The sequence below is a fragment of the Aedes aegypti genome, chromosome 2 (assembly GCF_002204515.2).
Source record: "Aedes aegypti strain LVP_AGWG chromosome 2, AaegL5.0 Primary Assembly, whole genome shotgun sequence".
NCBI classification, from domain to species: Eukaryota; Metazoa; Arthropoda; class Insecta; order Diptera; family Culicidae; genus Aedes; species Aedes aegypti.
In genome coordinates this window covers 17599373-18165270 of record NC_035108.1, presented here as the reverse complement: position 1 = coordinate 18165270, position 565898 = coordinate 17599373, and the positions used below count along the sequence as shown (strand labels likewise).

At 37.7% G+C, this 565898-nt stretch overlaps 8 protein-coding genes and 1 long non-coding RNA gene across 12 annotated transcripts in view; 3 read left to right on the top strand and 6 right to left on the bottom strand.

The window, feature by feature from the left end:
* Positions 1–13682: 13682 nt before the first annotated feature.
* LOC5571757 (protein CLP1 homolog) lies at positions 13683–15239 on the bottom strand. Its single transcript, XM_001659840.2, has 2 exons — positions 15017–15239; positions 13683–14907 (listed from the first exon to the last, which is right to left on the bottom strand). Exons 1-2 carry the CDS (start codon positions 15116–15118, stop codon positions 13735–13737), a joined length of 1275 nt encoding a protein of 424 aa, XP_001659890.2. The 5' UTR covers positions 15119–15239; the 3' UTR covers positions 13683–13734.
* Positions 15240–35379: 20140 nt separating this feature from the next.
* LOC110675362 lies at positions 35380–38376 on the bottom strand. The gene is made up of 3 exons (XM_021840065.1): positions 38097–38376; positions 36611–36759; positions 35380–36371 (listed from the first exon to the last, which is right to left on the bottom strand). Exons 1-3 carry the CDS (start codon positions 38343–38345, stop codon positions 36263–36265), a joined length of 507 nt encoding a protein of 168 aa, XP_021695757.1. The 5' UTR covers positions 38346–38376; the 3' UTR covers positions 35380–36262.
* A 3817-nt stretch (positions 38377–42193) lies between these two features.
* Positions 42194–44263, top strand: LOC5571761 (peptidyl-prolyl cis-trans isomerase CWC27 homolog). Its single transcript, XM_001659842.2, has 3 exons — positions 42194–42381; positions 42443–43289; positions 43515–44263. Exons 1-3 carry the CDS (start codon positions 42340–42342, stop codon positions 44114–44116), a joined length of 1491 nt encoding a protein of 496 aa, XP_001659892.2. The 5' UTR covers positions 42194–42339; the 3' UTR covers positions 44117–44263.
* A 13196-nt stretch (positions 44264–57459) lies between these two features.
* LOC5571760 (N-acetylneuraminate lyase B) lies at positions 57460–59228 on the bottom strand. The gene is made up of 5 exons (XM_001659844.2): positions 58976–59228; positions 58717–58916; positions 58273–58664; positions 57897–58205; positions 57460–57840 (listed from the first exon to the last, which is right to left on the bottom strand). The coding sequence occupies exons 2-5, from the start codon at positions 58776–58778 to the stop codon at positions 57755–57757; spliced, it is 849 nt and encodes a 282-aa protein (XP_001659894.2). The 5' UTR covers positions 58779–58916; positions 58976–59228; the 3' UTR covers positions 57460–57754.
* Positions 59229–66083: 6855 nt separating this feature from the next.
* Positions 66084–83695, top strand: LOC5571763 (GTP-binding nuclear protein Ran). 2 transcript variants are annotated; one of them, XM_001659845.2, is made up of 3 exons: positions 66084–66202; positions 81074–81615; positions 82338–83695. In XM_001659845.2, the coding sequence occupies exons 2-3, from the start codon at positions 81187–81189 to the stop codon at positions 82551–82553; spliced, it is 645 nt and encodes a 214-aa protein (XP_001659895.1). In that variant the 5' UTR covers positions 66084–66202; positions 81074–81186; the 3' UTR covers positions 82554–83695. The 2 variants fall into 2 exon arrangements, with proteins under 2 accessions (XP_001659895.1, XP_021695756.1); XM_021840064.1 differs by having other exon boundaries at positions 66110–66202; positions 81078–81615.
* A 16307-nt stretch (positions 83696–100002) lies between these two features.
* On the bottom strand, positions 100003–501533 carry LOC5571764 (phosphatidylinositol 4-kinase beta). Of its 2 annotated transcripts, XM_021840061.1 has the most exons (12): positions 500010–501533; positions 245802–247197; positions 121249–121360; positions 120914–121175; positions 120739–120852; positions 106117–108477; positions 105934–106052; positions 105726–105863; positions 102567–102847; positions 102414–102502; positions 102188–102352; positions 100003–102124 (listed from the first exon to the last, which is right to left on the bottom strand). In XM_021840061.1, the coding sequence occupies exons 2-12, from the start codon at positions 246641–246643 to the stop codon at positions 101937–101939; spliced, it is 4671 nt and encodes a 1556-aa protein (XP_021695753.1). In that variant the 5' UTR covers positions 246644–247197; positions 500010–501533; the 3' UTR covers positions 100003–101936. The 2 variants fall into 2 exon arrangements, with proteins under 2 accessions (XP_021695753.1, XP_021695754.1); XM_021840062.1 differs by lacking the exons at positions 245802–247197; positions 500010–501533 and adding an exon at positions 202074–202752.
* Positions 102854–104246, top strand: LOC110675361. Its single transcript, XR_002499402.1, has 3 exons — positions 102854–103881; positions 103948–104014; positions 104082–104246. It is a non-coding gene; the product is annotated as an uncharacterized LOC110675361 (long non-coding RNA).
* Positions 443396–447931, bottom strand: LOC110676472 (tripartite motif-containing protein 44-like; the record flags this gene model as incomplete). The annotated part of the gene is made up of 3 exons (XM_021844488.1): positions 447884–447931; positions 443749–443949; positions 443396–443449 (listed from the first exon to the last, which is right to left on the bottom strand). Coding segments are annotated over exons 1-3 (303 nt in total), but the record flags the coding sequence as incomplete, so codon positions are not given.
* Positions 501534–534590: 33057 nt separating the features above from the next.
* The window catches only part of LOC5571765 (HEAT repeat-containing protein 6), a 41595-nt gene continuing 10287 nt past the window's right edge, over positions 534591–565898 (bottom strand). Inside the window, exons 1-5 of one of the 2 annotated variants that reach the window (XM_021840060.1) lie at positions 549069–549347; positions 548370–548992; positions 539285–540403; positions 535845–536008; positions 534591–535772 (exon numbers count right to left, since the gene is read on the bottom strand). In XM_021840060.1, coding sequence (XP_021695752.1) covers positions 534729–535772; positions 535845–536008; positions 539285–540403; positions 548370–548763 — 2721 coding nt within the window. In that variant the 5' untranslated portion in view covers positions 548764–548992; positions 549069–549347 and the 3' untranslated portion in view covers positions 534591–534728. Of the gene's footprint in view, positions 535773–535844; positions 536009–539284; positions 540404–548369; positions 548993–549068; positions 549348–565898 lie in introns of those variants that run through there. The other variant, XM_021840059.1, reaches the window with a different exon arrangement.

Sequence of the window (565898 nt, the reverse complement as noted above, 5' to 3'; positions counted from 1 at the left end):
TAGCCACGTTCCAATGGAATTTTAAAGCGAAAATCAATATATAATCTTTCAAAGATTGATAATGTCTATGTTCAACTGCAAAATGATGACATGGAAAAATAAATCTCCCTGCTTTTAAATATGCAAATCGTGTATGAACAATAGGCTGAGAAGCAGACCCTGTTCCAGTAGAGATGTAATGTTAGAAATAGAGAATAATGGTTATAATTTCATTAACATGACCCTCAGTCGTCACGCATGATATTAATGAACAAAAAGTCGCCTAAATTTATGCTCCGCCCATACTCCATCGAGCATGTCGATGTAATGCTGTTGTAATGTTCTGATCTTATATTACATCCTTATATGCTGTTGTAATGTTCCTTGTGTTGTGAAGCATTTCAAAAGTTCCAGAAGCTTCTATGAATGAGAGAGAAGAATCCTGGACAAACATTTCAAAAGGGCACATCGACATTGCTAAACATTGACTTTTTAAGACGCTGTCGAACCCCATTCAACTCGATCACGCTCACCAATACCACTATCAGGAAGAGTTAACACCGATCTTTCTGATATTGGTGTTAGTTTGTGTGGGCGGGCTAAAAAGGGCTCAACAGCAACGTTTCTGAAAAATGGCTCAAGACCTCTTGGGCCCATTTTCAAATGTTTGTCCAGAATCTTACAGAATATTCTGCTAAATAGCTGTTCCAGTGATCTATAATTTATTGTCATCTTTCGAAATCACAGTTTTAATGAAGGGACCATCGAACCATGGAACAGGAATGCTTTGTAAAGCCATTTCAGGGAACCAGCATTGTAAACATTGTTTGTTCTCGAAATGATGAAAAATTCGAAACTATTTTACAAATCAGAAAGAACAATGTTCCAGATAGCTCTAGAATATTCTGTCAAATAGCTGTTGTAGTGCTCCACAATTTGCAATTGTAATGATCTAACAATAAAATTGACTGTCGTAGTGCTCTTAAATTACTGTTGTAGTGCTCAGTGAAACATTTCAATTAATAATTTCAAAGCGTTACTGACAGACAGACAACTCTGGGATTTTATATATATGATGTTGCATTAAGGGGACACGGGAGACCGTGTTATTTTCCCTATCTTTCGTCTCACTCTAACAATAATCATCAAAACTTTGTGGAAGCAAATCTCAAGTTTTAGTGAACCGATGAAGCTGAAAATTTATCGGGTTGTGCACTACATATATAGAATCATAGTGATACATTTTCGCATCGATATATAGAGTGGTTCTTGAGATTTGCTTCTTGAAATGGATAGGGTGATTATGATGACGTCCCGTGCGGCCTTAATTTTCCAAATACGTTCAACAATTGGGTCCTAAAATTTTTAATGAAATCTTGTTTTTATTTAATAACACGAAAAAGCATGTTTCTGTAACTACTTTAGCAATTTTTCCCGCTCAAATAATGGTTTTATCATGTTTGAAATTTAATTTAAAAATTTGGTCCATAAATGAACCTTGACACTTTTGATCATGTTTGACGTTCGCTTAGTCGACAAAAACACCACAGGGGTTTTAGTTCGACCACTGGGGTTGTTCCTATCTGACATTTCGTAAGGGACACGGAAAACAAAATACACCCAAAATTTGAGTTTAAGCCAAAGGATGTGACAAAATCTAAAAAAATGGTTTTTTGGGCTTAAACCAACGGAAAACATTAGAAAATTGAGTAAACATGTGTTTTTGGCCTAAACTTAAGCGTTCGGCACTAAAATTGGGACAGGGCTTTAGGACCCTATTGTGATATAAAGGTGTATTGTTCCAGACCTTCATTGATAAATCTGGAACATTGGGAAATCAATTGTGTATTCAATACCAACTCATAAGTGTGTATTACTCTGATGATGACTTTGATTCAAATAATGCAAGTTTTGGAGTTTATAATATTTCGCAGTGCAAGCAATTTTCAACATGATATTGCGCATTTCTGTCACCATTGGACTACAGCAGAAGTTTTTACAAGTGCGGAAATGCTAATAGGGTTTATACATATATTTCATAACGCTGAATATGGCAATTTTTGACACCCACCCACCCCCTTCAGCGTTATGAGCCCATAAAAATGAATGAGCCCATAAAAGTGAATGAGCCCATAAAAGTGCACGATTGCATCAAATCGAGTCGGTGTCTTCAGCAGGGTTATTCCTCGAAGTCCAAACAACAACCCCGCTGAAGACACAGAAATGATTCGATGCAATCGCGCACTTTTATTCCCATTTTCGCACTTATGAAGCCGCACTTCGCAGTTCAGTATTGAAATAAATACACAATATTACTTAATTTAATTGTTTGACCAAACTGATCAATTAGATCATGATTTAGACCTAAAATGTTTGTAAAATACACATCCAATACGAAAAATGTTTGATTGGGAATAAGATCTAACGCGTTTTGCGGGACATATATAGTCGCTTTAATCTATAAGGATTTGAATAGTCTGTGTAAATCTCTTAAAATTTATATTACAGGGAGTGCTAATTTGTAAAACATTGATCAAGACTTTTAGTGAAATGTCAACAGATTTATTTAGAGTAGAATTCATTATTTTCAAACATATTGTTTAAAAACGAAATTAATTTTCCACCAATAGATAAATAGTACGAGGGAAATTAATCCTTTTGGAACATGTTTTCTGGATATGTTCAGTATGAGAACTCCAATTCAATTTTGGATCATATCAAATACCAAGAATCTTATATTCGTATACTTGTTCGATATCAGGTCCATTAAGAAATAAACAATTTGTAATACAAGTTTAGATTTACACAGAAATATAATATATTGAAGGTGATTATAAAACGAAGCCAAACTTAGAATTTTCAAGTGCACAAGACTGGATAATCTGACACAGTTCGCGTTGAAAACCAACCAATTGCTTGCTTGTTGATGGTGATGGGATAAATTTTCAACGCTGAGCGCTGTTCGGTTCTCAAGTCTTGTGCTCTTGAAAATGTGAAGTGTGTCACATGGCTGCTTGGGCCCGTCAGGAGTTAATCATCAATATTAACCTCCTTTTCCCGAGCAGCCTAGATAGCCGCGTAGTGTCGGTAGCGGTTGTTTCAACTGGCTAAGAATCAACACTACGGACTGCCTGTTCCGGTGGTAAAAGTCCACCTCACAGGTGACCCCTAATTTATGGTGTGATGCGTACCGTGCCTAAGAATGAATGGTTAGGGGGGTCTAAATAAAACCTAACCGCAAACGGAGCCTGTGGGGTACCAGGGCGCCCTCCACAGTATTGAGTCCTTCCTGTGCTACCCGGAGCAATGCCGCAGGTGACCTTGTGTTTCTCCGAGATAATCGGCTGCCCTTCTTCAGTCTCTATCCTGAGGCTTAATAAGGGTGGGATTATGAATATGTTGACATTTAATTTAAATTATCACCTATATGGATTCGCATTATGCGTTTTACACAGTGTATTCTGTGCTCATTCGCCTTTGGCGACTTTAAATAGATACCGATCTGGTTTTTTCGTTGCTGGTCTTTTTCGTGCTGAGATTGCAAAAAGCTTAATCCTGCCTAGTTTGGGTAGTGGCTACGGTTAGGTTAGCTCAGATCAATCTTCAGCATAAAAGAACAGCAACGATCAATCTTTGCAGACTCATGCAAAATGGTGCAGCCCAAGTGGCGCTAGTTCAAGAACCCTACTTTCGTAGAGGGAACTTCTATCTAGGTAACCTTGTGGACCCAGTTTTTGCTACTTTTAGCAAGCTTGAAATGGCAAACTCGCGCTCCATGCCTCGCGCATGCGTGCTCGTTAATAAAGCAATCGTTGCTACACTCATTTCTGAGTTAACTACCAGAGATGTATGTGCTGTCACAATCGATGTTTCTGTTGGTGACCTCAACAGGAAATACGTCTATTGTTCGGTATATTTACCACATGATGAACCATCCCCAACGGATGACTTCAAACGAGTTGTCGTACACTGCGTAACAAAAGGCCTTCCGCTGATTGTGGGCAGTGATGCCAATGCTCATCACATCATCTGGGGCAGCTCGGATATCAATTTGAGAGGCTCCAGTCTGATGGAATACTTAAGTAGTACAGACCTTGGATTACTTAACATAGGCAATCGCCCAACCTTCATGGTTTCTAATAGAGAAGAAGTGTTAGACATAACGCTCTGCTCGAATAGAATCAGTCACGAGTTGACGAACTGGCATGTATCAGATGAGGAATCATTATCTGATCATCGCTACATCTTCTTTGAACATTCAAATGTAACTGCGCAGACTTTGCGTTTTAGGAATCCCCGGTCAACAAACTGGGAACTCTACATTGAATTGGTTGCGACCAAATTTCATGGATATTCTCCGTCCATTGAAAATCCAAGTGATCTGGATGATGCCGTTGATACTACAACATCCTACATTATGGAAGCTTTTGAAGAAGCATGTCCTCTGCGGTCTGTAAAGACTACAAGAGGGACCCCATGGTGGAATTCTGATCTGACTAGACTCAGGAAACAATGTAGAAGGAGTTGGAACAGACGCCGTTCAGCTGGATCAGAGTCGTTCAAGTCAGCTCGCAAGGCTTACAAGAAGGCTCTTCGTTCTGCTGAACGATCCGGCTGGAAAAACCTTTGTACAAATGTTTCCAGTTTGAGTGAAGTCAGTCGGTTGAACAAAATTCTTGCAAAATCTAAGGATTTCCAAGTGAACGAAATTCGCTTACCTGATGGTGACTTTACTTCTTCCGATGAAGAAGTTTTAGAATGTTTATTCAATACACACTTCCCCGGATGTGTGGACATAGCATCTACGGATGAACCAAATGTCTTTTCATGTAGTTACGAGTCTCTGGCCTCGGCTCGCAGTATCGTAACTACTGAATCGATTCAATGGGCACTTAATAGTTTTGCTCCTTTCAAATCTCCAGGAGCGGATGGGATTTATCCTGTTCTGCTCCAAAAGGGATTTGAGTCTATCAAACATGTTTTGAAAAAGCTACTTGTAAGCAGTTTTGCTACCGGGTACATTCCCAAATCCTGGCGTGATATTACTGTAAAGTTTATCCCAAAAGGAGGACGTGCGTCGTATGAGGAAGCGAAGAGTTTTAGACCAATCAGTCTGACCTCTTTTCTTCTGAAATGTCTGGAACGCATTATCGATCATCACATCCGTGATGTCTATTTGGCAAACATGCCTCTTCATGTCAATCAACATGCTTACCAATCTGGAAAGTCCACTGTGACTCTTTTACAAAAAGTTGTATACGATATCGAGAAAGCATTCGCTAAGAAGCAATCGTGCTTGGGTGTTTTCTTGGATATTGAGGGTGCCTTTGATAACGTGTCTTTCGATGCCATATTGGAAGCAGCACGAAACCATGGGCTAGCTACAATGATTACCAATTGGATTCATCAAATGCTCAGAAACCGACATCTCTTCTCGACATTGCGTCAAGCAGCGATTCGAAAATTGAGTGTTTGCGGATGCCCCCAAGGGGGAATCTTGTCGCCACTTTTGTGGAATCTCGTAGCAGACACGCTATTGAGGCAACTCAATAATAGCGGTTTTCCAACATATGGATTTGCCGACGACTATCTAGCTCTGATAGTTGGTATGTGCATAAGCACCCTATTCGACCTGATGCAAAGTGCTCTTCAGGTAGTCGAGAGTTGGTGTCGCCAATATGGCCTTTCGGTAAACCCGAATAAAACATCTATTGTTCTTTTTACGGAAAGACGAAACCGCGATGGAATTCGACCTTTACGTCTTTTTGGCACTGAGATTAATGTGACTGATCAAGTAAAGTATGTCGGAGTCATTCTAGATTCCAAACTTTTATGGACAGCTCACATTGATTTCAGAGTCAAAAAAGCTTGTATGGCCTTCGGTCAATGCCGGCGAACCTTTGGTAAAACTTGGGGCCTCAAACCCAAATATATCAAATGGATTTACACAACAGTTGTTCGACCAATATTAGCATATGGATGTCTTGTGTGGTGGCAAAAGGGCGAAGTGAGAACAATCCAATCAAAATTGGGCCATCTCCAAAGGATGTGCTTGATGGCGATGTCTGGTGCGTTCTCTACAACTCCCACAGCAGCGCTCGAGGCCCTTTTCGACGTTGCGCCACTACACATATATCTTAAACAAGAATCACTTTCTTGCTCTTGCCGTTTATGGGTACTGGATCTACTGGAGAAAAATCCAGTGAATCGTAGATCTACACACACTTCGTTGTTTCCACTTTTGGTGAATTGGGACAAAATTGTCCTTGCTCCAAGTGATCTCACAATTGCTTGTAACTTTCCTTACAGGACATTTACCACACAATTCCCTTCACGGGAAGAGTGGACGTCTGGCTATTTGGAAAGAAGTATATCAAACAATATAGTATGTTACACTGATGGCTCCCTTCTTGAAGGTAGAGCTGGTGCAGGAGTATATTCTCGTGAGCTAAGGCTGAATCAGTTTTACTCACTTGGTAGAAACAAACTGCACCGTTTTTCAGGCGGAAATATTTGCTCTTATGTGTGGAGTGCAATCAGCACTTCAACAGCGCGTAATGGGTAAAGTCATATACTTCTGTTCAGATAGTCAGGCTGCTATAAAAGCTCTCGCTTCGGCCAACTCAAGGTCGAAGCTTGTTATCGCATGTCGAACTCAAATTGAGGAACTGAATTCAGTCAACTCTGTAAACCTTGTATGGGTACCTGGCCATTCTTCCATCGCTGGAAATGAATTGGCTGATGAGCTAGCTCGCGATGGAGCATCGCATGACTTCATTGGCCCTGAGCCGGCTATTCCAATTTCGAAGTGCTGGGTGAAGCTTCAGATAAACTCTTGGGCGGCAACTCAGCACAAGCAATATTGGAATAGTTTGGAGTCGTGTCGTCAAACAAAATTGTATATTACTGAGCCATCTCCAAAGGTGGCGAAGTATTTAACAAATCTGTCAAAGCAGAATTGCAGTCTCTTGGTTAGAGCGTTGACAGGCCACTGCCGACTCAACTATCACATGGCAAATATTCAGCGTGCTGACTCATTTGTGTGTGATAGTTGTGACTCCTGTTCTTTGTCTAATAAAACACACTAGACTTTGGGTTAGTACTTCTTTATTACGTAGCGAACTGTACTCACTCCCGCTCTAAACACTTCTGGTCCCACACGGGACAGTCAGGTAGAAAGTAATGAATGAATGAATGGATGAATTCTTAAGGGATGTACATACATAGGGGTGTGCTAATAATGCAACATCCTCCCTGTTTCAATGAAATTAATCAAAGTCCACAACATAATCCTTCAACTTTTCTGGAATGCGAATAGTGCGCTTGGGACGACCTCCAGTTATTGGTGCTTCTGTAGTTGCTGGTGACTGACACAACGATGGCGCTCTTATCGGTGAGGAAGAAACTGGTACCACTGCCTGAGAGAGCGACGGCTGCTGATTGGGAACTCGCTGGGAATGAGAACCCAATGTTGTCAAACAAGAAGCGTTGTTTTCATCCTCCGGTGTCGGCACAGTACTGATGGGAGTGGATACAATTTCCTCCGAACTTTCCTTGCGAGGTTTCAAATGGACCAAATCTCGACGATAATTACCACCACGTACGTTCACTGTGTAGGACCTTTCGCTTAGACGGTTTGTGACGATACCGGGAGTCCATTGCTTGGAGACTTCAGGATCCACTTGCACATATACCGGAGACCCGGTCTGCAATTCGGGTAAGTTTCTTGCCTTCCGATCGTAATTCAGTTTCGCCTTTCGCCTGTTCTCTTCGATTGCTGCTGGAACACGTTCCACCACCTTCGGCATCAGATTAATTCCAGATGTAGGAATTCCACAGCGGGTGGCGCGAGAAAACAACCGCGCGACGGGACTAGATCCTATTTTATTAGGAATGTTCCTCCAGTGCAAAAGCGCGTACCAGAAATCTGTTCCGGTTTCTTCAGCCTTTTTGAGTAAGCGTTTTGCTATCTTTACAGCTGCCTCAGATTTACCATTGGCCTGTTGATGATGAGGAGCTGACGTGATGTGCTCGATGTCCCATTCCATAGTGAACATTTTCATTTTTTGATTAATGAAATTTGTTCCATTATCGGTTAACATGGTCTGGGGTATTCCATGACGTGCGAAGTTTTTTCTACATACATCAATCACCGATTCTGGCGTTAGATCTTTCAAGATATCTACCTCGAAGAAATCTGAATAGTGGTCGACTGTAACCAGGAACCGTTGATTTCGACCTCGAAACTCACTGAAGAAAACATCCATCGAGACAAATTGGAAAGGATGTACTGGTATTTGGTGGCTCAACATCGGTGGATTTGGCTGTGACGAAGCAAATTTCGCGCACGTAGGACAACTTTGGACCGCATCTTTTATTTGATTACTCATTCCTGGCCAAAACAGGTTTGCTCTGGCCAACTTCAACGTTGCTTCGGTTCCGTTATGACTAACGTGACACTTATCGATCAGCCGCCTTCGCAAAGCATGAGGAACCAGAATGCGATCTTTTCTGAACACGATGCCATCTTGAAAGGAAAGTTCATCTCGAAAACCGAAGTATATCCGTACTCCATCAGGAACACGATCTGATGAACCAGGCCAACCTCGTTGAATTAGAGTGATAATGTTCTGCATTGTGACATCACTCCTCGTTTCTTTCACGATCTCGTTCAGACAGCTGCTCGATATGTTGAGAAACTTGGATAGTTTCAGATCTTCGACTTGTCCAAAAACTTTGTAGATCTGCAGCTTGCTATATTCGTCATTAACTGCCTTGTCATCGAAAGGAGCACGTGAAAGGGTATCCGCTACAACATTGTCTTTCCCGGTTACAAATTCAATCACCAGGTTATAACGTTGCAGATTCAGGAGCATATGCTGGAGTCTCTTTGGCGCAGATAATAGAGGCTTTTGGAAGATGTTGATGAGAGGTTTGTGATCCGTCTTTACTATTGTTTTAGGATTTCCCACTACGAGCTGATCGAAACGAATACATCCAAACAGAATCGCCAACAATTCCTTCTCAATCTGCGCATAGTTTCGTTCCGTTGCGGATAACGTTCTTGATGCATAACCAATTACTCCTTCATTCTGGTAAACTGCGACTCCTAATCCGAAGCAACTTGCATCACATTCCATAGTCAATGATTCCCTGGGATTGTAGTATTTCAGAGTTTCCACATCGGCAACCATAGCTTTCACTCGATTGAACTCCGCTTCCTCGATGTTCGTCCATAGCCATGGAACCGATTCCGAAATTAACTTTCGCAGGTTTGTAAAGTTGCAGCTTAGATTTGGGAGGAAACGGCTCAAATAGTTAACCATTCCAATGAAACGGTGCACTTCCTTTCGGTTGAGTGGTGTGGGAAAGTTTTGAATCGTAGCAACCTTTGATTTGTCCGGCTGAAGACCTTCACTTGACAGCACGTGTCCAAAAAATTTCACGGAGGTTTGGCAAAGCTTGAGTTTTGTCCTGTTCAGTTTTACGTTTTGAGATTCCAGCCGAACAAGTAAATTTGTCAAGCACTTGTTGTGGTTGATGAGTGCTTCCTCCATTGTTTCGCCGACTCCAAACACCAAAATATCATCGGCCAAACACTCCACACCTTCGAGACCCTGAATAACCTCTTGCAACTTCATCTGAAAAATTTCAGGAGCCGAAGATATTCCGAACGGTAACCTTGTCCAACGGTATCTGCCAAAGGGCGTCCAAAATGTCGTGAGCTTGCTGCTAGCTTCATCGAGCTCTACGTGCCAAAATCCTTTCTTCACGTCGACGGTGGAAAACACTTTAGCTCTGCCCAACTCCGGTAGTATTTCGTCGAGGGTGGCAAATTGTAGGTTTGGTCTCTTCAACGCTTTGTTTAGTGGAATGGGATCAAGACAGATTCTGATGCTAGTAGATTCTGGATCACCTCGTTGTACTAGTACCAAGTTGCTGACCCACTCAGTGTGCATCACTTCGCGGATAATTATACCCTCCTTCTCTAACAGTTCCAATTCTGTTTTCAGCTTGCTTCTCATGGATATCGGAACTCGTCGTGGAGATTGGATTGATGGTGATATGGAACTATCGACTTCCAACGAAACTTTCCCATCGAATTTTCCATAGCCCACAAAAATCTGCTTGTGATCCTCGATGATTTTTTCGGCAGACATCCTGTGCACACGCAGTACACTATCCGATTCGTTAGCTTCAGATCTCCCAAACTTAACTGCCTTGCAGAACTTGATGAATCCCAACACACGTGAAGCCTTTGCCGAAAGGAGCGGGCAATGACTAACGTCCACAACCTGGAGAACCAAACGGTATCGCCGCTTCCTACGCCTGCACGGAATCTTCACTTCTCCCAGCACTTTGATCGGGTTTCCTCCAAAGCTTTGCAAACGGTATGTAGACGGCAGTAACTGTGGATTCTCTTTGCCGGTCAGTTTGACTAACCAATCGTAACCGATTAGGCTTGTATTAGCTCCTGTGTCCAACTCACAGCTAACTGCCTCCCATTTTTTGGAAAACTTAAGCTCCAACTCAGCCAATACGCTGCCTCCTTTGGCCGAGTTATCGATTATTTTGCCGATCTCGTATTCGTCCTCGCTTTCCTCCGAAGGTTCTTCATTGGAAGACGATGTAGATTCCTCAGGATCACTGTTCTCGTCCTTAATTTCCTTCACCTTGCTTGACTTCTTGCGCTTGTCCTTGTTTAGTTTACACACTCTTTCAAAATGATTTCTTCTTTTACATTTATGGCACTTTTTTCCGAACGCAGGACATGAACCACGTGAAAAGTCGTGATAATCACCACAGAACTTACACTTTTGCACTTGAGATTTGTAATTTTGACGATATTTAGCTTTTGCTATCTTGTTCACTTCCCCTTCCGGATTCGGTATCGACAACTCATGGAAACGTTTCGCAGTAATTTCCTCTGCTCTGCACATGTCCACCGCCTTCGACAATGTTATATCAGTAACGGTTAACATTTTGGATCGCAGACTTGGCCACTTGTTCGACGTGACCACTTTATAGGCGATCAACTCTTCTTGCAAATCTCCGAGCTTAGCCATCTTTGCTAGGGTCTTCAATCGAGAAACAAATTCATCGATAGACTCTCGAGTCTGCTGCATCGACGAAAAAAAATCAAGTCGGTCCACAATAATGTTCCTCTTAGCTACCACCTTTTCCCTTATGGCAGCCAATGCAGTATCTGGATCAACACTTTGTTCAGCTGTCAACTCAAAGTTGAAGTATTTCTTTCTCGCCGGCTCCCCTATGACGGAGAGCAAAAAACTCACTTTCTGACCATTTTCCTCCTGTGGCCACCGATCCATTCCAATAGCCTTAGCGTAATCTTTCCAACTCTTCTCAAAGAAATCCATATTTTCGTCCATATCGCCTTCCAAAACAAGGGGCGATGGCTGCGGAACTTGCACGTTTGACGAACTGGGCTTCGGCGCTATTGCCTCTTGATTATGCGACCGCATCTGCACTCCTTCCATTATCTTAGAAAACATGTACATTTGCTGTTCCATCAGCGCTTTAAACTGGGCTGCATCCATTTTAATGAGGATAAATACTTCACAGTAAATTTCAACGAAAATTTCGATGCCACTACGCGACACTCGCGAGAAAATTCCAAAATGGCCGCCGACGCTTCGCGACTCGTAAACTAGTTTCTTCAATTTTCGTGTTTCACAAATGATTTACTAATCGCGATTTCGATGACGCGAAAATACACTTTAAAACCATTCGTTCACTTCTGACACCATGTTCTTTGTCTAATAAAACACACTAGACTTTGGGTTAGTACTTCTTTATTACGTAGCGAACTGTACTCACTCCCGCTCTAAACACTTCTGGTCCCACACGGGACAGTCAGGTAGAAAGTAATGAATGAATGAATGGATGAATTCTTAAGGGATGTACATACATAGGGGTGTGCTAATAATGCAACAACTCCGATTATGGAACTTCGTATCACCTGATATGTAACTGTCCAGTTTTTGCGCAAATGCGATTCCAATTACTTGGTAAACACTTATTAAGTGAAACTGAATACAGAAGCCTGAATCTTCAGGACATTCTGTTATTCTTAACCCGCTGTGGTAATGAGCTATAGGCTCTCTTTACGCTCATGCGTTTTGCAGGGCCCTTTTTAGGGCGCTGTTCGAACCCATTGTGGTATGGAGCTACATGCTCTCATTTCGCTTATGCGATCTTCCCTCTTCAAGGGACCCCACTCCTATTTCCTCCCATCTTTCCCTTCCCTTTCCTCTCCCATCGGGTAGATGATGAAATAGGCTCAAATATGGCGATGGCACAAATCTCCCAACTGGTGGGGAACGTGCCTTTGGAGCCGGCCTTCTGATACCTGATACCTGATTGCTTGTTGATGGTGATGGGATAAATTTTCAACGCTGAGCGCTGTTCGGTTCTCAAGTCTTGTGCTCTTGAAAATGTGAAGTGTGTCACCTTAAGATTGAAGTGAACATGTTTTTTTCACATCTTTGAACTTTATTGGGTAGTTTAGTTATGAAAAAATGCAGTTTTATGTATACTATATATATAGCTATAGCTTAATCGAAAGAGCACATTTTTCTAACACCGTTTTATTACTTGTTTTTAATTATGAATCATGGTTTACGGCTAACCAGCCGAGTGGAAGTTTAACAACTACCGAAAAGCTAAACATTACATATACTCTGCAATTGGATTAAATGGACAAATTGATGTGAAGTTTTGCGAAAAAGTTACACGTCTTCTCAGTGAGAATCGAACTCACGACTCCCTGATCTCTAGTTAGGGCGCGTTACCGCTACGCCATGAGAGGACTCATGGACGCAGAAGTTAACCTGAATTCGATTTCAGCTCAATAATCACGTGGTTCTTATTCGCAAAGTGCACTTCTTTCGGAAGAATTAGATGCCCATCCAAACACAACGCTTTCTATTTATATCCAATGTCTAGCCCGAGAGCGCATTATTTCTTAGGTATTGAAATAGCACACTACACTAGCCAGCAACTGCGCTGGCTGAGGTTTCTATTGTGTGGGCTTCCAATGGGTCGCAAACGTTTCATTGCTCTTTAATAAATAAATGATTGAAAAAGATTTAAATCCGTCGACTCAATGACATTTCAATTTACATAATGAAAGCTAGTCCCAAAATAAAATTTTCCGAGGGGTGATTCAAAAGGGTATTCCATATTAATTTCGAACGTGTTTTAATTATAGTTGTAATTCTAGCTATTTTTATGTTGTGACAAGTTTTCCATATTAATATACTTGTGAATTCTGATTGCTGATAATAGCAATTTTATTAAATTTATACCAAAACACTTAAACTTGTTTGACCTTGGAATATATATATATATATATATATATATATATATATATATATATATATATATATATATATATATATATATATATTTTCTCTAGGTTTTAGAAAACCCATTTTTTATTCAGTTGATAAGCCTATCTTAAACTATAAGTATACCGATTTTTGTTCATCAAACCTACCGATAAAACAAAATCACGCTTGTTAACATGATTCTTCGTCATGGATTCTCGGAACTGTTGATTTATTTTTTTATCAGATCTTTAAGAAAAGTAAAGATTCCCCGACTAACGAACCATAAAATCAAACTTGACGCTTTCATATGTAGAAAGTGATAAAGATTTTCAGACAAAAGATACAGTACTGTTTGATTGTTTATGTATATATTTATTCAATTCTTATCTACACTTACCCAACCTCAATGACTATCCATGAACTGTAAATCAGACACCAGCAGGATCGTCTGCGGCAACGGCCTCGGCTGGGGTGACAGAATCGTCAGTACTTCCTTCTCCATGTTGACGTCCGTTACGCAAATAAACCCGGCCACGTTGCTTTGGATGACGTTCTCCTCGATGCTTTCGGCAAAACTGACGGCCAAAATGTGATGCAACAGCTGCATGCTCGGCTGGACGGCTACTAGCTTGGTGAAATTGTCCTCCTTCTTCATTCCGAGGGGAAGGCACGAATCGGGCAGCACTGGGGAACCCACTTTGAAGATTTTCACATCGCTGAACTTCACATCGAACGAATGCGGATAGAGGGGCATCTTGGAGCCGTAGAAATACTCCCGGATGCGATTGTCGCGAGCTTCCGCTCTTTGGGATCTTGTGCGTTTTACAACGCCTCCGCTTTTCGGCAAATAGACCACCTGAACGGTTTTTGAGGCAACGTCTCGCAGCAGCTCGTTATACAATCTCTCCTGATCCAGTACAAAGATGGCATTGACCTCGAATTCTTTGGCAGCGTGTAGGATGTGATGGTATCCGCCTTGTTTCACCCATCCGCAAGTATTGATGATCATTCCCGAGTGCTTCGCCCTCTTGTTGGCTTGCAATCGTTCCAATGTCGTTTCGGCCAGCTTTGTAATCAGGGCATCGTAGAAGACATCATTTTCCGACGGGTTCGTATGGCCAAAATGATACACCAAAGGCGCCTGCTGGGAAAAGCCCTCCGCAACTGGAGCCGGTCGCTCCACCAAAAGAGCCCCAATCGTCCCCGGAATGGCAATTCCTCCCTGCCCTACATCCAAATCCACGTAAATGGGCCTTCTCCCAAGCCGAACAGCATAATTCAAGAAAATCCTACAAAGCGTCGATTTCCCCACATCCATTGGTCCCACAACCATTGCCACCGGTCCGCGGACGTCGTCCTCTTCGGCCTTCGTGCGCAGATGTTCCAGTGCCGAATTGCAGTTCAAATACTGCACCATTGGAGTTTCCCTTGCCACATACGCCACATCCGGCTTTCCGCGAAGTTCAATTGTGCATCCATGGTAAGTGAAAATGGCCACCTTGGCTCCGACTCCGAACTCGTACGGCTTCTTCATGACCAGCTCAGTGCCGTACAGCTCGGCGTGGCCGTTGAGAAGCTACAAATTGGCAACAAAAATTATTACCTAAAAATTAAGTCGGACATTCCCAATGTGATGGAGATGTGAGAGAAATCCATCACATTGGGACATTCCCACTGGTTCTTACCGTTACTGTAACCTTGTCGTTCCCGTTCTCCATTTCGAAGCGAAGCTCCGAATCCGTTTCCAGCTTGTACTCTGTCCGGGGTCCCGGCTGATCGTCACTCATCGTTGAAGGAATATTTGACTTTGTTTAGAAAACGAAAATCATGAAAAATTGTGATTCATGTAAAAAACTACTTCGAATAAACGCGATGATTGTGCGCCGATTTGACGTTTCGCTGCATTTGTAAACAATGGAGGGGATTCGACGATTAGGTCAACCGAGAAGTTATGCCCACCCATAGTGGTTATAACACCCAATGGTATGGGTGCCCGAGTTTAGATGTAGTTGTGAACCTTATAGAGGAAAACAATATGCACTCAGTCTCGAAAAACACCCATCAGAAACCGGGTGTAAATTTTTCAAATTGGGTAATATTTCCATATGTATTTTGATGAGTCTGGAAAGCGTGTCCAAGTTTCATTGAGGAAAACAAAAACAAACTGTGTATGACGAGCGTATGCTAGTCTACGTGTGTTCAAATGTCACTAAGCTTAATACGCAGATTTACTTGTGAACACTGTGAAAAATATTTTGATCGAAAGAGCACATTTTTCTGAGTGTTACAAGATTTTATTGCGCTTCAATATCTTAATTTTGATATACACACTTAGATTAAATCACCGAGTTCGGTAATCATTTACCGAAATCTCAACAGCTGAACGATCGGTAATCGTTTCGGTAAACGAACAGATTACAGATTGTTCGGTAATTCGCATTTTCGAGCTCAGTTGTCAAAACAACTGAGCTGTCGGTAATCGTTTACCAAAGAACTGTAAACACGGCGCACGGGTGATTTTCATCGGAGCCCATTTTTTCCGATTGTAATAAAGTAGACAAGGTTTCAAATCGCTCTTCTTCATTTTATTAGTAAATAGTATGTTTGAACACAATGACATAATCAGAAATATAGCGGAATCGGAGCTCAGGATCAATGTCTGAAATGTCGATGGAATCGATGCCTCATTTTCGGTCGGAAGTATCGAACATTTTGCGCACGGGAAATGTTCGAGCAGCGGACGCTGCTGCCAGACTGCAAAAATAAATAGAACGGTGGTTAATGTACGGATCGTAGGTATGTGCACTACCGTAAACTCACCTGCATCAAGAAAATCTTCAGAATACTGGAACAATTTTGATTAGAGATATTCCACAGACTGTTTCCCTACAACGCTCGAAAGAAAACATTGAAAATGAAGAGACGCTGTCATTCGTTCAAATTACTGAATTCGGTAAGCTAGCAGACCGTTTACCGAAACTTCAGTTGAATATTTTACCGTTATCGGTAATTCAAACGATTTACAGACTATTCGGTATTTTTTTCACAGATCGTCGACAATTTACCGTAGTTCAGTAATTTTGATCATGGTAAACTGCCAAAAACTGTTAAATTATCGAATCATCGGTATTTTTGTGATTTACAGATTTGTTTCGGTGATTTTATTTACCGAACGCGCATACTCTGTTTGAGTGTGTAGTAAATGATTAAAAAAATTCATTCCGTCGACTCAATGACATTTAAATTTACATAATGACAGCTCATCCCGAAGTAAAATTTGCCGAGGGGTGATTCAAACGCGATTTCCATACTAAATTCAAACGTGTTTTAAAAATAGTTCCAGGGCGCGGAAAATTATGAAACCCGCCGCCACCGTATTTCATACAACGGAGGTTATTAGAACTAACTTGGAGGTGATGATTTGGAGGTTATTTGGCAATTTAGAGGTTAAAATCACCTCCAAACCAGGTCCGTCGCACTCGGGCTCAGATTGGGTACCACTTCTAGTACTGCATTCGGTCCCTCGGTAGTGCAAAAGGTACCCAAGTTTGACACATCGCAGTACACTTTTCACGGCATTCTAGATTACCTTATGAGCCATACAATTTTAGGCATTTGCAAGGGACATGAAGGTCTTTAATTTGTCTTTGTCCAAACACTACACGCAAAAAAATTGTGCGGTAAAAACTACCATTTTAGGGGGTTAACTTAAGCGCTCGCACCGACAGTTTTCAGCAGACCAGAAATGCGCTTGATTTTACCATGTCTGTAGTTGGAATCAGATTGTTGTAAATTATTTCTGTCGAATGTACCAGTAATGCGGTGTGGTATACCGTAAACATAGTAAATTGGTCTGAATTTCCATGGTAGTTTTAAGAATGGGTGTAGTCAGCTAAAATAGTTATTTTTACCACAGAATTTTCTCCCGTGTAGCGATTTAGCGGTGGGATGTTGACGTTTGATCATGACTGAACTAATTTACAATGGACCGATGCACGAGTTCACTATCTGACGATTGAGCGGTGCCGTGTTATTTACGTGGCCATGGCAACGAGTGAATTCGGCACCGCTCAAACGTCAAATTAGTGAACTCGTGCATTGGTCCATGACGTCACGCTGCTTCTTCCATCGGGAAGATCACCTTTTACTGCGGGCCGTGTTTACAAAAAATGAACGAGTTCGTTGTGCATTCATCCACTTCATGTTCATCCGGTGAACATTCGTCGCCCGGATGTTGGTCCGGATGTCATTTTATATAAACATTGCCCGCATTTAGAGCAGAAAAGAAAAAGAAAGTCGAGGATAAAAGAAGACCGTGGATAACCCGCATAGATACGAACCATATTTGTACTGTTTCCTGTACAGCCATTTCTAACCATATCTGAATAATTTCATACAACATGCCATGTAACAATAAATGAACCATACGGCGAACGGTTTTGACAGATTGGACAATAGTAAATGAGAAAATAAAAATGTGGGGAATAGGCGGTCAAGTTATGTAACCATTTGAAAACGACGATTTTTTCAAACAAAATTTTTCATGAACAGTTTGCCGAAAGGTAGATATACCATCCATTCCTCGCTAAATTTATCGTATGGTAAACAGTTATGAAACATTAAAACCATAAAATTCCAAGAAAATGAATACTGTTTGGTTAATTGTTGGTTTATTGTACTTTATGTGCTTTTTACTGTATTCAGTATTATTCTTTTCAATTTATACCATTAAAAAATAAATAACCCATTTCAAGCATCTTAAGCAGTGTTACAAATCGTATGGCAAATTTAACTATTTTCATAACTCGCCATACGATTTGTAAATCTGCTGAAGATATTTTTAGAAGAAATAAAGGAAAAAATGTTGGAAATAATAAAATAAGTAATTATTTGTACTAAACATTATTTTGATACGTTCAGCTCCGGTCATTTATTTGCAAAAGAACACTTTCAAATGAACAAAATCTGCATTGATAACATATTGCATTATTCCACATTAAGAAAAATTTAGACTATCAATGTTTTATTCTCCACTAACAGAATCGGGTGTCGAGGGAGTCGGGCGTGGATTAAAGTGCAACCGGTTTCGATAGCAAGAATGTATTGCAGCGCTTCAAACTATAAAAAAAGAACTGGGGTAAGTAACATATTACAGGTAAGTTGGAATTCACTTACAATTCGGTGACTTTATCCCTATCACGCCCTCTTGGCTGAATCTAACCTGTTCGAAGGTCTATGATCTAAATTGTTATGTTTTAGTTGTTTCTTATACGTAATTCTATTTCACATTTCTTACTTTTTCTTTTCAGGATTTCGGACGGACCACAAACTTCGCTAATGGAACCTACAAACTGTTAACAGGGATCATGTCATGCTACGCATTGTGTTTCTCAGAATGACTAACCTGAATTCCTTGGTTGGTTTCCTTGGGCAATAATGCCGAACGAATTCACTGTAGGGACTTACTAAAAATCTTACCAGATTTATCGCACAAACTGTTTAATAATTCTTTAATAAATTCACTGTACTGTACTTCACTTTGCACCTAACTGTAGCTAATTTACTGTCGACCGTGCACGTTCAGAGCTAACTTAGAAAAGAACGACCGGAAGCAGCAACTGACATACCGTCCTTTCCGTAGTGACATCTGTCACTCGGGATGAAGCGGCGCTTTGACAGCTGTCGCCGGCTCTTCAGTATTATTGATTGGCAGTGTTGCCAGCTTGCCGACTCCTGCGCCGACAGCCTCCCCCCGGTGTGGTCCGGAGTCCTCCGGAGTCTCACTGTGAACCTTGAGGTCAAGCTGCGCCAACCGCGACACACCGGTCGCACTACGCTCTTCTGCCCAATCTTCACGACAGCCTGTCGATGCTGGCCATCTGTATTTGGAATTGTGCGAACGATTCGTCCTCGCTCCCATCCGCTCCGCTTCGTCGGCTCCGCTACCATTACCAGGTCTCCCACTTCCAGGTTCCGGGTTTGATCGAACCACTTCGACTGCCGACGAATCACCGGCAGGTATTCCACCAACCATCGTCTCCAAAATACGTTCAACTGACGCTGGATCAGTTCCCAGGATCTTCCCAGTATTTCCCGGCGGACTAGTTCACTGGACTGGTTACGGACTGTAGCAGAGCCTCCTTCGACACAATATTTTGCGCCACTTGAGCTCAGCATCAAGAAATGATTGGGTGTGAGCGCCTCCGCTTCCTCAGAATCCAAGGGTAAATACGTCAGAGGCCTTGAATTTACTATGCTCTCCGCCTCCACGACCAGTGTCTGCAGCCCCAATTGACCATTTCTACTATTAAACCGAATAAATTTTGGTGTTCCGCTCAAAAACTACAAATATTTTCCAAATACAAACCAGAAAAATATTTTCACTTTGTTCACTCTTGTTATGATTGATTGAAACACACACGCTAGAAAACTATCACATCAGCTTTTCTTATTTTATTATATTCATACCTAAATTATTTATTTTAATTATCTGTTTTCACGCAATTTGTCCAAAAAGTGTTAAAACACAATGAAAAAATATTTCCAGATCAAGTTATTCAATAAAACTAAAATTTTAGTATGTCACTTTGCAAAAATCACATAGCTGTTATGGGACTTTTTCAAGAGTAGGTGTTACGACACGCTCACGAATACTATAGCGGGTAACTGTTTCCCAAACTGTAATGTTAAGGTAAAATAAAGTAAAAGACACATGTGTGTAAGTGTGTTGCGCAAATAGCAGTACGAACAATTTCACAGATGGTTGTTTTATAATGCTACTATTTCACACAAGTCTTCATTCCCATATAATGCAACAATTTCTTAACAGTATCATATACTGTCACTATTTTCCATACATTACAAAAACAGTTTTTAATAGTCTAGAGCTGTGGAATTCATATAGTCCAACAAAAAATGTACCGTTTGTGATATATTGACTCTAACAGATAAAAGAATCTTATTGTTTGAAAAATACGACAAATTCTCGCGTTCAGTATCATAAGGGCGTAACTGCAATGATCGATTTCTCTTCATCGATTTTCTCTTTGACTTATTTCTCGGCCGGGTGATTGTTTTCTATTGCTATTTTTGGTTCAGTAGAAAGTACTCATCGTCCTTCGTCTTGCTACATCGTAAAATGTTACGAAAATCTTTTGATTTTCTCGTATTATTGCAAAGAGAAAATCGATGAAGAGAAATCGATCACTGCAGATACGCCTGTATGATACTCAACGCGAGAATTATTGTATTTTTCTATGCGGGAAGTCCATACACGGTGGTTTGCGATTACCCTTTAATGGGTGAAAATTCACCCATTTCCTCTAGAAGTGCCTCTCCACATTTAAAGAGTAAACACGGTTTACTCTTTAAAGGGTAAATGAGGTTTCTGTCAATGGATGGGTATTTTTTTACCCATTGTATAGGAACCGAATGTACTGCAAAATGGGTAAAAAAATACCCTTTTTTGGCAAACTATTTTGCTGGGGGTTTCAATATAATGTGAAAGGGAGGTAATGCAAACATGGGATTTTTTTCATGTAAAATAAAAATAGAGATATTAAACAACAATTTGTACGCATTTTATTTGATTCGTCATACATTGTTCGACCGAGCCTGCCAAATAAACGAGATAAGTAAAATAAATCATACATTGTAATGTTAATACAATACACCAGGTCTGTGAGTCTTTCGGATATATTTCAATCTGACTCGCTGTCGCTGATATCAGCCAACAATGATTCGGAAAATTTTGACACAAGGAGATTTACTCCCTGTGTACTGCCGCTGCTTTTAACTTTATACGAAACAATCTCGAAAAAATCTAAAATTTTTCGAATAGTTGCAGGAACCGCCACTCCGAAAACGCAAAAACTTTTGAAAAATACATCCAACGCCTGAAGTGATGATTTTCCACAGTCGAAAACTTCTCATGCATGGAAAATGTAATAGTTTTCACCATTACTTATAATGTGGGGTTGCACTGGCTGCACAAGGCTTACTCCAACATAATTCGCTAGTTGTTCCGCGAGGGAAGTATCGTGTTTCTGAAAATAGAAGAAACATAAATTACGACTTATGCATAATCAACTTGGTCCTGGGGGGGGTGGGTGAGGTGAGGTGGGGGGTAGTTCTCTATTAAATACGGTGGAAACCCATATATAATGGCTTATGAAACATCCTTTAGCATAAGGAGTGTATTGAAAAGTAGTCGCATATAAACCTTGTTTTATTTAAATTAAGACTGTATATTATTCACTATTTCTTAGGTTGCTTCAATACTTGATAACATGATGAAGATTTGCGTGAAAAAAGATTTCAAAAAGATAAACTATGATCTGAGATATACCGTTTTAAATTTTTGCGACTGCTTTTCGATACACTCTATATATGACAGTTAGCATAAGTATATCCCAAGGAACAATTGGTAGCTTTTAAGATACTTACATGTTTAATACAAGCTGCATAGCAGCAACCATTGCTGAACAAATTTTTAGTTGAATCATTAATTGAATAAAATTAATTTCCGCTTATAAAAAAGCTGTTATTCCACTTGCAGTTTGTGTTTTGAATAAGAGCTGAATAAACCTCCGAAAATGCAAATATAGTAGCTTTTGTTCTACAACACATAAGAAGTTTAACAATTAACTGATTAAAAGCTTCTATAGCAGGCCTGCCCAACGTACGGCCCGCGGGCCGCATCCGGCCCGCGACTTCATTTTGTGCGGCCCGCGGAGGGTTCGAAGATTCTTCTTATATTTGGCCCGTTGACTATTCTAACAATCCGCATTTAGAACATACAAAGACAAATAGTATTAGTTTTCAATTTAGTTTTAAGCTAATATTTTAGCGGGGCAACTATTTAAATGTTTTTTTTTTCGAATTTACCTTAATACTTGATATTATGAAATATGCAAATTCTTGTTCTCAAATTCTGGGCGTTATGAGAAGAAAAAAAAAACAATTTATAAATATAAGTTAATTACTATTGGAATTTCAACTACCATCAGTGCACTAGTATCCGCTCATGTTCCGCTATACGGTTCAAATCGACAAATAGAATCATACTGTGGACATTTTTTTGTGTATTCACTCAAATTACCTTACTTTTTGAAATCGTGAGCGGGCTACTGGAGCATGAGCGGCTACTGGTACGTTGACGGTACAATGTTTCTACCATAACTTCCTTCAACATCGAATAAATGAAGTCAGAACCAAAACTCATTTTCAAAAAACTGGGTAATTTTTCAAACATAATTTCACTGAATAATAGGCTAATACTCTCACAAAATCCTTAAAACAATTTGTTTTCCGAACACATGGGTGTGATTCATGCAGAATCCTTGTCAGGATTATAAAACACATGACAGGTTTTAACAAAGTTTTGAATTTTCGAGAATGTTGAACACGACTTTTGCGGATAACGTGGGCAGGATTCTTACAGAAGCTTCAACAAAATTCCATAAACTTCTTGTCAGGATTTCGAACGAATTCAATTCAAATATTTCTAGACAGGATTTCACAATGATTGAAATGATTTCACAATGGTGAGATTCTGAAGGAATCCTAAGTACAATTATTATGAAATCCAGGACATTTCGACCAAGGTTTTCGTTAAAGCTTGTTCAGGATTTTAACACATTCCGTATAACTTTCACAATACTAGTTCGGGTTCTGACATAATGCGGAGCGTGATTTCTACAAACTCCTGGACATTATTTTAACAGTGTCCAAAATTTCTGCGGTAGACTCATCAATGTATTCTGGACTAGACTATTCAATAATTTTTAGAAGGACTCTCACAATATTCAGCAGGATGCTTAGGCAGCAATTATCTGTTTTTCGATTTCTCCAAATGAAATTTGCTTCATGCACTATTTTTGTCAGATCTCAAGAAATTCTTTCACTGGCTTTTGTCAGACTTCATGCGAATATTTCTGCATTTAAAAATGTGGCCCGCAACACAAAATTGATTTTAAGATTTGGCCCGCGGTTCAAAAAGGTTGGGCAGGCCTGTTCTATAGGTTGTAGCCATCATTTTAGTAGCATATTGAACATTTGATTAACAACAAATCGTACAAAAGTTTCAGTGTCTAATACTTAAAATGTTGACCAGCATGATTAGTAAAACTTATAAACAATGTGAATAACAGTATATGAGTATGCTCTTATTCAAGCAAAACATATTATGTCTTTTTATGTTATTTTCAAATGTTTCAAATGTTTTTCAAATCAAATCTAAGACGTGTATGCGATGGTGTATGTAATGGACGTAATGGCGACGTAATAGATCAACGAGGGTAAAGTTTGTGATTCGAATTGGATTAAAAATATCAAAATTTAAATTTTCCAAATGTAGTGATCATCATCTGCGACGTTATTGATATCTGAGATAGTTACTAATCATAACATTTTTGATGATAATCGAAGTTTAAATAATAATTTAACAATAGTTACATGAAAGTGGTTACCCAACTTTCAGTCAAGTGTTACAAATAAACATACATAGTTAATTATTGTTGAATAATGGTGACAGCTGAAAAAATGCCCTACAAAGAGCTGAGAAGATGGTATTTAGATCCAAATTTAAATTTCAATGTTCAACATTTTTCATTGGAATGAATAATAGTAGAATCAACACTTATTAAACTTCTCCAAAGAATCTCAGCCGACTTGTCAAAATTGTTTTACTAATGAGTTGAACAAGTAATTTTTCCTTCTATTAAAGAGCCAATATTCCACCAAACAAATATAATTGTGTAAACAGATGAACAGGAGACGAACTAACGTTTTGGTTGCTTCGCACTTCAGCTGTTTCCATGTTTAACATGAACATGATTAAAAGCTGAATAGGTATTTTATAAAATCCTAATACAACATTGATATATCATCCGAGCAGGTCATCCAAAGAAGTCCAAAATAACGATTACTAAACAGTGCGCATCGTACCTTCGTGCTGTGCGTACACGAATTCTCTCTGCTCTTGGAAGTTTTCTTAAAAACTACCTAAAGCAATAAAACAGTACTTTTCAGTGCTACAAAAACAGTACTTTTCAGTGCTAAAATTAAAAACGGTACTTTTCAGTGCTACTAAAACAGTACTTTTCAGTACTATTTTTTCTACTATTGATCCCTTTACGATCCTTGTTTGGACCCGTGCCTTCGATTTTTCGTTGGACCCGTTGGCGAAAGCTAACGGTGGTAATCCTTCTTGGACACCATCTTGGGAAAAAACCTTTCGAAGGTCACGTCTTCTTTCGTTTATTAATTAAACATGGTATCAACAACAAACAAAAGGAAGGGTGAATCTCTGAATTCACTACTTCCTTCCAAAAAAGTGGGTTTTAAAACTGTCACTACACGTGGCAAGAATGGAAGAAAGGACGCTTCCCCGGAATGCGAACTTTCTTCCAAGGGTGAAACGAATAATTGTATCGAAATGAGCAATCAGTTCGATGCTCTAGACAAATTTTCCGAACACCAAATCGAAGCAGCCTCTAGCCCAGGCTCTTTGATTCAAGTGAGGAAGCAAAGAGTGCCGCCTATCGTGGTCAGTTGTTCCGAATTTGGGGGATTTAGGCAGGAGATCTTGAACTCCATTAGGGGAATCAAGGTTTCCTTCCAAATCGCAAAGAAAGGAGACTGTCGCGTTTTGCCGGAAACTCTTAAAGATCGTGAGCTTCTTCTCAAACATCTTGAAGAGAAGAAGCACAAATTTTTTACTTATGACGACAAAACTGAACGTTTGTTCAAAGTTGTCTTGAAAGGTCTCTCAAGTGACTATAAATCACCTGAAGAGATCAAAAATGGAATAAATGATTTACTTGGATTTTCCCCAGTCCAAGTAATCATTATGAAAAAGAGAACCCAATCTGGCATTGTTCGGAAAGGGCTTTCTCAAGAATTTTATTTAGTTCACTTTAACAAAAAAGAACTAAATAATATTAAAGCTTTAGAAAAAGCAATACTTTTGTTTGATGTCCGTGTGACATGGGAACATTTCCAGAAACCTGGAGGAAATTACCAGAACCCCACTCAGTGCCGTCGGTGCCAAAAGTGGGGTCATGGTACAAAAAATTGTCGCATGGATGCTAAATGCATGATTTGCGGAGGTTCTTCTCACGCCAAGGACGTCTGTCCAGTGAAGGAAGATACCACCAAATTCATATGTTGTAATTGCGGGGCTAACCATAAGTCCAATTTTTGGAATTGTCCTTCACGCAAAAAGGTCATTGAGGCTCGTGCCAGGCAGATGAAAGATAATATCCGTTACGATAACGGTCGTTTCCGGAATTTGCCTGGTAGAGTATCGAACAATGCTCATTTTTCAGTTAACGATCGCTTGATTAGGAATCATACCCACCAGGAAGATCATAATCATGCTCATTCACAAACTAATTTCAATCCGTCGGGTAGCCGTTCGAATCTTTCTATTTCGAATGTATCTACCCACGGTAAATCCTTTGCCGATATCGTAGCAGGAAATTCGAACTCCTCCCCTGTTCGATCCATGGGTACCCATTCTACTTGTTTCAAATCATATGGAAAAAACCCTACCGCCACAGGTAACTCCGCTTCTTCGTCTACCGGAAATTCCAATGGGAAATCACATGACATGTCTGCCTCTGATTTTAATTTTCTAACTGAACAATTGAATCTAATGATTGATGCAATGTTCAAAGCCACCACTATGACTGAAGCAGTCCAAGTAGGTGTAAAATTTACAAATCAAATTGTTATTGGATTACGTTTTTCTAATGGATCCAAATAATAATTTAAATATTTTAAATTGGAATGCTCGTTCTCTGAATGGTAAAGAGGACGAGCTGTTTAATTTTCTTACGGTTAATAACGTGCATATAGCAGTTATTACCGAAACGTATTTAAAACCTGGATCTAAACTCAAAAGAGATCCTAACTTTTTTGTTTATCGTAATGATCGACTTGATGGGGCATGTGGGGGAGTTGCAATCATCATTCATAGGCGTATAAAACATCAACTGTTTTCATCATTTGAAACTAAAGTTTTTGAAACTTTAGGTGTTTCTGTTGAAACACAGTTTGGTAAATATACTTTCATAGCTGCCTATTTGCCTTTTCAATGCTCTGGGCAGCAAGTTAATTTGCTTCAAACTGACTTGCGTAAATTGACTCGCAATAAGTCAAAATTTTTTGTCATTGGTGACTTTAATGCCAAACATCGGTCATGGAATAATTCTCAAAGTAATTCCAACGGCAGAATTTTATTTGATGAGTGTTCTTCAGGATATTTCTCAATTCAATACCCTGATAGCCCCACATGTTTTTCCTCTTCTAGAAATCCATCTACGATTGATTTGGTCTTAACCGACTCTAGTCATCTTTGTAGCCAACTGATTACTCATGCTGATTTTGATTCTGATCATGTCCCTGTTACATTTCAAATATCCCAAGAAGCGATTCTCAATCCTATCAGCTCCACTTTCAATTATTTACGAGCCGACTGGAATATATATAAAACGTATGTTGACTCCAATCTTGATGTTAACATTTCTTTAGAAAATAAACTTGATATTGACAATGCTCTTGAAACTTTAACAAATTCCATTGTTGAAGCCCGGAGCATTGCAATTCCAAAATGTGAAGTAAAATTTGAATCCGTGATTATAGACGATGATCTTAAACTCTTGATCCGTCTTAAAAACGTGAGGAGAAGGCAATTTCAACGCACTCGCGATCCTGCTATGAAAATTATATGGCAGGATTTGCAGAAAGAAATCAAGAAACGTTTTGCTCAATTGAGAAACAAAAATTTTGAAAATAAAATTTCTCAATTGGACCCTGGCTCTAAGCCCTTTTGGAAATTATCGAAAATCTTGAAAAAACCTCAGAAGCCAATACCGGCATTGAAAGAGGAAAACAAATTATTACTAACTAATTGCGAAAAAGCTCAAAAACTTGCTATGCAGTTTGAAAGTGCGCACAATTTTAATTTAGGACTTACTAGTCCAATTGAAAATGAAGTTACTCAGGAGTTCGAAAATATTCTCAATCAAGAGAACGTTTTCGAAAATGCCTGGGAGACTGATTTGGAAGAAGTGAGAACTATTATTAAAAAATTCAAAAACATGAAAGCTCCTGGCGATGATGGAATTTTCTACATCCTCATCAAGAAACTTCCAGAAAGTAGCTTATCATTTTTAGTTGATATATTTAACAAATGTTTTCAATTAGCATATTTTCCTGACAAATGGAAAAATGCTAAGGTTGTTCCAATTTTAAAACCAGACAAAAATCCTGCAGAAGCTTCTAGCTATCGTCCAATCAGTTTGCTTTCCTCCATCAGTAAACTTTTTGAAAAGGTTATTTTGAACAGAATGATGGCCCACATCAACGAAAATTCAATTTTTGCCAATGAACAGTTCGGATTCCGCCATGGACATTCGACCACCCATCAACTTTTACGTGTAACAAATTTGATCCGTTCCAACAAATCTGAAGGCTATTCTACTGGTCTTGCTCTTCTAGACATAGAAAAAGCATTCGACAGTGTTTGGCATGAAGGTTTGATTGTAAAATTAAAAAACTTTAATTTTCCAACATACATTGTTAGAATAATTCAAAGTTATTTGTCAAATCGTACACTTCAGGTTAATTATCAGAACTCCAGATCTGAAAGACTTCCTGTAAGAGCTGGTGTTCCTCAAGGCAGCATTTTGGGACCAATATTATACAATATTTTCACATCTGACTTACCTGAGCTACCTCAGGGATGTCAAAAATCTTTGTTTGCGGATGACACAGGCCTCTCCGCCAAAGGACGAAGTCTGCGTGTCATCTGTAGTCGATTGCAAAAAAGTTTGGATATTTTTTCTTCATACTTGCAAAAATGAAAGATTTCTCCTAATGCTTCCAAAACTCAACTAATAATATTCCCACATAAACCAAAAGCTCTTTATTTGAAACCTTCAAGTAGACATGTTGTCACGATGAGAGGGGTTCCAATAAATTGGTCAGATGAAGTTAAGTATCTAGGGCTCATGCTAGATAGGAATTTAACTTTCAAAAATCACATTGAGGGCATTCAAGCCAAATGTAATAAATATGTAAAATGTCTCTATCCCCTTATTAATAGAAAATCAAAACTTTGTCTTAAGAACAAGCTTTTGATATTCAAACAAATTTTCAGGCCAGCCATGTTGTATGCTGTACCAATATGGACTAGCTGTTGTAATACCAGGAAGAAAGCTCTGCAGAGAATTCAAAATAAAATTTTGAAAATGATTCTGAGGCTTCCTCCCTGGTATAGTACCAATGAGTTACATAGAATATCCAATGTTGAAACATTGGAACAAATATCAAATACAATCATTAATAATTTCAGGCAAAAATCGTTACAATCTTCTATTGCCACGATTAATGCGTTATATGTTTAGGTTAAGTTAGGTTAAGTATATTAAAAACGTTTTTTTTTTCTCTTATAAGCAGGTGAAATCAACTCACCTGTAAAAAAACTGAACTGCTACGGCAAATGAAATGTAATATGTTGTTAACAAAATGTTAGTTAAATCTTAAATTTGTTTTACCAAATTAGGATGATAGTGTTGTCAAATAACACAGAACACCTAGATATAAGAAATGAATGTAATGTTTGAAATGATACTAAAAAAAAAAAAAAAAAAAAAAAAAAAAAAAAAAAAAAAAAAAAAAAAAAAAAAAAAAAAAAAAAAAAAAAACGATTACTAAACACATTGTTCTGCAACAAAGAAGCCTTACAAAAGAGGTCACACCATAGCCAAATTTTTGAAAAATGGACAAAATATCTAAAAATTGCGTTGTATTCCTAATGTATTGCAATGTTCAACTTACTAATATTATTATTATTTATCTTTATTTGAGTGGCTTTTCGCCTTTGGTGAATTCGCCACTAACTTACTAATATATAAAAACATGTTGGATACAATAATAACTGATGCTTTCTCAATACAATATTTAATTATGTTTAGACAATATTTTGAATCAGTCTTCTGACATAGGATTATTGATTGAAATATATTTTATATTTGTATAATGTTTAATAGATGGAAAAAGTACGACAAATAATTAAAATATTAACCTAGTAGAAATATTATACTTTTAATAAATGAATTTTAGTATAGTTAGATGAACAATTCAATTGAAGTTTTAACAAGTTAAAACTTATTATGAAATTCGATTAATCATTTCAGACTGTTTTTAACTTTGTGAATAAACTTCATTTTTGACCAGCATTGCAATAAATTTTCTCACTGTGCGCTATAAATAGCCGACTGAGTTCAGCTCGCATCAGTACTGAACAGCAGCAGAAGTAATGCGCTTATTCAGTTGTTGATCAGCATAGCACGTGTTGATTAATTATTGTTGAATAGAAGCTCAAGCATGATCAATAATCAGCTACAAGAGGTTTATATTGGGCACTGGAAGGCTGATATATGAATTCAAGGATGACGCAGATGGCAAGGTATACCGCTGACGATGGGAAGGTCTCGAGTTTGAATCCAGTATTCAGGTAATTATTAAAAGTGTGGTTATTAATTCATGGTAAAGGTATACACTGCATTTGATGTATATAGTGTTAGCTATTTTTAGTCATTTATTTGTTTTCAATCAATTTTGTGGCAGTTGAATAAAAGCTGAGATGAATGCTTATAAAGCGATTTTGAAGTTGTAGAATAAAGTCAATATACAACGACACGCTTTATAACTTCTCCAAATTTGTGTGAACAACGCCTGAACAAAGGCTTCACTTGTGTAAATCTATTAGAAAGTTGGTGCTATCGGGCAGGCTACCAATACTTATACGTTTCTCATTTTGGGGGGCTTCAACGCTTCGGTGAAATAAATTGAGTTAGTTTAGTTACAGCAAGCAAACGAGCTAGTTCGCTTTTGTGCTGCGATCCGAAATACCCCCAGTTATCGTAGGGTCTGTGATTCCGGTAAGTCGTCGGGAAGTAAGTCTCGAGGTTCTGTGGTCATCGTCGAAGGTTGGCCAAGTTCTGCGTCGGACGTAGTTTACAAGCTGTAGACAGGATTCACAGCCGCGCGTGGTACGATTCGGGTTTCGATCGCGGACAAAGGTTCTAGGACAGTATTGTTCTGGGCACAATAGTGTCAGACAAAAGAACCACGTGAAAATTTCGATACACATGGTTGTCGCGGGTATCTAAAAGTGACCGGTAATTTTGAGTGCACCATATCGTATGTCCACTTCTGAGGAATACGTGAGTGAAGGTGACCACGGAGACGGTAATAAGAACATATCGAGCTCCAGTGAACGGAACGATAAGTTCGTAACTTTGCGAAAAAAGCATAGAATGAGTCGACAAGCTGAACAAGATGCGTTGGCACTGAGGGCAGAGTTGGACGAAAAAGTGGCTGAAATTGAGCGCTTACAGCAACGGCTCACTATTGCCACTAGGGCCACAGCAAGCCCTCAAGATCGCATAGCAGTACGGCGTCCAGATTTCCGCGAGTTGAGAGAGCTGGTCAGTAGGTTCAATCCAAAAGAAGCTACATGTCTTTCAGCGCAAGAATGGATTCAGGAAATCGAGTCTACGGCCGCGCACTATGACTGGGATGACGCGACCAAGTTGCATTGTGCTCGTCTGAATCTAGAAGGATCGTCTAAGTTGTGGTGGGCTGGTGTACAGAACGAAGTCAACACATGGGCGCTATTTTCACAAAAGTTGGTTCGAGCGTATCCATCAGCACGAGATCCTATCTACTACCACAACCAGATGACTAAACGTCGAAAAATGAGAGATGAAACCGTAGAAGAATACGTTTACTCTCAAGTTGCCCTCGGAAAACGTGCTGGGTTATCTGAAGCTGTGATAGTGAAATACACGATCGCTGGATTGGGAGAATTCGTGTCGAAGTGCCGAGTGCAGCTGGGTGGGAAAATTGAAACAATTGATGAGTTGATTTCTCAGTTGAAGTGGATGGAGGGCATGGTAGATACAACCCCGGAGTTAACCACTACACGAGTAACCGAAAAGAAAAGAGAAAAAGTAGTTAACTGTTATCGGTGTAATACGCCCGGACATAAGGCAGTAGCTTGTCCGAACAGTCCGAACATAGCTGGGAGGTGCTGTTTTAATTGTGGTGTTAGTGGGCATATGGCGAAAAACTGTCCGACCCCTAAGCCAAGGCAGGGACCCTCGAATATGCAAGTGGTAGATGAAGAAAATAATTTTGTGAAAGTGGTCGAGGTAGGTGGAATCAAACTGAATGCTCTGGTCGATTCGGGATGTAAGGTATCCACCATCCAATGTCGCTTCGCGGATAAAGTCGGTGATAGCGAGGTGGCCAGTACAACGTTGGTCGGCTTCGGAGGCAAAAAAGTGAATGTTGACAGGGTGGTGAGATCGTGTGTAAAGCTTGATGATGTGGAAATATCAGTGAAGCTCAACGTGGTTCCCAACTGGGTTCAGAGCACTGCGATTATTTTGGGACGTGATATGCTCAACCAGGAGGGCGTAGTGATGGTGCATCGCAACGGAAGAGTAGAATTTCGTCGGGATAGTGATGCTGGGCAAGCTAGAATGGTAGAGGTACAGTCTCGAAAGTATGAGTCGATGTACACCATTGACAGTAGTGTGCAGTGTTCAGAAATTATGGCTGATGATTTGAACGTTGAAGGACCAAGTGAAGAAATTCTGAAGGTAGTAAACCAGTACCGATCCTGCTTCGCGAAAAATATGAACGAGTTGGGGGTCGCGAAGGGTACCGAAATGAAGATTGTGCTGAGTGACCAGGAGCCAGTGTATGTGAAGCCGCATCGGATGGAATATGCGAGAGAAGCTGCGCTGAGTGGTATAGTGGAAGAGCTGATAGATGCTGGTATTGTAGAAGAGTCGAATTCTCCGTATAATAGCCGGGTTGTAATGGTGCCGAAAAAGGATGGTTCGTTCCGAATGGCGGTGGATTATCGCCTATTAAACAAGAAGACTGTGAAGGATCGCTATCCCATGCCGGACATCGAATGGTGTTTAAATAAACTGAGCGGAGCAGAAGTGTTCATTACGGTGGATCTCTATTCAGGATACTATCAAATACCCGTTGCAGAAGACAGTCAAGAGTGTACTGCGTTTTCAACTCGTGACGGGCACTATCATTTCCTTCGGATGCCATTCGGGTTGGCAAATGGATGCTCAGTGTTCCAGAGAGCTATGAATCAACTGACCGGAAAACTCCGGAAAGAAGGAATCGTGGCATATATCGATGATCTGGTTATTGGTGGGAAAAGCGTGGAAGAAGTGTTGGCTAAATTTGAAAAACTTTTGGAAGTACTTCAGGAAAGTGGGTTCACTATAAATCTCAAGAAGTCACATTTCTTCAAAACATCCGTGGAGTTTTTGGGTTTCGAGGTGTCGAAGAATGGAATACGGCCAGGTGCGATGAAGACTCGTGCTGTTGAAGAATTCCCAACGCCGGAGAGTGTGCTACAAGTACAGCAGTTTCTGGGATTAGCGGGATTCTTCCGTAGATTTATCCCACGATTCAGTATTGTAGCGGCACCTCTATTCACGCTACTGAAGAAGGATACGAAATTTGAGTGGAAGAGTGAGCAAATGATCGCGTTTGAAAAGCTGAAGAAATCCCTAAGTGAGCGGCCTCTGTTAGTGTTGTTCGACCCGAAATGTGATATAGAGCTCCACACGGATGCGTCAAAGGATGGCTTAGCCGGAATTTTGTTAATGCGCACAGAAGAGGATTGGCGCCCAATCAGCTATTACAGCAAAAGAACATCGGAAGCGGAACGAAAGTACCATAGCTACGAGTTGGAGGTGTTAGCGGTCGTGGCAAGTGTGGAAAGATTCCGACATTACCTAATCGGGACATTTTTTGTGGTGCGAACCGATTGTAGTGCAGTGAGAGACACCTACTCAAAACGTGAGATGAATGCTCGAATTGGCCGGTGGTTTCTGAAGCTGACCGAGTACGATTTTCGACTAGAACATAGGCCTGGCAGTTCTATGCGACACGTTGATGCTCTGAGCAGAAACGCAATCGAAGATGGGAAAAGTGTAGATCAAGTTCTGTGTGATATGTTATCTATTGAGGTGAGCAACGTAGATTTCCTTGTGGCGCTACAACGACAAGATGCTCGCTTGTGTGACATCATCGATGTATTGGGAAGAGATCCGTTGAGTGATGAGGAGAGGCAAATTCAGCAAAATTATCGATTGGAGCAGCACAGATTAATGAGAGTAGTGGATGGAGTAAAGTGTTTCGTAGTGCCCACAAGAGTACGTTGGCGACTGGTTCACACATATCATGATGAAATGGGTCACTTCGCCGAGGAGAAAGTGTTGAATCGATTACGTGAGAAGTTCTGGTTTCCGAAGATGCGCAAGTACATTCGCTCTTATATAGAAGCGTGTCCACAATGTGCGTTCCACAAAAGTAAAGGTGGGAGACCAGAAGGGTATTTACACTGTGTGCCGAAAGAACCTGTCCCATTTAGTACAGTACACATGGATCACATGGGGCCGTTCGTCAGATCCGCGCGAGGAAATTCGTAGGTAGTGCTTTTAATCTGCGGATTTTCTAAATTTGTGGTTATCCGAGCTGTGCGTTCGACTAAGACTGGACCAGTTTTGAATTTTTTGGGGGATGTGACAGCAATGTTTGGTACACCAAGTCGCATTGTAACGGATAGAGGCACAGCATTTACTGCCAAGATTTTTGAAGAGTACTGTCGGGTGAACGCAATTACCCACATCAAGACAGCTGTTGGGTCACCGAGAGCAAACGGTCAAGTGGAGAGAGCCAACCGGACCGTGCTAAATTCGATTCGATGTATGGTGGGAGAGCACAACATGCGATGGGATGAGCAAGTGCCGAAGATTCAGTGGTCGGTTAACAATATGCCAAACTCGACTACTAATTTATCGCCTAGTGCATTGGTGTTGTCCTACAAGCCACGAGATATTCATCAGAACACCATTGTTTTGGCGCTACACGACGAGGTGAACAATGTATTGGAGAGTCCACATGAGCGGAAACAGCAGGCAATGCAAGTCATCGAGAGAAGGCAGCGTCTACAGAAGCAGTATTTCGACACGCGACGTAAGCCTCCAAACACCTATAAGGTCGGTGATATGGTGTTAGTGGAGCGAGACCTTACTGCGATGGGCCATAGTCGTAAACTCGAAGCCAGATACAAAGGCCCGTATGTGGTGAAAACTGTGTTGGACAACGATCGTTACGAGCTAGAAGATCTCCCAGGAGTGCGTAGATCGAACCGACTCAGAACAACAGTTTATGCAGCAGATCGTATGAAGCAATGGTGCCAATTAGTAGATGTAGGCGATGAAGATGATGAAGTTGACGGAGAATTAACAGATAGTGAAGACGTTTAATACCAATTGAACTTATTGTATGAAAGTTTTTGAAAAAAATATATTAAGAATTGAATTACACCTAATTTGAAATCAGGTGAATCTGGGTGTCCGATTGTAAATCTATTAGAAAGTTGGTGCTATCGGGCAGGCTACCAATACTTATACGTTTCTCATTTTGGGGGGCTTCAACGCTTCGGTGAAATAAATTGAGTTAGTTTAGTTACAGCAAGCAAACGAGCTAGTTCGCTTTTGTGCTGCGATCCGAAATACCCCCAGTTATCGTAGGGTCTGTGATTCCGGTAAGTCGTCGGGAAGTAAGTCTCGAGGTTCTGTGGTCATCGTCGAAGGTTGGCCAAGTTCTGCGTCGGACGTAGTTTACACTTGGAAATAATTAAAATGTTGTTCAACATGATGCTGAATTAAACTGCAATAATGTAGTTTGTTAAACTAGCGTTGTTAAATCATCAATCCTTATTAAGCTAAGTGAAACCTGAATAAACATAATTACAATATATGATTACAGTCACTAAATGATAAGCAGCTTAATAATTTCGCCAGATTTGCTTGAACAGTGTGTGCGTAGCAGCTGCAAAGTAATATAATAAAGCAAATATTCAGTATGTAGTTGTGGAAAATTGCTTAATAAATGATTATAAAATAGGCAAATGTTTCTTGGGATGTATATCATACCGGTATCCATCTAACCAAAGGTGCCACCATTTGCTCCTCTACTGGTAATGATTCGATAGCAACGGTTTTGTTGGTTCCTCTCGTTCCCAGAACAATAAAAATCCGCAGACATCCACGAAGATGATCTATGGAGAAAAAAGAAAGTATTACCTTACAATATACAATATAATATGGAAACTCAATAGCAATTACCATCGAGAACGCCATTGAAATTCTCGTCTTCCAGCATTAATCCCCTGGATAAAACTTCTTTCATATGCGAAGATTTATTGCAATCAGGATTCATCCGTTCGTATGCCTTTTGAATCTGTCGAATCCCAATTTATGTTAAAACACAAAAAAATCATGTATATTCAAAAATTGTAGCTTACCATTACTCCGTTAAATGCTTTGAAATGGGGAAAAATCGAAAGGATGTCATGCACCTTTTTTTTCTCTCGTTTCAGCATCATTAGGAGGTCATGCGTTTCAGCCATAACTTTCGAAATAGCGTGAAAGTTTAGCGGTACTGGGTCGACACATCCGATATCTTGAGCTTTTTGAATAATTTCGGGTGACACATTAGTGACTGTACTTCCTTTTCGTTGATGAATGAATTTCTTTTTTTCCGGAAGGATATTTTTGCAGGCATTCCTGATATGCGAATGAATTAGTCCTGTGTGTTCCACTCCAGGTTTCTTTCCTCCGTTCTTCCAGAAAAACATAGACTAAAATACATAAGAGATTAGATTTTAACAAACAATTAATCGATTAATTCGATAGCGCACATCGAAGTTAGTTTTATTATTTATCTGAATAAATATTATGCTTTTAATTTAGATATCAAGTTATGTACGTTATTAAGTCAAAGGTAATATAATTAACATTCATTAACAATCAACGTACGTAATCTGGTGCATTTTCTGTCACTTTGGTCTTCCGCAGTATGGGGAATGTCTCGATGATTCTCAAAGCCAGCTCTTTTTTATCTTCAAATGTAGGATACCTTAAAGAAAATACATTAAAGTTAAATATAGTTCATTTTAGGACTAAGATGTAGATTAGTGTTGCATAATTGACCAGCTCTAATTCCGTGATTTATAATTCCAAAATGACTAAGTGAAACAAAGATTTTATTTATTTTATTATTTATTTATGTATCGAACAATCGAGAATACCACTTCCATTTTATTACTTCGAGCATGATGATTGAGTAGTTAAGAATGAGCTCTAATCTATACTTACTTTTGAATGTTGATTAGATTGTCAACAGTATCTTTGCATATGATTCGAACCATCATAAGAAGCTCTTTGTGTGAAGGCACTATATTCGCATCCAGCTTGGAGTACAATACACGTCGAAATTTATTATTCTTCTCGAGCATTTCTCGCATCTGTAAAAACAAAATTGTATTAAATAGTATAAAATTTAAGTTCGATGCACACTTAAGACTCGCTCTACTGCGAGTTTGAAGAAAAAGTAGAATTGTAGAAACAGCCATATAAGAAAGATGCTAATATTGGAACTTAAGAAATAACCCTTTCTTTCCCACAGCTTTGTTTGACAACTTAACTGTCAAAATTTCGTTTATAGAAAAAGGGTTTGAAGAAAAGTTTTCGCAAATTATCTAAATTATTTAAAATTACATAGAAAGTAATGGCTTTGCCAGAATACATTTGACAAAATTTTAAAATTCCTAAAAATAATAGTTTTTTGTTTCAAAACTGAAATTTGAAATTTTATTTCTATTCAAATTTCATATACTTTTTATTTTAATAAATAATAGTCTGGTCATCGACAATGATGAATAAATCGTTAGAGGTCACCCATTTACTTCTATAAAAAATGTAAACAAAGACCTCGAGAGTTAATTTTGATTTGAAGAATATTGCTGAAGACCAAGCAATCCAATACTCGTACAAAAATATTAAAATTAAAATCGATGATATAAGTGACGACAATTAACACGTAGGGTAGAAGCAGCAGTTTTGGCCATAGCACCATAGACTATACGCTGTTTACACTGCAAATTAAAATGAAACATTTTGTGTTTAGGAACCTGAAAAGTAGACTACAGCGAGAATTTATATTTTTTCAAACAATCGTGTCTCATGCTGGTGAAGAAAGATTTAAAAATTACGGCAATCGCTCTTCAATATATGTACCCCCCCCCCTTTTTCACTCAGTCACCTTTCTTCAAAACCACTAGACCATTAGATCCCTCCTCGCTCCATCAAACATTATCCCATGAAAATGTCGGTAATATTTTTATAGCTCAAATATGACGTCCATCGATTTTCGGGACTTATGACTTCCCTCCCCCTCTTTTTTTCTTCAAATACCTAATACATTTACTTTCATACTTTTGTATACACCCCCTTTTCCAAATGATGGATGTCTTTTTTGAGCGTCTCTTGGTTATAGTGCTTGCACTCTACCTGTCGGTATAATCGTCATATGGTGTAATAAGACCGACCCCTTTCACGTAAATAAAACGAACAAAACAGAATCACGCAAACTGGTGCAAACTATCTCGAAGTGATACGTCGCATCCAATGATAATATACAAAAAAATAATAATATTTATTGTTAAAAACATTGCTAACATTGCCTGTTCTAACTCAAAGTAAGTGCGTGCCTGCCTGTACCTAATTAATTCGAACAGAGTCTACCATTGGCAGACACCTTTGAAAGGTGAGTTTCCAATCATTAAATTATTTTTTTACGTACCTGATTATTTGTCATCACAGGTGTACGAGTAGAAGGTCCCACATCAGATGAATTTGCTCTGCTTGTCGATGACAATGCTTTGGGTGTGACTGGTCCTGCAATGTTACTCGAAGGTATTGCTTCGTTTCCTGATGATCCTGTATTAGTTGATGGTGACTTGGTGCCAGACGAAGGAGAATCGTTTTCAGGAGTTTGCAAGAGTTTCTCTATCGTTGAGTTGACTATAAGACGAGGCCCCAACTCATGCATACCGATTTTAGTCAAATAGTCATCAGTGATGTATTTCAATGACTCGTCGGTGAATTTGTGAGCTGAAAAATAGTATGAATTGCAAAGAATTATTATCTATTTTAATATACGAAAAGTGCAAAAGGTTGTTTGCAATGTATACAGTTCAAAGAACAGGTTTGTATGTGGAACAGGTATCGAACAGGAGAAGATTTTCAAAAGTACAGCAAGGTCTCTTATAAGATGCCTCCACCCACATTCCCCACCAACGAGCAAAAGCGATGGGCGCGCCTCGAGTGAGCCGTTAGCCAACTAGTGAATATAAGAATTGTGCTCTATTTCGCAGTAATATTAAAATTTTACGTCTGTTTGTCTGTGATATGAACCTCTTATCAAATTTTACATATCTCGATTGAACGACGGTTGATGAATAGCAGTGGGCACAAATTTGGTGGTAATGGCTCATAGGAGATCTGACTGTATTCAAAGAAGAAAACTTAGACCTGGAAAACGGGGCGGTGATTCGGTCTGCGGTGTTCAAGGAATGTGGATAAGGGGGCCGTCCATCAATTATGTAAGCTATTATGGGGGTAAAGTGGGAGGTTTGTAAAATAATTTTATTTATTTTTAAAAATATGTATACATAATTACAAAAGGTATAATGAACTACAAAATTGCATTCCTGATCGATTACAATAGAATTCTTGTATTCAACAGCTATCGTTATACTTTAAACTAATGTAGTAAGCATCATTAACACCGGTTGGTTGCCACAAACTGTATGATTTTCTACTAAAAATATTCTTAACAGATACTCTTACAGTTCTATTTGTCGGTATTACCTTATGACTATTCAGATATCTATTGAATTCAATTGACTGCAAGGTTTGAATTATAAAACAACAATCTTCTTCTGTAAGATTGACCCTAATAATGGCTTTTATAATACCATATTCATCATTGTTACATGAATTATATTTAGCTATCAGTCCTGGGCGAAAGCTTGTACCATTAATGAGCAGATGATTGATACTTATAATAGTTTCAGGGAAGTCAAACAAAAGCATTTTATAATCAAGACTACTTTTTTGTGATGATGTAGCAGATTTGATAATCAATTTGAGAGTGTTGTAATTATGATCAATTATAGCGTTGACTTGCTTCAAGTTTAACCTTTTCATTAAACTGAAAGTTATGTTCTGGAAGTTATTACATGTTTTAGACTCCGATTTAGAAATTTTGAACTTTGCTTCAAACTGTAAGCAATTCATTTTACTTATCGGGCCACTTTGGCGTATCACTTCGGGATAATGAGAGATATGATGTATTTTGTTAATGGGATGTTTGTGAGGAAAACTATGCTTGAAGTTATCATGGAAGTTTTTGATCGTGGATTCTAAATTTTTAATATTATCATTACTCAGCACTGTCGAAAATGAATAATAAGTGATCGTTAGTAAATCAGCAATGATTTCCCGAAAATGTCCATGGCTGTCCAGAACATCTGCTATTATAAATGGCAATGCTCTCAGCAATAGCCATGTTTGTGACGCAGATTGACTTATTGAGTTTCCACTTGATTTTAGTCCTTTTGCAGTAAAGTTTCCTATTGGGCGATCCTTGGATTCTACCTCCCCGTAGTTAAATGACGTAATCCTGTTGTTTAGCTCAAATTCTGTAAACTTCTTTTGGTTAAGCAAAGAATTTAATATTTCTTCAATAACCATTCCGGCAATGCCTTCCAAAATATCATGCATGGGATCAAAACTGACATAATCTGCAAAATGAAAATATTTCAAATCGTTTAGCACTGTCTCTCTTTGTAAGCCACATTTTGAACTAGTTGTTCTTCCATCATGTAGTGCTTTCAAATCTGCTTCTATGCTATCTCGAGTTCTTGCTTGATATTCTGCTCCAAATTTACCGTTGTGGAAAGCTTCTCTACTTATATAACAAGCTCGACAAAAAATTTTGGACTGTGGTGGCATCAACTCCAAAATCTCATGAATGGCCAAAGTGTCTCCTAACACATGAACTACTGTGGCATGTAACGTGTAATTTTCATGTTCGTTCAAACGTAGCGTGACTCCTTCATCTGATTCTAATGCACTCAAATCTTCCATGAGAGGTTGTAATATTTTTTTGAAGCCATATTTTTTTAAAATATTCGATTTTACGACAAGGACGGTATACACCCGATCTAGTGAAGAATTGATTCGGTCGTCGAAGTTCTGCACTTTAAAACTAATGGTTGTAACTTTCTGCTTACCTTTTCGCGAGCCTAACGGGTTGCAATGTTCAACGTCGTCAATATGCATAGACAGACGTACCGCATATGGATTCCTTTGTATAAAATCATTTGTACGATAAAGCATTCCATCCTTGAAGCTGCATATGTTACCTACTGCGCACTCCTTTTCCTCAAGAATCATTTTTCTAGCTGAACTGTCCTGCAATACTAAACCTAGAATATCTTTGATGGAGATGTAGTGCATCACATCTTTCTGTTTGCTAATCTGTTTCGTCGCCCTAAATCTGTTTCTACCTCTATCGCCTTTAACATGGATTCGCGTCACTTTTTGTATTTTACGCCGACCAAGCACATATTCTCTTGATTCTGGAATGCTGTGTTTAGTAATTCCACAAAGATACGCAAGATTATCAGCTGGCGTTTGGACTTCGACAAACGGATTGGTGATTTCCAAATTATTTATCATTTTTACTAAATTTTCATTATTCACGGAAATATTTGAATCGTCAATGAAATTCTTGACAACGCTCATGGCATACTGTTGATATCCTTTGAGCATATCCGTGCATTGCTGAACGAAAAATTGAATTTTTGTTTCCGGTAAACCAACATCACATCGTAGTTTGGTTACCGACTGAGATGCTTGGCTGAACAGAACATCCTTAGATAACGAGGGCATATGAAAAAACGGGTTCGTTATGCTTTCATTGCCATCTTCCAAAGTTGATTCAACATCCATGGGCTCAGATTGAGGTTCTGGAAACACATCCAATTGAGGTTCCAAATTTACACCATCTTCTGGCTTACATCCAAGAATGTGCCGCTTAAAATTCCAAAACGTTGATTGCCAAACACCACAAGTTTTACATATGAATGGCACAACATTTTTACGGCTGGTGTTGAGGTTATGGATATGCTTGATGTGTTGTTTCAATTCGTTTAAATCTGTTTCTTCGATGAAGCTACAGCCATCAACTGGGCAAGGGAAACCTTATACAACATTGATTTATAAGGCGATCAGTTTTTTGTTGAACAGATAACATTAAAAATATTTACCCATCAGCTTTTGATACGATGCTGCGTCCAGCTTCTTTTTAAGTTCCTCCATTTTTTTTCGGCCGGAGATCTGAAAAAACAAGAAATTAGGCATAATTAAAATACAATTGTATAATTTCTATATAAACATGGTATTCGTGAACAACATTTTACTTACTTGCGGGTACTTGGCGTCCTGTAAGATATTATTAAAATCAATTTTATCACCAGCAAATTGATCTTCCGCACGCTTCACACACCTCGATAAGTGGCTCTTCCACGTCACGCAGAAAGGATTTTTCGACTCCAACTATTTTTTCACCCATTAATGAGTTAAATTTTACCCGTTTTTACACGGTATGCGAGTTACAATGAGTATTTTTTTACCCATGTCATGACTGTGAAATTCCCCCATTTTATGACAGATCTGATAGCTATTCGATAATGGGTATTTTTTTACCCATTAAAGGGTATTCGCAAACCACCGTGTAGGCTTTTATTCAAGCACTCGCTTGATATTAATTTTGTGTTGGGTGGTTATCTTTTTCAGTTTACCTAACTGTTTGGTACCGTTTCAATTTGTTTTGACACCAAGTTAGTCGACAAAACAAAAACAGTGGCTGATGCTGTTGTTCGATTTCACATTCAAATTTTTTCCCAAAATTTTACAACATAAACGCAAGAAAAGCAGTATTGGTATTCAGTGTTACTAATAGCATTTAGTGCAAAATGAGTAACATTTACATTCAGGAACCGCCGACATCCGGAAAGGTAAACTTCAATCCCCTTTCGTTGCCACTCCGTTCAAGCCTGTTTTCCGTACCATTTGTAGGTCCTACTCAAAACCACAGTCGGTGACATCGATATCGAACTGTGGTCCCGCGAGTGTCCGCTGGCATGTCGGAACTTTATCCAGCTGTGCATGGAAGGGTACTACAATGGGACGCTGTTTCACCGAGTTGTGCGCGGATTCATTGTCCAAGGTGGCGATCCCAACGGAGACGGAACCGGCGGAGAATCGATTTACGGTCACCCGTTCCGCGATGAGTTCCACTCGAGATTGCGGTTTATGCGGCGAGGATTGGTAGCAATGGCCAATTCCGGAAAGAACGACAATGGGTCGCAGTTTTTCTTCACCATGGGCGCCACACCGGAACTGCAGAATATGCACACGTTGTTTGGGAAAGTGGCTGGCGACACGATTTATAATATGCTGAAGTTGGAGGAGGGCGAGATTTACGAGAATGAGCGACCGCATTTCCCACACAAAATCTTGAAGGCGGAGATTTTGAGCAACCCCTTTCCGGATATTGTGCCAAGAGTGCTGAAGGCCAAAAAGTCTGGTGAAGAGAAACAAAAGAAAAAGAAGGAAAAGGGCGTCAAGAACTTCGGGTTGCTGTCGTTTGGTGACGAGGCAGAAGAGGAGGAACAGGAGACGACGGAGTTTGTGCAACGGAACTTTGCCGGAAAGGGAAAGAGTTCGCATGACGTGTTGGATGATCCGCGATTGAGCAAGCAAGCGGTGAAAGTAGTGGAGGGGAGCGAGGAGAAAAACAAAACTCGGAAAGACTCGAGCTCCGATTCGGAAGATGAAGAATCAAAATCAAAGACATCTGGTCGTGATAAGCAACTTGTTCTACAGGAAGCCACAAGCGTCCGGGAAAAGTTGAAGAAAAGAAGTAAGTAATGCAAAAAACGGAACATGTGGCCACCATAGTAGAGGCACGTACTAGTGGTAATTTTTCTGAAAGATTTATGCTTTTGAAGTCACTTTTAAGTAACTATTTGGATCATTTTATTCACTATTGTTTTGCTAGTTGACGGCTACCAGTCGTGGTATTTGGCTTTGAGGCATAGACTAATTTGTTTTGTTTTTTTTTTTTTTTATTTCCAATCCACTATAGACAAAGAAGAACCCAAACCCCAGTCCTCATCCGATTCAGATTCAGATTTCGGCTTGGAGAGTGAACGGAAAAAGGTAAAACAAGAGCAAGCGGCGAAAATACGAGAGGAAATCAGTAAGCTTAAAAAAGACTATCAATCGGACAAGAAGAAAGAACGACATCAGGAAGAGGTGGTCGTGAAAAAGAAGGAAGCTAAAAATGAAGTTATGAAGGAATTCTTGTCTGTTCAAGAACAATACTCCGAGAAAAAGAAACAGGTGCCCAAAAAGGGCAGTTCGAGGGAAAATTTCACTCTCCAATTACTGGAAAAGTTCAAAAGCAAATTGCACAACATCAAAGACGCGGCTGACGACGAGGAGGCCAGTGGAAGCAAGGAGGAAACCAACGAGGAGGAAGACATCAAGGGAGATAACTGGCTATCGCATCGGTTACAGTTCGAGAAGAACGATCCCATTTTGGCAAAGGATGCCGCAACGAAGGACGACGATTGGTACGACGTTTACGATCCGAGAAATCCGTTGAACAAACGGAAACGTGGCGAAAAATCGAGCGGAAGGATAAACCTAAGAAGTAAGCCTGGTAAGTATTTGTTTTATGTTTAGTTTATTCATTTTAATCTATGTGTGACAAAAATATCTATGCTAAATAATTGAAAACCACGAGCAGTAATATATTAGCATGGAACGCAAAAGAAATTCCTCGAGCAGTTGATGAATAAGTTAAAATATTGCAGCATATAAAATGTATATGCCGTCAAAAAAAATCTTACTAATATATACGATTACATATTCTTTTCGACTAGCGAGATACAAACTACAGCGAAAATGTGGGCGCAATTTGGAATGTTTGAAACCGATTTTTCTCTTAATCTACCCAATCGCAAAAAGAATCGTTCAAACGGCCAACTTTTGCAGCGTGGACAGAAGCGAATTCACGTCGCTGTCGATTTCGCTTTTGATGTTCAGATTCTCCACCTGGTCCACGATGGCGTCGAAATCGATACTCCGGCCCTTGATGCGACTGAGCTGCTCCTCGAACTCCTCCAGCATTTCTTCCAGCCGGCGTTGGTACAGATGTCCCGCTTCGCTCGGATCCACATACAGCAGACTTCCGCCTCGCACTTGCTGCTTGAAAACCTCGAAAATCATCTCGCATACCTTTACCACATTGTTGCGATGCGTGTGGATGTCGCTCTTGGTCAATTTCTGCATCTTGGATATGATTCTGTCCGACAGTCTCAGCTTCCCGATGGAAATTTCCAGGGCAATCAATCCATTTGAATCCTTCAGCGTTACATTGGTGCCATACTTGAGCAGCAAATCAATGATCGCGATATTCTCCGTACAGGAAGCCAAATGCAATGGGGTGTTCTCGTTCAAGTCTCGTATGTTAGGATTGGCCCCGTTCTCCAGTAGCACTCGAACAGTGTCCGTAAAACCTCGACTACAGGCAATGTGTAAGGCCGAGCGATTGAAGGTCGGTTCTCGCGTATTCGGACTGAATCCCTTGTCGATCATATTCTGCAGCAGTTCCGTATTATTAACCATCGCAGCGTTCAAGAACTGAGAAACCAACGCCGCCCTTGGACGGTTTGCGCTATACGGAGAGCTTCGGCTTGTTTTGGACCGCTCCAATCGCACTTTCCAACCATGACGGCTGCGTTCCAGATTTTCGGCCACTCGAACCGCTTCTCGCCATTGGTCTTCCGGAGGACCCGGGGGTGAAGGAGTTGCTTCCCGCACTGTTTCCGCCTCGTCCTGGGTACTGGATTTGGGAGTGGACGGCTCCGATTCCTGCATTTTGCAGGCAAACTAACTGAAACAAAGATTTCCCGTAAAGCGAAGGAAATCGATTGTTTCCAGCTGGTTGGCAAAACAAAACAAAGCGAAGATTGTTTTGACGAGAACTGTCAAAGTTCGGGCCGTCACGAGTTTGAAGGGGTGTCGTGAAATAATCGATTCAACAAAAATCGATTATTTCGGCAACGTACGGAGCAAATTCGCGATCCGGTCAACAGGGATCGTTCAAATATTACGTAACGCAACAGGGGGAGGGAGGGGGTCTAGCATAGTGTTACCACAGACAAACAGACGCCACACTCTCATCATTGTCCATCGACCACCTTTTTAACGATCGATTCAAAAATATGGTAGGTGGCCAATCCGCCACCCGCAGTGCTCGCATCGTTTTCGTTCGTGTTTGACGTTTACACGCTACCGCCATCTGTTGGCCTGTCGGCCAAACACACCGATTTCAGCATTGGGCGTACACAGAGGCGCGGCCACGTTCGAAACCATGGGTAGGACAAAGTTTCGCAAATATTTTGTGCACAGTGAATCAAAGAACAATTTTAACCCTGGACTAGAAATTAAAAGTTACTATATTTAGGGGCTCTCCAGGAATTTCATCAGAAATTTATTCAAGTGTTTGCCCGAATGTTCAGATATTGCATCGGAAATTTCTAAAGGAGTTCATTTAGTGATTACTTCCAAAGAAAATTCCTTCAAGACTTTTTAACAATACCTCAAATTCAACCTGATTTTTTCCAAGGAAAACCATAGAAATGGAATTTCTTCAAAGATTGTTTCTGAAACCATCTGAATTCCGTCAAAAATTCTTTGAGAAATTTTTCCCTGGGACATTTTCTAAGGCTCCCGGCCAAAACACCCTCTAAAATTCAATCAATAATTTCTCCAGAAAATCCTAGGCATTTTCTTTAAAATTGTCTATCAGGATTTATAAAAAAAAAAAACAAAGACAAAATAAAACGATTTTAACGAGGGATTTCTCTAAAGATACCTTCAGCAATTGATCCAAAGTTTCCTTCTAAGATTTTTACAGAGATTCCTCAAGTTGTTCGTTGAGATTTTCTCAAATATGTCTCAAGTAAAAAGAAAATCCGAAATTCTTCCAGGAATGGCTCCAGGGAAATGCCAAGATTTTTTTCTTAAAAATAAATCCGTAAGGTATTTCCAAAGAAAATTCTAGAGTACCCGTTGATAAAACTAGGGTAAATTTTTTAGTCACTCCTTTGAGGAAGTTTTTAAAAGAATCCTTGATAATTTGCAAAGATAACTAAAATAATGAATCGAATTTCTGGATTGTATCCCACATAATTTCTGAAGAAATTTCTCGAAAAACATTGGAAAAAATCTCTATAAAAATTTGTTTCGGAATGATCGGAGGATTTACTGGAAAAAAAAAATCTGTAGTATAAACTGGTGGTGATAAATTTTTGAAGATTACATGAGAATTTTTTGAGATACTTTTTAAGTAATGTTATGTAAAACTGCAGGAGTCATACTTGGATGAAATGCTGAAAAAATCCCTTGACACAATAGATTTGTCCGAAGAATCCCTCAAGGAATTTTGAATTTCTGGGAGGATGGATTTTTGATGGAATCCACATAAACATTTGAAGAAATTCTTGCAGGGATTCTTGTAAAAAAAAACTCTTAAGCTATTTTATCTGAACACTCTGAAATAAACCTTTGTGAATTTCCTCGGAAGAAATTTTGTAGAAGTTTTTTTAAAACATCTCCATGAGTAACAACTGGAGAATTTGATTTAAGGAGTTGTGAATAATATCTGGAGGAAATTCTAAGATAGTTTGGAAAACAAATTTTAAATGAGGAAATTACTGAAAGTAGTAGCTTTTGATTTTTCAAAGATTTTTGGAGCGAATTTTGTAGAAATACTTCTAAGCATCCTTTAACATATCGCTGGAAGAGTTAATGGGAGAATTGGTAGAGAAATCTTTGCAAGAATTTCTTAAAAGAACCCTGTAGGAGAAAGTATTTCAAATAAAATCACTATGATAATTCCTGAAGCTTTTCCTCGGGGAATCTGAGACAAATTTCTTGAAGAGGCTCTTGAACCCATTATATTCTCTTAAGGTTCATTTGGAGCTTGTACAATTATGCATCAGGACCCAATACAAGCAAAATAAGGAATAAAAATGCTTTTTTGACTAAAAAAAATAAAAATATAAACTTTTTAGAAACTTGCATTGAAATAGAGACCAAGTATCTGTAACTAAACCTACTACAAATCCTGTCGTTTGTATCTTTCATTGGATCAAGTTTTGTTATCATTCATATTGAAAAATATTTATATCTTTTATATGTTTATCCTTTTTATGCCAATCTTATTAAACAAATTTGACAAAAATAGGCCAAAAAGCTTGCCTTTACAACCAGTGAGGTTATTCTAATTTCCTCATATATTTTTAGATAACAAATGGTTGGACAGCAAACATTCTGTGAATTTGTGTACCGCCGTGCGGGGTGACATTGGGCCTAGGGGGTGACTTTGACCGCCTCTTTCGATGCTTCTCATGGCTATTAGGTACGCCAAAAAACTAATCTATGACCATCTATTGACTATTTGTAACGCATTCTTGAAGCTTGACACATTGTTTTCATTATTCTGGCATTAGCTTGCTGTAAACATATTGGCCCAAAGTCACCCTTATGGACCAATGTCACCCCGCACGACGGTAGTTATTATTTCTTTGCACTGAAGTTTTTTTTTTGTTGAATCGTGGGTAGGACAATCCTTTGACTGTCCTACCCAGGTGTTTTGTGCGTAGTACATGTCCTACCTGTCCTACCCACTTCCCGCGCCACTGGGCGTACATGTCCTCGTGACTATGATTTTGACCGAGATTTGTTCTAAGTGTTACGTCTGTTTGTCTGTGGTGTTACCGTCCATACAAAAAAATAAAATTTTCCATACAAAAGCTGTTACGTGGGGGAGGGAGGGGGTCTATAATTGGTAAATTTTGCGTTACGTAATATTTGAATGAACCCCATGGAACTTATCCACGGTCTTCTTTTATCCTCAACTTTCTTTTTCTTTTCTGCTCTAAATAGAGCTTAGTGACATTTGAACACACGTAGACTAGCATACGCTCGTCATACACAGTTTGTTTTTGTTTTCCTCAAAGAAACTTGCACATGCTTTCCAGACTCATCAAAATGCATATGGAAGTATTACACAATTTGAGAAATTTACACCCGGTTTCTGGGTGTTTCTCGAGACTGAGTGCATATTGTTTTCCTCTAAGGTTCACAAATACATCTACACTAGGGCACCCATACCACCGGGCGTGATAACCACTATGCGGGCAATGGACCAGTGCACGAGTTCACTAATTTGACGTTCGAGCGGTGCTGAATTCACTTGTTTCCATGGTCACGTAAATAACACGGCACCGCTCAAACGTCAACGAGTGAACGCTTGCATTGGTCCATGTTTACATTAAATGACATCCGGACCAACATCCGGACAACGAATGTTCACCGGATGAACATGAAGTGGATGAATGCACAACGAATTGTTCAAACACGGCCCGCAGTAAAAGGTTTTCTTCCCAGTGGAAGAAGCAGCGTGACGTCATTGTAAATTAGTTCATTGGGCGGTATGGGGCTCTGCACTGTTTTAATTATGTATGGGATTTTGACGTTTACTGGCCTTGTTGTTTACTAATTTCATGGTAGAGTGAAAGAGAGAAGATGATTTTTGTGCAGAGCCCCATGAATAAATGTAGTATTAGCGCATTTGCTCAAAAGGATACGCGGCGTTCCCAGAGGGAAAGGAACAACCGCGGCTCCCTTTAGGGCTTGTTCACAAATATCATAACGCTGAAGGGGGTGGGTGGGTGTCCTGAGATTGTGACAACTTAAATATATACATTTTTTAGAAGATCAATACAAAAAGCGTTAAGAGGGGATGGGTGGGTGCTAAAAATGGTCATTTTTGGATTTATGAAATTTGTGAATAAACCCTTATACTTCATTCTTAAGGGAGATAACATTGCGGAGTTTCATCAAACGCGGTTGTTCTTTTCCTGGACCATTCGCCGCGTGGAATTTTGGGCAAATGCGAGATTTTGGAAACTTTACAACAGCCCGCGGACTAGTCAGTAGAGTTATTCACGATAGGGTTCATTCACAAAACGCCGAAAATGGCCATTTTTGATATTTCTACACCCTTGTAACGATTTTTGTATGAATATTCAACGAATTTTGTATGAGTTGTAACATTTTGAGAACACCCATCCACCCCCTTCAGCTTTATGAAATTTGTGAACCAGCCCATAGTAAATGCTACATGTTGAACAAGAGTGGAACATGTTTGTGTCATTTTATTATGAATCCGGTAGAAATAAGGACAAACATTTTTTTTTCTCAATCTCCAAGCTACTGGTAGTTAGCTTCAGATGTTGCTAGTCATGCTTTGAGATTGTTGAATTGAACGGAAAAATTTAAATTTGAGTAAAAATCATGGGAAAATAATATAAGTTTTGATATTGTGAAATCCAGTCTGCGGAACGGAATGGCCACATCTTGAAGGCCACCGTCAGCACTCACCTGCCTGCAGCTGCTACAAATGTACTATTTGTGGGATTTTACCAACCAAACTTACATGAAATGCTTCAAAGTACTTTTGACTAATTTTATTTTACATTAAGGATAATAATTTTAAATACAGTCGCCTCTCCACATCTCGATATCGTAGGGACCATCGAGATAGGGAGATATCAAGACATAGAAAAAAAATTAAACGAAAACTAGATTTAAAATCACTCCGTTACTAGGAAAACTCAAAACAAACAGATGTCATTTTGTCTTCGCAAATTGTTTTGAATCTCTAAAATTTAGTCTAGTAACCTTTGATAACATTGCGGAACACGTTTTTGTCTCAAGCACCAAAATACCGCTATTCACTCAATTAAGGGTTGCTGAATCCATTGCCGTTTTCAAAATTATCATAGCACGTCTAGTTTTTGAGATATTAGCTGTTGAAAATGCAAAAATTGACTATTTTGGCCAATTTGCATGCAAGTTCCCCAGCTTGTAAGGCAATTTATTAGCTTAGTTTGACACAGAATTCAAACTTTATGTGTATAACAATACTTATCGGCAAAGTTTATAATATTTTCGATGCGGAAAAGTTATTTTTCAATGGTTTAAAAAAGTATTGTATTTTCCCATATAAGAGAAACGACGAATTTTGTATGGAGAAAGCAAGCATGTCGAAAAAATCGGTGTAATCCAAATTTAATCGCGCAATTTCAATCAAATTTAATCCAAAATGAAAGTTTAAGTGCAAAATAGCATCCTTAGTGGATTAGATCACAAAAAAGCTTGATAAATTATACTTTAAATTTAATGTAAACACCAATAAAACCAGTGTTTTATACAACTTTGGTGACCTGTAGCTAAAAATTGTGACGTGCTGGAACATTTCTTAAAAAGGGCATCAAATTCAGCAACCCCAAATCTACTCGAGACACATAATTTGATCCTTGAGACACGTAAAAATGTCGTTTTTGTTCCGCTGTGTAATCAGCATATCGACATAAGGAGAGAAAATTGGGAACGAAAATCGTATCGAGATAGGGAGATATCGAGATATGGAGAGTGAAAATGTATGCAGAGTGAAGGGACCGGAAAAGTCATCGACATAGGGAGAAATATCGAGATGTAGAACATCGAGATGTAGAGAGTCGACTGTAATATGATATTTTTTTCCTCTCACACGTCTTGATCGCTTTTCAGCAGCAGCTTACTTACATTTGTTATTCGGTTGCTAGCGCCATAACAACAATTCTATTTTTTCTTTGTCAAAATATAATATACTGCTTCACGTCGAAAAATGGGTTAAGGTGACACATCTCGGAATCCAAACATGGCAGGTACAATGGCCGGCTTGTGCCCCTACTCACGATTTCAAAGGCACTTATCTGTTGAAATAATGAACGTATAAGGTCAATCTTCTTATTTTAAGCTTTCTGCTAGTGCACTGTAGTTTGATGCCTATTTCGCGATATTTGTGCCTTCAAAGTTTTGGTACATTATTGAATTATGATTCCAAGCTGTTTCACCTTAACCAACGTGCGAAGTTCGATTTTGACCAACTTCGCCACGTCGCGACTCGCTTCGCTATAGTGCGCATCTATGCCCTTCGCCGTGTGCATTATGCGTATTATAGAGAATCGAGTTGCGACGCGGCTAAGTTGGTCAAAAATCAAACTTCGCATGTTGGTTAACCCGTTTTTCAACGAATAGCAGTATATTACTTTGACATCATTTGTGACACGTTTTTCGATGAATGTTCATGAAGCTAACAAAGGCCGATCGATAAATCATGATCGAACGAAATTTAGTATTATTTCGTTAAAGATTTATATTGTATATACTCGATAAAGGACGGTACTCATAAATATTTATAGATTGATGAATATACGCAACGAATTTAACTGCAAAAAACAAACGACATATATTATTGAATAACAATATTTAAAGTGGTGGTCCGGGTGCATATACAAAAATGGATCATGTGGATCATCCTCTTAATCTCAAAATTTCCGTAGGCCTTGTTCAAAATAAAAATTCGTTGTCATTATTATGGTGATGAATAATTAAATCAATTGTTCGATTTTGACAACATGAAAATTTTCGTCATGTTGCCAAAAACGAACAGGCACTGTTATACTCTCAGGCACTATTCAAAACCAGTAAAGTGTTTCAACTTATTTTTATTCCCATTAAAAAGGGTAAAAAGACTCAAGGCGATTGCTGCTATGTGTAAGTATTGGAAGCGATGCGAAATAATAGACAAGATTAACACGTTATAAAACAAATTCAGAGCAAAATATAGAAACATATTGTTTAAATTTTCATGGATGGGATTTTGTTGGACGGTTTGCCTTAGTTTTAGTATTTTAACAGAGGTCTACAAGCAAACTGCCACGAATACCAACGCACGATCAATCTTACACAAGTCGATTTTCTCAGAATAAAAACGTATCGATGTTTGTATGACGTTATTTGAGTTTTCGGTCAACTTCAGTCCAACAAGAGAGTGAATGGTCGGCAGCAATTTTGTTTATATTTGCTTTCTCCCAGCAAACAAAAGCAATGTTGTCACAGTTCACACAGCAAACAAAGAAAATTTTGTCAACATTGCACTACTAAGCAGGCAATTGGATTGGTCTATAAGGGTTTTAAGGATCATGAATCTATCATTCAATCTTTAAAAAATTCGAACCAGTTTCATAGTTTGAATTTAATGAGTCCTTTATAAGAACTCTTTCATAGAATTCCAAATTGCAAGAGCATGTCCTGCAGGACAATGATAGATTTTTATGAACATGTTTTGAATGCCAATTTGTGTATTGTTGTACAACACACAAACAATTCGAAGAGCTGTATTTTAATTGGTGGTGAGATGTATAGAATTTGTATTTTGCATGGATTGTCCCTCAACTTACCAGATATTAGTGCCAACAGTAGCAAAAAAATGTTAACTCCTATAAAAGTAAAGATATTTGTCATGGTTGCATTTGCCCTTTGAAAAATCATAGCTCAAGTGTCAAGTGTCTTCTACAAAACTATTTATTATTATTTTTTACACTTTTTTACCTAACATTTCAAGGAATCAACAACACATCGTATTATATTTTCAAAATGTACACACTTAATTGTTAAATTTGGTTTCGGTAAAACAAATTAACGAACTCGGCCGGTAAATCGTATTTTAACTGAAATCTCGTTGAAATTTGACACTTGATCCGAATTGACAGATGTGAAGTGCCGAAAATCGATTATTTATATTAATTACCGAAATTCGGTATTTCAAATTGCCACAGTATTCGGCAAACGAATTAGTTTACCGGGATTCGGAAAAGTGGATCTGTCAAATCTTTCAAACACGTGCGATCGAAAGGAAAAGTGCAAAAGTGTCTTTGGAAGCTGGGCTCTTCATGTAAGTTATTGGAAGCGAATTTTTATTTCTGTTGTCCGTTTTTCACTAAAATTCAATTGATTAAGCAAACATTTTCGATTATACTTTTCATTTCAGACACAACTATATTCGGAGCGGTCAAGAACAACTAAAATGTATAAAAAACACGAGGGAAAATGTTTCAGTGGTGTTTGTTAGATTTTTGATGTGAGGTGCGTCGATTCAACATCAATTAAATATTGTTTTATTTTGCAAAAAACTCAAATAAATTTTCTTAATTTTAAATGTTAAAATCTTGTTTTCTTCTGCTATTTTTATCTGATTCAGTGAAATAAAAAAAAAAACATTACTGAATTTCGGTTAAAATATACCGGAATTTTCGGCAAAGCGTTGCCGATCTGCTCAGCAAATTTTGACAGCTGGGTAAGTGTTCCGTTTTGCAGTCTGTTCGGCATTTTGAACTTTTACCGATATTTTTGCCGAGATCTCAGCTGTTGGGTTCTCGGCAAAAAGTTTTGCCGGCCTCGGCGAAATAAATTAAGTGTGTATGTATGAGAAAATGTCGATATTTGTATTGTTACGTTACTTAACGACCCATACATTATATTGGAAAAACCTCATATACCATACAGTGAACTGTTCAAAACAACATATTGTACTGTTATTTAATTGTCATTTTACAATATACTGTGTTGTATTTCCAATCTTCTGAATGGTACTGTTGCAATACGTTATATTGCTTTTGTATTGTATTTTTTATCCAGGGCTTCTGGCTTATAAAATTTAAAAAACGATGACGGTCACTTTCCTGTTCATACAGTTTAAAACTGGCTCATGCTAGTTAGAACCTTATCCAGAATGTAAACTGTAGAAGTTATAAGGGTTTTTTTTGTATTCAATAGTATATTTTTATTTCTGAGGCCCTCACAAGACTGTGGCCCCGAGGCCATACATCCAGTGTTGATCAGACTCATTTCCCCGAAATTCGAATTGTGAAGCCATGTACTGTTATAACTGTGCGTTGTATTCCTGAGATGGAGGGGGAGGTGGTTGGGCTTGAGTGTTGCACATGGGATCCGACAGTTTCGATCTCGGTGGGCCGCAATTCAAGTTTCGGTGAAATGATTCGCACTCACTCACTCGCTCATTTCATTTCACCGAAACTTGAATTGTGGCTCTCTGGGATCAAAATTGATCGATTTTGTGTGCAGTACTCAAGCTTGACCATCTGCTTTTCTATCTTAGGCGGATAGAGCATGGCTGTAGTAGTTCGTGGCTTCGTAGTTCGGAAAATCTTATTTTCGGGGAAATGAGTCTGAACAACACTGCATACATCTGTAAATCCGACCCTGATAGATGTAATAAACTATAGAGGAAGAATGTCGCTGGCGTCGCTGCCAAAAAAAACATCTTTTGCTGGCGAAGATAGGCAGGGCTATAAATGTCAACACGAAAATGCAGTTTGACAGTTTGATCCGAGTGAGATCAGAGAAAATATTAGCGACATCCGTCTTCTACAGTTTTATATATCTATTGAAAGCATATAGCAAGTCAATTTCAGAATGCTTCTAAACATTATTGTGTATTTGTTCCACTACTGGACTGCGAAGTACGGCCTTATAAGTGCGAAAATGTGAAAAAAAAATGCGGGATTACATTGAATAATGTTGGTGTCTTCAGAGCACTTATTCTCTGATTTGCGATGAATAAGTCCCCCGAAAACACCTACCTGATTAGATGCCATTGTGCACATTCATTAGCGTTTCCACACTTGTAAAAACAAATTGAAAATATTTAAGCCTCCAAGCATGCAATCAGTTATTTTATTGCGACGCTTGTTCGATTGCGGAACATTAAACAAAACTTCGATATATTATCACACTCTCTGTTCCTGACGTATTCGGAACGTGTTATAAAAAAAATATACAACAAATCAATAATGAGAAATTGTTCTTTTATTATTGTATATTTCTTTCACTACTGGACTGCAAAGTGCGTATTCATAAGTGCGAAAACGCAAATAAAAGTGCGGGATTGCATCGAATCATGTTGGTGTCTTCAGAGCACTTATTCGTTGGACTGTGAGGAACAACCCCGCTGAAGACACCGACTTGATTTGCTGTAATCGCGCATTTGTATTAGAATTTCCGCACTTGTAAAAACTTCTGCGATAGTCCAGTGGTGAAAGAAATGCGCAATACACGTTTCGAATAATTGCACACACACTTTAAACCAATCTTTTACTTTATTGTTTTGCCATCATATAAATAACACAATTTTTGCTTATACACTATTACATCTCTCTCGTCCCTCGCCATGGGCCTGGTCAGCATTAAAACAGAAGTTTTCTTCCGAACGGGCAAAAAAAGTCCGTTTCATTATTTTGTCAAATATGATAAGCAGACGTTCTTATTGTTCTTAATTTGTTGATCAATCGTAAAAAAACACCCGCTGCGAAATTTGACGATTCTCACCTCGTTTGATTCGTTTACTGGCGACGATTTTGTCGGTCTGTTTGAAAGTTGGCGGCTCGTTTTGTTGTCCATGAAACAGACAATATAGCCCAAGTAAAAATGGTACATTGATAAAACTCCTCATATCGTTGGTATTTGTTCTACACATTAGATTTTTGCAGTTCTAACTATGTGCGAGATACATAACTAGAGTTCATTCAACAATATATCTGAGTTATGTGTCTGCATTCTTCTTTTTCTTGGCATTAACATCTTCACTGTGACAGAGCCTGCTTCTCAGCTTAGTGTTCTTATGAGCAATTCCACAGTTACAAACTGAGGGCTTTCTTTGCCAAAGTTGCCATTTTCGCATTATCGTGTAGCAGGTATGATGAACTCTATGCCCAGTAGTGTGGGACAAAATTTAAATTCTCGCTCCAGTCCACTTTTTGGATTGCATTTAGGTTCCATAACAACTGTGCAAAATTTCAGCTCGATCGGAGAAACTATATTTTAGCGCCAGCCGTTCAAAGTTTGTATGGAATTTACTATGGGAAAGCTTACTTTTTCAAAGAAAAATCGCCAGAGGTCGCCCATTGACCTCTATAAAAATTCTGAACTCAGAACTCGATAGGTATTTCCACGATGAAGAATTTTGCCGAAGACCGCGAAACAATCCGACACTTGTGGAAAAAGTTTTCCCATAGTAAATCCCTGGGAGGGAGGCACCGATACTACACACGAAATATATGACAACGTTATTTTGAACTGCATGATAACTCCAGCTTGCCAACAACAATCAAGGCAGGCTTCGAGAAAATCGGTAGTTTCCTTTTGTTGTGCACCTTCGATCTTTCCTGACAAACATAAAAAAGGGCCACAGTTTTCTATGCACTAAATATTCATTTTCATTGGACAAAGTAGAACGATGCGTTTTTCAATGCTTTATGTTCAATCAGATTAAATGGTGCTCACGTGACTTTACTTGCGTTGTGTGCATGAATTGATTTTCATTCGATTTTTATCACTTTTGAAGAAATACGAAAATGTGTTTTAATCAGTTACGCGCTTTTTTCATGTTAGTCCAATGTTTGAGATCTGGGCTCACAGTGACAGTTCGTGACAACGGAATGTCGGCTCACTATGACGTACAGAAATTTTGTATTGGTTTCTCCCTCCCAGGTAAATCCCATACAAACTTTGAACGGCTGGCGCTAAAATATAGTTTCTCCGATCGAGCTGAAATTTTGCACAGTTGTTATGGGACCTAAATGCAATCCAAAAAGTGGACTGGAGCGAGAATCTAAATTTTTCATATAACCGTGTCCCAGGCTAATGCCCAGGGAAGTCAAGATCCTGGACCGATCGGGAATAGAACCCAGACACCTTTAGAATGGCTTCGCTTTTTAGCCGCGGACCCTTAACCACTCGGCTAAGGAAGGCCCCAGTCAGCACCCGATAGTGAAAGTGAAATAGCACCCGCTTATCATTGCGTTTGAGCCTTAGGCATCGATAAAAATACAATAATTGATTGTATTGAAGTAAAAAAATGGCATGCCATTTTTGTTTTAAATTTCAATGTGCTGCAATCAGTGGACTTGCAATCAACAGGCATTATAATAAACAAAACTTCAATGAATCAATGTTTAAGGTTAATCAATCTCTTCCATGGAGGAATAATCCAAACATGCTTCTTCATTTCAGCGAAACTGAACGCAGAAATAATAAACCTGTTTTTCTGCAAATAAATACTTATAATTGAATTGTGTGTACGTAAACTACTTTATGAAACTTAATTCTTTTATGACGTTGTATTGAAAAAGCAGGCCTTAAAATTAAATGGAAGATTCTTTAAATTTTTTTGTAGTATAATTTAAAAATCTGAAATTTTCTAGAAATATTTATCGTTATCTATCTACTTTTTTTTAAGTAAATCTGATGTTTCGAAATTCAAGATGGAAGAATGTTTCTCAATTGTTCCTTGCCGCATCCACTTCGAAAGTATGGCAATAATGCGTAAAATTCAAATAGCTTTCAGAAAGTAAGAGGTGCTCGTGTTCCTCCTAAATTTAAATGACAGCCTTCATGGAATGCTTTCTTCATTGCTGTTACCCAGTCGCCTACAAAATACCAAAAATAATGTTTCATCTGTACAAGCATTTGAAATTGTACTTACCATGTTTCATAATATCAGCTATTCTAGTGTTCAATCTCTTTTGCTTTTCACGAGCAGCATCCAACTGTCCGTTGTTTACATCGTTGATTATTTCAAACGAAATTTCCGGGCAAATGTTGAGCGTCGTCATTATGAAAGAATCAAATCCTGCTGCAACTGCACTGCATAGTATTGAATCGGCACCAAGAAAAATGCTTCTTCCTGATTTAAGGCAAGCAGATCCTTGCTCTAGATCTCCACTGGTGTATTTGATACCACGAAAATTTGGAATGGACTGCTCTGCTAAATCAAGAAACGTTGGCATGTGTACTGGAATCAATTTTTGTATCGGGTAAAAAAAATGATTACAAATATGTACTGTTAAGTATGAATTTACCAGTAACATCAGTAAACATCGGAATGTGGTAGTAGAAAAATGGGATGGATGGACAATGAACAGCTACATTTTTTAAATATTCGGTTAGTTTTTCAGGAGACTTCGGTTTAAAATATAATTCTGGAAGGCACAAAACGCCATCCACTTCAAGTTTTTCTGCGTGCTTTGCCATCTCAATCACATCTGGGTAGGGAGCTCCTCCAATCTGTACCATCAATACAATACCGTTCACATCACAAGCTTTCTTCCAAGCCTCTGTTACTTGCTTTCGCTCCCCTACGTTCATCAGCATTCCTTCACCAGAGGTACCATTAACGAGAACCGCTTCAACTTTCTTCTGTTTCAGATATTTTGCATAGGAATCGATGATCTCATAGTTGACGGTTTTTTCACTGAAAAGATAAACTTTAAAGAACTTGTACCCGAAACAGATGTTTGAAATACTTGTCGCTATGATATGCCGTAAATACCGGGGCCATCACACCCTTAAAGGAAAATTGCTTCATGGTTATTTTGTGACTGATTTGTTTTGTAGCAAAGCAACGAATGAACTTCAGAAGCGATAGATTATACCCTGTCACATCTTATCTGCTGAGATGAGGGCTCGTAAATAACAGCTCTATTATTCGTTGAATGCTTTCTACCTGCGAAAGATAAGAATTGCTGCTAGGATGGGTGTGTAAAATTTTAAAGGCTCGTATACATAGCACACATTTTCGTCGACTTTGAGATTGTACACTATCGCGTTTAGTATTAAACAGGGTAATATTTAACTAAAAAACTCCAACTATATTTTTTTTTGTAATTCATTAAGAACGATATTCATATCACCATTTAAATGCCCCTTGAAATTAAACGCTGCTACAATATTGACTTATCCGCATGGATATGATCACTCTCGGACGAATCGAAAGACGGATAGTAACAGAATTACAAAATTTCAGACATATATGATTATTTTCTATCTGCCTCTCTTTTCTTTTGCAGGTAATTTTTATGCTTGTTTATGCTAGCTATTTATCAATTTGCCTAAGTTGAAGCATTGCTATGCTTGAACCAGTCGAAATGACAGTAAAAAAAGTCACAGCAGCATAAAAGAGAAGCAGATAAAAAATAGACTTTAGTAATTTGATGAGTTGTACACTGCGGGCTGTTGTAAAGTCCAAAAAAAAAAATTAAAAATTGAAGCTTGCACCGGTGTTGAAAATGATGTTCCAATTTTATTTTATACCAGTTTTTTGATCTAGAACAAGATTTGAGCTTTGCTTTTCCAAATCTGATTTGACACACGTTTGTTTACCAGTTCGGATTTTTCTCCCTGAGCTTGGTAGTCTAGTAAGTTAGAGTGCAAAAGTTTTCAAGGTGTATCTAACAGGATTTCCACCAGGAATCCCGCCTTGGATTCTACACTCAGGCAAATGGATTATCGAAATGCATAGGAACCACTTATGAAAATTCGCTCTCTGGGGGTTTCTTTCGGGAATTCATCCTGGGATTTGCTGCAGGAATTGAGCTCTCGCCGAGCGGTGTCACGAACACGTGCACAAATTTGCTGGTTGAAAATACTTCCGTTTGATTTTGCTGGGAACAGCTGATCTTTGTTTATATTTTCAACCAGAAATCTTAAAGTAGTGTTGGTGACATGTAACGTGTATGTACACGAGCGCAGAAACCACTATTGCTCCGAGGATATTTCCTCCAGTGGATTTCGTCTAAAAATTCCTCCTTTGTTTTGCTTCTAGAATATCTCCGGGGTTTTGCTCCAGGAATTCCTTCGGGGATTTTGCCCAGGAACTTCTCTGGAGATTTTTATCCTCCGAGGATTTAATTATGAAATTCCTCCAGGCATTTTCTCCAGAAATTCCCTCGGGAATATTTTCACACAATTTATCCGTGAATTTCCTCCAGGATTTTTTTCTGGGGCATTGACTAGCTATTTCTCCCTCGATTTCTCCGAGGATTTTCTGGGAATTACTCCGGGGAAAATTTTCTCTAGGAGTTCCTTCGGGGATTATCTTCAGAAATTCTTCCGGAGAGTTATTTCCAAGAATTCCTCCGGGTATTTTCTCCAAAAAAAATTCGGAGAGTTTTTCTTCCAAGAATTTTTCCGGGGATTTGCCCCAAGAACTGCTCTTAGTATTTTATCCGGGAATTTTTGGGGGATTTCTGAGAATTCCTCCGGAAATTTCGTCCAGGAATTCTTCTGGACATTTCGTCCAGAAATTAATTTTCTTCATAAATTCGGGGATTTTTTCAGAGAATTTATCCGGATAATTTCTCCAGAAATTTCTCACCAAATTTCCTCAAGGGTTTCCTCGGGGAGATCAAAGATTCCTTCTGGTATTTTCTCCTGGAATTTCCAAGTGATTTCTAGCAGCAATTTCTGTGTAGATTTCTTCCAGGAATTTCGTCTAGAAATTCTTCTGGGGATGTTTTTCAGTGAATTCATTCGGAGATTTTCTCCAGGGTTTTCTCTGGGGGTTTGCACAAGGAGTTTCTCCGGTGATTTTCTCCAGAAATTTCTCGGGAATTTCTCCGGGAATCGTCTCCAGGAATTCCTTAGGAGACTTCCTCAAGGAATTGGAAGAAGTACTTTTTTCCACGAATTCCTTCGAGAATTTCAATGATTCTCCCGGAGATATTCCCCAAGAACTTCCCCGGAGATTTTCTCCAGAAATTATCCCGGGGCTTTCCTCCAGGAATTCCTCCAAAAATTGCTCCGTAGATTACTTTCAAAAATTCTTCCGGGGATTTGCTCCCTTTGAGAATTTTCCCCAAGAATTCTTTCGGGGATTTTTTTTAGATAGTTCATCCAGAGATTTCCTCAGAAAATTTCTCTGGGGAATTGCAACAGAAATTTCTCCGGAGATTTACTTCATCAGGAATTTCTCAGAGAATTTACTTTTGGTAATTCTCCGGGGATTTCAAGGATTCCTCGGGATTTCGTCCGGAAACTATTCGGGGGCTGTAATCCAGAAATTGCTCCAGGGATTTCCTCCAAAAATTACTCCAGGAATTTACTCCAGAAATTGCTCCGGGGATTTCCTCCAGAAATTCTTCCGTGGATTCCGTCAAGGAATCCCTCCAAAAACTCTTCTGGCGATTAGTTCCAGAGGTTTTTTTACAAATATTTCTCCGGGGATGCCCTCCAAGAACTCCTCCGGGGATTTCCAATAGCAATTCCTCCGGGGATTTCCTCATAGAATCCTTTCTAAATTCTTCCGGAGTTCTTACAGCAATTCCTCTAGATTTGATCCAGCGATTCCTCGGTAGTTCATTTAGAGTTCCACCGAGAATCCTTTCGGATTTTCTCCATAGTTTCTCCGGAGTTGCTCAAGCAATTATCTTGGAGTTCCTACAGGAACGCTTACGGAGCTCCTCTAATTATCGCTCCGGAGTTCCCTGACCGAATCATCCGCAGTTCATCTAGGATTTTTTTTTAAATTCCGGAGTTTCTCTAAAAAATATTCCGCAGTTTCAACAAAAAATCCTTCGAAGTTCTTCCAGGAATTCGTTTGGAGTTCCTCCGGGATGTCCTTAGGAGCTCCACCTTCAGATTTTCTTCCAGCAATTCCTCGGGGTTCCTCCAGGAGTTTCTTTGAGAATTCCTTCAGATTTCCTCCGGGAAATACTCCAGAGTTGGTCTGGAAGTTTCCCCATGAATTACTCCACAAACATCCTCTGGTGGTCCACCAGAAATTTGTAATCAGTTCTTTCTGAAAAGTCTCTGAAGCTCCACGGGGAATTCCTTCGGCGATCCGCCGGGAATTCCTTCAGAGCTCCGTCGCGGATTCTTTAGGAATTCCTTTGCCGTTCATCCAGGTACATCTTCGAAGTGTTGGGAGAAAGGTAGTGTCCGACGCCTTGTAGTCGAGCGAATTAAATATGAGTGTGGGCAGCACACTAACAAAATTGGTGCGCAGACTGTTTGTTGTTTTTGTGTATTCAGGTTGAAGAAAAAGCGTCTCGTGTAATCAGTAATCAATGCGATAAATATATTATCCTAGTTTTATCAGAGTTAATGGTGTCTTCTTTCCAATCATGCGAAAATCCCATAGTAGGTTCTGGTTGACTGTCGGGTGTAGTTTCGAGTTTCAAAAGGTTATGGCCCCAGAGTAAGGAAGAAGATCCTGTGAAGATTTATGAATTGAGTGCGTTTAGAACTTGAGTAGATAAAGGTAGCATAGTGTGCTCTAGGAAAGTTAAAGTAGCATGAAAGACTAAGTGAATTTTGTGTATTTGAAAGTGTTAAAATGGCCGAAGCAAAGGTAGTTGTTGATCGCCTGAATGACAGTAATTGGGCCAGCTGAAAGTTCAGAATAGAATTATTACTCGTGAAAACCAGATTGTGGGACACAGTAAATATTCCCAAACCGGAACATGCTGGTGCTCCTTGGCTTGCAAAGGATGCGTCTGCTCGAGCTGTGATTGGGCTTGCTCTTGATGATAGCCAGTTAGCACATGTTCTTGGAGCGACCACGGCAAATGAAATGTGGATCCAGTTGCAAGGGTATGGGTTTATTCACAAATTTCATAACGCCAAAAATGGCCATTTTCAACAACCATCCACCCACCCCCCCATAACGCATTTCGTAAGAATATTTTCCGAATTTTGTATGACCTATAACATCTTGAAGACACCCACCTTCACCTTCACCTTCCCCCTTCAGCGTTAAGCGAATTATGCACTTCAACAGAAAAGTAATCGCCTATCTCGATGCGTGGGAAATTTCTTGCAAGAAATGCTCAAGAAAAGCATTTTTCTTTGCTCGTAGTACGCAGTTGAAAAGAAGTGTCAATTCAAATGGTGCTCACTGTAGGAAATTTCTTGACCATTTCTTGGGCAGAATTTTTTACTTTTCTTAAGTGGAACAGCATACTTAGCTTTATGAAATATGCATATGTGCATGGGCCCTATGCATATGTGAATGGGCCGGTATGTGTGAGAAGCTGGCCCAGTACTCCGGATCGTGGCAATTTTGTTATCGAGTTCGCCCGAATTCTATAATCCACTGATCACGACTCTGGAGGGTCGAGCGGAAAATGAATTGAAGCTCGACTATGTAAAATGTAAGCTACTAGATGAATGGCGACGGCGATGCGAGATGAGTGAGAACTTCGGCGATTGGAATGACAAAGCGTTGAGTATTGGAATCCAGCGAGGAGCAGACGAAATGCTGAGGAAAGGTGGAGAATTTAAATGAAGAACGTGGAAATGAACGTGGTACAAGAGATGGTTCACGCAATGTGTGTTTCACATTGGTGGATGATTTGGACGAATCGGGTGGATGATAGTGGCAGTACGGCACATATGAAAGGAGAGATTGGGCGACTGGAGAATATAGTACCATGTGCGAGAAACGTTTCCCTTGCTGACGGAAAGGAGATGTTGGTAAGAGCTACCGGAACCAGTGAGTTTTTGAAGTATGGAGCGAAGGGCGAAACTATCCATGTAAAGCTGTGTCGAATCCGTCGTTCATTTTTCGGGATATTCGCAGTCGAACCTTTTTCCAGCACTGAGAGTGGAACAGACACAAAATGTGTTTTCTACGTTCTTGGGCTGACGACTAATGTGATTTCGGTAAGCCGTATGGTTGATGCAGGATATGATGTTTGTTTCGGATCAACATCATGTACGATTTTGAAAGAAACTGAAGAAGTTATGGTTGCCAAACGTCGAAGTGGAGGATTTTGGATTCAGGAGATTTAGGCTATGGACACAGACAAACAGACGTAACACTTAGATTAGGGTGGTGGATTGGCCACCTACCATATATTTGAATCGACCGTTAAAAAGGTGGTCGATGGACATCGATGAGAGTGTGACGTCTGCTTGTCTGTGCTATGGAGTTAAAGGAAGGTGGAGTGTTGGGAGAAAGGTAGTGTCCGACCCCTTGTAGTCGAGCGAATTAAATAGAAGTGTGCTACCCCTTGGCTGACAAAATTGTCGCGCAGACTGTTTGTTGTTGTTGTGTATTCAGGTTGAAGAAAAAGCGTCTCGTGTAATCAGTAATCAATGCGTTAGATATATTATCCTAGTTTTATCAGAGTTAATGGTGTCTTCTTTCCAATCAGGCGAAAATCCCGTAGTAGGTTCTGTTTGACTGTCGGGTGTTGTTTCGAGTTTTAACACGGAGTTGTTCCTTGCAATAAACTTGAGAACTCTGCAGTTTCTTTCCACTATTTGTTTGCTTTTCTTGAGCAAATTCGAAATAATTCAAAAAAATAAATCCTACAACCGGTGCATGCGCGTTTGTCTACTAATCTATTTAATTTTGACAAGTCTATTTTTGGCACAAATTTGGACCAAAAAATGGACAACCGGTGAAGTTGCCCTTAGGGCCCATTCACATATTTCATAACGCTGAAGGGGGTGGGTGGGTGTCTTCAAGATGTTACAGGTCATACAAAATTCGGAAAATATTCTTATAAAATGCGTTATGAGGGGGTGGGTGGATGTTGAAAATGGCCATTTTTGGCGTTATGAAATATGTGAATAAACCCTTAGTGATAAACCCGGCGGCTGTAGTAACACGAATTTGCCCAATAGGGTCCTAAAGCCCTGTCTCAATTTTAGTACCAAACGCTCAAGTTTAGGGCAGAAACACATGTTTACTCAATTTTTAATTGATTTTCATTGGTTTAAGTACAAAAAACATTTTTTTATGATTTTGTCACACCTTTTGGTTTAAACTCAAATGTTGGGTATATTTTGTTTTCCGTGTCCCTTCCGAAATGTCAGATAGGAACAACCCCAGTGTTCAAACTATATGCCCTGTGGCATTTTTGTCGAAAAAGTGAATGTCAAACAAGACCACAAGTGTCAAGGTTCATATTCGAAACCATTTTTAAAATTGAAGTTTAAAAATGTTATAGCCGTTATTTGAGCTGGAAAACTTGCTAAAGTAGTTGCAATAACATGCTCTTTCGTATTATTAAATAAAAACAAGAATTCATTAAACATTTTAGGACCCAATTTGGCGGCTGGACAACACGAATTTGCCCGAATTCTACGCAGCGAATGGTTCAGGGAAGGAACAACCGCGTTTGATGAAACACCGCAATGTGATCCCCAATAATAATGAAGTAAAAAGGGATCAAAACCACGGTTGTTCCTTTTCTCTTGGGAACGCCGCGTGTTCTTTTGAGTAAATGCGCTAACATTTCTCGATTTTTGGTTATATGACCTAGAGTGCCTGTAAACAAGAGTGACGTCATGTTCCAGTTTTGACAGGTCTCCTGCTCGATTGGAACGCGGATTTGTATGGAAATGACAGTTCGCCGCTGTTCCAATTTTGACATTGACGCCACTCTTATCTAGATCCACTCTGATATGACCATATTTGGAGCATCAACCTTAGCGCGCACTTCAAAACCCCCTCGGCGGCCGTGTCAAGATCATGTCATCAAATGACGTCTGTCAGCCGGCTTTTCCAGGGCAGCCAACCGCATCAGCAGCTTCCGATTTTTCGCTGCTGTCGACTCTCCCGCCATCGAAAAAAGCCGCACTCGTCCGTACGCGCACACACACGCACGTGCATTTCCAGTGATGGTATCAATTTATCAAAAGGACGTAAATTCACTTTGAAAAAAATGTGAAGGGAAATAGAGGAGAGCACTAACAAAATTCAAAATCAGTATCAGAAAGATGAAAAATCAGATTTCTGCAAATTATGGTCGAATTTGAGTGTAATGAGTGCGATCCTCATCGTAAAGCGATGTATCAAGCCTATGTTTTCCAAAACAGTTGCGTCCTTTTCAAATATCGGCAGCCGCTCCCGTACACGGCTCTCTCTCAAATATTGGGTATGTGTGCGTGCACGCGTGAGAGCTTAGCCAAGCAGCTTGTCGCTCTCTCTCGTGTCGCGGTTTTCCGCCTTTCAGTCCGCATTCAACCGTCTGCTCGTGTGTGCAAAAGAAATTTTACGCTGTAAGTTTGCGCCCTCTCGGGTAGAGTGAAAATTGTGGCTTTTTCCTGCGAAAAGTAACGGCGATTTGGAGTGGATTTTCCTGTTGGTTGGTCGAATTGGGTGTGATGATGTTGAATTCGGTGAAATTTCTGCGATGCGGATGTTGGTTGTGGCGTGAAAAGGAATTTTCGTGAATGTGTGTTGCGGTGTGGTGGATTTTTTTTCGATCCTCCTGCTCATGGACGATGTGAATCAGCCTCGATTTTGCTATAAGTGAGAAGGAGAGAGAACTAGAGAGGGCAACAAAGTGGGGTTACCTAAAATTTTGAACAACCGGTGAAAACGGAGTGGCGCTAACGGATTTAAAAGCGCGCCTTTCCGAAAGCTTGCAGTTTATTCTGCGGACGGAAATTAAGTGCCGGGGGACAAAGATTTGAGGGACTTTGTTGTGTACCGGAATGACGCTTCGGGATCGGATAAAGAGGTTCGCTTTGCGCTTGTATTGATTTTCCGATACCTGTCATCAGACAGGTCAAGGTTCAAAGATTCTATTGCAGGAATGTTCCTGCGGGAAAGGTCATCGCAGTGCAGGGCGAAAAGTAGAAGCATCAGTTTCAAAACGGATGCAGCAGCTGCGAAGCGAAGTTTTACACGAGAAGAGGGATGAAAAACTACCACGGGGTGACGTCAAAAAACTGGTGTTGGAAGAGCGCGAGCGAACGGTTTGAAGGAAATTTCTCGACTCCCCGCAATGGCAGGGCTGGTAGCGAGTTACTTTTTAGAGACTTGGTCACTTATTTTGAAAATAATTGATCACTAAAAAGTCTCTCAAAAGGCTTTTCCGGTAATAAGTCGCTATTTTTGAGAAATATCACCTTAATAGGCATCCTAATGATTTTACCTATTTGAGTGATACAGACAATTCCCCCGTACTCGATATTTCGTATCTCGATGTCGAATTAGAGAATCAAAGTAAAAGTTGGTTATCATGGCTACCTCGATGGTCCCTTGGATCGCATTTGCACTCGTTTTGTGTTCTATAACCCGATGGTTCCTTCAATAGCGAGTTATGGAGAGTTGACTGTTTCCTAAACTTATCAAACATACATCCTTGACGACTTCATTAGTGATTGTTACCAATATGTCTCTGGAATCAACTTCCTCTGAGGACCAGACAGCTACCAACGATAGGCGCATTCAAATCTGCGCTTTCAGTGCACATTATCAATTAAACTAGCCCTATGTTACATGACACTCAAGTCTTTTAACTTTTGATACCTAGGTAATTGTTGTTTCCTTGACCTGAAAAATGGTATAACCGACAGGCTTACGTTAAGTTTAAATGAAACAGGGTGTCTACTACCTGGAAAAACCTGGAATTATCAGGGAATTTTATTCAACCTGGAAAATACCTGGAATTCTCAGGGAATTTCGACCACAATCAGGGAAATTATGATGAGGCAGTAATTCATGATAGAATATTGTCACGCCAAAGTATTTTTGCGTCTTAACTAAAGCTATCAGCTATCATAACAGAGCTATCATTAATTGCCAGAAAACTCTCTTCATTCGAAAAAAAAATCGGCTGCGCTATATGAGCTATTCAGTGAGGATCCATTCGAGTATGAAATTTCATCAGCTTATCAAAACATGATCTAAAACTATTCGGTAAAGGATTAACATATCTAGGGCTGGTAGCAGGTTTCTTTTTAGATACCATTTCTATGCAAGTCTCTAAAAAGTCTCAATTTTTGATAAAAAGTGTCTGAAGTCTCTAAAGTCTCTTTTTTTTTCCATAACTTGCTTGCAGATAACTGAGATGCAATTTCTTCTCGTATTTCTCGAGAACAGCTTCAAGAAATTTCCTTGTGGTTTCTTCAGAGATTTTATCAGGAATTCTTCAAGAAATTCCTTTAGCATATTTTTCATAGGATGCTTACACGAGTTCCTCCATAATTTGCTTCAGGAAATCCTTGAACATTTCAACGTTACTACCTCTAGTAATTTTCTCAGGGAGTACTTTGAACAAAGACTTTCCTGGGACTTCCTCCAGATATTTTTCACTAACTATTCAACCGAGTTCTACAGTCGTTTATTTAAGAGATGTCTAAAGTTTCCCACAGAATTTCTCCCAAGAAAACCCGACAAGAATTTCAACGCCATTTCATCTACGGTTATTCTTTAGATTTTGTTTTCTAGGAATTTCTCCAGCATTTCATCCAACAATTACTGGAGTTCATCCAAACATTTTTCATTTTACATAAGTAACTGTAACAAAAGATACCCGTAAATTTGCTTCAGGAATGCTTCTCGAATTTTCTCAACAATTTTATAGCTTTCTGGGAAATTTCATTCGAATTTCTTTGGATAAAATTCCTCGAAGAATGCTTGAGAAAACAGTTTTGAAATCTGAAATAATATGTGAAGGAATTTCTGATGAAAGCCTTGAGATATTTTTTTGTGATATTTAATGTAAAAATCCTGGTTCTATTTTGAGATATCCAAAACAATTTTTTTGGAGGAATTCCTTAGGAAAATTTTTGGAGAGTGAAAATGTCAAATATAGATATCAATCCATCCCTCTCATAATGTCGTCGCAATACATCAATGAATGTCTGTCCTTTACTGGTATATACCAGATGTGCTTGTATATCGTCGTAATGCCACAAAAATATTTAAAAAAATAGTTTTAAAAATATTTTTAGAGAAATGTCTGGTCTGATCAAACTATTTTGTCCTGGTTCCTGTTAGGTTTCGTTTTCTGATTACTGTTTTGTCTCTTTTCGGTCTCTTTTTGATTACTTTTTAATCTCGTTTTTTTTTTTGGGAAGAGATTTCTTAATTTCATATTTTCAACAAACTTATTTACCATGCACAATTTTGTAAATTATTGTAAAATATTTAATTCCAGAAAAAACAATTTTCAAAAAGTAAACTGGAATTTAAACAACTTTAAATTCAAAATTTCGAACAATCATGATTAATTTAGATTTTTTTCGAATGAAATGCAAAAAATTGTAATTTATTTATATTGCTACAGTTCTCGCATAGCTTATGATCTCGCCCTAAAAGCCATTGGTAACCATGTGTGTAGCTCGTTGTTTCTAAGCATTTGAATGGAGTTTCACGTTATTTAACGACGATATGGTGAAAAAAGGATCATTCCATACTTGCCAGTAGTGTTGGTTTGGATGCCTAATAATTCTTTTGCTCAGAAACAACGAGCTACAAACGTGGTTACCAATGCGGCTTCTAGGGCGTTATCCCAGATTATGCGAGAGTTGAATGTTATATGGTCGAACGTGATTACCCAGGGGCTTGATAATCATTGTTTGTATTATAAAAAAAATCCGAAATCCAAAAGTTATACGAATTATTTTTGTTAATTCAAATATGCAGCAGATGATTAACACGATTCATTTAATTTGGGATATTTGAAAGAATTTGCCTTTTTTGCTGTGTGGTAACTTGCTAATACATCGGTAAATTTAGTATTTATTGTAAAATATTGCCACATATCCAAATAAAGTTTAATTTTGCGCCCTCGAAGCTGTCTTAGTTATCCAAACGACCGATGGAAATAAATGATACATAATTTGTACTAAAACACTTTCAAGAAGACACATACTGATGTACTTGAAAGTTCTGTTCAGTTCACAGAGCTCTTACAAACGCAATAAAAGGCATCATCATTGGCCAATACAATTCATTTGAATAAAACTTAGCTTTGGTTATTATCATCTTCACAGGGTGGCCACCGAACCGGGAAAAACGGGAAAAGCGGGAAAAAGATGGGAATTTGGATCCACCGGGAAAAAGACGGGAAAAACCGGGAATTTGAGGCGATCACCGGGAAAATCGCTTTGAACGAACATCTTCAAGCAGTAATCTACAAACCAACCTCCAAAATAAGATATAGAAAGTAGTTATGTTTTATGATTTTTCCATGAGGCATCTGCAATTTTGAACCAGTTGCTTTCAAACATTCATAATTCAATTTCTTCTATGCTACACCATATTTCTTAAAAATGTTTCACTCTTTTCTCTCTTAGCAATGCTTCGAAACCTTTTTTTTTAATTTTCGTCCTCGCACTGTCAGGGCGATTTTTTGAATTTTTCTCTATATATTTGTGTACTCACATTTTGAATCGAAGTTGAATTACTTATTGCAGATGCCCTGGCCACGATCACAGGGTTTGACGGTGCCAAAGTAGAAGGTGCACCATAATAATACCCGTCTGTGAAACATATCACCTTCCCAATACTTTGACACACCTCTAACGGTTCATGATTTATCATGAAACGGCTGCATTCAGGCGGAGGATCTGTTCATACGTTTCGGCATATTATCAGGTCCTCTTCGAACGGAGGGACCGCCAGGGCTCATTAGTTACTTATAAACCAGTGCTGGTTGTTGATGTTTCAATTCGTTTACACGAGCTGTAGCATCCTTTGTACAGTATGGCCCATAAAAAAAATGCGAAAATAGTCATATCATGTTTTATGATAGTTTTTACATAGAAAACGTGAATGAAACAAAAATATTATTCATTACTTGTATTGTTTAATCTATTTAGACTCAGTTTTTCGCTTTGGATATTATTTTTATCTGTTACTTTCACCTTACCAGAGAGGAATTTGAAGCATACCTTCAAATTTTATCATGCGGACGTCGAGTTCAATATCTGTGCGATGAAAGCTCCAAAAACATCAACAATGGCGTGGGATTCTTCACAGGTCTTGTCTGCAGCATACGCCCATATCAGTGAGTGATGATATGAAATGGGGAATGAGGACCTTTTAATAAAACTATTTCGTTCTTCACTTTAACCACTCTAGTAGCATTTCAGGCCTTATCATAGTTTGATAGTAGTCTAAAGTACTAGATTGCAAAACTACGGTAGGGGCTGATTGCTGCTAGGGTACACAGTGACCATTTGAGCAACATTGCTTAGGAACGTCTGTGTGATGAACGCAATACAGGCTTATAAAAGCAAATGCTGGGAAGGAGCTTAGGGCAGATTAAGAGTGCCAGTACTACCCCTATCGCTACCGACAAAAAAAAAAAAAGTTGAATTACTTATTGCAGATTGGTTTAGCATTCTTCTGTAATTGCTCAATATCTTATCTCAATACTCAATATCTTAGCTCAATACAACTTATCTGGAAAACAATCCTATTTATAAAAACGCTTTTAATATGTCACTAGTGATCTAATCGACAAAGTTTTGAATAAGGGCTCATTTACGATTTTAATAACGATCAAACTCTTACAGCTCGTATAAAATGTGTAGAATATTCATACAAAAAGCATTACGAGAGAGTGTGTGGATGTCAAAAATGACCATTTTCGGTGTTATTAAAATTGTGAGCGAGCCCTAGATAAGTGCTTCTACATGTGTGGCCTTGTTTTATCCATACCTTAAACTTATTTGCTTTAGAGAACTCTTTATTTTTATGAAGAAAATTTAGAGGATTAAGAATTGAAATAATTTCAATTACCGTAAAGAACCACTTGGGCATCTTGATGATTTACTTAGACACCTGTGGCTTTTATCGGCCAAATATCTGAAATTCAGCATTAAGATGCACTCAAGATGATGATAAGCCAAAGCCAAGCCTAGAAATTTCAAGAGCACGAGTCTTGAGAACCAAACAGAGCTCTGAGCTGAAATTGTGATCGTTTTATTATTACCAGAATGCAAACAATCCATCAAATCTTCACCGCGAACGGTTGTCAGATTCTATAGATCTTAAAACTTAAACTTGTCAATTCAAAGTTTGGATTAAAGGACATATTGTTGGTAAATATGATTCAAATTGAATCCTTGTCGTTTTTAGAGTAGGATCTGTTTTATTAGCACAATTAACCATCTCTTTCCTAGATAGATAGCTCCAGAGCTCCATTGATTTTCGATGTACGCGAGACAAATCGATTCAGATGAATACTATAGCCATAGTTTTCGGAATAAGATTCCATATAGATTACGACAATCTAATAGTCAACTTATTGTTCCAATAGTGAAACTATTGATAAACAATCTAATTACTATGAAAAAAAAACAACTGAAAATTTTTAAACCAATTAAAAAAAATGTTGCAGTGCTTTTCATAGAAACGATTTTTGATACAGAAAAACTCAATTAAAGTTGTTCGAAAGAATAGATGAAAAACCGGGAAAATTATGTAAAATATACCGGGAAAACCGGGAAAAAAGCGGGAATTTCAGAATCGAAATTCGGTGGCCACCCTGTCTTCATATTGTAATATTGGATATTGGAATAGTATCAGCTTGCTTTACATAATGGTTAGAAGTGTATAAATACCTATCAAATCGAAAACACTTTAAAATTTGTCATTATATTGTTTTAGACATATAAAATTAGAGTATTTCTTGAACCTGGAATTATTTTTATAAAACCTGGAAATACCTGGAAATATCAGGGAATTTTATTTCGGTGAACGAGTAGACACCCTGTGAAATAAATACTAATACTAAATACTAATAAGTTTATATGACGTTGACAATAAAATTGCAATATCCCGAACTTTCAACTTGTTAAGACATTTTTTTCAAGAAAACTATTCAAGTTTTTTCACAGGATCATCAATTATACTATGATTCAAGCTCTCTACATTAAAAGGTTGTGAAAACATCAATATTTACTTCCTTTGAAATCGCCACTTTAATGTGAGTAATGTTCGAAGTTTGAGACAAAACGTTATATTTAAATTTTGACCATAGATTCACAAAAGAGCAAAGTTGAATAGCCAATCCATTCTTTTGTAAAAATTTCTTATAAGTTATGCGTTAGACATGATTGAATTCTGATCCATGGAGAAATTCCTGATCTGGTGAATTATCGGAGAGATGTTTTAATAAAAACGATAGCTCTTCAAAAACATTTGATCGTTGTCCTTTGAAGCTTATTAAAAAATGTCATGAATGTATACTAAACAAAATAATGCTCGAGAAAGCCTGAAGAATCTGGACATTTATTCATTCACCTAATAGCTCGCCAAAATTCAATAAGTACCTCACAGGAAATTCATTGTAAAGATACAGAAATCCATACATACAAAATCTCATGAAAGATTTTGTAAAGATCGTGTCGTAGATCAAGGAGTAAACCGTCACTATAGTGATCCAAGCAAGGGACCAAAAACAAAAACCAGTGTCTCTTGAAATTCAGCAAAACTCTTTCCAGCTTCTGAGAATTTGAATGAAACTCAACCGAGGGTCTTTTATACAATCCACTAAACATAAACATCGTATTAGCAATCCACTAATAACCTTTTCAGTCATTTTCCAGATAACTTTCAAGTATCTAGTTAATTGTCGCTCACACTCACGTTGAAATTCCTTCAAAGATCTTATCAAGAAATTGGCTCCTGAAATGTAGGACAAAGCATCTCACAAACAGAGCGGTACAAACTTTAAGATTCGCTTCTGAAATTTTCAGAACCTGTTTTCAAGTTATTGGACACCATTCTCTCCGAAATTACTTTTTGGAAGTTTTGTAAAACAGCAGATTTATCGTAAACTTATACTATTATTAGTGAAAAGCAGTTTTAACCAAATTTGATCTCATTTTATTAAATATATTAACTTTTTATTTTGATCACAGCTTGATAACAACTCAATCAATTACGAATCTTTTTACATGCTCTTAGAATTAATTTGTTTGTTGCCAAACAGTGTGAGTAATGCAAATTTATTATTATCTATTAAAAACATGAAATTTTAACGGATTTTTTGACAATTGAACGTTAAAATCAAGAATGAAACTACACTAAATGATTCACATGCTCGATCCACATTCTTTTCAGCATGAATCTTTACTGTCGATTGGCATGGTGAAATAACGTGTAAAATCTGTTATTCTGTTAAATATTGACCGATCTAATGTCGCAAAGTATTTTACACATTATTTCAACGTGTATCACAATTGCGATATCTATCATTAGTAGAACTAATTTACCTACCATGACCAGGACTCACTTTTTAGTAATACATGTGACATGTTTTAAGACATATTTTTTTATTTTTTGGAAAACCATGCACCCGGAACTGGTGCCTGGAATCAGGTAAAATCTATTTCGCTAATAGTTTTATCAGATAAGATACATGTAAACTTCAAAACCTTACAAAATAAAAGTTGTCAATCAACGTGTTTCACATATGAATGAGCCATTTTACGAAGTTGTTACTCCGTTATTGCAAGAACAGCTCTACTTACACAGGGAACCAACAGATGCTACTCAGGATCAGTAGCATCTTCAATGTGTAAGTACTGGTGCTCTCATTATTATAACAAGCAAACTTAAGAATGTTCTGTCAAATTGCTGTTGTAGGTTTAGCACTATTGTTCTAATATTAAAATTGACTTGGAGTGTTCTTATTTTGCTTTTGTAGTGTTTAATGAAACATTTCAAAACGTTACTGACAGACAGACAACTCTGGGATTTAATATATATATATGAAATGTTGGCGAAAACCAGGCTATCCAAGAAATCTTAATCCTGCTTTTTGAAAGAATCGCATGTTGATGATTGAATGATGGATTATTGAGCATTAAACTGGGACTAATTAAACTTACAGAAATGCTGCCACAAATGTAGCCTGAGTTTCTATATGTTTCTGAATTTCGGATTCTGCCTGGATTTTTTTTTTAAGAAATGCGCTACAATGTTGTTTTTCACCGAAAATTTTCTTCGCATTTTATTCCACATAGTTGTTTGAAAAAATTATTTGTTTTGTACCTCTACTTCAAAATTTTCAATAAGCTTTGGGCAGTAAATTCTTCATAAACAGGGATTTCTCTAAAAAATCTAACAAAGTTCATGTATTTGAAAAACTACGAGATTTATTCCGACTGAAAACAGAAATATAACAACAGTCACCTTGTATCAAGTTAATAATCGTCTCGTAAAAAATGCGAAGTGCTCCAATGCGCCATCTTTTTGACCATTTATGACGATCAAGTTTTATCCCGGACAGATAACTGTGAAGAAACATTTCAAATTATTGCAATTCGCTACATTCTAAATTCACCCAATATTTTAAGTTCTCATTTCGAGGCTCGTTTTAATAAAAAAAATTCTATAGATTTCAGTCCTGTCCTAAGGTGCACTTGGTGCACTGCACAGTCAAAGATTTTCAAAAAAATAAATATAAAATATATCATAACTCTCAATACATGTACCATTCATAATGTGCTGTTGCTTGAAAATGTTCCTTGCCTAATTGGTGCATCGCCCTCAGTGAACAAACCCAGTCTCCACCGTTTGATTCTCCCTTCCATGAGCTCGATCAACCAGTAAGCGAAAACAATAAAGCAAACAAGACAAACTGCCATGCGTATCTCCATCGTATTGCAGAGAATATCCACTCCTCCCGTGTTCTCTCTCTTGTGCACGAGAATAGCGTGTATCAACACAGCTGAAATGTGCATTTGTATTGGCATTTCTAGACCAACAGTAGCGTTGTATAGGTAAAATCTGATGCACTCCACTTTGTGCAGCCAGGAGGGAAATTGCCCATGGCGCGGTTTACGGGAATCGAGAAAGCAGGGCGTCACGACGTCTGCTGTCGAAAGAGGAAGCGACAATGCCGTACATATTTTGCATGGTGTTTCTGAAAAAGGGTTCAAGACCTCTTGGTCCCTTTTCAAATGTTTGTCCAGATTAGCAAAATGTATTATGTTTTTCTCATTATGTGGTTATGAAATGATTTACAAACCATGTATAAATATAGCTTTTCTTGCTCGACGGACCGACAGCTGATAAATTGCGTTGGGTTTCAGCGTTCAACAGTCAATCATCATTTCACTTAACCTTCGGGCTGTCGCGCTGTTGTACTTTGTACAACAGTTGTGATTTATATGTGTGGTGAGTTTCTCGGAGAGTTCCGTCTGCTCTTTTTGACAGCTCGAAAAAATTCCATCGTCCGTTCAACATCGCCTACTTGGTTGATTCCAATCTACCACATCTCCCTTTGTTGAAAATCAAAATGGCTCCAACAGTGATCAATTCCATTTTTTCCCAAATTCACCTTATATGTTGTTCTACAATATCAGTTTTGCTAATATTATTTAGTTTCTCAGAGCCTGTAAGAATACTCAAATCTATTAACTATAGCTGTTTAGAATAACAATAATAATAAAAATGATGGCTGTTTAGAATAATTCCCGAAAGAGAACCACGAAGTTCCAACTGTATTTACTTTTCAAATCTCGATTTCTTCCGGTACTTCGATTTTTGAAGTTCTGTGAATCTTTAACATGTGTAGCTGGCTGTTAGTTATGGGGCCCAGATAGCCGTAGCGGTAAACGCGCAGCTATTCAGCATGACCATGCTGAGGGTCGTGGGTTCGAATCCCACTGGTCGAGGATCTTTTCGCAAAGGAAATTTTCTCGATTCCCAGGGCATACAAGTATCTTCGTACCTGCCACACGATATACACATGCAAAAATGGTCAATCGGCAAAGAAAGCTCTCAGTTAATAACTGTGGAAGTGGTCATAAGAACACTAATCTGAGAAGCAGGCTATGTCCCAGTTGGGACGTAACGCCAGAAAGAAGAAGAAGCTGGCTGTTAGTTATACAATGTTGTCCCATTACATATCATTTCATCCTTTGTTGTTATTTGAAAATTTTATCCTTGAAGATCCTAAAAGATCGTGGAAATCAATAATTTAATGAACAGTTAATGTGCCTTATCTGGACCAATGCGTGATTAGCGATTTGCTTTCAGGTCTTAGTCTCTTGGTCTTACTTAAAGACCATGTTTCCTTTTGCCTTCTTCGAGTCAACACATTGCCAGCGTGTTGCTCGTTAAGGTCTTTGACTCTTACTTGCCTTCTCCGGACCAACGCATTTTCACGTTGTCCGTTAAGGTCTTTGACTCATTTATGCCTTCTTCGAGCCAACGGTGACACGTTGCTCGTCAGGACTTTCGATAATTTGTGCCTTCTCCGGACCAACGCAACTCCGCGTTGTCCATTAAGGTCTTTGACTCATTTTTGCCTTCTTCGAGTCAGCGCGTTGGCGGTGCGTTGCTCGTCAGGACTTTGATAATACGTTGTCCATTAGTTACTTTTACTTGCTTTGGGATTCTCTTTGGAGAACTCAAAATGGAATGTACTCTCTGCTTTTGTCGTTCTTCTTCACTTCATGTGACCCAGCAAAACGTTTTTTAAACATGGAATTTGAATATTACACACGTATCCAAACTGCTTACATCATATGATGCAACTTCAGCTATACTAAATTTCAGAAATGGCATTCCCTATTTCCCAGAAAAGCTCAAAGATTTTCTTCAGCGACTCGTCTCGGTAATTTGACATCAGGTTACATTGATAGACCCAATCCTGGTACAACTTGGAAGTCTAGAACAGGTGAAGGAAGAGAGTTAACTAGACCGTCTAGAAGGACAATGTATATACTCCAAGTATACTTATCTGCATATATAAAAACGACCAGTGATATGTCACCTTCGCACGTAGGTGTAATTCCAAATGTGCACAGTCATCCAACGGCAACACCAAATGTATGCGACAATCCCGGAGTGACTATTGCTCACGGAGTTTGCATCCGCGAATCGATCGTTTTCGAAAACTCTGCCATCACACATTTCGTTTTATATAGTATTGAGGGCATTCCTAATGATCTGGACCCGAACAAACTCTTCGCCATGATGGAGAATCCACTAACAACAACGGGCGTTTGAATCCGTCGATCATGATCCCGAGCTATTCAGTGAGCGTCCCCTCGGAAACGGTGCTGCTCATTGTGGTTGCACTACCTTTCACCTTTTCAATTTTTGGATGCTGTTGTTGATGCCTTTGTAGCCAAATTAAATCTATTTTGACTCGCATCCCATTTTCGTCGCCAATATGTGGTGAGTTTCTCGGAGAGTTCCGTCTGCTCTTCTTGACAGCTCGAAAAAATTCCATCGTCCGTTCAACATCGCCTACTTGGTTGATTCCAATCTACCACAATATGATATGATTTTGTAACAGAGATATCTATCGACACCAAACCAAAATGTATTCCTCCAGAATATTCTTAAGAACTATACTCAACAGTTTTTGTTTACAGTATAACCCTTTATAATGCGTTAAAATCAACAAATATACGTAGAAGTCGCATAATAATGAACGCACTATAAACGATTCGAGTAGACCACAATTTGAAATCGGTATATCACAAAATCCAGATAATTTCGAAAAAATGGGGTCTTCAGTAAATTTGTTCTGGAGGTAAAACGCTATCTGATGGTACCTCATTTAACTCGAAATTTGACCACTAGGTGGCACTAGTGGACATGGAATTTTTACTTTTGTTCTGCAGATATTTCAGGCTCTAGACCATTAAGAAGGATGGCATCTTAGGCAAAGTTGTTCAGTAAGTTAAGGACTATCATTGTTCGTGCTAATTGACTCAAAATGTTGCCACCAGGTGGTGCTAGGGAACATGAATCTTTTGTTTTGCGGATATTCAGGATCCTGACCTTTTAAAACGATGGCATTTTCGACAAATTTTATGCATAGCTCAAGGGCCGTAAAGCTTCAGGGCATTATTTAAGCTAATCTCGAACTTCAAGGATTAAACAAAGAAAGCATTTTAGCTACTGAACAACTTTGCCGAAGATGTCATCTTTCTAAGTAGTCAGGCTCCTGGGATATTTGCAAAACCAAGGGTGTTGTACAAAGTACAACGCGCGACTACTCGCGTTACAAAAATTCGCGCGACGACCGAAAGGTTAAAAGCCATGAGGTTAATATCAAAAATGGTGTACAAGGTTATGTTCCAGGGCTGGACATCGTCCAAAAACTAACATATCGTGATACAATTAACAAGCTGTACATAACAAGAATTATCATTTATAACAATATCGTTAGAGATAATAAAAATTCGCATTTTTGCGAAAGCTTCAAAATCCACGAAATTTGGCCTTCATCGCAAAACGAGTCGAGGTTTTATCAAAAATCTTCTAATCGTTTAGTTCCAACTTGTAACAAACATAATAACTTCGAGATACTTGAAGATTTCGTCCAGTATTGGCAATTATATTTGAAGGTGGATCATCTCTTTTACTGAAATACATTTTAAAACTGAATTGCAAAATTCGTATTCATAGTTAAATTCGACGGTTTGTGCAAATCAGTGCACAGGTAATCAAATTCCTCACGGGACGCCTCTGATGGATTTCTCTGCAAATTTATAATACCCGACTGCCTTAGATGTCTCTTCAGTGGTTTGACGATTAAATAAATTTTCAATTGATGATTTGACTTTTCTATTTTATGATTTTCATGAGCTGTCCGGAATATGAGGCAAAATTAAGATAGCGTCCGGAATAAGAATCATGAAAAGCCCAAAAATGTCTATTTATTTAAAATTTTCCATGTTTCGGAATCACAATCTTCATCCAACATTCGAAAATTACATGTATCAAAGGCTCGATTTCGTGGAGGAATCATACAGAATGCTTTATTTTATATGCTTTCTGATGCGTTATACTCCACTGAAACCTTAAGTATCCGTAAACGGTACATTGGTTGATATCCACATATCGTGCACCCCCGCTAATTTGAACGGTCATGTCAGAACCGTGTTTCTAGTTACCTCTTTCACTGTTTTGTTTTGATTATGCGTTCCGTTTCGCAACGTTCCATTTCACTTTACTCCGTTCCAAGAGCTGAATCTTTAATCCGAACGATATGTAAAAAGTATTCAGAATAAATGTGGTCGAACGGTATGCCTGAAATTGTGTACCTAACTAATCGATAACAATTCAGAATTGGTTATGGAAACATACTTTTTTCACGGGGAATGTAGATTTTGGCAATACACTAAGGGTGTTTTTTTTTACGTTGGCCAACTTATCGCGTTATTCGAAAAAAAAAACTGCGTTCTTTAAATAAACGACGTAAAATGTCATGTTTTTCAACGTTTCATAGCCGTACGAATCATAATGTAGAACATTGTTTCGTATGGATTTTTTTCTGGAGCAGGTTTTTTACATCGTATTTTTGACATGTACAGTATTGAACCAAACATTTGCAACTTTTTCGATTTTCCATATATAGCTATATCTTAACTGTTTAAGGACCGATTTGAATGAAATTTTGGCAGAACATCAGACATAACTTGAATTTTAACATATATTTTTGAGTGATTTTTCCAATCACAAGGTCAAAAGCAGTAACGGTTTGATTAAAGTGAATTTTTTGACGATGTTTTAAAAATGACATAACATTTTGAAGGAATAGCTTCATGGTATCTTCAGCAAAGTTGTAGCTGTTAACGAGATGAACAAGTTTGCTGAAGACAATTTGTGTGTAGAGCTATTAGATTTTGAGATAAATTGTTTTGAATTTTTCGTCGAAAATTACACTTTAGATAAACCGTTATAACTTATAAACTCGTGATTGGAAAAATTATACAAAAATATATGTTAAAATTCAAGTTATATCTGATGTTCTGTGAAAATTTCATTCAAATCGGTCCATAAACAACTGAGACCTAGCTTACCAAAGTTGGTCGGAAAATCGAAAAAGTTGCAAATGTTTTGTCCAATACTGTACATTCATAAATTTTATAACGCCGTAAATAGCCAATTTCGACTACCACCAACCCAATCGTAACGCAATTTTTTATGAATATTTTGCGAATTTTCGCTACCAGCCCTGTGGCTTGGTTGGTGTGTTCTCGTTGTATCGTGTGTGTTCAAATGTCGTTTTGAATGATAACGTCAGGTCAGACTAGATTTCGCTCGTTTTGTAGAATTTTTGTGTTGTCGTTATTTTCCGGGGGAAAATGTTGCCTAAATGGGATTCTTTGTTATAAGACTTCCAATAGATCCACATTCCTTTATCGTTCTAGATAGAGAGCACCAGGAGAACCGACTCACTTGAGAGGCGACAGGCTGCAGAAGTTAACTCCTAGCATCTCAATTCGAAGCAGCAACCCCCCACAAACCACCACACACAGACACAATGGCCGAGGGTGATATGCCAACGTTCAAGTGCGTCCTGGTCGGCGATGGCGGTACCGGAAAGACGACCTTCGTCAAGCGCCACATGACCGGTGAGTTCGAGAAGAAATACGTGGCCACGCTCGGAGTCGAGGTCCACCCTCTGGTGTTCCACACGAACCGTGGCGCGATCCGGTTCAACGTCTGGGACACGGCCGGGCAGGAAAAGTTCGGCGGACTGCGAGACGGTTACTACATTCAGGGTCAGTGTGCCATCATCATGTTCGATGTGACGTCCCGTGTCACCTACAAGAACGTCCCCAACTGGCACAGAGATTTGGTGCGGGTGTGCGAAAATATTCCGATCGTGCTCTGCGGCAACAAAGTCGATATCAAGGACCGAAAGGTGAAAGCTAAGGCCATCGTTTTCCACCGGAAGAAGAACCTCCAGGTAAGTTAGCTTAGCATTTCATAATGATTTGAATAGACCGATGCGTACCCTTGACTTGGTTATGACCTTCAATTCATAATCGAGGGGCTAATGTGCGCTAGATTATATCAGAAATGATAATGACGATCTTGCAGTTTCCTAGATTTTACCCCTATTTGTCGGGTTCAATTGTGGCAAAGTGAGGTCGCACAGTTCTATCAAAACACAGCAGAGTTTTGAAGAAAAAAAACGAGAATGATAAAATTTCTGTAATCGGCAAAAGTTTACTGGAATATGGAGCTAACTGTTCACTAGACCGGCAACACATATGGGAAATCAGGAAATTCAAACCTTCAAATTGATGTTTATAGCGTTGATACTAAATGCCTGATTTTAACGGGATTTTACGCTTGGCATAAGGCTGGGTTACTCTGCTATTTCAGTACATAAGCTGTCTAGTATATGGTGTTTGCACTAACTTTCAGTAAAATGAGCTTTTGAAATTAATTATGCGTACCCTTGACTTGGTTATGACCTTCAATTCATAATCGAGGGGCTAATGTACGCTAAATTATATCGTACCGATATTGACGATCTTGCAGTTTCCTTGACTTTATCCCCAATCAGGATTCAGTTGTGGCAGAGTGAGATTGCACATTCGCTTACGTTCCTCAAACTACCATCTAGCAATACACCAACCCAAACAATCAATACTAATCACACTTTTTTCCCTCATTTCACAGTACTACGACATCTCGGCCAAGTCCAACTACAACTTCGAGAAGCCGTTCCTGTGGCTGGCCCGCAAGTTGGTCGGTGACCCGAATCTGGAGTTCGTAGCCATGCCCGCCCTCCTTCCGCCAGAGGTCAAGATGGACAAGGACTGGCAGCAACAGATCGAGAAGGATTTGCAGGAAGCGCAAGCCACCGCACTGCCGGACGAAGACGAGGACCTGTAAACCCCCAGACCTCTCCCCCCCCCCCCCCCCAGAAAACAAAAAAAAAACACTCAGCGGTGTGTTTGTGTGCGAATGTTCGCTGCGTCGTGCCCCCTCCCCTCCCCCATTTACAAACGGTTAAACTAGTAGCACTCTTTAACGTTTAAGAAAATTAAAACAGCCGATTAAGTAAGGTAATAAAGATGCGTGGAGTAATATTAATAATTATTTGCGATGATGATGATGAGCAGTTGAGCTGAACAATTTGTGGGAATTCTAATCTTACTACATTAGGAACTGGAGCGATTGATCGTGTGCGTCTTGATATTTCGTGACTTAATGAAATATCAAGACGCACACGATCAATCGCTCCAGTTCCTAATGTAGTAAGATTAGAATTCCCACAAATTGTTCAGCTCAACTGCTCATCATCATCATCGCAAATAATTATTAATATTACTCCACGCATCTTTATTACCTTACTTAATCGGCTGTTTTAATTTTCTTAAACGTTAAAGAGTGCTACTAGTTTAACTAGTTTAAGTTTAAGAAAGGCAGTGTTTCGGAACGCAAAAAGGGTGCGGCTGGCAGCTCCTAGCGAGGGCCATTTCCCCGTCACTGTGAGTTTAGGCTTAAGTAAGTTCACATTCACACCAATCCTAATTCAATTGGGTTACTCATTTTTTTTCTGAGCAGGCCATTATTAGGGTGAAGTAGAAGCTAGATTTTTGTACTAAATTGCAAGTAAGATTGTTATTGCAACATACAAAATAATGAAGCACATGGCAATGTGAAAACAAAACTAATTAATTTAATCAAATATATTCTCATCGATAAATTGTAAAATCATTGAGTGCTCGTTTTTCATTTCGACGGGAAGAAATTGCGATTCCGAGTTTCCTATTTCGTAAAACAAAGCTGTATATTTTCGTTTGAAGTTCAAATCCTTTTTCTTTAGCTGTTAACGTATTTGTTGTTTGGTCCTTTGCCGTGAGCGAAACCAAGGAACGGACCTGATGCAAGCAGAAAAGATATCGAGCGCAGTGAGCTAACTATTAAGCTACCAGCAAGTCCCCTCTCTGATCAAAGCGAAACGATAGTAATCGAGTGTACACACGGTATGAATGAGTTTGAATAAAAATCAATTTCTTTTAAACACATGACGACAGGTAGCCAAATTGCATAGTGAAAGAAAATGTCCCTGTTTTGTGATCAAACTGTTTATTGCCGCATTCGACACCAAAACTACTTTTACTGCCTTACCTTCAGGATCGGACGCATCTCATACGAAATTAAAAAAAGACACTACACGTTAATGCTTCCAGTGGGCTGTTTGCCCTTTGAAGGAAGCACCACACTAGACAACGGACTAGCATGCAACGCCCAGTGGCACAGTCGGAAAACATTCCTCTCGAAAAGTTTTCGGCCTGAGGCGGGAATCGAACCCACACTCCTTAGCACGATGCGGCTAAATGCCTCGGTGACACTAACCGCACGGCTATGAAGCCCACAAAATTAATAATTTATGTGCGTACAAGAGATTACAAGAGCCGATTCTGAAAATCCAAAATAATGGAACCACGTGGTTTATAGATAGCAGTTCCTTTTAAGCTTAGAAGATTTTGGACATCCTCAGCAAACAAATTGAGAGTGCGATTTGAAGAGCCCGAGCAAGAATGAGTTTTTTCGTTGCGTAGCGGATTGTTACGTAAAGTGAAGCTAAAAGAGGATTGTGGCTACTCAGTCAAGGATGAAGGATCAATTGGTGAGCTTGTTTCATGCTTTTATTTCAAATCTGTAAAATTTTTGTGACTCCTATAAATGGTTGTCACTATGAGTGTCGGCATTGTTCGTGACAGCGAAGTGGTTACAACCCTTATCCAAACGTCCTTAAATTCAACCCTGTACAGCGCACGACCAACATCCCTTTTATTTCCCTTTCCTCATTCCTTCCTTCCATCGCGAAACCAACATCTGAATGAGCCACAAGCGTACAGTCATCGAAGGCATAATGCGTGTGTACAACGTCAACAGAACGCAACTTGTGATTGGAGGACCAATCGCGTTAGTTTTTGTTTTGTATCTATTTTTTTTTCTTTGGGGGTCGTCCATAAATGACGTAGCATTTTAGGGGGAGGGGGGGCTTCACGATTTTGTGTCGAGGGGAGGGAGGGGTCCTAGCTATTGGACGTAGCATTTTGAATCAAAAGAGCTGACAAAAATGACACAAATTATTTTTTTATCAAACTTTTTTTTTGTTTGACTAATAAACTTGGCTTATAAAATGAATTCTTCAATACATCCAAATAAAAAAATGAAAAAAATAGATATTCTTGATAAATACAATCAAAAAGATTCTTCAAAGCTTTAAACAATTACACTGCGAAACACGTTTTTGTCTCCAGCATCAAAATACCTCTATTTACTTAATTAAGGGTTGCTGAATCCATTGCCGTTTACAGAAATATCATAGCACGTTTAGTTTTTGTGATATTGGTTGTTGAAAATTCAAAAAATGACTATTTCAGCCAACTTGCATGCAAGTTTGCCAACTTGAAATTTGCCACAGAATTCAAACTTTATGTTTATAACAATACTTATAATCAAAGTTTATAATATTTTTGATGCGGAAAAGTTATTTTTTGATGGTTTAGAAAAGTATTATATTTTGCCATACAAGAGAAACTAATAATTTTGTATGGAGACTGCAAGAGAGACTGTTGAAAAATATCGGTTCAATCTAAATTAAATCGTGAAATTTTAACCAAAATATATCTAAAATGAAAGTTTAAGTCCTCTTTTGCATGCTTGGTGGATAAGATCTCAAAAAAGTTTGATAGAATATACTTCAAATTTTAGGTAAACATCAATAAAACCAATGTTTTATACAACTTTGGCGACCTGTAGCTAAAAATTGTGACGTGCTGGGAAATTTCTGAGAACGGCATCAGATTCAGCAACCCCAAATCTACTAGAGACACATAATTTGATCCTTGAGACACGCAAAAATGTCATTTTTGTTGCGCTGTGTTATGTGAATATTATACTGTATTCGTGTCTGAATTAATAAATTTTAAATAAACAAATTTAATTAATTATAAGTCAATGTTTTAACAACTTGGAGTACATTGTTTTCCCATTTGTTCTGGGGCTTCATTTCTTAAAAAAAATATATATAATTTTCCATCGAAATCATTTTCCCAACAACAATCATTTAATATAACGCAATAACTGTTCAATATATTTTAAAGTAGCGGACTTTGGGGCAAGTGTGTCACCCCTGCTTTTTATAAAAACTACAATATATATTTTCTCTTTGAGCTTAACAATATGTTCCTTTATAGTTAACTACATAATGATCAAAAAATGATGAAAATTGCTCTATTTTTCACGTATTTACATCAGCTTTTGCAAAGACAATCGAATTTGAGTGGATTTTTATAAGATTTCGTTGTTTCTAAATAGCATAGTAAAAGGTAAATTATTAACAGATTTTTCTAACGTACTGTACATCGTGAAACTATTCAAATGTGTAAGTTATTGTGGCATTTGAAGGAAAAAAGTATTTAGTTTTACATCCGAAATCCAGTTTGGATGAAATGTATACTTATTGGGGCAAGTGTGCCACCTATTTGGTAAACAAAAATTGTTGAAGTGAAATTTATAAAAATGTGAACATCATCAACAAAATCATTGAGCTTGAGCTTGAGTTTGATTGGCCGCCCGTGGATGCTACTCCAGTATAGCCAGATCAGCTGCACTTACACAAGGAACCAATCGAATGACTGTTTGGGACTAACAGACACCCTCAGTGTATAAGTGCTGGTGATCTTCTATTTTAAGCTATAATGGCGCCTGCCACGTCAGAATGCAGACCAATGTGGGGAAGGGGGAGGAAATGATGTTGCACTTATACTAGCCCACTGTAGACCGTGGAGTCCGACTGCATCTACGCCAGAGCGTTAATGATTAATCATAAATTTAATCATGATTAATGATTAATGATTATGATTAATCAAAAATGTTAATCATTAATCACAAAAAATCAAGAGTTAATCATTAATCACTAATCATAATCATTGCAATATTATGTTTTAATCATTAATCATTAATCATAATCATAAAGATCGCTAATTTTATTCAGTAATCATAATCTTAATCATAAGTCAAACATTTAATCAATCATCAATCAATCATTGAACAAAATTTAACAAATTTTACAACATTGCCTTCTAATATATAAATAAATTTTGCATTTTGTATATCTTGTGACACGAACAATGAGAGTTTATGCCCAAGGAACGTCCAAATCCAACCAAGTACAGTATGGCTAAGCTTTGTATCTGAAGACGTTACCATAATACTAAAAAAGACCCTTTAATATTTCCTCCATGTAAGACGGTGCATTTCTTAGTTGTATATGATCCGAATCCGAAGACGCGGTTGGAAGCTTGTGACTGGTACCATTCTACATGAATGATTGCTATTTACGTAGCGCAAAAAATTGAGTTTTAACCCTGGGGAAAGCCCTCCCCTTTTCGTTATGCTTTTTGTATGAACATTTTCAAAATTTTGTTTGAGTCGCACCGTATGAGCCTACTCCTCCCCCCTTCGAGCATTACGTGATTTGTGGACAGTGCCTTAGGAAGATGCCATTTAATTATTACTTTTATTAATAATCATTGATTAATGGTTGAGCTAATGATTAAATGCCCAAAAGTATGCTGTAAACGCCTTGAAGTATGCAACAAACAAGTTATGCATTACATAATGATGAATTTTTCCCTTGTTTAGCATTAAATCTGATATAAAATCTTATGAACTTTATTACAGCAAACTTTTAATCGCAAACCGTTTTTACTGAAAAACGTTTTTTTTTAAACATTGTTTGAAATAATATTTTTCCAGTTTTTCATAAAGATCTCGTTAGAAAATTCCTAGCAAATGTTCGAACTGATTTCGCCAAATATTTCTCCAAGAATTGGGTTGTTTAGTGATGAAATATTTGCAGTGTTTTGTAGCCTGTTCGAAAGAGCTTGAGCTTGAGCTTGAGGAGCTTGATTGGCCGCCCGTGGATGCACTCCAGTATCGCCAGATCAGCTGCACTTACACAAGGAACCAACCGAATGACTGCTTGGGACTAACAGGCATCCTCAGTGTATAAGTGCTGGTGATCTTCTATTTTTAGGCAACAATGGCACCTGCCACGTCAGAATGCAGACCAATGAGGGGAAGGGGGAGGAATTGATGATGCATTGAACTGACTCCCACGTAGACCGTATATTCCACTGCATCCACGTCAGTTCATGCGGGAGTGTATGGATTGGGGGAAAGGCATGGCAGAGAGGTTTGCTTTTGTGGTTAGCAGACTGCCTATGTATCAGGCGTAAGAAAGGCGTGCGCGTGGAAGTAGGAAGCGTTAGGGAAACGGTTTCTTGTCCGTCTCTGGTTCTAGCGTTTGCTATGAACGAATAGTTTGAGTGGGATATATTTAGAATGGAAGATAGAAGCAAGTGAGACATATACAACTACAAAGTACGAGGAAAGGGACGGGCCTGGGATTGAACCCATGACCTTCTGCATATGAAGCAGAAGCGGTAGCCATCAGACCACCAACCCCGTCAAAAGCACACTTGTTTTGTAGCCTGTTTGAAAGATCACATTTTCTAAGTATATCAATTATATCAAAAAAGATTTAAATCCGTAGACTCAAAGACATTTCAATTTAAACAATGACAGCTCGCTCAAAGTTAATTTTGCCTGGGGTAATTCAAAAGTGATTTCCATACTAACATCGAACGCGTAATTAAAATAGTTTCAGGGCACGGACAATTTTGAAATTTTGGGTTCTGGTTCAAGCTCTAATGTAGATTCAGGAAATACAAAAAACTGGATGCTCCTAAACAAGCCAATTCTTCCGAAAAATATAATACCTAATACTTCAATAATTCCCTTGAGAATGAATTCAATGGCTTGGTTTGCAAAATTCATGAAGTTTAATATATGGAAAGCTAGGTTTCAGAACTACCAATATAGTGCTTCACATTCATTTTGGTGGAATTTTTGTAGTATGAATAAACAACTTATTGAATTTGAACATTTCGCTTTACAAAAAGAATACTAAAAATCACTAGGAAGGCGAGCAAATACCAATAAACTTTTATATGTATAATAATAATAATATAATAACAAAATAAGCAGTATATTAGAGTTTACCGGGGTTTTCTCGCCTTACTAATGATTTATTCAACACCATTATTTCAAATACTTTCCCCGGGAAATCGACACATCCGTTCAAAACTTAATAATTCATGAAGTTGGATGTGTCGCAAGCTACGCGTCACAGAGCCAATATATTGACCACTACCTCCAGGATACCTCTTGAACCAGAGCAATTAATCACGATTTATGATTGAAAACTGTGATTGATTTGCCATAACGAAGTTCAAAAGATTTTTAAATAGGATTGTTTGTTAATCATGAGTAATATTCATCATTATCTAGTGCTAGTATATAACCCACTGGTTGCACACTTCAAGTCGTTTAGTGCATATTTTCGGGCATAATCATCCGTTATTGAATGATTACTCATTAATCAAAGATTAATCATAAAAACAATAATTAAATGACATGAGATGCCCAAAAAACCTTTAAGTATGCAACGACTGCATCACACTCTTTAAAATTTATCGGTACACTTATGATTAAAAAAATCTGAATCAAATAGCTCTCATCATGATTTTTCGTTCAATCATCAATTTTTCAATCATGATTTACTTAACGCTCTGCGCTTGAACCATCCTTCTTTAGACTCAGTCTGCAAAACAATGAAGCTTGAATTACAATAAATAACAATTGAAAAAAAAAACTATTGTCTTGAAATTAAAAATTTTGATCAAATTTGACATTAGGAATGTAAGGGTTAATCATAATCACTAATCGTACTGAGTTTAATCATTATTCATAATCATTAATCATCTAAAATTGTCATTTAATCAATAATCATAATCATTAATCATACTCTGGCTTAAAAATCAATCACAATCATTAATCATGACTTAAAAAAATTTAATCAATAATCATAATCATTAATCATGATAAAATTGAATTTAATCATTAATCACTTAATCAATCATTACGACCCGTTAATCATTAACGCTCTGATCTACGCCAGTTAATGCGGAGTGTATGGATTGGGGGAAAGTCATGGCAGAGAGGTTTGCTTTTGTGCATGGTTAGCAGACTGCCTATTAGACCTATTCATATTTTCAAGAATGTCGGGAAATCAACCAGTCAACCAATATTTAGATTTTTCATGTTAAAATGAACTTCTGGTCAAAATTTCAATCAATTTGGAGAAAAATTAGGTGTGCTTCAAATCAATTATGTATTTTTAGGATAATTTCAAGCTATAAAAAATCATAACTACCGAACGGAACACCAAAAATTATTGGAAACACCTCTACACAGTAGTTGATTCAATTCTACGAACTTTTGTCGAACATGATTTTAAGATTGGAGAAAGTTTTAACATAGTTTGGTTGAGGTTTGTGCTTCGAGGTTCTTGAAAATCACTATTTTTAGGAAGTGTTCTCTCTAAAAAACATACCTGTATGAAAATTTAGGATTTTTATTTTCCAGAACATGATGACTACACATATCTATAACTCAATCCCGTTGAAAGTTACAAGTTATCTTACGAAAATAAATCGTAAAAAATAGTAACTTAGGAAGCACATATGTGAATCCGCTGTGGGGGAGCAAAGAGCACCATCGTGAGCTTTGTGGAATGTAAAAAATGAACACGTTAGCACTGCTTTTTCTCAGTCGATGATGATGATTGTTTTCAAATCGTTCTGAATCGTCAATGAAATGCGATCAAAACAATCATCAATCGAAAAGAAAAAGCAATGCTAACTTGTTCAATTCATTCATTCGTCGGTACCACGGTGTACTAAAATTAAGAAGGTGATATATTCCGAAAACTGACAGCTACTTGACGACGTCATTCCTATCCACCTCGAACAAATTTTCGAAAAAAATGATCTAGTGGTCCGGAAGGTATATGGTACGATAGGAGTGACGTCACATGTTTACAATGAAACTTGATATTTACATCAGTAAAGAGACTGCCTTGTTAATTTTTATGCCGTGGTCGGTACATGTGTCATGTTAGATAGCAACCGACCACTTTGCATAGCAACTTAGGACAACAAGCTGTAGTATGCCATGATTAGTATGTAATAAAATTTTCATCATTCCTACTGTTACCACTAACCAAACCAGACGTTTAGTCTAGAAGCTCTGCTGATATCAATAGGTTATCGGCCCAGGACAGAAAGGAATCAGTTCTTCAAGATGTCGGAAGAAAAGCTTTGGCTGTTTGACGGAACCAACTTTGGTAATTGGAAGTTCCGGATTGAAGTACTTCTGGAAGACAGGAACATGCTGGAATGTTTGACCAAGGCCATCGACGAGGAGGAGTATTCGAAGGATCTGGTGACGGACACAGCGGAGGTGCGTGCCGAGAAGAAGAAGAAGCTCGAAGCTCGATGGGCCCTGGATCGAAAATGCAAGAACCTGATCATCAACCGGATCGCGGAAGACCAATTGGAGTACGTCAAAGAGAAGAAAACGGCCAAGGATGTCTGGGATGCCCTACGGAACAATTTCGAACAAATTGGAATCGCTGGTAAGTTGATCCTGAGGAAGCAATTTCAAGAGCTGAAGCTGTCCGAAGGTGGTGATGTGAAGCAATTCCTGCTGAAGTTTGAGAAGGTTCTGCGAGAGCTGCGAGCGGTAGACGTGAACATCCAGGAAGAAGACGTCGTTTGTCAGCTGCTGCTGGCACTTCCAAAATCGTATGATGCGCTCATTACTGCACTGGAGACGATCCAACCACAACAGTTGACTCTGGAGTACGTGAAGAAGCGCCTATTGGACGAACAAGTGAAGCGAGCAAATTCAAACCGCGGCGGAGATTTCGGCCAGGCGAGCGACTCGGCGTTTGTCGGAAAGAAAATGGGGTTTAAGTGCTTTGGATGCGGTAAGTTTGGGCACAAGAGAGCCGAATGTCCGGAAAATTGTCCTCCAAACGAATCTGGTCACCAAGGAAACCGAAAAAGCGGAGGGAAGGTTAACCGGAAGCAGAAATATCGAGCGAATGTTGCTGAGGAGTCGGAAGTCGCGTACGTCGCTACCGCGACGGGAGATTGTTTGTCGGCTTCCATGGCAACAGAAGATATGAAAATCGATTGGGTTCTCGACTCGGGAGCCACGGACCATATGCTGAGGAGCAAGGAATTTTTCGAGGAACTACACCCGCTAGCTGAGAAGGTACGTATAGCAGTGGCCAAGTGCGGCCAGGCGCTCTATGCCGAGTACGCGGGGACCGTGAGAGTTAACATGCTGATCGGAGAAAGAAGGCAACCGGCAGTAGTGAAAGACGTTCTGTACGTACCGGGACTGCAATGCAATCTCTTCTCGGTACGGCGTGTTGAAGACAACGGTATGGTGGTGAAGATTTCGAACGGCTCCGTGATGATTTCAAAGGGTGAACGGGTGATGGCTACCGGTCGGAGAGCTGGACAGTTATACAAAATGAATATCGAGTTACGTGGAAGTGCAGGTGCATCATCCGAACCTGGCGCGATGGCCGCAAAGCAAGATTGCTTCGATTTGTGGCACCGGCGTCTTGGCCATCTGGGAGAAGCAAGTATGAAAACTCTTTGGAAGCATGGGATGGTGGAAACGTCGACGAAGGTTCTCGACTGGCCAAATCAGTGCATCTGCGAGGTATGTATACAGGCGAAGCAAACCCGAAACCCGTTTGACGATGTTGCAGAGAGGCGTGCGACGCGCCCGTTGGAAGTAATCCACTCGGACGTGTGTGGCCCGTTCACTCCGAGGACCTGGGATAACAAGCGTTACTTTCTGACGTTCATCGACGGGTATAGCCATTTTACGGTCGTGTACCTTCTACACAGCAAGGATGAGGTGCAGGAAAAATTCGAGGAGTACTACGCTCGGGTTACGGCTTTCTTCGGCACTCGTGTGGCAAGACTGAGGTGCGACAACGGCGGGGAGTATCTTGGAGGATCGTTTCAGAAGTTTTGTCGCTCAAAAGGTATCAGTATTGAAACAACCGTTCCATACAGCCCACAGCAGAACGGTGTAGCAGAGCGAATGAATCGCACCCTTCTGGAGAAGTCCCGTGCGATGATACAGGATGCTGGTTTGCCCAAATCCATGTGGGGTGAGGCGGTACTAACCGCCGCATACGTGACCAACCGTAGTCCAACGGCAGCGCTGAAAGAGAAGAAAACTCCATTTGAGGCCTGGTATAGGAAGAAACCGAATATCGACAAGATGCGTGTTTTTGGATCAGTGGCGCACACTTGGATTCCAAAGGAAAAGCGGACCAAACTGGATCCACGTTCTGAGAAGAATATTCTGGTAGGCTACACCACGAATGGCTATCGCATTTGGAACGCAAAGAAGAAGAAGATTCTCATTTCAAGAGACGTGGTATTCGACGAGAAGAGAAGTGGTTCTGAGCAAGAGAAGCCGGTCACTCAAGTCTTATACAGAAGTTATGCGGAATCGGAGGTATCAGAAGACCGTTCGGTAAAGGAATTGGACATGACGGAGCCTACGGATGCGATTGCGAATCAACCTGAAGAAAAGCTAACCGATGAGGAAGGCAGTGAAGTCACTGACGATGATGGCGAGGGCAACCACGACGACGACGAGATCGACAGCGCGCTCCCTTCGCAACCAGAACGTGACAACTGCCCAGCAGAAGTGATCACGAGGCGCAGCGAACGGGAGCGCAGACTTCCCGGTAAGTTGTTAGATTTCATTACCGGCTCAAGAGCAACTACTGCTGCTGAATGTTTCTCAGGTGTTTCTGATGGCTTCGGTAAATCGACGATGGCGTTTACGCTGAACGCTGAGATGTTTGTGGACAACCTGCCGACCACGATTGACGGGCTGCGGAGACGAGACGACTGGAACGATTGGAAGCAGGCCATCGGAAGTGAGCTGCAATCGTTGCGCAAAAACGAGACTTGGGAACTTGTGCCGCGGCCACAAGGAAAGAACATCGTCGACTGCAGATGGGTCTTCCGCATCAAGAGGGACGAAGCTGGGAATGTCGACCGTTACAAAGCCCGTTTGGTCGCAAAGGGCTATTCCCAGAGGAAGGGCTTCGATTACGACGAGACCTACGCACCAGTCGCAAAGGGAGCCACGGTGCGTGTGCTACTGGCGGTAGCAAATCAAATGCGGTATCACATCCATCAAATGGACGTAAAAACCGCGTTCCTCAATGGAAAATTGACGGAGGAAATCTTCATGCGACAACCCGAGGGACTGGAGCCTACTGACCCCGGCCTTGTCTGTCGGCTGAAGAAATCGCTCTATGGACTGAAGCAGGCCCCAAGAAGCTGGAATTCGGAGTTCCACAACTTTATCCTGCAACTGGGCTTCCAACGCTCGAACACGGACAGCTGTCTCTATTGGCGGCGACAGGGGAATGAAGTGGTCTATCTCCTTCTTTATGTCGATGATATCATCCTGGTGTCGAGCAGACTGGACCTAATCGCTGAAATAAAGAAGAAACTATCATCAAAATTTGAAATGACGGACATTGGCGAGATGAAGACGTTTCTGGGCCTGAAGATTGATCGAGACCGACGAAAGGGACTACTAAAGATAAGTCAACCCAAGTACATCGCTGACCTGCTGCGACGTTTTGGAATGAACGACTGCAAACCAACAACGACACCACTGGAACCGAATCTCAAATTGGAGCGATGCAAAGGTGAATCATTGACTACCGAGCCCTACCGCGAGCTGATCGGGTGTCTGTCATATCTGGCGCTTTCGTCAAGACCGGATATCTGTGCAGCGGTGAACTTCTTCAGCAAATTTCAATCAGCACCAACGGACGCACACTGGAGTAATCTTAAACGGATTCTTCGCTACCTTAAAGGAACCGCAAATCACGGACTGATTTTCCAAAGACAGCAAGCTTCGAAGCCTCTGGAAGGATACGCTGATGCTGACTGGGGCAACGATCCGGATGACTGCAGGTCGATCTCAGGAAATGTTTTCCAGGTTTTCGGTGGGACCGTCTCGTGGATGACTCGCAAACAAGCTACGGTGGCATTATCTTCGACGGAAGCGGAGTATGTCTCTCTCAGCAATGCCATGTGTGAAGCCATCTGGTTGCGAAATCTCATCCTGGAACTTGGTGTCAAACTGCAGCATCCAGTGCCCTTATTCGAAGACAACCAATCCTGCATCTGTATTGCCGAGGAGCCCCGTGACCACAAGCGAATGAAACATGTGGACATACGCTACAATTTCATCCGTGAAAAGCTGCAGGAAGGGCTGTTCAAGATCCACTACATACCAACAGGCCAACAGGTAGCAGACCTGTTCACCAAAGGTTTGGCGCGTGGACCATTTGAGACACTTAGAGATAAGTTAGGATTGTTCGGTTGAGCGGGCGTGTTAGATAGCAACCGACCACTTTGCATAGCAACTTAGGACAACAAGCTGTAGTATGCCATGATTAGTATGTAATAAAATTTTCATCATTCCTACTGTTACCACTAACCAAACCAGACGTTTAGTCTAGAAGCTCTGCTGATATCAATATGTCATGCGTGATTTAACTATCATCAAGTTGCGATGCAGTGCTCGATCTTTGGGCATTTTTTGTAATTTATTGCCTTAGGTAATATGTAAGCTGTTAATGGTTAATGAATTCATATCTTTACAATGTTCTATTCCCGTTGACTATTGTCTGAATAAAAAATGTCAATGTGTGTTTTTTGTACCATATACATTCAAAAAACTGTGATTTCAGGGTACTTCGGAAAACAAATCACGATCAAACAATGTTAAAACTCAATTTGATCTTATTAGCGTGTTCGACAAACTTTAACAGAATAGAATTAGCCTTCAAGTAGTGGTAATAGCAAGTGGTTTAGATTTTCCAAATGCTAGTTATGATTTTTCAAACCTTGATACCGTTAAGTCACCAGTCACCGTGCGGCCTCCATTCACCGTGCACATATACAAATTCCTACAGAATATTCATACAATTTTCACAAATGTTTCTTTTGTCAGCAAAATAAGATAACTGATGAAACGAAATAGTTCTTGTCACAAAGCATTTTGTGACCAAAACCTAGTTTATGTAGTCAAAATCATGTGAATTCTGTTTGATAATAAGATTTTTCAACACTCTTAGTACAAACACCAAAAATTCACATTTTACATTTTAACGATATAGTATGAATTTTTTCAAAATTTCAGCTAGTTTTCGTTTTTGATACTTTTAGTAAGATGTATTTCATCGTATGAGCAATGACATTTTATGCAAATTAGAATTTTTTATTGTTTTTCAGTCGAAACCCAAATGCACGGTGAATGGATCCTTTTCAATATATATGCTTCCTATTACCGTGCATTAGTGTAAAATGAATGAAATCATTCGGTAATATTAAATTTGTTGTTATGTGGCCAATAAACTACTCCATATTTAGTTTTTGAGTGAACATGGAATGGTTTGGACAATACAGTCAAACCTCTTATAACGATTTCAATAAAAAAATAATTATTCAGCCAATTTTGAAACTTTTTATGGTTTTTATTGTTAATGATGATTTTAATACTCTTAAAAATTAGTGTGCACACTACTAGCAGCATAGTTGCTCCATCAACAACGTTTCTTCAAGATACAAAATTAAATCATGACAAAAACTATACGCACGGTGAATGGTGCACCAGTGTGCACGGTAAATGGTGACATAGAACAGTACGAGGCGACCTTAACATGACATTTTCAAACATAATTTTTGAGTAATTTTTTGTTATGCATCACTAGTTTTAGATTTTTCCCTGAATTATTATTTAATTGCACGCTAGGTAGTGGTATTCTAGTTCGCTTCAAATTATTTGGAAAAGTTATATAATTTTTTGAAGTGCAAATTTTTCTTAAATGCACGGTGAATGGTAGCTTGACGGTATAACAGTTGAAATGAAGCAGCGAACGCAGCAAAAAATGAAAGCTGTCAAAAATAGAACGATTAGCGTTAATACAGCTGTAACGCAAACGTTTTGCAGCTACAAATCTTAGCTGAATAAATTTTGACAGTAATCGCTTTTGCTGCTTTCACTAAGCTGTAACTCAACACCGTAAAAGATAGCAACCTAATGATGTGGAATAAAACTCGCCATCATCAATCCGGCTGCTTCTATACAATATGATTTGTTATGCTGCTCAATATATATTTAAGAAGCGCTTTGTCGTTAGTTATACAGCGAGCATACAGCAGTATGCTGTAAAACAACAACTTGTGGCGCATCTACTCAGCTTGTTGGATGTAAACATTGCGTTTGACGTTTCGCACCCTTTTACAGCCTGATGAAGTGGTGTAAGCGCGGCTATGGCATCTTTTACGATCATTATAAAATATTGTGTGAATTGTTTTCGATGTAGAACGAAACGGTGTGTTTTCTTTGCCTTTCGATATAGACTGTGGTGGCAACAAGGACAGCGTCGAGACTTGTGGATGCAGAGATCGTGAGTTCGATTCCAAGCGGTGGCAGGTAACGTTGGGAACATTAAATTCAGATACTTATGATATGAATTCCGGAAGCTGTGAAACAGCTTGAAAATAATATTTAATCGATAATACAGCGAAGCTGTATAATAATTATTCAACAGTTGCGAAAATGGTTGAGAAAGCGCCTTCCGAAGATGTTACACAGCTACTTGTCGTATAACTGTCGAGATAGAGCAATGATCGGTATGAATAAAAGCTGCCAACACAGCTTAAAAGTAGCTGAGTAGATTCGCCAGATTTGTTGGTAAAAGAAAGGATCGCATAGAAGTTTTCGTTCGTATGTACAGCGCCTTTACTCAGCATAAAGCCGTATAAAGAGGGCCTAGAGAATGTTTACATTTGCACTAAATGTTAGTTGGGACACTGTAGAGCAACTTCAAGTTTTTAAAGTAAACCATCTCATAATTGAAGCTGACTAAGATTGAAAGGCCCTAGGCCGACCATATAATCTGTAAAAACAATTGCACTCAGGCAAATGGACTATCGATAAACATAGGAACCCATAAGATTCGCCACAACAAATCGGGTTGATTTTCATAAATTTGCCCTCTGAAACCAGAATTTGAAAACAAAAAACGTTTACGCGGCAACCTGGAATCGAACCAAGAGCCTTGCGATCGATAGGCCCGAGCGTACACCACGCGCCTATCGACGACTTGATGTGGAGTGATGCTAAAACGATACATAAAGCGTTCGTATTGCAATAACCGTTCCACCTTTCATAAGGCAAACGTGCCTATTCTGCGCGGCGTGTGAGGTGACACGAGTCGAATGAGGTGACAATTGTCGACTCGCTCTCATTTGATTAACATTAGTCGTCTCACGTCACTCGCGGTGAGAGCGACTCGTTTCGACTCACACGCCGCGCAGAATAAGCACAAAAATGTATGAAATTCGATTGTCCAGTTCGCTGCGTGTAAGGCAAAATGTATGAAATTCGATAGTCCAGTTCGCTGCGTGTACGAGAAGAATGCACCATGGTCGAGAATTGTGCTTATTCTGCGCGGTGTGTGAGTCGAAACGAGTCGCTCTCACGGCGAGTGACGTGAGACGACTAATGTTATTCAAATGGGAGCGAGTCGACAATTGTCACCTCATTCGACTCGTGTCACCTCATACGCCGCGCAGAATAGGCACGAATGCTGCAACCCCTCACAAGAGGGAACGAGGCACGGAACAGAGAAAACTCGATCTTTCGGAGAAGAAACGCCAGCAAGAAGTACGAGATCGCGAAGCGATGGAAGAGCTGTTCCGCACTAAAGACACATGGAAGTTTAACGAAAAGCTGAACCGTTCGCTCAAAGGATTCGTGCCACAAGCCGATTTGGCTTATTCTACGAGTGGTGTGAGGTGAGAATTGTCGGTGTCGTATAGCGAGGTGACAATTGTCGACTCGAGTGAAGTGACTCGCCGTGTAAATCAAATGGAAAGTCACTTCACCCGAGTCGACAATTGTCACCTCGCTATACGACACCGACAATTGTCACATCACGCCACACGCCACTCGTAGAATTAACCCAAGTGACGACAATTTTCTCACGAACGAACGTGAGGTGGTCGAAAGGTGGCTTTGGGAGCACGCGTGAAGGAAAAGGTAGGAACTCTGATTAGACAACAAACAACAAAGCTGCTGGAGTGGACCAACTACCAAGCGAGCTGCTAATACGGTAGTCATCCACTGGCAAGTGCGCTGCACTGGGTTATTTCCAAGATGGAGGAGGGGATGGAAGGTATCGTGTGTCCCGTTTACAAAAAGAGCGACAATTAAGTAAAACGCAAAAATAACACAAATTTCTCATGAAATCATGAACTTGAATAAAACACTATTTACTGGACTCACTGATGATTGTTGCCAAACAATCTAATGATTTCATATTAATGAAAATCTTCTAGTTTTGCACTAACATAGCTGAAAAAGTAGGGGAAGGGGTGGTAAAATGAACACCTTAAGGAAATCATCTTGTTTCTGATAGAAAAACGAGGAATTTGTTTAGTTCTATCGCACAACATCAAAAATAGGGATGTAATCTATAGCAGTGACATGGATTCAGACTAAAATAGCTAAATTTTCACATGTTTTCATCGCTATCAAAAAGCGATGCAAATGTTCATTTTACCTGCACTATGTTGGTAAAATGAACAGCGGTTGATGGTAAAATGAACACCTTGCAAAAAACGTGGACAAAACAAATATTTCTGAAAATTTTCATTGCCCCACCGAAAATACATCCATTAATGATTGTAACCCATTCAAAAAGAATTCTAAAGGTATCAGATTTGACATCATATCATAACGATATTATCCTCACTGAAAAACCTCAAGTCGTCCGAGTTAAAAGTTATGTCAGTTCTAATTTTCAAACATGGTTTTCTAAAATCTTAGATTTCGTTGATATTTTCACTTAAATTGACCTACGTATCAACTTGAACACTGAGATTTATGCTCTAAATCGTCCGTGCGTGATAAAAATTCATCAAAATTTGTTTTTTCTCGGTAAAAGGCACGGTGTTCATTTTACCACCCCTGTTCATTTTACCACCACTTCCCCTATCAACATACTTCCAGCACGTGAGCGCACAGAACTATTCTTTTCCGCGATAATAACACCTATGAGAATTAAGATTTATTACTTTGAATTCGTGAACTGCTGAAGAATCATCGATTTTTATCAGTTTATGATTTTTAAAAGTTGGTCTACAAATTAGAAAGTTAGATTTCAAGCCATTCAGCATCGAACGAACCTGCCTGATAAGTTTCTTCGGAAAGCCACGCTCAGTTGCGAAGGAAGTTCTTTCGTTCTACTCCCGTCGGACCGCACCATGCTCCCTTCAGATATCATTATCAGTATTTATTATTCTTTATATGTACTTGCTTACATTAGGTTCCAAATATTTGCTGTAGTTATTAATCATTATCAATTACCTGAAACTAATCAATAATCTTAATATTTACGCGCAAAAAAAAGGTATTTACTCCTCCGGGGTCAAGATTTGCGACTCAGCGTTTTTATTTATTTTTTGCTTCCCCTTCTTCCCCTTTCGCCAAAGGAGCCTGGTTCTGCGTAGTTACAGTCAATAAATATAGGACTTTTTTCAGTTAATAAGTTTCACGAGAACATGTGTGGTAAGAAGGAGTTTTTCTTTAGTAAAAATAAGCTTGTGGAAAACGATCTGACGAGCTCTCAAGAAGTGCAGTTTGGCTGTTGTTGACTCTGTTATTAGGATAAGTCACGCGTTTCGTTCCTCCATGACAAAGAGTATTCTGGTTGGTTCAAGTTTTAATGCATATTGAGCGTGACATTACGCTTCCGTTCATGGTTTGAGTATATTTCCGTCGTTTGCATAATAGGTTGGTAGTAGGTAAGCTTTTTCCAAGTTTTCAATTTTAACGTTTGTTTTCAACTATCAGAGAAAAATGAAAAAAGTCTAATAGTGGAAGGTGAAGCGTGTGTACGTATAAGATTTAGTGTTATATGCAGTAGACTAAAGTGTATATTTTTGATAGAAATGTGATTGTATTTAACTATAATATATTTATACCACGTTGCAGGAATATAAAGGTAAAACCAACTCTTCGAGGGTTGTGTCAAAAGAATGTTTCTATCGTATGACTGTGCAAGGTATATTTACACTCGAGGCGAACATTAAATTGCAACTAACAGCTGAATAAAAAACGGATAGGATTTGTTAGATTTTATGTGGTTGACGATGATATAAGAATAACGTAGCTGGCTATGTGCTTTGAACAGTCAAATGTCACCATGGCAACGGAAAATTGTAAAGTCGCGCCATGTTCCTTCCAGGGAAAATCAGAACAGCCAACTTAACAAGCTTACACATTGATAGCAATAAGTAGAGTTTCCTGTACTCGAAGCGAACAAAATTAGATCTTATAATCAATATTTAACCAATCGCACATTCGCTAGCACGTTATGAGTATAATTGGGCGACTTTGCCTCGAAATTCAGTGTCCTTTGAATTAAATGATGTGAGTTCGTAAATAAAATATTCAAGCGACTATAGTTCGCTCTTTGCATAAAATAGTACAAATATGTGTTTCATCATTCCTTTCTTCCCTATCTTAAAGTGGAATAGACTTTTAAATTCACTGTATCCACCTAGATTGTTCAATATGCACAAAAATACGACTGTCTTAAAACCGTACGTGGAATAAAGTCTGCTTAAGATTAAAATTTAAATGTGTCATTTGCACCCACCCAAGTCGATTTGTTTGCATTGATTAAATTCTTCCCCGTTTCATACCCCAAGTAATGCTAGGTTTCATAATTTCCCTCCCATGTATCATACAAAAAATGTCCTTGCAGGTTTCCAAGTGATTAAAACATTCAGAAGACAAGGAGGCTTTTCACAGAAAAACCACCATTCGATTTATACATACTCTGTTTTACTAAGCTACGAATTTTGACTTTCCCCTACTGACTATATTTACACGAAAATTTACAAACACATACATCAAGCAGCGTTCCATTTGCGCTCCTCCAAACCGCAGGCAATCTAGAATCAATAGAATCAGTAAACATATGCTTCCGCGCGTACATCAACTATCATTAGATTGGTAATAAATGTGTATATTTTTGTTACAAATCGAAAAACAAAGGAAACATCAATAGAAACTTCTTTTTGTACTTTTTCATTTATAATTATCTCCTTCAACCCATGGCCATCTATGATTTACGCCTACTGCGAGTGGTATTCCACACCCAATCACACCGCATGCTTAGATCTTCATGAAAAATCGCTCTCACAAAATGCCATTGGTGAAGTACTGGTAGCTGTCGTATAGTTTGGTCGTGAAGGAGTTGAGCGAATCCTGGATCAGCTGTTCGACCTTGCGCTCCAGCTCCTGCTCCGTCAGGTTGATGTGGAATCGGTTGCGCAGATTGCGCACCGTACCTGAGCAGCCATTCTTGAAGCACGGTAACTGCGAGCCTGTTACATAAAAATCGAATTATTAAATCGCAAAAAAAATGCGAACTTCGCAGAAACACTCACTGCTTCTCATGATCTCCACAATGTTGATGATGCGATCCATGTGTTTCCGCGCGGCTTTCAGTCCCTCCAAAAGCAGGTACTTGAACTCCAGCCACAACTCGGACGAAGGTCCACCCATCACGTCGACGAACTCCGGCGTCAACTTGAAGGGCGATTGTTCAAAACCTGAGAATTAGGAGAATTTGATTAAGTAAGGACATAACGAACATCTTTTAGCCTAACTTACCCAAATTCTTGGGAGATATGCTGAGGATGAACCCGAAGTCGATGTGAATCAAGTGGCCGTCGGAATGAAGCAGGATGTTGCCGTTGTGACTGTTTGGAAGAAACGCACATTCATTGACGAGTTCTCGAAATCCACCGTAGAGAAACTACTCACCGATCCTTGACCTGCAACAGGTAGGAAATCAAACAGTACGCCGCACAGGACTGCATAAAGTTGCGCTGGGCCGTCCGGAAGCGGTCCGAATCCTCCGAGTCACCACCGTACTCGTCGGCGAAGTAGTCGCTCAGGCTCTTGCTGGAGTTCTTCTTGATCTGGTGCAGCGAGACGGTGTTGAGGATCGGTTCGATCAGGCCCGAGTCGTTCGACAGACAGACGATCTTGTACGGGCGCACCCACAGGTCCACGTTCTCCTCCTTCCAAATCAGCTGGAACATCTGCGAACGGAATTGGAAGATTTGAAGGTGAGATCTCTTGCATTTATTGTTACATAATACAATACGTAATATATGTAGTATAGTTGCTGTTGCGTACTTCCCTAGAAACATTAGTAGCCGAGTAACAGTTTAGTCAGCCCAAATAAGTATATTTTAGCTGAATAAACTGTAGCTCAGCTAAAAATGTTACTTGGGTTGGAAATCTTGAAACCTTAAAACATCCAGGAGGCTGCGATCAGCTCAGAAATATCCTATTAGGGTTACTCAACCTACAGTTGTCTTCACTTTTTTAGTTTTTTCACAAGATTGCCTACTGCTGAAATAGATGAATCAAGCATCGTATGGCAAACCAAGACGAACAGAGTAAAAATAGCAGAATTTTGATGCACGAAATTGTGATAATCGAAAGGTGGAAGCAGCACTTCTACAAACACCTTAATTGCGATGTAATGCCTGTTGATGGTTAAGGCATTTATTACTTCTACTGTCTACATCAGTTCAGAGGAGAAATTCAGTTCAGAGGATAGAAAACAATTATTAGACACCTCGAGAAAAAATAGGATCACGGAGAAAAAACGCCCTAGTTTGAAACAACCAACATGTTTGTTGAATTTCAAACTGCAAATATTGTTATTTTAAATCCAAAATTTGTTGTTCCGAATTCATTGTTTTGTTTAAAACTAATTTGTTTATTAGGTTGTTTCAATATGAAATCTTGTGTCGTTATAATGTGAATAATTGTTGTTTCAAACTAAGCTTTTAGGTTGTTTCTACAAACGGCTGGTTTGATTTTACTAAAAATTAGGTTATTTGTTTCTCTAGGTGTCAAAATAGAATAATGGGTTGGTTCGACGAAAATTGTACGTTGAATCAAACTTAGATTTTATTTGGATTAGAAACAACCAAAATTTCAGTTTGAAACTAACCAACTTCATGTGTTGTTTCTACGAAAGCAAAACTGGTCAACTCAAATATGTTAAGTAACTGCAATTTGTTCCCAGTGATAAGCATTTCAACTGGAGTTGCTTGTGAAGGTAATTTGAGTAATTATTCTATTATTCTATACTTTGTTCATTCAATACTTTTGTTGTTTTTTCCAGATCCTATAACGAACGAGAAATGCTGCGGCTAACCCTTCATTTTTCTGTTGAATTCCGAAGCAGAATGGTAAGACAGATTTTGCTGATAAAAACATTATGTGCAGATAAAAACATTTTGTTATATATCATTTCAGATTGGAGAAAGTATGCGTCATGGCAGAAAATTTCCAGAAGATAAGGGCGTGCAGTTTTCGAAAGCAAGAGCCTGGTGTTTCAGGAATTATGATATGTAATAATTATCTTTGAAGACATCTACTTTACGAAACCTAAATGAATAATATAATATACCTCATAAAATATGTTTGTTTTCATCAATATCAATAATGAAAACATAAAACACAGATCAGTACCTCATCAAAACCAAAAAATAGGTGAAATCAACCAGCATATTTGTTTATTTTAAATTGATTCTTGTTTAAATCAAACCACTGTTCTTAGTTTGAAACAACCTACAAAATTGGTTGTTTCATGAACTGTCAACATTTTTTGGTTGTTTCAAACTAAGATTTTGTTGAAATTATCTTGAATGTATTGGTACGAACAACATGAAATCTTAGTTTGTTTCAAACGGTGCATTTAGTTGAATCAATCATAATTTTGTTTGTGCATATTTCAAACTAAAGTTTTGTTTGAAATAAACTGATAATTGGTTGTAATAACTAATATTTTTTCTCCGTTATGTTGGAAAGCTTGATTTCGTTGCAGAATCCATCCAGCCCAGGGATTCATAGGTGACATACGACAATACATACCACGTAGAACATTGCACAGTGGTCCAGGAATCAGTTTTACGCGGAAAGATGCATTTTGAGATTTAGAACGAAACATTAGACAAAAAAGGCCTTCTACAAAGTTGTTTGTATTAGTAAGGCCCTTTGTTTGGTGTTATTGAAAATTATGGTGGACCACATTTTCACATTATTTGCAGAAATTATATTATACATGCTTCAGCAAAGTTGTAGACCATTCAATTTTAAGCAACTATGCCAAAAAAGTTTTTTTGTATCTCTTAAATTGACCGATTTAGAGCTATTTTCCTACGACGACATAGGGTGGTCCGAAAAAAACTGGTTTTCTGGCTCTAGAGTTTTCAATTCAAATTTCTCATCAAAGTAGTCTATGAAACACTTTTAGAGCTTTGAAAAATGCGTAATTCGGTGAGTGAAAAAACCCTCTATCTCATTCCGTTTGGGAGTTATTGTTGTTTTACTCCCCGTTTCATTGTTGTGAGAGATCGCATGCATGCTACATGCGGTGGGGACACGTCCCCCGACAATATAATAGAGAGAATGTGTGCGTCTGCCGAGTGCTGGAATGCAGTAACCACGATTGTCGCTTACATTATGCTATAATTGCATCGCCTATGGCTCGCCGACCAAGAGTCGTCTGTAGAGGGTTAGCCTTGCCGAGGCTGTGTTAAGTGCTATATGCACTGGCCCCTCCTCGGAGAAATATCGTAAGGTGGTTCCGAGGAGATAAGGTTCTGAGGCATAGGGTAATGTCTGTGCACTCTTCTCATCACTTGATCAATTCAGCGATAATTGCTCACTTACAGTGCATGGGCTCCTGGTTTTAGTAGATCGTCGGTGGTGCGATATCCCACACTCCCTGAGATACCTTCTCAGGGGTGTGATTGCAGATTTCCACCTTCTTAATAAGCGTGGACATTGTAAGAGGCGACTGGAAGAGTATCGCTCAAGACGTATCGACGAAGATGCAATACGCCCTTCAATGGCGTGACGCTACACTGTAGCTAACAAGGAATCAAATTAACTTACCTCTAGTAACTGCGTGGCCATCAGTTCCTGCCGCAGATCATCGCCACATTTGACGATCGCCGATAGCAGCTTCCAGTTCTGCAGATGACCGTAGGGTGAACTTTCCCTGATTTGTCGCTCCTTCTCGTGCCAAGGCTCCTACATAAAAAACAACAGTTCATTAGATTCGAGACATGGCATCCCAATTTCCCTTCAAACCCACACTTACCTTCAGTACTGCAGCCGATGGATCCTCCGGATCGTTGCTAAACGGCCGTGTGCTCTCCGAACTCAGATTGGCACAGTGCCGATTTCGAACCTCACCGATGTTGAACACTGCCGGGGTCGCTGGAATTGGAAATCAAAAAGTCAATCACTCATGTTCCCAACCCCCACCCATCCAATTACTCACATTGCTCTCGCGAATCGTACGAATCCATCGAAAACTGCGACAGGCTGTCCCGCTCCGAGAGGCTTTTGTGCAGATTCAGGTACTGCGCCGTGATCTCGTCGTCCTCCTGGGACCAAACGTCGTCCTCGGTGAAGCCGAAGTCGTACACCCCCAGGTTGCCCGAAGACGAGTAACCTCCAATGTGGGCATTGGGCGAAGCCAACTCGCCTCCATTCGAGCACTCGGACATTTTCGATACCCGTAGCTTGACGGCAGGTTGCACTTGGTTGCCAGTTGCCGCACCGGTGCCAGTTGCAGCAGGAATGTTGGTTTCGGACGAGGCGTTCGGTTGGGCGCCACTGTCCAACCGTTCCTCGCTTTTGGTGTGCCTCAGAGTTGGCATCATTTTCGGAATGACCGGTGAAGTGTAGATGTCGTTCACCTCGACGACTTCCACGTAGATGATGTAGGGTGTTTTGTCCTTGGAGTTCAATACGGCAGTTTTCTCCTCCGTTATCCGTACGACGTGGTGCGGCGTTTCGGAGTGTAATGGAAGCCATACCCGGGCCGGGAGGTTTTTATTGATGAGGTTGAGGAGTATCCTCAGCCGGGAAGTCTTTTCGATTTTGGTCTGCAGGGAGGTAAGCATCCGACCAATGTCGATGAGGGATTTCATGAATTCCCGTTCCGGGGTCAGTTTGGGGGCTCCACATGAGCAGATCGTTTGCTGACCGAGCAGATCGTTGACCGTGCCCCGAACGGATTCGAAACATAGGCAACCGTTGTCAAACGCACGTCCACTACTCAGATCTCCGAGGCAGAGTGGCTTAGCTAACGATGGATATAGCCTGGGGTTTAGGGAAAGTGATCCCATAAGACCGGTAGCATCCGATTGGGACCGGTGGTGAGTTTTTTTGACGGTGTCGACAGTAGGTGGAAGGGATTCCATTGCTTTGAGGTGTTGCTTCCGTTCTCGCTTGGGATAAAGTTCCTTCAACAGGCACAAGTGCTTCCGAATGGAATTTCCGTTATTGCTCAGCATACCCATGTTGAAGTTGTAGGCTTCCAAAAGCCAGACGCATTTCAGCGAGAAATCTACGGATCTTCGACACCGGTAGACCAGGTACGGATCGAGGACTTCCGAAAGCTCTTCAATTTGCATGTACATCACGATCAGCTGAGGGATGTACAGGTCGACTTCGATGTCGGGGAAGCTGAAAATTTTGTTACCGATGAAACTGAGGACACCCGGTTCTTTCGAGTAGAACAGGTAGTGGACGGCAAAGTGGATATTGAAGACCGGGGATTCGAAGAACCTTAGCAAACCGCTTTGGCCCCGTTCGGTCTTGAGTTGAGGTTCGATGATTTCCTTTGGGTTTATGCAGGTGGCAACCGCGACGCCCGGTACTTTTAACGAACTAGTGGACGATGATTTTGAAAGACTTTTGATTTCCGCTTCAGGAGATTGCAGCGGCTCTGGACTCAATGTGTTGTTGTTGTTGGTAATGGTCGGTACAGTACTACTACTGTTAATGGCAGCAGCACTGCTACTGCTGTTTGATGCTTCCGATTTCCTCATTCTCGAACGCAGAACTCCAAACTCTCGCTTCTTGGAAATCTCTGTAGGAGATTTCACCTTCTCCTCGTCCTTTTCCTTGTTCTTCGCGTTCTTCTTCTCGTGATTATCGATAATGCTCTGGGCTGTTCTAAAAATGGCATTCTTGGTAGCGCCGAAAAAGTTTCGGAAGATGATCTCATTCTTTTGGTCGCTCTTTTGGCTAGTAGTACTTGGCACAGGGTTTGCTGGAACTGCTTCCTTCGACTCCACCACAGGCGTGATCGCTTCCCCTTCCCCCACGGAAACGATTGACCTGCTCTCGCCCACAATAGGCGTAGCGGCGTCCACTTCATCCTCACCGGTGGCATCCGCCACAGGTCCTTCGTTTTCCTCACCGGGTCCGTCCTCGTAATCGATCGGGACACAAATCGTCTCCAGCATGATGGCAGCTCGGTTTATGTTCTGTTCCCGATAGCGCATCTTTTCGCTAACGGGGACCGGGTCAGCAGTGGAAGACTGAGAGCCACCACTCTCGAACGACTTGGCACTTCGACTGTCTCGGGTGCCTCCGCTTCCACTTCCGCCGATGGTACTGCTGCTGGTGCTCTGTCCATCTGCTCCTCCTCCCCCATTGGAGGATAGCGTTAGCGGGTAAAAGCACAGATCCGATTGGAGCATTCGGTACTCCTCGTCCATCGAGGTGGTTTCCAGGATCTCGATGCACTCCTCCTCCGAGGGATCAATCTCGCCCGAATCGAGACTCTCCCGGGAACGGCGGATCCGCGTCAACGATGTGTGGTCCGGTTCCGATCCGCAGATTATTCCTGGAATTTTTGGTGGAACGAAAGGTAGATATTTTTGAATAAAAATAAAGTTTCATCATTTTTTTCGTATGCTGGCCATCTAGCACAAAAATCAAAAACTGCATTTCCCCAAGTTTTGTTTCCAAAGATCTGTTAAGCGAAACTACTAATTGTTTGAGAATGAAATGAATTGGTCAAATAACTCTACAAAAGATTCGTATCGATATTTCTGCATACTCCTCCTCTAAGTATTGCTTTAAGTATTTCTATCAAGAATCTCCACGAGAATTGTACAAGCAGATCCTATAACATTTCCCCGAATACCATTACCCCGAAAACCATCACCCCGAAAGTCAATACCCCGAATGGTCAAGTACCCCGAAAACCAATACCCCGAAAACCATTACCCCGAATAGTCCGTTACCCCGAATACCATTTCCCCGAATGGACCATAACCCCGAATTTTCTTGGCACGAAAAATTGAAGATCCGACAAATGAATCCCATATACCTATTTCATAGAATTTTGATTTTCATTTGAATTTTTGTTCTTAATGTTATCAAAGATTTATTATTCTTTTAATCAACAGCTATTCTTCATGAGCCAGGTGAGAACCCAAATTTTACTCACAGGCGTGTACTTGATTTTGTGAGAATGATTGTGTTCACAGCAATAAATCATTTTTCGAACTGATGATAATGCTGACATGTTAATATTAGATACATTTCCCGCCCTCTTTCAAAAGCGTTATATTATTTGTTAATGTATAATTATATTTTTATATTGCTGGAGGCAATGCGAGTTCAACATATTCTAAAATGTCATTAGACTATGGTTTGAAAAATGTCAGATGAAAATGTTAACTGATTTTAAACTGACCACTATTTCAAAAGTACATCGCTAAAGAACAGCCTATGATAAAAGAAGAAAAAAATCACTGTTGAAAGCGTCAATAATTATGATGCCAACAATCACTTTGTTAGTGCAACTTCCGAAAGAATAGCCGATAACTAAAAGAAGGACAAATCTCTTCTTGGAAATTGTAATACTGACAAGATGTAATACAGACAAGTAATGCAGGGGCTTATTTTCATTTATTTTTTGAAGTCACTGCCAACTTTGAATTTCGCTCAAGACAATTTTGTCAGTCGATTTTTTTACCGCTATTGCTCAAACTTCAACTCAAACGGTACAACTCGAAAGAACAGCCTATAACTCAATGAAGAGAAAATCATTGATTTAAATTTTTACACTGCCATTATACAACCTCGAAAGAACAGCCGATGTTTGAAAGAATAAAAAATCACCAATAGGAATAGTAGTAACTTAACTCTCCCTTACTCGATATTCTGTATCTCGATATTTCCCCTAACTCGATGGAATGCGCGGTCCCTTCAATCTAGCATACTTTGATCCCTCTGTAAGTCGAAACCTCTCTAACTCGATGTTCCCTAACTCGATGCGATCTGTTTCAGTTTCCTATGCAAGTTTACCTCTCTAACTCGATATTTTCATGGAAATTTCCAAATATTCTCCAAATGTTCATAAATTTCATAAATTTGATAATTATGATTATAGTGATAGTAAAATGAAGGTTCACAAGTCATTTCAGGGTGATAAAAAATTAAAATTTTGAAGACTATGCAAAAAGTGTCACGTTGGCAAATGTACAAAAAATTTACTATTTTTCACATTTAATTTACTATTTTAAATGTACTTTGTCGAAACAATCAAAATTTCGAAAATTGAAAAAAATGTGTTTTGTATCTCGATACCTCCCTAACTCGATGATCCTTTCAATATCGAGTTAGGGAGAGATAACTGTAGTTACTAAGCCGAAAACTTTCAGGCTCAAATTCGCGAGCTTCCTTGAAGAATTTCTTGAAGTGCATCACTCATTTTCGGGGAAGTGTCGTATTAGGGGAACTGGTTTTCGGGGTAATTTACCATTCGGGGTAATGGTTTTCGGGGTAATGTGTCATTCGGGGTAACGTTGCATTCGGGGTAATGGTTTTCGGGGTACTGGTTTTCGGGGAGATGGTTTTCGGGGTAATGGTATTCGGGGAAGTGTTATAGGACCGTACAAGCATGCCTCTAGAAATTCCTACACCTTGAAGATTGCTCCAGAAATTGTTCGTGATTCGTCTACGAATGTCTTTATTCCTGGAATTTTCATATGATCGTATAGTTCCTTCAGTAATTCCGTTAATCACCGCTAATAATACCGTTAATCACCTATATTTCACTCGCGCTCCTAATTTCACTCACTGACATTTTAAACATGTTTTGCGAAAGAAATTTTTTTAGCTAGTATTTTGAATAATTCTACTTCAATCATGGTTACATAACATGCAATAATGTAGTCCAATTTGTATCAAGAAATATGAATAAAATGGCAGTGAGCGAAATTAGGAGTGCGCGCGAAATATGGTAGCATCACGGTAATAAAGCAAACAATAATCGAGTGTTCCAGCATAGAACTGTTCAAAACTACTTGGATAAAATTTTATCCGCCTTCCTCATAGACCATACAAATATTTAAAAACTTGTATGCAGCATAATTGCCATACCGTCCCCTTTTTTTCAGAATAACATAAAGAATTCTCGCGAAACATTACTAAAGGACCTATGTACATTTGAGAGACTCTCTTTGTTTACTTTCTCTTTGATCAATAACTGAGTCACATTAAGGTGAAACAGCTTGGAATCATAATTCAATAATGTACCAAAACTTTGAAGGCACAAATCTCGCGAAAGAGGCATCTAACCACAATGTAATTCCTATTTTAGCTTTGTGCACTGACAGAAAGCTTAAAATAAGAAGATTGACCGTGTACGTTCATTATTTCAACAGATTAGTGCCTTTGAAATCGTGAGTAGGGTCACAAGCCGGCCATTGTATCTGCCATGTTTGGATTCCGAGATGTGTCACCTTAACCTCTTCTGTTGCGTTTTTTGTATGAAACTCTAGTCAAGGAAATTGCCTTTCGATCTGTAGTGAAAAACTTCTTAAAAGCTTTAGTATTCCACTGTTATAATCGAAAGAGAACGAGAGAGGAGAGAATCTCTCATTTGTACATAGGTCCTTTAGTAATGTTTCGCGAGAATTACATTAAAATTGCAACACTCATAAATTGTTGTAACTTTTTTGTTTAAGAGGTAAAATGATTGAAATTTTGAGTAATGTAGTATTCAGATACTGTAAGTTTCATTGAACATTTGTCAGTTCTAAAGTTGTACAAAATCTCATGAAGAGTCGTAAGAGAATGATAACGGTGTTTGGACTTGGAGCGCAATTATAAAAAGGTGAACATGGAAAAATATAGGAACGATGTTTTGTTTTATACTCTGAAAATTTGAAGACGATTGGTTAAGAGACGTATTGTTGGCGATTGGTTGTTTGTGTTGGACAACCTTCAGAACACCCCCAAGAATAATCTTGATCATCCTGATCTTTTTACAATAAAAGTATCTGGGATTAACAAAAGCTCTCCAACTATTTCTGCAGCTCTTCATGTGCTCTTGAACAATTTTTCGAAGGGTTCTTGAAATACCGTGGAAAGTTTTCTTTCGTGAAATTTTCATACACTCCAAGGGCAATAAGGGCGCATAATCACAGCCAGGAATCACTACAACAATTATTGCAGGCCAGCTTCACAATTAAGAACACTTCAGAACATTACTCTTAAAACTCCTTTAGGAAATACAATAGAACTAATTCTATAAAATTTCTCAGCATTTACAGCTTCCCTGGTTCAACTTTAGAAATTTCTCTAGGAACTCTTTCAGAGGTGAAATTCCTAGGATTCGTCACTCAATTTGGATGATTTATAGGGTATCCCAGAAAGTATTGGGGCATTTTAAATGCTGCCTTTGAAAACTTTGTTCGAATAAATAAACGTTAACATTGAAATTTTTGATTTTAGAAAATCCATTATTATCTAGCCTACACAAACCCTACTTTTTTGTTTTGCTGGAACTTAAATAAAAAGGGATAGAGACGAATGCCCCTTCTGGGTAGAGTCCCTCTAAACAAACAAAAAATAATAAAAATAAGAAGGAACGTTCTTTTCAAAAACTTTCGATGTGGTGAGTTTAAGTACATTGTGTCTAATCTGTTCCACAAGAATTTTTGGTTAAAATTCTATTTGGTTTCGATAAAAAATATTTGACAAAATGGTAAGATTCTAAAAAATCGCTAGTTTAGTAAAATTATTTCATTTCAAATTTACTTATTGCAAATATCTATACTTTTGGATAGGCAACAACAATTTTATATTTTTACATATTTTATTGGATATACATGGACTTGGTTTTGATCCTTTCAAAAATCGATCACAACTGAAAACGGATTTTTAGTTTTTATTCACATTTCATACAATTAAGTTTATAATTTCTAAGTGAAAGTCTGACCATTTATCGTATCGGCAATGATAAATATATTTTTATCAGATTTTTAGTGTGCGTACTTTATAACCCAGCGCAAATTTAGTGCAACAAAGTCGCTTAGAAAAAATGCAATTTGTGCAAAACTGATGAGAGGAGCTTCCAGATATGTAACACAGAAAGCGATAAAAATCGCTGACAATTCATAAACGACTCTTGTAAAGTAAAAGCAGAAAGTGTGTGAAAATCAGATTTGTATCTGCGTTAGTCTCAAAATGGCAGTATGGTAAAGTCCTACCCTCTGGGGCACCCTATAACACTGCGGAACACGTTTTTGTCTCAAGAACCAAAATACCGCTATTTACTAAGGTTTGCTGAATCCATCGCAGTTTTCAAAAATATCATAGCACGTCTAGTTTTCGAGATATAGGTTGAATATGTCAAATTTGACGATTACAGCCATCTTGCATGCAAGTTTTTCAGGTTGTATGGCATGTTAATTGATTAGTTTGCCACAGAATTCAAACTTAATGTGTATAACAATACATATCAATAAAGTTTATAATACTTTCTATGTTCAAAAGTTATTTTTAATGCTTTAGAAAAGTATTGTATTTTGACATATAGGAGGAAAGAATAATTGTGTATAAAGACTGCAAGTATGTTGAAAATATCTAAATTTTATCGTGCAATTTAAACCACATTATATCTGAAATGAAAGTTAAAGTCCTATTTTGTATGCTTCGTGAATTATAAAAAAAACTGGTAAATCATACCTGAAATTTCATGTAAACATCAAGAAAACCTGTTTTTTAAACAACTTTAGCGACCTGCAGCTAAAAGTTGTGACGTGCTGAAACATTTATGTTGGCGCCATCAGGTTCAGCGATCCAAAATCTAGTAGAGACACATAATTTGATCCTTGAGACACGCAAATATGTCATTTTTGTTACGCTGTGTAATATATCGGATACAGCTCTAACAATTAATTTAACCTCATCGCAAAGGTTTCCTACACCAATTTCTGAAAAATACCTACGAGATTCTTCTAAAGGAATTCCTTTAGAAATTTTTCAAGGGTGTGCTTCAAAAATGCAGTCAGATTCTTCGGAGAACACCTCCAAAAACACTTTTCCTCCCGAATTTCTAAGATTAATTATTAATATTTCACTACAGCGATTCTACACGAAGTCGAATCGAATTACTTCTGGTACATCATAAACCAATATTTTTTAGGTGTTGCTCTAGGCATGGGTTACTACCACATTTATTCCAGGGATATTTTCAAGGATTTCTCAGATAATGCTACAAATAATATTTTTTTCTAGGATTTCCCGGAATTACAACAATTTGTTTAGAGATTCCCAAACGAAATTCATCCTTTTTTTTTAGAAATTCCTTAAAGTTTTTCTAAGCTAAATGTTTAGTAGTTCCTAGAAAATTCCTCTAAAAATCCAATAGCTTCCTTCCTTTTTTCTCCAAAATATTCTCCAAGTTACTGTCGATGAATTATTTTAAGACATTTCTAAGCCCATTCAGGACATAAGGACCATTTTACCTGATCATGGTCTACTGCCATAAAAAGCCAGCTTGACGGGGTTGATCAAATACTACTCCAAGAAAACATCCAAAGATTCGTCATAAAATTTATCTTGATATTTATTTTCTCAATTTTTTTCTCAAGGATTCAGCGAGTTTTTTACAAGGATTGTTCTTGGCTTCTTGGGATTCCTTCAAGATTGTTAAAGGATTTCTTCAAGAAAATAGTAAGGAGTTAAATAACTCGAACACCGTCTTCAGCCATAGAACTGCATAGTCTGTAACTTAACACTAGACAACGGACAGGCATGCTCCAGTGGCATAGCCGGGAAAAATTCCTCATGAAAAGTGTCAGCGGCTGAAGTGGGAATTGAACCCACACCCCATGACACGATGCCCTAACTGCCTGACGAAACTAACCGCACGGGCACGAGGCTCACAGCCCAGTTTCTGAAAATATTTCTCCAAAAATCGCTGCAGGAGTTCATTCAGAGATTGTTCTGGGAGTTATTACATAGTATTCTGTATGGAAATCTATGTAATAACTCAATTGTTGCAAGTTAACCTCTGACAACTCCCATAATTTCTGAAGAAATTCCTCCAGATATTGGATCTTATATTCTTCCAGAATTAATGCAAATATTGTTCTAAGGAAATCGTTAAGCGATCTAAGTAGGGATTAATACAGGATGTTTTTTGAAAGACTGAACTTGACGTAACAGTTTCCATAAATACATCTTCAAGAGTTTTCTAAAAATGACTGCAGGGATTACGTCAGATATACCCATAGAAATTATTTCAAGCATTCTTCCGTGATTCCTTCAGAAATCTATCGAGAGCTGTCAAAAGAAATTTTTCCGAAGATTCCGGGCTACTAGAGTGTACATTTCCCGGCCATTTTGCTCGTCCCGGGATTCGGGTCAAACATCTATGCTTGTCCCAGGATTTATCAAATTTACAATAAAACTAGCATTTCGGTTGAAATGGAAGTACAAATTTAACAATACAATATTTTTTTCAATGAAATAAACAGATAAGGTAACTTTTCAAAATAATAACTTTTTTATTCTTATGGAATACACCGTGTCCAATATATTCTCATACACTTTTTTTTTCTTTGGTATAACTTTGCTGAATGTAGGATAATCCAATGTTGTAGTATTTCATTGTAGTCTGGTAGTATTATACTAACGTAGGATAGCTTGTTTTATGAATAAGAAAAAATAATTGCTATGATAAGTGATGAAATGTCCATTGAAGTCGTGTTTTGCACTTAAAATGAATTTTTGTTCATATTGGTCTGGTTAACAAAGTGAAAATCAGAGCATTCACAAAAAAGTTTCAGAAACTTTAAGTTAATCATATTGCATTTTGAATAGATAAATATTGATAAAAATTGATAAATATATCTGCGATAACTACAGATTGAAATTGAGCTCTGCCTATGAGCGTGCCGCTGGAAGTATTTTTCGTAAATTCTTAAGTTGATAAAAGAAGTTTATAATTGAAATATTTCCAAAATATTTCCTGCAGTGAATCAGTATTATAACCACTTTCAAAAAATATTATCACCAATGATGTCAGTTAAACAAGCGCAAAGTAATGTTATCTCGAATTTGTATGAGAATATACTGGACACGGTGTAACCTAACAAAAATCAAAACTTAGCTTGACTAATTACGGGTTTACTATGGATTTTTTAAATTACACTTATTAATGGAAGTATGATAAAAACTTAAGTCATAATTTAAAAGCAATTTGCTTTAAACATTTGAAAGAATTAAAGATCATTGAAGGTACTATAGATCATGCTAAAAGTTAATTACTGAACCCTATTGACTGAAGTTTACTGCCGTGAATCGCAAGTCAGTCCCATCTGCATTTTGGTCAAAATTGAGTTGATGTCAGTTTTCATTATATCTTCTAATGATCTTTCAGCTGCACTAACGAGAAATCACTTTTCTTTTCAGTAAAATTAGGATAAAACACCAATTCGAATTGTCCCATAATGACAAGTACAGTGGGGATTCGCTCGTTGGGGGTCCGCTACATGGAATGACTCGATGGTTGGATGTTCGCTGGTTGGAAAATATTCCAACTAAAAAGCACTCAAATGTCAACAGGAAATGTCAAACTGACTTTGACTTCTGAGTACCGTCGCATTGAAGTCTCCATATATAGAACAAATGCGTATGTATATGTGCGTTTCGTGACGATTTGATCTCCAGATGCGTTAGTGTGGAGCATTTTCACCAGCTGTCAGTCGTTCCAACTAACGGGTCGGATTCGTTAGATGGAAGGCAGTCGTGTTCCAACCAGCGAATTCCCGCTGTAAACGCATGTCAGTCCCATTGCATAAAAATGAATCGTTATTTGGTCATCTTTTTTTTTTTTCTAGCATTTATTTTTTTGAATATTTGTATGGAAAACGAGATTGAAAACTTCTCAGTCAATTTTCTCAATGCCTACATTTTACATATGGTACTGTCTTGCGTTTTTAGGCTTGCGGCAGTTTAGGTGTACTTTTAAATTTGTTATCTCAGCATATGCTTATAAAAACGGGCAATGTTGAAAAGAAAAGCATTAAAACTTTGCAACTAGATAATTAATAGTATGTATTTCTTACTTGGTAAATTGATCTTTTCATGAAAATAATTATTCGTTTATTCTCTTTTTCATTATGCTTTTCTACTTCAAATAAGGTTATAGTGAGGAAAAATGTCATTGCTTTTCATTGAAATTTAGTGGTTTTCATCAAATTTTACGTACATTTCGGGAATCCCGGGAAACGGGAAATCCCGAAATTTGTCAAATCCCGGGATTTTTTGTCTATATATGGGCGGACACTCTAGCCCGCACAAATGGATTTCTACAAACATTAATCCCAAACAATTTCTCCAACTTCAGAAATTTTCTAAGGATTTCTTCCGAATTTTGTCTAATGATTTTTCCAAGCTATAAGAAAAATCGATTGCCGCTAGGACTCTAGAATACATAGTTGTGTTTACACTGGCATAGCAGAAAAGTTTCATCATACTTTCTGCATGTAAGCACATCCCAGCATTAATGTTTGCAGATTATTGTATTTTGTACTTCTTTCCATATCTTGAATCATCCAAGTAAGAAATATATCGTACCAAATTTACTATTAAGTAGCTTTTTCGTCTACTGCTGAAATTCTTAAAAAAAAAATCTAGTAATTTTAGGAGCAATTACACTGCGGAACACGTTTTTGTCCCCAGCATCAAAATACCTCTATTTACTTAATTGAGGGTTGCTGAATCCATTGCCGTTTACATAATTATCATAGCACGTCTAGTTTTTGAGATATTGGTTGTTGAAAATGCAAAAAATGACTATTTCAGCCAACTTGCATGCAAGTTTGTCAGCTTGTAAGGAAATTTATTTGCTTAATTTGCCACAGAATTCAAACTTTATGTGTATAACAATACTTATCATCAAAGTTCATAATACTTTTCATGCAGAAAAGTTATTTTTTGATGGTTTAGAAAAGTATTGTATTTTACCATATAAGAGTAACGAAGAATTTTGTATGGAGACTACAAGCATGTTGAAAAAAACGGTTTAAGGTACCGTGGGGCAAGTGGGTAATGGAATTCGCATAGTTGAGATTCTTCAAAATCTAGAGACTTTAAATTGAAACAAATGAGGTCGTGTATATTTTTTAGCTTGACTCCCACCAAATATAAGCAGCATACTGAAATTGATTTTTATGAAAAATTAGAAAAAAAAAATACAGAAAAAGTTATTGAAAAATGTCTCTTTACTTTTCACTTGCCCCAAAAGTGGGGCAAGTGAAAAGTTTACCGTTTTGAATTAAAAATTCAAAAATAAACAGTTATATCCACGATTTCTATAAGCTTTAACATTTGTTAAAGCTTCCCAATGAACAATAACATAAGTAATATGTAAACAAAGAAAATGTTATTCTTTTCATTTGAATTTTCTTCTGTTCAGTTATGTTAGTTGAAATGATTCGACAACATTATAACTGCATTATTTCCAATGATAGTTCTTACATTATGGGACAGCAATTGCATTTCTGCTCTGTATAATTCCCACCGCTCGTTATTTGTTTTTGAGAAAGTCGGATATGACGTCGAATAACTCTTCGGGAGAAATCAAACGGAATCCTTAAATAACGTATTTAGAATCTTTTTTATGTGGATAGACCTATATCCCATTTTTATGTTTTGAACTAGCTTTACATAGACATTCCACGAGATTTCCGTGTGTTCTCTAATATTGCAACTTTTCAGTCAACGTCTTCCTTTTAATTGGCTGCCCGAAGTAGACATATTAATATTGTAATGTTTGGCAACATCTCTTAGAGAAGTTCCATGATTTCTAATAGCTTTTAACGCTTGAGTATTGTGTTTCTTGAATTATCAGCACGTTATGTTTTTCTATGATAATTGCGAACCATGTTTAGTTATGGCGACTTAAAGAGAAAACACAAATTCAATCTCTAATGATAAACTTTTCACTTGCCCCACCTGATAAGAAAAATGACGGTGTTTAAATTTAGTTATTTTTAGGTCTACGTCGAATTAATTCTAAAACTTTTTTTATTGCAGTTTGAAACTGTCACAGAGGACAACTAAGAAGTGGTACAGGAAATTATTTTACGCAACTTTTTTCCACTGAAAATATTAAAATAAGATTGTACGCTGCCAACTTGTTACGGAGTAACAGTTGACAGGTTAACAATTTTTCGCTCTATTATGCAATAATGGCTGAAAAATCTCAGAAATATCTTACCTATCGTAATGTTCTCAATGGCCTCAAAGGTTTACGCATGAGTTCAAAAGTTATTTCACATATTCAGTGAAATATATCAATTGTTTTCACTTACCCCATTTACCCACTTGCCCCGCGGTACCTTAATCTAAATTTAATCGTGAAATTTCAACCAAAATATATCTAAAACGAAAGTTTACGTCCTCTTTTACATGCTTGGTGGATTAGATCACAAAAAGTTTGATAAAATATACTTCAAATTTTAGGTAAACATCAACGAAACCAATGTTTTATACAACTTTGATGACCTGTAGCTAAAAATTGTGACGTGCTGGAAAATTTCTGAAAACGGAATCAGATTCAGTAACCCCAAATCCACTAGAGACACAAAATTTGATTCTTGAGACACGCAAAAATGTCATTTTTGTTGCGCTGTGTTACTGGAGTATTTATTGTACGAATATTTTGAAAACTTTATTTAGGAATTCATTGTAGATCTCCAAAAAAAGGATCTGGAAGAATCGCAAAAGGAATTCACGAAGGTTTTTTGGAATAAATATAAGAGAAATAGTTAAAAGAATTTCTGAAGTATTTCTTTGGGAAATTTCTGAAACCGTATGATAACCAAACAGTCGCATATTGCAAGAAACTTAGGTTGATCAGTCTAAACAATAAGGCAGGGCTTAATAAATAACCAAAGGGACTAATAATCATTCAGCGAACTAAAAAGATGGGAGCAATCCAAACCGTTGAATATAGAAACAAGTTAGAACTTGAATTTTGAAAGGAACAAATTTAGAGAATCAAGTCCAACTGGCAACATCATCAACTCGCTGATGTTGACCAATCGATCACATTTTTATCGGAAACGGTTGTGTGATTCTCCAGATACGTGCTCTTGAATATTTGAAGCGTGGATCCATGTTTCATCCTCATAGTGTATTATGATAATATTTGGCTAATTTTACATATGGTAGCATGGTAGATATTTTTGTTATACAGTCAACTCTCGCTCACTCGATATTCTGTATCTCTATACTTCCCCTAACTCGTTTGAATGCGCGGGTTCCCTTCAATCTAGTCCCTTTATTCTTCTGTAAGTCGATACCTCTCTAACTCGATGTTCCCTATGTCGATGTAATCTGCTTCAATTTCTCGAGTGAGAGAGGACTCTAACTCGATATTTTCATGACATTCGCCTCAAACAAATTTAATATTATAATTAAATTGATAATAAAATTAAGGGTGAACAAACTTTTCAATTTCCACAGACCGGTAAAAAAAGTGTCACATAGGTAAATGTGGTAAAATTGTCTTATTTTTCATGTTAAAATTACTATTTTTGTCAAAATAATGATAAGATTCAAATTTTAGAAATGTGTGTTCTGTATCTCGATACCTCTCTAACTCGAAGGTTTTTCTAATATAACTTAATTGGACCAAAGACCATTTTTGCGTTGAACTCGTTCATCTCGATTCCTAACTCTCATGATTGTCTCTTCGGTATTACCCAAAGTTTTTGTATCGATACTATTCGTATTACTTAATCCTTAAAAAGCTGAATTATCAAACCAATCATTATCCATCCCAACTCACCGGAATCGTCCGACCCGAGACTGGTCAAATCTTCCCTCTTTTTGCTATCGTTCTCCTTTCCACCATGGGCGTCACCATCTGTCACTTTCCCCGACCTTGTCGAGCCGGATGACACTGAAATGAATACGTTTTGTATTGAACACAGTCAACCAAAGCAAAGCACATCCATCCTTACCAAGCGCAGAACCAGCTCCGCCCACGTCCATCATCCCGGCACCGCCATTGCTGCTGGTGCTACTGCTCCGGCTACTATTGCTAGTACTGCAGCCGCCAGTGTTGCCATCTTCCACGCCATTGTCGTTCCCCCGCGTAAGGGCCGGCGTATTGGGCGGGTTCGTCGAGGAGGATTGCATAATTTTGGTGCACATCGTCGTGCCGAGGATCGAATTCGTGCACAGGGTGTTCTCCGATTCGGCACTTGGCGATGAAACCTCCACCTTTGATGGGAATAAGGACGAAATCTGTTGTTCGATGGCGTACTGTTTGAAGAAAAACAAAAGCAAAACTTACCTCCGGTATCCGCTGGAGGGCACTGTCCAAGCTGCGATTCCGGTGATGCTGGGTCATGTTTATTCGAGTATTGGTTACCTGTGACACTGGAGGTAATAGGATTCCCATTGATCTGCGGAAGATAGAGAAGCAATGACGGGAAAATCTAGATTAGAAGAGTGTATTGCTAGGAAAACAGATGCAATCGGTTGGAACGGAGAAAATGGCATTTCACATGGATTTGTTCTTTTGATGTTCGTTCCCAGCAGTTTGAAATCCAATTCTGTTCACATCAGATATGAAATGTATTTTCCGTCTACCGAAGGTGCAAATCCAGTTTATAGCATTTCTATCAGGGAAACAGACACCGTTCGAACAAAAGGAAAGAACTCGACGACGATGTCGTCAAAGTCAGTTTGGTTGAGTGATGATGCGTAACGACAGCAGATATCGTATATCAAGTAAAATTCAAACCCAGAGGGCCTCAAGGAAACGGTGGCGACATAATCCGACTCCCACTCCCGGGAAAGTAGGGATAAGAAGAAGGAGGGCAACAAGTTCCCCAACTGAAGAAAGGATACTGCTGTGCGAGCCTTTCGAAACCACAACACCGCATCCATTGTTTGTCAACCTGCTGATGGCTGGGAAGGGGATTGCAGAGCTGATAAGTCTTTCTTACTGGTTTCTTTTAGTACCGTGGGGATTCAAAATCTGGAATCCAACGTGGAGGAATAACAAATTATGGACTATTTATATTCAATTGATTGAATCGCTAGATGTGGCGCTATCTTTTGAATTAACAATTGAATCCAGATTTCAACGATTTACTCATTTGTAGCATAACATAGAAGATTTCTCGCATAATCTGAGATAACGCCCTAAAAGCCATTGGTAATCATGTGTGTAGCTCGTTGTTTCTGAGCAAATTAATGAATAAGCACACAAATCAACATCATTGGCAGGTAGATAATGATCCTTTCTTAACGATAGAGTTGTTAAATAACGTGTAAATCCATTCAAATGCTCAGAAACAACGAGCTACTCACATGGTTACCAATGGCTTTTAGGGCGTGATCATAAATTATGCAAGATTTATATAGAAGAGATATAGAGCGATGATAGAACCCATTTTTCATTGGAGCTAGTTTAGACGTCACTCTAGCAATACTCTAGGTATCCAAACATAAGGTAGATGGTCCAATAGTGGAGGAACTAAGCACGGTTCAACTTCAAAACTCTAGAAACTCAATGAATGAACATATTTTTGTTCAGGGAGTCTAAAAATGAAATCCAAAATGAGTCCGAAATGAAATTCTCTTATATTCACAGGTTTTTACAGAGTTTACAAAATAATTCCTGGGGCAAAGGTTCGACCTTAGTGGTATCATCGAAGTTTCCAGACAAACAATAGCAGTAGAAACAAAATGAATACCATACAGTGAACCTTCAACATATTGGCTATAAGTTTGCTGAAAAAACTTGTGACAAAATATTTACTCTCTTCTAGTTATAACAGTTTCAAAATTGGTTGTCTTGAACGAACTTTTGCCCCACCGGTGGGGCAAGAGTTCGAATCTAGTGTGGGGCAAAAGTTCGCTGGCAAAAACACAAAATAGTGATACTTTCATGACAGGCATATTTAATACCAGTCGTAAATTTATGTTTGCCGGAAAATACACACTAAATTTTCATAAAAAAAATTGCAAATTGTTTGACTAAAAATTACAATATTCACATCGAAAAACAACAAACAGTCATAACTTTTTCAAATCTCAATCGATTTTGATAATATTTGAAGTGAAAGTCACTTAATTGAAAAGCATTCGAACCACTTATACATTTATAAGTTTTGTTTTCAATTGAGTTAGAAATCTTGAACAGATACTCTTGCCCCACTCGAACTTTTGCCCCTCGTTACTCTATATGGCTAAAGCATACTAATGACAAATTTTAAAGTGTTTTTGATTCAACAGCCATGTATATACTTCTAGACATTGTTTAAAGCATGCTGAAAGCTATTCCAATATGAAGGTGCTAACAATGCCAAAGTTTGCCAATGGTGTCTTTTATTTCGTTTGTAAGAACTATGTTCTCGTGCAAAAAAGATTACGTACCAATAATGTCCATGGGTCATTTGGATACCTGAGACAGCTTCATGGGCAATAGGGTAACGACTGTTTATTTCGTTCATAACCGTCAACAATTGGTGCCAGCGGCAAAAAGTACAGACAACAACCTTTTGAACATTCAGTTCTCTCACTGGCCGCCGAGCGACGACACTGATGTTCGTATTCCAGCCACTGATCGCGCTAGGCTGGATTCTCAAATTTCTCAAACTTACAACACAAGCGCATGGAAGAATGGTAGCCGAGAGCTGTCAAAATATATGGAAAATAATGAAAAACGTAAATTACTAGCAATTAGGAAACTGGATTGAAAAAGTAGTGATTACAAGTCAAGCGTAATGTGAATAGATAACTTTTTGTGTTTAGTTCATCTTCCATGGTAGTTGCTTTGCTTCAGGATTTCTTTTTTACTACCACTGAAAAAGAGCCATCTATTGCCTTGTCAGTTTTGAATATCGCCCTATTACAATTCTGATCTGCAATAAAAACCAAATTCTTCAGAATCTCTCAAATTGCTTGAGTCGCGTTGATGATTGTTACAAAAGTAATCTACTACATATTTGATTAGGTATATTCCCATCTAATTAATACGAATAATCCGTAAAACTTTTGGATCTTGGTTCCATTTTATTCATATAATATAAACACGGATAATCAAGCACCCAGTTAATCCCTTGTGTATGTTCTTAAGGATTTCTAGAAGGACTCACTCTTGAAGATATTTTAGAAGATTTTCAACTTTATAAAATAATTGAAAAAAAAAATCAATGATCAATCTCTGAATAACATCTCAAAGAATTTTGTGTAGGAACTTTTGGAAAAACATAGGGTGAAATCCCTGAAAAATTGTTTAGAAATGGTCGGATGAATACGGTTGCCAAATAAAGGAAAAAATATCTGGAGGAAGTCCTAGGAGAGCCTTTGGAAAATTGTTCAAAGTAATCTGTGAGAAAATTACTGGAGGTAGTAACGTTGAAGTGCTCAAGGCTTTCCTGAAGCATATTATGGAGAAAACCTCTGGAGAAATCACTAGAATAATTCCTGAAGCTATTCTCAAGAAATGTGAGAAGACGTTTTGCATAATAATTAGCTGCAAGCAAGATAAGGAAAAAATAGAATTTAGAGACCGGACCATTTCGGTTAAAATAGAGACTTCATGGACCTTTAATCAAAAATAGAGACATTCTAAAGACCTGCATAAAAATTGAATCTAAAAAGAAACCTGCTACCAGCCTTAGATATAATAACCCTTTACTGATTAAATATAGAGAGCATGAGCATTGATGACCGTACAATTTGTAGTTGCTACTCCGTGATTGACCAGAACAATCGAAATTGTACAGGGAACCAACAGATGTAGTTTGGGAGTAGCATACCATCTTCAATGTACATTTTCGAGGACTCTGAAATTAGTAATGTCAATAACGGCGCCGGCCACGTCCTTACGGTCATCAAGGAAGGGAAGGAATGTTAGTGTGACATCTATTGTTGCAAAAGACCGAGTATACCTCTGCATCTTCACGGTTGCCACGCGAAGGAGTTTTATTAGTGGGAGGGCATCACAGCTACATGATCAGGATGCACCTTGGTAAGTGACGCGATTCATGTAACTCTGTTTAAAAAGTTACAGTACTGGACAGAATAAAGTACGCATTGGCCGTTTTTCCATACAAAATGATCAAGTTTGGAGTCTTATATCTCGGTTTCTAGTTGTCCGATTGACCTGAAATTTTCACCGCAGCTTGAAAGTAACCTCAAATTTGCTAGGCTAGAAATTCATAGTTTTTCATTAACGAATTTTTAAGTTATCGCAAATCTCAAATTTTGATAAAAATGACAAAATTTTAAAGTAAAAATAACTTTTAAATGAAAATATTTAGAGCAATATGTCCTTCTGCAAAAATGTACAATTTGATAAGACACACAAGTTTGCAGAGCATCATTTTTCGGTAAAACTGATTGTTTTCAAAATATTTTCAAAATTAAAATTTGCAATTTTTTGCAAAATGAGAGATTTTCAATAATTTAAAAGATTGTGTTTCAAATGCAGTGATATTTTAATTGAGTAAAATCTATGTTATATCTAGGCTGTGGTGAAAAATTCAGATCAATCGGACCACTAAAAGCTGAGATTCAGATCTCCAAACTTGACCATTTTGTATGGAAAAACGGCCAATGCGTATTTTATTCTGTCCAGTACTGTATCTACCAATGCGTCGCCATCTTAAACATCGAACTATTCAAAGGTTTGAATCTCGAAATTTCATAAAACATGAATAAGCGCTTATGTCAACACTTAAAGTGACGAACCATCCATAGTTTGTTCAACAAATACATGTCATGAAACAAATGTGTTACTACAAGCATGAAACGAGCTCACCAGTTGGTAATCCATTCTCAACTGTACAGTCACAACCTCAGTGTCAACACGCACAAGCAGGAATATAAAATAACGCTAAGTGCGCGAAAAATGAATCGGACAGTTTGGACTTTCGCAAAGCACTCTCCTCTTTACTGATTGATTACATGTTTTGGTAAGTCGATAAAATTTCATACTCGAAAGGATCCTCGCTGAACAGCTTAAAGTGAAGATGAATCGAAGCCAAACCTCAAATTTTCAAGAGCACAAATCTGGAGAACCAACCATCCGTTTAAGCTGAAACTTAAACGGTTTAAGTTTAAGCTTCAGTCACCAGCTGATAGTGACCAATTGATCAAGTTTTCAGCTCAAACGGATGTTCGGTTCTCCAGATTTGTGCTCTTGAAAATTTGAGGTTTGGCTTGGATTCATCTTCACCTTAAATAGCGGCCCTGACGAATTTTTGTTTTGCAATTTAAAAGAGTTTTCTGGAAAATAATGGTTTTGACGCCAAAATCCTTTGTCGTGAACATATTCTATCATGAATTACCGTCTCAAAATAGTTTTCGTTTCGTTGCATAAAACAAAAGTACTTCATTGAAAAATGATATCTTCATCTTTGGTACACTGTTCCTTGAGTTAAGATACATTTTTAATTTGTGTACTTATTGTTGCGGTATCTGTTGTTTTCTTTTGGGATCCTCCATTATAGGAATACTTTATCGCAACTATTGGTACAAACTAAAAAAGGATCAGCACTTTTGGACGTTTCGAAGGAATTTCAACGATATTTTTAACTATTTCAAACATAGACAAACCAATATATCGATTGACAGTGCAGAATCTGTAGCAAATTCAATGAAAACAGCCTGAAAGCATTGCCTCAACTATAGGAACATCCCCAACTATTGAATCACTTCAAAAAACTCTATGTACTAGCCTTGTAATGTAATTAACTCTGTCTAATATATATTCTTTGATGGACTTTGGTAGAACTTGAAGATCATTGCTGGAGAAATCACCAACGAAAATCAAGATGAGAATGGCCCTTCCAAGAGTTCAGCCAGTTTTTCTATCATGAGCTATTATAAAAACTGTTAGAGCTATTGCTCTACAAGCAGTTCACCAAGAATCTACCATAAATCTCCAGGAATTACTCGAAAAATTCCCCAAGACACTCTATACACATCTGGCAGAATTGTAGGAAGAAATAATAAAAAATCCTTTCGTTTTAATGAAGTTGGGAGTAGAAGTTTTCCAGACAAAATTTTCGAGGAAACTTCTAATATAATTCAGACAGGAATCTCATAAAAAACGTCGGAGGCTGCGCTGGATAAACGCATAAAATTTTCAATGGGATTCTTGTAAAAAAATCAGACAAAGTCCCGGAGCTCCCAGCAAAAAGGATTTCAGGGGAACTCTGGACTGGAGATGTTTATTTGAGAAGAACACCGCTGAATTCGTTCAGCAATACTGTTCAAGGTATTTTAAGAAACACTTCCTATACGTCCTTATTTGTAGTAAATATTGTTATATTGTTTTTTCCTTCTGTTATCTGTTTCGTTTGTTGACTTCCACTGTTTTCATTATCGTCCATTTCAACATCAACTGTCTTTCGTTGTTCAGTTAACTGCTAATCGGTTCATCAGCAGTAAGTGTGTCTGCTCTGCCTTCGCCTTGATTCGCATAATTAGATCAAATTAGGTTCACTGTCAGAAACTCAACCCACCAGAACATTCCAGGAGCGTTACATCCCCTTCACTTGCCGGCGATAACCATGAGTTGATAAACGCTTATCGAGATCAGCGACGTCCCCCAACAAAGTCCGCCCGTTCAACAGCCTGTGCAACAATGATGCTTTACAAATTTGCTCTCCAATTTCCAGCCGGTCCTCCCTCGTAACAGAGTTAGCTTTCAGCTTCAGCTAGCCGTTTCCCATAAATTCTCATCTCGCTGCTGTTGATTCTGTCTGTCTGATGTTCTTGCACTGTAATTTCCGAGCAACGAAATGCGCGCGCCATATTGCAGCTTCTGTGTCTTGCTTCGCGAGAAATTTAATATATAAATTACTAGTTCCGTTCCTCCCGTTGTCGTTACTACTTTCTTCCACCCACAACAAATGGATCCCTTCTGGGCCAAGTAAGATATCAGCATTTTCACAGTGATATGTTATCGTAGAACGGCCGGACAAAACCTCAAATGAGTTCCAAAACATTTAAACATGATAATTTATTGAATTTCTTCAATATCTGATCATCAAGTTGGAAATATACGTGAGATTGAAAGTTCAATTTGTTAGTGAAGTTTGTCCAATTTGTTTTCAATCAATTCAGATAAATTTGGTTTGATCTGATCAAAGCTGTAGCTGAAGATGATAAACATACTCTCATGATGTGCTGCGGATCATGATTGTTACAGAGAGCGATAAGCGATACACATTTTCTCGAAATTCAATTCCTGGCACAGACAAAAGGTTGAGGTGCTACGAAAAATCAAAAATAAAATTGATCAATCTCAAATTTTGGGAAATTAGTGGGGCAGAGGTGTATAAAAATATTAACAAATGATGTTGAATATATAAATTTTGTCCGAACATGCGCCACAGTGCGTCGGCTCAATTCTGGGCCGGTCATCAGCTTTTTTTTTACATCGGACGACAGCGTCGAAGGCATGTAATCGTCCTCTTCTGTTCTTGAACCCTTTGCCTTCTCGTGAGCTCGCGTCCACTCCACAATCATCATCCGCTAATTACGGCCTGTAATTCAATTACAAAACAGTTATATTTTTTCATCAGCGACTTCATCATCCTCATCATCAGTTTGCGTCGCTTCATGTAATTCTCCATGGTTCGGATCGGCAGAGTGCAGAAAGAGTGCATTTTTTGTCGACTCTTCCATGAAAATGATGGCCGTTTGTCTATCGTCTATCGCTCTTTCTTGGACAATTTCATTGACGTTTTTATAGGTATTGTGGTGACCTTCGGTGGGTCGTTGGCTTTCCCTTTCTTGGACTGAACAAGTTAAATGAATTTCAATCGATGTCATGATCGAACCTCAATTTAACTCGTTATTTGCACCTGTCTTTCTCATAATTTGAAATTGAACAAAAATATAATTACCAATATGTCGTATATCGGGCCAAAGTGTTGATATACAGCTACTACAATGCTAATAAGCTTATAATTGCTATATAATTCCTCTGTATAACGAGTTATGTCTGATATACGGTTTGTGATGCTCATTATAATGCAACATTATTATGAACAATAGGACTCAAAATTTGATTGCATAATTTTACTCACTAATATATGTAAAATTACATATTTATACAAATTATAAACAAGACGAACTAGGGAGTACGAAATTTTGAAGTGTACTTATTGTTTAGCACTAACAAAAGATACTCATTATTAAATATAAGTGTTTGCATTCAAAAATTCTGAACTCAGTTAAGTTTATCAAATGTCGGTATCATTGTCATCCGTTTACTCGGTAGTGACTGGAGAGTACATGTGTACTAGGGTGCGGCTTATTTTTCAAAAGTTCTCAAAACCAAAAATTCGTGTGCTCTACTGAATTTAAATCACATTAAAAGAGAAACCTCAAAATCTGAGCCAAAAATATTTACATTAAGAGGTGGCGCAAGCGTCTTGAAGGTGAATTTTCAAGTTATAAAAAATTACCTTCAGTGAAGTAAACATAACTTTGTTATTTTCCAACCAATTTCAAATCTTTTAGCATCATTATCTTCAAAATTAAATTTATGAAAACTTTGTAGAACATCAAATTTGTCTAAAATCAAAACTAGTAATAGTTTAAAATACTTTTATACAAATTTTTACTCATTTCACTAAAAATTTCAATTTAGTTGGACCATAACTTCTTGAATACTCAATCGATTCCGAATCTTTTTACATGTTTTTGAAGCAAACTTAGTTGTTTTCAAACTGTTCATATAACACATTTTTCTAAAAAATGGTTTTGCCTAAGTTTTTCACCAAAAACTATCCAAAAACATGATTTTTTAATGAAAAAATCAAATTTCTTTTGATTATTTAAGTTTTTTCGCCAGAAATTGCATTTTTTCTATAAAACTTAAATTTAGAAAGCATCTTTCCTTTATTACGAGTTGAATAGAGCATATATTTTTCAACATATGACAACATAGTTTTGTTTCAAAATTATTTAAAAATTGTTGCAAAGTCCTTCTCAAAGGTTTAACAAGTAAGAAAAACCAGTTTCAGCTTTAGAAATAATATTTAACTGGCAAAAATTTGGAAAAACTGGCATTTTTCGTTAAAAAATCATGTTTTTGTGCAGTTTTTGCTGAATAACTTGCTCAAGACATTTATTTAGTGAAATGTGTTGTATGAACAGTTTGAAAACAATTAAAATAGCTTCAAAAGCATGTAAAAAGATTTGGAATCGGTTGAGTAATCATGAAGTTATGGTCAAACAAAGTTAAAATTTTTAGCAAAATGAGGAAAAATTTGGAATAAATTACTTTTAACTAAAACTTGTTTTGATTTTAGACAAATTTGATGTTCTACAAAGTTTTCGTAAATTTAATTTTGAAGGTATTGATGCTAAAAGTTTTAAAATCACTTGAAAAATAACAAAGTTATGTTTACTTCACTGAAGGTATTTTTTTATAACTTGAAAATTCACCTTCAAGGCGCTTGCGCCACCCCTAAATGTTAATATTTTTGGCTCAGATTTTGAGGATTCTCTTTCCATGTGATTTAAATTCAGTAGAGCACACGAATTTTTGGTTTTGAGAACTTTTGAAAAATAAGCCGCACCCTAATGTGTACTTACAGTACAATCTCCCCACAACGCAACTGCCACCGTTTTGCTGTAGTTCAGTTTTCAAGTGAGCGACTGGAAATTGCCTCAAGATTGAATAAATGTTTATTCTTTCTCGGATCACGTTGTGTCCTGTCGTCTTTTTTTGTTATTGTGTAAAGAGAGCCAACGACTGCGTCGTCTTTTTCCGCTGTTATGGATTCTTTTGTTTGAGGCATAAGTAGCTCCGGGGATTGTGAACGAGATATGTGAACAGAAACGTTTTTACTTCTGTAATTCGAATAAACACAGGATTATTGTTATTTTCCTTCAAATTTCGTTCGGTAAAAAATCTTTACTCAAAATTGTACTGTTTAGATTTTCTGTTTAATTACAACTCTAGTCAATGGGTCGATGTGACATTAATTTCAAAACAGTTTTATGTTACTTTTTTCTCAAAATGTCAGTTATAACAATTTATTTCCCCAAATAGTGCATTCCCAATATAATAAACAACGATCATTTCAAGCTGCTCAGCAATTCGATTACCTTATAACTACGTATGATTTTCTTTTTGTAAACAATTCGTTCGAGATTTACAACTCTCGGTGATTTTTGAAGATTTATTGTGTTCCTTTATTTTTTATTACTCATTCATGTGTTCAACGTAGTGCTCATCTTTCACCTTTCAAACATCTAACAATTAGGCGAAAATATTTTTTTTGTTTTTTTCGCACACCTAGCCTACGAAACCATTCCCCAATCATTAGATTTTCTGTAGAAAACTATAAAGAGTACAGCATTATAATCACAAATCTGCCAAAGGTACCGTTTGTAATTCATTGAGGATTTTGCCGAGAATCATCTACTACATCTACTACCTAGGTACTAAGACCCATCTTAGTCTTAGATGATGAGGAGGTCGAAGTGAAAAAAAGAATCAATCAGCATCTGAGGCTGGTATCAGTTCATTCTTCCCGAGTTCAAGTGCTTATCTTTCAATATCTAGGAGGTAAACGATTCTAAATCACTTGGTAGTAGACCTTCTAGACGCTAGAGTACCGATGCATGGTCAAAATCAGTATCAGTCAACTGATTGTGCAACTTCTCCCCGAATGTCGTTTCTCCGAATTAAATTTCCACGAATGCCAGTTCTCTGAATAACCCTTTTTACCGAATGCCATTTCCCCGAATGACCCGCTTCCCCGAAATCCAATAAGTTATATTGCTGTGTGCGTTTGAAATGCAAATATCAAATGCGGGAACACTAAACGCGGTAAGATTTTTCATCAAGGAAGGCGAAGTCAAAGATCATTTTTCTTTGCTAGGTTGGCGGTGATATGGATCATGGTTGCTAAGCTTCCTTTGATCGCTTTGTGTTACCGCATTTGAAGCTCAGTTAGACAAGATTTGCACTTCAAACACAAACAGCAATATATAAAATAACGTAATGAAAATGAGATAAAAGTCGTAAAACCGCAATAAAATGCATTTTTATGGTATAACTAGTTTAAACATAAAAACCAATAGACCGCTTATGGCCAAAGGTTCTTAGTGTCATTTGAAAGTGAAAAAAAAAGTCCTTTCAGAATCGCAAATCGCTATGTGCGTCAATCTGCGTCCAAACTAATGCTATTAGTCCAAAAAAGCCCCATAAAAATCTATTATTTGAAAATAAATATTTTACCATAAGATTTCACTAAAACCTACGGTTCAGACGCTATTCTATTTCGATCACAAAATCGGCAAAAAAATCACTGTGCAGTGGAAGAGGACCTGGCGACCCTAAACTTTCGGGGTAACTGAGAGAAGTTTCGCCCAAGACCGACGAAGATGGAGCTCTACAATACGCCCGTCAATGGCATGACGCTACGTTGTAGCTATCAAGGTAGGTAACCAATCAAAAGAAAAAGATATTGGATCATTCTCAATGAAACACACATTTCCAAAAAATGCCGAGGGTTCATCCTGAACAGAAACAGTAAGAACCTTCCGAACATTTCAACAACTGTTGGTGTGGAAATTCTCAACAAACTTTGGAAGGATTCATGGAAAATATACTTATCAAATGCAGAGGCAATTCCAGCATGATATTTTTCAAGAATATCGAAATGAAATTTGAAATATGAATATGAAAATGAAATCGAAAATTCTTTATGAGAAACCTTTGGACATATTCATAGAGACCTTCTGGAAAAGTTCCTGATAGATTTTCTGGATAATACCTAGCTGTAGAAATTTCTAGAGCAAATCCTGGAAGAATCTGCAGAGAAATTTTTGTTGGAATTTCTTTGAAAAAAAAAGGCTGGAAAGACTACTGATATCATTCAAAAATCGGGCTAAAAATTACTGAAAAAAACTTGTAGGATTTATTCTATAATAAATTATGTATTCATATTTCTAAGATTCTATTATTTCAATACGAAAAATGGTGGTGGTGAACAGCGATCCGACACTATTCCTGAATTCAGAAGAATAGGAAAATTTAAGAATTCAGCCATTCCATGAAAAACCGATCTAGTGGGTCATCGAATTTAGTGAAAATTTGCTATTTTGTTCCTTATACGAAATAAGGATACACGTGTTTTTGGATTTTTTGATTAGGGTGACCATTTCCGAAATAGGGTGACCAGACTTTGCCAAATTTTTAATTTAAAAATAATTATAACTTTTGAACCGCTTGACCGATTTTCAATTTTTTTTTTGGACGATGAAAGCTAAAGATTTTGACTTTTTAAGAAAAATATAAAATTTCACAAAAATTGTTTTTTATATGAAAAAATAAAAAAAAAATCCGTTTTTTTCGTATTTTGAAGGCCTCGGGACAAAAGAGGCTATTGCTGTTCTCATTTTTTCTTAAAAGTTCAGAAATTTTTACGTTTACTGTCAAATTTTCAGCAATGTATGTTTTTTAGTTTTTGAGATATATTTTTTTAATAAAAAATCAGCTATTTTTTATCGGCACACTTTAGGTCTCAGTGCATTAAATTTTTTATTTGAAAAAAAAATCATATCTTTTGAACAGCTCTACCGGTTTCTAATCATTTTTTTAAAGCTTAAGATTTCAAATTTTCAAAATAAATTAAAAAATTTTCAGAGATTTATATTTTTTAACTGAAAAGTTGTCATATTTAGCAAAATACTCGAAGTAAAAAATGAATGACGTAAATTTGATCATGTTTGCACTTAAAATGCATCATTCTTGTAAAATTGCGTATAATGTAACGGAAAAGTTGTATGATTCAAAGCATACGCATAAGCATTGTAAACCGTACAGGGAACGAACAGATGTAGCTTTGGAGTAGCATACCATCCTCAATGTACAATAGGGTGGGGCTTATTTTTCAAAAGTTCTCAAAACCAAAAAATCGTGTGCTCTTCTGAATTCAAATCACAAAAAAAGAGAAACCACAAAAATTTAGCCAAAAATATTAACAATTAGAGGTGGCACAAGCGGCTTGAAGGTGAATTTTTAAGTTATAAAAATGACCTTCAGTGAACTTTGTTATTTTTCAACCAATTTGGATCTTTTAGCATCATTCCCTTAAAAATTAAATTTATAAAAACTTTGTTAACCATCAAATTTGTCTAAAAAATAAATATTTAATCAATTCCAAATCGTTTGACTTGTTTTTTAAGCAAATTTAGTTGTTTTCAAACTGCTTATACAACACATTTTACTATGAAAAATATATTTTGACCATGTTATTAAATAAAAACTGCAAAAAAAAAACTGATTTTTTAACGAAAAACTACAGTTTTTTTTTTTTTTAATTTTGCCAGTTTCTCTAAGCTGAAACAGGGTTTTCTCATTTGTTAAACCTTTGAAAAGGACTTTGCAACAATCTTCAAATAATTTTGAAACTAAATTTTGTTAGCACATGTTAAAAATTATATACACTTCTCAACTCATGATTAAAACAAGATAATTTATAAACTTATGATTCATAGAAAAACTGCAATTTCTGACAAAAAAAAAACTCAAATAAGCCAAAGAAATTGTTTTTTTTTTTCATTAAAAAATCATGTGTTTGGGTAATTTTTGATGAATAACTAAGCCAAAACCATTTTTTTTTGTGAAAAATGTCTGGTATGAACAGTTTGAAAACAACTAAATTTGCTTCAAAAACATGTAAAAATATTTGGAATCGATTGAGTACTTATGAAGTTATGGTCAAACAAAGGTGAAATTTTTAGTAAAATAAGGAAAAAAATGGAAAATACTATTTTTAACTAAGATTATTTTCGATTTTAGACAAATTTGGTATTCTTCAATGTTTTCATAAATTTAGGGGTCTATTTTGTAATTCGAGCTAATTCACTTGACTTGTCTGTAGTCATTGTCGATCAAAGTAAGCATGCATATTTCAGATGTCACCCGTCGACTCCCATAGTAATCCAGTCACATAGAGTGACAACTGTCGATAAACTCGAATGACAGAGCCAAGTCCAGCGAAATTTTTGGTCGACAGTGACTCCAGTCGAGTCGTTTTTGATCGACTCGACTTATGAAATAGGGCCCTTAATTTTAAAGATGATGATGCTAAAAACTCCAAAATTGGTTAGAGAATAACGAAGTTATGGTGAATTCACTGAAGGCCATTTTTTATAACTTGAAAATTCACCTTCAAGACGCTTGCGCCAGGGGCCCAGATAGTCGTAGCGGTAAACGCACAGCTATTGGAAATTCTCTTGACTTCCCAGGGCATAGAGTATCTTTGTACCTGGCACACGATATACGCATGCAAAAATGGTCATAGGCATAGTAAGCTCTCAGTTAATAACTGTGGAAGTGCTCATAAGAACACTAAGCTGAGAAGCAGGCTCTGTCCGGGGACTTAACACCATAAAGAAGAAGAACGCTTGCGCCACCTCTAAATCGTAATATTTTTAGCTCAAACTTTGAGGTTTCTCTTTTAATGTTATTTGAATTCATTAGAGCACAATTTTTGGTTTTGAGTACTTTTGAAAAATAAGCCATACCCTAATGTATAATTTTGAGAACTCCAAAGATAGTAATGTTAATAACGGCGCCGGCCACGTCCTTACGGTCATGGAAGGGAAGGAATGTTAGTGTGACATCCATTGTTACTAGAGACCGAGATCAGCTTTGCAGCTCCATGGTTGTCATGGGAAGGAGTTTTGTTAGTGGGGAGGGGGACATAGATGCATGATCAGGACTCACATCAGTAAGTGATGCGATTCATGCAACGTCAGTTCAAAAAATCAACTATCAATACTATAAAGACTACGTGAACAAACGGTATGTCGATACTTTTAACGTCGAGCCATCCAAAGGATTTTTTTTTATAATGATGAAAATAATGTAAAAGGAAAAATATTGTTTTTTTTATGTAAAACACGTAGAAGAGTTTATGTCGACACTTCTAGTGACGAACTGTTCATATTAAATCAATTCATATGAGTAACATTCCTACCGTTGTCAAAAAATACGCTTCGAAATATATTGTACATTCAAAATAAAAGCATGAAACGAGCTCACCAAATTGATCATCCATCCTTGACTGAGTAGCCGTAATCTACTTTAATCAGCATGCCCATTGCACAAAACAAAACACTCCGGCGTTGCGAAAACCCAAACTCGATTGCTTGGGGCTTTTGTGAGGAGAAAAACAAACTTTCGGTTTAGGCTTCATCGAAGCACTGCCCAGCAGAATACGTGCAAACTAACTAGCTCAGTCTCTAAGCATTTCTCTCAAGTCGTGATTGACCATGCAATTTCGGTGAAAAAGTGCAAAGTAGATAATTGAGCTGAAGTTATTTATCGAAATACAGTAGTTTTATTGAATTTTTGGTGTACAATTGTACGAACCATAACAGCTGTCACAAAATTACACTTGGAAAATTAAACTATGTTGCAGGCAAGTTTGAATATCCACCGTAGTGGAACATTTCACGTTTCATACGACGAATAAGAGCACGTACGACGAAGTAGAACGAAACGCTACGTGAAAAAGAAACGAACTTTCCGCTTGGGCTTCATCGAAGCATTGCCCAGCAGAACACGTGCAAAATAAACCGGAAAAATTGTATGATCCAAACAATATTAAGTTCAATATGATAGAAAATTACGTCGCTTGTGCATTAAATTTACGTCATTTTACTCGCTTCAATATGTCCGGCATCTATGACGTACATTCAATGGACTACCCTAGAACTACGCGAACCCTAGAACACTTCTAGGAGTAAGCATATTCCCCTGCAGTTAGCATTACTTCTTTTAATCGGATTAAAAACATTCGAAAGAAAAAAGTAAAAGAGAAAGACTAAAAAGCCGAAGTAATGCTACGAATACATTCTAAACCTCGTAAACGAATTTAAAACTGCCAAAATAGCAAAAGAAAAATTAAACATAAAACGATAAGCAAATAAATAAATCGTATAGCTATGAATCAAAAGTATCGAATAATCTAGCAAATGACTAGAAAAATAATTGAAGTTTGATGATCAACAAGTAACATCTCTCTAATCTACAAAATATAATTTATATCTGAGCTCAGAAGATTTGCAATCTCTGTCTGCAAATCGTGTAATCGACTTATCAATACACCTGCGTAAGGAAAACACAACTCTCATCCCAAGAACGCACTCATATTGACACAGCAAAACATATTTCCTCCCCAGATTTTATATTAGATTCGATCCACTTCGCTTCCAGATACAGAGTAAGCCTCTCCACACAGAGGCTCATCAACAACCTTCGAGGGGGATCAGGATCCTTTCTCCAGCCTCCGTTTTTTTTTCACCCATTCTAAAACCTCATAACCACCCACCAGTAAATAACTGATTACGATGGAAAATAGCTTCTCTACCTTTTTTTCATCAAATCCTCGACACAAGGTACGGGGATTCCATCAATCCATTACATCGCATCACCGCCATACATCGTAAAGAAAATCTCCGTATGGGGAACGGTACCAACAACCAGACAGGCAGACAGACGGTTCTTAATCTAATCCTTGTTATGACTCCCGCCCAAAAATCGTCGAATACTCGCTCACGCACAGGATGACGCAAAAGCTCGGAAGGGGATTTGAAGGATGGCGCTTTCAGCCTGATTGGATGTTGTTGGTTTAAGGAAATCAAGGTTCGGCGTGTTGGGAGATTTTTCCTGCTTCATGGCAGGATATTAGGTTACGCTACACGAGCATTCTGTGCAACATTTTGCATCGTTATATTCGGTACCGTGTTTGTCACCTGACGGGTGATGAATTCTCGGAAAATGATCCGACAAAACGAAAGGCTTTTAGCAAGTCCCATTTTTGTCGCCTAACTTAGTTGGATGTCGATAATTGATTCGGACAACACTTGTGCCTCACGAAACGAAAGAATTATTTTTATTATTGTGGACAACTCGTTCCCAAACAGCAGTTAACCAGACGCGTTTTTTTATGACACAGATACTCCACGTGAATCGCATTGAGCTCTTACGACCAATTGGCACGTGTAAATGTGTCCATCAGCAAACTTGCTAGAGTGAACTTCAACAATGTGGAAAGTAACTGCCGGGTGCTCTCAGTCAACGCCAGCCAACTGCACCGTATAGTACTGGGATTTATTCAATACATTATACAGTTCATTAGATTAGCCTGCTGTTGTTGTCGGCGTCGTCTTCCAACTGAAAAATTCTCGTGGATGGCATTTTAATAAAATAAATGAAACCCTATTAGCATATTTTCGAATTAGATATCACCGATGCATCGCGTGGCTTATTTATGAGCTGGATTTCGAGAATGAATTGATGAAACAGGGGCTGATACGTGGGCGTATCCAGGTTTTAGATCAGATGGTTCATTCTTGACGTTCACTCAAAAATGGTAATTGTGTATAATGATCCATGCACCCTTATTGTATGAAACCTTAAACTATGAATGGAAGTCTGCAAAATGGAGTCTAAAACGCACCTTGGTTCCATATTTGTTGGGTGAGTAACGGGTCCATTTAAAGGCTTGAAAAATTCCAGATTGGATAAAGTCTGAAGATTCAATTGGTCTCATTGACCAGTTATTGACACGGCATACAAGGATTTCCTAAGAAAGATTCCAGCAGCATTTCTTCCAGGTATAACTCCAGAGTTTTTCCAGGCATCCAGGAATAGTTTTTCTATGTAGGGAAACCGACAGAACTTTCAGGGCGGGGTTGGTGGTCTAATGGCTATCGCTTCTGCTTTACAAGCATAAGATCATGTGTTCCATCCAGGCCCGTCCTTTTCCTCGTACTTTGTAGTTGCTTCTATCTTCCAATTATTAAGGTGAAGATGAATCGAAGCCAAACCTCAAATTTTCAAGAGCACGGATCTTGAAGGTGAGCAAAAAAAAAAACTGGTTTTGAAAATTTATAAAATGATGATGGTTATTTTCCTCTTAACTATCACACTTAATCATTTCATTCGTAGCAATCGCTAGAACCAGAGACGAACGTTTCTCTACGCTTCCATTCTTCCATTATAAAGCACGCCTTTCCTCACGCCTCATATATAGATAATCAACAGCAAACTTTTCTGTCATAAAATAGCCTTGGTCCTGCATGAACTTGTGTAGATGCAGCTGAACTTGACGGTCTACAGTGAACTAGTTATATATGCAACATCAATTCCTCCCCCTTATCCGCTTTAATCTGCATTCTGACATATCATGCGCCATTGTTGCCTAAAAATAGAAGATCACCAGAGTTGCACACTGAGGATGCCTGTTAATCCCAAGCAGGTGTCTGGTTGATTCGTTGTGTAAGTGCAGCTGATGTGACAAAATTTCTCTCGAGAATTTGTCTCGGGATCCTTGTAGAGAATTCTCCAGTATTTGTATAGAACCTCCTCTATGTAGTCTATCAAATGTATTGTTAAAAACAAGGAATTACTTTATTACTTGTATACAGAATTTGTTGCAACGATTCCTTCGTATTATATATTTTTCTTAGGTTCCACTAAGTATTTTTCAAAGAGATCAACTAATGATACATTCAATTTTTTAAAAAAATGCTTTCAAATATTATATCTAGAATTCTTTTAGGCTTAGAATTATTCCAAGGATTGTTTCTGGGAATCAATCAATATTTGTTTAGGAACTAATTCAAGATCTTTCCTAGGATTTTTCAAAAGTCAACAAATTTATTCTAAAAAGTGGGACAGTGTAAAAAAGTTTGCATGAATTCCATCAAGGATTTTTCCATCGATCTCTTTGCGGTAGATTTTTTCTGAGCATTGTTAATGCAATGCATCCAAAAATTTCACCAGAAGTTCATTCTGAGATATTTTTGGAAAAATAAATCTAAATATTCTTTTAGGATTTACCCCAATAATTCTTCCTAGCATACTTTTTAATATTATTTTACAATTAACATTAACCACTGTTTCAAGAATCTGTAATTTTTTTAGGATAACCTATTTTTCAGATATTTGCATAAGAATATTTCCAAGGATAGGGTGCAGAGCTACTTGGGCACTTCCATGATTCTCTATGGCATGGGGTTTTTTTTCTCAGCCGAAACTTTGCAATAAGAAGCACTTTAATACGACGCATTCTTCTTCTTCTTTCTGGCGTTACGTCCCTATTGGGACAGAGCCTGCTTCTCAGCTTAGTGTTCTTATGAGCACTTCCACAGTTATTAACTGAGAGCTTACTATGCCAATGACCATTTTTGCATGCGTATATCGTGTGGCTCACGGTTTCGCGCGTGTTTTCGTTGCCGGAGATTTTTTTTCCCCTGTTTTGGAGCGTCTTGCTGGGTAGGTATTTAGAAAGGCCCAAGCAAGACGGTTTGTTTTCGAGACGCCAAGAAGTTTTGCTGTCAGTGTCAGTTTTGTGTTCAGTCGAGAATGGATTACCAACTGGTGAGTTCGTTTCATGCTTATGATAACACATGTTTTCTTGAAAGCGTAACTTTTATGTACTATTAAAACAAACTTTGTATGGTTCGTCACTATAAGTGTCGGCGTTATGCTTTTTTCTTATACAATTTCAATATACATATATTTTTCTGTTTTTGACATTATTAAAAATTATCTTTTGAATTGTTCGACATTGTGAATGTTGACGTATTTTCTAAAACTTCTACCATATCGAGACAAAATGTACAGTAATACTCATATGTAATTTTCAAACAAACTATGTATGGTTCGTCACTACAAGTGTCGGCATTATTCCTGTTTCATATAATTTAAAATATATACATGTAATTTTCAGTTTTCGTCATTAATAAAAACGTCTTTTGAATTGTTCGACATTATAGATGTTGACGTATTTTTTAAAGCTTCTACCAAAAACTTCTCGAGACCAAAATGCAAAACTAGCTTTAAATATAAGTCGTATATTTCCCCATTATCCATGGATCGCATCACCGACCAGAGGTGACTCCCAGATCTTTTTCTCCTTCACTAATATACACCCTTCCCGTGGTGATTGTGGAGATGCAGAGGTATTCTCGGTCTCTAGAAGCAACAATCATTACACCCTAACATTCCTTCCCCATCCCAACTGACTGTAAGGACTTGGCCGGCGCCGTTATTGATCAATAATATTAGATCTGCTAAAATTGCACTTCGAGAGTAAGCGGAAACTCCCATCCCTTATTCATTTGGATCGTAGTGCAATTCTTACCAGTTCCGATCAATCACGGAGTAGCAACCATTGACATGTACAGTCAAGTCTATGCTATGCTATGCTATGCTATACTAACTCGAAAAGATCCTCGACCGGTGGGATTCGAACCCACGACCCTCAGCTTGGTCTAGCTGAATAGCTGCGCATTTACTGCTACGGCTATCTTGGCCCCGACGACGCATATTGTAGCCAAATATGAGCTCAGTAGCTTTAAAAAAAAAAACCACTGCCGAAGTGAATCAAAAGTGCCAAGAATAGGATCCAAAATAGTAACAAGAAATTTGTCATGAATTCTTCTTGGAATTATTTTAAGACTAATTCAAACCTTTCTTAAGAAATTTCAATATAAATGTTCTCAATAATGTTCCTTCAAGAAATAATTCGGATTCAAAATCTTTCTTTCTTTCTTTCTTTGCCAAGGGGATTTTCTAAGAATATCTGTTGCAGAATGTTTTGGAACCCAAGAAGTAATATTTTGAGAAACTTCCGTTAGATTCTGCAGACAAATTTTGGTTGCATTTTAAACGACATTCTTAGATAAATGATAGTAAACTCTGATAGAAGCATTCAATAAAGTTTAGATGTGAGATGTTTCAGATAAACTGCGAGATGCGAGGGGATTTTGATAAAATTTGCTTCATCACCTGGAGGAAATTAGAATCTAACACTTGAGAATCTTCTGTTTATATTCTTAGATTATATTACGAAGAAACTTTATAAGAGTTTTAGAGGATATATTTTGAGAAGTCCTCAAGAGAACTCCATGATATAGAATATATTTTTTCGTAATACCTGGAGTAAATCATAGAATACTTTGTTGTATAATCTGAGCAATCCTGCATACTTTCTTGAAGAAACCCGAAAAGCATTCCTGGAGAAATTACAAGGGTAGTATCTCACTTAAGAAAATATATTGAAACAATCCCTAGTCTAAGAGAAACTTATTGGGGAATCCCTGCCAAGAGCAATATTGGAAGATATTCTTAGTGAAATTGCCGGTCAGATTTTTGAAAAAAAAATTCTGCTATAATCAAAGCAGTTTACGATAGAGCTGCTCAGAATAATCTAAAATAATTCAGTTTGGTGGAAATTCTGTAAGAAGTCTAGGAAGAAAAAAGGTGGGATTTTTGGAAGAATCTCGAAAAGGGTTCTAGTTGGAGTTCTCAGAGGTATATCTGAAGCTGTTTTTTTTTGTTATTATTCTCAGGTTACATTTCATCAAGAGTCTTCAGAGAAAATTTTAGAAAAATGGATTTTTGAAGAATAAACTGTTCCTAGAGTAGGAAAATCTTGACGAATTTTTGGTTTTGTTTTGAAGAAAGTTTTTTCAGAATTCCATTCTGGAGGTTTTCTAAAGGTTTCATAAAAAAAATCGGATGAGGTCATGGATGAACTGCTAGAAAAAATCTTATAGGCATTAACAGAAATACCTTGGGAAATTGTTGAGAAATTGCTGAAAAAATTCAAGCTACTTCCAGGAACGATTTTCTAAATGAACCCAGGAATAATTATCGAGTAATTTTAATGAAAAAATAAAATAAAAATAAATGGTTTAGATGATTGAAGGAATAATCCCAAAAGGAATTATTGAGGGTTTTGTAAAATCAAATTCGTCGGCGAATTTTTCGATTTATTTTTGGATGGATTCATTCTGAGATAACTTGGCTGATCCTTGATATACATCATTCAAGCTCCAAATACGATTTTTGATAGAATCCTTGGAAGTCATAGGTAAGGGAACATTTGACCTCCAAAGTATTTAAGAAATCAATCGTGGCGAAGTTTTTTTAAAAATATGAAGCGTACACAAAATCTACAACAGATGACTTGTTTTAATGAATAAGTTCGGAATTTGATGTGGCAAGGGTACCTTAGAAAAAGTGAACAGGTCTACAGTAGATATTAATGCTGAAGACAATCTTTAAGAAATTCATACGAAGTATTACCCTTAGTAACAAATCCCTTTAGTAACGCCCATGGCTGATAGTGATGCTGGCGCGGTTTATTTCAAAGCTGTAAAATTCGAACGGACTATATGATTGATGATTTAACAGTGGACTTCCATCGGTTGATTCTAGTCTTAGAGACGAGAATATTAAATTAATCTCAATAAAACTGCACCTCTATCACGGGCCCGGCCTTGTGGTTGTGATAGCAAATCATACCTGGATAGTTGGGTACACATTACCTAACGTCACCGGATAGCCCACTGCTTCAATCGAGAACCTGTTTTAGCCTGGATTATAGTAACAGTAAGTACCCCGCACCTCACGCAGCAATTATAACTGGCAATCGATGAGCAAGAATCAATTCATAAGCATTATTGGGCGATCCTACATGTTTTCTCTTTCCCATAAGTTGCATATGCATACTGCATACACCATCGCACATTCCGTAACCCATCGATTAGTTTCTTCCCCTTCCCCATTTATATATTTTTATGTGTACATTTGTTGTTGGTTTTTATTACCCCGTTCACGTTGTAGTACATCAACCTAACCTTTTGTTTTCAATAATAATGAAATACAAGCTCGGGTGCGATAAAGAAAGAAAAAAAAAATCACTTGCCCCCTTGTATGGACACGGTTTCTTGGTGGCGAGTTACGAAATTCTAGTGAGTAACTTGTTTTCAATTCTACACCAACGCTTCCTGTGGCGGTTACCGCGTTAGAGCTAACTGTCAGCGTGAGAGAGATCATTGGCGGTTATGTAAGAACTACTCCCCTTGGGAAAGGTGCAGTTGGCGACTTGTAGGTGAGAAGTTCCTTATTGGTTTAGAACAGAATGCACAGCAAGAGGGTCCGAGCGTAGCAGCGAAGCAATGACTAATCGTCACCACATAATGAATAATCACCCATCGGCTAGGGAGCAGTCGCTGCTAGAATTGGAAGTTCTTTCGAGCCACGCGATATCGAAAAATGGGATGGGTTCTGAATGTTCAAGTGGAATCATATTTCAAATGTTTTGATTGATTCACGTATGGTGTTAGCGGATATTTCTTACTGTCTAAACGTTACTAAACGTCTTACTGTCTATGCAGAAAGTGGAATCGAAGGAAGATGACTATTTGGACACTAAAACGACCACCAGGTGACCTGTCGCACACTGGCGCATGGCCGGACAAAACCCCAAAAATTCTTGTTCTCAAAATAACTTGTTAATATCTTCTATAGACTTCTATACCATTGAGTGACGATTTCTCAAAATTTGAGATTAATCTGTTTTGTTTTCGATTTTTGGCAGCATTGTAAGTGCGGGAAAGTCAGGAAAAGAACTGCTTAAAATTCATCCACCATGGTTCACCTAGCAAACTTCAAACAGCTGTATCTCAACGAAATCATAACCGATTTAAGATCAATAGGCTTCATTTGAAGGCGTACTCTTAGGCATTGGATTTGGCTACAATAACATAAATTTCAACATATTAAGTTGTTATTTGTAGCAAAAAATGTTTTCTGCAATCTTTCTCCAAAATGTTGATAAATTTTCAACTTCGTCCGTTTTATGTGAAGTGTTCCGAGAAAATGAGTCACTCAAAGCATCAATACTTTCTGACGTGCAATAGTTTTGCGTGCCCCTCTTTGACCCTAGAGGTGAAAAGTCCATTTTCATTTTTCATTATAATGTCTCTATTTCATCATTCAAATCTGTATAATGCGTCATAACTCGTTTAAAACTTTACTGAAATTACTACAAGGAAATTAAATATGTATCTCTAGTTTAGGTTTATACACAAATTCTGCATTACAACCAATTGTTTGGTAATAATGAGCAATTCTCGCTGAAACCAGGCCGCCATCGGCACCCATCGTTTGAATTCCAATTTTATGTCACTGATCGCTAGTTTTCGATAAAACTTAAGGGTGGTCCTTTTTGTTTTCTCAAATTGGTGGACCCCTCGTACGCCAGCTAGCTGAACAGTTTGCGAAAAAGCCCATTTTTTGATAAATCTTGGGTATTTCTTCACGGGATATGTCTCATATTTCGCTTGGAACACATAGCAAACTTAGTGGCATCGTATAGAGAAAGGATATAGCTTTCATTTAAACTTGAAAAAATTTTGGCGGCCATTTTAAATTTGGCCGCCATCTTGAATTTTGTTAGAAAAATCGATTTTTCACCATTAGCGCACCGCTAGTTTTGAATTCTGAGATCACCATCAGAAAGCTGAGGAAAAATTGCGTTAGATAGGCTACAAAAACTAGGTGAGCAATGGTATTTACCATATCAAATAAACGATTTTCTAAATCATGTTATACGATTTTGACGTATATGGCGAGTGCAATCAATACAAACATCATTTTTTGTACAACAAAGAAACAAGTTTTCAACCTTTGGTGTTTTATTCGAGTCGAGTAAAGAATAAGAATATTATATTTAGTGAAAAAATCTGGCGGCCATCTTGGATTTTGACGCCATCTTGATTTTAGGTAGTAGAATTAATTTTTCACCTTTATAGCACTCAGCATGTCGAATTTAGAGGCTACCAATAAAAAAAGGTTACGTATACTCTTCTTTTTATTATTCTTCATTTTACTGACGTTACGTCCCTACTGGAACCGAGCCTGATACTCAGCTTTATTAGTTATAAATCCAGGTTATTAAACAGGAATTTTCTTTTTTAATACGATTTCTGACAACAGAATAATTATTCGACATATCTTTGAATTCAGTAATAATGAATAAATAAATTCAATAAATAAAAACCGTCAAAAAACATTGATTGTATTAAACAAACATTTTTTTACCCTATGCATTGTTGTTCATTGTATGAAGTTTATAGATTGCGTGTCGGGACATTAGTATGCCTCGTGGTAATATCTGTAGTTCTAACGTAAAACATTGACAAAAGTGCATTGATTTATAATGAAAGTCTTAAATTTTGAAGCAAAAAACATCCTTGATTTTCTAAGCCATAAAGTATCGTTTTTTAGTACCGAAAAATAGCGAATTTGAATGATGAGAAGCAGGTTTTGTTCTAATGTGGACGTAATGCCGAAACGCAGGTGTATAATGCCGAAACGCAGGTGTATCATTTCGAGGTTAGAAAAACTGGCGGCCATCTTGGCTTTCGAACGTAATCTTGGTTTTTAGCAGTTGCATGATTTTTTACCATCTCAGTGCTCACCATGTTGAATTATAAGGCTTCCGTTAAAAAAAAAAAAACAATCAGATTCTATCTTTCTTATCTTATCTCAGCTGTTCAACTGATTGTTCATTTGTATCAATGGTTTAAGACCAAATAAATGAAAGAAATAATGCTATTTTCCAACTCGATGATATGCAGAAGAATCATTCAGGTAGCAAATAAGCGTTAAAAATCCTATGATAATTTGATTTTAAAACTAATTAAGCTGAAGGGCTGGCTCTGTTCCAGTAGGGACGTAACGTGTGGAAAAAGAAGACCAAGAAGAAGAATAAGTGTAATGGTAGCATTGAAATTCAAGATGTTGGTGAAAACTCATTCTACTACTTAAAACCAAGATGGCGTCAAAATCCAAAATGGTCGCCAGATTTTTTTCACTCAAATTAATACTTCTATTCTTCATCTGTCTCAAATAATACAACAACGATTGAAAACTTGTTTTTTTTGTTGTACAAAAAATGATGTTTGCATTGATTGCACTCTCCATATAGGTCAAAATAGTAGAACATGATTTAGAATATCGTTCATATCATAGTGTAAATACCTTTGCTCACTTAGTTTTTGTAGCCTATCTAACGCAATTTTTCCTCAGCTTTCTGATGGTGATCTCAGAATTCAAAACTAGCGGTGCGCTAATGGTGAAAAATCGATTTTTCTAACAAAATTCAAGATTTTTTCAAGTTTAAATGAAAGCTATATCCTTTCTCTATACGATGCCACTAAGTTTGCTATGTGTTCCAAGCGAAATATGAGACATATCCCGTGAAGAAATACCCAAGATTTATCAAAAAATGGGCTTTTTCGCAAACTGTTCAGCTAGCTGGCGTACGAGGGGTCCACCAATTTGAGAAAACAGAAAGGACCACCCTTAAGTTTTATCGAAAACTAGCGATCAGTGACATAAAATTGGAATTCTAACGATGGGTGCCGATGGCGGCCTGGTTTCAGCAAGAATTGCTCAATAGCTTTTTTTGTTCAATTGAATGAAAAAACTTAATTTGGACAACTTTCAGTCGATTTTTCAATTTGACAGTTAACCTTCAAACCTTGAAACATTCACTATCCAGTCAACATACTTTTCACATGCAAAACACACAAAAATGTGCATAACTTTTTTGTTTCTAGATGGATTTTGTTGAAAATTTCGGAACTTTATGGTCCAGGAAACTTGGAAATATGGTTCAAGTGGTTCCGGAGCTATTCTGGATGGTCTTGGAGTACCAACATCGGCCACATCATCCATTCAACGGATATCTCAAGACCAAGATGAGCTAGAAGGTTGGTGTCTTTGGCAAAGTTGTTCAACAGATCAAGGGCTATCCGGCAGTAAGATATCTAATTCAGAATTTATCCGCTAGGTGGCGCTAGTGACAAATTTAGTCAATCTTCTATATCTCAAGATCCTCACAAGCTAAAAGGTTGGTGTCTTCGGCAAAGTTGTTCAACAGACCAAGGGCTACCCGGCAATAACAAAACTAGTTAAAAATTTATCCGCTAGAAGACACTAGTAACACATTTCCTGCAATCTTTATTATTTAGAGATCCTGACAAGCTAGAAGGTTTGTGACTTTGGCAAAGTTGTTTAGTAGATCAAGGGCTATCTGATAGTGATTGGGAAATTTTGAGCTAGGTGGCACCAGTAACAAATATTTTTCTGCTAGTTGTTCAGCAGATCAAGGGCTATCCGGCAGTAAGAAATCTAATTCAGAATTTATCCGCTAGGTGGCGCTAGTGACAAACTTATTGAATCTTCTACATCTCAAGATCCTCACATGCTAGCTGTTCAGCAGACCAAGACCAGTAATAAACCTGATTTGGAATTTCTCCGCTAGGTGGCGCTAGTAACACATTTTCTTCAATCTTCTATATCTCAAGATCCTGATGAGCTAGACGGTTGGCGTCTTCGGTGAAGTCGCTAAGCAGAGAAAGGACTATCTGGCAACAATTAAACTTATTGTGAATTTATCCGCTAGGTGGCGCTAATGACAAATTTTCTTCAATCTTCTATATGTCAAGATCCTGACGAGCTAAATAGAAGGTTGGTGTTTTCAGCAAAGTTGTTCAGCAGATCAAGGGCTATCTGGCAGTAACAAATCTGATTGTGAGTTTTTCCGCTTTTTTCAACCTTCTATATCCCGAGATCCTGATAAACTAGTCTTCGGCGAAGTTATTCAGCAGATCAAAAGTTAACAAGCAGGTCAATGCTAGGTGGCTCCAGGTTGTCTCCGGCAAAGTTGTTCACATCGTTTCGAAAATCCTCATATTTTATGCTCGAGACTTTCAAGCTTTACACAGTTCAACAGCCACAATACATGAGTTGGATCATCAAATTTGTTTTATTTGCCTTTTTTGTCGAAGCCTTATTTTTCTTATCTTTATTAACGAGATTATCAGCTATTGGCTAGTTCATCTCGGGACCAACAGCTTTACTTTCTCTTCAGAAGGAAGTCGTCACTAAAATTTAAGGAGACTATCTCTGAGATGGGTCCGAACCCAGATCCTCGGCATGAAAGGCATATGTTCTAACCACTACATCAGATCCGTCACCACATAAAGGCCTTTCTGCTTAAATTACAACAAATCTTTCTAATGTAAACAATAACATTGGGGAAACTTAAAAGTAGATGGAGTACCGTATACCTTTTAATTCCGCTCCTAAATGCTTATCTTTGACAGATACGCGTATTTCGACTACCACTTGCAGTCTTCTTCAGTGTCAGTTACTCGTATCCACTGTGGATACGCTCCATCTACTTTTAAGTTTCTCTATTGAGATTCTGCTCAGGGGATTCGAACATTAATTAAAGAGTAATAACATTGGGTTTTGACAGACACTCGATGTGTTTTATGATTGAATCACTTTTGACGGCACGACCGGGAGCAAGTGATTTTGCATTCAAATATCATTCGTGAGTATTTCGAAACAGATCTCAAATGATTTTGCTTTTTTGGGTGAACCTTTGATTTGAGTGTTATTGTACCAACACTGGTTGTTCAATAGATCAAGGGCCACAAGAGGTGGAAAACTGATCAAATATTCATTCGCTATATGGTGCTAGTATTATTTTTTCTCCATTATTCTGAGTTTGGTGATCCTAAAAAGCAAAAAAAAAATGGCGTTTCACCAATTAGTTCAGAGCCCCAATATCTGTCTGATAGTAATAAAATTTGTCAAAATTATGTTCCCCAGTTGTCACTGATGGTATTCTTATCTAATTCAACAACATTATAAGCAAGAAGATTAGCTTTTTGGCAAATTATATTCGATTGCTGAAATCTTCCTAATATGGATCAAGTTGGTTTAAGTTTTGTTCGTTTAGAGGCGCCGCCGTATTTTATTATGTTTTTTTTTATCCCAAGATCCTTGTACAATAGAATGTCGGTCTTAAAGGCATTTTTTCCAGACCACAAAAATCTTTCTTATAACAACCCAACCTAACTGTTATATATGACGGTTTAGATGTTCAACTTGCTGCTCAACGCCAAGGTTTAAGTATACAAAGTGTACCGTAACTACACTAATGCCAACTGATTTGGAAGCAATCGAAACTGTTATAAAAAAAACACCAAAAACAAAAATATGAAAGTCCCTGGCAATGATGGAATTTTCAACATCCTCAACAAGAAACTAGCAAAAAGTTCTTGGATGCTATATTTAACCCATATCCGCCAAGCAAAAGGAAAAAAGTTCAAAATGCTACCATCTCGGCAATTCTTGATGGATTACCTTCGGATTAGTTCGAATGGAATCGTCGTGATGTCTTGTTTTGCGGGAATCATTGATTTTTTGGAAATGTCCCCCGATTCGGAATTATTCCAGTGGGTCACTGGGTCGGGTAAAAATGACCCCAACTTCCTTTTCAATCAACTTTTGCCATTCTAACTGAAACGAGAAGAGCTACGCCAGCAAATCTTGGGCGCGGTGATCGAAAATCTTGGTCAGTCGCACAGACGGATCGGCGAAATGCTTGGAATCCACCATTCCACCGTGTCCTGAATAACCCGAACCTTTACACCCGAGCCGTGCCCAAAAAGGTCAATTCGTCGAAGTGGTTCGTCCAGAAGACCATAAAGCGGGATGGGCTACGTGTTTTTAAGGACATTAAGGCGCCAAACCGGACTGACAAGCAAAATACGGTGGCCAAATTGCGTGCGCGTCCGTGAGTGGCTAGTCAAGCCAGGCTGTCTCGTCATGGACGACGAGACATACATTAAGGCGGACATCAAAAAAATCTCTGGCCTCGAGTTTTCGTCAGCACGTCCGGAAAAGTTCCTGAAGAGAAAGTTGGACAAATTTGCGAAGAAGTACCATATATATATATGGGCGATATGGGTTAATATCCACCAAGCAAAAGGAAAAAAGTTCAAATTGCTACCCAAAAAGGTCAATTCGTCGAAGTGGTTCGTCCAGAAGACCATGAAGCGGGATGGGCTACGTGTTTTTAAGGACATTAAGGCGCCAAATCGGACTAACAAGCAAAATACGGTGGCCGAATTGCGTGCACGTCGGTGAGTGGCTGGTCAAGCCAGGCTGTCTCGTCATGGACGATGAGACATACATTAAGGCGGACATCAAACAAATCTCTGGCCTCGAGTTTTCGTCAGCACGTCCCGCATGAAGGTTCCGTAAAAGTTCCTGAAGAGAAAGTTGGACAAATTTGCGAAGAAGTACCTGTTGTGGCAGGCAATCTGCGAATGCGAAGAATGGGAAAGATTTATTGAGAGGAATGCTTGCTGCTCTTCCTCCGCTCTCACGCTGTCCTGGCTGGATCTCGCTTCGTGCCATTACGCCAAGCCTGTAATGGATTGATACGAAGCGAAGGGCGTTAATGTGGTCCCGAAGGAGGCGAACCCGTTAAATACACCAGAACTTCGTCCGATCGAAAAGTTTTGGACGATAATACAGAAGAATTTGAAGAAAAGCGGAAAAACATTCAAAACCGAAAACAGGAAACTGAAGAAGAACTGGGAGAAATTGTGTAAGAAAGATGGGCAAAGCCTCGCCCAAGATCTCATAAGCAGTGCCAAAGAAATGTACAAGAATTCAACTTGGGCGAGGAAATTCAATAAATTAATTACAGTGAAACCTCCATGAGTCGATATTGAATGGACCATCGACTCATGGAAATATCGAGCAATGGAACAGCAATCCTTTGGAAAGCTGCTTCTAGGGACCGTCATAGTAACCATGAAAATTTGTTTTTAGTATAGTTCCATGAGTCGATATCGAGACATGGAACATCGACTCATGGAGGTATCACTGTATGCCAAAATATAGCTAATATATAGTTATTTAATTTCTGCAAGTTTGTATCAGATTTAAAATGTATTTTTGTGAGTCTCATTTTTTTGAGTCCAGTCTTTATAATGAACCAAAAAACCAACGGAAAGACAAGTCTAATTGGAAAATTATTGAACTTTTCTGTTCTGTGATTTCAATACCAACAATATTCCCCTAAGAACCGTACCCAAAAACCGATGGACGAGATAATGCACTCTTCTGCGGGATAAAGGCGATGAGGACGTGTTACTGACACCACGTTCATATGCGGTTTATTGGGGTGCAACTTTGTAAGTGCCACGTTGCATGACGATATGGCCAGAGCCTGACTATTTAGCTAGGGCTCAGTCATTGTGCAGCATCGAGAAGCATGACACAGTCTGGAAGATGTCAAGTGAGAGCTATTTTTATGCACGCGCTTAGTTGATTTATTTTCCCAGTCTATACGGGGGTGGTTAGAGGGGAAAGTAGCGACGCGAAACTAGATGCGTGAACGGTAAAATGTTCTTTTTTCCTTTGGTGACACGTAACAAATGGTGCCTGTTTGAGACAAGGGGCAAGAAAAAACTCTGGAGTCTGAAGTGTTTCCGCTTTAATATTTTTTTCTCGAAAGGAATGCCTTGTACTCACGCTATCGAAAGATCTCGCTGTCATTATTTCATTGAGGAGGAGCGAGGAAAATGCGAGACAGCTAATTGAATTGACTGTGAACTGTCTCAAGGCTAAACAAACGACTGGGTGGTTCAAAGGAGTAGATTTTATTTATGAAGTCATGAAGATATTTTGATCGTGATACTTTCAGCACGATTGAGTTGCAAAATAGGCATTTGATGAGAATTAGAAACTCATTGAAAACTTAAATGAACTTTTGAAGAATGCATGGAAATTTTCCTTGAGTATTTATTCAAAAAATGCATGGAAGAACTGCAGGTGCAATTCCAGTATGAAATGTTGGAGATATACATAGGGCAATTTATAAAGGCACTTCGACAGGAATTCCTGGACGAATTTATAGAGAAATTACCGTACATTTCCGCAATAGATTTGCTGCAAATCCCAGAAGGATAACAAAAATAACAAACAACAAATCGGCGTAGTAACTCCTTAAGGAATTCTAGTATGTTTTCCTAAATAAATCCTTAAACGAATTTCTTCTATAAATCTGTAGAAACCCTTTGTGGATTTTCATGACAGAACTCCAGTGGGAATCTTTAGGAGATCTCCTGGAGAAATCGACGAGGGAGTTAGTGTAAAAATCTACCAAGTTAATCTTGGGAAACTCGCTGGTAAAGTTTTTAGACTAATTCCTGTGAAAATTACTAAAGGTGAGCTTTTTTAATCAAAAATAATGATAATGTATTCTTTTGTTACCCATTCCATCGATGATCCGGTATGATATAATCTCAGAAGCTTACCTGAAAATAATAGAAAAAAGAAATGATCAGTTTATTTCATATTCTGCGAAGCATTTCATGACAAAGTTCTGTCAGCACAAATCAAAAACCAAAACCAGTGAATCCGCCATCAGAAATTACCGATTAAATCCGACGAAATCCGCCAGGCATAAATCCTCCCAAAAATCCCCTGGAACAACAAATTGATCCCAATTTGCTATACTGTTTCCACCACGATAAGAAACGCAGATGCAACGAGTCCGAACAGCAGCACAAATAAATCGAAAAAAAACCGCCGGTCATAATAATAAATGGCTGGACAAACAGCAGCCAGTAGAGCGCCGCAAACATGGAGATAGGAACCCGGCCGGAAAAAAAAATCAGCAGCAAATCCAAACAATCGCTCAGCATGCAAATTTGTTCCGGCGATTCGCTTCATCATCATAAAACAATGGCGAGCTCGGCCATGCGCAATTTTTCCGACTGTGCGAGTTGTAGTTTTTTTTGCAAATAAAAAAAGCTCCACCGTTTTTGTCCAGTGTCTTTCTCTGCCTCGGTCTTCGCCCACCTTCCTCACCACCCATCATCGTCATCATCGTGATCATCATCATTGGGTGTTGATGTCCATTTGGTCATTGCACCATACACAAGCACTCCAATCCAAACCGACACTATGGGCCACAAGTTGAAATCTCTTCCCGAGGAGGAACAAATAACTCCCCAATAACTTATGCATACCATTTTTTGGTATCATACCTAAATTAGGTATTGTTCAGTTGTCAATACCTCAATTTGGTATTATAATGGTATTGAAAAAAATCTTTAAAACAATTAAAAATACTTCATTGAGGTATTAAACAGCTATTGAGGTCTGCTAGAGGTATTGAACTACAATTGAAAAATTTCATTTTTATATGAAAATCCATCAAGTATTATTGAGGTATTCAGGGTGTCGACTCAATTTGTAAAATAAAATTCCCTGACTTTCCCTGACCTTCCAGTCGTTTTCCAGAATAATTCCAGTCCACTGAAATTGATTAATTTGAACAAAAATGAAATTTGTAGCGGAAGATACATATCCGACTATTCGCATGATGTATACACCAGAGACGCATTTGCTCAGATCATGTTCTTGTTGTTGTTGTTGTTGTTGTTGTTGTTCATATTCATGTTCTTAGCCACGGTTTATATTCCGTAAATTGACAGATACTTGACGACGTCATTCCTATCCACGGCGTGTATATGGGAAAGGTTTATCACAAAAAAATAGGCATCGCTAAATCTTTCACCATTCGAAAATATAGGTTTTAAGCTTTCATTTGACGTGTTCCCCAAAAGAATCCACCGAGGGATCCCGAACATTTTTTTTTATTTAAAATTTTTGTTCTTTAGAGTACATTATTTTTAAATGTAATCATTGCAAAAGACAGCTCGTTGGATAAAAGTTTTTTTTCCATATAAAAGTTCATAAAATAAATATATATATACATATCTATTGAGTTTCATTTTGTAAAAAACAAAACTGTCCTATGTGATTTTGAGGATTTATTGAGCTATAGGACACTTATTCGATTAGATATGTTGTAAGTTCGACTGTTCACTTATTCATACTGTGGAAGTATATCTAACCGAGCACTGTTTCTTTTCATGGTCAGAATACATTAAATTTATTCTTCTTCTGTCTGGCATTACACCTCTGCTGGGACATAGCCTGCTTCCCAGCTTAGAGTTTGTTGAGTACTTAGATATTGAGAATTTTCTTTGCCAATCAACGGTTAAAGATTAAAAGTAGAATGGATCAACATTACAACGGCCTACGAAAGTAAATGGAATATGCTTCAACGCCCTGTTACCCAAGCCTTAGCAAAAAGCTTAGAAAATCCTCATTAAGAATATTATCCAGGCACCCGGAGTAAGTGACACTACACAGGCTTTTTTAATAGTATTGAAGTTATTTTGATGTTTTTAGCTTGTAATTTCAAAATTTAATAAGAATATAGTGGAAGATATTTCCTGTTAAATCAAATCATAAACATAATTCCCCCGTGAAAGTGGTTTTCTGACAAGCAGAACAACAATAATACAATTTTCACAATTACTGCAGTAATTAAAACACGTAAGTAGCTTACAAACAAGAAAGTTTAACCATTTTATACTCCTTTTAGATTGATATCATATTCATATAATATATGTTTTCAACATGAGATATGGTTAATTATGTGATTATTGGCAACGGTAAGTGTTATGAGGAAGAATAAAAAGTTAAATTTCATGTGCCCACTTGCCCCGTAGAGTTGAGTAACTGCAATTTACAGTAGATTTTTATGACTTTATTCTAAGGGTTTCAGTATCTCGAAAGGATACCTTCCCATTCGTGCGGACATCAGCGAATACAGGGTGCAAATTTTGCAATTTTTTGGGCTATTTCATGAAAGCAACATCAATCAAGTGGCTGCATTTATTGGTCGTAGCAAAATGAGCTCCATATAGCATGTATTTTACATTACCTTTTGGAGCTTTTTGGGGAGTTTTGCGATGATAGCGACTCAAGAGTCTGCCTTGAGCTCTGTCTCTGTTTTTACAGTAGCTCCATAAACTTAAGTCAGGAGGAGCCAAATTAAGATCTCCAATTTCAAATCATGTGTCCCTTTTTATGTCAGATGTCCATGGAATTTCCGTTGCAGAGACATAATGAACAAACTTCCAAAGATATCGAATTTATCGACTGTTTCGTACTGATTGAAAAAAAAATTGACTCAATGATTCTTTTGGTCTGGTCCAAACTGTTAGTACTTACTTGATCATAGAATGGTGTTTCTTGCATCTTGAATAGATTTTCTGTTCCTTAAATGTGGCATTTTCGCTTATTTATGAAGCCAGATTGTGCCTGTTGACCACGATATTTTCTAGGATTTAACAGTTGAGTTAACACAACTGCAAGACTATTTACAATTCAAAGAGTCACTATTTTGGCATGTTGTTTTTTTATATCATATTAATTGTGGAAAACATGACAATATTAACCCAGTAGCAAGTGATATTGATTTGTAAAAATGGTTCAAAAGAGCTCTATTTCGTATCAATCGTTTGGCAGCGTCCATTTATTACGTAACGCTAAAATCGGAAATTTTTGACCACCTCACCCCATCTCCCTCCGTAACGTTTTTTGTATGGAAAAAATAAACGCTATTCCCCCCTCCCCCTAGAGCGTTACGTAGTTTGTGGAATTTTCAGGATGGTTGATTAGATCTCATCGGTCGAGTATATTTTTCTTACACACAATATAAAAAATAAAACAATCATGATAGGCGAATCAAATTCTCAGTTAATGAATAACCGAAGAACTCTTATTTGAGAACTTGGCTTTGTCTCAATAGGGGTGTAATTCCAGAAAGAAGGAAAATAAAATTAATCTTTTCTGAATATGAACAGAAACAAATAAACACTAGAATCAAATACACACTTAAATCCGAATGCCGATCTCAGCTGTGCAAATCTCGGTAAAAGGTCGTTTGTTGACATCTTAGTAAAAGTGACGTTTGGTAACGGCACCCAAAGGTGCTATTTTAAGTAAACTTGATGTAAGGCTGACATATCAGTTAAAATTAATTTGCTTACCGCTCAGCTGTGCGGATCTTGGTAAAAGAATGAAAATTAGTTGAACTCAAGTGAGTGTGTCCTCCACTGTACGAGTAAATGTCGTATCCCCAAGATCACATAGGACAGTTATGTCTATTACAATATGTAATCTTATATATCTATGTTATATCAACTTCCATTTGAAATTTGGGCTACCATCGAGCTTGAGAGAATAAAAAACTGTTTCTTACCATGATTATATTTGAAAATATTGTACTTCAAGGAACAAAAATTTAAAATAAAAAAAAATGTTCGGGATCCCTCGGTGGATTTTTTTGGGGAACCCGTCAAATGAAAGCTAAAAACCTATATTTTCGAATGCTGAAAGATTTAGCGATGCCTATTTTTTTGTGATAATATTGTTCTACCAGACACTCCGTGTATCCACCTCTAACAAATTTGTTGAAAAAATGATCTAGTGATCCAGATCGTGTATGCTACGATAGCAATGTTTACATGTTTACAATCAAGTAAAGAGATTGCCTTGTGTTTATAAACAGTGTTCTTAGCCAGTCTTGGCATTTTTCAGAACTTTTTACCAAAATTGACACCGTCGAGCGCTCAGCAAACATAACTTTCGACGAGATCTCAGTAAGTGGGGTATTTTTTTGCTGGGATTCTGGAAATATTTTGCGAAAATCAACTAGCAAAAGTTTTTTTTTGCCAAGAGTTTGTTAAGGCAAATATTGAGCACAATAGGTGAACTCAAGTTAGTTTGTATAGCTTATGAATTGCTTCACAGAATTTAACAGAGATGTGTCAGAAATTCCTCTTGGAATTATTAAACGTTTTAACAAGGTTTTCCTCCAATGCTTCTTCGAGAACTCTTCTAAGATTTCTCCTAGGAGCTCCGCAACCCAAACTCAAAGCTTTCTCAATTCAATACAAGAAGGAATTCTCTAACAATTTTTAGAGAAACCTTAAGGTGTGATTAGCAAAATTCTTATGCCAATCATGCCTTAAGATTTCTTTAAAAATTGTTAGAGAAATCCTTCTTGTATTGAATTTGTCCAAGAATAGCATGCCTCCAGCAATGCTCGAAAAAACTTCTCTAAGCATTCTTCGATGAGTATATCCAAGTAATCTAATAAAATTTCAATGGCTTATCGAGCAGATGCCTTGAAACAAAATTACCGTTTTCTGAATTTTATGAGGCATCTTCAGAATTTCTGCCCTGAGTATATTCTTTCTTAGTTTAAGGTGATTATAGAACGAAGCCACACCTCAAATTTTTAAGGACACAAGACTTGAGAACCAAACAGCGCTCCGCAGTTGAAAATCAATCCCATTGGTCACCACCAGCAAGCAAGTATTTTGATTGATTTTCAAAGCGAACTGTTGTGAGATTTTCTCGTCTTGTGCACTTGAAAATTCGAAGTTTGGCTTCGTTTTATAATCACCTTAAACGAACTGGATATACTTATGAGAAAGCTCCTTATAATCCTTAAGTAACGCTAGGACTCTAATTCAGCACATTTAAAAAAATATATGGATAATTGAAAATTATAGTTAATGGTATTTTCAACAGTAATGTGCAGTACAGGTATGTTCCGTTTTTATCACGTTCCGATTTTGTCACGTTCCGATTTCGTCAACAAATTATTCCGTTTTTATCAACACAAAAATAAATATTTTTTAAATTTTTTTAAATGCTTGAAATATAAATGAAAAACTTATTTTGAAGCTATTAAATGTTTTTCAATAGCCTCAGGGTTGAATTTTCGGCATTTTGTTAGTGTTAGTGTGTCACCTACGATACATAATAGATGTCAAGTCATAAACGATTCAATAAGGTTTGACTTCTTCCTATCCGCTAATCAATTAAAGTTTTCAAACTTAGCATGGGCTGTTGGACAAGATTGACGTATCTTTCAACAGTCGAGAGTTGCTCTGGCCACGTCCTAGCAATCAGGCTCTCATCTGCGATACAAAACTAAAGTGATTTTGATGTTTTAAGGTGAAGATAAACCGAAGCCAAACTTCAAATTTTCAAGAGCACGGATCTGGAGAACCGTACACCCATTTGAGCTGAAAACTTAATCGATTGGTCACCACCAGCTTGTGATCAATCGATTAAATTTTCAGCCTGAACGGATGTTCGGTTCTCCAGATTCGTGCTCTTGAAAATTTGAGGTTTGGCTTCGATTCATCTTCACCTTAACACAGATCTTGATGATTCAACACAGATTCTCAAACGATTCGAGAGAGAGAGAGTGCAAAAAAATACGAGGACTTTTTCTGCTACTCTTTCTCTCTTGTTGCTATGCTCACATTAACTGAAAGAACTCTTGAGTGTCCCGCCCGAACAAAATAGCCCTCGCAGAGTTGTGATGGCACTCTTTTTTAAGAAATTTTTCTCTGTTCTGCATCTTCGTCGCTCATTTTTTGTTGCCTCTCTGTTTATAATTGTTTCGCTCCCTCACAAAGAGGGAAGAGCAGCACGCTATTTTAGAGTATGTCACCGAACTCTGATGATGTTGAGAAGTATTAAGCCTGCTACACATCAAATTTTCAATACTGTTAACCAGTAAATTTTTGCTGATTTTTTTTTTTGTGCTGTAAATTCAGCAATCGATCCAGCAATACAAAATTTTCTGGATCTTTCAGCAATTCAAATTTTTATCAAGGTTGGTTTGCTGACCATCCAGCAATATATGTTTGAATTTGCTGATTAACCTCTACCGACAGTTTCATTTTTTAGCGCTAAAAAACATTAATTGCCGGTAAAGGGATTAACTTGTATTTGATTATTTGTTATTTTATTGGTATTTCTTGCTGCTTTCCAGAAATTACATAAAATTCAATTGCGTAACATGCCATTAGAATTTATTTAACAAAACCAAACATCAACACCATGTTTCTGCGCCGTTGTTGGGGAAAGGGTTAGGACCTATAGATAGAGGCAAAGTACCGTCTGCCATTCCGATATTGTTGCTATCCTATAAATAAACACTTAAGTAATTCTACAATACTTTTGTTTTAGTATTTTAGTGAATATAATACATACCAAATACGTCACTCCGAAGGATGTAAAAATGTGTTGGTTGGTTAAATTTTCCTTAATACTTCAAGCCAGTTAGGCCAATGAAACCAACGGAACAGTTTTTTTCTCGTTTTAAATTTATCGCTTGACAAGTAAAACTGTTTGCTGTTTTTCAGCAAATAAAATAATTGCTGATGCAAGTTTAGTAATTATGTTTGCTGGTTTACGGCAAAATTTCAAATCGATTGCTGGTCATCAATCATATGTCATGTAAATTACTGAAAATCAGCAATTCCGATGGTATTGACAAGTATCCAGCAAGTAAGATTGCTGAATTCCAGTAAACAATTTCATAAGTGCTGAATATCAGTAAAATGGTGTATTGTTGAATTGGTTTCAGCAAACGAAATTGCTGGAAGATAGATCAAAAATTTGGTGTGTAGCAACAAGTGGAATTTGATATACGTACTTAAGAGATTTGCAGAGACCTCTCCTTTTTCTTATATAAAATGACATAATAGAATTTTCGATGAGAATGTGACAGACATATATCAATGAGAATGTTCAGTTTTTTGTTATAAGGGATGTACCTGCTAATGAATTCAAAAATGTTTTAATAATGGCAAGGGACATGATTGAGTTCATTTTATTTTTGATAAGACTATCGACCTTGTCAGGGAAAAGGACTGAAATGGGTGACAATTTGAGAAACTGTTAATACTGGATGGTCCCACGTCATGCACGTTCCTATCTCAAATTTATTGGGATCTTGATCTTTCAGCAAACACGTCTCTTCTTCACGCGAGGACCAAAAGTTTAACTTAACAAAAGAAATTCTAACCAAAAAGTTCTAATTTGCTTATACTTGTTCTGGAGTTTGTACACTTTTGTGTTTTTCATAAACTTATTCAATATTGTTTTACCAAATAAAAACAGAACTTTAGTTCAGTTTAGTGCTAGCCTATTCGTGATCTAACGCAGAGCTTAAAGGTGAAGGTAGCACTGTTCTAGAATGGCTATTAGTGCACCCCAATCAAAGTTGGTAGTGATAACTTTAAAAGGAAAATCACCACAATCATTTTACAGAATAGATTTTGACAATTCAAAACACAGGAAGCCGTAAATATTAATTTAAGCTAGCAAAACTCTTGCAACATAACCACACATTTAATCGCTAATCGAGTGTCAAAAATGCAAAAAATGTACCTTGGCAAAAAAAAGCTCTCAGTTGATAACTGCGGAAGTGTTTATAAGAACAGCAAGCTGAGAAAAAGACTCTTCCTCAGTTGGGATGTAATACCATAAATAAGAAGAAGAAGAAGCAGAAGGATGGTGATAAAGAGAAGAAAAATAAGTTGTTTCTTGTTAAATCTTTCTTGAAAAAAAAAACAATGATTATTGATTAGCGTAACCCACTTCCTTGTAGTTATTATTATAAATATGACCTATCTCATGATGCATAGCACATTCATGCGATTATTGTTTTATGATTTCATATTTTATACATTTAAATTCTAAGCAAGAAAACTTAAACTATTATTCATATATCTCATTAATTTATCATATTGATTGATTAGAGTCTGCAATCCACCTTATTTACGAACTTATACGAATGAACAATCTTAATGCTAATCACAGCTCCTAAACATGAATACTGTCCTTTATTATGATGAAATTGTCTATTATCCTAGCAAAACTGCAATTTTATTTTAAAATTTATAAAATGTTTTGTTTAAGAAAATTATTACGTTTTTGTCACGGTTCCGTTTTTGTCAACTGAAAATTGCCGATCGTGTTGATAAAAACGGAACATACCTGTATGATGTCCACATAAGTATGATGTAGTATGGTAGTATGGCAACAAATATAACATGAGTGAAATTGTAAAAAAAATCATCCGAAAAAATGTACCACTGTTAGAATCACACCACAATCTTTCAGGAACACAAATCTAAAAAACCAACGATTGATCACTACCAGCGACTAACTAACGATTTTATTTTTCAAAGTGAATAGTTGTTTGATTCACCAGATATGTGCTCATAAAAGATTGATATACGGCTTTTATTCATCTGCACCAAAATACAAGATTAGTATTACTCTATACAGTCAATTTCCGTAACTCGATATTGAAGCATCGAGTTACATAACACAAAACCAGTGCAACCAGACCATCGAGGTACCCATGAAAATTAGCTTTTACTATGGTTCTCGAATTCGATATCGAGATATGAGTAAGGGATAGTTGACTTTTTAACGTTCTCCCAGAGTTACTTCGATATTTTGAGCGAATCCGTAGAATTTACATGATTTGATGGAATGAATTCCATTTTTATCTTAAGAATTTGAGCGAAATACGCAAAAATAGTCAATGAGTAAATCTAGCAAACTTTAGAACTAAATAGATGAAGCACTGCTGATACTTTTCATGTCATAAGATTATGAATTCTTAGTATATGTAGAATATTGCATTTTACTTGATTATGCATAAAAGCGTTTTTCCAATGGTGAACATCTATTTTGAAATATTGATTCCCAGTTTTGCAAAGATCGTATTAATAGCATAGCATGCAAGAAATTATAGTAAATCTTGTATGAAGTTTAATATTTCTCCCTGACTTTCCAGGTCCTTCCCTGACTTTCCAGGTCAAAATTGAATTCCCTGACATTCCCTGACTTTCCAGGTTTTTCCAGGTAATCGACACCCTGGTATTACAATACCTGATCTAGTTATCACTTTGGTGTTCGTAGAATATGCTTGAGATATTATTTGAGGTATTTTATCTCTTATGCAGGGCTAATAACCTCATTCAGGTATGTAGTATTGGAAATTATCTGGTATGGAATACCTCAATTTGGTATTCAGTAGTTATTTTCTTCTGCTCGGGTTGGCATAAGTTCAAAAATCTTTTTCCATAAATTGAATTTTCCGAGATGAATTTCTTACTATTTGGAGCATGTTTCATTGAATACTGATGATTATTTTTGATTTATTATATAAATTTATTGCACTTTATGGATTTCATTTCAATTAAAAAAGCTCGCTTTTCATACACAGCACGAGCGAGATGGTGATGGCGATGGCTGCGCGAACTTTAAGGGTATTTTTTGTTCATTATGAAAGTGCTTGGAATTTCGTCGCAAAATTTTGATTTCTGACCCATAGTGCACCGATCGCGCAGAGGGTGGCAGCTCATGATGGGAGACTGCATTCCAGCACGCAGCAGTAAACATATTGCGAAACGCGAACCGAATTGGTTTCGCGCGTTACCCATGCGGTTTTCCACTTGAATGTTTCTTTCTAGCCACGAACGCAGCGTTGAGATTTCTTACGCGCCATACAAATTATTTTTAATCTTCATACAAAAAATCTTACTATGGGGGAGGGGGGGTCTAAAAACCGCCAAAATTGTCTTACGTAATCAATGGATCGCCCCTTAGAATAAATTCTACGATTAAATTCTGAAGTAAGCTCAGAGCTGCGATGCTTCTTCCCATCACACAGTTTGGGGATACACCAACATAAATAAACGAGGCGAAGATCTTTTTGAAGCCATATCTTCGAACAACATTGATTTATGTAACGAAGGAAATCAGCCTACATTTAAAACAAAAAAAAAAAATAAGCAAGGAATGTTGGACACAGCTATGTGTAGTTCAAGGGGCCTTCCTTATCTGGGTTCGGTTCTCGGTCAGTCTAGGATCTTTTAGTGAAGGAAATTTCCTTGAATTCCCTGAACATAGAGTATCATCGTACCTGCCACACGATATACGAATGTGAAAATGGCAACTTTGGCAAAGAGAGCTCTCAGTTAATAACTGTGAAAGTGCTCATTGAACACTAAGCTGCGAAGCTGGCTCTGTCCCAGTGAGGACATAATGCCCAGAAAAAGACGAAGACGAAGAAGAAAGAGAAAAAGGCTTAGAAAAGAAGAAGAAGAAGAAGATAAATTCAGGAGGCATCATTGAAAGAGCATGGAAAAATTTAAAATAATAGAGGACGTTGCTGAAGAAGTGTTTCAACAAATTCAGTTTCTGAAAAATGGCTATATTAACCTATTCTGTAGAAGCACATATATGCATTCCAGGTAAATCAGTGCACAGTTTGAGTCAAACTTCGTTCGGTTTGACACAGTCACCCACTACAATCAGAGAAAAAAAACTTTTATGCGAAACAGCTTTAACGACATCGTTGCTCCGTCTCGTAAAAAGCAACGCTACGTGCAGAGCAAATTAAATTAAAATTTTATTCAACTCGCGCAAAACATCGAAATTAACAACCAAAGTGGACTCTCGGACTTGCTTCGACTGCACCAAATTCTTCTTTGCATTTTGGTTTTACCTCCCCGCCCCCTCCAATGTCTTTCGCTCTTCATTCCAGCCCCCCGTCAGTAACTTTTGCGTAATAATCGTGAAATCACATCGAATCAGAAGCACAGTGTTGGACTGTGCAGCACCTTGATCGATCAATTAAGCGCACGATCGGTTTTTGTGTTGATTTTCAAGAGGTTTTAGGGGGAATGGTCGATAGAAACGATCGCCGAACATGATTATAATAATGCAATTACAATCGGAGGTCCGCGATTTGATCGCAAGTTTTGAATTGATGGATGCTTGTAGGATGATTATTACACTGCTGAAACATCTTTTTGGCTGTGCAATTTTTTGGGCACTGAATGACATGAAGGAATACACCACATTGAAGTGTGTCAGTAGGGGTTTTGGGAGGTTTTGAGCTGCACTTGACTAAGAGGTATGCGGTGAATGTGGGAAGCAGTGATGGTTGGACATCTCACAAACTTTGTGGTGAACGGTTTGAGCTGTGCATGAATGACAGTTTGATTTCGGTGTTATAATTCAAGGATGAGAACCGATGCTTTTGAACCAGCATGACTCTAATAGTGAATCTAGAAGGTATGTTATGGACTGAACATGACCATGAACTGAATTAAAGTCTATGGCAAGTTTAGATTTCTATAGGATTGTAATATGTAGTTATGTAGTTATGAGGTCAGACCGAAGACTTTTGTCTTCAATTCCCGAGTAATACCGTTTTAATTCATATTAAGGACAGCTTCTAATTCCGGACACTTTACTTTGTGTGGGAAACATTTCACACGAAATGTTTATATTTTTTCCGTTGAGAACACTTTCGAGGCTCATTTCAATAAGCATTTTCCATAGATATCTATGCCAATTTATATTGCCAAACTGCATGAGACGTCTCTTTAGTGGTTAACCCATTTCAAATGATGATTTGACTTTTTCATTTACGATTTTCATGAGCTGGCCGTAATCCGGAATATAAGGCAAAAGTAAGGAAGCGTCCAGAATAAGAATCATGAAAAGTCCACACATTTCTATATATTTAAAAATATTTATGTTTCGGAGTCAAAATATTCACCCACCATTCAAAAGTTAAGTGTTTTGATGGTTCGATAATGACGAGAAATCATACATAAAGATTTATATTGAATGCTTTCTAATGAGTTTTACTTCACTGAGTCAAAACGGTACATAAAATTTCCGCCCAGACGTTTCTCTATTTTATTTTGGTGAGTTGGAATGCTTTACTCTTGATATTACTACGAGTATTGATGCTCGTATTATTGTACACGTCAAAATAAAATTAACTGAATTGAGTACGATTCTGACAAAACCAGGCTCTGTTAGACCAATCGAAAATTTGTGTTATCATCACATATCCTGAAAAAATGTAGATTACTCCATCTTCTCCTTATATATTATGACACGCAGAAACAGTCGATATTGTCAGTAATCTCTATACGCCAGAAAAAGAAAAAGAAATCATCACGGGAATGACTTTTCAGGATAAGTAAAAATTACAAAAATTATATGTAGGTCCAGAGGAGCTCCATTTTTTTGTGAGTCAAACACAATTCTGTGTACCTTTGTTATAGAATGTATGTTTTTTCAAGCTTTTTCCAACTAGTTCATCTTTAACTTATTCAGATATTACTTCGAAAATTTCTTCTGGACCATATTTATTGATTTTTAGCAGCCTTTTCTTAAGTAATTCCAGCATGAATTTCATTAGAGATACATTCTAGAGTTCAATTCGGATCTATTAAATACAACCCCAGAATTTACTCCAGAAAGTCCATTATACATTTATTTAAACATCCCTTATATACCTCTCAAGTCGTCCAGAAATCCATCCCGAGATTCTGTTTATCGATTTGGCTATGATTTTGCCCAAGATTTCCGTTTAGAACATACAGAGTTTCAACATTTGTTTTTTCCAGAGGTGGCTTCACAGATTTCAAAGCATTTCCTTCAGTATTTATCATTTATTTATTTATTTATTTATTTTATTTTCGACACTTTACTACAACGAGGTGCATTCGTGTCGGAATAATATTTTAACAGTATAACAAATCTCACTAATTCATTGATAATCTTATCTAATTCAACAATTCCCTATTTACAACCATATCTAATCTTGAACTAGAATTCATTTGGTTACAATTTTCTTATATTTTTTGATCGGGTTACTCTCCATCCCAAATCAGCAGATTCACATTGATCTTTTCCTTCCCGTTCTGTTCCAGTTCTTTGATTCTCTTGCATGTGTGATCGTTAAGTATTGTTAATTAGGATTTCTCTAAGATTTCAACATTTTATTTTGTCCAAGGGAACTTTAGAATACCTGGCTCCAGAGATTCCTTCAGAACATCCTCCAAAACTACTCTGAGAAATTTTCCAAATAATAAAAATAACTATCCAGGGTATTGTCAAGAATAATTATAATAATAAATTAAAATAAATTCCTGAAAAATCCGGGAGATTTTCCTAAAACAAAGTATAGAGAATCTCTGATGACTCTTCTGTATAAATTTCCATGGCCTCCCGTGAGGGTCTCTGAAAAACTTCCAAACTCCTGAGGAAGTTTGAGTGGATTTTCTAGTTAGATTTCTAAGGTTTTAATTGAATAAAAAATACCTGTAGTTTTTTCTTGAGAAATATCGAACGTAATCCCTGAAGAAATGTATGTAGAGATGATTATTTGTTATAGTAATTGCTGGTGTGAAAGAAATGTTTTTAAAATCAATGGAGATTTTATTTGAGAAGAGGATTGCTCTTTCAACCGCATAAGTAATTCGTGGATGAAATATTAAAAAATCATCATTCCTTGTTGAGCTACCGTGCGAGACAGTCGATAGTTCTTGTGTGTCCGGGTTCACCCCCGTTTTTCCAAATCTTTGATATTTCGACGCCTATTGCAAAGTGTTTTTAGTGCAGTGAAGAGCCTTAGTTCGGCTTGGAAGCGGAACACATTTGGCGAAGCCATTGTGGCCGTTTTATCGAATTTTGCGCAAAAGTATTGAACGTTTTCGCCATTGCGTGGTTATTTTCCGATCACGTGTATCGTAGAAGACAGCTTGCACCTCGTCCCGTGTGCTACCTGAGTGATCATCGTTTGTGGTGTGCGTATAGCGTGCACAGCGGTGCGCTCTCCACGCCGACAGTGGTCACCATCGTTATCGACGCCTGTGTTGGTTGGTGGCAGGCAGTGAGAGACCAACCACACATACACCGTACCAGCGAACCAGGAACCAGACCGTCCTTTTTTGATCACGTGTATCATCGAAGGCAGCTCGCACCCCGTCCCGTGTGCTACCTGTGTGCAGTGCAGAGTTCATCAGTGTGATCATCGTCTGTGGTGTGCGTATAGCGTGGAAAGCGGAGATCAACCACACATCTACGCGTCCCAGCGAATGGTCGTACGCTACTTGCTACCTCTCCCCAAGCGTAGACGCCCATCGGTTACAGCATCGACGACGCCAGCGTGGATAGAGTAAGGGCGCTGCCATAGTAAACGCGTCGAGCGACGCGTCCGCGTGTGCGAGCCCGCAAAGCAGAATATCAACAACAGGAAATCCTTTGATCGCATCGCGTTCGCGGACGCAGACGCGTTACTATGGCCGCACCGTAAGGCCGAGGGCATAGTTACGCCGCGCGTCAAGCGATGCGCAACGCGACGCGTTTGCGTCTGAACAGTTCTGGCAGGCGTAAATGCAAAACGCATGGTGCAGCGCGTATACATGACAAAGTGAACGCGATGCGATGCGCGTGCAGTCGCGTCGAACCATTCCGTGAAGTGGTTTGACGCGCGTCCGATGCTGTTTCATTTTGTTTATGATGGCGTTCGTTGCAAAAACTTCAAGTTTATAGTTTTTGTTAGCTAAGAAGCTTATCGTGAAGTATGTGTAAATAAGCAGGACCATCGTGTACAATTTCTGGAGATAGGTTTCAGCGGAATTTGATACTATTGCAGGTCGCATGATGTAAGAATCATGGGACAACAAGTGGCGCATCAGCTACAAGTTTTATGGGACAGACCCCCCTGTTGTTAGTTGATAGGTCATACTCGACACTATTTTTTTTTATTTCGGTACAAAAATCTTACCATGGGAGAATAGTCAAAATAGTCGTAAGTACGTGAATTATGACCGGCCTGAATTCTATTTTTATTTAGTTAAAATGTTGTGAATGATAAAAAATGTTGAGCTAGCTTGCCAAGACCTTTATTTCTTTGATTTTTCTGGCGGATATTCGATTATGTAGCTTAGCCCCAAGCGATTCAAAACGCGTCACTATGTCATACCTCGCGTCACACAACGCATATCTGTAAATCTTACAAAAACGCGTCACGCACTGCTTGACGCATCGCGTTACTATGCCATCGGCCTAAAAGATAAGTACCTCTCGTTGTTCTTCTCCTCTTCACGTCTTTTTTGATTAGTTTTTACTGCGTGTGAAAGTTTTCCCTCTTCCCTTTTCCCTTTGTATGTGTGTTTTTTTTTCAGTTTGATTCAATTTCCATTTCTGTGAATAGTGTTAGTTTGAGTTATTCGTGCGCCCTTTGCGGTGTTAAGCTACCGCAATGGGTGTAGATGATGATGGCGGGGAAACGTCGTATCCCCTCACTGAGTCTTCGAATGTGTTGAACCAACAAAACACAAACACCTCTATGCCCAATCCATGTGTGTCCCCTCAATCTGATGTGTCTCAAATGGACACCAATATTCTATCATCTCCGACGTCCCCCCGCCTCAAGGCCTACCCGCCCGAATCTGGTGGGCCTTTTGTTGTTTTCTTTCGATCCAAAGGCAAACGGTTGAACACTATTCAGATCAGTAAGGATCTGACTAAGCGATTCTCTTCCGTTGTCGCCATTGACACAGTGGGTTCTGGTAAGCTGCGCGTCACCGTCAGTGACCGTAAACAGGCCAATGAGATTGTGGCCTGTGAGCTCTTTACTCGGGAGTATCAAACTTATCTGCCAAGCCATCGGGTTGAGATTGCGGGAGTGGTCACCGAAGGCAGTATGACCTGCGAAGAATTGATGCAGCGTTGTGGTCGCTTCAAAAACCCTTCTCTCCCATCTGTCCCCATACTGGAATGCAAGCAATTGCATTCCGTATCCCTGGTGGGAGAAAAGAAGATCTATTCACATTCTGAATCCTTCTGTGTGACCTTTTCCGGATCTGCTTTGCCGAATTTTCTTGTAATCGGCAAACTTCGTTTACCTGTGCGGCTGTACGTACCGAAGGTAATTGTAATATAATGAGGGAGATTGGGTTCTAAACGGTAATTAATCACTTATGACCGAGACTGTGATACGGTATCGGATACGCAATGAAACGCGCGTCTGTTCGGGTGTGCAGTCAGTAGATAAACTGATTCTTTTTATTCTCACGATCTCCACTGCTGTACCAGACAGCCAGTGGTGTAGCTAGGGTGGATGCTACAGTTCTCCCCCTTTTAGTTTTAAACATATTTACAATGAATACGCAGCAAAACCTGACTGCCGCTCTACTGACTGTCGGCAAAACTCGACTGCCGAAAACTTCAAACAAAACTACGGCGAAACTTCACTGCCGTCTAAACAATTTGATCGGTAAAAACTACCAAAACCACAGAACACGGCAAAACATGACTGCCGATAAACTAATTCACTTTTGAATGCCTCCATGGCATATAAACAAACACAACAGTTCAATAGTACTCGTAATCGACATCCTTCTTCAGACGCTTAGGTCGCTTAGAACGCCTGACGCTCTGTTGTCGACTCTTCGATGGTGACGACTGGCACACAGCTCGATGCGACGGACCAGCCTGCGGTTCAACCTCCTCAACTGGCAAACTTGACGATCTTCGTAGTCCTCCTCCACGTGTGACGCACTTCGACGGCGCGGAACACCAACCTCCGCCTCAGGACTACGACTTGCAACCCCGTTACGACCGCCCCCGTCACTGTAGATGAATGAATCCGAAGGAAAACCGTAAAAGTCCTCTTCGTTGTCGTCGCTAAACCTATCGTCATCGTCATCGTCCTCTCTAGTACGTTTTCTGCGTTGGTTCCTCTCGCTCCTCCCCAAGAACAAACCTCGGCGCTTTGGGGTGCCAACCAGCTTGAGCTGATTTCGGTGAGCGGAGTAGACTCTCCCTCCAACGGAAACCTGAAAAACATTTGATGAGATACGTCTGAGAAATTTGGCTTCTAACCATCGTCTTATATCCGTAGGTCTGAAATTTTTATAATAAACAGTATCTCCAGGACGCAACTTGTCAATCCAGTCATGTTTCTTACGACTAGGACTATATACAACACGCTTATCCACTTCCTTGGGCTTCGTCAAATGATGTTTAAAACTATTCTTTGGATGGATTAAATCCAACAGCGTCTTAGGCTTAAAACTAAACAATCTCTCGGACGGAAACGAATGTCCATCTTCCAAACAAGTATTCCGGTAACCAAACAAGAAGTACGAAACCATGTCTTCAGTACTCAAACCAATCATATCCGGATCCAACAGAAACTTCTTTAAACCTTCCTTCACTACTCTGACCATGCGCTCCGCTTGACCGTTGCTCGATGGGTTGTACGGTGGACTCTTCATCATCTTCACTCCATGTTTCTCGAAGAAAACGATAAACTCTTTCGAGCTAAACGGTGGTCCGCCATCAGTAACAACTACGTCAGGTAACCCAAACCTAGCGAAAACGCTCATAAACTTTGATATGACTTTCCTGGCATCTGTTCCAAACTTCATATACTCAACTTCAATCCATTTTGAAAAACTGTCCACAATGACCAGGAAAACCTTCTTGTCGAAGTAGAAAAAGTCTGCATGAATACGGGTAAACGGTTTTGTTGTATGAATCCAACTGGAACTTGAAACTGGCTTTGCAACTGCATTCATCTGGCAACACACACTACATGATTTGACGAAACTTTCAATGTCACTGTTCATGCCATACCAGTAAACTGTCCTTCTTGCCATCTGCTTGATTTTGGTGATTCCTGAATGATTCCGATGCAACAACTTCATCAACTGCTTTTGCAAACTAGCAGGAATAAACACACGATCCTGGTACAATAAACAACCATCGACCAGTTCGAGATCTTGATGTTGTGCATAAACGTCCAACAAACAACGTTCCAACTTTTTTGGCCAACCATGCCTCATGTATGAAACAACTCTTTGGATAAACTCGTCTTGTTCTGACTCTTTTGCAATTAAAACATGGTCCAAAGGAAACTCATCATAAACATTCAAACTTTTGATAAACTCCTGTTGCAACGAAACTGGCACTTCAACTGGCAAAGGAAACCTTGAGCAAAAATCTGCATTGCCCATTTTTGATGACGGTCTGTAAACAATGTCGAAATCGTAGATGTTCAGTTCCATTACATATCTCTGCAGACGCGTCACAAACAACGAATTTTTGCCTTCTTTGCCAAATATGCCTATCAACGGCTTATGGTCGGTATACACAGTAAACTTCTGTCCAAACAAAAACTTATGAAACTTTTTGATAGTGCTTACAACGGCCAACGCTTCCAAATGTAAAATTGGGTAGGATTTTTGTGCCTTAGTTAAACTGAAGGAGGTAAAACTAATGGGCCTCTCTTCTCCATTGATTTCATGAGCTATCACGCCACCTAACCCATAACTGCTAGCATCTGTCACAACAACGACAGGCTTTTTTGGATCGAAAAACACTAAAAGTTTTGAAGACAACAACGATTGCTTACTTTGATCAAATACACGACAACACTCATCGGTCCAGACAAACTTAACGTCTTTTTTGAGTAAACGATACAAACAGCTTAAACGTGAGGATAAATTAGGGATAAACTTACCGTAGTAATTTATCAAACCCAAAAATGCCTTGAGCTCGGTGACGTTGTTCGGAACCTTGGCTCTACGAATCGTCTCGACCTTCTCTGGACACGGCAACAAACCTTTATCAGTCAACACATGACCCAGAAATGGCAAACTTGTCACAAACCACTTGCATTTTTGCAAACTAACTTTTATATTGGCATTAGAAAGTCGCTCTAAAACCAAATAAAGCTTTCTCAAACAGTCCTCATAATCCTCACCCGCTATTAAAACATCGTCTAAGTAGCAATAAACACCATCAATGCCTTTCAAAACTTGATCCATTACACGTTGAAAAATAGCAGCACTTGAAGAAGCACCTTGTGGCAAACGATTATACGAAAACAAACCTTTGATCGTATTAATTGTCATGATTTTTCTTGACTTTTTAGACAACAACAACTGTGTATACGCTCCGGTCAGATCTAAGGAACAAAACACTTTAGCACCAGCTAGTGAAGCAAACATATCTTGTGCTAACGGCAACGGATAGGTATTCGGGATGATCACCTTGTTGATCGAAACCTTGCAGTCGATCACCATCCTAATTCCACCGTCTTTCTTCACTACAACGATCACCGGCGATGCCCACTCACTCGCATCGATCGGTGTTATGACGCCATCTTTTTCTAAACTATCCAAATGTTCAACAACTTTGTCTTTTAAACGCAATGGAACGTCATACGCACGCTTGAAAACTGGTGCCGCACCTTTCTTCAACACTAGATCTGCCTCAAAACCTTTTATCGGAGTAAACAAAGACTTATCAAAAACATTGGCAAACTTACTTTGAATATCTTTCACGACACGCTCCTCTGAAGTCGGCAACGACAGCTGATTCAGGTTTGTACCACTGCCAAACGCATTCCTCCATTCAGGGAAAAAGATATCCAGCCAATCACGTCCAAGCAACGGTGTAAACGAACTTCCGCAGCGCAAAACAACCAGTTTAACGGATTTCCGTCTTCCGTTCAACTCCACCTGCACTGGAATCTGTCCTTCGACCACCAAACGACTTCCGTTGATCACCGCTAACTTCCTCGTACACTTCTGCAATGGTATATCGCCGAATTCTCCCTCATACGTCTCCCTGCTGACGACAGAAACTGCAGCTCCACAATCTATCTCCATTTCGACACGGATACCCTCGATCAAAACGGATCGGAAACACGGTTCGTTGATTTTTCCGATGGAAGAGATCAACAAACACTCCATATCCTCGTCATCCGAGACAGATCTGTTCAACCGACGACGCAAACTTGTCTGATACTCCGTCATCTTCGGCTTTGCTGCTGGAGAATCGACAAACTTCACAGATTTCTTCTCCTTGCTCTTCAAGTCGTAGCAGAAACGACGCGTGTGACCATCTCTGCCACAGAAATTGCAGCGAAACTTCCGTGATCGTGATGAAGAACGATTTCTACGGTCAAACGAAACTGATCGGCTACGGCTCCTGTACCGATTACTTGGTCCACGACTCCTACCACGGGATCTCGCACGTGAAACTGTTGGCTCTTGCCTCTTGCCAAGCCTGTTCAACACACTCACTCGACCGGATTCACGAGAAACTAGCTTTCGGTTCGCTCCAGCTAGCTCCCTGTTGATGATGATCTGCTCCGCTTTCGCAAGTGTCAAAGCTTCCTCATCAAACAAACGCTGTTGCACATCCGGATCGCGAATGCCACACACAAGCTTGTCGCGGATTGCGATGTCCTTAAACTCGCCAAACTCACACAACTCCGCTTGCAGCTTCACAGCTAGAATGAAATCCTCCGCACTTTCAGTAGGGCCTTGAACTCGTTGATAAAACTTAAAACGTTGGATCATGTCGCTTTCAGTCTTGTCGAATCGCTTCTTCAACGAATCGGTGATTTCCTTGAACGACACCGTCTTCAAGTCCTTTCCAGGAAACAAAAGCTTCAATTCGCTGTACACCTCCTTTCCGCATGCCGCCAGAAACGATGCTTTCTGTTCATTCGCATCCGTCATCTTGTTGTCGATGAACACCCATTCCATCTGCTCCAAGTACTGGCTAAACGGAATCGTGCCGGGTACATACGGATCGATATGATTCACCAACGGCATACTGACAGCGATGAAAAACGACGAAAAACTGAAAACGATTCGACAAACTATTACACGAAGTTTACCTACAAATTTCTTTCAGTGTAACAATCGAATAAACTTGATCAAAACAAACAGTTGACAAAACAAACGCAAAAATTTAAAAACTTTTTTGCAAAACTTTTTCTTGTCCAATTTTGAAACAATTTGTCCCACAGTGCAAAACATAAACTGCTACTGTGTCAAACTAAACACTTTTCAACTGTTTCGAAACGATCGTATGCAACATGCAACGACAAACTTTATCAACGAAACGTGAAACACAAACAAACCAAACAATTTTGTTGCTCAACACTAGCATAAACTTCAGTTGCTATCAAACATGAGCATAAACAAGTGCAACAATCTCTCGCTACAAACCAATTTCTCGCGATACAAACTTTGTTGCAAACAAACTTTGGCGCAACACACTACAATGTTGGCGAAAGAAACTCCTCGTACGTGACAAACACTTCGGCTGTGATTGATTTAATTTTTATTATGCACACACAAAGCCGGGTCACCGTACGGAAACAAAATGAAACACAAATTCTTTGCTTGCTAGGCAGAAGAAAATGGCTCATAAAACTCACTTTAACACTTTACGCATGCAATTAAACAAGTTTTCTCTCATATATTTCCACTTTTTTCGAGATGAAAAACTTACGATTTTTGCAGCAAACCTGTGTTAAGCGATCAAAACAAACCAACTCCTGCAGTGTAGGTACTGCCAGTATCGCGCAGCGCAAACTGTTGCTCTTCACCGTCGGCAAAAACACAGCCCAACGGGATGAAAGGCTGGCTCGCAATCAAACTTCTCCCAAGGGAAAATCGCCAAAAGATCACTGGCAAACCGGATAATTTTTACTGATTTACACTTCCCGGGACGCGAAAACAAATCTCCACCTCGTCGCCACTGTAATATAATGAGGGAGATTGGGTTCTAAACGGTAATTAATTACTTATGACCGAGACTGTGATACGGTATCGGATACGCAATGAAACGCGCGTCTGTTCGGGTGTGCAGTCAGTAGATAAACTGATTCTTTTTATTATTCGATCTCCACACTGCTGTTCCAGACAGCCAGTGGTGTAGCTAGGGTGGATGCTACAGTAATGAATTGCACAAATTGCAAGCAGCTGGGCCATACTGCCCAGTATTGCTGCAATAAACCTCGCTGTGCTTCTTGCAGGGAGAGACATATGGATGGTGCATGTAGTATACCGCCAAAATGCGTTTATTGCAACGAAAGTCCACCACATGCCCTCGAAAACTGCCCGACGTACGTACGCCAGCAGCAACATCAGCGACGATCATTAGAGCAGCGCTCTCGGCGTAGTTTTGCCGAGATGTTGAAAAAGGCTGCTCCGTCTGCTGAATCACAAAATATCTACTCTTCTCTGTCTCTTGATGATCAGGGCTCCGACTCTGACGTTGGTGAAGGAATTTCCTTCGTTTTCAAGGGTTCATCGAGGAAGCGTGTGAGACTCCAGAGACCCACAAAAAAGCCTCGGAATCTGCCTAGCAGTGATGACCCACCAGCCATGAAAAATACTAAGCCTGTTGCGAAAGTCTCAAAGCTCTCACCTCCTGGATTCAAGCTCCAAGAGGAAAGAGACTTTCCGCCACTACCGGGAAAATCTAAAATCCCAAATATCCCGAAATTTCAGACTGCTCAGCCAAAAGAAAGTTCGCATTCGGAGCCCCTAGGGCAACCTCAGGGCGTTCCAATGTTTACGCTTTCTGGCATTGTGGATATCATCCTTAATTTCTTCAATGCTTCTGACCCAGTGAAGAACAATGTTAAAGGATTGCTTCCATGTGTGACTCCTCTTTTGAAGCAACTGGCTTCTAGAATGCCCCTCCTTGCAACGATCATATCTTTTGATGGTTAAATTATCCACAGAGGTTGAAGATATGATTTCTGTTCTACACTGGAACTGTCGTAGTATTATGCCTAAATTAGATAGTTTTAAATTTTTAGTTAGTAATTTGCAGTGCGATGTTTTTGCGTTGTCAGAAACATGGCTAACACCTGATGTGACCCTTCCTTTCCATGATTTTAATATTATTCGCCTGGATCGATCCGACTCATATGGAGGAGTGCTTTTGGGGATCAAAAAGCATCACTCGTTCTACAGAGTCGATCTGCCGCCGATGTCAGGCATTGAAGTCGTTGCATGTCAGGTGACTATCCGAGGCAAAAGCCTCAGTGTCGCCTCCATATATCTTCCTCCGAGATCGGCGATATCTCGCAGAGATCTCTCTCACATCTGCTCAGTTATGCCTGAACCACGGTTGTTCATTGGAGATTTCAACTCCCACGGAACAGGCTGGGGGGAACTGTATGACGACCACCGATCATCGTTGATATATGACCTCTGCGACGACTTCAATATGACAATTCTCAACACTGGGGAAGTTACACGAGTGGCACCTCCAGCTCAAGATGGAAGTCCTAGGGATAGCCGTTTAGACCTCTCAATATGTTCAAGCTCGTTATCGCTGAATTGTTCATGGAGGGTAATCCAGGATCCCCATGGTAGCGATCACTTGCCGATCGTAGTTTCAATTTCCAATGGAACACAACAGTCTTCATCCATCGATCTTGCCTACGACCTCACAAAGCACATAGACTGGGGAAAGTACGTGGATGCGATCATTGATGGAGAGCAAGCGGTAGAAGTACTTCCTCCGTTGGAAGAGTATCGCTTTTTATCCGAGTTGATTCTCAACAGCGCTCTTCAAGCCCAACGCCGTCCTGTGCCTGGTCCGTCGGTTCGCAAGAAGCCTCCCAATCCGTGGTGGGATGAAGAGTGTAAGGCACTCTATCGCGAGAAATCCGCCGCGTTTAAAGACTTCCGGAAACGTGGTTCAATTGACAACTATGAGCGCTATTTTTCCCTTGAACGCAAGTTTAAAAGCTTGGTCAAAGCGAAGAAAAGCGGTTATTGGCGTCATTTTGTGGAAGGATTATCACGTGAGACCTCGTTGAGAACACTTTGGACCGTCGGAAGAAGAATGCGTAATACATCGTCGGTTAATGAAGATCGAGAGAGCTCTCCTCGGTGGATTATCGATTTCGCTAAGAAAGTTTGTCCGGATTCCGTTCCTGTTGATCGCGTGCGACGAGATATTCCGGTGGATAGGGAGGCCATGGATAGTCCTTTTTCGATGGTTGAATTCTCACTTGCTCTCCTTTCATGCAACAATTCCGCTCCAGGAATGGATCGAATCAAGTTCAATTTGCTTAAGGGCCTACCTGACGTCGCAAAGAGGCGCCTATTGAACTTGTTTAATCACTTTCTGGAGTGTAACATTGTTCCGGATGACTGGAGGCAGGTGAGAGTAATAGCCATCCAAAAACCCGGGAAACCCGCGTCTAACTATAATTCGTACCGTCCAATTGCGATGTTGTCGTGTATTCGCAAGTTGTTAGAGAAGATGATTCTCTTTCGGCTGGATAAATGGGTTGAATCGAATGGCATGCTGTCAGATACACAGTTTGGTTTTCGCAGAGCCAAAGGAACGAACGACTGTCTTGCGCTGCTTTCTTCAGAAATTCAACTTGCCTTTGCCCAAAAGGAACAGATGGGTTCAGTGTTTTTGGATATTAAGGGTGCTTTTGACTCAGTTTGTGTTGATGTCCTTTCAGACAAACTCCACGCAAGTGGCCTTTCATCAGTTTTGAACAATTTTTTGTACAATTTGTTGTCCGAGAAGCATATGAGTTTTACTCATGGCAACTTGTCAGTTTCACGAATTAGCTACATGGGTCTCCCCCAGGGATCATGTCTGAGTCCCCTTCTTTATAATTTTTATGTGAGAGACATTGATGACTGTCTCATGGAAAATTGCTCGTTAAGACAGCTTGCAGACGACTGTGTTGTTTCTGTCACAGGACCAACAGCAGCCGAACTACAAGGACCCTTACAAGATACTCTGGACAATTTGTCTACTTGGGCCTTAAAGCTGGGTATCGAATTCTCTGCGGAGAAAACTGAGATGGTTGTCTTTTCAAAGAAACACAAACCTGCCAAGTTTCCGCTTACACTCATGGGTAAGACAATCACTCATAGCTTGTCTTCTAAATATCTCGGGGTCTGGTTCGACGCCAAATGCACCTGGGGGAAACACATTGTGTATCTGACACAAAAATGCCAAAAACGAATCAACTTCATGCGAACTATAACCGGAACATGGTGGGGAGCCCATCCGGAAGATCTGATCAAGCTGTACCAAACAACCATCTTGTCGGTCTTAGAGTACGGTAGCTTTTGCTTTCAATCCGCGGCGAAAACACATATGCTGAAGATACAGCGGATTCAGTACCGCTGTCTTCGCATCGCGCTAGGCTGCATGAACTCGACTCACACAATGAGTTTAGAGGTACTTGCAGGAGTACAGCCCCTGACAGATCGTTTCGCGGAGTTAACACTCAGGTTCCTCATCCATTGTGAGGTTCTCAATCCATTGGTTATTGAAAACTACGAAAAGCTGCTTGAACATAACCCTCAAACTCGTTTCATGAGTGTGTACTACTGGTACATGACGCTGGAGGTTAGCCCATCTTCGGTTAACACCAATCGTGATAACTTCCTAGAATTCGACTGTTCCTCTGTAGTATTTGATTTGTCCATGAAGCAAGATATCCATGGTATACCAGAACACTTTCGTTCAAAATTTAGCCCTCCCATGTTTGCAAGTAAATTCGGGCATGTCAGCGAGAACCGACAGTTCTTCACTGATGGGTCAAAAATGGATGATATCACTGGTTTCGGTGTTTACAACGTTTCTCATAGCGCCTCCTTCATGCTTCAAAAGCCATGTTCTGTATATGTTGCTGAACTAGCAGCTATACATTACACCTTAGAGTACATCAGTTCTCTCCCACCCGAGCACTTCTTCATTTTTTCCGACAGTTTAAGTTCTCTGGAGGCTGTTCGGTCAATGAAGCCGGTGAAGCACTCAGCGTACTTCCTGAATAGAATACGCCAGGCATTGAGTGCTTTGTCAATTCGCTCTTACACTATTACCCTAGCTTGGGTCCCTTCGCATTGCTCCATTCCTGGCAATGAGAAAGCAGACTCTCTGGCTAAGGTAGGCGCTAAAGAAGGCGATGTTTACGAGCGTCAAATCGCCTTCGAAGAATTTTTTGCATTGGCCCGTCGGGAGACCTTGATCAGCTGGCAACAGAAATGGAGAGACGGAGAAATGGGTAGATGGCTGCATTCCATATTTCCACAGGTGTCGAAAAAGCCATGGTTTAAGGGGTTGGGCATGAGCCGTGATTTCATTCGTGTCATGTGTCGGCTTATGTCCAATCACTATTCGTTAAGCGCGCATACCCACCGTATTGGGCTTTCAGAAAGCAATCTCTGTGTTTGCGGCGTGGCTTACCAGGATATCGAACATGTTGTGTGGGGATGCGGTGAGCATCGTGGCGTCAGATCTGAGCTGACTGAAACTCTCCGGATCCGAGGAAAACAGCAGAAACCTGTCAGGGAAGTGTTGGCGGGCCTTGATTTAGAATATATGAATTTAATCCATCTGTTTTTGAAGCGTATCAATATCCGAGTTTGATTGTGTTCGTTCCCTGTCTTTCTTTTTCCTCTTCAAATTGTCCTCTTCTCGTCGTGTCTCCCACAAACCGTTTCTGTTTAGTTTCATTACAGATCTGGACATCCTGTCCCTTCAAGCTTCATCAGCTTAGTAGTCTAAGTAGCTTAAGAAATTCCAAAAAATCCCTTCCTTCCCTGTTACAAATGTATCCACTAACCTTAAAACTTCCGCAAACTAACATAGTTTTAAAAATAAGTTCAAATTTCAAAATGTAAATAATGTAAAAAAAAAGAAAAGATTTCGGCTCTGTTATGCCCCACGGCGCCTGAGCCTGCCAAATAAACGAGATAAGTAAAAAAAAAAAATAAAGAAATATTAAAATTTGCATCCCTGAGCTACTTTTCACAACAAAATTTTCGCGGGTTCTAGTTTTCACAATTTTTAACACAACACTTCTTAAGTTTTATGAATTGTATTTGGAATCCATGCCGAACGGTCGGTTCCGGATTTATCAGGATGTCCCGGGGGGTCTGCCCGAACGTCATTTGAGACACTTACATAATTAATTTGCACGGATCAACCAAAACTACAGTATTTGTATCTGAATCGTAAATCATTAGTATATTTCGACTCTTTCAACTAATTTGGAACCATTCTTGCCGGTTCTGGATTCCCTGGAACCGGTTGGGAAATCCGGAACCGTCCAGAATGGTTCCAAATGAGTTGGAAAAGCCCGACCATACTAACGATTTACGATTCAGTTACAAGCACTGTTGTTTTGTTTGATCTTTGAAATGTATCAAATGACCTTCGGTAACGTTCGCGTAAATTCGGAACCGACCGTCTGACTTTGCTTCCAAGTACAACTCATGAAACTTCATGAAACACCACAACGTTGTGCCAGAATTTCATTGAAATCGGCTGCCAAAAGGTTGAAATTAGAGCTCAAATATCACGAAAATTTGATTGTGAAAAATATGTGAGGGATTCAAAATTAAATGAATTCCTACAACTTGATAAAGAGTCACTGGTCGCAATAAGAGAAATAGAGAAATTCTTGAGAGTTCTCAAAATATTTCCTGAAAAAAATCCTCGAAGAATTTTGGAGCACTTTCTGAGGCAAATGGTGGATAAACTCATGACGGAATTCATATGAAAATAGCTGGAGGAACAGGATAAACATGAAAGAAAACTCAGCATAGGAACTTATGGAGGAATTATTGTGAAGTTTTTCCCAAAAAATCCTTGATGGTGATGTCTAACCCTTTGCGAATATTTTGGTAGAACTTCGGTAGGAATCTCAAACATAAAACCGGCTAGAGTTAAAACGGGAGAAATCAGCGGAAGAATTCGTAGGGAAATCTCAAGAGAATATCCTGGGATAGTTCCAGGGAAAGTTTTCAGAGTAATCCCTATGGAAATTACAGTAAAAAGTAACGTAGAAGTGGTCCAGGATTTCCTGCTGGAAATTTAGAAGAAGTTCCACAAATAATCTGTTGAAATATTGTTTGATAAATAGGCGATTTCCTAGATTGGTAGAGCGTTTTCTGGAAGGATCCCTGGAGAAGACACTCAAAGTATTTGAGGGGAAATAACTAGAATAATTTCTAAGGCTTTTCCTCGAGCAATCTGAGAAGAAATTCCTGAATAACCAGTAGAATTGTCGCGTAAGTCTCTGAAGGTTTCTTCAAAGTCTCTTGAACTTTGCACCAGGATTCATTACAAGCAGAAAAAATGGCTTCGGGTGCCAGTCTATTTAAAAAAAGATACTTTAGAGACTTTTATGAGCATGGATGACCGTTGCACTCCGTGATTGATCGGAACAATCACACTTGCACAGGGATTCAATGAATGGTGCTTGGAATCAGCTAACCATTCTCATTTCACATGAATCGAGAGCTCAATCATTAAAAGCCAATAACAGTCTCGGCAACGACCATAGAGTCTTCGAGGAAATGAAGGAATGTTAGTAAGACAACCATTGTTACAAGACACCAATTATACCGCTGCATCTCCATAGTTGTCATGGAAAGGATAATGCCTTAGTGAAATAAGGTAAGGATCTGGTAGTCACTTTTATACGATCCATGATATATTTGCGCTAAACCGAAATCGTGATATTACTCGACAAACGCATTGCATCGCTTGCAAGAGTAAGCAACGCAATTGAAGGATCAAACACTGCTCTGGTAGGTATTTATAAAAAACCTGTTCATAAAAAATAGAAAATTTTTGAGATTCAATTTAAATAGTGACCATGTCTCTAAAAAGACATCTGCAAGCAGCTCTGTAAAACTGAAATTGTTCTCAAAACAGACATTATACAAATTTCATCCTTCAAATAAATGTATCCTCTCTAAACGATTCTTCCTTGTCGTTAACCTTCCCGCTACTTCCATCCCAAGTAACCCTCCCTCCCTCTTACACCCTGTGCTACAATAACCAATGCCATCGAAGCCGTGAACATCATCCGCTTTCGCCGACGAAAACCTACATATTTTACTCCGACTACACGTAACCTCCAGCACCATCATCAACAGCCCACACAATCCTTGCTCGTATACAACCCTCGCACAGCGGAGCGCTTTCATAGAGAGATTGGACATAACCTAAAAAGTGCCCCAATTTGATTGAAAACGGTAATTTACCAATTTTACTGGATGCTCAAATTAATATCGATTTTTCATTGTACAGTGGCTCAATTTCATTTTCGTACGGGGCACTGTTTTCATATCAAGTTGGTATAAAACTATTAAATGGTGCATGGACTTCGATATACTTTATCAATAATGAAGGTTATAGGTGTCATCTATTGTTTGGCAATGACAAACTGTATTCATTTGCCTAAATCTTTGGAATAATGGAAAAGTATTGAGATTGTGTCTATAATTGACCCAATTCCATATTCGTACACCTAACAAAAAAGAAATAGGGTAGGTGTACCAATTATGGATGCAATATGTCAACAGTAGTAATAAAAATCAAGTTGTAACCGCGTTTCTAAAACGCAAGCATAACTTGTTGGTGTTTATTACTAGTTTAAAGCCTTGCGAATCTGTTGATTTAAACAGTTTTAGTACTAAATTGACTTTAAGCTTCTAAAAATGGATTTTAAAAAGCGTTGTCTTTGTACCAATTATGGCAATAGCGTTCCTAGCATTCGACATAAAGGTGTACCAATTATGGACTGTCGAATATTTGCACGAAATGAACTCAAACGCCATGAAGAGCGAATGATAATGCAACGCTAATATGTAATAAAGATATCGCTCATAAAATTTTCCAAAAAATTTGGGTTAAATAGATGTTAAATCAATTTTTTTCAATGGGTTCATGGGAGAAAATTAATTTTCGAAAAAGAAGTCAAAATGTAGTGTAAATGCAAATTATGATACAAAACAGCATTAATGATCTCACATTACCTTTCCAGTGCCAATTTTTAACGAAAAAAGAGGGAAAATTCAAAAATCGAGTATCGCTGAAAACCCCTCTCTATCATGAAATTAGCATCTTCCGCTTGCGAACGTTTTCGAACGTGTGATTGAAAAATCTTAGTAATTGAGTACAAAACATGAAGATAATGCCTTACCGAACCGTCCCGTCGTGGAAGTCACCCGTAAAATAGCTTTACTTCTTTTATTTTACTGATCAAAAAATGTAAACAAACCGCCTCCAGAGTATTGCCATAATTGGGCTCTCATACACTCTTTGTACCAGTTATCGACATAGTGGAAATAACACGTTTTCCAACTTAAAACAGTAGAATTGATTGCATACCAGCTAAATTTATTCATTTGTTCTCACTAGGTAACATAGATTCATCGGTTGAAACAGTTTATCCGGATGAAAAGATACATTTCGTAACGGAGGTCCCTTAGCCAACTGCTAAGAAGGTGACATATATGTGAGGCAAAATTTTCAAATGTTCATTTTTCGAAGCTTATTGCACGAATGTTCTTTTCAAGGTTTAGCTACTATCAAAAACAAATAGTTTAATCATTCCTGTGAATATAAGCCATTATAGTCTAGTGAAACAATAAGAAAAATCTCTTTTTGTTCCCACTATTGCCATAATTGGTACTATAGCCATAATTGGTACTTCTACCCTATACAGCATTCAAAACTAATTTTTAATGGACTAGATGACTACTCAAGCTCTTCGTTGTGTTGTTCAGATGCAGTAGAATACACTTGGAAAATTTACAAACGGATATATTTGAAACCTAAGTAAATTTAAGAAAAATACCAGTTTTCCCATGTTTTTTGCTAAAATATTCGGTAAGTCGAATAATAAATTGCATTTTTTTCATCATCACTTCCTTAAGAATGATAATTGCGAATATTGCACAAGTTTCAAAAATTTATAATCAGTTTTAGAGTAGCTAAGAGTGGATATCGACAACCTATACTTTTGAATCTTAGGTAATATAATATTTATAACAAATCCAAAACCAAAAATTTTAGTCAATTTCTTTATGTTTGGCGCCTAAATGTATATACATAATCCATAGTTTATGTTCCTATCAAAACATTGCGTAATTATCATTTTTAATTTACATTTTACTACCAAACATGATTATAGAGATTTATAGAATAAATATTATTGCCATAACCGCAACACAAACGTGTTTTTAAAATGATGAAAACAACAGGATATATTCTATTAAATAGTGTATCAATGCTTTCTGCTCATTCAAGTTATTTTGTATTTTTCTTATAAAATCAATAAATTGCAAAATAGGGTGCTATTTTGAATATTATTTAAATATTATTTCAAAGATAATTGAATATTACGATGACATCAATTATGTTGGAGGTATGTACAGCGTAGTTTAGGGTACTTTATTGTAAAACGATTTTCGTAGTTCAAATGATTTTTACAGACAAATTCAAAATTAACATTTACCTGTTGTTTAGAATGAAAATTTGGTTTACATTGATTAAAAATATCATTTTAGAAGAGTTTTGAACTTATGGCACAACAATTTTCTGAACTCAAAAGGGATAAAAACTGTTTATGATTTCTGTAAACTGTATATATTTCAACTAAATTTCTATCAGAGCTTACGAGTATAATCTATAGATTGGATCCAATGACAAAAATAAACGTAATTGTTCGAATTATTGGATTTTATGGCAAAAATCATTGGAAAACTGGCATTTCTCATAATTTTACCTAAATTTTATATATGTCCACTAATAAATTGTCCAAATGTATTTCACTACATCTGAACATCATAAAAAAGCACTTCAGTAATCAAATAGAGCTTCTAAATTTAGTTTTGAACGTTGTGCGTTTGAATTTTGGTAGGTGTACGAATATGGAATTGGGTGAATTTTAGACATCAATTCAATACTTTTCTCAGGGTGGCCACCAAATATCCATTTCGAAATTCCCGCTTTTTTCCCGGTTTTCCCGGTATAATTTTTAAAATTTTCCCGGTTTTTAATTGAAGGGCCCAAATTTAAAAGGGTAACTCTTAGGCCGTATTTTAGGTGAGTTTTACGTCCAATAGGATAAATAATATTATTCGTAGAAGATTGGCTTGTTTTTTGGCTCCCGTACAATTGATATGGAATGAAAAATTGCTGAAAAAGTCGATTTGCCCAAAACCATTTTCTTTACTTACATCCCTTTGCTTCTAACCCTCTGAATTGTGCCAATAGGATGGATTACACTCATGACACTTTTGATTCACTTTGCCAAGGGGTCGTTTTAAATTTGATAGCCCATATTTACCAACAACTAGCTGTTCCGGCAAACGTTCTATTGCAGAATAGGCTGTAGAGGCATTAGAAAAAAAATCCCAAAGTTGATGTCAAATTTGAATTTTCCGTTTTTTCAACGTCCTCGGAAGTTTTAAAAAAAATATTCCACACAAACACTTTGGAGCCCTTAAGGAAAACATAAGTGAAAAAAATGGTCAAATCGGTCAATCCGTTTTCAAGCCAACTTGTGACAAACAAACACCATTTATCTTTGGATTTTTTCTTCATAAAAATGAAGTGTTCACTAAAGCAAATAAGTTTAAGGTAAGGATGAAACAAAGCCACACATGTTGAAGCATGTATCTCACTTAGTTATTCAATTTTTGATGGATTAGATAACTAATGATACATTAGAAACTCTTATAAATTAAGCAAAGTTGCACAGAATATTCGGATTTATTAATTTATGATTCATTAAACAAAGAAAATTTTGAATCCGACATGTTTGAGTGCTTAAACTTGCTGCAAGAAGTTTTCAAGCTCTGATTCAAAACTTTCGAAGCTGATAAAATAGAGAAACATACAAGCCCTGATAGTAAGAGAAAAAAAAATCATAAAATATTTTGAAACATTGCCAATCAATAAGAAAGTTGAACATTTCTAAGAAGTATAGTACAGCAGAGTAGATTTCTACAAGAAGTTAAATCATTAATAATTAACAATTATTTAGAGCTTAAAGATGTTCGTCAACACGATTTTCCCGGTGTCCATCTCAAATTCCCGGTTTTTCCCGTATTTTTCCCGATGGATTGAAATTCCCGTCTTTTTCCCGCTTTTCCCGTTTTTCCCGGTTCGGTGGCCACCCTGTTTTCTATTAATCCAAAGATGAATGTAAATGGAAACATTTTGTGATTGGCAAACAATAGATGACACCTATTACCTTCAATGTGGATAAAGTATTTGTAGCTCAATACTTCATTTAATAGTTTTTTACTAACTTGATGTGGAATCAGTATTCTGTACGAATATGAAATTGGGCCACTGTATACTGCCCAGATAATATTTTTCACAAATTAAGATAGGTTTAACATACAATTTAAATAAAATACAAATAATAGAATAGTAACGGCAAGATGTAATACAAGTCAACTTTCCAAAGATAGTTGACCAAAACAATATATAGGGAATTGTGAAACATAGTGTAAGATGGAGGAATTGATGTTGAATTAAATTTTACCCACTGCAGACCATGGAGTCCAAGATAATGCAGATTGCTTAGGTATATAAAGGGTTTTATTGTTTATGGCACAAATTTGTTTTTTTTTTTTTGTTCAGCACATTGCCAATGGATCAGGCGTAAGGATTTTTTGACACAGAAATGGTGAAAGATCGAATGTGAAACGTTTTCTGGTTTTAGAAAATGCTATGAAAGTATATGAGATATATATTGAGGCAAATAAGTATTCTATAGAAGAATATATACAGCTACAAAGTACGATGAGGACCTTCTCCTTACAAATCAGAAGTGATAGCTATAAGACTATCAACTCCGTCTTAAGATGGTTCCAAAAAATCAAGTAAACTCGATCAATACAAAAGTTTTGGAAAACATCATTCAGTTTGTTTCCATGAAAAATGGTAACAATCAATCCTAAGAACTCCAATTTTAGAACTTTTGTCCGACCATGCGTCACTGTGCATTGCAGCAAAACCCCGATGTTCTGAATGGGTATCCAAAACATCGATATGGTGTACCAGCGCGTGTCGCGGTTTTAGCTCTGTTTTGTTTATGCCCCCTCGAATTGCCGACCAGACTGGGTGGCGCCTTGGTCCATCCATGCCCATAATTACCACGGGCTCGTTACCTTGACATCGTGCACGGATTGCGCTTCGCTCGGATTGTCGCCGGCTCAAGGATTTCACCAGGATTGCAACAGGAGCCAGCAGCAACTGTGTAAGGGGTTGGAAATTTCCTGTTAACCTCATGCATGGCACCTGATACCCATTGACTTCGTCTCCTGGACAAAGTTTGGCGAAAATCGATTCTGTTGATAGTCATTAGTTAGTCAGTTCGTAGGCAAAATCCACAAAAGGAGAGACCGGAAGAATTAGGAATTAGTCATCACTCACAGAAGAACCTTGAACCGACCGAAGATCGAATAAATAAGTGTGCCAAAACAAGTCAAGGTATTGCTAATCGTGAATGACTTATGCGAATGTTTTTGATTTCGTTTATGTCCATCATTTGGATTAGTCATTTTTTGGTAGAGTTGTACCAGGGCTACGAAGTGAGGTTTTGAGTTAAGGTTTGTGCTCTTAATAGCCAAAGTAAATATCTGCTTCCACAAGTTTGATAAACCTTATGATCAAATGGATTTTCCTTGTAAAATCAAACATTTGGGTAATAAAAGAATGACATTGATGATAACTCAATCGTGAAATGTTTGAAATCACATTGCACAATCTTGTACTTCCGTTTTTTTCTAATCTAGAATTATAGAGAACCCAAGGTGAGAATTTTTTGATCGCTTTGTGATAATTGGGTTTTTGCAATCATGATTTGTAGGTCAATATGCCATGCGCTCCATATATTTATACACTTCACGCAGCTACGGATTTTCATTAGCCGACATGTTAAACGACACACGAATCTAGAATGATAGACAAGACCAGAAATAGCAATATACAAACAAATCCCAATCAAGCAGAAGAGAAAACCTGTTCCTATGGGCGGCGTCCGGTATATCTATTTACAACTCTCCACTTGACTTTGTATGGGATAAACAAACCACATGCCACTTTGCGAGCTCAGCTCACGTGAATGGACCAGGTGGGATGAACCGTCGTTTGCTGCTTTGGTCGCGCTGTCATCCACGTCAAGAGCGATGCGTAGAAAGACAAGTTCCGCTCTCTGCAGGATCAGTTTAGTGTGCTGACAAGGTCGTCAAATCATTTTGCTCACCGCCGCTCGTTAACCAACACAATGGCGGAGTGGTCACACGGCGAAGTTTGATTGATTAGCTTGGACTGATGTGTGTGAACGGGATTTTTTTGGAGGTCTGGTGACAGAAGTAGGAAATAGCGTATTTAATTGACACAAACAGGATTTAAGATGTCTTCCGTTTGGCGATAATGGAGTTTGACATACTATTTATCAGGGGATGCCGGAAATGGCGATTTAAGTTATGCACGGTACATTTAAACAGAATACCCGTTTTTTGTTAAGGTAGAAGAAAAAAATAAACACAAACCAACTACCTAGTATGTTATTACTTGATGCTGGTTTTCTACATTGAAACATTACATTTACTGAATAGGAACCTTACAATTTTTGTACATGTAACAATATTTTTAATATTCTTGACAGACCAACGTGAGGTGATTGAAAGTTGGAAGCAACACTACGATGAACACCTGAATGAGGCAAAGGCGGGACACTAAGACAACAGGAGGAATGGTTTCATCGATACGGTGGATAAGGGATACGTATCAACTTCCTCAATGAGTGAAGTTAAGCATGCTATCATTCATCACAAGAGCAAAAAACATCTGGGAGGAAACGAACGCAATAGAGCTCGCATTGACAGAAGTATGAGGATCGACGGAGATAAGTTTGTGTACCTGTAATTATTGGAAAGGTCTTTTAATAACTGCAGCAGAGAAATTCGAAAACGTATTACTTATTGCTGGAAGTCCTGCTTTCTACGGACTCCACAAGACATTGTGGTCTAGGAAACATTACGTATTACGCACCTTTTACAATACGCTGATAAGATCGGTTGTCCATAGGCCTACAGGCATGGGACGTGGACAATGCTTGAAGAGAACCTGCAAGTGTTAGGAGTTTTTTGTTTTTTGAACGACGTGTGCTTAGGACGATCTTTAGTGGAGTATGTGAAACGGCGAATCCAGTATCCAAGAAGTCACCAAAGCTGGAAGGGTACGATGGGCAAGACATGTTATCAGAATGCCGGACAACAATGTTGGTTTCCACAAAAATAGTGTTCACCTCGAGTTCGCCCGGTTTAAGCGAAGGTGCGCAACGAGCTAGGTGGTTTGACCAGGTTTAGCAGGAACTTGAAAGTGTCTGACAATCGAGAAACTGGTCGAGCCATGGATTGGTTTGTTGGCGCAACATTGTGGAGCAGGTCATGTCTTAAAGGAGTAGAGTAAGTTATAAAGAGTTGTATTGGAATCTTGTAGTCAATGATTGGGTGTTCTATTACAAATATAAACCGACACATCCAAATCTTTGAAAATGTATGTGCTTCATACTCATTCAACCAAAACAACACAAGCTCAAGTTATCTTCCATTTCGAAATCGGTGTATCATCACCGAAAAGAGCCTACCCCAAGCGCCACTAGAGCCACATGCTATCGCGATTTCAACCGCGTCATCCAATTTCCCACGATCTGGCTCACAGCGAGTGAGCTTTCAAGCAGGTGAATTTCGCTTTTACCTAGAGGTACCTACTCATGGGAGATCTTACTCACATATTTATTTATCTCTGTCGATTGCGCCAGACAACCGAAAAAGCCAAAATAACTGAAACATATGTACGATCCAACGTTTCTTCACTACAAATCACCTTGTCTGTTTTGTTGACTCCGTTTTTTTTTGTCGGTAAACTCGATTTTCTCTACAGTTGGCACCCAGTAACCAGCGTCACAGCAGCATAGTCTCTTCGGTTGGTGTAATTTTCCACCCTCAAACGGGGGTAAAATGACGAGAAAACCACCGTAAAGCACGGCTAATAATTGCGCTCTGATTGAGGAACCATCACGATTAGAGCTAGGTATTGCACACCGTGTTGACGATTTGTGCGTTGAGGTGTTGCGTTCGCGTGTACTCACGAATGCCCGGTGGCAATGCCGGTGCTGGCCAGCTGATATATTCTCACACTTTGCTCGTCTTCTGCGTATTCGTTTCACTACACTACACAGGAGGGCAGTGTTTCTCAATCTCAGGGTCACGGAACACCATAACTCAACTCGTTTATCTTTTTAGACTGTTTTTTGAACATTCGACAGAAGATTGTGGAATTTGCGGCCACGCTGTCTTAGAATGATTAAAACGAGTTTTATTTGTCGTTTTTTGTCTAGTATTTGGTCTAACTTTAACTGTCCTATGTTAAAATTTTCGTTGGTACATGACTATTCGGATTTTTACAATAAATTGTTTAAATAAATTGCGCCATTTTCCAAACGAGAATTACGTTAGTTGAAAGTGGAGAGTGAAGAGAGATTCTTTGGAATCCTCTCCTTGGGTTCCTATCAGAAAGCTGGATAGATTCCTGTTGAAAATTTGGTGACACTCTTTTCGGAAATCTGGAGATTCCTGTGAGAAATCTGAAGAAATTCTTGTAGGGAATCTGGAGATTCCTCATCGGAATTTGAAGAGATTCCTTATTGGAAGCCGGAGACTTTCCTCATCGAAATCCGGAGAGATTCTTCATCCAAATTGGAAAATTCCTAAACGGAATCCGGAGAGATTCCTCTTCGAAATCCGGAGAGATTCTTCAACGGAATGCGGTGTCCAGAGAGATTCCTCAGTCCAGAGAGATTCCTCATCGAAATCCGAAGAGATTCCTCATCGAAATCCGGAGAGATTCCTCATCATAATCTGGAGAGAATCCTCATTGAAAACCCGGAGAGATTCCTCATCGGAGTCCGGAGAGATTCCTCATCGAAATCCGGAGAGATTTCTCATCGAAATCCGGAGAGATTCCTCATCATAATCTGGAGAGAATCCTTATTGAAAGCCCGGAGAGATTCCTCATCGAAATCCGGAGAAGCTCCTCATTGAAACCCGGAGGGATTCCTCATCGGAATCCGGAGAGATTCCTCATCGGAATCCGGAGAGATTCCACAGCGAAATCCGGAGAGATTTCTCATCGGAATCCGGGAAGATTCCTCATCGGAATTCGGGAAGATTTCTCAACGGAATCCTGGAAAATTCCTCAACAGAATCTGGAGGGAATCCTCATTGAAAACCCAGAGAGATTCCTCATCGAAATCCAGAGAAATTCCTCATTGGAATCCGGAGGGATTCCTCATCGGAATCCGGAGAGATTTCTCATCGGAATCCGAAGAGATTCCCCATCGGAATCCGGAGAGATTCCTCATCGTAATCCGAAGAGATTCCTCATCGGAATCCGGGAAGATTTCTCAACGGAATCCTGGAAAAATCCGCATCGGAATCAGGAGAGATTCCTCATCGGAATCAGGAGAGATTCCTCATCGGAATCTAGAGAGATTCCTCAACAGAATCCGGAGAGATTCCTCATCGGAATTCAAAGAGATTTCTCATCGGAATCCGGGACGATTCCTCATCGGAATTCGGTAAGATTTCGGAAACAGGAGAGATTCCTCATCGGAATCTAGAGAGATTCCTCAACAGAATCTGGGGAGAATCCTCATTGAAAACCCGGAGAGATTCCTCAACGGAATCCGGAGAGATTCCTCAACGGAATCCGAAGAGATTCCTCATCGGAATTCGGAGAGATTCTTCATCGGAATACAGAGAGATTCCGCATCGAATCCAAAGAGATTCCTCATCGGAATCCGGAGAGATTCCTCATCGGAATTCGGAGAGATTCCACAGCGAAATCTGGAGAGATTCCTCATCGGAATCCGGGAAGATTTTTCAACGAAATCCTGGAAAATTCCTCAACAGAATCTGGAGGGAATCCTCATTGAAAACCCAGAGAGATTCCTCATCGAAATCCGGAGAAATTCCTCATTGGAATCCGGAGGGATTCCTCATCGGAATCCGGAGAGATTTCTCATCGGAATCCGAAGAGATTCCTCATCGGAATCCGGGAAGATTTCTCAACGGAATCCTGGAAAAATCCGCATCGGAATCAGGAGAGATTCCTCATCGGAATCTAGAGAGATTCCTCAACAGAATCCGGAGAGATTCCTCATCGGAATTCAAAGAGATTTCTCATCGGAATCCGGGACGATTCCTCATCGGAATTCGGTAAGATTTCTCATCGGAATTCGGGAAGATTTCTCATCGGAATCCTGGAAAATTCCTCATCGAAATCCGGAGAAATTCCTCATTGGAATCCGGAGGGATTTCTCATCGGAATCCGGAGGGATTTCTCATCGAATCCAAAGAGATTCCTCATCGGAATCCGGAGAGATTCTTCATCGGAATTCGGACAGATTCCACAGCGAAATCCGGAGAGATTTCTAATCGGAATCCGGAGAGATTCCTCATCGGAATTCGGGAAGATTTCTCAACGGAATCCTGGAAAATTCCTCATCGGAATCTAGAGAGATTCCTCAACATAATCTGGAAAGAATCCTCATTGAAAACCCGGAGAGATTCCTTATCGAAATCCGGAGAAATTCCTCATTGGAATCCAGAGATATTCTTCATCGGAATCCGAAGAGATTCCCCATCGGAATCCGGAGAGATTCCTCATCGGAATCCGAAGAGATTCCTCATCGGAATCCGGGAAGATTTCTCAACGGAATCCTGGAAAAATCCGCATCGGAATCAGGAGAGATTCCTCATCGGAATCAGGAGAGATTCCTCATCGGAATCTAGAGAGATTCCTCAACAGAATCCGGAGAGATTCCTCATCGGAATTCAAAGAGATTTCTCATCGGAATCCGGGACGATTCCTCATCGGAATTCGGTAAGATTTCGGAAACAGGAGAGATTCCTCATCGGAATCTAGAGAGATTCCTCAACAGAATCTGGGGAGAATCCTCATTGAAAACCCGGAGAGATTCCTCAACGGAATCCGGAGAGATTCCTCAACGGAATCCGAAGAGATTCCTCATCGGAATTCGGAGAGATTCTTCATCGGAATACAGAGAGATTCCGCATCGAATCCAAAGAGATTCCTCATCGGAATCCGGAGAGATTCCTCATCGGAATTCGGAGAGATTCCACAGCGAAATCTGGAGAGATTCCTCATCGGAATCCGGGAAGATTTTTCAACGAAATCCTGGAAAATTCCTCAACAGAATCTGGAGGGAATCCTCATTGAAAACCCAGAGAGATTCCTCATCGAAATCCGGAGAAATTCCTCATTGGAATCCGGAGGGATTCCTCATCGGAATCCGGAGAGATTTCTCATCGGAATCCGAAGAGATTCCCCATCGGAATCCGGAGAGATTCCTCATCGGAATCCGAAGAGATTCCTCATCGGAATCCGGGAAGATTTCTCAACGGAATCCTGGAAAAATCCGCATCGGAATCAGGAGAGATTCCTCATCGGAATCTAGAGAGATTCCTCAACAGAATCCGGAGAGATTCCTCATCGGAATTCAAAGAGATTTCTCATCGGAATCCGGGACGATTCCTCATCGGAATTCGGTAAGATTTCTCATCGGAATTCGGGAAGATTTCTCATCGGAATCCTGGAAAATTCCTCATCGAAATCCGGAGAAATTCCTCATTGGAATCCGGAGGGATTTCTCATCGGAATCCGGAGGGATTTCTCATCGAATCCAAAGAGATTCCTCATCGGAATCCGGAGAGATTCTTCATCGGAATTCGGACAGATTCCACAGCGAAATCCGGAGAGATTTCTAATCGGAATCCGGAGAGATTCCTCATCGGAATTCGGGAAGATTTCTCAACGGAATCCTGGAAAATTCCTCATCGGAATCTAGAGAGATTCCTCAACATAATCTGGAAAGAATCCTCATTGAAAACCCGGAGAGATTCCTTATCGAAATCCGGAGAAATTCCTCATTGGAATCCAGAGATATTCTTCATCGGAATCCGAAGAGATTCCTCATCGGAATCCAGAGAGATTCCTTATAGGAATACAGAGAGATTCCTTATAGGAATACAGAGAGATTCCGCATCGAATCCAAAGAGATTCCTCATCGGAATCCGGAGAGATTCCTCATCGGAATTCGAAGAGATTCCACAGCGAAATCCGGAGAGATTCCTCATCGGAATCCGGGAAGATTCCTCATCGAAGTTTGCCGGGACCACTAGTATTTTGTATAAAAATCTCCCAATGATCTCAAACTAATTGAACCAAAGGTCTCTAAAGAAACCAGGTCGAGAATCTAGCCAGAACTAGCCAGAATTTTTGAAAGAAGGAAACCTAGGAAACTTTAAACAACAGGGATCTTGAGTCGATACAAATATGTAACAGACAACCTCAGATATAGGAAAGATATCTTGACTTTCTCCAATAAGAATCATAAGAAATTATTCACCGAGTACTTCAATTTGGGAATCATTACAACAGCAACTCATTCTATGCTTTTTGAGATGTTGCTATATTGAAAATGGGTGTTGCAGTACTTGGTGAAGCAATTCCATACTTGTGGCAGATGTTCTAAAAGATTAACTTTGATTTCATTTTCAGAAACCGATTCAGATGCCAACTTATTACATAGAAACTTCATTCGAATTTTTGTACAATAATTCTTCTTGGATTTCTTGCTGAAGCATTCCTTAAGATATTTGCAAGAAAAACTTGTATATTCCTGTTGTTCTGAGAATAATTTCAGAATTGTTATAATTTTCCTAAATTCATACATATAGAGTAAAAATATACTCAAACATTTTATTCTGTAGCTCATTGAATAGTTTTCACATCGATTTTCGCAAAAGTTCTGCAAACAAATCCTAGAGTTAATTTCAGAAGGGACTGGGGGAATGTTCAGCTAAAGTTTCATATGAAATTCCTGAGGAAAGTACTATTGCATTCTACAAGATTACCTGAAGCAGGGTGGCCACCAAATATCCATTTTGTATTTCTTGCTTTTTCCCCGGTTTTCCCGGTTTTTCATTGACCCCCAATTGATGGCCCAAACGCAAAGGGTGACCTTTGATTGGTTTCTTAATTTAATATACTAAAAAATTCTACTTCAAGTTTTCCAACCGTATTTTTGGGTGATTTTTTCGTTCATAAGGTAAAATAATAGGTATTATTCGTAGAAGATTGGCTTGTTTTTAGGCTCCCGTACAATTAGTATGAAATGGAAAATTTCTGAAAAAACTTCAAAATCGATTTTTTTAAAACTAGGTTCCTGTCACTTACACCCCCTTTGCTTCTAACCCCCTCAATTGTGCCAATAAGAAGGTTTCTATGTAGAGATTCCCGAAGTTTATGTCAAATTTGCATTCTCGTTTTCTCAACTTTCTTGGATGATTTTCAAAAACATTATTCCACACAAACATGTCGGAGCCCTTGAGGAAGACAAAGGAATTGTTCAAATCGGTAGTCCCGTTCTCAAGCTAACTCGTGACATACAAACAGCATTCCATTTTCATTTATATATCCCTTTCGGGACGGACCATATTTGAGTGATTATTTCAAAATTTACCTTATAAACTCATCATCTCGTAGAACAAAACATTCTTTATTTTGGCTATTCTATCACTCCATGAACTTTTTAGGGTCAAATTCAGACCAGCACAATTGTGTTGGTCCGTCCCCAAGGCGGTCGATGTTCGAAAAAAAATTTTTTTTTTATTTTAAAAATTTTTAAAAAATTTTGGACCCGTATTTTTTTATTTCGTCATTAGGGTGCTCTTTCGTGAGATAGGGTGACCCAAAAGTTCAGAAATAATTATGTTTTTTTAATGCACATTGAAATTTTAAAAAATTATGTACTTTAATTAATATGATTTTTTTTATAAATGGAACGAGAACAATGTACGAGAGATAAAAATACTTCATATTCTCTCTAAGATTCAAAGCATCACGTGACGATGACGTTCATCGAGATTATTCAAGAACTAGTCTACGTCATATAAAAATGGGTAAACAAACATGTGTGAATAACTTGAAAACTAATTGGCTCAATCAAATCGTCTTTGTTTTGCTATGTTTGTTTAGATCCTCCTAAATTATGTGGAATTTTTCCTCAAAAATAATAATGCAATAAAAATTAAAATTGAAAATAATAATAAACCTTCGTATTGTTTAGTGGAATACCCAGGCGTTGCAGAATTCGCTCTCATTTGAGAATGAAGCACGATCAAAGCAAGCAAAGAAAAACATCCCATCTGTTGCGGTCCACGATCGTCATTGTATCGCAAGGTGTAACAAATCTGATAAATGGAAGCAGCGAGCGAGAGCCCCAACGAGAGAGCGATGATAAAATCAATTTTTCTCGCTTGTTTACCGTTGGGGATAGGTGTTTTTCTTTACTGGCACGATAAACAATCCACGAACTTCCAATAACAACAGTGTCCCCCAGGCTTGGAGCATGTTTAGAGGGGTTTTATCATGCACTACTATCCCCCCAATCTGATCAAACTTGTAGCAGTATACGATAAACAGTCTCTCATAATGTGCAGCATGTTATGATAGTTACAGAGAGCGATACGTGAGAGATTCTCTCAATTTTCTCAGGATTCAATCCCTGGGAATACCTATAAATAAATGAAAACCGAATTGAGAACTATATAATTTTATTCCACTACAGTTTGTATCCTTTGACAGTTACGCATAATTCGACCTCCACTATAAGGCCGTTGTCAGAGTCGTGTACTAGACTCGAAAATTAAATTATTTTTTTAGAGACTCCCTCCAACCTCTTTCACTTACTTTACCTAACATATACACTATCACTTTTGAAATCACATTGCCCTCCTTCAAATGATGCTTGAACGATGTTTTTGTTAAGGTTGGTAACATAGAACTAATTTATTTTAAATAACTGGAATCATTCATTTTATTCCTAGAGCTAAAATGGAAACGTCAAAATATTCAGTCTGCGCAAGCAGCTTTCCTAAAAATTCATGTAAATTTATGTCATATGTGCCCGACAACTTGGACGTTTTTAAGTGCAAATAATTACCATAAACTTTCTTCTTCTTCTTTCTGACGCTAAAGAAGCCTGCTTCTCAACGTCTCATGAGCACTTCCACAGATATTAACTAACAGCTCTCTTTGTCAATCGACCAATGTTGCATGTGTACGGGTGTTATGGCTATCTGGCTATCTCCCAGTTTACTTTATTTTATTTTTTACATCGAGTCTATTTGCTTAAAATGGAATTTAAGTCATTGTAATACAGTAGAGACCCGATTTTGTCAGCTCCCCGATGAATTTTAGGCTGACAAAATGGGGAACCTGACAAAATCGGGACATATATTTTGTTTCTGTTTTTCAAATTTTAACGTGTTAATATTTGCTTATGAACTACGTTTACGACCTACATAGCTTTTAAAGGGGGCGAGGGACATGGGCGTAGTCAGTTTTTTTTTGTTTATCAGGGGGAGAAAAGCTACCCTCACAATTTCATTCTCAAATTTCACGCCAAAGGATCCCTTTGATCGGCAATTTTGCTCTGGCCTGTAAGACAACCCGCATCAATCTGAATCTTAGTTCTACCTAACCGTTGAATTATCTAAGCATTTTTCTTAGGAAACCGCAATTCCTAAGAAAAATCAACCGAAAATTTCTTTAGGTTTTTTTTCCAGAATTTCTTTTAAAATGGCATCAGTAATTGCCTCGAAGCTCTTCTTGCAATTTCTTTAAGTATAATTCATAGAATATTTCAACCGGAGATTTCTATGTAACTTTTAAAACATTTTTTAATTCATCCAGAACTGTTTTTAAGATTTTTATAGAATTGTTTTAAAAGAATTTGACCTGGAATTGTTGTAAAAAAATTGTTTCCAGTATGAAAATTTAAAAATAATATTTTAAGAAACTTTCTTTATTTTGCGATTTTTTTGTGTTCTTAAAGGTATTCATAAATGACATTCGATAAAGTCGTGAATAAATATCTGAAATTATTTCCATACCTATGGGATGATTAAATGCTTGAAAAAGATCTTCGTGAAATTTCTGGTCGAATTAATGAAACATCTCGTGAGATGATTCCAGTAAGAATCCTTCATAATTTTAACAATTTTGCAAAAAAATAGAAGTGAAATTAGAGGAATTTCTGAAGGAATCTCTAAGACAGTTTTAAGAGGAGTTTTTGAAACTATTGATGAGTCCTAGGCCAAACTACATTAAGAATACTGTGAGCAAATTTCATCAAAATGTAGTTTTGAAGGGATACATTCAAGAGCTTATAGAGTTATTCAAGGCAGAAAACCAATAAAACATTAGGAGCAAATTTAAAAGGAAATCTTCGAGATATTACTTAAAAAAAACCCTGAAAGTATGTAACAAAATGTGCCCAATGAGTTAAATTTCCAGTACACACGGTTACCTGGTTCTCTTGATATGTGCTCTTGAAAATTCGAGTTTGGCTTCGATGCATCTTAACCTTTAGAGAAATTTTTAGAGGAATACATGAATGAACCTACATACCAAATTTCTTTTTCGTGAACTTAACTGTGTTTTTCGGTTTTTCATTTTTAACAAATAATTGCCAGGTTGCCAAGTAACGAAGCACGATTTACTGATACTCGAGAATGTATGTAATTCGTTTGTCGACTACTCAGCTGTGCATATCTCTATTGCGGACTGTTGATAAAACCTTCGAACAATGTCTGGCAAGATGTTTTCAAAAAGTCTGATGTTTGGTAGGGTCGATGTACCAATAGCCGCATAGCTAAGAACAAAAATTCGTATAAAATCGAAAAATAACGCTAGCGTCATTATTTTTACATCATCTGAAAGCTTTTTATCTTAGTTTTGTAGGCAAAATATGAAAACTACGAAAACCCATATTTTTGTTTTTATTATCGCGTGTTCCACTATAGGAATACATAGTTCTATGTCTAATTTCTGTTCCTATAGTAGCACTAGCATCACGGCGTTGGCAAAATACTTATCAAAACCGTATTTTTACAAAACTCTCATATTATTTCTACAAAGTGTGGATCAAAAGCTTTCATTCGATGTAAAAAAAGTTCTTGATTCATCAATTATTTCGTATAATAAAAAAAAAAGTTTCTCACAGTAGTGCTACTATAGGAACACTAGGTTTACTACAGCGGGAATTGAACCTAAACTTCTTTGATCGATACTGCTAGTTACTTTGCAACACTATACGCACGGCAATAAAGTACAGATTTTTATTTTTAATATATCAGCTTATCTAAGTTTCAAAATTCCAGATTAAGACAATATATTTTTAAACGTAAATGGAATGAAACGATATTTTTTATATGAGCGGATAATCTAGACTCCATAACTTCAAACATTGTTTAATAGTTAAGTAGACTATTTCAAACGCATTTCATACATCATAAACAACATATTTGCGAGTAATACCAGCAGGGGCCGAGTGGTTAGAGTCCACGACTAAAAAGCAAAGCCATGCTGAAGGTGTCTGGGTTCGAATCCCGGTCAGTCAAGGATCTTTTCGTAATGGAAATTTCTTTGACTTCCCTGGGCATAGAGTTTCATCGTACTTGCCACATAATATACGAATGTAAAAATGGCAACTTTGGCAATGGAAGCTCTCAGGTAATAACTATGGAAGTGCTCATTGAACACTAAGCTGAGAAGCAGGCTCTGTCCCAGTGAGGATGTAATGCCAAGAAGAAGAAGAAGACTAGCATGGGCTGCATACATCAATAGTATGCCATTTAAAGGACTCTGTGGTTCGGAAGCAAATAGTAAGTAAAGGTTTTCAGCTTCAGTTGTCAAATTTCATAAATATTATGGCAGATTGAACCGGCATACATTGTAGAACACCAAAATGGATTATCGCGTCAACATGGTGTTGATAGATTATCAAAACAAGGGGAAATTTAAAAATTACGTCCATTGTTTTTAAGTCAATCTAAATCCTCCCCATGTCCACTATCACGCTTTTGCCCACATGCCCTGTCGCACTTTCATACACCTTTACTCCCCTAAATGAATGACGTAATTTTTGAACGTTCCCCAATTTACTTTGTCTTAAAATTTGCTAAAGGAGATTTAAAACATTAAATGTGATTCCTAATCTATTTCAAATATGGACGTATAAAAAATAAAAGTTTTTAAACCAAAGCTATGAGTTTCTGTTACATAGTTTTCGAACGGTACATCATCCTTATGATTCGTATGAAATCACTCATTCATGTTTAATGCAATATAATGCACTATTGTGGACATTAGAACCAGATTCAGCCACTTAATTCGATCAAAATACTGAAAATGAAAATTGGTTGTCTACAACGAACATCGACCGGGTAAGTGCCGGCACCAGCACAATTGTGCTGGTCCCACTTTGTCCCTCCAGAAATATTTGCTGTGTGAATCAATTCTCATTTGGTCTTCACCATTTCAAAGAATGACTCTTTCACTCTCGATTCGTATCTGTGCATACCTAGAAATAACGAATAGTTGAAAAGTTGCGACAGATAAAACTTTTTCAATTCTTACGGTGTTTGTTTATTTTTTGTTTACCCTGAGCTGGTGTTTTCTAAACACGATGTAAACAAAATCTGTTGTGCTTGATTAAAAGTATCAATGATAATTCAATAATCGAAATCGAAAAAGTTTAGTAAAACAATGATTTATTGGCTGAAATAGTCATTCGATGTCAAGGGTGCCGAACAGCACAATTGTGCTGGTTCGTCCCGAAAGGGATATAAACATACCCCTTTTGTGCTTCTCATTACCCTATTAAAAAGGACATCAATTCTTATTCAATATTTCGTTTTCTTTTTCATCATAAAAATGAACTAGAGCACTAGGGCAAATAAGTTTAAGGCAAGGATGATACAAAGCCGCACATGTTGTACATACTGCAACCTAGCTTATTCAATTTTAAGTCGATTAGGTAACTAACGATACATTAGAAGCTTTTATAAATGAAACATTGTTGTCAATAAAATTCGGATTTATTATTTTTTTTATTTAGTAGGAAAATAAAATTTTGAATCCAGTATGGATTGCTTAAACCTTCTGCAAGAAGTTTTGAAACTCTGATTCAAAAATTTTGAGTAAGTTAAAGAAAAAAATAGGCCCTGATAGTAAGGGAATAAAAATCATAAAATATTCCGAAACATTGCCAACCTATTTGAAACAACGTTAGAGACGAACCGGCCTTGGGCCGAAAGTCCCTTTAATAAAGACATAAAAAAAAATTGAAACATTTCTAAGAAGTTTAGTGTAGCAAAGTAGACTATTTCTACAAGAAATTTCATCATTCATCATTCACAGATTCTAAATGGCAATATCATCAACCATATCAACTTTCTACAAATTTTTTGTGGTATATAGATTTAGAGCTCGTTCAAAATGATTTTCCCGGTGACCGTCTTAAATTCACGGTTCCCGTATTTTTCCCGCTTTTCCCGTTTTTCCGGTTCGGTGGCCACCCTGCTGAAGAAATCTCAGGGAGACCTGTTGGAGGAACTCTTGGGGCATATCATGGAGGAATACGTTGAGAATTATATAGTTAATTTCCTGCTCATGAAGATTTACTGGAAGAATCTTAGCAACAACACCGGAAAAAAGTTTTGTCTGAAATATTAGTATATATTTCTAGGGAAATTTGTATTTTGAGATAACTTATGGAGGATTTTTAAGATAAATAACATAAAAAAACCTTCTAGATTAGCAATCCATAGAAGTATTTTTAAAGGAATCTCTAATAGAGTTCCTAGAGAAATCATGTGAAAAAGTTCAGGAGAAACTTTTGAAAGAGATTCTGCAAAAAATCAGGTTATATCTCTAGAAAAGTCATAGGAGAAACTCCTGGGTAATTTATGGAAGAATACTTGAAGTTGAAGCAATTTCTATAAGTAGGCCTCGAAGAATCCTAAACACATTTTCTGAGAATTTGTTTGTAAATCACTATAAGAATTTCTTTAAGAAACGTTAGATAACTGCCGAAAATTCTGAGGGAATTCCTGAATAAATCCCTAGAGGTTACGTAATTACGTTTAATTATTAATTACGTAAGGGTTCATGGGGAAGGACCGCCAAAATTGTCTTACGTAATCAATAGACAGCCCCCTAGCGAAAAGATTGAAAAAATCCCGATAAATCATTTCGTAGTTTTTTTTTTTTTTTTTTAATTTAAGCAACAATTTAAATGTATTTACCTAGTTTTATTTTGACTGCGACTAAATGTATGTTGATTTTTCACTGAATTTCGTTCCCCATTTTCCGACAGTGAATATAAGTTGGTAACCACTGCACTAATTGACTGGGCTACACTCGAGTCACAACACGAAGTGGAGAAACGAAATCAAAACAAGCAGCAGACCGAGTCGACGTCGTCGTTGCTATTATTGTTGTTGTTGTTATTGTTGCCGATTGACCGAGAGAAAGAGCGAAACTCATCCATTACACATCACCACCACGAAAAAATAAGAAGAACGGTTTCACTTGTTTGAAATTGCTAATATTTCTTTTTCTGTGGGTAGCGATTGGGAAAACACTCAAGACAAGGCCATGTGCCAACATATCGCTCTTCTACTCAAACAACACATTTTTTCCCCGTTCAATCGATTGACACTTTCCCACCCAGCCACGAAGCACTGAGAAAAAAAGATGACACACGTTATCACTTCAGGCTGCCGACGCCCACCGCAATGCGAAACGCCCGAAACGCCAATGACCGACGACCGCGAAATACAAGAACAAAAAAAAAAACGATGAGTTGCGCTAGATCCGAACCGTGCACAATTTTCAATGACAGCCGGTAGTTCACTGACTGACGACGGATAGACTGACTATTGACTGGCTTACACAGCTGAGCTGAAGTGTCGTGTCGTGGCAGTACCTACTACTGTTCGAGTCCGAGAGCAAACGATTGAGCAAGTGGTCGTTGTCGTCATCACAGTACTATGGCAAGGTTTGTACTATGACGATGCCTAACCGATACTAATACAAAATATGTTTGATAGGGCGGTTCAAATTACACAAACAAAAGTTCTTTAAAGGGAAAAGAGGGCGAGCTGTTTAATTTTCTTACAGCTAATAACATATAGCATATAATAACTGTAACTCATTTGCAACCTGGATCGAAACTCTGAAGAGATCCAAACATTTTTGTTTAGTGAGTTGCAATTATTATTCATAGGCGTATGATCATTCTTTTTTCGTCATTTGAAACCAAAGTTTTTGAATCTTTGGGCACTTCTGTTGAACCACAGTTATTAATGTTAATGTAATTAACCTATAATTAGCTGCATATTTGTCTTTTTAATGCACTGGGCAGCAAGTTAATTTGCTGCGGAAATTAACTCGCATTAAGTTAAGTTTTTTTGTCAATTTTTTTTGGTAACTTTGATGCCAAACATCGCTCATGGAATAAATCACTTAGTAATTCTAACGGCAGAATCTTATTTGATGAGTGCTCTTCAGAATATTTCTCAATTTAATACTGACAATGCTCTTGAAACTTTAACAAATTCTATTGTTGAAGCAAGGTGCATTGCAATTGAAAGAGGAAAACAAATTAATGCTAACCAATTACGAAAAAGCTCAAGAACTTGCTATGCAGTTTAGGAGCGCGGCGATTATGGAATTTGGAACGCCCTAATGTATAGTCTTAGCTACTAACTGTCGGCCCGCGTCCGTATCAGACAAATTACTGCGATGAGTCAACGCCGTGATGTTGTTTATGTAAATACACATCTCAGCAAACAGGCGCCGCACACTCAGTATCACACACTAGCAAAGAAGCGCAAGGTGGTAATTCCCTTAAAAGCTTCGAAATGGGCGAGATTATTTCGGGTTTCGTTGTTTTATTATTAGCGTGATATGGGGATTTTCAGTGATTTGCCGACTCGAAGGCTGCCCTCGTGTGCCCACTGAAGGTGCTGTGCGATTTGAAATAGAAATCTCAACGACATGTGTAGTGGGTGGATGTTTTACGACGCGGATTTGAAAACAAGAGCTTTTCTCAGTTGGGACAGTGGTTGAGAATCGTTTATCAAAATAGAACCTACAATGTCTGAATTTCAGAACTGATCACTTTTTAATTCGAAACGTAGCTAACATCTTTCAATCTATACTGATGAAAATTGTGTTGTAAGTTTAAGAGTGCAAGATGCCTATACATGAGGGAAGATTAAGCATTTGAACATCTACTGCAAATTGAACAAATTACTAAGTCTGTATAAGTTCAGGTGGATTGCGGTGTCTAGGGTGTTTATGACACAAGTTCGCGTTGGTTAGTAAGTGACCAATGTATCAGAATGGTCTACTTCTTTGTTTCCTTCTTGGCATTATATTCCCATTGAACAGATCCACTTCAGTAAAATATTAATTACAAGGGAGACCATTCCTGGGACTGTTTCTGGTTATGCTATGATCGTAATGTACGTCATGAGATATGGATTAATGGAAAGATGTAATGATGTAACATAATGTGGAGGACTGAACCCAACATCATCTATGTACATAACGGAAACGATCGCTACTAGAATATCTAGTTCCTTCGCGTCTGATATGTAAATCCATTCAATTGAAAGTACAAATGTGCTTACGATATCGTGATAAGTTGTAGCATACTCTCAAAGATAATTTAAAATTTCACTTTTACCTTCATCCCATACGTATGTTTGTTGTTCACCAATGCTTACCTGAAAGTAAAGAGAAGATAACAAGTTAATGAGTTGCTGTATTCTTATTATTGTTATTTAACAATGTGTGTAGTAGAATAGATTGATTGCATAAAACATTCATAGGGGAATTTATCAAAACATCTCAACTGACACCGCTTGGAATTCGCCAAGGAACATTCCAGAAACCCGCTAAGGATCTCTTCAGAAATTCATCAAAGATATTGTTAGGAATCCTTCAAGCGTTAGATCATAGTAATCCTCCGTAGAACACGTTCGAGTTTATGCTATGACTTTGCCAAAGATCATGTGAATCAACCTAGAGTCTCACTAGAAATCCAAAATGATCACTTATGTAATGCTTGAAGAGAAATAACTCGATCACAAAGTAACATATACTTATACACTAATATTTCAAATTACGAAGTATTTTTTACGCAAATTCAATAATCAATTCGTTAATTGATTTTAGACAAATAAATGGGCGATTATGTATTCGAATGATGAGTTACGCGGAAATAATCTGATTTGTTTTCAACTTATGTTTTGTAGCTTAGTTCATATAACAGTTATTCTAACACATTATTGGCCATACTTGCCATAAATTTCAAATTACAATGTATTCTCCAGATCCACAAGTGTGATCTATGAACCATTTCAATATTTCAATATGCAAACAAGCTCAGAGCAATACGTTGCTTTGATTTTATTGTGTTGCATTTAAGGCTCAAAAATCAGTTTTTTTGTTCAAATTTCAATCAATGCTTATTCAAATCTATCATCGTATGTCAGATAGCAAGTGCATTGCAATGATATATTTCCTTGAGCATTGCTTTGATTTTGAGCAAAAAAATTGGTTTTGAAAATTTGTAAATCGATGATGGTTATTTTCCTCTTAAGTGATGTTCTCAGTCAACCATAAACTTATTGGAATACTGGTCTTAGAATTTACATAGTAATAAGGTGCATAGTGAGCGATTTTTGATCCAGTACGCACTGTTTGTAATTCAATGAAGTTTGTTTCATTAAATTAAAATAGAGTTCATTCAAATAAATGTTTGTAGACAAGCACGATCATCCAAGAACTTCCTGAAATATAGTACTTGAAATCAATGATCAAAATTTGTTACATATTGACATGTTACATGTTTGAAGAAATTAACTGTGAATGTTGATGAATACAACGGAAGTCTTAGCCATCTAAGAACTTCCGGGAAGACAGTCCGCAAGAACTACAGGATCTACCAGCGTAATAAGCAGTATACGTTCAGCAGACTTATGTTATTAAGATCTATAATGAGCGTCCTGAAATATCATGAGATCTACATTTATAGAGAGTGACATATTGATAGATAGACTAAATTCAATGGAGTTCTTGGAGAATCAAGATCGTCGGTCCAAATAAGCACAATATTTCGTTAACTTCTATCAATAGGGGGAAATGAAAATAAAACTCACTATACTTATTCCCTCAAGAGTTGTACGCCATAATTCAAAACAATCAATAAACAACTGCTCAAGATCTTAAGGCCTGTACAAGAACATGAATTAATAAATTCGGTACGAATCAAAACAATACTTTGTTTACTTAGTGAATGGCTAAGGGTTTGTGTCATAATCAAAACCTATTAATAGACCACTGGTTACGCTTATAGATCCTGTATTCGATAAAGTCCTTGGAGGAGGAAGGTCATCCGTACAAATAAATGCAATACTCCTTTTAGTTACATGAAGGTTAATAAGTCTATACCATTATTATGAAATATTCTGCTAGTTAGAAATCATAAATTGATCTCCATTTACACATATGCTCAAACTCCAAGGAATTTTTGGAAGACCTCAAATTCCACACACATGATTCAAAAATATGCTATGGATTCTAAAAAAGCATAATTTCCCAAATTAATAAAAAAATCTTGTAAGTCGACTTCAAAAGCAAAACCTCGTCTTACGAACTGATTCAATCTACGAACCCCCGATTTCGTCAGAACCTACAATATGGTAAACTCGCTTATTTCAGGACACCTTTGCATGGATTGGTCAAGAATCTGGCAACGTTTCCGCACATAAGTTCGACAGTAAGCGATATACAGTGGGATTCCGTTTTTGGCAACAAAGTCGAAATTTCAGTTGCTAAAATGGGAAACCCTTTTTAATCCCAAAAATATCATTATGATATTGTTACATCATCTTTATGGAACCGAATGATGGCCAGACTTCGAAACGGTACAAAACTGAATGATTTTTTTTTAATTTAATGAACCTAATAAAAAAGCTTATCTTTGAAGCCCTAGCGGTTATTTGGAAATGGGTCTTCAAAATTATGTTTCTTGCATAGTAAGGCATCTCATATCGAATGATTTACTGCAGTCGGGCGCAGAGAAACAGCTGAAGTTAATTGATCTACACAAAAAATTGCGGGACATTTGAAAACCCTCAATAGGGTTCACCATAGTAATATGGATATTATGTTGAATTCAAAGATAAATGATTACAAGATGGTATAAAACAGTAATGCTCAACTTGCGGTTCTCAAGCCCAGGCTTGATAATCCTCCTCAACATCATCCGAGTTCGGTGACATACGGTGAGCAGCATGCTGCCTTTGACTCTTTGCGAGGGAGCGAAAAAATGGTAAGCAGAGAGGCAACGAAAAATGAGCGAGGAAGATGCAGCACAAAACACAACTCTGGAGTAAAATTCCATCAAAAAGGGTGCTCTCACAACTCCCCGAGGACTGTTTTGTTCGGGCGGCAGACTCAAGAGTTCTTTTGAAGTGTGAGTAAAGGTGAGCATTGCAACAAAAGAGAGAGAGAGAGTACCTGAAAAAATCCTCGCATTTTTTTGCACTCTCAATTTTTTCTTCTCAGAAAAACGGCAAAATCTCCTCCTCTTTGCATCGCAGAGGAGTTTCTATCAAGCCTGCTCAAGCCGCATGGGGCCCTCATGATCCATAACTGTGGCCTTCAATTTCGTATAACGCACAAATAAGCTTCTTGTTACTTTAATTTAAAATGAGTTTAACTGTGTTCCAGAAGTTGAGCTTGTGTGTTATGAATCAAGTATATTTTTGAAATCAACGGGAACTCGCCAGATATCGCAATGATATCCCAAGTGCCCGATAGTAATCTTCAGGTGGTCGTTGAGAATCCTCATGGACCCGCTAGTACACTGAAGTTGTTTGCTTGGAATCCACAGGATCTTGCTTAGAACTCTGGCTTTGGATTCAAATAGGAATTGACATCTGCCCAAGAGCTTCTTAGGAATTTTAGGGGCATTCTAAGATTCCGGTACGATATTGCTGAAAAAATCAGAAGTCTCCAAAGTATGGTAATCCCCAAAAAAGCACTGGAATCCTGAAATCAGAATCCTTAAGATTTAAATAGCAATACTCGAAATATCCCTAGAAATCCGACGTATTCCGCTAGAAGTTTATAGGAAGACTTTGAAATCTTAGCAGTTTACTGAAAATCGCCAGATTTCGTGCAGCATCCGCAATAACTAACTATACAAGGAATCCGCAAGAAATCTCTAATGCCCGATAGGAATACCTAGATTTCGCTCAGTATCCTTAAGAAAGCAGTATACTCCAGCATACGCACTAGGCCATCCCTTATTTTTCGAAAATGAGAAATGTTATAAGTTCGTAATTGTAGAGTGCTCGTTTTGGTTAGAAAAAAAAAAACAGATACAAATTTGAAGTCCGTACGTGGACGCTAAGTGGTCCCCCAACGACCCTAAAAGTATTAGGTGTAGATGACCCCCGTGCGCCAAATCGAGCACGCTGCTCTAGTGTACGCAAGATGAGTACGAAAAGCGAACGTACAACGAACAACGAACGTGTTAAATCGTCACCGCAGGGAGGGAGCTCAAACAAAGCGTAAAAACCAATAACCGTAAATAACTACATCAGATGCACTTGTGCATCAACAGAAGGGCTGAATCAGAGAACTTCAGAAGTATGTAGTCTTCCTCCCTATCACTGTTGACTTGATGCTTCGAATCGCACCCTAAATCACTTTTTCAGAGCTGCCCGAAACTGCTTTTCACCGAATTAAAAAGATAGTCGAAAGTTGGAGATGATTTATTAGAATTAGAATCGGGTTACCGCCTACACGACCTAGTTGATGATGCATTGCTTCTTGTTATGTATTTCAGAATACTTGATCAAAATCCGATGTCCATGTGATTAAATGCCTACAGCAGTGCAACTGGAAACTGATAAATCTTCGGATCTAGTAAAACAAGCTGTTGATTATAAGGGCACATTGTTGGAGGATACAGTTACTCCGCTCACTCAGTAATGACGGACACCCGATGGTGATTGCAATGAACACGTTAACGGTCTACTTCTCCCAGTAGCAACAAAAACAGTACTGAAAAGTTCTACTCACTACTTTACAATTATGCAACAAGTTACAAAACAACGATTTTTTCCAGCATGAGTCGTACATTCATTCAACGAGGCTTGTCGATTAGGATATATACGACGAGTGCTGAAACTTCGAGTTTTGCAACGAGTTGCATACAACATATTGTGCAATTGCGAAAATTGTCGTTGTTATAGTTGGATTATTTCTAAGAGCAGCAATCGTATTTCACCCTCATCTGATTCCAATTCGGGTTGTCAAAGGGATATAAAATCAGAGGCGAGTTGAGTAAGTCCAGAGCGATTCAATGGAGGCACTTATATTTAGATATGTCAACTCCCGTATCAGAACTAAAAAGTACAGTCAACTCTCCCTTACTCGATGTTCCGTAACTCGATATCGAGTTAGAGCCATACTAAAATTTGGTTTTCATGGCTAACTCGATGGTCCCTTAGATCGCATTTGCACTGGTTTTGTGTTCTGTAACTCGGTACCTCCCTAACTCGATGATCCCTTCAATATCGAGTTATGGAGAGTTGACTGTACTACTTTTCAGCACCGTTATGGAATAATACTGAAAACTATCACTTTTCAGTAATGGTTTTGTTGGTGGAAATAGTTGGCTGATATGCAAAATTTGCAAAAAAATCTTCATTTTGCAATTTATTACATAAATAGCTATTTATTATAGCTTATTATAGCTTTATTAGGAAGTAATAATAATATATCCAATAGAACTAAAAATAAAATCATATTCCATGGAACACGATATCAACACAGAGGGATAGCCGGCACATGTCGGGGAGGCAACAGTCATGGAAGGTAAATTACCCCCCTCTGGTACGTGTATATTTAAGAAGCACATGAGCACAATGAGCATTTCCCAGTGTCGTTGGCGGGGCTTTTAATAACACCATTACTACAAAGTCGCGTGAACGACTGCCATCCCGTGCGGAACGACGACGACGACGACAAACGAAACAACAACTGCAAACACGCGTCTGCTCGACGAATTGTGGTGCTCGGTTGTGATAAAATGAGGAAAAATGTTATCATGCCCTGGGAAAAGGATAACCATCACTAATTTATCCAAAAATAGTCGACAAAATTATTCGAAACAAGCAATAATTGGATTAAAAATAGCATGATTAAATGCTATAAAAATATATTTATCGCCGAAAAATCGCAAAAAATAACAGAAAAAAAAACTAGCATTGAGTAATTTTAAAATAATAATAATTTTTCATATTTTTTTAAACCTGAAAATAAAGCACTTTAACTTGATTCCAATTATTTCCAATAATTCAAGTTTTAGGTATTTTTTTTTATTTTGCCAATGGTGTTTTTCAAATTTTTAAGTGCTTACATTAATTTTTCGCTATTTTTTATGTTTACTAAGTTTTTTTTTACATTTGCATAGAGTATTTCAATTATTTTGACGCCAATCTTTTCTAGTGTATGTTTTTAATTGTTTTATTGCCTATTTACATTTTGTTATAGAAACATTGATTGATTGTTTATTGCTTGTTTTCAACTTAACGTTGATTATTTTTAACGATTTACCGGTAGAGCTTCTCTGAGTTTTATTTTTTTTTTTACTTTATTATAGAGATTTTCATTTGGTTCGTCATTTCTATTTGGTTCGTCTTATTGAGTTTTATTATTGCTAAAACTATTAGCTATATCTAACTATTCAATTGACTACACAAGGCGTTCTCCTTTTTTAAATGTTTGTCTGTTTGGCTGCCTATAAAAAAGGTTCCATTCTAAAGGAGAGTGAAGGCACCAGCAACGGAACTCTAACGTTGTCACACTCTCCAGTGGAGTGCCAGTAGCCCAAGAGAGACACTCACAGGGCCGTAAGCTGGGATTATCGATTGATTTAATTTAATTAAACTACGACGTACGACGTCACCACTGATGGCTGCCGTCAGTGATAGGAGAACTCTTGCACGAGCAGCCAATGGAATGTCGAGCGAGAGACTGAAGGAATTTCACCACCATGGGCAGCTAAGCAATCTCAGTGAGTGGTTTTGAAGACACAGTAGCGGTTTAGAAATTGTGCCTGTCAAAGCACGTGATGTTACGCTCAGTTAATGTCATTTTCTTGAGCTATTAACATGCGATCGTTTGTCACACATGAGAGTGAAGTGGCTAATCGCATTGAAGTTTGGGCACGGTCAGTTGGGTCAGAAGCTAGTGTCATAAATCCGTGATACTATCGTGAGTGATTCAGTCACTACTGACCTGATTTTGTGTCTTTTTGTCTAGTTTTGAGTTCATTATCGGTAACTGGAAAAAACTAGGTTTAAAATGTAACAAGGATCAATAAATCTCTTCGTTCAAATCAGTCAAGATTGGGTTTCTTGGTAGATCTACTGGGTTATTACTATTTCCTGTTAGTAAATTATCACATGCGTTCCTTCAAAGGTGTTACAGCTGTCATGCACGTTTCCACAAATGAGTAAAAAGTGATCTAAGGACTGTTCATTTTATAAAGTGGACACCTTGTTTATGCTATATCTTTTTTATTTATTGATGAAATCGTAAACGGTTTTCGTTCAACTATTATTCTACAATGTTATGAAAATACAGAAACTTACAAAATGCTTTCGGTTGAAGAACAAAATAGTTTTTGCAAAAAACTCCTAAGAAAAACTGTTCGTCAAGATTAAGCATTATTTTTCGCATGAAAAAAATCCTAAATTTAATGAACAAATTGTATGTTGGTATCCTTTACTATTCAACTTAAGGTAGAGCTTTTAAAAACATCAATAATATTCCATCAGTTCCTGACGCTGAGTCACTTTAGTGATCTATTCCTTATGGTCAAATTTGCTGATACACCATCTTTTTACTACCAGCAAAAAAGTAAAGTAATAAGCGTGTTCAAAACTGGTTTAGATTACTAAAGAAACTATATATGTACAAAAAAAAGCAAAATCTTGAGTTTTAACCGCATTCTTGGGTACCAAATTTACTCTTTATGGTAGTTTTATTGAAAAATCCCATACTTTTAAAATTATATACGCATGTTTATCGATCTAGAGCAAACTGTAAGAGTTTTTCTCAAAATATTTTGATAGGTAGTCTCAGAATAACACATTCTGAAAATAATACATGCAAAATAAATTTGATTTAATTCAAGCAGTGTTCCCAATCTTGATGATTGTCATTGTGCTTTAAGTGGTCTTCTGAAAATAAATTATTTGTTTTTCAATTGTGCTTAAAATATGACGTGGGGACTAAATCAGCAACTCTATGAAGGCTTAAGTTATTTTTATTATAAATACTATATTATTACTTCCGTCTGGACGTACTTTAAACCTTAAAATTCTACTCATATCAGTTCCATTTAAATTTAAAATATTTTTCTTTAAAAAAAATTGATAAAAAATGATTTTATGATATCTGCAAAATTGCTTCTCCAAAAATAACTTGATATTTTTTAGCAAGCTTCTAATTGATGATGCTTTCTAAGTACAACCATTTTTTGAAAATAAATAATATAAATTGTCGAATTTTCCTGCCGATTTTTAATAATCCTTGATTTTGATAACCTCCAAAAATCGACCGTTATAAACGTTGTGCCTTATTAGTGTGAAATCATATTATTTTTGTAACTTTTTTATTACCACAGCATTGTACAATATTAGTCGAACGATGTACAGAAAACCGATTTCGATTTCATTGATAAATTAAAAAGATATTGCATGTCCAAAGTGTCCACTTTATAAAATGAACAGTCCTTACTCATGTTATGGACGAAATAAAAATTATGAAGTTATTATCGTCTATTAGAAAGATATATTGTTTTGAAACTTTGAGATGAAAACACTTGAAAACAAAACATAAAACAAGCTCACCATTTTCGCGTGTTGATAGAAATTGTTATAACGAAAATTACATTCCGAAACCGAGTTATTGTAGTCTACACAGATTTTAGCCAAAACTTTGAACTTGAAGGTAATGTACGACTTTAATTATAAGACTGGATAAAAACAGTGATACAGTGTGCAAAAAATGAGTGATGAGCAGTGATGATATATTTCTATACTCATGAATGTTAGTATTATCCAACATGCAATTAGTAAGAGTAAATTCATTGGTTTACCTTTCTCTCGCTCTCCTAAAAAAGGATATCGATAGGTTGTAGCTATAATGAAGAGTAACTTGAAAAATCTTAATAGGATGAAAAATCAACTATAAAAGTATAAAATGAAATTCGAAACATTATTAAAACAGCTAAAAAAATCGAAAAATATCATCATCACACCATTTAATGGCCGGAACCAAGAACTGCATCACGTCATCACAGTCGTCTGTACCGTAGCACAGACTGTTGTGCTCAATGCCAATCGGAACACTCTTCGGTGGACTTGAATATCATTTACTGCAATTTTTTTCTTACGTCCTTCTGCGTACGAGAGACCGAAAATTACACGCTCCCTGGAGGTTCTAAGCCTTGGTTTTACGACCGCGCGACCACAACGAATCGAATGGATAGGCAAACTAGGTGTAACTGCGAATCGTATAAATTGGCGCGCACTGGTTCAGATTTTAAAAATCATAGAAAAAAACGCATTCTCAATATTTTACTATTTTTAACAATTTTAAAGTGTTATAGAACATAATTTAGTGTCGAAGTCCCTATTTAGGGCATAGTCACTTTTTTTGTCACATAAATGTTTTTAACAAAATAATAAAAAAAAAATTGTTTCAGCAAACACTATAGGGAATTTTTTTTCATTACCGTACGGGTTTGGGCCGAAGGGTCTCAGATTTTCATGAAACTTTTTCCACAGGCAGGGCTCATGGATATATGAATAAAAAAAAATTGAGAAAAATTCAGGGTCGCCTATTTTTCCGGAAAACTCAGGTGGAATTTTTTTTGTTTTCCCTTGACACTACTTACTTTGAAAAATCATAACTCAAGAATAAAGCATCGTAGAAACAAAGTTTTTATATGAAAATTTAAGCAAATTTTCTCAAAAATCAAAAAAAAAATATGAACTGGAAAAAGTTTTCCACCGTTGGGAAAATTCGTAAAGAAAAGCCGGAAAAACTATACCCGAACTAGTGGAAAATTTTCAAAAAAATATTTCCGAGAAGGTAATTTTATAAGCTTTAATCACTGAAATTTTTGGAATGCACTTTTTTTTTCGTTTTTGAGTTATGGCCAATTTTGTGAAAAATGTCCAGATGTGCCATATAAGACTTTTCTTTGAAAATTCATAACTCAAGAACGAAACATTGTAGAAACAAAGTTTTTATATGAAAATTTAAGCAAATTTTCTCAGAAATCCAAAAAAAATATGAACTGGAAAAAGTTTTCCACAAAATTTTCCACCGTTGGGGAAATTCATAAAGAAAAGCTGGAAAATCTATGCCCGAACTCGCGGAAATTTTTTAATAAAATATTTTTAAGAAAGAAACTTTATAAACTTCAATTCTGGTAACTTTTAGGATGTACTTTTCTTTAGTTCCTGATCTATGGTCAATTTTGTAAAAAATGCAAAGATTTGCCATACATGCCTTTTCGTTTAAAAATCATGACGCAAGACTTATCATGACTTGTCGAACCGGATTCAAATTATCTCAAAAATATGAAATTTTTGAAACGGAATCAGTTTCCCAGGACATTTTTCACTGTTTATGAAAACAAATAATGAAAACCCGATTAGCTATTCCAGCTTTCAAACAAAGTATATTTGAAAAGAGCGATCCATAGGATCCAATTCTACAATATTTGTCAATACGCTCATTTTTTGTTCCTAAAACATGATCAAATATTGCTAGAATGAGCTGTTTGAACCATATATTTACAAATTTATAACCAGAAGGCTCTCGTAACGGATCTTCCAGAAGCAATGGCGTTTGAGGAACAAGTTTCACCACTATCTTCGTTGGCGTCGCCAAAGGAAACTCCTTCCTCGGGTGAGTCAGTTGGTTCTATTAATAATGTACAAAAAATACAAGAGCATGCTAAATTCTTGAAAATTTCTTTTCAAGTAAAATCTTCACGTTTGGATGCTTCTAGTAGTAACTATCGCAATGCTTCTATGGACGAAATGTTCAATCAAATTTTGAGTAAAATAAAGACTTGGTTTCCGCCTAATATTGTCGATGTTACAGAGGATTTTAATTCCGTTTTATCAAATTTGAACTCAGCTGTTACAAAAGCCGAACCTGACAAGCAAATTGAACTTCTAAAATTACTTCCTAGGAATTGGTCATATGCCAAAGTTAAAGCTCATTTTGACGTGTCTCAGCACGTTATAACTGAATCAAAAAAATACAATTTAGGGATTCAACCACTTTCAAAAGTAGGACGACCCTCGCATGGATCAGATGTCCAAGACATAGTTTCAAATTTTTACCTAAGGGATGATATCAGTCGGCCATTTCCTGGCTTGAAAGATACCATATCTATTAAGTTACCCAATGGAGTGCGCCAAAATGTTCAAAAACGCCTTTTGCTTGACCCTTTGGATACTTTATATAAACAATATTTGGAAACCTGTATGAGTGAACAGGAATCTGTCTCATTCACATCGTTCTGGAAACTTAAACCAAAACAATGTGTTTATGCAAAGGATTCATCGGCCATGAATGTTTGTGTTTGCATGATACATGAGAATATGAAATTCATGGTTGATGCATTGAAAAAAACTAATTGCTTTGAAATTCATAATACAGAAAAAAACTTAACACCTTTTTGACTAGTCAAATGATATGTCCAGATAGTACAGATGATTGTTACTTGAGGTCCTGTGAGGATTGTAAATTAAAGAAATTAGATTTTGTTGCCAATCGCTTAGATGAAAACAACGTTGAAGAAGTTAAGTATTGTTTTTGGATTATTTCTCCTCGTTGTGAAATTATCAACAAAGAGGAAAATGTAAATGATTTTGTAGAAAACTAGAAAAATCTCACAGAGAAGTTTCTTGTGCATCTGTTCAAAGTAGATAAACAAAATAAATTTATAAGAGCTAAAAAGGAATCACTAGTTGAAAACAAAGACATAATGTGCCAGATGGATTTCGCGGAAAATTATTCGTGCGTGATACAAGATTCCATTCAAAGCCATTACTTTGTACGACCTCAAGTAACAATACATCCATTTGTAATTTATTACAAAGACAGTTCTTCGATCAATGTCTTAAATTTTGTTGTAATTGCTGACATAAAAAAGCATAACACGACATCAGTTTATGTTTTTCAAACAAAACTAATTTCAAGATTGAAAAATAAATTTCCTGAGCTTGAAAAAATCATTTATCTTTCTGATGGTTGCGGAGAGCAGTACAAAAATAAATCAAATTTCAAAAATGTATGCAACCATGAAAATGATTTTAAAATTAGAGCAGAATGGCACTTTTTCCCAACCTCACATGGAAAAGGTCCATGTGATGGTATCGGTGGCAATATTAAGCGAATGGCTAGAGATGCTAGTATTAGAAAGTCAGCGGAAATTAATAACGCCAAACAATTTTTTGACTGGGCTGTGTCGCAAAAGGTGAAAGACCAATTTAAAAAAGATTGTGAATTCATCTATGCAACTGAAAATGACTATTCAGAGGCTGAAAAATTACTTCAGGAGAGATTTTCTAACCTTGTTCCAATTCCTGGAACAAAAAAATATCATTAATTTATTCCAAAAGACGAACGAAGCATTTTTGCGAGTGAATTCTCAGATGCACATGAAAACCAAGAAAATACAGCATGCTTTGTTCTTAATACTACAAAGAAACGAAAATCTTCTGGTGGTAGCAACCAAAGGCAATCTTCCCGGTTGAAAAAATAGATAGTTTTAAGATAAAATGTAAGTTATGTACTGAATAATTGAATAAATAAAATAAAAGAAAAATATAAAAAGAATCTTATTTGTTCCATAGAAAAGAAAGAATCCCTTGGAATGGAAAAGAAACAGTTTTTTCAGCTTTGCTTAACGGTGTAATGTTTCATGAAAAATATAATCCAATCCGACTTATACTTCATTAAAACCAATCCCATATCGTTTCTTTCAGATCTTTTAGAAAATTTGCAATTGCTTTGATAAAAAACCTTGTTTTTCTGATGCTTCGATTGAAATATGGGTTTTCAAAGAAAAGGCTAATATGGTCATTTTTCACAAAATTGACCATAACTCAGGAACAAAAAAAAAGTACATCCTAAAAGTTACTAGAATTGAAGTTTATAAAGTTTCCTTATAAAAATATTTTAATAAAAATTTTCCGCGAGTTCGGGCATATATTTTCCAGCTTTTCTTTATGAATTTCCCTAACGGTGGAAAATTTTGTGGAAAACTTTTTCCAGTTCATATTTTTTTTGGATTTCTGAGAAAATTTGCTTAAATTTTCATATAAAAACTTTGTTTCTACAATGTTTCGTTCTTGAGTTATGAATTTTCAAAGAAAAGTCTTATATGGCACATCTGGACATTTTTCACAAAATTGGCCATAACTCAAAAACGAAAAAAAAAATGCATTCCAAAAATTTCAGTGATAAAAGCTTATAAAATTACCATCTCGAAAATATTTTTTTGAAAATTTTCCACGAGGTCGGGCATAGTTTTTCCGGCTTTTCTTTACGAATTTTCCCAACGGTGGAAAATTTTGTGGAAAACTTTTTCCAGTTCATATTTTTTTTTGGATTTTTGAGAAAATTTGCTTAAATTTTCATATAAAAACTTTGTTTCTACGATGCTTCGTTCTTGAGTTATGATTTTTTCCACCTGAGTTTTCCGGAAAAATAGGCGACCCTGAATTTTTCTCAATTTTTTTTTATTCATATATCCATGAGCCCTGCCTGTGGAAAAAGTTTCATGAAAATCTGAGACCCTTCGGCCCAAACCCGTACGGTAATGAAAAAAAATTCCCTATAAACGATTCCTTAGTTTCATAAAAGCATTTGAAAAAGTTATCTCCGCGTGGAGCGATTACAATACAAAATCCTTATTAATTTTCAATTCAATAAGGCTTGTGTATTGTAGATGAATTTTTAACATTGTTTCACGACAAAAAGCTATGTTTAGAATCAGGGCTTTTGCCAAACATCAAGAAAATCTAAAAAAAACAAAAATGTGTTCGAAACGTGATTGGAATGGGATGCAAAAATTTCTGCGAGCAAGCTGAAAATGACAAACCCCGGATTCTAGGTTTGAGTAATTGATTCAATGGAACAGTTATTTATGTAGTGGGTAAAATACTACAATTGTCGATTCGTTAAAGTTATTAACTGGGATATACAGTGTTGGACAATACATTTGCAACCTTTTGTTTCATGCAAACTGGTCAACTTTGAAGAGTTAAATCTGAGTTATTTATGGGCTGAATTGAATGAAATTTCCAATTTTTCAGGCATAAACTGAACATATATTTTAAGGTACTTTTTTCAATCACAAGTTCAAGATTAAACAGATTTTTTTGATAAAATTTAAAAAAGTTTGCTTAATACAATTTCTGTGTGAAATATTTATATTTTTAGATTATATCTGAAGTTCCGTGGAAACATCATTCCAATTGGTCCATAAATAACTAATATAGAGTTGATGATTTTGTGTCGAAAATATAAACAGTTGCAAATGTATTGTCCAACACTGTAGATGATATCACTTCGTATCAGATGATACTTCACGATAAATAGTTCGTGATGTTTTTTCATCCTATTTTCTGAAACAATAAAATTATAGCCTTAAGACGAATGGAACCGCAACTTGGCGTATCTAACACACGTCTAGAGGCATTTGAGTTCCACAAGCCTGCAGGAGGCATCGCAAAGTGCAGTCATCGTCATTGTGATAACGATCTTATCGTCTATAACACCCACATTCGCAAATATGTGTACACACGGCTTCGGTATGGGTATTTTTGTTTGATAATACCCTAGGGTACGATGGCACCGATGTACATAATATCAGATGAGAGTGTCGATTTCACGTTTTTCTGATTGCATTATCTACCATCGCCATGAGGTTGGCAGAGTCAGTGATTGAGGTTCCAGATGAGAACATATTTTAACACGGATTGCCGAGCTCAGTATTGGTTTATACGTTCTACAGTACTTGCAGATTCAGTGTGAAGTACATTCGGAGGCTATTTTAGATCATATATTTAGTTCTTTGCAAAGCTATAGCTCAATCCACAACATCACTGTCCTTAGGTTTTTACAAAGTACGGCAGACGACCGGAAATAAGATGTGACGACGTGTGAATACTGCTCGACGTTGAGCAAATATTTACTTTCTCTTTTTTCATAAATGGTTTCCTTCTAAGTACTGGGCAACTGAATCACGCGATAATGATATGCGGTTTTGTTAAATAGAAACATTTTGAGAATCTTCCCAAAATATTGAAAATAGGTTTATGCGAAAATCGTACCAAATCGTATTCCGAGTTGGCAGCACCCTCTCAGATTTCAATAAAATTTTCTGGATGACCTTGACAAAATAAGCCTGAGTTTTTCCAAAATTTATCTGGACTATCATTTGAAAAAGACCAAACTTTCTACCCATTTATTTCAACTAATGTAATCGAAAAATGGCAAATCCTGCGAAAAAGTGTGGTACACTCCAACCTCTTTTTACGACCGTTTTTTTTACGACGGATCTTTTTACGACCGAAATTCACATTAACGACCGTTTCTATAAATGATCAATATCTTAAAAAGTATTCAAATAGAGGGTCATGATGTTCAGCAAATTTGTTAAGTAGATTAAGAGCTGACATGTGGTGCTCATAGACATGCGGAATTCTGCCCCCAGGCGGCGCTAGTGAGCATCGTTTTTTCTGATATATCAGGATTCTGACCACTTAGAAAGATGGCGTCTTGGGAAAAGTTGCTCAGTAACTCAAGGACTTTCATTGTAAAAGCCATGAGATTCAAAATGTTGCCACCAGATGGCGCTATTGAGCACGGAACCTTTGTTTTGCGGTTATCTCACTCAGGATCCTGACCACTTAGATATATGACGCCTTCGTTGTTCAGTAGTTCAAGCTACAGTTGTGTTCAGAATAATAGTAGTGAAAGCCGAATTTCATACAAAAGGCTCAACTTTGGCATGTTGTAACTTTGTTTCCATATGAGCAATCGGCATGAAATTTTGGCAGTGAACTACAAATATACTCAATTTCATTAGCACAAGATTTGATAGTTTTCACACCATCGGCTAAAAAGTTAAGCTCCAGGTGAAATCGCTCAAAATAGGGGAACTTACGTATTGTCGGCAGCCTAAGCAGCTGAACTTTTAAGAAGGCAATTATACACAATAATAATGCACAACAATTAGCAGGAGACACCTGAACTACACTTGAGCACACTTCATTTATTTATTATTATGCACAAAATACTATATTGTTCTCTAAATCATCTATTTTTCCTCACCAAAGTCACGAGGCACTTGTTCTTTTATCGGCAATGCAATTACTATTGTCGGCAACAAAATTGTTCTCTTCGGCAATCCAAAATTGTACAAAAACTAGGTTATGTATTGGTAACTTTTCGTATTTGTTGACAATGCCTGAAATTGAACGTCACTCATTATGTTCTACTCTTTGAAAGGGCCAATGCAGAAAAATACAGACTACACTGAGAACAGCATTGCATTTATAAATAGATTAGGTGAGAGTCATATTGGGGTTTGTTCACAAATTTCATAACACTGAAAATGACCATTTTTGACACCCACCCACCCCCTCGTAACGCATTTTGTATGAATGATCTACAAAATTTGTATGAGCTGTAACATTCTAAGGACACCCACCCACCCCCTTCAGCGTTATGAAATTTGTAAATGGGCCCTTGAATACATAACGCCACTAAATTTGTGCAGACTAAGGCGCCGTCCACAAATTACGTAACGCTCTAGGGGGAGGGGGAGTAGGCTCAAAAACAAAATTTATTTTTTTTTCATACAAAGACCGTTGCGGAGGGGGGAATGGTCGAACACGATTCTCTTGATTTGTTCTTATTGCGTATCAATTCTACACGCGGCGATCTGGACTATAGAAATTCATACATTTTGTCTAAAGAAAGATGGAACGATTATTGCAATACGAAAGCTTTATGTATTGTTTTAGCATCACCCCACATAAAGGCGTCGATAGACAAGGGCAGTGCGCACGAGCCCATCGATCGCAAGGTTCTTGGTTCGATTCCAGGTACAGGCTACAAATTTATCTCTCTCATTTACAATTATCACGTCTATATTTTGATACTAATTATTGCGGCGCTTATATTAAATCCACATCCAGCGGCGGCGGTAACGCGCAGAGGATATGCGCGCAATTCAAACGCAATGTCAAAATTCAAGTAGGCTTGGGTGGTTTCGTCCTTCAAGGACACAAATGTTTCAAATTTGCTAAATCTGAAACATTTGGTGATTTTCATTATCACTGCGACGGTATATCGACATTTTCAGATAATCGCATTACGTGGATTTATCTTGCAGAGCACAATAATGATACTATCACTATGGGTAGTGATAGGAATACTATCACTTCTTGAAAAATGATGGATAGAAGATAGACTATATTATCTCTTTCAATTGATAGACGAATGGAGATACTATCAGCATTTTTTCATCACTGATGGATCAAGCATATCTTTATCATCTATCTTTGGGGAAAAATATACTATTTGCAACATTCTATAGCTATCCCTATATATCCTATAATTGATACAAATACTGAAACCAAAATCTTGCGCATAATGGGAAAAAGCCAATAAAAATTACTCGAGGTATGTTCTCATGGATATTTTCGGAATGGGCACGACGAGGGAATGACGGCAATCGATGTCCGACGCCATTTTGAAATTCAAGATGGCGGCCTCTGGTTTTGTAAAATTATTGAAAACCCATGCAATATGGGCATTTTCGGAACGCGCACGATGAGGGGATGACGGAAATCATAAATCATTCATAAATCATGTTTTTGTTCTGTAATTACAATCCCTAGCTGTTGCTATGACATGGCCAGAACCAGTCTCGGCTGTAGAAAGATGTATTGATCTTGTCTAGCAGCCCTAGTCAAGCTTGAACATTCTGGGACTGTTTGGATAGCAGACGAGAAGAAGGTACCCCTCATTGAATGGTACAGGTCGGACTCGATTATCTGGAGACTCGATTATCCAGCGACTCGATTATCCGGGATTCGATTATCCGGAATTTTAGACTCGTCCGGAATTAGTTTTTTGATATTCTTATTTTTCAGCTTTTATGCATAAATATGAGATAATTTATTATCGCAATATACAATATGAATGGTGTGACAGTGTTGGATGTAGGTAGGAATAGGGGATTTAAAAAAAGGTTTTTTTGTGTATGCTGGTTAAAAAAAATATTTTCTTATCAGGAGCCCTAATGTGCCTTAAAAATAATTTCTGGATACGCCACTGCATCATATATATATATAGTAACGAAAAAAGAAAATATTTAAGTTCTTTTATCGCGAGTTTTAATTTTTCTTTCATTTTTCTCTCCGGAGGATAATCCGGAGTGAAAAAAAATCGAAACTCCGGATAATCGATTCCGACCTGTATAGGAATTAATACCTACGTTACAAGTGATAAATACTACCATAATGTCGAAAAATCTTGGATTTCAAAATGGCATCGAACATCGATTTTCATCATCCCCACGTCGCGCCCGTTCCGAAAATACCCATATTGAATTGGTTTTCAATGGTTCTACCAAACCGGAGGCCGCCATCTTGGATTTCAAAATGGCGCCGGATATCGATTTCCGTCATCCCCTCGTTGCGCCCGTTCCGAAAATACCCATATTGCATTGGTTTTCAATGATTCTACCAAACCGGAAGCCGCCATCTTAAATTTCAAAATGGCGCCTGATATCAATTTCCGTCAACCTCTCGTCGCGCCCGTTCCGCATGGGTTTTCAACAGTTTTTTCTTGACCAGAGGCCGCCCTCTTGGATTTCAAAATGGCGTCGAGCATCGATTTTCGTCGTGCCCGTTCCGAAAATACCCATATTGCATGGGTTTCCAACAATTCTTACACTCCTGAAGCCGCCACCTTGGATTGCTAAATATGGAATTTAGTTAATTTGCTATAACCATCGTCCAACAATTTTTATTCTATAATATTATCAATTGATAAAGATAGAACCTCTATCGTTGTTGTTTGAGAAGTTTTGTACTGATAGTATCATCATGAGATTTTTTTTGATAGGGATACTATCACTCTATCCTCTATCTCTGATAGAAACCATTCTCTCAGTGATACTATCAGGAAAGACAAGAAGTGATAGTATCATCTGGCTGAACTGGTAGTATCAGTTGCCTATCAGATAGATGATAGTATCATCGTCTATCTGATAATTTTGATGCTTACCTGAGGTTGCCGTGAAATATATTTCTGTTTTCAAATTTGGTTTTATAACGTAAATTTATGAATTTCAATCATTATTCTTGTGGCGAATTTTCATAAGGGTTTCCTATGTTTAATTTGGGCAAATTTAACGTCTCCAATTTAAAGGAAAATAATCAAATTTCAATTATTTGTTCAGAATTTGCAATGGAATTACATATTATTTTTCTTTATTGGGCCGAACACTTCAAGTCAAATTGCGAAATTTGTTCAAAAATAAATGAGGACTTACGCATTTTTGGCCAAATCTCACCCCCAACGACGGTATTTGCACATTTGTTTTCAAATTTCTTTAAATTCAAAAGGTATAATAATTTTACCGTGAATTGAACTATTCGCTGACACGCTGAATGGCTTGCTATGGTTGTGGTCTGTAAAGGTTGCTGCTCTTGAACGCTCTATCATCAAGTTATTACCGAGAGAATGAATGGTAACATTAAAAAAAATCCGATTGCGATTTTTTTTTTTGGTTTATGAATATTGTTCGATCGGATCAATATCCAAACTTTTCCAGTAAAATTTATTTGCGTTCCTATTATTCTCAGTGTATGCGAAAATCAGAATAGGCCCTTTGCAAATCAATTCACTTATGACTTGACACAAAAACATCATCCTCTGATTGCCTGTAGAACAACAAGAGTGTTGCCAAAATAGTTCAACTATTAAAAGACGTATATTTTATATGTTTCTCAGTATATTGAAGATTATGCACTAAAATCTTCTAATAAGAAAGTATTAAAAGGCTTAATTTTTACCAATGCATGCTTTGTTTCCTAATTCCAATAAATTAATTAGTTTTGCCCGATTTTTTCGGTGAATTTAAATCGTGAATAATAAATACACTGCAATTGAATATGGTTTTCTGGCAACCCAGTCCAGTAGTAAAAAGTGATTGCCGAGGAAATAAATGTGCATTAATTTCAATTTGTGATTTAAAGCATTAAAATTAAGTATTTTTAAGTGCTTTATATACAAATCAAAAGTTCAATAGTGCATAAGTGTTCTGTGCGTGGCTTTTGTGAAAAAATGGCATTGGAGCGCAGAATTACACCTTTTAAAGTGGTGAGTTTTTGTAAGCTGTTCTTGTGTTGTTTTATTCGGCAGCTCACGAATGACGATAATTTCGTAAGCATTTATTTCATTTAACGATAAAACCCATGTTATATAATATTTTTGTGAAAGATGTGATTTATATGGAAGATTATAGTTCAAGGAATATGTTGAGTACATTGAAGGTAACTCTTGTTCCGTAGATAAATTTAAACAAGGACGATAAGTTAGTGCTGCCGAAAATACCCTCAGGGTGCCGAAGCCATCATTTACCCTAATAGTAGTTTTAATAATTTAAATATCTGCTGTATTTTGAGTTTTTGAATTTTTCCTTATTCATCATCGTTTCAACCATTTCCACCCAAGCTATGAATGTATAAACAAGCCAATTTTTTACAAAATTGTTAAACTGACACTTATATTGAGCTGTTCGGTAATCCAATCCGCATGGTTATTAAATTAATTAACTCATTACGCGTGGTAAAGATGGACAAATTATGGGTGAAATTATGAAAAAAAATCCACGTGCTCGGCTGGGATCCCAGCCGAGCACGTGGATTTTTTTCATAATTTCACCCATAATTTGTCCATCTTTACCACGCGTAATGAGTTAATTAATTTTACAAAATTGTTGCTGAACAATTATTGGCAAAATTCATACTCACTAGTGTCGTCTGGGGCAAACTTCTGTATTGCATGGTGCGAACAATGATAACCCTTGACTTACTAAACAAGTTAGCCAAAAGCGTAATTTTTCTAAGTAGTCAGGAATCTAAGATATTTCCAAAATACAAGTTTTATGCTCACACGCGCCACCTGACGGCAAAATGTCAAACTTCTTGGCTAGAATAAACATTGTTTCCGAAGACGCCATCTTTTTAAGTGGACATGATCCTGAGATATTCGCGAAACAAAAAAAAAAACGATGCTCACTAGAGCATCAAGCAGAGCAGAATTTTACTTGAGAAATGTTGCCGGCTACGACAAAAATTTGAATCCTTGATGAAAAACTGAATTACAGTTGAAGAGTATTGCTATGTTGCTAAGCATTCAAATTCGAATTCACCTCCATTATTATACTACAATATTTACCTCCAGAACTATGCACCATTTTGGCATACTTAGGATATTTTCGGTATTTTGGCTTTCATAATTTTTTTTATAGATTTCGAGTTAGCATTATTTGGTGAAACACAATAACATTATCGTTCGAATAACCTCAAAAAACTATGACTGCCATTAGATAAGTTGTTGTGCATAATTACTCATTACACAACGCTTTACATAAATAGCAAAATAGTTATTTATGCAACAAGTTGCAAAATGATGATTTTTTCAGTACGAGTTGTACATTTATCCAACGAGGCTCGGCGAGTTGGATAAATACAACGAGTGCTGAAAAAATCGAGTTTTGCAACAAGTTGCATACAACATTTTTTGCTATTACGAATAATACCGTTTTAAGATCATTTCCAAAAGCAAAAACAAATATTTCAATAGGAACCACGTGGACATATATCCATGTGTAGTATCATTTCAGTATTTTTCAATCGCGTAGGCTGCGACATAGTATCTACGATTGTCATATATTTTCTAGTTCACATCATACAGACTCATATTCCCTATTGGACGACAGAACATATAAGACGGGGCGTAGAGTAGCGGGTTCCACTGCCACCGCTACGAATGCCGGACGATCCGTTCCTAAATCAGTATTGGAAGATCGGTCAATCGTTGGAAAATGCAGTTTGCCGAAAATGGATTTTCTCGGTATCCATGGATGATACTATGCTTCGGAAGTAGGGTGCATTAGAACGCATCCGGGTGCGAATCGAATGCACCACTTCCGAAGTTATCTCGCATAGATTCTGAGAAAAATACAACTCCGGCGTGAAACCGATTCCAACTTTTTATCGCGCCGAAAATATCACCAGTCTCGCATCTGGATCGCACATCAGATAAAGAATCAGATGCTATGGCAGAAAAGACTGGGATATTTGGCTGACGCCTCCCAAACAGAACTGAAAAGTGCTACTTTTCAGCACCGAAACCAGTGCTGAAAAGTAGCACTTTTCAGCATTGTTTTTTTTTGGTAGGAAAAGCAGGCCATTATGTTGAGCATCTTATCAATGAAAAGTTGATTGATTTGCAACGGAATCGCAAAAATGTGTTGTTCGCAATTCGGTATGATTTGTGATATCCTCAATGGGCTTTCCACGACATTAAAAAAAATTGTTCGTTACTCGGCGCAGAACTAGTTTTTCACAGAACTCAGTTTCATTCAAGATTGCAAGCATTCCTGAATGCAAGGAAGCAGTTTACATTATTTGACGATTAACATTCAACTATAGTTTATTTTATATGACAATCATGAAACTTTACGTACAATGTAAATTTAAGAAATTTTTGCTGTGTAGTAGATGAGTGTATAGTGTTCATATTGAACTATTGAACTCTATCATTGAATTTTGTACGCTTCAACGATGATTGTTCTCAATTCATTGCACGATTTCAAATGAATGGCAATCTATTGGCTTGAACTGACAAAGCTGAAAAAGTGTCAGTATACACAAAAAAAGTTTCACACATAACTTAATTTTAGCCTCAATCATATAAACCCATTTCTAGTGTATTATTCAATGATAAAACCTACAAACACATCTATTATATTCAACATTGTGAGCAAAATCTGGAATATTGAACGCAGAACGTCTTCTATCAAAGAATATTGCAAGCATAACCATCAGATTTATATGATTTTACGCTGAAAAATCAACCATAAATAATGCACATGAAATGACCTACTTGATCCGTTTAGGCGCATTGTTTTTGGCAGAATATTCAGCATATAATCGTGTAAACAGATCATTCTCGTTTGCAATTTCACTTTGAGGATGCAAGGAAGCATGAAATATTGGGGAATGTTGGATGCAAGAACATGAAACGTTTCAGTTTCGCTCAAGATTGCAAGCATTCCTGAATGAAGAAGGCAGTTTATATTGTTAATCGTTGAATAATTTGTTATAACCTAATTATATTTTTTACAATTATAATTGAAATATGACAATCATAAAAATTTACGTGCGATGTAAATTTAAGAAGTTTTCGCTGTGTAATATCTGCATATAAGCGAATATAGTGATATACTTCTGTTTCAACAACAACAAGAAGATGGGAGTCAAAATGTTCATGACCATGCAAATGATCGTCATTTCTATGAAAAAAAAAACATCATATGTAAAATGACGTTTTACGTATACTTTGGCAATATTCTTGGTGTCACTGATTGGTACCAAAATTGAGAAAACATTTTACTTTTTTGTATTCTTGATTATTTTGTATTCTTCAAAGTTTAACAATAGTAGAAAGTCTTATTAATGTTCGAATCCTCTGAGCAGAATCTCAATAGAGAAACTTAAAAGTAGATGGAGTACCGTGTACCTTTAAATTCCGCTCCTAAATTAAAGGTTAACTAGTTATGGTCATAGTAGTTCTTATTTGATCATATATGTAATTTCAAGAACTGTCACATTTTCATTCCTTTTGAATGTTTTAACATAAGATATATTTGCTATCGTACTACAATGGACAACCCTGCCTCTGACTGTTATCTTTTTACATACTAAATTCATTCAGAAATATTTTATTGAATTTAGCCGAGCTAAAGTCTTCAGCAAATCAAATTGCACAAATCGCGGATCGATTTGCAGAATTTCAGCCAAATGTTGCTGGTGGTCAGCTGAGTTTGCTGAAAATTTCAGCAAACCAAACCGAAATGTGAACAAGAAATTGTCGGGAAAAATTCAGCAAAAAAAAGTTGATTACAACGACAAAATTTGAGTGGGTATGAGTATAGTACACAACCCTGAAGACGGCCTAGAGTTGAGCTACAGTTGAGGTCGAAATACGCGTATCTGTCAAAAGATACAAACTAAAGTGGAATTAAAAGGTACAGTACTAAATAAGGTTTTTCATTTATTTGTGTATGAATGATAATACTGTGCCAACTACTAACGCAAAAAAAATAACTATATTTCTATCAATGTATCAAACCATCAATTCCGAAGTGCATCCAAATAGATAAATGGAATAATTGCCTATTATCCGTTTATGATCGCTCCACAGAAACTCTGCCTAAGGAAACGAATCGCAAAATCATCCATTCATTATCATTTCTCATCGATCAAATCATCCTTCCGGGCTCGACGAAGCCCACTCATATCAACATGTGAACAGTGTGCTCTATTATCGGCAATTTTCGACATTGAATCAATACCATCGTTATATTTAGTGTTGGTATCTTTACAGTGTTTGTCATTAGATTTGCAACAGAATAGATTATTCATTAATATACAGCCATTCCATGAAAAACCGATCTAGTGGGTCTCCGAATTCCGTGAAAATTTGCTATTTTGTTCCGGATAAGGAAGCTTTCATTCCATACAAAAAGATTGGAAATCGGTTAAGCTGTTCAAAAGTTATAATTTTTTGTAAACATTACAAATCTAATGCGCTGAGACCTACAGTGTGTGCCGATAAAAATGACTGATTTTTTATTTTCAAAAAAATATATCTCAAAAACTAAAAAACATACATCGCTGAAAATTTGACAGTATACGTAAAATTTTCTGAACTTTCAAGAAAAAATGAGAACAGCGATAGCCCCTTTGGTCCCGAGGCCTTCAAAACACGAAAAAACGGAAACTATTGAGTTTTTTTTCATGTAAAAAACACAATTTTTGTGAAATTTTATATTTTTCCTGAAAAGTCAAAATCTTTAGCCTTCATTTTGTCCAAAAAGATTGAAAATCGGTCGAACGGTTCAAAAGTTATAATTTTTTTTAAAATAAAAATTTTGCAAAATCGCGATTTTTCTGGTCACCCTATTTCGGAAATGGTCACCCTAATCAAAAAATCCAAAAATACGTGTATCCTTATTTCGGATAAGGAACAAAATAGCAAATTTTCACGGAATTCGGAGACCCACTAGATCGGTTTTTCATGGAATGGCTATATAATAATATTTTATATATAATCAGTAAAGCAAGCTCTCCACATCTCGATGTTCTACATTTCGATAACTCTCCCTATCTCGATGATTTCAAGTCCCTTCAGTCTGCATACATCTTTACTGTCCATATCTTGATATCCTCCTTATCTCGATAGGTTACTAGACCAAAGTTTTAGAATTCAAAACAAATTAGGAGCGCAAAATGACGTCTGTTTGTGTATTATTTTCTTGGCAACGGAGTGTTTTTCAATCTAGTATTCACAAAAAATTGTTCTTGGTCTCAATATCGAGATGTGGAGAGGCGACTGTATTTCGTAAACCTTTTATTTTGAGGGATTTCAAAGAGATCTTTAACATGAATCCATTTTAAAGCTGTCCTACTTATTACGATATCGGATTGACAATCCGTAGACATCAGTTTCGATTCTGGATCCGGTCGTTTTTTTAAGGTGGATATTTTACTAAAAGATCAGAAATAGTTCGTTGCAAATATATTGATCCATACTGTTTATCACTTATCGAAAAAGATGCATAACTTTAGTTGCCATATAAGGCTTAACACCAGACCACTGGACAACAGCAAATCGAGTGGACACATTGCCGCTTCAATATCGTTCTGAAGAGCATAGGATTCGCACAAGGGCACTGACCGGTTAGATCAATTAATTTATGGCAATGGGAAAAGTCTCTCTTGCACAGAAGCCATTATCCGTTGCTGGACTTGTACCACAAACGTGCAGCTGGACTTTTCTCTCGGCTCGGTGTTCGCAAGACAAATGTTGTATTAATTGAGCTAAATTTGTGCTGCCACCACCAATGAGCAATACGCATTCCTGGTTTGTTCGGTCGATTCTCTCTCTGGTAGCACATAAAATGGTTGATTAGAAGGAATTTGTCGTTCCATCAGATCTAGGGCTGGTAGCGAGTTTCATCAAAACTTCTAAAATGAACCTTTGAGGATTTTCTTACAACAGATGAATAAATCTATGGGAGATCTGCTAGAGTAACTAGTGGAAAAATTGGTGGAAAAAATACCTGAAAGAAATACTGGAAAATCTGAGTAGTTCCAATGAAAATTATTGAAGGTAGTTACTTTGGACTTTCTGCAGCAAGTTAATTGTCACTTATACATCTCTCTGGAGGAATGTCGAAATAAATTCCCAGAAAAGTTTGTTGAAAATCTGTAAAGAAATTTCCAGAAAATATTCTAGAAAAAATCTCAGGAGAAATAACTAGAAGAATTCTTGAAGATTTTCCTTGAAGAATCTAAAAAAATCCTGGAGAATAATCGCGTAAGAATCTCTCAAGGTTTCTCTGGAGCCACCAGGAAGCATTGCATGGGGAAAAAAGGAATAGTGACTTAAGAGAATTTGTTGACACTTGCATTAAAAAAAAGGTCAAGTATCTAAAGCGAGACCTGCTACCAGCCCTGAGATCGAATCGCACTGGGGGACGAGGATTTATTATCTTCGGTAACTGAATTAGGTCGGGGGAGAGTTTTCATGACGATTAAAACTTGCTCTCGGTTTCTGGATCCTGGCGTCGATGGCGATGTCTAGCAAATACGCAACCGTAATGGATTCTATACGTTCTAATAAGCACAAATAGACAACGCAAATTGCCACTGGATGCACACGGAAAGGTAATTAAAACTTTCCCAGTCATGCTTGGCCGTCGTCCCCAACGGGGTGGGAAAACGCTCCACCACGAATGACAAAGTTTTGATTACTACTTCAAAATGGTTCGGTATAAGTGTTGATTGGAAAGCGATATGTAACTGCAACCAGGATGTTACAAATAGTTGTGTCTATGATGAACCGATTTGTTGCATGTAGTGTCGAACTGCAAAGTGTCCTTAATGACAATAATTATGTAAGTCAAATAAAACAGCTGTGTGTTTTTATTTTTCTCAATTTGGAGATTTTAAGAAAGAAAACTGCTTTTACTTGGGCCTTAAAATGATAAAGAATAGTTTTGCATTTTCACCAAGAATCCCTTTTTATATTTCTCTGTATTGTTCTGGATACTTCTCTTTACATTACATGCTTCAATAATCATTCCAGGATTTATCCCAGAGTAACTAAATTCTTCCCATGAGGAGGTATTTTGGGAATTTAGATTTTTCCACAGGTTCATCCTTTTATTCCTTTGATCGTTTCTATAAAATTTCTACAAAAAACTACACAAAAAATATCTCAAGACATTTACTAGAATTCATCTATGGAATCCCGACAGAACTTTCCTCAAAACACAATGAATTGCTTCATGAATTGTTTCAGGAATTTTAGCTGAAACATACAATGTTTAAGCATATTTTCAAAGAAATATCTTCATGCATTCCATCTCGCACTCGGTCTGGCATTACTTCTTCTTCTTGGCATTAACGTCCCCACTGGGACAGAGCATGCTACTCAGATAAGTGTTCTTATGAGCACTTCCACAGATATTAACTGAGAGCTTTCTTTGCCAATGTTGCCATTTTCGCATTCGTATATCGTGTGGCAGGTACGATGATACTCTATGCCCAGAGAAGTCAAGGAAATTGCCATTACGAAAAGATCCTGGACCGTCCGGGAATCGAACCCAGACACCTTCAACATGGCTTTGCTTTGTAGCCGCGGACTTTAACCACTCGGCTAAGGAATTACAACTTTTTTGAATATTATTTTTTCCTTTATAGTTTGTAAAATTCGTCCATTTTTTTTCTTCCTCATACAAATTTAGTAATTCCCGATAGCTCCTGATAACTCTTTCGAGATACTGCCAAAAACGATTCAAAAAACAACAAACAAAACATTTTCAGAGACTCTTCTAAATACTCCTGAAAGGACTCAATACTTTGCCTAAGTAGTTTTTAAGGTTTTCAAGGAAGTTTTCAGAACACCTCAGATATGAATTGTATTAAGATATCCTACTGTAAATTTTCCCAATTATCTAAGAAAAAAACCAGATGTTACATAACATAGCAAATCTTGAACGAATTTCTCCAGGCAACTAGTCTGGTTATTATTATTATTATTATTATTATTATTTATTAGAGACACTTTACACCGAACTAGTCTGGTATTCCATCAGATCTATTTCTCAAGAATTTTATCTAGGAGTTCTCTTAAGGATTTATTAAAAAGATAATTGATAACTCTTATAAATTTCGAAAATTTTCGAGATATTCTTCAAAAAATAAAGCAAGAATTCAACCATATGCATCTCTCTCAAGTGTTATATGTATTTTATTTTCTCCAGAAATTATGGCAAAGTTACTTATTCTGTGATTTCCCATTGGAGAACCCAATTTTTTACTTAGGAATCGTCCAAAGGTTTAAACAGGATGTCTCTTCCAAGGATACATTTGACTACAGATTATTTTGGAGATTTTTTCAAGTTTTAATCCAGTAATTTCTTCAAATTTAATTACCATTTATCTATGCATACCCGAAATTAATCTGCAGAATCCAAAGGAAATTTCTCAAAATAATACTTTGTGGTTGATTCTAGGAAAATTCCTTGATAAAACCTTGGGGAGCTCCTGAAATATTTTTGGAAGGAAACCTTTCAGAAACTATTGGATAAAATTTATGTTGAAATCCTTGAATGAAATTTGGATAGAAATTCTTTAAATTATACACAGGGCTGTTAAATGTCATAAATTTCTCGTAAATATTAATAATTTCTATTTTTCCCGAAGAAATTTTTTTATCGGGGAATGCCTGTTTTCGTGCCCATATCTGGATTGATAGCATTTGGTCGTACTAATTGATGTCATATTTCGCTTAATAACAAGCTATTAGCACTTCTTTCCTTTCAAAAATTGTGGGCTTTGCTAGGCCGTTGACTAGCGTGGTGTTTCCTTCAAAGGGCAAATCGTCCACTGAAAGCATTTACGTGTCGGTGTTTTTTTTTTTTTTTCTAAATTTTAACATTTTTGCCCTCATTATACATGAAAGAATTCCAAAAAGAGATCCTGAGTAATTGTGGATATTTTAGAATAGTTTCTTCACAAATCCACGGAGAATTTTCAATATAAATCTCTGTAGGAATTTTGATAATCTGAAACAAAATAAATTTGTTGATGTTAATTCAGCAAAAAAAAAAAACTAGAAGGTATGCCAGAAAGAATTTCTGGAGCAAACGTTTATTTTTCTCATAGAAATATCTTTGAAAGAACACTTGAGTGAATCCTTGGCAACATTTCCTTAAGCACCTGTATCTGTGAAGAAAATCCTACGAATAGAAATTAAGGACGAATCCTTGATCAAATTCATGAAAAACTTATGATAGTATCCCAGATAAGTTACCAGGAGTAATGTCTAAATAAATATATAGAGGATTTTTTAAGCAAAAAGTTAAAATTGGATTTTATTTGGAAGAAATTATCGAAAAAACTAGAACTGATTTAATACATAAACACTATCCCTGAAATAATCCTTGAAAAATCCGAGTGGAATTCCTGAAGAAATTCAAAAGTAAATATTTGAAATTATCTGTGGAAATTGATTGTATCATTAGTTGAACTTCTAGAAAAATACATGGTAGACCAAAAGTAAATTAATTAAAAATCTTCGCGCAAGAATCTTTATAACATATATTGGTATTAAACGCATGAGCTCATGCCTTTTGTTTTCAAAGCAATAGATTTTATAGAATACATTGAGCAGCTCATGAAAGTTCTTCTTGAGGAGGAAAAGAGCTAAAAGCACTCTACAGGATCCCCGAGACACAAATTCCCGTGCAAATTTCTGTCGGATTGTTGGAAGGAATACTTCGAAGAGATTGTACTACTTTTCCCTGAATGTCGTTTCCCCGAATGTTATTTCCCCGAATGCCAGTTCCCCGAATGACCCGTTTCCCCGGAAGCCATTTCCTCGAATGACCCGGTTCTCCGAAAAATGTTGCAGTTTATAAAAGTTTATGCAAGAATAGTCTTTAAGTGATAGGGTGCTAAACTAGAAAGAACGATCGGTAATCAAAAGAAGGGTATATGTGATCATTCTCCATAAAACACACATTGCCAAAAATGCTGAGTTTACCGTCCTCGAAAGAATCGCCAATCAAAGGGTGCATTATCCGATGACCGGTTCTTTCACCACCTTGAAATACAAAAAGTTATGACAATTATAAGTGCTAAACATTTTTCGGGGAAACGGGATAGTGGGGGAACTGGCATTCGGGGAAATGGCGTTCGGGGGAACGACATTCGGGGAAAAGTAGCACAACCCTTCGAAAAAGCTTTTTGAATAATTCTTGGAGAAGTTTGGGAATTATTGTAAGAATAAATACTGATGAAATTCATCATAGGATTCTTGGATGAACTTATAACCTGTTTCAATAATTGGTCACGGTAAAATTGTCGATCAATGAGACCTCTACAAATGAAGTTTTTAGGCTTTTTCTAATCTGGAAGTTTCCAAGCTATCACATGAATTCGTCACTTAGTCAACGAATTTAACCAAGACTCACAGTTTGGACTCCACTTTGCTCACTGTGCAAGAAAAGGGAGGGTGTATGTCTTTGATACCTGTACGTTTCTGGCAACAAAAAGTTGTGCAGATTGTGTATAATGATCTTATTGCGTGAAATTTGTGAATGAATTTTTGAGGGCTGGTGGAAATTCTTCTGGTGGAAATTCACCCATGATGAATGGTAGAAAAAAAAGTATGGAACGAGCTCACCACTCATCCCTCATATCCAGAAATACATATTGTTAGACCGAAATGTTCTCCTATATTGTACTCTTCTTATTCTAATTGTGCTCTTGCTAGCTTTCGGCTGAAGCAATTCTTCAGGATGTGAATTCTGTTGATTTGGTGCACTAAACCAAAAATGGATTAACAATAGAAACAGCAAATTCACAGCTGTTTTCATGCAAATCAAGCAGCTCCCGAAGTTATTCGTTCTGCAATTTGCTAGGTAACGTTCTCACCGCTTTGGGGTTCATTGTGTTCCAACTTGAACTTGGTTACCTCGGTCTCGGAACCGCTGTAGAACAAGCAAAAGTATTAGCACCACTCGTGGCACGTGAGGTGAATAGCTCAATTTGTGTTTGACCCCTAGCCCCTCCAAATCGGGTGAAATCCGCGGAAGTGCGACCAGAGTTGGTTTATGTTTTGGGCTTCCAGCAGGGAGAACCCATTGTATTGTGTTCTGTCGTCCGGTTCGACTGCATGCGCGTCTAGAATTGAAAGTGCGACCCTCTTGCACATAAGACACGGTCGCTTAGAATCCAAAAGAAGCACAATACTTCTGCACTAGTCGTGGCTTGTTGCGAACTGCATATGGCTTGCGACGATAGGAAGTGAGTGATTAACGACAGTAACAACAATGGGAACGGGGAAGTTATTAGCCTTAATTGAGAATTGAATGCTGTTTGCAAGAGAGAAAGAGTGAGAGCACCAGCCCTACCAAAGCCCAGCCGGAAACGCGGAGAGGCTGTGCTCGGATTTCGAGGGTATGTTGCATTTAAAATATATGTGTGTGCTAATTTACGATGGTAAAACGAATTAGAGATTTTCCGAAGGAAGGCAGGTCGAATTGCACTTGTTACATCGTTGGCGGTCGCATAATTTGCTGAATTAAATTGGACGGAAAAGCTCTTGAAGGAGAGAGAGTCTCGTCCAGACCGACGACAACCGAAGCGGTTATGCATGGTGAAGTCTTTAATAGCAACCAATTTGATATAATAGGAGCGCGCATATATGTGTGCTTCCTCGAGCATGCATGGTATGTACTTCACGGATCGAGTGAGCTCTATAATTTAGCGATGATGTGATGTCACTTCTTTATATTTGGGATTTGAGAAGGAAGGCATAAAGTAGCAGGGTAATTTGTGTCACTGAAGCTTAAGTGTGTAAATTTACATAATCGTTCTCGATGAAAGTTTAACTGGTATTTTACTTTATTGATATGGTGGTGCTCCAATCTTGAGCTAATTTTTGTAATTTTGTAGCAAGCAGCATGATTATAATAATAAATGAACGGTCGCATTCAGATGTGCTGCGTCCGAAAACATGGAAAATGCAGGTTTTTTAACTGGAATCATTCATAGAAAACTACTGATTGGTAAAAGTTTTGCCACGAAATCGTTTTAGGTTTACCAAATATCTACTGTGTATTGTCCTATAAATCTGCCAAGGTCTTGCTAAAAAAACCACATTGTTTGTTTTCTCCTGCAAAGTTGAATCCATCTCCACCCTTCATCAGGGATGGAAAGTGGCGAACATGTCTACTAAAACAGAACGAAAACAAAACGTAATGCTTGCGAGCATCAGAGAACTGATTTATTCGCATCTGTCGTGCTCGCGAGTAAACGAAGCTAAAATGATTCGTGAACATGTTCGGAGCTGTTCAGAGGCAATTGTACTTTTGAGAAAAATGTATTTCCCTCCGAGATTTCTGGTTTTCAAAGGATTTTTCTCTACAATCTGATAGGTTACTGTCCATTTGATGGATAATCACACTTTATTCGATTACTCACGAGTGTCCGCGATCTTTTTACCATTTCTTCACGAGTAGGCGGGTGCGAACTTACTCACACCAATCCTTTTCGTTAGTTGGTCATGTTAGTTTTGCGTTACACTCGTGAAATGCTTCGTGATGAGAACATTTTCATCACTGTTCTTCAGGTTGGCTGATTGTCGAGGCTTAGATGCATACAAGGTCCATAGATAGGAAAGGATAATACAGAAGTGGTTAATTCATCAAGGATAAATGGGGAGGTAAAAGTTTTTTCTAGAAGTAAGAGATATGACCAAATAATGATCGCATTTTTTTAAGCAAGAGTATTTTTGTTCCGTAGAAATAAACTTCAACGATTTGAATTACATATAGAACAGAGTCTTAGGAGACAGATGACAAGTTTGGACGAGCAGTTGACGTGTTGATTCAACCAAGCAACTGCATAATCTTTAATATTCGTCCGACTGTCCGTTCTTATAAAGTCATAAATCTTTGATGGCTTCCGAGGATTTTCCTTTATATTCTACGACCCTTGAAAAAATTATGTGGCCCATATGGATTTTGAATACCAATGGCTGTGACCCAAATGTTATGGTCCATACATTCCTTTGTTTTAGTGATAAGTTTTTTTTTTTTGTGTTACGCCACAACTTTAATCCGAGAAAATACTCTGATAAGTTAAGGAGCTTCAAATTATCATCATACAGCCCATTTTTGTAATGATCTCTTTACTGCCATCGCTTTCCAATCAAATTAGGTGCAAATCCCTTACATCTATCTTCAAGTTATGTGAGATAGTTAGATTAAAGACGTATAAAAAATTAACACATTTTTCACTAAGAAGGTAGGTTTAAATTGCAGTTAAAAAGCAGAGTTTTTAGGGATTTCAATATCCCTTGAAATTGGACGAGATATACTAATAATAGTCTTGTAGAGCGACCCACAAATCACAAAACATGTGTAAGGCTTCATTTACTTTTCTTCAATATTTGAAGAAACTCTCTGTTAATTTTAACCCAGATGTTTAGCATCATCAATTGTATCTAGATTAATTTGATCATGATGCGAGATCTCTGAGGAACTCTGAAACTCAAGTTACAGTATTGAAGTAAGAATTAAAAAATAAAGTATTTTTGTGAATCAATAGATGGCGTTAAAACGAAACTTTATATTCTAGCGTCCCACGCCATATTTTGGAAATATTCAGGTAGTTCTTATAATTAGTAAGGCTCTCTCACGCCGAGGACCTGGGATCGAATCCCATCCCCGACATAGTCACTTATGACGTAAAAAGTTATAGTGACGACTTCCTTCGGAAGGGAAGTAATGCCGTTGGTCCCGAGATGAACTAGCCCAGGGCTAAAAATCTCGTTAATAAAGTCAAACCAACCAACCAATTAGTAAGGCTCTCAGGACCATTGAAATATTTCGTGCATCCAACGACCCAATGGCACAATAATGTATGGTCTCTAGTAGCAACATACAACACATGTGAGGTTTGAATTCTCTCTGTAAAAAAATTGCCACAAAAATAAGACAGAGTTCCATCGAGATATTTTTTCGAAAACCCTATAGGAATGCTCCAGCTTTCAATATTTGTGGTAACATTTTTTGTAAATAAATACGACCGTTTCTTTAAACCACAAACTGCATCGGGAATTCTGAAAATAAAATCACCCAGATATGTAGTATCTGTAGTGATTTGACCTGACAAAAAAAAGCAATCCGTTTGGAAATGCTTTTAGAATCAATCAGAGAATGTATCTAGAAATTTCTCAACAAATTCCTTTCTTGTTCAATATTTAAAATGTTCATTGCTAGTGACTCCAACACCGCTAGCGCATGACGGCTCACCATAGTAGCATGTCCGAAAGAACTTGAAACTATTGAGAACCAGAGCTACAGGTCCAAAACCCTGATAAAGGTGGATGGTTGTGATGACTATGACCGTGGTCATAATGTAAAGAACAAGCGGACGATGCTGTATCGTGTCAGCATCGAGGAGGCAGCCCCTCTAGCACGATGTAGGTAGCGCAACCCTGGTTAGGTGGCCTATCGAAGACTCTTCACCAACCAAGAAAGGCAAAAGTAGAGCAAACGGATTGATTTTACGGCAACAGACCCGGCAACGAATAAAGGACAACGATTGGAAAGTTGGATCTTGGAACGTGAGAACTTTGAATGAACCCGCGCGTGTTGGGCTCCTGGCTCGTGAACTGCGGAATGTCGGCGTGAACGTTGCAGCTATCCAGGAAATACGCTGGCCGAGAACCGGAGAACGCGAATTCCGAGCGGTGGACCCCATCGCCAACACTTCATTCAAGTACCACATCTACTACAGCGGTGGCGACAGAGCAGAACGTGGGGTTGGCTTCATAGTGATTGGGAAGCAGATGAAGCGAATTATTCGGTGGAAACCGGTAAGCGACCGAATCTGTGTGTTGAGAATGAAGGGCAAGTTCTTCAACTACAGCCTGATCAGCATATATGCGCCAACGAACGATAAGCCCGATGACATGAAGGATGAGTTCTATGAGAGCCTGGATAAGGCCTACGGAGAGTGCCCTAAACAAGACGTCAAGATAGTCATCGGCGACGCAAATGCGCAGATCGGGAAAGAAGATTTCTTCCGACCCGTCATTGGAACGGAAAGCCTTCATTCCGTTACCAATGATAATGGCCTGCGGCTAGTAACCTTCGCTGCTGCTAGAGGGATGGCATTCAGCAGTACATACTTCGCGCGAAAGAATATCCGCAAACACACCTGGCGACACCCGAGTGGCGATGCCTGCTCCCAAATAGACCACGTGCTGGTTGATGGGCGACATTTCTCAGATGTCATTGATGTCAGGACCTTCCGAGGCCCTAATATCGACTCGTTAGCGTTAGCGTTAGCGTAGTTACGGTATACTTCGTAGATTGGATACTAGCAACATTCATGTTTCTTTTTAATAATCTCATCCTGACTACTTTCAAGAACAAGGCAAGGGAGTATACCTTGTTCAAATCATAAACAAGAATACTAAAAGCGTGAATATCGCTATTCCCGGCCACGCCCATCTTTACCGTAACTTGGGATAGGGGAAGGAAATGTTGATGTAGCACTTACTTAATGAGAGGCCACCGACTCAGCGACACCCTCATAAGTGCTACGGAGTAGGAGGTTGGGGAAGGTATATTGTCAGGATTCGCCTAGAAAGCTGGCGATAGACCATCAATATTTGTTGTTTAAGCGTTTTCAAATTAATCTTTTGAATGCCGGCAATCAAAAGAGAAAACAATAGCTTATTTATAATATAAATAGTATTTCGCGAAATGCTAGTCGATTGTGCAGTAATATTTTTGCTCAATACCCAGTAAACACAAAATCGTATAAGATAGCGCATAAGAGTACAAATGTGGAGGCAATATACGTACATGCGCCATAAGGCTGCATGCAAGATGTGCGTATATCGCCTCCACATTTGTACTCTTATATCTCATCATTTACGATGGTGTGTTTACTGGGTAACTAGTAAAAAGCAAAACCGATCCCTCGAGGGTCATCGGATTGTATAAAATAACGATACGCGTAAAAAAAAATCACGCCTATTGAAAAACTGTACTGTGCCCATTGAAAAACTGTACTGGGTGGTACTGTATTTTTAGATAATCGAAAAACGAAAAACAGTCGGTTTTTCTGCTCAAAATTATACGAAAAGCAGAATCGATCCCTCCAGGGTCATCGAACGGCATCCACAACCGATTGTTAGTTGCGTAACACCCGCCCGGACAGAATGCGCAATCTGAACATAGTTATCAAACTCCGAAAATAACATTTTCCGTTCAAGAAACGATCAGAAGTTCCACGACGCGGACAAAAACGATCCGGAAGGCTCACAAAAGAAAAAGTATCATACTGGAACAAACTCACCGGATTGATTCTCTAAATTTATGTGCTGCTTGTCACTTCCGGATGGTTCGGTGAACTTAGGGCAGCCAAAAACCAACAGTACTGAGGACACAAATCAAACAAATCACTTTTTCATTTTTCACTTTTCACTATTCCATTTCTGAATGTAAAAACTGTCCTGCTTGGGCTTCACGAAGCACTACCCAGCAAGACGCTCCAAAACAGGAAAAAAAGAAAAAAAAAAATCTCCAGCGACGAAAACACGCGCGAAACCGTGAGCTAAATCTATCGGACGACGCAAAACCGAACTGTCCTGCTTGGGCTTCATGAAGCACTACCCTTCCGAGGCCTTAATATCGACTCGGATCATTATCTCGTTGTAGCTAAAATTCGGGCGCGGTTGTCCAGCGTCACGAGTTCCGCAACACACAGAACGCTACGCTTCAATATACAACGCTTGTCGACTGATGGGGTAGCTGCGCAGTACCGTCAGCAACTAGACGAGAAGTTGGGAAGAGTCAACGTTGCTGGAGACGTCGACAGCCTGTGGGACCCTATCCACGAAGCTGTGACAACAACGGCGCGGGAAGTGATCGGCACTGGTCAACGACGAAGACGGAACGACTGGTTCGATGAAGAGTGCCAGAGGGTGACAGACATGAAGAATGTCGCCAGAAGCCGTATGCTTGTGGCCGATACCCGACAGAACAGAGAGCGGTACAGGGCAGTGAGAGCCGAAGAAAAGCGAATCCACCGCAGAAAAAAAAGGCAGCACGAAGAAAGTGTGGTAGCTGACGCACAAGAAAGCATGAACCGGAATGATATGCGGAGATTTTATGCAACGGTCAATGGTGCGCGGCACAATACCGTACCAGTGCCCGCCATGTGCAATGACCGAGAAGGGAATTTGCTGACCGATAAAACGGCGGTGGCTGCCAGGTGGAAGGAGCACTTTCAGCAATTGTTGAACGGTGAGAATGGAAATGTAGCGAGGAACAGGATGAACATAGATGATGACGATCAAGCTGTGGACCCACCGACCATAGGAGAGGTTAAAAAGGCTATCAGCGAGCTGAGGAACTGTAAGGCTGCTGGGAAGGACGAGATCCCGGTCGAGCTTCTCAAGCACGGAAGCGAGCAGCTTTACCAGTCGATCCACCGAGTACTTCTGAAGGTATGGGAGGACGAAGAATTGCCCACCGGCTGGTTGGATGGCCTCATCCGCCCTATCTACAAGAAAGGGCACAGACTGGAGTGTGCCAATTACAGAGGAATTACCCTGCTGAATTCGGCGTACAAAATTCTGTCGCGCATCCTGTTTAACAGACTGAGACCGCTCGAGGAGTCCTTCGTCGGCGAATACCAAGCTGGTTTTCGTGAGGGCCGTTCGACAACGGACCAGATGTTTAGCTTGCGAATGATCCTAGACAAATTCCGGGAGTATAACATAACTTGCAGACTCACCATCTGTTTATTGATTTCAAGGCGGCGTACGACTCAGTGAAAAGAAATGAGCTTTGGCAGATAATGTCTGAAAATGGTTTTCCGGCGAAACTAATTAGGCTGATACGTGCTACGCTGGATGGTTCGAAATCAAGTGTTCGAATCGCAGACGAGGTGTCAACCTCGTTCGTGACGTTAGACGGATTGAAGCAGGGAGACGCACTTTCGAATTTACTGTTCAACATTGCACTTGAGGGTGCTATTAGGAGATCTGGCGTGCAAAGAAATGGCACTATTATCACAAGGTCGCACATGCTCCTTGGCTTTGCGGACGATATAGACCTGATTGGAATCGATCGCAGGTCAGTGGAAGAGGCCTTCGTGCCTCTGAAGAGGGAGACAGCGAGGATAGGCCTGAACAAGAATTCTGCCAAGATGAAGTACATGGTTGCAGGTAGAGATAGAGTCAGGCATGGTGGTGTAAGTGCTGAGGTAGTGTTTGATGGGGATGTGTTTGAAGTTGTTGAAGAATTTGTTTACCTTGGAACACTTGTGACATGTGACAACGACGTTTCCCGCGAAGTGAAAAGACTTGCAAACCGAAACAAAATTCGCCCTGTATAAAACATTGATTCTTCCGGTGGCTCTCTACGGGCACGAAGCGTGGATGTTGAAAGAGTCGGTGTTTTCGAGCGTAAAGTGCTGCGGACAATACTCGGTGGGAAACTCGAAAATGGTGTGTGGCGCAGACGCATGAATCACGAGTTGTATCAAGTGTACAAAGATGCGAATATTATCAATCGTGAAAAATACGACAGACTTCAGTGGGCTGGTCACTTAGTGCGAATGTCGGAAGAAAGAATTGCGAAAATAATATTCAGCAGGGAACCAGGTAGAGGTCGGCGGCTTCGGGGAAGACCACGAATACGCTGGCTGTACGCAGTGGAAGAGGACCTGGCGACCCTAAACGTTCGGGGCAACTGGAGAAGTTTCGCCCAAGACCGACGAAGATGGACCTCTACAATACGCCCGGCAATGGCGTGATGCTACGCTGTAGCCATCAAGGTATCAAGGTAGGTGTGCTAGTGACTCCAATTTAGAAAATGAAAATGATTCCTCCATCCCATAAGATTACACCATCGGATAACGTTAATGCCTGTATCCTATCGGAAGCCTTTCGTTTAACAGGTTGCAATGCAGTAATCGATGAATCGCACGTGTTCGTGGTACCTATCACGATCCTTTATGGCATAAGCGCATGAGAGCCGTCGTCGACGTCGTCAAAATTTTCTGGTGACACAAACCTTACAATCGCAATTCACGTTTACACAACTTGAGGGGACCTCTGCACGTTGCAACGAGCGCAGTACGTTTGCAATTTCTTCCGATTGGATACACACTGTTTGAAGCGCCTTGCTCAGTGGCGCGACTTCATAAGAAAGTTGGACAAAATCTCAAAATTGCTTCAAATCGATTATGAACGATAATTTACCAATTTTACTTGATTCGCGAAGTTATCTTTATGAAAGCAAACAAAAGTGTAAAATTTCTATTTTTTTTTGTTTTGTAAACATGCATTTTTTTTTTCAATTCCGATAAAAAATCTGGATTTAAAAAAGAAACTGAAAGCAGAGATACAAATTAAAGTTTATAATCGTAATCTAATTAAATTTTTAGCAGAATTATGATACAGGATGCAATTCAGTATGTTAAATTGGGTATGGTCTTGGCTATGGTATGGCGAAAAATGAAACAGGCAAAATTATTGTCCATAGTAGCGAATGACCAACTTTTTTAAAACATTCCACAATAAGCAAGATTTTTTCAATTTTTCAAAAATTCTAGTTGAGGATTTTTGTTACATTCTGCTATGCAATTATAGATTTTACCTGTTGAAAACTGTATGACTATCCTCAAATTAAAGAATTTGAAAGTAATGATCATTTCAGACCTGTCGAGATTAAATTGGTTGAGATTTAGTTGATATACAGATGTTTGGAGTAAGCAGGATATCAATCAAATTTTACTGACTGGTCGAAAAACTGACTAAAGATCGAAAACAAACCAGATCAATGAAGATTGGAACATCAATCAATAATAAAAAAATATAGGAAATAATAAATGGAAAATTTAGAATTTTTTAAATTGGAGTTTCATTGGCCATGCGCCACTATACGTTGCTGCTGAAAACCGGATTTTTTCCTTTCAATCCGCTCCGTAGGAAGAAAAAAAATGCAACACACCTTTTCAGGCGGAACAGGTGTAACTCTTGACTTGTAGCGTGTCGATAGTCACGCTGTTCGTCGTTTCCATCAGCAGCCACCGCCAAAGGGAAAAACGGGAAAGGACGCGAAGCATGTTGCTGTGCAGTGAGAAGGTTTTGCTTTTTTTTTGCGAATGGAAAAAAAAATCATTAAACTTGTTTATTTACAACATGCAAGGGGCTTCTTCCTTCATCCGCAGGACGACGCGAGAGGTAAAAAAATAAGGAGTGCCTGGTTACTCGAAGAGAATCCGATTTCGAAAACTTATCAAAATGATATCAAATTTTGTTTGTCATAAGGTTTTGAGTTTTTGATAATTAATTCGATGTCTTTTCGATATTGTAAGTGCTACATCAACATTTCCTCCCCCTATCCCAAGTTACGGTAAAGATGAGCGTGGCCGGGAATAGCAATATTCATGGTTTTGGTATTCTTGTTTAAGATTGGATCAAGAAATACTCCCCATCCTTGTTCTTGAAAGCAGTCTGAATGAGATTATCAAAAAGAAACATGAATGTTACTAGTATCCAATCTACGGAGTATACCGTAGTAGTATCAAAGTTTGTTATTAGTTTTTTTATTTATTCGCATGTAAATTTTGTTCTATTTTGTTATTGTTGTTTTTTGTTAACTAGATTAGAATATCATCATATTGAGTTACCATAGACGATGATATCACAACATCAGAACTAGTTTTCAATTAGTCCTCAATCCCTGCTCGGGCATTCATCGGATACCCGAGCGGATTCGGTTTGATTTGAATGGCTCGAACGCTCGGGGAACGAGGAAATTTTTTGCAGCTTTTCGCTTTTTACCACGGAGACGCGGAAAGCTGCAACTGAGCGAATAACAGGTTTCGTGGTTCACTTTCATTAGTATGATAGTACATATTTTTTGTTGTGCCACTTGGACTTGATTACACGAGGTGCCATGGATCCTTCTGGTGGAAGGAACCTGGAAAGAATTATGGCGCTTTGACAGTGTTACAAAGTTGCTGACAGCCAAACGGTCTAATAATTGTAAAAAGGTTTGAAAGGAATTCTATTACTTTTATACTGATATTAGCTGATAACTTGATAACACATGGGCGTAGCAAGGTTGGTTGGTTTGACTTTATTAACGAGATTTTTAGCCCTAGGCTAGTTCATCTCGGTGTAGCAAGGTTGCCGTTAAGAGATTATCACGCAAACATAATAGTTTTCGATGCCTTCCGCACCCTTAAACTCAGGAGAAATATTTGGAGTTCCAAGATTTTCTACCGAAACGTGGAGAGATTCAAGGGGAATTTTTAGCATACCATTTGAGAGATGTGGTGGATTTCCAACAAAATCTATGGGGAAATCTTTGGCAGAAGCCTGGAATTTTGTGAAATTCAAACAGTTGTACTCACCTAAAGTCTAAGCTAAGATTTCTTTGGTGCGTTGACAGTCTGGTCTTCTGGGGAGCTCCGGTTGGTCCGTTTCCGGCACTGCCGCCACATCCCCCGCCGGTGCGTCCGTGCACCGAAGGCATTGCATTGTTACTACTGGTGATGCTACTACCGTTGCTGCTACTACTGCTACTGCTGCTGCTGCTACCATTCAGCCCCAGACTATTGCTCAGGCTGAGTCTCGGTTTGTGGAATCGACTACTACTGGCACTGACAACGCTCCATTGATTGATGCTGTTGCTACTACTGTTACTACTGTTGGTCGGAATGTTTGTCGACGGAGCGGGCGGGGCAGGAACGGCAAAGACCCCGCCCCCTGCCGCAGAGGCCGCTGCAGCAGCCGCTACAGCTGCCGCCCCCGAAGGAGGTTTGCTCACTACTATACTATCGCCTAAACTATCACTCGATGTGTCAGCCTTAGTGGTTGCCGTTGGTTTAGTTACTGTCTCAGCAGATGCTTCTGCTAAGCTGGGTTCGGTCGACAGTGGGATGGCCCGATCCACCTGGTCCACTCCATCGGATTCTGATGTGGCCAGTTCCAGTTCCAGACTTTTTTCGCTGGAGGGACTTTGTACCGGAGTGGTCGCACAGGACGAAGGCGATCCACTGCCACCATTTGCCGTCTCAACCTGATGGTCTCCCAGCACCACCAGGTTGTTCATCTTATTGCAGCTTATCTCCCGGATGTGCCGTAGCTTCTCGTAGCTACTGGGCGGATCCTGGGCGATTTTCTTCCCGCTCGACGACTTTTGTTTGCCATCGTGTTTCGCGGAGGATTTAAATGCGGAAAACACGGAATTCATCTTCACTTATACGCGACGGATCCTGAACAAGACATTTAATCTCACAACTTTCACAGAGCAATTTTCCCGCACATTAAACATTCCACTTATTTTCACCTAACAATGCGTTTATTCACGCTTCTGTCGACGACACAACACAAAAAGCACTTATTTCCAGTGGGGACATGCTTCATTCCCAAGAGATATAAAGGTTGTCAAGTGTTGACCGATGGATCATCAATCTCCCAGCGAACGATAATCCGAACTTCACACGTAGTTTCCCGGCTGGACAAATCAAACGACGACTCTCGCACTATTCCGAACCGAAGTCCTATCAGCATCTACCAGATTTCCACGGCTGCTTCTACCAGCCATTTCAGGAACGGGGGGCGATTTCGATCGCTCGGGGTCAGTTCTGCTCGTCCATCACTACTGGTGGACGTTCCAATCCTGTCACAACACTATCTTAAACTTGAACTCTCGGAGTCTTGTGACGATGATGGCGATAGAACGAGCGGAGTTCTCATGTTGCGATTCGCGCTATTCAGCTGCCAGTCCCGAACCCGAACTGCCACCTGCAAGTAAAAGGAAAACGGAAACACAAATGAGAAACTGGTAAACATTGGCTCGCGAGCAGTGGTTGGCAAATTTGTTTGCAGGGCCACTTCGCTGAAATAAAAAACATACATAGTAAAATTTGATGAAATGTGATATTTTTTTTCGACTCTGTATATTTGATTTCTTATTAATAAGGGCAACCCGAAAATTATCTGAATTAACCTTCATTCCTTTTTCATTGACATTCTCTAATTACATATAATACCCTAATTTTCCAATTCCTTTCAGTAACCTCATATTTTTTTTCGGATCGAATTTCATTTAAAAGTTTTTTTTTAGTTTCGACACTCTTTATTTTCGTGATAATTTCAAAATTTTACTTGTTTTTTGAATACAGCCAAATTAGTTCAACGGATTGATACGGTTCCAATGGCTCTAATGAAATCTAAGTTCAATATATGGAAATGGCTCTATAAATCTAAGTCTAATGTCGTTTTGGAATCCAAGTCCGCGATTTCAGTTTGTTTTAATCAGGTTTAAATTTCGCAAAACTAACATGGTTTTCCTAACTACAGTAGTTTAGAAACGTGAAACTTTTCCTACAGCAGCGATAAGCGTGGGTTTCACTGGCTACGCTGACTGTGCTTTGTTTTGGCTACTTCAGCGTGAATCTCAGAACTTTTCCCAACTCTGGTTAAAATTACTGAAAACATATGCACCTACTCATCAATAGTTTCGCCGTTCTGTTTAAACATCGTTTTCTGACATCATTTCGTCGTCCCTTATTGCTACCTTAACCTTACGAATGGCCTAAACTGATTCTTGGAACAATCATATGTAGTTTAGAATCATTAAATTATTCAGAGTTGCTTAATATCAATCATATCAGCTAATGGCTGATGGTCTAAAACTATCACTATCTTGCGAGCTATCAATATCACTTTGATTTGACAACCAACAGCAGTGATGCGATATCGCACTCTAGAATCTAGATCATAATCACTGCGGAATGAGTGATCACGTGGTAATTATCCATGCTATTACAGTTTTTCAGTGATTAACAAATTGTTTCGACTTATCTGCAACACTGTCAAAAATATCGTACTGATAAATTGCCACTTTAAATGCTTAATTTAAGGCTAAACTTAACCCATCAGTGATATCCATAGTCTATCGCCATCAATGCACTTGTGATGGAGTAGACAGCATGACATTGATATGATGTAGATTGATCCGAATTGTATCGCAGTCGGCCTGTACAAATCAGCAAATTTTAAGCATTGATAGTGACAGCGAGCAACTCTGAAATTATTGACATGGGAATCTCTTGTAAATTGTTAATTAAATAATCAAAGCTAAGGAATCACTTCGATATCTAAAAAAAAACGGGGTTTAGGCAGGCTTGACAGTAATTCCTCTGCAATGCAAAAATGAGACGATTTCGAGGTTTTATGAGGAGTGAAAATTTAACTCAAAATTTACATCACAAATCTTAGAACGATTCGAGCGAGAGTGAATCTAAATGCGAGGATTTCTCTGGTACTCTTTCTCTTTTGCTGCTATGCTCACCCTTACTCACACTTCAAAAGAACTTTTGACTGACCAGCTCGAACAGAACATGCCTCGCGAAGTTGCGATGACTCTTTTTTTGCAATTTTTCTCTGTTGTGTTTTGTGCCGCATCGCTTATTTTTCCTGGCCTCTCTGCTCTACAGCATGTTGCCGAACTCCGGTGATGTCGAAGAGTATTATCAAGCCTGAGTTTAGGTTGAAACCGTTCTGTGCCCAGCACATGAAGGAGCACACATTTAACTTTTTCACGGAATAGTTATTTTATAGACGATCAAAGAGCACTAAAAAAAAGAATTCCACCTACTTGAGATCGTTGAACAGTTCATTAATCATATTTTTTGTATGTTCCGATAGAAGTTTGAACAATAATTTCCCCAAGTTTTCCGTTTGGAAGTTACTTAAAACAAACACTAAAAATCATACGACATTAATACAGTACCATCTCTCTAAATTTTTCAAAGGACTATTCAAGGATATCCTTCAAAAATAAACCAGGAATTGTTCTTACATCCCTCTGTGAAGATCACTTAAGCATTTCTGAAGAAAGTTTCGCCATGTTTAATACCTTTTCTACCCTTTTTATGTTATATTTTCTCCAGGACTTCCTTACCAAGTTCAGATTAATAAATTTGCTTTCGTTCTCTCAGTATAATTTTTGATAGATTTTACAAAATTATAAAAAAACGAAGCTGCTGAAAATACAAGCTTTTGTTTTCAAAGTCTCCTAAGTATCTATTCCATCACACTTCTCATAGACTTTTGTTAAAAGGTTTATCTCGAAATTTCTCAATTTAGTTTCGTACTGTGGGAAATTCTACAGTATCTTTTTTTTCATTCTTATTTGTTATACCAACAGAAGTTTCACAAACTTCTTGAATAATTTTCTTTAGAAATGTTATCTTGATTTTTTTTAGGTTATTCTCCTCTTAGGTTTTTTTTATCTTTCAGATTATTCATCTCAGATATTACTTATATCTACGTAATTTAAAATAAAGAACCTTTAAAACAGAACCTTTAAAAACTGTGAATTCAACCTAAAACCTAAAATATGAGTTTCCGGATTTTTTTTTTATTTTAAAATTTCTAAGCCAGGTCCATGGGGCCTTCCTTAGCCGAGTGGTTAGAGTCCGCGGCTACAAAGCAAAGCCATGCTGAAGGTGTTTGATTTCCGGTAGGTCCAGGAACTTTTCGTAATGGAAATTTCCTTGACTTCCCTGGGCATAGAGTATCATCGTACTTGCCACACGAGATACGAATGCGAAAAAATGGCAACTTTGGCATAGAAAGCTCTCAGTCAATAACTGTGGAAGTGCTCATAAGAACACTAAGCTGAGAAGCAGGCTCTGTCCCAATGAGGACGTTGATGCCAAGAAGAAGAAGAAAAAACCAGGTCCATGTGATTGAAAATGTCATTCAAAAATATATGTTAAAATTCAAATTATGTCTGATGTTCTGCCAGAATTTCATTCAAATCGGTCCATAACCGAGATATAGCTTACCAAAGTTGGTCATTTTGTATGGAAAATCGAAAAAGTTGCAAATGTTTGGTCCAATACTGTATCCTTCATTTGATTGCTTATCGCTGTCACTAGAGTTTTCAAATTTCCCGGGAAACGGGAAATAAAATAACCATTTCCCGGGAAATCCCGGGATCCCGGGAAATTCTGGAAAACGTGAAAATAAAGCAAATTTGATGGAAATTTGTTTTTAAAATTATTTGTGTTTCGTTTAGGGTCGGTGTTCCCTTAGTAGACAGTCCCCTATTGTCGCACTAGTAGCTTTTACGGCCGTTTTGCTAAATCGTTGCAAAATATTTTTAACATGAAGCTCAGGAATTATTTACCTATAGTACCACTGATACACAACCCGATTTTGTTAAAAAAAAATGATCGAAATATAGTTTTGCTTTTAATTTAAGCTCCTTTGCATCTATTGTTCTTATAGTACTAATACTTAGAAAAACTATTTTTCATAAAACAAAATAATTAATTAAATTAGAACTTTTTTATTTCAATCAAAAGCTTTTGATCCATTTTTTAAAGCAAAAATGTAAAAGTTTTGTAAAAATACGGTTTTGATTTGTATATTGCTTTGTATTATAGACTATAGTAGCACAAGCGACAATAAATACAAAAAAAATGTTTTCGTATTTTTGGTGTTTTTTTTTTCACAAAACCGTGATAAAAAGCTTTCAGACGTAAAAACAATGCCACTGGCTTTATTTTTCGATTTTATTCGAATATTTGTTCTCAGTCATGCGGCTCCATCGACCCTATACGAATTTTATACCAGTAAATTTGTTGGTTATTTCTCTTCTTTGTGAGTAATTTATTTGTGTTTCCTAAAGAAATGTTAGCTTCATTTCAAACGCTAGGCTTCAGAACAACAAAGTTTATAGCATTAAACAATAGTCCTCGTGGAGTTTATTCTTGATCCAACTAGAGTCATTATATTAAAATTTGTGACTGTTACATCCATGAAAACTTTATAAGCCTACTGAATTCGTAGAAAAGATCCCTTGAAAATTCCTTCATTTTATATAGAAAAATTCGTCGAAAACGATATCTACTTTATGAACAACTTTTTCATTACAAAAAACAAAAATTCAGCATCGAAATATGACTAGTGATGTAGTTAGTTCATTGGTTAGAATCATATGATAAGTAAATGGTGCGATGGTTTTTGTTTGAAAATAGATAGTAATTTCTTTTTTTATAAAGCTACCCGGGAAATATGAAAATCCCGGGAAATACGGGAATCCCGGGAAACAGAAAATCATTTCCCGGGAAACGGGAATCCCGTGAAATCTAATTCCCGGGAATGAAAACTCTAGCTATCACTGTATGCTATTCTTGCACATTTTTAAAGTGCATCAGTTTTCGAGGAAACGGGTCATTCGGGGAAATGGCCTTCGGGTAAAAGTAGCACAATCGAATTTGTACTATATTTCACACAACAGCATTATCTTCCAAAAATGTCTACGGAATTATGCTTTAGCCATGGGTCATGGCTGGTTTCTGGAGAAATTCTCATTTGGTGAAACTCATGTTGGATTTAATGGGAGATCTTTCTAACCGAGACGATATTTCCAATGCAGTTGGCTAACATTTTTATCATAAATCCAACATTGTATCTCCCAAGCGATCTATTACAGATTTAGCCAAGAATCTCGTCAAAAACCTTACAAAAATGTGGCCAAAAATACCTAAACGATCTTGTAATATATTTGTCCATTGAAGATCTTGCAACGAATTCATGAATAATCTTAGTGGAAATTTGTTGGTTACAATAGTAAGAGTTCGGTGTAAATCTGTAAAAATCTATGTAAAATCTCGTCATAAGAAGCCTCATAAGAAATTAGGATATCCAGATATGGCTTCACCAAGGACCATTACATTCAATCACCTCAGAAATCCACCAAACGGAAATCCGCCATTAAGAATCAATGAATTTGTCCAGGATTTCAGTAGATATCACAATAGATTTGCCATTTTTTTCTTGTCTAAGCTTTTCGCCAATCTCTAATAATTTGCTAAGAAAACAAAATTAACCAGGATCTTTTCTAGAATGCACTGAAAATCTTATTAGCAATCTACTGATATATTTTGAGTGATCTCTCAGAACTTTAAAGAGACTGCTCAATTATTCGCTCAAATCCCGTTAGGATTCCAGCATAGATCTCATTAAAAATTTACCACTAATCTAAGTGGTAATAAAACATCTCACCAAGAACATTTCCAGGAATCCCTAAGTACCCTTCTAGAAGAATTCCAAGGATCTTTGGCGTAAGCTTTCTCTCTACCAGTTCAACAAAAATAAGTCATGATACGAGGTACAGACATTCGTGCACCTCCTAAAACTAATATCATTTTTTCCATAGTGGTTGAAATCGGAACGAATCGGTTTTCTTATGTTTGAAATATACACACTGTTAAAAATAGTGAAGGTTACAAGTCATGTAATCTTCATTTATGCGATGTAAACATGAAGTCATGTAAATTTATATCTGAAATCATGTAAAAATGTGTTATATGTCACGTAATCTCACAGGATCCAGCTGTATTACATTATATATAATTGAAGTTTACATGACATATTGTGTAAATATCCATGATATGCCACTCTCCAATTCCACTTTTCTCGGATTCTCCGCATTGATAGACATCCTGCCAGACTGTTCTAGAGTAATTTTAAAGCTGTTATGGCAAATCAAAAGATCTACAGCAAGTAAGCCTTCTAAAAATTAAAATATTAGTGTTAGTGATCGTACAGTCTGCGCAGATTGTGACTGAAAACGGTGTATATTGTCTTTTTCAACTTCAAAAATATTTGAAATATTTTTGAGTAGTTTATGTAAACGCTCAGAGAACAGCCTTAGAAATACTTTTGGGTAAGCTTAGCTTAGCTTAGCTTAGCTTAGACTGACTACACATATTAATGGTTGCTATTCCGTGATTGACCGAAGTCAGTGAAAATGCACAAAGAATCAACTAGAAGTTCGGCTGGGATTGGCCATAATCTTCTTCAGTGTGCATAATTCAGTGCCTCTATTTATACATGGTCAATAACGGCGCCGGCCACGTCCTTGCAGTCAGGTGGGATTGGGGGAAGGAATGTTAGTGTGTAATCTTTGCTATTTGGAGACCGTGTTTGCCTCTGCATCTCCACAAAGGTTACTGGGATGGATGTTTGTTAATGGGGAGGATCGTTGGGTCAAAGGATTCACTTTGATAAGTGATTAGACCATGATAAATAGTTTTTTTTGTCAAATATAAATATGCTTTTATGAAAATATAATATTTTCATTTGATATGAACAATTTCTATGTAGTGGAAAATAATGCCGACACTTGAGGTGACGAACCATTCAAAGTTTGTTGAATAAATACCTAAATGTAACATTCCTACAGCTGTCAGGACGAAAGCATGTGTTATTATATTTTACTTATTTGAAAAGAAACAAAAACTCGATTGGCTGGAACATCATAGAACACTCTTATTCTTATGCCGACACTTACAGTGGCGAACCATCCAAAGTTTGTTGAATAAAGTGAACCTTTCGCAAGTCTACACTTGTAGTGTCGAACCATTCAAAGTTTTTTTTATAATTACAAAAATAAAGATAAAAAGAAAGGGATGTTTTGAAAACAAAAAAATGTGAAACATAAATAATTCATGAATTAGAGTTTATGTCGACACTCACAGTGACGAACCATTCATAGTTTGTTGAAAAATCATATTTACGTCCTACCGTTGTATCGATTAAATGTGCAGTCATACATATTTTATAGATTAGAAATAGTAGCATGAAACGAGCTCACCAATTGATCCGTCATCCTTGACTGAGCAGCAACAATCCACATTCAGCTTAACTCGTTTGCTCGGCTATATAAAAGCACTCAGAGAAAATAGGCGCACGACCCGAGAGGGAAAACAACTGACGACTGCTCGGGCTTTCTTGACGCACTGCCAAGGAGCAATCGTCAAGGTCGAAGATCAAACAGAATTAACCGATCGCGGAAATTTTTCACTTCACTCGACCGACGCGCGACATGTTTGATCCTGCCCTCGTCACTCGCTCCCGCAGGAGCAAGCGTCAAGGTCGGAAGATCAAACAGAACTCCCTTAGAAATACTTTTGGGTAAGCCTCTGAAAACTCTTTAAAAACTTCCAGAAATAATATCAGAAAAAACACTAGTTAAAGTTTTTAAGGAACTCCTGCACTATATTCACTCAAAAAATCATGGATGTTGAACTTAGAGTATTTTATAAAAATCTAGGAGCAATTTGTGTTGTGTAGATACGTTGATTTCATACTGGATGCTGTCATAATGTTTACTTTATCACTCTTTTTTTCAAATATTTATGAACAACAGAGCAAGACCAAGAGATCAAATCTAGTGTAGGGCAAAAGTTTGCTGACCGAAACAGAAAATAACAATACTTTTATGACAGGCATACTTATTTGACAGCCATAAACTTTTATTTGATAAATGCACATTATGAAATGGTCAGTTGTAAAAAATATCATTTTTTTAAACTAAGTGAAAACGTTAAATTATGGTTATTTTTTTTGGCACAATCGCGCAAATTTAGCTAAATTTAAATAAATTGGACAATTTTCAATTTTTTATAATATAATATCGCGGAAAAAAATGGCTCATCAAAATCCACATATCATCTTTAAAATTACCGAAATATGCCCGATTGGGCCAAAAAAATTCATCGTAATTCAACGTTTTCACTTAGTTTTGCAAAAAAACTGATATTTTTACGGGTCGAACTTCTGTCCCACTATGGGACAAAAATAGTTTCCAAGCGTTGAGGCAAAAACTAATACACCCAATGTTGCTGAACAGCGATCGGAAACACGAGGCACAATGAATTTTCCTAGGCATTAAAACAGAATCTGAGAATGAACCCGAACAACCGTTCGGGTGCTTCATTTGTTCGTGTTTAATTTTCGGACTGCTATTTCAAGCCTACTACTATTACCATTCCCAGCCCTGCTCAAGAGTTCGTTTGAAGTGTGAGTGATGGTGAGCATCGCAACGAGGACTCTCTCTCCTCGCATTTTTTTTTTGCACTCTCACTCGAATAGCTTGAGGATCTGTGTTGAAAAATTTGACTTCAGATTCTTCTCCTCAGAAAAACGGCAAAATCGCCTCCTCTTTGCATCGCAGAGGAGTTCCTATCAAGCCTGGTAATGTGAGCCTGAGCGGTACGATCCACGCTGCCTGCTCTTCGCGAAGAGAAGGAAAATATTCACTTCGACCATCTTCATGCGGGCTCGCAACAAGCCGGTACACCATGACCGACGACGTGGTTGTCTTGCGCGTCATTGATTGATTTATTTATTTGAAAAAGAAAACATATTTGCATGTATCTACTGTAGTTATTTAAATGGAAAAAGACATGTGATCTCGCAGACCTCTCATGTTTTTAACAACATTTATGTAAATTAAATTTAATTCAAAAACATATTAACAAAAGCAATTTTTTTGAGAAATAAATCATAAGTAGAAACTCTTGCCCTACTCGAACTTTTGCCTCACTTTAGTCTAATGTTCACGGGTTTGAAATGACCCGGTGTCTGGTTTCGATTCCCGGTGTGGTTACGATCTTTTCGACTTGGAAATTCTAAACTTTGCCTCCGCATACAAAGTGTGAAAGATCATTTCTGTGATATGCTTAAACAAAATTACTTGACAGCTTATACAAAATTACTAAAATATTCATACAAAAGCGTGGGGTAAGTAAGTTTCAAAAATGTCTATTTCCGGCTTTATGAAATGTGTGAAGGAACCATTGAACACAACTTGGAAACAGGCTTTGTTCCAGTTGATATCAGGAGAAAAAAAAATGTTCCAACAGTTCAGTATTCATGATTTCGGAAGGATTTCCAAGTCATCCTATCACGCAACTAGGGAACCACTGTTCTGGAAGAGGGCAGGGTACCTTTTCCACTTGACGACGTCGTCATCGATGGAAACCGAGATAAGAGTGAACAACAACTGAAGGAACGTGCATGTTTCGGGAGGCTCCATGTGCAGCTTTATGCACGTGAAAATGTTGGCAGTCCATGACAACAAATGCGACAAGCGACTACTGGCGCAAACCTCGTGCCGACTGCAAATGGCTTCAGATGGAGCCATGGTGCACTGCTTTGTGTTTTCATTTTGCATATCTTTGTGGAAGCACAGCAGAAGTTTTTCCAAGACGAATGACATGTTTTTACTCCTCAGTGATGTTCACTATACCTTGTAGAAAATAAGACAAAATTAAAAGGAAAGTTATGATATATTTTTTTACTGTGCACTTCACGTATTACTTCTTAAGATGTGCATGCAACAAAGTCAACTTTGTGATTAGATGGAATGGTCAACCGCGTATACGTTTGTAGAGTTTTCGATTGGAACACATTGTCGAAGGATGTATGTAACAAAGGCTACACTGCGGCAGATAATGGTGATTCAGGAATGGTTGATTCCCTTACTGGGACAGCTGAAAGATGTTATCAGCTTTCGAAGAGCCTGTCGTAGTGCTGAATCACGACAAAGTAATGTGTCATTGCGGTAAAGTTGTACAGTGAGTATGACCATAGAAGGATATTTAATTAGGTACTCTTTATAAGGAAGCACTCTTAATCGTTGGATTGTGAATAGAGTTGTTGGCATAATGGCAAGATTTCAACACACGCCAAATCTCTCGGATGTGTGGTTGCCCATGTAATTGTGCATCTTAGTTTCCAGAATTCACTCTTTGTATCATTTTATGATCATTGAGACTTGGACTTGGAATTATATCCTCACTGATTGTTTTAAGAGCAGTTCGAAGATTGAGATTCCCAAAGCTGCATTAGTATATTCTGTGACAGGTACGACAACACGAATCTAATTAAAGACAAAACACAAGACAAACTTACAGACCTCTTAGATATGTTTAGGAGTTTTCGGGAATGACTCGTGACATTATGACATTATATTATTAATGCTAGTATCACTGTATGTATTTGTTCATGAATTTTACCAGTAATTTCGTCAGAACTTATATTGGGCATTATTCTAAAGTTTCCCCCAGATATTACCCCTAAGAATTCTTCAGTAGTTATAATCTTAATATTTAAACACATTCAACGTGTCGTTTTTTTTCTTCGTGATCACATTATGTTGGGAAAACATAGAAACGAACACGCCAACACGAATATTAAGATGATTTCGGGTCGATGTTCTACCATCCCATTAAATAAGCGCACTTAATGTCCATCTATTTCTAGGAAAAGGACCGTTACTCATTCCCACTGGATCTTCCGAATTCGATCCCGAGAAAAGTGCTAAACTCTATATTCTACCGTTTCTCACACAACGTATTCAAATCAATTCTATGACGATGCTAATGGCGATTTTCCTTGTGTCTCCCACCTCCCAAAACATCACCCGTCATCGTCAGCGATTTTCTTTGTGTGTAGATTAGGGTGGATCAAATTATAAAAAAGGGTTCGAAAATCTCATCTGTCATCTTCCTAACGATTTAGGTGATTTCGTTATTCGTACATTCTGGCGGTCTGGGAAAAGGCTGAAATTTTTACAGAACTTCATTTTCATCATTGAAATTGTACGAAAGTTATAGGATTTTCAAACTTTTTTGTCATTTGACCACCCTAGTGTAGAAGTTTTGCTTCTTTACGAGCAACACGAGAAATAAAAATTTGAAATTCAAAATTAGTTCCTAACAACGACCCGCCTAATGGCGGCCACTTCCAATATACACAGTCATAAAATTAAGATTAGGAGGGAAGACGGGTTGCTCACGGAATGCTTCCCCCCACACCCAAAACGGTCCAGACTTGTGCTCGGTGTTGATTATTTATCGCTCTGGCTGTATAGCTGTCAGATTGCAGAGCTGCTGTTCTCTTGTTAGTTGCCCCGCCGCCAGAAACCAGAACCAGAAGCAGTTGTTGGGTCGTGGAAAATGCGTTCAATTGTTCTTCGATCGGTCATGGGAGACTGAGCTTGGGTATGGTTGCCGGAGCAAGTTCCGACAGAGAAAAATCCCACCAATGCAATGGTCCCAGTGGGATTGGTGGTTTCGGTGCTGTACTCAATCAAGTGGACAGTTTTATGACTTAATTTGACTGGGAATGATGGACACCTTCAATCATTACTTTTGTTTCAGGGTCTGGTATTAAGGTAGGGATAAAGGTAAATGTGGTCATTTAAAAAAACGACTAGCTTTTTTGGCTTAGATGTAGAGCAAATTGGAATAGATTTTGTTCACCATGTAGTCATTACTTAGAAAATCTTCTAAGAGATCAACATCTATATAAAGAAAAATGGAGTGGTTAGCGTTGGGCAAATTTGCCCAGAACATCGATGTTACTGAATCGATTCACATTTGAACTGCCGAATCGATTCACCGATTTAATCGAATCCTTTGAATCGATGTTTTCGAATCGATTCGAATCGGATGAAAATTGACATGTATGAAGTTTGAAATCAGTCCAAATGCATTTGCATTCGATTTCAAAATATTTCAATCAAATCAATTTCGAAAATCAATTGAACAAATTTACTACTTCAAGATTAGTTCAAAATATGGATTATTTTCCACAAACTCATCAAGAAATATTTAACGATTTCAACAAAATGAATCGAATCAAAGAATCGAATAAAGAGAATCGATTCACCCGATTTTAGGTGCTCCAAACATCGATTCAAAGAATCGATTAATCGGAAAGCAAACATCGATTCAAAATCGCCCAACGCTAGTTTGTATGTCACGAAATGGCTTGAGAACGGTCCAACGGATTAACGCAAGTTTTTCGATGTTGCACTCCACAAGGGGTGCGACGTGTTCGTGCGGAGAAAAAGTTCGGGAAAGTCTCTGAAATAATCGGGAAATGGGAGAAGACTGAGGTGTCATTTTGTATGGGGAATTTCTTGACGTTTTCCAACAGCCTACTTGATGGCAAGACGAAGTTTGCCGGGACCACTAGTATATTATACAAATATCTGAGATGTTTTAAATCATCCAAGTTGGTCCGGAATTTACATCATGAGATTAACTTCTATATCAATCAAGCTGATTAAGTTCTTCTATATTATCCAATCTGTCGTGGGTTTCAGAACATAAGATCTATAGGCATAACATATTCGTCGTAGAAAGCTAACGGATCTCATAAAACATTCTGGGAGGTTGTAGGTCTTCCAATCTGTCCCAGAGTTTAGAACATAGAACATCAGAACATGTTCTGAACTCCAGAACAGTTCGAAGTAACAACAACGCGCATGATTAATTTATAATGTCTGTTGATCACCCAGAGAGACATGATTCAATACTTGTAAAAATGGTGTTCTCCTCGAATCTGGCCGGTACAAGACGAAGAGGAGCGCAACGAGCTAGGTGTAGCAGAATCTTGGGAGTGTTGGGCGATCGTGAAACTAGAGGTTAGCAGTCATGGATCGAGTTAGTCGGCGTAACATTGTGGCGCAGGTCATGTCTTGAAGGATGTAGCGCCATCAAAAGTAAGTAGGGGAGGTGCACCAGTTTTGGCCACCCTAAGGACCACTTGCACCAGTATTCGCCACGATTTTAATTTCGGTTCCTGAATTCGCCACCTACGTTGATTTCTTATGGAGGGTGGCGAATCAGGAACACCATGGCGAAAAATAGGTGCACAGGAGCAACAATTTTAAGGAAAATGATTTTTTTCTATTATTATCTGAGAAAATTTTGCGGTTTCCAAAAACCGCATAACAGAGACATCGTACGAAGCGTATCTTCATCTTGGAAACTAGACGTCGCTGAAAGTTTAGAAATTTACAAACAAAAGCCTTCACTATTTCTTAATAGGGATCAAGGAAACGGACAGTCAAGGCTGTTTAAGTTTGTACCTAAGAAATATAAACGAGCTTGAATACATAGATAGATAATTAGGGATTATTATTGTTATTATTATCCCTTTTCAATCCCTGCACAAATTCCGGAGGAATCCTCTGAAGAATTCCAAAGAAGAATCTGAAGGAATTTCCTGGAAAACCCTAAGGTTTAAAGAAATTTCTAGAAAAACTGGTTCCAGATATCGTTTTGACCAAAAATACGAAAGGAGTTCCTCGAATTGTATTAGCAGGATTTTTCATTCTATTTCACCGAACATTTCTTGAAAAGCTTGTTAATATTACATTTCTTAGTACTTCATTATGTTGATGACAACATAAATTAATGTATGCACAAAGGTCAGGAATCAAGAGCGGCCAAAACTATTCCAAATTAGATTCTTCTTCTTTTTTATCTTTACGCCAAAAAAATGATTGACATCAAAAACTTTAAAAAAAATTGATAATAAAACAAAGAATGAAATTCATTTTTGGATTGAAATTTTCCTAATGTAATGCACTATTTGAAAGCTTATATAAACACTTTTAATGAACATGAGGATAGAAAAAATATTTGCTTGAAGTTTCAGTACTATTCAATACCACTTTTTAGTAGTTTTGATGATTTTTAATATGAAAAACCACTCTTGTTGCGGTCATTTCGAATAGTGCACAACAAAAGTGGATCCTTAGTTCTTTCAAAAAATGATTTACATATATTTGGCGATATTTTTCATACAAAGTTCATTAATCTATCTATATAGATGAAAATGGAAAGGTGTTTGTATGTCACGAAATGGCTTGAGATTGAGTCAACAGATTCACCTGAGTAAGTAAGAAAAACTGCCACTTTTTTGATTAAAATTTGTTTTACATTATCAAACAGCCTACGGTGCGACGAAACATTCCCAAGTAGCACGCGAAACATCTTTCAAAGAGATGCATTCTAAAAATGGTTTCAAACATGTATCAATAAAAGAATCTGTAACTTACCTAGTTCTAGCTCCGTTGCATATTAATATCGATAGATCATATAGTTTCATTATCGTTCCAATAAACTTGCATTCCACACCTTGTTTGACGTTTAACTTTATCGAAACAACGAGATTTGCTGAAAATGTTCTCTGTAAACAGCAATGAAGTCAAGTTTATCAAGATGTTTTCAGTAACTTTACAAACAAACGCTTGCAACTTCTCCCAAAATGTCTATTTTAATGTTAAGTTTCAAATTACTTTCAATTAAAGCATCCGCAACTTGAGTTTATTGCATTCATGTTCCGTTTCGATGACCACTACTCAAGAAGTTCCATCCCAGTTGCGCGAAAGTTGCACTTTACTACGTGTTTGACAGTTAATCGTTTGTTTGTTTCAATCCAGTTGCAATATAGTTGAGTTTCACATTACGCACCATGTAACTACGAAAACATGTTCTAGCAACAGTTTATCTGTTTAAATGTTTCTCATATGTTGCGCGAAAGTTTTTGCTTTAACTTTAGTGCATTTGAGATGTGGACTAATTTGGCTAGTACTGAGCTTTTATACCGAAGGGTGCAGTAAAGTAACATACAACAAGCTTAGCTTAGCTTAGCTTAGACTGACTACACATATCAATGGTTGCTATTCCGTGATTGACCGAAGTCAGTGAAAACCCGACTAGAGGCTTGTAACAAAAATATAATAAAATTTTATCAGAATATGATATCCATATCATATTATGATATAATTTTGTTAGGCTCCGTTATCCATAGAACATAATAAAACAGAAATATAACATAATGTGTTTTATTTCCCTTTAAGATATTTTTTTGTTCATTTTTGACAACTTTATAACAAAATAAATAGATAGTTATGCATTTCAATAATATACAATATTATCGTATATCGAACAGTATTATAATTTTGATACTTTGTATCAAACATTATAACTTGGTTTGATATGTTTTTGTTAGAATTAAAACACATTTTGTTATGTTTATGTTACTATTCATACACTTTTTATTATAATTTTAGTTATTTTAACAACATCCTGCATCAAGTTTGTAACAACCTATGTTCGAAAAAAACTTATAACATAATAACATATGCTGATATAATTTTGTTATGTACCCTTAGTCGGGAATGCACAAAGAATCAACTAGAAGTTCGGCTGGGATTGGCCATAATCTTCTTCAATGTGCATAATTCAGTGCCTCTATTTAAACAGGGTCAATAACGGCGCCGGCCACGTCCTTGCAGTCAGGTGGGATTGGGGGAAGGAATGTTAGTGTGTAACCTTTGCTATTTGGAGACCGTGTTTGCCTCTGCATCTCCACAAAGGTTACTGGGAGGGATGTTTGTTAATGGGAAGGATCGTTGGGTCACAGGATTCACTTTGATAAGCGATTAGACCATGAAAAATAATGATTTGTGAGATATATACATGCTTATATGTAAATATAATATTTTCATTTGATATGAACAATTTCTATGTAGAGGTAAATTATGCCGACACTTGAGGTAACGAACCATTCAAAGTTTGTTGAACAAATACCTAAATGTAACATTCCTACAGCTGTCAGGACGAAAGCATGTGTTATTATATTTTACCTATTTGAAAAGAAACAAAAAACTCGATTGGTTAGAACATTATAGAACACTCTTATTTTTATGTCGACACTTAGAGTAAGGTGGGGCAAAAGTTCGACCTTAGTGGTATAATCAAAGTTTCCAGAAAAACAATAGCAGTTAAAACAAAACAAATACCATTCAGTGAACTAGTCAACATATTGGCTATAATTTTGCTGAACAAACTTGTGTCAAAATATTTACCCATTTTTAGTTATAACAGTTTCAAAATTGATTGTTTTATTCGAACTTTTGCCCCACCGGTGGGGCAAGAGTTCGAATCTAGTGTGGGGCAAAAGTTCGCTGGCTAAAACACAAAATATCGATTCTTTTATGACAAGCATACTTTACACCAGCCGTAAACTTAAGTTTGGCAAAAAATACACACTAAATTTTCATCAAAAAATTACCCAAAACCGGGTTAATTGTAATATACTCAAAAATAGCAGTTTTTCGCAAAACTAAGTAGAAATGTAAAATTTTGGTGACAGTTTTCACACGATCTGACAAATTTAACTAAGTTTATAGATAATATGTGGATTTTAGGCAATTTGCAAATTTTTCCGTGATTTTATACATAGGTCGAACTTTTGCCCCACTATGGGCCAAAAATTGTTTTCAAGCATTTATGTAAAAACGAATACACCTCAAAGCAACCTTATGAAAGGCCTAGAAACGCCCTTACATAAATTATTGAAAAAGATATTGTCTTCAATTGGTTCCATGCAACGAAAGTTTGACCAAAAATTACAATATTCACGTCGCAAAACAACAAATAGCCATAACTTTTCGAAATCTCCATCGATTTTTTTGATATTTGGATTGAAAGTCTCTTACTTGAATAGCATTCGAACCACCGTGACATTTGTAAGATTTGTTTTGAATTGAGCTAGAAATCTTAAAAAGAAACTCTTACCCCACTCGAAGTTTTTTTTTTTAATTACAAAAATAAAGGTAAAAAGGGGTGTTCTGAAAATAAAAAAAATGTTAAACATAAATAATTCATGAATCAGAGTTTGTGTCGAACCATTCATAGTTTGTTGAAAATTCATATTTACGTCCCACCATTGTAACGATTCAATGTGCAGTCATACATATTTTATAGATTGGAAATAGTAGCATGAAACGAGCTCACCAATTGATCCCTTATCCTTGACTGAGCAGCCACAATCCACTCTCAGCTGCACTCGTTTGCTCGGCTATATAAAAGCACTCAGAAAAAATAGTGGATTGGCGAAGCATTCCTTCCAAGAGCTGGTGGAGTAGTAAGTAGAGGAGAAGATTTATGATCTTGAGGTCGGAAGTTCGATTCTCGTTTATATTTTTGTTTTCATTTTTTTTCTCTTAAGTATTTTGCAACTTATAAGCAATTTCACTTTTACATAAATATGTTGCAAACAGACTCCGCCTCTTGCGCTTTTTGCGTTGCAATTCAGTGCAATTGTAAGATATATTTTCAACAATTGACAACTCTGATTTGTTTCAAGAGATACCGTTTTGTCTCAAATTCCGAACAGACTCATATTCCGAACACTCGATTTTTGTATGGCGATTGGGTTGAAATATTTCGCTGAAATATGTCACTGAATAACAAGGAAATGACACTCAATTGCAATTCAATTTTAACGTCTCCAATATAATTTATACCGCGAGAGTTGTGATGATTCTCTAGTTTGAGACCAGTAGAACAAGCTCAGATAAATTTATTTGCGAAATTATTCATTTGAATACGATTTATTCGTGCTGTTCGGAATTTGAATCAAGGTGTTCGGAATATGAGACAGAATAAACACAGTGTTCGGCATTTGAATCAAAATGTTGTTCCATACTTTTACGTTAAACCAATAATAAAGCTTATTTAATCAAAATTATTATTGGTACACTCAACAGCCAATAGTTAGACTGTGCGAAGAAATTAGAATTTACTCAACTATCAGCCAATTTATGCCTATCCGATGCATTTGAAGTCACTGTTGGTCTTAAGTGTTCAGAATATGAGTCAAAACGGTATTTGTTTTCTTGAGTTGAAACAAACTGTTCTGCTTGGGTTACCCCGAATGCCGTCACCTCGAATTCCATATGCCAGAACGACCTATTACCGCGAATTAGAATATTATGGGGCAGACTCTATAACACTACCCCAAACGCCACTATCCCGAATGCCATTACCCCGAGCGTCATTACCCCGAATGCATAACAATTTGAGATTAATTCTGGTTAGAACGTAGGAAAATAATTGTATGCTTCATTATGAGCATTAAAAAACTTTGGTTCAACACTGTATTTTTCAAATAAATAGAGGACCCGATTTTGTCAGCCCCTTTTTCAAAAGATGATCACAAAATCTAGCTGTATTTGATTCAAGACAATAGAGAAATTATGATGACAGAAAAATGGTAAACAGTGCCATAAGAGACCAGACTGTTCTAACACAAGAAGATGAAAGTAGGGAAAATTTCTGATCAAAATTATAACAGAATGAAGGCCCAAACGCAATGATAGCGGAACGGCAACGGAATGCGGAACTAGTTCGCCAGCATAAACTACAACATGCTTGTCGACTTGGTGTTGGTTCACTTTCATTCGTTGACGGGTCAGTCGAGATGGTGTGATTCATGCTGGCGAACCGGTTGTGGGCCTTTGATTTCAACATAAGCTTTAACCCTCTAATACCCAACCTCGCCTTTAGACGGGGTACACTTTGTAATTTTGTGTATTTTTTCGTAGCTCGGAAATCAAAACTGATTTTATTTCTGGCTTATACCTTGACTCATAGCACGCATATAAGAAAAGTTATTTATGACTTTTGAAACATTTTTGTATTTTTAGAAATTGTTTGAAAAATTGCATTCTTATATAACCTACAAATGCCTGGGGTTCATTTAACGTGTAATATAAAAAATTGAACCTTTTACATTTTTCTACGATTAACCTATCAGAAAACGAAGAGCCTGGTGGTATTTAAATCATTTCAAACCTGTTTTTCCGTTAGTTATACGGAAAATAAAATACGTTCCGAAAAAAAATTTAAAATTTAATATTTTAAAAAATACCGTAACAATTTAAATTTTTATTATCGCCAAAAATCAACAACTAGAAAAGGCTTCAAGAACAAATGAAAAAAGCTAGGGATGTTCAAAAATAAAAATTATAAAAATCAAAAACCAAAATTTGAAAATTTGCGAATAAAAATAAATAAATGCCCAAAACGTGTTTAGAACGATTTTAGATAACGAAAAATAATACTTAAATCGAAAATAAAAATTTGGGTATTAGAAGGGTAAAGATCTCCTGCTTTCAAAACAATTAGCTATTCTATTTAAAAAAAATAGTGACTAGCTTTTCCAACAATAACTCGAATGAATAGCCTAGGGAAAGTTTCTGATAACATGCTTGCAGCTAAGACGTGAACAATCACTTTAACAACGTGATTTTATGGCACAATCTATACTCATAAGAAAGGAAAAGTCTTGTAAAAATAAAATTAAATATGGTCACTTCCGAGGAGCCTCAATAGCTGTGAGTACGCAGCTGTTAAGCAGGACCATATTGAGGGCAGTTGGTTCAAATTCCTTCGGTCAATAGCTGTGAAAGTGTTCACTAAGCTGAGAAACAGATCCTGTCCCAGGACAAAGAAGAAGATAGTCACCAACAGGATATATCGAAGAAAAGCTGAAATTACGATGAAAATTTTACACACGAAATTCACGGAACCATAAATAACCAGTTCACATTAGAGACACATAAGTACATGAATAGTCAATCTTTTATTACACTGTTGTCAACATCATACTGCACTATATTTCATACTATTCGGAGTAATGAATCATCCGGGATCGTGGAGCTCATGGGGCAATGTCATTGAAGGTTATTGTATATTCGGAGAAACAGCCTTCGGGGTAATAGTTCATCATAGATATTGTGGTAATGTGGTAGAATCGGGTCAATTAGTTTAAAATATATTTATTCACTCTGTATACACATTTCGACCAATCTCGAAAAACATTCAAAATTTATCCTTTTAATCAAATTTGATTACATCTATATAAATAAAAATGAAATGGTGTTTGTATGTCACGAAATGGCTTACGAACGGGTCAACGGATTTGAATGATTCTTTCTCCGTTTTATTTGTCAAGGGTTCCGACGTGTTTGTGTGTATGAAAATCCCAGTATATTCACCAGGAAAGTTGGAAAAACGAGTGTGAATGAAACTGTAATTTTGTATGCGACAATCAATAGCGTTTTTCAACAGCCTACTTGATGGCAAGACGAAGTTTGCCGGGACCACTAGTTTCTAATAATAACACTTATTTTAAATAACGGTTCAAAAAAAGTTAAGTAATATGAGAATAGTTCGTTCTGAAACAATAGAATCACCAAATAACGTATTCAGACTACATGATCTTCGATTAAGACTATAAAAGTTCAATCCAATGGACGCAGTGGCTTAACCTTCCCAACAAAAAAAAGGCTATAAAACTAGTTTTGGCCAAACTTTATTGATTTCCGATCATTGTGGTAGTATAGTTTTCATTAGACATGTATCCAAGGATTTCACAAAAAAAATCGTATAGATGTAGCTTTGACTATTCCGCTTATAGGTAATACCTACAAGAATTACTACAAAAAATGATTCCAAAAATTCTTCCCAAATCAAATGAACAGCAGTTAGGAAGACCCTGTTTGTCAAACTTGGTAAGCACGAGAAAAACGAAACATTTGGAGCATTTTCAATAGTCCGCGGACCCCCGTTTGGAAATCATAATTGTAGAAATTTTCATAGGGATTCCTACAGGGGTTTCTTAAGATTTCCTTGCATTGAAACTGCGAGAAATCTTTAGGGAATGTCCATGAGAAAAAATGACAATCTCTGGGGATATCAGAGAATTACTTGAACTATAGTTTTCTGGAGTTATTCTTATATATAATCAGGTTAATTTTTCATTCCCTAGTAAAAATTTTGGATTGATCATGGTTTATAGATCTTTTTTAGGTTCTCATGATAGAACAAAAAATGTTACTTGGGCAGAGCAACAGCCAACCACTAATAATTACTTTAGAATGTTTAAAATATGCTTATACTTAAACACATTCAATTGGCAAAGTTGCACTTGGAACACACAAACCAAATTCTTCTGAGGGTATTATCTCCATTATCTGGGGTTATCTGATATGCCCTTCGCACGGACAAAGTTATCACATTTCACTTCACAGACGGAAGAGAGGTTGCACAATGGGATCACTATAAGCAAACAAGTAATCAAGGTCAGAAGCTATTTTTAGTACCATTGATTCACAGCTCGATTTTGTTAAAAAAAATGATCGAAATAAAAAAGTTCGATTAAAATTTAAGCTCCCTTGCACCTATAATATTCCTATTGTACCTATAGTAGCACTATTATGAGAAACTATTGTTTATTTATCTAACTAAAAGAAAAAAATAAGTTTTTTATATACCAATCAAAATATTTTGATCCGTTCCTCAAAGGAAAAATATAGAAGTTTTGTAAAAATACGGTCTTGATTTGTGTTTTGTCCACGCCGTGAAGTACTTAGAAATTAGAAATAGTTCTACTACAGGCCCATGTGTTCCTATAGTGGCACAAGCGATGTCAAATACAAAAACAAGATTTTTCGTAGGGTTCACATTTTTTACGCAAAACCAAGATAAAAACCATTCAGATGACGTAAAATAATGCCACTGGCCTTATTTTTCATTTTTATATGCATATTTGTTCTTTGCAGTGCGGCTATTGGTAAACCTACCCTAGTGTCTGAGCACGATATTCCGGCCAAAGTTTGCATGGTTTGATATCAAGTGTTCGAATTGCAGCCACCTCATTTGTGACCTTAGACTACTTGATACAATGAGATACACAGGAATAAAAAACGGGAGAAAAATCAGAAGAAAGAAAATAATTATAAAAGAAAGAAAAATAAGAAAAGTGAAAAAAAAGAAAAGAATGAGGAAAAAATTAATAATAAGGGAGGGTTTGACCATAAATTTAACCAGTTCTACGTTCGTACTATCGTTGCAGATAGAGATAGAGAAAGGTCGCGCAGTAAAGAATTTTTGTTGTCGTATAAAATACGATTGATTTAAGTTGATTATTTATTGCAAAATATGTCGTATGAAAATCGCAATCAAATGTATTTTGGAAGTATAAAATTTAACCACTTTTCTATCAAAAAAGCCCGGCTGTTCAACGGTGGCTGGATAGAAAACCGCAAGCAAGTTGCTTTCTGGTGTAGTTCATTTGCGCACCGACCAAATCCCACAAGTATCATATTCCGAGCAATGGCAACCTTCCGAAGTGGTTGTTGGATGGTGCTGCCGCTGGCAGAGAGCATCAGCCTGAGCAAAATGAAGAAACAACAGGCAACCACTAATGAATTTCAGTTTCACTTGCACTTGCCCGATCGACCGCGTGCCACACTGAGGCATTTCGTAAGGTTTCCTTTGGATACCGGACCGATAGACGGTTAGATAGAAGAGCTATCCGACGCCGCCACCGCAGGTGAAAATGAATGTACGAGCATAAACAACTTCAATTCGCAGCACTCCAGCGTCGAGATTTTTGGGGAATTTCGATAGTGCTCACTATTGCAGACCGCTTCGTCGCTCGCTGGAAGGAGAAACCCATTTGTGCATGTAAATATTTTTACTGCGTTTATTAATTTTCCGATTAATCGATCGCATATGTGCAGCACCCACAGCAATAATTATGCTGCTGGGCACTAATGAGATCTGTTTGCTTTGCAGTGCAATGCATCTTCTGCACGTGTGGTGCATGTTGCTCGTCGTAAATAACATCGTGTTTGTTTGTTTGTTTTGCCTCGTAGCTGAAGCGTTTGATTGGTCGCACGAAGCGAAAGGGTTTTCTGGCATCCATCAGACGCCCCAGGAATGTGTGAGCGCAATGTTGGGGAAAAGTTGTTGTTTTCCCTACAAGATGCATATTTTCCTGCCGATATGAATGTTTGCCGAACGATTTGTAAAGAACATAGCGCAGAGTGTTTGAAGAAGCGTCTTTTGTTGCTCTAATTTTCCTAATTTGGCGTATTTCATTGCCCAGTCTTTCTAGTCAGTAAATCAGTGAAATTTTACTTACCACTACGGAAACTGTAGTTTTGTATGACTTATAAATAACTCCGGATGACCTGGAACAATCATAAAAGTGGACAGGTCTTGAGGTTCAATCTAGAGAGCTCGTACAATATCAAGGGTTAACTTCTCTCTTTGGAACTCTCTTTGTTTTTCTTCGCTTGATATAATCTTGCTTCGAAATCAATTGAGAACTAATCTTTCAATGCCTGGAGACAATCCTTTTAATATTTTAATATTTTTTTTTTCCTCTAGAGTATCTTGCGAAACATTATCTGTAGTTTCGTTTGGTAAATATTCGATTTATTTCTAGATGGAGAATCACTCAAGAATTCCTCAGTGGCCTAGAAAGTCATTCATAGACCTCTGCAGGAATTCTTTCCTGTCAGAGTTTATCAAGTATTAATTAATATTTGCTTCAGAAATCACAGGTACAGGAAAATCTCTTAACAGGATCCTGTACCTTCAATTATTATTGAAAATTGCATTGAAAACTCACTTGAAAAATTCACAAAGGACTTTTTGTATACATTTGAAAAGAACTTCTTTGGTAATTTTCAAGATCTGTTGAGGATTCCCTGAAGAAATATTTTGAGTAGTTCTTAAATGTATTCATAGAGAAACTTCTTGTTGAAAAATAGAAAAAAATCTAAACGAAAAGTATAAAAGCCAGTTCATGTGGGAAGGTATATGGGTAAGGTAATTTTATGGCAGAGAGGCTTGATTTTTGGTTAGCAGACTGCCTATGTAGCAGGCACACGGAAAGGCGCGCTATAATGATGGAAAGTAGTATGATTAGTAAGTTGAAGTATGATAGAGTAAGAGAGGGAGATAGAAGCAAGTGATACATACAATTACAAAAAAACGAGGAAAAAGACGGGCCTGGGATAGAACCCATGACCTTCTGCTTATGAAGTATAAGCGCTAGCTATTAGACCACCAATCCCGTCTAAAGCTTAATGATTCTCTTCGTTGAGCATAAAGTCTACGAAGCATGTCCGCCATAAAGTATGTTCCCTCAAACCTTTCAAAAACGCCTCAATTTGAATCGCTACCATTTCTCTTATTGCCAGCATGATAAATCACATTCACCCAAATTTTTCCCGGAAAATAAATGGCTTGACCACCGCAGAAAACGAAAGTACGCCGTATATATGTACGGGATCTGTTGTGTTTAAAACAAAGTTGAATGCTGTCAGCGCACAGCAATGGAAAAAGTATTCCCTCTTTCCGCAGAAAAAAAAAAAACGTTAATACGAGGAAAAAGCATAAATCAGCGCTCGCTCGCGAACGCCAACTGACGACGAAAGTATTTCTTTTTGCAATAATAACTAAGCGACTGCCACACCGTGCCCAGCCATATGATTTAGTATGCTCACGAGGAGTAAATATGTGAAAGGCATCAGGCACACCATTTTTTTTCTGCACTGGCTCCGTACCGTGACATACGAAGGCAGCAGCACACCAACGTAAAGTGCATTTTTAATATGTTTATGCAAAAAGTTTTCAATATTAATAAAGAGTTGGTTGGAAACTTTGCCTTTTTTCCCGTTTCGCGAGCTTCCTGGTCGTCTCCGAGAGGCCGGCTGCTGCTGCTGCACAATGGGTAATTAGGTGGCCAAAAATCGAAAATAGGAGTAGCATTATTTGAGATAAAGAATTAGAGATTTTGCCACCAAGCGGTGCTAGTGAGCATGAAACTTTTGTTTTGCAGATATCTTAAGAGCCTGACCACTTAGAAAGATGGCGACTTTGGCAAAGTTGTTCAGAAATTCAAGTACCGCCGTACGGGGTGACATTGGGCCTAGTGGTGACTTTGACCATCTCTTTCAATGTATCTCATGACTAGTAGGAACGTCATAAAACTAATCTATGGCCACCTATTGGCAATTAGTAACGTATTATTCTAGCTCGACACATCGTTTTCATTATTCTCGTATTAGCTTTCTGTAAAAATGTTGGCCCAATGTCACCCCGCACGACGGTACTATCATTGTTCGAGCTAGTTAATTCAAAATTTTGTCACCTGGCAGCGCTAGTGAGCATGAAACTTTTGTTTTGCAGATTTTTCAGGAACCTGACCACCTATAAAGATGGCGTTTTCGGCAAAGTTGTTCATTAATTCAAGGACTATCATTGTTCGAGTTAGTGAGTTTAAAATTTCACCACCAGCGCTAATGAGCATGAATATTTTGTTTTGCGGTTATCTCAGGAGCCTGACACTTAGATAGATGGCATCTTCGGCAGAATTGTTCAGTAGCTCCAGGGCTATCATGATTCTAATCAACAGATTCGAGAATTTACCACCAGGCGGCGCTAGTGTGCAGAAACTTTTGTTTTGCAGATATCTAAGAATTGTGACTACTTAGAAAGATGGCATATTCGTCAAAGTTCTTCAATAAGCCAGATGACGGCTGTGAGCACGAAACATTTGTTTTGCACATATATCTGGAGCCCGACCTCTTAGAAAGATGGTGTCTTAGGCAGTGCTGTTCACTGGCTCAAAGGCTATATTTATTTAGGTTTTGAAATTCATGAATTGACATTGACCTACTGAACAACTTTGGTAATCTTTCTAATTGGTCAGGATCCTGAGATATCAAATAAAAACAAATTTTTTGCCCACTAGCGTCGGCTGGTGGCAAAATCTCGATTTTTTTGGCCCAAATAATGATTGCCCTTGAGCTACTGAACAACTTTGCCGAAGACGACATTTATCGACTATACATCATAGAAATATCATTATCCAATGACATTTTCCACTGGGAGAAACACTATTCGCAATATTCAATTGTCAAAGTTACGTGATATTCATGACATTTACCAACACTGCTCAAGCTCAAGCTCAAAACGGTCCGTATCCGAAACAGTTTTGCCTTTAGAGTTCATAGGAAATTCACAGAGATTTTGAAATTATATAGACAAATGTATAGCTAAATTTAGACTATATTTCCTCAAAATTTCAAAGTGCAATAGCCAACCCATTCATTTCTGAAAATTCCTTCGGAATTAGGCGTTCTACATGATCATTAGCTTGATCCTGGATAAAATCTTGATCTGGTGAAACTCTTGTTGCATTCAAGGAAAGCTTTTGAAAAGACCGATATCTCACCAAAAACATTTGATAGTTCTCTTATAAATCTGGTTAAAATTTTTGACATAAATCCAAAAGCAGTAGCGATCTCAAACTCTCAAACCCCCAAAGTCTGACTTTTTCTTAAAAATGAACTTTTAAAAATCATAACTTGGCCAGTTATAGTTCGATTTTGGATCGTTTGGTCTCAAACAAACCGCGTACTCTCGACTCACACAATGAATTTTGAAGTACTTGCAGGAGTACAGCTTCTGACAGATCGTTTCGCGGAATTAACACCGTTGTGAGGTCCTCAATCCATTGGTTATTGAAAACTACGAAAAGCTGCTTGAACAAAACCATCAAACTCGTTTCATGAGTGTGTACTACTGTTACATGACGCTGAAGGTCAGCCCATCTTCGGTTAACACCAATCGTGACAACTTCCTAAACTTGGACTTTTCCCCTGTAGTATTTGATTTGTCCATGAAGCAAGATATCCATGTTATAGCAGATCACTTTCGTTCGTAGATTATCCCTTCCATGTTTGCAAGTAAATTCGGGCATGTCACGAAAACCGACACTGATAGGTCAAAAATGGATGATATCACTGGTTTCGGTGTTTACAACGTTTTTCATAGCGCCTTCTTCATGCTTCAAAAGCCATGTTCTGTACAGTGTTTGAATTTCTAGAAAATCACGTGGCTCTCTCGCTACAGTAGCTAAAAATTTGTGAATCTCATCAAGTAGCCTATTTTTTATGCGTGAATTTTCTAAATCTGTAGTGTCATCATAGGCAGTAGAAACATTAACCTACGAATGCTAATGTCGCTACTGTTCGTGTTACCAACATCTAGTTTGCCATACGCTGACAGCTTGAGAACCGGTTCTCAAAGTGCCAAATAAATTTTAAAATCATCCACTACAACATGTCATCGAACAAACAATGAAAAGATACAGTTAAAGGTGATAATAAACTAATTCAGTTTTGTGAAAACAGCGCCATTAGCGTTCTACTACTAATATTTCTATTTAATAGGCTGTAAATGCGGGAAATGCAGCGGGAAATGGAACATATTTCTACAGTAATTTTGGGTTGCCCTTAGCAACGGGTGTTTTGCAATTTTCAAAGCTTTTGCCTACAGCAGCGATGAGCGTGAGTTTCACTGGCTTCGCTGACTGTGATTGGCTTTGCTTGGGAACTGTAGAGTGAATTTCAAGATTTTTCCCAGCCCTGGTTCTGTATATGTTGCTGAGCTAGCAGCTATACATTACGCCTTAGAGCAGTGGTCACCAAACTGCGGCCCGCGGGCCGCATGCGGCCCTCGTGAAGGTTTTGTGCGGCCCGCGAAAGGATTTTGAATAGTCGTGTGATGCGGCCCGCAAGCTATAATTACTTGGTGACCGGCATCAACTAAGTTTTCGGAAAACTTTTCTTTCGAACCAGTGTGCTCTGCGTTGCCCATGTTGAAAACTCGAATGATTATCTGGAAATTGCATATAATGCGATCTGTCTAAGGAATTTCAAAATTTTATGGAATCTTCAAACAAAGCCTTGGTAGTCTGAGGGCTTCTGATATGTATCGAATCTCCAAATATTGATTGGCTTTGTGAAAACTGTTACTTTTTGCTTTTTTTTTTGCTACATTCAAGTTCTATCGAAAAAACGTTTTTTCTGAGTTTCATGGATGCTTGAATGAAGTTAGCAATTTTGGTGTCCAAAAATCTTAAATATTTCATCGAAGCGTGTTTTTTTATTTTGACTTTGTTGATAATGTTGGAAGATTTTGAAAGTTACGAGCACTTCATGATAATCCAGATGTTTGCCCTCTTCAATGGCTACTTATGGGAAAAGCTCGGGAGAACCCAGAGATTTCACCTTTGTGTTCATACCGTGTGTCCCGGTAACAATTTTCGTGGTGAAAATCTTGAAAACCTCATGTTTATAGATTTCAGTATTGGATTATTATAACAAATTGTCCAAAGAAAGTTCTCTCACGAGATACGAATACGATTTGAATAACTGCGAAAACCTACAAGTTATTTTCAAGATCTTCGGCACAAGAATTTTTCATGCAACACTTCGTAACGATATTTTTTTTTGCAATCCCATAGGAAGCCGTTCAAATAAATTTATTTTTATCTTGCGGCCCGCGCTATGTTTGAAGAGCATTCAAGTGGCCCGTACGATCGGTTATGCTGAGGAACACTGCCTTAGAGTACATCAGTTCTCTCCCACCCGAGCACTTCATCATTTTTTCCGACAGTCTAAGCTCTCTGGAGGCTGTTCGGTCAATGAAGCCGGTGAAGCACTCAGCATATTTCCTGAATGGACTACGCCAAGCATTGAGTGCTTTGTCAAATCGCTCTTACACTATTACCCTAGCTTGGGTCCCTTCCCATTGCTCCATTCCGGGCAATGAGGAAGCGGACTCACTGGCTAAAGTAGGCGCTAAAGAAGGCGATGTTTATGAGCGTCAAATCGCCTTCGATGAAGTTTTTGCATTGGCCCGTCGGGAAACCTTGATCAGTTGGCAACAGAAATGGAGAAACGGAGAAATGGGTAGATGGCTGCATTCAATAATTTCCACAGGTGTCGAAAAAACCATGGATTAAGGGGTTGGGCATGAGCCGCGATTTCATTCGTGTCATGTGTTGGCTTATGTCCAATCACTATTCGTTAAGCGCGCATACCCACCGTATTGAGCTCTCAGAAAGCAATCTCTGTGCTTGCGGCGTGGCTTACCAGGATATCGAACATGTTTTATGGGGATGCAGAGAGCATCGTGGCATCAGATCTGAACTGAATGAAATTCTCCGGATACCACGGAATAGGTTCCAATAGGGCTTCAGTGGGACACTTTTGTAATTCTATTCACTTATATCGTGCGATGGCTCAAAATTCATGATTTTTTAACTTGAACATCATAGCTATAATACCATGGACCAAAATAAGTTTCTGCCCACATCCGAATTCCCCGGAATTGGTTCCGGCATGGGCTCTATGATGTATGGCGTGATGCTGTTGGATAAACAACATGTATTTATCTACGATGTTCAGGATAAAAATTACAAAAGGATAGGATTACAAACGTATCCCTCTGAGGACTTATCGGAACCGATTCGGGGATATCCGGATGTGGCCAGAACCTCGTATTCGTTAGTGGCATTATAGCTATGATGTTCAGCATAAAAATCATGAATTTTAAGCCGTCGCAAGATATGCGTGAATAGGATTAGAAAAGTGTCCCTCTAAGGCCTTATCGGAACCGATTCTGTGGTATCCGGATGTGATCAGAACCTCATATTGGTCCATGGCATTATGGCTATGATCTTCAGGATAAAACATCATGAATTTTGAGTTGTCGCGCGATATGAGTGAATAAAATTACAAGAGTGTCCCACTGAGGCCTGAACCGATTCCGCGGTATCCGGACGAACCTCAGATTGGTCCATGGCATTATAGCTATGATGTTCAAGATAAAAAAATCATGAGTTTTGAGCCATCGCACGGTACTATTCTTTATGTTTTAAAAAATGTCCTCTTTGGATACATTTTTTCATCTTTATTAACGAGATTTTGAGCCCTGGGCTAGTTTAGCCAGGGACCAACGGCCTTACTTCCCTTCCGAAGGAATTCGTCACTATAACCTTAACGTCATAAGTGATTATCTCGGGAATGGGATTCGATACCTGTTCCTCGGTGTGACAGGCGTGTGTTCTAACCCCTACACCACTGTAGGGTGGGGCTTATTTCCAAAAATCTTTCATAGTCAGGATTTACAAAGTGGAAAATGATCATCGGTCCAAAAATAACATCCTGTGAAAAAATGAGAATTTTTGGTGAAGGTTTAGAGGTGGCGCAAAGGGCGTATGTGCAGTTTTCCCATTTTAGTGAACTCTGAAAAATTTTGGTATGCTTTTCAGCTTGTTTTGGTAATTTTAGGGCCCTTAAGGGCAAAAAATCACCTCAAAATTGCGATATCTCCACTCCTTTAGATGATATTTGACGATATATATTTTATGCATGCGATTTTTGGCCCTTGAATAGGTTACAATGACTGATTACTATGAACCTGAATAAGAATAGCTGGGGAGGATTCCTATGCTTGTAGAATGGAACAAAGAGCAAAGAAGAATGAGAGAAAAAACAAAGAACACAGAAGAATGTAAGGTGGGGTGGGTCAAACAAGGGGGAGGTTGTAACTGATGATATTATATTAGAATTAACTATGAAGCCGTGAAAATATATCGGTTGGATATATGAGATGTGATTATATGCAAGTTTAACACTCATTTAGTATTTTAGAATGTCCGTTTGATATAACTCCAGCAATTGCTTTTATAATCTGAAAGAAATTACAGAGGTGCCCAAATCCATACAGGCTCAAAATCCGTACACTTCATACAAATATAAGGTGTTTTATATGAAGTGGAAGGGTTTAGATTCATGTCTTAGGTGTTCGGATTTTGATCCCACACGATATATCCTTATTAGGTAAATCCATAAACGATTTTTGCTTTCGAGCAATAACACTTCTTGTTAGAATGTCCACAGGAATTTCTGGATTATGATGCCATTTCAGCAATTAATTGCGTTTGGGGTTCCAATACTTCACTTTCGCCACAACACCTTCAACATAACTTCGGACAAACGAAAATGCAGATGAAGTTCAATACATCGTTCTACATCTGTATTTGAAATCGATGTGTATAAACAACAGCAGAAGGAAAATAAGTCGGCAGTCAAAATTCAAATTAGTGCACGAGCTTCTATAGAGTGCAAGAGATAAAGCACTTCAGGTTGAAAACCTCTCAAATAAAACCAAAATTAAGTCGTCACAGTTCTGAAACATATTATTAGGACAGAACTACATGAAGGAATTTTCACAGGATGTCCTATGTTTATATAAATAATTATATAAATTAGTTATGAATTTAATAGATACTGCGTGAGGCTGAATTTCCAGGATGTAAATTTTGCAACGGTCCCTTTCGATTAATTTTCTCATCATTCAGAAAAAAAAAACAATCAAACGATTATTGAACTAAAGCAGTAAAGTGACGTGCATTCATCTATATCTTCTTCTTCTTCTTTCTGACATTACGTCCCAACTGGGACAAAGCCTGCTTCTCAGATTAGTATTCTTATGAGCACTTCCACAGTTATTAACTGAGAGCTTTCTTTGCCAATTGACCATTTATGCATGTGTATATCGTGTGGCAGGTACGATGATACTCTATGCCCTGGGAATCGAGAAAATTTCCTTTACGAAAAGTCCCTCGACCAGCGGGATTCGAACCCACGACCCTCAGCATGGTCATGCTGAATAGCTGCGCGTTTACCGCTACGGCTATCTGGGCATTCATCTATATCTACCAGGAGAATAATGATGAAACTTCGCATGGAATTAAGGACATTTTAGCCGTTATTGCAATTTTTCCATAAAGTCCAATAAAGTTCCAATAAAATTGTATACATGGGTTGAATACTAGAGATGGTTAAAAAATTGGTGCTCTTCCCCTACTTGAAGAAAAATTGCTCGAAATATTTCTGAAGTAGGTAATATTAAATAGTAGTCAAGGTGTCGGACCTGGTGTAGTGGTTAGAACACACACCTCTCACGCTGATGATCTGGGATCAAATCCCATCCCCGAGATAGTCACTAAAAATTTCAGTGCCGACATCCTTCGGAAGGGAAGTAAACCCGTTGGTCCCGAGATGAACTAACCCATAGCTAAAGAGCTAAAAATCTTGTTAATAAAGATTGAAAAATAAATGAAGTCAATAAATATAATCATCGTTTTCTAGATTCCTCAATTACGCTCAAGACATCACTAGTTTCACCCTCCCACCTGTTTCTTCTTCTACATTCTTCTGTGTTCTTTGTTCTTTCTCTCATTCTTCTTTGCTCTTTGTTCCATTCTACAAGCATAGGAATTCTCCCCAGCTATTCATATGATTATTCGGGTTTATAGTAATCAGTCAGCGTAACCTATTCAAGGGCCAATATCGCATGCATAATATATATTTCGTCAAATTTCATCTAAAGGAGTAGAGATATCGCAATTTTGAGGTGATTTTTTGCCCTTGAGGGCCCTAAAATCACCAAAACAAGCTGAAAAGCATACCAAAATTTTTCAGACTTCACAAAAATGGGAAAAATGCACTTACGCCCTTTGCGCCACCTCTAAACCTTCACCAAAAATTTTCATTTTTTCACAGGATGTTATTTTGGGACCGATGATCATTTTCCACTTTGTAAATCCTGACTACGAAAGATTTTAGGAAATAAGCCCCACCCTACTACACCAGGCCCGTTCCCTATTTGGGTACATCCAGGAACCGGTGCCAGGTGACCAGGTGTCCAAAATGACCAGAATTAATGAGAAACAATATCATTCGACCTTCTGGCAGCTGTTAACTTATAGAAAGTACACAATGAATAATTTTCTTACCGCTAATCCTGAAAAATCGACGTGAATAATCACTTCCGGAACGAATATACCCCATTTGAATCCAGAATAACTCCGGAACCAAATGGCCAATCCCATTTTTCTTCTTGTAGAATATGCAGTTTGTTTGAGACCAAAAGATCAAAAATTGGTCTATAACTGGCCAAGTTCTGATGTTTAAAAATACATTTTTAAGGGAAAGTCAGACGTCGTTAGGAACATAACAAATATTTGTTCAAGAATACCTAACGGATATCGCTATTTATTCATATGTCAAAGAACTTGCCATGAACAATCTTACAATAAATTTGTTGGGAATGTTTGGAAGAATTCGCTGCAATCCTACAGAAATCTATACAAAATTTCGTTAGGGGCCTCACAAGAATTGTGTCATAGATCAAGGAACAGTCCAACTAGTAATGCACAGTTTGGTAGCAAACTCGCCAAGGGCTAAAAGCTACTCAAATGAAAATAAATAATAAAAATGGTGAGAAATCCAAAGAAAGAATCAGTGTCATTATTAACTCCAGAAATCTGCCACACGGAATTCTTGAGGAATCTAGCCAGGATTTTAGTTGATTTTTAAGCTGTTTGTGAAATAATTGTTTGGCTCAGCTTATAGTCAACCTCTACGGATCTACTAAAAATTTCAGGAGATGTAAGCCATGTAACTTTTCTAGAATCCACTCAAATTCTTATTAGCAATCTACTAATTATCTTTTCATTGATCTTTCAAGAAACTGATCAATGATTACCGCGATTCCTGTTAGGATTCCTGTAAATAACTTATTACAAATTTGTCATGAATCTAAATGGAAATCTATAAAGCATCTCACCAATAACATTGTCAAGACTCCCTAAGTACTCTTCTCGAAATCTTTCTTTGATCTTAACGTTATTCTATAAGATCTCCTTTGAGTTTGTTCAATGTCTTACTGCCAGAAATCTATAAAGTATTTCACAAGAAATCTGTAGAATTGCTATCAAAACATCTACCAAACGGGGAGTGAAACCAGAGACATTTTTTACAGGATTACGAAATATACAAGAAATTGTTAACTACCTCTCCACCAACTCACCAAAAGTTAGTCATGATGCGATGCGATGTACGAGTTGTCAGGCAGTAGTGCACCTCCTGGCAATATTTTATATTTAAGCCCATAGTACTTGCAATTATAACATAACAGATGTTATAATTACATATTTTCAAAGTGTGTTCTCCGAATTCTTGGATATTTCCCTGATATCCTGGATGGATGGAGTCCCCTGTACATATCAATAATTGAATTTGTTCCAAAAACTGTCAGAAATGTGAAAACAAAATTGCCTGCTTAAATAGGCCAACTTGATTTTTGTTAGCGTGCATTGGCCTATTTCTTGGACCTTTTTGTTTATATTAAATTAACAAAAGAGAGTCTCTCACCATGCTAAGGCCAATGATAGTTTGCGAAAATATTGAAATGTAGGCCCTTTTGATGGAGAGAGATCAGATCATTGACCTTTTAGGCAGGGGCCCAATGAATGATAAAAAAACCATTATTGGCCTTAATGAAAATCGGGTTTTTAACGGTAAGCTTCAAGATTACGTTGACAACGTTGGCATAGTTAGTGAGTGTTGTACGATGCTATCGAATAATATCATAATCCGATTTGTTTGCATTTTGATCATTGGCCCTTTAGAATTGTAACGCAAAAAAGACCTTCACTAACAAAACTCATATTTTCACTATAGGCCCTATTCAAAAGTTTGTCTCGAAAACGTGTTCCTTTAAATAAATACATCAAATTTGTATCCCAAAGCCTACAAATATGACATAGAAAATCAAAAAGATTTTTGGCCACCAAACTATATAAAAACTGCTCATAGTGATGCTGCTGTCATCGTCATTGCTTGGTTGAGGATGTCTCGTGAAAAAATGCAGCTCTGTGTTATGTGTGTTGTGCACCGTGTTGGGTCATGAACAGAAGAGTGTCATGAACAGATGACGCTTCTCCCAGGCTGAGAGGTTAACGAGAAGTTCTCATCTGTGGACCTTTGATTCGTTTGTATACATGGGAAAAGTTATCATAAAGGGATGTAAAATATATGTTTCAACGGCGAAAACTTTCTCTCCCGAGGAGATGATAAATGTCCGATAAAGATGCACGGTAAAGATTGCTCATTGTATTCAAGGAATGTTTTCAAAAGATACTAATAATAACGATTTCAATCAATGGCTTTCTATGAGCATTTAAATATTTTTCCTTGGCGGTTCACATACATTCGCTAGTTTTTTTTTTAAGTCTTTTAAACTTACAGGATTTATAGGAATAATTGCTGTAGCATTTTCTTGTATGAAATAATAAATGAACTTTCGGATAATCTATGTACAATTGACTTAAGAAATTATTCCTTAAACCTTAGAGATATTTTGGATGAAAATCTAGAGAAATTTCTAGAGGAAAATACTGGAGAAACTTCGTCTAGAATCCATTATTAAAGAGGTCATAAAATAGTTCTTAATATATTTAGTGAAATAAATCCTAAAGGAATTCATGAAGCAATTTCTGGGAGGATCTATGGAGGGATTTGTAAAGGAATTCCTATAAAAATGGTTGGAAGACCTATTGAAAACATCGCCGCAAGAACTCTTCTAAGAATTAAAGTGGTATTTGCTGCAATTCCTCCTAAACAAATTTCTTCAACCCTAGACAAAGCTAGGAGCATTTTCCAGGATGAATTTCTGTAGTAATTTTGGAAGATATCCTGGACCTAGAATAAAATCTTGAGAAATCGGTAGAATAACTAAAAGAAACCCATGGGGAATATTTGGCGTTGAATTCCTGGTTGATTTTCTAATGCAAATTCTGGAAGAATTCTTCTAAGCATTCATTGGAAAATCTCTAGAGTAATTTTTGGAGAGATCTCTGGAGGAGTATGGATGTATTCCAGAACAATTCTCTGGAGAATTCCTGAAGTTTTTTTTTCTCGAGGAGTCTTGTTAAAACTATGCCATGTGGTAGTCAAAATAGGCGTGTTTGTCAAAAGTTAAGCAATTAGGGCGAAATAAGAGATACAAAATAGTCGCTATACTAACCGACAAAAAGCGTAGTAACGGTGCGAATAGTTTATTGCATAATTGCTTAACTGAAACGTAATCATTAAATTATTAATGTCTCGATGATTTGCGAAAAAAAAACTCTTCAGAAGCAACTACTTCCAATTTGATGTAACATGTTTCTCATCGTCAAGCACTGGTCTGAAGAGAGTTATGTTCAAACAACATAACCAGCAATAAACCATCATTCGCATACATCGTAAACTCTGATTTGAATATATTCCCACAAGCTGCCTATGCAAAGTCGGAAAAAACTGCCCAATCATCCACAATCCACATCGATTGCAGATGCCGACTACTCCACAGCAGCAGCAGCAGCAGCTAGAGCTCTTTCACTTCGCGCTCCATCGGTAACGAGCAAAAAACCTACATTTCAATCACGTAACAAGCTGGTCAATATCAATTCATTAGACTCAGTAGCAGAAAGAAGGGATTCGCGCTCCTTGCACTCATGCCTACATTTCGATGGATCGCAGATGCTGCTTCTGCAGGCTGGAAGCTGCGAATGAGATGATGCATGCTCCGACAAGGGTTGGGGCTCTCGTTACGATTCGCTGGCGAACTGAAATAACTAGCCAAACAACTCGGATCATCTGCGGTACTAAACAAACGGCGGAAAAAGTAGCCTCTGCAATAACTGGCAACATATTGTTGGGGAGTCCAAGAGGGGTTGAGTGGATTTGAAGAAGTGGAGAAGGACGTAACCTTTTGCACATATCCCTTGCATCGATTGATTGAGCTACTGTGTTTAGCCTTCTATGTACAAAAGGTTTTGGAAATTATTGAAATCCAGAGCTACAGGTCAAAAGCTTCGAAATGCAATAATGTGATGGATATGACTATTACCGGGAATCGTAATGAATGTCTAGGAAGTCTGACAAGAATTCCCTAGGTGTTCAACGAGGTCTGTTCAGGGAACTGATAAAGATGTCGAGAGAGATATGCGTAGAATCTTAGAAAGAGTACGCCAAGCATCTCGACAGTAGGGGGCTTGAGTGTAAATCTGTCAATAAACAAGGAATTCGTTAACGTACTCATAATTACCCCAAGAATTTTACGTTAGGAATCTCGAATCAGACAACAATTTGACCAGGATCATTTCAAAGATGAGGAAAAGTTGCGGACACTCAAATTCAAACACTAGTTGAGTGAGTCAAGTGCTAATTGAGTTGGCAGCTCAGTTCTGCTCCTGGAAAAATGATAAAGGATCACGTAATTCTATCAGGAACGCTTTCTGTTAAGATTCAAGCCTGTGCCTTGAGCAGCTTTTTCGGGAAGCTCACAAGACTTTGAAGGGCTACAGTAAAAGTTGTGCAAAACTACGTGAAGATGCTGAGCGAACACTCCAGTCCATTCGATGGGATGATGGACTTTCACGCTGATGTCACAAGATCCAGTCAATTTGTTTGCTTCGCAGATGACATTGAAATTGCCGGAAGAACATTCTAAATGGTACATGGACACTTTCTGGATCCTTGATGAGCTTGTCTACCTCAGAACCTTGCTAACGGGAGGTAACGACGATAGTAATTTTATACGAAGGCATATCATCAGTGGATGTCGTGCATATATGAGTAGACACTGGACAGAGCATAATACAAGATAATCTAATATAGCTAATAGAACAGTAACTCAGCAAACCCCCGAACGATCTCTGCAAATTTTCATAGTTTTCATCAAAAATAATTTCCAACCGTTTTTTTTTAGCCTTATCCTTCAAGGGGTCTCAAGAAGTACCTCCAGAATTTGCTGTAAAGAGCGTGCTGTCTTCAAGGAAACTGTTTCTCATGAATTTACACAAGATTGTTTTTTTTTTCTAAAATTCTTTGTAGAATCTCACCAAGCATACATCTTAGGATATTACAGGAACTCATACAGAAATTCTTCATTTTATCTGACATCAACTTTTCCTGATTTTAGTTCAAATATTTCTCCAGAGATTACTTCAGGAAGCGCTTTCCATAGTCTTGTGATAACGTCCGCGATAACAAATCAAAACCATGTTGAAGATGTTTGGGTTCAATTTTCGAACATTTTAGGATCTTATTGTAACGAAAATACATACATATTTTACGTTCAAGTATCACCATACCTGCCACGCTGGAAGAGAACCTGCAAGCACTTGGAATGTTCGAACGACGGTTTCTCAAGACCATCTATGGCGGTTTACTCGAGTATGGCGATAGAGGAAGATAGCCTTTAAGAAATTCCACCAAGAAGCAAATTCATGCTGGACACGTCATTGGACATTAAGCATCATCGTATTAGTAATGGGAACTCTCAGTTATTACTGTGGAACACTAAGCTGTGTAGTAATGCTAGAATTTGAGGAAATCCTTCAGAGACTGCTCAATAGGGTGCGGCTTATTTTTCGAAAGTTCTCAAAACCAAAAATTCGTGTGCTCTTCTGAATTAAAATCACTAAAATGGAAAACCTCAAATTTTGGAATTTAGAGGTGGCGCAAGCGATTTGAAGGTGAATTTTCAAGTTATGAAATATGACCTCCAGTGAAGTGTTTATAACTTTGTTATTTTCCAACCAATTTTAAAGCTCTTAGCATCATTCTCTTCATCATTAAACTAAGTGTGTAGAAAATCAAGTTTGTCTAAAATAGAGCTAGTCTTAGTTGAAAGTAGTTTTCTTTCTAAATTTTTCCTCTCTTTACTAAAAAAATCACTTTTGTTTGACCATAACATCATGAATAGTTAACCGATTCTCAATCTTCTTACATGTTTATAAACATTTTTAAACTGTGGGTACAACAAATTAATTTAAGAATAGTTTTGTCTTAGTTATTTAACAAAAACTGCCCAAAAACATAAATTTTCAACGGAAATTACTTAATTTTTGAATTTTTTGTCAGATGAACGTCATTACTTATGCAGAAACTGGTTTTTCTCCTTTGTTTAATTGATGGTTTAACAGTTTAATGGTCTTTACAGCAATTTTTCATTAAATTTGAAACAATAATAATTATGACAATTAAAAAAAATATATGCACTATTCAACTCGTAGATGAAACAAGATGCTTTATAAACTTTAGTTAAACAGTTTCGAAAAATCTTGATTTTTTAAAAAACTAAGTCAAACCCATTTTCAATGAAATTTGTTGTACACACAGTTTGAACACAGCTAAATAAGCTTCGAAACCGTGTAAAAAGATCTGCAGTTAAGTATTCATTAAGTTATGGTCAAACAGAGATGATTTTTTTATACTAAAAATGAATGATGAAAAAAATAGAGAAAACTATTTTTAACTAAGATTAGTTTTTATTTTAGACTAATTTGATATTCTACAAACTTTTCATAAATTTAATTTTGAAGAAAATGATTTGAAGTTATGATGATTTCACTGAACGCCATATTTCATAGCTTAAAAACTCACCTTCAAATCGCTTGCGCCACCTCTCCAAACCTCAATTTTTGGCTCAAAATTTGAAATTTCCCATTTTATGTGATTTGAACTCAGGAGATCACACGAATTTTTGGTTTTGAGAACTTTTGAAAAATAAGCCGCACCCTACTGCTCAAGTGATTAAAATGAAAATTTCATAAGTAATTGTTCAATAATTCCACAAATCTAAACAATTCGTCCAAACATACTTACAGGGTGGACCTGAAAATTAAGTTTTTTCTGTCTAACTTTTTTGTTATCAGTTACACGTGAATGTGCTCTTCAGAAGAGTTGTAGAGGAAGTCATGATACACATTCTTGCTGAACATAGCAAGTTTTTAATTCCCGACATTTTGAAGTTATAATCAAATTTAAGTGCAAAACTATGAAATTTTCAAATGCCCATAATTCATGGAGTTGATTCGATAAAATTTGTCTTTAGATGGCATTGGGAAGACCATACCATTAGGCAACTTTTGCTGCCGAAAATTGCGAGAACGTCATTTTTGTAAATTGAAAAAAATAATCACTTCAAAAATATACTTTAAAAAATCGAAATTCGTCTGTGGCTCACAAGATTCCAAACTATTTGGCATGCTGCGTTCAACAAAATGGTAGGTTCTAATTAGAAGTACAACTTTTTCATACAAAACTTTTTGGAGAAATATCGAACAAAAATACTCTTCTGAAAAGCACATTCACGTAAAACTGAAAACAAAAAAAAAGTTAGATAAAAAACTGAATATTCGGGTCCACCCTAAGTTAAAACTTTCAGAATCAATTTACTTAGCCTAAATGAAGAGCTAGACCAAAAGTATCCTCGGCAAAGTTGTTCATGAAAACATTTTCTAAACGTTCGCAGAAGAGCGTAATTTGACATAAAGTCGTTTGGCATAATGGTCATTTGGCGTAAAGGCGTTTGGCATAATAAGTCTGAAACCAAGCATTTCTTAAGATGACATTCGTTTTTACGTTTCTATTGAATCCTTCTGATTGCTTTGCGGTTAATTGATACAAGATTAAACTTGATTCAACAATCATATGCTCTTGAATAAGCTTAAGCATATGAGAAAAGTTATTGCCGATAGTGTTTTATTATTTATCCAGAAACTACCGTTCTTTCAAATATTAATTGTTCTTTTGAGTTTCGCTATTGGAATAATTTTTTTCACTGAATATTTTGAAATATTTAGCACAATTTTACCCTCTTTTCAACATTCTATGTTTTTTTTTTTCTAAATATGATGTTACCATAATTATAGGTGTAAAAACTGTTGATTTAAAATTTCAATAAATTTCTCCTTCTTTTATGCATAGGTTCAAGCCCACATTTTATTTTTTGATAAATTGACCTAAAAACAAAATGGCCGCCAATGACATTTTGTATGGAGAATGTCGGTCCCCCAAGGAACTTGGAAATATCTTCAAAACCAGAACACCAATGATTAATATCGGCATGGATTCTTAAACTAGAAGAGTTTTTTGAGAACTTGTGAAAAAATGGTGGAAAAAAACAAAAAAAAAAGTTATCGCGAGTTGAATATTTTTTTCGCGGTAAAAAATGAAGCTGCGGTAGAGGGGTTAATAGATCATTGTATAAGAGCTTTAAATATTTGCAAATAAATGTTCACTTCTTTTACCAAGTAATTTTCATCAAGTGTTACGTTCAAACTGGAACAGAGCTTGATCTGCAGCGAAATATTCTATGAGCGATCCCTTAATTAATAACTGCGAACTTTTTTTGCCAATTAATTTGCCAATCAAATATGTACATATATCGCAACAAGCTCAAAGATACTCTATGTTCTGGAATGTAGAGAAAATTAGTATTCCAAAAAGATCTTCCACCAGACCCGTCACGAGTTTCATTTAGTTACGCTCTCTAATGTCACAACAATTTTTGACATTCATAGCTCGGAAAATCTCTGAACGAACACCACGCTTGTTGAGAACCTACCAAAAATTCTTGCCACCGATTTGGTGATCTCGATAAAAGCTTCAAAAATGCCGATGTTCATTCTAAGTCAATCATTATGCCAAACGGCCATTATGCCAAACGACTATATACCAAATGGCTTTATGCCAAACGGGGTACAATCGTCTCAAATCGATGAGAACAGAGAAACCACTTTTTTCCGGCTAAATTGTCGATTCGAACCTTTGCGCAGTGATTTTGATCTAGTAAAAACCAGGAGCCATTCCTCTAGAAATATTTCCAAGAATTTCTCTAGGAATCCCTTTTAAAATATTTCCAAAGGTTCATCTAAGGAGAAGTATCGTATTGCTTCAAATATGCATTTCGATCTAGTTGAGGGTCTTCTCGAGCTAAAACTTTTCTTGATTTCCTACTGCATAGAAAATCGTCTTGCTTGCCACATGTCATATATGTAAATGCAAGAATGGTCCTTCTAATTGTAGAAGTGTTCGTAGAGCACTTATTTTGTGTATCAGGCTCTATTCTAGTTCCAATCAACTTTCTTTTAAGATAAATTTTGGGTTTGAATTGCAAGATTCAATTTCGATTATATCGACTTTTTCAACATGCTTGCAATCGCTATACAAAATTCTTTGTTTCTCTTATATGACAGAATAGGATACTTTTTTAAACCATCACAAAACATAACTTTTGAGCATTGAAAGAATTATGAACTTTGATAGTAAGTATTGTTTCACACATGAAGTTTGAATTTTGTGGCAAATTAAGCAAATAAATAGCCATACAAGTTGATAAACTTGCAAGCAATTTGGAATGTTCAACGACCAATATCTCAAAATCTAGACGTGCTATGATATATTTGAAAACGACAATGGATTTAGCAACCTTTAATTAATCAAAAAGCGATATTTTGGTGCTTTAGATAAAAACGTGTTCTGCAATGAAATTAATATTAGTATTGGCCTAACATCCACAAATAAAAAATGGGAAAGTAAAAAAAATCGCGATTCAATGTAAATTACTGTGAAAAACGAGCTTAAATAATAAAGCTTAAAATTTAGAGAAGTAGAAAACAAGATTGTCCGACATTTCCCCGAAAACCATTCCCCCGAATGAATTTTTCTCGAATGATTTTCTCCCGAAAACCATTTCCCCGAATGAGCTGTTTCCCCGAATGGACTGTATCCCCGAAAACTTTTTTGAAGGACAATTTATGTTTATTTTTTTTTTTTTAAATTATCGGTCTATTAATATTCAGCTAGTTTGACAATCGTTTCAAACGAATGATTTTTTTGTTAATGATTTAAGGCGAAAAATGAAAGATGAGATATTTGGATTGAAAATCGATGACAGTTTTTAATGACTGCTTTCAATAATGTGTTAAAAAAATTAATTCGAAATTTTATGATGGGAATCGTAATCAAAATGCATAAAATGTGGAATGTATGTTTTGAATGAATGTTCAAGAGATAAACAAATCTGATGCTTAATGTCGTTTGTCCGAACATAATTCATCTTAAGGGGGCAGGATCCGTTATTGATTTCGGAATTTTCAAAAGGTCGTTCAAAATCAAGAAAATACACAAAAATGTTAACAAATTCTCATCGAGTAATTTATAGTTTTGAACAGCTTTTGAGCTGTCGATGATGACGATGTTTACGATCCTTGAACGTTAGTGACATCTGGCTGAACGGGCGACGGCAGAATTATGAAACAATGTTTGACAGGTTGAAAACAGTTTACAGGATTCAAATACGTGGTCCAAATAAGATCTTCACTGCACTTAGAAAGAATAAATGAATCACAAAGTTGGTTTGGGACGCACCTGACAGTTAAACACACCGTGTCCAGGCTATCATTCTATCATTACTTTCACGTTATTGATTTGTGTTTCGTATTATGCTTTACGTATTATGCAAGTAGTTTTTTTTTAACTTCAATTGATAAAGTAAAAATGGCTTGTTTGGAATTTTATGAATATCCATTCTTAAGAACATAGGCTTTTCCACTATCTTTATTAACAAGATGTTTAGCCCTGGGCTAGTTCATCTCGGAACCAACGGATTTACTTCCCCTACTTTTGCGTCGTAAGTGATTATCTCGGGGATGGGATTCGATCCCAGGTCCTCGGAGTGAGAGGCGTGTGTTCTAACCACTACACCAGATCCTTCCTCACATAGGCTGTTCTTCCGTATATTACTGGTCTAATAATCTTGATGTCAATGATGATAATTTTAAAGCTAGTATCGCATTATTATCATTGTTCTTTGAAGTCTTTCAAAATTTTCAATGCTTTCAATCTACTGTCAATTCAGATTTGATTAAATAGTCATTTTTTTTTGGAGTAGTGATTACTAGCATTTTCAGTACTCTTTACTAACATGCTCATTGAAATTGACGTTTTCAACTTAATGACATGTTTAGGAATGTTTCGAAAAAAATTGCGCTCGGCTTCTATTCAGGACATAATACGATTTTAATTAGATTTTTACCTGGAAAACTGATATTGATTGTATCAAAAAAGAATATTGTATTGTAGGAAGACTCGAGGTTTAATTATGTAGTGCAAATATAATAGATTGTAAGGATCAATGGACTCACTGTAGCTACTGTCACTAAGTATAATTAAATTACGTTTAACCTAGTGAACATATGGCATGAGGACGTTTGGCAAAATAAGGCATCTTTGCATAATCATGCGAAACAATGTGAAAGAACAGCTTATTATTATAAGAAGGCAAAACTATGCCAAATGTTCATTCGGCCAAATGGCCATAAGCCAAATATCTATACTACAAAGCCGCCGCTTCCAATGAAACTGCCTATCATGTGCCCACTTTTTTCACCAGATTATCACACAAATCTAAGTTGTGTTGAGTCAAATGCACGTGGCACATTATTTTGAAACACATGGAATTGATAACGAATTTATTAATTTTCATCTAGTCTCACATCAGCGAGCACGTTAATAACTTTTTGGCAGCAGTTTCATAAATAGCTTTCAGAATGTCAATTACATTACGATTTTTTCGGGGAAATGGTACATTCGGGAAAATAATTTTCAAGGAAATTGCATTCGGGAAAATGGTTTTCGGGGAGATGTCTGACAATCGAAAATAATATTTAGATAGAAAACAAAAAGTGAATATAAGAGGGTTAACTACTAGGAAAAAAAAACATTACTAACAAGAAGCTCTTCATATTTCTGCATTAAAAATTCCATCATCTTCTCTTCTACAATTGCTGCCACATTCAACGAATGCTTCCGATTTCATTAACATTTCTACGAAACACTTCTTCGCATACTCTGAAAGAGGAACAACGAAACCTACCAGATCGCGAAGCAAAAAAGGAAAACAAAATCCACCGTAAAATGCTTAACATTTATTAAATTCAATTTTACTCCTCTCCAAGCATCATCATTTACGACGATGTTGGATAAATATGTTTTTGTCTGTTCCCTCGCGGTTGTTTTCAACAACCACGCCAACAAGTGCACTCCTGGTTTGCCACGTGAAAACAGTAAAAGTGAAACTTCCCCACTTGGCGCAGCCGGTAGTTCCGAACGAGTGATGGAGCTTCCGATCAGCGGAATCGATCGTGACCACAGGTGGGCAGTATTGTCATAGCTGCACTCGTCACATTACCCGACCAGAAACGAAAAAAAAAATTTGCGAACAAAAAAAAAAAAGTTTTATTTTCAAACTTCTATCTGATTTGGCGGAAGAATTTGAAACACAATAAGACGAAATAAGTTATAATAACAAAAGCAGTTTTGAATCTGTTGTAACTAAAAAACATAACTGTAATACAATATGTTTTAAATAATCTGAAATAATTTGAATCAGCAAATAAGGCGGTTTTACTCATGCCATAAAATTACAAATTTTGTTATAATTCAGTCAAAACTACACAATGATTTTTTTTTATTTATAACAAATGTTGTTAGAGGAAATTTTGTTACCATTTTTATTATTTTAACCCTACACTTTGGAATTTTGTGTATTTTTTCGTAGCTCGGAAATCAAAAAAAAATTATTTTTGGCTTAATACGCATGTAAGAAAAGTTTTTTATGTCTTTTGAAACTTTTTTGTATTTTTGAAAATTGTTTGAAAAATTGTATTCTTATATAATCTATAAATGCCCGGGGTTAATTTAACGTGTAATATAAAAAATCATACCTTTTATATTTTTCTACGATCGACCTATCACAAAAGAAGAGCCTGGTGGTATCAAAATAATTTCAAACCTGTTTTTCCGTTAGTTACTCGGAAAAAAAATACGCTCCGAAAAAAAATTGAAAATTTAATATTTTTAAAAGTACCGCAAAAATTTAAATTTTTATTATTGCCAAAAATCAACAACCAGAAAAAGCTTCAAGAAAAAATGAAAAAAGCTAGGGATGTTCAAAAATAAAAATTATAAAAATCAAAAACCAAAATTCAAAAATTCGCGAATAAAAAAAAAAAAAATGCCCAGGACGTGTTTAAAACGATTTTAGATAACGAAAAATAATATTTAAATCGAAAATAAAAATTTGGGTATTAGAGGGTTAAATACCAACCCGCCAAAATTATAACACGTTTTGTTCGAAAAGTCCTGCTTACTAAATAACAAAATCTATTACAACTCTGTTGTAATCCACTGGTCGGGTACCGCGCTCTGTTGCATTTTGTCCAGCCAGCGAACCCCTCCTTCAAGCAAATCACGTTGCGTAATTTTGCACTGAAAGTGTCAGTGACCTACACACTGTGAGGTATCTTGGTAAATCTTTTCCACAGTTTGAGACCATATAAGATGATGGTCCAAATGATGGTGTGAAACAATGAAGATTCGTGTTGCACCGGAGGAGCACGCAGAGGACTTACATAAAACTGCCGAAAATTGCCACTTCGCTGCACGAAAACAGCCAATTACGCATCATCGCTCATCGACGACTTGACTTGATTAGTCTCTCGCCTTTTGGTAAATTGCTACTGCATGCTTGCACACCTTACCGAATTGATACCGCAGCGTTGTACATCTTGCAGCGTGGTATCATTAGAAACAGAAAGGATGCGTTGCAATTAAAGTTTGGACATCTGATGTTCAAAAAATTAGGTTGTTAAGTGACGAAAAAGTGTCAGTTTTTGTAGCTTGATCAAAAAAGCTCATTTTTTAAGCATGGCACAGCTTTTGTACGCATGAATATCTATCATTTGATAGAATTGATTATTTAAAAAGATTTCAAATTATAGGCACTATGATTTTTCGATTAACACAGCTCATCTCGAAGTAAAATTTTGCCATAAAAAATTTCGAAAATTTGGATTCTGACTCAATTTTTGTTTAAAAAAATCAAGCCTTGTTGCATAAATGAATTGACATAAACGATGTCTATTGAATTTTAAATAAAAAAACACGAGCCGAACCTATAGTTCTAAAAAAGACATTATTTGTTAAAAGGAAATTGCCAAAAAAATTGGCTGATTGTATATTCCTTCAGAATGCTTCAAACTTTTGGTTATAGTCTTCTGAATGTCTTCACACAACCCAATGTCTTCATAATGCTGACATATCTCCCCTCTAGTTTTATATAACAACCGGTTACTCATAGAAGATTTCATGAACATAATTTGATTTAAATGACCTATTCATTCGCTCTCCAATTATTTAGGAAACAAATTACCGCTCACATCTCCACAAAGGTCATAATCAATGTTTCATGCACCGCAACATAGCATCCATCATCTCCGAAACCACAATGAAACCGAAATAGAAAAAAATGGAACAACAACACCGCCTTTCATGCACCAACAAAGGGAAGTTACTCATTTCATCCAAATCTCCGCGTCTGTAAAACATCAACATCAACCGCACACAACACACGAGAGCACTTTTAATTAGTCTTTTCCTAAATTTTTGTCTCTCGTTCTGCAGCCACCGTGATTACACAACTCGACTCCACCTTGCTTGAGACGAAAGGAAGTACCAGCGAGAAAATACCTTTCACATAATTACCCAATTATTTGACATACCAGAGTCCCCCATTGATTGTGGTACGAGGGGTCCACGGATTCGATGCGAAATGGCCATTCGTCGCCGTCGCCGCCGCCGAGATCTAGTCGTAATAGTAATGGGAAAAGTTTATCCCCCTTGAAATTACCATGCGGCGCGTGCGTTGATTGGAGGTAGGTATACTACCTGATGCGAGAGCACAGTGGTCACATTCGTTTCACGGAGCGGTCATAAATTACACAGCGTAACAAAAATGACATTTTTGCGTGTCTCAAGGATCGAATTATGTGCCTTTAGTAGATTTGGGGTCGCTGATTCTCAAGCCGTTCTAAGAAATGTTCCAGCGCGTCACAATTTTGTGCAAGAGGTTGCCAAAGTTGCAAAAAACACTGATTTTTTTTATGTTTACATGAAATTTAAGGTATGATTTATCGAACGTTTCAGTGATCTAATTCACTAAGCATGCAAAATAGAACTTCAACTTTCATTTTGGTTTTGACTTTCAAAAACATTATCGATGTTCTTGTCATTGATATCACCTCAATAATTCTTATCAGGATTTCTTAACACAGTGCTGAAGACGACTTAGGAACTTTAGAGACGTCATGCTTGAAAAAAAAGAGAAATCAAACAAGAACCAAGAGATAAGCGTTTTGATAAGGGTTCTTCAAGTAAATTCCTTTTAACAGTTCGACGTGTTACAAGGAATCTCATCAAAAAATAATTCAGACATTTGCACAATTTTTTTTTTCAGATGTTACTCCGAAGTTTTCTTCAGATGTTATTATGAACTTTTCTTCAGGAGTCCATTGAAGTAGTAATTCTTTTACGAACTTCTTAAGGAATTCCTCCCAGAATTCCGTTCAAGTTATAAAGAAATCAACCTGGATTTTTAAGGATAACTTAGTCTAGAGATTTTACCAATCATTCTCCAAGATTTTTTCGAAGAAAGTTGTAAGTCCTCCAGGAATTTATCCCGTTATCAGGGCTGGTAGCGGCCATGAATTTATTTATTGACTAAAGTGATCAAATTGATGACCAAGAGGTGACCTAAGAGCGACTTCAAAATTGCAGATAGGGGGATTAGGGGCATAATGAACACACGGGGCGAAATGGACACGACCTCAATCTCTGAGAAAATGCATACTTCATCAAAAGTTCATACACTGCATGAAATCTGTATTGCATTTGAAATGTTAGACAGTAAAAAAGTTTATGTTTTGCTTCAATTGTCCTTTGAAATTTGACTTAAAGTTTTTCTCTGCTCTAAATTGGTGTATAAGCAAGGGGGTGGGAGAATCTAATTTTTGAGCAAAATAACGAACCCGGAAAGGTTCTTTTTAGCTCTTATGATAGAGTGAGAGCCCTTTTACAATCGGAACGACTGACAGACATTAAATATTTTGGAATCATTATATTTCATGCAAGTGTTCATTTTGCCCCGATACCTTTTTGATAGCCTTGTTTTGGACCTAATTTTCCTTCTCACTTTTGTGGCATATGATATATGATTTTTATCACCATGAATGAATGTAGCACGTTGTACTAACATAAAACTTGAAAATTAGCTGGTAGTAATTTGAAAAAAAAAAATGTCATTGTATGGTCTGAAAACAAGCATTTGCTTGATGTGTCCATTATTCCTCGAATTCCCCTATTTTCGGTTGTAGACAACATTAACGGATTTCACGCCAACTCGACAAAGGGATTGGCAGCACCCCTTCAGAATTCAATGAAACTTTCTGGGTGTGAAGACTATGTGAAACTAAGATACTTTGCATACTTTGTTTTTTCAAAAGAAATCTAGACTAACATTTGGAAAGGGTCAAAGTTTTTTTTAACTTTTTTTATAAACCCGTATAACTCGAAAACGTTAAGACCTACAAAAAAGTGTTGTATGAGGGACTGTCGTGAAATTTCCTGACGTTTTAGTAAAAAATATTTAAAAAATAAAAACACATTTTCTACACTGAAAAAAAAAAATATTCAAAACTTCAAAGTCGATTTAAAAAAAAAAACGGCCACTTCAGATTTTGATCATCCTTAAGCAAAAAGTTTCGTAATTAAATTTACTAAAAGTCGTCCATACATTGCAAATTGGGCATATTTTAGAGAAAAAAGTTTTTCTAACATCGAAATTTTCAAGTCCCAAAGATTTTTTTTACTTTTTTTTATAAATCCGTATAACTCGAAAACGGCAAGACCTACAAAAAGTGTTGTATGGGGGACTGTCGTGAAATTTCCTGACGTTTTAGAAAAAATATTAAAAAAATAAAAACACATTTTCTACACTGAAAAAAAAAATATTCAAAACTTTAAAGTCGATTAAAAAAACGGCCATTTCAGATTTTGATCATCCTTAAGCAAAGAGATTCGTAATTAAATTTACTAAAAGTCATTGCAAATTGGGCATATTTTAGGGAAAAAAGTTTTTCTAACATCGAATTTTTTAAGTCTCAAAGTTTTTTTTTTTACTTTTTTTATAAACCCGTATAACTCGAAAGCGGTAAGACCTACAAAAAAGTGTTGTATGGGGGACTGTCGTGAAATTTCCTGAAGTTTGAGAAAAAAAAATATTAAAAAAATAAAAACACTTTTTCTACACTGAAAAAAAAATATTCAGAGCTTTAAAGTCGATTTAAAAAAAACGGCCACTTCTGATCATCCTTAAGCAAAAAGTTTCGTAATTAAATTTACTAAAAGTCGTCCATACATTGCAAATTGGGCATATTTTAGAGAAAAAAGTTTTTCTAACATCGAATTTTTTAAGTCCAAAATGAACTTTTTATTTAATTTTTATTTCTCTTCAAATCGTCTAGTATGATCATATTTTCAAGTGATAAATGAGTTTTAATCACAAAATAGATTATATTTGTTTTATTGGGAGTAGTTAAAAGAAATAAAACGGAATTATACAGTTTTTTTTAAATTAAATTCAATTGATCTCGCACCATACCGCTTATGAGAAAATCAACTCCTTCTAACAATCCGATGGTTTTTTTATGGTTGGAAAGATATCACAATAATATTTAATTTCTTATTTGGTCAAAGCCAATCTTAACAGGTGCCTGGAAAGGGTCGTGGTTTGTTTTTATTTATATTATTGCTATATATCAGTTTTACACCTAAGTAAACTGATGCTGTGTTCCCCCTGTAATTTATGTCGTGCTCAATTAAATGTAATTTCAGAAATGATTCTGAATTCTAGCAAAATTATAGCTCGCTTTTGAAGTCAAGCATGAGTTTTTGACAAACTCTGATAGTTTTTTACAAAAAAGTGGTGGAAGCTGGAATTGTAGGAATTTTCAAGTCGTCGGTTTGCTGGCTGGCACATCTTTCATTGTTCAAAAGCAGATAAGTGTTTTTCATTGTTCCTTTATTATTAGCGGTTTCTAAAAGCCTTAAATTCCTTCCTTCTTGTTTTATCCATTACATTGTTACTTTTTTTTCATTAGTTTCTGTTTTACCATTTCGTTTTATTCATACGGTAAGATACTTTAATAACACTATGTATGATATATTACTATATATTGGGTATTGGGGAGGGGTAGCCTAAGGGAGTTAATTGAACTGTTGACTGGATGAAAGTGCGTGGGGTCGCCAGCCTTTTGTCATGAGAAAACAGCCTTAGTGTTGTCTTCCAAAGGTCTTCAAAGATATTAACTATCCCTGCTACAACAAACCATCAGGTAGATCATACCATCCCGGTATGATTCTGCAGCCATAGGTAATCCTTGCGCTGATGGTGGCTAAATAATCATCATCATCATCAACTCTGATAGTTTTTTACTAACCGTCTCTGCCTTATCTTCCGGAAGAGTTCGATGAGAGACTTTCAGAAGGCAGGATTTAGATTCCTTCTCTAGCCATAGTTTACTGCATAAATTTAGCTTGTAATTTATTGAGTAGGTATGTCACATATGGGTCCTGGTTTCAAAGTATTTTAAATATTTCGGTCACAAAACACAGCTCTTTGTTGCTTTCTACGTTTTGCCAGAATCTTCTCCATAACTTTTCCTAGATTTTTTCTACAATTTTGTTGGAAATGTCTACGAAATATTCACCTAAATAATCCTCCAGGAAGTTACCCAGAAATCCCAATCATTCTTAACACTGTGATTTCAAAATCACACTAAACTTGCCTCTATAATATCAAATATCTAAGTAGATGAAAAATCGAATCTAGTACTAAACCATTATTTAAATTCGGTTTTTAATGTACTTATAGGTATTCCACTAAACAGCTCGAAAATTAATTATTCTTAACAAATATCAACGTCTTGCTGTCTGTGTTTGAGATACTAAACCAGCCTTTAATTTCATTATAATCAGATCAGGAAAATAGTTACTTCAGAGACAATTTTCATGAAAAAAGTGACTTTTTGTTGGAAATAGTGACTTATTAGTGACCGAGGTCGAAAACAATGACCAAGTCACTAAAAAGTGACTTGCTACCAGCCATGCGTTATTCATCCATTGATTTTTCCAGAACATTCTCCAAGATTCCCATTTGAATAACATTCAAGAATTCAACCAATAATTTCTCCACAGATGCCTCCAAGGATTTCGTAAGATTTCCAACAAAATTGCAGTTTAGGATTTCTTCAAGATTTCAACCAGCGATTTCTCTAGGGATACCTTCATGGATTGATCCAGAGATTCGTTCAGGAATTGCTTCAGAAATTCTTTGAGAAATTTAGCAAGCAACTCTTCAAAGTGTTTTGTTTTGCCATCTTCCAGGGCTGTTTGAAAAATTCCTCAGATATTATTGGATGTTATTAATCCGGGAGGCATTTTTAGAGAAAACCCTAAGCAATCCTTGATGAACTTCTACAAGGGCCTATGAAAGAACTCCTGGGTGTTGAGAAAGTAGTAGAAGATATACTAGGTAAATTGCTAGTACGTTTGAAGGAAATGATTAATCAAATAGCTGGATAATATCTTGCAGCATTTTCTGACGGAATTTCAGCAGCAATTTGTGAAGGAATAATCGAAGAAATAACTGCTGAAATATTAACTGGTGTGAAACCTTAAATGAAGAATCGATGAAGATTTACTTGACGAATTACTAGAGTATTGTTTTAAAGAACTATAGGAGTAATTCAAGTCAAACTGCTATCTATATTTCTTGGGAAAATCCCTAATCGAACTTCTCCAAAAACTCTGGAATAAACGATTGTAGTTTTTTTAGAGCTCCTGTACTACCTAGAGTTTTCAAATTTCCCGGGATTTGACTTCCCGGGAAACGGGAAATAAATTTGCCATTTCCCGGGAAATTTTCAAAAATGTGAAAATAAAGCAAATTTGATGATTTTTTTTTTAAATTATTCGAATTTTTGTTATATATTTTTATACCAGTAAACTTGTATGATACCTACATTCTCTTTTTTGTAAGTAATTTGTGGAGATTATTCTTGACAAATCGTATGAAGTTCAAATAATATGTACAGGACGGACTCGATTGTCCGCGATTCGATTATCCGGACTTTTAGACTCGATTATCCGGAGATTGTTTTTTGATATTCTTGTTTTTGAGATTTTATTTGAGATAATATAGTATTCCAATATTCAATATAAATGGTTTTGCAGCTTTGGATGTAGGTAAAAAAGGGGGTTTAAAAAAGAGGTTTTTTATATGTCGGTTAGAAAAATTTCTTCCCAAGACCCCTAATGTTCCTAGAAACAACTTCTGGCTACGCCACTGCATTATATAAATAAAACAACAAAAAAAGATAATATTTAAGTTCTTTTAATGCAGATTTTAATTTTTCTTTTGGTAATTCGATTATTAGGAAGATTCGATTATCCGGAGTGAAAAAAAATTGATACAACAGATAATCGAGTCCGACCTGTACCAACATTAAATCAAACCTTTCAAGCACTAGAATAAAAACCAACTAGAGTCTTACGATGGAAAATGTGACGGTTAAATCCATGAAAACTTTATGAGCGTACTCAATTCATGGATGATCCCTCGAAAATTCCTGTATTTTGTAATAGCATATTTTGGGAAAAAACATTGTCAAAGAGCTATCCATTTTATCAACAACTATTTGATTACAAAAAAAAACAACAGATCAATATCGAAATATAACTAGTGATCTAGTAAGGTCATTGGTTAGAATGATATGAAAACTAAATTATACGATAGTTTTGGTTCGAAAATAGATGGTCAATCATTTTTTTTAATAGAACTACCCGGAAAAATACAGAAATCCCGGGAAACAGGAAATCATTTCCCGGGAAACGGGAATCCCGGGAAATCTGATTTCCCGGGAAATGTTCCCGGGATTGAAAACTCTAGTACTAGTCCTATTCGCATATTTGTCCCATGTTTGTACGAAATCCTATAAGGCATGGGACAATTATGCGAAAAGGGACAATGTAGGAATCTTTGCGAGATTTCTAAGACTAGGAATTGGAGAAACTTCTAAAGAAAATCTTGGAATAGTCTCTTGAAAATAGGGTCCTAAATCCGGCTTTAGGATATTTCGTCGAATGACATTTGGTCGAATGACGTTTGGTCGAATGACATTTGGTCGAAAGTACATTTGGTCGAAAGGACATTTGGTCGAATGCACATTTGGTCGAAAGTACATTTGGTCGAATTGCTTTGGAACTTTTTTTTGCTGGGTTCACGTATAGTTGAACGGAAATTTGGTTGAAAGCTTATTTTTAAATGGTTTATTATCACTCGGTGAAATTAATTATGGTTTTCTAAATTTTGCAAAGTTGGTGAGATAATGTTTTATTTTAAGTAATCTGAATCATTACCTGTTGATTTATGCTCAAATTCCATATATCTTTTGATAAAATGAAATTTTCGGAAATAGTTGTTTTATACATTGACTGAAATGTTTAGCTCTAGTGAATTTATTATTCTTTGAAATTATCATCATTCTTTGAAAAAATGCTCAAGTTTTTATTTTATTACTCAACGCTGTGAAGGCTTGCATTATTTATTATTCTTTTGAAATGTCATCGTTCTTTGTAATGAACTGCTGATCTTCATCTGATGGAAGAATTCGGAGAAAGTGCTTGGGATCTTTCTTTGAATTCCGGGTCTTTCCGCTTACGGAAGTGGGTAAGATTTTTTAATGCGGAAATCATAATTAAAACGACAGGAAAAAGTTGCTTTAAGGAAAACATTTATGGCCAATTGGCTTATTGTTACTACCAGCTTAATAAAATTCCTCAAGCAAATAATGGCTTTGATGACCTCGGAAGACTAACATATTTTGCAGTAGAAGCTTTTAATTATTAAAAATGAAAATTGTGCTGATTCTATGAATCGGGTAAAGGAAGACGAGCTTACTGAGGAGACAAAAAATGGCTTGCTTCCATTTAAGATCAACTTATCTCGAATTGCAGAACATTCCTGAACGAAAAAGCAGCATGAAACATTAAAAACGCAAGAGGTTGATCAATATGTTGAGAGAGCGTCCATCAAATTGAATATAAAAATTTTGCTAATCGTTCAGAGATTGCTAGTAAAATGGCTGATAATTTTTCAATTATTCAATCTCTCTTGTATTAGCGACAAAATGCTACTCTCGACTATAGTCAGACTAAACGTAAAACTCTGTTTCCATACGATTAAGATTCGACCACTTACCTTTCCACGAAATGTCGGTTCGACCAAATATCTTATGCTTTCTGTTGCAACTAAACCTTTTCGACCAAATGTACTTTCGACCAAACGTCATTCGACTAAATGTCATTCGACCAAATGTCTTTCGACCAAATGTCATAGATTCCTAAATCCCTGCTCCATTAATAGAACCAAACCGAAACGATAAAATTGGCAAGTCAGAGGCGTTCAATTGAAATTTTTCTTCTGTCTTATGCCGCATAACAACTAAACCGAAACCTTTTTGGTTAAAATAGAGATTTTAAAGACCTTCCATAACAAATGCAGTGTTTTAAATACGGCTTTAGGACATCTGGTCGAATGACATTTGGTCGAATGACGTTTGGTTGAAAGACATTTGGTCGAAAGTACATTTAGACGAAGGGACATTTGGTCGAATGGACATTTGGTCGAAAGCTTATTTCGATTTTATTGAGCTTTTTGGAAGAAGTATTTTTGCACATTGACATGAACATTTAGCATTAATGAATTTATCCTTCTTTGAATTCTTAGAAAAACTGCTCTATTTGATTACCCAACGATGTGAACACAAAGATTTATTGAATGTTATCATGATGGAAGCATTCGGAGATAGTGTCGGGATATTTTTTGAATGATGGTGTTGATAACTTCGGGTGAATAACTAAGTTTACGGTAGGAGGTTTGTATGGTTACGATGAAAGCACTGAGAAATAGTTTGATCGAAAATAACTAAACAAGTAAGTTGTGCTTATACTGAATATTGGGTAAGGTAAGACGAGTTTATTGAGGTGGCAAAAGTCAGCTTGCTTCAATTTGGGATCAACTATTCTCGACTCAAAGAACACGGCTGATTAAAAAAGCAGAATGAAACGCCGAAACCTCAAAGGGTTGAGCAATATGTTGGGAGATTATAGTTCTTTAGATTTTATAGCAATATATTGATTGTTGGCAAAATGGCTACTACTTTTTCAATTATTCAATCACTCTGTGTGTTAGCGACAAAATGTTATCTCGATGGTAATCGAATTGAACGTAAAACTTTGTATCCATATTATTGAGATTGCACCAAATGTCCTTTCGAAGAAATGTCGGTTCGACCAAATGGCATATCGTTTCTATTGTAATCAGACGTTTTCGACCAAATGTCATTTCGACGAAATGTGCCTTCGACTAAACGTACTTTCGACAAAATGACATTCGACGAAATGTCATTCGACCAAATATCTTTCGACCAAATGTCATATATTCTTTAAATACCCTTATCCTCTCTTGATACGTTTTAAGCATTCGTAAAACGACTCAAAAAATCATATCTCTGTTGTTTATGTAGCGATTTTTAAAATTTTACCATCAATGGAAACAGTCACGCCTCTAGTTCCCTTATGTCATTCTTCTTCTTCTAGTCATTTACGTCCTCATTGGGACAGAGCCTGCTCTTCAGCTTAGTGTTCTTATGAGCAATTCCACAGTTATTAACTGAGAGCGCACTTTGCCATTGTTGCCATTTTCGCATCGTGTGGCAGGTACGATTATACTCTATGCCCAGGGAAGTCAAGGAAATTTCCATTACAAAAAGTTCCTGGACCGACCGGGAATTTAACCCAGACGCCTTCAGCATGACTTTGCTTTGTAGCCGCGGACTCTAACCACACGGCTAAGGAAGGCCCCTTATGTCATACAGAATATGATATTGGCATCATGATTCAGAAGTTATTCCGGGGTGCAGTGGGATAGGTTTTTTTCACGGGTGATAATCCACTTACAAAATGCTTTAGAAACCTGGATTTCGACAAGTCATTCTTCATTATTTATCAAAAAGAGTTCACTTTAAACCATTTAGGACATTTTTGGTCACTTTGGCTGTATTTCAGTAGTCTTCCAGAAATTTTATTCCCCTGGGGAAGTGACCATTTATGGACCGATTATGAAGGCTTGGGACATATCAATCTTCAAGATTTTACAAATCAAGTACGTTGAAGACTATATCAATTGGTTTTGGCCACATTGGCCACATTCCGAAAGTCTTCCGGGCACCTGGTCCTCTCAAGAAGGTAGCCATATATGGACCGGTTATGAAGCAGGGCTTGCGACATAACAATCTTCAAAATTTCACGAATAGAGTATGTGATGGACTATTTGAATCATTTTTGATCACATTGGCCACGTTCCGGAAATCTTCCGGGCACCTGGTCCCCTCAGGAAAGTGGCCATACATAGACCGGTTATGAAGGTAGGCTTGTGATATAGTGACCAGGTCTCTAGAAAGAGATCTGCTGTATCATATAGAAAAGGTTTTGTTATTCAAGAGATACATTTGATAAAAGTGACTTTGCATATATTTCTCTTTCCATGCTCAGATTTAATTGAATGTTGCTTATTTGGTTCGAAATGATCATGAAATCTTTACATGCAAAACGATCTATCAGGGTTTTCAATGTCCAATATAATTAAATTCTTTGCTTTGTGTCTCAAGTAACATTTTAGTTTGTAAAATACACTAGTAACGGTTAGCGTGACCATTTTAACAAAACTACAAATATATCTAACTGATCCATTACAACCTTCTGACTATCGCTAGTTCAGCCAAGTGACCCTGTCTTCTATAGGTTATCATTACCATTGAAAGAGTAAAACAAAATTCGCTATAAATTTGACTAATATGTATTCGTGTTCAAAAATCTTTGACAGCTGCTTTATTAATTGCATTATAGATAACAACAAAGCTACGTAGGAATCGCGACGATAATAATATCAAATTATTGCGACATTGAAAACATGACAAAATAATCTTCCAAGTGTCATTTTATTGCTGAAGCACAAAAAAAATTCATTTTTTCCAATACGATGGCTTCACATTTGCTGAATGCTAATGAACCTAATATTTCTCGTCGTCATTATCCTTATAGGTACAATTTAACTCACTTTATATCAAGTTTCCACGTGATGTAGTTATTGAATAAGAATATTTCTATGCTAGCTCCTAAACGTCATAAAACACTTTAATATGTACCGGTAGTGATGAATAGAGATCTGTCGTAAGGCTTTGTACTTCCATTTTTTTTAATTCGCTTGATCTTGGTTTCCGAAGATAATTAAGAATGCAGAAAACACATGATTTACATTCACGTCTTTTAAAAACAGGGGCTCAGATAGCTGTAGCGGTAAACGCGAATCTATTCATATACACCGAGGGTCGTGTGTTCAAATCCCGTCGTTATGTTCTTACATTATTCAGATGATCCATGAAAACTATTGGATGTGAAAAAGAAGACATTTTTTTAATTTTTAGCCTATGGGGCGTACCACTATGCAGTGCAACGCGAGCAGGTTGGCTTACGTTAGGCCCGGTTTCCTTGTTCCGCGAGACCGTAAACATTTCGATCGGCATAGGCTGCGTATGCGTGGCATCAAAGTTGTTGGGTTATGTGCCTTGATTTCGGAGTAGGTAGGTATTGAAAGCCGCGTGGTGGATTAGGGGCTATTAGGGTACGCATGGCATTACTAATGGGAACTAAACTGAGCATACTGGCCCATTACTCTCATTTTCGTGTGGCTGTAGAGTCAGTAGATGAATCCGCGCTTGGAGACGATTATTATGGTGGTGATTACCAATTGCCCCTGGGCTCCGGGGGAGAGCGAAAGTGTTCCATACGCCGATTGAGATGTTTACGTAAGAAAGTTTCGGGGGTAGTAGTAGTTTTGGCAGCTGGGTGTGATTAATTGTGTAATGGGTGCGATTGGGGAAGTTATGCTTGCACGGGCACTCGACAGAATTATGAGTTGGACTGATTTTGAATCAGTTGTGCCTTAAGGAGGGATATATTGCGTTTCTGTTGAATTTAATTATTTTAAATGGTTTCAAATTTAAGTATTGCGTCTTTATGATTGATGAAGTTTAGTCGAGCTAATCCATCAACCTTCACCTCATTTTACACTTGAAGAAATTACTCACAAATTAACTCAAATCGAGTCACATCGCCAAACACGTACCTGTAAAAATAAAAAAATCACTGTTAGTAACAGATTTTATAGACGTGATTGAAAGAATAAAAAATATGTAATGTTACAATAAATATACAAATATACTAAAACGCAAGATTTATTCCATTGAAATAGTCTAAGAGATATCATTGCACCGTAAAAAATGGTAATTTTGATTTTGATGTTGTACTTTGCGGAAATCTGCTGGTTTGACTGGCTTGCAGTTCACGGCAGCATAATTCTAAAAAATTGTATCATAAATCTTCTGCTCTTTCGAATATTAATTCTTATGATATCTCTGATCTCATATGGAATGTAAATTTAAGAAGAAAATAATTCGACTATAAACTAATGAACATAACGAAAAATTCAGAAACTTGCTGATAAACTACACCCCCGATCACGACACTTGTCGTTTTCTAACGACCTAAAAATGCGATAAAAAATTTAAACGACGTACATAAAATATCCATTATGGTGATATATTGTATCCAATCAATTTCAATTCGCTTTTTTGGCTTCAACCAATACTGTGTACATCATGTAGGTCCCCTGTCCAAGGAATCCGAAACCGACCGCGCAATGATATAACCCGCAAAAATTCACACTTGGAATGTGCCACCCAGCAGAAAAAAAATGCCCATAAATATCAACTCTGAGAAACGCCCTCCACCGTGTATCGCTCACTTACACCCTTGTACGACATCATCGATTGAAGCAACTTTTCAAAAAATTTCGATAAAAAAAATTAACAAACCCGAAAACATGAATCACATGGAATCCCAGTCTGATAGCGACAAAAAAGAACGTCACTACTCTCCAATAACCCAGCAGAAGCAACGACGAGCTGTTGCTGCCGCATTCCATACCATATCATCGAAAAGGATATTGTGAAGTTAAGGGGCAATGGAATTTTGAGGGCTGTGGTGTTGCAGGGTGTTGAGAGGTTGCGGTCTTCCATTTCGGGCCTGTCTGGTCCAGGATAGAAACTCCGTCAATGACGGCGACCAGAACCATAGGACCGAACCGTCGAACGCGCAGTCTGACATGCTGAAGATGAGACGGACGGAGATGAGGTGCAGAAAATTTTCGGGTTTCGACGCTGTTGAGGTATGTCTATGTAGGGGAAGATGGCACAAAATGCTAACTTGAGTTCAATCGCATTTTACAGAGATATACCGAAGTTTTACTAGAAACTTGTGTCGTTACAGTAATTCACAACGCTTCCTATTGTCGAATAAAATATTTTTCCAGGAAAACAGTTTATGATGATTATATGAGTTGCAACATAACCACCCGTTATTAGATCTAACAATTTGTACAAAACTGTATGACTACTTGTATTCAATCATACTACTGTCTGAAGGGTCAAAAACGAATGGCGGACCCGTAAGCAGAGACACTTACGCGAAACCCGCAATCAAAAAAGAATCTCCTTCTAGAAGTAAGTTCAGACAAACAGTCGTACAATACAGTATTTGCTTGCCAGAACGACCTATAATCAGTACAGATTAGACTGCTGAAAAACGTTATAGAACGTCCATAGAAAGTTGCACCTAAGTTTTCTACCGTTTTGCCGGCTATTTCAAATAATTTCGTAAACTTATGTCTTCCCACAAACACGTTGGAACTCTGGAAGAATGTAACAATGAAAGAATTATGCAAATCCGTTGACCCATTTAGAAGGCAACTCGTGTCATATAAACACCATTCCATTTTTATTTACATAAATAGATAGATAGATAGATAGACAGATAGAATAATAGACAATGATAGTTTAAAATGTCAAATAAATTACCGACTGTACTACAACATTGGGGTAGAACGAATTGAAATTTTAGGGGGCCCAGATAGCCGTAGCGGTAAACGCGCAGCTATTCAGCAAGACCAAGCTGAGGGTCGTGGGTTCGAGTCCCATCGGTCGAGGATCTTTTCGGGTTGGAAATTTTCTCGACTTCCCAGGGCATAGAGTATCTTCGTACCTGCCACACGATATACAGGGTGTCCATTCAAAATCAGTTTTCCAATTCCCGGATTTTTCCCGGATGCCTAAAAACTTCAAACCGGACTACATCAAAATCCTTCGACTTGCTATTTTTCCGACCTTTGTTAGTAAGTGCTGATATTTGATTTGACTTTCAAAATATTCGTTTTCAATTTCAAAAGATTTTTTCATCGGTAAAGATTTTTATACTTTTTGATAATATTAGATCATTTTATTTTCTTACATAAAGATTGTCAAATATTGTAAAAAAATAGCAATACCATTGCAGTTACATGTTAGATTAAATAGAGTAAAGGATTTAATAGGTATCGAAATCTAATCTCATCATATTATCAGGGTTTTGTAAATTCTGCAGCTGTTTGCTCTAGCATGTTGAGTAGTTCAGAATTAGGTACGCAAATAATTTGCCACTTTTTCGTTTTGTTTTCATTCGATTAGCTCAAATTCGGAGGACTTGATCTAAGTTATTTATGAATTGTTTGAATGCAGTGGTGATTCCCTAACCTCAAATCTACCTGTTCCACGATTAGAAATGCTTGAACTTCAGCAACAAATTTGCATCTAATGGGTAGAGATTTGTTAGAAAGGACGATTTTGATCATAACCTGTTTGATTTATAATCTAAATTTGTCGAAATAGTAATTTTTAGGGTCGTAGAACAGGTAGAAAGAGAGGTTACGAGTCGTCACTGTTTGAATGATATTTCTAAAATTCTTTGGGTTCAAAATAATATTGGTTTGAATTCCGCAGGAGTATTAGACAAACATAAAAAAATGTCAGAACTAAGAACTGCTGCTTAAATTATTTTTATACTAGGTCTTTGACTTTTTTAAAATCAATTCAAATTGTTGATCAAAAAGTCCCTTAAATTTTAGAATCCGGTGAAAGAAGTATTTGGCACGGCGGAAATAACCTCCCAATTGATGGCTTAGTTCAGTTCAGATTAGACTTTATTAGTGAACTCATAAGTTCAAATTTGGTCCGGAATCAGGTTTTTGGAACTTTTATGCTGATTAAATCGTTTATGATGAACTCGTTATGAACTTTAGTATCAAGTTCAATAAAAGCACTAAGCACACCTATAATGAACTTTAGTTTGATATGGAAGCACACATTAAGATCAAATGGTAACTTTGAAGCAACTTGGAAAGGATAAAGTTGAACTGGTTTCAAACTTCGTACAGTAAATTAAGATTAAGTACTAACCGTACCGGTTTGGAACTTCTTTTGTACTTTGGAAAAGTAAACAGAACAGAAGAAAAAAAACTTTCAAACATCTTTATATGAGTAGTTTGATGCACTGCACAGTTTCGACTGTATTACATAGCACACTAAAATTCCAATTCAAATAGATGTAGGAAGAAAAGAAAATTCCAGCGCTAAATAGCGAGTGCATCAAACAACGGCATTTTCATCGGCAACAAGCAAAGTTCCTACAGCTTCTTGGGGGTTTCAGCTTTGTTGGTAATCCTCATTTAATCTTTAACCACAAACCTAGTCACTGGCGTCTATTGCATTATTACGTATATTTTATTTAGTTATGACTTTTTAATTACTTTTATTGCACAAGTATTGTAGCCCGTAGTTTATGAATTTGATAAATCAATCGCGATTCAAAACAAACTGAGGAATGTCATATGATTCAAGTTTACAAAAAGTTTGTAATAAACTGCTTGATACTTACAAATTTATATTGCATTCTACTTCCACTTCTTGGAGATCTCAAAGTTCCGATAAAGTTCTATCTCTAATGTGTAAAAGCACAAATAGACGTAATCAGCACATTGAGTGAAACCATAAGGATTTGCTCAACGCATTGATGGAGCAGTGGTATGTACTCAAGATACAAAGCGGAGGATCCGTGTTCAAAACTGATGTAATGTTCTTCATGAATTTAACTAAAAATAAAATAGTGACAGGTGTTTCCTTTCAGAAAATCCAGCAGTAATAAATAATTAAAATAATAGGAAGAAAAAAATGCAACAGCTGCTTTTTAATGTTTGTGTAATATTTTTAAGTTTGTTATTGAGTTTTATAGCATTCTATCAAGCGCAGAAAACAACTTGTTGTGAATTCAAGTTCGATTAGTAATTTAAAAAGTAAGCCGAATAGCACGCTATTCATTAACTCATGATCATCTGATTAGGCCTAATTGTTGTGTTATCAGAAACATTGGTTGCTTGGGCTTCCAGTATTTATTTTCAGTCGGTAGCACTAACTACGAAAAGTCAAGGAGAATATCTAAATGTTGACCATAGCACACCAAAATAGAAAATTTTAATAGCCAATCCTTTCACTTCACGCCTTACAAATTATGCGTTAGGCATGACCCATAACCCTAAAAAAATCTTATTCTCATTGCATCCAAGGAAAGATGTTTTTAGCAGAAACTATAACTCGCCAAAAGAACATTTCGACATAGATTTTTTCATCGATTCACCGTTGCTCACATTACATTATTGCAGAAAACTGATTTACTTTTCGTAACATGTTTTCGTGCTGTAGGAAAAAGAATATACTATCCCTCTAGCATCGCACCAAAAGTTAATCATAATGCAAAGTTTGAGTTGTCAGTTGTGTATCTTGTGGCAAAATTTTTCAGTTTTTCTACAGTACGTACTTAAAATTGAAAACAATTGCTTCAATTATATTCGGAATACATATTTTTCCCGGTGTGTTCTACTATACGCATGCAAAAATGGTCATTGGCATAGTAAGCTCTCAGTTAATAACTGTGGAAGTGCTCATAAGAACACTAAGCTGAGAAGCAGGCTCTGTTCCAGTGGGGACGTAACGCCAGAAAGAAGAAGAAGAAGGGTGAGACTAAAAGCTAGTCATAGTATGGTGGGGGTGCTCTGGTACTTTAATTTGAGTTGATGTAATAGCATAGAATCATAAACAACTGAGCAAATCGTGGGTGGATGTACTGTGCAGGGCAAAAAAATGTTATGGATTAACGTTTTTTTCTACATGATAGAAAACAAAACAAGCAGCACATTGCCCTGAACCTCATTAATGGGAGAAAAGGGAGTCATAATGGAAGAGGAGGCGGAATTGGTCACAATGAACTCGAAGAGGATTTAACCTTCTATTTGTCGCCAGGTATGCCACTGTCAATATCATCACGCTGGTGCTTTGTACGACAAGTGAGGTTTTTTCCACCAGCTTTTTTTGTAAAAACAACAACTTTTTCCTTCCTTACGACCCAACTGTAATCTGTTATGTCCCCCCTGGCAAACACTATAAAAGGCTCTGGTATACTTATTGTCCCCCTAAGACCCTCTCCGATACCAATAAACCTCTCTGAGCCTCATCAGGGAACAAAAATGGGGGTCATTATGGAAGGGAGGGGTCTTAATGAATTTGAAGTGGGTTTAAAAAAACTGAATTATACTTCAATATGTTCAACATAAGTAACGTAAAAAGGAAATATAAATATATGTTACTATTACTCGAATCTCTCTCCTGAAAAACCTTTCAAGCAGCCCTGGAACACAATACTTGACCCCCTAAAACCCTCATGGAAACTAATAAATACCCCCCCCCCCAGATCTCATAAGGGGCAGTAAATGAGAGCCATGATGGAAGGGGGGGGGGTCAATAATGAATTAAAAAGGGGAGTTAAAAAGATTTGAAACAGGATTCCAATTGTTGAACATTACGAACATTAAGAGGAAATAAATAAATAAAAAGCAAGTTCCCTCTGTACACACCTTATGTAATCTGGTATGACCTCCTCCTCTCTGGAAAGCTCTTCAAACAGGCCCTGTTTGTTTTTATCTCCTTAATCGAACACTAGTAAACTCCTCCTGAAGCTCATAAGGGGTTGTAAAAAAAGGGGTCATAACGGATGGGAGGGCGTTATAACGAAAGGGGGGTCAAAGTGGATTTGAAGAGATTTGAACAGGTTAGAAATAGAATTTAAATTGTTTTAAAAATGAGGGATGTTCAAAGGGTAGGGATGGTTCACAGATTATGTCATGGTAAACTAAGTTATTTCGACCTCCTCTTTGCTCCTCGTCACGTTTCTTATATGAGACTTCCGAAATTTTTGTAAGACTTGTCACAGGCGTGACCCCCTCCCCCCATTGAAGCGTGACGTAATCTATGCATGATCCCATATATAAAAGTATATAATCTGATAGTTTATCTACACTTGTATCTGGTACCTATGTCTCCACATGAAAAATCCCTAAACATCTTTGGAACTCAATTATATCCACTTTAAGTGCGATTCCAAAAACATCGGATAACTAAGGAGGAATATAGATATATTGGGAATTTCGGAACATCCCTATCGTGATTTTCCTCAGCTTTCATCAATACACGTCGAGCTCTAGATTGCTGACTGAAACGCGATCATTTACATTACAAAAAACGGCTGAAACAGAGCTAAAGTGTTACTTTGTTGCTTTTTAGAACAAGATGGTGTAGTGTAAGAAACACAGCGAACAGTTGTATAATACTCGATGATGTAAAAAGCTTATTTAGAGATCTGTGATTAATACAAGTTCACCAAAAACTACACATTTCTGCAATAATATTCTGTTGAAGTAGAATAGTAAACGATTATAGTTCTAGGCATAATATTATACTACCAATGGAATGATCCCAAGTATTTCCTGCCCAGTAAGTAGGGGGGCTGGGGGCAAGAAGGACACCTAAAGATATATAGGTTCAAATCATGGTTGATTAGCACAATTTTTGAAGATTATTCCAGTGTAGGGGCAAGCTCACCTCTTGTTCTAAATGATGTTCTCGACAGATTTCAAAAATATAAGAATTACATGATGATTTGAGATTTTTAAAAATGTCCCTTCTTATGAGTTTTTTCAACGAGGCACGGGGCAAGAGTGCCACTCGTATGGGACAAGAAGACCACCTGAGCAAAATGCCACAAATTTTGTATATTATTATTTCCCCACCTAAACGATAAATTCTAGAGTAAGTAAAGATAAAAACTGAGGGATAAAAGTTGACTTATAGTTAAAAAGTAATTTTACGAAATTAATTTAGTTCTCATCTTATTTGACTGTAACAATAAAAGTAAAAAAATTCAGAAACCATTTTGAATGTCCAAGATGGTTTATTTTGATTTTATTTAGTAGGAAGCATTGATTTAACCCTCTAATACCCAAATTTTTATTTTCGATTTAAATATTATTTTTCGTTATCTAAAATCGTTCTAAACACGTTCTGGGCAATTATTTATTTTTATTCGCAAATTTTTGAATTTGATTTTTATAATTTTTATTTTTGAACATCCCTAACTTTTTTCATTTTTTCTTGAAGCCTTTTCTGGTTGTTGATTTTTGGCAATAATAAAAATTTAAATTTTCGTGGTACTTTTAAAAATATTACATTTTTATTTTTTTTTTCGGGGCGTATTTTATTTTCCGTGTAACTAACGGAAAAACAGGTTTGAAATTTTTTAGATTCCACCTGGCTCTTCTTTTGTGATAGGTCGATCGTATAAAAATATAAAAGGTACGATTTTTTATATTACACGTTAAATTAACCCCGGGTATTTATAGGTTATATAAGAATACAATTTTTCAAACAATTTTTAAAAATACAAAAAAGTTTCAAAAGTCATAAAAAACTTTTCTTATATGCGTGTTATGAGTCAAGGTTTAAGCCAAAAATAAAATACTTTTGATTTCCGAGCTACGAAAAAATACACAAAATTCCAAAGTGTACCCCGTCTAAAGGCGGGGTTGGGTATTAGAGGGTTAATGCAATATTAAACAAGAAAAACAAAAGTTCATGTGATTTTATATGAGAAAATTGCGGTGTCCCTCTTGCCCCATAAGACATACTGTTTCTATATATGTAAAACTTAATGTCAAAAGAATTTTTTCGAAAAAATATCCTAACAGCTATATTAAACAATTGAAAATCATCAATACTGTGCGTAAAAACAAATATGTTTTGTATTTATTGGGAGTCAAACCTTGTTTTCCAGTCTTACATTCTTATAATATTTCGCATTTTTGCGTTGGTGAGTTAAATACATTTTTCTTATTTTTGTACTAAACATTTTTAACTGTAATATTTACACAACCCTCAATTAGTACTCAATTTATTCATACCCTGCGTTAAACATCAAAAAATTGATTTGAACTACGTGAAATTAGAGGTGGCACTCTTGCCCCGGGTGTCCTTCTTGCCCCATGTCCCCCTACTGTAATCCGGGATCAAATTGATTTCTGACTTTCACGGTGAATATTCTTGGCTTTTTATACACAGACATAAATATAGACGAATTTTCAAAACCCGATAACCCTTCCTCAAGCAAACTCGTGACATACAAAAACCATTCAATTTTGCATAGAAATATTCATTGTTCTAGAAGGTGTTATTACTTTAGCAATACGGTTGAGAAGGTCAATACTAAACAATCCCCTGGTGCAAAGCATACATACAGTGGGATTCCATTTTTGGCATGCTCCATTTTTAGCATGCTCCAATTTTTCCAACAAATGGATCCGTTTTTGGCAACATTTTTTAATGTCATTCTTCTTCTTTCTGGCATTACGTCCCAACTGGGACAGAGCCTGCTTCTCAGATTAGTGTTTTTATGAGCACTTCCACAGTTATTAACTGAGAGGTTTCTTTGCCGATTGATCATTTTTGCATGTGTTTATCGTGTGGCAGGTACGAAGATACTCTATGCCCTGGGAATCAATAAAATTTCCTTTACGAAAAGATCCTCGACCAGCGGGATTCAAACCCATGACCCTCAGCATGGTCATGCAGAATAGCTGCGCGTTTACCGCTACGGCTATCTGGGCCCCTTTTTAATGTCATTAAAATTTGTAATTTTTTGTGTAGTTGGTTTTGTGAATTGAAAAGCAGGTCAGCTTCACGATGAACGCACTCTGGGGCTTAATTTTCTTCGAGATTCCTCAAATTCTCCCAAAAACCAACTGCTAGGGCTCCCGTACGCCCTTATTTTATTCGAAATGGTCATGTGTTCGCAACGTCCCACTGCCGTGAATAGCAAGCCAGTCCCATCTGCATTTTCTTCAAAATTAAGTTGAGTTCAATTGTCAACATATCTTCCAATGCTCTTACAGCTGCACTAATAAGATAATATGATTTGTTCGGAAAAATTAGGAAAAAAAACTGCAAGTCAAATTGTCCATTTTGTAATCGCATATCAGTCCCACAACAAATTTCCGCACCGTGTAACACAAAAATTATCCGTGTTTTGGTCATCTTTATATTTTTCTCGGAAAGATATCGTAGCAAAAAGCAAATTATCAAAGCTTCATTAAGATTAGAACACGTTCCAATTCTTTGTAATTGTTTGAATATTCGTGTGGAAAACGAGTTTGGAAACTTCAAAGCCCATTTTCTCAATGCCTACTTTTACAGATGGGACTAACTTGCGATTCACGGCAGTTAATCTCTATGAGAATCCCAACTAGGGTTCCAAAATATTTTCTCAAGTATTCACGCTGTTTGACCCGCCCACTTGAGTTTGTCTATATGTGATACACTTAATAAAAATAATGTTTCTCATATTTCGAACAGCTCGTTTGAACAAAGCAGTTTTAGAGTTTCAATCGTAAATTTCGCTTCGCTTCTTCAGTTGTTCTTTTAAGATTTTTGAGGCGTCCTGTGAATTTCTAGCGGTATAGTGTGGATTTCTATTTGTATTTTGAGTAATCCTGGCAAAACCTTGAGGATTCTGAATATATTTCCAGCGCAATTGGGAGATGACTAGTGGGGTCTAAGAAGTCCTCATGATTTTTAACAATATCGCAGTGGAAATCTAAAATTCTAAGCGATACCCACAACATTCCTGGAAAGCTATCCGGCAGATGTCAATTTCTATCTGACGCCCTCACAAAATCCTGATAATTCAAGAAAGATCCTATTGACTCGAGCTACTTCAGAATCTTTGGTGGCTTTCTGTGGATTCTCAACGGGCACCTGAAGAGTCTTATTGGGCTCTTGAAGTTTCATAGTAAAATCTTGAAAATTTATGTTGGATTTTTATGGATGATTTAAAACAAAACAAATTAATAAATAAACACAATTACTCTATTTTCAAGAATTGTCTTGTTCTTGAATAAAGATCGTAGTGTACATTAAGCTTGTAAAACAGCATTGAAGATATTTCAGCAATGAAAAGTCTGTGGAACATCTGTCACAATAAACGTGACGGGTCTTCAAATTTATAGCACAGCCCTAACCTACGGAAATCTACTTGGAAGTGTATTGTATCGAAGTCTGACCATCATTTGGTTTTATAATGATGATGTAGAAACATCCAAATAATAGTTTTGAAATTAAAAAATAGAATGGGTTTCGATGTTGGCATGGTTCCGTGTTTGGCAAATGGAAATTTCGAGTTTGTTGCCAGAAACGGAATCCCACTGTTGTACAAGCTTAATTGCGAACCACTGAAACATTTTTTCTTGAAATTATACAACGTTACAAGCATCGTTTTTCAATCATAACACCGTTTATTCTCGAAAAACGTGCTTATTTCAAGCGAAATTGTCTACATTTAGGCGTGTTGTGCCGAATATTAACCCCTCTACCGGCAGCTTCATTTTTTACCGCAGGAAAAAAATTCAAATCGCGATAACTTTTTTGTTTCTCGGTATTTTTGCACCATTTTTTCACAAGTTCTCAAAAAACTCTTCCAGTTCGAGGATCCGTGTCGATATTGATCATTGGTCATCTGGATCCAGAGATATTCCGAAATTCTTTGGGGGACCGACGCTTAATCATAACCCACGTATATATCTTAGGCTACAGATTTTTTCAACGTATTCAGATGTTCACTCTTTGGAACAATACATTAATGAGAGTATGTTGTAAAAAAATGAAGCAATTTGGAGCAGCCGTCTTTGAGTAATGAGCATTTATGTTGCTGATACCAAGCTGACCAAATAAAGATCTTGAAAACTTCAAAAAACCTCATATCGTAATTTTCAGATATCGCTAAGAATTCTTAACCAATTTGTATGATTTTTTCAGAGTAGCTCCTTATTACATGGCATTGTATAGCCCACATTTTACTTTTTCGATAAGTTGACGTAAAACAAAATGGCCGCCTAAGACGTTTTGTATGGAAAATGTCGGTCCCCCAAGGAACATTGGAATATCTTTAAAACTAGATCACCAATCATCAATATCGACACGGATCCTCAAACTAGAAGAGTTTTTTGAGAACTTGTGAAAAAATGGTGCAAAAATACCGAGAAACAAAAAAGTTATCGCGATTTGAATTTTTTTCTTGCGGTAAAAAATGAAGCTGCCGGTAGAGGGGTTAAAGTTTAATGTTGCAATAATATGGTCAAAAGCACGAGTTGTACGAATTTTGACATCATTTTCAGATTCAGGGGACGAAAATTTAGTAGATAGAAAAACCAGACTTGTTATATAACGATCGATTTTGCCTCATTGTGACATTTTCAATTTTTGATATTGCACAAGCCAATTTTATGAAATGTTAAATGATACTTAATTAAAAATCAATTACCGTTTTGATTCATATTAAGGACACTTAAGGCCAAAGTGAAGCATGACTCATATAAAACATATAACATAAATCATTCTGTGTGCTTCCTCCGCGTTATCGAGCCTTCAAAACACTTAGCTTTCGTATGGTGCGTGAATATTATGATTCCTGAACATGAATAACTCTAAATTAATAGAAATATGTGGACTAGGGGCCCAGATAGCCGTAGTGGTAAACGCGCAGCTATTCAGCATGACCATGCTGAGGGTCGTGGGTTCGAATCCCACTGGTCGAGGATCTTTTCGTAGAGGAAACTTTCTCGATTCCCAGGGCATACAAGTATCTTCGTACCTGCCACACGATATACACATGCAAAAATGGTCAATCGGCAAAGAAAGCTCTCAGTTAATAACTGTGGAGCAGGCTTTGTCCCAGTTGGGACGTAATGCCAGAAAGAAGAAGAAGAATGTGGACTTTTTATGATTCTTATTCCGGACGCTTCCTTACTTTTGCTTCATATTCCGGACACTTTGAATCAAATTCCGTAGAGCTCAGATAGAAAAGTGAAATCATCCATTGAAATCGTCAATCCACTAAAGAGACATCTCAGCAGTTGAGCATTATACATTTTCATGAATATCTAGGGAAAATTAATACAAGCCTCGAAAGTAAGTGTTTTTGAACAGCAAACATTGAAAAAAAAATCGTGGTAAAAGTTTTTCATACGAAGAAGAGTGTCCGTAATATGAACTAAAACGGTACGACAAACTGATAGAGATCAATGAAGTACTGATTGTGTTGTCATTAATTTGACAATATTCGTATTCCTAAGCAAAATATAACAAAAAGTTGTACATTGCCCCATTCATGAACATCTGCACCATTTTACCCCAAAGTTGCATTTTGAACCACTTTCCCCTTCGTGGGGTTCGGGAGCTCTTCTTTCACCAGCAAGGACATGCGTACTAGCGAGTGCTGTTGCGAGGTGAGAGCTTCCGGATCCCGTTGGGAGTGCGGGAGGCGTTTGTGGCGGCCGGATGGCTGAAATGGAAAATTACGGCTGTGTTGTAGAGTGTATTTTATTCTTTTTTTTTTCCCCGAGCCGAAAAGTGTCCTCGTGTTCGTCTTCGTGGCGTTTTCTTTCGCAGATTCTCATGCTCCATTTTCGGATCGGTGCCGAATTCGGTACGAGGCTTACGGTTGGATTCCTGCAAAGGAAGTTGGGTGCGGTTCCTGTTGGATGTGTTGGTGGCAGCATTTGTGGGATGCGTGGGTGTTCTGGGGAAGATTTAGAATGATACGCGCGTGACCTACTTTTTGCCGGGATAATGGCTTTTTTCGTTTCGGGAGCAAGGGCGAATGATAATATTTAGAAAGGCTAATCACGGTGTCGGTCTGACAGACACGGAGGCTGTTAATTAAGCTTGAATCTAAAGACCAGTTTGGATATGAAGTATTTGAAATTAAATCCATGACTGGAAATTTTGTACAGAGAAAAATGAACTTCCACAATTATTATATAAAAAGGATATTTTCGCAAGTCAGGTAGCGACTGAGTGTTATTTTTCATAGCTGAATTATAACCAAATTTGATATTTTCTTAACATGAAATGAAACTGGCCATGTATAAGCAATTGATTATACAAAATGTACAGTTACAACTACATTCTTCATAACAAATTGCGTTATTATTATGTTACGAATTTAAACTTTTAATTAAATTTATAACAAACATAAAACAAAATTTATTATTTGTTACTAATTTTGATATGATTGTGATACAATTGTAGTCGGGAAAGCCTGAAGCCCTGAAATGCATACAACACCTCTGAAAAAGCAAGAATCGAAGGTACTCGCAAATTTTTCATGCTCGATTCCCCGCATCAAATGCACTTCGGAAATCAAAACAAACAACCTTCAACCAACAACAGAAGTAACAAACAACGGAATGGAACAAACTCGCATATATCGACCATTGCATTGTTGCACTCACGCGACTATCCATTATTCTACGTCCACTGACTGCAGGCTGCATACAACATCCACCCCAAAAGTATGGAAAACACACATAACCGGGCAATCGCTTTCCGCACTCCAACCGTAAACATTGCATTTGCATTTTTGTTTTGTTTCGATTTTTCATCGCATTTTTTTATTTCTTTTTTTTTTTGCGAATGAAGGGACAAAGACATTTTGTGCAGAGCAACACCACTTGCATTGCAATTCGAATGCACAACGCAACCCATTCAAGTGGTCTAAAAAGCGTGAAATGTTAACAACATGGTTTGTGATCGCGTAAAACATTTCATTAAAAGTAAAGAGGAAAATAAAAACGAGCGGTACGGTTTGAGTGCCAATAATTATCACTGAGTACGAATGTTTGGTAGGGTGATTCAAATAACAAAAAAAGATTAGTACGAATGTTTGGTGGGGTGATTCAAATAACAAAAAAAGATTAGAAATTCCCTCTCTCATATTTTTTTTACAATCTTTATGATCGGAAAACGATGTTGACGAAATTTGCAGCTATTGTGGCAAGGATTTGAAGGTGGCATAAGGACGTTAAAAATTTATATGAAAATGTCTATGAAATAAAACCAAAATAAAAAAAAGTATTTGGGACACCTTTAAATCATTAAATAAATGGCTGAAAAGTTCACCAAACTTCATTTTCACCATAAAAACTTCGAAAAAGATATAGAGTGATTCCAAGCAACAGCACCAAAATTTGGTAAATTTTTTAATTCATTTTTTTCTATTGAGCTGAAACTTTGCACAGTTTTCCAGTTCCATCTAAATCGTCATTTTCCGATATCAAATCTTCAAGTTGAGTCACGACTAACTTTTCAAAAGGGTGTATGTGAAAATGGTTCAAAAATATTCAAAAAGCTGCACAGCAAAAACGGTTCGTTCGATTGTTAGACAACTAAAAAATAGTAGTTTACGGAACAAGTTGCAGAATGATGATTTTTACAGCACGAGTCGTAAATTTATCCTACGAGGCTTGCCGAGTAGGATAATTGCGACGAGTGCTGTAAAAATCGAGTTCTGCAACAAGTTACGTACAACATTTTTTGCAATTTCGTAGAAGACCACTTGAGGGTATCAGAAATTATATCGGAATGCATTCACCATCATTTCACAATTTCTGAAAAATTGTTGTGTTATGATTCATTACGCAACTCAAAACAGTTGCGTAATGAGAAAGCGTTGCGTAATGAATCATTACAGCACTGGTTTCAGTTAGGTAATGACTATTCCCGCACTGCATACTTCAGTGCAGGAAAGTAGGCCGTTTCATGACAGATTGGCGTGATGAAAAACAGCCTATTACGATGAGAAATTGCAAAAACAAAGTTAGACAACTAAATAAAGATTCCAAAAAAAAAAAATACACACAGTAAAAAAAAATATTTTTTTTTGCATTAAAAAACATAAAATAAATCGTAAATTATTACGGGAACCGCAGTTTGTTGCTGATTTTATTGTTAAGGGCCTTGCGTGAATTAAACAAGTCGTTTTCATGTATTCATTAGTATTATGTATGTTGTAATTTAAATTGAACATTTGAGTTTAAATAAATTTAGATCGGGAAGCTGGGTTCAAACATAATGAATTGGGAAATCTATTGAATTAGTTTGTATTGGTCGGTGCAACAGCTCGGTCGCTGTTGGCACAAATAAAGTGTTGAAGTTAAGCATGAGTTTCGTTTTCGTAATCCGAATATTTAAGTAAAGTTGCTAGAAACCTACAAATTGGGGGCTCAACCGGGATCCAGGATACGAATTCGAATACTTATATCAGTGCAGTGAATAAGATTATTGAGATGCATGTGAAGATGAACGCTATTATGGCATCATACGACGAGAGTGTTGATCAAGTTCTTTTTGATCATTTAATAAACGTGAATTTAGAAATTTCACGACTTGTTTATGAAATGACTTGCATGAGTAAAGAACTTTGGAATTTAAGTTGCGAAAACTACAAGTTGAAGGAAGAAATTTCATATGTGCAGCGTAGTGACACTGACTCATTGAGGCAAATGCCAAGTACGCCAAATGGCGCAAAAAGTGAGCCTCAAAATGCCGATATGAAGCAATATTCTCTCATCAATGATGTGCTAAGACCACGTAGAAGACAGGAAGATTTTGAAGAGTGCAAACCAGAACTAGATGATAACAAAACAGCGAGATGTGATCCAAATTTGATGAACAGCAGTATCCAGCGCCGAGTATCACTCAAACAAAACAGATGCAAGCCCAGCAGCGTACGGTACCCGAAACAAAAAGAACATCGATTTTTAGATTTCACCAGTGACTCATACAACAGCAATAGAACTTTGTTGCCTATTCAAAATGTCTCTATAGCTGCAAGAAGGAAGCATAGAAAGTTGAAAAAATATTATTACGATGAAGGTGATGATAATTATAAGGATTCGTATTCACCATCAGGGTCTGCTGGAAGTCAGGACGGCCGATTGTTGTAATTTAAATTGAACATTTGAGTTTAAATAAATTTAGATCGGGAAGCTGGGTTCAAACATAATGAATTGGGAAATCTATTGAATTAGTTTGTATTGGTCGGTGCAACAGCTCGGTCGCTGTTGGCACAAATAAAGTGTTGAAGTTAAGCATGAGTTTCGTTTTCGTAATCCGAATATTTAAGTAAAGTTGCTAGAAACCTACATGTATATTATATTTATAAATATTATGTATATGTATAAATATTATATGTATATGTATATATGTATAAATTAAAATGAATTAACAGATTACACGAAAATATTTTTTTTTTACCAGGATATTTTTTTTTTAGAGTATGATCGATGAGTTTCTAAATGTTATATATAAACTTTGAAAGTTTTGGATTTGGGTATGCGTTATGAGATCATGAAAACATTTTATTAATACTTATTTATTTATTTATTGTTATTCAATTTTTTTACAATATCGAACACTTTTGCATCATTATCAGTACAGTTCGAGTATAGTTTTGCTTTAATTTTATTTTCTGACAATGGAATGAAACAGTGAAATTTTTGGGTTCCTTGGATCGTTTTCGCGTTATTATATTGCTCGCTGAGCTCTGATGCCGTTAATTCGTACTCTTCAGTAGTACGCCCAATCAAATAGTTCTTTTGCAGTTTTAATTGGATGCTCACGTTCTTTGGCTAAACTTGCTCTTGTGGCCATGCGCTTTATGGTTCCTCCAATAGCATCACAAGGACCTTTGCCATGTGACGTAGCAAAGAAATGCCATTCTGCATCAATTCCGTACTTTGATTTAAATTGACATAGGCTCGAAAAATTCTTACGGTTTTTATAAATATATCTTTCTGATTTCTTTATCCTTATCAACGCGTAAAAAGTTAATCATTTTGGCAATGAACAAATTTACAGATACTGAGTCGTGTCTTAAATCTTCGGAAATTACAATAAAACTAAAATGTTCAATTTGCGTACTTCCATTGAAATAAATAACGAATGGATGAATTGTAGCTTGTTGTACGTTCCAGTGATGGGACTGCACTTCATCTTGCAATACAAAGCTATAGTTTTCAGAAAAATCACAAATGACTAAAAATTCACCATCTTGTAATGTATTTTTCGTATTTTTTAAAAAAGCGGGATTGCTCTGTTTTAAGAAAGTCGTGAGGAATTAAACTTTCTAATTTCAAGCAAAAAAATGACACAAACTCATCTATAGGTTTTACAATAGTTTCTAGGTCACCTATTGCTCAAATGATAACTGATCAATATAATTTTCTTCAAACTCAGCGAATAAAGTATTTTCCAATGATGAAGAATCTGGACAATCGGAACAAGATCGTAGATAGCAATTTGATATTGTATTTTCACACAAAAGACTACCAGTTAACATTTTAAAATCCTTTGATAAATTGATTCTTTTCAAACTATGTAAGATTAGGTTAATATTTTCGTGTGTTGTGCACACACAAACATTATGTGTTCCTGAATTGGATAGAAGCTTGCATTGCCTTGGACGAAGGCTTGCAAATGAGGAAAAACCTACCTTAATATTTTCGTTAATTTCCTTGAAGCGTGTATACGCTTCTTTCAAAGTAGTCATCATTAATCGTTTTTGGATTGCTTGACGCTTTCCATCTTTTTTTACAGATACATAATCTTTTTGGCCAGGCATAGCTCTACTTACTTCATCGTCTTCAAAATATTGAATTATTTTTTCTTTTGTCTCATCTGTTAATGAAGTACTCGACCTAGCATTTTTGGTTGCAAGACAGTTGTTTTTGAATTGTTTTGCCTCTTTTGCTGTATTTCTATTGGTTTTGAACTCATTAATGGCGTCCACGAGCTTGGCAGCATCGACAAAATCAATAATTTTTCTTTCCTTGTCGTGGCTAGATTCGATAACCTTTCCTTCATATTCATAATTACCTCATCGTAGTCTGTATTTTCCACATCCTCTGGTCCTAATTTGAAGAGGTTTCTTCGTACAGCTTCGTTGATTTCACGGTATTTTTTCTCGGGATAATTGACGTAACCCATCTTCGTCCATTTAATCGGAGTCACTTTTATTCCAGCTATCCCTTCGTTGAAGCGTTCGATGTTGACCTTCTGGATGCACTCATCTTCTGATTGATTTGTTGAAACAGATGTCGCTGATGGTACCGTGGCAAGACTATCTGCACTTGGTACTTCTGGTAACTCCTCAGTTGTTGTCGGTGCATCTAGTAATTCCTCAGTTGTTGTTGTTTTCGAACTTCCTGCAACCTGATCCACCGATGATGTACAGATTGCCCGTTTGTCAACGTTCAAACGGCAGGACGTACAAATGCGTAAATTTGTATTCAATGTAGACATTGGAGCATAACCAGCCGCTTTCAGTTTATCTATGGTGCTTTCGGTGAGATTTCGTAGCTCTTTCGAACACTTTTTTTCTGCAAACGGCCTGCAACAGTTGAGAAAGCGACTACTCATGTTGCTCGTTAGATTTTAATAAACAAAATCACTTTTAAGTTTTTACTGACTAGTTTGGTGTCGTTTGCTTGACTGAAGAAAAATTTTACAATTAAATCTTTTATAACCATAGTGGTAGTATATTTTTAGCTTTTTCGTGAGTATGTTCATGGTATGTACCTATCATGTTTTTGATGTTGTTGAAGTTACTCGGTTTCTCCCAAATATGATTAACAAAGTCTATTCTCTACCAAGGCGGGTCTATACCCAGGTGTAATCAGATTTTAACTTTGTGGAGAAAACCAGCGCCGACAAAAAAGGCCTGCTTTACGTATACTAGATCACCTGGGTATAGACCCGCCTTGTTCTCTACGAGGTAAACTTTTTGCAGGTAAACTAGTCGTATACCTGTATAGAAAACTTTTTTTGTAGCTTTTGTCTTCAATATTAGATTTCTTATAGGTTTCAACACTATTGAGAGAATTTTTCTTCAGTTACGTACAATAAAAAATATGACACTATCAAGACTTTAGATCACAACACTGAATCGCGTCTAACTTTTTAATAGATGCTATAATAGTTATGAATAATTAAATAAAATATCATGAAAACAACTTGTTAACCTCAACAACCCCTTAACAAAAAATTCAGCAACAAACTGCGGTCCTAAAAAAAATTAACAATGAAAAAAAAAATTTTTTTTCACTAAGTGTCAAATTTGTGAAATATTTGAAATGTCATAACTTTTTTGTTTATTGGCTTACCATCACCAAATTTTTATGGTAGATAGCTAATATAATGGACCGTTTTCTCTCAAAAAATTACGATAGGGTTTTGAGATATTTGAGTTTTTGTGTCAAAAATTATGTTTTTTAATGCAAAAAAAAATTTTTTTTACTGTGTGTATTTTTTTTGGAATCCTTATTTAGTTGTCTAACTTTGATTCTTTAGTTGTCTAAAAATCGAACGAACCGTTTTTGCTGTGCAGCTTTTTGAATATTTTTGAACCATTTTCACATACACCCTTTTGAAAGGTTAGTCGTGACTCAACTTGAAGATTTGATATCGGAAAATGACGATTTAGATGGAACTGAAAAACTATGCAAAGTTTCAGATATTTTTGAAATGGTCGATCAGAATCGACTTGCATGCCTCCGTGGAATCCCTCTATAGGGAGATGGAATTTTCAATCTTTAGTGTGATTTGAATCGCCCTAATGTATAATTGCTAGCGTTTGCAGCTCTTGCCAATACTATCCATTGTGAGTCATTTCTCCTGAAGCACTTCCTAGGTGTCCTAAGGCGTCACCCCAATTTGATGATGAGTAATTCAGAACGAGCAAAGTGTAAATTCAAAACAAGTAAGGTTTAGTCATTACTGTTTGATTAAGTTTCCGACGACTTGAAATAGTACCGGCCGGTTCAATCGGTCCAAAGGTTTCCTTCGAAGAAGACGGTTTCAACTCGAAATGATGACACCCTCCGTCGGTTGATGTCCTATAAATAGAGTAATGCCGTGATGAATTCGACAGTCTGCAATAAAACTGGTTTTATTGTCTTTGGCGACGTTGTGCGTGCGACTTTGGGTACCTCCGTTCTCGTCATTTGGGGCTACAGAAGTAAAACGAAAGGGAAACCCTTGCCTCACAGAGAATGGGTTGTCGCGTTTCGTAATAACTTTGAACTTGAATGCGCTGAACATTGTAAACTAGTTGTTGCAGTGTCTCTAGATTCAAGGTCTCGGTTTGTTGAATAAGTTGATCGAAAATAGACTGAATGTCGATCTACTCGTATAGTTCTTCTTCTGACAGAAAACTTTGTTGGAGACACCAGTCTTTCCACTTATCGCAGTAAGCCCAGGTAGACGTAGCAGTAATCGTGTAGCTATTCAGAAAGACCATGCTATGGGTCGTGGGTTCGAATCCCACTGATCGAGGATGTTCTCGTAGAGGAAATTTTCTCAACTTCCCTGGGCATACAGTACCTTTAAACCTGCCACACAATATATACATGTATAAATGTGTCAACCGGCAAAGAATGCTCTCAGTTAATAACTGTGGAAGTACTCAAAAAAACACTAAGCTGAGAAGCAAGGTCTGTCCAGTTGGGACGTGATGTTAGGAAGAAGAAGCTAACAGTTGTTGGCCTTATGAACCTGAAAGCAGCATCGTTTTGGATTGCCAGATTTTTGAGATATTGAACGTTGTAGCCACGGGCCACGGGCACAAAACAAACAAATTGACTGGATCTGTTGAAAATCGTTCCTAGGATGCACACCCCTTCTAGCGCAATGTTGAACAATAAACATAAAAGTCCATAATCTCGGCATAGTCCCCGGCGAAATTTGAAGGAACTTAAGTGTCAAGAATCTTCGCACAGTTTTACATACCATCGATCCACACGGTTCATACTTTTGTATGCACCCTTGAAATCAATGGAAACGTTATGTGATGAGACCGTGTATTTACGGCATTTTTGAAGGAGTTGTCTTACAGTATGGATATAGTCCGTTGTCAATCGACCGTCTTAGAAGTCGGCACTATAACTATTCAAGAACTCATTTAAAATGATGATCGCTCGGAAGCTATCACACTCGAACTTGACATCTTTATTGTAGTTGGGAAGTACTTCTTGCCTCCACTCCTCCGGTAGTTATGTTTTCCAGTGCAGACCGGTGCAGACAAATGGCTAGCTTCTTCGAGTCTATTTTGATGAATTCAGCTCCGATGCCATCTCCACCAAATACTTCATTATTCTTGAGCTGTTGAATGGTATTCTTAACTGGTTGATTTCCAACGTCCAATGAAATAGCATAGGCATTTCCTTCGTTGTGTTGATCCTCATTCATGCACTCTCAACACTATTCAGGTGTTCATCGAAGTGCTACTTCCACCTTTCAATCGCCTCACGTTCTTACATCGAGATGTTCTCATCCTTATACCTAAACATGTCGGCTCGCGTTACCAAGCATTTGCGTGATGTGAATCTTTTCATAGAATTTTTGTTTCTTATGTGATTGACAAAGCTAATCAAACGCCTCATAATTCGCTTAATCTTCAATTGTTTCTATAGAAAAAGCAGGACCGCTTATTTCGTTTCGGTTTATAACGTTCCACGTTCTGCAGAATTCCCTGCGACAGCATGACAAGCCGCAACTGTTTCTTCTCCTCGAGTATCTGCCTGCATTCCTCCTGCCTGCCTCGAATCAATTGTTTCATCGAGTCCATCTCACAAACACGACATTTATCAGTGGTGGAAATGTTCACATCACGAAGCACCTCACGAGTGGTAAACCAACGCAAAACACATAGGGAGACTTACGGCTTCGGCACCATTCGACTATTATCGGCAATCAAATTTCAAACGCCAAATACACAGTATTTTTTTTTTATCGAAACACACCAATGAAAATATTCAGATGATTCTTTGCTCTGTCGGCTTCCCGCTGGCGAGATTTCCGAGACGGAACAAACAATTTTGCCAGAGATGTCATAAATTTAAATTAACACTCCTCAAAATTCGACTGATTTGGAGCTGCCGAACAGATTCGCCTGCAGCGCTTATGGGAAAGTTGCCGAAGAAAATGAGGCTGCCGACAATAGTCACACTGACAAGAGATGTTCGTAGTAGAGTGTCCATTTCCCAACCATTTTGCTCGTCCCGGGATTCGGGACAAAAATCTATGCTTGTCCCGGGAAATCCCGGGATCCCGGGATTTATCAAATTTTCAATAAAACTAGTATTTCAATTGAAATAGAAGTACAAATTTAACAATACAATTTTTTTCAATGAAATAAACAAATAATATAACTTTTCAAAGTAATATTTTAATTATAGCAAATCACAATTCATATAAAACTTTTTTATTCTGATGAAGTAACCTAACAAAAATTAAAACTTAGCTTGACTAATTACGGGTTTGCTAGGGATTTTTTTCAAATTCTCTATAACACTTATTAATGGAAGTATGATAAAAACTTAAGTCATAATTTTGAAGCAATTTAAGAAGTCATAAAACCTTCGAACAAAACAAACGAATAAAGATCGTTGAAGGTGTTGTAGATCATGCTAAAAGTTAATTACTGAAAATAATTGACTGAAGTTTACTTAGTTGAGTTGATATCAGTTTTCATAACATTTTCTAATGATCTTTCGCTGCAATAATGAGAAATCACTATTTGTTCAGTAAAATTAGGAAGAAACACCAAGTCGAATTGTCCCATAATAAAAAATAAACGCAGGTCAGTTCCACTGCAAGTTTTTGCATCGTGTAACACAAAAATGAATCGTTATTTGGTCATCTTTATATTATTCTTGGAAATGTAATGGAGTGAAATTATGAAAGTTTCATTAAGATCGAAACATGTTCCAATCTCCTGGAAGTTTTTGAATATTTGAATGGAAAACGAGATTGAAAACTTCTCAGTCAATTTTCTCAATGCCTACTTTTTACAGATGGCACTGACTTGCGATTCGCGACTTTCAAATTTGTTATCTCGAGCACGGTATACACAACAAGGTAGGCTATTCCCACGTGTAAACAACTATTTTCAATCAAAACATGTGTCGTCATTCCTATCGCCAAGCATGGGGCTAGGAAGGATAGTAAAAGAGAGCAGGCTTTGCTTTCTCTTGTACTCGTTCGAGATTGCGATAGGAATGACGTCACTACAAAGTGTCATTTTTCGGAACATAATACCTTGTTTCTTTTTATCGTGATCTCAAGCATAGGCTTATAAAAACGGCTGATGTTGAAAAACAAGCATTAAAACTTTGAAACTAGACAAATAAAAATATGTGTTTATTACTTGGTAAATTGATCTTTTCATGAAAATAAGTACTCGTTTATTCTCTTTTTCATTTTGCTTTTCTACTTTATCAAATTGATAGTGAGGAAACATATCATTGTTTTTCATTGAAATCTAGTGGTTTTCATCAAATTCTATGTGCATTTCGGGAATCCCGGGATTCCCGGGATGTCAGAATTAAAATGCCGGGAAACGGGAAGTCGCGAAATTTGTCAAATCCCGGGATATTTTGTCCCGGGATGTCCCGGGATGGACACTCTAATTGGGACCGTTCGTTTAGAACATTTTTGAAGGGTTTATAGAAGTGAAAATCTGGTCCGTTGTCAATCTCGACTATTATTCAGGGCTTGGTATACTACGCATTTTTACTGGTAATCGCTCTGAAGTTCTTAGAATCCAGCTTGTCGCCATTTTTGTCCACTTGCCCCTTATTTCTTCTTCTCCGTTAGCTTTACAGTACTGTAAGAGAAACGACAAGCTTCTATATGCTCACCTTAATGAATTCAACTCCGATGTCATCCTTACCTGCTGATATCCTTAACTTCACTCAAAGTGCGGACTGGTTAGTTTCTCAGCACCGTTCAGGTGTTTATCGCACTGTTACTTCCACCTTTCAATCACCTTACGTTTTTCCATGATGTTAATTCCATCATTACCCTTACACATCTTGGCTCGCTTGCGATATGAAGCCTTTGCGAAATATGTTCATTTTATGATAGAATTTCTACGGGTTTCTTGTGAACTTACAAAGCTACTCAATTTCTTCGTAATCCGCTTCCTCAATTCGTTTTATCTACGGGAAGAGCAGAAGTGCTGATTCCATCTTCCGTCTATAACGTTCCATGGTCTGCAGAGCTCCCTGCAACACCATAATCTGCATTCTTCTTCACCAGAATTTGCTTGCACTCCTCGTCGAATCAATCGTTCCGTCGACCTCATCCCACGTACCCAACGTTACTCATAGCTGCATTTTATAAAAAAAAAAAAAACATCGAAAATATCGTCAATATTTTCCCAAGGTGCTCCCTATTGTTCTTTTAAAGCATAAAACCGAAAGCAAATCTAGTCATGAATCTGTCTGAAACTTCAGAAGAAAATTTTCCAAAAAATCTTTTATTGGTCTGTCAGAAGGCATCACAAAGGAAGTTGTCGAGAATCTTGCCACAAATTGCTATTTATGTATATTTGAATGACTGCATCAGAAATCTGCTGACAATGACATTCCTGGAGTCCGTGAAAAATAACTTAAAGAACACGAATCTCACAATGAATGCAGGATTGCGGTATGAATACAACATACTTCCTTTCAAGATAGTTTAAGGATTCTATAACAAAAGTTATAGAATTTACAATTTTACAAGCAAATGTAATCTTTATCGAACTCCTGAATACATTTTTGCGATTTTTCTTAGTGAATTCAACTTGCTTGATTGCAGACAAATGATTGCTCAATTTATAATTATCGAAATTTCGGAAAGAATCGGATTGAGATGTTTAGAACATTTAGAGCAAAATACTACCTTTCTATGGATTCATGGATCTAGCCGGACAGATTAATCATGCGATCCTAAACTGATTTCTTATTAGATCTATGGTAGATTCCTAAGCCCTAATTATTTAGAAAAATTCAATTATTTGGTAAAACAAGAAAATTCTCGCGAAATCCTGCTAGAAAGCCTGGCAAATCACTTTCAAAACTTTTGGTTGTCATCGAATGTAAATTTTACAATTTCCTAAGGAGATATTTGGTGAGGTCCCTGTCAAATTATCAGTTCTGATTTTTTGCATGATATCTATTGGATTCAGGTGAACTCGACATTTTGATTTCTTGCATGATGAGCTCTTGGAGAGGTACTTCAAAGATATTTACGAATTCTTATCGAAATCATCGAAATCGTTAGCGAATCTATAACGAGATCGTCATGTTTGAATTTCTGTCCCTATCATTAGCAGCTCTTTTCAAATTACAAAAGTTTGATGATGAGCAAAAGTTAAAACCAATTACCAATCCATTGTTAATAACCCAGCTATTCCTACAACCCTTTGACAACGACTATAATATTGAGCCTGAAATGAACTTTATTGACTGCCCGTGATTGCTACTCCAGTATCACCAGATCAGCTGCTCTTACACAAGGAACCAATCGGATGACTGCTTGGGACTAACAGACACCATCAGTGTAAAAGTGCTGTCACGTCAGAATGCTGAACAATGAGGGTAAGGGGGAGAAATTGATTTGACATTTAAAACTGGCCCACAGTAGATCGGATATACCCCTGCATCCACGCCAGACCATGCGGGAAGGTATCTGTAGGGGTAAAGTAATTTTATGGCAGAGATGCATGCTTTTGGTTAGCATGCATCTGCCTATGTATCAGGCGTAAAGAAAGGCTTGCTATGATGAAGGAAGGTTGGAAACGTAATGAAACGGTTTCTCGTCCATCTCTGATTCTAGCGATTACTATGAACGAATAGTTTAGGTGTGATAGATTGAAAGCAGAAGATAGAAGCAAGTGAAAGATACAACCTGGGACGGGGCCTGGGATTGAACCCATGACCTTCTGCTTATGGAGCAGGAGCTGTAGCTATCATACCACTAACCCTGTCAACCCCTGACAACGGCTACAAGATTGACGAAACAAAGCAACATTGAAATCAACACAACTCCAGTTCATAACCTGTTTAAAAACCCTAATAGAAAATATCATGAAAGTTCGATAGGGCTTGGTTCCATGATGCATTTTACAATCGCAATAAAACTATTCATGAATCGGAAAAGATGCTGCACTTGTTAGTTTCGTGACTTTTCGGTAAGGTTTTTTACTATCTTCATCTGGTAGATTTATAGATATACTGAAAATGGTTGGTAAAATCTTCTTGATTTCTGACTAGATTCTGGCGAATTTCATATGAAATATTTTGATCATCACAATCAGTGTAAAATCAGGAGGATTCCGTCAGAGGTTTGGCAACAATTTTATCAACAATAATTATGTATAATTTGCAAATTGACTATGAGAAAAGAATATTTATTTCTGGAATTGTTACAGTCCTTTGCGATGCTACGAACCAAACTTTGCAATTACCAAAAGTCTAGGAACACGTCCATGAAAAATTGCTTCTGTCGGTTCGACCGACAATCTGCATTCTTTCATTGTCCCCCCATTGCTCTAGCTAGATGTACAGGAAAAAAAATCGACAAAAGATTCACAAAACAACTTCCCTCCCCTAGTTGTCGGCTTTGAATGCAGATGAGCACCCAGCGCAAAAGAATGTGATGTAATCTTAATGGAAATCTCTGTCCCCGGCAACGGCGGGCAAGCAAACTCGACAACAACGATGCGTTTTCCCAAAAATTCCTGATTGTCCCATCTTGTAGTTCGTCGCACCGTGTCCAAGTTGTTATAGTAGAAACGTCGAGTGGAGCTCTCAAAAAATTAGGACAAAACCTCGTGCTCGTTGGAACTTGGCCAGGGCAATTGATCAATCTCATCTTCGACTGAAATTGCTACCGTCTGTCCGTCCGTCACCCGAAAACTGAACTGGTAGCTAGTCACCGATAGACGCAGTGAAAAAGTGGAATTCCCTCTTAGTTGGGAACTACAATCGAACATGGGCGGAAAATTTAGATTTGACATGGGAACACGAAAATCGCATCGCCATCCGAGCCAAATGATTTCGAGGCACCTTGTTTTCGACCAAAGTGTGTCACTTTCGATGGGACTAGCTGAGAATGTTGCAATAAATCGAGAATTAGACATGGGTTAGGATAACGATCTACCGTTTCGGATTGACAAACGCTCTCAAAAAAGGCTAACGAACACTCGGACTTTCTTGCTACACTTGAAGGTACTTGAACGATTTTCCACAATGTGCGATTCTTTACCGGAAATTATCCTTTATACCTGACCTGCCAGCAAACGAGCTAAGAAAAAGTCAATGGCCCCGGCAACGGGCCCGGAACGTGTCTTATCTTTGCCAAAGGATTTTTCGAATTAGTTTCGTAGCTGCTCTGGGAGTGTGAAGAGTGCAATTCTTCACAGCTGCTTCACACTTGATAATCTTCTCCTAGAGTACGTTCGGTACACCCCAGCCAAGGCGAGATTGTTCATCTACAGGGCTGGTAACGACTGAGTACCTCAAGAATAGAAAAAAGGAACAAAAATAAACAAAAATAATCTCAACAGATGAAACCAGGATATAAGAATATTCATAAGGTTTTTTCCAGAAAATTCTGCCAGACATTTCAGGCGGCGCATCAAAGTTTTGTTTTGCAAATATATCAGGAGCATGGCCACTAAGAAAGATGACGTCTTCGACAAAGCTATTCAGTAAGTCAAGGGCTATCAGTATTTTAGCCAAGAAATTTGAGATTTTGCCACTAGGCGGCGCTATTGAGCATGAATCTATTGTTTTGAGAGTATGTCAGAACTCTGCCCATTTAGAGAGAAGACGTCTTCGGCAAAGATGATCAGTAAGTCAAGGACTATGGTGTTCGAACTAGTTGATTCAAAATGGTGTCACCAGGTGACGCTAGTGAGCATGAAACTTTTGTTTTACAGATATCTCAGAAGCCTGGCCAAGAAGCCAAGAAATTCGAGATTTCGCCGACAGGTTGCACTTGTGAGTATAAAACTCACATATTTGCAAAGCAAAAGTAAAAGTCTCATGCCCACTAGCGGCATCTAGTGTTCTGATTTCGAAGTAAATGAGATACCGTAAGATAGCGCTCCACCTTCAGAACAACTTTACTGAAGCTCCCAATTTTTGAAATTATCTGGATTTTGAGATACATAGATTGCAAATTGTACTCTACTTGAACCGTATATAGTGCGTTCACTTTTATGCGACTCCTATGTGCATTTATTGATTTTATTGCATTATATAGGGCCATGCAAGTATTGTTCTAAAGCAGTTCCTTTATTGCAAACTGATAGCATATAAATCATAACTATTCAACGAAGTACAACAGCGCGACAGCCCAAAGGTTAAGCAATTCCCCCATCGATTTCGTTCAAGATAGGTCTTCAACAATTTAAACTGCAATTTTTTTGAAGATAACTTCGGAAATTCCACAAAGTGTTTTTTTTTTTAGGAAATCCTCCAAAGATACCTTCATAAATTTCTCAAAAAATTCTAAATCCCTCAAGACTTCATCCAGTGATTATTTCATGAATTTCGTCCAAGATTTTTGTTTAGGAAATCTCATAGCATCCAACCAGTAATTTCTCCAGAGATGCATATACTGACTTTTTATGAGTTCCTCCAATATTGCCGTTCAGGATGTCTTTTAAGTATCGTTTAAATATTTTTTTCTAGGGATATTTAAAAAGAACCTACTCCAAAGATTCCTCTTATGATCCTCCAAGAAGTCCTTCAGAAAGTGTTTGAGAAATTTTCAAAGGAAGTTGTCTAAGAATTTATACATGAGTTTTTCCTGAGAATTATCTGCTTTGCTTACTTTCCGCTGATGGTTCGGCCGGTACTACGCCACCAGGATAGTTTAATTCCCTTTTATAAGCTGTGATTATTGTGATTAGGATTCAGATTATTAGTAACAAAGGTTTATCTTGAAATTTGGTATAATGAGCATTTAGTGAAATCAGGGTGTCTACTCATTTATAAAAATTAAATTTCCTGATATTTCCAGGTTTTCCAGGGTCCTTCAAAATAATACCAAGTTTTCCTGAAATTTATCGATTGATTTTCCTGGGACTTTCTCTAACAATTCCGTTCGAAGCATATTCAAGAATTCAAAATTCCTTCAGAAATTCTTTTTTAAATTTTCCAAGAAATTCTTCAGAGAAGAATGAATGAAAGAAAGAAAATTTCAAAAAAATCGCGAGGAATTTCTAAAGAATATTCCCTGATAAAACTTGTGTAAACTCATAGTATGCCTAGAAGAATTCCTACGATGATCTCTGAAAGAACTCCTGGATTCTTGCTAAAATTATTAAAAACTCTCAAATCTCTGAACTAGGGCTGAAAATCTCCTTAATAAAGCTATAATAATAATAATAATCAAATCTCTGAATAATGTCATACAGGACTTTTTGAAGAAAATCCTTGACTAAATTCTGACAAAAAATTATAAATGAATGATCGGAGCAATAACTGTAATATTTGATGTAGTATTAATATAATAAATATTAATAAAGTTGTGTAGAATTCGTGGAGACATGGAAATTTTATTTGCAATGATTTATTCAAGAAATGTTAGAACCGCAGCAATAATATTTTGATGAAATGCTGGAGAAATACCAATTTTGGAGCAATTCATGAGAGATGAAAAAGTCTGACATAGAGGTAAAAACGAAGGTTTCTTGAAAAAATGTCGAATCGATTTTTTGTTCAAAATATTTGGAATACACCTTTGGGGAAGAACTGCTCTAGGATCTGTGGGAAATCTGGGATGTGGAATGTAGCGTTAAAAGGATCTTCTGGACCAAATTTTAAAGAAATTCCGCCCTTGAGAAATCATTGGTTGTATCCTTGGAAAAGTTTCTGAAAGTATTTGAGAAGGAATCTCTGGAGAAATCATTAGAGCTCCTGAAGTATTCCTCGGGATCTTAGAAAAGTGTCATTAAAAACTTCTCTGAGCCTCTAGAATTTTGTATTTGGATTCACTGCAATAATCCAGTGACCATTTGATTAAATTAGAGACTTTTTAAAGACTTGCATTAAAAAAGTGACCCTTAAAACCGACCTGCTTACTTGAGAAATGTGTTATTTTTTTGTACGTGTTGCAATTTTTGCTCTTTCCCTACAAAGTTTATTATACTTGTAGAATAGGCGAAAACACATTTTAGAAAAAAAATATTAGGAATATTCTCAACCATGGGTACTGTACAAACTTAAGTTCTACTTCATTGTCTAAAATGTTTTTATGCTTGTTTAAGCGATTAGATCAGATTAAGAATGTTTTATGTTGAATAAATAAAAATAACTAAAAAAAATTAGGTACATCGTTTTTATGGCGATTGATTTTTTGATTAGAAAGATTTTGTGTCACAAAAAGGACACATTCTACATTGTACTACTACTTCAAAATAATTTCCCTGATTGTTGCCGAAATTCCCTGAGAATTCCTGGGTTTTTCCAGGTTGAACAAAATTCCCTGACAATTCCAGGTTTTCCATGTTTTTGTTTTCAGGTAGTAGACACCCAGGAAATGGTGGAAAATAAAAGTGAATAAAAATATGTTATGACCTGATCGAATAACGCATTCGAGCTGTGTTTCCTATGTGAATGAAAATTAAACAGTTTTAGAATTTTTGTATGTTATTCGTGATTGTAAGTTTTCGTGATGAAGTTATTGATTTTATGGAAGTAATGGTATATATTGAACATTAACATTGAACAGGAAACAAATGTGAAGTTTTAATTATTTTTATGGACTAAAATTGGAGGGAAAGTTGACAATACTGATCCTGGATTTCAAATTTTGTTCTGTCTGTGATGTTATGCTTGTGGAATGTTTTTAGTAAAATAAGAACAAAATACTGAACTCAACAGCTTGAATATAAAAAAACTGGCAGCAACCAATGTTCTTTTGATTCGAATTGGCAGGGCTGAGAATTCGTTCCCGAAATCCTCGATAAGATTACAACACTCTTTTAAACAGTTGTTTATCAAATAATTATCAATTCTCTTAATTTGTAAACGATGGTTTCTCTCAGCATCTCGACAAATTAAATGAACTTTAAACAGCTGATACGACTGTCCCCGTTTCTTACTGTTCTTCTTCTTACGATTTCATCTCAGAAACGCGCAATGGCGTTTAAGCCTAGGCCAATCAGCCAGGGCAAGAGGGATCCCAGAGAGGTCAGCATCGATGGAGTGATATTAGCTTTCTTAGCTATGTAACTCCCAACGAATTCAAACCTTTTTGTCTTCTAACATTCAAACATTTTCAATAATTAAATTGTTCATGACATGGATTATATCATAACCGTTAATTTTCTAATTATTTCGAAAACCCAGCTACTGTGCAGGCCGTTTTAGTATTTTTTTTGTTTTATTACTGTTATACTGCAAATATTAATGTTGACACGAAATATGGTAGAAGTTGTCGTTTCTACAGTTTTCCAGGATTTTTTATGCTCTGGCCATATATGAGTAGACTAGACTAGATTTTTTCAGGAAATTGTCAAGAATATTCTCATAAATTATTGGAGAAATAACCGAAAAATCAAAAAAATATTTCTAAAAACAAATCTTGATGTATTTTCTAGATACATTTATCAGATAATTATTACAAAAAATAAACTAAAGGTTCTAAAGGTATTCCTCGGAACATATCTAACGGAATCTCGGAAATAATTTGTGTAGGGATGATTGAACTAATTGCTGTCACATTCGGCTCATGCGAAACCATATATGAAATAATGGAGAATTCATCAAAATTTCACTTGAATAACTATTTGAGAATTGTTCTTCCAACTACAGGAGTAGTTCGTGGATGAAATATTTGAAAAAATCCTGTAGGAACTTAATGAATAATCCCAGATCGAATTAATTTAGGCATTCGGATTTTGGAGAGTTCGCGAGAGATTACCTAGAATAATCCCTGGGGAAATTTTAGAGCATTTCTTAAGACAAACACCGTGATTTCATAAAGGATTTAATAATAAAATGGCTGGAGGAACAACAGAAAAAATCGACGTAGGAACTTCTTGAGGAATTCTAAAACGATTGCTTGGAAAAAAAAATCATTTACAAATTTTTAAAAAAGCTCTGAAATGCTTTTTTTTTTCTGGAAGGACCCTTGTGGGGATCTTTGAAAAATGTGCTAAAGGTACTGTTGAGACAGGTTCGCGGTTTTCGTTGGAATTGCAACGGTGGATAAAACGGACACTTCCTGTAGCGTAGTGACTATACTCGGCGGGAGCAGCGCTACTGTCTAAAGCACTGCACAAAGCACACGGAGGTACTGCTAACAGCCACTAGGCGCCTTCTTTCTGTTCACTAAGGAAACGGCTAACACTTGGAACTTTAATTTATTTGGCGGGTAACTTTTGAAATTACAACTTTTCTGGACTTTTTACTTCTTTAAGAGCTCGATTTGGAACCATTTTATTTCTAAGATCTTAACATTAGGAAACTTAGCTATCTACGACAACTATCGAATTTCAATTTATGCTACTCCTTTCTAGCACTATTACCATCGCTTAGCACTAAATTGTAGTACTAGATCAGGGGGTACGGCGCGAATCTATAGATAACATTTGGGAACTTGTTGAGAACAAACACGTACTAATCATAGAAAAATTATTGGAGAAATCTCTGGAGAAAATTGTGGAATCTGGGAAAATTTTCAGAGAAATAACTGTGGAAATTACTTAGGATTATTAATTATTCAAGGTGATTGCGTGCATTTCCTGAAGCAAATTTTTGAGAAAATGAAACATCACTTGAAAAATCTCTTGAGGAATATCTGGAAGAACTCTTCGAAGAATTTGTGAGCAATTCCTGTGGGAATACCTGGAGGTGTCTGCAAATATTTCAGAATATATCTCTGGAGAAATCACCAGAAGAATTTCTGAAGGTTTTTCTTGAGGAAACTAAGAAGAAATTTCTGAAGAATAATCGCTTAGAGACTCTACAGTTCTGCACCAAAATTTATGGCAAATGAAAAAAGTGACATAAGAGACCATTTTGGTAAAAAGCGACTCATTGAAAACAGAGAATTTTAAGAGACTTGTATCAAAATAGTGACTACTTAAGTCTTCAAAAACAGATCTGCTACCAACCCTGTAATCAGCATCATCTGCTCACGCAAAGATGCATTTCAACCCGGAACGAACGGTGCCAAGATATCTCCATTAATTTCCCGACTTGTTTCTTCTTGGACTGCTCTCCCCATCCATCTACACTAGCTGTCATGTTTTCGGATTCGTATATTATTTATTTATCTTAACACGAAAGTTCATTTCACAGTTGCTCCGGGTACGCAGGACTGACAGCACTCCCAACCTATTTCCATCATCCCATCCGTGTAATCAACAACGGTGATGATGACGAGAATCTTCCAAGCAGCTCCAAAGAACTGCATCACCGTCGTCGTCGTCATCATCTTGTAATGATGTAGAGCCCGGCCCAAGACTGCGCGATGCACATGGAAAAATTTAACCTTTTAATCTCGGTAACGGTTTGCTTATGAGTGTATCTTCGCCCCTTATCCCTATACTGTGGCCAATATTTCTTCCTGTAGCAGTCTTTAGATCGTCACCAGGTTTTATGCGTTTTCTCGAAAACGACGTGACAGACGGCTATAGGACTTTCTTCTGCATCGAAGAATGAGGGGAGAGTTGTGTTCGGTGGAAAGCTGGATAACGATTGTTTATGGTTTCGTTTGATGGGACATTATTCGTAATGGTGTAAATATAAGGAAAAAAGGAATTTATGGCTTATTATGAGTTGTGGTAAAATGAAAATTGTGTTCAATTGCCAAAAGCGTAATTCATCTCTTCTACTAAGTTCATGAAATACAAATTGTGAATATCTTTGATCCATGCGGAACATGGAAGCTCATCCAAACTATCACGGAATTGAATCCATGAAGATCTACACAATCTCCAATTATCTTAGGCTTGGGATCTTTAATCCCGAGACAACGTTTTGTTCCAGTGGTGGTGGTTTCTTATTAGATGTAACGTAATTAGAACACACAAATATTCTGAAAAAAAATCTTAGCGTATTCCACAAAAGCTTGGTACCGAAAGTTGATAGTAGTATTACGATGAACATCTGAATCACATGAAAACAGAACTCATAAACAACGAAGATGTTAGCGAATTGTCCAAAATGGATTAGTTCTTCGTCATGCCGTGGAACTCTCAAAAGCTACCATACAAAGCCTGCGACGAAAACGACGAAATTCTATGCTTACAGGCCATATTACGCCAAATCCAGGAGGTTGATTTTAGTGTAGTGGGATACTTGTATCGGGAAACCTGAAAATCAGAACAGAAGGCAGAATCACAAATCGAATACGTTTAGATAGAAGGTCGGAACTTCACCTATTTGCCAGTCGTTGAAATACAAGGACACCCTCGGATGCATAGATCTTTATTGTTAATAGATGGCTGAATGGTGGAAATAGCACAATGACGAAAACCTGAACGATGTGGAAAACTAAGGAGCTAATGCCTAGTCATGGTCAGCTCCATTTAACTAACTTTTTTTTCGTACGTACTATCCTTTAAAATTTAAAGTAATTTGTAATTTAAATTACAGGTTGTACCAATAAACATTTTCAGAAACCACCATAAGAATAGGAATCACTTTAATGTTTTCAACCTCTCACTCTTCGTTTTCGTGAGGATAAACTCGATTCATTTCAGTTCCCGTACCATCCTTACCTACAGTTTTATAGTTCTTACTTAGGCTGTCTTGAATGACATCAAAAGTTGGACAAACTCATGTAACAGCACAGTAAAGTACAAATATAAGACCACCGCACGACCCACATTGAACCTTTGTTTTGCAGGCTCGTAAATCTCCAATGGCAGACCACTAATTGGTTGCAATAATCCCACTCTCGAAGCACGAATTGCCGCCATACCTAATGTTTACACTATTGCATGGGATCATCATCAAAACGCTTCACTGGCACCATCCGGCGAGCGGCAGATTTCAAATACCTACACCAACCATATTCGTTAAATCCTCAATCGACGGTGCTCAACAATAAAAGTGAAGTCATCTCCCAGTTTAAAGAAAAAAAAAAATGCGCTTTCTAGTGCGATCTTGCTGAGGCTGTTTCCACCCTGATCCCGATCAGAAAGGCATAATAAAATTAAAACACAATTATAATGGCTGTTTATATTTATATCAACGATTGTTTTATTTGGATATTGGTTTATGAAACGTTTCCTGCAAACTTTTCATTATAATTTCAAAATAAGAAAATAAGTTATAATTTATTTTATTACAATGAACAGCACGGCTCCTCTAGCTTACAGCTAGAGTCAACATATGATGGATTTAACACGACATTGATTCGACATAGCCCTACCCCTACCCGACACTCGGGTCTTTTACCTGATGTCAACCTGACATTGGTCCAATATGGGGGAAAATTTGAACAGACTTGGACCCGAAATCTGGTGCACATATCAGGTCGGAATCAGCCGGTCGGGAGTTCAACTCCCTTCTCAATCGATTGGTGGATTTTTTTTTACTATGTGATGAAATAATAGAAATAGAACAACATTTGAAAAGGCGCATTAAAAAAGTTTACTCAAAGTTTTTTATGCACCTGAATCTATTATACAGTAATACCTCGATATAACGTAACTCGATTTTTATTTTCGTTACGTTATATCGAAGCATATTTTTTTTCTAAATTTCTTTCAACATGTATTGTTTGAATAGAAAATGGGTCTTACATTGATATTATTGAACAAATACGTGGTGGAAATAACAGGGATCTGGGGAAATTGCTTAGCTTTTGGACGTATCCCTAAATACACAGCATAACAAAAAATACATTTTTGCGTGTCTCAAGGATCAAATTATGTGTCTCTAGTAAATTTGGGGTTGCTGAATCTGATGCCATTCTCAGAAATGATCCAGCATGTCACAATTTTTAGCTACAGGTCGCCAAAGTTGTATAAAACACTGGTTTTATTGATTTTTACATAAAATTTAAAGTACAATTTATCAAACTTTTTTGTAATCTAATGCACCAAACATGCAAAATAGAACTTGAACTTTTATTTCAGATAAAATTTGATTGAAATTGCACGATTAAATTTCGATTAAACCGATTTTTTCAACATGTTTGCAGTCTCCATACAAATTTCTTCGTTTCTTCTATATGGCAAAATACAACAATTCTATAAACCATCAAAAAATAACTTTCCCCCCCTCGAAAGTATTACAAACTTTGATGATAAGTATTGTTATACACATAAAGTTTGAATTATGTGGTAAATTAAGCAAATAAATTGCCTTACAAGCTGGCAAACTTGCATGCAAGTTGGCTGGAATAGTCATTTTTTGCACTTTCAACAGCCAATATCTCAAAAACTAGACGTGCTATGATATTTCTGAAAACGGCAATGGATTCAGCAACCCTTAATTAGGTGAATAGCGGTATTTTAATGCTGGAGACAAAAACGTGTTCCGCAGTGATATCTTTTATTTTATTTTATTTATATAAAGTAGAATGATATATACAGGTACAGCAATGACAACATGTTGGTTTAAACATAGCTCACTCGATATCTTTTTTTTTTTTTAATTTCTTTATTAGTATCATTCCAAACATTACATTCATTTCTTATATCTAGGTGTTCTGTGTTTTTAGACAACACTATCATCCTAATTTGGTAAAACAAATTTAAGATTTAATTAACATTTTGTTAACAACATAAGTTTTGATTTTCTATTAATAAGGGGATAGAGACATTTTACATATTTATTACATTTGGCTTGAATGCCCTCAATGTGATTTTTGAAAGTTAAATTCTTATCTAGCATGAGCCCTAGATACTTAACTTCATCTGACCAATTTATTGGAACCCCTCTCATCGTGACAACATGTCTACTTGAAGGTTTCAAATAAAGAGCTTTTGGTTTATGTGGGAATATTATTAGTTGAGTTTTGGAAGCATTAGGAGAAATCTTCCATTTTTGCAAGTATGAAGAAAAAATATCCAAACTTTTTTGCAATCGACTACAGATGACACGCAGGCTTCGTCCTTTGGCGGAGAGGCCTGTGTCATCCGCAAACAAAGATTTTTGACATCCCTGAGGTAACTCAGGTAAGTCAGATGTGAAAATATTGTATAATATTGATCCCAAAATGCTGCCTTGGGGAACACCAGCTCTTACAGGAAGTCTTTCAGATCTGGAGTTCTGATAATTAACCTGAAGTGTACGATTTGACAGATAACTTTGAATTATTCTAACAATGTATGTTGGAAAATTAAATTTTTTTTAATTTTACAACCAAACCTTCATGCCAAACACTGTCGAATGCTTTTTCTATGTCTAGAAGAGCAAGACCAGTAGAATAGCCTTCAGATTTGTTGGAACGGATCAAATTTGTTACACGTAAAAGTTGATGAGTGGTCGAATGTCCATGGCGGAATCCGAACTGTTCATTGGCAAAAATTGAATTTTCGTTGATGTGGGCCATCATTCTGTTCAAAATAACCTTTTCAAAAAGTTTACTGATGGAGGAGAGCAAACTGATTGGACGATAGCTAGAAGCTTCTGCAGGATTTTTGTCTGGTTTTAAAATTGGAACAACCTTAGCATTTTTCCATTTGTCAGGAAAATATGCTAATTGAAAACATTTGTTAAATATATCAACTAAAAATGATAAGCTACTTTCTGGAAGTTTCTTGATGAGGATGTAGAAAATTCCATCATCGCCAGGAGCTTTCATGTTTTTGAATTTTTTAATAATAGTTCTCACTTCTTCCAAATCAGTCTCCCAGGCATTTTCGAAAACGTTCTCTTGATTGAGAATATTTTCGAACTCCTGAGTAACTTCATTTTCAATTGGACTAGTAAGTCCTAAATTAAAATTGTGCGCACTTTCAAACTGCATAGCTAGTTTTGAGCTTTTTCGCAATTAGTTAGTAATAATTTGATTTCCTCTTTCAATGCCGGTATTGGCTTCTGAGGTTTTTTCAAGATTTTAGATAATTTCCAAAAGGGCTTAGAGCCAGGGTCCAATTGACAAATTTTATTTTCAAAATTTTTGTTTCTTAATTGAGCAAAACGTTTCTTGATTTCTTTCTGCAAATCCTGCCATATAATTTTCATAGCAGGATCGCGAGTGCGTTGAAAGTGCCTTCTCCTCACGTTTTTAAGACGGATCAAGAGTTTAAGATCATCGTCTATAATCACGGATTCATATTTTACTTCACATTTTGGAATTGCAATGCTCCGGGCTTCAACAATGGAATTTGTTAAAGTTTCAAGGGCATTGTCAATATCAAGTTTAGTTTCTAAAGAAATGTTAACATCAAGATTAGAGTCAACATACGTTTTATATATATTCCAGTCGGCTCGTAAATAATTGAAAGTGGAGCTGATAGGATTGAGAATCGCTTCATGGGATATTTGAAATGTAACAGGGACATGATCAGAATCAAAATCAGCATGAGTATTCAGTTGGCTACAAAGATGACTAGAGTCGGTTAAGACCAAATCAATCGTAGATGGATTTCTCACTCGATATCGATTAATAACTGTATTCAGTGATAGTAAACACTTGCATTGCTTTGATTTAGTATTGGTTGGTGTTTTAATCTTGAAAAATGTTTATTGCAGCCATGTTTTCAATATAAATTGGAAAAATAAATGGGAGCCAAAAAACGTTACGTTATATCGAGGTAAAAATTACGTTATATCGAGTTACGTTATAAAGAGGTTACGTTATATCGAAGTGTTTTTTTTTTAAGGACACCCGTTGTTATAATTCAGTTAAGCGCTTCTCCTCGGGATGCTGCTGCTGCTGTTAGACCTGCTTTCGTTATCACTCATACTGCCTGCTCTGGTTGCACTTTGTGCGACCCTTTTTCGGAGCGCAATCAAGCATTGAATAAAATGTTTATTTTTGTATTTTGCTGACCGCGCTGCTGACAAACTGCACTTTCTCCGACAGGGGACGATTGGGAATCGATTGGGTTCGAAAGTGAAACCACGGACTAGGAACGTGAATTAAGCTTGAACGTGGTGTTGTCTATTGCTGCCATGAACCGCATTTTATATTGAGACCGCAAATGTACCGGTGCAAATAGTTTGGGGAGTTCCGGCGAAGTGTTTATGAGTATCCTTCCCTGTGGTGAAAGGATATGGCTAACTTGAAATAGGAATCGATGCAACAAAACCGCTATTATTTTCGGCTGAACCCGAAAGTTTTGGGCGATGGGATGAATTTTAATAATTTGAGACCGTTTTGATTCGATGAAACCATTCAAGTATTGGCGAATCATCCTGATTTTCTTGTATTTTTAAGTCCTTTAGGAGGTTTGTTCGTATCTTCAATTTAGTTTTTTTAGCATTATGTACAGACCATGGATATGTATTACATATCTCGAATATACTATCCGTATCTATCTATCTTTATTAACGAGATGTTTAGCCCTGGGCTAGTTCATCTCGGGACCAAAATAAATAAAAATAAATAAGGAACAAAAAAATAAAAATGAAAAAATAAGTTATTTTTCGAATTTTTATTTTAAACGATAATTGTTAAACTTTTTTCAAACGTCATCTGGATCATTATTTTACTTGTTTTTTACTTTAAAAATTGATAAAAACCTAACTGATTTAAAAAAAAAATGATGAATCTTTTTGTTTCTCCCCTTCAAAATTTTCGGATTTTTCAAGGGGGGGGGGTGACATAAAAGAAAATTAATATTTGTATCAGCCTTATAAAATAAGAATATACTGAATAAGTAATAGTTTATGATTACTAACTCGATGATGTATTAAGTTGCAACTTCATTTAAATTATTGTCTCTAGAAATCGACGGAAGGTCCCCTGATTTTTTTTCTGTCCTCCTATGTATGTAACTCGTTTCAGCTAGCCTAGCATCGATAAACTCTCACTTCCTGCCTTAGCAGTTTCAGCAGTAGCTACTAAAGTAGTGGCAAACGATATGCCATCGGATCTAATGGCACACACAGTGCGGTTAGCCGTGAACACGACTCGACGGCGGAACTCTGCTGCCGCCCCATTCGCCCCAGTAGCTAGCAAAACTACAACCCGGTCATATCCACTCTCGGTAATATGCCATCATCGAGTAGGTACCGTAATGTCGGGTGAAATTGACTATTTTCCCAATTTTCCATGTCTGTTTTCCACAAACTTAACAATTTCAACAATATTTAGGCACAAAAATAGACTCAAGTACACAAACCAAAAGTTAAGATTATGGGATTTCTGATTTCAAATATGCTAGCCCAATTCTAACCATCGCAATGTTTGTGGAAATATTCAATAACAATTAACCCCTCTACCGGCAGCTTCATTATTTACCGCAAAATTCAAATTCAAATCGTTACAACTTTTTTGTTTTTCAATATTTTTGCACCATTTTTTCACAAGTTCTCAAAAAACTTTTCTAGTTTCGAAATCCGTGTCACGTGGTCCACCTGCTTGTTAACTTTTGATACATAAAATTGAAGATAATTTGTTACTGACGTCACTTAAATGATAAATTCCAAATTAGATTTGTTGCTGCCAGATAGCAGATCTGCTGAACAGCTTTGCCAAAGATACCAACCTTCTAGCTCATCAGGATCTTGAGATGTAGAAGAATGAAGAAAATTTGTAACTAGCGCCACCTAGCGGATAAATATTCAACTAAGATTATGACTGCCGGATAGCTTTTGATCTGCTAAACAACTTTTCCGAAGACACCAACCTTCTAGCTCATCAGGATCTTGAGATATAGAAGATTGAAGAAAATTTATAACTGGCGCGCAGTGCGCATCGTACCTTCGTGCTGTGCGTACACGAATTCTCTCTGCTCTTGGAAGTTTTCTTAAAAACTACCTAAAGCAATAAAACAGTACTTTTCAGTGCTACAAAAACAGTACTTTTCAGTGCTAAAATTAAAAACGGTACTTTTCAGTGCTACTAAAACAGTACTTTTCAGTACTATTTTTTCTACTATTGATCCCTTTACGATCCTTGTTTGGACCCGTGCCTTCGATTTTTCGTTGGACCCGTTGGCGAAAGCTAGCGGTGGTAATCCTTCTTGGACACCGTCTTGGGAAAAAACCTTTCGAAGGTCACGTCTTCTTTCGTTTATTAATTAAACATGGTATCAACAACAAACAAAAGGAAGGGTGAATCTCTGAATTCACTACTTCCTTCCAAAAAAGTGGGTTTTAAAACTGTCACTACACGTGGCAAGAATGGAAGAAAGGACGCTCCCCCGGAATGCGAACTTTCTTCCAAGGGTGAAATGAATAATTGTATCGAAATGAGCAATCAGTTCGATGCTCTAGACAAATTTTCCGAACACCAAATCGAAGCAGCCTCTAGCCCAGGCTCTTTGATTCAAGTGAGGAAGCAAAGAGTGCCGCCTATCGTGGTCAGTTGTTCCGAATTTGGGGGATTTAGGCAGGAGATCTTGAACTCCATTAGGGGAATCAAGGTTTCCTTCCAAATCGCAAAGAAAGGAGACTGTCGCGTTTTGCCGGAAACTCTTAAAGATCGTGAGCTTCTTCTCAAACATCTTGAAGAGAAGAAGCACAAATTTTTTACTTATGACGACAAAACTGAACGTTTGTTCAAAGTTGTCTTGAAAGGTCTTTCAAGTGACTATAAATCACCTGAAGAGATCAAAAATGGAATAAATGATTTACTTGGATTTTCCCCAGTCCAAGTAATCATTATGAAAAAGAGAACCCAATCTGGCATTGTTCGGAAAGGGCTTTCTCAAGAATTTTATTTAGTTCACTTTAACAAAAAAGAACTAAATAATATTAAAGCTTTAGAAAAAGCAAAACTTTTGTTTGATGTCCGTGTGACATGGGAACATTTCCAGAAACCTGGAGGAAATTACCAGAACCCCACTCAGTGCCGTCGGTGCCAAAAGTGGGGTCATGGTACAAAAAATTGTCGCATGGATGCTAAATGCATGATTTGCGGAGGCTCTTCTCACGCCAAAGACGTCTGTCCAGTGAAGGAAGATACCACCAAATTCATATGTTGTAATTGCGGGGCTAACCATAAGTCCAATTTTTGGAATTGTCCTTCACGCAAAAAGGTCATTGAGGCTCGTGCCAGGCAGATGAAAGATAATATCCGTTACGATAACGGTCGTTTCCGGAATTTGCCTGGTAGAGTATCGAACAATGCTCATTTTTCAGTTAACGATCGCTTGATCATGAATCATACCCATCAGGAAGATCATAATCATGCTCATTCACAAACTAATTTTAATCCGTCGGGTAGCCGTTCGAATCTTTCTATTTCGAATGTATCTACCCACGGTAAATCTTTTGCCGATATCGTAGCAGGAAATTCGAACTCCTCCCCTGTTCGATCCATGGGTACCCATTCTACTTGTTTCAAATCAAATGGAAAAAACCCTACCGCCACAGGTAACTCCGCTTCTTCGTCTACCGGAAATTCCAATGGGAAATCACATGACATGTCTGCCTCTGATTTTAATTTTCTAACTGAACAATTGAATCTAATGATTGATGCAATGTTCAAAGCCACCACTATGACTGAAGCAGTCCAAGTAGGTGTAAAATTTACAAATCAAATTGTTATTGGATTACGTTTTTCTAATGGATCCAAATAATAATTTAAATATTTTAAATTGGAATGCTCGTTCTCTGAATGGTAAAGAGGACGAGCTGTTTAATTTTCTTACGGTTAATAACGTGCATATAGCAGTTATTACCGAAACGTATTTAAAACCTGGATCTAAACTCAAAAGAGATCCTAACTTTTTTGTTTATCGTAATGATCGACTTGATGGTGCATGTGGGGGAGTTGCAATCATCATTCATAGGCGTATAAAACATCAACTGTTTTCATCATTTGAAACTAAAGTTTTTGAAACTTTAGGTGTTTCTGTTGAAACACAGTTTGGTAAATATACTTTCATAGCTGCCTATTTGCCTTTTCAATGCTCTGGGCAGCAAGTTAATTTGCTCCAAACTGACTTGCGTAAATTGACTCGCAATAAGTCAAAATTTTTTGTCATTGGTGACTTTAATGCCAAACATCGGTCATGGAATAATTCTCAAAGTAATTCCAACGGCAGAATTTTATTTGATGAGTGCTCTTCAGGATATTTCTCAATTCAATACCCTGATAGCCCCACATGTTTTTCCTCTTCTAGAAATCCATCTACGATTGATTTGGTCTTAACCGACTCTAGTCATCTTTGTAGCCAACTGATTACTCATGCTGATTTTGATTCTGATCATGTCCCTGTTACATTTCAAATATCGCAAGAAGCGATTCTCAATCCTATCAGCTCCACTTTCAATTATTTACGAGCCGACTGGAATATATATAAAACGTATGTTGATTCCAATCTTGATGTTAACATTTCTTTAGAAACTAAACTTGATATTGACAATGCTCTTGAAACTTTAACAAATTCCATTGTTGAAGCCCGGAGCATTGCAATTCCAAAATGTGAAGTAAAATTTGAATCCGTGATTATAGACGATGATCTTAAACTCTTGATCCGTCTTAAAAACGTGAGGAGAAGGCAATTTCAACGCACTCGCGATCCTGCTATGAAAATTATATGGCAGGATTTGCAGAAAGAAATCAAGAAACGTTTTGCTCAATTAAGAAACAAAAATTTTGAAAATAAAATTTCTCAGTTGGACCCTGGCTCTAAGCCCTTTTGGAAATTATCGAAAATCTTGAAAAAACCTCAGAAGCCAATACCGGCATTGAAAGAGGAAAACAAATTATTACTAACTAATTGCGAAAAAGCTCAAAAACTTGCTATGCAGTTTGAAAGTGCGCACAATTTTAATTTAGGACTTACTAGTCCAATTGAAAATGAAGTTACTCAGGAGTTCGAAAATATTCTCAATCAAGAGAACGTTTTCGAAAATGCCTGGGAGACTGATTTGGAAGAAGTGAGAACTATTATTAAAAAATTCAAAAACATGAAAGCTCCTGGCGATGATGGAATTTTTTACATCCTCATCAAGAAACTTCCAGAAAGTAGCTTATCATTTTTAGTTGATATATTTAACAAATGTTTTCAATTAGCATATTTTCCTGACAAATGGAAAAATGCTAAGGTTGTTCCAATTTTAAAACCAGACAAAAATCCTGCAGAAGCTTCTAGCTATCGTCCAATCAGTTTGCTTTCCTCCATCAGTAAACTTTTTGAAAAGGTTATTTTGAACAGAATGATGGCCCACATCAACGAAAATTCAATTTTTGCCAATGAACAGTTCGGATTCCGCCATGGACATTCGACCACTCATCAACTTTTACGTGTAACAAATTTGATCCGTTCCAACAAATCTGAAGGCTATTCTACTGGTCTTGCTCTTCTAGATATAGAAAAAGCATTCGACAGTGTTTGGCATGAAGGTTTGATTGTAAAATTAAAAAACTTTAATTTCCCAACATACATTGTTAGAATAATTCAAAGTTATCTGTCAAATCGTACACTTCAGGTTAATTATCAGAACTCCAGATCTGAAAGACTTCCTGTAAGAGCTGGTGTTCCTCAAGGCAGTATTTTGGGACCAATATTATACAATATTTTCACATCTGACTTACCTGAGCTACCTCAGGGATGTCAAAAATCTTTGTTTGCGGATGACACAGGCCTCTCCGCCAAAGGTCGAAGCCTGCGTGTCATCTGTAGTCGATTGCAAAAAAGTTTGGATATTTTTTCTTCATACTTGCAAAAATGGAAGATTTCTCCTAATGCTTCCAAAACTCAACTAATAATATTCCCACATAAACCAAAAGCTCTTTATTTGAAACCTTCAAGTAGACATGTTGTCACGATGAGAGGGGTTCCAATAAATTGGTCAGATGAAGTTAAGTATCTAGGGCTCATGCTAGATAAGAATTTAACTTTCAAAAATCACATTGAGGGCATTCAAGCCAAATGTAATAAATATGTAAAATGTCTCTATCCCCTTATTAATAGAAAATCAAAACTTTGTCTTAAAAACAAGCTTTTGATATTCAAACAAATTTTCAGGCCAGCCATGTTGTATGCTGTACCAATATGGACTAGCTGTTGTAATACCAGGAAAAAAGCTCTGCAGAGAATTCAAAATAAAATTTTGAAAATGATTCTGAGGCTTCCTCCCTGGTATAGTACCAATGAGTTACATAGAATATCCAATGTTGAAACATTGGAACAAATGTCAAATACAATCATTAATAATTTCAGGCAAAAATCGTTACAATCTTCTATTGCCACGATTAATGCGTTATATGTTTAGGTTAAGTTAGGTTAAGTATATTAAAAATGTTTTTTTTTTCTCTTATAAGCAGGTGAAATCAACTCACCTGTAAAAAAACTGAACTGCTACGGCAAATGAAATGTAATATGTTGTTAACAAAATGTTAATTAAATCTTAAATTTGTTTTACCAAATTAGGATGATAGTGTTGTCAAATAACACAGAACACCTAGATATAAGAAATGAATGTAATGTTTGGAATGATACTAATAAAGAAATAATAATAATAATATATAACTGGCGCTGCCTAGCGGATAAATACGCAACTAATTTTGTTACTGCCAGAGATAGCCCTTAATCTGCTGAACAACTTTGCTGAAGTCACCAACCTTCTAGCTCATCAGGATCTTGAGATATAGAAGATTGAAGAAAATTTGTAACTAGCGCCACCTAGCGGATACATTCCCAATTAAGATTGTTACTGACGGATAGCCCTTAGTCTGCTGAACAACTTTGCCGAAGACACCAACCTTCTAGCTCATCTGGGTTTTGAGATATCCGTTGAATGGACGATGTGGCCAATTTTGGTACCCCAAGACAATCCGGAATAACTCCGGAACTACGTTGACCTTATTTCAAGTTTCCTGGACCATAAACTAGAAGAGTTTTTCGGTAAGTTCTGAAAATTTCAACAAAATCCATCGAGAAACAAAAAAGTTATGCACATTTTAGTGTGTTTTTTGCATGTGAAAAGTATGTTGGCTGGATGAAGGTTAATAATAGGAATAACGCGATAAACTCCTGAATATTGGCAATCTCCTATGGAATTTTCAATCATATGATAGCGAATGTAATACAATATATCATATGAGAATTTAAAAAAATCGTAAAATCGGGTGACCAGAAAAATCCAGATTTTGCTAAATTTTTATTTTTTGAAAAATTATAACTTTTGAACCACTTGACCGATTTTCAATTTTCTTGGACGAAATGAAAGCTAAAAATTTCGACTTTACAAGAAATATATAAAATTTCACAAAAATTGTTTTTTACATGAAAAAAAAATCCGTTTTTTCGAGTTTTGAAGGCTTTGGGACCAAAGGGGCTGTTGCTGTTCTCATTTTTTTTTAAAGTTCAGAAAATTCTACGTTTACTGTCAAATTTTCAGCGATGTGTGTTTTTTAGTTTTTGAGATATATTTTTTTGAAAAAAAAATCAGTCATTTTTCATCGGCACACACTGTAGGTCTCAGCGAATTTTTTATTAAAAAAAAATCATAACTTTTGAACAGCTCGACCGATTTCCAATTTTGTGTATGGAATGAAAGCTCAAGATTTCAACTTTTCAGAAAAAAATATAAAACTCTGAAAACAATTTTTTTACATAAAAAAATATAAAAAAAATCTAGTTTTTAGGAATTTTTTATATTTTTTCATGTCAAACAACTGTTTTTCAGACTTCTATATATTTTTTTTAATTGAAACCTTGAGCTTTCATTCCACAAAAAAACTTTGAGAATCGGTAGAGCTGTTTAAAAGATATATTTTTTTTTTTCTAAAAATAAAAAAATCTAATTCGCTGAGACCTACAGTGTGTGCTGTTGAAAAATGACTGATTGCTTATTTTCAAAAAAATATATCTCAACAACTAAAAAACATACATCGCTGAAAAATTGACAGTAAACGTAAAATTTTCTGAACTTTCAAGAAAAAATGAGAACAGCAATAGCCCCTTTGGTCCCAAGGCCTTTGAAACACGAAAAAACGGATTTTTTTTATTTTTTTCATGTAAAAAACAATTTTTGTGAAGTTTTATATTTTTCTTGTGAAGTCAAAATCTTTAGCTTTTATTTCGTCCAAGAAAATTGAAAATCGGTTTGATTTTTTTCTGAACTTTCAAGAAAAAAAATGAGAACAGCAATAGCCCCTTTGGTCCCAAGGCCTTCAAAACACAAAAAAACGGAAATTTTTGATTTTTTTTTTTTCATGTATTATGCCTCAATAAGATTTCGTAAATTTTATATGGGGCAAATAAAATCTAAATAAAATCAATTCTAAACCTCGGAGTCCAGTCAGTAGAGAAGAGTAGCTACTGGAAATCCGAAATGTGTTAACTCTTAAGGTAAAGATTTGTAAACAAAATTATTTGTCATTAACCCCTCTACCGGCAGCTTCATTTTTTTCCGCAAAATTCAAATTCAAATCGTTATAACTTTTTTGGTTTTCAATATTTTTGCACCATGTTTTCACAAGCTCTCAAAAAACTCTTCTAGTTTTAGGATCTGTGTCGATATTGATTATTGGTGATCTGATTTTAAAGATATTCCGATGTTCCTTGGGGGACCGACATTTTCCATATAAAATGCCTTTGGCGGCCATTTTGTTTTTGATCAATTTATCATAAAAATAAAATGTGGGCTATATAATGCCAAATAATAAGGAGCTTTTCTGAAAAAATCATACAAATCGTTTCAGTATTCTTGGAGATATCTGAAAATAACGATATAATGTTTTTGGAAGTTTTTAAGATCTTTATTTGGCCAGCGTGGTTCCAGAAACCTAAATGGTCATTACTTAAAGACGGCTGCACCAAATTGCTTCATTTTTTCACAACATACTATTATCAATGCATTGTTTCGAAGAGTGAATATCCGAATACGATTGAAATTCTGTAGCCTGAGAAATTAACAGCAGGTTGTAGTTACGGGTCGGTCCCCCAAGGAATTTTGGAATATCTTCAAAACCAGATGACCAATGATCTATATCGACACAGATCCTAAAACTAGAAGAGTTTTTTGAGAGCTTGTAAAAAAATGGTGCAAAAATATTGAAAAACAAAAAAGTTATAACGATTTGAATTTGAATTTTGCGGTAAAAAATGAAGCTGCCGGTAGAGGGGTTAATGATCAACTTATTCACCTAAATTCATTGAGAAAACACTCTTGGAAAAAAAACCCAGGAGGAGTTCGAGGGTAAATTTGCAATGATGAATCAAAAAAAAATTTGGTGGTATCCCTAAGAAACATGTAGATAAATTTGTGAATGTTCCTGTGCAATTCCTGGCAAAATCTAGAATGCAAAATTAGAAGAGGGGAAAATCACCGTGGGAATTCATTTTAGCTTCACTTTCCTAGCTTAGCTTTATTCACTTTCGAAGAACTCGAGAAAAGCTGAATCAGGTGAATATTGTGACACAGTGTTAGAAAATGCTTAGAAATCTCGATATCATTCAGTTGTGGGAGTATGCAAAACAATCATATCAGTGAAAACTAACAAATAACAAATTGATTTCGAATACTCCTTTAACCAGAGAACCGTCTGTTTGGAATAGGATTCTTAAGACCCAAGTAAAATGGAGCTGATGTCAAAACTGAAAAAGCAGTTTTCTCTTACCATGAACAAATCAAAAAAAATAAAAACACACATTTTATTTGTCAAATAAAACAGCTGTGTGTTTCCATTTTCTCTGATTTGTCGGTTTAAAAGGTAATAGGCCAAGAGAAGTGGATGAACTTGTCATTCATTTTTCTGTCAAATCTCATACAAAATCTACTTTTTCTCTGACAGAAATTCACTCTAGGTGAACCACTTCCCCTGGCCTATTAAAAAACTACTTTTTGACATTTGCTTAATTTTAACTTGGGCCTTAATTCGCAAATGAATGCCTGGCGAATTTGTGGAAATTTGGAGTGAATTTTTTGAATTAATCAAATTTATGAACAAGCCTTATTTGGTGAACTATTAGATATAATTACTGAACAAGTTTCTGACAATTTAATTTAATAATTTTGGTTGGAATTTTGAGGTTTCTGTCTTGAATTCCATCAGAAGGTAGGCCCGCGAATCTTCGTGGTTATTCAACGTTGATTACTTTAGAAATCGAACCAATAACTCACTCAAGTCTGTCAGTAATTCTTCCAGATATTTCATCAAACCTTTTTTAATTACCTTCGCCAGTGAATTCAGCCGACACTAATATTTCGAAATTTTACCATCACTATTATCGCAAACTCTTCCAAAAAAAATACAGAAAAAGTTCCATATATTCTGTAGGAAAAGTCTGTACAATATTTATCTGAATTCATCTAGAGAGTTAGGAAGGAAAGGGATCTCTTCTTTTCTTGACATTTAGATATTCAGGTAAAAAAAAAATACAAAAAAATATTATTGGTTTGCTATTTGAGTTAAGGAGGCTGATCAATTATATCGTTCCTTTATAATTAGATCACGGAAAAAGTGACTTTAGTGACCTTTTTTTTTTTCGAAAAAGTGACGTTGCAAATAATAACTTTTTAGTGACCTGGTCGAAAATAGTGACCAAGTCACTAAAAAGAGACTCGCTATCAGCCCTGCGTTTGGGCTATAAGAAAAAAATACATTCTGAAAATATAGGGTCAGCGTTCCCTTAGTGGACAGTCCCCTATAGTCGCACTAGTGGCTTTTTACAGCCGTTTTGCTATAAATCTTCTCAAAATATTTTTTGACATGAAGGTTAGGAGCTATTTATCTAAGTACTATTGATATACAGCTCGATTTTGTTCAAAAAATGATCGAAATAATTAGTTTTGCTTAAAATTTGAGCGCCCTTGCGCCTATAGTAAACCTATTGTTCCTATAGTAGCACTGCTGAGAGAAACTATTTTTTATTATACGAAATAATTAATGAATTAGGAACTTTTTTTACATTAAACGAAAGCTTTTGATCCACACTTTGAAGGAAAAATATAAAAGCTTTGTAAAAATACGGTTTTGATTAGTATTTTGCCAACGCCGTGATGCTAGTGCTACTATAGGAACAGAAATTAGAAATAGTGCTACTATAGGCACATGTAATCCTATAGTGGCACAAACGATAATAAATACAAACATATGAGTTTTTGTAGTTTTCATATTTTTCCCGCATAACCAAGATAAAAAGCTTTCAGATGATATAAAAATAATGGCGCTAGCGTTAATTTTCGATTTTATACGAATATTTGTTCTTAGCTATGCGGCTATTGGTACATCGACCCTATCATAGTTTTTGTCATGAGAAATTTGAAAACAAACTTAAATTTTAAATTACATTGAATTCATCATTTTAAACTTTTGTTGAATTTTTACCATTTAATTTCAATGAGAAATAGATGTTTGGGACAAAATTGCACGATGGAGACTTTTGTATTAAAAAAACTTTTTCTAACAACAACTTTTGTCGATTTTCCTTTTTTTTTTGCTGTTGTATTAAATTTGTTTTAATGACAAACTAAGAATCTTGAAATTATTCTGAACCATAATGATAATTATGATTACTTCTCTAGAAGAAGCCATTTTCAAGATATTTCCAGTTAAATTCAAAAATTTATTATTTAAAATTGATACTTCAAGTAAATTGACCATTTTTTTTTAAGGCACTCTGTGCTCGTGGCCAATACTGTGCAGGAATCAGGTGATCTGTAGCTTCAGCTTCTTTACCGATACAGATCTATTTTTAACTTATTTATATTTACATCAACTTTCACTCTCTCCTACTCTTTTACTCTCACACCGAGCAGGTAGAAGAGAGCTCTGTTGTTAGTGAGGCTAGCTTCCTGCGAAGAGGGTCAGTTTGTCTCAGTCACCATCTGATACTGACGGAGGATGAATGTGCTCCCCAAAGCACGGTCCTCCGTGAGGCGTCTTCTGGTGGCTGGACGGGTTTTTTTGTGGAGGGGCTGGGAATCGAACCCATGACCTTCCGCTTATGAAGTGAAAGCGTATTCTCAAGGCCACAGACCCCCCTATAGAATTGATCATGTAGTCATTATAGTTTAGAATAATTTCAAGATTTTTATTTCATCATCAAAACATTTTTGATTTCACAAAAAAAACAACAAAATTTTGAATTTCGATCGACTTAGCAAAACTTTGTTTTTTTTTTTGTTAAATAAAACCTATTCTAAAAACAAATTCCAAAAATGTTTAAAAATTAATTTTTCGAGCAATTTATTAAGTAATAAGTTTTATTTTTTGAATATTTTAAGAGAATATTTATTTTGTAGCCCAAACGGTTCACTGTAACTTCTTTATTGAACGTTCTTCTCTAAAATCAACAGTTCCGGAGCTAGAAGTTGCTTGTTGTATTTGTTGGAAATTAAATCGGGCGACACATTGATCAATTTTCCCCAACCGACCAATTTTACTCGACTTTACGGTACTTACATAGCGAAGTCGTCGCAGCGTGCAGCCGTTTCTGGTTGTAACCGCTGTGTTTGTGTGTTCCGTTTTGCTAAAATGTTTACTTGAACCGTTTTCCGGTATTACTACGCGGCTGCAGCAAAACTAGGGCCCTCTCAAACCGTGTTGCCTATATCGCGCGCCCTACGCAATTTCATAAATTGTGCGTGGAAAATTAATTGTTTTCACGCAATCATTTCGGCTTAGCCGGGCAGGGGTTTTCCGACTTATTGCACCATTTTCACATTTTTTTTGGGTTTCTTAGTGGAAGGGCCACAATCGTCGCCTGGCTACTCTTCAGAGAGGAAATGGTTAATCATGTAAATCGGTTTATCCCCACTCCCGCAACTTCGTCAGGCATCGCGTTTCACCCAAACATAAGGAATGAGTTCTCATTTGCATAAAATGATTACCATGCTCCTGGCTGCTTAGCTGTATTTTGGTGGAATTCTTCGGCGGAGTTCTTCGACATTTGGACGGGGCGAAAAAGTCGCTGCGGAGAAGTCGTTTCCGAAAGAAAAATATTGCCGATAGTTTGGAATTGGTAGATACTCATGAATAATTCAGAGGAGGAGGAGCGGGTTATCTCTGGACGATTGCTCCTAACTAGATTCTCGTTTGGGAAGCTGTCGATGAGGTTACTTTACTCGTGTTTTACCAGTAGTAAGTGGATGTTTTTGGATGGGGGCACTTTGTAAAACATTTAGGTATACGGTGAAGGTGGTGAGTTGTGGAAATTTGCCAAAATGAGAATCAGTGCGCATCCTACCCTCGTGCTTCGCGTATACAAATTCTTTCTGCTCTCGGAAGTCTTTAAAACTATCTAAAGCAATGAAACAGTACTTTTTCGATTTTTCGTTGGACCCGTTAGTGAAAGCTAGCAGTGGTAATCCTTCATGGACACCGTCTTGGGATAAAACCTCTTAGAAGGTCACTTCAAGAAAGACAAACATAACGACACAAAAGGTCAGTCTCCGAGATTTCCCAAGACCGTAACTTTTTTCGGAGATGTTACTTCAAAGATGTATGACAGAATACTGGCTTAGGGCTAAGAACCTCGTTAATAATAAAAAATAAACAAAGAAAACATCGCAGATGTTTAAAAAATAAGAAGGTTAAAGTCAAACACATAGTGTCGACAAATGGTCTAATAAACATAGTGTACGAAGAACAAAAGTTCTATAACATTGAAAACACTTATAGGACATAAAACAAGAGGTCAAAAAATCAATTACACGAAGGGTTAGTAACAACAGGTCGGAAGGACAAACATAGAATAGACGTACATTATTTGTTGTAGTGCTATTTTGGAAGAAAAAGATTGCATAAAAAGGCGGTGTAAAATTTCAAAGGGATAATAATTAAAAAAGCAATAGGTCGAAATAATCAGGAAGACGAAAACTATAAAGCTGCAAGACGCAAAAATGCAAAAATTTCAAAAGAAAAAAAAAAGATAATAAGCAGAAGTAAAAGGAAAGAGGCTAGAATAACAAAAATGCACAGGGATAAAATATCAAGATAAAAAAAGTTATCAGTACAAGTGGTAGAAAGAACAAACGAAATAAAATTTCGAATCAACACGAAAAAACAGACGGTCATAAATATCAACCAAATCGAGATAAGCTAACAGTGTCGCTGACAGCTTACGATCATCGACCTGGATATTCCAAAGCAATCATTGACAATAACGTTGAAACAGTTTCACTTTCACACCACTCAAACTGTAACAGCACCCATAACAGGGATCAACGTTCCTCACAACAACAATTTTATCACTCGCACCGGTATACCTCTCAGGGCCCACCAAGCCCTGAGAGGTCCTAGAAATAGAAACCAATGCTCCATGAGCCATACATCAAGATTACCACTCGCATCGCATTTGCCGGAAGCTTTCTGGAGCGTGTCAATTGTTATTGCGCCTGCACCGGAGTACATCGACCGTTGGTCGTCTTGCTGTTCGTCCCATTCCCATAGAAGCAAACCGTAGGCGAACGACACAAATCTAGGTCCCCCACCACTCACTTGGCCAGGGAACGCAGTTCAATGCGAGCCGTTCTCGCCATTAGGATTCATTTTCATAAATAGGTATAGAAGAGGCAAAGATCAGCAACAGCAACAAGCTCTAGCAGCGCTCTCTAAGTCAACAGTGCAGTGCTGTTATGCATTCGCTTGTTCTCAATTTAGCGTCCAACGAGAATATTTATGGTGATTTTATTTGCTGCATTTTTTGCATTACTCTGGGACCATGGGTTCCCAAACTTTCCTAAGGTGCGACCCACCTTACCAAAATAAATTCAAACTTCTTGTAAATTCTTTGAGTATTATTTTGGATGTCTATAAATCCGTAAAATTTCCTGGAGCGTAATCCAGTCAACTAAAGAGTAATGAACATGTTGTAAATTATTCGAAAGTGTTTAGTTTATTGACGTTTACTAAGACTCGACGGGGTTGGTGGTCTGATGGCTACCGCTTCTGCTTCATATGCAGAAGGTCATGGGTTCAATCCCAGGCCCGTCTCTTTCCTCGTACTTTGTAGTTGTATATCACTTGCTTCTATCTTCCATTCTAAATATATCACACTCAAACTATTCGTTCATAGCAAACGCTAGAACCAGAGACGGACAAGAAACCGTTTCCCTAACGCTTCCTACTTCCACGCGCACGCCTTTCTTACGCCTGATACATAGGCAGTCTGCTAACCACAAAAGCAAACCTTTCTGCCATGCCTTTCCCCCAATCCATACACTCCCGCATGAACTGACGTGGATGCAGTGGAATATACGGTCTACGTGGGAGTCAGTTCAATGCATCATCAATTCCTCCCCCTTCCCCTCATTGGTCTGCATTCTGACGTGGCAGGTGCCATTGTTGCCTAAAAATAGAAGATCACCAGCACTTATACACTGAGGATGCCTGTTAGTCCCAAGCAGTCATTCGGTTGGTTCCTTGTGTAAGTGCAGCTGATATGGCGATACTGGAGTGCATCCACGGGCGGCCAATCAAGCTCAAGCTCAAGCTCAAGTTTATTGACGTTTACTAAGAAGTTTCTAAAAACTGGTTCAACCAACTAAAATTTCCAAAATTCTTGCAAATTTGTCGATTTTTTTTTAAATTTTCGATTACTATCAAGTTTCTTTTGGTAATATTTCAATAAACTGAAATATTCAAATTTGTTGGCAATACTTTGAGTATCTGACTGTCTTCAGAGAAGTTTTCGTTTTCCATCCGAGCTCTCAAGATCCAGGTTGGGAAACTATGCTCTGGGCTATTGAGGCAGCCCCACCACACATGGTCCCAGTGTATTCTCACAGTGTGAGTCGTACGAATGGAATGCATTTGCACTTCTATACTAACTCGTTTAGAACGGGTGGCTGCAGCTTCTTAGGTACCTACATGATGTTGCTGGACGATCAGATGCGTAATAAAGCTGTCAAGTCGTTCAAATGTACATATTTGAACAGCTCGTCTAAGTCGTCTAAAGGCGGGAGGATGGAGCGAATCGCAGATAAGCGAACGTTTCGCTGCATTTGAAAAGTCGTTGTACCAGATTTGTCACGTTGGTAAATGGGTACAATTGAGCTCGTAACGAGGATTTAGCTTTGGCGACACGTTAATACCAGGCGAGGCTTCAGTAGTGTTCTACATATAGTGTTACAAATGTTTTATTACAATAGGCTTTCAATGCACGTAAGTTAAATTTTTGCTCAGAATGTCATGGCAAAGCCAAATGTAGCAGTACTAATTCTTAATTTTACATTCATAGCAAATATATTGTAATGCGTAGATTTTACTGTATGTTATAGAAAAAGCGAAGCATAAATTATTTTAACACAACAAATAAAACGAAGTGTAATTTATTACATAGATTATTTTACGGAATCTGGCGAATTTTACCGAAATCTCAACAGCTGAACAGATCCTTAATCCAAATTAACGAATTACGACAAAGTTTTATAGTTTTCTGTAATTGAATCACAAGAATCTGTGAAAATATACGATATTCCAGCATGAGCTGATGAGATTCCGAAAAATATAATCGGAATCCATTAAATGAGTTGGCTTTGATTATATTAAAAGAAATTATCAACGTACCGATTCACTATGCCTTCTGGTTGACTCATAAACTTTTTATTTTATGATATACCTGCAATAGAGAATGAAATAATTAGTAAAATGTGATTAATTCATGTAAAATATAAATATATAAAGAGTGCGAATAATTCAATGTGATTCTTATTAACGTCTTGAATCTGAATATATCTGATTGAAGGCCAATTCTAAACGTTTGATTTTTGATCCTGTTGGAAGCTTTCTAGCTCCCTGTTGGAAGCTTTCTAGCTTCCTATTGGATGCTTTCTAGCTTCCTGTTGGAAGCTTTCTAGCTTCCTGTTGGAGGCTTTCTAGCTTCCTATTGGATGCATTCTAGCTTCCTGTTGGAAGCTTCCCAACTTCATGTTGGAAGCTTTCCAGCTTGCTGTTGGACATCTTGTTGGACACTTTCTAGCTTCCTGTTGGAAGCATTTCCAGTTTTCTGTAGCTTCTCATCTACTTATTAGAAGCTTTCCCAGCTTCCTGTTGGAAGCTTTCCCGTTTCTAATAAGAAGCTTTTACAGCTTCTTATTATAAGCTGTTTTCTGTTAAAAGCTTTTCCAGTTTCCTGTTGGAAGCTTTCTAGCTTCCTGTTGAAAGCATTCCCAGGCTGCTGGAAACTTTTCCAGCTACCTATTAAAATATTTTCTAGCTTCTTATTAGAAGCTTTTCTAGCTTTTTCCAGTTTCTCGTTGGAAGTTTTTCGTACTTCTTCCTAATAGCTTCTCTAGATTCCTGTACGAAAATTCTACAGGTGTTTTTTTTTCAGCGTCCTGCTCGATACTCTTACAGCGCACATTGGGGAATTCCGAACCCAAAGGTGGAAAAAATTGATAACTTTCACAATAGAAAGATAAAAAATAAGTTTTATAGCTCATTTGAAAGGAAATTTTCTCAGAAATCGATTGGTGACGGTTTTATGAATGTGGGACCACTCTGGGATAAGCTATGGTGCCCGTTTTGCCCCAATTCCTTAGAAATTTTAGATTTTCATGTTGTTTTGAGTAAAACTGTTTTATTGTGGAGATTATTTCCCATGAAATCCATCATTTCTAGTCCATTCAACAATGTTTCACAGAAAACGTTATAAAAAAAATGGAAATTTAGGGGATTATGGGGCCAAATGTACAATGAAATATTTTTGAAGAGGAATTTTTGTTTTAAATGTTTTCAACGTGTTTTTTTTATTGAAATAAATTCTAAAATAGTCAAATAATCATGAATATAGCTTTCAGAAATAAGTTGTAGTAAAATTTGTAGAATATGTATGATAATTATTTATGCTCTATGCAACATATTGTGAATAATTTACCTTCTTACATCACAAATTCCAAACATTTCCAAACGATGTGCGATAGTTTGGGTAAACGATATTGATCTAAATGATTGATTGCCGTTAGCCTCATTGATAGGAGATAGTGGGAGCATATAGTTTTTTGACTATTTTGCCCCAATTCCCCTAAACATGATTTCATTCTTATTTAATTGAACTTTTTTTCTGAATTAAATTTATTATGTACTGAATCGTTTATTCTGTATCTGATACAATATTTAAATCATAAAACATAGGAGATTTTGGGGATCTTTTACACATAAACAAAAAAATAACCAAATAAAAAAAATCAAAAATGAATCTATCAAGAAACCATCAGCCGTTTTTTTCTGATTGCAACAAATTACTCAGGATTTTAGTATATCTAGATAACTTATGGCAAATAGTATTGCCTTAAACAATAGTCCATTGTCAAGCCAATAGTATTGTCCGATGCTATATAATTAATTATAGCAGTTAGGTTGCTCAGCACATGCTGACTTCCGTTCGGTCTCTTTCCTGACCGACCGTCGACCAGTGCAGACGCACAAGAAGAAACTATTAGAATAATAAATTAATCAATTAGCAGTTATTAAAGTATAGTCTCGCGTGTGTTTTTATTACTTCCTCCCAACATTTCAAGGATCAGGTTAGTTACACAATCATTACTGTAGCAATTTCGTGAGAATCAAATTGCATTTGACAAGAAATTATTTGGGAAATAATTTTGTCTTTTTATGAATATTTGGTATTACAATATTCCAATTGCCATCATAAACTACAGAAAAAGTTATCATAAAAGTGAAAATGCAGTTGTTAATAATGCTCAATTCTATATTTTTCCAAAATCGATCATTCATTTCATTAGTATAATTTATTGTTACTATGTTTGTTATGTTGCCTCTACATTTACTGTTAACAGATTGCTTGTTGGTTGACATCAATGTACCTCATGGTGAACCATACTGTGTTAATATTGTAAACAGTTATTATGGCTCTGTTTGACTGAATTTCAAGCATGTTCAAGAGCCTTCTAAAATGCATATCATAAATAAATTATTTTCTTGTTTATATATTTCCATAAAAAAGCCCGAGCAAACTTGAATAACAAAAAGATAAACGTCATCAGATAGCAAGCATATCTTAATATGTTTTCATTTTGGTTGAATAAGCAGGCAACATAACAAACATAATAACAAAAAAAATATACTAATGAAATGCATAACTGATTTTGAAAAATATTTTGAACTAAGCATTATTAACTACTACATCTTCAATAAAAATGTGCCATATTGAAATATATGGAAGACTTTGTTTGTTTACGATCACTTTTTCAGTAGTAGGGTGCAGGCAGAGCTACTTGAGCACTTCCACGCAAATCCTAATGAAATTTCATCAAAATGCAATTTTATTCTCATGAAATTTCTTCAGGTATGATTGTGTAACTAACTTAATTCTGAGTGATTTGTTTCAATCAGAAAAAAAAAACTGCAGATGGTTACTTAATAGACCCATATTTCAGTTTTACTTGTTTGTTTTTTTTTATTTATCTGTAAAAGATCCCCATAATCTCCTATGTTTTAGGATTTTAATACTGTATTAACTACTTAATAAACAATTTAGTACATAATAAATTTAATTCGGAGATATCTGTTCAATTATGTTCAATTATGAAAGAAATCGTGTTTAGGGGAATTGGGGCAAACATAGCCAAAAAACTATATGCTCCCATTATCTCCTATCAATGAGGCTAACGACAATCGATCATTTAGATCAATATCGTTTACCCTAACTATCGCACATCGTTTGGAAATGTTTGGAATTTGTGATATAAGAAGGTAAATTATTCACAATATTTTGCATAGAGCATAAATAATAATCATACATATTCTACAAATTTTAATACAACTTTTTTGTGCAAGCGATATTCATGATTATTTGACTATTTTAGAATTTATGTCAATAGAAAAACACGTTGAAAAAATTTAAAACAAAAATTCCTCTTCAAAAATATTTCTTTGTACATTTGGCCCCATAATCCCCTAAATTTACATCTTTTTATAACGTTCTCTGTGAAACATTGTTGAATGGACTAGAAGTGATGGATTTCATGGGAAATAATCTCCACAATAAAACAGTTTTACTCAAAACAACATTAAAATCTAAAATTTCCAAGGAATCGGGGCAAAACGGGCACCATAGCTTATTCCAGAGTGGCCCCACTTTCATGAAACCATCTCTAATCGATTCCTGAGAAAATTTCCTTTCGAATGAGCTATAAAACTTATTTTTTATCTTTCTATTGTGCAAGTTATCAATTTTTTCCACCTTTGGGTTCGGATTTCCCCAATGTGCAGCGTCTTGTTGGAAGCATTTCCGGCATCTTAAAAGAAGCATTTTTGGAGTCCTTCAAGCAAAAAGGTTCAGCGTTTTGCTGGTAGCATTTTTAGATTTCTGACGGAAGTTTATTCAAAGTTTTGCAGGAAATTAGAAGTGTCCTCCAGATTCTTCCTGAATGCGTTTATAACTGTTTCTAGCATTTTCTAAGTTTCTACATCCTAGTGAAACTGATCAATGTGTTATACCGTTAACCCTCTTATAAATGGACATCACATAACGCATAGATGAATTGACCATGAGTCTTTTCAAGAAGTTACGAGTGAAAAATGAGAAATTTAGGGTCACATAATTTGTGTACCATCCCCTACTAACCAATCAAATTTATAACATATTTTGTTAGAAAAATCGCGCTAACTGAGTAACAAAATCTGTTACAACTCTGTTGTAATCCAGTGCATGTGATTTAGCATTTTTCAAAAGCATACTCGACAAAGTTTGCTGGGACCACTAGTTTACAATAAACTTACAAATGCAATGTCAAAAATATAACAAACTTTGTTTTAAATGTGTTACAATAAATATAATTAGTTACCCGACCAGTGGATTATAACAGAGCTTCAACAGTTTTTTTTTACTCAATTAGCGCGTTGATTTGAAACAAAATGTGTCATAATTTTGGCTTATTGGTAATTAAAATAACAAAAAATTATAACACAATTTCCTCTGTAATAATCAAAATTAAAACAAAATAAGATATAATTTAAAAAAATTAACTCATTATGTTTCAAATCAAACAAAAATATAACTCATTGTGTAATTTGTTCATAACTAAATAATAACAAAATTTGTTGTAAGCAATGCATTTTTTAAATTGAAACAAATTTGGAACAGCCTTTGTTATTATAACAGATTTTGTTTTAATTCTGTTATAATTTCCTCCATCAACTCAATGTGCTTCTAACAAAAATCAAACAAAGTTTGTTATTTGTAACAATTCTTCATATAATTGTGCTGCAATTTTGTTGTAATCCACTGATCGGGTAAGAACGAAGCCACCTTGATAATAACATTATATCAACTTCTGTTATTTTCAACTATTATTGATTTCTTATAAACTTGTTATGTGATTCTGGCCGGGATGGGATATATCCTGTTCTAATCCGAAAGGTATTTGAGATTATCAAAAAAGTTTAAAAGAGACTACTTGCAAATGACTTTTTGATAAACATGCACTTAAGCTCTTGTTTTCAAAGTAATGGGAGTCATTTTGTTAATCTTCAAACAAATCTTCATGCTTCTCGTCAGACAGGTGTAGGTATGAAATGCCATAGAACGGCTGTTTGAAATCGTAACACTCAAACCTTGTAAAATGCTGAAATACCAATCATCAATTCCTTACAATCCAGAATGCCGAAAATCCAAATATTCTTCCCGACTACAACCCAGCATATGGTACACGCTCAATCGATCGTATCCCCCCAAGACGAGAATGACGGAATGCAATAAAACAAACATCACCATCATCGCCGGAGCGAAGCACCAAACAAATTCCGGGAAACTCTTCCGAATCACCGTGTCTATTTTTGCAATTCCTCTCACTCCAATACAAGAGAAATATAAGAAAGAAAAAAAAACTTGAGACGACTGTCTTAAACATTTGTTGTCACACTGCCAACCCCTTTAACCATCGTCATCACGGCGGTGTAGTGTCACCATCAGACATACGACGACTCCGCACACTGGCCAACAAGAAGAAGTAGCAGGCCTTGAAGAACCGACAACCGGAACGACCTACGTAAGATGCGAGCGACCAAGATGATGGCGAAAACAACTTCGCTCTGCGGCTTGCCTGCGTTTGAGATGATGTCATTCATTGATTGTGTGTCGTCGTCGCCGTCGTCGTAGTCTTCGCAGTGCCTTTTTGTGCGGTTAAGCAGCTGATTGCCCACCATCCATGGGCATGGGCATGGGATGCTGCGCTGTAAAGCATCCTGGCAATGTGAACCCGGCAACAACGCAACGGTCTCGGTTCCCATGGATCTTCTCCTCCCTGGTTGTCTTGTACACTTGCATATGGAATTGTGTTTTACTGGATTGGGGTTAGCAGAATGGACCGTCAGCGGCAATGGGCGTATCGAGGATATCTGTTAAGGAAGGAGGCGAAGAGTTATCTCACATAATTCACGCAAACAACACCATTTTTGACAAACTCTGCGCTCCGCTTTGTATGATTACTGATTTTGTTTTTATATGAAACGTACAATGACACCTGCCAGGAGCATGCGTTAGCTGGCAATTACAGCAAAGCTGTTAGACATCATCCTCACAAGCGCCGCTATAGCCGTAGATGCACTTTTACAGGCATATTCATCGTGATCGGCGAAGCTGAGCTTGTCAGATGCCTTAGAGATCGCTTGGACTCTATGGTTCAATCACCTACCGCGATAAGCGCCCGTTGCTCGGGCTTGCGGTTATTGACCATCACCACCTCAGACTTGTGACGGACCAGTCATAGTTTCCTAGACTGCATCCATTCCCCAACTATGCAGACAGAGTGCGCTGCTGTCAACTCTACTTCCTCCATCGATTCACCATAGACCACTAGGGTGATATCGTCGGCGAAGCCAACAATCTTAACACCCGTCGGAAGGGGCAGCCTCAGTACGTCATCGTACATCGCATTCCATAACAGCGGGCCCAGGATTGAACCTTGAGGTACTCCCGCGGTAATTCGAACACTTTTCTGCCCCTCCTCTGTGTCATACAGTAGAATCCTACCATCAAAATAGCTTTCTAGAAGCTTACACAACTGCACCGGTACCTTGAGGCGGTGAAGCGCGTGTGCTATTGCTTCCCAACTTGCGCTGTTCAACGCATTCTTCACATCCAGAGTGACAACCGCGCAGTAACGGATGCCGCTCCTTTTATGCTCGATTGCCACCTCAGCTGTTCGAACGACCGAATGGATAGCGTTCAGAGTCGATGTACCTTTCCTGAATCCAAACTGGTTGTTGGACAGACCGTCCGCATCTTCTGTACGCGGTACTAGCCTGTTGAGGATCAACCTCTCCAACAACTTACCCGTCGTATCTAATAGACAGATAGGTCTATACGCCGACGGGTCATCTGGTGGTTTTACCGCCTTTGGAAGTAGCTCCAATATCTGTCGCTTTCATGCATCCGGGAAGATTCCTTGATCAATGCAGCGTTGCATCATGGTTCTGGTCGTATGCTAACAGAGAACGGGTTCTCCTGTCTTTGGAGAGTTTTTTAATAGAATTTTCGCTCTTCTATCAAAGCTGGAAACTTTTACCTAATTCGGCTATCTGGGGAACACATGGGGTTTAGGCTCTGTGGTTCTCACTTAAAACGGTCTATCACTCAACGGTCTACTGCGGATGCACGTCTAGAGTGCGGTAACAGAGAAAACCAGGGGTAAACAACTCTGTACCACGCCACCTTTCATTGGATTGGGCTACAATTCCGACGTCCTTCTTGAACTACGGTCATGGTATTTCTTTATGCATGTAAAGGTGACTATAAAACGAAGCCAAACTTTGATTTTTCAAGTGCACAAGTCTGGAGAATCTGACAACCGTTCGCGTTGAAAATGGTTCAAATTTCTTGCTTATTGGTGGTGACCAATCCGATAAATTTTCAAGTAGGCTTGAACAATATGCAGTTCAAAAATATGAAACGTAGCGAACTCATTTCCTACGTGAGAACCTCGATCATGTGTTCGTTGGTGCGCTTGACTCCATTACTCTGCTCGTCATGCTCTACGGGCGGACCGGTTGTATGCCGAGGTCGGTCTAGCGATTCCAGTTGAGGGGTGACTCCCAGTTCGCAAGCACCCCGACGACCTAAAGCCGGCGGTTCGTTGTGATCCATACTTCTCGGCGTAGTTCCTGACGGTGAAGCTAGCATACTCCGATGAAGAATACCTCGACGGAGGAATATCTCCCGAAACCGGTAACGTTACGCGTTGTTCATATCCTGGCAGATGCCAAGGTCGGTCCTGCGATTCCGGTGGAAGGAGCTTCCGGTTTACAGGCAAGCATGGGAAAATTCACTCACTCACCCGAACGCTACCGATAAAATATCTGCAAAGTATCTGCTGCCACCGAATGTTCAATGACTGCCGAACGCTACTAGGGTGAGCGCAATCCCGACGAATCGTAAACGATTGAGATAAACCGAAAATTCAAAGATATACGGAGCGGAGAGAGCTCCTATCCTCTCTTAAATTGGAGACACGAAAGAACGCGTTCGTCATTCGATCACTGAAAGCTTCCTGCGATATGTACAGATTTTGCGTTCACTGAAACATTTCGCCTTGTGTATTACCAGTCAGTGAACGCTCTTCAGTTTTCAAATACGAATGCCACTCGTGTGGAATCGGAATGTAAAGAATCATTCGCTACAGCAATCGGATGCCTTCGGCACAAGGAGTCGGTAGTGAATCATTCTGTTGCCGTTTTTGTCTAACTTGTCGCTCGGCGAACAAAAAGAAAGCGCATTGGAAATTGAAACACTCAGCTTGGTCGGAGAAACGGCAATCTCGCTCTTGACCGCTTGTGAATGTGAGCGAGAGAAATGCAATATTCGAGTGAATGTTTCCCATGCTTGTTTACAGGCGCCCCAACGATCATTTGCCGATGCTGTTCCGCGATCTACTCAGCTAGTCCCCGGCGGAGGATCTAGCCTACTCTGATTCAATGGTTGTCGGAAAAGTGTCAGGATCGGTTTTGTAATTCCGGTTGGAGGGTGACTTCCGGTTTATTACTGATACTACGTTACGCTCGTTCTACTCGGTCTAGTCCCCGACGGATGATCTAGCCTAACCCGATCGCGCCCGATGGTCTACACCAGGCCTGCCCAACCTTTCTGAACCGCGGGCCAAATCACAGAAACAATTTCGTGTCGCGGGTCACATTTATAAAAAGACAAGTATTCGCATAAAATCTGACAAAAGTTAATAAATGAAGTTTATAAAATCTGACAAAAATCAATGAATGACGCAAATTTCATTTGAAGAAATCGAAAAACAGATAATTCCTGCTGGATATTGTGAGAGTTGCTTTCAAAACTATATAATGATCTGTTGCACAATATTTTGAAGAGTCTACTCCAAAAATTTTGGATTCTGTGTGTTTAATGCCCAAGATTTTATAAAAATCGTACTCCGAATTCTGTCAGAATCCGCCCCGAAATGAGCATGAGCATGAGCATGAGCATAAGATGACCGTACAATTCGTAGTTGCTACTCCGTGATTGACCAGAGCTATCGGAATTGCACAGGGAACCAACAGATGGGACTTGGGATTAGTACTCCATCCTCAATGTGCACGTTCTGAAAGCTCGTGTTTTTTTTTTAAGGGTCAATAACGGCGCCGGCCACGTCCTTACAGTCATCGAGGATGGGGAGGGAAAGTTAGTGTAGCATCCGTTGTTACCGAGACCGACGAATCGTCTGCATCTCTACGGTTGCCACAGGAAGGAGTATTGTTAGTAGGGGAAAGGAAGATAATTACTTAGATCAGGAGTCACCTTGGTAAGCGATGTAATCTAAGCAATTTGTATTGTTTAAATATTGTTATATTAATATCTGGGAAGCCGACTTCCGAAAAAAAGTATTTATTTTATTTATTGGTTGGATATTTCATTTTGTTTTGAATATTTTTAATTCATCCCGAATGAAAGCCCCGAATGTGGTAAGCATACATTGTGCCAATGTTTCCTTTAACGCGTGAACAGGTAATTATTCACGGTAATAATTCATTTACTAAGTTTATTCAACGCGTAGGCTGACCGTCAATCAGTCTTAACAATTGCTATTGTCGCACCGCCATTAAACCGGATCTCGCCAGTGAGACTCGCGACGCGCCTTAAACTCGCGGCATTTTGAAATCAGTTTTTTTAGTGTGGCACTGCATTCTTACGATTTTTATGAACACAACGCACTATTCATGTATTAGCTGCGACGCACGGGGCCCGAGAAAACGAAAAAAAAAAAATATAAATGTTGCTCTTGATTTCTACCGGATACATAATATTATGTATTGTGATATTATACGTTTAATATTTATTTCAATGCGTTCATAAAACCCATTAGTCATTAATTTTTGACAATTATTTGTCAATATATGTTTTGCATCACTATTCACGGAACGCACAAGGACAAATACACCATTATTTATTAATAATCCTATTTGACTGACATGACGCTGTGGTATACTTACGGCCGATTAAATATAGCTGAAAAATATCACGACGTTAATAATTCATACTACATAACCAATATTTGCCAATACTGCAAGCCAATTTATTTATTCCTTTTCAATTATGAAACCAAAATCTGTGTAAATTAGATTAGGCGTGTATGTTTAGTTAGTGTCACTTTCGTTAGTTATTGTTTATATTTTCATTCAGTCAAAAGTAATCGAGGCGTCTGTGTTCATATCTGCTTCCATCGGTAAGCCAGAGTGTGACAAAATTTATTTAAAATTATTAGACCTTTTCTTTGTGTAGCTAATTATGGATATAACGACGGATTCATCAGGAAATCTGTATTGGTTGCTCTTGATTCCGGGTGATGGCGATTGTTTATTTGGGTCCATCGCGCATCAGTTGTATGATGTTACTCCCAACGACGCTCTATTCAAAACATACAGCCTACAACTACGTACCGCTGCTGTAACAGAAATAAAGTCTAATATAGATGTCTATTACGGGCATCTAGAGACAATGGCGACTGAATTAATCGATGAACCATTGATAACTGAGGAAAAGGTGTTGGCCTATTTGAATAATTTAAATACTCCCGGATATTGGGGCGGAGCTGAGTGTATATCAGCGATTGCAAATCTTTTCAAAGTTGCAATAACTGTTTACCAATATGACACTAAAATCGAATTTCGACCACATACATCCGAACAACATGATCTCCATTGCTGTCACATATATTATCGACCATTCAACAGAGTAGAAGAGGAGGAGGAGTTTCAGGAGAGAATAAACAATCACTACGACAGTGTCATCAGGATTCTACCTAACGATCCTTCACTGTCGGATGTACTATGTAGTGTTGCCATACAACGGTCCGATGAGACTAGGTCAAGACTGCCACAGCCGTCTGAACTAAGTCCTCAATCAATCTCCGAGCATCCGATTCGTCAAGTTTCCCAGCCATCTCTAACTGATCGAGAACGAGCCATCTTCAACCCTCTGCTGATTGCAGCAAAGGTTGCAAGACACGAATGTACCGACTCTCAAGAAACTATTCATCCGCAAATAAGGATCTGTGGTAAAACTGGTATCCGGTTTGCATCATTAAATGTAAATGGTTGCCGAACGACCGGAAAACGTGATGCCATCTATAACTTCTTGCTGGAGCGCGGCGTCCATGTGGCTGCGTTGCAGGAAGTCAACTTGGACAGTACTGAGGTGTTGACGTCTCATTATCACTGGTATTTGGGTGGAGCTGACAAGTCTCGAAAACGTGGACTAGCAATCCTAGTACGCCATGGTATGGAATTGACGATCCAGAGAAAAGGCTGTTCCACTTCCAGCATGCAATATATGGACATTTCATATCAGGTAATACACCACGAAGAGTATGTCAATAAGGGTGATAATAGATCTCAATTTTTAGGTCGAGAGCTCAACAAAAACTCTGCTCATCGTGAATGTCCACGGCCCGAACTCAAACAGCGATCGGTTTTTCGCCAGTCTTGGTAGGCTCATATCCGATTTGAAAAGCGAAGATCGTCTATTAGTTGCTGGAGATTTCAATAGTCACCTATCCCAATCAAACCTTACGTTTAACGAAGCTATGCTGATTGGAAAATTTGCTGGACATGATACTTTTAACAATAATGGCTTGCAAATGCGAGTGTTTATCAATCTGTATTCACTTGCGGTCAGGAGTACTCAGTCCAATGCTAGCTTTCGCTGGACCTGGACCAACGGACGAGTTCAGAGTCAGGTTGATCATTTGCTCACCCACATACGTTCAGAACTTTATCTAAAATGGATGTCATGTACTCACCCAGGAAATGTGTGCACTGATCACAAAGTCTTGTTTTGCAACATTGTAGAAAATGCTTCAACAAAGAAGATGCCACAGGTAGGTTTTAAGGGAAAATACGGAAAATGTTTACCCCTGGTGAAGATGCTCAAACCAGGTCTCTAGCTATGACAAGAGACAATAACGGGATTCCTCACCTCATTTTAGGCAGGTACAAATCGAACTCGGCCGATGCTTCAATCGAACCCAAGGCTGCTGCAGGACGAAGCCGTCAAGACGAAATATCAGGAGAGATTGAACCAAAATAGGCGTGACATTGATCCCACCAGCAGTATACAAGATAGTTGGGAGGAACTGCGTGGACGTTTGCAGAAGACTGTGTCAGAAGTTTTAAGAGGACAATCGTATTTGCCGCCGGATAAGGACTGCCGATACGCTCATGCTCAGGTGTGCAAATACTCATTTTGGGTCAATCGTTCCAACAATCCAAAATGGATCCATAAGCTCTCAGAAGCTAGAGAAAATTTGAAGCAAAAATTGAGGGCGTATGAAGAGCGTGAAATAGAACGCTTCTTCACCGATCTTCAACAATACCCAGTTGGTGATCGAGTAAGACGTACGTATCAATACCTAAAGCGATTCAAAAAGAAACAGACATCACAGCATTCCCGTTCATTGATTCGGATACATGATTGGGAGATGAACGATGATTCCGGCCCTCATGTTCCAGAATTGTTACCAGAACCAGAAGCCACTATTCCTTTTGCCCCTCCAACCTTGCGAGAGGTGGAGACTATCATTAACCGAATGAAAAACGGGAAAACGCCAGGCGTTGACGGATTATACCTCGAGTTCTTCAAATACAGCGACGTTAAAACCCTTCAAGATCTTCATGGGCTTTTAGTGAAAGTTTGGACCAACAATGTTTTGCCGGATGAATGGCGTCACGTGATTCAGGTTCCGATTCCTAAAATAAAACAAGCCAAGACACCCGATCAGTACCGTTGGATTTCCCTAAGCTGTACTGCATATAAGGTTTACGCTTCTTGGATACTGGAGAAACTAATGGAATTGGTTGGCCCAATAGGATTGCACCAGGCTGCGTTCTTACCGGAACGATCGGTGTCTGATCATTTGTTCGTTCTCAATCGAGTGTTGCAAGAAAACTGGAATGAGGGAACTCCTCTCATCGTCATGTCATTGGATATCGAGAAGGCTTTCGATCGTGTGTCACTGCTCCCTTTATCAGCAATTTTGCGAGGTATGTAAATTATTGAAGTGGAGCCAATGTTGAATTACACTTTACTTCACAATGAAATAATCTTATTTCATTTCAGGCAAGGGTGTACCAGATTACTTTATAAACCGTGTCATTGGTTGCATCCAAAACGAGCAACAACAAGTCTTGTGGCAGCGCCAACTATCCCCAACAGTAGAGAGAAGAAGGGGCATTAAACAAGGTTGCCCTCTGTCTCCATTTATCTTCAATTTATTGATGGAGGCTGTGTTGGAGTCGGTGGCTGATGAAATTGAAGGTCTTGTATTAAACATCGATGGAGTCATCACCTATCCGTTTATTCTGGCGTTCGCTGACGATTTGATTATAGTTGCCAAATGTGTCGAGGATGTGGAACTTATTCTCTCGAAGCTGAAAGAATATCTTGGTTATGTCGGTTTAAAATTGAACGAAAACAAATGCAAGGTCCTGATTCGTGAGCCAAACGCCCCTGCTGTTGAAGAAGTCAACATTCTTGGAAAGGTTTATAAAACAACTGATCCGTTACGCTATCTCGGAATCACAATAACCGCCAGACTTGATCGGCCCTTAACGATCCGTGCACGATCTCGAAACGCTGTTCAGTTGTCGAAGGTTGTAATGGACTTTTTAAGGAGGTATCGACCCCCGTGGCAGGTAGGACGCGCAATCTATGATTCTGTCATCGCTCCTACTATGTTTTATGGAACCCAAGTATCAGTATTGACCAAATACAGCCGAAAATCAATAAGAGGATATGAACGCCAAATAGTGGAGGGTATGGCTGAACTGTGTCGCGGATCTGGAGATGATTCTTTTTCACGATCTGTGAACATATTGCTACGGAAACGAAGGATCACGAAGAGAATTAGAATGTACCAAATGCGATGGTGGGGGCATGTTAGACGGCGTGATCGTTCTCATCCACTCCGTGTAGCTGCCAGGCTGCAAGCCACTCGCCTTCGTCCTTGTCGACCAAGTTTCACGTGGTGGGACGTTATCAATCAAAACGTTCAAAGATACGGGGATTTGACTTACGAAGAACTGAAAGAGTTAGCTTTAGAAAAGGATCGATTTCATACCAAATTGGAGGAGATTTACGATATTGAAGAGTCAGAATGTAGCGACTGGGGTAATTATCCAAATTAATATTATTTGCTTTTTGTCATATTTTACTATTTTCAGATACAGTTTCCGAACGCTCAGACTGCGAGTGAACTTCGAATTAGGAGACTCATACAGAAAGTGCTTTCCACTCTAGAATGGTTTGTGATCGTGTATGATTAGACAGTCTGTATAATGAAACCATGAAATAAAAAGAAACATACTTGTGATTGAATACTACGATTAGTAAGGGAGGATAAGTGCTCCAGTCCTATGGCGAAACATAACATCCAGCAAACCTGCACCCACAGATCAGTCGATCATGTCACTCACGCCCCCACTCCAGCACACGCCCGTTATTACACAGCGCATTCGTAGTACAAAGCCACTGGGATGTCATAAATGAACGGCTCAACAATTGTAAACGGTCAGTCTTGTTCCATATTCTACGGAAGCAGCCAAAAAACTCACACCGTCCCACCACCAACGAAAGGTAAACAGTCTCACTCTTCATGCCACTTCAAGTTGCACAAATTAATATCGCAAATCCATAATACTTCAGAACTGAGGCTCTAAAACACATCCTCTCTGCCAGTAGATAAAAAACATAAACAATAACAATGATGATTGCTAAATGTCGAACTGTCATTTTCGCCTATGCAGCATCAGAAAGGCACACGGTTATTCGTAATCACCAGTAATAACCAATAAATTGGGTACGTCTCGCACGGTCATTATATTCTAGTCAGTTATGTGCCTCTTTCCCGACATTTCATCGAGCTGACACAAAACATATTCGATAGGAATTCAATCTCAGCAAAACACAGATGTCACGTTCAAATTCATATGCCATATGCAACCGGTATTTCCATCTATTCGATGAAATATTGTTAATAATAGGTATTGAGGTATGCACCTTTTCGATTTTTTATCTGAAAACAGGAAAAAAATTAAAGAGAAAGGATTTTTTTTTATGTGTGTGCAAAAGTTTGTGCTTCATAGGCAAAGGAAAGAGAGAGGTTGAAAGAAAATCAATGGAAAAAAGATAAAGGAAAAACATGGCCAGGCAGATTTGTCACAAAAAAAATAACAATTTCTGATTAACAGCAGCACCGAATATGTAAAACTTCTACACTTTCAACATCCCAACGGTTCACTCTTTGATCTGATCGCACATTTTGTTTAAATATTTAGTTTTTCGTCACTTTTAATAGGAAACTCTTCGACAGCACAATTCATCAACTTCTTCACATTTCACTCACCTTTACCCACTTTTCTGTCAGAATCCGCCCCGAAATGTGCTAAAATCTTTACTTTTACGAAAATCTTGGTCAGAATGTCCAGGATTTTACAAGAATCGTACCTAGGTTTTCTTCGGAATCCCACTCAAAAATAATTTCGAAATGCAACCTTGACATCTTTGAGAGTGCTAAAAAGTATCTCAAAAGTAAGCTGCTCAAAATTGTATTATAAATTCGCTTAAGGTTCTAGAAAAAAGTTATAAAGTGGTATATTGTAATCTTGCCCAGGGTTTTAGAATAATATGTATTGAATTCGAGACTAGAAGACTATGGATTTCTGGTGAAAATTATGTGAGAATCTTGCCAATGTTATCCGTAAAAGTCGTGCCCAGAATTCTTTTTAAAAAATCCTGTTCAAGATTTTGCAAAAACCCTGTCTTTTTATAATCCTTTCAAGTAATCTGCGTGAATAACGCCCAGTTGTTAGTAAAATTTAATTCCAGGATTCTGTGAGAGTATTAGCCTATGGTTCAGTGTAATTACATATGAAAACATAGCCTTTCGTCCATAAGTTTTGTTCAGGCTGCATTTTTTAAATGCCGAAGGAAGTCATGGTAGAAACATTGTCGAAACACAAGGAATTTGAGATTAAGAATTTGAATCATTTATAAAATTTATTTATTTATTTATTTATTTTATTTATTTATTTATTTATTTTATTTATTTATTTAAGAAGATTTAATGAAAAAAAAAAACAATTTAAATAAAATATTAGATTGTAACTAAATTGAAAATTAAATAGTTTTGGTATGTTCTAACTTCGGGTTGGTAGGATAGGAACGGGACAAATATGAGAAGAATCTTCGAACCCTCCGCGGGCCGCATAAAATGAGGTCGCGGGCCGTACGTTGGGCAGCCCTGGTCTACACTCATCAACAGACTGAACCGTTGTACATCGCATTCCACAGCGTCCCTGTGGGACTCCAGCCGTTATTCGTAACACCTTCAGGCCGACGTCGGTTCCATACCTCAGTACTCGGTTTTGGAAGTAGTTCTTCAACATCTAGCATAAGTAATCGGGAGCCCGCATTCTGTGCAGCGCTGTGGCAATGGCATCCCAGATGGTGCTGTTGAACGCGTTCTTCACATCTTTCGTGACCACGGCACAGTAACAATCCCCTCTACGCTATTGTTTCAATGCTTTCTCGGCCCTCTCCAGCAATGTCTGAATTGTGTCCACCTTCGACCTTCCTTTCTGGAATCCAAACTGCCTTTCTGATAGCCCGTTTTCGCTCTCTGTGCATTTCATCACCCTATTGAAAATAACCCGTTCCAAGAGTTTAGCGAGTGCATCCAATAAAATATAGGCCTGGATACCCGGGGCTATGTTCGGCTTCCATAGCTGCTATAAGCTCCTTGTTCGAGATCTGACTAGCTTCGGCATATCCTACCTCTTCATTGCCATATGGTGTGGCCGGCCACATTGTAGGGTCATGCTTAGAGAATAGATTTTCGACGATTACTCTCAGCTTGTCTGTATACGTTTCGACCAGCGTCGACGGGCCCTTGATTTTCGCCATTATGACTCGAAAGGCCCCAAGGATTAGCATCAGCTGCTCGGCACAGCTCTTTTAAGCAGTTGGCTTGCTGGAACACAATTCTCTGCTCTTCTCGGACTTCCTCGTGTCTCGCTCTCTGATATCGCCTCCTGGCTTTAAGACAAGCGGCGTGAAGAGTGCAGACGAGACGCCAGTTGTTTAATAGCTTCCGTTTTCTTGGCATTGGGCGCTGACCATCGCCCTTGTCAGCTCCACCGCATCTAGAACCTGTATATTAGACCTATTCAAGTGTCCGGAAGTTCCTCAATCAACCAATATTTTGATTTTTTATGTCAAAATGAACTTCTGGTCAAAATTTCAGTCAATTTGGAGAAAATTTAGATGTGCTTCAAATCATATATGTGTTTTTGGACTATTTTCAAGCTTTGAAAATTCATTACTACTGAACGGAACATTAAAACTTTTCGGAAATACCTCTACATAGTAGTTTATTCAATTCTACGAACTTTTGTCGAACACGGTTTTATGATTAGAGCAAGTTTAAACATAGTTTGTTTGAGGTTTGTGCTTCAAGGTTCTTGAAAATCACTATTTTTAGGGAGTTTTCTCCCTAAAAAATATACCTGTATGAAAATTTCGGATTTTGAATGTCCAGAACATGATGACTACGTATTTCTAAAACTCAATCCCGTCTAAAGATACCTTTTATCTTACGAAAATAAATTGTAAAAAATAGGCAATTAGGAAGCACATTCGTAAATCCGCTGTGGGTGAGCCAATAACACCACCGTGAGCTTCAAGGAATGTAAAAAATGAACACGTTAGCACTGCTTTTTCACAGTATATGATAATGATTGTTTTCAAATCGTTCTGAATAGTCAGTAAAATACGATCAAAACAATCATTTTTTTGGAAAGAAAAAGCAATGCAAACTTGTCCAATTCATTAATTCGACGGTACATGTGTCATGCACTATTTAACTATCATCAGGTTGGGATGGGTTGTTCGATGTTTGGGCATTTTTTGTAATTTATATTCTAAAGCAACATGTAAGCTGTTAATGGTTAATGATTTCATAGATTTATTATATTTGGATTCCGTTGACTAGGGCCTTGAAAAATAATGCCAATGTGTGTTTTTTATAGCATACATATTAAGAAAAACGTGATTTCTGGGTACTGTGGATAACGAATCTCGATCAAACGATGTTTAAACTTAATTTAATCTTATTGGCGTGTTCGACAAACCTAAACAGAATAGAATTAGCTTTCAATAGGTGGTAAAAGCAAGTGATTTTGATTTATGAGTATTGAGTTATGATTTTTAAAACCCCTCAATAAGCCAACAACACCTTTTCAGTGAAATAGTGAAATCTCTATCAAATGAGCTGAAAATTTGACCAGACATTGTTCTTAGCATGAGAATTCAGAATATTGCTTGACCGCAAGATTTCCAGACATTTTTTGAAATATGAACAGGTCTACTGTATATAGCTGTCTTCACGAAGTGTTTTGACGAAAAGGTCCTTGTCGAAGGTCTTCGCCTTCCACTGCTGCACGATAGTTTTGTTTCTCGGTGTTGCCACGAAGTCTAGTCAACCAATGGCATAGCGGATTGCCTAGTGATTGCTATGGGTATTCGTGTGGGACAAAATTTAGATTCTCGCTCCAGTTCACTTTTTGGATTGCATTTAGGTCTCATAACAAATGTGCAAAATTTCAGCTCGATCGGAGAAACTATATTTTAGCGCCAGCCGATCAAAGTTTGTATGGGATTTACTATGGGAAAACTTACTTTTTCAAAGAAAAATCGCCAGAGGTCGCCCATTGATCTCTATAAAAATTCTGAATACATCCGTTCCAAACGGCAGACTACTGATTGACACGCTATGATGTTAGCTCCTCTCCTTTATTCAATGTTCGGGTATACTCTACAATTCATTAGCTTACCTATATATTACAATATGACTAACTCCAGACATCTCCGCTGCAGGGTGTGTGATGTAACTGCTCTCCAAAACTTCTCCTCATCATACAACCTTCGAACCGCATACTTATCTGCCACCGAGCTCTTCCTGTCCTTTTAACTCCTTCTGGCATCGAGCTCCTCCTAGCTGCCAAATTCCTCCTAGCCTCGACTTCTCCTGGTCAGCTGCACAAACCTCATCTTGGCCAACTGCAGCTCAATCCAAGCTCCTTGCTATCGAGTTCCTCCGGCTCTTCCGAACACGTCCTCCAAACAATCAGTACCCGCCGCACCCTTCGTCGCATCTTGGCCTGCGAATGTTGGTTCCGCTTCATCCACCTCCCGTCCACGCTATACCCCCTCGTTGAGGTTTTTCCTCCTCGTCCAGCTGCTTCCTCGTGGTCCCTCATAGAAGTCACCTCAGCGTTCTCCAGGCATTCCTGTTGAAATATAGCTACACGAAACACAACAAGGCTATCTGTTCCAACGGCAGACTACCATGTCAGCTCTCCTTTATTCAATGACTGGGTATATATTACAATTCATCCGCTCTCCAACAATTGAAAGGTGGGAACAGTACTACGATGGATATCTGAATGGCGCAGAGACGGAACACTAAGGCAGCAGGAGGAATGCTTTCACAGCTACGGCAGGATGAGGGAGACATGCCAACTCTTACGATAAGTGAAATTAAGGAACCTATTAAACAGGTAAAGAGCAAAGGAACAGCTGGGAACTTATTAAAATGGGCCCAGACAGGTTGGGTGACAAGTAAGAATATTACTAACGCAGCCTATAAAGTGCTTTCCCAGATAATCTTCCGTCGTCTTTCGCCGCCAGCAAGCACATTTGTGGGAAATTGACAGTTCGATTATCTGACCGGATGATAGGCTACAGACCAAATCTTTACGTTGCGGCAGATCCTTCATAAGTATCGCGAAAATCAAGTTCCTACGCACCACCTAATCATCGATTTCAAAGCGATCTATGACAATTTCGATCGTGAAGAGCTATGGAAGATATGGACAAGAACGGTATTCCCGGGAAACTGACTAGACTGATCAAGGCACCGGATAGTTCGACAAGGCAATGGAATTCTCTGCCTCCTGTTCAACATCGCACTAGAAGGTGTTATGAAACAGACGGACTTTAACATGCGGGGCACGACCTTCAATAAATCAATCCAGTTCAGCAGATTTGCTGATGACGAGGACGTCGTCAGAAAAACGTTCCAGGTGAATGCTCAAGCGTGTAGTAGAAAAGTTTGGATTGAAGGCAAATACGTCGAAGACGAAGTATCTGTATCTGGGTGGGACCGAGCGCGATAAAGCTTGCATTGGCCGAAGTGTGATGATCAACGGAGATGAGTTCAAACTGGTGGATGAATTTTTTGTTCTTCGGATTATTAGTAACGTCGGATAAAAACTGCAGCAGAGAAATTCGAAGACGTATTATTACCGGGAGTCATATTTACTACGGACTCCACAAGACCTTGCGGTCTGGTAAACTTAACCCCTGTTCTAAGAGTACCGTGTAGTAACAATACGCTGAAAAGAGCGGTAGATATCGGAAGGCCTAAGACGTATATGATGTTCAAAGAGTATCTGCAAATGGAGTTTTCGAAGGACGATCTTTGACGGAGTATGTGAAAACGGCGTATGGAAGAGAAGAATGGATCAAGAGCTTGCTCAACTCTACGGTGAATCCAGTATTGAGAAAGCCGTCAAAGTTGGAAGGGTACGATGGGCGGGGTACGTTGTGCAGGGCTGGTAGCGGCCAGACACCAGAATGATCGAAATAGTGACCAAAAAGTGACCTATAAGTGACAAAAATGACTACAAATAGAAATACGTTCTAAGTGGATATTAATCAACCTACATATGTGGTGAATTAGTTTTAGAAGAAGAAGATGTGGTGAATTAAGAATCTAGAAAACTGTAGTAATTTGAAACAATTCGTAACAATCATCAATCCAGGAAAAGACTGGATTTCCATATATGGTCAAAAAGATGGCAAATTGGAGATTACACTTCTCATTTTTACGAGACAAAACTTAGGTTGGTATAGGTTACTATTTACAATTTATAAATTCAGTCGAATGTTTTACACAACATTGCGGCAGATTTCTTGCAAAAAAATCGTGTATGAATTTCAGAAAATCCTGGCGGAATACAAAATTCAAAAACAGGCAAAAACTATGAACAAAAATTAAATTTGTGTCAGAAATTATATAAAATTAAACCATAATTTTCACATAAACAGTAGCTCCAGAACATAATTCATTTTTGACGAAATCGACACAAAACAAATTTGATGAATGTTGTGCATAAGTTATTAGAAAATGATTCCATGCATACTTAAAATATCTACATTTCAACAGAACGTTTCAATAAAACAAATTAGATGCATATTCGTAGCTGAAATTCATGAACAGATGGATTTGAGGTTAGGGAATCGATCATTATTGATTAATTAGAATAGGAATCAATTGAAATGTTGCTATAGCATCAGGAAATAACAGGAATGAAGAGGAGAAAATGTTAAAATACTGAAAGGATGCTGGACTTTATAGTTTACTTTGAGCAAAACTTGAGTTTTATAAATGAATTGTAATTTGAAGGCTCAATAAAAATAAAGCAAACAAAATGAATAATTATTATTGTCCAACAGTGTCCAAGTATTCATTATAGAAAAGTGTTTTAGTATACAAATAGCTGACCAAACTCATTTCCATTGATTGATTATTGCATCATTTGTTGTGATTTACAAATAGCTCTGAAATGATTTCTACCAAAATTAATATTTGGTTTTGAAGTTCTTTACGAATTTCTTACCAACTTCTTTGGTTGTCATTCCTAAGCGTCACTGGATTATCTTCCAGAGGTGTTTTGATAAGGTTCTTTTCGAAAGCAAGTTAAGATTTCTTCTACAGCCGCAGATCTGCCATATAGTGGACCTGGTTTCCGTCAAAATTTATTTAAATATTTCGGCCAGACAATTCAGCCCAAAGTCGCTTTCTAAGTTTTGTTAGAATCTTTTCCAAAAGTTCTACTAGATTTTTTTTTACATTTTCCGTTGGAAATGTCTACGAAAAATTCACCTGAATTCTTCCAGAATGTTAGCCAGAAATCCATATCTTTCTTGACTCTTATGTCGTTTTCGTTTTTAGGAACTGGGCCGGTGATCAGCACATAAACAAACAAACGTCAAGCAAATTGTAGTTCGGTCGAACCTGAATCGGGTTGGGGTTAAAACTGTGATTCAGAACGGGTCGCGCCAGTTCCAACCTAGGTTCAAAAACGAATTCGACATTAGATTTGCAAATGATAATGTATTTGTTTTTATAATAACATATTCCTTTTTCTTGCTGTTTGTGTTTGGAAAGCTATCCCAGTTTCAAATTTCATTATCAACAGATCACGACGAAAATTCTGAAAAAAATGTGACTTTAGTGACTTTTTGTTGAAAAAGTGACCAGGTCGAAAATAGTGACCAAGTCACTAAAAAGTGACTTGCTACCAGCCCTGACGGTTGTGAAAATGCTGGACAACAATTCCACAAAAATGTACGAAGAGAACCGTAGCGAGTTAGCTAGTTTTACCAAGTGGAGCAGGATCGTGTGGGACGGTCGAGAAACTGGAGGCAAGCGACCCCTTTTTGCCCACCTCTGGTTACACCCGTGCTCAGTGGCGTTTATGTTTGCGCAGAGAGTGCCCGCTTCGGTATTGCACAGTTTCACAGCCAGCCAGACTTGGTGGAACGAAGACGACTACGACGGATGAGATTGCGGTGGCCTGCCCAGGATGAGTCATGCCGGAGTTATTCCCTTCGTTTTTCGAGTCAGTAATATTCAATTATTTTTATCGTACAATGATTTGTACAACATTGTTCGTTGTGGTTGTCTTCGCAGATAAAGAGGGGATTGAAGAAATGCTCCGAAGAAATGGGGTGATAATGATAGGGGGAAAATGTTGGAATTTTCTTCCTGATGGGTGTATCGAGTCGGTTGGGGTACGAGTCAGGAGAGGCGATTGGGATAAATCTAACGAGTAGAAATGCAATAATTGCGGGAGTGGGGAATGATGGTTTCAAAGGAATAAGGGCAGGATAATTTTCCACAAATGCGCTTCGATGGCGACGATATAATGGGCTACGGAAAAAGAGCAACCGGAGTGACTTGGACGGAATCTTGTTTGAAACCATTTGTGCAGAGTGATTCATGGTGATTGGAAGGATGGTTTTTTGATTAATCACTGTCTAGCTGCCCTAGGGGCGATACCGGTTGATTATCATCTGTTCGTAAATGCTGCATATACGTATACGATAAGCAATTTAATATCATGTGTCATAGGAACGGTTGAAAATGATTTGGAATATGAACGTTTTATTTTGTATGCAAACGTCCTGAATCGACAAACAATTATTAGAAACTGGCTACAGAACTGTTATACTTTATACGAAACGCGTTCAAGCTTACGAAACCAAATAGAGAAAATTGTTGTCTGATAAGTGTTTCCGGTTGGCAAAATTTCTTGTTTTCTAAACAATATTCGAGTTTCTTGTGCATATTTTTGATTTTTTTTACAAGAATTCTTAAAGAAAATCCAAAATTTTTCTTGAACTACACTGAAGACTGGTGACGACACTGAAGACGTCCTTACAGTTGAGGTCAAAACATGCGTATCTGTCAAAGTATACACCTTTTAGTGTGAATTAAATAATATACTACTAAATTCGATTTGTTTAATGTTGTTAAATGAAGTCAGTAATCTGTAAACAAGTGGTAGATAGGAACCATGCAGAATACCGCAGCATTGGCAATCCTAGAGACTCTTGATGAACAAACCAGCATAAGAATCCCATAAGTTTGCATATCCAAATTGTAAGATCGTCAAGATGCCGCTTATGAAGCAATAATCTCACATCTGGATCCACTACAAAACACCCATTCTGAGGACTAGTTCAACAAAACGCCCATCATTTCGCAGCTCACAAATTTAGTATCGGAATATCATTCATACATTCGCTCCATGTGTTACGCACGCAGGCCTTTTGCTTTTCGCGTTCCACCATTTGAAACAGATACCAAATGGAGCCGGCTTGCCAGCAGTAAAAATGCAAACAGAAAATTAATATTCCAAACAACGCCCCGAAAGCGAAATAACTATCCGAGTGTGCGAGCGCGCAAATTCTCTTCATCTAAATATGACTTGTGAGCAGCAATGCCATGAAAATCCATCCTCGTCGTCGTCGAAACATGTGAAAGGATGAGCAGTTGCTCCGTCATAAAAACCTATCACAATTAGTGCAAAACGCGGCACCACTCGACACACATCTTGAAGAGATAAAATAAACATTGTGCTTCTCTATGGCGCACACGTGAAATAGTTGGACGCTCGACTGGGGTAGCCCGAGGATTACGAAATGTGGAAACAATGTATCATCACGTTAGAGCCGGAGGAGCGAAAGGTTCTCGAGATGACGTTGATTTAAATTTAAAGCTTCATATATGTACACAGAAAAAAATGAGTTAAACCGATCGACTTACAGTTGGACGTAATCTTTGAGCACATAAGTTTTTCAACGATACTTCACTTTGAATATAAACGAATTCTCCCTTCTCGAATAAAAAGCCCACTATAAGCTTTTCAGCAACAATACAAAAAACAATATTCAAATTTATATCAACCGGGTGGAATAAGCAAGAGGTAAAGTTTGTGGTTCTCACTCGATCGATAAAGGTTCGAATCCTACTCTATTTCTTTAATTGGCATCCAAAAACATTCTGGAAAGTGCGGCGTCTACATCTAAGAGTTTGATACGATTATTTTCGAGATTGATTAAGTTCATTGTCATGCTTGTTGAACCATAACAAAGAATAAAAGTTTAAAAACTGCAGGTGAAGGATCGGCTTACGTCAGTTACGTCAAGCTACCTACCGACATCTGTACTGACGAACCATCCATAGTTTGTTTGAAAATTACATAAATGTAACGTTGCCTGGATAAAACTGTGTTATCATTAGCATGGAACGAGCTCACCAGTTGCTAATCAATCTTCGACTGCACACAAGTATCTTTTCACACTCGCACAACGCGAACCGAGCACGTTTATTCCTGATTCTGTCACCCGCCCCACAGGAGCATGCAATAGAATCAAAAGACCACATTCACTCCGAATGCGCGCCGAAAATATAATTGCGGTAGATTGGGCCTTTGCAATACATTCTTTTGAAAAGACACTTTTCTCTTAAAAATTCTTCAAGAGGTTTTCATTACAATTACTGTCCAATGCATGCGATGGGCGTTAATAGCTTCTGTCCTGTCATTAGGACCATGGGATAACAGATTTTACATCTAAAATGATGTGATATTACAATTTATTTTTTGCTGTGTATGTAGCTAATTCTGGATTCACTCGACCTCGCCGGTTTGACTGCAAAACCCGTAATTACCCGCGGAATAACAAACAATCAAATGCTGCCTTGGTACATCCTAGTCTAATCACGCATGCGGTTCGATTCGCAAAACGTGCCAATAAAGTGTAAATTAATGGTTTGTATTCCGACCAACGGGTTCCGCCAGTTCTCGTCTCCTCGAATGTGATGGGGCGGAATTTGTTTAATTAATAATTTATATGCATAAAACACCGGCATACTTATCTGGCTGAATAGCCGACAGATTCAGACAACTCACCACGTTGTTCAGATTGAAATTTTTTGCTCTCAACGGCCAGCAAGATGGTTGAGATAAATTATCCCTATTAATTGTCTCTATTTTTAGTCGACCAACATTGATCATATTGTCTAAGCTGCAACTGGTCGAACGCCAAGGAAAAATCTTCAATTCTCATTCGATTCACGTCACACCATTTCGTTCGGCCTTAGCGTGAAATAGATTTCTGTTTGGGTAAAGTGTCAACCGGCTCTTAGCGGAGAAAACCTTTTCGAAAGAAATGGACCCTTTGTTTGGACACACGGAATGAAGGCGGAGAAAACAGTTGGAAACGATGATTCCCAGCAGGAAGCGAACAAGTCGACTGAACATAAGAACACAGGGTGAGAGTATAGTTAATCGATCGCCATTTATCACCGAGATGAAAAGGGTCGAATTCTTCCGCCTGGCGGTGCGGAACAAGAGAACTTCTCGGTCAGAAAAGTCGATGGGAAATAAATTGCTGGGAGGGCCTAAGCTTCGAGAAGTTATGACGTGCCATTTTGGTTTGAATTCCCATCTCTTAATACTATAAGCAGCTTTAACAACATAAATGTTCCTTCTAAGATGGTTTATAAAATCGTGTTTGCTCCACATAGCTCATTCGATTTCCTATCAGATTCTGAGTGTCCTCCCAAAATTTGAACTGAAAATTCAATAAAAGCTGAGGTTACACAAGCCCTTTAGAGATAGCAAGGATGTTACTATTAAAAGAAACTAGCTAAATCATGCAATCGATAATACATTTTTTATAAGGGTTTCAATCTACTTCGTCGCAAGAGCTAATTTCCGTCGTATCGTGCTTAAAATGTTTCATAAACTTACCTGCAAAATAGATTCAAATTCCAAGAGCATTTTTGTGAATACTGTTATGGCTCGACCACTTCTACATCAAAAATGCAATAAAATGTCTGTATTTCGATAAATGGCTTCAGTTGGCACTTTTTCCCCGAAATCGTATGGACAAAGTAGACGTATCGAGCGATTATCGATCGACTGAGCCATGTCACATTACGATTCAAATTCTTCCCGCCCTCCTATATGGCTTACTTCATCAGACATTTATTCTATGGAAAACGGAATTGATGGTCTGATGGCTACCGCTTTTGCTTTATAAGCAGAAGGTCATGGGTTCAATCCCAAGCCCGTCCCTTTCCTCGTTCTTTGTAGTTGTATATCTCTCACTTGCTTCTATTTTCCCTTCTAAATCTATCACACTAAAACTATTCGTTCATAGCAAACGCTAGAACCAGAGACGAACAAGAAACCGTTTCCCTCTAACGCTTCCATTCTTCCACGCGCATGCCTTTCCTTACGCCTGATACATAGGCAGTCTGCTAACCATAAAAGCAAACCTCTCTGCCATGCCTTTCCCCCAATCCATACACTTCCGCATTAACTGGCGTAGATGCAGTCGGACTCCACGGTCTACAGTGGGCCAGTATAAGTGCAACATCATATCCTCCCCCTTCCCACATTTTTCTGCATTCTGACGTGGCAGGCACCATTGTCGCCTAAAAATCGAAGATCACCAGAACTTATACATTAAGAGTGCCTGTTAGTCCCAAGCTCCTCAAGCTCAAGCTCACTTATTTATTCTATGGAAAACCTCCGTACATCTTCACTGAAGGACCTAATTCAAATTACAAGCCCCCAAATAAATTCCTTCAACGACGTTCGGCTGGGTCACCAAGTGGCTCGGTAGCTTAGTTGGTAAAGCGCTCATCTAGCATACAAGAGTCCTGGGTTCGAATCCCAACCGAGCACGTGGATTTTTATCATAATTTCACCCATAATTGATCCATCTTTACCACGCGTAATGAGTTAATTAATTTAATAACCATACGGATTGGATTATCGAACAGCTCAATAGAAACGTCAACTGATATTGAATTCGTTCCTACTTAATCAGATAGCTGTTTGTTGCTGAGAGGAAACAGAAAAAGGGATACTTAGAATAAAAAGAATGGTTGTTTTATAAAGCTTCATGGGCTCTTCTGGGTAAGCACCCCACTATGTTCCGGTTATCCGCCGCGGATCGTTTGATCTATTGATCGAGTAGCTTACTCTTGCGTGGGCGAGTGATGAACACTTGTTCGGGGTGCAATGCGTTTATCGAACTATATGGCGAATCCGATTAGGCGTGATTATATCATGGATCGCATCACCAACCATTGGTGACTCCCAGATCTTTACCTTATCCCACTAACCCAATATCCTTTCCATGACAACTGTGGAGATGCAGAGGTATACTCGGTCTCTAGTAACAACGGTTGTCTAACTAACCGTAAGGACGTGGCCGGCGCCGTTATTGAATTTTGAAATTTGAGCTCTCGATTTGTGCACATTGAAGAATGGTATGCTAATCCCAAGCCCCATTCATAAATTCCCTGTGCAACTTCGTCAATCACGGAGTAGCAACTACGAATTGTACGGTCATCTATGCTCATGCTGATGCTCAATATCTTCATCGAAACTGAATCAAAAGTGTCCTTGGATAGAAGCTATTCAGCAAGGGGCTATTCTATCCCTACAGATGCGCAAAACACCAATGGTAAGGATAGACACTTTTGGCCAAACCACAATCAATAACTTTTTCGGACTTATGAACATATCAAATCATCAACCCACAAGAAAGTATATTTTATGAAGCCGTTGACGTTCTACACATTCTGCATCCGGCATCGCTTCAAGTCACTTGAAATTCTTAATTAATGTGCGTTCCGGAACGCACTCCGTTCAAACTCACATTCCAACGGAAACGAGTAGCCAAATTTTGGGTGCCCCACTTGAGAGCGTATCTATCGATGACGGACACGTGGCCTTAGCGATGCTGTGAACGTCCGAGAAATGAACGATTCGTTGCTAGAGTTTCTTCTTCAACTTTAACGACCGTTTTTAATGGCATCCACGAGCCGGGTGGGAATTTCAAGTTCAAGAATTTCTATTTCTATGATGACGCTTTACGTCATAGGTTCGGCAAAAAAAAATCTGACTTTCAGTGTAACTTGATCTTTCATCGTCTCCATCGACCAACAACAGAGCCAATTTGCAGATACCCCTTCATTCTGCTGAGATTAACTAAGCTATGAATTATCGTCAATCAACATAAGACAGGGTAATCCTCGGTAAGCCACACCTTTCGATGGCCTCTTTTGGGTGCCGACAGACACGGTCAGGTAAACTTCGTAGAGCTCCGTTTCAATTATCACCCCTTATCGCTCGTTGCACTCTTTCAGTTTTTCAGTACCCGAGCAGAAGAAAATAGCAAGCTAAATAAAATTCACGAACAACATTAGGCTATAACTAGACTTGTATTTGACTTGCTATTATATGGATAACTATGGAGACTTGATGAAGACCATATTAATACCACCTCAATAACATGGTTTGCTATTCACTGGGTATTCATTACCTATGTGAAAATTTATTGAACTTTTGAAAACGTCTTACAACTTTTTGTTATGCACTTATTATGCAGATGTTATTCATAGACATTTCTGGTATTACTTTTGGTATTCCAGCTCTTAATTATTCCCACCTTATGAAGAGCAATACTATGGTATGCTGGTATTTATTTTGATACCATTCGTATTCGTTTGCCATATTTTTCTGCTCGGGTACTGATTAATGCTGAAAGTGAACATCGGGCCGTATTTGAACTATTGCCGAAGCGGAAATTGAACAGTAAATATGTACTCTCACTCTATATCCAGTGGACTCAATTCGAAATAAAAGAAGTGTCACCGGTGTCTGTCCCAGTTGTTCCAGACCGGGGACCGATGACACCTGGCGCCTCACCTACACACCCTTTTCCTGTCCCCACAGACACGATGATAAAGCTGTTGTTGTCAGAGAAACGTCATTTCAGGCCTAAGCGCTGGGACAGTAAGACACATGTCACCCATTCATCATAGAAGAGAGTCTATGGTTTTGGTCGGCCGGCTTTCGGCGGTATCTACCTAGTGGCTACCCCCGTCATTCACTCAGTTCGCAATCCACACGAGGTCTAATAATCGTTTACCGCCGCACAAATGTCCAGCACCCCCGTCTCATATTGGCAGGGCTGGTAACGACCAACTTAGAGCCCTTATTTATGTCTAAAAAAAACAAATAGGAATCAAAAGAAAACTATACAAGAAACAAGATATACGAGTTTTTAAAACGCATTTCAAAAGATTCCGGCGGTACATTTTTTCATGCAATATTTCTACAAGTTTTAGTTTAAACTATTACTTCTAGTCGTTTTAAATTTGCCTATAAATAACTATAAATTAAATTTTAAATTACCCTATAAATAACTCCAGAGATGTACCAGTAGGTACCAGTGAGACGAACGCCCAAACTTTTTTTCTGTAGCATGTTAAAACGTGCTTTTATCGGTAGTGTTTCGGATGAAAATTTTCAAATATGGCGCATCCGGTGCACAATGGTCGGAAAAAATGAAGTTTGGCCAAAATTAGTTTTATCACCCTAATCGATGAAATATGTAATCTAAATATGTTATTTGGCGTTTTTCTTGTTTCAGAAGGGGTTATTCACATATTACGTAACTTAAAAAAAGTTTTATTTATTAAAAATGTTATCAAACTGGGCTGAAAGCACAACTTTTGTTTGTATTTGACCGAGTTTGATCAAAATGTGTATGAACAATGGTTAAATATATTTTAAATAATCTTTGTATGAAAAATATCGTCAAAATATACGTAAAATATTAAATTACTATTATACGAATAACTCTAACTTGAAAATCAGCAAATTCCTTCAAAAAATTTAAACGTTATTAGCAAGATCTAAGGATGCTTTTTGATGTGTAATATTCTGAATGGCGGCGCACAGTGGGACGAAACTGAAAATTGACGCCTCTTAGAGGCGTTTTAGCCCATAGGTGTCTTCGGAACATTTTTTTGAATTGTCATCCCGAGTAATAATGAAAAATATTTTTTAAATTTTACTGAATAGGGCACCCGAGAAAAAAATATTTTTTTGAAAAAATATTTTTAGGGCGATCATCACTTCAGCAATGTTTTAGATCTTTTTATTTTGAACAACTTTGCTGAACATGCTTGATATATTTGACTTCATTTTCACGATGATATGTTTAAATTTCACGAATGTTATCATAAATATACGTTTTAGACCATTTCTATGATCAATGTGCAATTTATGAAAATGACATGTTCTACAACATTTTATATATTACAAAAATACATAACTTTGTGCAATATACAAAAGCTGTGAATTCATCACATCGGAAGATATAATGAAATTAAGGTAAAATTTATATAATTTTCGACCATTTTTCTAGGCAAGTTTCACTTGAATCGGCACTTTTCGGCAGCCATATTTAATATGCTTTGATGCCTTATTATATCCGTTAAAGCCCCATGCCAAAAGAATGATCGGGTCTCACAGGGCATATTGGTTTCAACCATATTTTTGACGAGCTTGGAATTTCGATCTTAAATTGTTTGTTGACCTTTGTATGCTCACAGTGCAATTAATAAACTTGGAATACTCTGTATTTTTTATATATCAAAACAGCATTTTAAAACAACGTCTTTGTCATGCTCAATTTTAGCTCCAAATCGTAGTAGCCGAAGATAATTCGCCTTCGGTCAAAATGCGTGAAAAATTTAAGAATAAATAATAATATGTATTTATGATAAAAAAGCAAATAATAATAGAGAGTAACACATAATTTCACCTGTTAAGCCCAATTCTTCCAATGTTTGAATCATTAGGTTGTTGTGCCAGCAAAAGTAAACTTGCTGATACAAGAGAAACCTACCTAGTAAATTCTCAAAAATAATATTTATTTTAATAAAAACATTATTTTTTTTCGATGCAATACTTTTAGAGCTTGTCAGCTTATACAGATGTCTTCAACTATGTTTTGTGATATAAAAAAATACAGAATATCTCAAGTTTATTGATTGCACTGTGGGCACACAAAAGGTCAAAAAACTAATTGATGCCAATATTCCGAGCTTGTCAAAAAAATGACTGAAAACAATGTGCCCTGTGAGACCCGATCATTCTTTTGCCATAGGGCTTTAAGTGATATAATAAGACATCAAAGCATATTAAATATGGCTGCCGAAAAGTGCCGATTCAAGAGAAACTTGCCTAGAAAAATGGTCGAAAATTATATAAATTTTACCTTAATTTCATTATATCTTCCGATGTGATGAATTCTCAGCTTTTGTATATCGCACAAAGTTGTGTATTTTTGTAATATATAAAATGTTGTAGAACATGTTATGCTCATAAATTGCACATTGATCATAGAAATGGTCAAAAAACAGATATTTATGGTAAAATTCGTGAAATTTAAACATATCATCGTGAAAAAGAAGTCAAATATATCAAGTATGTTCAGCAAAACTGTTCAAAATAAAAAGATCTAAAACATTGCTGAAGTGATGATCGCCCTAAATTTTTTTTTCAAAAAAATATTTTTTTCTCGGGTGCCCTATTCAGTGTAATTTTAAAATTATTTTTCATTATTACTCGGGACGACAATTCAAAACAATGTCCCGGAGAAACCTATGGGCGAAAACGCCTCGAAGAGGTTTTGACCGTCAATTTTCAGTTTCGTCCCACTGTGCGGCGGCATGACGCGACAAGAGTTGTTTTTCATGTTCAAAATCATCAAAATTAGTAAAGTGTAATATTGAATAGTATTAAATTTTCAACCAAATATTTTTTTTTATCCTCATGCTCGATAAAAGTGTTGAACCATAAGCTTTCAGATAGTCGTACCTTAGTGGAAATATTGCATTCCAAAGTATGAATTTTGTACTTTATTTTATTGTTAAATTTTTCAAATTTTTTGACTTCAGCTGGTTTGCCATCATAAAAGTTATAGAAAATTAAATTTCAGTTCGATTTCAATTAAGGATCATAATAATATAATACATGAGGTATATTTGAAAATGACGAAAAAACATAAAAATCTCAAAAAAGTTTTTGGAAGTTTTGGCCGCTCCTTTATATCGAGCCTGACCATTGTGCGGTGAACAGAACATTTAGTTCGGAATCCATCGACAGGTGGCGCTGCAAATTTCAACTTTTTTGTTTGACGATTTTCAAATATGTTGTCATTGACAAAATTGCGAAATAATGAAATTGAAACAAGTATGTTAAATACACCAACTCTCCATCTAGTCACCCTACCGAAATATAAAGACATTTTATGAAAGTACTCCAAAATATAGTTTAATTCGTATATTTTTAAAATTTGCAGTTTTTGATGGTAATAGTGTTCTACAAAATTATGTAAATAGTCAATATACACAATTTTGTGGAACTGATTAGGGTTTTGAAATGAAAATTGAAAAAAAGTATTGTTAAGTTTTAGTAAAAATAGCATTTTTTCATGGTTTCGATGTTATTAGGAAGGTATGAGCAGATGAAACCTCCCTTGGTTATTCCAATCAGATGCATTCTAATAGTTCCATGAGTATCCAAACGAGGAAACTTTACTATCATAGTCCACTATTTTAAGCTGTGCACTTTAAAACCCCATAATGTTCAAGAAAGTGATTTATTTATTTTCAATTGCTCACATCATGTTATGCAATGTTAAACACACCAAAATCGAAAATTCCGTGAATAAAAAAATGTTTTGATGAGTCTGGAAAATTAATCTGGTTTCAAATATCCTTACTCACTCGCAAAGCATGTTTGTAACATCAAAAGAATCGCAATCCTGATATTGTCTTTATTCTATTCAGTGAAGGCTGGAAAAAAGTTCACACAGGTCGATTCCGAAATTTTTGGAGAGACTTTCACCTGTATTTTAACAAAGTTAGATTATTAGAAAAAGAAGATATTTGAAAAATTGCAACTAAGCTGTTGGAACGCATTGAGATTAATCAATCGAGTATGATCAAATTCTTTTTACCTGAACCACAAGTTTGTTTTTTTTTTTCACAGTTGGGTAATTTTAGATTTATGATAGGAACAGTTTTTCTTTTTCTTTATATGATGTAAATAGCTAAAATGCATTACTTTTTTTAATGACAATGTGGTTATAAATGGTATAAAAAATCAGAGGCAGTCATATGAGCGGTAAAACAGTGGCCCATGATATTTTGGATACTACTGGGTACAAGTGAAAGCGTTAGAATATGCAATGGATTATAATGTAGTTTGTACCCAGCTGCATCCATTTGCCTCTCGAATAACAACAAAATCATAAAAATAACCATTTTACCCAAAAATTTTCTAACTTTCTCTTATTTGCGTTTAAGAACCATATTTACTTTCATAAAATTGTGTATTTTGACAATATACATAATTTTGTACAACATTTTTACCATCAAAAACTTTAAAATTTTTAAAATATTCGTATAAACGATGTTTTGAGGTCCTTTTATGAAATTTCTTTGTGTTTCGGTAGGGTAACTAAATGGAAAATTTGTGTATTCAGCGAACTTGTTTCATTTTCATTAATTAACCTTATTTGTCAAAGACACCATTTTTGAAAATCGTCAAATAAAAAAAGGAAATTTGCAGCAAATTTTCATTCAAGTACACACAGAACCGATAAAAGCACGTTTTAACACGCTACAGAAAAAAGTTCACGATTCGTTCCACTGTGAAGTAATGTATTCATTAATTTCTTCATAAATTATTTAAATTATTTGCCCTCAAGAAATCTTAAGTTCTGTAGAAATTTATCCAGTGATTCTTCCTTTGATTTGGTAACGATTTTGTCCGGAATTTCAGTATACACTTTAGGCATATTTTCCAACAATTATTACCTCAGAGATGCCTAAACTGATTTCGTAAGATTTGCTAAAAAATTGCCGTTCAGAAATGTCTATGATTATTCCAGAGAGATTCATTCAAGAAGTTTTCCAAAAATTCTGAGAGAAATTTCACATGGAAGTATTCAAAGAACTTTTTCAGCAATGTCTTCAGCAAAGATGGTAAAAAAAATATGAACGTTTATTTTGTCAAATAGGGGGAGATCCCCCAGTACCGGACACTTAAGCCTCATTATTAAAAAAAAACTATTGATTTTATGCAATCTTGGTACCCATTAATGACAAATATTACCGTTTTTGTAGCGTACAAAAATAAATTTGAAAATATAAATATGAATTTTGACATTGCATTTTGATGATGTATTTTAGTACCAAATTGACCTGCTGTAGCGAATGATTCTTTACATTCCGATTCCGCACGAGTGGCATTCGTATTTGAGAGCTGAAGAGCGTTCACTGACTGGTAATACACAAGGCGAAATGTTTCAGTGAACGCAAAATCTGTACATTTCGCAGGAAGCTTTCAGTGATCGAATGGCGAACGCGTTCTTTCGTGACTCCAATTTAAAAGAGGATAGGTGCTCTCTCCGCTCTGTATATCTTTTCATTTTCGGTTTATCTCAATCGTTTACAATTCGTCGGAATTGCGCTCACCCTAGTAGCGTTCGGCTAGGGACGTTCCGATATTGCAAAGTATCGATATTTAATCCGATACGATTATCGAATCAAAGTATCGATACCACCGATATATTGAATCAAAACATCGATATATCGGAATATCATATGATATATCTAAATAAAGCAAAATTCCTAAATCGCTTAGAGACCTGCCGTTTAGTTTTCTAAGATTCGAAAAAAAAATCTTTGGATACTCAAGATTGTTGGTAATTTGACCGATATGGACATAAATATTTTCTGTTAAGATACATTATAGTACAATTCGAATGGTAACTACTCTTTTAAATACCGTAATTTCGGGTAAAATTGATCATTTTTGACGGTTTTTCTGATCTGTTTTCTATACTGTTGTCTATGCCCAACAACTTTATTCAGGAAAACGGAGGAGTACGATGGTGAGTCTTATTGGCTCATGTACCGAAATTTTCTAACAAATGTGATTTTAATGTTAAAAATCATCTCTAAAATACAAAATCGGGGTAATCCCATTTTGGGGTGAAATTGATCACTTATCAATACAATAAATGTTAGTTTTGAAATCTACTCAACTTACTTAATTTGAGCTCACTGAATCCGAATATGCTTTTTAAATTCTTAACAAATGCATATTTATGGAAATATTAAATAATTAAGCTTCAACATACAGCAGAGAACGCCTCAATGTAGGCAATTTCCAGAGGAATTTTCAAACATCTAACAGAAGTTCAATTATTTCAACAAAATGAGCAATTTGGTACAAGTTTTGATGATAAAATCTGTTTCGGGGATATATATTTAGCAAATTCACAAGCTTTGAGAATGGTACCATGTTCAAATCCTTTTTTAGAACTATAAGTTTATGGAAGTCTTCGAATACCCGCCTGAACATGATTTTGCATTTTTACATCCATAGAAATAAATATTCTTTAACAGAAAAAACTTCACAACGCACAATTCAACAATAGTTAAGACAAACAACGTTCATTCACTACAAGTTCGATTGATTTTGGAGCTCTATTTGTAAGAATAAAATTGTGTGACATGATGATCAATTTCACCCTACCGATCAATTTCATCCGAATTTACGGTAAATGGGGTAACTTTGATAATGCGGGTAACTTTGATAGTGCGAGACCCACAACATATTAAACGAAATAACGAAGTTTCTGTTAATCAGTTAAGCAAAACAAATGCAAAAGTAAAGAGTATTAGTATGACACTTCATGTCAAAGCTATTTTCATTGGAATCAAGTGCATTTGAGGCTTTTTATACGAATATTAAAAATTGACACAATTTTAGCATTTTCGAAACGCTTACAAACAATCTGTTCTACGATCACTATTTGATGTAGTTTTGAATAGTTGGCCACTTATTTTTGACAGCCTAGTTATCATAGAACTTGAATACGGTTCCAAATCTCTTAGCGAATAGCATTTTCACAAACTGGGATCATTTTTGTAATCTAAGTCAGAAATTTCCATATAACATTAAACGCCTAGAGGTATGCAATGCCCTACAAATGTTGGTTATTCATTCAATTTTGTTCGATTCATACTTCATTATCAAAGTTACCCCAAAACAGAAAACCAACTTTCGATTATATGAAAAATTATAAATCCATTCATAATAAATCTTTTGGCAATCTATCGACTGCAATCGATAGCTAGGATGCCAGTACTTGTTTTAAAAATATAAATTATTATTCTTTGAAACAGCATGCATAAATATTCAAGTTTTCTTCGAAAAAACTATCAAAGTTACCCCGTTTTACGATACCAAAATGAATTATGAATGGAGAAGCAACCGGCTGCTCTTTCAAGTCGCGGCGCGATTAAATTATAATAGCCATATTTTTACAAGCAGATAAACAGAAAAAATTGGTGAAATGGTGAAAGTGCATAGCAGATATCTGGATGGAAGTGGTATCTAACAAAAGAAAATAGTGCGGTTCAAGTTATATGCAAAATTCTGATTGCCTTTTCACGACGGTGATACGGGGATAGATAGCGCCATATTTTTTTCCCTTCCAGTGCGAGTGGGTGAGGTGAGAGACGGTCACTCTGGCGGCCAGAAGTTGGGATGAAATGGGAAAAAAGCAATAAATTATCAATGGATTGTATTGCGGTGTATAGTGGTTATCACGCCCAATGGTATGAGTGCCCTAGTGTAGATGTAGTTGTGAACCTTAGAGGAAAGCAGTATGCACTCAGTCTAGAAAAACACCCAGAAACCGGGTGTAAATATTTCAAATTGGGTAATATTTCCATGTGCATTTTGATGAGTCTGGAAAGTGTGTGCGGGTTTCTTTGAGGAAAACAAAAACAAACTGTGTATGACGAGCGTGTACTAGTCTGCGTGTGTTCAAGTGTCACTAAGCTCTATTGCGTGTGAGGATTGTGAGGGGTTGTGTTACGGAATGTGGAGTGGTAGTGAAAGGGAAAGAAGATATAAAGGTTAAGTGAGTCGATGCAGTGAGGGAAGGAAAAGTAATGGAATGAATTCTGATTGTTTGAAGTAAAGAAGTTGGAAAGCTGCGATTTTCAAGTATACGATGCAGTGAGCGGAGATGATAGAGGATGGATCACGGTCTGGATACTGTGAGTGGAGTGAGATCCAGTGTAGCAGCGGAGGGGAGGTCAGATACGGCTTCCAGGAGGTATATACATAGACATGGATGCAATAGAGAACACAAAAGGGAAAGGAATGGAATCCCAAATCCACAGCAACATCAGCGAGGCAACCAAAAATAGGAAACAGATGAGGAAAGAAAACAACGGAAACCGGTGAGATCAATCCATATTTTACAAACTTTTCAAACAACTAAATACGTGCCAGAATTGAAAATTTTATTTTTAATTCTGGAAGTGTGATCTCATCTCAGATATCCAGTTGATATGGGGATGTTTTCATGCGGGGCTGGCTGTATATGAAAATGACCTCAGAATGTGTGTGTTTGAACAGCCATTCTCGAAATGGGTCATTGGAGTTGCAGCAGAGCTATCACCTTTCATCTCCTGGGCTAAAACTATGTGCATCTATAGATGTCAAAATATTAGTAAATAGGTGCACGCAGATTTCTTCCATAAAAGCACTGCCGGTCAGTGGGAGGTGAATTGTACACACACACACACACACACCAAAATGAATTATGAATGGAGAAAACCCTACAATTGTTTTCCTTATATTAATGTACGATATATCGGAAGAAAATATCGATACCCCCGATATATTGAATAGGAAATATCGATACCAAAATATCGAATATCGAAAGCAAAATATCGATACTCCGATATATCGGAAGTATCGGAACGTCCCTACGTTCGGCAGTCATTGAACATTCGGTGGCAGCAGATACTTTGCAGATATTTTATCGGTAGCGTTCGGGTGAGTGAGTGAATTTTCCCATGCTTGGTAGGAAGACGCCCTGTATTAGTTCTCAGGGATTGAATCCTGAGAAAATTGAGAGGATCTCTCACTTATCGCTCTCTGTAACAATCATGATTTGCAGCACATCATGAGAGCCTGTTCATCGTATACTGCTACAACTCCGATTAGATCGGAGAATAAAACAAGCTCCAAACCTGGGGTACTCCATTGCTATCGGTTGTTCGGGGTTTGTTTATCGTGCCAGTAAAATAAACCACATGCCCCTTTTTTTCCTTCTAATAATCTTTGTCCAAAAGGGATTTTAAAAAATTAATCGAAAAAATCCTTTATTCTGGTACATATACACTGCCTTGAAGTCAATAAACAGATAATGGGTCTGCAAGTTATACTCTCGGAATTAAGACCATTCGCAAAGTAAACATCCTCGAGCGGTCTCAGTCTGTTAAACAGGATGCGTGACAGTATTCAGCAGGGTAATTGCTCTGTCAACACTCCAGTCTATGCCCTTTCTTGTACATCCAACCAACCGGTAGGCATTTCTTCGTCCTCCCATACATTCAGAAGTACTCGGTGGATCGATAGATAAAGCTGCTCGCCTCCATGCTTGAGAAGCATGACCGAGAGCCCGCCCTTCTCAGCAGCCTTACAGTTCTTCAGCTCGCTGATAGCATGGAATGAATGTTGACAAATTAATCGATAAATGTTCAGAAGAACTTCAGGAGTATTCCCTAGATAAATTTTTGGAGTAACCCCTGTTTGAATTTACTTATGAATTACTGGAAGATTTCCTGAAACAATCGCTAGAGAAAATTTTGGAGCAATTCCTGGAAGACGGTGGAAGAATTCTAGAAGGAATTCCTCTAGGGCTTCATGGAAAACCCCTAAACTGTGGTATCAACATTTAAGGGTTTTATTGGAAGAACTCCTGTATCAATCTTTGGAAGATCAGCTGGAGTAAGTACTTGGAAAATATTTGGAGGAAATCCTGGGATTATAATGATTTCTAGTAACTCTTGCGGAAATTGCCTTAGATAATTGCGTTGGATTTCCTGAATTCTGGAGAAATTCTTCTAAGTATCCCTAGAAAAACTCTGAGGAAAATTATAAACGAATTTAAGAATCGCTGGAGGAATTTTTGAAGGGTTGCTAGGATGAATCCCTGTAAGTATTGCAAATGTTCGAGAAATCTGACAAAAAATTCCTGAGATTTTCATTGGAGTTCACTGCAAAAAACAAAGGAAAAAGTGACTACCGTCAAACGGGGCTTCTTTTGACATTATTTCCACATTTTTCAACTTTGAGGATTTGTAACTCTTAGAATTATGGATAGACATTGATAATTCTTGCCTATATTTAAGTTGTGTATGAACGTAACAAATGTGCAAAATATGAGGCAGATCCATCAAGAAACAACAAAAATGTTTGAATAGCGAAAAAAGTTTGTCCTTCAAGACAAAAAAGGGGCTACTTTGGACATTTTCACAATTTGATAATAAAATGATTTTTTCTTATAACTGTCAAACTGATTCTATAGATTATCGTCCACTGTGATGTTATTGAACGTTTTTCATTAATAAACATAATTTAGAAAACTGCAAAGCCAGAAACAGTTACACATATGTAACAAATTTCAACGAAACATGCCATTCACTATTCTCAGTTTGCAGTATGACACATAAACTTTCAACTTCCTCTAAAATGGAACTATCAGTTACGAATGCTTGATTTTTAAATTGACATAAACGAACGATGTAACTACTAGGTACAGCGATGATTAATGAGTTATGTAAAACAACTTTTTTTTCTATTCTTACTGTTATATGAATGATATGTAGGAGGATCACATTAATACCAGTATCTAATTTAATACCAGTAAGAAATCTTTATTGAAAACACAATCTATGAAATGAAGTTTTGCAAGATCGTAAAGAAGTAAGTTTGCTTTTGTAATATGCTTTTAGCTTATTAGCAGTTAAGAGCTGGCTTAAGAGTAGTTTATTTTAAACATTTGAAGCATGCCGTTGTTTTGCACTGCAAGTTCATGTTAAATATGACGGAGAATATTTTTTTTAGAGATTATGTTGTGATCTTGTCATTGGTACGTATTGAAATATGTGTGTTTTATGTCTATTTACTTTAACAAACATTCATTTTAAATTTTTTATGTTGTAAAATGTGCAAACCATAACATTATAATAAAATAAAAGTTGTAAAAATAAGACCTTTGATCAATTATTTTAATAAAACAACAACTTTAAGCAAAAAAATCATAAAATTTTCATGAAACATGACGATTCGATAGTTTTGTGATGCTCTCAATAAGTTTCCACAACATGGGTAAAATTCAAACAATGTTTGCATAGCCATTGTTTTATACCTTGTGAATATTTATTTGGACTGTTTTTGGAATGTTTTCTTGTTTATCCTGTTATTGTTGATGTTGTTCCAAAAAAAATCATGCCTAATGGTAGAGCATACATAGGTTAATATAAGTGCTGAAGACACAAAATTGCTCAGATTAATATTTACGCTGCAAATAAATACAAAAGGTGAGTGTCCAAAGTAGCCCCCGGAATCAAAAGTAGCCCCGTCCGACGGTAGTCATTATTTTGAGCGACCAGCAAAGGCGTTGAAGATTCGTCTTGTGTCCAGCCCGTTAACTGTTTTCCCAACTTGAAGTTAGAACATTTTTATTGAATTTCAAGGATCATAAGAACGATTTAACTTCCTCCTTATCCTTCAATATTCCATAAAGGGTGTACGGAATCAAATTGCACCACAGCTCTACTCCCAGATGTTGGCGAAACCACTTTGCCTCGTTATGGATGATGAGACGTGTGTAAAAGCAGACTTCCGGCAGCTTCCGGGGCTCCAATTTTTCACTGCTCATCATAGATACGGACGAATTGAGGACGTTAGAAAGCAGAAGATGTCAAAGTTTGCCAAAAAAAATGTTTTGACAAGCAATTTGCTCGTGTGGAAAGCGGAGCACCCCGTGACAACTGGAGTGGTCAATGGGCAGGTGTATCTAAAGAAATGCCTCCAAAAGCGTCTACTACTTAGGTCACACGATGGTCCTACGATTTTCTGACCGTATTTGGCCTGGTACCATTGCTCAAAAGAGGTTTAGAAGGTCAATTTCATGCCGAAGGGCTAAGAAGGTCAATTTCATGCCGAAGCATCTCAACCCCCGAAGGCACCGAAACTGCGGCTAATTGAAAAGTACTGGGCCATCATGAAGCATGCACTTAGGAAACATCCTAAGGAAATGAAATCGGAGGAAGATATGAAGAAAAAATGAACCGCCAGGCAAAAAAAAAATGTGTAAAAGTGTAGTGTGAAGAGAAAAGTTCATGCATTTGGATATAGAATTGAAATTGAATAAAACAAACATGGAAAAATATACATAACATGTTTTGTTTTACTTCCTGAAAGTTTGAAGATGATTGGTTGAACGTGCGAATTTTGCCAAATATGTGTGTGTGTGTCGCAATTTGATTCCGTACACCCTTTAGACAAATTCAAATTTCCATCTGTTTCACACCAAATTTGTTGCGAATAGATCAAATTGGTTAGATTCTGGGAGGGAGAAACCAATACAAAATTTCTGTACGTCATAGTGAGCCGGGATTCCGCTGTCACGAACTGTCACTGTGAGCCCAGATCTCAAGCATTGGACTAACATGGAAAAAGCGCGGAACTGATTAAAACACATTTTCGCATTTCATCAAAAGTGACAAAAATGGAATGAAAATATATTCATGCACACAATGCAAGTAATGTCACGGGAGCACCTTTCAATCTGATTGAATATAAAGCATTGAAAAACGCATTGTTTTACATTGTCCAATGATAATGAATACCTATTTAGTGCAAAGAAAACTGTGACCCTTTTTCCATGTTTGTCAGGAAAGATCGAAAGTACACAACAAAAGAAAACTAGCGATTTTCCCCAAGCCTGCCTAGATTGTTGTTGGCAAGCTGGAGTTATCTTGCAGTTCAAACAAACGTTGTTCTATATTTCGTGTGTAGTATCTGTGCCTCCCTCCCAGGTTAGATTAAATCTTACTTAGGCCTTCTTAGGCTAGATTCTCACATAATTCAGCAGGCTTCGCTCATTGAATGTAAGGCAGGGTTCCCATAGAATCTTTTGCAGAGTTCCACAGGATTTTAGACAGGATTACCACCGAACCGAGACCATTTTTCCGTGGAGCTCTGGACATCATTCTCACTAAATCCATGACAAGATCTCAAGTACAGTCCTAGATTCGTTTTTTCGTAATCTTGGACATAATTATCTCTTAATCCTGAGAGGGATTCTTACAGAACACTATTTCCATTTAGGAAAGTTAGGCAAGATTGCCTTAGAAACATTCCATTGTAAGTAAAGACTTTTTTGAGACGTGCAATGACCAAGTCCCTAAAAAGCGATCCGCTCCCAGCCCTTGGCCAATTCAGCCGATTCTTCGGAAAAGTGCTTTCTGTCGGTTACGACACTTGAACATTAAAAGCCGACAACCCATCCCTCCGTCGTAGACGGAGTGATTATTAACAATATTACAACAGCGACCCCACTCGATTATGGCCGCCGATACATGGAACTGGTCTTTCGGAACGATGGTCGGTTCGCCTCCAACTGCCCGCCCGAACGGAAGGCACAGAAAATCGGGTCGTTCACAGCGTTTATGTTTCGTTTGGCCTGATTTAGTTAATATGAATGACAGTTAGGGAACGGACACACATTAGTGTTATTGCGCACACATACATTAGGACAGGATAAACATTATGGAAGGGATGGATCCCCTTGTATGACTGGACAGGACTGAGCAAACATCGATAGGCCAGTTTTTCGGTAATTAAATCGATTATGCACAAACAAAGCAACTCAGCGAATGCTGGGAGTGGGGAATTGAAATGGAGAATTCTGTTTGTTCAATCGAACATTACCTCAGGCATTCGTCTTCCGGTGCCAACAATCGATATCACACCCTAGCGAACCGTTTCGTAATTACCTGAAAAAGAGAACAGAACAGAGAAAAAGAACGTCAGACGTGTTATTTTTAGTTTTCCCAGGATTCCGATTCCATCGGACGGGGACAATAATAGAATTTTAATCCGCTGGAAAATGTCACACACATTTTTATGACCAGAGTGCACTATTGTCCGGCATCACAACCACCACAAGTCGCATTTCAGGCAAGCAAATCCAATTAAGTTGACCCAGAGCTTGTTGGGAAAACGCTGTCTTTACTGATGAAAAGAGAATGGAATGTGTCAGAAGCTCCCGAACTAGATGAAATGCGAGTTCACTGAAAGGGTACCTAATCCTTTGGTACGCTGAATTGTCACATCCCGTAGATGCGTTTTTTTTTGTTCAGGATAGATGATTGAAAGTATTATGTCAGAGATGGTGCAGTATTACGAATATTTCCTTCTATCATTGTGTATGTCTGAATATACAGAACTGCATAATTTGTTTGACTAAAGGTTCACGAATATATTCAAACGCCCATTTCTGAGCAGATAACTTATTTAGTAGATTATTTAACGTGAAGATGCACCGAAGCCAAAACTCAAATTTTCAAAACCACAAATCTAGAGAACTAAACAGCTGTTCAAGCTAAAAACTTAATCGATTGGTCACAATCAGCGTGTGACCAATCGATTAAGTTTTCAGCTCAAACCGCTGTCTGGTTCTCTAGATTTGTGCTCTTAAAAATTTGAACTTTGGCTTCGATGCATCTTCATCTTAAACTAAGGTGAACAGGATCAATCGTAATAATTGTTTATCATGATCTTATAACTTATCAAAGTGAATCCTGAGAATCAACGAACCTTCCCACTAGCAAATATTGGTTCCCGTGACCTGTGTTGAGATGCAGAAGTAAACACGATCTCCTAACACATTACACATTAAAATTCCTCTCCTTATTATCATCTGAATGCAAGGACGTGGCCGGTGCCGTTTTCGATATTTATTAACTTAAGGGTCTAATTTCGTCATCTCCTTGATTGCGATAATCTTTTTTTGTGAACAAGTTGTTCCTGGTGTGATATTGTTCCAGGAACTGTTACAAAATTCCAACTCTATACACCCAGAAACTTCAACTGACGCTTTTCCGAGTATTCTCTATATTTTTCATTTTTATGTTTCCTTAAAAATAGCATGCTATTATGTTCTAGTTCACACTAAAAAAACGTCAGAAATACGTATAGGAATTACTCTAAGGATAGGTAAAAAGTCTTTCAGAAATCATAGAACTTTTCAAAAATCCTTCCAGGCGTATCCAATATTATCATATGTATTAAACAATGATAAGTATCCACATCATCATACCGCTAACAGATAACGTCTTTACGAAAACCTTCTGAATCACCATCATAAAATACCGATTTTTTTTTCCTTTAAACGGAAAACATTCCACCACGATACCCAATTCCCTACACCAACAATCATGAACAAACACATCCGTACATCATTCGTTCTCCAGTCCTCGATAAAAGCCGTGCGAGTTTATCATAATATACGCTTGAATAGGGAGATATAAAAATACTTCTCCATATACTCGTATAACGATTTATATCCGTCCATTCGTCCGTGTGATGGAAGAGAGAATACGTCTTCTGTACAAAGTAACGAAACCGTCCATCGACGACCCCAACTGACGAAGACCGCCTGATAAAACAGAACCAACTATTATTCTTCAACGGACGGCGACGTCAAATGCAACTTTGACTGGAAAAGAAAATAAGAATGCAATAGCAGCAGCAGCAGCATCAGCATCAGCAGCTTCCGACTTTTATCGGATTATATTGAATGAATGGGACTTCCGTTCGTCGTGAAGATCCCTTCCCTTGCCGCGATGAGGATGAAATCGCGGGAAGTACTGTTGTTCTATGTGCGATGTATGAATGTATGTTTTCATAACGAATGTGGGACGACAATATTTTATTTTTATATTTGTACTACAAATTTGAGTGAAGAGATTTTTTGAAAAAAATAAAACGGAACTTTTATGGCGAATGCCAGAAACACTATTGCCATTAATGGTTTGTTGACGTACCTAGGGTATTCGACATGGAAATGTTGGAAAAATGCTAGAAAACTTCATCAAAAAGTTTAAAAATCAATGTAAATACATCTACTTGACAGAATGTATTGCCTGTTTCAGTTTGAAGACTATCAAATACAAATGCAACATATCTCGCATAACTTCTGATCTCGCCCTAAAAGCCATTGGTAACCACGTGTGTAGCTCGTTGTTTCTGAGCATTTGAATGGATTTTCATGGTATTTAACAACGCTATGGGGAAGAAAGGGTCATTATCTACCTGCCCGTGATGTTGGTTTGGAAGCTTATTCTTTCATTTGCACAGAAATAACGAGCTACACACGTGGCTACCAATGGCTTTTAGGGCGTTATCTCAGAGTATGGTCAAATTGCAAAGAAAACTTTCAACCTGAAAACAGACTCTATTCCGGTTGAGACCCAAACCCAAAAAAAAAGAAATGATATGTATGAATGCCTATTCACTTCTATGTGAAAAATCATGAAATTCAAACCGTCGCATGACAATAGTTCATTTTACGAGACGTTTTTGACATCTGATCGTTTATTTTATGAATGTTGACAGGAGGCCGTGTCGTAACGTGTGAAAGTAAGAGCAATATCATCAGTATTGTCGTTTCGTAAAATGGAATATGGTACAAGATTTTCCAAAAGTGATCATTTGAAGCCTTCTCGGACTTTGTCATAAATTTATAATTCATAACATTACATGAATCAATATAATGAATTTTGGGTCGGCTTTTCCCAGCTCGGTGGCAACCCTAATATCAGTATCATAAATGATCATAACCCAGTTTCTGTTCAGGATGCTAGACCAACTGACAAGGAGGCCATTAAAAGCGACGTAATGTGAGGAAAAACGATTCGACGATAGATGGATTCCAGCCACTTGGGAGCATGGATGAGTTCTGTTGACGGATGACAAACAACAGCCGAAAAAAAATGTAACGATGTGTTGTATTACCAGACGACGCACATAACAGCTTACGAGTCCCGCGAGAGAGAGAAAAATCACGCTGCGACGACAAAACACACGACACCTAGTAGGGAGATACGGCAATTGACAATAATACTCGAAGATTTTAATGATTATTTGATTGTTATGTTGGTGGATGCTGGGCGCTATTACAGCTACTAGCCTATGGTGGTTGTAAACCGAAACACAATCGACCAGCAGCAGCGGGAAACAGTAATAAATATTTGAAACCCTCCCTCATTCATAGCTTCAAGTCAGATGTAATTGTGATGGAAATGGGAAACAAATGAAGTTTGGAAATATCTCCGGGAAACAATCTACGCTTTCGCGGAAGTCATTTGTACGGATTGTGTCGCTGGCTGTCGGAAGTAGGGGACTCTACGGAATAACGTCGTTTCAGTTTGGAGTGTACCATGTACCGACATTAGCTATGACACGCTTGAATCGAGTTCTGCACTCGATGCAATATTTTTTGACGGTCTTTAAGTTGATTAGATAGTTTTCAGTAAAGAGCCTTAGTCTGTCACAACTTATCTGTCTGTCCTTGTTGTACCTTATATAATCGAGGAAGTTTTGAACACAAATTTTAATTTTTCGGCTGTATCTGTCGAAATCTTCAATAATGATGTGTCTGTTGTTCTTTGAAAGTACATGCCAACAAAATGTGTGAACAATAATTCGATCATTTGACATTGTACTTTCAATCATTTGTAATTTTTGAGGAAAAAAGGCGCATCTACGAGATGTGAAAATTCAATAGAAACAAATCAGCAGAATATTGTCAGCATCCTCTCAAGGATTCGCTAAAATAATATCAGATATTTGTAATGAATATTGATAGAAATCTACCTAGGATTAAGGATTAATGATTTCATCAGGAATCCGGTCATATCTTCTTGACTTTTAAATTGAAAAAAATGTCTACTACATGCATCGTAATGAAATAGAAATTCTTGAAATGCGTAAAAATCCCAGATTTCCGAAAAAGATCTCATAACATAACTCTCGTAACTTCCTGGGGCTTATCAATATGTGATGATAGTATGAAGAATAAAAAAAATCACAAAGTACCTCAATATACCTCAAAACAATCAACATATGACAGCAGGAACTGAGCAAAACAGGAATGAACTGTGAACGTATCTATTTTCTTTAACTAAATCACTTTTTCAGTTTTTTTTAATATCAAACTTCTTCTAATAAAAAATAACTTCTTGGGCACTAATTTCAAACTAATTAGTGACAATAACAGAAACTGTTAACCTTCCCCCTGTTTCGGGTGGCTTCAAAATGAACCGGTTTGTCTCCGCAGTTTCCTGGTTTCTGAGCTACGTCGCAATTTTCTGTGCTTTGATTACACTATTGGCGTTTCTTTCTTGGCATGCTCTACAGAACGACGGACCCAGCTTTGAGGATTGAGGTGGACGACGGACATCGCCGTAGTCGTCATTAGCGAACCTGTCCAAGGTTGATACTCGCTTCAGTTGTTACAGCACACCTGTCGAGATATCAACACAACGCCCGCATTGAAGATGGCAGCAAGTCGCTTCGATATAGAGACAGCGGAACCCTTCGAGGTGTGACTGCTTTGAGATCTCTTGCGAATGCAAATCGGTTCGATGTAGCTAAGGTATTTAAAGAGAGCGCTATCTGGTTCACGGTCATTACGTGCCGCCCGTAAATTGACGTGTGGGGTAAGGGTGGCGTTCTACTTCCATCACCACCGCAGACAAAAGATAAACAAACGGTTACCGCGGAGCAGAGCTTCAAACGATATGAAGATGCGAGCGAGGGTCATTGCGGTTTGGTGTGGATTCTGTTGCAAGCGATGAGCTGCCAGCCATTAATCATCTTCATTCGGATGAAACAACGCCCATGCTGAGACGAGACCCAAATGTGGACAAGAGGACGGAATTCCGACTCATATCCGTTTGCCATGAACTCTCGGGGGAGTCTGTCGGATACAGACTGTGTGCAAAAGAAAACACAAATTAGCAATTTAAATTGATACAGTATCACAAGTGCAGGGCTCGTAACGACTAAGTGTGCAAAAATATAAATTTTAAAAATTAACAAGCATTTTGAAAACTAAAAAACTACTTGAAAAAGTATCAAACGCCGATTCCGGCATCGGAATGGGAAAAAAATGTGCAATTACGAAAAAACTCAAGAACATGCTATGCAGTTTGAAAGCGCGCACAATTTGAGTTTAGGACTTACTAGTCCAATTGAAAATCAAGACACTCAAGAATTTGTTTTTTTTGACATACCGAACCATTGAGGGTGATATATTCATTAAATTTTTCGTACCAAATATCAAAAACAAAGTTTCTACTCGTCGATATTGAATTTGATCTAAATTTAACAGATGCTCACTTAAGGATTTCGGAAGGGATTTTGTTGTAAAAACATATCAAAATACCCGTCCATGCTTTGACAGAAATGTAAAATATGCTTCAGTGAAGTGTAATATGAATTGTAAATATTTAGCTTTGAAATAAGCTCATAGTTGTGAAAATTGAGTAAGCGGGGTAAAACCGACCACTGTTGATGTGGTAAGACCGCCACCCCTATTTTATACCAAATAAAATGTCTAAACCATTTTGACAGTTGTAACTATGTTGTACATTACTATATACTATAAATGAAATCAATTTTGTTAAAAATACAAACCAAATACGCATATTTATCCAAAATATGGGTGTTTCCAGCTGATGATAAGTATATATCTAAGTTTTTTTGAATTAATTAACCCTAAAAATAGTTCAAAATCCCCGTTAAGCTATGTGGAATTCATAAAACCTTGTATTTTTCAGAATCACAGGGAACTAATTTATGTACTTTTTCGCAAAATTGGGTACAAAAATCGTGGTGGTCGCTTTTACCCCGTGGGTGGGCGGTTTTACCCCGTCATTAAAAATAATCGTGATAAGACATCACTTTTTCAAGCATCAAGAAATAAATTATTTTTTACAAATACAATAACTGTGATATTTTTTTAATCATGCCTAAGGCTTAAAAAATGACTTGCTGCGTTGAAAAAGGATTTATTGATTCTTGATGTTGACATATGAATAAAATTGCTTAGGCAGGCGGTCTTACCCCGTCTTCCCCTAGGTTAAGATTATTGAAAGCGGCTTTCTTTGAACCTTCCAGTCGTCGCGCGGTTCGTCACCATCAGAACCATCACGCTGCAGCTGTGTACGAGAGGCGAAGTTTTCTCACCAGTGTTGTACAAAAAACAACAGCGCAACGACTGAAGTGTTAATATCAGAAGCAGGTACACAGTAAAAAATCTTAAATTTAAGTGACACATAAACTTTTATGATAATCATGTAAAACGAGTTATAACTGAATATTCAACGATAAATATTGTAAACTGTCTCATTGCATTCGAAAATGCTTGCAATCTTGAGTGAAACTGAAACATTTCATGATCTTCTATCCAACATTCGCCAATATTGCATGCTTTCTTGCTTTGAGCTTGAGCTTGATTGGCCGCCCGTGGATGCTACTCCAGTATCGCCAGATCAGCTGCACTTACACAAGGAACCAACCAAATGACTGCTTGGGACTAACAGGCATCCTCAGTGTATAAGTGCTGGTGATCTTCTATTTTTAGCGACAATGGTGCATGCCACGTCAGAATGCAGACCAATGTGGGGAAGGGGGAGGATATTATGTTGCACTTATACTGGCCCACTGTAGACCGTGGAGTCCGACTGCATCTACGCCAGTTAATGCGGAAATGTATGGATTGGAGGAAAGGCATGGCAGAGAGGTTTGCTTTTGTGGTTAGCAGACTGCCTTTGTATCAGGCGTAAGAAAAAGCATGCGCGTGGAAGAATGGAAGCGTTAGGGAAACGGTTTCTTGTCCGTCTCTGGATCTAGCGTTTGCTATGAACGAATTGAGTGTGATAGATTTAGAATGGAAGATAGAAGCAAGTGAGAGATATACAATTACAAAGTACGAGGAAAGGGACGGGCCTGCGATTGAACCCATGACCTTCTGCTTATGAAGCAGAAGCGGTAGCCATCAGACCACCAACCCGGTCTTCCGCCAATATTGCATGCTTTCTTGCATCTAAAAAGTGAAATTGCAAACAAGAATTCTCGGTTTACATGATTCTACGCTGAATATTCTGTCATATATAATGCACATGGATGAATCGACGGCCTGTCATTTGATGTGCATTATTTATGATTGAATTTTAAGTGTGAAAATCATGTAAACCGAGCCGTTCTGCACGCAACATTCTTTAAGAGAAGACGTTTCGTGTTCAATATTAAGGATTTTGCTAGCAATGTTGGATATAATAGATGTGTTTGAAGGTTTTATCATTGAATAATACATGAGAAATGGCTTTGCATGATTGAAGCTAAAATTACGTTACGTGTGAATATAAGTTTTTTTCAGTGTGTAAGTTCAGCTTATCTATAACAAATCTGCACTGCTACGACAAATAAAATATAATACGATCTATCTATCTTTTTCTTTATAAATAAAAATGGAATGGTGTTTATATGCCATGAAATAGCTTGAGAACGATTCAACGGATTTTTACAATTCTTTCGCAGTTCGAATGGTGAAGGGCTGCGACGTGTTCATGTAGACTAAAATAATGGGAAAACTTCTGAGAAAGTGGGAAAATTAAAACCTAACTTTTTGTAAAAGGTTTTTGCATAGACTACTGTACAGCCTACTGCATGACTGTATTACATTTACCGGGTTTACTAGTACGTTCCTGATTTAGTTAAAGTAAGATGAAAGCGATACCTAACACAAAACACCTAGATATCTCATGACAAGGAACTGAAAAGAGACCAAGAAACATTCCTTGATCCTATATTCTTCCTATGAGGATTCCTCAGTAATGCAGAATTCTCTGAGCGTTTAATTTTAAGAATTTCTCTTGACATTATGTTTTGAATGATGAATTTTTCATGTTTGTTTTTCAAAACAGACTGTATATCAGGTATCTGCTCAAAGTTTCCTAAAGAGGATCGCTAGGATTTTTGCAAAAAAAAATTGTCCACAAAAATTGCTGGAATAATTATTTGAAAAAATAATACTGAACGAAACCATATCCTAAAAAACGTTCTGGACAAATCTTCGAAAAAAAAACATGTTGTTTATTTTTTGGATGATTTACACGTAGCTGTAGCATTTTCTGGTTCAAAACCCTTCATTAACTCTAAATAAAATCCATAAATAATTTTCTTCACATATTATTCGAGAAATCTTCAAGCAAGAGATTGCAAAAACAATTTTTGGATGAAATGCTGGAGAAATTCGTTGAGATACTTCATGAGGAAACGCTGATCGAATTTATTGAGAAGTTCATGAGAGAGGTCTCAATAGAATTTGTAGGAAAATCCAAGAAGGAATCCATGGAGCATTTCTTGGAAGAGTACATATAAAAATGGTTTGAAGAATTATTAAAACAAAATTGCCAAAGGAAATTTCCGATGCATTCTTGTTGGATTTTCTGAAATAATTCACAAACGAATTTCTTTAACTTTAATCTCTTATATCCTGGAAAAACAGAAACTGTATGTGAATTCACTACACTTTATGCTTTTAGAGGGTTCTACAAAGTTTATCAGATGTGATAGACGAGTTCCCCAAGAGGTCATGGTTGAATACTTATTTTTTGATCTAAAAGAAGCAATCAGATAAGTAGACCCTGGAGTGGTAATTCTGGAAAAAGTTTTATATAGGACCATAAGTGTTTTTTTTTTGTGGGCTCACCAGAAAGTTGCTGGAGAATTTCTTCTAGGTATATTCTTTCAGCTACAACAGAATAGATGTTGAAAATTGTACTAGAAATCAAGATACGGCCATTTTGATCGATATTCAAATCTTCTGTGCAATACTGATAGGATTAAAGAAGTCATTAGGAGAGCTGACGTATAAAGAAAAATTGTCACTATCGTGACTATGTAGGACACGTCATCGAAACTGTCATGCCAGTACAGGAGTTTACTGAATAATTTTTCCAGAGACCCCTTTCCAGGAATATTTATAATATTCTTCCAGTTACTCCTACAAATGTATCGCCTGCTATTTCATAAGAAACTAAAATCGGGATTTTTTTTCAAGAAAATTTTCTGAAATTCATTAAAACTGTTCCAGGAAATGCACCATAGATTCTTCCAATTTATAAAGAGAAATAATTGCATTCTGGCAGTACTTTATTCTCTTCTAATTGAAATCATCCAGGGATTACTTCCCAGTTTCAGGTTCTCTGATTTTTCAGCTGCAGCTCCTCCCTCAAAAAACAAACAAAATCCTCCTGTTTTCTAAGTTTTCCTGTCGATGACCCTCACTTAAATCATCTAGTAATCCTTTCAGATATTCCATCGAGAAATTCTTCAGCGATTCTTGCACCGACTGTTCTACGAAATCTTAAATATACTCTTCAGTTATTCCTTTAGATATTATTTACAAATAATCACCAAATCATGTAATCAATTCCAGCAAAATTATATTGTTTTTCATAATTCAAGTGGTTTAATATTTGTTTCTGTATTTTCGTAACATATTGCTATAGAAATTATATTGCAATTCCGTTTGAGATTCCTTGTTCCTTGTTCGCGCTATGTTTCAGTAGTAGATCATATTTCTATCAACAATTTTTGGATATGGGTCAATTAGGTGGTTTTTGATTTTATATGAGCTTACAATTTTATTTGTTAAAACTTGCAGAGCATGACTAAAGATATTTAAGCATTGAAAAGTAGGTAAAACATCATTCAATTAAATAAAACTAAGGGTATCCAATATCTGCTAAGTATCTAATCTGCTTCGAAGATTCAGTTCCCAGCTCTGATCATCATATGGTTCAGTAATGCCATCTTAGTGATCAACTATTGCAAAATAAGAACAGAAAAAAGAGGGTTCCGATTTTGGTAAGATGTTTTTGGCAACTGAAAATTTCGATCGTGTTTCCAAAAACGGAATCCCACTGTATAATCAAAAACTAATTGAATATCAACATTTCATTTCACTTTACAAAATAAAAAAGGAAAATACTAATAATCACTAGTATGGCTAGCAAATACCGTTAAACTCTAATATATTACTTATCCTGTGACGCATAGGCCTACACTTCCGAGAAAAAGTTTTGGTTCAAACTTTTACAAACATACAAGAGTTTTGTCCATATCTCAGTTATCACGTCCAAATAAAACTCTCTATGGCGCATTCCAAAGGCAATGAGTTATTCTTACTTCGTAGATATTTTTCCAATATTTTGAATTTTATATAGTACATTTTTACTTAAAATTGTGACATTTTTCAAAAAACACCAAAAAACATGGCTGATTTCCTCAGCACTGGTTTGATCGAAATTTTAAATCAATGTGTCATTAGAATCGTAATCTTATATTCTTTAAAGAGTACCAATGAAATTTTCGCGGAAAAATCTGAAAAGTATTCAAAATCAATAAAACAGTCATTAAAGTTATCGTGCAAAAGTCTGGGTTTACCTCTTAGTATGATGGAAATCGTGCAAACGTTTGGGATTAAGTAAACAATTAGTACACAAAATTAAAAAAATGTTTTTGGAAAAATACCCAAGGTAAGAAAAACTTATTGTCTATTTGAATGAATATGAATGCACTTCAGAGAAATTACCAGATGAATTCCTTTGCTGGAGAGTTCCCCGGAGCAATCTCTGGATGTATTGATATCCCTGGAGAATCCTTGAAGATTTTCTTTAAAAAGCTGTGTAGCAATTAGAGGCGACCCGTAACCTCACTTTTTATTTGTGCAGTGAATTTAAAAATTTTCATTTCATTTAGGAATAAATAATACAGTAAACGATAAAATTTAGGTTTTTAAGCTATAATACGCTTATTAAATGTAAATTTGTTGATGAAACACAACACTTTATGTTCGTCGAATAGGAAAAATTGAGGTTAGGGAATCTCCACTGGAAAAAAATCCTGTAGGAACTTTGGAAGTTTGGAGTTTTGTAGGAATGTGCGAACTTCACGAGTTCACTCCCTGCATGAAACGAAAAAGCTGACTTTAGAGACCATTTTGCTTCAAAAAAAAAAAAACTTTCGAAACATTCCATAGAAAATAAAGTCTGTTTAGACTTGCATTGAAACACTGAAGCGAGACCTGCTACCAGCCCTGCAACTATAACTCGCAAAGAATACTACTTTATATACAAACCGCTCGGCAAAAGGCAAAGCAGACACTAGAACCGTATCAGAATTGGTAGCTACGAGTATTTTACTGCAGCCCCCGGGAGGACGTTTTATACATTTTGAGTGCGAATTGCGAACGAGTATGATCTCATTTTTCCTTCCAAGGCAATGGCGTTTTTGGTTGTGAGAGTTTCGAACAAGATGCGAACCGCAAAACCGGGGCCTTCGAAAGCTTGCTCCGAGTGTTTCAACTGAATGCTCCCCAAGACTGGTACGTTATCGGTGCTACACGTATGGTAGGACTTACGATAACTTGCGTTCATCGGTAACATCAGTTGAACCAGTTCAAAGCCCGGATCACACTTTGCGAAAAAAAAAACCGCAGCAATACAGCATACTTTGGGTACATATGCACTCGCGTGAAATCCGGTCCACGGACACGCGTTCATTCGTAAGCGCGCGTGCTGAGCTCATACCTAGATAGAAGCTGGTACTATTCCGTACAGTTGAACGCGACCTTCTTACCGAGAACCAGTTGTTGTACAGTGCAGAGCTAACAAGCGATTTGCTTGTAGCTATGCATCATCGTGCGGCGCGGATACTAGTGCGAAACTTCAGAATGGAAAAGAATCGATAGCTCAAATTCCTACCAGAAGTGTGTGAATGAGTGAACTTTACGCAAATTTCTAAACCATATTGAGTTCAAGTCTACTTGCGATAACTCAAAATGTTACTGTTACAATATCACGACTTGTAACATTCCATCATTGAGTTCTCATTTTCTTAATGTTTCAGTAGCATTTCGAGTTCATTCACGACTTTTATGGGAATACAATTCAATCTCCGATTCAAGGCATGAGAAACATGCGCTTTGATAACTCAACCATAGTGGCTCGGTAGCTTAGTTGGTAAGCACTCGTCTTGCATACAAGAGTCGCGGGTTCGAATCCCACCTGAGCACGTGAATTGTTTTCATAATTTATCCATCTTTACCACGCGTAATGAGTTAATTAATTTAAGGTGATTATAAAACCAAGCCAAACTTTGAATTTACAAGTGCACAAGACGAGAGAATCTGACATCAGTTCGCGTTAAAAATCAATCAAATTGCTTGCTTGCTGGTGGTGACCAATGGGATAGATTTTTGAACGCGGAGCGCTGTTTGATTCTCAAGTCTTGTGCTCTTGAAAATTTGAGGTGTGCCTTCGTTCTATAATCACCTTAAAACTATTTTTCGACATCCATGATTAGCATGACTTTTATAGGATATACATAATCGATTTCAATTATGAGCTTCAAAAATTCGTAAAGGTATGTTGTTTGAAGTGCTAGCAAATTTCATTAGAATCTGCTGCTAGATTTTTTAAAGAAACTGCTTTAAATTTTCAAAAATTCATTCCGTGGTAAATTGTAGACATGAAGTTGTAAAGGAATTGGAGATGGTAAAAAAGTGTTAAAACCCACCTTAGCTTGAATTTAGTTAATCTAAGAACACAATACGGTATAATATCCACTAAGCAATATCATTTTAATCTGAGTCGCAAATAACGGCCTTATTCGTAGTTCACTACTCCCGGATGATTCGTTTTCATAATCTTCTCCAAACGAGTACCCCCTTATCGGAACAGGACCTTGAAGGGACGAACAATCGCCTACACACAATCTACCGAGTCTACCCAACCAGACACAACACACTTGTCTGCAGCACATCATCTATCCATATCTGATGCCCTTGGCGCCAAAGAATCCCCCGAATCAACTCTCCGTGCACCGCCTAGAGACACCCCAAACCTTAACTTCCCTCGGAGAAGGGCTGTCTCGAATCGCAATTTTCGCACACTCGACTAACCTTCGATCTGTCTGTCGGCGTTTTTTGCGAGTTTAACCCAAAATGATTGCGAAAGCGGTGGGCCTGCCTAACAGGCAAAAATATTCTGTGCATGTGTCAATATATGTAGGTACTACAGCAGTTCAGTTTCTACGGTACGGGAACGAAGCATCAAACGTCTGAGAATAATCGATTTCTTCGTCTCGAGGCGCTTTTTTCCTCGACGTCTATCAGAGCTTTGCCGTTTCGGTTCCATACAATATTCAAGAATGGAAGGCGTAATTACATTATGCGAAAAAGTTGCTCCGACTGCGGGAAATTGTTCCCGTGGGCGTGCGGAATGGACCTCATTTGGTACAGATAACAGGGGTGGTAGGGTCTGAGTGTCATGCAAATAGTTATAGACGAATTGATTGAAGAATCTCTAGAGGAATTTTCGGAGAGATTCCTGAATATATCGCTGATGAAATCAATAGAAGCATGCCTGGTGTTTTTTTTTTCGTGGAATTTGAGAAGGAATCCCGAAGCCTTCAGACGAAAATAGCGACTTCTATTGAAATGGTGCCCAAGTCTCTAAAAAGAGACCTAACACCAGCCCTGTCAGATTACCACGTGTGTGTCTTTCTCATGTACTCAAGCCGAACCATTTTTGGACACAGAGGTGCCTAATTTCGCCCAAATCGGTCAAATCTCAGCACGACCAAAAGCTGTCGCTCTCCCACTCGGGAGCGTTGGAATCCTCAATCCGATTAGCTCCCAAGAGCTGCTCAACACGAATCTCGCCGACTCACCATAAATAATAACAAACCGTTGTTCAGACGACCCGGCCGAGCCGGGGACACATACCAAACCAACCGCCGCGGCACCACCGTGGAGAACCGTAATTACTACGGCTGGCTGTGGAGAGAAACCGACTCTGTCCAGTCAGTGCAGATAGCGATCTCGAGACAACTCCAAGAGAACTATTAAAACAGAACAAAACTACTAGCTAATGGCGGACGGCAGTGGCGTGTGTGCGTGGAAAATCCTGACTCACGACGATGGCCGCTGGCTATTCCGACTGTCCACCCATGGGAGTAGTCAGTTGAGACACCTCCCTTCCATTTCGAAGAAAATCAATGGACAAAAGTGAAACAATCTTGTTTGAATTTCTCAAAGATAGTCTGCCCTACTCATATTTATAAGTTATTTGCGACATAATAGATTTTCTGAACAAATTTTTGGAGTGCACCAAACAATCCGGCATCTAAAAAAGATCTTACCAGAATTTATTCGAAGGTTGGATCAACAGTCCGCAATATATGTTGCGAGATTCTTCGCAGCAACTATGCAAAACTATACCCAGCTTATGCAAAAAAAGAAAAATAAAATTCTGCCAAGAATATTGCCAGAAGAAACAATTGTTTTATGTTAAAATAAATCTATCCAAGAATTTTTCAAAGAATTCGAAACGGAATTTCTTAAAAAATAACTCAATTTATCTTTATATTCCTCTAGATATTTTTTCCCAGATGCTTCACAAAGTTTTTCCAATAACCACTTCGAGGATTATGCCATAAATCAATTCCTCTAAGAATTCTTCCAGAAGCTCATTCATTATTTTTTCCGAGAATTTCATCCAAAACTGCTTCGATAATTGATCTATGGAATAATGATAAATTCATTTAAAAACACAAGGATCTGCTTCATGATTTGTTTAATGAATTCTAGCAAAGAACATGCTGGGAAGTTTATAGGAAGGAATTCATGTATTCGTCTAAAATGGCATGAAATTATATAAATTATTCATATGAAATTTATAATTCAAGTTTTGAGGTCGCTCACCTAATCCCTCCTATGGAAATCCTGACTACACCGCCCACCATCTTCTAATGCAACCCCCGAGGTCTAGTCTAGCGTGGTGGCGGCAGTTAGCCAACAACGCTAGAATCGCTTTCCGATTCAATCACGCGCATTTTTCTCGTTCTTCTCGGCGGCTTTTTTTATTCTTTTATCAATTCACACCCAAAGAACCCAATGGCCATGGACGAGTCTGTGACAACCATGGTCGCGGTCGCCGTCTCTTCTGTCAGGTTATTGCTGGGGAGTAACAGTTATGGAGAAAAAGGCTTTCAGGTTGAATAATTAACGCATAGAGCCGACGGCGATGGCGACGACGACGCGACGCCGGTTACCGAAGGTGCCATCGAACCCCGTTCTTGCGTGGGTCTCTCCCTCCCAACACATCCGACTGGACTGGATGACTGACTGGTGAATGATAATAACTATTTTTCTAGCCGCACTATTGCCACGTTTGCTATGAGAGAGAGGGAAACCCGCACAGCAAAAAATAAATTGTAATATCACGTCATTTTAGCTGCATATCAAAATCATCGCAAATATGGTGTACAATTACATCTTTTAAACGTCGTCGTTTTCGGTTTATAGAATCAAAAGCTAGTTTACTGATTCATTGGGAAATCCAGAACAATTCGATGGAGGCATTCAGACATTAATGTTCCAACTCGCAAAACAAAACTGAAAACTACTACTTTTCAGCACCGTTATGAAACAGTGCTGAAAAGTAACACTTTTCAGTACTGTGTTTGTTAGTGGGAAAAGTAGACCGTTATGTTGTCGATATTTTTTTTTGCTGTGCAGTCGAGGTGCAAACTGCCCTACCGTTAATTCTCCGAGCGATGTTGGCTCAACATTAGGACCCTTTGGTGAGGTGGTGCTACTCGCCGGGGGAAGTGAGGTAAGCATAATTGCGCCGGAATAGCTGGCGGGTTAAGGTTGGCCACTTTGTAATTCTAGGCGACTGGGCGACTAATGGTGATTGTATTGTATTGGACGCGCGAAGGGAGGAGAGTTGAACCTGGTGCTGAACTTTCCGAAATCCATTTAGCAAGGCGCCCATTAGGTCATTATATTTTGATTCGGTGAATAATTTCTGATGTAACCTTCGCTTTTGGTCGGAGCGGGGGAAGGAGAGAGCATTACCTTAACCTGATGATTTTCACCCGGTCAGTCGCCTTTGTGGGTTTTTTGGTTGCGATGTATCAAGGTCGTTTGCGTAATTTGGAAAGGAAATCTGCAAACTTAGGTGGATTCAAAGAAGCTTCGCCCTTTCTGGGCGTATCCTCGTGAGAAAGTTGAGGTCGTTCATAGGACAGTAGCATTTCGAATATAACAATGCTTCCATATACTAAACCTTTTGAGAAGTTTTTCACTTTAGATCGAAAGACAATGTTCTTGGCTAGCGCGAATGCTAGACATGCGAATGCTAAAACAGAAACTTTTACAAAAAATACTTTCAGCTATGAAAGTTCTCATACAGTACTCTAAGGTAAGAAGCAGGCTCTCTTCCAGAGAGGATGTAATGCCAAGAATAAAAAGATTAGAAGTAGCATATTTTCAACCATAGCAATGATAAGCATTACGGTTTGAGGGCCCTAATAGTCAAAGCGATAAACGCGTATTCATTCAGCAAGATCATTCTGAAGATGGCGGGATTTAATTCCGACTTGGCCGAGGATGTTTTTGACTTGGAATTTGTCTTCACTTACGTCATTTGCGTCGTAGCGTCGTGCTCAACAATGAATACTGGGCTGGTATTAAGCCAGTGTCTAATAATTAGGAACTTAAGAGATGAAGTCTTTAAAAAAAAGAAACCAAAATGAGGCTAATTAGGTATGAGAAAGTGTTCAAACAAGAAACAAAAACAGAAACTGATTTTTGTAAAATTAATTAACTCATTACGCGTGTTAAATATGGGTAAATTATGGGTGAAATTTTGAAAAAATCCATGAGCTCGGCTGGGATTCGAACCAAGAACTCTTGTATGCTAGACGAGCGCTTTACCAACTAAGCTACCGAACCACTTGGTGACCCAATTAACTTAGGAGGTTACAAGTTTTGACTTCAAATCCCCACAGATCACGCAGACCCTTTTCATAACCCACATCCATCCATCTCATGTATACTAGACAAACGCGTAGAGCGAGAGCGAGTCATTTTTGTAGGTATTACTCCGAAGGTTTCTTCAGGAATTCATCCATTAATTCTTTCACGGATTCCCCAAGAACACCCTCTGAGATTTCCATTCAAGATCTTTCAAGAATTACATAAATATTTTTAAGAACAGACAAACAGACGTAACACTTAGAACAAATCGCGAAAAAAATCGTAGTCACGAGAACATGCACGCCTAATGCAAAAATTACAGTGCTTGGTGCTTTTGTAACCATCAAAGACGAACAAAAACGATACGAGCACTGCGGGTGGTGGATTGACCACTTAATATATATTCGAATCATCCGTTAAAAATGTGATCGATGGTCATCGATGAGAGTGTGACATCTGTATCTCTGTGCTCTAAGCATAACTTTAGAGATTTCATCAGGGAATTTCTTCAGAGATTCTTTCAGAAATCTATCAAACATTTTCTTGGTAAGGTTTTCTAGTACTTATTTGTTGGAATTTTCAATTAATTCGCCTAGGGTATCTTCCACGCACCTCCTTAGGATTTCTGAAAAACATTCGTTTAATATTTCTTCAATAGGTATTTCTACCAAAGAAAAAAAAAAGAATGTCTTCAGAAATCTAATTTGTCCTGATTTACTATCAGATATACCCTAGAAAAACTACAATGATGCACACTTAAATTATTTTACCGTAATCCGTGAATTTCACCGTAATCACCGTAACAGCTGAACAGTTCGATAAAATAAAACACCGTAATTCCGTCGAAATTTAAACGGATACCGGTGAATTTTTACCGAAAACTGTAAAAATTTACCGTACTCCGTTAATTTATTTCACCGAACTTTTCATCTTTTGAGATAACGGTGAAATTCACGGATTCCTGTAAAATAGTTTAAATGTGTATCCTTAAGGAATTTATGCAGAATTCGTCAAGAGTCCAGGAGTAAACTAAACAAAATTTTTGATTAATTGAAAATTCAGCAATCCCTCAAAAAAATCCTGCCCGAGCTTCGTCTTTTTTTTGTTTTTCAATAACTATTTTATCTATATACCTAGAGATCCCTTCCTGACGATTCTCTAAGTAAATAGCTTAACTAATTATCGCAAGAAAAACTAAACGAAACTCTGGATAATATCTTGCAGGATTTTTTGAGGAAATCTCTAAAAAATCTAGAGGTCCCTGGAGAAATTTATGTAGGTAAAATTAAAAAAAACTACTTATACAAATACCATAAAATTTTCGGATGGCAATCTAAAATGAAGTTTTGGAGAATCCATGGAGAATTTAACTTGCAAACCACAACACAATTCTGTAGAAATCTTAGCATTACATTCATTGAGAAACTTCATAAAAAATTCTTGGACGAATTTATTGAGAAATCCTGGAGTTTGAGCTTGATTGGCCACCCGTGGTTGCTACTCCAGTATCGCCAGATCAGCTGTACTTACACAAGGAACAAACAATTTTTTTAGACAAAAATGGCCTCTGTCACGTCAAAATGCAGACCAATGGGGAGAAGGGGGAGCCATTGATGTTGGATGTAGAACTGGCCCACAGTCAACCGCATATACCCCTGCATCTACGTCAGTTCATGCAGGAAGGTATAGGGGTAGATTCCTCCAGGAATTTCTCCAGAAATTCTTCTAGTGATTTCTCCAGTAATTCTTCCAGGAATTCCACCAGAGATTCCTCCAAGGAAATCTTATAACAATTCCTCCAGGAATTCCTCTAAGAATTACTCCTGGATTTCTACCAGGGATTGCTGCAAGGATTTCTCCAGAAATTCCTTCCTTCTTCTCGGGATTTCTCTAAGAATTTATTTATGAATTCCTCCAGGAATTCTTCCAAAAATTACTCCAGGCAGTGAATCAAATTGTCATCAAAATAGACGAAAAATAAACAGCAAAGCAAGCTCGCTCACAATCGTTTGTTGCAACTGTTGCGGATAAGGACACAATCCAAAGCAAAATTGTCATGACAATCACAGGGCGCAACATTGTTGCAAGCTTTTCAACTCGCGATTAATCAGTTATTTTAAACACAAAATCAAATTTCTTTTATGGATGCTGTTCGATAGTGTGTCAATGTTTACCAACATGAAGAAAGTTCTCGAAAATTGCAATGCGAAGCCCACAAAATCGCTGCGCACGTGGTGATCGATCTTTGTCATATTCTGTTCAAGTAATGATAAACTGATGTTGCGGAATAAAATTGTTGCAACAGGAATAGGAGATGACAATGTCTTTGTTGCCGCGTGTTGGATGACAATTGATTCACTGCTCCAGGAATTCTTAAGGATTTTTCCAAGAATTATTACAGGAATTCCTCCAGAAATTCTTCTAGAGATTCCTTCAGGAATGCTTTCATGGATTCCTCCAGAGACTTTTTCAGGGATTCCTCCAGGAATTCCTATAGGGATTTCTCCGAAAATTCCCTCATTCTTAGAGGGATTCTCCAGGAATTCCTCCAAGAATCCTTCTAGGGATTTCTCTAAGAACTCTTCCATGCATTACTCCCAGGAATTCCTCCAGTAAGTCCTCCAGTAATTCCTCCAGGGATTTCTCCAGAAATTATTGTAGGGATTTCCCGGAAATACACTCAGGTATTTATTTAGGGATCCCCCAGGAATTCTTCGACGGATTTCTCCAAAAATTCTTTCAGGGATTCCTTCAGGAACTCTTACAGGGATTCCAGGTGACTGTTTTATGACAGAGAGGTTTGCTTTTAACTAGTAGACTGCCTATGCATCAGACGTAAGGAAAGGCATGATGAAATAATGGAAGCAAAGGGAAACAGTTTCTTCTCCGCCTCTGGTTCTAACATATGCTATGAACGAATAGTTTTTAAGTGTATTAATCTAGAGCGGACAATAGAAGCAAATGAAAGATAAAACTTCAAAGTACGAGGAAAGGGATCTGGGATTGGACCCTTGACCTAAGGAAGCTTATGAAACAGAAGCGGTAGCCATTAGACTAATTCCGTCAAATTTATTGAGAATATCTGGAATATACGACCCCAGAAGGAATTTCTAGAGCAAATCCTGGCAGAATCCGTTGAGAAATGTTTGAAAGAATCTTCAAGGAAATAGTTCAAAGAATTGCGTAAAAAACGACGTTAGAATTCATGTTGATATTTTTGTTGGATTTTCTGGAAAAATTCCTCAACGGGTTTCTCCAAAAAACATGTCTTTTTCGTTTTGGTAAAACAAAAAAAAATGAAGAATTAAATTTTACGGTCATCCAGTTGATTTACATTTTCCATTCAATCCTATGTAATTGTAAAATATAAATATTTTTATGATTGAAATTCATGTGTAATTTCAAGTAATCGAAGCTCTTTGAATCCAGGCCTTCAAACGTGATAATTATGTATTAAAAACGTCCAATGCAAACTGGTTTGAGAAGCCAGTGTTGATCAAATGCCAACTTTGATTAAAATCTTCAATCATAAATTCTGGACAAACATCTCAAAAGGGCACATCGACATTGGTAAACATTGGCTTTGCAAGCCGCTGTTGAGCCCAATTCAACTCGATCACGCTCACCAATACCACTATCAGGAAGAGCTAACATCAATCTTCCTGATAGTGGTGTTAGTTTGCGTGGGCGGGCTTAAAAGGGCTCAACAGCAACGTTTCTAAAAAAGGCTCAAAACCTCCTGGGCCCTTTTCAAATGTTTGTCCAGAATTTACAAATTTTAGAAATTCATTCTATTTTGGAAAGAATCCACAAACGAATGATACCAAAATTGAACACAAAATGTGAAAACCGCGACAAAACCGAACAAGCACGTTAAATGACAAACGAAGTCGATCTTTGTGTTTTATATCGTCCCCTTGATGCTACAACTAGATAACTAGAAATTTGAAATTTTTGACTTCAATATGTCAAAACATTTTCCTTAATTAGATCTGCAAAATATCCACAGGTCTTAAGCGTGTGATTCAAAATATACAAGTTAAAGATTAGTTTTCAATCATAATCTCTGCGATTAACCATCACCTTGTTAAACGGACATACTTTCAAAGTTGCACATCTAAAAAATTTGATTTTCGAGTTATCTAGTTGTAGCATTAAGGGGACGAAAACTGAACATCAGCCTTAAATTTCCCAAAAAATTGATGATTTATTTTTCTTCGGCTTATAAATTATATGGATAATGCTTACCACCAAGTTTTATAATATTGTCAAATGCGTTGTGAATCTCACCTGAAAAAGAAAAACTATATATTAGAAACTATGGTCACACTGAAAAATCTATATAAATAAAAATTGGAATGGTGATTGTAAGTCACAAGTTGACTTGAGAACGGGACAACATAATTGAATAATTATTTCCACTTTTATTTATAAAGGGTTCCTTCGGGTTTCTGTACACAAATTGTAAAGGAAATTCACCGATTATGAAAAACCGAGTTAAAATAAAACTGTCAATTTATAAGAAAGTCTTACTAAGTTTGCCGGACCAACTAGTATTCGTGCTAAATCTTTGATATTGCTAATGGAGTACATGTAAGTAAATGAGAAACAAAACTGATTATGTCTTTCTTTAAAACACTGAAAATGGCCTGGTTAAGGTCAAACGCTTATCGGTTAAAGAATACAAACTCCTTATAGGAATTCAAAAATACAGTACTAAATCTGATTCCTCATAACCTTATTTTTTCCAATTTTTTGAAGAAAAAAATCCGATTTCTCATTACTTTATTTTTTAATTTTTTGAAGAAAGACTATACATAATCACTGTTGGTAAATTCATTCTCAAATCTCAATCATTAAATTATCTCACGAGAGCAAACTCATTTGAGATCTGCTTCACAAAACTCAAGCATGAAATTTTGGTGAAAATTATAAAACTCATGGGGAATCAGTCAAAACCCAATGTTATTGTTTCGTTTATTAAAATTTGTTCTATTTCTAGCATAAAAACAAAGAATAGATGCTTCGCGGTGAAAAGAAATGTGGAATTACAAGCCAATGGGTCAACTGATGCATGATTTTTGGCTATTGAGTTGCATGAGCTACAACTCAAGCGTAACAAATATCAAGCATGATAAATGGGAATTTGAGATTTTTGCAACGCTGTACAGAATTATCATTCATTTAGAGTACCTAGCTGGATTTCTCTAAATCAAAATTTCATGTATGTTTTTGATGGTAATAGAACTCATATAATTAAGTTGACTTTGAATCTAAGCCATACTTTATAGGGGGAGATCCCCCAGTACCGGACACTTAAGCCACTAAGTTCATAATTCGATAAATATTGATTTTATGGGCTCGTGTTACCCATTTATGATAAATATTATCGTTTTTATAGTGTACAAAAATAAATTTGAAAATATAAATATGAATTTTGATATTGCATTTTGATGATGAGTTTTAGTACCAAATTGATCGATCTCGAAAGGTGGCACCCAATACCAGACAAGATCTGGAAATGCCTCGAATTCTGTAAATTTGAACATCATCGAATGTGTACGCTATAGTAATAGTTTATAATTACCAATTCAATGCATTTGCTACATTTACAAGAATAATTTGCGTTTTTCTTAGTTTGCAAGATGCCTATCAAAAACCTCTTTCATATATGATGAAAAATAGCACATTTTACGATGTTGTTCTGAATGTTCATTATTCTTAATTTTATTGCATATTTGATACCATGATCGACGGAACCCATGAAAAATGAAAGTATTCTGAGACACTGATGCAATAATTACAAAGATATCATATAACAAATCAAGCTGTCCGAAACTAAGGGACAGCACCTCCTGTCCAAAATTGTAATTTGTCCATATTTAGTTCAATTGAGGTACAAAATACATTCATACTATCAAATTAGGATTATGTTCGATCATGCTTGCGGGATCCAAAGTATTTTTTCATATTCAAAATATTTACTAAATAGGCTCAAAATTAAGTGGATACGTCAATTTTTTAAAGATTTTCAAACTTTTCTACTTTTTTAAAAAGGCATGCATAATTCAAGGATGTGTTATTCTACGCAATCATTAGTCTACATAATAGCTTTCTTTTCTAATAATAATCTTGATTGGACCATGATTTCTCAATGTTTCGGCTTTGTCCGGTATTGGGTGCTGTCCGGCACTGGGGGATCTCCCCCTATGTTCAAGAGCCAAATAGCCATCCACCCTCAAATACTTAATCGATTGATCAACACCAGCAAGTGACCAATGAATAAGTGTTTAGATCAAACGGTTTTTCGTTTCTAGACTGACTGTACATGTCGATGGCTGGTAATCTGTGATTGATCGAACTACAGCCGACTCTCCACATCTCGATGTTCTACATCTCGATATCTCTCCCTATGTCGATGATTTTTTCGGTCCCTTCAATCTGCATACATTTTCACTCTCTATATCTCGATATCCTCCTTATCTCGATATCTCCCTATCTCGATGTGATTTTCGTTCCCAATTTTCTCTCCGTATGTCGATATGCCCATTATCAAAGGCTACTAGACTAGATTTTAGAGATGCAAAACAATTTATGAAGACGAAATGACATCTGTTTGTTTTTGATTTTCCTGGCAACGGAGTGATTTTCAATCTAGTATTCGTTAAAAATTTGTTCTATGACTCGATCTCTCCCTATCTCGATGGTCCCTTCGATATCGAGATGTGGAGAGGCGACTGTAGTAGCAATTGCACTTCGATCCAAATGAATAAAAGATTGGACTTTCTGCTTACTCTCGAAGTGCACATTTTAGCAGCTCTAATATTATTGATCAATAATGGCCAAGTCCTTACATCCAGTTAATATGGGTAAGGAATGTTAGTGTGTAATGATTGTTGCTGCTAGAGACCGAAAATACCTCTGCATCTCCACAATCACCACGGGAGAGTGTATTTGAAAATATCGCAACGGCACTGTTCAAATATCAATAACAACAATATTTGAAATTGTAAATGGCGCTTACGTCAGCTATGCAATCATGGACAACAATCTAAACTCAAACTGTGTTAAATGGTACGAAAATAATCACTAGTCATTTAATTGCTAAGCCATATTTTGACTCCGTCAGCCCATAACTGTCAAGTGAAGAGAAACCGGCGATAATTGCCCAATTCTAGGGATCGGTCTCTTTACCACCACGCAGGGTCTGGAATATTGTTATCCCGAAAGAGCGCAATAAAACAAACACACATATATCATTTCGGTTACGAGAGTTTGTCCTTTTTTGGGCCAAACCATTTCCATCTTATGAGGAAGGAATTGAGCCCACGCTTGCCCGTGTGGAATAACGAGAATCGTTATCCTCTCTAAGGCTTAGAGCTTGGCAGATGTTTCCTCTCCGGTTCAAGTGTTCCGTTGCTGTTTTAGGATCGAATTGGTGTGACAATTCTAAACGAACAAACCAGATCTTTCTTGTCGTCAAACTTTGTGGTTTGTGTTGTTTATACCACTCTTTTGTTTCCAGCTTTACCATTACTCAATCAAGAATAAGGAAATTTTCCATCCCCATTACAGAAAGGCTCTCAACGACGGTCACTCGAACGAAGAGCATTATGCTAGGCGTTCGTTACCCAACAGTAGCTTTCTTCGGAGGTGGGCGGACGTCAGCCACTTGGCGTGTACTCTCTAATTCCGCAAGACGGCCGAAGTGAAGTGCAGTTATGTCGTCGTCGTGTACTCACGTTTCTCCATTTTCTTCGATTGCATTAAGAGGCCGAGCCCTAAAACTTAAAGCTCATACACAAAGACGGCCGATGAGTGCTGTAGGGTAGGTGCACCAATACTGACCATTCTAAGGAAAACTATTTTTTTAGACGAATGATTTATAAATATAACCAATATGGTATACGAAGGCTTTCAATCCATGTTTAGTAGGTAACGTGTAAGACTTGGCCAGATTTTTGGTTTTTGTATTTAATACTGTGTGTGTGCATCTACCCTACACTAATGGAAAGAGTTATTGATGTAATTGTTATTCAATCAAATGGACGGCTGTCGGGATCGCTGGACGGCGAAGGTACAGTTCGGCGTTTGGCGTTCATCGAAGCCGTCTGGCTGGCTGCAGTTCGATTAAAGGCTATTTAATAAACACATCCGTCCGGTTGGTTGGGCCTCGCTCGGTGAAATGAAAGCCCAAACAAGATTAGGGATAATCGCTTCGAAGGCTCCTTAGCTTGGCAGTTGGGTATTATTGCGTCCGACTGCCTGCCCGACTGACTGAAGGCAAGTGAAATAGTTTTGGGTCGGTAACAGTTCCGATGCCGAGGGACTGTAATTGGATTGAAAAGCAGGCATTACGACGCATTCGGGATTTGGTGCCTTCAAAGGTCTTGGTGGTATTATTATGAGGTGTGTATGGCAATCGAGGGATCAATCAAAGTGCAATGGCAACCTGCAGCGGATGTGTAGTAAGGTGTTGGAGAAACCCCATTCCAGGTGGAGTTGTATATGGAAGTATTATTTCGGCAATTGTGAATGTCTTTTGTATTTCTACGGCTTATCATGACCCAACAATCTATTATTGGTATGATGTTATACCGTTTTGATTCATATTACGGATATTACGGCCTCAGTGAAGTATATCTCATCAAAATGCATATTAAATAAATCATTCTGTATGATTCCATATATATGGAAAAAGCTTAGTGGTTTGAAAGCCTTGAAAGTGAGAACTTTTGAACAGCAAAAATTGAAACATTTCGTGTAAAATGATAAACACTAGTTCGGCGTGTTCCGGTTAGGCGTTAAAATATCATGGATCGCATCACCAAACATTGGTGACTCCCAGATCTCAACCTTATCCCACTAACCCAATATCCTTTCCATGACAACTGTGGAGATGCAGAGGTGTACTCGGTCTCTAATAACAACGCTTGCCTAACTAACATTCATGCCCTTCCCCTATGACTGTAAGGACGTGGCCAACATCTTTATTGACTTTTAGATTTTGAGCTCTCGATTTGTGTACATTGAGAATGGTAGACTAATGCCAAGCCTTATTCATTAAATCACTATGCAACTTCGATTATTCTGGTGAATCACGGAGAAGCAACTACGAATTGTACGGTCATCTATTCTCATGCTCATGCTCATGCTCATGCTCAAAACTGATAGAAACAAAAACTCGAAGCACCTCTCGAAACCTTATAGTTTATGAAAAAGCAAAAAGTAAAACTGCCAAAAATTTTAAGGATCTGGAAAACACCTGACATTTTGCAGTAGAAGCAAAGATTGTTGAATTTGTTTTGTTCAAATGATAAGAATTCAGCCTCAAAAAGAATTTCATCATTCCACCTTCGATACTCTGTATTCCAAACAGGAAACATAAAATTAATCTTTGGAATATCGGAGTTTCAGACAGACAAGCCGATTTTGAGTTAGTATGGTGTAGTTTATGTTACTGGGGAAGAGTTTAAAACAGAGAAATAGGCTTTTTTGTTGCATTAATAAAAGTCTAGATCAAAATGCTGTATTTTCAATCGAAAACTTAGAGCAGCAAGTAAGATCAAACAATACTTCGGGTAGCTATAGGTAGGTCAAATTGTCCAAAACTCATCCATGATACTTAATTTCGTGAAATAGATATTGTTACTAATTTTCAACACAACAAATTTGAAAAAAAAACATGACAAAGCGCTAGAAATTGTATATTGTAGATCTCATATTTTCAAACTATCTTCTTATCAAGATTGACGTCAGCAATCCCAAAGTTTTTGTGAGAAAAAAGGAGCGTCCAATATAGCTCTGGCCCACACAAGTCCCTTCCTCACGCTTCTACTGGTCAAACGATGACAAAGACCATAATGAGTATGACAAAGACCGCCAGCTAAGGGTTGCGTACTTAGCTGGTAGTGCATCCTGGGCACTGTTATCCTTCTGACACCAGGGAGAGTGAGGAGATCCGTCCCGAGCGTTTGTTCACCAGCGTCTGTTATGGTATCCAGCGGCTGAGTATGAAACGCTGTATCACGTTAGCTATACCAAAGATGGAAGCCCTATCAACGGGATGTAGGTAGCGCAACCCCGGTAAAGTAGCATACCGAATCTTCAACTCACTACGAATAATAGAGAAAGAAGAAATAGAGAACGATATTTTCGGCGACCGACTTGGCAAATAGCAACGAAATAAGGACTATGAATAGAAACGTGGTACCTGGAATGTCTGGACGATAAATCAACCCGGACGAGCGAGCCTTTTGGCTCGTAAACTGCAGAACGTTGGAGTGGGAGTGGCCTAGATCTGGATAACGTGAATTCCTGACGGTGGATCCCATCGCCAACACTACATTCCAATATAACATATACCACAGTGGCGGCGATAAAGCAGTAAGGTACACTGGGGCAAGTTGAAATGGGTGGGGCAAGATGAAATGTAAAGTTTTGAAAATGATGACGTTACATTTTAACAGATTCATGTTCTTTAAAAGTTCGTTTCATCTTTTAACTTAATGTTGCTGGAAATAAAATTCTCACATTATCCAATTTCCCTATGATACCTTGTCATTTCATCTTACCGCAGCCGTTTCAACTTGCCCCGGTGTACCTTACATGAAGTCGATTTCATAGTAATGTGAACAGGATACGGGGAAAATTCTTCAATTACGGCCTGATCACCATCTATACACTGATGAACGACAAACCCCTTGACGTGAAGGACGCGTTCTATGAAGGCTTTGATAAGGCTTATTTAGAGTGCTCAAATCATAACGTGAAAATCGTCATCGGAGATGCAAACGCAGGACTTTTTTCCGTCCAATCAGCGGTAAGGAGAGCCTTCCACCAGTAGCGCAACCAGGATTTGGCTCTAGGGGGGGTTTTGTGAACTTGAAGATAATGTGTTTTTGAGAAAGTGAAACGGGTATGAAAAATTTCGAGCGGAAAAAATAAAAAATATTGTTTGATTAACAATAAAGAAAAAACGTAACATATGCAAACTTAAGCTTTTCTCGTCAACCCTAGCCATAACTTTTTAGATAAATTTACAACGCTACTAAAAGGAAATCTATTGTACCTGGTAAAATTTTCCTTCCAAAAGTTTTCCAAAATATGGAAAATCTTCAGGTTCCAAAGAACATTTCATTCGTTACTAACATTGCCTTAGATTCTACTTTTTAAAATGAATGGTTAAACGAAATCTGATATCTTTCAAATTTACTTTTTTCGTCGATGATTCGAAAGTTTATCCAAGCTACATTTGGTTGCACGCACATACATGATAACGTTCAACCAATCTTCGTCTGTTCTGTGCCTTACATACGTTTTCAAGTTTCTCAACGAACAGAATGATTTCGAAGCATTTGCTGATTGTAGATGAAAATTTGTGATTTTTCATCTGACCCACGGAATTAAAATCTCCCTTTATATTTCCAAGAATTGTTATTTGATATTATTAAAAATTGATTCCCCGGAAATTCAAGTGCTCTCTGGAGGTCACAAAATTCGGCTAAATGCTGATCCAACTGAAAGATTTTTCAAAACATCGTATCTCGAACCAATCAGCTTTTCAAACGGTTTCGATATGCATACATATCTGCATGTTTGTTTGACAAAATTCTGTTGAAAAACATGTAGCATATTTATCAGAAAAAGCGAGCAAATTGCGTAATTTCAAATTCTTCTAAGGTCTTCAAACTAGAATTCCTCAAGATAGAACAAAATAATAGTTAAAACAACTTACTGCTCCGGTGTTTGTGAATTTAAGTGTTGATTTTCAAAAAAATATTTTATAATTTTTATTTAAAAAATCTGCTTTGGGGGGTGGGGGGTTTAACCCCCAAAACCCCCCCTTGGTTGCGCCACTGCCTTTCACCATGCAAGGATACTCAGAAGCACACCTGGAGGCACCCAAATTGTGATATTTGCAACCAAATAGACCATATTCTGGTGGATGGCCGACATTTCTCAGATATCATGGATGTTAGGGGCCCAGATAGCCGTAGCGGTAAACGCGCAGCTATCCAGCAAGACCAAGCTGAGGGTCGTGGGTTCGAATCCCACCGGTCGAGGATCTTTTCGGGTTGGAAATTTTCTCGACTTCCCAGGGCATAGAGTATCTTCGTACCTGCCACACGATATACGCATGCAAAAATGGTCATTGGCATAGTAAGCTCTCAGTTAATAACTGTGGAAGTGCTCATAAGAACACTAAGCTGAGAAGCAGGCTCTGTCCCAGTGGGGACGTAACGCCAGAAAAGAAGAAGAAGAAGGATGTTAGGAGTTTCAAGGGTCCTAACATTGACTCGGATTAGTACCACGTTTTCAGTAGAATACGAGAGGCGGTTATCAACTGTAGCGAATTAAAGACCACATCGAGCAATGCGATTCAATACCCAGCGCTTCTTAGCAGACGGTGTTACAGCTGAATACCAACAAAAGCTAAACGTACGGATAAGTGAGGTCAATGTGAGAGAAAACCTCAACATTCAATTGGATTCAATCCATGGAGTGGTAAGTGAAACAGCGCGAGGAGTGATAGGTGCTGTTCAAAGACGCTCTCGAAGCTAATGGTTTAACTAGGAGTGTCAAAGAATGACGGATGAGAAGAATGTTACAGACGTCGGATGTTAGTGTCTGGCATCAGGCTGAACAGAGAACACAAAACTGTATGGAACAGAACGATATGCGGTGATCTTATGAAACTGTCAATGGCGTACGGCTGATATTCGGCAGCGCTTCCCTTTAACATGCACAACACGAGCGATCAAACGAATGTCGAAAAGAAAAATGTCAATTGAATGCCACTGACCACGGAAACATTACGCTAGAAAACATTACGGTTTTGTTTGTTCTTGTTCTGCTTTCACTGTATGTGTGTCACATTCGCCGTAACAAGCAAGATCAAACTATTCATTTTGTTAATGATCCGATGTCTGAAATGTATGCAACATTTATTATTTATGCAAATGTCATCGGGCAAGACGACATTCAATTGATACTTTTTTGTGTTTGTCGACGTTCATACTAAAGCGCGTGCTATAACTGCTGACAATGGCAACAAAACGAACGTCGCGCAAAGTGTCGAACGTTTACAGCACTGCGTACGAAGCAAGTCAGCACCGTCTCCCGTGCTATGCCCGGGGAAGTAAAAGAAATTTCTATTACGAAAAGATCCTGGACCGACCGGGAATCGAACCCAGACACAGAGCCGTGGAAGAGGTATGCATAACTTTTAAAAAAGAGACAACGCGTCGTCGCGCTGTTGTATTTTGTACAACACTAATGAAAAAAGCTCGCTTTTCGTACATAACGTGGTGGTTCTGACGGTGTCAAACCGCGCGACGATTGGAAGGTTAATATCACAAAGACAAAGCACATGGTCGCTGGGCTTATAGGTGATGTTGGTCGTAGGCTTATATATGATGTTGATAGTGAGGCGGTGTTAGGTTAGGTGATACTTTTGAAGTGGTAGAAGAATTTGTTTACCTTGGAACTGACTGGCGGCAATGATTATACTTGTGAAGTGAAAAAGCGTATTGCAGCTGCGAGTAGGGCTTTCTACGGACTTCGCAGCCAGCTAAAGTCCTGTAGCTTACAGACGAAGACCAAACTCGCGTTGTACAAGACCCTAAGACCCAAACGCAATGATAGCGGAACGGTAACGGAAAGCGGAACTGGTTCGCCAGCATGAATCATACCATCTTGATAGAGCTGTCAACGATTGAAAGTGAACCAACATTGAGTCGACTAGCATGTTGTAGTTCATGCTGGCGAACCGGTTCCGCTTTCCGTTGCCTTTCCGTTATCATTGCGTTTGGGCCTTAATTCTTCCGGTTGCTCTGTACGGCCACGAATCTTGGACATTGGAAGAGGTCGACCGGAGAGCTTTTGGTGTGTTTGAACGTAAATTGCTGCGAAAAATACTCGGTTATACCAAGTCTATAGGGAAATGAATATTGTTAAGCGTATAAAACACGGCAGGCTGCGGTGGGCTGGGCATGTCGGAGGAACGTCAAGCTAAAGTAATATTTAGCAGAGAACCAGGGAGAGGCCGTCGCCTCCGTGGCAGTTCGCGCACCAGATGGAGTTGAGGAGGATTTAAATCCTCACCTTAAGGTCGCTTAACGTTCAGAGTGACTGGTAGCGATAGGACCAGGACCGGGTCCAATGGAGATGGCTTCTTCATTTGGCGAAGTTCAATGCAACAGCAAGGAATTGTTGCCCATTAAGTATCAAGTATGTAAGCTTGATTTAAAATAAGTGAAGGATGAACCCAGAGCTAGTCGAGGGCACATCCGAAGTGAGTCGAGACTTCGTGAGCATTAGTCGGTTATTATAGAGATACATGGTGGAGAAGAGTGCAGTCTACAGTAAATCAAGAACGAGTCTATGTTAAATTGTGAGTAATAATGAAAATTATTGTGAACGATATTTACATGGGTTTTCACCTCGGAATCCGTAGAAGATTCTTCTTTGGTATACACAAGATATTCCTCTTCAGAATCCGGAGCAGGAATCTTTTACGAGATTTCTCCTCGGAGTACGAGATAGCTTTACCTTTGAATCCAGAGAAGATTTCTCTTCTGAAGCCGGGCATCTTCCTCCTCAGAAAACAAATCTAATACTCATCGAAATTTGGAGGAGATTCCTTCTCAGATTCCTGTGCGGAATTCGGAAAATATTCCTGCTCGGAATCCTGAAGGAGATTTCTTTACGGAATACGGAGCAGATTCTTCGGTATATGAGATTCCTTCGGAATTTGAAGAAGATTCCTTCTCGAAATCCAAAAAAGATTTTTTCTGAGAATGTGGTGTAGATCGTTCCTCGGAACATCTTTCTAAATTCCCGTGTTGATGTTTTCTATACGATTGAATCCATTAAGTTCTACGTATATCTGATTACACCTAAATCCAGACGAAAGTAGGTTGATCTTACTCATACAATTTGTGCAAACAAACGTCCAATCGACGCGTAGGAGTACGAAAACGACTCGCTGGAATACCGCGAGAACAACACCTAGTTTGCCAAGAGCATTGAACCACTTGATCGACATCCGAAGGCTGCTGATTCATGCATTGAACTCCACCCGGCTCCGGTATGTTACGCAGGCAAGAAAGTACACACATTTGTCACCTGCTGCAGCTCAAACCGGACGACAACGGCAGGGTTCCCCTTTTTTGGGTCACGGCGACCAAACAAAAGCGTCCGTTTCTCTCACTTTATGCCGAGAATGTCCCTGGTGAGGCCAAAAATATCTCCCTCGAAAATCAACCCCTTCATTATTCAACAACCAACCCACAGCTGCAACAAATTGTACGGAATCTCGCCATTGAAGGTTAGCCCCAGCCAGCCGTTCACATATACCTATTGATTGGATTGTAATTTCAACGCGAATGTGGCACTAGGACGGTTCAAATTACAGACAAATAAAAAAAAGCAAATCTCCCATATGTTTTTTTTACAATTCTTATTATACAAAAATATTGTCATGTGAAGGTTTCCGAATTTTTGGTGGTGATTCAAACGTGGCTCACAGACAAACTAGGATCATAATAAACCATAGCCAAGAAAATTGTTAAAGAGAGCAACTCAATCCGATGGAGAGGGAAAGAGACTTCCGCCAATTTGATTGCTCTTATTTTACTTTATATGAGATTGATTGTACGACATTTCCCAGAATGACGTTCCCCAGAATGACATTCCCCAGAACGCCATTCCCCAGAATTGGACATTCCCCAGAAATCCATTCCCCAGAATGAGACATTCCCCAGAAAAAAATAATAAGAGATTTTTGGGCTGTTAAAATCGAGGTAAATTGTAAATAGTAAATAGTGAATACATTTAACTGAAAAACTGGAACCGTTTGGACGATTTTTATATATTTTGACGTTTTTCTCCTTACAAACTTCAAGCTCGTTTAGCCCCTCCTTACAGTTGAAGGGTTCTGTTCAAATTTTTACAGTAGTTTATTGTATCTAACTAATATGGGCCACCCTAGTGCATACATACTACGATATTTTGTAGCTATTAAGTTTTGCTGTAAAAAGAAATTATAAAAGACAAGAGAAATTTTCTAGTGTAATTGTGATTCATTAATCTACATAAATACGAAGACAATAAACCTAGGAAGAACAGCATAAGTTCAAAAGAAGGGAGAATATGCTATGGAAGCAAAAAAAAATATTTTGTACATATGAAGAATATTAGACTAATATAAATCACCCTTCAAAAATACAGTTAGAAAGAACAGCCAATTTCGAAAGAAGGAAGAATAACTATGAAAACAAAACAAACATCCAATATTGGGTCAAATTAGATCATAAAACATAGTCAGAGCAGCTTGTTTTAAACGGTTGTGCTACTTTTTTCCGAATGTCAGTTCCCCGAATTTCGTTTCCACGAACGCCAGTTCCCATAATGTCAGTGCCCCGAACACTCTGTTTCCCGAAAGGTTTTTAGCTCTCATACTGCCCATAACTGCATGTATGTAACATTCGACAAAAGTAGGCATTGAGTAAATGGAATACCAAGTGTGCATTTTATGGCAGTATGGGACGAAACTAAAATTGCCAAGAACTCAAAAGTGCCAAGAGTGATTTGAGTATGTTGATTGAAAATATTTATCATTTGATGACTTTCCCCGGTATTAACTCGAAATTGTCAAAAATTTCGACTGTGACAGACATGCAGTTATGGGCAGTATAATTGTCATAACTGTCGTAATACCGCCTTGAAGGTGAACGAACCTGTCATCTGATATGCACCCTTCTTTGCTTGATTTGCGGTTCTTTCGAGTTTCACCATCATCGGTATTTTTGGCTAGATGTACTTACATATTTAGTCGAGGATAACCTTATAATCTATATTATCTTCTTTTAATTGCTTATCATTCTTTCAAGTTCAGCACCCAGTCCCGAAAGACTATTCTATATAGAACTGCATTACTTTTTGGGGAAATGGGTCATTCGGTGAACTGGCATTCGGGGAAATGATGTTCAGGGAAACGACAATTGCGCAATTATGTTAGGCAAATGTAAAATTGTTAAAAAGTATTTTTCTCTTAAGACTTTGGTTGGTGAACCACGTACTCATTTATTTTGGATTTTCAAACCCCCTCCTACCCCCTTCTTTAGTCTTTTGTCCGAACAAACATTTTGAAATTTGTATGGGCCGTGGTCTTTGGCCAAACCATGCACCCCCATAGATGACCAAGTGGTTTATAAATGGTCCCTTAGATGGTTTGCCTAAGAAAAGGGAAGCAAACATTCTGCTTTCAAAATGTTTTTTGGACTCCATTCCGGTTTTATTTGCTTGAGATCCATAATAATGATTTTGACCAAATACACGGGTAAAAATGTGTTCCTGAACCCACGAAAATTATTCACAAAATCATGAATATAGAAATTCATAGCACTCTTTTCCATATAAAATCAGACCATGAACATGGATATTCATGATTCCAGGGACAGATTTTTTCCGTGTAATATATTGGGTGAATTGACGCCTGTGTCCGATATTCGAAGCTTCTGGGAACTCGAATAAATTCAGTAGGTACATTTTTTCAACGACAAAATAAAACTAATATTATCGTTCTCCACTCTTCTAATACGTATAAACACGATTCTGGGGAATGTCCTATTCTGGGGAATGTCCCATTCTGGGGAATGGATTTCTGGGGAATGTCCCATTCTGGGGAATGGGATTCTGGGGAACGTCATTCTGGGGAATGTCGTTCTGGGGTTTGGCTTTCTGGGAAATGTCCTACAACCTATGAGATTATGATCTAATGGGCTTTTGAAAAAACCTCGAGCTTAACTAGCTCAAGCACAAAATGAAGTCATTGTTTCAGAAAATATCATTATTAAGGCTTAAGAAATAAGGTTCGATAGTTTATAAAAGCATCAACATGGTTGTGATAGTTTTACCTGTGTTGGAAATATTATTTAAATTATTTGATATGACTAGTGGTGGAAATATTCGCGTCACGAAGTACCAAACGAGTGTAGCCCAACGCAAAACAAACTTTACAGACTCGCGAACAGGTTAGGTGTGAGTAAGTTCGCATCCGCCTGCTCGGCCAGAACATATCAAAAGAAACAGCAAAAAGTTCGCGAACATTCACTCTCGAGTAGTCGAACAAGGTGTGATTTAATATGGTTTTGACAGACAAATCAATTGTATATCCATCAAATCGACAAACTACCAGTTTGAGGGGAAATAGCTTTATTCCCTAAAGTGCATCTGATTCTGAACAGCTCCGAACACGTTCACGAATCACTTTAGCTTCGTTTACTCGCGAGCACGGCAGATGCGGGTCAATCATCACTCTTCAAACCTTCATCCAAATGGATTAAAATTTTTTGGAGCTTTTTTTCTATCATAAGGATTGTTAAAAAACGGAAGATGCAATTTTCAAACTTTTCAGAAATTTGAACTGCCCTAATGTGACAGCGTAGTTGAGTAAGCGGTAGTAGGACTTCGCATCGAATCAATTTATGGCTTAAGGTGCAAAAAAACCTCTCGGCTCTTCGTTGTTTTGCAAAGCTCCGGGTAGACGCGTAAATTTTAGCCAATGATCTCATCAAACCCGCACTGACTGCACTTCCACCCACAAATTGCTATTGATTGGAAAGGTGACGGGATTGGTCGCTGGCAAACGATTCTCAATGGAAGTTGTGTTTTCAAATTCCCCATCGACACTTAACGTTCACCAGCAAAAGCAAGCCAGTTTGAGATAAGTAGTCCAATTTATTACCCCGTTTCAGCCCGTTTTGTTTTGTTTCGTAAGAGGACCGTAAAAGCTTAGGCAAATCCCCCAAGATTTGCAACAAAAATATATTATCAAGTGACAATGACAATGATAGACATTAGGTACAACCTACCAATATAAGACAACCTTTTTGTCGAAAAGGGTGTATGCACAATCATAACACCGAAATTCTCTAAAGATATCTACATACGTTGTTTTACACTTGTTCCATTCCATTTACTACACCTACCCAAAAAAGCAAAACTGATTTCAGGGACAAAAAGTAGGTAGGTACCCAAAAGAGTGCAAGAACAGGTCCCTTCGGCCCATAATGCTCTCCGGTGAGGATGTGTAGAAGATGACAAAAAGAAGCATAGATCCTTTGATGTTGCTGCGTCTCTTTGGTTGAATGTATAGAACTGAGAACTAGTAAAAGGGTGTTGAGCAGGCAATTTATGACCTGTGATCTCCAGCTAAATACCCACGCAGATAGTAAATAAAGCTACCTAAAGCAGGGTTGCGGGGAAATACGGGAGCCTTTGATTGGTGTTGGTTTTTATCAGGAATCAGGATCTCGATCAAAAAAGGTGTTCAGTAAAAAACATTAAGCCAGTTTGACATATCAGCCAAGAGACGGCAATGTAAAACAATGTATTTATCTTTGAAACTAGTTATTAGTATGCAAAAATCAAATTAAGTATTTATAAAGAAGTCCAACAAATACTTCTGGAAACCAAAACATTTTATTTTGGATAACAGCTCAGACTGAAAATCGGATGATCTGATCATAACGCAATAACAGATTTACTGTGTTTACTGTTTACTGTGAATAAAAAAGAAAACCTCTGAGCGTTCATCAAAATATATTCTACTGGAACCCAGGAAATAGGTATCATAAAATAAAACATGAAGAAGTAGAAGTTAAAAAGAAAAAAATCGGGCAAAGATATGAAAAATATAACATTGTTGCGGTGGGATTCGATCCGACCACCTATTTTTGAATGAATGGGCGCATTAACAAGCTATGCTACAGAACATGTTTCGCGCAACAATTAAAAAGGGCTAATCCCCTGATGGTTGGTTCTGAGTGAATTCGATATGAATATTGTACACCACCATTTTCAATTTATATTTCTCAGTATTCAAATCAATCAATGTTGCTCGTTGAGTTACGATTTACTAACGTAATCGATTTTATACTGAAAACTGCCAAAAAATGAGGAAACTAATGATGAGTTCAAATGTTTGGACCATTTTCTATTTTCAATCAGGCATTGGCCTTTTTTATATGTCAACTTGAATTTTGTTAGAGTACTTTGGACCAAGGTTAGGCGCTTTTGGATTTCAACGAATGAGCAAGAGAGAGAGAGAGAGTCATTGGTATCTCACTATGTTAAGGCCAATGACAAATTTAGCGAAATTTTTCGATTGAAGGCCTTCTTGATGGAGAGAGATGCGATCGAATCGTAGGATATTCCTTTTCGAAATTTGGAGGAGACACCTCCTCGGAATACTGAAGAGATACATTCTTGGAATCCGCTTTCTCCTCGATAACCAAAGCAGATTCATTCAAGTAATCCAGAAGAGATTCCTTTCCAGAATTCAATGGAGCTTCCTCCTAGGAGTACGAAGATTTCTCCTCTGAATCCGGAGGAAAGTTCTCCTCATAATCAGGAGAATATTCTCCATCAGTATCCAGAAAATGTTCCATTTCGGAATCCGCAGTGGATTTCTCGCTAAACATTACTAAAGAACCTATGTAGGGGAAGTGGTGGTAAAATGAACAGGGGTGGTAAAATGAACACCGTTCCTTTTACCGAGAAAAAACAAAGTTCGATGAATTTTTATCACGAACGGACGATTTAGAGCATAAATCTGAGTGTTCGAGTTGATACGGAGGTCAATTGAAGTGAAAATATCAACGAAAACTAAGATTTTAGAAAACCACGTTTGAAAATTAAAACTGACGTAACTTTAAGCTCGGAAGACTTGAGGTTTTTCAGTGAGGTGAATATCGTTATGATATGATGTCAAATCTGATACCTTTAGAATTATTTTTCAATGGGTTACAATCATTAATGGATGTATTTTCGGTGGGGCAATGAAAATTTCCAGAAATATTTGTTTTGCTCACGATTTTTGCGTGGTGTTCATTTTACCACCAACCACTGTTCATTTTACCCACATAGTGCAGGTAAAATGAACATTTGCATCGCTTTTGATAGCGATGAAAATATGTGAAAATTTAGCTATTTTAGTCTGAATCCATGTCGCTGGTATATATTACTTCCCTATTTTTGATGTTGTGCGATAGAACTATACAAATTCCTCGTTTTTCTATCAGAAACAAGATGATTTCCTTAAGGTGTTCATTTTACCACCCCTTCCCCTACAAATGAGAGATTCTCTAATCTCTCGTTCTCTTACGATTATAACATTGGAAGACCAAAGATTTTGGAAAGTTTTTCACTATAAATCGAAATGCAATTTCCTTGACTAGCGTTTCATACAAAAACGCAACAAAAGAGGTTAATGTGACTCAGTTATTAATTAAAGAGAAAGAAAACAAAGAGAGCCTCTCAATGTTAGATAGGTCCTTTAGAAACGTTGCGCGAGATTTCTTCTCTTAATACGCAGAAAATTCCTATTCGGGATGCAAAAGAGATTCTTTCTTGGTATCCGAAATCATAAGTTGTTTATAACCTACATATACTCCAAGGAATCCGAGGAGATTCCTGACTGAAGCGTGGAGGAGTTTCCTCTTCGAAGTTCGGAGAAAAATCGCACCCGAAATTCGAAAATATTCCTTCTCGAAATTTTAAGGAGACTCCTCCTCTGAATCAAGAAGAGATTCTTCTTCGAATCCGGAGGAGTTTCTTGCTTGGGATTCGTAGAAGCGTTCTTCTTCAAATCCGGAGAGGATTTATCCTCAGAATTCGCTGGATATTTCCTTCAGAATTCGGTAAAAGTTCCTCCTCGGAATCCGTAGGAGATTCCTTCTCGGAATCCGGAGGAGCTTCCTTCTCGGAATCCGGGAGAAATTCCTCCTCGGCATTCAGTGGAGAGCCCTCTTCGGAATCCGGAGGAGATTCCCCCTCGGAATCCGGAGGAGATTCCCCCTCGGAATCCGGAGGAGATTCCCCCTCGGAATCCGGAGGAGATTCTTGTTCAAGTTCCGAAAGAGAATCCTCGTCAGAATCCACAGGAGATTCCTCCTCGGCACCTGGAGGACATTACTCCTCGGAATCCGGACGAGATTCCTCCTCGATATACGGAGGAGATTCTTCTTCAGAATTCGGAGGAGATCTCTCCACGGAATCCGGAGGAGATCCCTCCTCGGAATCCGGAGGAGATTCTTCCTCGGAATCCGGAGGAGATTCCTCCTCGGAATCCGGAGAAGACTCTTCCTCGGAGCCCGGAGGAGATACCTCCTCGGGTTCAGGAAAAAATTCCTCCTCGGAATCCGCAGGAGATTCCTCCTCGGAATCCGCAGGAGATTCCTCCTCGGAATCCGCAGGAGATTCCTCCTCGGAATCCGCAGGAGATTCCTCCTCGGAATCCGCAGGAGATTCCTTCTCGGAATCCGCAGGAGATTCCTCCTCGGAGTCCGCACGAGGTTCCTCCTCGGAATCCGGAGAAGATTCCTCCTCGGAATCCGAAGGAGATTCCTCCTCGGAATCCGAAGGAGATTCCTCCTCGGAATCCGGAGGAGATTCAACGTCAGAATTCACAGGAAATTCCTCCTCGGAATCCGCAGGACCTTTCTCCTCGGCATCCGGAAGATATTACTTCTCGGAAACCGGAGGCATTCCTCCTCGGCACCCGGAGGACATTCCTCCTCGGAATCCAGAGGGGATTCCTCCTCGGAATCCGGAGAAGATTCCTGCTAGGAATACGGAGGAGATTCTTGTTCAGGTTCCGAAAAAGATTCCTCCTCGAAATCCGCAGGAGATTCTTCCTGGGATTGCGGAGGAGATTCCTCCTCGAATTCCGGAGGAGATTCCTCCTCGGATTCCAGAGGAGATTCCTCCTCTGAATCCAGAGGAGATTCCTCCTCTGAATCCAGAGGAGATTCCTCCTCGGAATCCGGAGGAGATTCCTCCTCGGAATCCGGAGGAGATTCCTCCTCGGAATCCGGAGGAGATTCCTTCTCGAAATCCGAAGGAGATTCCTCCTCGGAATCTGGAGGAGATTCCTCCTCGGAATCCGGAGGAGATTCCTCCTCGGAATCCGGAGGAGATTCCTCCTCGGAATCCGGAGGAGATTCCTCCTCGGAATCCGGAGGAGATTCCTCCTCGGAATCCGGAGGAGATTCCTTCTCGGAATCCGGAGGAGATTCCTTCTCGGAATCCGGAGGAGATTCCTCCTCGGAATCCGGAGGAGATTCCTCCTCGGAATCCGGAGGAGATTCCTCCTCGGAATCCGGAGGAGATTCCTCCTCGGAATCCGGAGGAGATTCCTCCTCGGAATCCGGAGGAGATTCCTCCTCGGAATCCGGAGGAGATTCCTCCTCGGAATCCGGAGGAGATTCCTCCTCGGAATCCGGAGGAGATTCCTCCTCGGAATCCGGAGGAGATTCCTCCTCGGAATCCGGAGGAGATTCCTCCTCGGAATCCGGAGGAGATTCCTCCTCGGAATCCGGAGGAGATTCCTCCTCGGAATCCGGAGGAGATTCCTCCTCGGAATCCGGAGGAGATTCCTCCTCGGAATCCGGAGGAGATTCCTCCTCGGAATCCGGAGGAGATTCCTCCTCGGAATCCGGAGAAGATTCCTCCTCGGGATCCGGAGGAGATTCCTCCTCGGAATCCGGAGGAGATTCCTCCTCGGAATCCGGAGGAGATTCCTCCTCGGAATCCGGAGGAGATTCCTCCTCGGAATCCGGAGGAGATTCCTCCTCGGAATCCGGAGGAGATTCCTCCTCAGAATCCGGAGGAGATTCCTCCTCGGAATCCGGAGGAGATTCCTCCTCAGAATCCGGAGGAGATTCCTCCTCGGAATCCGGAGGGAATTCCTCCTCGGAATCCGGAGCAGATTCCTCCTCGGAATCCGGAGAAGATTCCTTCTCGGATTCCGGAGGAGATTCTTATTCAGGTTCTGGAAGAGATTCTTTCTTGGAATCCGGAAGAGATTTCTGCTCGGAATATGAAAGATCCTTCTCGGAACCCGGAGTAGATGCCTCTTTGGAAATCGATGGAGATTCCTCCTCGACATCTGAAGGGTATTAATTTTCGGAATCCTGATGAGATTCCTACACGGAATCCGGGGAAGAATACTATCCGAATGAATTCGAAGGAAATTCATGGTTCTAATTCAGAAGGGACTCCTGATCGAAATCTAGAGATTTCTCCTCGTTATCAAAAGAAGATTCCTGTTCGGAATTCAGAGGTAAATCCTGCATGTAATATGGAGAAGATTCTTTCACGGAAACTAAAAAAATCTACTCAGATTCCACAAGAGACTGAATTCGAAAATTTCTTTTTGAAATCTGGAGAAAATTCATGCCCAGAATATAGAAATTCTTGTCCAGGAGACTCCTCTCCGGAATCTATGTCAATTTGGTCGACATTCTAACTCTGTATCAGTTTGGCGTAAAGCCAAAGAGAAGAAACATAAGTATGACATATGTTCAATATCTAGAATCTAGAATCATGCAGAAACTGCGTTTCATGGAAACATCTTTAAGACGTTAAAAACTGATTCAATAAATTTTCTGAGAATGCCACGAAGCAAATCATGTACAAAGAATCAAAAATGCCCTGAAATAATCACACATCCAATAGCTGTTGCGACCGAATTCAAAGCTCACAGATTACGTTACTCGCGGGACCCAGATCTATAAACCGATCGCAACAGGGGACCTGCTCAATTAGCTTTTTGGTCTCGACCACAATTCTTCAAATGGAACAATGCTCCCATCGGTTCGATTGATCCATTTCAAGGTTTGCCAAGCAAGCCGATAACCGCACGCCTTGCCATTTCCATAAGGTATGACTCACATATGGAGATCGCCCACAATATTGGCGCTGAATGTAACTGCTCAGTGGTAACCCGACAACAAAATTGTATCAAAATTATATAAAAAAAAAACATTTCAAACAATACTTGTTTTAATTATGAATCGTGGTTTACGGCCAACCAGCCGAGTGGAAGTTTAACAACTACCGAAAAGCTAAACATTACATATAATTTGCAATTGGATTAGATGGACAAATTGATGTGAAGATTTGCGAAAAAGTTACACGTCTTCTCAGTGAGAATCGAACTCACGACTCCCCGATCTCTAGTTGGGGCGCGTTAACCACTACGCCATGAGAGGACTCATGAACGCAGAAGTTAACCTGAATTCGATTTCAGCTCAATAATCACGTGGTCCTCTTTCGCAAAGTGCACCTCTTTCGGAAGAATTAGATGCCCATCCAAACACAACGCTTTCTATATATATCCAATGCCTAGCCCGAGAGCGCATTGTTTTTTAGATATAGGAATAGCACACTACACTAGCCAGCAACTGCGCTGGCTGAGGTTTCTATTGTGTGGGCTTCCAATGGGTCGCGACGTTCTCAAACGACCGGTTACGGAACATGAGTCCGTTGCTCGATAAATACTTGTTTTAATTATGAATCGTGGTTTACGGCCAACCAGCCGAGTGGAAGTTTAACAACTACCGAAAAGCTAAACATTACATATAATTTGCAATTGGATTAGATGGACAAATTGATGTGAAGATTTGCGAAAAAGTTACACGTCTTCTCAGTGAGAATCGAACTCACGACTCCCCGATCTCTAGTTGGGGCGCGTTAACCACTACGCCATGAGAGGACTCATGAACGCAGAAGTTAACCTGAATTCGATTTCAGCTCAATAATCACGTGGTCCTCTTTCGCAAAGTGCACCTCTTTCGGAAGAATTAGATGCCCATCCAAACACAACGCTTTCTATATATATCCAATGCCTAGCCCGAGAGCGCATTGTTTTTTAGATATAGGAATAGCACACTACACTAGCCAGCAACTGCGCTGGCTGAGGTTTCTATTGTGTGGGCTTCCAATGGGTCGCGACGTTCTCAAACGACCGGTTACGGAACATGAGTCCGTTGCTCGATAAATACTTGTTTTAATTATGAATCGTGGTTTACGGCCAACCAGCCGAGTGGAAGTTTAACAACTACCGAAAAGCTAAACATTACATATAATTTGCAATTGGATTAGATGGACAAATTGATGTGAAGATTTGCGAAAAAGTTACACGTCTTCTCAGTGAGAATCGAACTCACGACTCCCCGATCTCTAGTTGGGGCGCGTTAACCACTACGCCATGAGAGGACTCATGAACGCAGAAGTTAACCTGAATTCGATTTCAGCTCAATAATCACGTGGTCCTCTTTCGCAAAGTGCACCTCTTTCGGAAGAATTAGATGCCCATCCAAACACAACGCTTTCTATATATATCCAATGCCTAGCCCGAGAGCGCATTGTTTTTTAGATATAGGAATAGCACACTACACTAGCCAGCAACTGCGCTGGCTGAGGTTTCTATTGTGTGGGCTTCCAATGGGTCGCGACGTTCTCAAACGACCGGTTTTTTTATTTTGTTTGAGAAAATTATACAAAATTAACAACAAAATCAGTTACAAACAATATTACGACACAAATTGTTATAAAGAATCTGAGAACAATTGCTTTTACATTGGCAGTTTTTGTTATAAGTTTGGAAAACAACATATTTTGTGACAATCCAGTTATACAAAGTAACTGAATAAACTATATTTTGGACTTTTTTAAACATAGTGAGAAATATTTTTGTTCAAATTATGTTGTTTCAATTTTGTTTGACGTAGAGAAAATATAGTCAAAAATTTAGTTATTTTAAGTACTGAGCAACCAAAATAATATCACATTCTGTTGGAAAAAAACGTGCTAACTGAGTAACAAAATCTGTCACAATTCTGTTATAATCCACTGATCGGGTAAGCTACCACAGTTTCAGTCATTCAACCAACAACAAGTGTTAGCTTTGACCTATTCCGAACTGGTTTTGTCCGATTCTGGGCTCGATGTCGTGCGGAGGTGAATGGCACAAACGGCACCCAGGTTCACCACCAGAGCGAGCTTCAACACGATGACTGTCATCTGAAGGAAACCGGAGCGGGTTTCAGTGTTTCTGGCGAGTTGGAGTTCCGATGTGAATTGAAGTTTTCGCAGATTAATTTATTTAAAAATGAAGGAATTGGGTGTGTCCCGGGTATTGAGAATTGATTTCATTGGAACAATCAAAGTTTAGTGTAGTTTCCTTTTGGAGTTTGAAAAAATGATCATTGAATAATGTTATCTCTAGGATTTCTAGGGATATTGACCGATTGTCAATTGATCGATATTCTTTCCTTTTCATGATATTGAAAATTCCACTGAATTATCATATCATTTTAGCTTAGCTTAGCTTAGACTGACTACACATATCAATGGTTGCTATTCCGTGATTGACCGAAGTCAGTGAAAATGCACAAAGAATCAACTAGAAGTTCAGCTGGGATTGGCCATAATCTTCTTCAGTGTGCATAATTCAGTGCCTCTATTTATACAAGGTCAATAACGGCGCCGGCCACGTCCTTGCAGTCAGGTGGGATTGAGGGAAGGGATGTTAGTGTGTAACCTTTGCTATTTGGAGACCGTGTTTGCCTCTGCATCTCCACAAAGGTTACTGGGAGGGATGTTTGTTAATGGGGAGGATCGTTGGGTCAAAGGATTCACTTTGATAAGCGATTAGACCATGATAAACAATGATTTGTGAGATATATACATGCTTATACGTAAATATAATTGTTCATATAATTTCTATGTAGAGGAAAATTATGCCGACACTTGAGGTGACGAACCATTCAAAGTTTGTTGAACAAATACCTAAATGTAACATTCCTACAGCTGTCAGTACGAAAGCATGTGTTATTATATTTTACTCATTTGAAAAGAAACAAAAGACTCAATTGGTTGGGACATCATAGAACACTCTTATTCTTATGCCGACACTTACAGTGGCGAACCATCCAAAGTGTGTTGAATAAAGTGAACCTTTCGCAAGTCTACACTTGTAGTGTCGAACCATTCAAAGTTTTTTTAATTACAAAAATAAAGGTATATAAGGGGTGTTCTGAAAAAAAAAGTTAAACATAAATAAATCATGAATCAGAGTTTGTGTCGACACTCACAGTGACGAACCATCCATAGTTTGTTGAAACATCATATTTACATACCACCATTGTAACGATTAAATGTACAGTCATACATATTTTATAGATTAGAAATAGTAGCATGAAACGAGCTCACCAATTGATCCGTTATCCTTGACTGAGCAGCCATAATCCACTTTCAGCTTCACTCGTTTGCTCGGCTAGCACTTAAGAAAAAAAAAAAAATAGGCACGTGACCCGAAAAAAAAAAACACGAACGACAGCTCGGGCTTTCTTGACGCACTGCCCAGGAGCAAGCGTCAAGGTCGTCGAAAGATCAAAAAGAACGAACCGATCGCGGCACTTTTTAACTTGCTCCAACCGAACTCCCTGATCACGCCACTTTTTCACTTACGAGATCGACGCGCGACATGTTTGATCCTGCCCTCGTCGCTCGCTCCGGCAAAAACAAGCGTCAAGGTCGAAAGATCAAACAGAACTCCACACTTTGTTTCGTTTTTTTCTTCCGAAAAAACGCGAACCGGACACAATTGATCCGGATCCCGTCGCTCGCCCTCAAAGGAGCATGCAACAGATTCAACGGATCAAACACTACTGACGCGTCGATACTTTTTTTCACCCGCACTTTGTTTTCGTTTTTTCTTTCGAAATACGCGATCCGGACACAATTGATCCGGATTCCTTCGCTCGCTCTCAAAGGAGCATGCAACAGATTCAACGGATCAAACATTATTGACGCGTCGATACTTATTTTCACCCGCACACTTTGTTTTCGTTTTTTCTTCCGAAAAACGCAATCCGGACACAATTGATCCGGATTCCGTCGCTCGCCCTCAAAGGAACATGCAACAGATTCAACGGATCAAACACTACTCTCCACTGAATTATCATATCATTTTGAGGTAAAACTATCTATTTGCTTCCAATGTGTTTCAGTCTTTCCAAATTATTTCTACTTCAACTCGACACTTTTATGAGCACTCAACTAGTTCGCAGAATCATCCCATCAGTTCAACCCAAACCGGTGCTCTCCAGGCGGCGGGAGAGCCAAAGCAGGTCACGCTCGGCTCTAGTTCTTTTAATTAAAAACTTAATTATGCAGAAAAGATGAAATGTACAACGCCATGTGCGAAAATTTCTTCCGACTTGGAAGATACAAAGTTGTGCGACGGTTGTAGCACAGACCCAGGTCGAGGGTTGACGACGACGACGACGCAGTACCACCCGGTACACAACTACTGTTACTACTTACATACATACTGGGGTAATTAATTTTGTTAATGCCCAAAGTTTTGCTCCCAAGATAAACATTTCGCCGTGTTTAAAGGGTGATTTATCTGCTCAATTACCGGCTTGCCGTCCGGAAACGGATTACTAAATAGGCCGGTTTGTTATGAAAATTCCGTTGCAGCAATTCTTACCTGAAATTTGGAGAAAGAAAGAAGAGCTTGATTAGATTCCATGTGATGAAAAAGATTGGAAATAAAACACAGCATCTCAAACGAGTAATTTATAATAGCATGGAACCAGCTCACCAATTCACACTCAATCAAATCATTAAAAAACAACAAGTCGAAATAAATTACTAGCGCTTATTTACAATGTCACATACTATTTCGCAATCATAATGGCATTTTTAAGGAAACATCTCTGAACAAAAATCAATGAAACACTGTCTCCAGTGAACTATGAAAAACTGAGGAAAACAGCATGGAACGAGCTCACCAATCCGATCGGAAACAGCCCCACAAAGGTGTCTGTAATAGAGTGGCACAAACGGATGTTTTAGATGTCTAAAATCACCTTTTATAATCCCAATTGGGACATTGGGATAGCCAAAATGGACATTGGAGTAAATTAAATGTACAATATGATATCTGCAAGGACATTAGTGTTGTTATATATACATCAGGTCAACAAATTTGACAAAAAGGTTAGTTCAAATCAATATGATGTTGATCAAAACCGATTATGGATGCTCATTAGCATATAGTATACACTGAGAGTGATAATCAGATAATCAGTTAAATTTGCTAAAAAAGACAACAAATTGTACTGAAAATTCTGCAATTGTTTGCTAAAGTTTTTATTTGTACATATTATGCTAAACGCAGCGAAAAAAATGGTGTGTAAAGAAGATCCGAAGTAAAATTGGATTCAAATCGATATACAGGTGGAACTACGCTAAAAACCAAACGAGTTAAGGTGAGCTCGTTTTATTTCTTCCATTCTAACCTTTAATCGTATTACATTAATCAAACGTATCTTATGACCTTCTCATGATGCCGTTTAGAACTCCGGAACATTTACAGACCAATTGATACAACTGGCTGGAAAAGGATATAATGATCGAAGTAATTCTAGAAATGATGCCATTGTACAAGTTCGAATAATGGAGTATTTCTCTTACAACGGAAAGCCAACCATACTTTTTCGAGCTACTCCGTATTCCAAAAACCCAATGCATCGCGCCAAATCAATCTCAATTGGAAAATTGGACGCAAAATGGCAGATCTTCCGCCACATTTCGAAAAGCAGACGACGATCTTCTTTACAAAGAACGAATCTGGAGCACACATTTCGCTTCCAAACAGTCCGTCGCTTCTTCGTAACTACACTTGAATCGAAATTGAAAGCTTTTGTTGCTACATCGCGCTCCCCCCCCCCCCTCCCCTCTCTCAATCGAAACGTACAATTGTCAAATTAAATTTGCTCAAGTGGCTGAACCAACTACACTTTATGTTGTAGGGTGCTGCTGTAAGTCCTTCTCGTCACTCGTCGTCACCAATCCCGCGCTCCACTTAATCCAAATTGACAACAATTTTCTCAACCACTCGAGCAGCAGCAGCAGCAGCTATAATGGAACGAATCCGAAGCGTTTTGCGAAAGAGGCCGGCAGAATTCCTGCAATTCAGAATCTTCATCTTCATCTGGTGGCATCTTCAATTGTTGTAACGGAAATACGCATTTAATTGAGGACGTTATGTTTATGCTCTTCTGAGTTTTCAGAGTTATATTCAGGTTTGGTAGCGACTGAGTGTGTTATAAATAGAATCTTTACAGATGCCTGAAAATGAGATCAAACAAGAATCGAAAACAGACCAAACCAGAACAAAAAAAAACGAAAAAAGACAAACAAAGACAAACAAGGAATCAAGAAAACTAGAAAGTAAACAAACAAAACTGAGATAAGAGTTTTCATGAAGTTCTTCAATGAACCCGACCAGGATATTTCTACGATTTTTTTTAATTCCTCGTTACGACAAATATTTCTGTTCAATACCTTATTTAGTAATTCTTTTACGGATTTTTAGATTTTTCAAAGATTCAAACCAAATCTAAATTTTTAAGAATTTAATCAGTAATTTTTCTAAAGATAACCTCAGCAATTACTCTAGAAAGTCCACCAGAGATTCCCCTAGTGATTCTTCCAGAATTTTTTCCAGGAATTCATCTAGCGATTCTACCACCAATTCCCTACAAAATTTCCGAACAGAACATCTATAAGAATTCAACCAGTATTTCTCCTAAGATGCCTTCACGAATTTCTTAAGGGATACCTTCAGGAACTGCTCCAGAGTTCCCTTATAACATGTGTTTAGGAATTCCTCCAGAGAGCCTACAAAGAATGTATGAATAAATTTTTCCAAAGAGGTCTCCTGTCAAGAAAATTTGTCAGACATTATTGAAAAAAAAAAACTTTTGCTACCAGCCCTGCACTCAGACAACACACATTTGGTTTGCTGCAACCATGCTGCACCGCAGCTGCCAATGTTTTTTCCCTCTCAATTGGGTGAAAGTTTTCAAACCATTTTCAACGAGCGAAAGGCGGTCTGCAATCCGTTTCGAATTGTGTGCGAATAATTTTGCAAACCGCCAAACCCCCGATCATGCCGAAGCCGAGTGGTTTTTGCGCGCATGGTGGGCGGACAGCTCTGAATGGCGTGTCGAATTACATGAATTCCTGAGATCGATGTAACAATCTGTTGATCTGGAGCTGGTGAACTCACGACAAGAAGACTATCTCTTTGTATTTTGTCCACATTTTGTCTGCCATGAACCCACTATGCCCTTCTAGAGATAACAGGAAAAGTTGATCTAGATTATCGCTCCGATTTGAAACGTCTTTCTCCACGCGTTGCGCTTGTACGGATGTGGTTCCCAACCTTTTCGAAGCTGCGGCTCTCTTTGAAGACAAATATCCCATAACCTCTAGAAAGCTCTTAATACAACCATCCGATAGATATTCTTGGCAGACAAACCCCAAAGTAACGTCTGTAATTCATCATAGATAATGCAAGAATTCTGCTATGATGACCTGGAGTTCACTAACTCCTCAAGAATTTTGCCAAGAGATCGGTTGGGAAACCCTCCGCTGTATGTACCCTCTCTCGCGTAACCACCAGAGCTCTAATAGCTCAGCGATTTACTTTCCATGAAACGATGATGAGTAGCCATAACACAGCTGCGTACTCCACAGCATCTAATCTGAATCATCATGTCTCGAGCTGCTGGGACGAACGAAGCAGTTCCGCATTTGCTCTGTTCAGTTAAATCCCACATTGCACTACTAGTTCTTTCTCCTATGAAGAGGGAACTCACCGGTTAGTAGGTATGTAGCCTATTATGACCTACACCAACCGCGGGAATAGTGATTTAATGCTTGCGTATCGTCGTGGTCGTCGTCGTCGATTGCATGGCGGCATCGTAGTGGGAGTCAATGCACTGAACACTGAGCACCACGACGGAGCTTGATGAGGTATGCTCCAAACCGAAAAGGCGATTATAGATAAAATAAGCTCTTTTTTAAATTAATACATGAGCAGCAACGATATGCTGCGGTTACGGCGGGCGAATGGATGGTAGTTACGGCGAATTACATCGAAGATTATACTTATAGTTAAAAGGGGAAAAGCTTTCCAAAAGATATAGACTGACCTGTTTCGGTAACAGAGCCAAGATCGTTTTAAAAGTAAATGATTTCCAACTGTTTATTGTGCAAGATTATATGTTTCAATTTTAGCGGAATCACATCATGCTTTTTCTAATATAAAATGAGTTGGTAGTCTAATGACGATTGAACAACCCTTGGAGACCCTTTCGGGCATACCTTCATTGGGCACAAAACCGTAACATGTAATATTTGAATTTTATTTTTTTTTTCGAATGTTCTGATCTCACTTGACATGACCAAGCATGCGTGTCCCTACACAACAATGCTCCATTTTCAGCACAACAATTGAAACCTGCCCCAATTAGAGGGACCTTGACAGACAATTGCCGAAATTGGTCCACGACGACGCCATCAACAACAAAGTACCAAACACGCCATAAAAAGTGTCATAAAAAGTGAAGAAAAAAATACAGTTCCACGCAACTAACCGACAAAGGCCACCATGGCACCAAATATTGAATCTCACAGGTAAACAGGGAAAAAAGTGCCACCGACCACGGCCACTCACTCGGTAGCAATTACCATAATTAGTACGTGACCTAGATAATCGACAATTACTCTCCCTACTCCTCCATCGTCATCCATATGAGAGAACTAGAACCTTCAGCTTCGAAAGCAATCTTCTGGCTGGATACGATTTCCTCAGTTTGTGGGCTTCGACAGCCACTTTCATTGATAAGCCAGGAATGTGCTGGCGTCAAATTCCAAGTCCCAAACAAATCATCGATTGCCCTTATGTTGCATTGAAACAAATACGAAAAAACGGAGCAAACACTAGTTCAGGGATGAATTTCCAAAAGGACGTATGTCGGAAATATAAACATATCGAGATTTGTATGGTGTTTACTCGACAACCGCGTAGTCGTAGTGAGTCTACAAAACCATTCCTAAAACCATTTTGATTTTTAAGAAATCATATCAATTATGTCCTTTGTGCAATTCCCTCAGTGTTTTTAATTTGGCTACATACACCCTACGTTTTTTGGGAGGCCTATCTTAGCCGAGTGGTTAGAGTCCGCGGCTACAAAGCAAACCCATGCTGAAGGTGTCTGGGTACGATTCCCGGTTGGTCAAGGATCCTTTCGTAATGGAAATTTCCTTGACTTCCCTGGGCATAGAGTATCATCGTACCTGCCACATCATATAAGAATGTGCAAATGGCTACTTTGGCAAAGAAAGCTCTCAGGTAATAACAACTGTGGAAGTGCTCATAAGAACACTAAGCTGAGAAGTAGGCTCTGTCTCAGTGGGAACGTAATACCAAGAAGAAGAAGAATAACCCTATGTTTTGCAAAGTGACTCAACTGTCAACATTTTTCATGCTATGCTCCACCATACATACGCTTTTAGTAAAACGACCTTTGTGCATAATCGAAACCAGGGTTGTTAACGTTAATCAACGGTTACCGCCGTTAACGTTAATTTCGGTGTGGATCAACGTAAACGCCGTTGCGTTGATTTTTGTTGCTGTTAGCGTAAACGTCAACGGGTTGCGTTGATTCAACGTCAACGGACAACGCTAATTTTATCGTTGATCACATATTTCGCCTGCAGCTGTTATGAAAATTAGTTGTTACTTCCATAAACACATCGTTTCTATGAAACCTTCATATCCAAGGAAAATCTATTGAACATCGAAGTTCACATTGTGAAAAAATCTAATGCTTTGGTATCAATGTCATCCATTCTTCCGAAGAGTGTTGTACGAATTACGTTTGTGATTTTGCACCTGCCTTATCCTCAGTAAAAATATGTTGCTGAAGTCAAAATCCAGAGAACAGTAGTAATCACATCCCGGATATAGCTCCGTCGTTTCTACCAGCGATGAAGCGGATATAAATGACCTCGCATGATATTGCCCACCTCCATCTCGTCACTCTATCGATACGCATTGGAAGCGCTGGAAGCGAGCATAATTTTCCACTCTCCATCAAAGAACTACTTCACCTAGTCGACTACAAACAGGTCTAGCATATTAAGCAGGTTTTCAGATTACTAAACGAAGAAAGAAATTATGAAGTACCATGCTCTATCGAATTATTTCGATACTGCAGAGGAAATCCTAAATGATGCAAAACTGAAACTGAAGATATCTTTTTCATAAGATGACTCTTAATGTTATGTTCTTAATAAACCTTATTTCTTGGTATTAACACCGACATGTTTTACTCAGTGCATTTTAAATTTTACTCTGGTCCTCTAGTAATAACTACGAGTAGTTTTTTTTCGGACTACGTCTAGGTACTCAGTAGACCGGCCTTTGTTAACGTAAGAAACAACGAAGTCGTTGACGTTAAATCAACGCTACACGTTAACGTTATCGTTAATCAACTGCTCAAAAAAATTAACGGAAAATTCGTTAATCGTTGATTAACGTTAACAACCCTGATCGAAACACAAATTTCGATCAGCAGCGTCATTCTGTTTTTGAATGTTCGAAATCGAGATTTTCTGATTTCTTGTAGTTAAACCGATGAATTAACTTACTTTATCAAGTTTTTATGGAAACCGTATGTGCAACTTCAAATCAAATACAGGTGTATATCTATTGACGCAAATGCAAAACAAACTGTCAAACCCACGTTTCAAGCAAGGTGTATGTAATACTCAAGGTATCATATCGACGTATCTTCATGGTGTATGTGACAAACACTAAGTAAAAGGTGTACACGACATTGAAGGGAGCATCGAGTTAGGGCGATATCGAGATATATAACACAAAATCAGTGCAAATGCGATCCAATGGATCATCGAAATAGCCACGAAAACCAACTTTTACTATGGTTCTCTAACACGATATCGAGATACAGAATATCGAGTAATGGAGAGTTGACTGTAAAATTTTCAATCTCATCTTAAAGAACTCAGCAATGTTTAATAGCGTTCCTTTTCCAATATATAGTAGACGACTATACAAGAAATGCAAAACACATAGAAGTCAATATTATTCATAACATAATGTATTCGCATTTTTAGTCAAATACGTCGTCTTGAAAATGTACGCTTGATTTGGTCTGTGAAAGATGGTAAACAATAAACATTGCTCTCTTCCACGCTCCGCTCGACAGGCTCTTGAACCGCTCCTCGGCGTGATCGAGCAACGATTGCAACAAGACTTTTTTTTTTCGAGAAGGCAAAAATGCCTTTTAAGCCGCCTTTCAAATCTCCGCAGGGCACGGGCCGCCGATGAAGACGAGTGTTGTTTGCTGGCCAGAGTTTTTGTTTGTGAAATACTTTCCACCGGGAGGTGATAAGGACTGAGACGTTTAACTTCGCTAGAGATGTATTTTGCTTTTGCCTTTGTCAAGCAACGACGGAAGAAATAATGCAAACGATCACTTAGTGGCCAAGTGATTCGTTGACCGTAGTTCGGTATATCAATTGGTTCTGTAACATTAAGCCCTATCGTTCAACACAATGGACCACTTCACTTTCTACGTGTGGGTGCATTGTTCCGGTCCGACCTAGACCTTGGTCTATTATCAGGGATTGAATTCTGAAGAAAAAGACTTATTCTAGAAAAAAAATGGTATTAGTTGGGATGGCTTCAAAAATAAATTTTAGTGACTTGCTTCAGAAAAGTGATAAAGTCAGTAAAAAATAATCCGCTATCAGCTCTACCAATATCAATGTCCCGTATCAGTACCATTAATATTTGAATTACACCTTCACACGATTATGAACTGAACGGTACTTGCAATATTTGCTTCTCAATTAAAACCAGCACACTTTCCTTGTTTGCTGCAACCGCTAATTTACATTTTTTTTGTACCAACGAAGGATGCATTTCGCTGGCGCCAATCTTCAGTCAAAGGTCAAACGGTATCCTTCCCTGAAAAATAAAACTTATTCCGTGAGGACAAAACAATTTCAAATTGCAACTTGGAAACGACGACAACAACGATGATGGCTGGAAAAGAGTTCACATTTTTCCCGGAAAACTTCCACCACCCCAAAAAAAAACCACAAAGGAAATGCACACCGAGAGTGGAGGCAGTTTTCTTCCTCATAAGCACCATATGTGAACCTTTCGTTCAGGTATATGCACATTTTGTGCAATTGCTGCCCATTGCCGCCAGCCCGGAAAGGCAAAACTCGCTGGCAACACATGAAGGAATCCGCCAATCAGCTGCTCATTGCGGCAACACGATTAACTAGACCTGTCTCCAACCGTGTCCCGTAGTTGGTTGGTGCACCACGTTTGCAATGGTAGGCAAAATTGCAAACGTCCACGTCACACAGTGGTCGCACTCCAAATAGATGTTAACCAAAAGCATTTTCCTTGATTTTAACATTTTTCTTTAGTTCATCATCGAATCATGTCTTACGCACATAAATATTACTACTTACTTAATTTATGGGATTGTCGAATCCATTGTCGTTTTCAAACATATCAGAGCGCATGGGATTTGATCCCAGGTCCACGGCGTGAGAGGCCTACACCAGGTCCGTCCACAGAGTTCAAACTTTAAGTGTTATAGAATACTTATCAACAAAGTTTTATAATATTTACGGTGCTTGAATGTTATTTCATGATGTTTTGGAAAAATGCGGATGAGTGTAGAGAAATCATTTGACTGCTGACCATGGAAGCGAAATTAAGGTCACGAAAAATGTCGAATGTTAGCAACACTGGCTCCAACCATTTATTAAACATGTAACCTTAATGCTGTTGTAATGCTCTAATCTCATATAATTGCAACCTCGAATGCTGTTGTAGTATTTTTTTTCTAAATTTTGACACATTTCAAAATAATGATAAATTTTCGAGCTGTTTAGAGGAACATCTATAAGTAGACGAAAAAACCAAATTTAGTACTATACCATTAAAGTCGAGTCTAGTACACGACGATTAAGACGGCCTTACAGTCAAAATACGCGTATCTGTCAAAAGATACAAACTATAGTGCAATTAAATGGTACAGTACTAAATTTGGTTTTTTCATCTACATTTCAAAAGTTTAAGTGCTTTCTACAAATTAGAGAGAAGAATGTTACCGAAAATTCTCGAATATTCAGCTGCATAGCTGTAGTGTATAATTCATTGTCGTATTTTAAGTAACGTTTCTAATGTTCTGTTACTTTAATAAAAATGTTGTAGTACTCAAAACTTTATGTAGTTGTTCTTCAATGAAACATTACAAAGCGTTACTAACAGACAGAGAACTCTGGGATTTCAGATACTAATGAAAGCTAGAAAAATTATCAAGGAAATTTCTTTTCATTCGACTTTGGGCCAACATTGGACCACTGTGCGTCGCCTTCGTCGTCCTCGCACATACGCCATAAATGCCAAAAGCCCACCGCCAGTAGCAGGATTGAAACTTGCAAAATGTGACTCTTTCGCAGGAACTTTGGACACACGGCTGTCGAGGGGTAAAGTTTAGCTCCTCCAAAGCTATGCTAGCTGCCATTTGGTGCTGCTGCAGCCTAAAGTGGTCAGAAATTGTACTTTCCGAGTCTAGACAGGCATGCACCGCTTGAAGGAGTTGGGAAATGGACATTGAATAGAGCGTAGTGAGTATGACTGGAAGTGTCTGCTATTTATTGCCGCGGTTGGTCTCTTCGAGTGCGGACTACTTAGCTTCAGAGGGTATGTGGATTGGGAAACGTTTACTTGTCAGATGGTGGTAAATCGTACCGTGGCATGCGATCAGCCGGGTTGTTCAGTTGAAGGAGGGGGTCAGAGGACGCATGCACCAGGGGTTATTTGTTCTACACGAAACACGAAACAAGGCTATGTGAGTTTCGCAAATTTGGTCTGCAAGTAATGACCGTTTGGGGTAGCGTAGGTCACGATTTGAACAACATTCTATAATGGGTATCTTGTGCTAAGAAACGTTTTCTACCAAAAAATATAGTTTAATTTTAACGAAATAGTACTCCGAAGACAATACCTTCAAAGAGTGAAGAACTCTAAGTCTTTTTTTTCCTATTCAGAAGCGGGATAGAGTCCAAGGTTTTCAAGATGTTTACAAGGGATTGTGCTACTTTTCCTCGTTTCCCCGAATGTCAGTTCCCCGAAAAATGAAATAATTCGATAGTTAGTCTTTATCAATAGGGTAGTGAACTAGACAGAATTACAGTCAACTCTCCATTTCTCGATATTCGGTTGTTTTTCATGACTAACTCGATGGTCCTTTGGATAGCAGTTGCACTGATTTTGTGTTCCGTAACTCGATATCTCCCTTGCTCGATGGTCCCTTCAAAACCTAGTTAGAGAGAGTTGACTGTATAAGCAATCAAAAGAAGACGATATCGGTCATTCTCGAGTTAACACATATTGTCAAAAATGCCGAGGTCGGTGAAACTCGGAAGAACCGCCAATGAAATAAAGAAGGGTGCTAAACTAAACTAAAATTCTCATAAATCACGATTAAAATTTTTCATGCGTGAGTTTCAATCACGCAACTCAGCAGTCAAAAGAAACATTGATGCGTTGGCTCAACGGTTTGACTCATTGTCTCTTATTTCTTGTTAGTCTGGTAGAATTATAGTAATCCTTTTTTAAGTAAACAACAACATTCGGTTTTCACGAGTTATTTGACAGGATTTGAATCATTTTTGACGGCTTGAGTATAAATGAGTGATATTGCACGAAAAACTCAAGCATGAGATTTTCGAACCAGATCTCTAATAGCAAACTCACGCGGAAGAGCTCATTGATTGAGATTTGAGTGTGAGTCCGTCAACACCGATTATCGTTTCCCGAACCACCTTGAAATGTATAAGGTTATGACAACTATGAGTGCTAAAAACTTTTCGGAGAAATGGTCTATTCGAGGAGACGGGATATTCTGTCAAGGATGACTTCTTCCGCTATTTCCAGATTTTTTGAATTTTTGAGAATTTCTGGCTCCTTTAACAGAAGGTGCTACTTTTCTCCCAATAACGTTTCCCGAACTTCAGTTCCTCAAATACCAGTTCCCCAACTGGCATTTGAGGAACTGGAGTTTTAGAAACGACATTCGGGGAAAGTAGCACAGCTTTTTTTCAAGGAGTCAGAAGCCCTCAAAAATTTAAGATTCGGGGAATATCGGAAGAGGTCTTCCTTTGCCGGATCAAGGGAACCAATTCAACGGAAAATAAAATTCTGTACAACCTGTGAATTTAGAAGAAGCTTTGGGCTATGAAGATGAACGAAATGCAGCTTTAAATTCTGTGAGAATCGACTTTGGAAAACATTTAAGATCTAATGCGGAACCTGATCGGGTAGAAAAAAATCCATCGCTATTGTCGATTTTTTCTGGATCGAACCAAGTTAAAATTGAACACTTTGTCAGTTTGTTTTTCCAAGAAAATTTGCAGTGCACATGGCGAAATCATGAAGTTGCAGTTTCAAAACGGTTTAAAAGGAAATGCTCAAGTTATACAGCGATGCAATACTTAAATCTACTAGGGGAAGTGGTGGTAAAATGAACAGGAGTGGTAAAATGAACACCGTGCCTTTTACCGAGAAAAAACAAATTTCAATGAATTTTTATCATGCACGGACGATTTAGAGCATAAATCCGAGTGTTCGGATTGATACGGAGTTCAATTGTAGTGAAAATATTAACGAAATTTAAGATTTTAAAAAACCACGTTTGAAAATTGGAGCTGACGTAACTTTTGGCTCGGAGGTCTTGAGGTTTTTCAGTGATGGAAATATCTTTGTGATGTGATGTCAAATCTAAAACTTTTACATTTCTTTTTGAATGGGTTACAATCATTTATAGATATATTTTCGGGTGCAGGTAAAATGAACATTTCAATTGGTTTTTTCTAGCGACAAAAATATGTGAAAATTTAGCTATTTTGGTCTGAATTCGTGTTGCTGCTTTAGTTAACATCCCTGTTTTTGATCGTGTGCGATAAAAGTATACATATTCCTCGTTTTTCTATCAGAAACAAGATGATATCCTTAAGGTGTTCATTTTACCACCCCTTCCCCTACTACTAAAATCGTAGTATGACTTATAACTTGAGATTCATCAAGACATTATCAAGACAACAGATTTTTCAGGGCTGGTACCGACTGCGTTCTATTGAAATAGGAACTTTAGAGGCCTTATGCTTGATAAAAGAGACCGAACATGAACAAAAAAGAGTCCAAAAAGATGTATTTTTGGTCTACAGGACCAAGAAAACAAAAATGACCCACAGCAGATTAAAGTTTGCATACAAGTTTTCCAAAAAATCTGGTCAAACGTTTTTCGATGAATATTTTGTATAAATTACAAGTATTACCACTCGTATTACTATATGTATTTTTTTTTTCAAGATTTTTTTTTTCAGGAATTTAATCAGAATCTAATTCAGAAATTTGCCTGTAGGCCAAATTAAGAAATCCCGTTTCATTTGCACGTGGCATCCGCCGAATCTAATTTTCAACATCCGAATAGAAAAAAAAACGCGGACCAAGATAAACGTGACACAAAATTAGAGGAATCATAACAAGAAATGTATAGAAATCGTTGATGTTTCATTACCATGGAAATTTAGTAATGCGACACTAAGAATACGGTTAATGCCACAACAGATCTTAATAATGGTCGCAGTGGCGCATCCGAACAGAATTTGTATTCTCTAATGAAATTTCTGATGAACTGTTGCGTGGAGGTTTTGGAGGTTTCTCTAGATGAATTTGTAAGATAATTACTGAAATTACTGCAGAATTTTTTTGAAGCATTTGATGAACAACATTGTACAGAAACCCACAAGAAAGTTGTATAGAAATGGTCGGAATAATTGATGTAGTATTTCCTGGTGTCAAACCTCAAACGGAATTTTGAAGAATTCATAGATATTTTACTTGAAAAATTACCAAAGACGTGTTTTTAAGAGCTGCAAAAGAACTTGATGATGTTTCACTGGTCGAATTTCTTGTGTTATTTCTGGAAGAGTTCCTTATAGATTTTCTGGAATAATCTCCGAAAGAACTTTGGAGCAATTCTTGAGATAAATTGTAGAACAGTTCACGAAGGAATTCATTTGAAAAAAGCAGGAAAAATAACCTAAAAACACCCTTCTTCATGAATTTTTGAATTCTGGAAAAATCTTGAACGATTTTTTTTTCAAACTCTGGAATAAACCCTTGGGGATTTTATTGAATATTTTCTGTATGAACCTTTGGAATGTATGTTAGAAAAATTGGTGTAAAACTGGCATTGGTGGATAAATCTATAGAGGAAATCTCGGACTAGCATTTTAGAAAATTTTTAGAGTGGAGTTCTCTCCGACCAGTACCAGTCTGAATTGATGAATAAACCTTCAAAGAATCAAGCACTCTAAGTCTTCTTTTCATGGTGAGAGAAATTCCGTAAAGGAATTTGCGATGGTATTGTTAAAAAAATGTCTGAAGCTGTTACTGAAAAAATGTAGTGAAACTTGTCAAAAGAGTTTCGCAGTAAATTGTGACGGAACTACTGACAAAATCCAAAGCTCACAAGAACACGCAAATTTCAAAATAAGGTATTACGGGATTCGTTCGTTTGCGGGAAATTTTTTGCAAAAAATAGCCGATTCACCACCAGCAAGGGATCAATCGATTAAGTTTTCAGCTTAAACGGATGTTTGGTTCTTCATATCCGTGCTCTTGAAAATTTTAAGTTTGGCTTCGATTCACCTTCACCTTAAGGCGAAGTAGGCTGTCATTGAAATTTGTACGCGTCTTGATGATTGTTGTCAAATCACCTCACGATCTCGAAGTCAAGAAAATCAGTTGGATTTGCACTGACTTACCTGAAAAAGTATCAATATACATTCCACATGTGAACATGTATAGTGATACTTTTTCACACCAATATTTATGATGTGAACTGAATTTTTTTCAATTTGAAATTGCGAGCTGCAATGTCAACATGGCTGCCAAAACAAATGACGGGCTACTTAGCCTTAACTTATTCTCAAATGGTTCAGACAATACTTTTGTTTTCTTAAATTCCTCCAGAAACTTCTTCCGATTGCTAGTAATTTCTTTTCCATTGTCACCAAATTAAAAGGTAAGCGTAGCAGTCTGAAATTTAGGCTAAGTAATTGGAATCGAATCGATGAAGAGAAATAAGCAATCATTGCAGTTTTGCCTTTATGATACTGAACGCGAGATTTGAAAGTACTTCAATTCTAAATCATTCAGGGTTCTGAGTAGTAAGTAGGCTTCGTGCGATTAGTGCTCCCAAGCATCGTGTTTGGGAGTGTGGGTTCGATTCCCACTTCAGTCGGGAAAACTTTTCGTCAGAAATGTATATCGACTGTGCCACTGGGCGTTGCATGCTAGTCCTTTGTCTAGTGTGGTGCTTCCTTCAAAGGGCAAATCGTCCACTGGGAGCATTAACGTGTTGGTGCTATTAAAAAAAATAAACCTCGACAGTAAGATATTCAAAAAGAATAAAATTCTTATCGAAGTATTACCACAAATTCAATCGAAAACTTCTCCGGGAAATTGATCGAAAACGCCGATAGGTTCAAATAACTTTTTTCAGTATTTCCGTAAAATGATCAAGAAATACTTTTTTTCTTATCTCCAATAATTTAGACAAAACAAGATCTTGAATAGGTGCACCAGTGTTGGGCACATTGAGTACATACCAAACATGGACTACCGAACCTGTTTTAAATTGACAGCACATTTAAGTCAAATTGATAAATCTATTTTTTCGCTCGATCATAAGTCGGCCATAAACAAGTCGCAACCCTTGGAGAATGCAACAGCCAAGGAATCACGGATTTACGTTTGCGGGCTCGTTTTCAAGTTAATTTGTGACATACAAACACCATTCCATTTTTATTTATTACAAATGTTATCTGATAGAGCAATTTAACCCCTCTACCGGCAGCTTCATTTTTTACCGCTAAAAATATTCAAATCCCGATAACTTTTTCGTTTCTCAATATTTTCGCACCATTTTTTCACAAAATCTGAAAAAAACTCTTCTAGTTTAAGAATCCGTGTCGGTATTAATTATTGGTGATCTTATTTTGAAGATTTCCGATGTTCCTCGGGGGACCGACATTCTCCATATAAAATGTCTTTGGCGGCCATTTTGTTTTTGGTCAATTTATAAAAAAAAAAATAAATGTGTGCTATACAATGTCAGGTAATAAGAAGCTACTCTGAAAAAACCATCCAAATCGGATAACTATTCTTGAAAAAATCTGAAAATTACGATATGAGGATTTTGGAATATCTCCGGATCCAGATGAGAGTTTTTTTAAAACTTGTGAAAAAAATGGAGCGAAAATATCGAGAAACTAAAGAGTTATCGCGATTTGAATATTTTTTTGATGGTAAAAAATGAAGCTGCCGGTAGAGGGGTTAAAGATGGCTCATATCATAATTACAATTGAAAAAGATAGTAAATTGAGTTAAATAAAAAGAATTGAGAAAAAAGTATATTTCTGATGCTGATTTCACGTGAATGGTTCAATTACATCGCTCCAATTTGCAATTCATCGCTACCAAATCCAATTAACATCCTCGTGGACTCTCATGCTAATATTCGCCCACACTACATCCAATACGTTTGCGAATTCGCAACCAATTAATTCCGTCCCAGTTGCTCTCTGGCCCAGCATGCCAACCATCCAGGGCACAAAATCAATTCTTCACACTCTCAGAATAGGAATCCATTCATTCCATCCCGGCGGCCCAGCAACATATTCTGGCCAGATTCCGGTTAACCTTTTTCGTGCACCATTGAACTCCGGCCACCACCCGGCAAATTGTTCGTTTCACATATACAGTGGTGGACAAGGCATTTGTAACTTTTTCGATTATCAATACAAATGGTCAAAGATGGCGGGTTAGATCTTAGTAACTTATGGGCCGATTTGAATGTAGTTTTCTTACATGACTTTATAATATATTTAAATTACTAAATTATATTTTTTCCGTGAGTTTAAAAGCAATAACCGGTTCGACAAATTTCAATAAATTCATTCCATTGAATTTAGAATTGAAGTACTTTTAAACCGTCGAAATATTAAAAATTCAGCAAAGTTGTAAATTTGGACGAGATGAACAGGTTTGCCGAAGACACTTTTTATAAAGGACTTTCATACATTTAAAAAACCATTAATGATTATTTGTCAAAATTATCATTAGTTTTGAACTCGCGAACGAAAAAATTTCGCAAAAAAAATATATATTGTGGAAATTTAAGTCTGACGTGTCCTAAAAAAATTATTCAAATTAGTCCATAAATAGCTTAGAACTAGTCGCTTAGTATAGAAAATCGAAAAAGTTGCATAAACATTGTTCAACACTGTCTGTACGTGCCCGCATTTGTGAACGCGGCCGGGTTAGTTAGGGAGGGCAAATAGTGCTTTTTTATGACCGCGCTTGATTCAATCAAACGTAATGGAATATTTGTTTCACGGTCGGCCAGAACTATGTGCCTCCTCACACACTGCGCAGAAATCCCATCCGGGCAGTCATCCGCGTACTACACGGCCTAGTAAGTCAATAGGGTACCGTAAAACAGGTAATTTTGAGTGTTTTGAAAAAAATGTTTATTTCTGCATATTGTTTTAAAGATTTTTATACTATATTTTTAAAACAAGTACTGGTATCTTAGTAATCGATGTCAATAGATTACTTCTTCGATTGAGGTTACATAAATCTAATCACTGACCAAGGTGAATCCAGATTGTGTAGCTTTTAAATCCTTCCCACTAACAAAAACTTCTTCCCGAGACAACCATGAAGATGCAGAGGTATACTCGGTCTTTAGTAACAATGGATGACATACCAACATTCCTGCTCTGCTCGATGAACGTGGCCGTAAGGACGTGGCCGGCGCCATTATTAAATCTGTAATGTTTGGAATTCTCGACATTGTATACTGAAGATGATAAGCTATTCCCAAGCTCCGCCTGTTGGTTCTTGTGAACTTTTGATTGTTCTGGTCAGAAGTAGCGACTACGAATTGTACGGTCATCTATGCTCATGCTCATGCTCAACATATTGTTTGTAAGCATATCAGAAATTCTAAAGTCTCATCACTTATTAATATTCGAATATAAATCGAACAGCAAAATAATATTATTGAATGCACTGAAAATAGCTCTGACTGGATGTGTCTGGGATTAACAGGCACCCTCAGTGTATAAGTGCTGGTGATATTCTATGTTTAGGCAACAATGGCGCCTGCCTCGTCAGAATGCAGACCAATGAGGGAAAGGGGGAGGAATTGATGATGTATTAAACTGGCTCCCACATAGACCGTATATACCACTGCGTCTATGCCAGTTCATGCGGGAGTGTATGGATTGGGGGAAAGGCATGGCAGAAAGGGCTTGCTTTTGTGGTTAGCAGTCTGCCTAAGTATCAGGCGTAAGGAAAGGCATGCTATAATAATGGAAGAATGGAAGCGTTAGGGAAACGGTTTCTTGTCCGTCTCTGGTTCTAGCGTTTGCTATGAACGATTGAGTGTGATAGATTAAGAATGGAAGATAGGAGCAAGTGAGAGATACAACTGCAAAGTACGAGGAAAGGGACGGGCCTGGGATTGAACCCATGACGTTCTGCTTATGAAGCAGAAGCGGTAGCCATTAGACCACCAATTCCGACTATTACTTCAGCATTCGTTTTGCTTAATTGATTAACAGGAATTGTGTTACTTCGTTTAGTAAATTGTGAGACCCGTAATATCAAAGATACTCCATTCTACGGTAGCTAAAAGAGAGCACACACAAAAGCAAACTAGTCTAAGTCGTTGGGGTTTAACATGTCGGTTGGCTGCAGCTAGAGCTCCATCCATTATTTTCGCTTCATTCGGCTGGGCAAAATTTCAAGGTCACATATTTGTCATACCAACGTATAGTGGTCGCACTCCACACATATGTCGATCAAAAGTATAACAAGTTTCAACAAGTAAGGTACAAGACACGTATTTTGCCTACATTACTTTATGTACTTCTTCAAGATTAACTCCAGGATTTACATCAGAATTTAATTCGGATGTTTGCCCAAAGTATCCTTCCGATATATTCCAAAGATTTTAGTGATTTTTTACAGACTTCCTTAGTAACTCTTTCAATTTTTTTGTCCAAGAAACCTTTACTTGAATTCATCCAACATGAATTTTATAGGGATAACCCTAAAAATTAATCAAAAAAAATCCTACAAGAATGCGTCTTAACATTTTTTTCAAAACTTTCCTAAGAATAGGAATTTATCCAGTGATTTTTTTATAGATTTTCCTATGATTTCCTCCCAAAATTTTCGTGAAGAACATCTTCAAGAACCAAAAAGCTTTCCAGAGATGCCTCCAGGGATTTCCAAAGATTTCCTCCAACAACAATGGGTTTTTTTTAATCTTAAATCAGGGGATTTCTCTAAGTATACCTTAACAAATTATTCTGGACGTTCCTCCTGGAAATTTCTTCCGGAATACCTTCATAAATTCCTTGAGAATTTGTTCAAGAAAGTCCATAAAAAATTATGCAGATATTGTTTCAGGGAATTACCAAGATTTTTTCCACAAATGAATGAAGAATTTTTGAAAAAAATCTAGGAGGATCTGGGAAATCCAAAAGCAATTTATGATGCGACTTCTGTAGAAATTCCTGATGAACTCCTGCAAGTAACCTCTTGAAAGAACTACTAGATTCTTGTAGGATTGTCTGGACAAAATGCTCATATAATAATTGAAAAATAATAAATCAAATACCCTGCAGGATTTCCTGGAAAAGTTCTTTAAAAATAGAGGACAAATTCCTTGAAGAAATTTGTGAAGGAATGTTTGGAGCACCCTACTGTCCATTCCAAATGAGTTTTTCAATTCCCGGATGCGAAAATTTTAAACCATAGATCTTTCGAATTGATATTGGTCAGACGTGTGATAGAAAATGTTTATATATGATAGAGCTTTCAAAGCATTCGTTTTCAAACCAAGATTAAATTTTAAAACAGTTTTATTCCAAAGTCATAAGTTTTTAAAAAATTTCACCATTGCAAATACTTTGTTATATAATATCAGAAATTTATGTTTTTTTTTCATTCATAGTGGGCTAACGTAATGTCCGTAGCTCTAGCTTTGACCAAACTTCTCATATAAGGCCAGTTCACTATTCTAGCATGCACGTGCAGCACGTATTCCCCGTGTAAAAAAATTCAGTGTAATCTTGAAAGAGATTAATAGAATTTAGGGCATAAAACATAGGCTTGGTTTAAAAAAGTTGCATATAATGTTGGATAGGTTCCACACAAAATCTCTATCAGACTTCCACTAAATCATAGCCAAGATTACCACCGAGCCATGAACAAAATCCTAACAATATCGAGGACAGCTTTTTAGTATAACCTTAAGAGGGATTCTGACAAAATTCTGTCTCACAAAAAAGAGGGATTTTAACATTAATTTACATGAGATTCTTTAGAATCTTAAGCACAATAATTCTCAAAGAATCTTGCACAGAATTCTCAATCAAACCTAAGTTAAAAAATAAGTTCTTACAGAGTCATGGGCAGGAATGTTAAAATACTAACATAGAAAAATTGAAATATTCTTACAAAATGCTTTGGCAGTATTTCGGACAGGAATATCCTTGCAGATTTTTTTTGTAGCGAATCTTGAAAGAACCTTTAAATAAATTCTTGAAGGAATACAAAGAAAAATGTCTAGGTCTGGAAAATCGCCGTAGCAACTCCTGTTGGAATTCTTATATGGCTTCATGGAAAAATCCTAGAACAAATTCCTTCTAAAACTCTTGAATAAAAGATTTTCTAGGCAGAACTCCCGTGGGATCTTTGAAAGATTTCCTGTTGCCTAGAGCAAATTATGGAAAAAATCATCTATGAATGTCTTGAAAAATCTCTGGCTGGAATTTCTGGACGAATTCATGGGAGAATTTGGTGAAAGAATCCCTACCGTAATTTAAGGAGTGATCCCTGAAAAAAAAAACCAGAAAAATAACTTGGAGAATTCCTAAAGCATTCTAAGTATCTAATAAGAGACCCGCTATCAGCCCTGCAAATATAAATTTGCATATCCTTCCGCAAAAATGCGCAATTGATGCTTAGACCACCGAACAGTATGGAACAAATGCTCATTTATGAGGGATTCCTAGATATTTTAAACGATCATCTTTGAAAAATTGTTAAATTCTTGTAGGAATTCCTAGAGTTGAATTAAATTTGGTTGAGATTTAGTACAGAAACAGCAGTTTAGCCGGTTTTGCGCCACTGTAACGACTGAATTCGAAAACTCTTCTCTTCTCGTAGATCCGTGAACCGAATGTGAGAACTGGTTTCACGCTTGTCCCTCAATTTTGTCTGAAGTGGCAAAAGTTCGGTCGCACCCGGCGTTCGAGCAATTTTTGAACTTCGCGGAATTTCGCACACAAACAAGTGTGTGCTCATCTCTATCAAAGAAACACCGAGATTGACTCACTTCCGTTTGCTTTGGGATTATAAGTTTATATTTTTCTGCTAAAACAACGATCAACACGAAGCGTCTTTGTAATGCTGAAAGAGTGAGCAGTGTGTTGTATCAGTTGGCGTTGGGAGGAATTTCGCAGTAAAATCTATCGTTATCATCACTGAGCCGGTAGAATGAACCGAGTTGTGGGTGCGACAGGAAATGGGTGGTGTGTGTGAAGGAAGTGAATGGTAGTTCCTTAATTGACGAATTCCATGAATAATTCAGCCAGTCAGTCGCTCAGTCGGTCTATCAATTTGCAACCAGCTCAGATTGTGTGTGTTAACGTTGGTGCAGATTAAAGCACTTACATCTGGAAAACTGGTATGGTCAGCACGTTTTCATCGGTCAAAAGCCACTGCTTAATACAGAAGATTGTAACGACCACTGTCAAAATACAACATGGTGAGCTCGTTTTATATTTTTCATTATTATATATTATATATTAAACGAGTAAATAAAAGTCGAATTTAGTACTATACCATTTATTTTCAACTTGTATCCTATGACAGATACGCGTATTTCGATTTCACTTGTATTTAGTGTCGCGTACTAAACTCGAACTCAAGAAATCTAAGTATCTAAGGCAAAACATATAGGATCGACATTCTGACCAAATAACTCAAATATTTTTTAAGTCTTAGTCACTTATCAAGGCCAATTAATCGTAAATCGATTTGGTTTGATTAAATTGAGGTGAAATCAAATTAGAAGTGTACAACCACTAGAAAGCCCTCTCATGACAAAAACAAAGATTTTCTCCGTGCTTTTAGCACGTTGAGCATTTAAATTTGATTTTGTGCTTCCGTGCATTTTGGGTTCATAATATTTACCATCTTCAGAAAACATATTTCAATATTCCAAAGAAATTTCCATCCGGTATACCTGTAAAGAGAAAAAAGTTTTCAGTTAATAAGTGCTCGAAAGAATCAGCTCTGTTATTTGCATGTTTTATATTAATGTAGTGTCACATATTGCCGATATTATAAATTGTTCATCCAGTGAGTTAGAAAAAACTAATTTTATTAGTGGATACGAGTAAATGACACTGAAGAAGACTGCAAGTGGTAGTCGAAATACGCGTATCTGTCAAAGATAAGCATTCAGGAGCGGAATTAAAAGGTACACGGTACTCCATCTACTTTTAAGTTTCTCTATTTGAGATTCTGCTCAAGGATTCGAACATTCATTAAAGAATTTTATTAATAAAATGTAAATCCTGCGAATCTAAAGGAACGAAAGGGTTCTAACTTTCAAAAAAGAATTTTACTTTGTAATCAAATCCAATTCTTCGCATCAACTCAACATTCATCGGTAGCACTTTGGATTACTATTACAGGTCACAAACCTTTCTGATTGAATCGCAACAAATGAATGCTCATAAAATATTCACCCTCACATTCGCTGCCCGGTCCGAGGCCAACGTCCATATAAAGTCCAACCACTAATCCATTCCTCAGCCTTCGTTAGAACAGAAGTCTCGACCGAAAGACTCCAGCACACAATGCCCACAATACCCATTAGGTTTTGTGAGGAAAATCGTTTACCCTTTTCCACCGGTTTTTAATGGTCCTAACCTCAAACTATTTGCGACCGATGAGGGATTCCATTGCGGCGCATCGGAGAGACAGACATCGCCGCCGTAATTGCATCCCCCCCTGATGGAAATGCTTGTACGGTCATTGCTGCCAGCAATGTTAGTAGTACCAGTCAGTGAAGGTGAAGGTACCACCCCTTGACTGCAATGCCAAGCTAGTGGGGGAAGCCTACCAAAGACGGGGGTTGCAAATGAGTTCTCGCCACTATTATAATGCTGGTACCAAGAGAAAAAATAATCGATACAATAATACACTGCTGCAGTTGTGCGACAACGGTGAGTACACGATGGCGACAGCAGGCTGAGGTTAAGGTATTCGTCGTATTTCCTTGAACCACCGAATTCTTGAAGACCGTAATAATTAGAAGACAAACGATTTTAAAAGAAATATGAGTAACAGGATAAATTTTTAGGGGCCTTCCTTATCCGAGTGGTTAGAGTCCGCGGCTACAAAAAAGCAAAGCCATGCTGAAGGAGTCTGGTTTCGATTCCCGGTCGGCCCAGAATTTTTCGTAATGGAAATTTCTTTGATTTCCCTGGGCATAGAGTATCATCGTACCTGCCACACGATACACGAATACAAAAATGGCAGAAAGCTCTCAGTTAATAACTGTGGTAGTGCTCATTGAACACTAAGCTGAGAAGCAAGCTCTGTCCCAGTGAGGATGTAATGCCAAGAAGAAGTAGATGAATAACAGGACTGATAGCGAGTGATACTGAGTATCTAAAAAACAGGAACTTTGAAAACCTCATGCTCGAAAAAAGGATTGTAGGACATTTTCCAGAAAGTCAAACTCCAGAACGACATTCCCCAGAATGACGTTCCCCAGAAACCTATTCCCCAGAATGGGACATTTCCCAGAAATCTATTCCACGTATCGCCGAATGACTATTTTTCCCAAAAGACATTTCCCGGAATAACTCGTTTCCCCGAAAAGTGATGCAGTTCAAACAGGGTGCTGAACTAGAATGAATGATAAGCAATTAAAAGAAGAAGACAATATAGATTATAACGTCATACTCGACTTAATACATCTTGTCAGTCAAAAATACTCGGAAGAATCGCCAAAAAAATGAAGAAGGGTGCATATCAGATAACCAGTTCGTTCACCACTTTGAAACCCAAAAAGTTAAGCCAATTATTGTTTTTTTTTTAATTTTCATAGTTATTCATCCTGTTCTTTCTAATTGTATTTTCAAAGAGTGTTTTCTATAGTGTAATATTCCTTATATGCACAAAATGGAATCTGTTTTTCTGCTTTCATAGAATATTCTTCCTTCTTTTGAACATATGCTGTTCTCCCTATGTTTATTGTTTTCGTAATTATGTAGATTAATGGAACAGAATTACACTAGTCTTTGGTAATTTCATTTCATAGCAAAACTAAATAGCTACAAAATATCGTAGTCTGTGGGCACTGGGGTGGCCCATATTAATCAGACTGCAATAAAATACTGTAAACATTTGAACAGAGTCCATCAACTCCAAGGAGGGACTAAATGTGATTGAAGTTCGTAAGGATAAAATCGTTAAAAATGTATAAAAACTGTCCAAACGGTTCGAATTACGCTATATTTGATGAATTTTTAGAATGTTGGATTTAAAGATTCTTCAGTCAAAAAATGAAAGGCTGCAACAAACCTGCCGTTAAAAAAATACGAGGGGGCAACGTGGCGTAGTTGGCTACACGTTCGCCTCATAAGCGGATGGTCATGGGTTTGATTCCCAGCTCCCCCCCCAACAAAAAAAACCCTTCGTCAGTCCGCAAGAAAACGATACGAGCTCCACCTGTCCAACACCATCGCCGTCTGAAAGCAAACTGACAACCTGACCCTCTTCTGAGTGAACATGCTCTAATGAACCCGGATAATACGGCAATCGACCAACGGCAAGGGAAATGGACCTCTCTCTGGACTGATACGTAACATTACGTGCTCTTTCCTCTACTGACGATGGTAGAGTGTAAAATGGGCGCAACTTTGTATCAGATCCACAAATAGATTCGATCGATAAAGAAGAATAGGCACCGGACTCTGTACTAAAAAAAGAACAGCTTTCAACTCGAATTCGCTCTGGTGATGCCCAAGCTGGCGAATAAGAGCTCTAAATAGGTTAAGCAAAAATGAGAATAAAAAAATATAAATAAAAAATATACGAAAATGTTTCACCTATGAAAACTATAATTTTATTTTTCTCGAATTTTGCAGTCAAATGCGTTCACTATTTACTATTTACCATTTAACTGGATTTTAACACCCCAAAACTCTCTTGTTATTTTTTTTTTTTTGTGGGGAATGGTTTTCTGGGGAATGTCCCATTCTGGGGAACGGATTTCTGGGGAATGTCCCATTCTAGGGAATGTCATTCTGGGAAATGTCGTACAATCCGAAAAAAGAGACTGGAAAGAGTTCAAGATGGAACTGAAAAAAGGGCCAAATGAACACAAAACAAATAGAGAATCAGAAGTAACAAAGAAATATTCCTAGAATTTTGATTAGGATCTCCCAGGGAATCCGACCAGACACTTCACTAAGGACATTTTCTCCGAGAATTTAATAAAACATAAGTTTAGGCAACTGCTCTCAAAGTTGCCCAGATATTCATTCATTGATTATTTTACTGATTCCTCAAAGTATTCCTATAAAGATAACTTTTGACTTGTAGTATCTCCAGAAATTTACTCTAGCGATTTTTTTAAAGAAATTACTAAAGAAAATTCGATTTCCGTTAGTGTCTCAGTCTAGTGAAGATCTCATTACAAATTTGCCATGAATCCAAATGGAAATCTAACAAGCATCTCGCCAAGAACCTTTTCCGGAATCCCTTAATACCCCCTTAAAATTGTTACAGGGATTTTAATCGTTAACTATCTCTCTAGCAGCTCACGAAAAGATGGACATGATGTGAAAGTACGAGTGACAGCCAGTCGTGCACTCCCTAGAAAAAAAAATCTAATTTCGCCCATCGGTTTTTCCCGCATTTCCCGGATTTCCCGGATGGGTGAACACCCTGTTTACGATCCCTGAGAAAGCTAAATTCAGATAAATTGATGAAATAGTATTATAAACATGTAAACGAAACCCCGGATCCTGAAGGATTTTCTGAAAGAATCCCTGGAGGATTTACTGGAATGATTCATGGAGAAATTAATTGAGAAATTATTCGAAACGTTTGGAAGGGACTATATGAGTAATTCCAGGATAAACTTCAGGAGAAAAATCTATAGGAACTATATAAGTTGTCCAAGGACGAATTCATGAAGGAATATTAGAAGAATTTGAGAAAATCTTTGGGAGAGGCTATAGTAGAAATTCCAGGATTAAATTCTGGAGAAATCTTCGGAGGAACTTCATGATAAACTATTGAGGAAGCTTGTGAAAGTTACATTGTGAAAGTTAAGATTTACAGGATGAATTTCTAGTTTTTATTGAAGTAATCCCTGTGAAAATTTCTGCAAAAAAAGGAGTACATGGAAAGTCTCGCAAGAATTCTTTTAGGATCGTTCCCTCCATGTAATTCCTGAAAGAATTTCTTTAAAAATCCAACTCTAGTGGAATTAAATGGTATACCCGACTAGAGGCTTGTAACAAAAATATAATAAAATTTTATCAGAATGTTATATGCTTATCATGATATAATTTTGTTAGGCTTCGTTATCCATAAAACATAATATAACAGAAATATAACATAATGTGTTTTATTTCCCTCTAAGATATTTTTTTGTTCTAAAATAAATAGATAGTTATGCATTTCAATAATATACAATATTATCGTATATCGAACAGTATTATAATTTTGATACTTTGTATCAAACATTATAACTTGGTTTGATATGTTTTTGATACAATTAAAACACATTTTGTTATGTTTGTTACTATTCATACACTTTTTGTTATAATTTTAGTTATTTTAACAACATCCTGCATCAAGTTTGTAACAACCTATGTTCGAAAAAAAAAATGCTGATATAATTTTGTTATGTACCCTTAGTCGGGTAGTACTAACTTCGGTTTTTCATCTACTTCCTGGAATACATATTTCTGAGGTTTTCTGGGTAACATAATTTAGATTTCCTGAGAGTAACATAAGAAAAAAACGATATTTTTCGGAGAGTTTCTGGAAGAAATCCATGAAGAAGTTTCAGCACAATTCCTGTGTAAATCACAGGATGAATCGGCTGAAGGGTACTGGGAGAATTCATTTAAAAATTCCTAGAGAAAACATTGGATAATTTTTCAGAAGACTACCTGAGCTAACTGCCGGAGAAATCTATAGACAATTTTCTAGAGGGATCCTTGGAAGACTCTCTGAAAGCATTTTCGAAGGAATCTCTGGAGGAATCACTGGAAAAATTCCTGTACATGTATAAATTTATTGAGCTTCAGGAATTCTTTTTGTGAAGGATACGTGCAGGAATCTATAAAAATCTCGTGAACCTCAAAAGTATTAACACCAGAATTCATTGCTAGAATTCTTACACGCTATTTTGCAAATTATTATTATTCGCATAATTCGTCAAGAATTTATCTGAAGTATAGTTCAAATTTTGTTTAGTTGTTTTTGGTTTTAGTATCTTCAAAAGATTACTTCAGATATGTGCAATCAAGGAGTCATCTATAGTGTAAATTTTAGTACAGAAATTCAGCATAATCAGAAAAAAAACCCTATTAGTGGGTAAGAAAGTTATAAAAAACAGTTGTTTTGCGTAAAATTTGAGAAAACGCCTTGGTTATTGGTTTACTTGCCAAATTTCAGAAGACAATTTCACCGAACTTCTAAAAACTTACTTTAGATAACAATTTGCTTTAATAAGAAACTTTGAGACTTTCCGTTGAAAATAGAAACTTGCTTCAAAATAGTGACGAAGTCTTTAAAAAGAGATCTGCTACGAGTCTTGTAAATAACGAAATTAAAGACAATTTCTATTAAGGTTAATATATAATCAAGTAATACTTCAAATATCCAAGAGTATAAATCAGGTGATGAGCAATGGATTAAATTTTGAACGCAAAACTATTACCAATCATATCTACTATCAATCAGCTAACAATAACTCTTCTGTTCCGTTTCAAACTCCATCTGCTATCGATACATCTGCCTCTCCGACACGATTCTACACTTCATTCAATCTCTTATTCATTCAAATCTCGTTCTACTACAACAAACCAAATCGCGATACGTTGCCGCATACACTAGACTAGGAACTACTGCTGCTCGACTGGATTTCTGGTTTTGCCACATTTTTCGAATTCCAAGCTTCCTCCACTTCATATCACTGCTACTCCCCGATCTTCTGACCCCACCCAACCTCCCCGCATTGGAGCACCTATAGCAGAGTTTCCTAACTGGTGGTCCGCGGACCACAAAAGAGTGGAGAAATTGTAAGTACGTGTTAAATCCCTGGCTAAAATCCTGCATGATTTTCTGGAGGCATTCCTTAAAAAACATTAAACACAATTCTTGAAAGAAACCTTGTGGATAAATTCTCGTAATAATTGTTGTATTTTTTGCTGGTGTGAAAACTAAGTGAAAACTAAGTGAAATCTTGAAGAATCCATTGAGATTGTTTTTGTATAATTACTCTAGAAATGTTTGGAAGAACTGGAGGAGTAATTCGTGGTTAAAATATTGGCGAAACAGAAAGATAAGTTTCTGGAGCAACTAAATCATGGATCACGTTTCGAATTTATCTAAATATTCCTGGAAGAATTCTTAAATTGAATTCATATAAAAATTTCTGGGGAAAAAATGAAAAAAATCGTCGTAGGAACTCCTTGAACATTTCTCGTAGGGGTTCCTGGAAACACCTTGAACGTTTTTCTTCAAAAACTCTGAACTAAACCCTTGACGATTTTCTAGGAAGAACTCCTGAAACAATCTTTCGAAGATGTGCTAGAGTAATTACTGCAAAAATAGTTGAAATTCTAGGATTGGTGGAAAAACTTAGGAAATCCAAGAATAGCAATATGAATTAACCAAGGACCGGTCGCATACGTGCTCTGAGTACACGCACCCTGGGAAAGGAGGTGCTGGCTGTGAATGACTCCGCGACTGCTCTTGAGTTAAACCCTGTGTAAATTCCAAGTAAGGTATCTCGAATCAGAGTTCACTTTAAGTAAAATAATGACTTTGGAGATTATTTTAGTTAAAAAAGAGCTTATCTAAGATTTGCTTTGAAAAAGAAACCTGCTATCAGTTCTGTGGTAGATTACAGCTTGACTTTTGGTTGTGCTCGTCTTAGATATCTGTTTATTTAATATGAGATCTTTGGAAGACTTCTATAAATCTATATTTCGATAACATATTTTTTTAGAGGTCCACGAAACACCTTTCTAAGGAGGTCACAGCTCCAAAAAGTTTAGGAACCACTGGACCTACATCATATTAGTAAACAATCATCATCGCTCACGCTTTTGGTTGCCATTGCTGTTGCTGCTGCTGCTGAAATCAAACGTCAATTGTCGAAACCATCGACCGAATCAGCGAAGCCAACCCAACCGTCCAACAATGATGATAACCTTCACGTCGCATTGCGCTGTCACACTCATTGGGGCTGGACTACGACGATGTAGCGAATGATGAGTAGGGTGCGTTTTTCTAGTTTTAAAATACGACTTTCAGTAAAATTCACAAAATTTTGTTATTTTAAACCAACTTTAAATTTTTCAGCTACATTTTCTTTAAAAGCAAATTTATGAAAAGTTTTTAGAATATCAAATTTGCCTGAAATTATAACTAGTATTAGTTCAATTTAGTTTTATCCAAACTTATTGATGGTTTTTCCTCATTTCACGAAAAAAATCAATTTTTCAGACTATAACTGCTCAACCAATTTTCGGTATCCTAATATTTTGATGTTTTACAAACTTTTCAAAAATTTTATATTGAAGATAATGGATTAGCTCAAAATTGGTTGGAAAATGTTATGCAAACAGGGGTTGTAATCTGAGAAAATTGAGAATATCTCTCACTTATCGCTCTCTGTAACAATTATGATCCGCAACACATCATGAGAGTCTGTTTATCGTCTACTACTACAGCTCTGATTATATCGGGGGATAACAGTGCATGTTTGGCTTCAAGTTTGAGGTTTCTGTTTATGTTCATGTGATTCAAAATCAGAAGAGCTCACGAACTTTTGATTTTGAGCATATTCAAAATATAAGCCGCACCCTAATGGTGAGGGGTCACCTGGCAGCTATTCGTAGTAAATCAAAAGCACCGTCAACGGTGCGTCGTAGTTTGGTCTAAAGTGGTGCTAGCTTACCAAACCATCGCTCGCGAGTTGTATTTATTATATTTGTTCGTTCGGCTCGGTTACGCTCGAAATTCGACGGTATTTCCCTCCTTCCCCACCATACCGTCTTTCTAGTAAACTCCAAGTGCCACAGTGAAGTGAAGGGTGATGACGACGATGAGGCAACTGAACTCAATTTGTCAGTGTATTCGATTTCGCTTTCCTACGAAAATGATGCGCAGGCTGCCACAACCTGACTGAATGACTGCTGAAGATGATGATTGGCAACATTCGCTCCAAAGTCGGGAACAACCGGTAGGGTTGGGCGAGAGAGTTGTACGCGAACATGTTTAACTCGGAGCTGGAAATTGGACCACGACACGTAAACAGGTTTTAAAGGGAACGAAAGTGACCTCAGCGCGATGGATGACCGAGAGCTGCCGGTAAAATTGGAATAATCTGTTTTTGACGATTGTTGTTAAAATAATTCGATTTATCGAATTTTCAGTTTGAACAAATAAATGGAAAGCTTCCTTTGAAAAGCTTGCTAAGTAAGCTTTCTCTGAATAGCTCAGAAGGCCCACAAACTTGGGAAGCAACTTTTAATACGCTTCGGAGCTTTTTTAATAAGCTTGGAAGCTTCTTCCAATAAGCGTAGACGCTTCCAAGAGGCTTGGAAGCTTTCTCCAAAGCTTGTATTTTTTTTTTTTTTTCAAAGAGCTTGGGATCTTATTCCAAGAAGCTTGGAAGCGAAGCATCCTCAAGAAGCTTGGAAGCATCCTCCAAGAAGCTTGGAAGCTTCCTTTAAGAAGCTTGAAAGCTTCCTCCAGAAAACTTTAAGAAGCTTGGAACCTTGCTCCAGACAACTTGGAAGCTTCGTCCAAGAAGCTTGGAAACTTCGTCCAAGAAGTTTGGAAGCTTCGTCCAAGAAGCTTGGAAGCTTCTTCCGAGAAGCTTGGAAGCTTCCTCCGAGAAGCTTGGAAGCTAACTCCGAGAAGCTTGGAAGCTTCCTCCGAGAAGCTTGGAAGCTTCCTCCGAGAAGCTTGGAAGCTTCCTCCGAGAAGCTTGGAAGCTTCCTCCGAGAAGCTTGGAAGCTTCCTCCGAGAAGCTTGGAAGCTTCCTCCGAGATGCTTGGAAGCTTGCTCCGAGATGCTTGGAAGCTTCCTCCGAGAAGCTTGGAAGCTTCCTCCGAGAAGCTTGGAAGCTTCCTCCGAGAAGCTTGGAAGCTTCCTCCGAGAAGCTTGGAAGCTTCCTCCGAGAAGCTTGGAAGCTTCCTCCGAGAAGCTTGGAAGCTTCCTCCGAGAAGCTTGGAAGCTTCCTCCGAGAAGCTTGGAAGCTTCCTCCGAGAAGCTTGGAAGCTTCCTCCGAGAAGCTTGGAAGCTAACTCCGAGAAGCTTGGAAGCTTCCTCCGAGAAGCTTGGAAGCTTCCTCCGAGAAGCTTGGAAGCTTCCTCCGAGAAGCTTGGAAGCTTCCTCCGAGAAGCTTGGAAGCTTCCTCCGAGAAGCTTGGAAGCTTCCTCCGAGAAGCTTGGAAGCTTCCTCCGAGAAGCTTGGAAGCTTCCTCCGAGAAGCTTGGAAGCTTCTTCCGAGAAGCTTGGAAGCTTCTTCCGAGAAGCTTGGAAGCTTCTTCCGAGAAGCTTGGAAGCTTCTTCCGAGAAGCTTGGAAGCTTCTTCCGAGAAGCTTGGAAGCTTCTTCCGAGAAGCTTGGAAGCTTCTTCCGAGAAGCTTGGAAGCTTCTTCCGAGAAGCTTGGAAGCTTCTTCCGAGAAGCTTGGAAGCTTCTTCCGAGAAGCTTGGAAGCTTCTTCCGAGAAGCTTCTTCCGAGAAGCTTGGAAGCTTCTTCCGAGAAGCTTGGAAGCTTCTTCCGAGAAGCTTGGAAGCTTCTTCCGAGAAGCTTGGAAGCTTCTTCCGAGAAGCTTGGAAGCTTCTTCCGAGAAGCTTGGAAGCTTCTTCCGAGAAGCTTGGAAGCTTTTTCCAAGAAGCTCGGAAGCTTTTTCCAAGAAGCTCGGAAGCTTCCTCCAAGAAGCTTGGAAGCATCCTCCAAGAAGCTTTGAAGCGTCGTCTATGTAGCTTGGAAGCTTCTTTCAAGACGCTTGGAAGCTTTTCCAAGCTTTTTTTCAATAAGCTTGAAAGTTTGGAAGCTTACTCCAAAAAGCTTGGAAGCTTTAGAGCTTCCTGAAACAAATTTTAGCGTTTCGTCAAGATATTTCCGCTGGGCTTTTTGAGGATTTTTTCTATGAGCTGAACAGAAATCTTCTCGAAATTTAGCTAAAACTTCATCCACGGATTTTTGAAGAAATTTTTCCAAATATAACTCAGTGTTAATTTCAGAAGAGTAAAAATTTTAAATTTGAGAATCAAACTTAGGCTTTTTGTAAATCCTCAAATAAAGTATTTCAAAATAGAAATCAAGTTGATTCATATTGGAACCTGTAGAATTTGGTCTAAGGAATATGTAGGATCGATAATGTAAATGTGTTTACTTTTCTGTCATAAGTCCTTTTGAATAAGCTGCCGTGAATGAAAATCATACGTATGGGAAACACCCAGAACTATTTTTGGGAGATACAATTAGTTCAATAAATTACAACAATTTGGCCCACTCTCTGGATGCATTAATTGTCAGAAGAATTTCCCATCTGGAATGCCCACATCAACCTAAATTCGCCGGCTCGAGGGCACTCGGCCGAAAACGACCAAACCGTAAATCGTAAACAAATACAATTGAAATTTAATTGCCTCCCCGAATTGGCTGGGAAGAACAAAGCCACAATCATATCCGATCAAGGCGATCAATCGATCGAGATAACCACTCATTTTCACCTGTCTGATTCGTTCAGCCCCTCCCCATCGCCCCCCTCTGGAACAAGAAGTGAATTCCCAATTGCTCATTGTTTTCCCTCGGTGTGGTCGTACGTTTCGTATGGGAATGTGAGCAATGAGCGTGAAATCAAACGGTTTCGAGCTTCGTGCCAAAAAAGCGTAGCATGGTAAGAATCTAGCTTTCAGACCGCATCTCGGATGGACCCATCTCTATTGCAGACCCATATATCTGCAGTAGGGCGCGGCTTGTTTTTCGAAATTTCGTGTGCTTAGTTCATCTATCTATTTATATATTTTAATAAAAATGGAATGGTGTTCGTATGTCACGAAATTGCTTTAGAACGGGTTATCGGATTTGCATAACTCTTTCACAGTTACATTCATCCTTGACTCAGTTTAGGAAAGTCTCCGAAATAGTTGGAACATCTGGAGAAAAATAGTTTGTCATTTTGTATGGGAAATTGCATGCATTTATTAACAGCCTACTTGATGCCAAGACAAAGATTGCCGGGACTAGGAGAAAAATACTAAATTTCGATAATAAATCTTCGAGCTGTTTAGTGGAATACCTATAAGTAAATGAAAAACCGAATTTAGTACTACACCATTTAATTCCACTATAGCTTGTATCTTTTACAGATACGCATATTTCGACCTCAACTGTAAGGCCGTCTTCAGTGTCGTGTAGTTGAGTCTAGTACACGACACTGAAGACGAACTAACATTTGAGGTCGAAGTACGCGTATCTGTCCAAAGATACAAACTATAGTGGAATTAAATGGTATAGTACTAAATACGATTTTTCATCTACTTACTGAATTTCGACGAGTCAAATATTTCTTTTACATTATTTTAAAACAATTCAAGTAACTCCAAAAGTACGTAAAACAAGAATTGGAATCAGTTGACTACTTATAAAGTTATGTTCAAAAAAAAAATTGTTTTTGTTTTAAATGAGGAACAATGCGGACGAAACAAAAACTACTACAGTCATCTCTCCCTTACTCGATATTGAAGGGACCATCGAGTTAGGGAGGTATCGAGTTACAGAACACAAAAGCAGTGCAACTGCGTTCCAAGGGACCATCGAGTTAGCCATAGAAATCAACTTCTACTATGGTTTTCTAACTCGATATCGAGATACGGAATATCGAGTAAGGGAGAGTTAACTGTATTTAAAAATATTAGTTACAATTTTAGACAAATTTCATTTTCTAAAAGTATTTAACAAATTCAAGTGTGAAGAAAATGGTGCTGATGGATTCAAAATTATTTGAAAAGTAACAAAGTCATGTAAACTTCATGAAGGTCATATTTTAAAACTTAAAAATTCATATTTAGGTCTAAATCTTAATATTTTTGGCTCAAACTTTGAGGTGTCTCCTTTTATGTGATCCGGGTTCAGAAGAACACACGAAGTTATGGTTCTGAGAACATTCGAAAAATAAGCCGCACCCTAATCTCCAGCCTACTCGTAGATCAAGTTCCCGCTTTTCATTAAGACCTGTACAGAGAGCAGTAGCGGTTAGTATAGTAAAATGATTGGCAATTTCTTCGGTTGGCTTCGGCTCGCATCTGCAAATTCCAAAAAATCTAGGACAAACCACAGTACGTACGCGTATGTAATCGAAATAAAGGCAGTATTGTGGCAGGCCCCAGAGATGGAGTTCTTTCTGAGGGGCACACGCGAAGTAATAAATGATAATAATGGTGGCGCAGATGCAACTGTTGCTCTTCTCTCGGGCTGTTCATCATTTAATGGTAATTTGATAGAAAATTTAAATGGTGAGCATTTGCGGTTGGAGGCGGTTTCTTTTGTGTTCTCGTTCACACACATATTTAGCCGTGGATAGATTGTCCATGTGAAATGGCAAAAAACAGGCTAACGGTTTTGCATGAGGCACTGTCTCTACTGGTTTATGGTTTTGTTTTAATGGCCTGAGTGAAGTAAATGCGATTCTTTTGGTTAATAAGCTTATAGCACCTAATTTGGGGTGAATGGCTCTGAGTTGCAAATGCAAGACGATTTGAAATACTACATCTTAATTGTATGACATAAAATGATTTTTTTTTTGTAATTATTTTTCTTCGCACTATTTCACAAAACATTTCTAATTATAATGGCATAAGTTAGATCAGCCCTAGTCTTAACAATAAGATTATATGAAAATAAATATGAAACTCTACCAGTTCATTGGAACTATGGTCGTCTTCAGCTTCGTGCAGTAGATTCAACTTGAAGAAATCCATCTGATCACATTCACTGAGTTCATTAATAGTCCAGAATTTAATAATTTCAGCTGAATTTCAAAGACTGTTAATGAAAGTTGAAGCACCAAGGATGATTACACAGCAAAAATTTGACTGTGTAACTTGAAAATACGAAATTTAGAACCAACAACAGACCAAATAAGAACAAAAAAAAAAGATCAAGACCAAAAAGATCAAACTGGAAGAATAAGAGAACGAAAAGGATACAAGAAAACCAGGGGCGTCATGTAACCTCGCTTTTTACCTGTTCTACGACACAAAAAATATGATATTTTAGAAAATTTGCAATCTAATGAAAAAGACAAATGATTGAAATCAATCATTCAAACTATTTTCTATTGAGTACATGCGCATTAGTTGTGGAATTTATATTTGTAGAACAGGTAGATTTGAGATTAGGGAATCGCTAGTGAAGAAAACGAAAAGAAACTTATCAGGAACTAGAAGATGAGAGTTTGATTCCTTATCACCAGACCACATTTCTCTTTTTTTAATTCCTCGACATTATGATGTATCACTGCTCGTATTACTGTGTATATTCCATGATTCACCCCAGGAATCCCAGCAGAACTCATGTACTTGCCCAAAATTAATTCTAGATATTACCTTGCAGTCTTCTTCAGCGATTCATTTAGTGGTGGTTTTACGGACTTCCAAGGAAATTTCACCAAGAATTTCGTTTCGTGTCTAACCTTACAAAATACAACCTTACCTAACATAAACATAAATTACCTCAAAGATTGCAGCAGGAATAACTCCAGATTCCTTCAGAATATTTTCAAGAAATACTTCCCCAGAAAGGTCTTAGGACACTGCCTTGAAGATTCCCGTTTAGAACATCTTCAAGAACTCCAGAGAAATGTCGTTGAGAATTCCAAACAGAAATTTCTCTAAGGATACCGTCAGGAATTAATACCGGGATTTCTCCTAATATTCCTTTAGGAATTTCTTCGGAAATTCTCCGATACATTTGTCAAGAAAGTACGCAAGCAATTTTCCCATTCCCATTCCCATTCCAAGAATGTATCCAACATAATATTTGAGAATTTTCCAGAAGTTGGAGAAATATTACAAGAAAATACGGTAAGAATTTCTAAATAAACCCCTAAACTAACGTCTGAGGCAGGGGTTTTCAACCTTTTCGGCATACGGAGCACTTTTTGAAATAAATTTGTTGCGCGGAGCACCTGCTCTTCATCACCACTCCGTTTAAAATCCGGATTTTTTACACGCCACAACCGACCCTAAGATTCCTACGAAAATCGCGAAGAAATATTTTTGATTGTCAATATTTCATTCATTTTTACTTTTAACTTGTATAACTAGTAACAAACTCAACTAGAAGTCCTGGTGAAAGTTGTATTGCCACGGTGTAAAAAAAATATTTTCACACGAATGCGTCGCCATATTATACGAATACAACAATAAAAAAATCTTATAAACCGTTTTTAAGCTAATTCGTAGCATAGCATAGCATAGCATAGACTGACTGTACATGTCAATGGTTGCTACTCCGTGATTGATCGGAACTGGTAAGAATTGCACTACGATCCAAATGAATAAGGAATGGGAGTTTCCGCTTACTCTCGAAGTGCAATTTTAGCAGATCTAATATTATTGATCAATAACGGCGCCGGCCAAGTCCTTACAGTCAGTTGAGATGGGGAAGGAATGTTAGGGTGTAATGATTGTTGCTTCTAGAGACCGAGAATACCTCTGCATCTCCACAATCACCACGGGAAGGGTGTTTATTAGTGAGGGAGGAAAAGATCTGGGAGTCACCTCTGGTCGGTGATGCGATCCATGGACAAGGGGGAAATATACGACTTGTATTTAAAGCTAGTTTTGTATTTTTGTCTCGAGAAGTTTTTGGAAAAATACGTCAACATCTATAATGTCGAACAATTCAAAAGACGTTTTTATTAATGACGAAAACTGAAAATTACATGTATATATTTTAACTTATATGAAACAGGAATAATGCCGACACTTGTAGTGACGAACCATACATAGTTTGTTTGAAAATTACATATGAGTATTACTGTGCATTTTGTTTCGATATGGTAGAAGTTTTAGAAAATACGTCAACATTCACAATGTCGAACAATTCAAAAGATTTTTTTTAATAATGTCAAAAAGAGAAAAATATATGTGTATTCAAATTGTATAAGAAAAAAGCATAATGCCGACACATATAGTGACGAACCATACAAAGTTTGTTTTAATATTGCATAAAAGTTACGCTTTCAAGAAAATATGTGTTAACATAAGCATGAAACGAACTCACCAGTTGGTAATCCATTCTCGACTGAACACAAAACTGACACTGATAGCAAAACTTCTTGACGTCCCGAAAATAAACCGTCTTGCTTGGGCCTTCCCAAATACGTACCCAGCAAGACGCTCCAAAACAGGTGAAAAAAAAAAAATCTCCGGCGACGAAAACACGCGCGAATCCGTCAGCAAAATCAATCGGACGACGCAAAACCGAACTGTCCTGCTTGGGCTTTATGAAGCACTACCCAGCAAGACGCTCCAAAACAGGGGGAAAAAATTCTCCGGCAACGAAAACGCGCGAATCCGTCGGCAAAATCAATCGGACGACGCAAAACCGAACTGTCCTGCTTGGGCTTTACTAAGCACTCTATAAACCGTTTTTAAGCTAATTCGTGACATACAAAGACCATTTCATTTTTATTTATATAGATCCAAAAATATATATTTTATTTAATTGAGCAATTTTATTTATTTCAGTCTTTGACAATTAGGCAATCTAAATCTAACTACATTTAGTTTTTCGTCAAATATTTCAAAATTTAAGGCTTGAAAACGGCTGTATTGCTTAGGTAAAGGAAATTTTACAAATTATGTTTTGAGGTCGAACAATTGAACGAGTTTCTGAGGCGAAATATTTGTTTATGCTTTTACAGTTAACTCTCCCTTACTCGATATTCTGTATCTCGATATCGAGTTGGAGAACCATACTAAAAGTTGGTTTTCATGGTTAACTCGATGGTCCCTTGGATCGCAGTTGCACTGGTTTTGTGTTCTGTAACTCGATACCTCCCTAACTCTATGATCCCTTTAATACCGAGTTAGGGAGAGTTGACTGTATTAATGTGTTTGAATGGGTTAATCAAGTTTTCAACACTTATTATTTGATACTTATTATTTTGATAAAACTCATGAAATATTCCTAATTTTGTATTACCTTATAAAATTGCATGTAACTCAGATTTTTCAATGAAGGTCTCCTCACAAAACTTCCACACCCTGAAAGTTTCAAAACATTGTGTCGGGAAAAATTGTATTTCTTCAACTTAAAGGGGAATTGTCCACACTTAATTTAAGCAAACCCAATTTGGCATCTAAGACTGCCCTTTACAAAATTTAGGGAAAATTTCCGCCAACAGAATATTTTCAATCTTCCAATCACAAAAAAACCATCATTATAAGGTCGAAGAAGAATTAAAACCACCTCTAAATTTTACAGTACACAAATCTAGAGACCAAAACAGTAGTGTTGAATGAAAATTCTATGGATTGGTAGTGGATTGGAACTGTCGCGGAGCACCTGCAAAGGCTTTGCGGCGCACCAAGAGCTCCACAGAGCACGATATGAAAACCGCTGCTATGAACTCCTACATGAACTCCTTGAGGAAATCTTAGAGGATTTACTTGCTAAATTGCTAAGATATCTGAAAACAGTTATAATAAAATCTCTGGATAATATCCAGCAAGATTTTCTGAAGAAATTTGGAATCATTGAAACGATTGCTCTACTAGCAACAGGTATGAACCTCTCAATGAGCTTTGAATAATCTACGTAGATTTTACTTGAGACATTACCAGGCGTTGCAGAATTCGCTCTCATTTGAGAATGAAGCACGATCAAAGCAAGCAAAGAAAAACATCCCATCTGTTGCGGTCCACGATCGTCATTGTATCGCAAGGTGTAACAAGTCTGATAAATGGAAGCAGCGAGCGAGAGCCCCAACGAGAGAGCGATGATAAAATCCATTTTTCTCGCGTGTTTACCGTTGGGGATAGGTATTTTTCTTTACTGGCACGATAAACAATCCACGAACTTCCAATAACAACAGTGTCCCCCAGGCTTGGAGCATGTTTAGAGGGGTTTTATCATGCACTACTATCCCCCCAATCTGATCAAACTTGTAGCAGTATACGATAAACAGTCTCTCATAATGTGCAGCATGTTATGATAGTTACAGAGAGCGATACGTAAGCGATTCTCTCAATTTTCTCAGGATTCAATCCCTGGACATTACTTAAAAAAATGTTTGAAAGACCTTTTGGAGCTTAGGAGTCTTTGGATGAAACGCTAAAGAAAATTCTAGAGAAGTTTCAAGAAATCAAGGGTTGAATCTATTGAGGAATTACTAGAAGAGTTTTTAATAGATTTCTTCGAGTAATCCCTGGATGAATTGTTGAAACAATTCTTTGAGTAAACGTTGACGATTTTTTTAGGGAGTCCAATAACTGAAAGAATAACTGGAAAATCGGCGTATGAATTCTTGTAGAGTTGTTTGGAAATGCATATAAACGAATTTCTTCGAAAGTTCTTCAATGAACCTTTGTGGATTTGGAAACTCATTTAGCGTAACAACTGGATGAATCGGTGGAGCCATTAGTGTAAAATTATGTGAAGGAAATCTTGGGAGAGTCTCTGGGGAAATTCGGTGTAGCGTTGTAGCATTGGATTGCTCGAACATTTCCTGGAACAAATGTTGGAGAAGAACATCTTTGGAAAATCATTGGAAGCATTTCTGAAAGAATTGATGAAGGAATCTCTAGAGGAATTTCTGGAAGTATATCAGCAAATATCTCTGGAGATTTCAAAGCAGCTGAAGAAGATTTACTGCAGATTTTCCACCAGAATTCTAAGAAGAAAAGCCTGAAGAACTTGTGAAATAGTAGCGTAATCGTGTCCAAGGTTTCTCTGGAACATGTAAAATTTTGCACCAGGATTCACTGTAAGCTGAATTAAGAAAAAAAAAGTGACTTTACAGAGCATTTTGGTCAAAGTAGAGACTTCAGAGACCTTCCATTAATAGAGTTTTGTAGATAAAATAGTGACCAAGCCTTCAAGAAGGAACCTGCTACTAGCCCAGGATATTGAATTGAACGTATAATATGCATTGAAGGGTGCAGAGCTACTTGGGCACATGGGGGGTTTTTCTTGACCTAATTGTCTTAAACTTTGCAATAAGCAGCGCTGCAAGACGACGCATATTGTAGCCAAATATGAGCTTTGTAGCGTTCAAAAAATCCCACTACCAAAGTGAATCAAAAGCGCCAAGAATACGATCCAGCTCCCTTACTCAGTCAACTTACTTGCAATTTTACCAGCTTTACTACAGACATTAGTTGATAATTGATGTATGGTCTGCAAATAGAGTTATAATTCAACTTAAATTATCAAAATTTCTGCGATCAGCTATCACTGCCCATAACTGCATAACAGTCACATTCGACATTTTTGACATATTGGAGTTAATACCATGGAGAGTCATCAAATGATAAATACTTTCGATCTGAAATCGGAAATCTGTGGGATTGTTCTGGAAAATTCGAAAAAAATACCAAGGTGTTTTGTCTCATTGGTAACCATAACCGCATAACAGTCACATTGAGATTATAAATGAGCCTCGCCATGTAATAGCAATGAAATTTTTATCAGGATTATTTTCTGACTATTCACCTAGTACACGATATGAGTTGTACAAAATATCAGCCTCAAATAAGCTCTTTTGAGTTTCTGGTATTTTTTTTAGAAATTTTAGTCTCCTCCCATACTGCTATAAATTGCACACTTGGTATTGCAGTTACTCAATGCCTACTTTTGTCGAATGTTACAAATATGCAGTTATGGGCAGATCAGACATCAGACAAAATTAATTTATAAAATGTATCAACAAACTGTAAGATTTTTGAGACTTGATTAAGTTTCAGTGAGCCCATATTTAATGAATAGCATATATTTTTATTTTTGGAAACCTATCAAAATAATTGATCAACGTCACTCCGGAGTTGAAAACTTCACTTTTTGATTTTATAATTAAAAAAAAATGTAAAAAATTCCCTTTACATAATTCGGCAAACATCCAACCAGTAGAAAATATTTGGATAATAATCTTATTTATTCAACTGATCAACTTCATCCCATTTCACGGTATGTGGATTTCAACAAAATCATAAGTAGATAAAAAACCGAACTTAGTACTTTACCATTTAACCTTCGGGCTGTCGCGCTGTTGTACTTTGTACAACAGTTGTGATTTATATGCTATCATTTTGCAACAAAAATATCTATCGACACCAAACCAAAATGTATTCCTCAAGAATCTTCTTAAGAACAATACTCGACAGTTTTTTTTACAGTATGGCCCTTTATAATACGGTAAAATCAACAAATGTACATGGAAGTCGCATAATAATGAACGCACTATGTACGATTCGAGGAAACCACAGTTTGAAATCGTTTTATCTTAAAATCCAGATAATACAGAAACTTCGGGTCTTTATTAAAGTTGTTCTGGAGGTGAAGCGCTATCTGATGGTACTTCATTTAATTCGGAATTTGACTGCTAGGTGGCACTAGTGGGCATGGAAGTTTTACTTTTGTTTTGCAGATATTTCAGGATCCTGACTATTTAGAAGGATGTCGTCTTCGGCAAAGTTGTTTAGTAAGTTGAGGACTATTATTTTTCGAGCTAGTTGATTCAAAATGTTGCCACTAGGCGGCGCTAGTGAGCATTAAATTTTTGATTGCAGATATCTCAGGAGCCTGACCACTTAGAAAGATAGTGTCTTCGGCAAAGTAGTTCAGTATCTCAAGGGCTATCATTATTTGAGCCAAGAAATAGGGTATTTTGCCACCAGACGGCGCTAGTGAGCATGAAATTTTTGTTTTGCGGATACTTGCAGGATCTCGATTTTTTAGACAGGCAACTTCGGCAAAGTTGTTCAGAAGCTCAGGGACTATCATTATTTTGCATAATCTTAAACTTTAAAAAATAAACAAAGAAAGAATTTGAGCTACTGAACAACTCTGCCGAAGACAGCATCTTTCTAAGTGATCAGGCTCCTGAGATATTTGCGAAATAAATGTTTTATGCTCACTAGCGCCGCCTAGTGGCAAAATTTTGAATCAACTAGCTCAAACAATGATAGTCCTAAAGTTACCGAACAACTTTGCCGAAGACGTCATCTTTCTAAGTGGTCAGGATCATGAGATCTGAGAAACAAAAGTTTCATGCTCACTAGCGCCGCCTTGTGGCAAAATCCCGAATTTCTTGGCTATAATAATAATAGCCCTTAAGCTACTGAACAATTTTGCCGAAGACGTCATCTTTCTAAGTGGTCAGACTCCTGGGATATTCGCAAAACCAAGGGTGTTGTACAAAGTACAACGCGCGACTACTCGCGTTACAAAAATTCGCGCGACGACCGAAAGGTTAATTCCATTAGCGTTTGTATCCTTTGACAGATACGCGTATTTCGACCTCAACCGTAAAACCGTCTTCAGAGTCGTGTACTCGAGTCTCTCTCGAGTCGAGTCTAGTACACGACTCTGAAGACGGCCTTACAGTTGAGGTCGAATTACGCGTATTTGTCAAAGGATACAAACTCTGGTGGAATTAAACGGTGAAGTACTAAATGAGGTTTTTATCTACTACATCAGGTATTCCACTAAACAGCTCGAAGATTTATTATCAACAAAATCATTTCGGTAATTGAATGCTTATAATTTTGTCTACTTTGTTATCAACAAATTTCCAACGAATTTTCCTACGCGATAACATATTTGAAAAATAAAAAATAAATAAAAATATTTGGAAACCCTATCGAAAAGGAAATGAATCATCAACCTTTGGGCAGCAACAAACCTAATTTATCCATTTAGGAAGCAGGAATCAAAACACAATCAGTGAAAACGCCTACTCGTGATTCGGTGGTTCGATACCCAACGGCATTGTATTCCAACCAATAGAGCCAAGAACGAACATCGTAACCTGAAATTATACATATCTATATCGATTGTTCACCGGAACACGAGCACTCTTGTGTTGTCCGTGTCGACGAGGTTGCTCAATTTCAGCAGCAGCAGCATGGTGACACAAATCCCATTCTGGGCCATTTCCTGGCTTTCCTGGCCAGATCCGATAAGAGTGCGGTCGTCTATCTTCCAGGAGCCGTCGTTTGCGATCTTTATTTTATTACCCGTCCGAGGCAGGAGCTTCACGCGATGAAGACGATACTACGGCGATATTAATTTTCCAGGATATTTCATTAGGATTACGGTGATTTGATGCTTTGGTTGCGTTGGTTGGTTCTCCGGGCCGGGCCTCACCCTTTTCACGGGGTTTATTTTTCCCGTGCTTTTTCCGGGCGGGTGGTTTGGGGATATGGTGTATTGAAGGGGGTGTTGTATACTATCACCTACACTTACACTGCCAGACATGCTGCGTAGAAGAGAGAAAGCCGAACCCAATACGATATCCTTGAGAGCGAGAGGAGAACTTGGCAACAACTAGGAAGAACCATTCCCACAGTAGTGACAGAAGCGTTCAACTGTGTTGGGGCCGTACTACAAATCGTATTACGACTTGTAGTGTGTCTGATAAGTGCAGTGCTTCCAGCTTTGGTTTAAATTGAAAGATTTTTCCATAATAATAGTAAATCTTCGAGCTGTTTAGTGGACTACCTGTAAACAAATGGAAACCATTAGAGAATAATACCAAGGATTACTCTTGAAACTGTTTTATAAAGCATACCGTGTTTTTTTCCCACAGTTACTTCTGTTTTTTCTTAATTTACATGAGATTTTTGAATTCTTATAGTGATTCCTGTAGAATATCTTCAAGAATTCTAGAGCAATAGGATGATATTCAAAACAGAAAAGGCAACACATGGCTCTCTTTCAGTGGTAGTTTAAATGAAATCCTGAAGCAAAAAAATCAGAAAAATGATCAAAACACAAAAAAGTATCTATTCACATCACGCTTGATTTCTAATAACTACTTTTTTGATACAGTTTTTTTTTATTGCAAGTAATTAACGTTTTTGATTACGTTTCGACAGTTCTCGACTACCATTCTTCCATGCGCTTGTGTTGAAAGTTTAAGAAATTTGAGAATCAAGCGTAGCGCGATAAATGAATGGAATACGAACATCAGTGTCGCCACTCGACGGCCAGTGCGAGAAACTGAACTGTTCGAAAGGTTGTGATATACTTTTTGCGATGTAAACAGTCATTACTCCATTTCATCAGTAATTTTCCTAAGAGACGTCAATATTGAGTGATTCCTTAGACATTTCCACGATTTCTTCGGGTGAGTTTACAAATGACTAAATATTTCAAGAATAATTCTCTAGTACCTCACCCCTGATTCTCTAAGGACGTACTCCAGGATTCCTGTAGGTATTTTTGGGTTTTTATGGAACCGAATCTTATTCTTGACACTTTTGATTCCCTTGGGCAGTATTTTTTTAAAGCTAGTGAGCTCATATTTGACCACGAAGTGCGTCGTTTTGAAGTGGTTCTCAATGCAAAGTTTCAGAAAATTCGGTCGAGAAAAACCACCCATGCCAAAGTGAATCATGGAAGTGTTCAAGTAGCTCTGCACCTATCTGCGGTTCAACCAGTATTTCTCAGAAACCTATGCAGAAGATCATCATAGTGAACAAACTATTTCACCAGAGATGTCATCATTTCAAATGAACACGCCTCAAAATGCGACTGAATCGAAGCTGCCGAAGAGATTCACCAGCACTTCTTATGGAAAAGCTGCCGAAGAGAATGAGGCTGCCGACAATAGTCACACTGACAAAAACAAGTCTGTCGGTGTGAATCGATAGAGGATTGAGCAGCGCATAGATGTAAATAGACAAACACGTAATTTGTCAGCTGATGTCCGAGAAAATAACAACAGAAGCGCCGCATCGGCTCAGACTACCGATAATACGTAAGTTTTCCTATTTCTCCAAAGAACTCATCTATTGATTCTTTAACGTCCCTAAGAAATTCCTCCATGAAGTTCAAGATACCTTCAAGAATTCAACCTGGAATTTTTGAAGGAAAACCCTAGAAGTTACTCCAGAGACTACTACTTCAGGATTTTTTCAAAGATTCTTTTTTTCAAGAGAATGCTGGAGTTCATCCAGTGATTCCTTGATCGATTTTGCTAGGATTACATCCTAAATTTCCGTTTAAGGGTTGTCTTCCCTGATTTCTCTAAGGATACATTTGGAAATCACTTCAGAGATTTCTCCTGACTTCTGTGCAGCTTTCTTGAAATATTTCCCAAAAATTGTCCAAGATTTTTTTCCTGGGATGCCTCCATGCATTTGTTAAGGACATGCCGTAAGACATTCTTGGAGGAATCCCTGAAACAAATCTGGAAAGTAAATATCGCTAAAATAAATCCTATGATAATCTCTGATACAACTCTGATACTACAAGAAATCACTGATGAACACTTGCGAGGATCTCTAAAGAACAAGCTTCTTTTTTTACCTTCTAAGGAAATTTAAAGGTTTTTCTAAATTAATTCAAAAAAAATTTTTTTTTTTCAAAAGATCAATCCATGGAAATTTTTTTACCGGATTTTCCAGAGGCATTCCTTCAAAAATATTGGTCGGAATATTTGCTGGTGTGAAACCCCCAAATAAAATTTTAATGGATCTATAGAGATTACGATTGAAAAATTTAGCGAGAATGGTTTGTAGGAACTGCAGGAATAACTTATGGATGAAAAGTTGGAGAAACTTCTAGATATATTTCTGGAGGTATCTGGCCGAATTTTTTGAAAAGTTCCTGGAAGAGCTCTCAACAGATTTCCAGGAATCAACTCTGGAAGAATTTTGTAGCAATTCCTGAGAAAAAACGCAGATGTATTCACGAAGGAATGCATATAAAAATGGCTGAAAAATAGGAGACAAATCGACGTAGAAGCTCGTAGAGGAATTCTTGTAGGGATTCATGTAAGAACATTTAACAAATTTCTTCAAAAAGTCTACAGGGTTTTCTTGATAGAACTGCAATACAGTGCCCTTTAGATTTTGACACGGTACGATTTTGGCATAGTTCAATTTTGGCAAGGGGCGATCCATTAATTGCGTTAGACAATTTTCGGGGTTTTGTCAATGTGAAATTTGTGCTTAAATTGACAACTTTTAAATTTTGAAAACAGTGAATGATTAATGAACCTATAAATCTTCAATTTCCGAAAAAAATATGTATAATCGTTAGAATTTTTCTCCATAATAATTCAGTTTTTTGATAGACCGTTTAGAGATTCGTTATGTGAAAACCCAAATTTTATTAGTTAATTTGCTCAACATTATTTAGATTACCGTCGTGCGGGGTGACATTGGTCCATAAGGGTGACTCGCCCTCAGTGAACAAACCGTTTGATTCTCCCCCCCATGGTCTTGCTCAACCAGCAAGCGAAAACAGCGAAGCAAACAAAACAAACTGCCATGCGTCTCCATCATATTGCAGAGAATGTTCATTTCAGCCGTGCACTCTTTCTTGTGCACGAAAATAGCGTGTATGGACACAGCAGGAATGTGCACTTGTATTGACATTTCTAGAGCAACAGTGGCGTTGTATAGGTAAAATCTGGTTCACTCCAATTTGTGCACCCGAGAGAGAAATTGCCCATGACGCTCCGCTTGGTTTGTAAGAATTGAGAAAGCGCGCGCAACTGGCGTCACGACGTCTGCTGTTGGAAGAGAAAGCGTCAACGCCATACCTCGCGTAACAGTTCTAAAGGGCCAATGATCAAATTGTAAACAAATCGGGTTTTGATACCATTCGATAGCATCTCCCAACACCCACAAACTATGCAAACATTGTCAACATAATCATAAAACTTACCGTTATAAACTCGGTTTTCAAAACGGCCAATAACCGCTTTTTTTCCAAATCATTCATTGGCCCCCACTCGAAAAGGCCAATGATTGGTTCTCGCTCCATCAAGAGGGCCTACAATCGGAAAATTTCGCAAACTGTCATTGGCCTTAGCATGGTGAGAGGCCAATGATTCTCTCTTGCTCATTCATTGACAACCGAAAAGGCCTAGCCTTGGGCCAAGCACGCTAATAAAATTCTATTTTAACCAATAAAAAAGGCCCATGCCTTGATGAAAATCGAAAATGGGCCAAGCATTTAAACTTATCATTTTTTCCACATTTTTGTCAGTTTTCAGAATAAAATCAATTATTAGCGTGTAGTAATAGTAATTCGTCACTCAACTAGCAAGAAATCACATTGATTGAATTGAATACTGAAAAATAGGAATTGAAAATGTGGTGAATAATATTCAAATCGAATTTTCTCAGAGTCAACGATCTGAGGATTGGCCCTTTTGAATTGTTACGCGAGATACATGCTTTGTGTGTATGTATGTTGCATGGAGCTTCCAGGTGTCGCGCGAAAGAAGGCGCAATATTGATTTGAACCAATAAATACTAGATGTTATAAACATATTAGACAAATTGATTATGTTTTATCTTATTAAATACACAAAATTCATGTGGCTTTGAATTGATTTATAAACTATGTGTGAATATAGTTTTTCTTGCTCAACAGACCGACAACTGATAAATTGCGGCGGGCGTAAAATGGGTGTCAGCGTTCAACAGTCAGTCATCATTTCACTTGAAAGCTTTGATGTATCCACAAAAGTATACAAAGAGATGTACCAGCGCTGGACATCGTCAGAAAGCCAAGATATCGTGATACAATTGACAAGCTGTAAATAATAAGAATTATTATATAGAATAACAACGTTAGGAATAATGGAGATTCGGAATTTTGCGAAAGCCACGAAATCCACGGAATTTATCCTTCATCGCGAAACTTGGAAAATAACGCGTAAATAGTTGAATTCTGAAGGTTTATATGAAAATCTCAGAAAAGTTCAGATTTTTGCTCATAAGAATGGTTTATTTATTTGTAAGCCGAGTTTCATATAAAAAAATGTGCTAATCGTTTAGTTTCAAGTTAAACGTCTTTCTTCTTGCTTTAAATTTGATAATATATGATATTAAACTTATTATCTCAGTTCGCAAAATACGAAAAATGCTTGAAATTTACGCATATAAAGGTCATTTTTACTGTAAATATACATTTTTATGTCAAATATTATCAAACTATGGGACCGCGATTAATACGCAATTTTTTTCTTTCATCGCCTTGGTATCAGCGAAATTTTGAGAATTTTCCTTTTCCCTAAACATTGTATATTGGAATCATCCAAAATTCTTAAAACTTACAACTAGTGATTGAAACGAAGAAAACAAACGTCCAATAAGCAACAAATATAATAGCTTCCAGACACTTCAAGATTGGAAGTATTGGAGTATTGGAAATTACATTTTAAGCTGAAATACATTAAAAAAAATCAATTGAAAAATTCGTATAATTCAAAATAAACGGTTTGTGCGAGTCAGTGCACAGGTAATCAAATTCATCACGGGACGCCTCTGCTTACAATTAACCTAAATTTACAATAATGGTTGGATTGAGTAAGCATTTTTGGTACTCTGGAAGGAATCACTGGAATACCGTTAAAAACTCTCATGAGTCCAGTGGGATTGCTGAGTTTCTTATTCAACTTTAGTATTTTATTCGAATAAATGTTGAGATTTTTAAGGGAATTGTAGTAATTACGTTAGCAATTGTTTGAATTCAATGGCGATTATCTCTGAATCACCAAGGTTCATATCGAAATAATAAAATGCTTACTGGTACCACGAATATTTTTATTAGAATCCAGTAGGTAAATAGGGAGTCGATGCCGGTTATGGACCCTTTGCGTATTATGGACCCCCTACAGAAAAACATAGAATTAACACTCAAAGCAACTTTATTCCTATGAAAATCCACCGGGGGAACTTCGACTACATTGTTAGTCAGCAGTTTCTGGCAAAATTTTTGGTTTGAGACGCATAAATACAGATATCTGAACAGTTTTGTAAATAATACGCATTTCCATGTGGGTCCATAATAGGCTCGTCGGCAGCGAGCCGGATTACATGGGAATCAAATGGAGGGTTCATAAAACGCAACGTCAAATTTGTAAACAATCCTATTATGAACCCCGGGAGGGTCTAGAATGAATTTCAGCTACTAAGGGGTCCATTACTAGCATTGAAACCCTATTTAGCAACATTCAAAAAGTTTCTATTAGAATTATAGGTTTCTTCTGAAATCCCAATGAAACTGAAAATAAATGGAATCCTGTTCCGGAAGTAAATTCCAATTCCGGAAGTGTTTACAAGAATTCCAAAGATTCAGGTCAGAATTTGCTGAAATCCCAGCGAAATCTCATGGATTCTTACAGAAATACTGTCTCAAAGATACACGAATAATTTCAAAATATTGATAACCGGATCAATACCGGATTTTTTATATGTATTTCCACAAGAATCCAAGAATGGCTTACAGAAATCCAGAATCATGATCAAATTCATAATGCCTGCCGGAATCCCAGATTTCCTACAGGGATTCCGGAATTCCAATAGATACCAGAGAATCTAAGATGGCAGAATTATCACGAAAAATAAAATCAGAATTTCCATATAAATGTCTCAATTTTTAAAGACATCCAAGGATTATTAGGAAACAACATAATTATCGTAACGCCAGAATTCACGCGGGAAAAAAAATATCCCACGGTAATCTTATCAGAAAGTTTGAAATCTCAAAATACCTTTCGAAATATCTATAGTTTTAAATTGTTTCCTTGACCTTAGAAATTGTATAATCGACAGTCTTGTGTTGAGTAGAAATGAAAAAAAAAATCTAAATAGGGATTGTCCATAAATGATGTGGCATTTTTTTGCTAATTTTTGACACCGCCTCCCTTATCGCAGCCTATTTTTCCATACCCAATACATGGTTCGTCACAAAAACGTAGACTCCCCCTAAAACGCCACGTCATTTATGGACAGTCCCACACTAAATACTAAAATATCAAAACTGACATCGTTTTCTCATGATTTTTACTTAAATTTATAATTATTCAATTCAGTTCGACAATCTCAGAGTATGAATAGCAACCTCTGAAGCTAACTACCAGTAACTTTGTATGTTCGAAAGGTGTAGTGAAGTAGCATTTGTAGGTGTAGTGAATGTAGCATTTTTACTACAGAGAATGTAGTAAACTCAACTTTACTACATTTTATTTATACCGTCCAATATTTTTGACAATAAAAAAACAACTAAACCCATTCCGACAACAACAATTTCAATATCAGGTCAAGAAAGATAAATATCAAATGAAGCCCACAGGATCAATCAAACAAACTAAATTCAGATATTGCATAACAAATTAAGTGATCAGACACCGGTTTTAAGTTTTTGCTATATTTTTTTAATGTGAACTGTAAAAGCTGTGTTGGAGCAAATTTACCCACGAGCGCCAAAAAGGCTCATTTCTCGCACATTATCGAAAAACCGAAAAACAATACATCTCGCTGAATGTCTTATTCATCAGATTGGAGGTCTTTCTCTTGCTTCAGTGTGTAAAAACTAAACGATCCGCCTCAAAAGCCCAAGTTATTACGTAAAATCATAATGCATTTCTCCACGCAGTTTGCCCCAAGCTTTAAATCTTTGCGCGGCATATTTGAGTCATTTTTTTGTTAACAGTACCTATAATACCATCAATAACGAAAGAAAAAACGCAGCTCCATAACGACTTACCTTGAATGATTTCACTCTTGTGCCTCTCTTTCTCCGATTGGCGCAAATCAGTGCCGACTTTTCCCAGCCTCTGAATCTTTCCCTCGGCTGCGTCTTCAAGCAACAAGCTCTTCCAACAGCAGCAAATCGAAACACTGCACTTATATTGTATGATCTCTGATGCTTCGAAAACCGTAATCCAAACACCGAACAAAAAATCAATCACACAGTAGTTGATATGTTTCCTACATGGATGGAATCATTCCCGGAAAAATTTCTCCCAGTTGAACTTCGAATTCGGCATTCGTCACTTCTTCTCCATCACAAATTCAACAATCCTTGGTGGAGGGTTGTAACATTCAACTTGTATGCACAATTTTCCACTTTATTTTGCTCTTGCTGGGCTCTTTCACTTTTGTACAATCATTATAATTTCATTCATTTTAGTGTGCAATATATTCTTCTTTCCGACTCATTCACGGCACAAACACACAAGCGAAATCTCCTCACGCCAAAACATGCACACCAGAGCGAGAGAGAGAGATGATCGAAATTTGACGTTTCTAGTGCAAAATATTTCACCACTCTTGTTTTAGTAGGCGTTGCAGGACTACTGATCTATTCATTTGCACTTCGTAGATTAATCTCAGTAATCCATTCATGGAAAACTCGAATCACTTCCGAATCGATTGAACTTTGTCTTCCTGGTTGAACCCAATTGATTCAATCTTTTTGTTGTTTTCTTTGGTGGAACATCATTCATTCATCCCACCACAAAACACCAGTGCAAAAGGGGGCAATTCACCACACGTATACCTTCGCGAAATGCCACTTTCTGTATATTCCGCTAATGGAGGACTTTCACACACAGGAAAATTTAGGATATTTTCCGCCTTCCCCCGAGAGCCCGTTCAGGCAATTCTACTGCTCTAAAACATATTGGCACTTTTTCTTCCTTGAAGTCGAATTTTGCACCGAAAAGATTCCGTATCGAACTTAAAAAACACACGAAACCTTGACGCCCCGATAGTTGCAACTCACTTTCGAAACGCAGCAGTCGAACGGAAAAAAATATTCAATGTCTGCGCCTGCTGCTGGACTGTCAAAACTATTTTCACAAACGCGATTGCTTTGCTTCTCGGGCCGTAAAAGCACTGCTAGTACAAATACTCCCGTTCGTCTTTGCCACCCGACCGAATCGAATTTGGCCGCCGTGCACACTCACACACCGACGCCCAAACCCAACAATCCAAATACAAAATCGCGTCCGTCGTCCCGAACGAATACGAAGAAGGCCATGCATCCATCTATCCGTTGCAGCCGCAGCAGATCAACTTCTTCTTTCTCCTTCACCCCCATTCACCGCACAAACGCCCGTTCATTGAAAACGCAAGGCGCGCGGGGGTTGCACCAGTTACTAACACAATCACAAGAAAAACAAATCCGTGTGTATACACAAGAGACGCGAAAACGTACGCGAGGTGTCCCTGCACTAAAAACACGTCCAGCACCGACGAAAACTTCCTGCGAACTAAACGCGAAGCGAAAGAAGAACACACTCTTCACCAAGTTCACCACCTCAACTCAAGCAAAAACAACACGAAAAAAGGGGAATTCGTGCAGCAGGGGTGCCATCGTGGGCGATTTGCCGCAATTTACGAACAAACTCACCTCGTTCCTACACGGAGACGGAATTCAACTCAATTTTGGGTTGTTTCAACGCAATTCCGTAGTTGAGCCCAATAACTCAATTTTGGCTAAATTTCCAAGGTCCCCACTAGGTAGTTTGGCTTTAATTCCATTAGAAAAATATACTCAATTTTGGGTTGATTTCAGTGTTGTGAAAAACTCAATTTCTCACAACTCACGCTTGAGATTTTTCATGCGTGAGTTGTCAATCATGCAACTCAGCAGTCAAAAAATCATGGATGAGTTGGCTCACCTTTTTAACTCATTGTCTCGTATTTCCACAGTTTACTCACACACGGCAAAAATTTCTTGTTAGTCTGGTAAAATTATGTTAATCCTTTCGAACGTAAACAACAACATTCGGGTTTCACGAGATTTTGCTGGGTTTTGCGACTGAATCATTTTTTACAGTTTGAGTTGATTGAGTTGATTTTGCATCAAAATCTCAAGCGTGAGATTTGCGAAGCAGATCTCTAATGAGTTTGCTCTCACGGGAGAGCGTATTGATTGATATTTTGAGTGAGAGTCTATCAACACTGGTTGATTTAACGCAAAATTGACTTCTTTCCACCCAAACATAAGAAAAGTTGCATTTATCCAAATTTGGCTTATTGGGCCAAAGTACCCCCATTGGGTAGATGCAGCTCTCTCTATTTTTGACAACATTCGTGTGGGAGAAAGAGAAAACCGAGAGATTTTGGGTTGAAACTATAATCGATATACTTAATTTTGGGTAAAGTAAACTCAAAAATTAGGTAAAAATATTTCTCCGTGTAAACCCACACCAGCTTTGGACACTGTTGAGCACGAGTTGTTGGAGTTCAACTATTTCGTGATATAATAATTATTAACGAACTTCAACAACCTATAATCACCAAAATAACTATTATTGTAAGTGTTATATTCCTTCCATGCACTAGAAAAGCTCATTGTGAATGAATGTTGCAACCTGGCATCACTGCACGATGCACTACGGGAAAATAATTAATACTCTTCACATTTTTGGCCCAGGTGGCAATTCGCCGTTTACGCGCGGGTTGATTAGTCCAATAAAATTAAGCTGAAATTCTGACACAGATCGAGTCTTGAATTTCAGTGCAATAATTTGCCAACAACAAAAAACTATTCAGTCAAAAATAAACCTTTGCACCTATTTCTTATAACCAGATGTTCTTGAACTTTTGGAGTTTATTATCACTTCCTTACTTACTTGATTCGCTACGATGAATCTGCGCCGAATGGATGAGTCTTCTCCACTGGGCTCGGTCCTGGGCCAATCGCTTCCAGTCACCCTGAACGTTAAGTGCCCTTAAGTCCTCCTCAACCGCAAAAAGCCATCGTGTGCGCGGCTTACCACGAAGTCGGCGGCCTCGTCCTGGTTCTCTTTGGAATATTATCTTTGCTTGTCGTTCTTCTGGCATACGGGCAACGTGACCAGCCCACCGCAGCCTGCCGTGTTTTATGCACTTGACAATATCCACCTCTTTATACACTTGGTACAACTCGTGATTCATGCCACGCCGCCAGATGCCGTTTTCTAGTTTACCGCCGAGTATTGTTCGCAGCACTTTACGTTCAAACACCCCGAAAGCTCTCCGGGCGACTTCCTTCAATGTCCATGATTCATGGCCATAAATTTTATTATCACATTGCCCAGAAAAGCACAACTTGTCCATACAAAAAGTAGGGATTAATACAATAAAGCTCAAAGTTTGCAATTTTTTCTTCTCATACAAATGTTCGTAATTTTCTAGTACATTTCTGTATGGCATAGCCATTTAGCACCACCGAACCATTTTTTCTAATGGATCAAATATAAACTGGAACATATTTCACGGCTTGCAGTTGCTATTGGGGATGACAGCTATTCAGCAAGACAAAGCTGAGGGTCGTGGGTTCGAATCCCATCGGTCGAGGATCTTTTCGGGTTGAAAATTTTCTCGACTTCTCTGGGCATAGAGTATCTTCGTACCTGCCACACGATATACGCATGCAAAAATGGTCATTGGCATAGTAAGCTCTCAGTTAATAACTGTGGAAGTACTCATAAGAACACTAAGCTGAGAAGCAGGCTCTGTCCCAGTGGGGACGTAACGCCAGAAAGAAGAAGAAGAGGTATTGAAGTCGACAAAGAGACACACAGTTTACCGCGCATCAAGCGTACGTTAAATTTGATCGGTGTCGTGATGTTCCAAAGATAAGTGTTTTGAGATGTTTCAAATGTGGAGAATTTGGGCACATGAGCATGAATTGTAAAAATTGCGATGCATGCTGTAGCTGCACTGGAAGTCACAAGACATCCGAATGTACGTCAACTGTTTTGAAATGTATCAATTGTATAAAAAATAATAAAGAACGAATTAATAAATAACGAACTTGGACGTCAACCATGGAGCATTCAGTTATAAATGTGAAGTCTTCAAGAATTTGTACCAAAGGAAAAAGAGCAGCCTACATTTTAATGAATAGCAACCAAGTTTCAGTAGTAATGTGAATCAGTTCGATATTTTGTATTTAAATATAGCCGGTTTATCTACATACTACGTTGAATTAAGTCAGATTGTAGAAGAAAAACGTCCGAATCTAGTATTTTTTATCAGAAACGCATATTGTTGATATAGATGCATTTGATCAGTATAGTATTCCGGGATATAATGTGGCTGCATGTTTATCACATTCGAGACACACTGGCGGAGTTGCTATTTATGTCAAAGAATCATTTCAGTACAGGCTTCAATTGAACGAAGTTTGTGAATGTAATTGGTTCATGGGCATTGAGTTGATCGTCGCATGAAGATGGGTAATTATGGTGTGTTGTATCACTCTTCCAGTTCAAGTGACCAGTGTTTTATTGAAAATTTGAAAAACTGGCTTGAGATGTTTGTAGATTGCTGGTGACTTCAATATTAATTGGTGTGACAATTCGAATTCGAATCATTTGAAACGATTAGTTGACTTTTTTAATTTAAAACAAAAAATAAATGTTCATACACGTATTTCCAGACATAGTCAAACTTTGATTGGTCTCGTTTATTCTAATTTGGATTCTGTTCGGATTTTAAAATAACTGACCATGAAACTTTAGTTATTAATATTGACGACCATAGTAGATATAATAGTGACGTTTCATGTCTTGTCGAGCGAAGTGTTGATTTTCATACAAACGACTGTTCGTTAGATCAAAAGTCAGCTGTTCTAACTGTAATAAAATAATCGAACAGAAATTTGTTTCGTTGAAAAATTCGAACAGCAGGTACAATTTGGATTTGTTGCGTTGTAAACGCAATAGGGACGAACTGTACAAAAAATAGCGCAGAAATAATAATAATAGAAATTGGAATAGGTACAAGGTCGCGCGTAATAAATACTCGCAAATCGTTAAACAAACTCGTTGCGAGTATATTTAGAGGAAAATTGATCAGCATCAAAACAACAGCAAAGAGTTATGGAAATTTTTGAAATCCTTTTTAAAACCTTGTAATAGGGTCCTAGAGCCCTGTCCCAATTTTAGTGCCAAACACTTAAGTTTAGGCCAAAAACACATGTTTACACAATTTTTTAATGTTTTTCGTTGGTTTAAATCTAAAAAAACATTTTTTAATGTTTCTTTAGATTTTGTCACACTCCTTGGCTTAAACTCAAAATTTGGGTATATTTTGTTTTCCGTGTCACTTCCGGAATGTCAGTTAGGAACAACCCCAGTGTTAAAACTTAAACCCCTGTGGTGTTTTTGTCGACTAAGCGAACGTCGAACATGATCAAAAGTGTCAAGGTTCATTTATGGACCCAATTTTTAATTGGGTCCTAAAATTTGTAATGAAATCTTGTTATTATTTAATGACATGAAAAAGCATGTTACTGTAATTACTTTAGCAATTTTTCCCGCTCAAATAATGGCTATATCATGTTTAAACTTTAATTTAAAAATTTGGTCCATAAATGAACCTTGACACTTTTGATCATGTTTGACGTTCGCTTAGTCGACAAAAACACCACAGGGGTTTTAGTTCGACCACTGGGGTTGTTCCTATCTGACATTTCGTAAGGGACACGGAAAACAAAATACACCCAAAATTTGAGTTTAGTCCTAAGGATGTGACAAAATCTAATAAAAATGTTTTTGAGCTTAAACCAACGGAAAACATTAGAAAATTGAGTAAACATGTGTTTTTGGCCTAAACTTCAGCGTTTGGCACTAAAATTGGGACAGGGCTTTAGGACCCAATTAAAAGTTTGAACATGATATAGCCGTTATTTGAACGGGAAAAATAATTGCTAAAGTAGTTGCAGTAACATCCCGGATAAAAACGTATCATTCAGTGAATGGAATAAACCATTAATGTACAATATAACGTATTGGATACAATACAGCGTATTGTAATTGAATGTCGAAGCAATATTATTCATGTTTGGATATACAATTCAAAAACAATATAATATATTGTAACAGAACATTGTATTGTTTTTAATTGGTTTTATACCTTACAATTTTGGTCAAATTCCTATTTTCGCGTAAAACAACTGTTGCTTTTTTCTATGTAGCTTTGCTGAAAGAAATAAACAAAACAAGTTCAAAAAGCAAGAAATGTTGGGTGGAAAATATTCAAAAAGTAAAAATAAGTAGTTTTTTAGAAGTCACTTGACATTAGCTGTAACGACGAATGCAACCATGATACAGTTTGTTGAATTGTTTTTGTAATGTACAACAATACACGAATTGCTTATCAAGACAATACATGAACAATATATCGTATTGTGTTTTAAAAATGTTTGTATGAGAAAATATCTATATTTGTATTGTTACGATACTTAACCACCCATACATTATATTGCAAAAATCTCATATACCATACAGTGAACTGTTCAAAACAATATATTGTACTGTAATTGTATTGTCATTTTACAATATACTGTATTGTATTTCCAATATATTGAATGGTACTGTTTCAATACGTTATATTGTTTTTGTATTGTATTTTTTATCCGGGATGCTCTTTCGTGTTGTTAAATAAAAACAAGATTTCATTAAAAATTTTAGGACCCAATTGTAAACCACGGTCCATAACTTTCAATGGCACATTAGAAGAATCAGAGCAAGTAATAGCATGTAACCTGACGAATTAAAACAGCCAAGTAACAATAATTGTACATTTGAATATTTTCACCCAATAACGTTGGAAGACCTACGAAATATTTGCTTTTCTATGGGAAAAACGGCTGGTGTAGATAACGTTAATGCGAGAGTAATACAAGATTGCTTTGATGTCATCGGACACAATCTGCTTACTTACTTACTTATTTGGCTTTACATCAATTATCTTGATAAAGCCTCGCCAACAATATTTCGCCAATTCCCTCGGTTCATGGCCGCTTCTCTCCATCCTCGACTGTGACCCACGCTCTCCAGGTCCTGGTGTACCTGATCAATCCACCTAGCTCGCTGCGCCCCACGCCTTCTTGTTCCGACCGGATTCGTGGCGAACACCATCTTTACAGGGTTGTTGTCCGGCATTCTTGCAACATGCCCTGCCCAGCGTATCCTTCCAGCTTTGACTACCTTCACGATACTGGGTTCGCCGTAGAGTTGAGCGAGCTCGTGGTTCATCCTTCGCCGCCACACGCCGTTCTCCTGCACGCCGCCGAAGATCGTCCTTAGCACTCGGCGTTCGAAAACCCCAAGAGCTTGCAAGTCCTCCTCGAGCATAGTCCACGCCTCATGCCCATAGAGGACTACCGGTCTTATGAGCGTTTTGTACATCGTGCATTTGGTGCGGGGGTGAATCTTTCTTGACCGCAGTTTCTTCTGGAGCCCATAGGACACAATCTGCTGGACCTGATTAATGAATCGTTACAAACTGGGCACGTGCCACAAGTTTGGAAGCAATCTCTTGTGATTCCTATTCAAAAAGTTGCTGGGACGATTAAAGCCAAAGAGTTTCGTCCCATCAACATGATGCACACATTAGAGAAAATTTTAGAACTTGTTGTAAAAGGCCGGCTGTTAGCATATTTAAATAGTAATAATTTGCTAATATCTGAGAAATCGGGATAGCGGGCAGGTCATTTCTGTGAAACCGCATTGAACCTGATATTGGCAAAGTGGAAAGAGAACGTAGAGCGTAAAGATACGATAGTTGCTGTTTTGTTTTTGAATCTCAAACGCGCTTTTGAAACGCTTTCTCAGCCCTTATTGTTAAGAGCAATCAAGCGCTTTGGATTTACGTGTTCTGCATTAGATGGTTTGAAAGCTATTTATCTGATAGAACCCAACGGACTGTTTTCAATGATTCTGTTTCGAGCCCCGTGATGAACAGCCTTGGCGTACCACAGGGCCCGTTTTGTTCATTATGTATATAAATGACATGCGACGAGTTTTACGTTTTTGTAACATTTATCTTTTTGCTGATGATACCGTGATATTCATTGCTGCTAAAATTCTGATGTTAAGGCTCCAGTTCAAAATTATGGTTTCTTGTAGTTTTTTTTAGCAAAAGATATTTTGAGTGTAATCATAGCGGACTTTGAGGCAAGTGTGCCATAGGGGCAAGTATGCCACCCCTGCTTTTTATAAAAACTATAATATTTATTTTCTTTTTGAGCTTAACTATAATATATTATGTTCCCTTATAGTTCACAATACAATGATCAAAATATGATGAAAATTGCTCTATTTTTCACGTATTTACATCGACTTGTGCAAAGACAACCAAATTTGAGTGAATTTTTATAAGATTTCGTTGTTTCAAAATAGCATGGTGGAGGGTAAATTATTACCAGATTTTTCTGACGTTCTGTACATCGTGAAACTATTCAAATGTGTAAGTTATTGTGGCATTTGAACGAAAAAATTATTTAGTTTTACATACGACATCCAGTTTGTATATGTACTGTATGTACTGTATGAAATGTATACTTATTGGGGCAAGTGTGCCACCTATTTGGTAAGCAAACATTGTTGGAGTGCAATTTATAAAAATGTAAACGTCATCAACAAAATCATAGTAGGGTAAGTGTTCCCTTAGTTGTGGGTGTTCCTATAGTTGCGGTAGTGCCGTTTTCACTGATTTTATTACATTAACCACAGAACCGACACTGCCAATCGACGTATTGGCTTATTGATACACGGAATAGTTGAAAAGAGCGTTCAAATTGCTTGAAAACTGATGAAATATCACTAAAATTGCTAAAACATTACTTGCTTGTACCAATAGTTGCGGTAAAGTGTTCCTATAGTGCAGGATCCCATAAGAAAACAACGGATACCGCAACTATAGGAACACAAATTAAAAATATACCGCAACTAAAGGAACAGTGTACCAATAGTGGAGGTATTATTTTTCACTGACGTGCCGTGGATTACTGCGATGAAATCATTTTTCTCATTAAGTCAACGGTCGTTACTTTCCGTTGCAATATTAACATGTACTTTAATTGCGCATCTTGAATTTGGTCGTTTAAATGAAGTTCAATCGTGCTTAGTACCTCCACTATTGGTACATCTACCCTAATAAACCAAAATGAGGCACCAGTAGTAGTTTCTGAAGTATAGTAGTGAAATAACTGACATTTTTGCCCCTAAAGTGATTTTTTCTTAAAATATTCAATAATAACATGTTTTTCGGCTTATTAAGTACCGTTTTACATAACATCATCAATATTTTACCGTTATTTAGTGCTGATCTAGTTTTATATTATACATATTCGCCGTAATATTAGGGTTATACATATATTGTATTAAATGGATACAAAAATAACCATTTTAGTTATTCGAATTGAGTAATAGGGAGTTACGCATGTTTTGAACCTTGTTATAAAGCATCCCCTTATTACGGTAAACTTAAAATTATTTTTTAATTAGCGTCTGCTTTGTAAGTAATATTAATATGAAATAAAGAAAATTTCATTACAAGTAGAATTATATGCGATGTTCATTCGGTGGCCGTCTTGCCCCATATGGGTTGCACACTTGCCCCATAGTGTCGAAAAATAGGTTATGTTGGATGATATTTGAGAAGCTCCAAAACTAATACTTTTGAAATAATTTTCTTTTTAAATAGCATAGTGGTTATGAAAAGATGTGAAACTAACATTATGAGGCTAAATTGGTGGATTTTATAAGCTTTAGACAAAGTTAGAGATCAATTTGCTTAAGGTGGCACACTTGCCCCAAATTCCGCTAAATGTATCTTTCTGCTTCATTATAAGCACTGTTCTCATACAATCAAATTTATTACTATAAAGTACATGTCAATGCTTTGCAACTCGGTTTATGGACGAGCAGTTATAAAAAGTTTTTTCGTTTTTTTAATCAAATATTTTTTGTAAAATTTGAGGATTTTAAAAATTTACTATTTCTTACCAAAACAACAGAGATATGCAATGTCAAAATTTGACTTCCGACTTTTGAAGGGGTTGGATATGCAGGTGTAAGGTTCATTTGATCATGCTGTAGTGCCACCTGGTGTGTAAGTTGCTTTTAGATGTTCAGTGAATATGAGCAGAAATCGAAATTTTAGATACCACTCAAAATTTATTCAGCAAGGAAGCATCCTATTACTTAAAGATTGTTTACCGTAAACAAAAACTCAAAGCAATAACAATCAAAAAATTATATTTCTGCACAAACATATTCAATGCACTCCAGCAGTCAGGTTTTAGTTGATAAAACAACCAGTTATTGCTTTCAATTTTGCTTTATAAATAAACAGTGTTAAAACATCATTATCAATAGATTTTTAATTAAAAAATACTTTGAGTGTAATCAAAAATTTCTATTTCTGCCCAGACATGTTAGCTGGGCTTCTACAATTGAATTTATGTAGAAAATACTATATGTCAACGAAAATATTGATTTATAGGAGAACAGATTTTAAAATTGATTTTTTTTAGGTTTATTGATTATTCACTCAAATTATTGAGTAAATTGTAATCAAAAATTTATATTTTTTTAGAAAGATAGTGTCTTCGGCAAAAAAGTTCAGTAGCTCAAGGGCTATCATTATTTGAGCCAAGAAATATAATATTTTGTCACCAGGCGGAGCTAGTGAGCATGATTTTTTTGTTTTGTGGATACTGCAGGATCTTGACTTTTTAAACAGGCACCTTCGGCAAAGCTGTTCAAAAGCTCAGGGATTATCATTATTTTACAAAATCCCGAACTTTAAGGATTATAAAAAGAAAGAATTTGAGCTACTGAACAACTCTGCCGAAGACGCCATCTTTCTAAGTGATCAGGCTCCTGAGATATTTGCGAAACAAATGTTTTATGCTCACTAGCGCCGCCTAGTGGCAAAATTTTGCATAAACTTACTCAAACAATGAAAGTCCTTGAGTTACCGAACAACTTTGCCGAAGACGCCATCTTTCTAAGTGGTCAGGATCCTGAGATCTGAGAAACAAAACTTTCATGCTCACTAGCGCCGCCTAGTGGCAAAATCCCGAATTTCTTGGCTATGATAACGATAGCCCTTAAGCTACTGAATAATTTTGCCGAAGACGTCATGTTTCTAAGTGGTCAGACTCCTGGGATATTCGCAAAACCAAGGGTGTTGTACAAAGTACAACGCGCGACTACTCGCGTTACAAAAATTCGCGCGACGACCGAAAGGTTATGTTTTCTCCTCCTTGGTAGTAAAAGTTCAACTGAAAATATGTTTTAAAACACTTACCGTTCCTAAAGGATCGACTAGCATGAATCTTGACTTGATAAAATGCAAAATTAATTTTATGCAGCTATCAAATATCGATGACATACTTTAAAGATTTTTTTGGACCCTCATCATAGACTTTATTTTTTTGCTGAAACTGTGTTTATTTTATGGGAATGTAACTATTGATAACAATTTCGGGACATAAGCACAATAGGGCGATATTCAAAACTGAAAAGGCAATAGATGGCTCTTTTTCAATGGTAGTAAAAACGAAATCCTGAAGCAAAGAAAGCACCACGGAAGATGAACTAAACACAAAAAGTTATATTTTCACTTTACACTTGATTTCTAATCACTACTTTTTTGATTCAGTTTCCTTATTGCGAGCAATTTACGATTTTCATTATTTTCCATACGATTTGACAGCTCTCCGACTACCATTCTTCCATGCGCTTGTGTTGAAAGTTTGAGAAATTTGAGAATCCAGCGTAGCGTGATCAGTGAGAGGAATACAAACATCAGTGTCGCCGCTCGGCGGCCGGTAAGAGAAACTTAATATTCGAAAGGTTGTTGTCTGCAATTTTTGCCGCTGGCGCCAACTGTTAGTGGTTATGAACGAAATAAACAGTCGTTACCCTATTGTGGGATACCTTGGGCGTTAACGGTTCAATAACTGTGATCATAAAACAATAGGCTATGAAACAATCTCTGTACAATAGGGTGCGGCTTATTTTTCTTGAATTCAAACCATATAAAAAGGGAAACCTCAAATTTTGAGCCAAAACTATTCAGATTTAGAGGTGGCGCAAGCGACTTGAAGGCGAATTTTCAAGTTATGAAATATGACCTTCAGTGAATTCTTCATATTTTTTTTTCTAACTAGCATGTACAAAGATTTGGAATCGGTTAAGTTTTCATGAAGTTATGGTCAAACAAATATGATTTTTTTAGCAAGAAGAGCTTGAGATTGAGCTTGATTGGCCACCCGTGGTTGCTACTCCAGTATCACCAGATCAGCTGCACTTACACAAGGAACCAACCAGATGACTGCATGAAATTAACAGGCACCCTCAGTATATAAGTGCTGGTGATCTACTGTTTCTAGGCAACAATGGTGCCTGCCACGTCAGAATGCAGACCAATGAGGGGAAGGGGAAGGAGTTGATGATGCATTCAACTTTCTCCCACGGTTGACCGTATATACCACTGCGTCAACGCCAGTTCATGCGGGAAGTATGATTTTTTTAGTAAGAAGAGGAAAAAAATGGGCTTGATCTTGCTATTAAGAGGAACCGTACGACATGGCAAGTCCTGCACTGGTGGTGGCTTTATATCACATCATCACATCACCATCAAGAGGAAAAAAATGGGAAAACTACTTTTAACTAAGACTTGTTTTGATTTTAGACGAGTTTGATATTCTACAAACTTTTATAAATTTAATTTTGAAGAGAATGATGCTAAGAGCTTCAAAATTGGTTAGAAAACAACAAAGTTAACACTTAAAGTCATATTTCATAACCTGAAAATTCACCTTCAAGTCGCTTACTTACGTAGGGATACCATCCGATCAGTTGAGAAAATCAGGAAATTTCATGTATTTTCGGAAAAAGGCACAAAACTCACCGGATTTGTTAAACAATTTTAGCCGAAAAAGCTGAAAATCAGGACATGTACTGCTAAATCAGGACAGATACTTACCTATACTTACATCCAAATCTCAATATTTTTGGCTCAAATTTTGAGATTTACCTTTTTATGTGATTTGAATTAATACGAATGTTTGGCTTTGCGAACTATCGACTTTACTGTACAAGTTGGGACGTAATGCCAGAAGAAAAATAAAGTCACATATAAGAGAATACTTCCTTGTCCTTATTCCTCTTTGGTTATTTTTATACACCAATATGCACTGAGACAAAAAAACTTAATAATTTCTTAAGGAATCATTATGATTTGGCACCACAACAATTATTGTTGAAATTTGTAAGTTTTACTTATGATTTTGGTGAAGAATTTCAGTAATGAATTTCATAAGTCAATCAATGAAATTCAGTAATAAACGCAACGGTATTAACCCAAATCGTATTATCAATCGATAATGTTGTTCGCCTTTTATTTCAGGCGTGCACAAAAATTGACATGTTTTGATAACATGTGATCTGCTTTCGATTAACTTGTAGCCAACATCGAAAGCGGAGTAGTTCTTCTAGCGATTGCTATGAATAATATTTCAAGTAATTGTTGTTAAAGAATTCAAAGCTCTCACTTATGAAACTTATGATCCCATTTTCGAAATGTTTAAGCGTGCAATGAAACCATAATTTGGCTGGTTCATAAGTCTTGATTTATGGAAAACCTAAGTATTTTTGCCTCAGTGTGTGACACAATACTCAATCCATTCACAATGAAACCAAAACGCAACGACTTCGAAACACTCCAATAATTATACTGGCGTGAAGAAGTGTGAACACTCGAAACTATCTGTACGATACAATAATACTATATTTTTTATATTATAATAGGGGCTGCAACAACAATGAGGGGAATCTGTTGCTACTGGAGTGCCACCACCATAGTGCTTCGATTACCCAGAAAACATGCCGAAATATTGTATTTAATCGAATAAAATGAAAACCCTCGGACCGGCACAAGGGAGAGGAAGCACGTGCGCGGCGACATTTGTTCAAATATTAAAAAGCAGGAGGGGAGAAAAAGTGTGTGCAAGAAATTCGACCCATCATCGAAGGCATCGTATACAGAGATAGACTACGCGTTATTTATGGTTCCAAGATTTGACTAATGACGCTTCTACGTTTCCCCTTCGCGTCCTGAACCCACAGACCCATATCCGATGCCTTTATCCAACTGACGAATTCGTAAACTGATGATCGGAATCGGAAGCGTCTTCCGCCATCGTCACGATTCATGACTGATGGAGCTGGTATACATATTGAAGGAAATATCCTTTCCTTTTCGGCATGTCGTGGGTGCGGTTACGGAAGGTTTTTGTCGCTTTCAAGGTTGCCCTAATCACTCCGGGTATGGCCTTGAACCACATATTTTCGTGGTTAATCACGCGAAAAAGCTTGTCACGAGGATATAGAGACGGATAGCGTGGGAGTTGTTCGAGGATATTTATGGCGCACGCACTTTTTCCTTCGGCTGTCTTATTTACGACTAATCATTCCCAGGGAGCTTGTTGGTTGAAATCATTCGTTATCAGTATCCTGGACGTTTTAGCGGCAGTTGTCATGGGAAAGCTTTTAGCTTGATGCTATTTTTACTGATGTTTCTGGATGTTCGTTTCAACATATTTTGGAAGATTCTATTCATTTCTATTGTATCATTACTAATGAGTTTCATTAGCTAATTGAATCATTTCAGATAAGTTTTATGTTAATTCCGTTCTTCTTCATAATGGGGATGTAATTCTACCGAGAAGTAGTAATTTGTGATAGGAAACGACGCGAGTTGTGAATATTTTCGAAACTTGGCTTGTACATAGACATTTCGGTTTTCCAAAATTTCAAAAATAAGGACAGTTGCTTTTTTATGATGAAAACTTTTTGCGGCTTTCTCGAATTAATTCAGCGTTTGTAAAAAAGTTCAAGGAAATTTGTTTTCTCAATTTGGGTTTTGATTCAATTGAATTGGATTATACAGCGTAACAAACATAAAATTTATGCGTGTCCTCAGGTTCAAATTATATGTCTCTAGTAATTTTGGGGTTGTCTAATGCCGTTCTTGAAAATGTTCCAGTACGTCACAATTTTGTGCTACAGGTCGCCAATTTTGCGCTACAGGTGGTAGAAAATTGTAAATTTTAGCGTTACGGAATAAATGAACGCTGCCTTCTGAGCATCGAAAGTATCATGAACTTTGTTAATAAGTATCGTTTAACATATTGAGTTTGAAGTCTGATGCAAATGAAGTAAATAAATTGCCATGCAAGCTGGTAAACTTGCATGCAAGTTGGCTAAAATCAACAAATTCTGTATTTTTAACAGGTAATATCTCGAAAACAAGACCTGCTATGATTATTTTTGAAAACGGCAATGGATCCAACAACTCGAAATTGACGAAGCAGTGATATTTTGGTGCTTGAGACACAGGCCGCTCAAACAGCATAATAAAAAAAATCTTTCATCAATACGTTTAGCAAAATGAATACATACATAAATACAATAGATTAACATTGCAAGCGAAGCAATTGTAATCGAAGATATTCCAAAATATTTCTGATGTGATGCAAACGTGCATACTAAATGTTATTTCTTCGAGAGTTGATCGCTTATGTTTGATGATACTTATAGTTGAATCACGCCGAACCCAAAATCGGTATCAGTTTTCGTAACGGAAAATTTTGGTGCTTGAGACAAAAAAGTGATCCGCAGTGCTATTTATCGATGAAAAGTTTATTTTTTGTTGTTTGCTAGAATGAGTTCATTTTTCTTAGTAGAACTTAATTTTGTAACGCTCCAATGCCATCATGTTGATTAGACTACTTTACAATTCGTTTGACTGCATTTGCAGGTCTATGAAAACTCATATGTTTACATTCCTTCCCTTTTTTTCTCTCTCTCTTCATTTACTTTTAATAACTTTTCTCTTTACAGTTAAAGCTTGTTATAACGACATCGCAAGGTCGTAATAGAGAAAAGTCGTTATAGAGAATAGTTATAACACTGAAATATGTTGCAAGGGACTGAAAAATGTCGCTATAGAGCATTTGTCGCTATAGAACTTGTCGTTATAACGAGCATCCACTGTATTTTTATTTCATTTACCTGAATATTAATACTTAAGCTACTTTATTTACTTATTTACTTCTTTGGAGCAGGGAAAAGCTCACTTGAGTTGATCTTCGATAACTTTTCCTCGAGTGGGCACAAAACCTCTTAATCTTTTAATACCTTTTTTTTATTTCTTTAATTTTCTATATTGCCAAAAACAATTTTTTGATGAGTATTTTAAGTAGGACTGGAGAGAATACTACTGAATCTGATACGAAGTATGCGGCGAGAGAGATGAAACTCAAATTCATGAAAACAACGATTCAAAGAAAGACACCTGCTGATGAAGGGTTCATGCTTGCCAAAATTAGTGCGAGCACCATGAATATAAAGAAGTGCACTAGCACGAAGAGGGCAGTAAGGTATACCGAATATCCCCGTATTACGATTTAAAAGCGATAACAAATCTGGACAATCAATTTGCAATTGCAAAAGATCAAAAATGAATAGTGCTTTATAGTTTTCTCGACGTACGCTCAGTAAACGCCTTCAAAAGTTAAAGCTTCTCAAATAACTACAACTAGCTACTTTGAGCTAGTTTTTCACCTATTCTTTCTATTATTTGTCTTTTCCTCTTTTGTTCTATACCCTTTCCTTCATTAATACTGGAAACAAATTTTGGTAGTCACAAATTCCTCCTGAATGTTTCAAGAAACTAAAGATGTTACAAAACAAAAATTTTACACCAAATAGTATTTTCTAAAAAATATCAATTTAACCCAAAACACTTGAATGTTTTAATAAATTCCCCAGAGATTCGTCTATGAACTTCACCGAAATACACACGAAATACTAGACATTCCGTCGGGAATTCCACTCCAAATTGTACCAGAAAGCTCAACAAAAGCCACGTACCGTCGTTGGGGGTGACAATGGGTCAAAAAGGGATATGTGCGATTTATTTTTTGAATAAGTATCGCAATTTAACTCCAATAAACTTCAAATTTGGTGTGTATGTACTTTGATGGTACATTAACAACTGTTCAAAAAATTAAAGACAAATATTTATTCACAGCGGCACCACAAGTGAATGAAAAATGACCCAATCTCACCCCATAGAGGGGGTGACATTGGGTCACTGTAATTGAAATAACTTGTTTTTGAGAATATGATTTCAAAACCATTCACAACTGAAAAATATTGACAAAAAACGATGAAACAAGACAAAAAGATATCTAAGATGTTTCACAAGTATGATAAACCCACTTAAAAGAAAGATTATACTGAAAATTGAAGAGCTATGAGAAAAAACATGTAAACCCAACATTTATCGTCAAGTTTACATAAATTTTCTTGGTTTTTCCCTCGAATTGTCTTCAAAGTCTCATCCCTATTGCTATAAAGCCCATTCAGTTTCCCCAAAGGTGTACTGAAACAGTGATTATTTTAAACCTTCGCAAATAGTTGAATTTCGGTGCGACATTCCACGATCAATAAATTTCAGGCAGAAGTTAACGCCATAATCCCAGTATTTCAGCGATCCAACTCATTTGTACTTCCGTGAGATGTTTTTATAATATGAAAACACTGATAAATAATCAAATTTAAAAAAAAACACCTTTTGATAAAAATTTACGATGTTGCTGCGCACGAAACACAGTTGCTGGTTTGAGAAGTTGTCAAAATGCGTTGTATTGTTATTCAATGCACGGAATACTCAAGTAGACTTGTTTGATGTTTCAGAGATGCTGTATTTAGAAAGAATAAACACATCTTAATGAAAAAAGAGAACACCCGGCACCGTAAAGCGTCAAAAAAGTAGACTTGGAATTTCATTTACTATCGTTCTTGCTTGACCCAATCTCACCCCCATTTTCAATGTTTTAGACATCGTACCGAAAAAAATGATTTTTTTGTGGGAAAATCAAACAGATTCCGGAAAATACCTGTGTTGTGTAATGAAAAGACTTTCAACATTCTACTAATACAACGATAGAGGCTAGAGTACATGCGTGATACTTTGTACAGGAGAAATTTTATGTTGTAAATTTTACCTAGTTTCAACATGCAAGTTTATTGATGTAGTAAACAAAAACTACTATTTCTAAAAATGTATATTGTTATGAATTATGTGTAATAATATGTTCCCTAACATATGAATTATTTATTTTAGTAATATCAGCGTTATTAGCTGAAATATTTCACAAAACATATTTTTCCGTTTTGACCCAATCTCACCCCCTAGATCCATTGTCACTCCCATCGACGGTATTGCCTTTGTCTCTATTGAGCAACGTCATAGGTACCTGTTTGCAAATTTCCAAACTTTCAGCCACATCCAAACTCCAAGGAGAAGGAACATTTCGCAACTCTGTAAATACATGTTCTGCTACCTTAGATTTGAAAACCGGATCCTTGGTAGAGCCTAACGAAGACTTGTGTTGGTTCTCTCTGCTGGAAAACATCAAATCGATTCCGAAATTCCTTAGTTTTGGGCGGAGCCGAATGGTGATGTGTCTCTCGTATGGGATTGTATCCGTTGCTCCTTCCCGTCTTGAAAATATATTTCAGTTCCTTAGTCTTTCCGTCTTCGCTGAAGAGTTGAGTATCCATCCTGTGGACCATGTGGTGAAACGCTGCCATCTTATGCTGAAACGATTGATTCGATGTGTAGGGGATAACTCGCTGGGTGAACAGGCTTCCTATAGATTTCGAAGTTGAACGATGAACATTCTTCCTTGGTGACAAGTAGATCCAAAAACGGTAACTTTCCCTCCTTCTTCTCCACATGGGTGAACTTGATATCCTTGTGTATGCTGTTGTTTGCATCCAAAATCCTAGGTAGATCTTTCCACTCGATAACGCAGAAAATGTCGTCGACGTATTTCCACCACTTATAAGCTATACACTGAAAAAAAATCCACACGTCAAGGTCGTGTGTTTTACTTATAGATTTGCGCAATTAGAAAACCACATGACCCATATGAATTTCGTCATTGACTTCACGGCATTCACGGTATCAACATTGGTTTGTTATGTGAATCAAAACATGAATGTCTAAAGTTTAAATAATGAAAACTGACTGCTTTACTTATTGAATACGAATGTAGTGGCTTAAGATAGCCATGTGTGATTGAACATGAATATCGTGAGATTGAAAGAAGAAATTAGGTAGTAGGACCCTTGCTCCCCGAAATATGGATTCGAGGTACTTCTGCTTGTCGCAAGCTCACTTGAATGTTTTTTTACAAACAAGTGAGCCAGCAACAAGCAGAGCGCCGCAAATCCATAATTTGGGAAGCCCGGGATTAGCATATTTCATTATATTCTAAGCTGAAAACTAGGAAAATCTGTTAGTGGAATCCGATTTTTCTCTAACACCATATTCAATGCTGGAAGTAATGCATTGTATTTATAGAAAGGTAGAATGAACTCCTTTTATTTCGGACATCTTCACTGATTAAAGGATGCTTCAGAATTTGCCTCTTCTCTTTAGAAGCATAATGGTGACTGTCGTTCGACCCGAAGTCAAACCGAAATTCAGTTTGCTATGGGTTGAACACAGATAATTTGGAAATTTGGAACACGATAGGGGGAGATCCCCCAGTGCCGGACAGCACCCAATACCGGACAAAGTCGAATCATTGAGAAATCATGGTCCAATCAAGATGGTGTATTAGGAGAAAAGGAAGCTATTATGTAGACTAATGTTTGCGTAGAATAACACATCCTTGAAATATGCATGCCTTTTCAAAAAAATTGAAAAGTTTGAAAAACTTTAAAAAATTGACGTATCTTCTTAATTTTGAGCCTATTTAGTAATTATTTTGAATATGAAAAAAATACTCTGGATCCCGCAAGCATGATCCAACATAATCCTAATATGATAGTATGAATGTATTTTGTACTATAATTGAAGTAAAAATGGACAAATTACAATTTTGGTTAAGCACCTCCTGTCCCTCAGTTTCGGACAGCTTGATTTGTTATATGATATCTTTGTAATTATTGCGTCAGTGTCTCAAAATACTTTCATTTTTCATAGGTTTCGTCGATCATGGTACCAAACATGCAATAAAATTAAGAAGAATGAACATTCAGAACAACATCGTAAAATGTACTATTTGTCATCATATATGAAAGAGGTTTTTGATAGGCATCTTGCAAACTAAGAAAAACTCAAATTATTATTGTAAATGTTGCAAAAGCATTGAATTATTAATTATAAACTATTCCTATAGTGTACACATTCAATGATGTTCAAATTTACAGAATTCGAGGCATTTCCACATCGTGTCCGATATTGGGTGCCACCTTTCAAGATCGATCAATTTGGTACTAAAATACATCATCAAAACGCAATGTCAAAATTCATATTTATATTTTCAAATTTATTTTTGTACACTATAAATATGATAATATTTATCATAAATGGGTAACACGAGTCCATAAAATCAATATTTTTCGAATTATGATTTTTGTGGCTTAAGTGTCCGGTACTGGGGGATCTCCCCCTAATCGGCAGCAAGCTTATCGGTTTCAAATCGACCAACTTGAACATGATGATCATGACACAAGATAACCATAAGTAAACACACTGATTAAGTGTTGGGTCATGATTGATATGGATGTTCATGGATCGCTCCATAATTTTAAACACATAGATCAAACGTGTGGATTTTTATTAAATACTTCCTTGTTTCTTAAAATTTTCCTCAAGATTCGCCATGAACACAAAGCAGCAGCAGCATCAATACCATCAGGCCAACGGTTCACACACTGCTTGAATGTTTTTGTCTCTCCACTCTGACCGTTTTCGGGCAGCCATCCAGAGGTGAATGATCGAAAAAAATGTTAAATAAGTGCTTGTGTTTTCAATTAATTGAAATCTATTAGTACTAACAGCAAGAGCACAATCATTCTGTTGCGATACATATAAACAAGTTCAATTTTATGCCGCCTTTACCGAGCAAAAAGTCAAAACCCCGAAAACCGGAAAAATTGTGTTACCACTGTGCTCGAGTCTTTTCGCATTCGGGGTTGAATAAACGTTGGGAAGAGGATAATTACAGTTTTGAAGAGCCGTGACATTTTTTTGTTTTGAACGGTCATGGTTTGCTTCGGATTTTGATGGTCGTGTAGAAACATGTGAATGTTGAGGTGGTAAATGTTCGCTACAGTACATTTCCCATCCCTGCACGGGGCTCCTTTCGTCTGCTTGTAGAAGTTTCCACGAAATTGAAAGTAGGGGAACTTACGTATTGTCGGCAGCTTAAGCAGCTGAACTTTTAAGAAGGCAATTTTACGCAACAATGGAGCACAACAATTAGCAGGAGACACCTGAACTACACTTGAGCACTCTTCGTTTATTGATTGTTATACTTAAAACACTATTTTGTTCTCTTAATTTTCTATTTTTCCTCACCAAAGTCACGAGGCACTTGTTCTTTTATCGGCAATGCAATTACTATTGTCGGCAACAAAAATGTTCACTTCGGCTATCCAAAACTGCGCAAAAACTAGTTTATGTATTGGTAACATTTCGTATTTGTTGACAATTCCTGAAATTAAACGTCACTCATTATGTTCTACTCGTTGAAAGGGCCAATGCAAAAAAAATACAGACTACACTGAGAAAATAATTGCAGTTAGAAATAAAATAGCGAAGATTCAAATTGAATAAACAACGCCACTTAATTTATGCAGACTAAGGCGCCGTCCACATATTATGTAACGCTCTAGGGGGAGGGGGAGTAGGCTCAAACGTTGCGGCTCAAACACATTTTTTTTTTCATGCAAAGACCGTTGCGGAGGGGGAATGGTCGAAAATTGTACATTTTAATGTTATGTCATGAATGGACACTGCCTAATTTCATTTTCATTTATTTCTATATAAATAAAAATGGAGTGGTGTTTGTATGTCACGAAATGGCTTCCGAACGGGTCAACCGATTTGAATGATTATTTTTCCGTTTTGTTCGTCAAGTGTTCCGACGTGTTTGTGTATATAAAAATCCCAGGATATTCACCGGGAAAGTCGGAAAAACAAGCGTGAACGGAACTGTCATTTTGTATGGGACGATCCATAGGATTTTTCAACAGCCTACTTGATGGCAAGACGAAGTTTGCCGGGACCACTAGTTATCGAATAAATTTTGTATTCAATCTCACTATGGCAGCATTTCGGCTTTAAAAATTGCCATGTCATGGTAAGAAACTTGCAGCAGGTGCGAATCCAACCTAGAAGTTGCAGCGTGACGTCAAGGTTAATTGATTCATAATATTGTGCTCTGCAAGAAAAATCCACGGAACGCGATTATCGGATTACTTGAATTTCAGAGTTGCGTTTGAATGAGTTACATGCATGCTCCTATTTGCTACTCGCACATGCGCTACAGTCTATTTAGGGTGCGGCTTATTTTTCAAAAGTTCTCAAAACCAAAAATTCGTGTACTCTTCTGAATTCGAATCATATTAGTAGAGAAACCTCGAAGTTTGAGCCAAAAATATTAAAATTTAGAGGTGCACCATAACTTCGGTAATTTCAGCACCATTACCTTAATTTTTTTTTTTAAACTTTGTAGAACATCAAATTTGTGTAAAATCAAAACTAGTTTCAATAAAAAGTAGTTAACTCCATTTTTTTTTTATTTTACTGAAAAAATATCTTTGTTTGACCATAATTTCATGAATACTCAACCGATACCAAATCTTTTTGCATGGTTTTGAAGATTATTTAATTGTGTTCAAACTTTGCATACACCGCATTTTACTGTTTTGACCAAGTTATTCAACATTTTAATTTTTATCAGTTAAACAATATTCTTAAAGCTGAAACTGGTTTTCCTTATTTGTTAACATTTTTTAAATAATTTTGAAACAATGATATATTTGCACATGTTAAAAAAATACACTATTACAAATTCAAACAAAATGCTTTAGAAACATAAGTTTTATATGAAACATGTAATATTCGGCAAAAAAAACTTAAATAATCCAAAGAAATTCGATTTTTTCTTTAAAAAATCATGTTTTTGGGTAGTTTTTGTTACAAAACTAAGCAAGGTCCTTGGTTCAATTCCAGGTTGCCGCGAAAACTATTTTTGTTTTCAAATTTCGGTTCCATGACGTAAATTTATGAATTTCAATCCAATTTCTTGTGGCGAATTTTCATATGGGGTTCCTATGTTTCTCGATAGTTCGTTTTCCTGAGTGTAGTTTGTTTGGCCCAATGTCACCTTCTCGAAGGGGTGAGTTTGGGCCAATTTTCAAATGATTCCTATTTAAAGGAAAATAATCAGATTTCAATTATTTGTTCAGCATTTGCAACGTATTCTCATATTTAACCGAACATATCAAGTCAAATTGCGAAAGTTATTTAAAAATAAATGAGAACTTACGCATTTTTGGCCAAATCTCACCCCCAACGATGGTACTTGCATAGTTGTTTTCATTTTTTTTTCATGTCAAGAATTTCACCGTGAATTGAATCACAGAGAAACAAACGTAACACTTCGAACAAATCGCGATCAAAATCATAGTCGCGGAAACATGTACGCCCAATGCTAAAAACACTGTAGTTGGCCGATGGACCAACAGATGGCGGTAGCCATATGTTCGAATCGATCGTTAAAAAGTTGGTCGATGGACACCGATGAGAGTGTGACGTCTGTTTGTCTGTGATTGAACTATTCACTGACAAGCTGAATGGCTCGATATGGTTTTGGTATGTAAAGGTTGCTGCTTTTGAACGCTCTTTCACCAAGTTATTACCGAGAGAATGAATGGTGTTACAGTCCAACCTCTTTTTACGACCGTTTTTTACCGACGGTTCGTTTTACGACCACTTTTTAACGACCGAAATTCAGATTAACGACCGTTTTTATAAATGACTACAGTGATACCTCCATGAGTCGATGTTCCATGACTCGATATCGACTCATAGAACCATACTAAACACAGAATTTCATGGTTACTATGATGGTCCCTAGAAGCCACTTTCCAAAGGATTGCTGTTCCATGACTCGATATTTCCATGAGTCGATGGCCCCTTCAATATCGACTCATGGAGGTTTCACTGTAATATCTTACAAAGTATTCAAAATAGAGGATCATGATGTTCAGCAAAATTGTTCAGTAGTTCAAGGGCTAGCACCACCATCACTGAATTGCGGAATTCTACCACTAGGTGATGCTAGTGAGCATGAAACATTTGTTTTGCGGTTATCTTAGGATCCTGGCCACTTAGAAATATGGCGCCTTCTGCAAAGTTGTTCAGTAGCTCAAGGACTATCATTATAAAAGCTATGAGATTCAAAATTTTGCCACCAGGCGGCACAAGTGAGCATGAAACTTTTGTTTTGCGGATATATCAGGATCCTGACTACCTAGAAAGATGGCGTCTTCGATAAACTTGCTGAGAAGCTCAACTTTGCCCAAGACGCCATGTCTATGTAGTCAGGATCCCGCAAAACAAAAGTTTCATGCTCACTAGCGCCGCCAGGAGGCAAAATTTTGAATCGTATAGCTTTTATAATGATAGCGCTTGAGCTTCTGAATAACTTTGCCGAAGGCGCCATCTTTCTAAGTGGCCAGGATCCTGAGACATCCGCAAAACAAAAAATATCGTGCTTACTAGCGCTGCCTGGTGGGAAAAACCTTATATCTTTTGACAAAAATAATGATAGCCCTTGGCAAAATTTTGAATCGCATAGCTTTTATAATGATAGCGCTTGAGCTTCTGAACAACTTCGCCGAAGGTGTTATTTTTCTAAGTGGTCAGGATCCTGCGATATCCACAAAACAAAAATTCTACGCTCACTAGCGCCGCCTGGTGTTCTAATCTCTTGGCCAGAATAATGATAGTCTTTGAGCTACTGAATAACTTTGCCGAAGACGCCGTCTTTGTAAGTGGTCAGGATCCTGAAATATCCGCCAAAAAAAAAAATTCTACGCTCACTAGCGCCGCCTGGTGGCCAAATCTCGAATCTCTTGGCCAGAATAGTGATAGTCTTTGAGCTACTGAATAACTTTGCCGAAGACGCCATCTTTCTAAGTGGTCAGGATCCTGAGATATCCGCAAAACAAAAATTCTACGCTCACTAGCGCCGCCTGGTGGCCAAATCTCGAATCTCTTGGACAGAATAATGATAGTCCTTGAGCTACTGAATAACTTTGCCGAAGACGCCATCTTTCTAAGTGGTCAGGATCCTGAGATATCCGCAAAAAAAAAGTTGCATGCACACTTGTACTGCCGGTGACGCAATTTCACTTAAGCAGTGTTGCCAGCTACGACAAAATTTTGAACACTTCATGAAAACCTGGATTACAGTTGAAGAGTATTGCTATGTTGCTAAGCATTCTATTTTTCTGTTCCGCTCAAGTTTTATGGTTTTGATCTTTTCTTTATTCTTCTTGAACAGTGCTGCCAGCCACATGAACATTTGTGATTCAGCCGACTGTATAGCACGCAACACTTCCTTCAACTTTGGTCAACATTCGGTACCGTCATCTTTGAATTTTTTTGGTATTTGCATATCACACCCCCATAAAATTGGCTCTTTTGATAACAATCGAGCAGTGTTGCCATCTATTACCAAAATATGAAAACTTGAACGGCCTTTTTGGAAAGTTCTCAACCCATGCTTCAACTTTTCCGAATATCCCGAATCAGTATTTCCGCATATAGACGTTGCATTTTTCAAAAACATAATTATTACCCAGATTTTTTTACGACCCCCGATAACGGTCGTAAAAAGAGGTTGGGGTGTATTAAAAAAAATCCGATTGCGATTGTCCTAGGATTAAATTTTTTTTTTGTTTTTGAATATCACTCTCCGAATATGGTCAGCTAATTCGGATCAAAATCCAAACCTTGCCAGTAATTTTTAAGGTTCATATTCTTCTCAGTGTATGAGAAAATCAGAATAGACCCTTTTCAAATCTACTCACTTTTGATTTGACACAATCACATCATCCACTGATTGCCTGTAGAACAACAGGAGTGTTGCCAAAATAGTTAACCTATTAAAAGACGTATATTTTATATGTTTCTCAGTATTTTGAAGTTTATGCGCTACAATCTTCAAATAAGGAAGGCATTGAAAGACTCAATTATTACCCATGCATGCTTTGTTGCATAATTCCAATAAATTAATTAGTTGTTTTCGATCTTTTCTGTGAATTTAAATCGTGGATAATAATTACACCGCAATTGAATATGGTTTTCTGGCAACCTGGTGCAGTAATAAAAAGTGATTGCCGAGGAAAACAAAGTTCATTAATTTTTACTTGTGATTTGAAGCATAAAAATTAAGTATTTTCGAGTGTTTTATAGACCAATCAAAAGTTTAATTGTGCATAAGTGATCGGTGCGTAGATTTTGTGAAAAAAATGGCATTGGAGCGGAGAATTGGACCTTTCGAAGTGGTGAGTTTTTCCTAAGCTGTTCTTGTGTTGTTCTGTTCGGCAGCTCACGAATGACGATGATTTCGTAAGCATTTATTTCATTTAATAATAAAACCCATGTTATATAATATTTTCTTCAAGAATGTGATTTATATGGAAGATTATAGTTCAAGGAACATGTTGAGTACATTGAAAGTAACCCTTGTTCCGTAGATAAATTCTAACAAGGACGATAAGTTCGTGTTGCCGAAAATACCCTCAGGGTGCCGAAGCCATCATTTACCCTAGATGGTTTTCCATTTATATTTATTGCAATAGAAGCAATAGAAGCCAACTTCATTTTTAATAGACTGAAATAAAAAATAAACTTTTTTTCAGTTGGAAAATTTAAAACGAACGAAAATAGAAATATTTATTATATTCAAACTGAACATATTAGCATTAGCATTAGCATTAAGCATTTCGCACAAATTCGTAGGTGGTAACACAGTCTTAGACCATTGTTTGAGGGTTGCCTCCTTCCCGTCCGTTACCAAAGTCAGAAATTTGGGACTAACCTCTAACTCTTAGACAAGATTGACGCATCCTCCAATAATCGCGAACCAGGAAAAGAGATGTGATAAATCATTTCGGCGATAGATCAACCACCAATAAACTGGTGAAATGGTTAGTCAAGGAGTTCCAGAGTATGCCGAATCCCTTCCCCACTAGGTCAGCAAACATCGAGGATGACAAGATGGATGATATCTTTCGAGGTAGCGGCTCTTTTTTCTAGCGTTCCAGTAAAGGATTCCACAAATCTTCGAGGACTTGTTATTATTCCAAAGGATGGAGGCAGCATGGAAAGGAAGGTCATGATATACATGAGGCTGACAAGATTGTGCATGGACGAGAACTAGGGTAAATGATGGCTTCGGCACCCTGAGGGTATTTTCGGCAACACGAACTTATCGTCCTTGTTAGAATTTATCTACGGAACAAGGGTTACTTTCAATGTACTCAACATGTTCCTTGAACTATAATCTTCCATATAAATCACATTCTTGAAGAAAATATTATATAACATGGGTTTTATTATTAAATGAAATAAATGCTTACGAAATCATCGTCATTCGTGAGCTGCCGAACAGAACAACACAAGAACAGCTTAGGAAAAACTCACCACTTCGAAAGGTCCAATTCTCCGCTCCAATGCCATTTTTTTCACAAAATCTACGCACCGATCACTTATGCACAATTAAACTTTTGATTGGTCTATAAAACACTCGAAAATACTTAATTTTTATGCTTCAAATCACAAGTAAAAATTAATGAACTTTGTTTTCCTCGGCAATCACTTTTTATTACTGCACCAGGTTGCCAGAAAACCATATTCAATTGCGGTGTAATTATTATCCACGATTTAAATTCACAGAAAAGATCGAAAACAACTAATTAATTTATTGGAATTATGCAACAAAGCATGCATGGGTAATAATTGAGTCTTTCAATGCCTTCCTTATTTGAAGATTGTAGCGCATAAACTTCAAAATACTGAGAAACATATAAAATATACGTCTTTTAATAGGTTAACTATTTTGGCAACACTCCTGTTGTTCTACAGGCAATCAGTGGATGATGTGATTGTGTCAAATCAAAAGTGAGTAGATTTGAAAAGGGTCTATTCTGATTTTCTCATACACTGAGAAGAATATGAACCTTAAAAATTACTGGCAAGGTTTGGATTTTGATCCGAATTAGCTGACCATATTCGGAGAGTGATATTCAAAAACAAAAAAAAAATTTAATCCTAGGACAATCGCAATCGGATTTTTTTTAATACACCCCAACCTCTTTTTACGACCGTTATCGGGGGTCGTAAAAAAATCTGGGTAATAATTATGTTTTTGAAAAATGCAACGTCTATATGCGGAAATACTGATTCGGGATATTCGGAAAAGTTGAAGCATGGGTTGAGAACTTTCCAAAAAGGCCGTTCAAGTTTTCATATTTTGGTAATAGATGGCAACACTGCTCGATTGTTATCAAAAGAGCCAATTTTATGGGGGTGTGATATGCAAATACCAAAAAAATTCAAAGATGACGGTACCGAATGTTGACCAAAGTTGAAGGAAGTGTTGCGTGCTATACAGTCGGCTGAATCACAAATGTTCATGTGGCTGGCAGCACTGTTCAAGAAGAATAAAGAAAAGATCAAAACCATAAAACTTGAGCGGAACAGAAAAATAGAATGCTTAGCAACATAGCAATACTCTTCAACTGTAATCCAGGTTTTCATGAAGTGTTCAAAATTTTGTCGTAGCTGGCAACACTGCTTAAGTGAAATTGCGTCACCGGCAGTACAAGTGTGCATGCAACTTTTTTTTTGCGGATATCTCAGGATCCTGACCACTTAGAAAGATGGCGTCTTCGGCAAAGTTATTCAGTAGCTCAAGGACTATCATTATTCTGTCCAAGAGATTCGAGATTTGGCCACCAGGCGGCGCTAGTGAGCGTAGAATTTTTGTTTTGCGGATATCTCAGGATCCTGACCACTTAGAAAGATGGCGTCTTCGGCAAAGTTATTCAGTAGCTCAAAGACTATCACTATTCTGGCCAAGAGATTCGAGATTTGGCCACCAGGCGGCGCTAGTGAGCGTAGAATTTTTTTTTTTGGCGGATATTTCAGGATCCTGACCACTTACAAAGACGGCGTCTTCGGCAAAGTTATTCAGTAGCTCAAAGACTATCATTATTCTGGCCAAGAGATTAGAACACCAGGCGGCGCTAGTGAGCGTAGAATTTTTGTTTTGTGGATATCGCAGGATCCTGACCACTTAGAAAAATAACACCTTCGGCGAAGTTGTTCAGAAGCTCAAGCGCTATCATTATAAAAGCTATGCGATTCAAAATTTTGCCAAGGGCTATCATTATTTTTGTCAAAAGATATAAGGTTTTTCCCACCAGGCAGCGCTAGTAAGCACGATATTTTTTGTTTTGCGGATGTCTCAGGATCCTGGCCACTTAGAAAGATGGCGCCTTCGGCAAAGTTATTCAGAAGCTCAAGCGCTATCATTATAAAAGCTATACGATTCAAAATTTTGCCTCCTGGCGGCGCTAGTGAGCATGAAACTTTTGTTTTGCGGGATCCTGACTACATAGACATGGCGTCTTGGGCAAAGTTGAGCTTCTCAGCAAGTTTATCGAAGACGCCATCTTTCTAGGTAGTCAGGATCCTGATATATCCGCAAAACAAAAGTTTCATGCTCACTTGTGCCGCCTGGTGGCAAAATTTTGAATCTCATAGCTTTTATAATGATAGTCCTTGAGCTACTGAACAACTTTGCAGAAGGCGCCATATTTCTAAGTGGCCAGGATCCTAAGATAACCGCAAAACAAATGTTTCATGCTCACTAGCATCACCTAGTGGTAGAATTCCGCAATTCAGTGATGGTGGTGCTAGCCCTTGAACTACTGAACAATTTTGCTGAACATCATGATCCTCTATTTTGAATACTTTGTAAGATATTACAGTGAAACCTCCATGAGTCGATATTGAAGGGGCCATCGACTCATGGAAATATCGAGTCATGGAACAGCAATCCTTTGGAAAGTGGCTTCTAGGGACCATCATAGTAACCATGAAATTCTGTGTTTAGTATGGTTCTATGAGTCGATATCGAGTCATGGAACATCGACTCATGGAGGTATCACTGTAGTCATTTATAAAAACGGTCGTTAATCTGAATTTCGGTCGTTAAAAAGTGGTCGTAAAACGAACCGTCGGTAAAAAACGGTCGTAAAAAGAGGTTGGACTGTAACACCATTCATTCTCTCGGTAATAACTTGGTGAAAGAGCGTTCAAAAGCAGCAACCTTTACATACCAAAACCATATCGAGCCATTCAGCTTGTCAGTGAATAGTTCAATCACAGACAAACAGACGTCACACTCTCATCGGTGTCCATCGACCAACTTTTTAACGATCGATTCGAACATATGGCTACCGCCATCTGTTGGTCCATCGGCCAACTACAGTGTTTTTAGCATTGGGCGTACATGTTTCCGCGACTATGATTTTGATCGCGATTTGTTCGAAGTGTTACGTTTGTTTCTCTGTGATTCAATTCACGGTGAAATTCTTGACATGAAAAAAAAATGAAAACAACTATGCAAGTACCATCGTTGGGGGTGAGATTTGGCCAAAAATGCGTAAGTTCTCATTTATTTTTAAATAACTTTCGCAATTTGACTTGATATGTTCGGTTAAATATGAGAATACGTTGCAAATGCTGAACAAATAATTGAAATCTGATTATTTTCCTTTAAATAGGAATCATTTGAAAATTGGCCCAAACTCACCCCTTCGAGAAGGTGACATTGGGCCAAACAAACTACACTCAGGAAAACGAACTATCGAGAAACATAGGAACCCCATATGAAAATTCGCCACAAGAAATTGGATTGAAATTCATAAATTTACGTCATGGAACCGAAATTTGAAAACAAAAATAGTTTTCGCGGCAACCTGGAATTGAACCAAGGACCTTGCTTAGTTTTGTAACAAAAACTACCCAAAAACATGATTTTTTAAAGAAAAAATCGAATTTCTTTGGATTATTTAAGTTTTTTTTGCCGAATATTACATGTTTCATATAAAACTTATGTTTCTAAAGCATTTTGTTTGAATTTGTAATAGTGTATTTTTTTAACATGTGCAAATATATCATTGTTTCAAAATTATTTAAAAAATGTTAACAAATAAGGAAAACCAGTTTCAGCTTTAAGAATATTGTTTAACTGATAAAAATTAAAATGTTGAATAACTTGGTCAAAACAGTAAAATGCGGTGTATGCAAAGTTTGAACACAATTAAATAATCTTCAAAACCATGCAAAAAGATTTGGTATCGGTTGAGTATTCATGAAATTATGGTCAAACAAAGATATTTTTTCAGTAAAATAAAAAAAAAATGGAGTTAACTACTTTTTATTGAAACTAGTTTTGATTTTACACAAATTTGATGTTCTACAAAGTTTAAAAAAAAAAATTAAGGTAATGGTGCTGAAATTACCGAAGTTATGGTGCACCTCTAAATTTTAATATTTTTGGCTCAAACTTCGAGGTTTCTCTACTAATATGATTCGAATTCAGAAGAGTACACGAATTTTTGGTTTTGAGAACTTTTGAAAAATAAGCCGCACCCTAAATAGACTGTAGCGCATGTGCGAGTAGCAAATAGGAGCATGCATGTAACTCATTCAAACGCAACTCTGAAATTCAAGTAATCCGATAATCGCGTTCCGTGGATTTTTCTTGCAGAGCACAATATTATGAATCAATTAACCTTGACGTCACGCTGCAACTTCTAGGTTGGATTCGCACCTGCTGCAAGTTTCTTACCATGACATGGCAATTTTTAAAGCCGAAATGCTGCCATAGTGAGATTGAATACAAAATTTATTCGATAACTAGTGGTCCCGGCAAACTTCGTCTTGCCATCAAGTAGGCTGTTGAAAAATCCTATGGATCGTCCCATACAAAATGACAGTTCCGTTCACGCTTGTTTTTCCGACTTTCCCGGTGAATATCCTGGGATTTTTATATACACAAACACGTCGGAACACTTGACGAACAAAACGGAAAAATAATCATTCAAATCGGTTGACCCGTTCGGAAGCCATTTCGTGACATACAAACACCACTCCATTTTTATTTATATAGAAATAAATGAAAATGAAATTAGGCAGTGTCCATTCATGACATAACATTAAAATGTACAATTTTCGACCATTCCCCCTCCGCAACGGTCTTTGCATGAAAAAAAAAATGTGTTTGAGCCGCAACGTTTGAGCCTACTCCCCCTCCCCCTAGAGCGTTACATAATATGTGGACGGCGCCTTAGTCTGCATAAATTAAGTGGCGTTGTTTATTCAATTTGAATCTTCGCTATTTTATTTCTAACTGCAATTATTTTCTCAGTGTAGTCTGTATTTTTTTTGCATTGGCCCTTTCAACGAGTAGAACATAATGAGTGACGTTTAATTTCAGGAATTGTCAACAAATACGAAATGTTACCAATACATAAACTAGTTTTTGCGCAGTTTTGGATAGCCGAAGTGAACATTTTTGTTGCCGACAATAGTAATTGCATTGCCGATAAAAGAACAAGTGCCTCGTGACTTTGGTGAGGAAAAATAGAAAATTAAGAGAACAAAATAGTGTTTTAAGTATAACAATCAATAAACGAAGAGTGCTCAAGTGTAGTTCAGGTGTCTCCTGCTAATTGTTGTGCTCCATTGTTGCGTAAAATTGCCTTCTTAAAAGTTCAGCTGCTTAAGCTGCCGACAATACGTAAGTTCCCCTACGATCTATTGATTCGTTTCGTAGAAGATACGAATTCAAAAGTTCATGCGTTCATTCAGTGCTACCTTTGATTCACGTAAGTACTACGTGAAAAGTGCGATGTATGTTTCACTTAACAATGACGTTTGGATTATTTTGAGTGCATGTCTACGACGCACAGTGGTTCCATTTGTTCTACAAAGCGGTCATAAATCATTTCACTCAATATGCGATGACAAATACCATCTAAAATTGCCAAATTACCATCAGTGTACCAGTATCCGCTCATGTACCTATTTCCGCTCACTAGTGTAGAAATTGATTTTTCGTGTCAAGAATCAAAATTTTTCGCGCGGCTATATTCTAGCAATATTAACAACATTATTTTCATTTCACAAAATAATTCTTTATATTGAAAACACAAAAACTCATGAGCGGTTATTGGGTCACTAGGAATTTTTGTGTGTTCCAATAACCGCTCATGCAAAAAATTAAACAATATTTTAAAGAAATGTCGATTTTAGTATATAGCCTTCTTTATTGCAGCAGTAGCTATGGTTTGACCATAAAAAATATCAGGATAAATAACGAAATTCGAAATAATGCATTTTTTAGTAAGATCGTCACGAAATCTGTTTACCGTGAGCGGAAATAGGAACACTTAGATGCAGTAATAAATGCATTAAATTATTTTTTTTATAATATTTTTTAAAAATCTTTTTATTTTGCCGCTGATTAACTATACTTGTAATTGAAAAAAAAAAAATATTTTTGAATGTTAAAACATCATCGAAGTTGTTGTCACCATTGATATCACTACCAAAATAATGAACAAGGATTAATAATGCGGAGAGCATATTGCGAAGGCGCTGTTATTTAAATGGTTATATGCGCATAAAGTGGCTTTGCAATTATCTATCTTTCCGTGTCCAAGAATATTTTACTGAAAAGGACCATGCAATCTATACCTACATTGAAAGCGATATATCAGGATTTTTAACTTGAACTTGTTGAAGAAGATTCCCTGCTCAGAGTTGTTCATAAGTATGTGGATATAAAAAACCAATAAATATATCCGTATAAAAAAACATAATAAGAATGTAAATGAGATTCAGATTGTAAACTAGAAACATTCGTTTTTGTAGTTTTTTGACGGAAAACGTTTAAATTACAATGAAGCAGTTTCGATTGCTAGTGTTGCTAGTGGCAAAGTGATGAATTATTATCCTAGCAAATGGCTAGAAGTGTTTCTTAATAACTTTGGGCTCTCAGGAGGGCATTTCAGTAGAAATGCAAAAAATCACATAATTGATGTTTTACACCATAGAGACCTTATTGAATTAAGCCTTTTTTAATGTTTAAATATTGATGGCTTTAAAAAATAATAATGATTGCATATTATTTCGTTCCATCGTCATTGAATGCTTATCGATTCGAAATAGTTTCTACGGTTCTTAGTTGTTGTACCCTTGTTGCTCATTACCGAAAAAGCAGCAGAAAACAAAATTCGAAACAAGTAGATACCTACTACCTACACGCTGAGTCCTTCCGTTCCATTCATTGCGGTAGTCCGTTGCCTTTTTCCAAAAGGCACTGAACGAGCTATTACTCCCTTATGCGTGCTGTAGGTAAAAGGGAAACCCGTAAATTGGTTCCTTTTATCGTTATCACGTGCGTATAACTTCCTTCCGTCCTGTACTTTGAAAACGCAGTTTTCCATTTATGATTTTTTTTTCCGGAGTTGCTTACCTGCAGGAAGGAATTCTTTCAAATTCTGAAAGATGATAAGGAGAACGGTCCTATGCGAAAAAAATATATTTATGTGAATGAATAGGAACGTACGTGAAAGTTGGTCACTTCAAAAGTGCATAACATAATAAATAATGTACAATTCTTAAAATACGTGACCTTGCGAGTAATTCCTATCCCTGTGTCCTAGAACCCATACAACCCCTGTCCCTCATTGCGGAAGCACTTCAGAATCATTTGAACGGCACTTTTAACTTCAGGATTTCGTGCGCTTTCTTGCAGTTTAACGTGAGCTTCCATCAATTTGGCCGATTTCTCCGGCAGTATTCTGTTCACGACCCGATCCCAATTTTGCTGCACGGCATCAAAAAGGGGCAACAGCTCACCAGCCATAGCCGGAAGGTCCTCTTTCGAGGCTAGCCGTAGGAAATGGGACAATGAAAGGCACAACTGTTCCTGGAGGTTATCTCGATGCTTATACTCATTGTAGTCTACTAGGTTATCCGATTGCTCCAAAGCCTTCAGAAGCGAACTCCAAACCGTCACGAAATATATGCCGTAGTGTGACCGAACATTGATCACCGACAATGCAGCCGAAGCATTGATTCTCACCTTGAAGTTATTCGAGTTGATCACAATCTGACAAATAGCCGGGAAGATCTGCTTCTGCCAATCAATTCGACTTCCCTCGCTAAACATCAAATCGTTTCGCATCACATTCCCGATCGCGTAGCACGCGTTCCACTTAACTTTCACATTGTTTGAACTTAGAATATTCTGGACTAGCTTCTCCACCGACTTCTGGCACAACTCCAACCAAACCGATTGCGAGAAATGTTCTACCTTCAACATTCGTAGCATATTCCCTACCGTACGTACCGAGTTACAGCGGACCTTATCGTTGTCCCCAGCGGCCACAATTGCCGCTTCCAAGATCGCCTTCATCATAGCATCACTCACCTTCTCCACGCTAGGATCGCTGCTATTCAACACCAACGCATCCGTAATGTTTCCAAGTGACCAACTGGCCTTCACCCGCGCAGCCACATTCGGATCCTTCATGATCCTCAATATCGCTTCTATTGTGTTCTCAATGTAGCAGATGTTGTCCCGAAGCGAGGGAAACAGAATGTACACCGAAAGGGCGCGAACCGCAGCCGAACTTACGCCACTGTCCTCGTCGAAGGTACACCCGGTCAGGAGGGATACGAGGACGATCTGCCTGTCACGCTGTCGGGGGAGGTCGAGGTCATTTAACCGTATTGTTCTTCATACTTATCAAAATAGGGAAAAGCTACTTACCGGAAGCTTCTCGAACACGTGCACTCCCAGATTGCCGAGGGCGTCGCAGCAGATACCCCGCAGCGAGGCGTTCTGTTGGATGTCCTGAATCTGCTCGGTAACGATCGGTAGCATGGTCACCCAGAAGTCCACGGAGGTGTTCAGTTCATCCGGGTCGATTGTTACTGATGAGGTGAAATCAAACAGAAAATAGAATACTTTTCTATGAATCAAGGACATATGTGTGCGAGAATTTTACTGATTATTTCCCAATATTCAAAAAAGATTCACTGATGGCCGATTGGTGAGCGCTTTTTTTGAGATTTGTTTAAGAATCTTTCTAAGAGAATCTTCAGGAACCGTAACGCGAGTGGGTCAGTATTTCGTGGTGCGTTACGGAGTAATATCTACCCATCTTAACCCTAGTCTCATCTTGTTTTTTTTTTTTTTTTTGGGCTAGGGTAATATGTTCTCGTAATAGCAGACGGTTAAAGACTCAGAATTTAACTGCTATTGAAGCTAAGACAACAATCATGAATACTAACTCAACCGGAACTGCAAAATACTGGTAATTCAAGGACTCACTTGAATGCTGATTACTAAAGACACTTTCTAGTTTGATTCGGTTTTACTACTATTACCAATTCTTTTTTCTTGTGTTTTTCTCAAACTAACCTAAAAGCGAAACAAGGATGAGACCAGAGTTTTATTACATGGCCCAACATCGGTACTATCCATTTGGTTCCTCAATCGATTATGTTTGATAAAGGACGCGCTTTTTCATCATATTCAATTTTCTCATCAATAACTGAGGAATCGATACAAGAACTTTACAGTGGAAATGTAATGTGACATGCGACACTAAGGCTACGGGTAATTCCACAATAGGTAGTTCTAAACAGTGGTCGCAGTAGCTCATCCTAATTGCTTCGAATTTCTCAGAAAAATGTTCTGACAATGCTCAAAGTAAATTCTCCATGGGAGTCTCCAAGAATTTCTCTTAGGAGTACTTTAAATACTATTAAAAATGTGCTGAATAATTCAGATATTCTACTAACTTACTGAATAATTCTTTACGAAAATCATATTAACACAGGGGACGGACCTGGTGTAGTGGTTAGAACACTCGACTCTCACGCCGAGGACCTGGGATCGAATCCCATCCCCGACATAGTCACTTATGACGTAAAAAGTTATAGTGACGACTTGCTTCGGAAGGGAAGTAAAGCCGTTGGTCCTGAGATGAACTAGCCCAGGGCTAAAAATCTCGTTAATAAAGTCAAACCAACCAACCATCATATTAACACAAAAAATCACTGTGTTACAAAAGTGTGAAATTTCTCACCGATTCCTTCAACAGCGACACCCGTTTGCATTTCTTTTCAACTGCGTATTGCAATCATAAAAAAGCGCTTTCTTGATCGATTCGCAGCTTGTATGTTGAAGCGGCCATCTAGCGAATAGGGAGTCTTGGGTTCGTTCCCCACTGGAGCACGTGGTTTCTTTTCGCAATTTCAATTTGTACATTTGGCAATGGGCGTTGCATGCTAGTCCGTTATCTAGTGTGGTGCTTCATTCAAAGGGCAAATCGTCCACTGGAGGCGTTAATGTGTCGGTGTATTTTTAAATAAATTCTCGCCAAGCAACCAATAGTTCGGATTGTACTTTAGCAGTAAACTCCATAGTTCACTCTTGGCATAAATCTAGTTCCCGTGAAACTTTTTCGCTGATTAAGAGAACACTACGGATATTAACCGAACTTGATTCCCGAGAGAGTAACTCATAAACTCATCAACAACTTGAAAGTTCAGACCAAGTTTGAATTGCTCTTCTTACGTACATGAAGGTAAATATGATTCTATAAAAGCAACTTAAACGAACTTTATGTAAACTATTAAGTTTGGTTAATTATTTAAAAAGTGACTTGATTAAGCCAAAACATGCCATTTTCTCCGAACTTTTGTTTGCATGGGTCCCACACGGGAAAAAAAATCTGTGGTAAAAATTACTATTGTAGCTGACTACGCCCATTCTTGAAACTGTTTACGGTACATTTGACATAAATAATTTACAACAATCTGATTTCGACAACAGACATGGTAAAATCAAGCGCATTTCTGGTCTGCTGAAAATTGCCGGTGCGAGCGCTTAAGTTAACCCCCTAAAATGGTAGCACAATTTTTTGTCGATTTATTATATCTTCAGAAAATCACTGGTGGAATTGCTGTAGGAATTTTTAAGCCAATGCCTGGTAAATTCTGGTGAATTTCCTAAATAACTTCCGATTATCCGAATTATTCAGCCAATTTTCAGTCCTAGGATGATACCGGAATACCAGTTTAGGAAAATTAAAACTAGTGTCCTTGTAGTAATCACTGGAGGAATTCAATATGAAATACTTGGAAAAGCTTCTGAAGCGATATGTCTGAGAGAATAATTGTTTGAATGGTTCCTGAAGTAATCTTCAGATAACTTTGGAAGAACTTCTGGTGGAACCACTGAAAGAAGTTCTGGAAACTATAGGATGATGTTGCAAAATCGTGTTAAGAGTAATCAACTAAAGTGCTTGGAACAATTTTTCAGGCATCATTGTAAAATTCATGGTCGAACTTCTTAGGAAACTCTCAAAGAACTCAAGCTAATGTTAGTGCTGACAGGATTTTGGAAGGAAAGCTAGAAGAATTTCTGTACGAACGCCAGAAAATTTTATTCATTAATTACAGATTGCATTTTTAGAATTTCATAAAGCTATTTCCGGCAGGTTTATTTGAGGAATAGTTTGCAGTTTGACGTTGAACTTTCAAATAGTCGGTCTGAACTCTTCTTTCTTTTACTCTATGCAAAGACATAGGAAGTCCAAAAACACGAAGATATTCTGGTATTCGAACTCTCTAATCTCACCATGGTCTTGTTGAATAGTTGTGCTGTAAAGCTTCTGATATTTGTGTCTCCTCATATAAATATATCTCCGAGGAATTCCCCAGAACTTGTTCTGAGGAGTATTATCCTTCCGAAGATAATACTATTCTATAGCACAAAGTTTTTGACAGTTAAAGCTTTTATCTCACATATCTTTCAAACATACTATGTACTTTCAGCTATGCTAGTTTAAAAAAAATATGTCTACTTGGGTGCCTGAAGGATTTTTGTAGAAATATTTAATATACCTATTAAGAAAAAAATATATTGGAAAACCTATCTCGGTCAAGAAACAATTCTTCGAAAAAAAAGCTATAAAAATATCTGGAATAATACTTGGAACAAACCACTTAGAAACTCCTAACGAAATCCCTTAAGGATTCCCGAAGAAATCATAAAGCATCATTATACAATGCAGTAGTCGCAAATAGTAGGAATACAGGTTCATCCCAGGCATCATACTGGCCTAAGCGAAGTCTCCGATACACTTCTTTCTCACCCAAGCTGATCATGAAGTAACATAAACCTAGAAAATCACTCACCTTTCACCAGCAGCGACGTATTGATGGCATGCCCGATCAAATCCAGCACCCGCCCGGCGTACAGCTTGATCTCCGGGATGGCGTCGTTGAAGGAATTTTTAAGCGCAGCAGCCACCAGCAGAAGATGGTCGGCCAGCAGCGAATAGTGGGACGCCATCGCCGACAGCACCTGAAGGCACTCCATCCGGACGGGCATGACCACCGACGGTGTGGCCACCTTGTACTGGTTGATGGTCACTCCAAGATTTTCCAACGCTATCTGCAGCAGCCAGGACATCTTGGGACCGCTCGACGATGAAGCTTCACCTTCTGGGGCGTCCGGTGTTTGGACAGCAGATTCGAGCTCTTCGTCGGATTGCATCAGTTCTTCCTCTTCATCGTCGAACTGAACACTCAGTGCTTCGGTGGTGTTCTTCTTCCTGGTTTCACTGCTCTTGTTGGTGATTTCCGTTTTGGGGATCCCAACAATGTCGGCTATTTCCGGTGTCATCTCACTGACGGATATGAGAAATCCCATCACCATCAGAGCTCCGACCTTGATCGTGGGATCTTTGTGTCTGGTCAGTATTCGAACGAACCGGACGAATTTGGTTACGATTCCACGTTTCAGGCGATGGAACGGCGTGGCCTGGATGAACACTGTTAGGCATTTCAGTATCTGCGTGAGCACGGAATAGTCGCTTTCGTCCGCCAGAGCTTGAGTAATCATCTCGTACATTTCGGTGATCATGTTCCCGAGAGCAACCGAGAACGGGGTAAAGGAAACGGACGCTTTCTTGCCACTTTCCGCTTGAATTAGGAACGGTTTCGATTTGTAAACCATAAAGGATATTGCCTGAATGGCTGCTATTCTGCATTTTGGCGAGGGATCTTTAAGGACACAATTTAGTAGCGATACCGTGGCAGGCGTTCGGCTTTCGTCCGGAAATAGGGCGTGCCAATATCCGAACATTACTTTCTTCTCTACGGTTTGAGCAATTGTGCTGACGAGGGTGAGAGCGGTCAATCGCAACTTGGACAGCTTGTGCCGGTCAATTTGAGCCCGAGAGGATTCACTTTCGGAGAAATCCGAATCACTGGTACGATAGGCAGCGTGGGCGGTTGTTGTAAAGGTTGAACCTGTAGCATAATGAATGTATTAATAATCATATTCTTCATTTACTTGAAATTTGGGATTCCAATATAAGGCTGAATATTTATAAGGCCAACTTTAGTAGCGACTAAGTGTCTTGAACATTTGTTTCCACTAAAACCTTATTTTTGCATGAAACGTCGAGAAATGATGTTACTTTTTTTAACGGTTTTTTAAATTTTGAACTGAAAAAAGAGAATCGGGTGTAGACCTTTTCTCAGGAAAAAGTGACCAAATGGGAACCAGAAAGAGACCAAAAAATGTATAATACCCAACCCCACTCTTAGACGAGGTACTCTTTGAAATTTTGGTGCATTTTTTTGTAGCTCGGAAATCAAAATGATTTTATTTTTGGCTTGAACCTTGAGCCATAACACGCATATAAGAATAGTTTTTTTTATGATTTTTTTGTATTTTTGAAAATTGTTTAAAAGATTGTATTATTTTATAACCTACAAATGCCTGGGGTTCATTTAATGTGTAATACAGAAAATAGTACCTCTTATATTTTTCTACAATCAACCTATAGCAGAAGAAGAGCCTAGCGGTATTATAATTATTTAAAACCAGTTTTTCCGTTAGTGACACGGAAAATAACAAATGTTCCAGAAAAAAAAGATATTTTCAAAAGTACCGTGAAAACACACATTTTTATTATTTCCAAAAACCAGCAACATAAGTAGGTAGATGAAAAAACCGAATTTAGTACCACAGAAATCCCACTAGAGTTTGTACTCAAGTCGAGTCTAGTACACGACACTGAAGACGGCCTTTTAGTTGAGGTCTAAATACGCGTATCTGTCAAAAGATACAAACACTAGTGGAACTAAATGGTATAGTACTAAATTCGGTTTTTTCATCAACTTATAGGTATTCTACTAAACAGCTCGAAGATTTATTAGGGTAAGTATTCCCTTAGTTGTGGGTGTTCCTATAGTTGCGGTAGTGCCGTTTTCACTGATTTTATTACATTAACCACAGAACCGACACTGCCACTCGACCTCTTGGCTTGTTGACACACTGAATAGTTGAAAAGAGCGTTCAAATTGCTTTAAAACTGATGAAATATCGCTAAAACTGCTAAAACTGTTCTTGCTTGCACCAATAGCTGCGGTAAAGTGTTCCTATAGTGGAGGATCCCATAAGAAAACCACGGATACCGCAACTATAGCAACACAAATTAAAAATATACCGCAACTAAAGGAACAGTGTACCAATATGTGGTATAGAAGCGAAGTAATCAGCATTATGATCAATTATGAAGATAGATGAGTCAGTTCCGGGCTGCAAATCTCTTACATAAAGATACCTATCTTATAATTATGAATAAAACATTATAATATGTTGATCTATATTAACGGAGCGTTAATAATGTCATCATTTATGAATAGTACCTTTTGAAATGTTAGGCTTTATAACGGAATATTAGGGAAGCGGGATTGTAGAAAAAAAAATGCTCTTTTACTCGTTGTGGAGAGTTTCTCTCGAGTGAGAGGTAAAAGGGTCTTGGCAAAAGCAGACGGAAAACTCGTGGTAGTCTTTCGAATATAGTCAACGAGAACGGACGTGAGATGTCGGATGGAGAGGACTCCAATTCCGCGGACGTTGTTCCAGCCGGCACATTCGTGAGTTTGGCCGGTCGCGACATTGGCGCAGTCGGTAGCGCGGAAAATAAACCGAAGGAGTAAGTATGGTTGAGATCAAAAGAGTTTGCAAAGTCCAGAGTTCGATTAGAACTGATTGATGCTATAACAAAAAAAAAATAAATGAGCAATGTTTGAAAAAAGAGAAAGAAAAAATAAATGCGGAAACAAGAGATGAAAAAAAAAATAATAAATGTGATCGGAACAAAAAAAATAAATGCGATAGAAACAAAAAAAAAAAAATAAATGCGATAGAAACAGAAAATAAATGTCACGAAAATATGGAACAGTTGAATAACTGAGATGGAACCTAAACAAAAAATAAATGCAATGAAATTAGAAATTAAAAAAAAAAAGATGGAAAATTTAACAAAAAAAATATATGTTATAGAAGAAAAACAAATGATCAAATGAAATCAAATAAGGAATTGATGAGATAAATATTGGAACATAAGGGAGCTGAAAAGCTACTTGAAGGAAGTAAAATAAAAAGTTAAAATAGTTGTGTCTGGAGATCGCTTGAAATTTTTGGATCAAAAGAAACGGTGATGCTGTTAATTAAAAGATGTTTTATTTTGTCCCTTGTTACAGAAAAGTATCAAAGAAAAAACTGCTCAGAGAGCTAAAAGACGCTGTTGAAAAAAACACGTCTCTACGAGAACAGATATCAAGACTTTCAGCGGAACAGAGTGTACGTGATGGACTCAATCATGCCTGTTCGAGTACAATGAGAGAAGAATCTTCTGAGACCAGGAATGATTCGTTATTATTGTCAACGATGACCAGTTGGACTCTGGGAACATTGAATATCCCACAATGTGTCCCAACCGAAGGCGAAACGGAAATCGACAAGAGATCATATGAATATTGGAAAGAAACGCTGCTCGCGTCGCTTCAATTGGTGAATTCAGCAGACGAAAATGCCAAGTTTGGTGTTTTTAAAGTCAAAGCAGGAGCCAAATTACGAGAAATTTTCAGCACTACGATTTCGTCACCTGGAATGCCTGACGAGGAGACGGCGCCATTTTCGAATGCTGTAGCGCGCCTGGATGATTATTTTAGTTCACGAACGTACATTCTGTCTCAACGCAGCAAGCTAATGAATTTGAGCCAGTTCCCCTCTGAGAGCAGTGTCGAGTTTGTCCGCCGAATCGCGACAGCTGCCAAGTTGTGTAATTACAGTATCGAAGAAGAAATGGAAGCGGTGGTCCGTGTTGTCACCAAAAGTGCGAGCGATATCAAGGTTCGAACGCTTGCTCGCAGGAATTGGATAAAGCAAGGAACTATGAAGGATCTTATTGACTTGGTTCGAGAACGTGAATACGAGAAAGAAAACGAAGAAGAAGAACTACAGAAACTACGGCCCCGAACCGATTCGATGAATGTTGCAGCTGTGTCTACAAGATCGTACGATGTGCAAGTGCAACGACAAGTAAACTGGAGAGACAGAGCAGTTCCTCGAGGAGTGTTCCGTGGTAGCCGTGGTGGTCGAAGAGGAGGAAGAGCGTTCAACTCGGGAATGCTACGCAACCAAGGTGAAAAGAACTGTTGGAGATGTGGCAGCTTCGCTCACCGGTCTTTCTCATGCTCTGCAACCGAAAAAGTGTGCCACAAGTGCGGACGTATGGGCCATATCGCTCGAGCGTGTACATCGTCGAGCCAACAAACTCAAGCAAGGTCATGGAAGCGTCCATTGGACTCAGACGAGCAAGGCGTTCCAAGAAAAATCGCAGCAATCGAGTGCAAACCTGAGCAGCAAGAAGCAGTCAATAAGGTACAGGATGCTGTTGAAGATCCGGAGTAGATCTGACTATTTTCTATCATGATTTCTTTTACGATATCCTAAATGGCTGAAACGTGGATTAAATTCAGCAAAACGATTCTTTTTTTTCATGTACAACCTTCCTTACTAATAAAATGAACTTAAAAACAAATTGATGGGCTTAGAGCTTATATAATTTATTTCGTAGCATGAGTCATATATTGTAATCACATGGTTTACCTTGAACGATTGAATACTTGAAAGAAAACGCTTAGGAGCCTGATAAGTAGATCACAGTCTAACGAAGATCGAATCGTGTATCCCTGATAATCAGGCTTATTCTGCGAATCGTGTGAGATGAGACGAGTCGATCTCACCACGAGCGACGTGAGACGACCAATATTATTCAAATGGGAGCGAGTCGACAATTGTCACCTCATTCGACACGTCTCACCCTACCCAATTCTCAGAATAAGCACGAATTTGATAATTTATCATCTAATATTTAGTTCTATTCGGACTTCGCTAGTATGATCGATGGAATCTCTTAGCTTTAGACAACGTCAAATGATGTAACAGTGATCAAATTTTACGTCAATCGTGCCTTTAATGATTCTCTAAATTTGTTTAGTTGCACATTGCAAACGACGTTAATATTATCGAAATTAACGCAATGATCCATGGCACAGTAAATATCTTCGTCACCGTTTGTGATTCCTCAATAAAATTGAAATTCAAGAATGCGGCTCGCGTGATTTTTCAAAATTATCGTTGCTGCTTGCTGATTCTCTCTACCATGTGGTTCCAATGATGATTATTAACTCGAATAAACAAACCTAAAAAAAAGAAATAAAAAAAATAAAAGAAAAAAAATGAAAAATATATTTTTAGGTATCACTGAAGCTGGTCAATCGTTCAACAGACGCAACGAGTAGTAGTCACAATATATGTACAATGCAAATGCAACCCTCAATCCCATTGATTGTTGATGCGATAATCGTTGCCAGAGTCGCAGGACTTAAAGTTCAGTTTATGATAGATTCAGGTTTGTAGTACATAGTTGTAAATAAGATTACAATTATATGATTATTTTACTTAGGTGCACAGGTTAACACCATTACGAAGAAGTCATTCGACGAAATTATGGCAGACAAAATGGCATCGTCAAAAATTCTAACATTACGTTTCTCCTCTGACAAGCCCCTTAAAGCATATGCTTCAAAAGAACATATCAAAGTTGAAGCAACTTTCTCAGCAGAGCTATTCATTTCGGAAGATCGGCCCGTGACAATAGAAAAATTCTACGTTGTCGATGAGATACATGCATTGCTCGGTTTTAATACCGCTATCAGATATTGCGTTCTTGACATAGGATTGAATGTACCAGTAAGACGTCGGGATCAATGGCTGCCGAGACGTTATGATACGAGCATTGCTACAGTTGAACCATTGGAACCGTGTAAGGAGTTCCCGAAGTTCAATGTTCCGCCAGTTACGTTGAATTATGATTCAGATAAACCTCCTTCCAGAAATGTTTACACAAATATTCCTTCGGCGTTCAAGGAATTGACAAAACTAAAACTGAATGAGTTATTATCATCTGGAATCATAGAAAAGGTTACGCCAAATATGGACAGATCCTTTTGCTCATCCCTATTGGTAGTCCCCAAAGGCAAGGATGATATCCGTCTGGTGATCGACTTAAGAGGCCCCAACCGAAGTATCCAAAGAACACCGTTTAAAATGCCAACTTTTGAGTCTATTCTATTGGAACTTCACGGGGCTCAGTGGTTCTCAACAATAGACTTAAAAAACGCGTTCTTTCACATTGAACTGAACGAAGACTCTCGGCATTTAACAAATTTTTTCGCGGGAGATGGAATCTACCGTTACAAGCGACTGCCCTTCGGCCTCTGTAATGCCCCTGATATTTTTCAGGAAATATTACAAACAGTGGTTCTTGCCGATTGCGAAGGTGTCGTAAACTATTTAGACGACATCATGGTCTATGGGAAGACGAAACTTGACCATGACAGAAACTTGGCGAAAGTATTGGCATGTTTGGAGAACCATAATGTCGCCATAAATGAAGGAAAATGCGTGTATGGCCAACAATCAGTACCATTCCTGGGGTTTGAAGTATCATCGAATGGATGGAAATTAGAAGATGAAAAGATCGCTGCACTTCAGAACTTTAGAAGCCCGGAAACGCTTGCTGAAGTAAAGAGCTTTTTAGGACTCGTCAACTTCATCGAGAAATTCATCCCTAATCGTGCTGAGAGAACGTGGAAACTGCGTGAATTGGCGAGGTCGGACAAATTCTACTGGGATGCTGAGCTAGAAGAAGAATTCGAATATTTAAAAAACGACGCCTGGAGAACTATAACAACTCTCGGATATTACAGTAGAACCGACGATACAGAGCTTTACGTAGACGCATCACCGTATGGTTTAGGGGCTGTATTAGTCCAGTTTGATAAAGAGCATAGCCCTCGAGTAATTGCTTGCGCGTCCAAAACTCTATCACTGGCAGAACAGAAATACCCCCAGACTCAAAAAGAGGCGCTAGCGATGGTCTGGGGTGTAGAAAAGTTCTCGATGTACTTGATGAGTATTTCGTTCACCATCAGAACAGACGCTGAAGCCAATGAGTTTATTTTCAGTGGCTTACATCGTATTGGACGACGTGCGGTGACTAGAGCTGAATCGTGGGCTCTGAGATTACAGCCCTTTACGTTTGTTGTAAAAAGGATTCCAGGAAATTTGAACTTAGCTGACGCTCTTTCTCGATTGGTTAAGCAAAATTTACCGGAAAAATCATTTGATGACGATGCAGATGAAAAACACTTATTGTACTATCTTGACACGGGAGCAATGGAAATCTCATGGCGAGAGATAGAAGAGGCTTCTGAATTCGACAACGAGCTCTCAAGAGTTAGAGATGCTATTAAAACTAATGAATGGGATGCAGGTCTTGGAAGATATGAAACGCAAGCGAAAGAACTACGTGTTTTTGGATGCTTGATCTTCAAGAACGATAGAATTGTCCTTCCCCAAGTATTACGTCGGAAAGCTATCCAGTCAGCTCACCAGGGACACGGAGGAATATCATCAACGAAACACATCATGCGTGATTACTTCTGGTGGCCGGGCATGAGTGCCGAAGTTGAATCATACATAAAGGCTTGCGAAACATGTCTCCTTGTTTCGAAGAAAAACCCACCAATCCCACTAACATCTAGAGAACTACCCCGAGGGCCGTGGGAAATACTCCAGATCGATTTCTATACCGATAAGGAATTTGGTTGCGGAGAATTCTTAGTAGTCGTGGACACATACTCCAGGTATTTACATGTGATCGAGATGAAATCTATCAACGCGGATACCACTATTGATGCTTTAAGTAAAGTCTTCACGATGTGGGGATACCCGTTGGTCATGCAGAGTGACAACGGGCCCCCCTTTCAAAGTGAGAAATTCGTAAAAACTTGGGAGAACAAAGGGATAAAAATCCAGAAATCTATTCCTTTAAGCCCACAGTCCAATGGAGCTATCGAGCGCCAGAATCAAGGCATCAAAAAGATCTTGGCCGCATCAAAGTTGGACAACAGTAATTGGAGACTAGCCCTTGAAAATTACGTTCATGCGCACAACAAAGTTCGGCCTCTGTCACGTCTGGGAGTGACCCCTTTTGAGCTGTTAGTTGGATGGAAATGGCGGGGTTTCTTCCCATGCCTATGGGATTCCAAGCTGCCTTACGAAGTTGACCGAGAAGACATTAAAGAGAAAGATGCCTTTACGAAACACGAAAGCAAGAAGTACACTGATCTGCGACGAGGAGCTAAAGCATCTGATTTATCCGTTGGAGACAATGTAGTTCTTGCACAGCAGAAGCGAGCCAAATCTGATCCTACTTTTGGCTCGGAAAAGTTCACAATCCTAGCCAGAGATGGTGCAAAAATCGTTGTTCGCAGTGAACGAGGTGTGCTGTATTCCCGAAATGTCGAGGATGCAAAAAGGATCTACGAAACGACTGACGATGATAACTCAGATCTAGCTGAAACCGGAGATCAGTTAGATTCCACTACAAGAAATGTTGTTAACAACACCACTCAGGATGATCGGTACATGATTACCAGCCACGGTAGGATAGTATTGCTTTTCTTTTTCTAAATAATATTAACAATGATATGTTTACACAGATGCACAAACTGAAGCTGAAAGAGAAGGCGAAGCACAACAGAATCAGAGACTCATTGAAATCAATGATCATTCAAACGGTTCTGCAGGACTTCGTTCATGGAATACTGCAATTGATGCCCAACACGGGGCGCAAGGAGAAGAGAGTCAACAACGGCATCAAGTACCTCGGCCAAGGCCAAGCCGCAGTACCAAAATGCCCGGAAAATTCAAAGATATGGTGTTATACCACGTATTCGAATGATTTCTTATCGATTGTAACGTCATACTTGATTTGAATTAGGATACATTGTAATAAATTTGTTTAGAGATACTTTTCTACGAAATCTTGTTTTTTTTTTCTCTTACCGTTCGATTTCAATGCTAACATTTGATCAGCTTCATCCAACACCAAATACGAGCTTCGGCGTTTTGCGCTTCCCCCAAAGAGACAAATATTCTTGATTTTTATTGCCCGTCCGAAGTCGTCGGTGACCTGTTTTATCTGCTGTGCCAATTCCCGAGTAGGGGCCAGAATCAGGGCAATGGGTCCATCTCCACGACGCAATCGCGACTGTTCATCGATGGGCATCAAAGCGGGTAGAAGATAAGAAAGCGTCTTACCGGATCCGGTTTTGGTAATTCCGACCATGTAGCGGCTGGCCAACCTTGCGACTGGATCAGAGTTGGAGTGGTTAACTCCGCGTAAACATCGGCAATCTCGGTCGGAAATCCCACTTCCTTGAAAAGTTAAGTGCTGCATCCGGAACGTCTCATCCTTTGGTCGTGATTTCCTTGGTCTTTCTCCATTCGCTGATTTCTCGTTCCGAGCGCCGGAAATCTACTTTCGAACGGTAACTTAGGCGCGTCACCAATTCCAGCTTCTGATGGTTCCAGTTGACAGGTTTGAACATAAGTTGCGCCTTGGTAACGTCATATCGCTTTGTTCCTCTCCTCCACGACGAGGATTTCGGCTCCGACTTCGACGATAGCTAATAAAAGAAACATTATTATTATAGGTGTGCCACTGTGAGCAATATGATGGAAAAAGTCACTAAACAAACTTACCCTCCCCTTTTTCTCATATCGATCCTATTCAAAAAACCCGGAAAGCTATTTCAAAGTGATAATGGACGATTACTGAACACTTCGAAATACTTTTCAAAGTATAAAAATACCGCAGACAAGTCAAAAATGAATACAATTTTCCGCAAACAAAAATAGCTGCAGCCAACCAAAAATTTCACTTTCTTCTCCGTCTCACTGTTTTCGCGAAAAGACAGACGCTGAAATCGACATTCGACATGACGTCATCAGGAGAGACAAGGGATAGGAATGAGGCAACACGAAAACACTAGCGTAATGTTTAAATTGAACTTATTTATGTATTATTTACTTGTTTTGCAATTTGATTTTTTCCGTGTAAGCAAGATTGATTAAAAAGTTTTATTTATTTTTATGGATGGACAATACAGAATTATAATTGAGAGAGTACAGGAGAGGGGAATTGTGGTATAGAAGCGAAGTAATCAGCATTATGATCAATTATGAAGATAGATGAGTCAGTTCCGGGCTGCAAATCTCTTACATAAAGATACCTATCTTATAATTATGAATAAAACATTATAATATGTTGATCTATATTAACGGAGCGTTAATAATGTCATCATTTATGAATAGTACCTTTTGAAATGTTAGGCTTTATAACGGAATATTAGGGAAGCGGGATTGTAGAAAAAAAAATGCTCTTTTACTCGTTGTGGAGAGTTTCTCTCGAGTGAGAGGTAAAAGGGTCTTGGCAAAAGCAGACGGAAAACTCGTGGTAGTCTTTCGAATATAGTCAACGAGAACGGACGTGAGATGTCGGATGGAGAGGACTCCAATTCCGCGGACGTTGTTCCAGCCGGCACATTCGTGAGTTTGGCCGGTCGCGACACAATAGTGGAGGTATTATTTTTCACTGACATGCCGTGGATTACTGCGATGAAATCATTTTTCTCATTAAGTTAATGGTCGTTACTTTTAGCAGAGTGAAAATGAAAGACACCTTTACTGCCCATAAAGGCATAACTGTCCCATATTGAAAAAGTAGGCATTGAGAAAACACCGCTCAAAGTTTGAAGTTTGAGTTCTCATACAAATGTTCATGATTTTCTAGTACATTTCTACTTGCCATATTCATTCAGCACAACCTCACAGGTAACTCATTTTGCTTCTATTGATCATCAAAAAATATAAACTTGAACACAATTCATGTTTCGCATTGGATATTTCGGTTGAAAGTTCATATAGAGACTGTTATGCCTTTATTTTTCAATATGGGACTGCACCTACTTCATATTTTTTCACAACATTTTCAAACAAAGTGTGTAAATTTTTATGTGCAGAGTAAAATACATATTAAAACATGGATGTTGCGACAAAAAAAGGTGTTGGTTCGAAAATCAATATGGGACAGTTATGCTTTTATGGGCAGTTTACTGGTTGGTGGTTGACAAAGGAATGAATAAATTTATTTTCAGGATCTCTTACATTCAATATCAGAAGGTTGCTATGATCGATTGTACTTCAACATCCCGCCTCAATTGATCAATCCCAGCATCGTTCGCAGTTTACTGAATCTCGGGGCAGGAAGGCCTTTCGTCATCAGATCCGCTAGTTGGTCCTCGGTTGGCTGATACTGTAATTTAATCTTCTTCTCTTGGATCAGGTCTCGCAGGAAAAAGTACTGGATATCGATATGCTTCATCCTTCTATGCTTTCTCGGTTCTTTACACAATGCATGGCTGGTTGTCCTCATAGATAGTCACCGGTAAGGCAACTTCCACATCAAGCATCTTCAAGAGGTTCACCACCCACATCGCTTCGCAGCTGGCTTGGCAAAGAGCCATGAACTCCGCCTCAGTCGTCGACAACGCCACCGATGTCTGCTTTCTGGTTGCCCACGAGATCGTTGCTCCATGCAGCTTCACCACGTACCCCGAGACGGAGCGCCGGTCGTCCAGATTATTACCCCAGTCCGCATCGGCATATACGGAAAGTGTTTCCGACTCCATCGACCTCCGGAAAACCAAGTTGTAGTCGACAGTAGCTCGCAGGTACCTCAAAAATTCGCTTCAGGTGAGCCCAGTGTTCTTCAGTGGCACAACATTGGAAACTCGCAAAATAGCTTACCGCTACGCAGATATCAAGCCTCGATGTGATCATCAGGTACATCAAGCACCCAATCAACTCCTTGTAAGGCTTCGTCGTGAACCGCGTCGGATCTTCACACTTGAGCAGCTTCAGATGAGGGTCCATGGGAATAGCAGACGGCCTACAATCCTCCATCCCAAAACGCTGCAGAATCTTCATCACGTACTGCTTCTGGTCGATCGTCATAACGCCGTCGGCTCTGTTTCGGTTGATATTCAGTCCAAGAAAGCACCGCACCTCGGCCAGGTCCTTCATCTCGAACTCTCTTGACAGCTTTTGTTTCAAATGTTTGATCGCCAGAATCGAATTCCCAGCAATCAGGATGTTGTCTACGTATATAACGAGGTAAACGACTGCCTCTCCCTTCGACCAATGGTAAAGACACTGATCATGCTGACTTCGTTGGAATCCGATGCTCGTAATGAACGTGTGGAACCTCATATTCCAGCTCCGGGATGCCTGCTTCAGTCCATAAATAGCCTTGTTGAGCTTGCAGACCAGATCGTTTCCTGCCTCAAAGCCTGATGGTTGCCGCATATAAATTTCCTCAGTCAGTTCGCCGTTCAGGAACGCGGTTTTCACATCCATTTGATGCACGTGCAGGTCTCGCTGGTTCGCCAGTGCCAACAAAATCCTCAACGTCGTCATCTTCGCCACAGGGGAATACGTTTCCGAATAGTCGAAGCCCTTCGTCTGCGTGAAGCCCTTCGCAACAAGTCGGGCTTTGTATCGGTCGATCTTGCCTTCACCGTCTTGCTTAATAGTGAATACCCATTTATTGCCTACAGGTCGACGCCCAGCAGGCAGCTCCGTCAAGCTCCACGTACGGTTCTTCTCCAGGGATGCTAGTTCAGCTTCGATGTCTCGAGCCACAAATACCTTCTTTCCGTTCCAAACACGGTATCCATTCGGTGCGTAGCCCACGAAGGTCGCCTTTTCGGACTTCATATCCAACTTCTTCCGCTTCTGCTTCGGGACATGGACGAAACATTCTGCACCAAAATTTCGAAGGTTACTCACGTTTGGCTTTCTTCCATTCCAGACTTCATAGGGAGTGCGATGACCATCCACAGCAACAGTCGGACTGCGGTTGATTAGGTACGCCGATGTATATACTGCTTCGCCCCGCAGGCGCTTCGTAACATTGCTTCCAGCCAGCATTGCCCGTACCATTCCAGACTTCATAGGGAGTGCGATGACCATCCACAGCAACAGTCGGACTGCGGTTGATTAGGTACGCCGATGTATATACTGCTTCGCCCCGCAGGCGCTTCGTAACATTGCTTCCAGCCAGCATTGCCCGTACCTTCTCGACGATGGTTCATCCGTTCGCTCAGCCCATTCTGTTCCGGTGTGTACGGAACCGTCATCTCCAACTGGATACCTCGTTGCCGACAGAACATCTTCATTTGCTTGCTACTGTATTCGCCACCGTTGTCGCAGCGAAGACGAGACATCCTAGTTTGGAAATGTACCGTTGCCATAGCCTCGTACGTCTTCAGACACTCCAGCGCTTCATCCTTCGACTTCATCAGGTAGACGACCGTTAAGTGGGTGAAGTCGTCCGTGAAGGTGATGAAATATTGCATGCCGTCCCACGACACAGGCGAGATGGGACCACAGACGTCGCTATGCACCAGCTCCAACGGACGGGTTGTCCGCTTTCCCTCACGGCTGACGAACGATTCTCGAGTTTGTTTGCCAGCAAGACATGGTTCGCAAACCATCGACTCCGAACATCCAGGCTTCACGTTGCTTCCCAGATCGAGTCCATCCACCATTTTTCGGTTGATAAGCTTCATCAGGTTTCCGTTGCCAAGGTGACCATAGCGTTGATGCCACAAGTCCAGCTCCTTGGTTACCTTTCCTGTTACCATAGCACTGTTTGGCGTTGGTAGGTACTGGAAGTCCATCGCATATAGCACACCAACTTGCTTGCCGGTTGCTACGACATCTTGATCGGCATCTTCAACGACTACCTTGCCTTTGTGGAAAATCACTTTTTTTCCCGAACTTTCCAGCCGACGCAGGGACATCAGATTCAACGTCAGCTCTGGAACGAAAAGAACATTTTCCATACGCACATGGATGTGCTTACCATCGACAGTCGAGTACACGTTGATTTCTCCACGTTGCCTAGCGACCAGGTTGACACCTTTCTTCGCTGTCGCGATCCAGACGGGCTCTTCCAGCACCTCCAGATTTTGGAACAGTTCTCGTTGATTCGCCATGTGGTCTGAAGCCTCGCTATCCAGGTACCAGCTCCGCGATTTCTCATCCGAAGCTGACCCGGACCCGGCAACACACGACACAGTTTTTGCAGCAGCACTGACCTTCGTAGATTTCTTCTTCTCGTGGTTCCGACCCTGCTCTTGACGCAGTTCAGATTCAGGACAATCGGCTCGCTTGTGGCCGAATTTGCCACAGCCGAAGCACTTCAGACGGCACTTTCCTCCGGACTTACCAGCAAACGCAACGTTGTCCGATTCTTGATTGGCCGACGAGTTTCTTCCCTTTCGCTTCGATTCAACGTCCAAATACTTCCCTTTCACGAATTCCAGGGTTAGCTTCTCTGAAACCGCCTCCATTTCCGTGTTCACCGACTCGTACGAAACCGGCATAGTGAGCATCAGGTGGCACACAATGTCTTCCTCGTCCATTTTCGCAGTGTGGGATTCCAGACTCGAACGCTCATCGTGCTTCATCTCCAACAGTTTGCGCTTCAACATGAAACGATTCGTCAAGCTCTTCTGCTCGAAAACCTCATGCAGCCCGTTCCAGATTTCCATCGGACTCTTCTTGTCCTTGATATACTCCAGGTGACTATCCGCGACCGCACCGATCAATACCGAACGACACTAGTTGTCCTGCTTCTTCCGGTTCACCTTCTTTTCCTCCTTCCCCTTCTTGACAGCCGCCGTATTTCCCCGGGATTTCCCAGAAGTCTTCCTCCTCCGCTGCCTTCTCGACACAGTGCGCGATTTCCAACTGCTCCAGGAATGCCAACATTCAGAACCTCCAATTGTTGAAACCCGTACCGTCGAAAGGCTTGATCTTGAGGAACTTCTCGTCGTCTCCCATCGTACCGGATTTTAACTGGCTTCGAAAATCTTCTTGGTTTGGGTTGTTCTGGGCCCAAAACCTTTTAGCAGAGTGAAAATGAAAGACACCTTTACTGGTTGGTGGTTGACAAAGGAATGAACAAATTTATTTTCAGGATCTCTTACATTCAATATCAGAAGGTTGCTATGATCGATTGTACTTCAACAGTTACTTCCCGTTACAACATTAACATGTACATTAATGGAAACACTTTTTGGGCAATGATTCATTTTTATTCACGAATTCATGAATTTTGGTTGATTTTTCTAATTTTTATTTTTAAATATCCATATCCGCTCTCATATTTTCTTGAAGCCTATTTATGTTAGGGTAGATGTACCAATAGTGGAGGTACTAAGCACTGTTGAAGTTCATTCAACCCCCTAAATTGAAGAAGCGCAATGGATCAATGCACGAGTTCACTATTTGACGTTTTAGCGGTGCCGTCTTATTTATGAGACCATGGAAACCAGTGAATTCGGCACCGCTCAAACGTCAAATTAGTGAACTCGTGCATTGATCCATTGCGCTTCTTCAATTTAGGGGGTTGAATGAACTTCAACAGTGCTTAGTACCTCCACTATTGGTACATCTACCCTAACATAAATAGGCTTCAAGAAAATATGAGAGCGGATATGGATATTTAAAAATAAAAATTAGAAAAATCAACCAAAATTCATGAATTCGTGAATAAAAATGAATCATTGCCCAAAAAGTGTTTAGATCGATTTTAGATAAAGGAAATCGATATTTAGAACGCAAATAAAAATTTTGGTTCTAGAGGTAAATTTAGGTTCAATTTAACAAACTAAGAAACCCTAAAAGAAATCTAAAGTTTGCTTCATTACCTTGACCAATTTCTCCACAAGTTTATTTACCGAGTTGATTTTTACGAATACCATAAGAAATCCCTCCAAGAGTACGTTTTAGATACCTTCAAGAATTCAGCCTTGTATCTTTCTAAGGATAGTCACAGAAGTTTCCTCAGAAATTTCATCAGGAATTCCTCCATATATTATTTAAGAAAATTTTCAGGAATGTCCAAAGTCATCAAGTTATTTATCAATTAATTGTTCTTTTTTTCTTCTAGGAACTTCTCCAAGGTTCCTGTTTAGAACATTCAACAGTATTTTCTTCGAATCTTATGTAGGTATATCCAAGAAGTATTTCAGAAGGAGCTTCTTAACAATAGTTATAACATCTGATGATCGAAATGGTTAAGTTCTAAAGCAGGTAACCCTTGATGAACTCCCACAAAATTTTAGACAAATAACTAGGGATTTTTAGACAAATAGCTAGGGATAATTGAAAAAATAAATAAATGAATGTTCAAATATCTAGATACAGGATCACCTTGAAAACTATCGGACGGCATCGCTGAATTTGTGTAGGAATGATTAGATGAATTACTAGAAAAATTACTGCAGTATTAGCTGGCGTGAAACCTTAAAGTCATTTAGTTGAGAAACTTTTCGAGAGATTGTTGGGAAGAACTGCAGGACAAATTCTTGGATGAAATGTTGAGAAAATTCCAAGGTATGTTTAATAAGGAATCCCAAGTCAAATCTATTAAGGAATTCCCCGAATAGTATAGGGGTGAATCACCCCTATTCTTGTTTAACTTTGAATGATTTTTTAGGTCGAAATCCGTGTTGCATTCTCATTTATACCAGGAAAATCAAGTGAGCTATGGACTCGAACGAATAGGATTTGATCGAAAGTTGGATTCGCCTTAAGGCTCAAGAATCCATCATTCAATTAACAGCGATTACCAAAATTAAAAAAAAAATCGTTCGAATTTAAAGAAAGCCTTATGCAAATCCACCACCGCATTACAGAAAACAAGTGCAATGCAATGATAGATTTTCATTACAATGCCTCGACATGGAGACATTCTTGAGAATCCATGTAGATGAATTCTAGAAGGAATCTACATGGCAACGATTAGGCGGCATCCATTTATTACGTAACGCTAAAATTGGAAATTTTTGAGCAACTCCCCCCCCCTCCGTAACGCTTTTTGTATGAAAAATTTTAAATTTTTGTATGAGCCGTAACGCTTGAGCCTACTCCCCCTCCCCCTAGAGCGTTACGTAATTTGTGGATGCCGCCTTAGGACTATAACTAGAAAAAAACCTTGTAGATCTTCCTGGAAAAATCACTAGATCGATTGCTTCAAAAACTATAGAATGATTTTTTTTATTTTCTTGGACGAAGAAAATAATAAAAGAAAATCATTCTAGAGTTTTTGAAGTAGTTGATTTTTCCAGGAATATCTACAAGTTTTTTTTTCTAGTTATCGTCCTAATCATTGCCATGTAGATTCCTTCTAGAATTCATCATCAAAAATGTCTCCATAAAATTCCTCCAGAGATTATTTAAGGTAATCACCGCCATTGTTTAAGAGGAAAATAACCATAATCGTTTCACAGTTTTCAATTTGGTGATCGCTGAAATTATCGTTCAGAATTTGTTAAAGATTTCAGCCAGGAATTACTCAAACGACTTATCTCAAGATCCTTTCAGGAAGTTCTCTGGGAAATTTTTAAGAAATTTCCCAAGGAAGAGCTCATGAAATTTGATTGTGCTAAATTTCCACAAATGGCGAATGCAAAAAAAATGATAATAAATCTTCGAGCTGTTTAGTAGAATACCTATAAGTAGATGAAAAAAAAACGAATTTAGTACTATACCATTTAATTCCACTAGAGTTTGTATCCTTTGACAGATACGCGTATTTCGACCTCAACTGTAAGGCCGTCTTCAGTGTCGTGTACTAGACTCGACTTGAAGAAAACCATCGTATGCACGCATTATATATTAACACTAGGTATAAACGTATTTCCCTACCCATTATTATTTTTTAACTTAAAATTTATGAGCTTTAGGCACATTCCATCCCTCTTTTGTTGAAACTTTAAATGCTGAAAGGTACATCACGGGAACGATTAGTAGGTACCAAGTTGAATAGCCATGTATTGCCAAGTTGAATAGCAATACATGGCTATTCAACTTGGTACCTACTAATCGTTCCCGTGATGTACCTTTCAGCATTTAAAGTTTCAACAAAAGAGGGATGGAATGTGCCTAAAGCTCATAAATTTTAAGTTAAAAAATAATAATGGGTAGGGAAATACGTTTATACCTAGTGTTAATATATAATGCGTGCATACGATGGTTTTCTTCAAGTCGAGTCTAGTACACGACACTGAAGACGGCCTTACAGTTGAGGTCGAAATACGCGTATCTGTCAAAGGATACAAACTCTAGTGGAATTAAATGGTATAGTACTAAATTCGGTTTTTTTCATCTACTTGCAAAAAAAAGTCATTCCACGAATACCTCATCTCAAGGTGGTGAACGAATCAATCATCAGATATGAACCCTTCTTTATTTAATTGGACCAGGCAAGGTAGAACCATGCAAAAGAGACGAGGTAACGAGTCGCCTGAGTTGGATGCTCACAAAAGTGTGGTGAAGGATGTTTCGAATCAAACGAGGAAGAAAAGTAGGTCATCTTCAGGGCATTGTAAGCGAAATTCAAAATCAAAGTAATGATGGTATACAGTAGAGTTGTAGCCAGCATTAATCTTAGTACACAGTGCGCATCGTACCTTCGTGCTGTGCGTACACGAATTCTCTCTGCTCTTGGAAGTTTTCTTAAAAACTACCTAAAGCAATAAAACAGTACTTTTCAGTGCTACACAAACAGTACTTTTCAGTGCTAAAATTAAAAACGGTACTTTTCAGTGCTACTTAAACAGTACTTTTCAGTACTATTTTTTCTACTATTGATCCCTTTACGATCCTTGTTTGGACCCGTGCCTTCGATTTTTCGTTGGACCCGTTGGCGAAAGCTAGCGGTGGTAATCCTTCTTGGACACCGTCTAGGGAAAAAACCTCTCGAAGGTCACGTCTTTCTCGTTTATTAACTAAACATGGTATCAACAACTAACAAAAGGAAGGGTGAATCTCTGAATTCACTACTTCCTTCCAAAAAAGTGGGTTTTAAAACTGTCACTACACGTGGCAAGAATGGAAGAAAGGACGCTTCCCCGGAATGCGAAGTTTCTTCCAAGGGTGAAATGAATAATTGTATTGAAATGAGCAATCAGTTCGATGCTCTAGACAAATTTTCCGAACACCAAATCGAAGCAGCCTCTAGCCCAGGCTCTTTGATTCAAGTGAGGAAGCAAAGAGTGCCGCCTATCGTGGTCAGTTGTTCCGAATTTGGGGGATTTAGGCAGGAGATCTTGAACTCCATTAGGGGAATCAAGGTTTCCTTCCAAATCGCAAAGAAAGGAGACTGTCGCGTTTTGCCGGAAACTCTTAAAGATCGCGAACTTCTTCTCAGATATCTTGAAGAGAAGAAGCACAATTTTTTTACTTATGACGACAAAACTGAACGTTTGTTCAAAGTCGTCTTGAAAGGTCTCTCAAGTGACTATAAGTCACCTGAAGAGATCAAAAATGGAATAAATGATTTACTTGGATTTTCCCCAGTCCAAGTAATCATTATGAAAAAGAGAACCCAATCTGGCATTGTTCGGAAAGGGCTTTCTCAAGAATATTATTTAGTTCACTTTAACAAAAAAGAACTAAATAATATTAAAGCTTTAGAAAAAGCTAAACTTATGTTCGATGTCCGTGTGACGTGGGAACATTTCCAGAAACCAGGAGGAAATTACCAGAACCCCACTCAGTGCCGTCGGTGCCAAAAGTGGGGTCATGGTACAAAAAATTGTCGCATGGATGCTAAATGCATGATTTGCGGAGGTTCTTCTCACGCTAAGGACGACTGTCCTGTGAAAGAAGATACCAGAAAATTTCAATGCGCCAATTGCAAGGGCCCTCACAAAGCTAACTTTTGGGAATGCATTTCACGCAAAAGAGTCGTTGAGGCTCGTGCCAAGCAGATGAAGGATAATATCCGTTACGATAACGGTCGTTTCCGGAATTTGCCTGGTAGAGTATCGAACAATGCTCATTTTTCAGTTAACGATCGCTTGATTAGGAATCATACCCACCAGGAAGATCATAATCATGCTCATTCACAAACAAATTTTAATCCGTCGGGTAGCCGTTCGAATCTTTCAATTTCGAATGTATCTACCCACGGTAAATCCTTTGCCGATATCGTAGCAGGTAATTTGAACTCTTCCCCTGTTCGTTCCATGAGTACCCATTCTACTTGTTTCAAATCAAATGGAAAAAACCCTACCGCCACAGGTAACTCCTACCCCGCTTCTTCGTCTACCGAAAATTCCAATGGGAAATCATCAGATGATATGTCTGCCTCTGATTTTAATTTTCTAACTGAACAATTGAATCTAATGATTGATGCAATGTTCAAAGCCACCACTATGACTGAAGCAGTCCAAGTAGGTGTAAAATTTACAAATAAAATTGTTATTGGATTACGTTTTTCTAATGGATCCAAATAATAATTTAAATATTTTAAATTGGAATGCTCGTTCTCTGAATGGTAAAGAGGACGAGCTGTTTAATTTTCTTACAGCTAATAAAGTGCATATAGCAGTTATTACCGAAACTTATTTAAAACCTGGATCCAAATTTAAAAAAGATCCTAACTTTTTTGTTTATCGTAATGATCGACTTGATGGGGCATGTGGGGGAGTTGCAATCATCATTCATAGGCGTATAAAACATCAACTGTTTTCGTCATTTGAAACTAAAGTTTTTGAAACTTTAGGTGTTTCTGTTGAAACACAGTTTGGTAAATATACTTTCATAGCTGCCTATTTGCCTTTTCAATGCTCTGGACAGCAAGTTAATTGGCTTCAAACTGACTTGCGAAAATTGACTCGCAATAAGTCAAAATTTTTTGTCATTGGTGACTTTAATGCCAAACATCGGTCATGGAATAATTCTCAAAGTAATTCCAACGGCAGAATTTTATTTGATGAGTGCTCTTCAGGATATTTCTCAATTCAATACCCTGATAGCCCTACATGTTTTTCCTCTTCAAGAAATCCATCTACGATTGACTTGGTCTTAACCGACTCTAGTCATCTTTGTAGCCAATTAGTTACTCATGCTGATTTTGATTCTGATCATGTCCCTGTTACATTTCAAATATCGCATGAAGCGATTCTCAATCCTATCAGCTCCCCTTTCAATTATTTACGAGCCGACTGGAATATATATGAAACGTATGTTGACTCTAATCTTGATGTTAACATTTCTTTAGAAACTAAAATTGATATTGACAATGCTCTTGAAACTTTAACAAATTCCATTGTTGAAGCCAGGAACATTGCAATTCCAAAATGTGAAGTAAAATTTGAATCCGTGATTATAGACGATGATCTTAAACTCTTGATCCGTCTTAAAAACGTGAGGAGAAGGCAATTTCAACGCACTCGTGATCCTGCTATGAAAATTATATGGCAGGATTTGCAGAAAGAAATCAAGAAACGTTTTGCAGATTTAAGAAACAAAAATATTGAAAATAAAATTTCTCAATTGGACCCCGGCTCTAAGCCCTTTTGGAAATTATCTAAAATCTTGAAAAAACCTCAGAAGCCTATACCGGCATTGAAAGAGGAAAACAAATTATTACTAACTAATTGCGAAAAAGCTCAAAAACTTGCTATGCAGTTTGAAGGTGCTCACAATTTTAATTTAGGACTTACTAGTCCAATTGAAAATGAAGTTACTCAGGAGTTCGAAAATATTCTCAATCAAGAGAACGTTTTCGAAAATGCCTAGGAGACTGATTTGGAAGAAGTGAGAACTATTATTAAAAAATTCAAAAATATGAAAGCTCCTGGCGATGATGGAATTTTCTACATCCTCATCAAGAAACTTCCAGAAAGTAGCTTATCATTTTTAGTTGATATATTTAACAAATGTTTTCAATTAGCATATTTTCCTGACAAATGGAAAAATGCTAAGGTTGTTCCAATTTTAAAACCAGACAAAAATCCTGCAGAAGCTTCTAGCTATCGTCCAATCAGTTTGCTTTCCTCCATCAGTAAACTTTTTGAAAAGGTTATTTTGAACAGAATGATGGCCCACATCAACGAAAATTCAATTTTTGCCAATGAACAGTTCGGATTCCGCCATGGACATTCGACCACTCATCAACTTTTACGTGTAACAAATTTGATCCGTTCCAACAAATCTGAAGGCTACTCTACTGGTCTTGCTCTTCTAGACATAGAAAAAGCATTCGACAGTGTTTGGCATGAAGGTTTGATTGTAAAATTGAAAAATTTTAATTTTCCAACATACATTGTTAGAATAATTCAAAGTTATCTGTCAAATCGTACACTTCAGGTTAATTATCAGAACTCCAGATCTGAAAGACTTCCTGTAAGAGCTGGTGTTCCCCAAGGCAGCATCTTGGGACCAATATTATACAATATTTTCACATCTGACTTACCTGAGTTACCTCAGGGATGTCAAAAATCTTTGTTTGCGGATGACACAGGCCTCTCCGCCAAAGGACGAAGCCTGCCTGTCATCTGTAGTCGATTGCAAAAAAGTTTGGATATTTTTTCTTCATACTTGCAAAAATGGAAGATTTCTCCTAATGCTTCCAAAACTCAACTAATAATATTCCCACATAAACCAAAAGCTCTTAATTTGAAACCTTCAAGTAGACATGTTGTCACGATGAGAGGGGTTCCAATAAATTGGTCAGATGAAGTTAAGTATCTAGGACTCATGCTAGATAAGAATTTAACTTTCAAAAATCACATTGAGGGCATTCAAGCCAAATGTAATAAATATGTAAAATGTCTCTATCCCCTTATTAATAGAAAATCAAAACTTTGTCTTAAGAACAAGCTTTTGATATTCAAACAAATTTTCAGGCCAGCCATGTTGTATGCTGTACCAATATGGACTAGCTGTTGTAATACCAGGAAGAAAGCTCTGCAGAGAATTCAAAATAAAATTTTGAAAATGATTCTGAGGCTTCCTCCCTGGTATAGTACCAATGAGTTACATAGGATATCCAATGTTGAAACATTGGAACAAATGTCAAATAAAATAATCAATAATTTCAGGCAAAAATCGTTACAATCTTCTATTGCCACGATTAATGCGTTATATGATTAGGTTAAGTTAGGTTAAGTATATTAAAAACTTTTTTTTTCTCTTATAAGCAGGTGAAATCAACTCACCTGTAAAAAATCTGAACTGCTACGGCAAATGAAATGTAATATGTTGTTAACAAAATGTTAATAAAATCTTAGATTTGTTTTACCAAATAAGGATGATAGTGTTGTCTAATAACACAGAACACCTAGATATAAGAAATAATGAATGTAATGTTTGGAATGATACTAATAAAAAAAAAAAAAATTAAAAAAAAAAAAAATCTTAGTACTATACGGACAAGAGTTAAAGTGAAGATGAAACGAAGCCAAATCTCAAATTTTCAAGAGCTCAAATCCAAAGCTGAAAATTTAATCGATTGGTCACTAGCTGGTTGTTTTTAGCTCAAACGGTTGTTCGGTTCTCCAAATTTGTGCTTTTGAAAATTTGAAGTTTGGCTTCATTTCATCTTCACCTTAAGCTTCCGTTGTTTAAAAACTACGTAGTTAACGGTAACGCAGACATTATTTTCTGAAAGGAAATAGCCTTTCGAAATTATTCTTTCATCTACTCACACATTGCGATCGTTAACATTATGAACAATCAAGGAGCAGCTATACTAATACGAAGGGGGCTATATTACAGCGATGTTATCTGTGATCCTAGCGGAAGGATAATCTCGGTAAAAATCATAATATCAATTAGGGTAGAAGCACTGGTTTTGGCCATACGCCAGTTGTAGCCATAGTGGATTATACACCGTTTTACATAGACAATCAGCATGAAACCTTTTGTGTTCAGTAGATCACATTCATATGATAGAGCTACATTCATTTACTCGTCCAAATTAATTCAAAACCTAAGAAAAACAATTCATTTTCCTTATAATTTTAACTCCCATACACCCAATTTGGCCAGGGCACTCCTAATTTAACCACTCTCATGAGAAATCAATGCAATTGGCCAATTTAGGAACCGAAGTTAAATCTCTGGCCGAAACTGGTTCCGTTGGCCTATATTGACCAACGGGATTTTCAAGGCGAAAAAATGGTTTTAGCTCAGTTTTGATATCCCAAGGAACACACATGTTATAATTAATGCATATTAACTCTTAAATGACTAGATTTTGTCATATAAGAGTTAATATGCATCAATTATAACATGTGTGTTACTCGGGATTTTACACACATAATATGGATTGAAATCTTGCATTTGACATATTTGTAGTATGAATACGGCTTCCCATTTAATTGACATTTTCTCTTAGGCTGGCCAAAATCGGTGCTTTTACCCTACGTCAATATCTACGGCCACGAGGGGAACCAATACAAAAAGGTAATAGAAACATTATTTTCAGAAGATATTAAAAATCACCTCAATAAGTTAGGGGCTGTCCATTAGCCACGTGGTCATTTTTTTAAGTTTCAGATAATATGGTAAGGGCTATTGGAAAATTAATACTACTTTCATAGACGAAGATTTTATAGAAAATGAATTCTGCTTCGAATATGAGTCGTTGCAAAATAGAATAGCTTATAGTAATAATTTCTACTCTTGGTGGACAAGCCATTTCAAATCAAAAGTCAAGCCATTTATAAAAGTAAAAGTATAGAATTCAATTGCAGTATGACCGAAAGAAAATCTGAGCTGTATAAGACGTTGATAGAACTTTAGAATTTACAAAACGAAAATGAAGACGTTAGTACTGAAATGAATTTTCCAGTTATCTGTGAGAAAAGCATTGGTATTCAAAAATGAAAACGAAAAAATCGAAAAACATGGAAACAAAATTATCCGCGAAGACAAAAAAGTTAATATTTATCAGATTATAACCAGACACAAAAGCTCGAAAAGCAGAACGATTGTAGAACTGCATGATGGAATTAACACTATTAGAGGAATGAATCAATTGAAAAGATACATTTTTGATCATTTTTCTGGTAATTTTGCTAGACAAACTGACGACGAAACTGAAGACTGCTGTGACATGCTCGAATACGTAACCAAGAAGTTAGGAGATAATGATGCCGAGGGCTTGATACGTGAAATCGGTGAAGACGAGGTGAAACATGTGGTTTTTAGCTGTACGAAGAAAAAGACACCTGATCCAGATGGTATAAATTATGAGTTCTATGCAAAACACTTCGATTTGTTAAAAATTATATGTTGAAACTTTTTAATGGATTATTGCATGGCGATGTTAATTCTTCCTTAAGAATTTTGTTAAGGATATATAACATTAATACCAAAAAATCTCAGGCTTTCGACCTATTAGCCTTATCAATTGCGATTACAGAATTACAGCAGGTAATAGGAAAGGGGGGACGGACCTGGTGTAGTGGTTAGAACGCCGAGAACCTGGGATCGAATCCCATCCCCGAGATAGTCACTAATGACATAATAGTTATAGTGACGACTTCCTTCGGAAGGGAAGTGAAGCCGTTGGTCCCGAGATGAACTAGCCCAGGGCTCAAAATCTCGTTAATAAATATAGAAAAAAATGGTAATAGGAAAATTAGTGGGTGAAGGACAAACAGCATGCATTGCCAGCAAATCCTGCATAGTAAACCTCGATCAGTTAAAATAATAGCGAAATAATAGCGATAATAGCGAAAGGAAATGGATCGAAGAGATTTAAAGCTGCAATTTTTAGTTTGGACAAAGAAAAAGCTTTCGACAATGTTCACCATGGTAGATTATGGCAAGTTTTAGAAGGATACAGTTTCCCGATTCGTTTGATAGGTTGTTTGAAAAATTTGTACTGTCATGCCTCTACAAGTGTGCTGTTCAATAGCCACTTGACAAATAAGTTCAAAATTGAAAAAAAAATATAAGAAATGCGGATGATGTTACGATTATCATTCGTTCGGATTCAGAATTTGATACTGTATTGAGCATTGTTGGCGATTATAAAAGAAAGTTTGGAATTCGATAGAATTTTCAGAAATAAGCTTTTAAGAGAATTATTAATATTGCATATGGTCCACAGAAGATAGAAGAAGAAAACCAATTAAAAATTGTAGGCGTAACTTTTACGCAAAATTGGATTTTTTTTATTTAAGTTAGAACTAAACTTGTACCAAATCAGTTATTGGGTCACCAAGTGGCTCGGTAGCTTAGTTGGTAAAGCGCTCGTCTAGCATACAAGAGTCCTGGGTTCAAATCTCAGCCGAGCACGTGGATTTTTTTTTCATAATTTCACCCATAATTTGTCCATCTTTACCACGCGTAATGAGTTAATTAATTTAATAACCATGCGGATTGGATTACCGAACAGCTCAATATAAGCGTCAATTTATAAAACCATATACTATTTAAATACGGTTTCATTAATACAGTCGCCTCTCCACATCTCGATATCGAAGGGACCATCGAGATAGGGAGAGATCGAGACAAAGAACAAATTTTTGATGAATACTAGATTGAAAAACACTCCGTTGCCAAGAAAGTAATACACAAACAGACGTCATTTTGCGCTCCTAATTTGTTTTGAATCCCAAAACTTTGGTCTAGTAACCTTCGATGGGGACGGAC

Excerpts from the sequence above, each read along its gene's own strand:
- LOC5571757 (XM_001659840.2), bottom strand. The coding sequence starts at position 15,118 with ATGAGTGACGATCAGCCGGGACCCCGGACAGAGTACAAGCTGGAAACG. Across the intron at positions 14,908-15,016 it reads ACGACAAGGTTACAGTAACG|CTTCTCAACGGCCACGCCGA; the intron begins GTAAGAACCAGT and ends GCCAATTTGTAG.
- LOC110675362 (XM_021840065.1), bottom strand. The coding sequence starts at position 38,345 with ATGCATGAGTTGGGGCCTCGTCTTATAGTCAACTCAACGATAGAGAAA. Across the intron at positions 36,760-38,096 it reads CTGTGATGACAAATAATCAG|ATGCGAGAAATGCTCGAGAA; the intron begins GTACGTAAAAAA and ends TTGTTTTTACAG. Across the intron at positions 36,372-36,610 it reads AATCTAATCAACATTCAAAA|GTATCCTACATTTGAAGATA; the intron begins GTAAGTATAGAT and ends ATTTTCTTTAAG.
- LOC5571761 (XM_001659842.2), top strand. The coding sequence starts at position 42,340 with ATGAGTAACATTTACATTCAGGAACCGCCGACATCCGGAAAG. Across the intron at positions 42,382-42,442 it reads AACCGCCGACATCCGGAAAG|GTCCTACTCAAAACCACAGT; the intron begins GTAAACTTCAAT and ends TACCATTTGTAG. Across the intron at positions 43,290-43,514 it reads GGAAAAGTTGAAGAAAAGAA|ACAAAGAAGAACCCAAACCC; the intron begins GTAAGTAATGCA and ends AATCCACTATAG.
- LOC5571760 (XM_001659844.2), bottom strand. The coding sequence starts at position 58,778 with ATGAAGCAATTTTCCTTTAAGGGTGTGATGGCCCCGGTATTTACGGCA. Across the intron at positions 58,665-58,716 it reads ACGGCATATCATAGCGACAA|TGAAAAAACCGTCAACTATG; the intron begins GTATTTCAAACA and ends TTATCTTTTCAG. Across the intron at positions 57,841-57,896 it reads AGCTGATATTATGAAACATG|GCGACTGGGTAACAGCAATG; the intron begins GTAAGTACAATT and ends GGTATTTTGTAG.
- LOC5571763 (XM_001659845.2), top strand. The coding sequence starts at position 81,187 with ATGGCCGAGGGTGATATGCCAACGTTCAAGTGCGTCCTGGTCGGCGAT. Across the intron at positions 81,616-82,337 it reads ACCGGAAGAAGAACCTCCAG|TACTACGACATCTCGGCCAA; the intron begins GTAAGTTAGCTT and ends CTCATTTCACAG.
- LOC5571764 (XM_021840061.1), bottom strand. The coding sequence starts at position 246,643 with ATGAATTCCGTGTTTTCCGCATTTAAATCCTCCGCGAAACACGATGGC. Across the intron at positions 108,478-120,738 it reads TCTCGGGTCGGACGATTCCG|GAATAATCTGCGGATCGGAA; the intron begins GTGAGTTGGGAT and ends CAAAAATTCCAG. Across the intron at positions 102,503-102,566 it reads CTGTTGCAGGTCAAGGATCG|TCACAACGGCAACATCCTGC; the intron begins GTGAGTAGTTTC and ends TCTTCCAAACAG.